General features: G+C 41.2%; 6 protein-coding genes and 2 pseudogenes across 14 annotated transcripts; 3 read left to right on the top strand and 5 right to left on the bottom strand.

Annotated features, from left to right (window-relative positions):
• Positions 1-2,218: 2,218 nt before the first annotated feature.
• On the bottom strand, positions 2,219-2,318 carry LOC117311965 (U6 spliceosomal RNA; annotated as a pseudogene).
• A 74,905-nt stretch (positions 2,319-77,223) lies between these two features.
• Positions 77,224-79,327, bottom strand: POU4F3 (POU class 4 homeobox 3). Its single transcript, XM_004314182.3, has 2 exons — positions 79,110-79,327; positions 77,224-78,794 (listed from the first exon to the last, which is right to left on the bottom strand). Exons 1-2 carry the CDS (start codon positions 79,227-79,229, stop codon positions 77,898-77,900), a joined length of 1,017 nt encoding a protein of 338 aa, XP_004314230.1. The 5' UTR covers positions 79,230-79,327; the 3' UTR covers positions 77,224-77,897.
• Positions 79,328-126,076: 46,749 nt separating this feature from the next.
• On the bottom strand, positions 126,077-191,961 carry RBM27 (RNA binding motif protein 27). Of its 6 annotated transcripts, none has more exons than XM_019924641.3 (21): positions 191,710-191,959; positions 180,385-180,503; positions 178,007-178,131; positions 170,391-170,482; positions 169,529-169,722; positions 168,295-168,558; positions 166,520-166,807; positions 164,121-164,255; positions 155,909-156,073; positions 153,853-154,002; positions 151,455-151,599; positions 150,858-151,011; positions 148,552-148,848; positions 147,668-147,808; positions 143,550-143,669; positions 142,105-142,179; positions 141,800-141,964; positions 139,641-139,745; positions 139,343-139,534; positions 129,350-129,460; positions 126,077-128,181 (listed from the first exon to the last, which is right to left on the bottom strand). In XM_019924641.3, exons 1-21 carry the CDS (start codon positions 191,766-191,768, stop codon positions 128,098-128,100), a joined length of 3,180 nt encoding a protein of 1,059 aa, XP_019780200.1. In that variant the 5' UTR covers positions 191,769-191,959; the 3' UTR covers positions 126,077-128,097. The 6 variants fall into 6 exon arrangements, with proteins under 6 accessions (XP_019780200.1, XP_019780202.1, XP_019780201.1 ...); XM_019924643.3 differs by having other exon boundaries at positions 148,573-148,848; XM_019924642.3 differs by having other exon boundaries at positions 168,295-168,555; positions 191,710-191,958.
• Positions 191,962-203,638: 11,677 nt separating this feature from the next.
• Positions 203,639-268,677, top strand: LARS1 (leucyl-tRNA synthetase 1). Of its 2 annotated transcripts, none has more exons than XM_019924640.3 (32): positions 203,639-203,792; positions 210,452-210,570; positions 212,317-212,404; positions 212,801-212,881; positions 215,028-215,165; positions 217,596-217,757; positions 218,398-218,510; positions 222,489-222,552; positions 224,508-224,575; positions 224,922-225,147; positions 226,211-226,298; positions 226,381-226,457; positions 231,917-231,970; positions 232,736-232,876; positions 234,629-234,706; positions 238,746-238,831; positions 238,921-238,986; positions 239,077-239,159; positions 239,799-239,937; positions 240,637-240,849; positions 242,482-242,539; positions 244,827-244,890; positions 248,222-248,405; positions 252,086-252,176; positions 253,410-253,550; positions 254,956-255,096; positions 255,357-255,467; positions 257,684-257,794; positions 260,077-260,181; positions 261,445-261,540; positions 263,008-263,140; positions 268,284-268,677. In XM_019924640.3, the coding sequence occupies exons 1-32, from the start codon at positions 203,787-203,789 to the stop codon at positions 268,487-268,489; spliced, it is 3,531 nt and encodes a 1,176-aa protein (XP_019780199.1). In that variant the 5' UTR covers positions 203,639-203,786; the 3' UTR covers positions 268,490-268,677. The 2 variants fall into 2 exon arrangements, with proteins under 2 accessions (XP_019780199.1, XP_073658762.1); XM_073802661.1 differs by lacking the exon at positions 203,639-203,792 and adding an exon at positions 206,116-206,256.
• A 9,913-nt stretch (positions 268,678-278,590) lies between these two features.
• Positions 278,591-302,742, top strand: PLAC8L1 (PLAC8 like 1). Its single transcript, XM_019924639.3, has 4 exons — positions 278,591-278,715; positions 283,691-283,827; positions 300,941-301,077; positions 302,415-302,742. Exons 1-4 carry the CDS (start codon positions 278,591-278,593, stop codon positions 302,553-302,555), a joined length of 540 nt encoding a protein of 179 aa, XP_019780198.1. The 3' UTR covers positions 302,556-302,742.
• A 1,920-nt stretch (positions 302,743-304,662) lies between these two features.
• On the bottom strand, positions 304,663-448,306 carry SH3RF2 (SH3 domain containing ring finger 2). 3 transcript variants are annotated; one of them, XR_012330900.1, is made up of 12 exons: positions 448,089-448,306; positions 446,486-446,965; positions 386,360-386,629; positions 382,955-383,050; positions 376,215-376,535; positions 337,446-337,537; positions 335,824-335,994; positions 328,546-328,778; positions 324,718-325,076; positions 322,238-322,534; positions 319,769-319,845; positions 316,763-318,731 (listed from the first exon to the last, which is right to left on the bottom strand). XR_012330900.1 is itself a non-coding variant. In XM_019924636.3 (11 exons), exons 2-10 carry the CDS (start codon positions 446,861-446,863, stop codon positions 322,271-322,273), a joined length of 2,184 nt encoding a protein of 727 aa, XP_019780195.1. In that variant the 5' UTR covers positions 446,864-446,965; positions 448,089-448,305; the 3' UTR covers positions 304,663-308,209; positions 322,238-322,270. The 3 variants fall into 3 exon arrangements, 2 of the variants coding, with proteins under 2 accessions (XP_019780195.1, XP_019780194.1); XM_019924636.3 differs by lacking the exons at positions 316,763-318,731; positions 319,769-319,845 and adding an exon at positions 304,663-308,209 and having other exon boundaries at positions 448,089-448,305; XM_019924635.3 differs by lacking the exon at positions 319,769-319,845 and having other exon boundaries at positions 448,089-448,304.
• Positions 448,307-467,110: 18,804 nt separating this feature from the next.
• Positions 467,111-468,449, bottom strand: LOC101322327 (interferon regulatory factor 3-like; annotated as a pseudogene).
• A 42,746-nt stretch (positions 468,450-511,195) lies between these two features.
• GRXCR2 (glutaredoxin and cysteine rich domain containing 2) lies at positions 511,196-525,611 on the top strand. Its single transcript, XM_004328772.4, has 3 exons — positions 511,196-511,979; positions 517,561-517,782; positions 524,183-525,611. Exons 1-3 carry the CDS (start codon positions 511,644-511,646, stop codon positions 524,363-524,365), a joined length of 741 nt encoding a protein of 246 aa, XP_004328820.1. The 5' UTR covers positions 511,196-511,643; the 3' UTR covers positions 524,366-525,611.
• The last annotated feature ends 6,084 nt before the right edge of the window (positions 525,612-531,695 follow it).

The raw sequence follows: 531,695 nt of genomic DNA, 5'->3' as shown, positions 1-531,695 counted from the left end.
ATCTTCTTGGGAGGCTTACGGAAAGAATTTTATCTTTGATACAAGAAGCCAAAGCCCAAGGAGGAGCTAGTCCATCCCCTTCCTGCCTACTTTGGATATGTCATGTGAGGACATGATATATGAAGCCATGGCAGCCATTTTGCAACCATGAAGTAAAGCCAAGAGACTTAGAGAGGAACTGGCAGAATCGGGCTACAAAGCCTTGAGCTGACAAATTAACCAACCCTGGAGCCATGTACCTTTAAACTTCTTGTTACATGAGATAATTAGGTATCCTTACAGTTTAAGCTACTTTGACTCCAGTATCCTGTTACATGAAGCCAAAAGGATCCTGACCGATACAGTATAGCTCATCTTTTCAGGCCAGGTCACTCAGGTTCCAGGTCACTAGCAGGCTATCCTGTCACACACCTACCTCCAATCCATGTGTTTATTCCCCTGCCCCAAACTTTTATTATGAAAATTTTTACACCTACAGAAAAGTTGAGGAAATAATACAGTGAACACTGAAATACCCCTCACCTAGATTGTTAACATATGCAGCTAAATGCTGTATATGTTCATTGTATAATATTTCCATATATATGAGGTTATTTTTTTCACTGAACCATTTGAAAGTAAGTTAGAGAGTTTATGAAGCTTCACCCCAAAGTACTTCAGCATTTATCTCCTAAGAAACAAGAACATTTTCCTATATAACCAAACAGTCATTATAGTAGATTTAATACTGATTATTCTCTAATGTAAAAATCTTACTAAATTCTTCAATTTTCTCAGTAATGTCCTTTAGAGCATTTTTTTTTTTTTTTTGGTTTGTTTGGTCCAGTCTCCTTTATTCTAAAACAGCTCTTCTGCTTTTTTTTTTGGTCTTTCCTGTCACTTTCAGGCCAGTTGTTTTTATCTGGTTGTTTCTTCAGAATTAGATTTCGTTAAAGATTTCTAGCAAAAACTCTACAGAGGTGATGTTGGGTCCTTCTTAGCACATCACAAGAGGCACAGGGAGCCACTGTGTCCTATTATTGGTCGTGCTAAGTTTAATCAGTTGATTAAGATGCTATCTGCTAGAATGCTCCATTATAAAGAGTTTGAAAAGATGTCTTTACAATTAATAAGTAATCTGTGGGATAGTACTTTGAGAATATCTTGTTCTCCAACAACTTTCACCCAAAGTTTTAGCAGCCATTAGTAAACCTTGCCTGAATCAACTATGTGATTACAAAGATCACATTTTTTTGAATTTTATCATTTCCTCTCTACATTTATTAGGTGGCATTCTACTGCTTAAGGAAAAGAGCTTTCTCTTCCCTCACACTCACTTTTTAATTTTCTTGAGTATTATTATGAACTCAGATCTTTCATTACCACTCATTTTCTTTTCGATTTTCAATTTGTCCCAAATTTGGCCCCTTCAAGGTGGGAGCCCCTTCCAGCTGGTCTCTGTCCTTCCGACATAACCCCATCATTGTTTGAGCACTTCTTTGCTCTCTAGCAGAAGAAAGCCCAAGCTCATTTTGTACTTTCCTTTGATTCAGACCTAGAATCAGCCATTTCCCCAAGATAACTTGATTACGTTTAGTGAGAAGTAGTTCATAGAAAGCAAAAACTGGGTGGTAAGAGTGCTCATTGCTATCGGGATGTCATTGTGTCTAGGTCCTTTCAGTGGACAGAGCCAGGAAGTATGTTTGATTTTAAATCATAAATTTATCTTGATCCCCCAACTCCAGTCCAACACCACAGGATTCTTCCTCTTTTCCTCCCAGTGCATATTTTTTATCTCTTTTCTCCCACAGTGAAAACCTGGTTTTCAATCCAACATCAATATATTTACTCATTTGCTCCTCCTTACAATACATCCAATAGTATCAGAATTACTGTATCAGTACCACTACCAAGAACAAATCTACTAATAAAGTTCCAGATTGTTTGCAGTGCTTTTTTTTTAATCCCTAGAATATAGCCCACTAAAGGTAAAAAGATCTGTTAAAAAAACTTTTAACCTCGAAATAGGTTCATTTGTTTCTCTTTATATTCAGTGTTAGAGTTTTCCTTTCCTTGTTGACTTAATTTTTTTCTTTGTGATAGTGGGCTTCTTAATTTTTTTCCAGTTTTATTGAGATATAACTGCTATATAAGATTTGTAAGTTTAAGGTATACAACGTAATGATTTGGCACATGTATATATTAATACAATTACCAAAGTTTAGTTAACATCCATGACAAAAATATGGAATGCTTCACAAATTTGCATGTCATCCTTGTTCAGGGGCCATGCTAATCTCTGTATCATTTCAATTTTAGTATACATGCTGCCAAAGCAAGAGCTAATTTAATTTTTTGAGTATGTAAAACAGTAGCATAGTTAAAAAGTCAAAACTATATAAAATGTAACTCAGAGTAGTTTTCTTCAATCCCTGCGCATAAGTTTCTGGTTTATCCTTTCTTAATTGCAAAAATAAGCAAATAATATATATGTATATGTGCATGCATATACATATATCCTCATTTTTGCCTTTTTTATTCAAATAGTAGTATACCGCATATACTCTTCTGCACGTTATTGTTTTCACTTCATATTGTTTTATGTTATACAAATGCAAGTGTTTTATAGCACGGGTGTTTCACTTATTTGTTCTCTCAAATGTATTTGGTATTTAGGAAGGTTTTATTTTTATTTTAATGGTTACTTTTATAATAAAACTAAAATAAACTCCATCCCCCATCTTATTTTTGTTATTTTCTATTGGTTCCTCAACAATATTAAAATTAATTAATAATTTCTTCTATCCTCTTTTATCCCTATCCAGCAGTATCTCATTTGAATAAATATCCTTTTATCCTCATCAGCAACAAGTATATTCTATATTTCATCCCTCTTACCATTCTTCCCTTTTAATTATTATATAATATCTACTTTGCCTGGTCATGTACTCTTCTTATAACCATCGTAGTTTTATAGGTAAATACATATTTTATGCTTACCATCAGTCCTTATGCCAATGTCTTTCCATTTTGGTTGTCTAAAAAACCTTTCTTCAGTAAATTCATGGGAGCAGTAGTCTCTGGTTCTTTCATGTTCATCATTTGTGGCATGTTGACTAGATATAAAATCGTTGGCTCATGTTTTCTTTCCTTGAATATCTTCAATATGTTACTCTCTTTATTTCTTTATTTGGCTGCGTCAGGTCTTAGTTGCGGCACGTAGGATCTTCGTTGCAGCATGCGGGATCTTTTGTTGTGGCGTGCAGGCTCCAGAGCACAGGGGCTCTCTAGTTGTGGTGCATGGGCTCTAGAGCACGTGGGCTCAGTAGTTGCAGCACGCGGGCTTAGTTCCCCCGTGGAATGTGGTATCTTAGTCCCCCGACCAGGGATCGAACCCGCATCCCCTGCATTGGAAGGCGGATTCTTAACCACTGGACCACCAGGGAAGTCCCTGTTTCCCTACTTCTTCTGGAATAAAGTTCAAAGACAATTATTTCTTTCCCATTTAGGTGACTTGATATTTTGACTAGATGCCCAAAAGAGTTTTTTCTTTTCTTGTAAAGTCCAGAAGTTTTCTGAGAATATACCTTGACATTGGTCATTCTGGATTGATTTTCCTAGGTACTAGTGTCAAATCTTTTTTTACGTCAGGAAAACTTTTCTCAAATGTTTGCTTTTTAAATTTAAATTATTTTAAAATTTCCTCTGCTTTTTTTTTGTGGGTCTTCTATTATAGTTTGTTCATTTGTTTACCTTTCCACATCTACCACTTTCTCACAGATCTCTTTGATTTGTTGGAATTCCCTCCTTTTCACCTATTGTTATCTGATATATTTATTCACTCTTCTGTTTTTTTCTATTTTAGTCTCCATCTCTCAAATGATTAATATTAATTCTGAGTTCTCCTACATCATTTCTGAGCTTCTCTAATTTCTGATTTATATAGTCCTTTCCTCTCTGATATTATTTTATTAGTTTTTTATCTCATTTTGAAATAATAAATTTTTCATCTGTTTTATAAGCATGTCTTTCTGATATGTTTTCACTATTAGAATGTTATTCTGCCCTTTCTTTTTCTGTTATTTTTTAAAATTGATTTATTTATATTTGGCTGTGTTGGGTCTTCGTTGCTGCGCGCAGGCTTTCTCTAGATGCGGCAAGCAGGGGCTACTCTTGGTTGCAGTGCATGGGCTTCTCATTGCAGTGGCTTCTCTTGTTGCAGAACATGGGCTCAAGGCGCACAGGCTTCAGTAGTTGTGGCATGCAGGCTCAATAGTTGTGGCTCGCGGGCTCTAGAGCACAGGCTCAGTAGTTGTGGCGCACGGGCTTAGTTGCTCTGCGGCATGTGGGATCTTCCTGGACCAGGGCTTGAACCCATGTCCCCTGCATTGGCAGACGGATTCTTAACCACTGCGCCACCAGGGAAGTCCTCTTTTTTTCTTATAATGACTTAGTGTTGGATTTTTTTCCAGCTTTATTGAGATATAATTAATATATAACATTGTGTAAGTTTAAGGTGTACAATGTAATAATGTGATACACTTATACATTGCAAAATGATCACCACAATATGGTTAGTTAACACATCTAACTTAGTGCTGGATTTGAACACAATCTTATTCTATTGTTCATTTTTATATGGATTTACTTTTCCTTTTATGAAGGAAGGGTGAATCAGGATAACTTTTCTGGCTTCATTACTTTAGATTTCCTTCTTCTGGTGTCCTTACCAAGAACTTTTTAATGGCCTGTACTTTCTCAGATGTAGTTCCTCTGCTCTTTTATCTAGACTTTCTTTTTCCTTTGCTTCTATTACCCCATCCTTCTTCATTTGGATTCTGCTCTCAGAAGTATTCTTTTGGTGTGAGACTTTCTTCTGAAAAGGAGCTTTGTAATTTGAAGTTCACAGAGCCGAAAACCACACCAGCTCCTTTAGGCCTTATCTTGGACCCCACACACCCATATCTTTACTGAAGTGTAGAAAACCCCCTCCCAGTTTTAGTAGTTGTTCTCAAATTGGTCTACCCCGCTTTTCAGTGAGTACTATTGCCAGTTTTAGAGTTCTGTTCTCAGGTCTATCAGATACCTCATGGCTCCCTCCTGCGCAGACACTGATACCATGTGGTTCTTGAGCTATTGGTAGTTTTCCTCCACCTGCTCATATTTTGAGGTTCATGAGAATATCTTGTCCATCTAGAATAAAAATTTGAAAAAACAAATGTCAATCAAGGAGGAACTGGCTTAAAAATTTAGTGATATCATTGTAGGTTTTAGTAAGGTGAAGTCAATGTTGAATTTTATATAACAATATGGAAAGCAGTATATAATATGTTAAGTCAGAGAAGAAGCTTACAAAGTTTTTATAGTATGATAGCATTTATATATTTTTTTAAAACATTAAAAATATATGTGTGTGTACGTTACTGTAAAAGTTGCCTAGAAAAAGAAACACCCAACTTTTTATATGGTAATTTATTCAGGTACCTAGTGGGGGTTAGCTATTTCCACTTTATACATATGGGTTGCACAGATAAGTAGTGTTGAATTCTTTTTTGTTGTTGTTGTTGTTGCGGTACGCGGGCCTCTCACTGTTGTGGTCTCTTCCATTGCAGAGCACAGGCTCCGGACGCGCAGGCCCAGCGGCCATGGCTCACGGGCCCAGCCGCTCCGCGGCATGTGGGATCTTCCCAGACCGGGGCACGAATCCGTGTCCCCTGCATCGGCAGGCGGACTCTCAACCACTGCGCCACCAGGGAAGCCCTGAATTCTTTTACTGAGCTCAGGATGACCCTCAGATCTGGTCAAGAGGGGCTCCTACCTTGGACCTCATGTATTAGAGAGTCTGAAAATTGCAAACACACAATGAAAAGGTAAGCTTATTAAAGAACCTATGAGATTGGGTACCCACTGCTGACACAGAGCAGCCATCACCCTAAACATCCACACTGATGACTAACACCATTCAGGCCACAGGAAATGCTTCTCCACAGCTCTTGCCCTCTGTCCTGAAAGCAAAAGGTGACTTGATTCAAATGTCAAGAAGAATCATTGGTTGTCTTGCTGCCAGCATTGTGGAAGGACACTGCTTAGGAGTGTAAGGAGAATTTGAGCTGTGGAAGCATTTAGGTAAGAGAAAAGACAAATTAATTCACTTGTCAAATCCTTCCTTTCAGATGTCATGAATGCTATAGATTCTTGCATAATAAAGTATCATTTCCCAGGAGTGCTGAGCATCTACTTTCTTCCTTTCTTCAAGTTCCAGTTTCTAGACCTGTATGCACTCGCGAATTACTGCAGTATTTGCAATAGTTACACGAGGCAGCCAGAGAACATTTTGCAATATTAAACAATATTATCCTTAAATCATTTTTATGCATACCCTAGATATAACATGTTTGAGGCATGAAGCATAATACCACTTTTTGGCATTAGCAACTGATGGATATTGAATGCAAGAATTGCAAATAATTTTGTTTATGAGAATATTTTATAAGATATAATTACATTTTAAAACTAAAAACTAAGCTTTATTTGAATTTTTGTTTAAATTTTAATGATCATTAATTATCATTTTTATTTTGTTTTTTAATTTTAGTAGATTATTTTGGATATTTTAGAAAAAAAGTGACTTTCTGAGGAGAGGCGGTCCCTCTCCTCAGGGATCCCTATTCTGTGAGACACAGCAAATAAGAAAAATAATTTTAATTTTTCAATATTTTAACATTTACTTTAATTATATTTTTGCTGACACATATTCAATTTTGGAATCTTTTGAATATGATTACATTTTATCTTTTAATTCTACAGATCACTGAGAATGAGAACAAGTTGAGATTGGGGTAGAACCACAAAATATGAAAGTGGGGCTCAGGATACTAAGGACTGAAAAGATATAAGTAAAATACATTCAAAGAGGTGGTCTGCTTCAATTTTTTAAATTGCAGACATTGAAAGTAAACAGACTTTTGCTGAGCATGACCCACACACAATTCACAAACAGGCATGACAAGTTCTTTATTTAATGTATTTTAGTTACTGAGCAAAACAAGGAAAATACGCAACCAAAGTATTCTTAGCATCCACGACTCGAAAAGGTTGAATGAAACACCTGTTACCTTATGTTCTTTACTAATGAAATTTTTTTCCTGATCAAAAGAAAACAATGAAAAATATACTTTTCCTATAAAATTCACAACTCAGAAAAAACACATGCAATTCTGGCCTGCTCATCAGAAGATAAAGAACTTGCAAGAAAATTGGCAAATTGGATGAGAAATATGAAAACTTTGGCTCTTTACTGTTTGTTGGAAAGTATCCTGGAAAAAGTCTGTCATACCCTTCTGAAATCATGAGACTACTTCAGGAAAAATGTAAGATGACTCAAATTATTGGCTATGAATTTTCCATTGAATAAACATGGCAGAAAATTTAATTATTTTAATTATTTCACATCAAAATAAAATGTTTTTCAAATAGAGAAAGAAACCACAGAAACTTTTTTAATATTTTAAGTTGAAAAAGACCGAAGTATTTTGTTACTATTGTTACATATTTCACAATTAGCTTTGGCCAGTGAAACTATTTGTGACTGGAAATGCTGAGGTTCTCAACTAAAAGAATACAAAATGTTACCTGTACCAAAAACAAACAAACAAAAACCCCAGCATATGCAAATACTAGAACTGAAAAAAAAAACCTAAAAGAATAGCAAATAGTAATCAACCAAGAAACCAGTAAACATGTAAATACTGATATAAAATATTGCTATGATATTCTTAAAGAATAGTCATAGGACTCAATATTTTGTAATAACCTATAAGGGAAGAGAATCTGAAAAAGAATATATATGTGTGTGTGTATGTATATGTATGTATATATGTATATACGTATATATATATATGTAACTGAATCGCTGTGCTGTACACCTAAAACTAACACAACATTGTAAATCAACTATACTTCAAGTAAAAAAAAAGAATAATCATAGGTGTTCCATATTTTGCTAAGCCTTGTGTGGCAACAGGACAACATTGATAGAAAACAATGGACATTTTCTAGTTTGGTAGAAAAAATTACTTTCAAATTTGATGCCAGAATGGCCAAGAATATAAGATAGATTAAAAACTAATTTTAAAAAAATCATATAAAAATAGAGAATTCAAAATAGTATTAAAAGTGAGAAAAGAAATTACACATACAATTTTTAACATTAATGATAACTAATTTAACTAGTGTACACTGGGACAAATCATATTGAACAAATAACATTCATCACATGTACTGTCAGACTATCAAAAGATGAAAATCGAGGAAGTCAAAATTAATGAACATTTTATTGGTTTCATGCTAACTGTAAAATGTTGAACTGCAAAAATAACTTTGAATTTCAGGTATTGATTGAAAGACTAGTGAGGGCAAGCTAACAATAATAGCCATTAGGAAGGAACAAGCATTTTTTGTGATCCATGGACAATGCATCATTTGAATTCCTTATTCAGAGACACGTTCTCAACTGTACTAAGTATGGCATATTTGGAGCAATTCAATGATTACATAAGATATTTTCTATATTTGCCCAAATATGAAATATGTTGATAAGGAAAACATGTCATATTTACCACTACAACCACTTTCAGACACACAAAGGGAATGCTGACTAAATACCATTAAAGCATTAAAAGTCAATTTACACAAGATGACAAGATGCACTAGAATTGTACAAGAGAGAAAAGATGATCCTTAAGTAAAGAGAATGGTGATCTTTGACAAAAAATTATTTTTGAATTTGCACTACCCACATTTATCTGTGAACTGCTGCTTGCTATAATAATATTAGCCAAAGCTTGCAGAAACTCCAAAAACTCAAACTGGTACAAGTTTGGCTGTTTTGCCTTTTTAAGATGAATTCTTTTTAATTTAGAGAAACTATTTTCCCTAAATTGAAATAAACAGTATGTGAAGTATGTAACAAATGTGACATTCTTATAAAATATAAGAAAATCAAAACAAGTAAATAAAAATATTTGCATCACTCTAAAAGAGTATTCACATATAAATAATCTCCAAACTAACTTCTAATGAGACTATTTTTGGGTTACTATGGATCAAGGTACAGTGTCAATTAAATAGAGATTTGAATAAATCGTAGAACATATTACCAACTTTTGGTCTCCCTTATAATATTTCAGACTTGAAATTTTTAAAAAAGGACTTCAATATTTTATGGATCTAGATACTGCTTTTACAGAAGGTGAAAATTGCAATACAAGTGATGATTTATATGATGAACTTAGAATATTTTATAAGATTTCTATGATAATAATTAACATAAGACCCCATCACACTACTTGAACTTTATGTGTAAAATTCATTGTTGATTTCTGAATGCAAATGTTACTACAATAATTTTATTGACTATTTCAGTTGCTATTGACTAAACAGCAAATTTTCTCTATAGGAAAATTGATTTTAAAATAAAAATACAATGACTTAAGCAAGGTTGACTAATTTGGCATTACTATCATTGGAACACAAATTATGTAAAAATCCTAATTATAACAACATAATTAGCAATACTGCTAAAGTGAAAATAAGAAAAAAATCTTTTACCATCTTTATTAGAGTGTAATTGCTTTACAATGGTGTGTTACTTTCTGCTGTATAACAAAGTGAATCAGCTATACATATACATATATTCCCATTTCTCCTCCCTCTTGCGTCTCCCTCCCATCCTCCCTAACCCACCCCTCTAGCTGGACACAAAGCACCAAGCTGACCTCCCTGTGCTATGCGGCTGCTTCCCACTAGCTATCTATTTTACATTTGGTAGTGTATATATGTCCATGACACTCTCTCACTTCGTCCCAGCTTAACCTTCCCCCTCCCCGTGTCCTCAAGTCCATTCTCTGCGTGTGCGTCTTTATTCCTGCCCTGCCCCTAGGTTCTTCAGAACCTTTTTTTTTTCTTTAAGATTCCATATATATGTGTTAGCATACAGTATTTGCTTTTCTCTTTCTGACTTACTTCACTCTATATGACAGTCTCTAGGTCCATCCACCTCACTGCAAATAACTCAATTTCATTTCTTTTTATGGTTGAGTACACATAATGTATGAACTACATATGCCTTTGTCAGCCAAACAACAAAACTCTCAGATATGTGCAAAAAATTAAAGATCAGTCAAGACAAACTAGAGAACAATTATACCACAGAAGTCCACCCACTGGAGCGAAGGTTCTGAGTCTCATGTCAGCCTTCCCAACCTGGGGGTCCGGCAATGGGAGAAGGAATTTCCAGAGAATCAGACTTTGAAGGCGTCCACCATTAGCCCCACCAAAGAGCCTGTAGGCTCTAGTGCTGGAGCCTACAGGCCAAACAACCAACAGGGAGGGAACTCAGCCCCACCCATCAGCAGACAAGAGGATTAAAGTTTTACTAAACTCTGCCCACAAGAGCAACACCCAGCTCTACCCACCACCAGTCCCTCCTATCAGAAAGCTTGCATAAGCCTCTTAGATAGCCTCATCCATGAGAGAGCAGAAGGAGAAACAAGAAGAACTACAGTCCTGCAGCCTGTGGAACGAAAACCACATTCACAGAAAGATAGTCAACATGAAAAGGCAGAAGACTAGGTACCAGATGAAGAAACAAGATAAAACCCCAGAAAAACAACTAAATGAAGTGGAGATAAGCAACCTTCCAGAAAAAGAATTCAGAGCAATGATAGTGAAGATGATCCAGGACCTTGGAAAAAGAATGGAGGCAAAGATCTAGAACTGTTTGCAAGGACAAGAAATGTTTAACAAAGGCCTAGAAGAGTTAAAGAACAAACACCTAGAAGAATTACAGAACAAATAAACGGAGATGAACAATACAATAACTGAAAGGAAAAAATACACTAAAAGGAATCAACAGCAGAATAACTGAGGCAGAAGAATGGATAAGTGACCTGGAAGATAGAGTGGTGGAATTCACTGCTGTGGAACAGAATAAAGAAAAAAGAATCAAAAGAAAAGGAGACAGCCTAAGAGACCACTGGGACAACATTAATCGCACCAACATTCACATTACAGGGGTCCCAGAAGGAGAAGAGAGAGAGAAAGTACCTGAGAAAATATTTGAAGATATTATAGTCAAAAACTTCCCTAACATGGGAAAGGAAATAGCCACCCAAGTCCAGGAAGCGCAGAGAGTCTCAGGCAGGATAAAACCAAGGAGAAACATGCTGAGATACATAGTAATCAAATTGACAAAAATTAAAGACAAAGAAAAATTATTAAAAGCAACAAGGGAAAAAAAGACAAATAACATATAAGGGAACTCCCATAAGGTTAACAGCTGATTCTCAGCAGAAAGTCTACAAGTCAGAGGGGAGTGGCACAATATATTTAAAGTGATGAAAGGGAAGAACTTACAACCAACATTACTCTACCTGGCAAGGATCTCATCAGATTCGACAGATAAATCAAAAGCTTTACAGACAAGCAACAGCTAAGAGAATTCAGCACCACCAAACCAGCTCTACAACTAAGGCTAAAGGAAATTCTCTAAGCAGGAAACACAAAAGAAGAAAAGGTCCTACAAAAACAAACCCAAAACAATTAAGAAAATGGTAATAGGAACGTACATATCAATAATTACCTTAAATGTGAATGGATTAAATGCTCCAACCAAAAGACAAAGACTGGCTGAATGGGTACAAAAACAAGGCCCATATATATGCTGTCTACAAGAGACCCACTTCAGACCTAGGGACACATACAGACTGAAAGTGAGGGGATGGAGAAAGATATTCCTTGCCAATGGAAATCAAAATAAAGCTGGAGTAGCAATACTCATATCAGATAAAATAGACTTTAAAATAAAGAATGTTACAAGAGACAAGGAAAGACACTACATAATGATCAAGGGATCAAAATCCAAGAAGAAGATATAACAATTATAAATATATATGCACCCAACATAGGAGCACCTCAATACATAAGGTGAATGCTAACAGCTCTAAAAGAGGAAGTTGACAGTAACACAGTAATAGTGGGGGACTTTAACACCTCACTTACACCAATGGACAGATCATCCAGACAGAAAATTAATAAGGAAACATGAGCTTTTGACACAATAGATCAGATAGATTTAATTGATATTTATAGGAATTCTATCCGAAAACAGCAGATTACACTTTCTTCGCAAGTGCACACAGAACATTCTCCATGATAGATCACATCTTGGGTCACAAATCAAGCTTCGGTAAATTTAAGAAAATTGAAATCACGTCAAGCATCTTTTCTGACCACAATCCTATGAGATTAGAAATCAATTTACAGGGGAAAAAAATGTAAAAAACACAAACACATGGAGGCTAAACAATACCTTACTAAATAACCAAGAAATCACTGAAGAAATCAAAGAGGAAATCAAAAAATACCTACAGACAAATAACAACAAAAACACAATGATCCAAAACCTATGGGATGCAGCAAAAGCAGTTCTAAGAGGGAAGTTTATAGCAATACAATCCTACCTCAAGAAATGAGAAAAATCTCAAATAAATAATCTAACCTTACACCTAAAGCAATTTGAGAAAGAAGAACAAACAAAACCCAAAGTTAGTAGAAGGAAAGAAATTATAAAGATCAGAGCAAAAATAAATGAAATAGAAACAAAGAAAACAACAGCAAAGATCAATAAAACTAAAAGCTGGTTCTTTGAGAAGATAAACCTTTAGCCAGACTCATCAAGAAAAAGAGGGAGAGGACTCAAATCAATAAAATTAGAAATGAAAAAGGAGAAGTTACAACGGACACTGCAGAAATACAAAGCATCATAAGAGACTACTACAAGCAACCCTGTGCCAATAAAATGGACAACCTGGAAAAAATGGACAAATTCTTAGAAAGGTATAACCTTCCAAGGCTTAACCAGGAAGAAATGGAAAATATGAACAGACCAATCACAGTAATGAAATTGAAACTGTGATTAAAAATTTTCCAACAAACAAAAGTCCAGGACCAGATGGCTTCACAGGTGAATTCTATCCAACACTTAGAGAAGAGTCAATACCCATCCTTCTCAAACTCTTCCAAAAAATTGCAGAGGAAGGAACATTCCCACGCTCATTCTACAAGGCCACCATCACCCTGATACCAAAACCAGACAAAGATACTATAGAAAAAGAAAATTAAAGACCAATACCATTGATGAATATAGATGCAAAAATCCTCAACAAAATATTAGCAAACAGAATCCAACAGCACATTAAAAGGATCATACACCATGATTAAGTGGGATTTATCCCAGGGATGCAAGGATTCTTCAATATATGCAAATCAATCAATGTGATACACCATATTAACAAATTGAAGAATAAAAACCATATGATCATCTCAATAGATGCAGAAAAAGCTTTTGACAAAATTCAACACTGATTTATGATAAAAACTCTCCAGAAAGTGGGCAAAGAGGGAACCTACCTCAACATAATAAAGGCCATATATGACAAACCCACAGCAAGCATCACTCTCAATGGTGAAAAACTGAAAGCATTTCCTCTAAGATCAGGAACAAGACAAGGATGTCCACTCTTGCCACTGTTATTCAGTACAGTTTTGGAAGTCCTAGCCACAGCAATCAGAGAAGAAAAAGATATAAAAGGAATACAAATTGGAAAAGAAGAAGTAAAACTGTCATTGTTGGCAGGTGACATGATATTATACATAGAAAATCCTAAAGATGCCACCAGAAAACTACTTGAGCTAATCAATGAATTTGGTAAAGTTTCAGGATACAAAATTAATGCACAGAAATCTCTTGCATTTCTATACACTAACAATGAAAGATCAGAAAGAGAAATTAAGGAAACAATCCCATTCACCATCGCAACCAAAAGAATAAAATACCTAGGAATAAATCTACCTAAGGAGACAAAAGACCTGTACTCAGAAAACTATAAGACACTGATGAAAGAAATCAAAGATGACACAAACAGATGGAGAGATATACCATGTTCTTGGATTGGAAGAACCAATATTGTGAAAATGACTATACTACCCAAAGCAATCTACAGATCCAGTGCAATCCCTATCAAATTACCAATGGCATTTTTTACATAACTAGAACAAAAAAATCTTAAAATCTGTATGGAGACACAAAAGACCCCAAATAGCCAAAGCAATCTTGAGGGAAAGAAACTGAGCTGGAGGAATCAGACTCCCTGACTTCAGACTATACTACAAAGCTACAGTAATCAAGACAATATGGTACTGGCACAAAAACAGAAATATAAAACAATGGAACAGGATAGAAAGCCCAGAGATAAACCCATGCACCCATGATCAACTAATCTATGACAAAGGAGGCAAGGATATACAATGGGGAAAAGACAGTCTCTTCAATAAGTGGTGTTGGGAAAACTGGACAGCTACATGTAAAAGACTGAAATTAGAACACTCCCTAACACTATACACAAAAATAAACTCAAAATGGATTAAAGACCTAAATGTAAGACCGGATACTATAAAAGTCTTAGAGGAAAACATAGGCAGAACACTCATTTTTACATAAATCACAGCAAGATCTTTTTTGACCCACCTCCTCGAGTAATGGAAATAAAAACAAAGATAAAAAAATGGGATGTAATGAAGCTTTTGCTTCATTAGGCTTTTGCACAACAAAGGAAACTATAACTAAGACAAAAAGACAACCCTCAGAATGGGAGAAAATATTTGCAAATGAATCAATGGACAAGGGATTAATCTCCAAAATATACAAACAACTCTTGCAGCTCAATATTAAAAACATAACCCAATCAAAAAATGGGAAGAAGGACTTCCCTGGTGGTGCAGTGGTTAAGAATCTGCCTGCCAATGCAGGGGACACGGGTTCAAGCCCTGGTCTGGGAAGATCCCACATGCCGTGGAGCAACTAAGTCTGTGTGCCACAGCTACTGAGCCCGTGTGCCACAACTACTGAAGCCTGTGCACCTACAGCCCATGCTCCACAACAGGAGAAGCCACCGCAATGAGAAGCCCGTGCACCACAATGAAAAGTAGCCCCTGCTCACCATAACTAGAGAAAGCCCGTGTGCAGCAACGAAGACCCAATGCAGCCTAAATTAATTAATTAATTTATTTATTTTAAAAAATGGGCAGAAGACCTAAATAGACATTTCTCCAAAGAAGACATACAGATGGCCAAGAGGCACATGAAAAGCTGCTCAACATCACTAATGATTAGAGAAATGCAAATCAAAACTCCAATGAGGTATCACCTCACACCAGTTAGAATGGCCATCATCAGAAAATCTACAAACAACAAATGCTGGAGAGGGTTTGGAGGAAAGGGAACCCTCTTGCACTGTTGGTGGGAATGTAAATTGATACAGGCACTATGGAGAAGAGTATGGAGGTTCCTTAAAAAAGTAAAAATATAATTACCATATGACCCAGCATCCCATTACTGGGCATATACCCTGAGAAAGCCATAATTCAAAAAGACACATGCACCCCAATGTTCATTTCAGCACTATTTACAGTAGCCAGGTCACAGAAGCACTTAAATGCCTATCGACAGATGAATGGGTAAAGAAGATGTGGTACATATATATAATTAAATATTACTCAGCCATAAAAGGAACAAAATTGGGTCATTTGTAGAGACGTGGATGAACCTGGAGACTGTCATACAGTGTGAAGTCAGAAAGAGAAAAACAAATATCGTATATTAACACATATATGTGGAACCTAGAAAAATGGTACAGATGAAGCGATTTGCAAAGCAGAAATAGAGACACAGATGTAGAGAACAAACGTATGGACACCAAGGGGGGAAAGCGTGGGGGTGGGGGCTGGGATGAATTGGGAGATTGGGATTGACATGTATATACTAATATGTATAAAATAGAGAACTAATAGGTACCTGCTGTATAGAAAAATAAATAAATAAAATTAAATAAATTAAAAAAAAAGAGCAGTCAACTTTAAAGCCTGCTGATATTCAGTCATATAAAACTTGCTCTGTAGGGACTTCCCTGGTGATCCAGTGGTTAAGAATCCACCTTCCAATGCAGGGGACGCAGGTTCGATCCCTGGTTGGGGAACTACGATCCCACATGCCGTGGGGCAACTAAGCCCGTGTGCCGCAACTACTGAGCCCACACGCCACAACTAGAGAGAAGCCTGTGCGCCACAAAAAAGATCCCACATGCCTCAGCTAAGACCCGATGCAGCCAAATAAATAAATAAGCAAACTTGTTCTCTAGGTCTCATGTTATATGTTCTTATCACACACAAAAAATTTTTTTTAATGTTTAAGGACAAAAAAGACCTATTTTCAATTTTGTTTTAACTGTAGGAGGATAGGACATATTTTACTATTATTTAACAGTTGTTAGCTTGTTTATAACTTTAAATATTTAGACATATGTTTCTCCATTTATATTTTTGCCCAGGTCCACAAATTCAGGGGTGGGTCTAATTCAGCACATGTTCATTTTGTAAGTAATGCTGACAAGAACTACCATTAAGTGCTTATCATGTACTGGGCACCGAGCTAGGTACTTTTTATACAGTAGGCTCACAATACCGCTACAAGGCAAATACTCTCATTTCATTTTACAGCTAGGGAAACTGAGGCTTTAGAGGGGTTAAAGTCGCTGCTCAAACCATGTCAAAATTGAATCAAACGGACATTTACTGTACCCATCCTGAACTGGGACTAACTGTTAGGGCTGACAGAGTACTAGGGAATGGGCTTTATAAATGCAAGACCTCTTCTGGGAAATGTCTGTCACTCTATCCCAATTCATGCCGCCTGAGATTCCACCATTATATACAGTGATTCCTTTTAGTTCTAAAGCCTTTCCAGTCTCCAGAAGAAACCAATGGAAATGCAAATCCTCCCAGTGGGTAAAAGATGCTAACATGTGAAGCCTGGAGTATTTCTCATATTTTTTCCACCAAAGTAACCCATCAGACCAAAATTGAATTCTTAACCCACAGGAGTCTGAAGGCTCAGCCCAAAAGATTCTGATCAATTTCTTTTAAGTCTTGTGTTATTTCTTTAAAATCATGCATATATTTTTCTCCATAAAATATATATATATATATATTTTTTTTTAATATAAAAATGTTTCCCTCCAGATCTCCAAGTAAAAATGATGCTTCACTCCATGTTCCTCTTAGAGCTCAAGAACTCCTTGGCATAGTGTCCAGCCCTCTGGCTTAGAAAGCAGAGCCTTAAACTGCTATCAGTGGGCACGTGGGTGGGGTTTACTTGACCTCCCCATTGAGATAAAGGTCCAGCAGAAAAATGAGAAGCTGGATTAACTACTTCCTGATTTAGCTCAGGACTGTTCATACTCATCTTTTATTTTACTCATCTTCCTAAGTCACTCAAAGTCTACATCTATTTTGAAGGAGGTGAACTCCTTGTCATTAGAAGTGTGCAAGGAGATTGAACAACTGCTTGCTTGGAGAGCTATGACAGGTAGGGCATGGAGCACTGAATGGAGGAAACTTTCAAATGTGATGCCATATGATCCTGCAATGTTCTGAGTCCTCTGCAGCAGTAATTTCCAGACAAATGTATTCAATTCCATAACTATTTATTCAGCACTTTTCAAAGTGCCAGATACTATGCTAGGCAGTGGTGAACGGGACAGTCTTCCTGAAACTCAGCTGGCTACAGAGAGCTAGAAACCAGCATGTAACTATAATACAGCCTAGGTGCTTTTGCAGGAGAATCACAGTAGTTATGGAAGCTCAGGGGAGGGACACCAAGCCTGAAACAGTGGAGATGGATCCTGGTAGGCTTCCAAGAAGAGGTGACATTTAAACTGAGGTTTGAGGAATGAGTAGGAGTTTGCCCAGGTCCTTCTGGAGGCCCCTACAGTTGCAATTAATTTCAGCTATTTTCAGGCCCCTTCTCTGCCCTGCTACATTTTGTTCACCCATTCTACTTGTCAACTCAAGCTACTTGGGAACAAAAGTGCTGACTTTTTAATTATCCATTGTAACCATGAATGTGTGGAGAGAATAAGTGGTCCATCTCATTATGTAAAACTATATCAGACAGGGGGACCAGATTCCAGGTTTGGGGCATCAAAGTTACTGGGCAGACCCTAAACTCATTTTAGATATTCACAGCTGTTTAACCAAGGGGAAGGGAGGGGGTGAGTCATGCTGCACTTGCCTCCTGGGCTGTGAACAAAAAGGAAAGAAAATATTGTTAACGGAAGAAGCAGGCTCCTCCTTGCAATAGTATGTTTTTTGGTTGTCACGCAGTAGACAGCAGAGCCAATAATCCAGTCTGTGAAGTTGCCAGCTAAAAAAACCAAACCTTTTGAAGTAGCTAATGAATACACTCTTTTTAACTTATTCCGATCTCATCGCTGAGAGCTGTGCAGTTGCTCCTGGGCAGAAGTTTCACTAATGTAGGGATGTTGACTGGCCACTGCATCAAATATTTATCAAGTCACAGATGGGAATCTACAAAGAGTTTGCAGAGAGGTTTAGTGTCTCCCTTTGGTTCTAGGGGAAGCACGTCAGCACTGCAAAATGCAAGTCCACAAATACATAACTTTAAGCTTAGGCGTATGGTTGCTGACCCATTTAAACAGGTTAAGTGGGGCCCGATTTAAAGAAATCACCTTTTTTTCCCCCTTAAAGTAAAAGTAGTACATTTTCACTGTAGACGTTTTTAGAAAATACCTTTACACTAAAAGAAGAAAAGAGAACTCACCCATAATGTCATCATCCAGGTAAAATGTACCAATCTTTTAAGTCAAAATTAAATCATTCTGTATCCGACGTTCTGTACCTGTTTCACTCTTTTGCTTTTCTCGTTTAACAATATATTCTTAACATCTTTATACAACATTTTGTATTTTTCTACAGCATATTTTTATATATTTCCACTATTCTAGTCTATCGATGTACCATGACTTACCCAACCAATCTCCTGATTTAAGTTGTATTTAGCTTTTCACTATTTACTGCAAGTGATGTTTTTGATGAGTAGCCTTGTAATTAATTACTTGTGCCTAATTATGATATTTTCTCAGGCAAATGAGTGGAAAAGGAATCACTAGGTCAAGGAGTTAGCCTGACACACCAGTTTGCATTTCCATCATCAGAGTATGAGAGGGGGTGGGGCTGCCATTTTTAATGGGCTATCAGCTTGCCCATCTCAAGTGAGATGGTCTTCAAGGCCACTGAGAGCTACATATTGGTCTAGGAGTTTGGGGGTTGGTTTATTTGTATATTTGTTTGTTTTTGTAGCAGCCTCCTTGAAACTTGAACTTTTTTCCTCTTTAATTTAACAGCTATCTTATTTCGCTAATCTCCCATCTTTATTTAGTTACACTGGAGAGAAAGAATGATCTCTTCAATGATAAACAGCAGCTCCTGGGTTCAATAAGGATTTATGGCTTGCTTTTTTGCATTGCTATTAACCACAATTATAATGGTGGGTCTATCAATACCTTTTTCCTCTAACTATAGAAGGCAAGCTGTTTCCTGCAATTGAAGTCTCCTAGAACAGAGATTCAGTGATATATAGAAAAAAAATAGAGGAGGAGATTGTTAAGATAAGATTGCCGGCTTTTTGTTTTGCCAAGTAAAGCTATTGAAACAATCACAAGAAACAATGGCAATCTATTATCATCAGGCAACCACTAAAGCATGAACATTTAACACACATGTACTCATACCAAAATAAGAACATAATTCCAGAATAAAGTACATTCTTACCTAAGAAAGAACAACTGGCGTTCCTGCCCTGACATACACAGCGTCCTTATTTTGCTTCTCACAAAGGATTTGGAAACAGCATCTTGGATTGTGGACCGTGGCTTGAGAACCACTGTCTTCCAGGCTCATGACCATGTCTTCTATGGGGAGCGGGATCTGACCCAGTCCTCTTCCACCCTGGAAAAGAGAGAAGTGAGAGAGACCCTCTAATTCCTTCCAGGTGTCTCTTCCTACTCGCTTGGTCTATGCAGTGTTCCCAGGTTGCAGTAATTTGGGTATCGTTTTCACAACTTGCCCATCTCCACAAATCATCTATATATTGTTTATTTAGCATTTGTTTTAAATCAACACTTGTCTTAACTTCAAAAATAAATTTATTTCAAAGGGAAACTGAGTACCTCAACCATCAATGGAAAAACCAATATCGCTTGTCATAAAGCAAAACAATGTTATTAGATTCTAGATCGAATTTATCTGCCAAAGGTTCTGAGACAGAGTCCTGCACTTTCTTGGTTTCTAAAGAGAGAGGGAGATTAGCAAGTAAAAGGTGTTAAAGATATATTAGCACAGACAGGAGACTTTGCCCTTGGCAGAACTAAAGGGCAACTAAGATTGAAGGAGAAGTGGAGCGGAAATAAACTTCTCACCAGGTGAGGTCATGTACTTTGATGCTCTTGCCTGTGTGCCACTGGTAGCGGTCCCTGGTTTGGAAAGTACCAGTAAAATGGAAGGAGAATTGGACTTGGTTTCTAGCCCTGGCCTGGCCACTTGCTGATTATAAATCCTCGGGCCAATCACTTCACCTCTTCTTAAAACCTCAGCTTCCCCAGCTGTAAAATGAGATGATGATAATCTCTGTAATGGGGATGTTGTGAGGAATACATGAGAATAGTTAAAACATTTTGTAATCTCTGAAATGCTGTACATGTCATGAAGGATTAGCCTCGCTTGTAGTGCTTTTATTTATGGGTATCAGATTTCTTTTCCCAGTGGCCCAGGATATACTTCCAGGCCAAACATCTCACTGTAGCCTAAAATAAATAAGTGTATTAAAGCCTTTAAAAATGATTTGTTGGATCCCAGATCACGTAGAATAGGTCCTAGGAGGACAGAACGAAGCATTCTTAAGAATTCTAACGGATTTTCCTGGTGGCGCAGTGGTTAAGAATCTGCCTGCCAGTGCAGGGGACACGGGTTCGAGCCCTGGTCTGGGAAGATCCCACATGCTGCGAAGAAACTAAGCCCGTGTGCCACAACTACTGAGCCTAAGCTCTAGAGCCCACGAGCCACAACTACTGAGCCCACGCGCCGAGAGCGCATGCTCCGCAGCAAGAGAACCCACCGCAACGAGAAGCCCGCGCACCACAACAAAGAGTAGCCCCCGCTCACCGCAACTAGAGAAAGTCCGCACACAGCAACGAAGACCCGATGCAGCCAAAAATAAATAAATAAATAAATAGATAAAGTCAGCACTAAAAAAAAAGAATTCTAACTATTTGATCAATGGCTCTAATTATCGGGAGGGCAGAACCATGCCTGGTTTGTTCACTTCTGTGTCCCTTGCACCTAGTTCAAGGTGTGGTCCATTAAAGTTGCTCAGTAAATGCTGTGTGAATAACTGAATGAGTGAATGAATGAACGGCTAAATCAATGAGACGACAGCCCTATGTTAGACCTTGGTTTTCATAGTACATATCTGTGGCTTTTTATCACCCCATACTGTATTCATCATGTCTTTAACTTTCTATATTTTGTGATGCTTTGACATCTTGAGGCCCTGTGGACCCCGAGAAGAACGGCCCCTCCCAGGGGTAGCTAATTCCTAGAAATAGCAAACAATTTACCAGCGAGTGCATCTTTAATATGCAAACCAATCAATCCTGAGCCCATGCCCCATATCTACCTCCTTTTACTAGGCCCCTGCCTTCCCGGACACCATCCCCCTACCCTAAATCACCCAGGGCTAGGTACCAGGTAACTAGGGACCACCCCTGCAGTCCAGAGCCCTCCAAAATTATTCAAATTATTCAAACTCTAAACCTATTCAGCTGTTTACCCTCCCTAGCCCATTGCTTCCTGTGGAAACCACAGTAAAGGCTTTTTCTCATGCTCTGCCCTTGCTCCGTCTGACTCCTGGTGCTTCCCCTTTGTGGCCCTGCATGGCGTGGCATGCCCCCTCCTCTTGGGAACTCTGAGTAACAAACTATCTTTTCAACAGCAGTCACCTCCTGATGTGTCGACCTGTCCATATCTGTATAAAAACAAAATCCTAGGTACATTTCTTTAAATGAATTTATTTTTTGGCTGCGTTGGGTCTTCATTGCTGTGCGCGGGCTTTCTCTAGTTGCAGTGAGCAGGCTTCTCATTGTGGTGGCTTCTCCTGCTGCGGAGCACAGGCCCTAGAGCGTGTGGGCCTCAGTAGTTGTGGCGTGTGAGCTCAGTAGTTGTGGCTCGCTGGCTCTAGAGCGCAGGCTCAGTAGTTGTGACACACAGGCTTAGTTGCTCCGTGGCATGTGGGATCTTCCCGGACCAGGGCTCAAACCGCTGTCCCCTGCATTGGCAGGCAGATTCTTAACCACTGCACCACCAGGGAAGTCCCCTAGGTACATTTTAAAATAAGTATCAACCCTGAAAACCCACCCCAACTTCAATCTCAATTCATGATTAAAGGGGAGCTGTTCTCACCTCCGGCTCAGGGAGGAATATAGAGCTCAGGTCTAAGCCAGTCAACCTGTCACATCAAGAGTGTCTCAAAGATGGACGTATGACCACAATAAAGCTGCACACGTCTCCTCCTGGGACAAAAACTGTTGACATTTTTTTTTTTCCTGCTGGATTAGAGACTGGGGAAGTTTTAGGTCTGGAGCTAAGCAGCCATTTTGCTAGCTAGAGGCAAACAACCTGTCTGAAACAGAGCCAATCGAAGAAAGCAGAGCCAAATGACAGAGGAAGAGAGAAGTCAGTTCCCGGTGGCATCACCTGAGGCAACCCAACTCCTGGACTTCACAGTTACCTGTGTTTAAGCCCATTGAAATTGGGCTTCCTGTACTTACAAATAAAAGAATCCTAACCTACAAGGTTTGCTTTCCCCTTTTCTTGCCACCCAAAGCCACATGTGGAGATATTTAAAACAGCAATTTGAATTAATCCAGTTCCACACTTAGTGTGTGCCAAGCACTGTGCTGGTCCCATATTGATACCACATCTAAGACAACCCTCCAAGAGCTTCAGTTTAGATGGGAAGACAGACATGCAAACAGTCAGCGGAGAGTGGAGTAAGAGCTTCCCCAGAGGCTCCAGCAAAGGCTGTGGAGCAGGGAAGGAGTAGCAAATCTGCCTGGAGGTCTACCCTCTTCAACCCTGTACGAGTTACAGCCTTGACTCGGCTGGATCCTTTGTGAGTGTGTGTGTGTGTGGGGGGGTCTTTCCACTTCGAGGAGCATCAACTAATGAGTGCTGACATTGAGTGAGGATTTCCTGTGTCACTGTGTCCATGCTTATTTCATTCTCTGTTCCCTTACAGGGCAGATATTACTATCCCCATTTTAGAGATGAAGATTCCTCTATTCAGAGGCTCAGCTAGGGTAAACAGTCTTACTTCACTCAGTGGTAGAACCCAAATTCAATAGAATGCGTGACCCCAAAGGCCAGGCACTACATTGCTAAGCCACTCCCTCGTATTTGCTGAGAGCTCCTTGTGTGCCAGACTGCACCCCATAATTGTAGAAGAGAGAGCAGCTCTCCAAAAGCACTCCTTACAACAGAGTTTGCTTTAGGATTCTTTTACTGTATAGTACATGGAAAACAATAGTCAGCTTAGAAAAATCTGTTGAACACGCAAGTGATTTTAAGGGCCACATCTAGTGAGTAAAATGACGTCCACCTGTGTATGTCCACATCCTCGCTCAGGACCCCAGCCTCTCATTTGAGATGTCTCCACCTGGCAGTCCTCTGAGAGGTGGAGCGGCCAGGTGCAGCACCAAGTAGCAAAGAACCTCCTGGGTCCCAAGATCAGGATTGCCTGTGGTTGGAAGGGGCTAGGCGAGATCTCCAACTGACACGCTCAGTGAATTGCGCCTTTACTTCCAGCAGAGCATGTGGGGCTTCTGAGAATTTCATCGTGCCTGATGGACGCACCGCAGGCAGCCTGAGCCCCAGGTGTATCAGCCACCGAGGCAGATTTCCTTTTTAAGCTTCCTGTTGCCTTGTCAACCTCATCATCCCAAACGAGTTAAACAAACAATTTATTAGGCTGGCAGCCCCTCTGGATGCTGTACCTTTTCTTTAAGGGACTGTTGGCTTTTCCATTTTCCACTACACTTTCCTGATTTTCTTTCCAGAGGAAAAAGGGTGCATCTCTCAGCTTGGGTAAGAAGTGTATTGTATGAATATTCATAGGCTGTCCGGGACATATCACATCAAATCTGTGTGAGGGAGTAAGTGTTTCATTTTAAAATCAAAGCTGAATAGGACGCTTTTAAATCATCATTAGGTTTTTATTATAAATGAATGCATTTATATTAAATTGGATTAGAATTAGATATAATTCACACAGTACATAATTAGATAACTAGCTTGCTTCCCTTAATGGTATTTCTCCAAGATCTTTTTATGATCATTTAATTTTGAGTCTTTTGAAATAGATGTGAATAGACACATTGGGTTTTGTAACACATTACTGCCTCCTTTATTTCAAAATTGCTATTTTAGGCTTCTTGACAACTAAGAATGGCCTTAGTTTTTTCTGGCACTTTTTAAAATAATCGGTCAGGAAAACGTGGATGTCACTGCCCTGTTTTACTTTTCTTATTCACAGATCTCCTTTGCATTCAGTTTTCACTCCTAGAAAATTCTTTTGCTGTTCATTTGTCCTATGAAATATACAAGGCTTCATAATGACAGTCACTACCGCTTGGCAGTGCTTACCCTGTGCCATCCGCTGTGCTACGTACAGCATAGCTTGTTCAAACCTCATCTGTAACCTAGGAGGCAGACAGTATTTTTTCACGCTTTATAGTTGAGGAAACCAAAGCTCAGAAAATTCAAGATAGCTTGCTCAAGAAACCTGGCTCATGAGAAAAGGAACTGAGTGGTCAATGACTCCCAAGTCAGTACACTTATCTTGCCCATTTATTCTTTCATTCCACAGGCATCTGTTGAGCCCCTTCTAGGTCCCAGCCACTGTTCTGAACACTGGAGATACTCCGGGGAACAAGACAGACAAAAGCCCCCTGTTCTCAAGGAGCTTGCAACCTTCCCAGCGTCCCGATCGAGGCTGAATCGTAAATCTGGACTCCTGTCCACAGATGTGGTGGAAGATGCACATCTTCAGCACGACTGGATTCCCCGCTGGTTTGAATCCACCACTGAGCATGTCTCATTTTGGGGGGCTGGGACTTGTATCAATGCCTAGTTCAGTGGCTACATCCTTGTAAGTTCTTAATAGATATTAGTAGTTGTTGTTTGACATTTAGGCTTCCAAAAGGAGTGGGGGGGGGGGGTGGCCAGGTTGCTTCATATGAAAACACTGCATTTAAATATCCCTTTTAAAATGTTCCCGCTTTGATTTTACTCTTGACCTGAATTCACTCCCATTCTTCCTTGGCTGCAAGTGCCTGACATGACCCTGAGGACGACTGGGAAGGGAATGTCATCTTACGCCCCACACGGGCATTGTTATTGCTGATCCCCCGCAAACCTGAGGACCAGGGCGAGACTCCCCAGACCTGGTCTCTCCCCTTCTGAGGCTGCCACCTTCCTGATAGTTGGGGCCTGGCTGGCTTCCCACGCCTTCCTGTCTCCAAAACACAAGAGGGGAGATGAAAAGAGGTTTGCTACCATCTCAGCCCTTGCCATCCGATTTACAGCGCCTGCCTCTTGATCAGCCAAAGAGAGGGGAGATGCAAAAGACCCAACAGCCCCGCCCTCAAACTCCTGTCTGTGTCAGAACTGCTTCTTCAGGCTCCAAAGCATGTGGAGCTTTCTCACGGCAGGAAACTAAAACGCTTTTTTCCCCAGACATGATTGCTTAGGTCCTCCCCAAGCAGTGGGACCTGTGTGTCTTCCATTGGAATCTTTCATCTTCGTTTACAATCCCTCCTTTTCGGAGCTTCTTCCGTAACTGATGGTGTTCTCAGTGGCACGTCCGTGGCATCTCAGGGTGGAATCGGGGTGGGAAGGCTGGGGAAGAGGAAGGTGATACTGATGTGGCCTCACAGAAGCCTCAGCGGTGGCCTGTGTCCTCTTCTCTGTACCCCCTCCTCCAGCGCCCTCGCCCAGCGCCATGTCCGTGAAAGAAGTTTGTCTTAAATCAGGTTCTCTAGATGCAGGGGCCCAGATGGCGATTCTTGTGCAAGTGATTTATTGAGGGATTACCCTCAGAAGAAGCCTTTATTGGGTCAGGGGAGAGGGGATAGAAAGAGGGAGAGAAGGAGAACGGGGCAGGAAAAGGAGCTGGGCAAAGATGGGATTTAGGAAAAACCTAGCATAGATCCAATCTCCCTGGGGCCTCTGCAAGATGAATTGCATCTCCACGGATGTCCTGCCCAGGTAAAGGGGCTGGACCGTTATGTTCCCCCCATTAAGAAGCCAAATGCCATGTCATTCCCACCCTTGGGGTGGGAGGTAACGTCCCAGGCATCTCCCACCATGAGGCTCTCTGCAAGCACGGATAACCCTCTAGAGAAGAGTACAAGTATGTGAGCCAGTAGCAGCCAACATCTGCAGCAGCTGGGGGATGGGTGCGCTGGCCTGGTAAAGGGATCCAGGTTGGGTACCAACTGCGTCTGCTATGATGCTTAAGAAACAGTTTTTGACAATGTGAGAATGACTAAGCAGTTCTGTTCACGTTGACAATATCTGTTAACGAGGCTCCCTCCCTCCCTTCTTTCCTCACTCCCTCCAACAGATACTTTAGTAAACTAGTCCTCAGGGTGCTTAGAGTCTAAGTAAGGAGTCAGGCAATGAACAAGGAAATAAATAAACACACAAAATAATTCCAAATTGTGACCATTGCTCCGAAGGAAGAAGAGTACCGGGATAGACGATAACAGACAAGGGGGGAGAGGCACCTATTTTCGTTGAGGTAGTCACAGAAGGCTTCTCTGAGTGGGTGACTTGTAACCTGCGGCCTGAAGAAAGAGGAGGACGCAGTTGTGAGAATGCAGGGCGAGGCACAGTCCAGGGAGGGAAGCAGCAGGTGCAAGTCCCTGGGAGAGAGGTGCGCATGCTCTCAGAACTGACGCAAGGTCAGACGTGAGTCGGGGGAATTTGACCTGGCGCAGATGGTGCTGAGCTCTGTAGGCCGTGGGAAGGAGCTTGCATCTAACTTACCTGCAAGTGGAAACTTACTCCACTGCATTCAGATGTGCAAAGAAAATGCAGTCTCTATTTTCTCACGTGGGTCCGATCTTAAAATTTTCCTAACTCCAGCAGGAACTTGACTTTTCAGTATTCATCATATCTTGGTCTCAGAAAATGCCAGGAGGATCTGCCCCTTTTTCTTCTCAAGATGGCCCCTGGGGTATGGGAGCTTACACACAAATCCTTGTGTTGGCGGGGGGAGGGTCTTGGACCTAATGCGGGTCCTTGTGAGGGTCTCGGAGTCTTTCTAGACTCTGCAGCAGGAATGCGCCCTTGCTTTCCTCTCCTTACCTCCCTGCTGCAGAAAGGCTGTAAAGAGTGAGCATGCCTCTTTGATCCATAGTGGTGTTCCCAACCCACAACATCCCAGCCCAGTTGACCCAGTTTTGATCTTGCTGGTGCTACAGACCTGCAGCCTGCCCTCAACTCCCATTCAACCCTGGGCTTGGGGGTCAGCCTTCTAGTCCTCTGTTATTCCACGGTCAGTAAGCTTTCCAAACAGCTCTGCTACATCCCTCCACGGAGCACATGGGAGCTTCTGGATACTTTCCATGCTATAAGGGGCCAAGGTTGGAGTTTTTTGCGATTTAACTCTACTGATGCCGTGCCACTGGTTTTACCCTGAAGTGGCTTTTCCACATTTGCCCAGATAGCACCAGCAAGGCAGTCTCCTGCCAGAGTCCAAATCAGAGTCAGGAAGCCAAGTAAAAGTCTCCCCTCAATCCACCTAACAAGGGAGATAGGGCACACGTGTTTCACCATCTCTGTCCCCTAATCTTACCTCCAGTCCCCTGGGGTAGAAGGATTCAGCCTCCCTCTTCTTCTTCCTCTGGTCGGGACTTCCTGTATCACTTTCTCCTTCCTCCAGAAGAGACATCACCATTCACTCTTACCAGAGGCTGCTGTGGCCAACCAGCTGTTTGAGATTCTTCTTCATGCGGAAAAGAATGGTATATTAGTTTAAATTTTCCAAGTTACTATTACTGTTACAAATGATATAAAAATATCTCTGCAGTTGCAGTGTGGAAATTGAAGAGAAAGTTGGAAGCTGGTTTATTGCTCTCCAGAGGAAATATTAGCAGCTTGAACTGGAGTTGCAGTGGAGCTGGAGAGACGTGGACAGACTGGATACATATTTGGGGTGTCGATCGGGCCAAGAGTCTATTTAACAAGACTTTATTAAGCACATGCTCTGAACAGGCCCAGAAAAGACACAAAGATGGGGAGGACATGGTCTCTGAATTCAAAATGCTTATAAAACAATAGGTAAGAAAAGACATGTGACAACTGATTTCATGCTAGGTGAGCACTAGAATTATGTATAAGGAAAATCAGAAGTAGGAATTACTAAGGGCAGACTTCGTAGGTCCAGTAAATGGTTAATGGGTTTCAATACCATCATCCCCATGATAGTCATGTGACCTTGGGTAAGTTACTTAATGTCTCTAAGCCTCAGTTTTCTCACGTCAAAAAAAAAACAAAAAAGTGATGCAATAATAGAGTCCACTTCACAGCGTTGTGTGAGGAGTCAGTGAGATTATATGTAAGGCACTTCGGATATGCACTGACTCATAACATATATTTTTTAGCCATCAACTTAATTGAGCACCTTTATTAGCCATGTACCCTTACTTCACTTCCCTGAAATGCACTTCCCTGACTATATACTTCTCTACATCGCTAGGAGGGCTTCCAGACCCTGCAGTCTTCCATGGCAAAGACGATGTCAATTAGCTGCTAACATCCACCCATCACTCCTGCCTAACACTTGTACAGCGGATGCGAGCTGACCCATTATGGAGCCTCTGAGCTGATTGGAAAGATAAGGCTTTAAATGTGTGAATAAGGAACAACACAAGGCAGCACCAGACTTAGTGATTTCATTCAACACTAACTACTGAAGGCATATAGAGTGATAACAGGCTTATTCAATCCTCCCAGCTGCCGTCCCAGGAAGGCATTATCAACCCATTTCACAGATGAAGAAACTGAGGATAAGTAATTTACCCAAGATCACACAGCTAGTAAATGGCAGATGTCGACTTGACTCCAAAGCCCACAGTTGAATATGTGTTTTCAGCCAGTCAGTAGCTGCCTTTAAGTTCCCACTATGGACCAAGACACTGCTGAGCTCAGGGTACTCAATTTGGGCAAACTTCCAGACTGTGATATAGATGCGCAGAAGATCAAAGGTTAAACGTGTGCCACCCTAGCTGGGAAGAGCATTGGACAAAGAAGGGGCCCAGAACAGTTTTTATGACTCTAAAGGAGGCTTGTAGCGTGGTTTAGAAGCAAGGCTTTGGAGTCAGACAAACCTGGGGTGAATTCTAGCTCTGCCACTTAACAAGTTGCATGCCTGTGGGCAAGTTTATTTTACCTCTCTATGCCTCAGTTTCCTCATCTAGAAAATGGGAGGAAAAATCTACTTCTTAGGGTAACTGAGAGCGTTAAACGAGATGATGTATGTGAAGTGCTTTGTCAGTGCCTCACCTAAAATCAATGCTTTAAAATGGTAGCTGTTCTTACATGATATTGGATAAAACTGGGTATAAATGATGGTGAACATCACAGGTTTGCAGCACAGCATTGCTTCTTGGTGCCACCCTGACCTCATGAAAGCTTATATAATCATTCTGTTAAACAAGCACATCTTGTGGGGTGTAATCACAAAGAAATTTAATGTTAGACCCCTCTGTCCATTTAAATCTGCCCTGTGGGGAGAGTTCTTCTGCCACAGGATAAAAACTTAGGTTCCCACGACTACGCTGTTTACTCTTAGGCAAATTTTATTCATTTTAATTCATAAAACATCATCTCAGTTTGGTAATTAAGATGCCCAGTCCCCATGTACTAATAAATATATCTAATATGACGTAAAGTTAAATGTTCAGCTCTCCTGCCTTAGAGCTGGAGTTGGGGAATGGGATGTGACAGACTTCTGTCTTATTCCTAACTCCCCCTAAGTCCTGCAGGGCCAGGTGGGCTGAGGAAAGAGGTAACAGGATGTTGGGCTGGACCTCACAGGCCTGCAAGCCCTGCACTTACCCAGCTTTAAGACCAAAGAAAGAGCTCAGAGTCAGTGACAGAGACATCAGTGGTTTAATGGATGGGGGATCTTACATGTCTGAAGCAAGGTCCTGGAGCGACACCCCACTGTGTGCAGCGGACAGTGGGCAGGCCACGGCGGCAGGCTTCGCTCCCGGGGGAGGAAGAGATTGCCAGTTATAGGGGGAACTGACATCAGGTTGGCTCATTAGTTACCAGGGAAACCAGCAGAGCTGCACGCCCCTCACCGCCCCTTTGATAAGAACAGTCACCAGCTGGGCCTGGGGCAAGTATGTAGGAAGGTCAGTCGTGTGCATAGGGTGTAGGTGAAGCGGGCACTGGTCGGGCGGGGGGGTGTACGGAGAGCAAGAGAACGGCCATCTTGAGTGGCCTGACCATACACAGAAGAAGGAAAGTTCTCCCTGAACAATGCTAATATTAGACTTGGCAGAAGGATAAAGCTCACCCTTTCTCTTGAGGCGCCTTCTTGGGTTCTTTGGAGACCCCCATCAATGCAGATCACTTGCTTCCATTTCCTTGATGTGAACGACTGCGCGCCTATTCTGATCATTGCTCATGCCTCCACTCATCACCCCTGGGCATCTTGGATTCCACTTCCATGTTCTTTCTACCAAGACCCTTTGCCTCTTGTGGTGGTCTTCTTGGGCAGAATCCACAATGACCCCAGGCTGACTTTCTCATGCACATGGTCCACACCTGATCATGGGAAATACTCACGTATCCTTTGCTCCATTAAACTCTAGGAGAGCAATTATTTCCCAAGTTTCAGGCCTCCATTCAGTGCCAGAGGCCACTCCAGCCAACCTCATCTTCCTTAGATTTCTCGGACACGGCTCACACCCGTCCACTGTACACCAGGAACAGCAAAGGACTCATTTTAAGCTCTTTGATGGTTTACTTGAAGTCTTTTTCCCTGAACTTCAGGTGAAGTTCAGCCTCCACCCTCTCCCTGGGGTGAAGAAATCCTCTTCGAAACTCCTCTCATATCCAACTAATGGCCCTTTTATGCCCTTGAGGTAAGTGAGGGGTTTCTCAGCTGCCCCCTTTGAAAATGTTTGTTTTGTTCAAGCTCCTCACTTTAGAATGTGCCTCAGTGAAAATTTCCCTTTTAATGTCCTATTACACTTATGCTCAGTGACTGAGCTAATGACTCCTTCTCCCTCAAGGTGGGTGGGAAGGCGCCCTTAAACAGCCATTACGAGCCCTCAGTTCTTCTCCTAACCTCGGCCCAGTTTTTCCAGGTGACCTTGGAGCAGCCCTTTCATCGCTCTGGGTCTCAGCTTCTCCTCTCAGTGAAATGGAAATCAAATCTCTCTTCTGGCCCTCTCTCGGGGGAGGTATTGTGAGGAATAATAAGGCAATGCCTATAAAGTGCTTTAAGTACTTCGGGGAAAGACGTTGGCTAAATACCAAATGATAATAATAACACCGTCATCATCATCCACATTATTATTCATGGGTTGAGAGGAGAAAGCGGTTGCTGATGGTATCTTTGCTCTGTGGGAAGGAGGACTTCAGGCCCCAGGATGTTCTATCGATAAGTCAAAGCCAATAAATACAGAGCACTGGAAGTGGAAGTTATCTAGCCATAAAGGCTGAATGTACATGCCCATTTGTGTTTGAAATGACAACAACCGACTCCGTTTCTCATTTAGTATTTTTACAGTTAGTGCCCAGGGCAGCTAGAATTGAGGGGAAATTGCATTCCTTTTCTGGGAGATGGGGGAGCAAAGGGATTACGTTTTTTTTTAATATCTTAGATTTGACTACTCACCCCTCTTCTTAGCATATCTTATTTTCTCTACTCCCCATACTTCCCTCACCTCTACCCTCCATGCCACCTACCACCAAGTCGAAGCTCTAACCAGAGGCAGGGGAGGAGTCCGGTACGGGATGAGAAGCGGAGACGATCAGAGGTGAGCCATGTGGGGAAGCCGACTCAGAGCTTGGGACAGAGAAGGAAGGGTCTCCCTCCTCTAAAGCTCTGATTCAAATTCATTCATTCTTTTGTTCATCAAGAAAGGAGTATCACATTGTGTCACGCGCATGTTAGGGTCCAGAGCTAAAGCTAGAACAAGAGGCAGCCCCTGCCCAAATTTCAGTCCCTTAAAATCCTGCAAAATCTTCATTAGAGGCCAGGTAGGACAGCACAATTCCCTGATCATCAGATCTGTTTCCAGTAACGCAACTAACTGGGGTTGCTAATGTATTACCTTCAGAAGTCTTCACCCCAAGTGCCTGCCAAGTTGACACTTGTGATTCTAGAGGAAAATTTTCTCATCACCACCCCAAATGAGCAGTGTATGGTTCGGAGTTCACGAGATCATTCCCAAATGTGCACACATCTTAAAATATGTGGTGGTAAACGCTACGGACTTCAAGTCCCAGGCTACTACTTACCTTCTACATTTCTGTAGCCTCAGTTTCTTTATATGCAAATTGCCAGTAAAAATGGCTGCTCTGTGTATTTCCCAGAGTTGCTGTGGGATGGAATGAGATGATGAAAGAGTGCCGTGCTCTGAAGCTCTATCCAGATGGACCCTATTATTACTGAACTCTGGTTCACGCTGCGCCAGGCACTGTGCTGAGTGAACTTGCCCCCTGAACTCTATACACCTGGAGATTTGAGTGCTAAGCTGCCTGGGCCGTTGAGAACTTGCTGGTTTCTGCTCTAGGAGTCTGTGGGCACTGAGGGGATAGGCATCCAGCTTTGTTATCTTTTTTATTTTCAAATTTTATATAGATAGCATTTTTGTGGTTATAAATGTAATACATTGGGTCTCTGCACAAAAAAAAAATTCAGAAAATAGAGAAAGGTATAAGGAAGAAATTCTAAATATTATACAATCTTAGAACTGTGAATTTTAGGGAGTATAGCTTGCCAAAATTTTTGCTATATATTCACATAATATTTTTCCAAGGATGGGGCCTTTTATAGGCACTGTTTCTCAACCTGCCCTTTTGATTAAAAATATACCCTGGAAAGCTTTCCACCTGACTTCACTTAAAAGGCTCTCTGACCAGATCTGCAGGACTCTTTTTTTTTTTTTTTTTTTTTGTGGTACACGGGACCGGGGCACGAACCCGTGTCCGCTGCATCGGCAGGCGGACTCTCAACCACTGCGCCACCAGGGAAGCCCTGGAGGACTCTTCTTGAGACATAGCAGCCCCTTCGAGTTCTTCCAGCATCCTTTATGGTCCCTTTGATAGCATACAGTCACTTTCAATGGCCACATTGGGCCATTGAACTCCCCCTCACACACCTCCCTGCTCAAAGCAATCCAGACTGAGTACATTTGCAAGCCCTGCTTGCTGGGTTCCGAGACTTTGACATCTTGTCATTTTTCCCCCTCTTTTTCAAATTTCAAGTTGAAGTTTGATGTTGAATTAAAAATGTTGCCAGGGGCTTCCTGCAGGGCCTTCAGGCTAAAACAGTGGCAGCATCTGCCAGGGGAGACCCACAGGTCCTTCTTCGGACCATGGCAACATACAGCTGGCATCTGAGCCCAGCAGAGAAGGGGAGAAGTGTGCCTGTGTAGGGAAATTAAAGGATCACTACTTTAAAAAAAAGAAAAAAAAACAACCTGGCAAGTGCTTATCCATTTTACTTGGGTTTTATGACTAAATACCTGTGGGACATTTGTGTTCAGATTTTTCGAAGAGGATGGAGAGGGAGTAGCCACTTGTGGGAGAAACAGCAGACCTCATTAAATGTCTCAGGACCCTGAATGAGCGCTGTGAAGGGGACACGTGTGGAGACAATCAGCAGATTTCCTTCACACGGTTGGGCTGTTTGCGGAGAGGATCAGAAGAGAAGATGCTCTGGATGTGGATGTGCTCTGGAAATAGGAAACCGTCTCCAGATGAAGCCCTGAATTCACCTACATGCCTGTTTATGCAGAGGTCTGGAAGGACTCACATAGACCTGGAGACAGGAGTCGTCTCTAGAAAAAGAAACTCGGTTACTGGGAGACAGGAGAGGGAGAAAGACTGACTTTTCACTCTAGATCTTTTTTTTTTTTTTTTTTTGCGGTACACGGGCCTCTCACTGCTGTGGCCTCTCCCGTTGTGGAGCACAGGCTCCGGACGCACAGGCTCAGTGGCCATGGCCCACGGGCCCAGCCGCTCCGCAGCATGTGGGATCTTCCTGGACCGGGGCACGAACCCGTGTCCCCTGCATTGGCAGGCGGACCCCCAACCACTGCGCCACCAGGGAAGCCCTTTTTTTTTTTGATTTTTGTACCATGTGCATGATTTGCCTTTCAACATAATACATAAGTAAGTAAATAAATAAATAAATAAGCTCAACTGAATCCTGGCTCCTAGGACACATCCTTTAAGGAAAAATACTCTTTGGTAAAGGCAGCCTTTCCTTATTCCTCAAATCATGTTAAACCCACTGAGTCTTTTCACTGAACAGAACTGTTGGCCTCATTCTTTCCTACAGAGTACTCTTCCTTTGAAAATGAAAAAGAACGCTCAAATCAAAGAACCACCCTAAAGTCTTAAATTATTATTGTCTTTATGATTTGGTGTGCTATATCTTTTCTGGCTGTGGAAAAGAAACGGCCTCAGATAGCATTTGTAGCTGTCGGTGAGACTGACTTTTGCATGGGTCTTGTGATTGCACTGTATTACTTAATAAAACCTATTTTTTTAATAAGTAGTACTATATATAATATACTTCTAATATACTTACATTAATATACTTTATCATTCCAGCTCATTCTCAGTTCTAGCTGTGCGCCTTGGACAAATTACTTAACCTTTCTGAGCCCGTTTCTTCATATGTAAAATGGGGGATAATAGTAGGACCTGCCTCACAAAGCTGTTACGAATTAAATGACAGCGCACATAAGGGCTCAACAAACATTCTTCTTATTATTAGTTGTTTTTTTTTTATTACTACTATCTTTGGACAGAACCAGTTGTTGAAACCTCAGAGCGATTTATATGCATATTGAGGAGGAAAGATGACTGTAAAAGGGAATGGAAGCAGTACAGAAAAATACTCAATGTCCCGAGATCTATAAATCCTCCTGAACAAATCCACATAATTCTCTTAGGAAGCAGTACCTTCCTAGGCAGCTTGCCTCTCAGTGTGTCTCTATCCTGATGCCTAATTTTCTTTTACTATCCTTAACTTTGTACCTTTCTCTCCCACAAGTTGTCTTGCACAAAAACAAGGACAGAGCCAGCATTGTGTTCAGTGAGATTCACTGCTTTTAGGTAAATTATGAATGCTGGGAGAACCCATGAGGAATACACACACCTCAAATTACTCATCCTTGTCTTCTTTCTTTCAGCGAATAATGATTGAATGTCGGCCAGTGGCAGGCACTCTTCTAGAAGCTTAGTTCCCAACTGGGGACAATTTTGCTCTCCAGGGGACATTTGGCAATGTCTGGAGATGGTTTTGGTTGTCACATCTAAGGGGCGCTACTGACAACTAGAGGTTAGAGGCCATGGATACTGCTTGACATCCTACAAAGCACAGAACAGCAGCCCATCACAAGCCTGAAGGTCAACGGTGCTGCAGATGAGAAACCCTGTACTAGAGGCTCGGGAAAGTAATATCCCAGAACAGAAAAAGATGAATAAATTCTACAAGGAGTCAGAAAACAGATTGTTAAAGTAATAAGTAAATTAGAAGGTGATAGGTACTGCAACAAGAAAGACAAAGTTGAGCAAGGTAAAGAGAATCAAGAGAAGGGGACATGGGCTTCCCTGGTGGTGCAGTGGTTGAGAGTCTGCCTGCCGATGCAGGGGACACGGATTCGTGCCCCGGTCCGGGAAGATCCCACGTGCCGCGGAGCGGCTGGGCCCGTGAGCCATGGCCGCTGGGCCTGCGCGTCCGGAGCCTGTGCTCCGCAACGGGAGAGGCCACAGCAGTGAGAGGCCCGCGTACCGCAAAAAAAAAAAAAAGAGTAGGGGACATGGCAAGTATTACATAGGATGGTCAGAAAGTGAGTGGGTGAGATTTGAACAAACATTTCGGGGAGGTGAGGAGGATGGGCAAATAGATATGTGTGGGAAGAGCATTCCAAGCAGAGGGAACAGTAACAGCAAAGATAGAGTGGCTTGGCATGTTCACGTAACAGCAGGGAGGCCAGAGTGCAGAACGGAGTAAGCCAGGGAGAGGATGAGGACAGAGAGGGAGTGGGAATCTAGATCACACAGAGCTTTGTGGGCCTTTGTAAATATGTTGATATTTACCCCAAGGGGATGATTTGAGCATAGATGTGACATGATCTGACTTATATTAGCTGCTTTGTTGAGAACAGCCCAAAGAGGGACAAGAGTGGAAGCAGGGAAACCCATTTGTTAGGAGGCTGCCCTAGGAGACGATGACAGCCTGGGTTAGGGTAGTAGCCATGAAGGCAGTTAGAAGTGGGCAGATATATTTCAAAGGAAGAGTTAACAGGACTTGCTGATGAACTGACATGAAGAATGACTCTGAGTTTTTTGACCTGAGCACCTGGAAGAATGGAATTACAATAAACTGAGATGGAGAAGGCTAGGGCTAGAGCAGGTTTACTGAGGAAGATCAGTAGTTCTGTCCTTGGACATATTAAGTTTTAGGTGTCTATTAGACATCTGAATAGAGAGGTCAAATCAGCGGTAGGATATACAAGTCTTAAATTCAGAAAAGAGATGAATGCTGGAAATGTATATGTGTGAGTCAACGGACTTGAGATGGGATTTGATGAGATGGTCAGTAGAGAGCGTGTAGATAGAGAAGAAGTCCAAGGACTGAGCCTGAGACGCTGCAGCTAAGAGCTGGGAGAAAAGAGAAGGAACCTGCAAAGGAGACGGTGAAGGAGTAACCAACGAGGTAGGAGAAAACCAAGAGAATGTGTCATCCTGAAAGCAAAGTGAAAGGTGCATCAAACAGAAAGAGTGATCAACTGGTCAAATACTGCTGATGGGTTTAGGATGCTGAGGGCTGATTATTAACCAATGAATTTAGCCAAGTAGAGGTCACTGATAAAATTGATAGAGCAGTTTGGGTGGAACTTGAGTGAACTGGATGCAAGAGAGATGCAAAGAAGAAGAATTGAAGACAGGAAGCACAGACAAGTCTAGAGAAGTTTTGATGAAAAGGGGAGCAAACAGTAGCTGGTGAGGGGAATGGAGTCAAGAGAAGATTTTTGTAAGATGGGATTAATATGCTGTAGAGAGCAAAAATTGATTATGTGGGGAGTGAGGACAGACTTTTCAGTTACGTCTTGAAGTGAGTGAGAGGAGAGAGGATTTAGCACAGAAGCAAAGGTACTGGATTTAGATACGAGTATGGAAAGCTCCTCTACAGTAACAAGAAGGCAGAGTAGGTGAATGAAGACACTGGGAGGTTTGGGTTTGCTTGCTGTTTGCTTCCGTTTTCTCCGTGAAGCATAAAACTGACTTACCAGTTGAAAATGAGGATTGGGGAGGAGGTATTAGCGAAATGGGAAAGGTAATGTGTGAAATAATTGTGTAGGATATAGGAGGATGAATGAACCCAGGACAAGTAATGTAATTGCCTGGTAGGGGGCCGCTGGAGTTTCAAAGTCATCTTTTTAAAGTGAATCCAGTCGATGTGGTGGTGGGATTTCCTCCAGCACATTCAGCTGCATGGATACAGGATCAGAGTATGTAGGTGTTAGGATGAACAAAAGCTGTGGTTTTCATCGACTGTGAAGAAGTGACAGGAGAGCCAAGGGGTTGAGGATATATGACAAGGAATCATTATAATAGTTCCTCTCCGTATTTAAGCTATTTATCTTTTAATAATGTGCATTTTCATAATGAAGGTGCGATTTTGTAGCATAGAAACGGATAGAAAGCCCTTTGTTGAGTGAGCCAGATCCCAGATTTGGCCAGATTCCGTAAATTCATAGGACCAACATGAAGATGTCACCATCGTCTGTCTGCTTTCCTAAGCAGGCAAGACTCTCTTTTGTATTTTGTTTCCTAAGAAGATGGCACCATGCCCCAGAGAAAGCTAAGACTAATGCTGAATAACCCAAGCTTACAGAAATATTTCCCAAATAGCTTAATCAAATTTCCCTTGCTCTTATGTAATTATTTGCTCATCATGTATTCATGGTAGTGATAAAAAATGAATTTCCAGCTTCTCTTATATTCTTTTATGCTACTAATTCATTCATTCATGAAATGTAAAATGAGTACTGACTGTGAACTAGATGCTGGGTGTAGAATGGTGGGAAACCATGGTCCTTTATCTCCCCAACTATACAGTCAAGTGGCTAAACATATGGGATTTCAATATGCTGTGATAGGAGATATAATTGGGGTGGAACAGAGTCTTATATGAACACAAAACAGAGGCAGTAATCTAATTGATGGAGAGAAGGAGGGAAGGAGAAGCGCATGGATGGCTTCCAGGAAGAAGAGATGTGGAAGATGAGCAAGACTAGGTGAAAAGCTGGACTTCCGGGCTTCCCTGGTGGCACAGTGGTTGAGAGTCCGCCTGCCGATGCAGGGGACACGGGTTCGTGCCCCGGTCCAGGAAGATCCCACATGCCGCGGAACGGCTGGGCCCGTAGGCCATGGCCACTGGGCCTGCGCGTCTGGAGCCTGTGCTCCGCAACAGGAGAGGCCACAGCGGTGAGAGGCCCGCGTACTGCAAAAAAAAAAAAAAAAAGCTGGACTTCCCTGGCGGTCCAGTGGTTAAGACACCATGCTTCCAACGCAGGGGGTGCGGGTTCAATCCCTGGTTGGGGAACTGAGATCCCACATGCCACACAACGCAGCCAAAAAATTTTAAAAATAAATAAATAAAATAAAAGGAACTTGAATTTAAAAAAAAAGACTAGATGAACAGCAAAAGGGACAATGTGTGAACGTGTGTGAATGGCTGAGGGTGGGAGAGAGCAGAGTGTGAAACATTTAGTGTGCCAGGAACACAGGGAGGCAAGAGAAAGGCAACCAAGATGAGGCGGGTGGGGCTGACAAGAGCGTGTTAGGAAGGGCTACCCATTTATACCAAGAACTTGGACTTTATCCTAAAGGCAGTGGAAGCACTGATGGCTTTTAAACAGAGAAGGGACACCATCAATTTGTGCTTTGAAAGCTTCACTCTGGCTGCCTTGGTGTGGGTAAAGAGTTAGAGGAAAACACCTCTGGGGATAGCAGAACTAGCTAAAAGGCCGTGGGGTGAGAGTTGATGGTGGCCTGGAATAGGGACGTGGCAATGGAGCTGGAGAGAAAGCAATGGATTTAAGAGATGTTTTAGTGGGTTGAATTAATAGGTCTTACTGATTTGTTGGCTTTGGAGAGTCAAGAAAAAGGATGAGTCAAAGAGGATGCTCCAGTTTCTGACCTGGAAAACTGGTGGCTGCTGATGCCATTTGCTGAAATATGGCACGTGAGAGAATAAATAAATCAGTTTTGAAAATTTGGGTTTGCATGACCTATCCAAAAGAATGTTCTTGGGGGCTGTTATACACAGGGCCTGGCACTTAGGGAAGTGAGAAAGAGAGAGACGTACGTTGAAGATTTATCTGCAACTAGATGACAATGGAAGCCATGGGAGTGGATAAAACAACCCATCATCTCTATGGAGTATAAAGAAAGGAAGACCTAAGTCAAGCCCTAAAGAATACCAGCGTTTAAAGGATGGGCAAGAGAAGGGGCTTCCAAAAGAAGATGAGAAGAATCGGCTGGAGAAGTGGGAGGGAAAAAATCAGGAGAATGTGGAGTCGTGGAAGCCAAAGGAAGAGGTGATTTAAGAAGGAAGGAGTGGTCCCATGTCCAACATTGCCAAGAGGCCAAGTAAAATGATGTCTAGAGAAGGTCCATCAGATTTGACTATGGCGGCTATGAGGGTAGACACCAGACTGTAGTGAATTGAAGAGTGACATGGACATGAAAAATTGTAGACAACAAATGTAAACAATTCTTTGAAGAAGTTTGACATGTCTCCGTGCAAAAATAAGAAAATAAAATGGAGAATTGGGTGCAAATTTTCACACAAATTATCTCTTAAAAGACAGCTTGGTCCTAGATGTTAAAATATTTCAGAGGAAACATTTTCACATGAGTTTCCGATTTTCTCAATTCTTCATCTTGTTTGAGAGCATAGACTCAGACAAAAATGGTTATTCTAAGTCAGCACAAATTTCCTTTCTTGGGACAAAATGAGGTTTCTTTAAGTGGGCCCCACAAATCTATCATCTGCTAATCATTTTTGTGACTGTCCTCAGAATGCTTTCCAAATCCTTCAAGTTTCTCTTCAACCACTGACGCATCATGCAATGAAAGGTTTACATGGTAGGGACTCATCAGCTAGGTGAAAAAGACTAACTGGTTAATAACTTGGGCCAAAGAAGGGGGAGGACACTTGTTTAAAAGCTATGGAGGAGCTCACACAAACACAGAAAACTTAAAGAATCAGAAAGGGCAGAAACCAAAGTAGCTTGGGGCATCTGTGTGGCAGGAACTGATAAGAACTCTTTCTTGAGGGTAGTGCTCTCAGGGAACAGTGTGGCCTGCCTGGATCACAAACCTAGTTTGTCCAAGAGGCAAAGATGCCTTGATTGACAGCTTCATCAAGAGGGAAAATGGATGTCCCCCAAGGACAAGTGAGGTGCTAGAACAGGAAATAGAGGTTGGACATTCACCGCAGCCCCTAGGAGATTCAAGTCCTGGAGTACCTAGCTGCATATAAGACCTCATATAGTTGATCTTTGAACAATAATTATTCAAACCAAGATTCCTTACAGTGTGGCTTTCCTTACCAGCAACACTCCTCTGGCTATGATTTCCACCTGCCCCTTCTTTCTCTATCTCCTTCCTGGGCTTAAACATACAGACAAGTCTTCGGACACTACAGCAGAATATGCTGTTGTCCTCTCTCTGGCCAATCTTCCTCCTTCCTCCAAATTAGAGTTTCAAACCCCCAAATTCAGCCTGGGACATTGATGGATAGAGCATCTGAGCTCCGTACTTCTCTTACCTAGTTCATTTGATTAGTGGAGACAGCTGCAATAGAAAATTCAGACCCCAAAGTGTGTGTTGAGCCTGGATGATTCCATTTGGCTGAATCCCCAGACAGGAGGACTGGAGAGCTATCAAATACCCACTTTCCTTTGTGCTGGGCACATGCAGCCGGCTGAGTCCTAATGCCTTTGTAGTAAATAACCTCACACAATTCACTGTTATCCCAGACTACGATTGTCCTTTGTGCATCCCAGTCATCACTTAATTGTGTGCAAAAGGAAATGTCAAGATCTTTCCCTTTTAAACTCAATCATGGAGAAAAAGTTGTGGAGCAAAAGGGTGATAGGTAAATAAGACTCTTAAACAGGAGTCATTTTGCAAAGAGATGTATTTCTGCAAAGATACATGTAAATAATTTGGGAATTGTTTTGTTTGGTGTTGTTAAATTAACTAATACTCATTTTCCCATTGGCTAATGAGTTCAGAATTGCTTCATTGCTGCCTAAGCTTCAGCCTTTCGAAGTATGATAATATGGCAGTAAAGTGTTCTGGCTTTTGAAGCAGCCAGCTGGAGAGTTTGAATTCAACTCCACTTTTTACTAGTTACATCTCCTTGAGCCCATTACTTACTGTTTTCGAATCCCGTTTTCTATGTGTGTAAAAGAGAGTTTGTCCTGGTCTTAGTGAACAATGCATAACAACACACAGTACTTGGCACAAAGTAAATATCCAGTGAATTTTAGCAGTTATTATTATTTTTAGCTCTTCTTTAAATTTCTGTGCTCTCTAGCTACACTCAACACTACTTGAAAACAATTCTTTTAAAAAAATTTTATTGTAAAATTAGTAAATGTGTATTGTAGAAAATTTGGAAAATATAGAGAAAGAAGAAAAACACAAATAATGATCCTTAATCCACTTCTGAGAGATAATCATTCCTAACACTCTAATGTTATTCATGCATATAGATGCCTTTTTGGTACTCAGTTCTTCCAAGTATTAAAATAACTGTTAATTAAAGGAACCATGCTCATACAGGTGAATCTTTTTTTTTTTAATTTTTTATTAAAAAAATTTTTTTTGTTGAGATATAATTAAAATACCATAAAACTCACCCTCTCATAATATTCAGTGGTTTTTAGTACGTTTGCAAAGTAATGAGACAATCATCAGTATCAAATTTCAGAAAATTTCATCATCCCCCCCAAAACCCCATACCTATTAGTAGTCATTCCCCATTCTTTACTCCCCCAGCTCTTGGCAACCACTGGTCTATCCTCTGTCTATAAGGATTTCTCTATTCTAGACATGTCATGTAAATGGAATCATACAATATATGGCCTTTTGTGTCTGGCTTCTCTCACTTACCATAATGTTTTCAAGGTTTATCCATGTTGTAACATGTATCAGTACTTCATTTTTTTTTATGGCTGAAAAATATTCCATTTTATGGCTATAACACTATTTGTCCATTTATTAGTTGATAGGCATTTAGATTGATTTCACTTTTTTAAAATAAATTCATATATATTTGATTAAGAGGCATCACATCTGTGTTGGTTTTTTTGGGTTTTTTTGTTTTTTTTAGATGTTGGGGGTAGGAGTTTATTAATTAATTAATTTATTTTTGCTGTGTGGGGTTTCGTTTCATCGGCAGGCAGACTCTCAACCACTGCGCCACCAGGGAAGCCCAATTTTTCCAGTTTTGGTGTTCAGTGACACAGGCTACTTATGAGTATACAGTAGACATAAAAGGTATCCTTGATCCCAAGGTGTTCCTGGATTCAATGGGAGACTGACTCTTAGAGAAAACTTGCCTCCAGAAAATGTGTAAGAAGAAAATATTTGTCAAAGATATATATTTTTTCTAAGTCTGATGCTTAAGAAATGCTGATCCAATGGGAAAATAATTCTGGGGGCCTGGTGCAGGCTCCTTACTAGAAAACCAAGTGGAAAATCCATAAAAGAGAGACTGGGGGGAGATTCAGACAGAGTGGGGACTATGAGTAAAGCAAGAGAATTGGAATGATCTAATTATTATATATTTTGAAGAGCAATAGAAGAACAGAAAAATCAATTATGGGATTCTGTCCAGCAGAATTCATAAATGAAGCAGAGCTACATGTAGTGACATGGACAAATCTCCAAAATAGGAAGTTGTTTAAAGATACTAATATAGGGCTTCCCTGGTGGCGCAGTGGTTGAGAGTCCGCCTACCGATGCAGGGGACACGGGTTCGTGCCCAGGTCCGGGAGGATCCCACATGCTGCGGAGCGGCTAGGCCCGTGAGCCATGGCCGCTGAGCCTGCACGTCTGGAGCCTGTGCTCTGCAACGGGAGAGGCCACAACAGTGAGAGGCCCACGTACGGCAAAAAAAAAAAAAAAAAAAGATACTAATATAGCAAAAAAATAAAAAAAGTTTTTTAATGGGCATGGGTAATATAAGCCTAACTTTAGCAGACCAGTTACTTCTGGGAGAATGTGAATAGCAGAAAAAGTAAGACTGAATTTGGAAGCCCCTGGAAAGTGTTAAGCTAACAAGCCCTTACTCTGTTAAGTCAATTTTTATACATTATCACCAAATCATCCCAATAGTCTCAAGAGGTAGATAATTTTATCATCTCTGTTTTAAAAGTGAAGAAACTGAGGCACAGAGAGAGTCAGTAGGTTTCCGTGGTTTCACTCCAGAGTCTGTGCTCTTCAAATCTGCACTCTAGAGCCTTTTACAAATGTTAGAAATACTAAATTGCTGGGGATATTATCATTACAAAAGAACAGAGCAGTTTCAGTTCTTCTGCTAGAAACTCCTCTAAAAGAGCAGGCAGCTTCTCTAGGAGGATCAGTTGCCCACTCGAACCTCAAATATTACACTTGGCTTAGAGGACAGCTAAGCTCTTCCATAAAGCTGGGAGAGGAGGGGTAAATGGCAGCATTTAGCTTTTGTGACTGAACTGTGCAGGCGTTGGAACCCTTCCACCCACTTGAAAAACGGTCGCCCATCTGACATTAATAGAAAAAGACCATTAAAAAGCTTTATGCTATTCTGTTCTCCTGGTTCTAGTCCCTCTTTGCCTTTGTTGCTGCTGGCATTTTATAAATTATGGATGCGCCTAGGTGCTGCTGTTCCCCCTGCTTCCTCTGTACAGCCGCTTGCTCCCCGCGCCGGCATCGCATCCTTCCTCTGAGCAAAGGACCGAGCGGCCCAGACCCCACACCCGTGTAATTAGCGCGCCTCACACAGCTCGGGTGTCAGGACTGCTTCCACTCACTGCCAGCCTTCCGCCAGCCCCTGTCACTCACGCGGAAGTCAGCTAGGCGACGGCAAGGCCCTCCGCGCAGGCCCTGGCGGCGGGGAGGGGATGCTCAAGGTGGAAACTTGGCGTTCCCTGCCGCTAGCTGGCGTCTGGGGACAGCTCTGGAGTTTGGCAGCTGCCTCCGACAATGTGGAAAGGAGGGACGTTAATATCTGCCCCTTGACTGGCCCCAGAGGAAGCTGAGGAGGGAGTAGATGGAAAGTGGGTGGAAAACTCCTAAGAAGCCCACAGCTGGGATGCATTTGGGGGAACAACCAGACCCGTGTTTCCAGAAATACGCTGCTGGCGAAATACGCAGTGTCGATGGTAAGGAGAGTATTGGGGTGATAACACTTATTTTCATGGATCTGTATTTATTTTAAAGTTGATAGAGTTAGGGATAGAAATAGAGACAGAGACAGAGAAGAAATAGAGACAGAGATACAGATAGAAACGGAGATGTAGCTCACTCATCAAACCCATGCTCACAATTTCATTAATATTGTTGTTAAAGCAGATATACTCCAGCGTTCAACTTTAAAGAAATATTAAATTACACACAGTTGATATGCAAAGAGGGCAAAGATGATAAAGGACACACAAATGACAGAGAACTGCAAGAGAACAAGCGATTCTTAATAGTTTGGAGGGTCATGCATCCCTATAAGAATTTGATGAAAAAAAATTTTTAACAATTTGATTAAAGCAAAGGACGTGCTTGCACCTCCACAACACAAATACAAATACTCACAAATTTAGGGTGCAAAGGCAAGGTTCTTGCAGGTGCCCTGAAGGCCCTTTCTTGACCACAAGGGATATACGTGGACCCCAGACTGAGACCCTCTGAGCTATACTGTGAGGTCCTCCAAGGCAGGAATTGGGCGTTTTTCCTTACTGTATCCCAGGTGCATCGGAAATGCTCAGAAATACTTGCTCAAGAAATCCATGAGCTGTAGTTCAAATCCTCTTCTTTTTTTCCCCCAGAAGAGCCCAGAAAGATCACTGGATTTGTCCATAATCACAAAACTAAGGCAAAAACCTATGTCTCCTGATTCCCAACTACTCCACTAAATGTTCCCATCTCCCACTCACCTCTATCCCCTAACTCTTTAACCACCCCTACTACTTCTGCCTGCATCACCTCCCAAGAATCCGTTACTTTAGGACTCCAGAGATGGACAAAATATAGAAGGAGAGAAGGAAAGTCAGGATAGGTGCAAAGAGGATGTCAGGTTTGGCCCTGGGCCCTCCCTCCTGACACTTCTACCCCACCTTCCTCCCAAGCACCTGTGGTCAATAAAGGAGATACAGAGAGGGTGGTGAGCCCAGGACCACCCTCTGTGCCGTTTGTTAGTGATGGCATGGAAGAAAGAGACAGGTATATAGATTTAATTTCCTTGGAATGTTCTACCTAAGTCCTTTCCCGGTTGGTTATGAGTTGTACAAAGTTTACATAAGAGACCCATTAATGATCCATCTCTGGGGTTAATGTTTAATTACACAGGTTTTTTTAAATGAATACTATTATGGGGGAGAGTGCTTCAGTGCTTGTCTCTTTCCTCTGGGATGCAGTATTCAGATACAGAATTCTAAGCCCCTCATGGTCCCCATGGAAACGCTTGCCACTGGTGACTCCATGCCAGTCACAGGGGGCAGCAAAAGCCTAGAGAAAACCCTAGATGTAGGAGACTTAAAGAGCTCTCTAATCTCCTTTAAGGGTTCAGCCAGAGACCATCTGGCTGACTACATACATCCAGTGTCAGGGACACCACTATTCCAAAGGGAGTCTATCCAATGTTTGGACCATTCTGATGGTACCAGAGACCTTCTGTAGATTAACATCAAATTACGAACTTCTAGTGGTCTTAATTCACCAATGTGTGGCCAAAGAAACCAAGTCTAACTCTTCTTTTAAGTGGGTTTCTAACTATCATCATTATTTGAGCACACCTGTAGGTAGGTACTATGCTAAGCAATTTACATACACATCTCATTTAATCCACTCACAACCATGTGACATGGGTATCATTAGTGTCCTCATCTTTCAGATGACCTGAACAAGGCCATCAGTAAACACTGGAATGGGATTCCAACAAATCCAGGTGTGTCTGACTCAATACCCCATGCTTTTTACCATCGTGCCACACAGCCTCTCACTGCTTCCCGCTCAAGAACCCCTGAGATACTTGAAGTAAGCTCTCGTGTTCCCCATCCCCTCCTGACTCTCTGAGGCTTCTCTTTCTAGGTGAAAATCCTCAGTCTCTTCAGCCCAAAGTGAATGGTTTCTGACTCCCCCTCACTGGGGGGCCAACGCTGATGATTCTCCTGTACCCACTCTCCACTTGGTCTACGCCCCACTTCAAGGTGGGTGTCCACAACCCAGCCCAGCACTCCTGCTGGCTAGTTCATTCAGAATACCATGGGCCTTATACTCCCCACAGGCAGTGCAGACATTGCAGTGTGAGATGAAATTTCTGTTGGTTCATATTTCATGTTAAGGCTTGACTCAAACCCACATGTGTTTTGTTGCATAAAATTTTCTTTTGTTAAACCATGTTTTCCAGTCCTTTGCCTCTGCAATTGTTTGGAACTATGTATACATTTTTAATGTGCACTTCTCACTATTTCAATTACGTTCTTACATCTGGTCCATCAGTCCAACCTCTTGAGATATTTCAGAACTTGATATTCATTGAATTTTTTCTCATCTCCCAACTCTGTGCTATTTCGAAACACGATAAGCCTGCCTTTCAGGTTTCTAAGTTTTTCATAAACATTAAACAGCAGCGAGGAGAGACCCTTGAAGCTGAACATGTGTGGATACTGCAGGGGCTTTGCGTGCCCTGCCCACGCCTTCCGTGCACCTGATTTCAGTGCAGTGGTGGATAGCGCAGCACACATGGTCAGCATCTAGTTCTCCCTCTGGTGTCTCTCTGCTACTCTATTTCCAGGCTTTCTCCAAGGCCAAGGGTGGCCGCTTAGCCCTGGCACAGCGGAGCCTGGAAGTTGGGAGGGAGTTGAAGTTTCCAAGAGCAATCCTCAGTCAATGGTGCATAGATGTCAGTGGATAAATGCCCAGCTTCCCATCTTTCAGAGGGACCGTTCAGCTGAAGCACAGATCCCGTGGTTCCTCAGAGGACTGCGAGGGAGGCTGAGCTCCAGTTGCTCCAGTGATAACCAGCTCACAAGTGCACGCTGTGTGTATTAACTTTTCTTCATTGTGTCTCACTTTCCTCATTCTTTCAGTCAGTTTTCCCGGGATCACCTCCCATAGAAAATATCTGCTCCTAAGTTTGTGTCTCGGCTTTCAGGAAACGTATAAACTGAGGCAAGTATGAAGCTGGGGCGAGTAAAGAGATAGAAGGTGGATCATTTTTGTTTGATTCAGGACTTTCGAAAATATTTTATGCTTAAATTCATTAAGAAAAAATATATTTAAAAAATAGAGAAACTTTCGAACTAGAGAACTGAAGGGGAAACTCTAGCCATAATACCACCACCTTAATAAAATTACTAGCCAGAATTTTTATATGCTATATTTTTTAATTAATTAATCTTTTAAATACATTCATTTTATTAGTTAGAACTTCTTGCATTGATAGTAGGGTAAGCTTTCTCTAATTTGCAAATTACAGGAATCTTAATCCATCTATTTTCTTTTCTTTTTTTTTTCTGGTCCCATGCACTTTTTTTTTTCTTCAGTTTTTTTGAGAAATAATTGACATATATAGCACTGTATAAGTTTAAGGTGTCCAGCAAAATGATTTGATATACTGTATTTCTTTTCAGTCTTTTTCTAGGCAAATTTTAATATCAAGAGAATTATACTCTATACATCACTGCATATCTTACCTTTTTTTTTTTTAGTTAAGAAGAGGAGTTATTTAGAGAGATACACATTCTATAGACAGAATGCAGTCCGTCTCAAAAGGCGAGAGCGGCCCCAGGGCATGGGGTCATCTCAGAAATTAAGAGAAGCCGAGGCAGAAACACACTCCACAGAGTGTGGGCCATCTCAGAAGGCGAGACGCCCATATCTTACATTTTTAAGTTAATGTTTCCTTATTCTTTCAATGTTATCAAATAGTCCAAAAACAATTACTTTGGATCACACTATTTAATAATTATTTCTTTATCCATCTCCCCAGGGGTCCTTGACCTCTTGGGGGCTGTGCCTGTGTCTTATTTATCTTTTTCTTCCTAGCACTAGCTCAGTGCCTGGCACACGTTTAAATGTCCATTAAAGCTCATTAAATTGAGTGAACACACCATAGCTTATTTTGGCATTTGCGTATGGCTACACGTGAATTGTTTCCAATTTTCCAGATCTTCATTCATGCTGTTGTGAACATATGGTAGTTAGAACACCTTGGATTTTCCATCACCCTTTCTCTCCCTGCATCTATATTAGCCTCATTCATATAATGAACTTTGATAATCCATTTCATGTGAAAAGTGGTGGAGCAAACAACTCAGAACATGTTACCTATTTCATTGGTTCTGCAGCTCACAAGCAGGAGCAGTTCAACTTGGATAAACAAACCAAGCAGGTAACCCTAAACTTGCCATCCTTATTGGAAATTTCCATGAGGGTTACTCCACCGGTTCCCAGAGAGGACACATTTCTATTTCTTCCATTGATCACAGAACTGAGAATGTCCAATTATTTTTTATATCAAATAAGTTTTTTTTTTACATCTTTATTGGAGTATAATTGCTTTACAATGTTGTGTTAATTTCTGCTGTATAAGAAAGTGAATCAGCTCTATGTATATATATATATCCCCATATCCCCTCTCTCTTGCATCTCCCTCCCACCCACCCTCCCTATCCCACCCCTCTAGGTGGTCACAAAGCCCCGAGCTGAGCTCCCTGTGCTATGCGGCTGCTTCCCACTAGCTATCTATTTTACATTTGGTAGTGTATATATGTCAGTGTTACTCTCTCACTTCGTCCCAGCTTACCCTTCCCCCTCCCCGTGTCCTCAAGTCCATTCTCTATGTCTTCATCTTTATTCCTGTCCTGCCCCTAGGTTCATGAGAACCATTTTTTTTAGATTCCATGTATACATGTTAGCATACAGTTATTTGTTTTTCTCTTTCTGACTTACTTCACTCTGTATGACAGACTCTAGGTCCATCCACCTCACTACAAATAACTCAATTTCGTTTCTTTTTATGGCTGAGTAATGTTCCATTGTATATATGTGTCACATCTTCTTTATCCAGAAAATGTCCAATTTACCTGCTGACATCACCTAGTTTTATAAACATTATGCCTAGTTTTATAAACACTAATAATTCAATAATAGTAATAGTAGATCAAATTTATTTTTCATCTCTAATATGCCAGATATTTTATATATGTTGTCAATCACATATAACTATCACAGTACAACTCTCTTCCTATTATTATCCCTACTGAATAAATGAAGAAATCAGGGGTCAGAGATTACACAAAATGGTAATTGCCTGGGGTTACACAGAAGAATAGAGAATTAAAAGTATAATTTCATTTTATAGAATAAAAAATTTTTTATCAAGAGTTAAATGTTAACTGTCACAACTAGTTTTGTGAATAGGTGTAAAAGTCACCTGCTTAAACGGTATAACCTGAGGGATATTAAAATATTGTCCTGACCCCAGAGCTTCACCTAGCACTTCTCCTGCCAGTGGGCCTGGAGATGCCATCATGAACTTACTTTCTGACTATGGCATTGCCTGAAGACAGTCCTTGTGAAAGAGAACCAGAACTGCCCTAGTTGGGCCAGTATATTAAGACATTTGCACCCGTTGTCATGTCAACCCCAGTTAGATTGTCAGATTAGCTAGCCCTGTGGTTCTCAACTGTGGCTGCACATTATAATTATTACCTTTGGAGAGCTTTAAAATATACTGCTGCCCAGACCTCAGCTGTCCCCCTTGAGATTCAGATTCAACTGAGCTAAAGTGAGGCACAAGCAGTCTTGAGAATCCCTGAGCCAACTGGCCACTTTATAAAACCCTGAAAAAAATGAGATGTAGAACAAGTAACGCTGGTTGAGAATATCTATTACGATACCAAGTAAAAAGGCAACTCTCAAGTTCAATATGTAAGTGGAAAATACCGAACAACAAAACAGGGTTTGGAAGACATTAAAGATAAATTTTCTCTGTGTTTGCCATAGACCAACCTATTTTGTTAGAGCTTTGTCTTGGAATTCTCAGTACTTTCTTCCATCTTTTACCTAATTATGTATAGTTTCCTTGATGACTAGTGGGGTCTTAGGCTCCACGCTTAGTACAGGCTTCAAAGGCCTGGGCTAGGTATGAAATAGGAACAGTACTGACCGGGGATGAAACAAAGATGAAGCAAATAATTCATTCTACTCAGGTCTCACCATGACAGGGGCAAGCAGAGAATTAGGAATTTGGCCTGAAGCAACAGGATGGGAACTTAGAGTCCAGAAGGGGGAGTGGGGGTGTGAAGGGGCTGAATGGAGAACTGGAGGAATGGCCTGGAAAGTTTCCCTGAAGCACTGACATATAGACAAGGAGGGCTATTATAGGCACCTGTGCTCTGACCTCAGGTAGCGAGGGAACCATTGGTTACCCTGAGGACACTAAGCTCGTAGAGAATTCTCCTATCCTTGCAGGAAGTTCAGCCCGACATCTGAAGAAAGAATCATTCCCTTTGGTTATCTTTAGAAGATGAAGCATTGTAACCCACCGAAGGAGTAGTGCTAGAAATAATTAATTTATTGATTGTCTACTTTTTTTTTTGCGGTACGCGGGCCTGTCACTACTGTGGCCTCTCCCGTTGCGGAGCACAGGCTCCGGACGCGCAGGCTCAGCGGCCATGGCTCATGGGCCCAGCCACTCCGCAGCATGTGGGATCTTCCCGGACCGGGGCACGAACCCGTGTCCCCTGCATTGGCAGGCGGACTCGCAACCACTGCGCCACCAGGGAAGCCCCCATGATCATCTACTTTTTGCTAGTGTTCAAACTATTTCATTATCTTATTTAATCCTCACAATAACTCTGTGACATAATTACTATTATTATTTTCTGGTCTGGATATGGTTCAGTTGTTACTTGGCATCAATTTCCATCTTCTTCTTCTTTTTTCTTTTGGCCACACCATGCGGCATGTGGGATCCTAGTTCCCCAACCAGGGGCCAGACCCTCGCCCCCTGCATTGGAAGTGTGGAGTCTTAACCACTGGACCACCAGGGGAGTCTCAACCTCCATCTTCTTTAAGGTAGCTTCCTGTTTTGGAGAGGCTAGAAAGCTAATAATTCATTTCCAGGCTCCCTTGTAGGACTCTAGATGTGAGATAGATTTCATGAAGTAGATATGCTCAGGCAAGATTTAGAAGGCAGAAATAAAGTGAAGGGCAATTTCCTGCTATTATGCTGTTTTCAGCTGGCAAGAAAAAGTATGGAGACACTAAGGTCTCATCTCCAGCTTCCGTAGGCAGTTGTAGTGGTAGTGGCAGCTGGTTTCAGTGATCTAGTGTCCACATTGGACATCGCATTGGCACTGGAGGCTTTCCTGATTCCTGGAGAGCAGCAAGATGATATGTTCTGGACCTCAGTTGTTCCAGTGAGCTGCCAATTACTCACTGTCAAGATTGTGACAAAGGTCATAGCTCCCATAATATTCTGAGAGTCATCCCTACATGTCCAACCTACAGCCCACGCCTTCTGCCCTTCCAACAATTTTGTAAGTACTGCATTCCCAGTAATAAATCTCTGTGTTTCAAAATTCTTAGGGTGATTTCTGATTCCTACACTGAACCTTTTTTATGGATAATGAAATTGAGTCTTAAGAGAGTATAAATATAATAGATATAAATAGATCTCCAAGATTGCACAGCTTAGGAAAAAATAGAGCCAGAATTCTACACTTCATTCGACAAAAAGTATTCCAGAATTTAGAAGAACAAGAGTGAAGCATTCACGGGCTGTATTTCTAGTAGATTTGACAAAGCCAAGTTCTGCAAAGCCAAGTTCACGTATCCTCTCTACCCACTTTTAAACCTATGAGTTGCACTTGTGACTGCGGTAAGTGCTTAACTTAATTGGTTTGTATCCACGCCGGGACCTCTGGGATGCCACTTACATAACTCATCCATAGGAGTCTGTCTTGCCAATAAGCACTTGCAGAGGCTCTCACTCAATAGCCACATAAAGCACAGAGCTCTGTTCTCTATAACTAGCTACTTGCCTACCCTGATTCTTGGGGTTCAGAGGAACTAATGGCAAAGGAATAATAGTAGCTGACACACAGTAAGCACTTACCACGTGCCAAGCATTGTTCTGCTACTTTACATTATTTTCTGGTATAATCCTCACAACAACCCTGGGAGGTAAGCGCAACGATTGACCTGCATCTTAAAGATCAGGACACCGAGGGCTTCCCTGGTGGCGCAGTGGTTGAGACTCCGCCTGCCGATGCAGGGGACACGGGTTTGTGCCCCGGTCCGGGAAGATCCCACATGCCGCGGAGCGGCTAGGCCCGTGAGCCTGCGCGTCCGGAGCCTGTGCTCCGCAACGGGAGAGGCCACAACAGTGAGAGGCCCGCGTACCGCAAAAAAAAAAAAAAAGATCAGGACACTGAGACCCACAGAGCTGAAGTCACTCTCCCATGGTCATGTAGCCAGGGAGTAGCAGAGTCTAGATACCAACCCAAGCACTCTCTTGTTTATCATGCTATTCTGCCTCCCAGTCATACTAAGCATGCTTTGTTTTAATTTTGTGCACCATGGTAAACGGCATGAAATCCTCCCTGTAGTAAGGTCAGAAACAAACAAACAAATCATGAGTGATGGCATCCTTTGGAATCAGCCCTCCTCCTCCTCGCCTCCTCCCACCTCAGTCCTGTCAGGGTGCAGCCTCTCCCACGCGCTGCTGGGCTGGAGTCTCCAACTATTCTGAACAAGACAAACCAGACATGATCAACCTTACTGCAACAGCTCATGGGGCTACATTTGTCTTCTCCATTCTTCTTTCTGTCAATATGTTATGATCACCTCAGACACAATGGTCTCCCTTTCCATGGGCATACAGGGCACAGATCTGTATAGTTAGAGCACGTGTGTGGGCACAGAGAAAGAAACATATTACTAGAAAATGGTTAGACCCTCGGCAGGCTCATGAAAGTTTAACATCCGAGTAAACACGAGGTTCTCTAATTAGACAGCCCTCTTTCTCCTGCCCAGCATTTCTACCCAACTCCCGTTTCTCCTAGAAATAGATCTTCACGAAGGCAAGCATCTTTTTAAAATTCTGTGCTACAGACAGCCAGACTAAGGCGGTTCTGTCGAAATTACAAAACACTATACTTTCAAATAGATGCCGAATTATTTAGTGACTTTACACTGTCCAAATGCTGGGCTCTTTGGGTAGACAATGTCTTGGTTTCCCTCCTATCTCTTTTGTTATGACATTCAGTAAATAGAGAGATATTGCTCTTCTTCATAATTTGTAAAATAATAATCCACATTTAAGGATCAAGCTCCTCTGCTAGGTTTGGGGTTTCAAATCGGGTCACCAAGAGAATGAGAAGCTCAGAGTTCTCTTCCAGTTCAGTGAAGTGATTGGGGCTGGCAGGGCTCAAGCTTCACTTCTCAGGATTGGCTTCTGTCTCATGTCAATGTTTTCTCCTTCCTATAACGTTTCCTTTACCTTACTGTGGTTTCTTGAAGTATAAACTGTATTTGCTATCACTCCTTCCTGAGAGCTCTCGGATTTGGTCTTACAGTGAAATACATACACTAGAAGCAGAAAAGCAGCACAATGTATTTTGGCATGCACCTGACATTTCAAAGGTTCCTACATACTTGGGCAAAGCCATTTCCCCCTTACCTGTTTCAGAAAGAGCGAGAGTGAGAGAGAAAGAAGGGAAGGAAAGAAATAAGGAAGGAAGGAAGGAAGGGAGGGAGGGAGGGAGGAAGAAGGGAAGGAAGAAAAGAAAGAGAGAAGGAGGGAGGGAGGGAAGGAGGGTGGAAGGAATAAGAAAAGAAAACCTATTTAAGATGAGGATGGGCTTGCTTAAGTGCAAAGTCCTTTAACTCTAGGGCACATATACATTCCCTAACCTCTGTGTAGAGTTCACTGCAAGGTTCACATGAATTCTGTGACAGCTATAAAAATGATTAAAATGAACAGCTATCCACTTATCTAAGATCAAAGAGTTCTAATAAGCTCTGCGAGTTCCTCAAGAGCAGGGATCCTGCCTTTTTTCTCGCTGTATCCCCAGTACAGTTTAGTGTAGTACCTTGCATGTCCCTCCAGTAAATATTAACTCAGCGCTTACAGTTCTTACTGAGGTTACACAGATGAGTAAGACCTGGAGAATAAGTACATCAACAAACATGGCATGTCATGTGGGAGAACAGAGAAAGTAGCTACTGGCTGACTCGGGCCAGGGAAGACAGGGAAGCATCCCACAGGAGGCGGCCTTGGAGTAAGGACTTGAAGGATGGATGGAATTTTGCCCGGGAGAGGGAACAGCATGTGAGAGTCATGGCAGCAGGAAAGCGTATGACACAACGGGGAAACAGGGATATTTCTGAATGTTTGGAGCGGAGAATCCATGCAGAGCCTGAGCACGTGGAGTGGAGGCTGAAAGATGGGTAAAGGGACTTGTGTGGCACGGTGAAGACATCCTGGGAATGCCAGCCAGAGTGGGAGACAGAGGCACTTTCTCACGTTGCTGTTGGGTACGTTCAAGGCATATGCTTTACGGAGAACAAATTGGCAATATCTATCAAAAGTACAAATGCGTATCCCCTTTGACCCAAGAATGACACATCTAGTAATCTATCCTAGAGATAAGTTGTGAAGTCGCATAGGTACAAGGTTACCTATCACAGCATTGCTTGTGAAAGCAAAAGACTGGAAAAAAACTTCAACTCCATGAACGGGGATTGGTTGAATAAATTATGATACGTCCCTAGAATGGAATAAAATGGGAAGCTGTGAAAGAAAGAGAGAGAGAGAGAGAGAATAAACTCCTTATGTATTGACAGGGAATAAGCTCCAAGATATATTAAGTATAATAAGAAAAGCATAGAACAGTACGCATAGTTTGTTACCACCTTGAGAAAAAAAGAATACATGAAAACACATATACATAAATATGTATAATACACACATACATAAATAAGAAAATACATATGCTTATAATTAGTAAAATTTCTCTGGAAGGACACACAAGAGATTGATAATAGTGCTGGGTGGATGGGAAGAGAAGTAGAAGGGATTTTAACTGTATAGCATTTGGCACCTTTTCAATTTGGGACCATGTGAATGGAACACCTAGTCAAACAAATTGAGTATGATTAAAACTAAAAAAAAAAAAGTTATGATATGATCAGACGTATTTTTCAGGAGGATGAAGATTGTGAGAAGCCACAACCCAAGAGGAAAGAGGCCAGGGGCTTCCCTGGTGGCGCAGTGGTTGAGAGTCCGTCTGCCAATGCAGGGGACACGGGTTCGTGCCCCGGTCCGGGAAGATCCCACATGCCGCGGAGAGGCTGGGCCCGTACGCCTGCGCGTCCGGAGCCTGTGCTCCGCAACGGGAGAGGCCACAACAGTGAGAGGCCCGTGTACAGCAAAAAAAAAAAAAGAAAGAGGCCAGAGGCAGGGAGACTAATTACGAGGCTACTGACCCACGCAATTGTGAGGCAGTGAAGCCCTGGAGTCAGTGGAGGTGAGCATGGAGGAAGGGCACAGATTCGGGGGATCAGGCGAGGGTGATTGTACCTGCCCTATTTTGAGCATTTACTATATGCCAGGCACTTTATCCACATCGAGTCATTTAATCCTTCCTACCAGCGTAAAAGATTTTACTAGCCCCATTTTACAGATGAAGAACCGAAAGTTCAGAGAGGTTACATGACTTACCAAGAGTCAGTCACACAGGTAGAGGAAATGGTAGAACCAGGATTCAAATCCCTAACCCCACACCACTCAGGGGGCTTCCATAGCACCAGAGCAGGTAACCAGATCTGGAGGCAACTTGCTGTGAATAGAAAAAGGGGAAAAGCTCAGAGAGAGCATGGAAGCCTTTCGGCATCTCTGAAAGATGGAGCTCCTGAGGCTGTGGACGGCTCAGGAAAAGAACCAGGGCAGGTACCCTGGTCTGTGGGCGGCAAATCAGGGTGATCCTTGAGGGGCAGATAGTTCCTTTGTCCTGAGATCGACTCTGACACACTGAGAGAAGCTCAGACAAACTCTCCCAGCTCACTGTCCCCTGAGGCCTGCTAGGGCAACATGTGCCTCTCCCTCCCCAGCTGGAAGGGGTTCCCTGGGGTGTTGTTTAGCTGGAGCGGGCTCCATATTTTCCTCTCCCATCTCCCTGCGGTATCAAGTGTGTGACTATTGATTTCCTCCCTGCATTTGTTTTTGTTATCCATTATTTATGGGATCATTTTTCCATCCTTCGTTCATGAAGGCAAATTCTGTGTAAAAATCAATTGAGTGAGTGCCGCCGATGGCTCGTCGCGTTTTCTTGGCTTTCATCTCCGAGGCTCCAGTTCTCAGGAGATGCAAAGCCGGATATTAAGGAGCATGCCAGAATGGGAAAAGGAGGTGGGGGACAGGGCAGGGTTCCGAAACCCGCCTTAAGGGACCTAGTCCTTGGGGCAATGGCTTCTGTTCCTGCAACAATACACTCTGTTGAGCTCACCTGGAAGTCTAGGTAAGGATTAATGTCTTCCTGCCCTGAACGGATCTCTACTTCCCTTGCCCATTTGCTGGGCTGTGGTCTAGAAAGGGGTGGAGTCCCAGCTGCAGAACCTCATTTAGATTTATTTCATTGTAGAAATCCTCCAAGATCAAGGCCTGGGGGCCTGCTCTCTAGTCGCTTAACCTCAAGACCCCAGGAAAGACATCCCAAAAGATTAGACGTGGAGGAGTGGGATTAAGGGCAGGGCTGTTATTGAATAAGCAGCTTGAGCACTTCACATATATTCTTATTCGCGCTTCAGCACACCTTGTAACATAAGTAGAATGAAAAAAGGAGTAGGGGACTTGGTGTCAGAAAGTCCTAGTTAAAGTCCCTACTTGGCCCTTTCCTAGGCTGTGTGCCCTTGGGTAAGATACTTAACCTCTCTGTGCCAGAGTTTTCTCAGTTATAAAGTGAGGATAACACTGGTGCTTACCTCCAATGAGGTCCTTCATTTAAAGGTAGGTGACCGGTTCATGGTAAGGACGCAATAAATAAAATCAACCTCAGCTTAAATGTCACTTATACAGGAAGCCCATCCCTTTTTACCTCAGCTAAAGGGGGTACTTGCAGCCCTGCAGTTACTTTCCATCATGAGTGTATCACAATTTGCAAGTCTCTATGTTATCTGTGTACTGCCTACCTCTTCCTATGCTCTAATTAAAATACAGGCTCATTGAGAGCAGGCATCTCACCTGTCTGCCCAGAGTCCAGTTGAGTGACTGCACGGCACATAGTGGAGACTCAATGAACGTTAGTTACTATTACCATCATTCTCGGTTTCCAGATAAGAACAGAAAGGCTAAGCCATGGGACCTGCCCACGGTCACATAACTAGTAAGTGGCATGGCTGGCATTCACACCCACGTCTTTCAGACTGCAAAGCCCATGCTCTTTCCACTCTCTCCACTCTCAAGTTGCCATGAGGTCAAATTCAGGTTAATGGTTGGTTCAACTAGAAACTGGCAAGGTGTCTCCTGAGGTACTGTTCTCTCTACTGCACCCTCTTCCCTTTTCCAGCTACCGTACAGTTTGGCAGTGGCCAAGATCTGGGGCCACCTTTCTTAACAGGTGCTTCTGACTGAGTCATCAACCTCCCAAAGAATGTCTTCCTCCACTTTCCGGGGCCCTGAAGATGGAAAAACCAGCTGCCCCAGAGCGAACCACCCGGCCTCCACACTGGGCTCAGGACAGGTTTCTGTAGGGTACAGAGGCACAGAAGTTTCAGTGGCTCTGCTCCAAGCTGGGTCTCTCAGGGGTTAGGAATGGTCTTTTGTAAAACTTGGCATGATCCTTCAATTCTCCAAAAAGACTGGCTGCCTGGGCTATGCCACCTACAAATTGGCGCTTGCCATCTACCTCTGTAAGGATCAAAGTATGAGCCACTGCAGCTGCTGACCATCAACACCCCCTGAAAGGAGTTCAGGGTGGAGATCAGGAATGAGGCACTCTGTGCTCTGGAAAAAAAACTGGCAGAATGGGTCTTCAGACAGTTAGATATTTTCAGGAGAAGATTTTATGAGCCCAATTCTTGCATCTTCTTGTACCTAGAAAACACTACAATCCTGCATGGTGACGTCCGCTCCTCGTGACTAGCAGAAACCTTCACAAGACTAGCAGAAACCTCTACAAAAAATACGTGCTTGATTGCATGTACTCCCCCTTCACCAAAATCACATGTATACTGACCTGCTCCCCCCTACCTTTTTGGAGCAGTTTCTCAGAGCAATCTGAAATGCTGCCCCCCAGGCTTTGGTCCTCATTTTGCCCCAAATAAAACTTAACTCACAACTCTCATGTTGTGCTTTTTCTTTTTTTTCAGTCGACAGCTACATAGAATTTCTCATTCAACCCAAAGTTTTGTTTGATAAGATTCTGTCCCAATTCTCTTCTAGGAGAACAAGCTATCTTCTGTTTGAAGGGGCTTTTTAAAACCAGAGGCACAGGGTTTGCTGGGGGGATGCTCTGTGGCCACAGAGTTCTTTAAAAACGAAAACATCTCAGCATTTTCCAAGACCAAGATATCTCTCAAAGATCACCCAAGGATGTATATATGACTCAAAGGGTAGCAGGCAAAAGCATTCAGGAAGCCTCTAGAAGATCTAAGATCTAAGAATCACCTTAATATCGGGAAAGATCTGTATTAGAAAAGACCCAGAAAAGATCCAGGAGACCCTGGAAGAAATCTTAGACCAAGGGTCAGCAAACAATGGCCTGCAGGCCAAATCCAGCCCACTGCCTATTTTTATAAATACAGTGTTACAGAAACACAGCCATCTGTTTATGCTTTATCTGGGCTGCGTCTGCATTACAATGGCAGAGTTAAGTAGTCGCAACAAAGACTGTATGGCCATAAAGGCTAAAGTATATACTATGTTGCTACATTGTTTCCCAGACTGGGTTCTAAGGAAAACTAGCCTCCCTCAAAACAATGATGACCATTAAGAAAAAAAAAAGGGGGGAGAGGGGTCATTCCTTGGTCAAATATGTTTGAGAAATGCTCTATTCTAGCTTCCTGTCCTAGAGATTCACATGCATCTCAACTTATAAAAGACTCCAAAGAGTTCTGCAGTTAAAACAAACAGAAACAACAACAAACCTGTTTGAAAATTTCCCAAACTTATTTTACTTTCTGACACGATACTTTTTATAGTGAAACAATACTTTATGAATTATCAGTGGTATGTGAGACCACAGCTTGATAAAAATCCATATAGTTCATTGTTTCCCAAATTTCAGTCATTTGTATGACCTTTATGATATTTGCCTTATGTATATACCACCCATATACTATTTATTAAATACATTTACTAAAAATGTTTACTAACATTTTTCTTTAACTTACTCCTTTTTTAAACTTGGTCTCAGCCAGGCAACAGTATCCATGAAATCATGGTTTGGGGGGTGTGTGTGTGTGTGTGTGTGTGTGTGTGTGTGTGTGTGTGTGTGTGTGTGTGTGTGTGTGTGTGTGTGTGTGTGTGTGTGTGTGTGTGTGTGTGTGTGTGTGTGTGTGTGTGTGTGTGTGTGTGTGTGTGTGTGTGTGTGTGTGTGTGTGTGTGTGTGTGTGTGTGTGTGTGTGTGTGTGTGTGTGTGTGTGTGTGTGTGTCTGTCTGTCTAGAGGGTGGGTGTAGCTACAAATACAGACATGTTTTTCTGTCTTAATTAACCACATGTCACTTGCAAAGGAAAACATAACACACTTCAGGATATATTGGTCTGTTCCGCAATGCCCAGTTCACTAGCCACAGGTAGCTTCTAAATTTAAATTAAATTAAATTTTAAAATTCAGTCCTTCAGTTGAATTAGCCACATTTCAAGTACTCAATAACCACATGTGGCTAGTGGCTACCATATTGGACAGCGCAGATACAGAACACTTCCATAATTGCAGAAAGTTTTATTGGACAGCATTGAACCTTTCTAGAATCTTTTAAAACTACTCAGTCATTGTTGCCTTGTTCACAATTCCCACCCACCCCCAACTTTGTATAACTCTTCCAGCAAACTCTGAGAAGTATAACTATAATGGTCAAAACCAACACTCTCTCTTCATCTTATCTCCTCACCAGAGTCCTCCCCTCTTTCCCCCAACACTCTACCTCTCTTTCACACACACTCTCCAGCGCCACCAATTTCCACCCTTTGGTCTATATTGAAGGACCCAGGGCTCCCCTCAGGGATCCAAGGACCAGTCTAGAACCTTCTCTTGGATAACACTGACAAGGGAGCTTCCTCATTCTGGGCAACAGGATCCCAATATGCAAAAGAAGATTGGAGTAGATCAGATTTCACAAACTGGTGGTCTGTGAGCTAAATCTGGCCTGCACACGTGTTCAGTTTGACCTATCTGATTTTTTTTTTTTTTTTTACCTTTACTTTAAGGAAGGAGAGATAAGTAGATATCACATTTTAGAAGCATTACAGCCTCTCTTGGCCAATCCGATTCGTTCACCTCACATTGGGCTCATTTCCCCACAGGGCAGTCACCGGCTGGTGCTGAGTAACTTCTACCCCCTTTAGGTCAGGCCCCTGCCCTTCAGCTCACCACAGTCTGCACCACTCTCTGCCACCTTGTGTGTGGCTCATTGTTCTCATCTCCATGACATTCTGGCATTTGAATCTGTTCATCTGAAAGGATCATTTCAAAGGTTTCATCAGTTACTTTCCACCTATGATTTCAACATGTAGGTGCTCTGTCCCCAGGGATAGTGCACTGGTTCTTTGGACCTAGGACTATATGGTGTGACGAATAGGAATGAATTAGTTTTCAAGGAATGCCCAGTCCCTGTTGGAAACTTCATCTATTAGCAGCATTGAAAAGTTTTGGGCTGGTCTAATATTCTCCCGAATTTGAGTATCTTCAAACCTACGCCATCTTCTTCCCAATGTAACATAGTCTTGGCCTCTAGAGAAATGATACTTAGATTTTGAGGTCACAGATCACTTTGAGAATTTCATAAAAGCTATAGACTTAGTGAGGGTGGAAATATACACATAATTTTCATACAGTTTCAGGGGGTACAAATAAAACCCATCTCTGACTCTTCCAGGAGTCCTGAGACCTTAGTTCAGAATCTCAGTTCTGGAGATTTCCAGTTAAAGTAGGAGATTGGACACAGGCATCAGCTCCATTCTCTCCTAAAACCTAACCTAAAATGATGAGTAAAGGACATTTAAAGCATACACCACTTACAGTGATGAAGAGAATGAGAAAGGAGACAATTGCAAAAAAATAAATAAATAAAAGGACACTGGAAAGCAAATAGATAAGAGGTAATTGATTAGAGAGACTCAAAAAAGCTGAATCCTAAGTCAGCACTGGGGAGAGCTGATAAGCAAACTGAAATGCGGAGTAGATTCCCTAAAAGACTTTGGAAGGGATAGTAGCACACATCTCTGGAGTTAAGACGAAGCTGCAATGGGTGGCTCGGTTGAGAGTTTGTTTAAGAAGCAATCAGACCCTCAGATTACCTCACCCACTTGGCACAAGCAGGCAACTGCCTCACCCAAACCTGGCAGAATACTGGTAACTCATTCACAAGAAAAAATGTTTTTTAAAAGTCATTGTATTTGAGACACCAACCACAGTTAAGGGTGGGAAACCATATTGAAAACAGAGGAATTACATGAAATTTTACATTCTAAATGTTGAAAACCCCATTCCTTTCCCTCACTCAGCACCTTGGACATCAGCTACCAGACATATACCCTCCAAACAGGAAATTGAGAGAATCAGCCAGTCCAAAACAGAAAACAAAAACAAAAAAACCCCTGCCATGAGACAACTCCAAGATCCCAAGGAAACAGCCCAGCCAGGTCACTCTAGACAGAAAACCAAAGTAAACAAGGCCAGCTGAGATGTGCAGAGCTTCCAATCAACGTTTTACTCAATTAAATAAACAGTACCTAATACAAGGCACAGAGACAGAACAGTGCTTTAAGTTTTTTGAAAATAAAAGCACTTTGGAGGAAATAGACTCTGAGGGAAGAAGAAATTAAAGAGAAACTATTATCAATATTAGAGACATAACTGAATAGCACTCAGAGCTATAACTAAAAAGGTAGCATCCATGAAACAAGAAAAAGATTTTTTCCTCAATTTAAAGAACAAAAGATCTATTAGATTTATTTACTTATTTATTTTTATTATTATTATTTTTTTGCAGTATGCAGGCCTCTCACTGTTGTGGCCTCTCCTGTTGTGGAGCACAGGCTCCAGACGCGCAGGCTCAGCAGCCATGGCTCACGGGCCCAGCTGCTCCACAGCATGTGGGATCTTCCTGGACCAGGGCATGAACCCGTGTCCCCTGCATCAGCAGGCGAACTCTCAACCGCTGCGCCACCAGGGAAGCCCTAGATTTATTTTTTAATGATAGGAGAAATTTAAAACTCAGTAGAAGGTTTGAAATATAAAATGTAAGAAAACATCACACAAAAGAACAAAGAGAAAAACAGTAGAGAAATGATAAATAAATCAAGAAATCACTACAGGTGGCCCAATATAAAAACAATAGGCATTCAGAAATACGAAAATATAAAGAAAAAAACCCAGAAAACTTCAAAGAAATAATGCAAGAAAACTTCCTGTAATAAAAATTGTGAATGTCAAGATTGAAAATTGCTCAGCAGGGACTTCCCTGGTGGCACAGTGGTTAAGAATCTGCCTGCCAATGTAGGGGACAGGGGTTTGAGTCCTGGTTCGGGAAGATCCCACATGCCGCAGAGGAACTAAGCCCGTGTGCCACAATTACTGAGCCTGCGTGCCACAACTACTGAGCCCGCAAACCACAACTACTGAAGCCTGTGCGCCTAGAGCCCATGCTCTGCGACAAGAGAAGCCACCGCAATGAGAAGCCTGTGCACCGCAACGAAGAGTAGCCTCCGCTCAACCAGCTAAAGAAAACCCGCGTACAGCAATGAAGACCCAACGCAGCCATAAATAAATAAATAAATAAATAAATAAATAAATTTATAAAAATAAAATAAAGATAGTGATGTAGATAGCAAAAGAACCAGCTGGAAGCATTGAAAGCTGTAAGACAGCTCTTTATCAAACCAAGTCTTGCTGAACTATTTGAATCTTGGAACTATGGACACATATAACTTTTATTTTAAAAAGAAATTAAAAAGAAAAGAAATCTTGCTCTGACTCTTGGGAAAAACATAAGCATCACCTAGTTCCTAACTAATCTCAATCCTAGAACACAACCTTTGACCCTATTGGCATCAAACCTCTCATCCTTCAGAAAAGAAGCAGCTCTTCTTACACTCTCCTCACCTTAGGAAACCGTTTAAACTGGGTTTAAACTCTGAAGAGTCCAGCTGCATACAGGTCAGCAGTTAGTTTGTTCTGGAGAAGAGGCATCCATCTCAACACGGCGTGTACAAAGAGGAGGGCTATGTAAAAGCTGGATTCATGCAACTGGTGGCCCACGGGAGACACAGGGAGGGGCGCCATCAGTGTCATGATCTGGTGTGGTTGCCAGGAACACACACGTTCCTCTCCACTTGACTATTACTTCCACTTGTCATTTTTTCCAAAAAAATCATAGGTTCCACAACTTGTTACCAACTGCTGTGATGCAAAATCACCAGGCTTTGGAGGTTATTTTCTGTCTCTTCTTTTCAGCTCCATGACTTTTCTCCCTGAAGAGGAGGGCAGGGGTGGGGGGAGAGGAGAACAGTATTAACAGGTTACATAGTACGCTAACAGAGACATTCAGAAACTTTAGGACTGGTTCTCAAACACTGCAGACAGGTAAAGGTCAGGTTAACTTGGTCAACACCTAACAAAGATATTGGCCCTGAATCCCAGGAATGAGATATCCTAGACCCCAATTTGAGTGTAAGCTCCACGGGGGAGAGGTCCGAGTCCCGAGTTTTTGGCTGAATCCCCAGCATCTTGAGCAAGGCCTGTCACAGAGTAATAACATAAATATTTGTTGAACTAACTCATTATATTTCTAGACCTCAGCTGTTTATTTTTTTTATTGAAGTATAGTTGATTTACAATGTTGTGTTAAATACTGTTGTATAGCAAAGTGATTCAGTTATACATATATATATACATTCTCTTTTTTTATATTCTTTTCCATTATGGTTTATCATAGGATATTGAATATAGTTCTCTGTGCTCTACAGTAGGGCCTTGTTGTTTATCCATCCTACATATAATAGCTTACAACTGCTAACCCCAAACTCCCACTCCATCCCTCCCCCAGCCCCCCTCCCCCTTGGCAACCACCAGTCTGTTCTGTATTAGACCTCAGCTATTTCTGACGAAACCAAACATCTCCACGGAAACCAGAAGAGACCCCATTTTTCTTCAATTCTTTGGTCAACTTGAGCTAGACATAGCACAGTGTTCATAATCATTTTTATAATTGTATTTATTTTATGTTGGGTCAAATGAAGATATTTAGAAGCCTGAAACCCTGAATGCTTTATGTTACCCATTCTACTGTATGAAATTTAAAACACTATCTCATAAAACACATGGGAGGAAGTCCAGCACCCTTTTGAACTCGACAACAAGGATGATTTTCTGTTTTTTTAAATTTTAATTATTTATTTTTTTTTTTTGGGCCACGTGGCTTGTGGGATCTTAGTTCCCTGACCACAGGTTGAACCCGCACCCCTCCCCCACCGCCAGCAGTGGAAGCTTGGAGTCCTAACCATTGGACTGCTGGGGAATTCCCAGGATGCTTTTTAAAATACCAAATACTGAAGTCTTCCAAAACATCCTTTGTTATTTTGGGGTGTCTTTCCTATGCAAGTACCCAAAGTGCATGTTTAGACTGCCTTTTGGTAACTGAGCCCTGGCTCAGAGCGTTCTACATAGTCTGTTGCCTCTGGAGCCTTCAAGGGTCCAGATGAAAAAGTTAAACAGTAACCAGTCCTTGCAAGCACGTTGACACTGTGATCAGGGAAAGGGAGACAGGGAGAGAAAGAACTGAAGGAACAAAAGAAAAGAAGCTTTTTTCTTTTTAAGGGGGAAAAGATGGGAGAGGACACAAAGCCATGCCGGTAGGCAAAAGGCAGGCAGGGCCCCCAGTCTGGTCCGTACTCTACAAAACCATTTTAAAATAACAGCTCCTCAGTGACACTCCCATTCTCCCCTGAAGTCTCTAGCGACTTCCTCTGCCCACACTCAGGCAGCCAAATGTGGTTAGGTTCTTCTAATACACCAAGTTGATAAAGGACCAGAGCCTAACATTTTTATTTTTGTTAGTTTGAAGTATATATCGTGGCATTCCAAAAGGCAAATGCAAAGAACAAATATTTTTAAGTAATATTTACTTCCCATGCTCCTTTAAGGGAGTTGTACGTTCTTTTATGAGATAGTTCCTTTATATTTTTCACTGGAGGTGACATGGACGACCATGTAGAGCAGCACTGGCTCTCAGGTTGGAATGAGATGTCACCTCATTCAGCCACACGTCTGATACTGAAATCCACCCCCAGTGTCACTCACTAAAATCTCTGTTCGGATCCTCCAACCCAAGGACTCACAGTAGAGCCCACTCCTTGGACCACGGTGACTACCAAAGTCTTCTTTTCTCTATGAAACTGAAATTTTTCCTCTCTGTGACTTTCATTTTCTATTTAGTGTACCCCTTGTGGCCCTGTAGAACAAGAGTAAGACTTCTTTCACATAAGAGTCCTACAGATTTTACCTTAAAAACTTAAGTCCATCATCTTCTACAAGAGCAAGCATGGAACAGTGCAGAGAGGTCAGTTCTAGAGGCAGACAATTCTGGGCTTAACTCCTAAATTCTATCACTTATTAGTTGTATGGCCTTGGAAATCTATAAAATATGGATTAAACTAGGCGTGTAAAACATTTTAGAAGGGGCAGCACCTTGAGTATAGGAATATTCCATATCTTAAAATTTCATCCTTGCCTTCCTTCACCTTTGCGGGGAAGGGGTGTGGTCAGGAGGAAAATAAGTAATAATCGCTCATTCATAGACTTAATGTCAAATATTGGTTAAATACCTATTATTCTAAAGTGCTCAGTAGAGAGGTTGCTTTTTATTATTTAACATCTTTATTGTATTGGAGTATAATTGCTTTACAACGGTGTGTTAGTTTCTGCTGCATAACGAAGTGAAGCAGCTATATGCATACGTATATCACCAAATCCCCTCCTTCTTGTGTCTCCCTCCCACCCTCCTTATCCCACCCCTCTAGGTGCTGGCAAAGCACCGAGCTGATCTCCTTGTGCTCTGCAGCTGCTTCCCACTAGCTGTCTATTTTACATATATCCATGCCACTCTCTCACTTCGTCCCAGCTTACACTTCCCCCTCCCTGTGTGCTCAAGTCCATTCTCTATGTCTGCATCTTTATTCCTGTCTTGCCCCTAGGTTCTTCAGAACCATTTTTTTTTTTAGAGATGTTGCTTTTTTTTACTGTTATATACTAAATATATTTTATACCATACATTTACTAAATTTCTTTTAGGTCTCATTTTTTGCCCTACAATAAAAAGGTTGCATTAGAATTTACTTTCAAACTAGGCTACGTATCAGTGTGCAGAGTATGGCTGTAGCCAAAAGTTCTGGGTGTTGCAACAATTTACTCCATGGTAAGTAAGTTACCATAGCAATGGTGGGCAGGGCGAAACAGTCACAGACATGTTGTGGATGGAATGCGAAGTTTACACCACATTTAATGAAATCAGAATTGAAAGAAATTTTGTGTTTCAGGCTATATACCCAAACTCCAGTGCGAGGGCACTTCGGTGAGGAAAAAAAAAAGTATAAGAAACATCTTCCTAAATCTGGGCAAATAAGCAGAGACATGCGGAGACATGGTGAAAAATATAGATTCCTGGGTCCCTAGAATGACAACATCATATTCTCCAGCCAGTGAATCTCTTAAGAATTCATCTTGGCTCACATTCTAGGATTCCATGCTTCTGACAGTGACAATATAAAGCACTTGAGTAAATATTATCAAAACTCTTTTTTGTGATGGAAAAACCCCTACTGTGACAGTCAAGAAATACAAACCTTCCCCTCGATGACCTAATAGCATTAGTAGAAGAATAGAGTCATACTACACACAACCAAAAGCAACAGTAAAGAGCTGTGAGTGAAAAACTCAAGACGTCAAAGCTACAGAACAGAGGAATTAGGGGAAGGTGGTCAAAAGATTCAAACTTGCAGTTATAAGATAAATAAGTCCTGGGATGTAATGTACAACATGATGACTATAGTTAACAATACTGTACTGTATATTTGAAAGTTGCCAAGACAGTAGATGTTAAAAGCTCTTACCACAAGGTAAAAATATTGGAACTATGTAATGTAATAGCTGTTAACTAATCTTACTATGGGAATCATTTTGCAATATATATAAATATCAAATCATTATGTTGTACACCTTAAACTTATACAATGTTATAGGCCAATTATATCTCAGTAAAATGGGGGAGGGGGGAAACTATAAAATAGACAGGAGAAATTCTGGTAAGTTGGAAATGGAAGAGTTGAAGTTGACATGACATTCTTATCATTTCACTTGAGCAATGTGACCAGTAACGCAGACCCTCAAGGGCTGAGTGAGCTCACAGCTGCAAACACTAACCCAAGTCAGAAGGTAGAAAAACTGAAGATCTGAGAGCAGACAACAGGAGCCCTGGTCAGCATTCTCTTATCTGTGGATTCCAGCCAGAGCTGGGACAGGCTTGGGTGCCCTGCCCAGCCCACAACTGCCCTCTGCTCCCCACGGAGCTGAGTCTCCCCAGGCCTGCTGATGACCTGGCTTGGCTGGGCCAGAACGATTTAGTCTAACAAAATGTTTTAATTTCATCCTGCCTCCTGCTCCCACCCTGCCTTTAAATTTTAAACTTACAAACTGTTGTTGTTTTTATTTTTCCATCAGGTGTTGTGTTTCTGCCACGTGGTTTCAGAAGCCTCAGCGCTTAGGAACCCAGGAACTAGGGACTAACCTTTCTTCCAGCACCACTTTGCACAACTATCCTTTTGAAAACAAAATAGAAAAATAAAATAAACCAAAACAAATACCAAATGTAAGACATGCCAATGTCTTTACGTATAAGCTCACATGAAGTTACAGCTGACAGCTTCAGTAGTCATGTGGTCCAACCCTCTCATTTTACTGATAAGAAAAGAGGGAGCCAGAGCAGGGAAGCCTCCAGCTCAAAAATCTCAATTCTAGGTGTTGGAAGACTGGTAAAAAAAACACCTAGATTTTGACCCCTAATGTAGTGCTTTTTTCACTCCACCGCATTACCTCCTGGGAGACTGACTATTGATCTGAAAAATAATTTTGCCAAAGCCATTTGGAGTCTTTATCAACAATTGGCTTATAGTCTAATTAACACTTTATTTTTGCCTTCAGTAAAGTTCTTCCCAGTTTCCTAAACTGGTTTCAGTGTTTACAGGTATTTGACTGTAAATTCAGATAGTGACATAAAGAAAGGACTTTAGATCACCTAGTCCAAGGGGTATTAACCTTGGACCAAAAACTCCTGGGTTGAACCCAGGGAATCCATGACTGAACTCCAGCAAGTTAGCAAAACTTGTGAGTGCACAGATGTGCATTTTTCTGGGTTAGAAAAAACAGTTTTCCTCAGATTCTCAAGGGAGTCCAAAAACCCTCACCAAAACTGAACTACTACCTGGTCAATTTCCTCAAGTTAGAGTTGGGGAAACTGAGAAATGAATAGAGTTACCAAGGTCACGAAGAACAGAGTAAGGCCTGGAATTCAGAACTTTTTGTGTACCTTCCAAGAACCATGTGGCCTGTGCTCTGTAGGCTGACCAGAGATGATTCCAATTCTCCCAGTTAACTCTCTTCCAGTACAAGCTTTTTACTAACAAGAGGAATTCACTGAGAGAATATGCAGGGCTCAATACAAATCCATCCTGCTCCGGGAACAATGGTTCCCTGTACCTCTCCAAGCAGCCAGTCAGGATCACCACTTTGAACCTCTGTCAGAGGTAGAATCTATTTCCCAAAGCACTTGGCTTCCTCACGTGTGGGAGCTCAGCTGGAGTTTCCGTAGTCCGATGCTCAATCCCTAACCTTAGGTGGATTATTAAATCATTTCATCTACGTCTTCCCCAGATAGGCTGCTTTAAATTCTATTTGGAAGGCTAGAACTCAGATCAACCTATAAACACTCTTTATCTCTGTGAGTAGGCAGTTTTTATATATTTGTGGTGTCCACATCTCCAAATTAATTTTTGGTCACACACACACACAAAAGAATCAGAATTTTCAACTGCCCATGCAGTTCATACTTTTTAATTATTGATTTTATACAAAAGTTCTTAGCATACTTGGTGTGGGGAGATTATTCAAGATTATTATATCTCTAGTTCTCTGATATCATAGCAAGAAGTTAATGCGCAATGACTAAGAAAGACAAATCAAGAAATGGCAGCCAGTAAACCATCTCTGAAGTAGACACAAGAAATTCATGTTACTTGCCTTCAACAAAGGGAACTGGGTAAGTTGGGTCAAGGGTGAGAGAAAGACTTTTCACTGTAAATCTTCTAATTCTTTTGAATTTGAATCATGTATTATTTAATCAAAATCTTAACATTTCTTAAAATTCTTAATAATATTCAAATAAATCTTGCATTTTTAAAATATCTTTACTGGAGTATAATTGCTTTACAATGGTGTGTTAGTTTCTGCGGTATAACAAAGTGAATCAGCTATACATATACATATATCCCCATATCTCCTCCCTCTTGCGTCTCCCTCCCACCCCTCCTATCCCACCCCTCTAGGTGGTCACAAAGCACCGAGCTGATCTCCCTGTGCTATGTGGCTGCTTCCCACTAGCTATCTGTTTTACATTTGGTAGTGCATATATGTCCATGCCACTCTCTCACTTCATCCCAGCTTACCCTTACCCTTCCCTGTGTCCTCAAGTCCATTCTCTACGTCTGCGTCTTTGTTCCTGTCCTGCCCCTAGGTTCTTCTGAAACTTTTTTTTTTTTAGATTCCATATATACGTGTTAGCATACATAAACCTTGAATTTTAAATAGTGCTAAATATATATTATTTAGATATAATTAACTTCCAAAAGAAACAGCTAAAAGTGGCTAAGGAGAGCGTTGGTCATTTTGCCCTTCTGTATTCAATTTTTTAACCATGTGCATAAATTACTTTGACAAAATGTAAAACTAATTAGAAAAGAAAGAAAATCACCTCAACCAACTCGTTTTATATGTAAAGAAACTCAGGCCACTGGGGTGGGAGAGACTAGTTTCCCAAGGTGGCAGAGCTGGGATACCACTCAGGTGGCTGTGTCTCAGGCCAGACCTTTCCTTAACATGGTGTGGCTGGTGTCCAAATGCCTTCTTCTTATTGTTATTATTAATATTATTAGATTAAGACATTTTAAGAATATTTGAATAAAATTGACCTCTCCTCATTCTGATCCTCTGTGCTAATAACTGTACCCTTTTTTATTCATTCAATTACAAGCAAATTGACAGGAGACATTTATATGAGGCAGCTTAAACCCCAGCTAATGGAGTGCCTAATGACTAATTGATCAGATCCCAACCCAGAGAGCAACTCTGAGTGGCCTAAAGGAATTTATGCAATTAGTTTAGGTTTTGTAGAAATTGAGTGCATATGAAAGTAAGCTTTTTATGGTCTTGATTTATGACGGCTGGACATTAACTGTATCTGTCAAGAGGTGAGCTGCTTAGCAAAGCCCCAGGCATTGGGGGGCACTGTCACGGCGGGGATGTTGGGTCTTGGAGCTGGGCTGATGGGGGGTAGGGGGTTTGTCAATAGAGGAAAGAGATATTGGCCTTAGGAGTGGGATTCGGGCAGAGAGCTCTTGAAATTATGGTGGTTCCTCCTCCCTATGTAATTCAAAGTAAAATCAATATTAAATCCTAACTATGTATAAAGAACTCCAATGAAATTCGGATTTTCCCAGGATGAACACCAGGATTTTTGTGGGTGTGAAATTCTAAAACTGAAAAACTCAAAAGAGAGAGAATGCAATTTCGGTACCAGTTTGCCTCCCGTGCCGGACTGGGCCGGACTGGGTTGAGGGACGGAGCAGAGAACTGACGTTTTACGGAGATAGGTACTCCGCGCGCTGAGGACCGGAGGCAAGGCCGGGGGTGGGGGGATGGGGGGAGGAGGGGAGGACTCCCGCGAACAGCCTGGGACCGGCGCCCACTCCTCTCTCCGAAACGCGCCACCCAAAGTCCAGGGTGCTCCAGGCCCGGAACGCGGCAGAAGTCTCCTCTGGAGGCGCGGGGCGGAGCCGGGCGAACGCTGACCCCTTGGGGGAGCCCAGGGAGACAGGTCGGTGCGGAAGCGCCGTCGCGGGGCGGAGGGAAACCTGACCTGATCAGAAAAGAGCGATCAAAGGAGAGACTAATTTGTCCGCCGGGGTCCTCGCTGGCTCCGTCTTGCCCGCCGGGCGGGTTACCGCGGGGGATCCCGCCGCTCAGCGGAAGAGAAGAAAGAAGGGAAAAGGGCTCTGTGCTCGCCCCGGGGACGCGGCCTGCCTCGCTCCTGCACTTTGGGGCCAGACTTTCGCGCCTTAGAAGTCCGAGGGAAGCTGAGAGCGGGTGTGTGGGAGATAAGTAAACAGACACAGAAAGGAACAGAGACGTGAGAGGCGCAGAACCGCGAGGGGGAGACCTGCAGAGATGGAGCCCCCCAGAACCCGGCGAGGAGAGCGGGCCTCGTCGGCTTCCGCCACCTCCTCTGCGCCCCTGGCGTCTCCAGCCAAATCCGACACGCCTGCTTCGCCCCCACCCTTGGCGGCCCCCCTCCCCTGCCCCTCGCCAGGGTCGAGTCTCACTTGGGGACGGGTGAGGCGAATCAGCAGGTTTCTGCCAGGTCTCTCCACCAAACAGCTAAACAGTTGAACTAAACAAGTTCACGACTTGCCCTGGGCAAGTTACATAAACACGCTGTGCCTCCGAGTTCTCATCTGTAAACTGGGCTTAAAAATGGTACCTACTCGGGCTTCCCTGGTGGCGCAGTGGTTGAGAGTCCGCCTGCCGATGCAGGGGACGCGGGCTCATGGCCCAGTCCGGGGGGATCCCATACGCCGCGGAGCGGCTGGGCCCGTGAGCCATGGCCGCTGAGCCTGCGCGTCCGGAGCCCGTGCTCCGCAACGCGAGAGGTTGCAACAGTGAAAGGCCCGCGTACCGCAAAAAAAAAGGTACATACTCAACGGTGTTAAGGATTAATAAGCTAATGCATATAAAGTGCTTGGAACAAAACCTGACATACAGGAAGCCCTCAATACGTGTCAGATATCATTATTACTCATTTATCCAACAAATATTTGTGGAGCGCTCACTCTGTGTGCTGTCCTACACTCGATTCAAGGAGACCGGGGAACTAGGCCGACATTGTTCTTGCTCGCTCCAAGCGCTTTAACTGCTCAATAAACAAACAGGGTGCTATCAAGGAGTAATAAGGACTAAGAAGGAAATTCAACGGCGTAGTTTGATAGCGTGACAGGGTAAAAGAACAATTTAAGGTAGAAAGAGCGTGCCCGCCCTTCTCTGGGCCTCAGTCTCTCCTTCAGTGAAAAGAGACGCTCTTCGCTCTGCGTCTTGGCTGACGCATTCTAACCCCGGGGGCCAATGGTGGGTGCAGGGCGGGGAGAACGAGCCAGGGGCCTCATCCTCAGCGCCTCCTCTGCCCTCTGGAGCCCCGCCCTTCCGGGGGAAGCGCCGCGCTGAGTCTCGAACTGTCACTGACAGTGGATGTTTGCCAGGCTTCTACAGAGGAGGAAGGCTTGAGTGCAGAGAACTGCGAGAGGGTCAAGTCTCTTAGTAGGAACTACATAATCGCTCCATGGGCTCCTGGGAAGCGAATTCCTCGTTCCTTCCGTCACTGGGATGAACAGAATGCAAAGAAGTTTCTTTTATGCTTTCTAGCTTGCCTCTGACAGAGGCATCTCTCACTACTCTCATTTTGTACATGAACAGATGATGGTTTACAGAGGGAAAATGTTGATCCCACCTGACTCCAAATCCTGAAATTTGCCACTGCAACATAATCTCTCATTTTTCTGAGTATAAGTAATATTTTAAAGAGAATATCCATTAATGCCTACTGTGTGTCAGGCCCTGGGCTTCTGTGATTTCATTTACTCATCAAAGCAATCCTGAAAGACAGTCATTTTTTTTCCAGTTTCACAGATGAAGGCACCGAGGCTCAGAGTGGTAAAGTCACTTAGTCAACTAAGAGATGGAGTAGGTATTCCACCCTAGGCCTGTCCACTCCAGAGCTGGAGCAGTTTACATCTCAGCAGGAAAGTAAAACAACCCAGGCTCATAGTAGGGCCAAGAGAGGGTCAGGCACACTCAGCAGGCCACATCCTGATCCTTGAGATTCCTCTTCAAGTTTCTAAGGGCCCATGTCAAAGAGTACCCCATCTCTACACATGATCACCACAGAGTGAGGCAAGGCCTCTTCTAATTTAAATAGGAAGGAAACTTGCTGTCTTTAAATGGAAGCTTGATATGCAGACCCTTGGCCCTGGCCCTGCTCCTGACTTGTTTATTCTTGACGGCCTCTGTCTTTCCCTATAGTCCCCAAAATCCAGAAAGGATTGGGCTAGAGGGGTCCTTCCATTTTACAAAACAAAACCTCATTCATTCATTCAACAGATACGTATTGTCTGCCACTCTGAGCCAGACCCTGAGCTGGCATTAAGCATGAAACAGACAAAACTCACACTACCAGAGACACACAGACAGAGGAAGCTCCTGGCCAGAGATCACACAGCCTGGACCCAGGAGCCCAGGGTTCCTTCCTCCACATTCTGCCTCTCAAGGCTTCAGCCGTGCTGGCTTGTGTATGCCTGCCTCATTCCAGGTCAGGCCCTGGTTCCAGCCAGGCAGGGGCCTAGAAGCCTTTCTCTGGTCCACAGATGACTCTCAAAGTCCCATCATGAGAGGCCAAGTGCAGCTTTCCATAAAAGCAGCCCTGAACATTGGCCTCACGTTCCCTTGGCACAGTCTAAAGAAACCCCCAGCTGGGCCTTAGGCAGTGAATGCTGAAAGCTGATGAGACTTGGTAAAAGAAAATCTGCTCCAGAGTGCTTTTCAAGTACTCTTCAGGGTAATTTTTGTGCGCTTGTACAGCCATCAGCAGAGGCTTAGAGAGGTAATGTGACTTGCCCAAGGTCACACGATTAGGAAATGACCCGCCAGGATGCAAATCAGGCCTGCGTGAATCCCAGACCGTCTGGTACCCAGATCCCGACCCCCGCCACACAAACACACATACACACACCCCTTGAGAAGTTTGTGCCTCCACCGGACGAGTGGCAGAGGCGACTGAACAGTTTCAGAGAAACCACAGCTCCCGACGCTTCCTGAGAGAGCCCAAGGAGAGAGGCAGCGGCGCCTGCCCGGCGCGCTCAGGGGGCGGGAGAGGATGGGGCGCTTCGTGGACCCGGCCACAGCTCCCGCCGGCAGGTAGAAACTGGTCAAAGTACTCGTGCGCGCGGACGGTCCCGGGCATCTGAAGCGGATGACGCCGAAACGCGCGGCTCCAACTCACAACCCTGCCGGGCCACTACTGACGCAGACCTTGCATTCAGGCGACTCATCTCGCCCTCTCCAAAAAAAGTCTCCCAAACTTTTGAGGTTATTAATAAAACAAACAAATGAATAAGCAATTATATAACAGCGGGGAACTTTCCGAAAAGGAGATGGAGGCGGATATCGGGTTCTTCCCCGGGCCAAAAAAGCCGAAGGCCCTTACCTGCAGGAAACCTCCCAGCCCGCAAAGGCGCGTCTGTCTGGAGCACTTCGCTTCGGCGCGCGGGACGCTCACGGCCACCTCATCTGCAGCCCGGCTGGGCTCTGGCCCTGTGTTTTATACCACTATAGGCAATTAATATTGCATCAGCCGTATTTTAAATTTTCAAAACCCACAATATAATGTAATGGCATAAGGGCATTTATTATTAAAGGACACCCGATGGAGAGGGAGGTGGAGGAATCGCTGGGGCTGGTGCGCAAGGCGGGGGCGACAGGGTGAGACCCAGGGGCTGGGGATGATCCCCAGGTTTGCTTTTGCAATAGGGGGGCGTATCGCGCGGAGGGGAGACCCGCTCTGCTTCGAATTTCAGTCCAGAGGTGATGACGCAGAGTTCTTTGCAGACACAGTGGGGAAATGTACAGACGACTCCAGGACTTGGAACATTAATTTTTAAATCATGAAGGTGTTTCTGCGTCTCACAGATAAGATTTCCTCCCCCTTTTCGAGTATGTGGAAGAGAGAGAGGGAAACCGGCATCTGTTGAGCACCTACTGTGTATAGGCACCAGGCCAGGATCTTTGCCGCAATTATCTCATTATCCACCCGCCATCCCCCCCCACACACACAGAAGCCTCGATAGACCGTGGAATAATCTCCTGGGTGACAATTCCAAATGAATTTCTGAATTGACCTCGAGGAAGCCCAAACGACTCTGTCCCAGCAAAGAACACTTTCCTCCCTTTTTTGCATCTCTCCTCACCTCCCATGTAGCTGTTTGAAACTTTTAAAATAATCATGTTTCCCGAGAAGAACCAAGCACTACCAGACACCTTAAATAAATAATCTTACTTAGTCCTGACAATAGCCTTGTAAGTATTCGCATCTTCATGCTGCAGACAACCGATGGAGACTCAGAGAAGTTACACTCACTTCAGGATCATTCAGCCAATGAGTGGAGGCATTGGGGGCGCCTACTCCCATCAGTCAGGCCTAAAAGTTTTCTGTCTGAGTCAAGTTGAGCAAATAGAAGCTGAAAGATTAGCACGTGGGAAGCATGGAGGAAGGGCCTGGAAACCCTGAGGTCCAGGGAGGATCTGGGTGAGAAGATGAGGCAGCCCCGAAAGAGGAGGAAGGAGGGAAGATTGCAGGAGACTGGCCTCCTGGAAATGACAGCCCGGCCCTTTTGGGTTCTCACTTTTAAATCCTTTCCAAGACTAGTAGTCCTTAATCTCCGAGAAAGAAAAAACACTGCAATTCGGGTTGAAAAATAAAGCATTTATTTTAGAAGTTAATTCAAGGGGTAAAGAGAGAAGGAAACAATATTTTATTTGTGTCTATTTGGACAACGAAACCAAAGGTCACACAGCAACACGCAAATTACATGAAGCAACGAAAGAAAACATGTGACGGGGCCAGAGGGACTTGGGGTGAGAAAGATCCAGGCCGGGGTTTCGCCCCTCTTTCCGTTCAAAGCTATGAGTGAACCTCCACCGAGAGGTTGGGGGATGGAAAGAAGTAGAGTTAAATAAATAACAGTAAAAAACGGTGCTAACAATAATAATAAAAGCACAATGAGGTGAGACATGTTAGAAGGACTTGCATATGATTCGGAAAAGTTACAGTTACTTTCGTTCGAGCAGCTGCCTCTACGCAGCTGCTCTGGGAGTCTGGCTGGAACAGCGAGCTGGGGTCAGAGAGTCCTCAGTCCGACTGCTACCAATGCCCTGCTTTCCTGCAGGCGGGCATTACCCCTCAAACTACTGTCATTACCCAGCAGATCATGGCGGACGAGCCACAGCAGGGGCCGGCTGCTGCTTGCAAACCAGCTACAGGATCCCCCCCATCCCACCCCAGCATTTTCAGTCGCTGAATTGGGCCCACCTTTTCTGGAGCCCACCTTATGTTGGAGAACAACTCAGAGCCCGCTACTCCCCGAACATTTTCCCTGAACCTAATCTATGCTACCTTAGACAACTTACAACAAACCAAAGGATGAAATGGATAAAATTTAGGTGACGAACGGAGTATAAGGCTATCCTTTGGAAACATACATGTATTTTATACTCTAAATAAATCTCCAGTACATGTTTGTGCCCCACTTAGACTCTGTGTTATTCCTTATCGCTTCCTTCCCATCCCTTCACCCCTTGTCTAGTCGCGCTTAGTAAAGTGGTGTCTTCACCCCAGAGTCGTGCGTTCGGGCCAATTGACCATCCCCTGCATTTGGGCTCCCGCCATGAGGTCGCGCGGTCTTGTGCGCGAGGGCGATTTTCAGCACCACGGACAGCACAAGCCCCTCCAGGCCTGCCTTTCAGGAATTTTTTTCTTAGCGCCCAAACTTTTCTGGTGGGAATAGAAAGAAAAGAATGGAAAGAGAAGGCCGGGAGGCAACGAGGTGGGATAAAGGGGAAAGTCTGTGACTTCGGGGGAGAGAGCCTGACCTACCAGGAAACGTCTCGGAGCCCCCATAACCGTGCCCCCCAACTCCAGGGGGACACATACACTCAGCTCTCCCGGCCCCGGACGCTCCGCCCCGCAGCAGTCAGTGGACAGCCGAGTACTTCATTCGTTTCTGTTTCTGTCTTTGGTTACAGAACCAGACCCTCACCACGTTCTTTTTAAGGTCCAGTTTCTCGGCGATGGCCGCGATCTTTTCGGATGAGGGCCGCGGCTGGATAGCGAAGTAGGCCTCCAGCGAGCGCTTCTCCGGTGCCGCGATAGACGTGCGTTTGCGCTTCCTCTCACTGCCGTTGAAGAGCTCCGGCTTGCTGTTTTTCTCTCGGTAGGCGGCCTCGGCTTCCTCCAGCCAGGCCTGGAGCACCGGCTTGAGGGCGATCATGTTGTTGTGCGAAAGAGTGAGAGACTCAAACCTGCAGATGGTGCTCTGGCTGAGCGAGCCGACGCCGGGGATCTTGAGGTTGGCTAGAGCCGCACCCACGTCCGCCTGGGTCACCCCCAGCTTGATGCGCCGCTGCTTGAAGCGCTCCGCGAAGGCCTCGAGCTCTCGCGGGTCCGACTCCACGTCGCTGAGGCATGCGGGCATGGTGCTATGAGGCGCCACAGCATGTGGGTGGCTCATGCCCATGGCCTGATGCAGGTGGCCCATGGCACCCAGGTGATGCGGGTGGATCTGTGCCGGCATCACCGAGTGCTCGGGGGCTCCCAAGCCGCTGACGCTCAGCGTGGGCGAGATGTGCTCTAGCAGGTCGCCCTCGAGGCCCTGGTGCACTGCGTGGTGCGGATGCGAGGTGAGGGTGGCCGGGTGGGAGATGGGCACGGTGGACGAAGTGGACGTGCAGGGCACGCTGCTCATGGTATGGTAGGTGGCGTCTGGCTTGAACGGATGGTTCTTGCCATGGGAGACGATATCCACCGCCGCCAGAGCTTCGGCGCGTGCCAGCAGGCTCTCATCAAAGCTTCCAAATATATTACCCTGCAGCTGCAAGCGAGAAGGCGCACAGCACGGTCAGTGGGGAATACTGTCAACTCAGGATTAAAACACATTTTCAAGCAACCGAGATGCCTCTCCTCAAAGCCCAGGTCATAAAAATTAATACGGAGACAGAGGCTCTGCTGAAACAGACGTGTGGATCAGAGACATGAATGAGAGAGAGAGCGCGCCGGGAGAGAGCACGGGGGAGACAAGGAGAGGGGTTCAGACAGCGGCGATTGTTCTGGGCGACATGAAAAAAACATGAACCAAGTGCCTGTCAAAAAATGTGCCTTAGAGCGGTAATTATGCTCCACTACGTACCTGCGGGGCTGGGAGACAGACTCGGCGCATGGCCTCAGAGCCGGAGTGGAGGCTGGAGAATTTGGGTTCTTGAAGCACCGGGTGCATGCCGAAAGGCTGCTTGGCGTTCATGGCCATCATCTTCGCACGCCGGGCAGGGAGGCAGCGAGGGACATGGATCAGGCTCTTCTCGCTCTCTCGCTCGCCGCACTCCAAGTGAGCGCCGCTCAGCGCCCGCGCTCCCCTCGCCCTCTCGCTCGCTGCCTCCCCTCTCCCCCACCTGCTCCTTCACTCATCTTACAAGCAGCCTGCCAGGAAGGGCCCGGGCGCGCGCGCAGGCGTGCTCACGTGCCCGAGACTCGCGGGGGCGGCCCGGGAGGCGAGGCCAGGCAGCAGCTCTCCGCGCGGGCCCCCGCCGCCCCAGACACAGCATTTATACCCTGGCCGGGCCGGGCCTCTCCCCGTCCGCCCCGCCCTGCCCGGCTCCAGCCCGCAGACCTTCCGGATTCTTTCTTCTTCTTCTCGGACCTTCTTTCCCCCAAAGTCCCAAACCTCTCCATCCTGTCCCAACTCTCATAACCCAGATATAAGGGCAGCCGTGGCCCGGGAAGCTGACCCTCCCTCTCCCCCCACCCCATACACACACTTTGCCCAGCTGCCGCCAAACTGCCCATTTCCAGGGCGCTCCTGGTCCCACGCCGGTGCGGTCCACCAGAGTCCGGCCCAGACGCGCAGCGAAGGGGCGCCTCCAAGCGCCCAGACGGGCTCCGGGGAGGATGAGAAACTACCAGAATGAGCCCCAGGTGACCTCCACCTCCCAGGGTGGAGGTGGGGAAAGTAACTTCCTGCCCAGTGCAGGAGGTCTGAAGTTTCCTCTCTGCACTTGTCTTTCTTGCCTTCGCTTGAGAAAGACAATTTGCCCCCCGCCTCCCCCATTCCCCAAGCCGCCAGTCTAAGGAATCTTGCAGGTTAGTTTTTAGGACTGCCCACCGGCCTTGGGAGTCGATCAGAGGACTTCTGCTGGGCCGCTGATGCTTACAAGCGCCATTACCCACAACAGCAGCGTTCATTTTAGAGCTCCTACTGTGCGTTAGGCAATTTAGAGTTAGCTCAGGGTGCCCTCAATACCCTGTGGAATAGTTACTGTTATGCCATTTTATAGACGAAGAAAACGAGGGTCAGATGGGTTAAGCCCAAGACAACATAACTGGTTGGGAGCAAAGCCATTCACTCACTCGTTCCGTTGTCGTTATCCGTTACACACGTATTTACTGGTGGCCTACTGTGTGCCAGGCGCCACGTCTGACTTCCCAGGCTCTTAACCACTTAGCTACTTTGTTTTTCCTCCTGAAGTTTCGGACTTGCGTGCCCTGAGGTTAGTACTGCCCCACCCTCGCCTCCCCTCTGCTCCCCTCTCCTTCCCTCTTCTCTCCTCTCCTTTCCCCGCGCTAGTAAACATCGTGAATAATGCATGGGGAATCCTGGGACCGCGGCCGCGCCGCCCTCGGGCTTGGGAGAAAAGCCCTGCGCGCCCAGCTGAGCCCACCTCGTCGCCTCCACCGCGGAACGGCCTTCGGGTTTCAGTGATCCTGGCAGCCTGTAAGCTAGGACCCCACGCCTGGGGCTGTGAGTCAGGATTCCACGAAGGTTAATGGGGGTGGGGCGGGGTGAAAGGGGCCACCCCCTGGCCTAAGAGGAAGCCCAACCGGGTCTGGCCTCCCCACCCTCAGGTCTTCTCCGCATCGGAGTCAACCCCCTTGCCTGGGTCCTGTCCTCTAACCAGCGGAGAGGATTAACCCCGGTGCGGGAAGCCACGTGTGGCCCTTTCACTAAACCTTTCTGAGCCTCGGTTTCCTGAGCTCTAAAATGGGAATTGCATTGCTATGCCTTCTTGGGTTCTGGTGAAGATGTTGACAGCTGGAGTAGAAAGGAGAGCACTGAGTCAACTTCCTCACAACCTGATACTTGGGGCCTCAGGCTCTGCCCTGGGATCTTGCTTGCTAGAGGCCAGGAGCCAACTCAGTGTCTGTGTACTGCAGTTTCCTCATCTGTTAAATGGACATTGTAGTTTCACCTCCACTGATTGTTGTGAGGAATGCACTGAGATAAGCACTTGACACGGTGCCTGGCACACTGAAATCATGGAATAATGTTTGTTCCTCTCTTCTTCCTCCCTCCTTTGGGAACAGGAGTGACCTGGGTCCTCTCTCTAGAGAACGGTTTGTCTGCAGGTACAAACTGGCTCCTTGCTCTCCTCTGTTCACCTGCTTTGCACCAGAGTCCGTGGTGAAGGTTGAGACACAGATGTGAATCAGACACCATCCCTACCCTCATGGAATCACCAGTCTAAAATCCACTGCGGGAAATTGACAGTGAACTTGCACTGCAGTGGAGGGGATGTAGATTCATGCACAAGACACAGAGCAAGGCTGGTGGGATTCTTGAAATACAGAATACACAGCCAGGACTGTGAGCCTCAGGAGGCCTGGGCTTGGGACAGCATTCAAACACTGTGTCAGTGTGATGCTGGCCGAGCCTCAGTTTACCCATAAGAGAGGGCTGGACCAGATGATCGCTAAATGCTTCCAGCTGTAGCAAAAGACTACCATTCTGGTTAATTTAAATGAGATACATTTTGAGCAGGTCAGGAGCTTCTCTCCAGGAATCCTCAACTCTCCAGAAGCTAACTGCAGCATTATGGTATCACTCACCAGCAGTTAGGACCACTCATTCTTGTTTTCTGCCCAATACTAGAAGCCAAAAGAGAAAATGGGGACAAAGGCTGGGTATGCTGGATCCTCTAGGGAGAAGAATCTGTAACTCTTCTGGCTTCGCGGTGCCCTGAGACCCTAGTTGTCTGTGAAGCTGAACCCCCAGAAATGAAGGGAAAGGCCCGTCTACGTCCGTTCTTCCCCGCTTTGTCCCTTCAGGGGCCTGGGAGATACTAGCCAGGGTCGAGGTGAGACAGGGGTCAGAGACAGAGCACAACCAACTAGCCCCCTTAGGCCTCCAGTGCAGACCTTTGGCTCACCAGCCCTCACTCCGGCATCCTGAGGCATTCGGATCACAAATCAAAAACCATGCTTGCATCAGACAACCTGTGTTCCCTGGGTTTTTCCCACCCTTCCCTTCAAGAGGGTCTACTAGCAGCTCTAAGCAGCCAGCAGGAAGATGACTGCCGTCCTTAGGGACCACTCTTACTGAGAAGGCCCTGGAGATAACAGACTGGAGAAGAATGAAGGAAAAGGCCATTCAGAAAGTAACTGGAAGGAGAGCCCCAGAATGCAGTTGCTAACATCCTCTATACTGTACGGGATTTGCAAACTTAAATGCTGTCAGGGGCAAGTCTGGTAAAATTAATTAGCTGGGTGTATACAAGGGAGGATTGGGACTGTGGTAAACTGGAGAGCACATGTCCCCACCCCATGCATTAGTCCCCACCCCATGCACATGTCCCCACCCCATGCATTAGTTAACACACACACACACACACACACACACACACACACATCACATATGGGCCAAACAAAATCTGTCTGAGCGTCCAGGGAAGGACCACATGGGCATTTACGCAAGTGACCCTAAATGGGGCATTTTCTTCATGCTACAACCATTTCCGAATACCTACTGACAGCTGGGCCTTGTATAGGTTCTGCAGGTATAGAGCACACTGCTTCAGGGGCTCATAGTCTAGTGGGGACAATAGAATGGCTACACGTAAGCCTAAGTCAGGACACAAAGCACCATGTTCTCCAGAAGGACTGTAGCCCTATAGGAATGCTAGGAAGAGCGGGGTGGGGAGAGGCATCTTCCCTGAGGAGTGGCTTTCAGCTTTACTGTGAGTAGGAATCATCTGCAACCTCTTAAAATACAGCATCCTAGGGCCACACACAGAGATTTGGCCACAAGGCCTAAGGCGCTTTTTAAATAGACATCCTTGATTTGTGTGCAGATGACCTGGGACCATCAATTCAAAAAACTTGCTCTGCACACGTGTTATATGATGATGATGATGATGATGTTAAAGCCCTGATTTAATGATGTAAGTTTCACCAGGACTCAAAGAGTTTTCCTTCTTTGACTCTTTCGCATCTTCCTCTATTATGTCTTGGGAAGAACATGATGTTTCATGGTCTCTGTTTCTCGAAGGACCCCGGGACTTCTTTGAGGAGGAGTCTTATCTGTTGCCCTGTCTACAGATATAGATATATTAAGTTCCTGTATATATAGGTATACGTGCAGGAACTTAATTTGTGTTGAATGAATGAATGCATGAATAATAACCTCCCCAGGACTCTGGCCTGTGATGATAGTGACAACAAGAGGAGCCATTGGTGGGATGGTTCCTTGTGTGCCAGATTCTGGGCTACGTGCTTTAGAAGTATTATGCGCTGAATCCCCACATCAAGCCTGTGAGGTTGGTATCATTATCTCTGGTTCACAGATAAGAAAACTGAGGCACAGAGACACTGAGCTGCCTGAAGGCAGTAAGTGTGGTAGAGTGGGGACTGGAACCCAGGTCTCTGACTCCCAAGCCCATGCAGAAAGTTGACTAACATCCTGGACTGGCACCAACCAGTTTCCCCACCACCCAAGCCCAGGGCCTGAGGCAGCGGGGCGAGCCAGCTTTTACTCCTTTCTCAGAAGGCCACGCTTCCAGAGGCTCAGAGTCTGGCCCTGCTCCAGGCGTGCTTCCGGCTGAGGCCACAGGGAGAAGCCAGCAGCTACCCCTCCTCCCACATCCATCCCTGGCCAACCTCCACCTTCCAGTGTTGGGGAGAGAGAAAAGGGGTGGAATGGGAGACGACCCCGATAGGACAGCCCGAGCTCAAGATGCCATCGCGGGGAGGCAGCTGGCGGGGCTGCTGCCTGGCCAGGTGTTCGCAGCCGCTCGCCTCGCCTTCCTCTCCCTTTCTCTCGTCTCCTTTCACAAACTTCTCACATGTACCCGCCGCCTGCGCAGCTGCTGCGGACTCGCCTGTCGGCCGCTTGCCTCGTATTGTCTGCGCGGCCTTGGACGATCCGAGACGCCCAGTGGGACTCAGGAGCCCGGGGCCGAGCATCCGTGAGGGCCCGGCACGCGCCAGGAGTCCTCCCCTTCCCTTGGGGTCCCCGCCGCGGACCAAGCGCTGGCTCTCAGGCAGTAGGGCTCCATGCAGGTCCCTGATTCCTCACGGCCTGTTTCCTTATCTGAAACATGAGAGGACCGAGCCCAGGGATCGCCAAGAGCCCTTCTCCACCACGCATTCTTTCACTGAAGACATTTACTGAGTGCCTACTGTGTGGCAGCCACTATGTTAAGAGGTAGGAATTCAGCTGCAAGTGAAACAGTCCCCGACTTTCACCTGCCACCCCTACCCTCCTGGAGCTGCTGCTTCAGCAGAAGATGAACAATAAAAAAGAAAGCCTCCAGTAGTGATAACTGCTACAGAGAAAATAAACCAGGGTGATGGAACAGAAAATGCATGGACAGAAAGGGGAGGAGTAACCTTTGAGCCAAGACCGGAAGGAGAAAACGGAAGATAAAGGGGAACAGCACAGTGTGAAGGTCCTGAGGTGGGATCAGCTTGGGGTGTTCAGGGACGAGCAGGAAGGCTAGAGTGGGGGGAGTGTGGGGGGAAAACTGCGAATGTGGGGAACGGCAGAGTCAAAAGGTAGGAGCTGGATTTTGCAGAGAGGTTGGGTTTTGCTCCAAGGAAAGTGGGGAGCCACCAGAGCATTTAAACAGGACAGTGATAGGATTCGAGGTCTACTTCCAGTGGCTGTGCAGGAACTGGGTGCGGTGGTCCAGAGTGGAGGCGAGAGACCCCAAGTTTTCTGGGTTTAGTCCTGGACTTCGTGGGGAATCGTTTGAGTTTCAGGTGTCATGGCCCAGGAGACTCTTCCTAATAACTTCCCACAGCTTTTGCATATTCCTCCCTCCACACCCTATGTAGGTCCCCTGTGTCTTCATCTTCGAGCTCTAGACGTTATCATACGTGTTGTGAGCAGTGTGGCCAGCTCTGTGCTCGCCCTCAAGAAGCTGGACTCCATAAACACATGGTTCTGGCACGTGAGGACTGGTTTTGCCTCCCTCTTCTCAGGTTCATAGGTGTCTCAGAGTTCAAAGTCATAAAGCCAATCCCCCTGTGGCCTAGCTTGTTGTTATCTCTTCCATGGCCAAAGGATTAGGCCATTTCTCTTACCCAGCCAGCTTGGCTGTGAAGAGGCAGCAAGGGGTGGTGGACAGAGCACAGGAAGTGTGGATTCTAATGTGGACGTATAACTAACCTGCTATGTGATCCTGAACAAGTCACTCGTGGTGTCCAGGCCTCAGTTTCCTTATCACTATAACAGGATTAGGGAGATGGGCTCCACAGGCCCCTTCAGGACCTGTGTGGATACCTCAAGGTTTTAAGTGTAGATCTTGGGGAAAAGGTAGAGACCAAATCCATCGCCATAAACGGATACCACATTCTGATGGTTCTGCAGTAAAGCAGGGACTTCTGTTGCTTTGTGTATCCATCAGATGCTTGCTGAGCACCTAGTCTGTGCCCGGCACATGCTAGGTCTGGGGATAAAATGATAAACAAGGGCTACATGGTCCCTGCTTCAAGAAGCTTAGAGTCTGCTGTTGTCTTATTCAGTCCTCCTAATACTCCCAGAAGTGAGCATTATCCCTCCACCTTTTCTTTCTAGATAAGGAAACCGGTTCAGAGAGGTGAAGTAACTTGTCTATCAGTGCACAGCTCATTGTTTCTTGAGCTCTAACGCTGCCAGCCTGGCTCTGTGCTTTATGTCACTTAATCCTCACAGCCACCCTCTCTATGATGTAGGTAATATTATTACATCTGTTTCACAGAGGGGAGCCCTGAGGCTCAGTCAGAGAAGTTAAGTGTGTTCCTTGAGGTCACACAGGAATAAGTGGCAGGGATAGGATTTGAACTCAGGTGTGCTGCCCAGAGGCCACAAGCTTTCCTGCACACACTAGACAGCCTCCAGGAAAGTGGGTGAAACTTCTGCCACTTGTTCACTTTCCTTTAAGCCCTGGATGCAGCAAAGAGAAGCAGAGTCATTAACAAGCCTCTGTAAATTAAAAAAAAAAAAGAAGAAGAAGAAGAAGAAGAAAGGCAGAAAAGAAAAAGAAAGAGGGAAGACAGGTGAAGGCTTTGCTCCCATCAGGGGGGAAATCGGCGTCTTGTCGCCTAGCTCCATGCCCTGATTTATGATAAAAAATTTAGAGGAAATCATTTATATTTTAAAGGATCTAAATAGCTGCATGAAAGTTTTATCTAAAGTGCCACTGTATTTATAGGCAGTTCTTCCATGCTGGAGGTAATTAATAGACGTATAAATCGCAGGGCTCTCAGTTCTCCTGCCCGCCCCGCTGGAGGGCGGCGTGGGCCTCCTCGGCACTTGAGGACCATGAGGGAAGGGGCGGGGCGGCAGCAGCAAAGAGACCTGCACCAAAGCTACCGCCCCCCGCCGCGCCCCGCGTTTTGTGAAGCCTTCGCTGGGACCCAGGAGCTATTTCACATTAGACTAGCGGATGCAGCCCGAAGTCGAAGCCTGGCCACAGTTCCCGGCTGCCCAGTGTCTACTCCCTTCCAAGTGTTGTCCAAAGAAAGCACAAAGGCAGCCCCCCTTCTCTCTTTCCCGCCCTGCCGCCAGCGCCAGAGAATATACTGCACCTCTCTGGCGGCCTTATAACTCCCGAAGGTCCCGGTAAATGAAATCTTGTGCTCCCTCACTCCCCCAGCCCAACTTTAGTCAGACTCGCATTTCCCTGTGTGTGCCCCCCTGCTCAAGACGCCAGGCACTTGTTTTGGAAAAGGAAGCCAGTTGTGAGAGGCCCGAGGCTCTCGGCTTACTTTAATTAAGGCCGTGAAATATTGATGGTTTTGGCTCTCTCTGTGGCTGCCACACCTTACAAGCCGGGAGAGAAGCCCAGGGATGAACAAGCTAAGGAAGGCCAGATGGTTTCCCTTCAGAAAGGCCATACAAACCTACAGAGGTGTCACCACCTGAGATCATCCTGGGGCCCTAAATAATTGATGGGTCCCCTGAATTTGAAAAGAAAAAAAATCCACCAAACTGGAAATAACAGTGATGACTCACTCAGGGTTGAACCTTTGGAAACGGGGAGAGGGTGAGCTTACCCAGCGGGCTGAGGGTGGACAGGCTGGGGAATAAAGAACAGCCCCCGTGGCCCTCTTCCTTCATTTGGGTTCCTTCCAGTAGAGCCATGTTGAGCAGCTTTCTGTCTGGAGGTGGGGCAGACAGAACCTTCCCCAACTAAACACCCTCCTTTCTTTTCCTTGAGAGACCAAGGATGGGCATTCCTTACTGAAGAGAAACTGTCCAGCTCCCTTTTGAAAGCTCTTTAATTTCCCACGCTCTGATAACGTACCCCCCTCCCCAGAGTGGGTTTAAAAGAAACTCACACACAGTCACCTATTTACTCCACCATTAAATTTCAGCTGGAGGATAAATATGTGTCTATGTTTTTTTGCTTGTCCTGTGGCCCTAAGCACAGCATTACTGAAAGAGTTGCCATCCTGGCCATTGAGATTATTTTCACCTAGTGGATTCACTTATGGGACTTAGAAGGGGAGTGATGGTGGTGCTAATGGTGGTAGTGGTGGTGGTGATGGTGGTGGAGACCTCATCTTCCAAGACCCATGTCTTCTGTCTGGTCTAACCCATTTGGGTGAACTGAGATCAAAGATTATTTCAGCTTTTGACATAATTTGACCTTACCATTGACATATTTTAATACATTCGTCCAGAAGGGTTTTACAGATAGCTGCTTTCTCTTTGCTAAAATTAATCACTTTGCAAACAATACAAAACACTATAAGCAAATACTACCCCCTTCCCCTTCTTCCCATGTATATTTATCCATAACTTATTACATTTCTCAAACAATTTTTTTAACACAACAATTAAGACAATGAAGTTCTGGCCTTATGAGTGGGTTCAACATCCAAGTTCTAGTAGGTTAGAAATACAGGGAACCTGGAAGCTCTTTTCTAGTGTTTTTTCAGACGTTTTTTTTTTTTTTCCTGTGAAAAGGGCAGTGCATCCATTTCTTCTGCTCTTACATCCTACTTCCTGAGCAGGGTAGAGACTTTTGCATGCATTTGCAGTGGAGCCTTTTAAAATTCAAAATCAGGTCTGGTGGTAAGTAGAAGGATCTGGAAGTGAATGTCATATTCTGAAGGGCTGTAAGCCTCACGATATGGTAGGTGGGTACTCTGTTACATTTCATCTCACATTTATAACCTCCTTATTCTCCAAAGAGCGTATTACACATAATGGGCCAGATTCCGTGCAGTAGGAAATGACTACTTCCTTTGTGAATAAGTGGTAGGTCTTCCGGATAGTTGAGCCCCTGATAAAGGCTATGAGTGGGAAGTGGCCATGTGACAGGGAACGGGCAGAGGATTTGGGGAGTCGGGGAAGCCTTTTCTGAGTTGCTAAGACCTTAATGAGAAGAAGGAAGCAACCACAGGACAAGCTCTGGGGAGAGTTTCTAGGCAGAGAGAGCAGTGAGCTGGGAACGAGTCTGCGTGTTCAGAGACCAGGCAGAAGGCTGCTGTGGCTGGAGCCAATGAAATGAGGGAGAGGAGTTTGGAGAGGTGAAGGGGTTAAACAGGACCTTGTAAGCTGGTAAGAAACGTATGCTTTATTCCAAGTGCAGTGGGAGGTTTGAAGCAGGAGAGTGATACATATTGTGATAAAAGTCTTATAAAAGGGGACACGACCCAGTCTAGAGGCAGGCTGCTGGCAGAGAGGTTTTCCAGAAAAAAAGGGGGGTACTTTTGCTGCTCCCTCTGCCTGGAATTCTCCTCCCTGGACGGTCACAGGGCTCACTTTCACACTCCCTTCACGTGGCAGCTCAACTGTCCTCTTCTCAGCGAAGCCTTCCCTGACTGCTCTTTTTAACATTTCAACTCTCTCGCCCTCCTCCCTCATTTCCTCTGCCCCTCCCTGCTTTATGCATCTCCATAACACTCATTACCTTATATACTTCATATAAGATATGTGTATCTTCCTGTTTTATGATTTTTATTGCCTATTTTTCAGATAGAATATGTTCGATGAGGGCAGGAGTGTGGCTTTAGTCCCTTCTACATACCTAGTGTCACAGACACTGCCTAAAGCTCAGCAAGTATGGGTGGAATAAACGAATTAACCTGAGCCGAGTTTTGTCGGCACCTGCTCACTATAGACGAAGAATGGCACTGCCTGCACTGTTGATGAGGCATGTACTTGGAAAGAGTTAGCTCCATCCACATCCCTCATTCAGGCCCTCATGTCTAAGGGGAGGCCACACAGTTTTTGTGCTCTTGAAGGGTATCAAAGGAGGGGTGGGCATCAACCTCACCTCATTCTCTGCCCCACATCATTCTGTTCTAGCCCCATGGCCCTCTTTACGTCCCTCAAACATGCTAAACCCATCCCCATCACTAAACCTCTGCCTTCATGTTCCTCTAACTAGAAGTTTCTTCCCCCATTTCTTTACTTGGCTAGTTCCTCCTTGTCATTCAGTTCTTAACTCAAATGTCACCGCCTCAGAGAGAACATCCCTGACCTTCGCTGGCCACCCAATCAAAATGATTTCCATCTATCCCATCCCCCCACTGGTCACTTTCTATTCCATTACTCCATTGGTGTTTTTCAACCTAGCGCTTCCGCTATCTGAAAATAACTTGTTCCTTTACTTGTTTACATGCTTATCACTCACGTGCTTTCAATAGAATGTAAGCTCCATGAAAGCAGACGAAGTCACCCTTGTTTTTTATGGACTCCCCGGTGCCTGGCACATAGGAGGTGCTCAAAGCGTGTGCTGAATGAATGCATAAATGAATAAATAAGTCAGACAAGCTAAGGTTGGCCTAGAGGTGCAGAGTAAGTGATTGGCATTGCCCAGGAAATCCAATTCCCAGTTCCCTCCTCCCCTTTAGAGCACACTGCCTTCCCGATGTATGTGGGAAAAGATACCCGAAAAGATAAACAAGAAGAGCTGAAACTTTTCTAAGCCCAAACTCCAGGGGAAATGCTGAGCTCTCGTACAGGGAAGAGGAAGCATGTCCCAGCCCTGGGAGGGTCACTGCTTCCATTGTTCACCTGAGCCTTTGGGTCAAGAAAGCAGATTATTGACATCATAAAACTGATCAGGACAAAAAAACAATAAAAACTCAACACTGGCTATGACATGACTGTTCCATTGTACAATCTGATGGAGGAAATGTATCTAGGATTACCCAGACAGTCAATTATTCATGAGCTAAACGTCCAGGCATCAATTACCTGGCTTGATGCTCTTATTCATTAAGGAGATTGAACAGCCCGACTTAACAAAGCAGGAGAAAGTTGCTAAGTAACAGAAGTTACCTGACCAGCCCACAACACTGCACCCTCCCCAATATGAGTCTTTTCATGGCAAGAGAGGGCCCAGGGATCACCAGCACAAGAGATCAAGTGGTAAACCCCACTGGGGCTAGTTTCAGCTTGGGCAACGGGAAGGGGGTTGAGGGCCGATGGGCTGGGTTTAGAGACATCAGAAGGAATGTACAAGACAGAAGCTAAATAAGTTCATTTGTATCATTTTTTTAGATTCCACCTATAAGCTGTATGATATGATAGTTGGCTTTCCCTGTCTGGCCAACATCACTTAGGATGATAATCTCTAGGGCCATCCATGTTGCTGCAAATGGCATGATTTCATTCTTTTTTATGACTGAGAAAATATAAATAGACTCACAGCCATAAAAAACAAACTTGTGGTTACCAAAGGGGAAAGGCGGGGGAGGGATAAACTAGGAGTTTGAGATTAAAGTAGACACACTACTATATATAAAATAGATAACCATCAAGGACCTACTGTATAGCACAGGGAACTATACTCAATATCTTGTAATAGCCTATAATGGAAGAGAATATTAAAAGAAGAATATATATATGTATAACTGAATCATTTTGCTGTACAACTGAAACTAATACAACACCGTAAGTCAACTCTATTTCAATAAAAATTTTTAAAAAAAAGACATAAGCTAAATCACCTTTTCCAAATGAGAGCAATATTTACCAGGAAGAGTAAGAATATTTTACAACACATACTGTTAATATTTTAGTTAAAAGTCAAAGATGCTTATCTAGCATATAATTGAGCAAAAGCACACTGCAAGCATAACAAAAAATCCCCTGGGTGCTACGAATTCTTGGATTTTTCTCTTCAGGCATCCATCTGAGACTGAGTCTAAAAATCATTGTAAGGACAGGAAAATTTATAAACAGGATACAAAAGTTTGTATAGAAGACACAAAGATTTATACATGCAACATAATTAACTTTCTCCTTATAAAAATATGTTCCACTGTAGATAAAACTATAATCCCCTTGACTGCTACTTCCAGCATTTGTCTGTATAACTTTTATAATCCAAAAAAAAAAAAAAAAGACTCATGGGGCAATACCCTGGCATCCCAGTGGTTAGGACTCCAAGCTCTCACTGCCGAGGGCCCGGATTCAGTCCCTAGTCAGGGAAGCTGCATGGCGCAGCCAGAAAAAAAAAAAAAAAAAAAAAAAATCAGATTTGAACATACAGATCGTGAGGAAAGGAGCTTGTGATTCCACCTTCAGCTCATACAGGGGTTGACACAAGGTTATCACAAAATCAGGATGCTCACTATATCCAATGTTCCAGGACCTCATGTGGTATAGGCAGGACCAGTTACATAATTTGCCGGGCCCATTGCAAAATAAAAATGTAAATCCCCTTGTTCAAAAATTATGAAGAATTTCAAGATGGCAACAGGGACAATTAAACCAAACACGGGGCCCTTCCAAGCATAAGGCCTGTACAGCTGTGCAGGTTACACGCCCTTGCAGTGGGCCCTGGTTGCAGGACTAAGAGCTCAGGCTTCCGAGTGAGACCAACTCTGGTGAGCCCAGGCTTCACCTTTACCAGATGTAAGGCCTCAGTGAGCCTCCATTTTCTCAGAGATAATAATGGGAACAAAGTGAGGATTGAGTGAGACCATGCATGACTCGTGCTAACCACTCCACAGGGAATAATTATCTGTATTTATTTTTTTTACATCTTTATTGGAGTACAATTGCTTTACAATGGTGTGTTAGTTTCTGCTTTATAACAAAGTGTATCAGCTATACATATGCATATATCCCCATATCTCCTCCCTCTTGTGTCTCCCTCCCACCCTCCCTATCCCACCCCTCTAGGTGGTCACAAAGCACCAAGCTCATCTCCCTGTGCTATGCGGCTGCTTCCCACTAGCTAGCTATTTTACATTTGGTAGTGTATATATGTCCATGCCACTCTCTCACTTTGATGCTGTGGAAATATTAATGACAAGCAGTGACAACGGAGCAGGCTCCTCACGGGGAAACTCTACTCGTGCATACAGACTCTGCAAGCCAAGCCACTTTCCCTCTACACTTGAGTATCACCTGGTCGCAGGGTTCAATGGAATTCCTCTCTTCCCACAGCTGTTAGCACCTGAGAAGGGCCTGATTTGGGTTGATGTGAATATTTCATGCGAGGTGAAGCTGTTGTGAGTTTGATAACTGAGGTTCATTCCGAACCAGCATAATTTGGCCCTTTCATTCCATCATTCATTCATTCATGAAATACTTTTTTTTTCTTTTTGGTTGTGCTGTCGCCCACCATCCCATATGGCTTGGGGATCTTAGTTCCCCGACCAGGGATGGAACTGGGCCCTTGGAAGTGAGAGTGCAGAGTCCCAACCACTGGACTGCCAGGGAATTCCTCATGAAATACTTTTCATGGTCATTTGCTGGCATTGGGGAAGCAGATAAATTATAAGCAATTCCTGTCCTCAGGGTTGGGGAGTGGGCATGAGGACACACATTCTGGAAAATACTGCCACAGCCCTACATGGGACTGACTTGTTCGCATCTTCTTAGGTCTCAGCTCAAATGTCAGCTCCTCAGCCAGGCCTTCCTCCATTACCCTCCCTAAAGAAGACTGCCAAGGACCATGTCCCATGACCCCATTTAAGGCCTTCATAGATCCTGTTGACTTATTTGTAAATGACAGGGACAATATCTTGTTCATCTCTGCATCTCTAGAACACAGAGAGAGGCCTGGCTCATAGGAGCACAGTAAATATTTTTCAATAAATTAATGAATAAAGTATGAGGGAATTTTGATGATGCTGTGAGAGCACAGAGAAGGAGTACTGCATTATGCTTGAAATTGTTGCAGATGGCTGCCTGGAGGTGGTGTCATTTCAGGTGAGTCTTGAAGGAGGAGAAGGAGTTTGACAGGCAAACAAAGGCGGGTAGATGTTCCAGTCTGAAGGGACAGCGTGTGCAAAATCAAGAGTCCCAAGGGAGTTCAGGAACTGCAAACTTTATTTATTTATTTATTTTATTTATATTTTTGGCTGTGTTGGGTCTTCATTGGGGTGCACAGGCTTCTCATTGCGGTGACTTCTCTTGTTGCAGAGCACGAGCTCTAGGCTCACAGGCTCAGTAGTTGTGGCACACGGGCTTCAGTAGTTGTGGTTTGCAGGCTCAGTAGTTGTGGCTCTCAGGCTCTAGAGCACAGGCTCAGTAGTTGTGGCGCACGGGCTTAGTTGCTCCGTGGCAAGGACCGGGGCTCGAATCCAAGTCCCCTGCACTGTCAGGTGGACTCCCAACCACTGCACCACCAGGGAAGTCCCAGGAACTGCAAACTTTTTAGCGGGACAAAGGAGTAGGGCCCAGGTCACAGGAGGGCAGGAATTAGGCTCAGAAACAGAAGTGGGAACCAGATCACTAAATACACCATATGTAATTCTAAGGAAGCTGAGTTTTATACTGGAGGTAGGAAAGCCCACTCCATTCATCCACCTGTTCTGTGCCAGGCACTGAACTAAGTGTGATGAATACAGCCATGAGCAAGAGATATATGGTCCCTGACCTCAGGGAGCTTACCTTCCAGCAGGGAAAACAGACATGACATCAATCCATAATGACTTATATTTAATCATTAAACAAAACTAATTAAAAGCAGTGTAATTAAACATTACAGAGAAAAGCAGAGTGTGATGAAATCCCGTAACAGGGAGAGCTAACCCGGTCTAGGGATTAGAGAAGTCTCCCCTCTTGGACTCTCAAATCGGTCCTGGAAAAATCCATTGCTTGATGTCAAAAATTAACTTTAACTCCATGTACCAATGGGGAAAAAAACCTCATATATATGTTGATGAGTTCAGTACATCCATTCCCAGAAAGAAACATTTGGCTTGTTGCCATTTATATAATACTTTAAAGCATGCAAAATATTATTGTCTACTGATACAAACATATAGCATAAAGGCATGCATGGGAATGAAAAACGCCAGAATCAGTGTAGTGACTCCCTTGGGAGTAGGGGTGAAGGTTGGAGTAAAGAATATCACTGGGGAGACTGAACTGTATTTATAATATTTTATTTCTAAGCTGGGGATAGTTACATAGGTTAATTTTATTCTCTATGCCTTTTCATATTTTTGAACTAGTTCACTTAAAAAAATAAAGTTAACTGAAGTCTACACTAAGTATTTTTTATTAGTCATCATTACCACAAAAGAGATTGTAACATCTGTTCTCCAAAAGAGTACTGGAAATGGAAATACATATGTGATACCAATTCTAGCACATATTGCAGGGTAAATAAACTCCAAGCTCATAAAAATTGTCATTAGGTCAAAAACTTGGCCCAGTCCTGTAAGTTCTTCCCAGAGATTCTGTATATAAAACACAAAGTAAGTAAAGGAAAGAAATGCTATTTTTAAAAAACCTGTCCTTGTAAAAGCAACTGTTCTTATAAACTAAGACTCTTTGGTGACTGTCTGGACCTCTTGCAAATTCCTTTTATCTTTATTTGAGAAAGAGGCAACTAAAATGGAAAGCAATCCAGGGAAGGCGGAAATAACTGGAACCTCAAATTCTCACCAACAATGCTGAAGTCGAGGCGCCAGTGGGACAGCACCCTGATCGATGTCTAAGTGCATGGGAATGGCTGACCCTCAGCCCCATCATAAATGGCTTTCAGTGGTACCCCTCAGAAGGGTCTCCTGGACTTGCGTGCATCCCCGGGCTCTGTGACTGAGGTCAAAGCTTGTAGAGAGGAGAAGCAATGGACTTCCTTGATCACAATGTTTCCTCATGAGTCCACGGTGGATCTCTGTAGCAGTCCTTAAAATAGCCAGTGAGGAGTAATTGGACTGGCAGCCAGTTATTGATCATTCAGCAGAGTGCTAGCAGCTGTCATCAGGCCAGAGTAATAGAGACACCATGGACCTGCCCTCCGCTGGCAGAACACATTTCCCCCAAATCCTTATCACAGACGCAGAACTAAAAGCCCTGACTAATTTGCTACCTCAGCAGCACAATGTCTAATAATATCCTCTGATAAATGGAGAAAATAGTGTTTGGAAGGTGGACAGTGCTTCCTAGATTGACAGCCCAATCCTAGGGAGACACAAAGGCGTCAAGCCATCATCCGAAGTGAAAGTCTATAAAACCATCAGCAGTAGAGGCTCTTTCCCAGCCCTGGACCTGTTTCTATGGGCCTATTCAATTGCTAAACCCCTCCATCCATCCATCAAAGCATGGTTCAACATCCATCTGTGTCAGGTTCCGTTCCAGGTTATGGGAAATGAAAATGCCCAGGATTCTGGCCTGGAGGAGCTCACAATAAATGTTGACCACATACCCACTGGAAACAGGACCTGGCATAAGATTTCTAAGGAAAGATCCTCCCTCCAGCTTTGATACACCAAGTGAATTAGCTGATGAGATCAGTGATGAAGGCTAGGTACTCTTGTCCAGGAATGGCAAATAAGTTTGTTATATTCCTGTGTCACTTACACTCACCTGGTGATGGCTGTCTGGAACACTGTGATGAGAATGGCTCTGAGCAGACGTTCAGATGGTGGGAGAGAATCTGGTGGTTGATTAGTGATGCCTGTTACAATTGAAGAGTGAGAAAGTGGCTGCACATGTTCGCGTTCTCTGGTGCAATGAAAAGACAATGGGCCTATAGGTAGAGATTCTGATTTTACTTCTATCATTAACTGTGTATCTTAAGCAAGTTAGTTGCTTTCCCTCTCTCAGTTTCCATAATCTATAGAACAGGGATGATAATGTATACTCTGCTCTATCTTCCTCTCAAGTCTGCCAGTAAGAATTGAATGAAATAAAATATGAGAAAGTATTTATCACTATGTACTTACAACTATGTTGTAGGTTAATATTGTACTTGAAGAATTAGGCTTTAATTGGGGAGGGTGGGAGGGAAGTGGGCAGAAGCAATCAGCTTGTTTCTCTTTTTGATAGATTTAATTTTGGTTTTCTGTTCTGCCCGTACTACAGAAAGCACTTGCACGAGGTAGGTCTTTTGGGGTTTTTTTTTGGTTTTTTTGTTTTTTTGCGGTACGCGGGCCTCTCACTGCTGTGGCCTCTCCCGTTGCGGAGCACAGGCTCCGGGCGCGCAGGCTCAGCAGCCATGGCTCACGGGCCTAGCCGCTCCGCAGCATGTGGGATCTTCCCGGACCGGGGCATGAACCCGTGTCCCCTGCATCAGCAGGCGGACTCTCAACCACTGCGCCACCAGGGAAGCCCCGAGGTAGGTCTTTTTTCATGTCAAGTAACATTCAAAATAGGAGAAGAGTACCATAAGAATTCCTTTACAACAAGGGAAGAGTTCTCACAAGGACCAGGCTCATGGAGACTGGTCCCTATTTCAAGATAAAGGCGTGGTTTATGGTCAAACGTAGCCCTAGGGCCTTATCACTCTCTTCAACGGCAGGAGTCTGAAGCCCCACATCATGACAGCTCTCTCATGGTTACTCCTCCCTGCGATGCTGGTGACGATAATGATGAGGATAAAGATAGCTACTGATGCTTTGTCAGGACTTTAATCACCAACTTTACTGAGATTTCTTCATTTAATCCTTCCAACTGTCCCATGAGGTATTCTCATTTTAGAAATGAATTGAACAAAATCTTAGGCTAAGCAACACCCAAGGTCACAGAGCTAGTGAAGACCATTTGAAAGCAAAGTCTGTTGAGGTCTTGCCCACTACACTCTACTGCCACCCACTGTGGAAGTCTCCAAGCCAGATGACATAACCCCCCAACGAAGAGGAATTCATGGCCCAGGCTAGGAGATGGATGGACAGCCCTGAGTGCCTCAATAGCTAGGAGTTCTGTGATTCTAACCCCATGAACACCCGTGTAAAGGACCACTGTTTTAAGTAGAAGGGTTATTTCTCAGAAACAGGCAACTCGAGGGAGCCAAAGTGAGCACAATTAAACCAGGAATGTTGTAGTTCTATTATTCATGATTTTTTTTAAATAAAGTACTTTGGATTAAGTTCTAGCAAAGCAGCAAAAATAAGAATTTTCTCCCATTTCACTCACATCACCTGTTTCTGTTCCCAGAACTCGTAAAATTTCCATTTTCTAATATCATGTTTTACAGAGCCCTTGTCCATAATGTAGACCACATCCTTTTAGCATTTACATCCTAGCAGGTAAATAACATTAATTTTAAGAAGTTCCCATCATATGCTCTTAAGAACTAGCTAAAATCTATATATAGTGCAAGTGCTTGGGCCGTCTAGACCACCAAGAGGAACTACTCTGCCATGCAACACTGGGTGAAGTTTGTTGAACTGACAGTTCCCTTATATTCACTGATTTCGAAATACCTTGTTGAAATTTCACATCTTAAATTGTGTCTATTTTGCCCACCAAGTGGTTACAGGGACTTACTGGTGGACAGTACAGTCAGATGGCACTCAGTTGTTCAGTCCTGAATTCAGCTCAAGCTTAGGAGCCAGAAAGTCCTACCCTTGGGTAGGAAAGTTACAGAGAGTAACTCATCTGCATTCAGAATATAGTATTTGGTATCTATTCATAGGGTTGTTTTAAGGGGAAAAATAGATCAATATGCGCGACGTGCTCAGGGTCTGAAACATGTAGGTCTTCATTAACATTAATAGCTGTTACCATTGTTGTGGTGGTGGCAGTGGTTATCATGTTCATCTTTCCACATCAGTACATAAAGCTCTGTCTTAGCTTTTTCCTGACTGTGTAGTATTCCGTTGTAAGGATATTTCGTGATTTATTTATTCATCTGTATTCTCTGAATTTCTTAGAATGATTATAATGTATCACATATGTAGTAAGAAAAATAGTTTTAAATATTTTGTAAATATTTTGTTACTTGCAATCACTTGTCCCTGTTGTGTATCAGATACTGAAAGTCCTTATTAAACACACACATTTGTAGATATAAGTGAAGTACTATTTTAGAGTTGCTGAAGAAAGTCTCACCCAGCTGATCTTTAAATGACAGACAAACCAATTTCCCAATGTTATCACTAATTAAGCATCCCAGAGAGACTAGCACATGATGACACCCCTCTAAAGCAAGAAAATTAGATCTTTCTTTATTCTTTGCAATGTTTAACAGCATCCAGACTGCAAACATCAATGTTATGTTCAGCTAGTTAAATGTTATTAAGAACCCCAGTATGAATTTCAGTCCCAGCCCTTATATAATCATGGTGTCCTGGACAGTGTCCCTTTCTATTATACTGCAACGGGCAAGTGGACTGTCTAAGAATCCACATGTTCACATGCAAATAATCATAATTATGTGCCACCTTCATTTGGGAAGTTTTGGGGGCAGCGAAGGGAAGTTCCTATGTATTTGATTATTTTAAAAAATTTATTTTATTGAAGTATAGTTGATTTACAGTGTTGTGTTAATTTCTGCTGTACAGCAAAGTGATTCAGTTACACATGTATACATTCTTTTTCCTATTCCTTTCCATTATGGTTTATCACAGGATACTGAATATAGTTCCCTGTGCTATACAGTATCTTATATATTTTAAATGTGTAAACATGCACATTTAAAATATCACATACACTTTTTAAAGACATATAACAAGTTTAAACCTATTATAATGATCTCTTCTCCCAATATACATTTTTTAAGGCAAATGGAATGTATTACATGGTTGGTTCTGAAATGAAGCAAAAGCTTTTATTTCTCATCGGAGGTTTGAAGGCTTTCTCCAAAATCACTGTAATTGGAACAAGGAGGTCTGTGTTTCTCTTCTAATTATGTGAATAAGTTACAGCTTTGCTCTACATTTTATTGTGTCCTCCCATGACTTCTGGTGTGATGTTTGCCTTGTTCTAATTGCATGGTTTCCCTCAAGGCTTCTGGAAGGCAGGGATGTGCGTGGGAGAAGGTTTATCAGGCCACTTGAGCAACACTTTGCAAAGGGCCATTTCAGTCACTGAACGGGCCCTGAGGCTGGGGAAGGGTTTGTGCACAGTCCACAGTCACACATCACAGCCCCTTCCCGATGGATCAGTTCTACTCTTTGTGGATTAAAGCATCATTGTTATACACTTTACCCAGGGCATTTCAGACTGTGTCTGTGAACCTGTGAGCATGACTTAGCTCTCTCTGTGTCGTTAAGTGGTAACCACGCGTGATAGCAATAGAACTAGTGCCTGGAGTCTGTTCCATAAAACAGAAATGGATGAGAGAGAATTGATGTAATCAATTCCCATTAAGAACTTGCGGTGGGACTTCCCTGGTGGCGCAGTGGTTAAGAATCCGCCTGCCAAGGCAGGGGACATGGGTTCGAGCCCTGGTCCGGGAGGATCCCACATGCCACAGAGCAACTAAGCCCGTGCGCCACAACTACTGAGCCTGCGCTCTAGAGGACATGAGCCACAACTACTGAAGCCCGCGCACCTAGAGCCTGTGCTCCGCAACAAGAGAAGCCACCACAATGAGAAGCCCGTGCACCGCAATGAAGAGTAGCCCCCGCTCGCCGCAACTAGAGGAAGCCTGCGCGCAGCAATGAAGACCCAACGTGGCTAAAAATAAATAAATAAATAAATTTATTTAAGAAAAAAAAAACAAAAAAAAATTTGTGGTATGATAATAAGCTCCAAAAAGTCTTTAAATTCACAGACTTGGAAAACAAAATGTTTGGACGAAACACCCCTGGCAGTAACAGAGTCTGTCCCCAGGGACCTGCCCCTGCTTAGTCCACGGTAGTGGCTGGTGTTGGAAAGGTGAGGTGCAGTTAAGACAGTGAGTCAGGCTCTGGCAACGATCTTGTGCAGTTGGGAAGGGCTCCATCAGCATGTGTTTGCTACAATCAGAATGGCAGATGGGTAACAAGGAACGCACTCTCCTAAATGGGGACCCAGAGGATACATGCAACAGACACAGCATGTATCAGCTCCACTGGAAGACGGTGTGCAATAATGGCTTAAGAGCACCAGCCCTACAGGCAGAGGGACAGGAGCGCTGTGTGACCTGGGCTAAGTTTCAGTTTCCTCATTTGTGAAGTAGGGGTACTATCAGCACCTACCTCCCAGGGTTAGTTGTGAGTACTCATTACAACCAGTACTAAAACATAAGCTAGTCCCCATACGACGAGGCTATTCTATCCCTAGTCCCTCCCCAAACTAACAACAGTAAGAGTAGCCAGGATTTACCAGCATTTACAAAGGGCAGGCATCGTACTCAGCATTTAGGGCACTATTGAATTTGATCCCCACGGCAAGCCTAGGCAGCTTGTACTATTTGTCTCCCCATTTGCCAGTGTGAAAACAGGCACAGATTGTTAAATAACTATGGTGATGGAGAGAAGAAATGTCAAAACCTGGACTTGAACCCAGGGTTGAGTGACTTCAGAGGCTCCCCTCCTGAGGATACTGCCTCCAGTGATGCAGAAAGCAATTAGAACAGGCAGAAGTAACTTCATACACAACTGGCGGGCTCAAGCATGTGCTAGGCTTATGCAGTTTCACAGTTAAAAATTAATTTTTACCCTGAAAAATATTATTTCTTTAAATTATATTTTCTCCCTTCAATTTCATCCTTCTCATGTCATAGTGATCACTGACCTGGGGGGATTTCAAAGGGAGTGGGTACTGCTGAATGAGGAAGGAAAGTACAAATTTTAAAACATTAGAGGATTGGTGAGGGCTATCAGAGAACTTTGCTGGACTCCCACAATCCCCAAATTATAACTGGAAAAATACAACTTACCTCTAAAAACTATTTTTTCTTATTGTGTGCTTATTATAGCAGTTAATAAATAACATCCTGCTCTTTTTTATCTTCTGGACACTTGTTTTCGTTCATACAACAGTTCATTTCTACCACCCCCTCCAAGCTCTCTCCTCCCTCGATGTTGCCTATCCCACAAATAGTACCACCATTTGCCTAGTTGCTCAGGACAATTTCTAGGAATGTTGTTTGATTCCTCTCTTGCACACCCCACATCCAATCCATTGACCAATCCCTACCTCTCCCACTTTCCAAACTACTTCCAAGGTCATCACTCGTGTCTAGACCAGCGACCCCTGTTGCCTTCTAACTGACCTCCTGACTTCTGTCCTTATCTCCCTGTCTCTCTGATTCTCCAAACAATAACCAGTGATCCTTTTAAAAAGAGTTTTATCATATCATACCTTTGCTCAAAACCTTCCAATAGCTTCCCATCACACTCAGAATAAAATCCCAAGACTTATCCAGGGCTACAAAATCCTATATGATCTTCCCCCCTCCCCCACTGCCTCTACAATCTTCATCTCCACCACTTCCCACTCTCTACCCTGCTTCCCACACCCCAGCCTCAGGAACTTCAGGACGCTGCTCTGAACTCACTCATCCCTCTGTCTGGAGCCCTCTGCTCCCATATTGTACACATGACTTGTTTTCATGCAGATCTCTGCTTTATTTTCTCATGATCTGTCTCTCCCATCAGAATGAAACTCTACGAGAGCAGGGGACTTTGTTTACCTTGTTCATTGCTGAGGTTCCATGTTCTAGTACAGTGTCTGTACGTAAGAGACAGGCGCCATAGGTGAGACTAAAAATTACACTAGCAAATGTAAAACTACACCTGTGATAAGTGCATGTACTAGTCAGGATAAGCTGGGTTATGCTGCAATAAAAAACAACCCCCAGGGCTTCCCTGGTGGCACAGTGGTTGAGAGTCTGCCTGACGATGCAGGGGACACGGGTTCGTGCCCCAGTCCGGGAAGATCCCACATGCCGCGGAGTGGCTGGGCCCATGAGCCATGGCCGCTGAGCCTGTGCGTCCGGAGCCTGTGCTCTGCAACGCGAGAGGCCGCAACAGTTAGAGGACCGCGTACCGCAAAAAAAAAGCAAAAACAAAACAACCCCCACATCTCAGTCATCTCAAATAAAGAATTGTTTCTCTCTCACATTATGTGTCCATCATACTCCAGTGGAAACGGGAGATGGTCTCTGCCCAGGTCACCCTCACTCAGCAATAAAGGCTGACTAAGTTTTTACAATTGGACAATTCCAAGTCCATGGCAGGGAAGAGAGATTAGAGCAAACTGGACTGTTTCTTAAAGGCTTTTACAGGGAACTGATACATGTTTCTTCTCCCATTTCATGGGTCAAAGCAAGTCATATGGCTACACTTAACTCCATGGAGGCAAGGGATGCCTGGTCCAATTTTGTCCCTAGATGGCGGGGAAGCAGAAGTACAAAGTGTCTGCAAAGTCTGAAAACATAGGAGAATCATAATGAACAGTTTATTAATATTACAATTTGTGAGAGAATTATATTTTATTGTTTCCAGACTTCTGAATACCTTGCATTTGATCAGCAGCAGTAATGACCCTCACCATGCTATGCAAAAAATGTCCTTTCCATCTATGGTGACTCTGAAGATGTAGAATAGGGATCTGACCCCTATCTTTGGGAAGTGATGTTTAAGCCAATATCTGAAGGATGTGTAGCTAGAGGGAGAAGGAAGACTTCTAGGGCACTGGGCCTGGAGTTGCCAGAGAATAGTAGGAGAGGCAGCAAGACAGACAGGCAGGACCACAGCTCTGTGCGATGTGCATTTGTGTGTGTCTGGGGGAGAGTGTATGCCTGTATCATTTTTACAAAACAAGTATCAAACTCAAATTGTTTCATAGCCTGTTTCTTTAAACTTAACCAATATATCACAAACAACTTTCCTTGTCATTATAAACACTAATACAACTTATTTTTAACGACAGCATAGAATACCATTATACAGCCAAATCATAATTCATTTAACCCATCTCCTATTGTTCAGTTTTGAAATGGCTTCATTTTTTTTCATCCCGTAAATGACACTACAGAAAAGACTCTTGTAATTCATTCTTTGCAGTCTTCCGCTCTTATTCGCTCTGAATACGTTACTCAAAGCACAATTACCAGGTAACTGGGTACACACAATTTTTAAGCATTTTTTTAAATGAATTGACAAATCATCTTCTGAAAAGCTTCTGTCACTCTGCACTCACACAACCAATATGGCTTTACTTTAAACGTTAAGATGTTTGAACCTTATTGTAGTTCACTATTTTCTAGCACAACACATTATACTAGAATCAAGGGAAAGAGTTGGGAGGAGAGAGATCTCCAAGTGCACAGGAATATTTCATTGAGACAAAACAGCAAAACTCATCTATCAGACAATAGTTTCCAGTAAGTACTCATCATCGCATCCACAGTATAGATCTCTCTGGCAGCAAACATTTAGGGGCCGTATAATTCAGGAGTCATTGTCAAAACAGATCAATGGGTCCAGTACATGATAACAAGCTTCCACCCGCAATTGACAGCTGGGGCGTCTGTGCCTCTCTCGATCAACCGAGAGACCTGGACGGTGAATGGCAAATCACCACTCAGCCCTCAGTGGGAGGCGGCGCTTTCTTCTTCCAGCCCAGCCCTGAAGCAGCGGAAAGGGAAGCAGTGTGGCTTTGTGGTTAGATTAGAGGACTGGGCCATTAGAACTTCATGTCCTCTTTTGGGCTCTGCCAATGACTTCTCCCAGGGCCTCAAAACTGTCGCTCTCCTTTTTTTTAGTGGTAAAATAGAGACAGCAATGCTAGCCTCTTCCTCAGAAAGAAGACATCCGAGTGTTTACTTTTAACATGTCTGGGCATCCAGAAAGGAAACTTTGTTGCCAGGGCAATTAATTATTTTAAAAAACCACTATTGTGTCAGAGATTCTGTTATGTCACTTTAGAAAAATCTAGGTTTCATGGTCATGTAAAGAGAGCAAATCAAAATGAAGGCACCGATGAAAAATAAGGGATGTGGCAAATAGTCTTTTCTTTGTGCCACAGTGAACCAGTCAGCAAAGTGATATTAAAATAGGAAGCCTGTTAGAAGTATGAAAACAATGTAAAAGAAATACTTTTTATAATTATGGAAAGATAGCAACTTATTGTTGAATGAAAAAGGTAATGAAAGCAACACGATCAACATGATTCCACGTTTAAAATCTTTGAGCACCTATATACGTAAATACATTAAACACAGAGAAAAAACTCTAGAGGCGCACAGTTAACAAGTGGTTGTATGTGGATTATCATGTTCTTCCTTTTGGCCAATCTCTATTTTCTGATTTTTGTGCAACGCACATACATTACTTGAGTGCTAAAAATTACTTTAAAGTAAATGATGACTATTTTAGAGGGCGATGATCTTTGTGAACCTAAACAGCGAATAAACCGGGAAGCTTTCATATTATGTATATGGACATGATCCAAAACTGAGTAATATGGAATATTTGTTTTCATTGGAAAGATGTAAGTAAATCAAAGGGAGAAGGCATTTCCTGACTTGGAAGTAGACATATTCGGGGCCCTGATTAGGAATAGTTATTGACTTTTGTATCACCACTTAGAAAACTCTGTCTCCAGATATTCTTATAGATCAGTCTCCTTCTCTGCAGAAGATATAGAATTTAGTCTCAGTCACAGAGCCGATTATCTCTTCATGTTATACTAGCAGTCACCAACCCAGCCCCCAGCACCACACTCATGTAAGTCTGGAGGCTCTCACGGCCCATGAATACCAAGTACAAGCCTATAGTGCCAAGTAACATAAAGCTAAGTGTGGTGGATCCACGACTATGATGGTAACAAGCCCATATATGGCAGCTCCTCTCGTACACTGCTTGCGAAGCGTGCCAATGAAATGTGGAAAGAATAGAATGAACAACTATTTTTAACGTGACCATCTTCCATTCTCCCTTCTGCTGTTCTACACTTCAACTTTGCTTTGGGCAGCTAGCCCTTCCTGAGCGGAGGTAATCTTGGTGGGACTGTCAGTCAAGAGCCTTGCCCTCTTCTGGGTGATGGTTTGGTATAGAACTCAAGGTCAGCCGGGCCCCGTGTTTTCTCCATGAACAGTGTCCTGAGTGGACTGAGAAGGGCTGTAGGAGCTCACTCACCACAATTGCAACACCCGAAAGTTGGGTCCCTTCCTTCCTGTTGCTTCAGAACTGCCTGGTTTCTGCCATTCCTCGAGATTTTCAGGCTTTTCTTCAATTCTGTATGCTACTCTATATTTCTAGTAGTTCCATTTTTCTTTCCATTAACCAGATTTAGTTTCTATTGCTCACAACCAAGGAACCCAAAGAGATACAAAACCCCCTTTCCATGGACCACTTTCACACCCAGCCCTTTGAGTCTTTGCAAAGTCACAAGATGATACTGGGTAATGGCACATATGTGCCTGGAGTCTGGTGGGAAAAGGTCAGAAAATATCTATTATTCCCGGGAAATAAAATGAATACATACTGTATATATATACATATACGTATATACACATAATACATATATAGTGCTCTGAAAATAGCACACTTTTGAAATTAAGATGAGTCTACCAGCACCATCTGCTATAAGAAGAAAAACATTCTGATGTACAACTAATGCAAAATGAACAGAAATCCTGGAAAACGTAACCCAAAGCAATGATGATGGAGCAGCAAAGTTTTGTGACCCCACCACGTAAAAAGCTCTGAAAGGGAGAAGAGGATAAAAGAAGCAAAGACGGGATGATATAACATACAAACTGCTCTAGGCTGAGAATCAAAAACGCTGGTCTTTAGGATGGAACAATAAAGCTGATGACTCCAGGTATTTCTAAATGACAACACCGAGATCTAGAAAGGAGACAGTATTATTCCTCAACCGTCTCTGTCTTTGTCCAAATTCCCAGAAGAGAGTCTGGCTGATTCTGCCCTCCAGTGACTGCCTTCCCCTAGGTCAGGTGTCCCCCTATGGTTTAATCACCTGCGGCCACAGGAGGACAAGGCATGTCATATAAAACATGATGCAGAAGCCCAGGCCTGGGGGAGGAGAGAACACTTACGAAAGGGGAAAGGGGTGTCTTATGCAGCAGGGTAATTTTAGAATAATAAGGGGATCAGAAAACAGGTCCCCAGTTCCCAGGCTAAGGTTTCAACCACCAGACCACATCATCACTTAGAATACGAGGTTTATGATAGAGAGGGTCGCGTTAGATAATTTCCAAAGCCCTACCAGCAATACAGCACTGTGGTAAAGTTTAAGTACAGTTTGAGGATTACTTTGTTAGTAAACAAAGAACACTTATTCGCAGCCTACTTTTCAATGGGAGTAGGTATATCGCATGGTGATATAGGGCAGATTTGGGAGTCTGATGCCCAAGCTCAATCCTGGCTCTCCAGTGTACATCCAGTTCCACATAAGCTCTCCGATGCTACCTCATACATTTATTATGAAGGATACATGAAATAACTGATGCAAAGGCCTTGTTGCAATGCTTGGCATATTTTTGTTGTTGTTGAAGTACAGTTGATTTACAGTGTTGTGTTAATTTCCACTGTACAGCAAAGTGATTCAGATATATATATATATATATATATATATACACACACACACACATCCTTTTTTAAAAATATTCTTTTCCATTATGGTTTATCATAGGATACTGAATATAGTTCTCTGTGCTATATAGCAGGATCTTGTTTTTTATCCATCCCATATTTAATAGCTTACATCTGCTAATCCCAGCCTCCCACTCCATCCCTCCCCCAACCCCCTCCCCCTTGGCAACCATCAGTCTGCTCTCTATGTCCGTGAGTCGGCTTCTGTTCCGTAGATAGGGTCATTTGTGTCATATTTTAGATTCCACTTATAAGTGATATCATATGGTATTTGTCTTTCTCTTTCTGACTTACTTCACTAAGTACAATAATCTTTAGTTGCATCTATGTTGCCACAAATGCCATTATTTCATTCTTTTTTATGGCTGAGTACTATTCCATTGTATATAGGTACCACGTCTTCTTTATCCATTCATCTGTCGATGGATTTTTAGGTTGTTTCCATGTCTTGGCTATTTGTGAATAGTGCTGCTATAAACATTGGGTTGCATGTATCTTTTTGGATTAGAGTTTTGTCTGGGTATATGCCCAGGAGTGGGATTGCTGGGTCGTATGGTAATTCTACTTTTAGTTTGCTGAGGAACCTCCATACTGCTTTCCACAGTGGCTGTACCCTGGCATTTTATTTTTATGAGTTATAAAAATTCCACTACTGTTATAGCAGAAATAAATGTATGAATAAATGCATTTCTCTCTCTCTGCCTGATTTCAGTTTTTAATCCACCATAAACTCATAATCTGATATCAACCTTTTGCGATTATCAATCTGATCTCGGAAATAATTCTTTATTATGATGACCTCTTAGGTGAAAGTGGAATGAACAAGCCAGATATCCCTATTTCATGGTATAAGCATTGATAATTGATTTTTTTTTTTTTTTTTTAGGTGTTGAGGGAAAAGGAAGAACAGCTCTCCCTAAACCTTGATTCACACAGTGAATATTAACATTAACCCACCCCCTCCCCTCAGCTCTCCCGCCTCTATTCCCAGGGCCTCCCTCCCTTCCTCCTTCCTGTTTGCATCTCCCTAGCATTGTCCCTGCTCCTGTGATGTACCCTCGCAGGACTATCTTCAAGAGCCGAAAAAAATACACTTTTTATTGATTTCATTTCATATACATTTATGCCGTTGGTTGGCTGCTTTTATGTCACACCCAACCTTCAGAATTCAGATTGGATATGTCATGCCACGGTGTGCAGGAAGCCTGCAGAGAAAGCGCCCCTGGATTTTCATGGGAGCCGAGTACATTCAAAGGAAGAATTTTGCTTTCGGTGTATTTAACATTGTTTGCCTAGAGTGCTGCCTCCACAGGGGCTAACATCTGTGTAAGACAGCAAGGAGGGGAGCTCCTGGCCTCGGCCCTGCTGAGAACAAAGCCAGGACACCTGAGAATGAAAGGGCTCCCATCCTTCAAAGCTTTCCTCAGCCGGCAACCCTTCTCATTCCCCTGCGCATCCTGACAGTTTTACTACCTCTGTCTGCTTCACTCAACTGCTCATCCGCAGCATCGTTGTGCCAGTTTACAAACTCGGTATAAGTGGCATCATACGGTATGCAGCCCACCGCCACCTGCTCTTACGGATCAGAGTTCTGTCTCTGAGATTTACCCACATCCCTCCAGTTCATTCATTTCAATAGCTGTAGAGCATGTTGTTGTTCATAATGTTTTATTTCTTAAGCTGAGTGATGGGTACCTCTGGTGTTTGCTGGATTCTTTTCTCAACTTTATAGGAAGTCAGAAATATTTCATGATTTAAAAAACTAAAGTCGGTGCTGTAGTTCAGGTTCTCCTGGACATATAATACTTCTGGCAGTAACATGTGGCTGTCCTGGTAGCAGAGTGCAGCTGCCCACTCACCACCCACTTTCCTGCCTCTGTAGGCTTGAGCCCAGCAACTCACAGTTCTGTGCTAATACATAGTTGTGTTTACTGAATGTGGATGCTGTGCCGGGCGCTGTGCCATGTGCTTTGAGAGGCTGATCTCACTTAGTCCTCATAACAATACTACGGGGTTGGGGGGTGTCATTTTTATCCTGTGTTGATAGCCCGGAAATTTGGTGGCATGGCCAACATCTGGCATGTAGGCAGGTACGGAGCCAGTATTTGAAAGCAGGCCTGTCTGACCCCAGGATTCGTGTTCTCACCACCATCCTGTATTTTTCCATAGTTGAGAGAGGGCGGGGTACCATCGCCTTGGTCTGGACGCTCTGTTTGTCTGTTCCCTCCTCAAGAGACTCTCGCCCAGATTTTAAATATGCCGATTTCATATTTTCATGTTGGTTACTTCTTTTATTTTCTAATAGAGCAGGAACCTTTAAAACGTGGCAGTGACTTAGACACTAAGAAGGCTTGCCTGGGCTCTGGGGGAAGGGGAAGGGGAAGGGCCAGGGTGTTGTAGGTCACTCTGTGTGCAGGCAATCCCCTCCGGTGCCCTGGAGAACCCTCAAGCTGTTGACAGCCAGACAAAAAGAAGCCTCCTGCATGATTCTTTATTCACTATCTGTAGAAGGGCCTAATAGAAGGTAACATGAAAGATAACTGGTTTTGTTTGTTTGTTTTTACCTTATGTCCAACCCAAATCAGCACTGGCTGTGGATGAGTAGCTACTGAAAATTGCTATTGCAGGACCAAGCTGACAGGTGACACCTCTCAACTGCAACCTTCCCCCCCAAACCTGCTCCAACAGCCCTGCAGCTATTCATTCTATTCTGCGGCTGTGCTACCAAACTCCAAACCACTGGGTGAGAAAAGGAAATAAACTTCACGCCTCTGAAAAAAATCAGTATTTTATTCATCAATCAGTTGGACAAGATTGCTTCCTAGCCAAGGATCTGACCCACTGTTTCAATACTTCCAAATGTTCTGAGGAGGACCACTGCTTCTTCTAAAAGACAGCTGTAACTTCAGGCACTTGTGACAAAATCTGGGTGAATTATTAGACAATTTCATGTTGGTTTACAGAGTGATTAAAACAAGCGCCTTGAATGATAGCATATGTTATAAAGAGATGGAGCCTTTCAGTTATAAAAGACGTATCAATCAGGGGAAAGCAAATACAAGTTAAAGTTTGATGAGCAATTGGATATGAACTGGTACTAACTCTGCTTTCTACGGCACTTTGATGTGGAGTGGATCGTAAACATGGTAAGCGATGCCAATAATGTATATTCACTTCAATACAACTTTAAGGCACCATTGATTAAAGAAACCAATATCGCGTTGGAGTTGTGAGTGTGCTGGTGTGCACTTCCCCTGTCGTGCGCCTTCACCCAACTCTTGCCACGAGGGCTCTCAGCCACAGCCTGCCAGCTATGTTGCAGTTGGTTAGACAGCTGAGAGTTATCGCCTAGTTTTTTCTTTATGAACCCATTCTAAATTATAGTGGAAACAAATTTCACAGAAAACTAGGGCTTTATGCTTTTCTCCAGAGTTTTTTCAATGAGCTGCCTAGTCTTTTCTGAATTTAGACAGCAGGCTCAAAAAAAGGAATGCCGTCTCAATGTCATTAAGTAGACGCTCAATAGACATCGTGGTGTAGTCCTATAAATAGCCAACACACTTTATGTCAAATATAACCCGACATATTTTATCTCAAATGTCAAAGTAATTTTTCTCCGATTACAAAAATGCAAAAGTGATATATGATCTCTAGTAAAAGAAGAAAATAAAAACTGTCTTCTTTTGTCAATTAAACTGGGAACTAACTAGATAATCAGTTCCATGGTGTCTTTTTCTCCCTTAACAATCCATTTGGACAATTTTATTTCATCTTACCTGGATTCATAGCCGAGTTCTGCCATTTCTTCACTGTGTGACCCTGGGCGTATTATTTAATCTCTCTGTGCTTTAGTTTCTCATCTGTAAAGTGGGGATAATAATATGCACCTTAAGGATTATTGTAAAATTCAATGAAACATTTTAAAAACGTCCTTTAAAACTATTATTTAACACTTAGCACTATGCTTAATGTGCTCAAAAAGTTAGCTATTTTCATTACGACAACATTAGTTATAATGGATGGCTCTATTCAGCTGTATTGCCAAACTATAATTTATTTAATCAGTCTACTAATAGTGCTGGTCTTTCAGGTTGACACCAACATTTCTCTTTAGTGCTGTAACAGAAAGTGGGGTCCGGCTGCTCGCCGCTTAAAAACCAATAAAGAGGCAAAGGCTGGTGGAATGGAAAGTTTGCTTTATTTTGGATACTGGCAACTGCAGGGGGAGGGCGGTCGCCTGTCCAGAGGCTGACTTCCCCCCACTGACAATCAGTGGGCAAGAGCTTTTATAGACAGAGGGAGGGGGCTACATGCAGAAACAAGTACAGTCAGCTCTGACAGTCATCTTGAAATTGGTCATCGGTGGTCTGACCAGCGTCATCTCGATTGTTTAGGTACAGTTAATCTTCAGTTCCAGGGTCGGCTTGTTTCCATTTCTTTGAGGCCAATTCCCGGAACTGTGGCAGCTTATGTCATGGCTACAGCCTGGTCATCATGTAGTTAACTTTTTCCACCTGGTGGGGTTTTCAGCATCTACAAGACAGCTCACAGGATGTGGCTCAGAATATTATCTAATAGCCCTTGAGAAGGAACTAAAGGGCCTTGACTATGCTTAATGACAAAACTATTATTATTTGGTCTCCTTTGACAGTTTTCCTGTTTCTGCATTTTCTCACTTCTCTGATTAAACTTATTCTTTTCCTAAAATTTTTCCACAGACAAAAGGCAGGTGGAGGACATGGGGGGCAAAGGACCATAGGGTCCTGCTTGGTTTCAGTGCCTGGCACTGTTACTTTGGGATAAATCTTCAGAGGCCGCCATGGCTAAGAAAACATCTAAGAAACACAGCTTTCCTTGCTTGCAGTGGTTGCCATTACTTAGAATTTTAGCAAAGCCATAAAGGAGATATACTTTATCACTACATTGGGGGCACTTACTTTTGTATTGTAAACTTATCCTACTAGCTTTTTTGTTGTGTTCTTAAATCAACCACAATTTGCCTTTGGTTGGGTGAAGTGTAGCCCAGTTTAGAGCTAGGCTGAATAATTTCTGAAGATCCTTGGGAAGCCCAAGAGGGTACTTTGTTGATATTTGGGCGGGGGGAAGCTTTGCCTATTCTGGGTGTCAGAACCACACAAACCCTGATGTGCATTTGATTTTTTTTATAGAAGGAAATGTAACTATTAATTAGGCTAAAGAGCTTAGGGAAGTATTTTACTGGGCTATTTCCCTCAGAACCTATATTTTTATTGTCTGCCCATTAATTTGAACAGATTATTTAAAGTGCGTGTGCATTAATAAATAGCAAGGGAGGGAACTAAAGACTAAACTGGGGCAAGGGTTCTGTCTGCTTATCAACCGAGAGGAAGCTCCCAGCTGGTAATGACACGGGGCCATTTCACAGCAAAGGGAAGAAAGGGATCAATGCAGAGACAGAGGGGACCTTTGGGTTTTGGATTTGTTTGATGAAAAGGCAGGTGTGTTGTAATATTTTATAAATATTTCAATACAATAAATAGTTACTACTTGCATTAAATTAAAAAAAAAAAGGCAGGTTTGTGTGGAAATGAGGGAAACAGGTCACAGAACAGACAACTTGTGATGGAAGGCCCTTAGCAAACAAAAGACATATGTCGTATCTCATTAAAAGAGGTTTCTTTTTATTCATCTATGAACTCAAATGTCATAATTTTCCATCAAAAGTAAATGATCTGTTTTCAAAATAGACAGTGAGTCCCTTTTCCTTAGATCTTCTCTTAATTCAAGAAATATATCTAACGGTAGTCTAACAAGAGTCAGTTTCAGAAGAAATTAATGAGGAACAGCCATTAATTATTTATGCTCTGAAACAGTAGGTCTGCTAATGTTTCTGCTAATCACCAAAGTAAACAGATGTATCTTCATAAAGACAATCTTGAAGAATAGAATGAGTATAAAAGAGGCACAAATAGAAAAAATACATAAATATATAGTGATGACAGGAAACAAAAACAGGGGATACATCACTGCCCCCGAGACAATGTTTGTTTAAACTGCAAGGCACAATAAAATTACTAGCGCAAGTTCTGTTCACATTTTCCAATATTTAAGGATTATATTAAGCAATAATAATACGAGATGAATGTAGGGGGCTAAAGCTAATTCTGGAGAACGAAAAGAATGAGCCTGTCCCTCTTGAAAACAGCATTTAGAAAACTGCCCAATTTCCAGTAAATATTCTAAAAGCAGCCTCTTTCATGGAGGTTATATAAATAGTAAGGCTGTAAATTTCTAAATCATCATATCCAATTCTGAATTGATTCAAACCTCCATTTTTGCCTTCATACAAAATCTATTGGCTCCTTTTCTGAGTTGCAAACTTTGTGTTAAGGCAGCCCCTGCAGTTCTGTGAGCCGCAGTATGGGAGTTGCTGTTAAAGTGGGGACATTTCTGAGAGCTGGACCATCTGGCTCTTCCACTTAATAGCTTTGTAACTTGGACAAGCTGGCCTCTCAGTACCTCAATTTCCTCATTGGCAAAATGGAATAATAAGAGGACCCAAGTCAAAAGGTTATAAAATGAATTCTCAGGACAACCCAGTTTACGGAATGACAGGACTGGGTCTTCTACACGGAATTCACATTCTGTCCGGCCACAGCTTTTGTGATGGATGGATAGTGACAGCTCCACCTTGCCTGCTAACTCATAGTCTCAGTCATGATGATGTTTCTCATCATCCTTTGAGCAGAACACAGTTCCCCTCATGTTCCACAGAAGGTGTGCAAAATGGTTGTGTCAACATGGGGAGCTGGTAGGAGACTGGTTTGCTAACCCTGTCCTTTTTCCAGTGCCCCTCTCCCGACCCACGCTGGAGACTACGGATGAGATCTTTTCAAAGGCCCTTGCAGCACTCAGACCTTGGATCCAAAGGGTCACAGGGAATGACCCCTCTTTGGGATGTCCTGCCTGTTGAAATATACCTCATCAATAGATGGAGTGATCCTAGGAAGTACTTCTCATGCTGCCTGCCACAATCACTTGGGGAAGTTAAAAAAGTTTTAATTTAAATTTAAAAATATACTTACATTGAGTGTGTGTGTGTGTGTGTGTGTGTGTGTTTGTGTATACTCAAGCCCCTCTCTAGGATTACAGAAATAGAATCTTCATGGCTGCAGCCCAGTAACCTGTATTTTTAAAGTTCCCCAGAACCTTCTGGCGTGCAATCAGATGTTGGAGCTTCTACTCCAAGGCAGGGATTCTCAACACCTTGTGTCAGAGCACATTTGCATGTCTCGCATCATTTGCTGTGATTTAGAGTGTCCACATTTATGAAAGATCCGCTGTCATAAATTAGGATGGATTTGAGGTTATCCCCTATAATGAAGTCACTCTCCCTCACTCGCGCTCTCTAATGTTTTCTCGCATGGAGAGAAGAGGAGTTATATGGCTGGGGCATAAACCGGCATCCTGTCTAATCTCTGCGGGTGTCTTGAATGAGTGAGTGCCACTGATGGGCCTTTAGTGAATGTGGTTGAAATACTGCTTTACTTACCAGAAAAAATAAGGGGCGGGGTGCTATTTTCAGTAGCTCGCACAATACATGCACAAGAGCAGAGCGTGCTGCTCAGGTAATTATGCGTCACCCACCAGGTGGGGCAGGGCAGACCCTGCCCTCGCTGCAGCAGACCAGCATCATGTTCTCGTGTGGGCCAGAATGACTGTCTCCCCTTTCACACAAGAATCTCTCTCACTGGCAAGAATCCGCCCTGCCGCCACAATCAACCTCTCTTTAACACCTCTGTCCGTTTTCCCCTCTGTGCCGACTCAGCTGAGATGGCTTCAGCCAAGAACCCATACAAATAGTAGAGGAAATAGACATTAAACAAGACAAGGATAACAGATTCCTTTAGTATCCATCCTTCTGCTGCTTTCCACCATCCCCTGCACCTACTCCTTTAGCATCAATGAACCCTGGACCAGTCACCAGGTTGTGGAATTAAAATAGAAATACCACAAAGATGGACTTCCCTGGTGGCGCGGTGGTTAAGAAACCACCTGCCAATGCAGGGGACACAGGTTCGAGCCCTGGTCCGGGAAGATCCCACATGCCACGGAGCAACTAAGCCCGTGCGCCACAACTGCTGAGCCTGAGCTCTAGAGCCCCTGAGCCACAACTACTGAGCCCATGCACCACAACTATTGAAGCCCTCACGCCTAGAGCCTGTGCTCCGCAACAAGGGAAGCCACTGCAATGAGAAGCCGGCGCAACGCAATGAAGAGTAGCCCCCGCTCGCCACAACTAGAGAAAGCCCGCGCACAGCAATGAAGACCCAATGCAGCCAAAAATAAATAAATAAATAAATTTAAAAAAAAAAAAAAGAAAGAAAGAAATACCACAAAGAGAGGAGAGCCTATTACCTAAAACCAAGCTCTCTGGAAGTAGCACATTAGCTCATTTGTCCAACGTGGGGAAAACATGCAGGAGCTGGGCAAAGCGTCCACGCCCTTAGCTGTACTAACAAAATCAAACCCACATGCTGCCAAAGCTTTCTGTGTCACTTCTATGTTTTATTAAACAACACGACCTGTCGGGCCATGTAACTGGCACTGCTTTCTGTACTCAGACCAACTGAATCCAAAGAGCCACTCAGATATACGGCAACAGTATATTTAGGTCTTTCTACCCACGCTGGTCACATTTCCATTTCTCTCTCTACACATTTCTAACCCGAAGGACGTGCTTATTTGCCATGTGATCTGTAAAAACACATAAACTCTCACAGTGCAGAATGGAATTAATCGGAAGGAGAATCACACTCTATAAACCATAAAAATGAAAAAAGGTGGAAGAGATAAATATTTGCTAATTACCCAAACTTGGTAATACTCATGTTTTGTACCACATTAAAGCAAAATTTTCTAATTTGCCTATGAAGGTATTCAAAATTACAATTTCCAGACCACGCTTCCATTTCAGTGATCTGCACAAGCTTCTGCTCAGGTATTTTTACTTTAGGACAGATACTATCACCTTTAAAAAGCAACGTCCAGAATTACACCCATTACTAAAATACCTGCAGAGTGTATTGCAATAACAGTTAAACCAGCTAGTGGGAGAAAGGAAGAAAATTAAAGAGCTATTCCAGAATTTCTCTTCTTCCCAGTGTTGCCAGGCTCTTATTGCTTGAAAGAAGGAGATAATTCTTATAAAAATCTGAACTGATAAGTTTACGCAAAATCAACTCATATGAGGGGAAAGAATCTTCCCTCTGTGTTTATCGTGTAAGTTAATATACCCCTTAAACAAATGGGCAGATGACACTCATTTGTTCCTGACACAATGCAGTTGGTGCTAAGTTCTTCAAAAATTCTGTAAGTTACTTTTTAGTATAAGCACCAATGCATAGAGTGACAACAGTAAATGATCTTTTCTTCAATAAACGCCCCAGCCTCTCTCATAACCTGTTATTCCAGGGTGAAAAGTACTATAACATTGTAAAGGTTTGAATGATTTCATAATTCTTAGGTTTGAAAAAAGCTCTGTGTGTGGGTTATAAGAGTGGCTCATTTTTCTTCTGCTGTGCTTACCCTTTGGGGTTACAGTGTAGTATTAGAATGGATTCCACAGATAATATTCATTACCCGTGGAAAAGGTCCCTTCACCTAATGTTCCAGATCTAGTCCAGATAGAGCCAGTACCAAAAAGTTCACACCTGCTATCCCCCTGCTTTAATTTTAAATTTGAAGTGCAACTCCGCCCATGGCTTCTGGGTATTCACATTGGGTTAGTCATTCCAACAATAAGAAAGAATCTTGGTTTCTTCAAGCATGGTACCATCATGGCAGTGAATTAAGCATGGTGCCCCTGGAGATCCCTGAGAGAAGCCTGTTGCTATGACCTCCTTTCTTCCTGAAGGGGAATCCTTTGTTACAGGGAATAGGTTAAAAAAAAAAAAAAAGAAGACAAAATCCTGCAGGTTTACGGATAGAGAGATGATGTCCTGAGGCAGTGTAAAATAGAGATGTGGAAAGAGTCGCAAAGGAGAAAGTCTCCCTCTGGTCACTTTAATAGTGGAGTAAAGTCCGAAGTGAGGAGGGGAAGCGAGAGAGGGAAGGTGCCATCCTAAAACATGTATATTTTCAGTCTGAGTGTTTAAAACATTTTTATCTTAGACTCCCCTGGAGGTCCAGTGGTTGGGACTCCACACTTTCAGTGCAGGGGGTGCAGGCTCGATCCCTGGTGGGGGAACTAGGATTCCCTCCTGCCGAGCGGCGTGGCCAAAAAACTCCCAAAACTTTATCTTCCTGAATGTTCAATAAATCAATACGTTTGCTTAAATAATAACAGTAGAACCCACTAAAAAAGAAATGTTTAAGAGTTTTAACGTGATTCTTTTCACACACTTGGATGATAATTTTACAAAGAGCTGGAGAAAATGACAGCTTGCTTTTAAATATTTTCGGCCTTTTACGCAGAAACACCAAACCCATGAACGATGCGTTTATTTCACATAATTTGTACTAGTGATATGTCTATTCAAGAGCTAATTCCACTGTCCTCCAAATATATTCTTTATGAAAAATAGTTTCATTAATTTTTCTATTTAAAATGTTTTCCCTTTGCCACACCCTAAAGCATAATTCACTGACCACAATTTAACAATTTTAACAGAATTGTTAAAACAAGGAAAAAAATCTCATTTTGCATAAAGAGATTCACACTAAGAGATTCACACTTATCCAGCGGGAGCAGATCATATGGCAAAAAACAGAACAACCAGTAGAGGGTGATTCTGAAGTATTGGCTCTGTTAAGTAAATTCCCAGATCAAAGGGCTTGAGACTTTGGGGGAATACTTAGGCTTTTCTGTGGTACATCACATAAGTATATATAATACTTTTGTTCTTCTGTGGAAGACTGGTAAGGGGATTCTAGACAGGAAATGGAGCCCCTTCACCCATCTGCAGTTAGAGGCTTGTAAGATGGTCAGAACATGCTGACCGTCTACCACGAGGTAGTTGACCCACCTTGTGGCTACGTGTAATGTTCACTAACAATTGCTAAGGATTAGGAAATGTCAGTACCTAGAGTCTGGTTGTCTTTATCTACTTGATTAATGTGATATATTAAAGAAATATAAAGATGCAATCTCAGGTATGAAGTATTCCCTTCTCTTTTTTCCAACATTTGCTAAGCACATTTATTTAGGTGATTCCACAAGATTTAATAACCAATGTAAGAAATTCACTTGTAGTTGAAAACAGCTCCATTCAGAGATACTATCTCATTTAATGCTTATTGCCATCCTGCGACCATTAAATGGGCTCTGTTATTATAAGGCCCATTTTATGAGTAAGCTGAGCATTCAAAGGACTAAGTAATTAACCTCAGCTCACACAGCTATTGGGACGAGAGCACAGTTCCAAGCAGTGGTTACAAGCCATGCTTTGAAGTCAGATGTATTGCGGCTTCAAATCTTGGCTTTGCTTTGAGACGGTGACCTGCCTGTGCCTCAGATTTCCCTTGGACAGAAAGGGAAAAATCATAGTATACCTTGTAGAGTAAATAAGAATGCTTGAAACCATACAGCATAGTGAGTCACATGATGAGCACTGAAATCATAGCCAATAGTATTTTGACACCAAGGCTAGGGCTCTCTTGACCCCTGAAAGGCTGAGGAACACCTCAGTTGTGGGAGAGGAGTTACCTCCATCAGACCTGTGGGTCCTTGGAGTTCTGCTTGTCATGCCTCTCTGACTGGGAACAGTGACATTAAACGTACAACACAAAAATGGTACCATGCTTAAAGAAACCAAGATTTAAACTGAAAAACAACAATTTATAGGAGCACATCAGGGAATAAAAATAGCCTTCACAATTCCCTTTCCAAGTTTACAATTATTTCTTCTTAGCACCATTAAAATTTGACTGTGGCGAAATGAAACAAAAATTCCCTAAATAAAAGGCAGAAATAGGTTTTTCCTTATGACCTCTCCTGGTTCTTCAAGTCATTTTTTCAACGGTTAATAAAGGGCTTCTGCATGCAGGCTATTTTTCCTTGTCTCATGTTTTCTTAATTTTTTATTTATGGCATACACAAAAAAAAAAACCCATTATGTTTCTGGGCAAAAACGGTCAAGGATTGCCCTACAAAAATGTTGAACACTATCAAAAGTCGTTGTACTTTTCTCCTATTTTAAGTGTGCAAATTTTCTTTGGATTCTGATTCACGTAGGCCACAAAGAAAGAAAAACAAGTGAAACTCTCTACTGTAACCAGTTCTTCCACCCTGTCTATGAAGCATCAAGCTACAGCCAGTGATGATCCTGGAAACCTCAAAATGAATAAAAAGGCAATCCTCCTGGTTTGTAAAACAGGAGACAAAATACACTGTGAACTGTTTTTACAGACAATGTTCAAAGTTTTCTGAACATGTTTGATCATACCAGTTGGGTTCTTTGTTTTTTGTTTTTGTTTTCCTAGATACAGCCATTTCTGAGAAATGAATAGGTGCCCACAACTCATAGACAGCTTTCCAAAACCACTAGGAGCTAAGCACAAAAGCTAGTCATAAACATATAGAGTCCTTACATAAATTAAGTCTTCACTTCTACACAGATCTGAATCATTTACTTCAATCTTTACAGACTTCTGTCCAGCTTTATCTACTTTATCAATAATAGTCACTGAAAAATGTAAAACTAAGAGTGGATGAAACTTCTTTGACATACTTGGGGCCTCAGGAGACCACACAGCACCATTCTATTGCAATGACTCCAAATAATTTTCACATGAATGGCTAAAGTGCAGAAATGTATAATTTATTAAGATTTAAATAAATCACAGGGAGAGAAGTGCCTTAAAGTTTTTGGTAGAAATTTTTCAAAAGATTAAAAAAAAAAAGTTCTAAGAAATTAAGTTCTATGTATAAAATTCTTCCCCATCTTTGATATTTCAAAGCAAAATATGTTGATAATGCTTTAAAAAGAGCATGTATGCTTTTTTAGCATTTGACGACAGTGAGATTTTTTTTTTAATGACATAATCCAAAATTTGGGGGGAAACACCTTTCTAAAAACTTGTACTGTTACCAGCAGAATGTTATAATCATTCTCTTTTGTCTCAGCAATTTCCCTGATACAGTTCCCATACTGGAAATATTCCCAATGGCTGCTAAATTTGTCAAGAATAAAAAACTTTTTCTGTTGAATCTATTAGAACATGCCTACTTTTCTCATGGGCTGTCAAAGAATAAAAAGCCCCCTTTCTCCCAAGGGTGCTAACATCTTTTCCTTTTTGCAGATGACAATTATTACCATATCATTAGTAGTCAATAAACATCTCTCATAGTTGCCAAAATAGCTAAAATTAGAAATCCACAAGGATTCAGAATGACATTACTAAAATAAGAAATCTGAACATGTAAAAAAATCAAGTAACTCTATAAACAACAGAACAATGACATGAACATCAGTTTTATTCACTGAGAATATACTCTTAAAAAAAAAATCTACGGCATAAATATAGCTGTGAACAAACACTGCTTTTCTCAGCACTTTCTGCCTAGAAAATTCAGTATACTATATGAAAACATCATTAAATTAAAGCATGTAAACTTATTTATGTACAACGTGATTTTTTTAACGCCAAGGTTAAAAGAAAGAAGGCACCAGAAATATTGAAAAACACAAAGAAGCAAGGTAGAAATACTGCAAGATTATCATAATTCTGTTTGCCACAGGAAAAATATTTAAGATAAAATTGAACATAAAATAAACATAGGTTATGATACAGCCAAATTATTGTCAAAGGTATCAAATTGGCTGGCTGTACATTATGGAGGTCACAGAAAATTATTACTTTAAAATGCTTCTCCACAAATTAGCATCTATAAATGCTATGTTCTGTGGTTTCCAATATGCTACCTAAAGTATCACTCCCCAAGGGAGCCCGGTTCCAATCCAGGGCAGATGAGATAGATGGAGCCAGAATGGCAGTGTTTGACAGACACTAGTAAAAAAGACCAGTGATATTCTACATACTTGCAATATCCCATTTTATTAGAAGCAGCAGGGCACAGAGGTTAAGCACATGAGCACAGGAGTCAGACCCATGTTCAAATCCTGGTGCCACCACTACAGACTGTGTGACCTCTGGGAAGCCATTTAATCTCTTCTAAACTCAGTTTTCAAAGCCGAACAGGGAGCACCTTCTTCAAAAGGCTGCAAGCAGAATGCAGGCAAACTACTGAGCCATTATCTGGTTCACAGTCTCCATTCAATACTTGTACTGAACTGAATTCACAAAAGTGAATAGCTTAAAACTATCAACTAATTTAATTAAATATATTTACTTGTCACCATGGTATTAGAGGAAAGTCAAGTTTTATTGCTTAAGGAATCCGAAAAGGAATGTACATGGACAAGAGGATAGAAATACTGAAATGTACAAATAACATATTTCCATGACCAGTGTTGATTTATTTTGCAGACAATAGTTTTCTTCTATGGATTTCTGAAAATATTCCAACCTTCACACTGACATGTTCTCAATCTTTCTCTTTACATTTTAGAAACTAGAAAAGCTCAGACATGTAAATACACAAATGACACACTTGCCCAAGATTAAAAAAAGTGGCAAGGACTAATTATTTTTTATATGAGTTTATCAATATCTCCTATTTCTTATGAACCTATGGGAGAATATGTTTTAAAAGGGTGAATTCAATGGAACAATTTTGGAATATGTACAATTTTCTCAGAGATATCAAACCTGGTTTGTTTTGAATCGTTGATAGCTAAGGTGAACTCTAAATGCAAAATTAAATTCAAAGCCAAATAATCCTTTCTTGATTCACAGACACTAAATATTTGTAGCTGTATGGACTTCGTGGGCAGGTTTTTTTTTTTTTTAAATAATTCCTGCAAAGTGCCTTAGATTTCATAAAAAGTAGCACCAATATTCTAGCATTACACTCCCTTCCCAGGGCAAAAAATGACAAAAATATAAAACTACAGGCAAGTTTAAAAAGTCACTCACAGTTGTCTATTTTAAAAATTAAAAACTATAAAATAACTTCATGCTCAAGAGCATCAAGTAATCAATAAAGAGATTGATGTACACATTATTTTCACCTTTAATTTTAGACTAAAGGTCAACTTCAGACCCCAGACTACTTTTCCAAGCAAAGCACAGAAGATAAAATTTTATCATTTTATACTCAAAATAGTATTGACAATGTCACAGGAAGAGGGATTTAAAAATGCAATTCACCCTGAAACTCAATAGGTTAGTGTTTTCCAAACTGCAATTTTGAAAGCCAAGTAGTGGGTCCTGACAAGAATAAAATATCAGGTGCATACTGGGTTGTAAGGGTAAGCATTGTCTGGTAAACTTTTGTTTGGTTTGTGTGTACGTATATACTGGGTCCCAGTGCAAAATGTGTTTTTCACTGTTGAGTTGCTGTGAAAAAAAGATTCAGTCACTGCTCTAAGGTCCACTAAATTTTGCCTTCTGGAGCCCCCTACAGGCTTTAAATGTTAAAATCTTGAATTCTAAGGTAAATTACCCTTTGTTGGAGGTTGGTTCAGGAACTAGCACTAGATAGTTTACACAGGATCAGACGCTTACACAGATAAATCGGCAGCCTTTGGTCTAAGAACTCAAAGTAAACATGTGAGCAGCCTCAATCTTGAAGCCAAATCATCCTCAAAAACCGCATTTATTTGGCAAGGTCTACGTTAGCCCTTATTATCTAATTTCATTTCAAATTGAGAGAAATATATCAGTTTCTCACAAAAGAAGCTGTCTGGGGGCAAACTAAGAAGAGAGAGAATCACAAGGACTTTAGAAAACTGTTAAAAAGACATTCACTTTTATGAAGTGCTTACAAAGCAGTGTTGAAGACTCGTTCAACAGAAACATGGCTAGGCAACTAAAAGGCTTATTTCTATAACCCTACTCCCCAACAAAGATTTGAGTAAAGAACAAAAATTCTGAACAATCAAGCACTAACCATTACCCCAACTCAAATGTTTTAAGAACTAGTGGATCACTCTATCAAAGTAATAGAACTCTATGGGGACTTCCGTGGCAGTCCAGTGGTTAAGACTCCACACTCCCAATGCAGGGGGCACGGGTTCCATCCCTGGTCGGGGAACTAAGATCCCACGTGCCGCGCAGTGCGGCCTAATAAGAAAAAAGAACTCTATAAAGTGGTTAGAAAACTGCAGTGATGTAGGAAATACAGACTTTCAATGAAAACAAACTGATAGGCTATTAGATTAGGGCCTTCTTCCCTTGCTCACCTTTCATAAAAGGAAAAATATAACATAAATACAAAGAAAAAGTGTTTATCATGCTTCCTAACCACCACAACCAAAAAAATCTGTTTGCAGAAGTCTAAGATAAGAGTAGACTCAAACCACAAATATCCTGCAAACAATTATCAAACACTGTTCTGACCTTAATTTCACCTGTATCAAGTCGCCTATCTCAGAATGCTTGGGATGGTTTAGTTAGCCTAAGGTCGATTGCAGAACCAGGTAAGAGGCCAAATGGTAGATGATCCTGTAGAAAGGAGATCACTTGGCAATAAATGGATTTAGCATAAATGAAGGTGATTCGTAATACCTGGATTAGCAGTGTATAGCCTTCTTTTGGGTCAGTCTTGGTTGGCCCCTCAAGTAGATCTTTGAGACTAAAAATGATGCCAAATGGGGCAGGTTTGACTTGCAAAATGTTGGTCCACTTGTTTAAAGCAACCCTGACTCTCTAATCTAAAATGGTCCTGCAGGTTGACATACTCACTCATGTCTTATGTTTACTGGAACATAATTAGATCCAGCCTAGACAGTAAACTGGGGCTTGTGATTCAAAATTTATCCTTGGCTATAGAATAACTTACATCAAAAGCAGTAAAAAAAAAAATCACATAAAACCAATAATTAATGAGAGCTCATTTTAGTACTATTTGTTACTATTAAACAAATGTAATTACGTTCAAAATTATGCTGGCTCCCCCACCAAAAGCCCTAGACTCATGTTTATGATAAACATCTATTGGATAAATTATCATCTATTCAAAATAAATGGTCACACAGCTTATTTGCCATTTACTTAATTCACAAAATATGAATAAAACTTGTTTATTTGAAAATAATGAAAATGAAATTTACTCCCATTCTTTATTATTTTCCTGTATAAGCTGAGATTTAAAGAACGACTCTTCTTGGACAATGCATAAACATTCGGAGGGGAATTTTGTATGAAAAGCAGTTTTTAAAACAAGAAAATAGGAGCCCAAGTGATATATACATCCTTTTCCCATCACCACATAGTCCTTTTGGGTAAAGATCACTTCCTTCTCTTGTTATTCCTCACAAATATCCATCACAATTAGAACTGTCATATCTTTAGGTCATCTTTTTTTTTTTTTGCGGTACGCGGGCCTCTCACTGTTGTGGCCTTTCCCGTTGCGGAACACAGACTACGGATGCACAGGCTCAGCAGCCATGGCTCATGGGGCCTAGCCGCTCCGCGGCATGTGGGATCCTCCCAGACCGGGGCAGGAACCCGTGTCCCCTACATCAGCAGGCGGACTCTCAAGCACTGCGCCACCAGGGAAGCCCTAGGTCATCTCTTCAAGGTGTTCTTTCCCTTCTCTCTATTGTGCTTAAGGAAAATGTCCTTCCTATTGTTTGCAGGCATCTTGAATATCCTCAAGATAATATTAAAATAATTGCTTTTATAAAATTGTTTGTGCTTTTTATCTGGGATACCAAGATCCATCCATGAACAAAGAAATATGGCTGTTAAAGGTTACTTATAAGTTAACACTTTAATGCCCTTCTCTTTCATTTTCAAGACCACTCTGTCAAAGGAGTGATTCTACTGAATATTTAATAGCCAGTGACTTCGGTACCCAAATTCATATTGAGTGGCATTCTCTCATGTACATGAACCCAACATAACACACACACACATATCCATCACTCATTCATTCTCACACTCAAGCAAGCATACACATACGTTTTCTTTCTTTCCAGAACAAGCCAGAATTACAGCTCTTTTGGTGATTGTTATAATTTTTGGAATGGTTCATAAATTTTCCAAATTCTTTTAAATTTGCAACACTTTTATCTTTTTTTTTCAATTGTGAACCATTCCATATTGCATCTTTATTGCAAAAGTCAACATGCTTCTTAGAAATTCAGATTGTAATCGATAAAACAAACATTACATATATGAATTTAAATGTATAAACAGTTAGAAATTCAACAATATCTCCTATTATACTATTACACAAGTTCACAATTTTGTAAAAACTATAATACAGGCATACTATACATCAAGAGGAACCACTATTCCTTTTCACATGATTTTTTTTTTCTTTTTTTTTGAAATAATGATCCATCAGCATGGACCTCTTTTTTTCACCCTAACAAGACGTTTTCCAATTTATCACCTTAGCTACTGACAATGTTTTCTCAATGTTACAGCATGAAGAAATTGAGGGAAATTCTGCATTCCCTGGGGTTACCTCTTAAGCCTGGGCAGCAATCCACTAGTAAACCAAGATGACCGAGCCAGGCTGGTGGTTGTTATTGCTCAACGGCTACTTAGAAAGATGTCATACACATTAAAAAGAACAGAATTTGCCTCAGATGGTATATGTTATTTCTGTAAGTGAAGATGCCAAGAAAACAAGTCATAGTTACTTGCTTTTAAGAGAAATTCTAATGCTTGGGGATCTCAGTCCTAAAGGAAAAAATATATACATTTAACTAGTTTATGCTAACCTTAACTTAAATTTTCTAATATTATATTAACACATATTTTGAATACATTTTTGAGAGTCAAACATGTTTTAGAAGTCTTAGGAAAAGACGTTTATGAAGTATTTTAGGTGTATTGAAAACTAAGTTTTATATAAAGGGCCTCAAAACTTACTCGAAAAAGTGTCTAGCTATTCTTCACTTTAACATCCTTCTCTTTCACCCCCCTCTCCCCCAAGAACTAAAAAGGTCAAACAAATCCTCAACGCTCTCTGTACTGAGAGTGTAATAAGATGTCAATTTTAGGTTAAAAAATCATATGAAAAGGAATCTCACTCTGCTGAATTGTCAGTCTACTGAAAATTTCCTTACAGCTCCATTAATTTACTGTAATTTTCAGTTTCCAAATACAAAAATACAACAATTCTTATTGAAATCTATACGCTGGTAGTTTTAGTACACAAAAAAACCAAACAAATTATTTACAAAATTATACAGTTTAAGAAAAAACTTTGTACAAAAAATATATAAATCCTTTGTTCCCTCTATCACGTTTAAACTGTCAGGACTCAAAATATTCACCACAATGAATCTTTCAAAATATATACCAACTGAGCCACAGACATCAGGAAAATTTCGTTAGAGATGACGGAGGAGGAAGAAGCAAGATTGCTTACTCTACCCCACTGTAATGTTTTCCTTCTTTTATAAGCTTATTTTAGCTTTGTGTTTTCAGAAATATAACTATAACCTAGAAAGAGGAAGTCCTTATTATTATGAAGGGAAAATTACATGAAAACTTAAAAATGATCCTGGTTTGACACATCATTCCAGGAAAACATGTAGAAGAGGAAAGATAGTCAGAACATGGGATTTAACTTCTTGTAGCCAAGTAAATCTAGAGTCCTGATGGTTTTAAGTTTCTTAGTGAATAGTTTCTATTTTGAGAAACAGTCTTCACCTCAGGAAACAAAATCCTTGACATAGTGATCACCAAGAACCTTCTGAAGCCAACAGGAGGTTTCAAATTTTCACACCACACGTACTATAAAAACATAGCTGTGTATATCCTTGAAAAAGTAACATCCTATGTACATTAATCATTTTATTTCCCCAGGGGTCAATACAGTGTAGTGTTGCTCCTCTGCTTTTCCATCTAACATTCAGAACACAAGGACATAAATTTACAGATATATTTTACTTAACAGATACTCTATACAGTGTACAGTAAAAATGCACACAGTGAAGGAAACCGTCTACTGAAGGATGCATATGTTCATGGATAGCAACAAGCTACAAAATTATGAAAATATAAGGTCATCTGATCAAAGTCAAGTTATGACTCCCATTTATTACTAGCATACCCATCCCCCTACCCCATCCCACCCCCAACCTATCCCCAGTCACCTCACCATCATGGTTTAAATTTAGGGAAAGAATTTCACACACTTTCAAACCCTTCTGCATAACTATTAACTAAAGTGAAGCTTTAAAAAAAAAAAAAAAGCTGGTGACTCTCTCTCCCCACAAATCCTTCCATTATTCTCATCAAAATATCACTTGTTTATCAAGGTGCTGGTTTAAACTTTTTATTGGGGACTGACTTTTGGTGGCCCAAAAGAATCACTTATCTCAATAATGGGTAAGTCAGGCTATTAATAAAAAGGCAGGAGAAAGAAAATGGGGACGAGAAAGGGGCAACAGGTGAAAGCCTTTTATATTCTGAGAATGTTAAAAAAAAGAAAGGAAAAAAAAAGGACCAACTGAACCAGTGCTCAGTAATTTCAAAGCAAACTAAAAATCAGTGGCAGAAGTCCAGGAGAGTTAATATGATGACAGAATGGAAATCCCACAGAGCTAGCTACCATTGCCTTATAGCATTGAAGAACAGTTACAATTTACACTAAAATATTACTTACTGCTGCACATTAAATCCCCCCGAATTCAGACTGAATACAAATTGGGCTCCTCCTCAATAAAATAATTAAATTTACTTTTCTTCCAAGACAACTCTTGAAAGCAAAAGGGTATTTTAATTACAAATATCTCCTACTATCTGATGACCCATCCATAATAGCTAAGAGATAAAAGATTCCAGGCGATTTTTACATTTAATGAAACTTTATCAGCAGATTATAATCCAAAATAAAATTTCTGAACACCCTGTCATTTACATCATAATCCAACACCAATAGCAACAAAAACAGGTGGTGTGGAAAAATAAGGCTCTAGAGATTATCCAAGTCATTCCTGTGGATCTTCACAACTGTGTAAAAGTCACTAGGCCTTTGGTGCTTTAATATCATGAACAGTTATGAGATGTATTTAAATAGCAAACTTGCTGTCCTTAAACCTACTGTGTTGAAAATAAAAATAAAAAAAATTTTTTTGGCTCATTGACTTCTTTAAATAATTTTAAAAAGTTGTTCTTCTAAACAATATTCCTAAAAAGTATACAGCTCGCATCAGATTTCATCTTCGCCATGAACGAGATTCATATTCATCTTCATCCTCATCGTCGTCATCATGCAAAAACAAATCTGATGTTTCTGTTTCCTGAAGAAAAGAGAGGGTAAAATCTGCTCAGTGGCACAAGAAAGGTAAGTAAAGTGCTTTTTAGGCCAAAGGACAAACAGACTAGTGTACAAAGCCCAGGCTGGATTTACAAGTGACGCAAAGTATCTTTGGGGGCAAAAAAACCCCAAAACATTTATTTATATATATATATATATTCTTCTCCCCTGCTAATTCTGCTAGTTTAATAGAAGATTTCCATTCTAATATCATCAGAAAAACAAATAACATATGAACATTTAGTGGGGGGAGGGGGATATCTATGAAACATGTTTTTGATAAAATTAATTTTATTCTATTATCTTAAAAGTGAGAAAAGTAAATAACCATTTGAACGTCTAAACGTTTCCTCTAATATCCGATTGTGAAGGACGAATATAATACCTTGCCTATGACACTGACATTCCAAATCTTACATAAAAATCTAAAATCTTACACAAAGTAAAAGTATCTACAAACATTCCCGAAATACCAAGATTTTTCTTTTCTTTCTTTTTTAAAGAAGGGAAATGTTTCTGCTTTTGTTATGTAAAATTACCCACTTGGTCGGGAAGACTCTTGATCAGGCATAAATGCTATCTTTTAAAAACAAAATTACAATGAATGAGGAATAACTTGCAATGCTGCCTAAGTGTCCATTTTAACAAACTAATTAGAAATACTGTAGTAAAAAAGCAATATTAATTCTCATGTTTTAAGAAGCTGGTTAGTACTTGTATTATTTAAGTCCTTGGTTTTGCTATTCTTCCCTCTTATGGCCATTTTAACCAACTATATGTAGAAAGAAAACTCAAATCTATTACTTATGGAACTTGAATAAGTTAAAACTAGATCAGATAAAATTTAATTTGTTCACTTAATCCATGTCTTCATTTACCAAAATAAAAACGTCCAGAGCCCCAATAAAGCCAAAATAAATGCAAATTTTAAAAAAGTACAGTCTCTCCTACACCAGAAAATAACCCCCAAAAGAGCTTTTTTATTTCTGCACCTAATCTGATTCTTTAATAAACTTCTAGACTAGTCTTAATTAATTACATGCATGAAAAAACTCAATATTTATTTTTAAATTTTTATTACTTAATGTTAAGAAAAGCATATAACTGGAAAACAATCTAATTCAACTCTTATTTTCAATCGTTAAATTTACCTCCTCCTTGACTTCCTCTTCCTCAGTCTCAGTGGATACAGAAGGCACCTTGGCCTTGTGCCATGATATTTGTAGCCGACGGTCTTTGAATTTTGACCCTTGGTTTGCAGGCTAAAATAGATTTTAGAAGAACACAAAAGTTTGTACTCACACTTACTAATGATTTCTTCAAATTGTGTGCTATTAAAAGTTTAATGACTTGAGGGGAAAAAAAATCTGTTAAAATGGATCTACAAATAATCTCCAATGAGAGCTAGAAAAAGTGAAGTTCTTTTTAATTAGAAGACCACATGTCTGGTTTTCCCAGGATAGTCCATGATTAATGTTGATGTCACATAAATTTTAAGATCTGTCTTGGTTTGGATATAAATTATATAGTCATTCTACATAGAAAAGTCATGATGAGGACAACAAATACTGTCTTAATATGATTATTGGCCTTTGGCTTTGATAATCTACATATTTAGAGTAAAACCTTACAAATATAAGTAATTTAAAAATTATCTATTCATCTCATGACATCTCTTATATCCCCATCTATATCTGTTAAAACTATTCCCACTTCTTTTCCTGAAATGCTATATAACAATGACAAATACTCTGCAGCTCATCTACGCATCCCACAAATGTTAAACACCTATTATCCTATCTCAGGGTAAAACTACGCAGTTTCAAATGTATTTCTTGTTATTACTGTCTAAACATTTTTTCCTCCCCAGCAAATTTCAGTAAGAGAAACCAAAAGTTTAATTTTAAGGACAAAGCAATCGAGACAAAAGAACAGAGACCCAAAGTTTCATGAAAGTGAAAGCTTAATCATTCCTACAGCTTTCCTATCAACAGATCTGGGTTGTAGATTATCCCCAATTCTTGGTTCAGTCCTAAAATATGTAATAGAAGGGGCTCTTTTAAATTTGGGGTTTCACCCTATATTTTCTAGGAAAAATATTGATAAACTTCATGAAGCATTTACAAAATATTTCCATAGAACACTCAGATCATTGCATGGCAAGAATGTACATTAGGCCAGATGCATACCAGTCAATTACTGTCTCTGCTGATACCACAGCCTGTGATTTAAGGAAAAACTCCTATTATCCCTTGTAGGTGTTAAATGTTTATAACCTGACACCAAACATTTTGATTCATGGGACAAACTAAAATGACACATCAAAATGGCCCTAACCCAAATATACATTTACCATCTTTTCAAAATCAGGTAGTTACTAAGTGAGTGGACATTAAAAGTTCTCATCACAAGGAAAAAAAAATTTTAACTATGTGTGGTGATGGATTTAACTAAACTTATGTTAGTAATCACAATGCATATGTATACTGAATCATTATGTTCCACATCTTAAAATAATACAATGTTGTATGTCAATTATATCTCAATAAACCTTGGGGAAAGAAAAAAACAGGTAATTTGTGTAACAGACATCCCTTGCCCTTACTCTATCCTTTAACATACAGCCCAATTATAGAGATTTCTTCAGTATTTTGTTCATTTCTATATTATTTAAATTCTTTCCAGCTTTACTGAAGTGTAACTGACAAATAAAACTGTAAGATATTTGAAGTGTGCAATGTGATGATTTGATACACTGTGAAAGGATACCCCATCGAGTTAATTAACACATGCATACCTCACGTATTTATTACCCTTTTGGGAGGGGGGGGGAGAGGGGGGTTTTTAGAACATTTAAGTTCTAGTCTCCTAGCAAATTTCAGTTATATAATAGTGTTGTCAACTACGGTCACCATGTTACACATTAGTCCTTAAACTTTGTTATTTGAATTTTTAAGTAAAGTTATATTACTTTTATTAGCAAGAAAAAGCAATATAAAAATTTTTAACCTATATTAACTGGGTTGCTTTCCAAAGAGGGTAGCAGTTCTATCTTCCAAAAGAAATTTTAAGGCATTAGATGTACTGCATATATATTACTGAAGGAAGAAGGAGAAATTTAATTTGTATGCAGTCAGGAACTAAGAATATAAAACTCCCACTACCTAACTTGTAACAAATAAGATTAATAAATAGAATAAAGATGTATTCTAATAATACCAAGTCAGGAACTCTCACACACCACAAGTGGGAATCTAAACTAATAAAACTGATGCAGTTCACTCAACAAGTCCATGTATATGCAACAGAAATGTACATGTATATATGAAAAGACATTTAAAACAATGTTCACAGCAACACTGTTCATAAAAATGAAATGGAAATAACCCAAATACCTATCAATAGGAGAATGGAAAAATAAATTGTGGTATATATATATACAACTGAAAACTATACAGCAATAAAAATAGCAAACTACTGTTACATGTAATAACACAAACGAATCTCACAAAGATAATGTTAAGAAAAAAAAGTAGACACAACAGAATATATACTATGTGGTTCCATATATATAAATTTTCTTAAATACGCAAAATAATACTATAACATTTAGGAATACACATTAAGGTGATAAAAATACAGTTGATTCTCGTTATTTGCAGTAGTCACATAAAGTTCACCCAAGCACTGAATTAGCAAACACTGAACCATTGTTCCTAGGGGAAATAGAGGGTTAGGTTCCTATGAGCCTCTGGTCAAAACATTTTTGCCAATGATCAATATGTAACCTTGTTTTATGTTTAAGGACATTACTTAATATATACTGTTGATTCATTAACATTGAACTCATGGCCCAAAGCATGACAACTCATGCCTGAACAAGGCTTATCTCTAACACACATCTTTACCATAAGGCACATCACTACCTTACTGAACACTTACACAGCACTTCAGAACTATACTTGGAAGCCATTTTAAACAGTGAAATCACCAATGAAAAGCACAAAAAAATGAGAGAAATAGGGCACTAAATAGACTGCAAAAAAGACTTGTTTACAGGATGAGAGCTGAGACAAGAAGGCAGAACATCACCTCATTTGACCTCCGTTGGGAACTTGTGCACTGGTCAACTCAAATTTTTCACAGCACATGTCTGAAAATGACCACACAAGCACTTCAGGTATTGATTTTGAGGCTGTAATAAATTTTAGTGGGTAGGTGAATGTGCAATGCAGTATCCACGAATAATGAGAATCAACTGTATAAAGAAAGCAAGGAGGTGATTATAATAAAGTGAGGCTAGACTTTTTCTGAGGAGGAGAGAAGATAGTGACTGGAAGGGGGCAGAAGGAGACTTTTGGGGTGCTGGGAATGTTCTGTTTCTTGACCTGAGGGGCAGGTAATATGGTACCTTCTGATAAATCACTTAACTATACATTTCTTATTGGTATAGTTTCAATAAACATTTTAAGTTGAGTATTATCTTCATAATTTCAAGAAAATACCAATTAGCCAAGATATTTATGTTAAAAAAGCAATGTTTAGAATGCACCTCTGTATTTATAAATGATCCCATTTTGGTAATTTTTTAATTAATTAATTTATTTATTTATCTTCGGCTGTGTTGGGTCTTCATTTCTGTGCGAGGGCTTTCTCTAGTTGCAGCAAGCGGGGGCCACTCTTCATCGCAGTGCGTGGGCCTTTCACTGTCGTGGCCTCTCTTGTTGCGGGGCACAGGCTCCAGACGCGCAGCCTCAGTAGTTGTGGCTCACGGGCCCAGGTGCTCCGCAGCATGTGGGATCTTCCCAGACCAGGGCTCGAACCCGTGTCCCCTGCATTGGCAGGCAGATTCTCAACCACTGCGCCACCAGGGAAGCCCCGGTAAAATTTTTTTGATGAGAGACTTAATATATGTATTCTTATATTCGTAATTTTTTCTATAAATATATCCAAGAATAATAACTACCTTGTAAGAGTAGGCCAAGATTAAGAGGTGAGATTTTTACTTTTTATTAACCGAATTTTGACCCTTTGCTTGTATTAATTTTTTTAATTAAAAATACTTAAAAAAATTTAGGACTTGCCTCATATACCTATCAAAATATCTAATTTTTCTATATACACATATATATTCTCTCACACGCATATCTATACCACGGCTTGAAATAATGAAATAGTGGAGAAAAGTTAGATGTCCATCAATACAGGACTAATTAAATCTAGTACAGTACATCTATACAATAAATCACCATGCATCCATTAAAAACAAAGCAACATCATATGCACAATTAACAGTAATTGCCTATGGGGAGTGGAACTGTATGACTGGAGGTAGAAGGAAATGTTATTTTTCTTTCCTTTTCTTTTTCTTTTGGCCACAACACGCGGCATGCGGGATCTTAGCTTACCGACCAGGGATCAAACCCGTGCCCCCTGCATTGGAAGCATGGAGTCTTAACCACTGGACCGCCAGAGAAGTCCAGGAAATCTTACTTTTCATTGTACATACTTTTCTTTTTGACTATGTATATGTGTGTTGCCCCTCAAAATAAATCAAATATTAACATACATGAATATATGTGTGAATATGAGCAAATCAATTACATATCATCAATAAAAAATTATATGCAGTAACTTAGAAGCATGTAGAACCTTAGAGGTAGAAGTTACGCAGAGAGAAATTCACCTACACAGCCATTTTCCCAGATCAGAAACTGATGCCAAATCTGTGCCAGTCATGATCATCAATCCCCTGACTGGCAAAGATGAAAAAACAAAACTTAAGTGCTGTTGAGGATATGGGCAAACAGGTGCTCTCACCCAATGTCACTACAAGTTTAAATTAGCGCAACATTCCTGGAGGATTATCTGGCAAGCTGTACCAAAATTTTAAATACACATACGCGTGCCTTCGATCCAGTCATCTTGCTCCTATGAACTAACCTAGGGCAATGGTTCTCAGTGGGAGACGATAATGTTACTCTAGAGGGCATTTTGGTGGTCACGCTGACTGAAGAGCACTTACTAGTATTTAGTAGGTGAGAGCCAGAGGTGCTAAAGGTCCTGCAATGCACAGGACTGTCCACATAACATTACTTCCCTCAAAAACGCCAAATACAGTAAGATGTATATAACATTGTCCATTAACAGTGAAAAAACAGGAAACACCCTAACTAGCCATCCTGACTGACATCATGAAGAAAAAGACCTAAGGAAGAAAGCCAACACACTAGGATAGTAGAGGAGAAATATGAAAAGAACCTGTGTAGCTGAGTTTCTTAAATAATCAATCCTAAAACCTCCCTACCTCTAAACTTCTTGAAAAAAAAGAAAATAAACGTCCATATTTTCCAAGTTATTTATCTGTTACTTGCAGCTACTAAATGCATCCTGAGAAGCATTTACTATTTTCATAATCAGGAAGAAGAAAATAAAAAAAATCTACTTCCACTCTATTATTACTGAGTACAACTCTAAACCACACTACCATAGCTCAAAATCTTTGTAGTTAAATGATGCATACTATTGAAAAAATGCCAAAGTACAGTTCAAGTATTCCAAACATTCAGCATAAATAACTTTCCCTGTTGAAATTAGCTGAACCCCTCTTTACCCAGGAGTGAAGGAAAGCACCCTAAGCTCTCATCCTATCTGTGCCCTTAAGCAAGCCTCTATGACTTAAAATTTTCAGCTTTTACCTAAACTTTAATATTAAAATACTTAAAGGAAATTCTTCATGGTCTTTGATACCCTCCTAACTCTGTCAAATGAAAGATATATAAATAAGGATTCTTTTTTAAAAAAAGTTCTTTTGGGACTCACTGATTTTATCTTTAAAATATACAAAATTCTATTTATATATTACATGATATTATTTCCCTTTTTTAATTTATTATTATTATTATTACTTTTTTTTTTTTTTGTGGTACGTGGGTCTCTCACTGTTGTGGCCTCTCCCGTTGCGGACCACAGGCTCTGGACGCACAGGCTCAGCGGCCATGGCTCATGGGCCCAGCCGCTCCGTGGCATGTGGGATCTTCCTGGACCGGGGCACGAACCCGTGTCCCCTGCATCAGCAGGCGGACTCAACCACTGTGCCACCAGGGAAGCCCTCCCTTTTTAAAAAAAAATTATTTATTTGGTTGCACCGGGTCTTAGTTGCAGCAGACATGCTCCTTAGTTGAGGCTCGCCAGCTCCTTAGTTGCAGCAGGTGGGCTCCTTAGTTGTGGCATGCGAGCTCTTTGTTGCGACATGCATGTGGGATCTAGTTCCCTGACCAGGGATCTAACCCGGGCCCCCTGCATTGGGAGCGTGGAGTCCCAACCACTGTGCCACCAGGGAAGTCCCATATTTCCCATTTTTGAACTTAAATATTTTATATATAAAGTAATAAAATAATATATACCAGGGGTCTGCAAACTACAACCTTCAGGCCAAACATGGCCCAGCACCTTGTTTTTGGTGGCCTGTGAGCTATGAATTATTTTTACATTTATAAAAAATTATTAAAAGAAGAAAAGGAAAAAGAAGAAGGAAGAGGAAGAGGGAAGGACAGGTTTAGAGAGAGGAGGAAAAGGAGAAAATGTGACAGAGACTGTACGAAGTCCGCAAAAGCCTAACGTGTTTACTATCTGGTTCTTTACTAGAAAAAGTCTGACTAGTGATATATACTATTAAAATATTTATATATTATTATACATGTTTTATGTTGTTATAGATAACTTCCATTGTATATAAACATTCTCTGGATTTTAAATTTGTGTATATAGTTGACCCCTGAACCACACAGGGATTAGGGGTGCTAACTCTCCATATGGTCAAAAATCTTGGTAATAACTTACTGTCAGCCTTATTATTGAAAAAAATCTGTGTACAAGTGGACCAGCACAGTTCAAACCCATGCTGCTCAAAGGTCAACAATTTTTAAATTTACTCATATTTTTCATGTACGTATCTGGGACGTAAAGCCCAAGATTAACACATATCCTCAAATTTGGTTTTAACATATACAGTATAAAAATGCTGGTGTTTCATCTTAAAAATGAATGTGAAGTTAAAAAGTCTGATTTTAAAAATAAGATATGTTCCTTTGGAAAGCACAGAAAACAGAGAAGAGCCTAGAAGGGAAAAAAAATTAAAACTAACTTGAATTCTCCCACCCAGAACTAACAATTTAAAGCAGTTCCACTCCAAGTTTATGACTACTCTCCTATCCCACCCTTCCTTAACCTAAAAGACAATCCTGAGAATTTTCTTATGTCATTATTCTTTAAAAACACGTTTTTAATAGCAGCAAAGTACTGTTGAGCGTTTAGATAGTTCTCATTTTCACTATTATAGAAAGTGCTACACTGAGCACACTTACAGTTTGCAGAATCGTTTGCATAATTTCCGTATGATAAATTCTTAAAAGTGGATTAATGCAGGGGTCCTCGACCCCCGGGCCACACAGCAGGAGGTGAGTGGCAGGTGATCAAGTGAGGCTTCATCTGTATTTACAGCCACTCCCCGTTGCTTGCATTGCCACCTGAGCTCTGCCTCCTGTCAGATCAGCAGCAGCATTAGATTCTCATAAGAGCATGAACCCTACTGTGAACTGCGTATGTGAGGGATCTAGGTTGCACGCTCCTTGTGAAAATCTAATGCCTGATGATCTGCAGTGGAGCTGAGGTGGCGATGCTAGCACTGGGGAGTGGGTGCAAATACAGATTATCATTAGCAGAGAGGTTCGACTGCACAGAGACCCTAATAAGTCTCTGCTTGCAGACTCACATCAAAACCCTATTGGTGCGTGGCATGTGAAAACAAGCTCAGGGCTCCCACTGATTCTGCGTTATGGTGAATTGCATAATTATTTCATTATATATTACAATGTAATAATAATAGAAATTAAGTGCACAATAAATGTAATGGGCTTGAATCATCCTGAAACCATTTCCCCCCTCCCCTCCGGTCCGCAGAAAAATTGTCTTCCATGAAACCAGCCCCTGGTGCTAAAAAGGTTGGGGACTGCTGGATTAATGAATACAAGAATAAACTGAAGGACTCTAGAATTAGGTCCTCACACTTCAGAACAGCTTCACTAACACCCATCCATCACCTTTTCATACAGATATGGTTGATCCATGATCCTTTCACAATCATTAAGGACAGTAAAAGAATACTGAAAATATACATTTTACTTTAGTCTTTGTGGGATTATAAAAGACCTTGAAGAAGAGTTACCCTATAGGTTTGCTAAATCTACTTTCAATAATGTCTTAGGCATACGTATTTCTGTATTTTTTTCAAAGAAAGCATACTATACTGCCCAAGTATCTGTTACAAGTGTAAGTGTGTTTCTAGCATTCAAGACTGTCTGATAGTACCCTATCAAAACAAAAAACAAACTACAAAACACCATCGAAACCAATGGTAGTGTCTCATTCTTGAAGTTGCCTTACCAGCCTTGGCTTTGTTTGCTCCTTCCCCAAATGCCTGGACATGTCCCTTTCTGCAAACCAAGTGCCGTATTTCAGACTTAACAAATATATGTATATAAAAGTTGGTTATTGGGGCTTCCCTGGTGGCACAGTGGTTGAGAGTCCGCCTGCTGATGCAGGGGATACGGGTTCGTGCCCCAGTCCGGGAGGATCCCACATGCCACGGAGCGGCTGGGCCCATGAGCCATAGCTGCTGAGCCTGCGCGTCCGGAGCCTGTGCTCCGCAACGGGAGAGGCCACAACAGTGAGAGGCCCACATACCGCAAAAAAAAAAAAAAAAAAAAAAAGTTGGTTATTATTAGATACTCTAGAATGACTCTACTTATGAGAAGGAAAGAGAGCCATTTGAGCATGACTTCTGGATTAAAACTTAAAGATTTATATATAACCCTCAGGGTAGAGCATGCAGCTTCCTACCTAACAAAATTACCTACTTTTTGTAACTAAAACTTTCTACAGAGCCAAATTTATAAAAATTCTGCTTTATATTATTATACATTATTATGTAATGCACCTCACCAGAGCTGGCAGTGGGTCTAAATGCCCATGCCCAAGTTTTGGCAAGGAAATTAGAATATTATATACTCAACCCTGAGAGACAAAAATCGACATTCACCCAGCCTCCAGAAGAACACCCTGCCCATGTACAGTGCTCCTCCATATATTATCTTCTTTACTCCTCAAAGAAGTCACTTAAAGACAATCTCACACTTTACAAAAAAAGAAAATAACAGTCAGGGTAGTGAAAAAACTGGCTCAAGAGTAAACAGACTGCAGCCCAGGTGGCTCTCAAATCTGGACATCTTATAATAACCCACCATTCTCTAATAGCCAGGGTGAAACAAGATTAATGAGCATCAAACTAATAAGAAACTATGGAGTGAAATCTTGCTCTTTAAGATTTCTCTCACCATCTTTAACACTCAATAGGGCTGAAAATGTTTTCTCTCAAAAAAGTTGTTTGAGGAATAGGCATCCTGGATGTTAACAGTCAATTGTGTATTTTTACCTTGGTCCTGCCACTTATTAACTGTATGATCTTGGGTGACTTTTTTAAGCTTTAGTTTTCCGATCTGTACACATGGGTTTCTACCTGCACTTTATACAGTTATTTAAGGTTACATGAGATCATGTATGAAAATGCTCTAGCACAAATAACACTCAAAAAATATTTACTAGATGAATTAATGAGTGGTTAGAAAGAGAATATACTGTTTATGTGCAAAATAACAAAAACATTCACTTGTGGCAAATATCTATTTGCATATTTGTCTAAAAGCAAGTGGTCACCACTGTACACAGAATATAACTAAACATGACTCTTCTCCTAACAAATTCTTCCTTTGGATTTTGTCTCCATCCCAGACTATTTTCACTTATTGACTATAAACATCTAGTAAACCATGTAATAAACCCTAAAGCAAAAATCAAATATAGCTTTCGAATAACTTGTTGTTACAAATGCATTTATGTGAAGTATTATGGAATATAGCATGAGCTGCTTCTTGACCTTCAAATATATTAATAGGAATTTACTAATACCCATGATTTTACAACTTATTTTTCTAATCTATAAAACATTTGACATTTATACAGAAGGCATCAAGGAAATGCTAAATACAATGCTTTTAGAGTTGGCATTTACTATTTTAAAAACTTACTGAAAAATGCTGAAGTAAGTCATCTTTCTCCTCCTCAATGAATCCCCCAACTGTTAGTGCTTTAGGGCGGTGGTCCACCACCATGTGATTTAGTGAACCCCTTCCTCTTCCTCCACGGCCTCGGCCTCTTCCTCGACCCTGAGAGGACATGGTCTTTCCTCGACCCACAGGTAAAATACCTAATCGTGCAGCCTGAATAACAACAAAAAGCAGAACATAACACATCATCAGACTAAATCTAGGAAAACTATTTTTCGAGATGTTAAATGTAGTGGGGGTAACTCCTCTTAAATCTCACCTCAACCTGTAACTGACTGAGTTTTTTCCGTAACTCTGTTGTGTCTTCTCCTGAGGATAGCCTCTTGTGAAGGTCCAGTTCGGTATCTAATAGTTCTTTTTGGGCCTTTGGAAAAATTAAGAGTAAAAATGTATTTTTTAGACAACCTACAAAATCTTGTTCACAATATTACACTTACAGAATGACACACATCTCTTCTGGGTAAATGTGAGAGCACGCAATAAACATGGGTGTTTTAAGGAAAGTAACTTTACAGATATAATACTGAAAACATGTAGAGAGTATGTTATCAGTTGTAACAATAAACAGTATAACTGCTTAATAAGCAAGCAGTATTACAAATGCTTAATTAAGATGGCACAGCCCCTCCAGAATAGAGAGACCCCCGGGGTGGCTGTCTCCAGGTCAGCCACCTGTACACAGGTGTGTGAAGTTCTGAGGCACAGCTCCGTCCATACGGGGCCACTGTGTCCTCGGCAGCACCTAGGGCTGCTACCCACACCCTCTGAAATCGGCTTTGCGAAAGCTTGTATCTGCCGGGCAGCTTTTGGCTGAAATGCAACAGATGTCGAGCCCTCCTTGTAAAGGAACATTGAGTTTTCCTCTTGTGACACATGGGATGCATCATAAGTCCCTCCCCAAGTCGTAGTTCACACACCCATCCTTCCGACGGCGAGTTCTGTGGTTTCTTTTTTTTTAGTTTTGTGGTTTTTAAAAACAAAAACAATTCATTCTGATTACTGTCGTGATATGAAGGCATCATTTCCATGAGCTTTGGGGGATTTTTATGTGAAATAAATAAACTATCACTGAGGAAAAAAAAAAAAAAAAAGATGGCCTAAAAATCAGACCTTGGAAACAGTCATTTGAGATGAGGGAGCTGAGAACATAATAAAGCATCATAAGTGAAACATAATAGGGCAAAATAAATTACACAATAAAAATTCACTAATAGTACAAACATAACAGTTACATAATTGCTTTCAGATCTGAACCCTATAACTATTGCCGCTCTTTTTTTTTTTTTTTTTTTGGTAAGAAACAAATTATCAGCCTTTAGCTGGTGTGACTATGAGAGATTTTCTTTCCCCCATATTCTCTTAAATTTCTTTCCATAATTAAATGCTCTTTTTATTATTGGGGGAAATTTCAATTAAAATAACATTTTATTATATTTTTAAAAAGCAATCATTTTTTCTTTTTTTAGATCATAAATTAATCTTTTTCAAAAAATTTTTATTGGAGTATAGTTGATTTACAATGTTGTGTTCTTAATGAAACACTTTACATTCCTTTAATAACAGAGAACCACAATTTCAAATGTAATATAATATTGTACATAAAAATTTGCATTCTATATATATATATCTGACAAATTTATTCCCAGTTTTCAAAGGGCTGCAAATTTATCTAAAATCCCACTACAGAGCTGTAGAATAATGATGGAACCATGGTGTAAAAGCAAGTATTCTTCTACGGTAAGGAAACAAATAGAAATGAACAAAATTAGACTTAAATGGATCTAGAACTTTTGATTATTCTTTTCAATAGAAAGCCATATTTTTACCCATACTAAAGGCAATGATATCTTTTGAATATTAAAAGGGATGGCTGCATTACAACATTATTAAAAAATAGAAAAAAAGCTGCTGAAATAGGAAATGTCTCTTTCCTTGCCATCACTCTAAGCAGTTACATCATCAGCATGGAGAACAAAAAAATTCAGTTAAAAAACATCTTTGTTCAAACTGGGTATTATCACTTCTTTCAGAGGGAGTGTACAGCATCTACAGAAACATTAAAAAAAAAAGATACTTACAATTGTCTCACACTAGACTATTAGCTACCTAAGGATTCCACTGCACTTTTTTTTTTTTTTTTTTTTTTTTTTGTGGTACGTGGGCCTCTCACTGTGTGGCCTCTCCCGTTGCGGAGCACAGGCTCCGGATGCGCAGGCTCAGCAGCCATGGCCACGGGGCCTAGCTGCTCCGCGGCATGTGTGATCTTCCCAGACTGGGGCACGAACCCGTGTCCCCTGCATCGGCAGGCGGACTCTCAATCATTGTGCCACCAGGGAAGCCTCCACTGCACTTTTAAAGTGCAAAGCACACCACAGATGTTCAATAACCCTATGCTGAATGAAAAATGCAAATAGGTACCTCTGTTTTTGTCTTTACTTTAGATGGTGTGGAGACTGCAGAAGATGTTTTTAACTCATCTTTCAATTGTGAGATCTTTTCTCCAAGCTCTTTTAAAGTCTTCATTATATTTGCTCTCTCTTCTGGTTTCATGTTTTTGTTTTTTTCTAGCTTGGATATTAACATCTATAAAATAAACAGCAAAAAGTAAAACTATGCTTAGTAAATTTTAGTTTAAGTAACCTTTAAAACTCTATTGGGGATATCTTTGTAAAATCCATTCCATACATCAATTCCAGCATGCAAATAATGAACATTTATCTTACCTTTTGGCATTCTATTTGTTTTTCTAACATTTCTTGCCTCTTTTTCCTCATATCTTGTTGTAGCTTCATTGCTTCCTGTACGAACAGGTAAAGAAAAAATCAGTAATGAATAACTAAGTTTGCCCATGATATATATGGCTACTACAGTCTCAACTCATTTCTTCTGAGTCATCCCTTATACGAGACAGATTTTCCTCCTAATCAAAAAATAGCTGAAGCCAGAGATGAAACCTTTAAACCTATTTTCCCCAACACTTCCAACATAAAAGAGTTTATGTTTGTAACTGTACTTTAATATTTAAAATACTGAACACTAATTAGCTGTATCTATGAGGTTTATTCACTTAAATGACCTGAATATGTATGTAAAGAAAAACAAGTTTTCACTTCCCCACATAATAAGCGAAATCCTTATTTTTGAAGTTTGAAGTCTAAAAATAAAGTCTAAAAGTGACATGCAGCTATAGATTAGAAATGATAGCAAAATCTATGGATTTTTGCCTGGAAAATGTTGCCTCCAACCCCTCTGTTAATTAAATCTCCAATTATACTGAGATAATATATATAAATAACTATTTTATTTGAAAAACTGTGAGTTTAAATCTAAGATGATAATGAAACTCAGAAGTGAGTCACATGAATAATAACTACATAATTGTTACACTTCACGTGAAATATTACCTAACTTACGAAGCCAGAAAGGAATTAAAAGAGAAAATAATGAAATAAAAGTGTTTATTTCTCTCCCTTGCGGGGGGGTGGGAGGAGAGACGACAGCTCAGTGTCTTTTACTTTTACATAGAAAAAAGTTCTTTCTTTGTGCTTGATGTAGCCACTGAAAGGCAACTGCAAAACATTTTTTCTGTTTGCTCATCTTTTTTTCAAGTGTACAATGCATCAAGCAGCAGCTAAATAAATGTTAAAATGTAGTTTCATAACAACATGAACTGTTCAGAGGTGTTAATATAATCACTTAAGAATTCAACAAATCCCGGACTTCCCTAGTGGCACAGTGGTTGAAAATCTGCCTGCCGATGTAGTGGACACGGGTTCAAGCCCTGGTCCAGGAAGATCCCACATGCTGTGAAGCAACTAAGTTCGTGCGCCACAACTACTGAGCCTGCGCTCTAGAGCCTGTGAGCCACAATTACTGAGCCTGCACTCTAGAGCCCGCGAGCCACAACTACTGATGCCTGCGTGCCACAACTACTGAAGACCGTGTGCCTAGAGCCCAAGCTCCACAACAAGAGAAGCCACCGTGATGAGAAGCCCACGCACTGCAACGAAGAGTAGCCCCTGCTCGCCGCAACTAGAGAAAGCCCACACACAGCAACGAAGATCCAACGTAGCCAAAAATAAATAAATAAAAAATAAATAAATGTATTAAAAAAAAAAAGAATTCAATAGATCCTTTCCTCTTGAAGGAAAAGAATTGAGGCTGTTACCTGCTTCTTTTTAAGAACTTCTTGGACATCGTGAGACTTTGATCCTGAACAAAGTTTTGAAGGTGTCTTTAAGTTTGAGGAGCTGTAGATCATTTTTGGATGGCCTGGAGTTGAAAATATCTATGAAACACAAATATAATTAAATTAAATCTTAGCAATACCTTAAAATAATTTTTTAAAAAGACTCCATATATTTTTTTTACATTTAAAAACTTCATTTATAAAACAAGTTCTTTATACATAAACTCAATTGTCATTCAAATATAAAAACAAAAACTAATTTTAAGCAATAATGTTGTGTTTCTGAATACAATCACTTATCTTTCTTTTCTTTATATTTTTTTTAATTATGGGAAAAAGAACAACAACTCCTGACATCTAGGAGCTGGACTGCCACTCACAGCTAGGCCTTAGTGTCCCCTTGTTAAACATAAACAATTTTCATAGAACATCAACCTCAGACAAGGTCACTCTTGTGCCCATGGTGGATCAAGGCAAAAACAAGATCACTCCATTATCACGACTGAACACACACACAAACCATGAATACTATCCAAACCATAAAAATGACTAAACATCTCTCTACCCTGGCTAATATGAGTGACTACAGCTTCTTTACCAATTACAGCTTTAGCATAATTCTAGTCTTCCCTCCTTCTAGGTAAACTACTAGGAAATCTGATCATAGAATTACTCCTGTTTCCTTTAACCCTCCAACAAATCACCTAACACTGCCAATCCTAACATAAGTCCTTGCTAACACCCTCTAAATGAGATGTTCCATGGTTTCACTGTGTATACTCCCTCACTGAATAAGAGTTGTTCAACTACAGGTGTGTTCCTGGAGGTCTTTGGGAGGGTAATGTCATTAAGCTCTTTTCCACAATGCCAAATAAGAATGCATGTTCTAACTGCAAACCCTCCTAAGAATTAAGGTACTTTGCAGTCATAATCTTAATACTATATTTAATCAAATGTTATGAGTTTACAACCAACCATAAGTAGTTAGCTCACAGATCTAACTTTGCAAGTAAAATGGTGACCATCTTTACTGTGCTTGTTTTGGTATTTAGATTCCTTTCTGAACAGAAATTTATTTATTTATTTTTTTTCAGAAATTTATTTTTAAACAATTTATAATAAATAAATAAATTTATAATTTATTTTTAAATTAACTTTGAATATATTATATAAGGGACACAGGATATAATACTAAGAAATTCATGGAAAATTCAATCACGCAATATATACAAATACAAAACTTATCTCAATCATACAATACTTAATTGTCCTAAAACTTAAGCTACTTTAAATACACAGGAAACTCTCTCAAGTACTGTAGGAACCTGCAGAGATGATGTTCATGCTGTTATTACTATTTATCAAAATAAAAATGGCACTACCTACAAGTTACTGAGCACTTATTATGTACGAATAAGCACTTCTCTTTTATGCTTTACCAATATGAAATTTTTTAATCCCCATAGCAACTGAGTTTATTGAAAAGGAAACCAATGCTCGCCAGTTATTTAACACAGCTAGTAAGAGGCAGGTCAAGTCAGTAAGGGCTGTGTGACTTCAAAGTCTGAGATTGCTTTTGTTTTTCTATCTTTTAGTATCGAATAATTTTTTTTTTTTTTTTTTTTTTTTTTTTTGCGGTACGTGGGCCTCTCACTGCTGTGGCCTCTCCCGTTGCGGAGCACAGGCTCTGGACGCGCAGGCTCAGTGGCCATGGCTCACGGGCCCAGCCGCTCCGCGGCATGTGGGATCTTCCTGGACCGGGGCACGAACCCGTGTCCCCTGCATTGGCAGGCGGACTCTCAACCACTGCACCACCAGGGAAGCCCTAGTATCGAATTTTTGAAACAAACCAAAGTACAAAATTATATATAAAAAACCTGACGTATCCATCAGCAAGCAGAAACAACCATCAATTTACATTATTTTATATAAAATAACCTTGTTTTATTTAAACCCCCAACTACATCATCATAACACACACATTATTTTATCTGTAAATAATTCAGTTGTATCTCTAAAAGATAAGGACTCCTTTCTTTTTTAAGTAAAACTACAATACCGTTGTCACACTTAAAAGGTATAACAATTCTTTAATATCGTTAAATAGTCACATTTCCAGATTCTATTATAATTTTCTAAACATTCTTTTCACATTTAAATTAGGACCTACTACGGTCCATATAATGCAATTGGTTATATCTCTTTAAAGTCTCCTTTAATTCCGTTTCCCTCTCTGTATCTTTCTTTTCTTTGCAAATCACTTCTGGAAGAAACCAGGTCATTCATCCTGCAGTATTCACTACAGGATTCTATGGTATCCTTTAACACGTCCCTCTGTCCTCTGAATTTCCTTTAAATTGGTGCGCAGTTCTAGAGCCTTTATGACATTTTTTCATTCTTTGATAGGATGCTAGTAATCTTTGACAAATTCCTCACTTTCTGGTTTGACATCTGGAACACTGTCACCCCCAGATCTGGGAACAGCCATTTCTTCAAGGATCCCTGGTTCTTTTTGGAGCTGGGGGAAGGGGCATGTCAAGGTTCATTACCATCAGGCTGGGTCACTGTTTCTAGACCTTTCTGGTGGACAGAATTAAGAAATGCTTTGGAGGTTTTTAAAGTTGTCTAGTTTCTTCTATCCTTGCCGTAACCACCAAGACTTAAATTATATGGGTTCCTTTTTTTGTTTTTTTCTATCATAAGCAAGTATACGTATTCATTGCCCCAACTTTCTTAAATAAACAGTGGCCAACTCTACATTTTTTGTCCCATTTTGCTTTTTTTACTTAATGTATCCTGATGATCACCTCATGGTACACATAAAGATATTCGTCATTCCTTTGCAAAGTTACACATATGCTATTGTATGCATGTACTACATTTTAAGTAACCAGTCCCCTACTGATGGACACTGGATTGTTTCCAGTCTTTTGCTATTGAAGAGAGTCTACATTCCCTAGCCTTGCTCATATGTCTTTCTATAGTTTGACTAGTATATTTTTGGCACAGATTCTTAGAGGAGGATTATTGGTTTAGAGTAAATGCATACATAATTTTGCTAGATGCTGCCAAATTTCCTTTCACGGAGGCTATACCATTTAGCATTACCATCAGCATATAAATTTCAGGTCCTTGTGGACATTATCCTGGTTTACTATGTAATTTTAAAAATGGATCTAATTTTTTTTTTCTATCAGGCTATCCAGTTATCCCAATACCATTTACCAAAGAGTCCATACTTTCCCCGCTGAACTGAGATAATGTGTTAGCATATGATAAATTCCTATTTGTGAGTGAGTCTATAATCTCAGTCTTCAATTCTATTCCACTGGTCTGTCTCTTCATGTGCCAGTATCAAATTGTTTGAGTTATACTGACTTCACATTATTTTTTAATGTCTAGGAGGGCTAACCCCACCTGTTCTTTTTCAGTTTTCCTAGCTCTCTTGGAAAAAAAAATCACCAATCTGGACAGTCATCATATAGATATATTCCCAAAAGGAAAGGAAACTACTTAAAAACATATTTCAAAATCTGACTTTTGGGGCTTCCCTGGTGGCGCAGTGGTTGAGAGTCCGCCTGCCGATGCAGGGGACACGGGTTCATGCCCCGGTCCGGGAAGATCCCACATGCCGCAGAGCTGCTAGGCCCGTGAGCCATGGCCGCTGAGCCTGCGCATCCGGAGCCTGTGCTCCGCAACGGGAGGGGCCGCAACGGTGAGAGGCCCACGTACCGCAAAAAAAATAAAAATAAAAATCTGACTTTCGAATTGACTATGACTGAATCCCCTTCATGATGTTCTTAATTATGTTAAAGAAGAAACATTATAAAAGGAATGGATTAATAGACATCTATTAATAAATGGCTAAAAATTTCAAATTCCTATTTAGCTTTCAATAGGAAAAGAAAATTTAACTAGCAAATTTCTGGCTCAATCATGGAAATTAGGGAAGTTTACCGGCCACATTTAGGTTAGCTCTCACAATTATCTTGATTGAGGAAATAAGACATTATAAATCTGGGTGCTAATCAATTTGTTAATTTCTTTGTGTCACTGAACAACTCTAAATATATTTAAAGGTCCACAGAAATATATACCTGGCAATCATCTCCAGCACCACCTGACTGATTCAACAAGTGTGCTGCATCACCCTGGTTACCACTTGCATGTCCAAGACGATGTTTCACAGGAACTTTGTTAAGAACATATGCACCCGATGTCTGTGGTTTGTTCATCATCTGCATATACAAAATAAACATATTTATGGTGGAAGTTTTTTTAAATGCTAGGAATGATACAAATTTAGGACAGTAATTACCCTGGAGAGGAAGATAAGGAAATGCGGAGGAAGATAAGGAAATGCGAAGGAAGGGTGCTTCAATCATCTGTAAGGTTTGATTTTTTTAAGTGAAGAGGTGGATATACACCGGAGCCTGTGCTCCGCAACGGGAGAGGCCACATCAGTGACAGGCCCACGTACCGCCAAAAAAAAAAAAAAGAGTGTCTGATTCTAACACAAAACAAAGAAGCTGTTCTAGATTCAAAGTTGTTCAGTCATGGATGGCTATCATACTTTAGTGTTGAGAAGAATCACTAAAGGTATTTCTTAAATATGCAGATTTACGGTCCAATATCTAGAGACTGACTCTAGATCTGAGAAGGTAAGACCCAGGAATGTGCACCCAGATAAGTGATTTTGATGCAACACAGCACTTCTCAACCTTCAAGGTACGTAAGAATCACCTGGAAAGCCTGTTAAAACGGATTACTGGGCCCCACCCATAGTGATTCTAATTCAGTAAGTTTAGGTGAAGCCTTAGAAACTGCATGTCTAATAAGCTCCTAGGAGATCAGATGCTGCCGGTCTACAAATCAAACTGAATGGCTCTGATATAGAAGACCCCAGGACCACAAATTGAGAAACAATGATCTAGAGGATGGGATTAAAGGACCTTTAATTCCCTGTGAACCAGTAGATTACCTTCTGAATACCCCCATGTACCGTTGAGGGAGGAGACTGGGCCACCAGCACTTGCTGCTGATGAAGGTGCTGTGGCAGGTGATGGTGCTGCTGTGACAGGTGACTAAGTGTTTGCTGCTGTTGCAGGAGCAGCTGTGTTGGCGACTGTAGTGCTGGCTGCTCATTATTTTCCCTGTGCCACAGGACTCGAATGAACCGGTTGTTTAGAACTGCTTCAGTGCTGGAAATGGCTTTTCTGGCCTCTTCATTGGTAAGATACTGGATGAGGGCTGCTTCTGGATCTCCCTTAAAGGCAACCTATAAGAAAAAACAACAGCAACAACAACACACATAAATTAATGATTGTAGTTAAGCAAATATTGATAAATTATTGATAAAAAATTCAAAAGTAGAAAACAGCCTGCTGAAATCCATTGTGAATCCTATGTAAATAAAGTTAGCTATCCCTTAAAAGATAACATGTGTATTTCAACATTATATATGAAAGAATATTGGATTATTTAATAAATAATCCTAGTGATGTTATATAACCACTTGGGGAAAAGTTGTTAGGTTCCTCCCTGGTATCTTACACGTCCAAATAAACTCCAGAGAGAGAAAACATTTTACAAAAAAACCCAGGGAAAAAAGGTGAATATCTGTATAATCTGAGGCTTTGGAAAGCCTTTTTATGCACACCTATAAAGGCAGGACCCATAAAGACAAACAGCGAATTTGACCAAATAAAATTTTAAACCACTGTCAGTCCAAACCTGCCACAAACAAAATGAGTGACAAAACGAAAAAGTAATTTTCATATATATGACAGGCAAAGGCTTGGAAAAGCATTATTATAAATGCCTTCATAAAAAATGGGCAAAGACAGTGGGCAGGTAAATCCAAAAGTGCTGCAAATGGTCTATATAAATTAGAGTCTACCTAGGAATAAAAACAAAGCAAATTAAAGCAAGTACAATTTTTCACTTATGAAACTGGTCTAAAAATTTTTAATGGATCCATATTAGAGTTTTGATGAGGTTCACACATTGTGTTAGGGAGCATCAACTGGCACAACCCTTTTGGAGAACAATTTGGCAGTTCAAATAAAAAGTTTTAAAATTTCCTTTAATTCAGCAATGCATCATAAAAAAATAAAAGGTTTATACAAAAGGAGGTTCACAATAGCATTGTTTTTATAAAAAATAGTAAGAACAACATAAATTCCCCCAAATAGAGAATAGTGCTTATATAAATTATGGCCTACTGCTATGGAATGAGTTATGTCCTCCCCAAATTCATACGGTGAAGCCCTGACCCCCAATGTGACAGTATTTGGAGACAGGGTTTTTAGGAGGTAAATAAGGTTAAATGAGATCAAAGGGGTGCGGCCCTAATCAGACAGGACTGGTGACCTTACAGGAAGAGCTCTCTCTGTCTCTTCCCTTCCCTCTCCTTCCATCATGTGAGCACACAGCAAGAAGATGGCCGTCTCCAAGCCAGAGAGTCCTTACCAGGAACCAAATTGGCTAGTATTCTGATCTTGGATTCCCCACAAATAAATTTTTGTTGTTTAAGCCACCCAGTCTATGGTGTTTGTTATGGCAACCCAAGCAGACTCATACTCATTTACATTAAAAGCTTCCTAATTTTTCTAAATGCCATAAAGAATAATGACCTAGGAAAAATTTAAGAGGAAAAAGGTAGTGAGAGATACATAAATCATATTTTGGTTTGATGGCAACACTGCGTGTCAGGGGTAACTGACTGAAATCCCAACTTTAACAGACCTTCTAGTACCCTCAATTACAGCGTAACACCCAACCACAAATTGATAAATTCAAATATCTAACAAACACACAGCAAAATATAAAAGCTTCAGTTTATTTGATGTTAGATTATATGTTACAGTGCCTACAATTCTCAAGATTAGAACCATCCTTAACCAATTAATATTTCACAAAATAAAAGGCAGTCAGTAAACAAAATTACAATCTTAGAAGTTACCAAAAATCTTACCTACTTAGTTAGAACACTAAAGCAGGTAAAAAAGTCATCTGTCCAGAGATACAAGTATGAACAAAAATACAATAACTGGCCCACTGTCTTTCAGGAAGAGGTTGCAGAAAAGAACCAAATGAATTCAGAGGACAAATTCAGCACAACAACTCCGTCATAAAGTTGGGCATACAGATACACAGTGGAATTTAAAACACATAGCAGAGATGATCAGACTAATCACTGGCTTGTTTAAGCAAGGTAAGCTGATAGGAATATTTTTGAAGATACATTATATACATGGATTTTGTCACCAACATAGCTACACCTACCTGGATATTAACAATAGTTCCAAATTTGCTGAAATGTTCATTGAGCTTGGTAATGTTGTTCAATTCCTGAGGGATTTTCTTGACTTCTAATTTGGTGTTTGTATACTGATTCTTTCTCAAGAATCCTGGTTTACTCTGATTGTTATTCCCTTGCCTGAAAGGAATATTAACAGATCTTGGTTAATTCTCCTACATTATGCCTAGGCAAGAGATAATCAGCAAAGAATGTAAGTTTATATTTATTCAAGTATCCTTTGTAAGCACTTAACATTCTTCAGAAATGACTAGGTAATTTTCACATTATCCTTATTACATGGGAATCAAACAGGTAGAGAGAAAGAAAGAAGACTGATGTCTCAATAATTCTAATACTGGGTTAGGCCTAGAAATTAGTACAAATTACTAATATCTATTATCAATATTCTGTTAACTTTTCAATGTTTAAGACATACTAATGATGCCTTTGGGAACCTTAGCTTTAAGGCACACAGATTGAAAATTAATGATTAATGACAACTCTTAATTTTACAAATTTACTACTGCAAACAAAAAACCAGAAACATCAATTAGATGTTACTAATTAGCAAATTATCTTACTTTCCCAGCCAAGGTTTCTTTGCCAGTGGCCCTTCCAAACCACTCATAGCTCTTTTCCGGCTATCTGGTTCAAGAACCACTCTGGTTATGTTGCTATTAATTGAAACAGGAACTGGTGGTTCAGTCTGGATGACAATGTTAGCAGCTGTAGAAAACAAAAATTAACATTACTGACCATGCGTTGTATTTGGGGAATTTCAAATGATTAAAATTATTTAGTCCAAAAGCTAAAAATGACTGTGAATAGCACCTGGCTACTACCATTTCCTTTTCAGAAATGTTTAACAGCAAAAATAAATTATCAATTGCCTCCTTTTTCAAAAATACAATATGCGCATTTAAAAACTCCTAGCCAACTCTGATGTAATAATGACTGATTCAGGCAAGGATCATAAATGGAAGGAAAAAAAAATCAGTGAAAGGGTGTTGGAGAATAAGATATTTATCTGATGCCAAAGTACCACTCCACAAACTTTACAATGGAGAGCTCTAACAATTACAGCAAGTGATCAAACTTATTAGGCCACAAATGGAGTGAAATATTTGTCTCCTTATAGGATTCAACAAGAAGTTCACATGGATAGGATACTACTATGGAATTATGATTTTCTTTTATGTGTGGCAACGATATTGCACGTATATAGTACTGTGTCTTATTCTCAGATGTAAACTAAAGGATCTTAAAGTGTCACAATCTCCAAAATTTACTTTCAAGTGATTCAAGAAAACAATGTGAAGGGAGAGGGGAGGAAGGGGAGGAAGACAGAGAGAAGAGTGCACACAAGTGAGCATTCATGCCCAAAGCTGACAAAATGTTAACAACTGGTGAACCTAAGTGAAAGTATTAAGGTGTTTATTGCACTTTTGATTTTTTTGTAGGTTTAAGATTATTCAAACCTAAACATTGAAAGGAAAATTCAAAGCCAATGTTATAAATTAACACATTCCATTCACAACAGTTAAGACTAAAATACTATACGACGCTGACCTTACGACAGGTTACCTGTCAGTGGAAAGAGGTGTGTTGAACCAAAAAGCAAATACCAACCCAAAACTGCACGTTATATTCTGAGTATTCTCCATAACTTTAGCAACTCCACCAAAAGTAAAATCAGCAGCAAAGAATAATCACTGTGGGGCTGAAAATACGAACTTCCCACTAATTTCAGGTAATTTGGTAACAATATATGCATTACAGCACAGAAAGTAAGAGCATATTCTTTGGAATTAGATAAACCTGGGTCCAAATGCTAGTTCTGTCATGTATAGCAGGGGTCTCCAAACCCCAGGCCAAAGACCAGTAGCGGTCCACACAGCAGGAGGTGAGCGGCGGGCTAGCAAGCTTCCCCATCGCTCGTGTTACCGCCTGAACTATCCCCACCACCACCCGCTGCACCATCCGTCTGTGGAAGAATTGTCTTCCACGAAAACTGTCCCTGGTGCCAAAAAGGCTGGAGACCGCTGATGTATAGAATAGAATAGAACAGAAAAGAATTAATAATGGGCAAGTTCTTTAACCCCTCTTCGCCTCAGTGTCTATATATGAAAAAGAGAATAAAAATAGTACCTCATTTAAGTTGTTGGTAAGGAATATTAGAGATAATAATATATTAAAAAGGATTTAGTTTAATCTTGACACAAAACTGTTAACTGGTAGTAGCAATAATGTCATAAATGGCAGTAAAGAAGAGTTAATAAAATCAGGATAAGAAAGAAGGTAAGAAAAGGAAAATTGTCCACCATATAATTAAATCAGGATGGCACATGGCCAGTCACTCAAACTGAAATTAAATACTGGAAATCTAACTATAATAAGAAGTAAGAAACTGGAATCTCATCAAACGCTTTAACCAAACTTTGTTTTGAGCGGAGGTGAAAGGATGGTATCAACCCATATTAAAGGCAATGCTTGCATTTAATCTTTTAAGATTTGTGGCTATGCTTTATAAAGGTCCTAACATATGGTTTTAATCATAAATAATAGTCAAAAGATAATTTTATCATAGTGTTTAAAATTCTCAATGTTACTAGTGTGAAGCACAGCTCTTAAAACACAAAGTAGGCCATTAAATGATTAGTTCTTTGAAGGTGAGGGATCATGTCGTTTTTCTATATCTAACATCTAGCATAGTGCCTAAAATAGCCTAAAGTCCTACAAAAAGAGCAATTAATTAACACTAGTATTATTTTTATTTAAAAATAAATATAAGCAGAATATATTTATTTTTATTTTATTTATGGCTTTAAAGTAAAATCTGGAGATATTCAAAAGCATTTGAGATCATTACACAGCACCCTTCAAAGAGAGACTGTTGAAAGTATTTTTAGACCTTAGTGAGGTCAGAAATACTATGCCCAAATGACATTTAGCATGAGAAAAAGTTAAATGCATTCTTACCTCTTGGATTTGCATCCATATCTCCAGAGGTTAGGCCAATCAGGTTTGGGCGCTGTGTCTGTGTTCTTGAAAAAAACTGCCTATACTGAGATCTACCAGAACTGGTAATACTAGGAGCTTCTGGATTATAACCATCTGGTTCATAGGTATCTGAGGGAAAACAAAACAACAAAACATGAAACAAATAACAGTAGTTAAATCATTTCCTATTATAAAATAACCAGAAAAATGAATTTTCTTCAACAAATATATCAACCCATATATATTTCTCTGTTTGAATTATAGTATATAGATAAACCTATTTGGAAGTCAAAGAAACAAAAATGTTCCAGTCACAAAACACAGACATGTAAATCCATTCTGAATTACTGATATATTTCTGGATTTGTTTACCTAGCCATTTTTGTCCTCTATATTAATCACCTAATGCAAACTTAAATGCACATTTTTAAGAGAAATTTTCACATACATGAACGCCATATACAAATGACTGGCTGGGTTTCCTCTGTTATCACGTCTCACCTAATTTCTCGGTGTTCTTTTAATTGGGGGAAAAAACCAATCTATTTATTTGGTTATCTGCTTTTCTTTTTTTGGCCGCGCTGCGCAGTATGTGGGATCCTGGTTCCCCAACCAGGGATCAAACCCACGCCCCCTGCATTGGAAGCACAGAGTCTTAACCACTGGACCACCAGGGAAGTGCCTGGTTATGTGCACTTTAAACTGGAGAGAAAAGAGCCAATTTCATATGTAAAATATATCTCAAATGTTTGATTTCAAACAGCTAAATAAGATACATTTTATGTTTATAAATGTAATCATTATTTTACTACCACCCGCTTCATCAGTGCCACTTTTATCATGTTCTCTGTGTTTTCTCTACAACTAAAAATTTATTTATTTTTTTGGCCACACTGTGCGTGGCATGCGGGATCCTAGTTCCCCAACCAGGGATGGAACTCACGCCCCCTGCAGTGGAAGCACGGAGTCTTAACCACTGGACTGCCAGGGAAGTCCCTAAAAATTTAATTTTTAAAATTCTTATGCTAAATAAATATTTTGTTAGTGTTTAAAAAAAATTCTGAATGTGTTTATCTCCAAAATATCCTTTTCATCGTACATAAAATGAAAGAAGGTTAAGATGGAGTGAAGATGCCGATTCTCACAGTTGTGATTTATCAATATAAATCCTTGCATCTTTTTTTCTTAGTGGAAAAACCTCCTTTGTTGCTCGTATTAGGTTTCAGCTACAAGATAAGGTACATTCAGATCTTTATTACTAGCCAATTAGTTCTATAATTCAGAGTATAAGATCAGCAAATTATGATTTAAAAGTTTTCAGTTACCACTTGGTACTCTTGACAGAAAAATCTACGCTAAGGCTGCAGAAAGTTTTAAAGAAGTTACATAATCAAATAGCCTCGATCTGATAATTCCTGGGAATACACAGAACCCTAAGAAACTTGAAAGTCCTTTAGTTAATCATGATGAACTGAGATCTAAACGCAAAGTGAGAAATGTTAAAAACCTCATGAGACACCCTCAAAGCACTCCATAGATCTTCAAAATGTACATGTCAATAGGAGGGAAGAGTTTTCAAGAAATCACATTATACACAGCCATTCCATACAACAAGGGACAGATGGGAAAAAGACATTTTCATCTATGATCAGGAAGAAACCAGATGTTTTCGTTTTCTTTTAAAGGAAAATTAACCTAGTTTTCTTATAACATGTAACTGATTAGAAACCATTCAAGTAGATACTCTCTTCCTATCTATCGGATTAGAAACTAGTTCAAGGAACTAGCATGACCTTAGTTACAGAGGCATGGAAAGTAAATACAAAGAACACCAGAGATGACAGACACACAGGAGACCTAATCATCTAGGAGCCACTAGGGACAAACCAAAGAAGCAGAGAAACAAAAAATAAAACTACCTAGGAGTTTTAATGGGAATCTGTGAGAGCAGATCAGGATACCAGATCACCTCTTAGGTTGGCCAGTTTATGGTACAAAAGATCAGAGGTGGATGGCCATCTGTAGCAAAGCTTACCTGGGACCAGAGGGGTGGGGCTGGAGACTGAGGTATGGTACCCAATGGAGGATCCCATGAGGTTTCGAGGTGGCACCAAACGAGCTGCCAACAGAGGAGGCGGTGTCCCCAACTGAAGTCGCTCAGATGCAGCAGCACCATGTTCACGAGAGTACATGGGCTGTCCTACAGAGGAAAGAATAGGAGGGCAGCTGGGATTGAGAGTCACAAGCTTCTCGTAAGCAATGATCTACTTCCTGAGACTTGAGCCAAGAACAGAGAAAGTATACCAATGGGAACTGTACTCAAGAAAGATGTTACTAAGATACTTTCTAACTCAAGAAATAGACATGCAACTGGTTAGGATGCATTGAGGTAAAAAGAGTAAGAATTAGATAGTGTGACTGCAAAACGACCATTTTTTATAATCTTAAATGGAATAATTACGTGCTGATTTACCCAAAACTGAACAATCAACCATATCAAGTTATTAGACAACGGAACCTTGAGCTATTATTCATGTAGAGTTTTGTATCCAATGAGACATGTGGTTATCAAAGCTGTCATACCCATTTAAAAAAAATAAAAACACTCCTCCCCAAACTCATATAATTTCAGGTATGCACAAACTATACTCCCTGAGAGCAGAAAAAAGAAAAATAATAAAGGAACTTAAAAAAAAGAAACCCACCACAAGCATACCCTCAGAGAATAAGAAATATTCAAAAGAAAAAATTAAACAAGACAGTGAAAATTCGTTATCCTACTAGCAGGTGGATAACAAACATAGAGAAAGAAAAAAAGGAAAAAATCCCAGGTGAACAGACTAGCCACTGTACACATGAAATTACCTCAGATATGAAGGACCACTTTTGGAAAGAAAGCACATTTAGAATCTATATTTATGGATGCAAGAAATGTCAGAAACAATGAAGCCAAATTCTGTAGAACAAGATTAAAAAAGACAAGGTATCAAGGAGCAAAACCCCCCTTTGGTTGGTTATTTAATAGTATCTTTTTCACTGACTACCTCGTATGAGACCTATTTTTAAGATTTACTCAATATTTTATATCTAAAGTCAGACAGACATTCACTATGTGACACAAAACAAAGTGAATTTAGAATTTTTTTATACCTGATGAAATGTCCTTATAAAGTGAACAATCCAGAAGACTATTAATACACCTTAATAAGACAAGTCACAAAGCACCACTTGATTTCACAGTAAATGCAGAGAAGAAATAGATGTGCTAAACTTTACTACCCTTCTCTTCCTATATACGGAGCAGAGGAGGTGACACATCATACTGTATAAGCAGACCACATAACTGGGGGCTTAGCACCAATCCTTTCAAAACTGAAAAAAGGATCAATCATTACATTGCAAAAACAATTTAACATATCCTCAATGATCTGAAAATAGTTTTAAGCATGACCTACTGCAGAGAATTCCTTGCAGAACGCAGTAGTGAGCTAAAGAGAAAAATGGGAAGTACAATCTCAGTCCATATGACTAGTTTAAATTTATGATACAGCACTCAATGTACCATGTGTATTTAATTAATAACTGTCTCAAAGTAAATTAGAAACTAAAAGGCTACTTTGTACAATGTCTTTTTAAAACGAGTGACAAAGAACATGCATTCAGACACTTCAGAAAGATGGCTGTTTATTCAAATGAGCCGTGATTTTCTTTAACAACATCTATTCAGGTCTCTAAATAGTATTTCAAAAAGAAACAGTTCCTCAGATAAAAGGCTGATTCTAGGACTGGTTAGAAAACTTCTAAGATGGGCCTGGTACACCTTAGTATACCCTGTCCCTCCAAAAGCAAGATGGCTACCAAACACTAGCATGTCAAAAACGAAACAAAGCAATCTGCAGAACCAACATGAAGAGGCTCCCCATGGTCAAAAACTAGACAATTTGAACATCAAAAAGGGCCATAATGGGGTGAAACATACCAAACATTAGAAATCCATGAGTTCTTTATGATACTTAAAAAAAATACAGTGGTACCTCTGGAAGATATTAGGAAACAAACTCATTTTCTGAAAAGTGATAAATGAAAGGACACAAGCATTTATCCTGTCTTTCCTGTAAAAAGTGAATTTCAGGTTAAAGAAATGGTTAACTCCCAAGTTTCACTTTGTAGAATGCCAGCCAATAAATGTAGAAGAAATAATAGAATTAGAGTATCACACTTTTATAACCCCAATGAAACAAGAGATCTAGGCAGGGATCACAAATAACCACGTGCAACTTTTTAAACGGATGCATCAGGATGAAAACACCTGTACACAGTGATCAATATTTGTAACACAGAAAGGAGACAACTTGGTATTATGTACATCATGATATACTGCAGTAGGAAGTACAAAACCCCATCAATAAAATATTCATTCAAAATAAGGGGGGGGGGAGCAAACATGACCCTAATTAAGTCTCTAGATCTAAACCTCTAATTTACAGGAAATACAGAGGATAGAGGAATGTGTTAAATAACACCAGGGGATGCAATGTGCCAAGTCCAGATTGTGGAAAAATTCTTCAGGACAAATGATCTGTTCCTTCAACAAATAAATGTCAAGGAGAAAAAAAAGAGGTTGGAGAAACTGTTACAGATTTAAAGACTTTAAAAAAATAAAATAAATAAACAAATAAAGACTTAAAAACATATTAACTAAATGTAATATGTAACCTTATTTGGATCCAGCTTCAAATGAACCAGCTATAAAGGAACATCTATGATACAACTGGGAATAATGAACACTGGTTGGATATTTGACAATAATACCTGTTATAAATATCTTGGGATTGTGATTAAAGTATAGTAATTGTGTGCATGTGTGTTTATCCCTTATCTTTTAGAGGTATATAATGAAGATTTTACAGATTAAATGTTATGTTTGGGACTTGTTCTAAAATAATCAAGTCAGGAGTGAATTACAGATAAAGCAAGATTAACCGTGTGTTGATACATGTTGAAGCCACTAAATGAATAATGACAATTAACTACACTATTTGCTCTCCTCTTGTATTTGAAATTTTCCATAATAAAAAGTTTTTAAAAATCAAATTGGTTGGGCTTCCCTGGTGGCGCAGTGGTTGAGAGTCCGCCTGCCGATGCAGGGGACATGGGTTCGTGCCCCGGTCCGGGAGGATCCCACATGCCGCAGAGCGGCTGGGCCTGTGAGCCATGGCTGCTGGGCCTGCGTGTCCGGAGACTGTGCTCCGCAACGGGAGAGGCCACAACAGTGAGAGGCCCGTGTACCGCAAAAAAAAAAAAAAATAATAAATAAATAAATAAAATCTAGGATGTTATATTTTACTATCACTCTTTCACATACCCAGTACAACGAGCCTAGCAGTTACAAAATATTTCTACTCCTACTTCTTCAAAGAAGCAGAATAAACAGGTCAAATTTAAGGCAGAAAAGGGAGTATACTTTAAAATAGTCCTGTCCTGTGCAGGGGGAAGGGGGAACCCACAAAACCCAAAACCCCAAAACCGTACACTGAATTGGTGACTTCAAATTTGGGTAAAATGTTTAAGTACTTCAAAGGAAAGAGTTGATTTTAATAGGTGTTTTTCCATACAATTCCAACTACGTTTCATTATTTAAGTCCCTTTCAGAGTATTTCGGACATCTTAACTCCAAAAACCAAATTTCAGAGCTTTTTCTAAATTATAACCATTTCTGACATTAAGTTTTAAATAGCATTACCAGGAGCCCCATGTATCCTACCCAGTTTTCCAGTGAGGTAATTCTTTTTCTTCTTTTAACATTCAACTGACCTCTTAAAAAATGAGTGATAATTACAGACTAGATGAAGGTTTTATTTTGGGCAGAATTAGTTCCTTTGTTACCTGTATTTCTGAGGCACTCTGTTCATTTAGTTTTAACAGCAAAATACACTGTGATTGATTTTTGTGGGTTTGTAATTTTTAACATATTTCTTTCCCACTAATAGATTTTTAGCTTCTTAGGAGAAAAATCATTTCTTATTCATCTGTATAGTCCCAGTACCTAGCATTCAGTAGACTCCTATTCTTACCTCCAAAAATCCAGATTTCATTTTTCTATGTTTATTTGGGTCCCTATTGACATAATTTTCACAACTAAATACCATTTGATATGCTGTTCTTCACTTACGCACATTTTCTATGCTGTGAATTTTAATGATAGTTTCAATGACCAAAAAAATCTGTAACTTAAACTTTCCCAACTTGTAAAACTTTAAGAATAGCTTAAGTTCCCTATTACATTGCAAACAGACATATAGCTTTTTCACTTCATTTGAACTGAAGCAAGTTCTAATTTTCTTGAAATTATAAAGTATAGCTTAAAAGTAAACCTGAACAATTTGAAGAATTCAACTTATCTGTCTCAAAGGTAATTAAAAAAAAAAGATGTTTTAAAATCAACTGAATAGAAAGATACAAAAAATTTATAAATAACAAACTACACTCACCAAAAAAAATTTTTTATGTTTAGATTATCAGAAACCATCTCCTAGGTTTTCAAATTTCTCTCTAAATTTTGGAATCACATTTTAACTTTTAAGAAAGGAAGAAAGCAGTTTGCATAGTAGAGTTTTAAACTTCCCAATACTGAATATTCTATAAGTTTCAAAATGTTCAGTTGCCCACCAACTAAGTCTCTTTATAAACAATGACACAGCATATAAGACTATCTTCTAAAGCACTAATTCACAAATGCCAATAGGAAGCTATTGCCCTTTACTGGTCTGAAACAAAAATGGGAAAAAAATGTGATATTTCATAAAGCCAAATTTAAAAGGACTGTCATTTATTCTGAGTTATTTGGTATAAAAATGTATTTTTAAAATCGAAATATTAGATGTCTTCATATGCAGTCCTTAACACAGCAAAATAAGAAGCTGCTAACTGTACTGGTCCCCCAAATTTTCTTAGAAATGTTATCAGCCTCTGAAAAACAGAAACTTGAAACTTCAGTTCTAAAAGGACTTTACTGATATACCAAAAATAGTCTGGCTTTTAAGAAATAACAGAAAAATCATCTTCAAACATGAAGTCAGACATTTTGTTCATCTTGGCTCCCTAGGGTGTAGCACAATGCCTGGCACATAGTAGGCACTCAAAAAATATTTGCTGAATTAATATCAGGCTAAGTCATTGAAATAAATGGTAACTGCCAGATATTTTTTCATTAAAATCAAAATGGAAATTTTGTCATACTGAATGAAGTCAGATGAAAGAGACAAATATCATATATCACTTATATGTGGAATCTAAAAAAATGGTACAAATGAACGTATTTACAAAACAGAAACAGACTCACAGATGTAGAAAACAAACCTGTGGTTACCAGGGGGGAAAGGGGTGAGGGGTGGGGAGGGATGAATTGGGAGATTGGAATTGACATATACGCAGTACTATATATAAAACAGATGACTAATAAGGACCTACTGTACAGCACAGGGAACTCTACCCAATACTCTGTAATGACCTATATGGGAAAAGAATCTAAAAGAGAGTAGATGGGGCTTCCCTGGTGGCACAGTGGTTGAGAATCTGCCTGCTAATGCAGGGGACACGGGTTCGAGCCCTGGTCTGGGAAGATCCCACATGCCACGGAGCAACTAGGCCCGTGAGCCACAACTACTGAGCCTGCGAGTCTGGAGCCTGTGCTCCACGACAAGAGAGGCCGTGATAGTGAGAGGCCTGCGCACCGCCATGAAGAGTGGCCCCCGCTTGCCACAACTAGAGAAAGCCCTCGCACAGAAACGAAGACCCAACACAGCAAAAATAAATTAATTAATAAACTCCTACCCCCAACATCTAAAAAACAAAAAGAGAGTAGATGTATGTATATGTATAACTGATTCACTTTGCTGTACACCTAAACTAACACAACACTGTAAATCAACTATACTCCAATAAAAATTTAAAAAGAAAAAAAAAAGCTGTACTTCAGGGCACAAAATTTGATATACATTTCCCCATAACTTATCTGAAATAGAAAATAAAAATCTCATGCTGGGAAAAAAAAAAGGGAACTTTTATAGAGTGAGTCACAATGTTAAATTTAACAATATTAAAATAAATGGTAATCGCCAGATCTTTTAGAAATTAAAAACAAAATGGAATTTTTATTGTGAGTCACAATGTTAAATTTAACAATATGAAAATGTGTCATCTGCAAAAGACTCTCAGATAAATAAAAGGCATTAAGAAGTAATGTTAAGAGCTGATTCAGGGGGGAATAGATGAAACAAGACTGATCAACATGAAACATGTTGAAGCTGGGTGATGGGAATGTGGCAGTTTATTATACTACCTTCTTTATTTTTATAAAATTTCCCGTAATTAAAAAAAATGAGAGAAGCAGTAAAACAAATACGCACTGCAACAAGACACTATAGTAATTAGAAGACGGTGAGATACTAAAAGTGAAACAGTATGGACAATTACTTAACTATCAGATGTGGTTTCCGTTCTGAAGAAGCACAGCTGATTTACATAAATGAAAAGAAATCAAATAGTAGACCTATGTACAATTATATGTCATTACGTAATAAATGCTTTTTGGTACTGTAGGAGTTCAGAACAGAGCAGTAATGTTCCCCATAGACTTAGAAGATCTGGGTCTTACAAAAACAGGAGCGGGAGTACATTACTAAGAATGAAGACAGGAAAACAAAGTTGAGTCATGACAGGGGCACAGACAGGGTTATAATTGGCCTGACCACAGAAAATACACATGGGGGAATAGTGAAAAGAGACTACCAAGAAGTGAGGAATAGATTATAGAAAGAGAAGCCATAGAAAGGGGTTCATCTATGGTTTAGGAGGAAATAATGGCCACTGAAGAGTTCTCATAAGGAACTGTCATGGCTGGTTTTCTTAGGCAGACTAGCTTAGCAGCATTATGTGGTGTGACATGGGGGCAAGATGGGGGTGAAACGTAATGGACTCAAGAAGATTGTAGCAATAATCCGAAATGTGAAGTGATTCAAGCGTGGATGAGGGCAGAAGCCACAGCAGGAAGAGACAGAAAGGGATGCTTCAAAGAAAAAGAGGAACAATTTTTCGATTAACTAGATATAAAAAAGCAAAGCAATGAGTCAGTCATGTCAGGGTTTCAATTCTAGGTGATAAGGTGGGTGTTATTTCCATTAACAAAGAAAGACAAGCATTGTGGAGGTAGTAGAGACTTAAGGGAAGATAACAGGTTTGATTTCAGAGAGGCTGAAATTTATGGAGACAATGATAACTACAAAATTATAATAACTATTCCTTACGTGTAACTTGCTAGGTGCCAGATACTATTCCAGATGCTTTATAGGTATTAATCCATTTCTTCCCCAAAACAACCTTAATGAGGTGAGTAATGTTATTATTATTTCTATTCTACAAAAGAGGAAATTAGGATACAAAGAGGTTAAGTAACTTGCCTAAGGTCACAATGACACAAGTGATGGAAGCAGAATTTGAACCTGGGCTTAATTACTTTTCTAAATTGCCTCTCCAGGTCATGACAGAGATGAAGAAATGTTTATGATAAACAGTTACAAAAAAAGATGAATTTATCTATAAAGTTACCTAGCTCTGTAAAGAAAATCTCACAGTCTGACATTTTAAACCACCAACTACCTTATTTTTATGTTTTTGAAGAAAAATTTTTTTAAGCCTTAGTCAACTAAAACCAACACCAACAACAAAAAAAAACACTTAAGAAATAAAAGAGAATTAGGATCCAAGAAAAACATATTATTACAGTTAAACATAAATGTTACAAAACAGCCTAACCACTAAATATTACAGTTTAAATGATGCTATCTTCACTTCAGCATTACAAGTTAAATAATTAGGTATATTTTATCGGACCTTTTGTATACTCTTAGGAGATAAGCCTTATGTTTTGGAAATTCAATCAGAGGAACAATTTTTGAACAGAAGCTTCAAAATAAAATTCCTTTAGTGGAGGAACGTTGCTACTCTACAGCAGAGTAGACGTCTCCAATACAGAAGGCCTTGCCCTTCTCTCCCATTATCACACAAAATTAAAATACAGTTATATATCATAACCACACACTAAACTGCCCTTCAAACACACATATAATTTTTATATAGCACAGTCCATAAAAACAGAAATTAATTGTATTTTTTTTTAAGTGTAAGACTGTTCTGAGAAAACTTGGCTTTTCTATACCCTAGCAATTTTAAATCAAATGTATACTTACGTTCTGACACTGTATAAAGGAGGTTCTGGGGTAAGGGAGGAGGTAGTCTTGCTCCCACTGGTGCAAGATTGGGCACTGCACTTGTCCCAGGCTGATCACGGTTGTTTATCAAGCTTGACTGTGTTATAGGTGGTCCTACAGACAACCAAAAGTGAAAGGTAGAGCATTAATGTTTCCCAGCTAATAAAAATACTCACTACACCAAGTATTAATTTGGATATTCACACTTAAAATACCTACTTTGGCTTAGAACAGAATTAAGGAATTTGATATGTGCAGGGTTAAGCACTGGGTACATAATTAATTTAAATGACATTTTAGTTCTGTAACGGACGAAACTAATCTAGGGTGGAAAAATGGCAGAACTGGTTGCATCTGGAGGGGCAGTAGAAAATGGCTACCAAGGGACCTGAACAAACTTTCTGCGGTGAGAGAGTTCTACAGAACTCTCAAGTTAATGATAAACATGTTTAAGTGTACTGATGTTACAACATACCGTGAAATGGCATGAAAACTAAACATGGAGAGATCACATTTTTAGTTAATTGTAGAACCTAGATGCTATTTGTTTCCTTGAAATTTTTCATAGCAAAATGTTGGGGGGAAATGACATTCTTAGATTTAACTTTTAAACAGATATGTTCCCAAAATGAGGTTAAGATCTTTTATTGTGAGAATTCCTATACATCAAAGATGGCTTTTAATCTGGGAAATAAAATCTCACCTTGAGCTTCATAATTATACCATTCATGTGACAATATTAAATACTAACAAACACTGTTAAAATAACCATATTGCTATTGACCAATCTATGCATTAAATGTCTCCGAATCGTTATCAACTTTAATGAAACGTGTTCTATAAAGAATATTACTGCAGGAAAGCTATGTGATGGGTACATGGAATCATGTTAAACTATTTTTGCAACTTCTCGTGAGTTTGCAATAATTTAAAAAAATTAAGATTAAAAAACCCCAAAATTGAAAAAGTACAACTTAAATAAATTAAATGGCAACCATTTTTAAAAATAATTTGCTAACTCTTAAAACATTAAATGTCTTTGGGTAGATATTTTCTTATGCCTTTGTACACATGTAAACTGTCTGCCCCAGAATTTTTTCAGTTACATTTAAAAAATTTAGTCTTATTTCTGTTTCTGCTAAACCAGCAACTGTTAAGTAAGTGTTTTTTTTTTTTTTTTTTTTTTTGCGGACGCGCAGGCTCAGCAGCCATGGCTCACAGGCCCAGCCGCTCCACAGCATGTGGGATCTTCCTGGACTGGGGCACGAACCCATGTCCCCTGCATCGGCAGGCGGACTCTCAACCACTGTGCCACCAGGGAAGCCCCAGTTAAGTTTTTTTAAATGATCATTTTTAAACATTTCTTACTCTTAATTTTGGTGGATGTGGTAACAGCATATTGATTTTTTTTTTTGAAGTCCTTATCATTGAAGAGATTCATACTGAAGTACATACTGGTGAAATGCTATGACATCTGAAATTTACTTCAGCAAAAAGAAAAAATAAGCAAAAAAATTGTGTGTAGGGAGGGGGAGGAATAAATGAGACAAAAACAGCTGAATATTGATAACCACTTAAGTTGGATGATGGTACATGGTATATTATTATTCTACATCTGTGTATATCCAAAAATTTCCATAGAGGGGAAAAGGAATGGGACGAAGGCAGTCAAAAGACACAAACTTCCAATGATAAGATAAATAAGTACTAGAAATATAATGTACAACATGATAAATATAATTAATGCTGCTGTATGTTATATATGAAAGTTGTTAACAGAGTAAATCCTAAAAGTTCTCACCATAAGAAAAATAATTTTTTTTCCTATTTCTTTAATTTTGTACCTATATGAGATGATGGATGGTCACTAAACTTATTGTGATAATCACTTCATGATGTATACAAGTCAAATCATTATGCTGAATACCTTAAACAGTACTGTACATCAATTATATATCAATAAAACTGGAAGAAAAAAAAGAAAATTTCCATAATAAAATGTTTTAAAGATTATTTCAATACTCTTGCAGAGATTTTCTTTAAAGACGGAAATTTCACTGAACTACTGGCATGTTCTTTTTTTTCTGACCTCTTCAAAACACTGGCTTTCTTAAGATGCTATCAATTAGCAAGATTCTGACTCCAGGTCAATATAGATTAGACCACTATTGATAAAATTTACACTTGGAGGTACTAAAAATAATGCAATGTAACACTGGATAGAAAATAAAGAAAAACATCTTAATTATGGGAATATATTCCAAATTCTATTAATAATTTATTTTTCAAAAACTTAAAATCTAGTGTCAAGTTAGGTAAAAGGTATGGATTCTTCTAAATATAATTCTCCACTAAAGAAATATTCAACATATACTTACTTGGTATGGGAAGCACAACAGAAGGCGGAGGCTGGCCATGTCCTTGAGGAACAGGAAGTCTCATACTGTGGCCAGGACCTGGGCCTGGGCCTGGGCCAGGACCTGGACCTGGGCCTGGGCCTGGGCCTGGCATCGGAGGCATTAACATTCCAGGAGGTGGTGGAGGAGGAAGCCCAGGAGGAGGCGGAGGGAAAGGAATCATGCTTGGCAGAGCAACTTCATCAACAACCAGGGGATCATTTCCATGATCAAACTGACAAAGGTCACCAAGTACACAAAATCCTCTTTCTGTAAGAAGATAAATCTTATTATGATCTACCCAGAGTTTAGAAAACAAACAAGTCCCTGAAACACCCACCAATCTCATTTATGAGGTGTTTTTTCTCCAGGGAGTCTAAAGCCTTCTGAGTGTTACTCTGTTAACCATCGCATATCCCTGAGGTAGGGGCAGGTGTACTCTCTACTTTCTATACTGTGAGACTACACTTTGTTGAGATAGCAAATAACTGGATCAAAAACAGGCTACCAACCACTATTAGATTAACCCATTCGCTATTGAGTTTTCGTAATAAAAATTCAGATATTTTAAATAACAATTTAACGAAGGTGGGGAGGGATAAGGAACTTGAATTAGATGATCTACTTTCAACTATCTACTTTCATGCTATTATTCTAAAGCAACCATTCTTGCTACATCTAGGAATTGAAACTTTAAAGTATTCAACTGAGCATTATGTACCAGGTTATTCACTGCAGCATTGTTTGTAACAGCAAAATATTTGTAACACCTCAAAAGTGCCATCAAAAAGAAACAGGTTTAAACACATTTTTGTACATACAGAATACTAAGAAGTGTAAAAAATACTGAGGAAGCTCTTTATATATTAACACAGGATGACTCCAGAAAATACTGCTAAGTGAAAAAAACATTATGCATAGTATGAATGAAGTATGAATAGTATATAGTATACTAGAATTTATGTAAAAAAGAAAGTGGGGGAAATATATGTTTTTGTTTATGTACACATGCAAAGACTATGTTTGGAAAGACACGAGAAATTGACAGCATTCAACTGTCCTTGGGAAGGAGATCTTTGTGGCTGGAAGACCAGGGTGACAGTGATTTAATGCTTGAATCATGTGATTCTATTCCCTACTTAAAAATAAATAAAATGTAAAAATATATACATTCTATATTTAGAGAAAAAATGTTATGATGTCTGTTATTTGCTTCAAATAATACAGGCCAGGGAGAAGTGGTGGAAGTATACACAAAAACAAGATTGCCCATGAGTTAACGCGAGATCATGGATACACTAGGGTTAATTATATTATTCTGTCAACTTCTGTAAATATTTAAATATTTCCATAATAAAAAATTAAAATAAATGCACGCACACACACAGCCTGATCCATTCATTCAAATGGAAAGTTAGCAAGTTAAAATTGTAAGTAGGTTATACATGCTTATTAACAAATTCCCAGGGACAAACACCACACAAAAAAATTAAAATTCCTAGTGTCTACCAAAGTTTGTGGTATACTTATAGTGTTTGAAGTAACAAGAACAACAAAAAACAAACTAAAGGGTAAAATTTAAACATTCTGTTAACAAGAGCCAAACTATTACACCCAACAAGAAGCATATGCCAAAAGAGATTCTCCTCCTCATTCACCCCTTTTAATAAAATCCAGACTGTAATGAAAAGGTATGCACTACTAGCAACATTTGCTTTACTAGTACTTTGGGGTACAATATAGAAGAGAACTTTTACCATCATAATCTCTGCATCGCCTCTTTGGTGGAGGGTTTCGACCAAAAGAATTGGAAGAGCTATGATTATTATAGTAATTAGACCAACTCTCCGTTGTGTTTTCAGAGTGGTGCGCAGGTGCGATCACAGTAACAGTGCTGGGAATAGACTGTGCCCCAGAGGAATACTGCTCAGAAGAGTTCGGAGGTGGTGCAGACACAGACACGTAGGAACTCTCCAAGTCATTCCTCTCACTCTTAAACTTTGATCTTTCCCTATGTTCTGCTTCAGAGACAAAATAAAAACAAGAAACAAATAAGATCAGACATCTATGTTCTTAAACTACGTTTATTTTCTCACAGAAAAAGAAAGATGAGAATACTGAAGTAAACTTACTGAGCTGTCCATATTTCAAAGTGCTCTCATTATTAATATATCCTAAAACCAGGAACATCAACAGTGTGACATATTTTGACCAGTAACTTGTATAAAATCATCTTTTATAACATCAACATCAATACAAAATGAAGAAAGACCTGCTTCTCTACTGATATTTAATAAGAATGCTATCCAAGAACTGACTTCCAGGGCCTCCCTGGTGTTGCAGTGGTTGAGAGTCCGCCTGCCGATGCAGGGGACGTGGGTTCGTGCCCCAGTCCGGGAGGATCCCACGTGCCGCAGAGCGGCTGGGCCCGTGAGCCATGGCCGCTGAGGCTGTGCGTCCGGAGTCTGTGCTCCGCAACGGGAGAGGCCACAACAGTGAGAGGCCCACGGACCGCAAAAAAAAAAAAAAAAAAAAAGAATTGACTTCCAAACTGCTATCCTGGGAGATCAGTGGTTGGGATCCCAGTAATCTACTTAAATTTCTTTCTTTTTAATTTTAAATACTCTAATCAACCTTAAAGCAAATCAATTATTTTCAGTCGGGGGTGGGGGTAGGGGAGCAGGCAACCCTCTTCCTCCAGTAACAGCTTTGTTGACTAAAGGACATTTGTTTCAATTATACAACATGACTTAAGTCTACTCACATACGATGATACACTTATGGATAGCTCTTTTTAGTCAAACTCCTTTAACTCCAACCTGAGACTAGAGCCTTGTCTTTAACAAAAATCAAGTTTTTTGAGATAATTCCAGATTTTACATTGTTCAAACATATTAAAGGTACAGTTACTTTTAAGGGACACTCTGGCACCCTTGTGATATAGGAAGATAAGCAACTACGGAGTTTTTTGGGGAAGGCTCATGGACCCACCAACATTCCTATTGGGATCCCGGTCTTTGCTGCGCCCCCGGCTTCGACTCCGACTTCGACTCAGGCCTCGGCTCTTACTCCGGCTCTTACTCCTGCCTCTTCTCCAGTCATACTTCTCACGGTACATTTCAGTCCGCTCATAGTACCGGTCATAGTCTCTCCACTTGCCATCGTCTCTTTTTTTCTCACGTGTCCTATAATACACAGATATGAAAGCCATATGTATGCTATAGAAACCAAGTCTGAAAACAAATCAGTAGTATGAAATATCCTCCTTGATTCACCAAAATTCATAGCTTCTATACTTTTCCAGAAACCATAAAACTACCATATAATTCCTCTAATCCATTATATAAAAAGAAAAAAACATTCCCTTCAAGTACACTGGGTGGGAAGAAATGAAAAAAAGAGGTGAATCCAAAGTATGGGGAGGGGTAAGAGGAAAAACATATTTAAAACTAGAAAAGACAAAAGGCTCAAAACAAAGTTTTCCTAAACAAAGACTAATTTTTTGATGGTAGGCTGATGATTCAACATATAAACTGCACTACTTGTAAGAAAATGCTACAGATGATTTTAATACTGAGCACCCCTAACAAAATGGAACATTTCATTAATATTCTCTAAGGAGACTGCTCCCACCCCTGAGCTCTTGGGGAAAGCACATAATGAAGACTGTTTATAAAAGGAAGAGAAAGTATGACAAAGACAAAAAACAGAGGGAATGGAAGGAAAAACATTTTCTTTCTTTAATCAGCGTAGAGAGAGGAGTAGAGCATATGTTAAAAATCCCTTTAATGCCCTTCTACGGTAACTGAAAAGTGAGTTATACATGTCTTCCTAATTAAAAATAAACACAAACCTTCGTTCACTAGATTCTGAACGAGTCTTCTGGGGACTAGGGTATTTCTTTTTTCTGCCATCTCGTTCTTCCTCTGCTGGTTCCTGAAATACCTACATGAAAATATTCATTAGAAACAAAAAGAGTCCTTCTATAAATTATAAACCACATCCACCTGATAATCTTTCCGGCACACGAGAGGGCACAAATATACTGAAATACTGAAGTCAAATCACATCCCCAAAAGCTGGTCAACAGGAAGAAGTAAAAAAGATGCTGAAATTACTTTAACAGCAATATGTTAATTTTTAAATGCTAACTTAAGGTAGAGAATAGGAGGAAAACAGCAACTCATTCTTTAAACCGAAACAGTAAAAATAGCAAATCTCTAAGTATCATATAGTAAAATGGTGTGTGTTTTCCTAATTACAGAATATATTCACACATTAATTCATTTGAGGAGAACTTCAGATTTATTTCACAGAAAAGGTTTTGGGAACAAATGGTTAAGTTAACCACTGCTATAAAACTAAGTATTTCATGTGATTATGGAAAAATGGTATTGGAATTACTGGAAATGTTAAGGCTTCTTTTAAAACTTAACAGTCAAGATTGACCAGAAATAGAGAACTAGTGATTCTATTATAGTTTTTAAACAGAAGTTAATCTCAAAACAAATATATGGCCTTTATCAGAGAGAAATGAAATAAAGACATTTGGAAGAGGTAAACAAATGCCCATCTAATGGATAAGCTCATTTAAAAATACACAAATAAGCAAGTGAATGAATGGAACAGAAGATAACAATTTAGTAAAACTCAGGCAACATAAAATGGCAGCCACAGTACGGCAACCATATGGTGCTGACAAAAACACTCTACAATTATTAGACTATATTTAAAAATCATTCTTTCTACCAATTTACAGGAAATACAGAGGATGCAACCAGCAAAATCCAGAGTCAAAACTCCGTAAGACAAATGACTGAGTTTCTTCAACAAAACAAAATTTAAGGAAAAAAAGAGGGTGAAGAAAGGAAGAAGAGAGGTAGATATATAGGTAAGTATGAAAGGGGAATTTAAAGATATAAAGAGACTTAAAAGACATCAACTTGGAGAACTTTTTCCTTCTTTTCGCTGTTCTGTATTTTCTAAGGTTTTTTTGATGGACATGTATTAATTCACTCTGAATTTTTCTAATTTTAGGCAACTAGTTTTCGTTTTGTTTTTTTAAATTTTTAATTTTTTGGCTGCGTTGGGTCTTCGTTGCTGCACCCAGCTCTAGTTGTGGCGAGCGGGAGCTACTCTTCGTCATGGTGCGCAGGCTTCTCACTGCGGTGGCTTCTCTTGTTGCAGAGCACAGGCTCTAGGCGTGCCGGCTTCAGTAGTTGTGGCACACGGGCTTAGTTGCTCCGCAGCATGTGGAATCTTCCCAGACCAGGGATCGAACCCGTATCCCCTGCATTGGCACGTGGATTCTTAACCACTGCGCCACAAGGGAAGTCCCGGAAACTAATTTTCTAAACTACTTTCTAATTAGTTTTTCTAATAGGAAAAACTATTCTTAAAAAGTTAAAGGAGCCAAGAGGAATAAAAACATAAAACAAAACAAAAACCTGTGCAAGAATGTTCACCGCAGCGTTATTTATGATAGGCAAAAAGTATTAACCATTTGCCTATTAATCCAAATATCCATCAACTGATGACTGGATAAAGAAAATATGATATATTCATAAAATGGGGTACTATTCATCCATGAAAAAAAAGAGAAGTACTGATACGTGCTACAACCTGGAGGAACCTTGAAAGCATTATGCTAAGTGGAAGAAGCCAGTTATAAATGACTACATACTGTATAATTCCATTTATATGAAATGTCCAGAATAAGCAAATCCATAGAGACTGAAAATAGATTAGAGGTTGCCTGGGGTGGGGGCTAGGGAGGGAAGCACTTGGAAGGTGATGACAATGAGTATGGGGTTTCTTTTTTGGAGGATGAAAATGTTCTAAAATGGATTGTGGAGACGGCTGCACAACTCTGACTACAATAAAAATCATCACATTTGTACATTTTAAATAGGTGACTTGTAAAGTTGGTGAATTACACCTCAATAAGCTGTTTAAAAAAAGTCAAAGGGCATGCACAATATGGATGAATCTCATAAAATAATGAGCTAACAAGGAAGCTAGACAAAGGACTGTACGACTTCTACATCCAGGAAGTGTCAAGTTTAGATTACAGAAGCTAAACTAATCGTTCTAATGGGTGATGGAAAACATAAAAAGATATCAAGAAATCCAAAGCAATATGGGTGAAGTCTGATTTAGCATCCTGCAGTACACTACCAAACATGATTTTAAATCTCAAGCATGGTATTTAACTGGAGAATAAAGGAGCGCTCCCTTGCTATATAACTAAATAAAATGCTTGATTTGTACAGATAAAAAAAAAAGTCTATGTGATTCTTGTAACATAAAATGAAAAAAACAGGAGTACATGGTATTAGAAATAAGAGTAGTAGTAACCCTGGGGAGAGGGAAGGGAGAGAGAATGAGAAAGAGGGAATTTAAAAAAAAAAAAAAAAGGCAGTTCAACGAACTTGATTTAGATCTTGATTCAAACAAATGGGGAAAAAATGGACATTTATGAACAAATAGAAATTTAAACACTAAGTATCTGATGACATTAAGAAGTTACAGTTATTTTTATACACGATAAGAATACTTGGGCTTCCCTGGTGGAGCAGTCGTTAAGAATCCGCCTGCCAATGTAGGGGACATGGGTTCGAGCCCTGGTCCAGGAAGATCCCACATGCCGCGGAGCAACTAAGGGCTCGTGCACCACAACTACTGAGCCTGCACTCTAGAGCCCAAGAGCTACAACTACTGAGCCCACGTGCCACAACTACTGAGCCTGTGTGCCACAACTACTGAAGCTTGCATGCCTAGAGCCCATGCTCCGCAACAAGAGAAGCCACCACAATGAGAAGCCCGCGCACTGCTACGAAGAGTAGCTGCCGTGCGACACAACTAGAGAAAGCCCGTGAGCAGCAACAAAGACCCAACCCAGCCAAAAATAAATAAAATAAAAATAAATAAATTTTTTTTAAAAAAAGAAAGAATACTTGAGGGCTTTAAAGATATAACCTTTTAGAGATACCTGCTAAGTATTTACAGATGAAATAATACGATGTCAGGAATTTGTTTAAAAATAATTTAAGAGGATCGAAAGTAGTTGAAGGTACAGAAAAAGACTGCCCACGGATCTATAATTATTGAAGAGGAAATGAGGGCTTCATGGGGACTCATTACATTTTGCCTTCTTTCAAGCATTTTCATAATAAAAACTTTTTATATAAGTTAAACAAAAATAATCTGTATTCTTTTCTATTTTAAATAAAATTTCCAGAACTTCCTGAGGTAAGGATATGTTTTTCCACAATTATGTAAAACTTTTACTCTGAAATGAGTTACACGGCACTAAACTGTCATATTTTTCTTGAACTAATATGAAGTATATGTAAAGACTTCATACTCCAAAACCTCTTACCTACTTTGAGCCTAGTATTCTAAGAATATGAAAAGTAAATTTCTTTGTGGAATGAGATTATGACCAGACATGCTAATTTTAAAAGTTTTTCTTCTATGTTGTCCACCTGACTTAAATTCTTCTACCTCACATCTTCTTTTAGAAGTCTGATCATTACACACATATTTAAGACTTTTTAATTATTTATTATCTTCGTCTATCAGGGCTATACAAGTCTGAAAGCCTCCATTCCACTGGACCATTTTAGATATAAAAGTATACTAAGCAGGTATGTGGATGAGGCAGGATTGGCCCTGGATTGATGAGCTGCTGGGGTGATGAATACTGGGAATTCATTAAATTATTCTGTCTCCTTTTGATGTGTACCGAAAAGTCTCTAAAACAGGGTTGTTGTTTTTTTTAATTAAGTGAAATAAAGGTACTTTCAGAAAAACCAAACAGGGGAAAAACTGTGCCAGAGGCTCTCGTATTTCCAGTCATAAATCTATGCAGGGGGTCTAAGAAAAACTGCCTTCTAACGTTTCAGATGATTGTGATATACTGTGAATAAGGAATTATAATATCAAAGATCCACTGTTTTCATGATTATTCTTTTGTATGTTCATGAACTCAGACAGACAGGGTAAAGGGTTTGATGACAGCTAATTATAACCACAGCAAATTCAGAAGTGATTTTCCAAATGCAGATAGAACACACTGTGCTTCATAAATTATGGCACATATATACCAAGTGTTTTTCCAGCCCCAGGATGAGTTGTGCCAATGATCCAACTTCTCTCACCCGGTTCCCTGTGTGACCAATAGTTTTATTGTAAAACTGATGGTACCGTGTAGCTGGGGACCAAGGGAGAAAGTTAAAACAGCTAGTCCTCAGATTTGCTCCCGTGCTCAGAGCAATTGCATCAACTGAGCACAGACCAGAAAAAGAGATAATTAGCCAAAGACAGTGCTACCTCAAATCCCCTTCCTTCAATGTTATCTAACAATTACTGTAAACTATTATATTTACACACTATTCTACAAGCTATTATTTGTTAGTAATGACAATTAAGTTACGTATAAAAGCTTAGAAAATGGGGAAAATGCCAGACAGCATCATTTGGGGTAGTTATACATATACAGAAGCTGAAATCCATTTTTCATAATTTTCAAAATTAGAATTTACTACAAAGATACAAAATGAAATAGTGCAACAATTTGGGTTTTTTAAACTGTTCTTTCAAAACTCAAAATAATGCAATTTTCCTCATATTCAAATGAGCTGTCTTTCAAACAGACACTTCCAATCCACTGACCTTCAATGACTGTAAAAAAGGACATACACTGCAAAAATTTTAACTTATTATAAAAAGATTTAACATATACCTTTTTTTAAGTTCCCTGACCAGGGATTGAACCCACACCCTCGGCAGTGAAAGCACGGAGTCCTAACCACTGGGGAGCCAGGAATTCCCTAACCTATACCTTAAACCAAAAATTATACACTATCAAGTATGGAAGTAAAGTTTCTTCCTATTTCCATTACTTGAAGAAACATACTGGGAGCCCCTTCTTTTTTTTTTCTTTTTTAATTGATGTATAGTTGATTCATAATGTTGTGTTAATTAGTGCTGTATAGCAAAGTGACTCAGTTATACATATATATATATTCTTTTTTTAATATTCTTTTCCATTATGGTTTATAATAGGATATTGAGTATAATTCCCTGTGCTATACGGTAGGGCCTTGTTGTTTATCCATTCTATATATACAAGCTTACATCTGCTACCCCCAACCTCCCAATCCACCCCCCCAGCCCCCTTCCCCTTTGCAACCACCAGTCTGTTCTCATGTCCATGATGCTGTTGCTGTTTCATAGATAGGTTCATTTGTGCCATATTTTAGATTCCACATATAAGTGATATCATACGGTACTTGTCTCTCTTTCTGACTTACTTCACTTAGTATGATAATCTCTAGCTGCATGCCCCTTCTATTTTAAAAAGACTTTACGAGACAACTAGAGCGCATGAGCCAAAAACAAAAAAGTGACAGTAATCTCAAGTGATCTTTTTTTTTTTTTTAATTTTTTTGCGGTATGAGGGCCTCTCGCTGTTGTGGCCTCTCCCGCTGCAGAGCACAGGCTCCGGACGCGCAGGATCAGCGGCCATGGCTCACGGGCCCAGCCGCTCCGCAGCATGTGGGATCCTCCCGGACCAGGTCACGAACCCGTGTCCCCTGCATCGGCAGGCGGACTCTCAACCACTGCACCACCAGGGAAGCCCAAGTGATCTTAATTAAGTATAGCTACATTTTGTTTTCTTTTAATGTTGGATCAGTTCAATCAAGCTAGCATTTAAAACTGTATCAAAGAGACTTCCCTGGTGGTCCAGTGGATAAGCCTCTGCGCTTCCACTGCAGGGGGCACGGGTCCAATCCCTGGTCTGGGAAACTAAGATCCCGCGTGTTGCATGGTGTAGCCATAAAAAAAAAAAAAAAAAAAATGAGGATAAAAATGTATCAGAGATGACAACTAAATGCAACATGTGATCTTCAGAATGAATCTTGTACTGGAGAGAAAAAAAAACATGCTATAAAAAAGAGACTCTGTTGGGTCGATTGACAAAACTGGAAAACAGTAGAAGAAGACAGTAGATTAAAGTGTTTTATTGATGTTAGGGGACTTCCCTGGTGGTCCAGTAGCTAAGACTCCATGCTCCCAATGCAGGGGGCCTGGGTTCAATCCCTGGTCAGGGAACTAGATCCTGGATGCCACAACTAAGAGTTCGCATGCCGCAACAAAAAGATCCCACAAGTCACAATGAAGATCCTGCATGCCGCAATTAAGACCCAGTGCAGCCAAATAAATAAATAAATATTTTTTTAGAAGTGTTTTATAGGTGTTAAACTTACTGAAACTGATAACGGTACTAAAGCCATCTAAGAGAATATCCTTATTCTTATGAAATACACAGAGTATTTGGGGATCAAGGGTCATGATGTATCTGACTTACCCCCAAATGATTCAGAAAAAATAGTTCTGGGTGAGGATATATAAAGAGAGCAAACAGGGCAAATCTTCAATAGATGAATCCAGGTAGATGACAAACAGGTGTTTTGGGTAGTATTCTTTTAATTTTTCGGTTTAAAATTATTCCCAAATAAAAAGTTTATTAAATAGTTATAACAAAAACAAAAGTTGGGAAATACCTCTATATAATAACCAACATTTATGTGCCAGGCACTGGACTAGGGTGTGGGGTGGTGTATAAATCTCATTTAATCCTCAATGAGATAAGTACTACTATGATCATCATTTTGCTGATGTGAAAATGAAACAAAGAATAACTTATTTTAAAGCTACTATTTTAATTCATACAGCCTAATTTTGGAGCCCATATTCTCATCATGTAATACTAAATACTATGACATCTATATATAAAAAGAATTACAAATGAACTCCGTAAAATTTCCTCCTTGGTTCAAACAATTAGACTACCATCTAAATCATGTTTTTATACTTCAACACTGTAAAAACATTTATTTTCCTTTTCTTTCCTATGTTGAAAGTGATGTTTATAATTCCATTAACTAAAAAAAACTATATGGTTAAAAAAGAAGAAATGGTTTCTCTTCACATGAAAATGATGTAATGATTTCTCTTGAGGTTTCATTAATACTTTACTTTCAGTCAAGCCTATTTTTTTTTTTTAATTTTATTATTTTTTTTGGCTGCGTTGGGTCTTTGTTGCTACGCAGGCTCTCTCTACTTGCAGTGAGCGGGGGCTACTCTTCGTTGCGGTGTTTCTCATTGAGGTAGTCAAGCCTATTTTTAACCAAGTTTTCTTTTTCTAAAAGTCACTGGAAAAGATTTCCCTGAACTCCTCAATATTACTAAAATATTTCTTGTAACACTAAACAAGCTATCTGAAATTCTTCCAACTCCTCAAGTCCAAGGAACTAAGAAGCCCTGATAAAGAATCTGCACTATGCCCAAAACCCAGAAACTTCCATCAAGAGAGCTCTAAAGAGGCCAACTACCAGCTAAGAATGATACTGGTAATAAGATCTAAGAAGCGCCCACAGGCAAAAGAAAACTCTGCATTACCTCTTCTTTAACTTCTTCTTTTTCTTGGACTGGTGGTTTTGGCTCAGGCTTAACTGGTTCCAAAGGTGGAAGGTAGTTCTTAGTATAGAGACTTTCAAATAGTTTATCCACAAAACCTGAAGTCTCTAGGAGAAGAAATAATATGTGTTACACAAACAAACACCAAAAGTTTGACAACACTATTGGCAAAGCTGAGGAAAGTGGGACACCTCATACGCTGCTGGTGGAACTAAAAATGAGCCTAACCCTTATGGGGGAGAACCCCTCTTCTGGGTTTTAAAACCCTTTGAACATACTTGCACATGTACAGAATGTTTTATATGCAAGATTGCTTGTTTGAGTATGTAAAAGATTGGATACAACCCAAATGTCCATGAATAAGAGACTATTTAATAAATTATATGACAACTGAACAGAACAGAGTGGCTATAAAAAGAATGCGTACTGATAATATCAACTCTCAAAGATATAAGATTAAATATTTTATCTATTTATATTTGCATTAAAAAAACCCTGAAAGGACATAAAAATGACAAGTTGTGCACTGGAGGTGGGAAGGGAGCAGATGAGGTGAGAGAGACTTTTCATGGCATATCATTATATTGTTAGATTAAATGTACTGCCTACTCAAAAATTTAATTAAAAATATTTTTAACTCAGTTGAAAAATAAACTTTGATATGAGAAGTGATATGAAAATATCATTTTGTGTTTTACTTAAGGGATGCTCTATTTTATAACTCTTCAGACTAATTGAATGGGGAGGAACAGATGAATTTATTACAAATTAAATGTCAAAATATTTATATTATGTTATTCAAACCAAAGTTAAATCACTTTCATTGGTCCTACCCCTCAGGAACAGCTAAAGAGCATATCAGAAGTACAACACAGACTCTGCTTACACTGCAACTATTACACATTTTACATAAATAGCTATTTCTAAATGTCAAATTAATTTTTCTTCAGAAAAGCATCTTTTCATAAACTTTTTTATGCTATTAATTTGTGCAGTAAGCATTTTCCATGATTATAAAATTGTGAGCTCTTGTTACACATAACTTTAAGACAAATTAATCAGACCATTCAAAAGTCTTCATGTTCAGAAGACCTTCTTCATATGCTTCTGTATTTCTAAAGCATTTTTTAAAACATGTACTACTTTTGTAATTTAAAAGACATATATCATTACTACCTTTAATTAAAACTAAGTAATATAAATTAATACATTTAGAAAAGAAAATACTCATCGGTACTGGAAGAATCCTGTGTTAGATTTATTATGTATAAAAAGCCTTAAAAATGCCCCCCAAAATATGTAATCCTGTGTTTTAGATTGAGAAGCCATATTTACTATCTTTTCTTTCTCAGTAAATATTTGAGTTAAAGGGTATCGTCTCATCACCAACAGCTAGATCAACTAGTAAGTATGAATTATCCACATTCCTGTTTGTCCATTCAACAATATTTACTGAGTATCTTCTACATGCCAAGCCTGTAGGTTCTGAGTCACCAATCTCAACAAATGGAAAGACAAAGGAGAGGTGGGGAAAGAGATACACATAGATAAACAGACAAATAAACATATAACATGACAAGGAGTAACAAGTGCCATGAAAAAAAAATAAATAAAGCAAGGCTGGGAAGAAGAGAGAGTGATTAGGGGTATGGGGTATACTATATTGTATACAGGATGCTCAGGGGAAACCACTCGAGAAGATGACATTTGAGAAGAGACCAGAAACCATAAGAAACCATGTTTCAAGCAAGGGTAAACAGTGTTCAAAAGCCCTGAGCTGGGAACATGTCTGCCATGCTGAAAAAACAGCAAGGTAGTCAATGTGGCTAGAATAGAAAAAGTGAGGGGGAATGGTAGGAGATGAGGTCAGAGAAGCAGCAGGGAGGCCCCTAGCAAGCTCCGCAGACTACGGACAAGACTTTGATAAGATGATGAAGTTAAAGACACAAAGAGAAGAGGATCATGCCCATTTCTTCTTGGATATCAAGAAGCCCCGGCCAGGAAGAAGAAAAACAGATACCTTCATTGTCCTAATAAACAGTAAGAAGAAGCAACTTCATTATCCTTAAATTGCTACCCCTCAACCATCAACCAGGCTCTACCACAAGCTGCAAGGGATTCATTCACCTAAAAAGCACTTGAGTTACCACTGCCTCAATATAGGAGAAGCAGAGAAGGAAAGGGAAAAAAAGTTTTGCCAAAATACACAATAAATAATTAAGCATGAATAGGTATATTCAAGTATTTAAAGGACCCTGACCAATTTCCTTCCTTTCAAGCTTTATCTTCAAGATTTTATCAGGAAGTTTTAAATTTAAAATCTTTACTTAAATACTTGGTTGAAGGCCTATAATAATTACCTTTTTGTAAAAATACGTCAAGTTGATCGGCACAAAAGGCTTTCAATTCTTTCTCAGGTTTGTCCTTCTTGACCAGTGCTACAACATAGTTGGCTAAGGCTGATGGGTCAGCATCACATCTAGTTAAACAAAGAGAAAACAAAAATTTTTAAACATTTTTTTCAAACACTGATGTCATTAATGAAGTCACCCCTATCTTAGAAAGCTTCAAGCCAAAAACTTTATTTTAAAAAGTGACTGCAAACAAAGGCGACTATTTTAACAAAGAGCATATATATAGTACAAGTAAGTTTTTCTTTTTCTGCTTATTCTTATAAAATAATTTGCCTCCTATTTTCAATGTTCTAATCATACTCAGAATTTTGGACCAAATCTACATTTATTTGCTCTCAGTGGTAATAGGGAAAGAGTGGCAACGGACCCTTAAGTTGCAGCTTGACTCCCAGCCTGCAGAAGCACTATCAGTATCCTCAGGAACTATTGGTTCCACATGATCAATGAGGAAGAAGCAGGGAAAGTGTGATGCGACAGCTTTCCCCATTCCCTATAACCCCAAGCACCAACATCTAAAAATGGCAATCAATTTCCACTACTAATCTTCTCAGTGAGTATCTTAAGGATCTTTTTAAGATAAAAAGTGAGAACACAAGAAGGATGTCACCTTAAATTTTATTGGCAAACACTTCAGCAGCTATAAGCAAGAAAGAAAAGATCTGGGAGAACAGAAAGGACAAGAGAAGTGGTGAAAGGGCAGCATAGATAACCTTTGTCTACATCACTTTTTCTTTTTTTTCTAGTCAGTAGTAGTAACCTGACTTTGACATTCAAAATTATCTCCATGCCAGGGCAGCACATGATCCTTGAGTAGCAATTTGCCAGACTTAACATTTTACATATATTACATGAAATAGAAAGTTTCCATTTTATAAAAAATATTTAGGGCTTCCCTGGTGGCGCAGTGGTTGAGAGTCCGCCTGCCGATGCAGGGGACACGGGTTCGTGCCCCAGTCCGGGAAGACCCCACATGCCGCAGAGCGGCTGGGCCCGTAAGCCGTGGCCGCTGAGCCTGCGCTCCGCAATGGGAGAGGCCACAACAGTGAGGGGCCCGCGTACCGCAAAAAAAAAAAAAAAAAAAAAAAAAATTATACACACACTTATATATTTATATTCTATTTTCCCCATAAATGTACACTTAAGTAACATATCCTTTGTGGCTTCACAGCACTGTTGTGAAGGTAAAATGAAAAAATTCAGAATGACAGTAAATAAAATCATTATGCAAGCAAAGTGATCATATCCCTATAATACACTATTCAAATCTAACTAATCTTATTCTATAATCCTTGGGCCTCTACCATCAATCAGAAAGTTAAAAAGTTTCAGTTCAGGGTATCAATCACATTTCCAATAACTTTATGAGATTACTAAATAAAAAACAAGCACCAGCACCCTTACTTCCTTTCTAGTGTAATGTATACTTTTAAAATTAATAATTCCAATAAAATAGCAGACTTTTTCATTGTCAATATTAACACTGTTTCAGGCAAGGCTGGTTCTTTAAATATCCATGCTCATTTATGTACCAAATTCTAAGAGAGCAAATTGCAATTTTGTCAATTTTACAAAACTCAAAACTATAAAAAAAAAAGATGGGCAAAGGTCAAAGTGCACTAGGAGTATAAGTACACAGATGATGAGCTACATGTTAATTAAAAGAAAGCTGGAATTTTTAAGTAAAAACTATTACATTTTGGAGAATTATGAACAGATTACCTTAATAAATCCAACTGCTAAATTCTAAAATGGATATATAGCATTTCCACTTTCAAAAAATGTTACCCGGGCTTCCCTGGTGGCACAGTGGTTGAGAGTCCACCTGCCGATGCAGGGGACACGGGTTCGTGCCCCGGTCCTGGAAGATCCCACATGCTGCGGAGCAGTTAGGCCAGTGAGCCATGGCCACTGAGCCTGCGCGTCCGGAGCCTGTGCTCCGCAACGGGAGAGGCCACAACGGTGAGAGGCCCGTGTACCACAAAAAAAAAAAAAAAAAATGTTGCCCATGCCATGCCAACCTTGGCACCTCCATAAACACCTTAAAATAGAGATGTGTAGATAGACTTCATTTCACTCCTGAGGACAGTAAGACCTTTGATCAGTATAGTTCTAATCAGCATTCAAATGGAGGAGAGGAAAAAGAAATTACATCTCTACCTTTACTTAGAAAGTTCAGATCCTGGATAAGGAAGATATTCTAAACACAGAGAGAAAGGATTTTTTTAAATAAGTAAGAATGGAAGAAAAGAAGCAATGTTATTTTCCCCAATGTTATAGGGACCTTCAAGGAGTCTCACGACCTAACAGGTATTAACACTGGGTAAGGATATAAAGTATCTAGTGAGAAACAGGCAAAACTCAGATTACTGGATATATGAGGTGAGTTAAACAAACCCAGATATCTTATACATATATTTAGTATTCAGACTCTGAAAAACAAATGCAGAGTTAGGTTGCTTCTGATGAAATACTTCTTGATGTGACAGTGTTAAAACTCAAGATGGGGGACTTCCCTGGTGGCGTAGTCATTAAGAGTCCACCTGCCAATGAACGGGACACGGGTTCGAGCCCTGGTCCGGGAGGATCCCACATGCCGCAGAGCAAATGAGCCCGTGCACCACAACTACTGAGCCTGCGCTCTAGAGCCCGCGCTCTGCACCAAGAGAAGCCACCACAATGGGAAGGAAGCCCGTGCACCACAACTAGAGAAGGCCTGGGCGTAGCCAAAAAACCTCAAGATGAATAGTTACAAGAAGGTAAAAAAGTAGAAAAAGACTAGACACCAAGAAAAAAGAGTGATCACAGATTCTAAATATTTGTTTAATGTGAGTGAACAACTGACTGTTAATAACTGATAGTTAGAATTCTGCACCAAATACAAAAGCATGTTTACAGACAAAGGAATGGGACCATTTAAATTTAACAGCTCCTAATATGTATCCATAAATGCACTGTGAAGGAAATTGCCAGTCTGAAATAATGAGTCATGTTGAAACTTAAATACATTAGGGAGTTTTTTGCTGTAATTTTCTATACCTCTATGATTGCTCTTATTTATTCTTTCATCACCACTTACCATATAATCTTTAAAAACTGACAATTACAATACAGTAGCAGCTATGGTACCAATACTAATAGTAGCCCAACAAGACTTCCAGAAGTGTGTCACAAAAATCTGAGCATGGTTAAGATCCTTGATAGGATCAAATGCAGGGCCACTTCCTACTTCTCTTACACAAAAAGCACTACCCAAGAAGAGTATTTAAAACCTTTTAGCTCTTCATTTGTAACCAAAACTTATGGAAATTCATTTCTGTTTAACTACAGGGACAAGTACATTTTGGAAAGAAAGACATTTTAAAATTCTGGAGCCATGGCTATGTTAAATACACACGTTTCTAGACAAAAAGGGGCTTCCATTATAACAAAGAGATTAGAAAAGGTAATAATATCCACCTAAAATTACTATTCTACTATAGTCTTTAAAAGACCCTAACAGCATAATCAATCAATTATTATTCATTTTATAGATACCTAAATCTGTAAATCTGTAAAGACAAATCATGTGATCCATTCAAGAGCAGGCAGACAGCTTACCTGTGGAACTAAAACTCAGCTGCAATTCCATGCAAGTAAAATCTATCACAGCATATACATTTTACTAATGTTTATCTGCACAACAAATTAATGTGTTATAAGTCTCAACCAATAATCACCTTTCAGTTAAAATAAAGAACCAACAAAAGAAATTTCCTAAGTTTAATGGAAGTTACAAATGAGGATTCCTTAAAATTCACATCTTGCATAATAATGTCCTAAGAACGTTTCAATTATCTACCTTTTAATTTAAAAAATAAAAATTGACTAGAATTAATTTTTATTAGGGGAAGTGAACAGAAATATTGTCCTAAAAATCTCTTATCTGTAAAAACCTCAAATTTATCTTTTTCCTTCTAAATCTCCATTGCAGGTTCTGACACATCTACTGAGCTAGCACCTCAGCTTTACAGATTTAGACATATACCCAATCCCAAGGACAAAGAGTAAAGGTTCTCCCTTACCTGAAGCCCCAAGCCAAGAAACACCACTAACCACTTTAGGAAAAAGCCAAGGCTACCTAAACCTCGTCCATTTTCAGAAAAATCTACTACATGTTTCTGAATGTGTGCTGTTTTACGTTCTACCTCAGTGTGATTTTTGTTTCAGAGGTGAGACAACTAATGACTACGCTACTGGACCACAGGAAAAAAACCTGATCCTAACGTGTATCAAAAGCCATTAAAAATGTTCATACTTAGGACTTCCCTGGTGGTGCAGTGGTTAAGAACCCGCCTGCCAATGCAGGGAACATGGGTTCGAGCTCTGGTCTGGGAAGATGCCACATGCCGCGGAGCAACTAAGCCCACGTGCCACAACTACTGAAGCCTGCACGCCTAGAGCCTGTGCTCCGCAACAAGAGAAGTGCCCGCTCGCTGCAACCAGAGAAAGCCCACGCGCAGCAACGAAGACCCAACGCAGCCAAAAATAAAGAAATTAATTAATTAATTTTTAAAAAATGTCCATACTCTTTTGACTAGTAGTTGTACTTATGGGAAACAAACCTCAGGAAATAAAGCCAAACGTAGAAAATTTTATGGGTACCTAAGAGACACTAAATACATATACATGTATTACATAAAAACAGCATTATTTTTAACAGAAAAAGTAAAGTCAAAGTAACCACTCTTATTGTTGAATGTTTATGAAACATTAGGCATCCAAAGTGGTTATAGAAACAATACACAAATATTAAAATGCTAACGTCAACTGGAGAAATCAAGATAAAAAATTTTACATTTGAGGGACTTCCCTGGTGGTCCAGTGGTAAAGAATCCGCCTCCCAATGCAGAGGATGCGAGTTCAACCCCTGGTCAGGGAACTAAGATCCCACATGCCACAGGGCAACTAAGCCCGCTCACCACAACTACTGAGCTCGTGCACCCCAACTAGAGAGCCCATGTGCCCTGGAGCCTGCGCACTACAACCAGAGACAAGCCCGCGTGCCACAAAGAAGAGCCCACGTGCCACAGCAAAGACCTGATGCAGCCAAAAATAAAAAAATTTTAGGGCTTCCCTGGTGGCGCAGTGGTTGAGAGTCCGCCTGTCGATGCAGAGGACGCGGGTTCGTGCCCCGGTCTGGAGGGATCCCGCGTGCCGCGGAGCGGCTGGGCCCGTGAGCCATGGCCGCTGAGCCCGCGCATCCGGAGCCTGTGCTCCGCAACGGGAGAGGCCACAACAGTGAGAGGCCCGCGTACTGCAAAAAAAAAAAAAAAAAAGAAAGAAAGAAAGAAAAAAATTTTACACTTGAGTCTAATTACAGCTACATGAAAGTTCATACACAGAAGAGAAACTAGAAATAAATATATACAAATAATTTTATCCTCTTCTGTCCCTTCTACATTTTCTGTAACGTAATGCTTTTATTTCTACTTATAAAAAAGTAAAAAAACAGGAAGTCTGACACTGAGATCTATGTTCAGAATATTCCTTTGATAAGAAAGTACTGGAAAAATAAGTAAAATCTGAGTTGATTTTATCAGAGTATAAGTGAATAAATAACTATTAATTTCTAAGAACCTGTTAACTCATATTAAGAAACACAAATATTGGTACTTCTACTTCTTTTCAAATGAAAGCTTTCATACTCCCCTTCATTAATTAGGGGCTTTCATAAATGAATATGATGTAAAAGAAAATATCCCTAGATTTATCTGGAGGGGAAAATATATGACTCTCAGTTGTATCTCATTGTGATACTTGGACTATGGCTCCTAGTGCAGTAGCCCCCAGCTAAGCACACCCAGAATATTAGACTACTAAAACAAAATCTTACTTTTCTAATTGTGACCAACCTAAATATACATATAAGGACATTGATTCATTTAAACATTTACTGTCTTAACAAAATGCCAAGCATCTTGCTGGGTAATGGAATTACTTTGAGCAAGACAGACCTTGCCCTGCAGTCACAGGCTAAGAGATGGAAATGAAAACAAATAATTATAGTACAAAATATCAAATGCTTTAAAAAAAGAGATTAATAATGAAGTAACAACACTGTGAGAGGATGAGACAAGACAGTGGTAGGAAACATAAGGCTATAAAAGCAATATATGGCTTCTAGCCTACAACAATTGGGCCAGGGAGAATGAAGTCAGAAATATTTAGGAGGCGGACCAAAGGACATAAGAACAAATACCTTCCTAACTTAGTATACTATAACTTGCCAAGAAGTCTTCCGGTCAAAATAAGTCTCTTTCTGTGAAATAGTGAACGGCCTCCTTAAACAAGTCCCACAGGACTTTAGAGGCACACTATTTCTATAAAGCCACTACATATATTTCAGAAAATTATCACTACTTTTTGATCTTAAGAACATATTTACAAAATACTCATTTTACCCTTGTAGTTTATTTATCAGGGAGATGTGATCTAACAGCTGCTACATGGTGATTTTTCTTCCCATCTGAGCAACTGCAGAGATTACTAGTCAGAGTTAACTTGATAAGGACTGCAAACCTATAAGCAGCATGTAAACTTTAGAGTTCAACCCAAGTATACACCCGCTGACCACGGAGTCATAAAATGACCTAAATGAACCTTATTGCTGCCTTTTCCATCATACTCAGAAATGAAACAGTCAATCTCCTGGTGCATTTTTTTTACAAAGACCTGAACTCACAGAAACTGCACACCAAGTCCTTTCACTAGCAATTCTTGTCCCTACCTATAGGGCCTGTAAGGAGAATCTAACCCTGTCATGCACTAGACTGATTACTTTGTAAGAGGTAGCAGCGCTTAACATTAGTAAGTAAAATATTTTTGCAAAAAGAGTTCAACATATTTTCACATTTCAAAAACCATAAAATTTCATTTATATTTAATGATTCTGAGGTACACAAAGCACTTTTTATAGCCTGCATCATAATACTCATATTAACTCTGTTTAATACAGGAAGGTTAGACAATCTCTCCAAAGTCAAACAGTGAATCACATATAGAACTAGAAGCTAAATGCCCTAAGTCACATAATGATGCTCTACTAAAATAGATACATGATAGATAAATAGATGGATACAACTGTCTAAAAATATTACAAACCCCATCACTCTTTTTAAAACATATTATCAGGACAATTTTTTGTTATTCATAGCTTTTTTTTCTTCCAGTTTTATTGAGATATAATTGACATACAGAACTATATACATCTGAAGTGTACAGCATTAATGATTTGATTTACATACATGAAATGATTACCACAATAAATTTAGTGAACATCATCTCATATAGACACAAAATAAAAGAAAAAATACACATTTTTTCCTTGAGATGAGAAGTCAGGATTTACTCTCAACTTTCATATGTAACGCAGCAGTATTAATTATACTAGTCATGCTTCACTTCCCTAGTACTTATACATCTTATACCTGGAAGTTTGTGCCTTTTGACTATCTTCAATTCCCCTCCCGCCACCCCCCACCTCTGGTAACCACAAATCTGATCTCTTTTTGTATGAGTTTGTCTGTTTGTTTTTGAAGTAAAATTGACCTACAACACTTATGTTAGTTCCTGGTGCACAACATAGTGATTCAATATTTCTATACATTACAAAATGACCATCACAAGACAAATTTTTACAATAAGCCTAACAAGCAGCAGTAAATTAGATGTATTTGTACGTATTTAACGTATGTAATATAAATAACTTAAAACATTCCTCATTAAAGACAGCATTTTTGGTAGAAACGCATGTTTGTTGTTGAAAACTGCTTGCCTGAACATTTCCTAAACTTGTAGAAACTTCTCTAGTGATTGATTTATCCCCAAGGTTTACTTAGACCCTTACCTTTAAGGAGTCCAAATACTTAAAATGAGCAATTATTTCTAATATAAAGAAACCCAACATGTCCTACTTAAGCATAATCCCTACACAGTCTCTATAACTAGGATACCTAGGAGGTTTTGAAAGTGAAGAAAGATGAGGACCCCAAAGAAGATCTGTGAGTTCAGTCTGTTCATGCAGTGGTAGGAAGAGACAAACTCCTTGACTAAGATGGTTTCTCTCCCCTTTACTACACTGCCAACAAAAATGGTACTGGGTTTCTCATAGCCAGCTAAGGAGTCATTTCTTCTAGCCTTCCTCCTTCTGATTTTCCTCTAGTAAAGTAATAGATATGTCCCACACCTACAAAAGGAGTGGAACGAAACAGATAAGCTCTAACAGCATGAGATTTCTTATTTGTCTACAGGGAATAATCACATACAAACTGGACTGGCTTAGTAATATCCTGTTACGTGCCTTCGTTTCACTATGACGAGGTGGACCATGCTTAAAAATCCCTAAAAATCAAAAACTTTTATAAATTTAGTTAACTTTTTTTTCTTTTTTTGGTCACCCGTGTGGCTTGCAGGATCTTAGTTCCCAGACCAGGGATTGAAGCTGGGCCCATGACAGCGAAAGCTCAGAATCCTAACCACTGGACCGCCAGGGAACTCCCTAAATTGAGTTAACTTCAAATTAAGCTAAATAAGAAAGTGCAATAGGAAATGATGTACACAGCTACAGTATGATTCCAACATATCCACTGCAACTACATTATATGAAAGCCTAACAACTGCTCTGAAATGCTATGTTGTAGCAACATGCCAATCTCCTATGAAAATTTTCTTGAATCTGGAATATGCAAAAAGTAAATTTACAAATACAACCCACTTTAGCATATCATTTATTACATTTTAGGATGTCTAAACGAAAAATAATCTCCCATGACAACATACTAAGAATGAAAATATACGTGACCTCGGCATTTGCATTTACTATTTCTTATTAACACCTTCATCCAAAATCATTACTTATATGAGTTAAAAATAAGTATTTTAATTTTGTAGTTCTAGGAAAATCATTTGTATTATTAAAGTCTAAGCAGTGACTTTAGATCTTTTTTAACCCTAAAAAAGTAACAAAATTTTTATTAAAAGAAAAGATGCATGATGTGAGCTTTAAGTTGAACATATAACTCAAAACAAATGGGGAAACTAAACAGAAATAATCATTTCGAAAGATAATTTTTACCCATGAAAATTACAGAATATCTATGAAAAAATCAGTGTAAATAGTCAAAAAAAACCCTAGTGAAAACACGCTTAGGAGGTTTAAGTTCCCACCCAAACTAAATTCTGACATTAAGAAAGAAACCAAAAAACATTACCCAGACCAAAACATTTCAGGGAACTTTAAAAAAAGATAGCAATTAACTATAATGTTAAAACTTGTCACCTTCTACCCAAAACATAAAGTACACATTTAATACTTTCAAAAGGATCTCTACCAAAAAACTAAAAACACAAAGGTAAACAATATTCCAATAGACCTTTTTCTATTTCTAGCCTCTTCCATATATGGTCAATTTCACTAAATCTACTTCATGATTTCCCACCTGCATTTCCATCTTTGTGCTCCAAGCTTGTTACTGTGTGTAGGGAAAGTATGATGAACACTCAAGAGGCCCATATTCTTCTATAAAACTTTCAAGGGTGTCCAGAAGTCCCTTTCACTTTAATCAGACCATCACTAATGTAAAACTCAGAGGCTCTTAGTGTACATTTATTCATACCTGTGCTCTACTCACACACTCCTCGTCCTCAGAAAGCAAATAAATATCATTTCAGACATCAAAATGCTCCTAATGCTGTCTCCCTTTCCCATTCTACTTCCTTCACAAGGCTGACACACTGGACTACAGATGAGTCTTCCTAAGTGTTACCATCCCAACCCAAGAAACCAAAACGGCAAAACAACGAAAGTTAGTTAACAGGGTTTCTCAGGAGGACAAGGAAACATACCAACAGGAAAGTAGCTGTCTCCCAACAGCCCCAACTTCACCATACCTCCACACCTCCCCAACTACCCCTTCTTTCTGCCTCTGCAAAAACTCAGTTTTTCCACTAAAGTGATCTGATCTAATGAATCAAAGCCTACCCTTCTCTTCATCTACCCCTTTTCTTTCAGCCAGAAAGCCCTCCCCTCCACTAGGAGGATAAGTAAGAAGAAGTGACAAGGGGGCAGCAAATGATCCCTTCCCATGTCTTCCTTCCCGAGAGAGTGAGATAGCACCTCTCTCCAACTCTCACTCCAGCTTTCCCTCTTTGCTCATGGAGATATGCTTCTGAGACTACCTGTGCCCCAGTGTCCCAAATAAGAACTTCACAACCCTGCCCCTTGAAAATGATTATAAAACCAACCGAAAGTTGATACTGCCGCTATTCCTTTCAAGGGTCCCAGCAATATTTCCACAACACTACCCAAAATATTTTTTAAAAAACAAGCCCCGCACCGATAATCCTACACCCCAATATCTTCAGTTGCCCTCTCAGGACTTACAAAACTCATTCTTCCTACTACCCCCCCCTTTTATCACTCCAATACCTGTATCCCAAAATCCCTAGAAGCTGCCGGTATACCCCTCCCAGCTCGTCCTCCAATAAAATTAGATACCAGGGTAGTCCTTTCAACCCCCAATCAAACTTACAAAAATCTCAATTTTCCCAATCCCTAATGGTATTTAAAAATCATCAGCTCTCCTAGCACTATCAACTCCTCAATAATAACATCCCTCAATAGGCTTATCAGGTTCCCAATAATTCCTAAAACATTTCGATGCCCACAAATCCCTTTCAACTACCCTATTTTAATTCAATACTCTTGAACCTTTAGAACTCAGTACTTGCTATACATCTCTCAATGTCCCTACTCTCCCTTTCTCATGTTTTCAAAAGGTCCTCGATATTCTGCTTCTAGATCTTTTAGTCCCGTAATAATATTATTTGTAAAGCCCTTGATATCCTGATACTCCCTTCAAGATCCCGATATTCAAATTTTAAAATCCCTCGACAGCCCCGCTTTCTCCCTCAGTTCTCAAAGAGCAATGTTTTAAATTCCCTCACTTCCTTCAGCCCCTTTGAGCACCCCAATATTTACATTTAAAAAACCCTCGCAGTCCTCCCCGCACTCCTCCCCACCCCGGCCCCCCCAGCCACACCGCCTCTACGCCCCTGGCTCTCCCTCCCCCCCACCCTCACAATGGTGATAGTACTACAGAGAAGACGTCGCCGGGACCTCCCGACCGCGGCCCCTCCGCTCCGCCCTCCCCCACGCCGTTTCCCCTCCCCCCACACCCCCACGGGCCCCCAACGCCCACGTTCGCCAGCCCCGGCCCAGCCTGCCTCACTCACATCGGCTCCAATAACTTGGCCAGCCAGGACTTGAGGGCATCCACATCCTCTATGAGCATGGTGCAGGGAAGGCGGGCTCCGCCGCCGCTCCTGTTCGGGCCTGCCGCGGGTCGCCCCTCGCCGCCTCCTGACGCCTTCCTCAGAGCTCTCAGTGCCCCAGCCCACCGGGCATCTTAGGAGACTTCAACCTACTCCCCCGGCCGGGGCCTAACAGGAACTAACCCAAGAGCCCTCACTCAACGTAGCACGACGGCACGAAAGGGCGGGAGACAGCGTCGAGTGGCGGGCGCGGGAACCAATAGGAGACAGAGGGGCCGTGCGCGCAAAGCCAATGAAAAGGCTCGTTCGCCCCGCCCGCCTGTCGTACCCAGTGGAGGAGGAGGGATTTAGCAAGGTAGGTAGAGAGCTTAAGTGAACTCCTGGTGCAAGATGGTATCTTGGAGAAGGTGCTGTGGCTCTTAAAGGGGCCGCGGCGCCTTTTTTTTTTTTTTTTTTGACCACGCCGCCGACCGCCGGGGAATACCGCTGTCTGCTGCTGGAAGTGCGTGGGGGAACCCGGCGAGACCCTCAGACTGGCTCCTTCGTCTCGTTTTTTCCTGGAAGCACACACTCGTGTCCCGAAATGACTCAGCTGTAGTAAATCTGCAACACAACGTGAAATACGTTCACGTTCGACATATCGTACAGAACGCAAAATTTTACTTTTTTTCCTCGTACACTCATTTTGCTCGGCACACATACCGGTATCTTTTGCTGCTGTGCTTAAATTATGCAAAATGCTATGGCAACCATGCCTTGGACTCCAATAATCGTCATTTTTAAAACGTGGCGCAACGGTTGTAAAAAGCTGAGGCCATTTCAATTTTACCAGTATTTTAAATATATTTTTTATTTAGGAAGAAAAAGGATTCCAATTTTTACAAAAATTCTCTCTTCATTGCCTATCTAAAATTCAGTGGGAGTTTAGTGCAGGGAGGATTTTCGTCAGAAAAAAAGTTTTTAAAAATAATTAAAAAAAAAATTGAAATCACTGAAATAGACAGTTTAGTCTGTACTAGATGAAAAATCCCTTTTGGAGTTTTGAAATGACTGGCTTGGCACTGGTGTTAGAATGTTTATTTAACAACAAATACTGAGCACCTGCTATATACCAGCACTGTGTAAGGCGCTAGGATTCCAATGGTGAGCAAAACAGAGTCCCTCCTCTTAGAAAGCTGAACAGTATATGGGATAATGCATTATAATCATAACACTATGAAAAATACCTGATGAGCACACACCTCATGTAAAAGAGATGGGTCAACCCAAAATAAGCAGGCATGCTATATATATATGGAGCAGGTGTAGGCAAACTTTTTCTGTAAAGGGCTAGACAGCAAATATTTTTGGTTTTGTGGGCCATGAGGTCTCTGGCAACTACTCAACTCTGCCCTCTTGGCATGAAATAGGCCATAGGTAATATGTAAACAAACGATTATGGCAGTGTTCCAATAAAACTCGTATGAAAATTTCAATTTTAGAGAATTTTCGCAATATATCGTTCCCTTGATTTTTTTTTCAACTATTTAAATGTGTAAAAGTTATTGTTACCTCGCAGGTGTCCAGAAACAGATGCCAATATGGTTTGGCTTGCAGGCCGCAGTTTGTGGACCCCTTACCGTAGAGTGATAAAAGCGAAGTGCACTTAAAAATCATCTAGTGAAACTCCTTCACTGACACCTCCTCCCCAACTTTGCGTATGAGAAAAAAAGCCCAGAGAGACTGAGGATTTACGCAGAATTGCACATCTGTCAATGGAGCAGAAGTAACATCCACATCCTCCAACAGCAAGCCCAGAGCGTTCCCACATTCAACTGTTGCCTCTTCTTCCCTCTCACCTCCCCTTCTTGCTTTATGCTTATCCACATTTTCCCTTTACTTCTTTCCACTACAGAGATGAAGTGTTACCCCCAAGTGACAGAAATTTTAAAAAGAGAAATGTAAAAGTGATTTGATTAGGCCTAGGGCTAGGCAAGAACCTGATAGCATGATTGATATGGAATAGGAATCGCCTTTATCACAGTAAATCACTCCTCTGCAAGAATTTCAAAGTACTTTTCAAATGTATTTATAGAACAAATTTTTCAAGCCTTACTTCAGAGGTGAGGGTGTTGAGATACCAACTTCCTAGAGACCAAGGGCATTATTTAACCAAACACAGAGAGTAGAACAGACATGATTACAGTAGCAATATCTGGGTTTGGAGACCCTGGATAATTTATTCCTTTCCCCCTATTTTTCAAATGTGATGTTACTACTTTTATAAACTGAATAGAATAAAATAGATAGATGGATATAAACTAGTATTTTGAATGTAGATGTTGAACTCCAAACTGTGTCTTGAGAAAGTGGCATCTATAGAAGAATTGCTTTTCCAGAAGTGGAAGTGGAATACAATACAGGCAATCCCACTCCCATGCCCGACTCACTCCATTTGCTAAACAGTTGGTTCAGATTTGGTCAGTAGCCATGGCCCAGAATTTTCCATATACTTTATTTGTTGTATGCACAGAACTGACTCATCTGAAGTCCATGAATGAATGAGGCACTGGTTTCAGTCATTCAGTTATTGGGCTACCCTGAAGGCAATGCGTACACATATGTACTAGTTCAACACACCTATACTTAGTGCTGGTTACCAGGTACCAGATTCTGTGTTCTGGGCTGGGGCAGAGACAAAAGTTTAAAAAGTTATATCCATTCACTGCCTTTCGGGAGCTCAGGTTCTGGTGGTCTAAAATAGTCATGCACTGGAAATGATAATCAAACCCAAAGTTGAGTACATACCCTGTACTGGCCCTATGCTAAATATTTCAGTGTATTTCTGCCTCTCACGCTCACAGTACCTCTGTATAGTAAACAATATTCATAGACAAGAACATTGCATCCCAGAAAGTCATGAAGCTAATGAGTGAGAAAACCCAGCCGTGACCATGAGTGATTCCAAAGCCCATACCTGTAACCTTCACTTAATCACCTCACTTGCAAACACTGACATATGAACTATGTGGTTCATTCAAATTTCATTCAACAAATATGTATTGAGCCCATTATCATCTATTAGGCACTGCTCTTGGATAATACAGAGTAAAACTGATTTTAAATGAATGTTCTTTCCTTAGTTAATTAAGGTGGACATTAAAATGGATACTTGACAAATACTGACTTTTCTCTCAGTTTATTTATTTTCACATGAGGAGAAAAAAAGAGATGCCAGTTTATCAAAGACTAAAGAGATTATTAATACGGGGCATTGAAAAGAGAGAGTAACACTACAAGAAGAAAACACATCTAAACCATCCTTATTCAAACCAAGTTCACTTTCTTGGCTTGAGGGTAACTGTGCCTCTACCAGGAAGAACTGTCAATGGTGTGATTTCACACAAGTGTTGACAGGATTAGACAGGCTTTCCAAAATCAGAGTGTATTGTGCCCACTTTTTTGGAGGGATTATGGGGAGTTTTTTGGTCCTTATTCTCCAGCGTGTGGCTAAGAATGTCCCAGATGTACAATAAGAGAAGTTGAGGGTCATCTCTGAATTTTCTCTGTGAAACTTACAATCACAATTTGCTTCCTTTACATGCAGTTAAATTAAGCTTTGGTGGAATTTCAAACTGGGAAGCTCATGCTTACAAACAGACCCTCTCATGTCTGTACATTTGTAAATAATCAGCTAATTGAACAACACATGCATCAAAATATCAGTCTCTTCTGAGTCTGGGTCACCTGGAGCAGCCCACCTGGCTCAGAGAAAAGTCACTTCAGTAAAAGTCACTTGAATCTTAGTTATGCAAAGTCAAGGTGAGTTGACAGCCAAATAGTCTGTCAGTCAATTGGAATAGTCTTTCTTCGTTATGGAAATGACAGTTTGTTTTCCTAGGAGAACTACATTAAAAGGGATTTTTTAAAAAGTTGCTTCACACTAAATACCTCTAAGAATAGCTAGGACTTCCCTGGTGGTGCAGTGGTTAAGAATCCGCCTGCTAAGGCAGGGGACACAGGTTCGAGACCTGGACCAGGAAGATCCCACATGCCACGGAGCAACTAAGCCCGTGTGCCACAACTACTGAGCCTGTGCTCTAGAGCCCGCGAGCCACACTGAGCCTGCATGCCCTGGAACCTGTGCACCGCAACTACTGAGCCCGCCTGCCACAACTACTGAAGCCCACGCGCCTAGAGCCCGTGTTCCGCAACAAGAGAAGCCACTGCAATGAGAAGCCCGCTCACTGCAACGAAGAGTAGCCCCTGCTCGCCACAACTAGAGAAAGCCCGCGCGCAGCAACAAAGACCCAACACAGCCAAAAAAAAAAAAAAAGAATGGCTAACATAAGAAAAAAAACAAAAAAACCTGACAGTGCTGAATGCTGATAAGGAGGCAGAGAAACTGGATCACTCACACTTCACTGGTGTAATGTAAAATGGTAGCTACTCTGAAAAACACTTCGGTATTTTCTCTAAAAACTAAACATGCAACTACCATATGACCCAACAATTACACTCCTGGGCATTTATCCCAGAGAAATGGAAGCATATGTTCACACACAAAAACCTGTACACAAATGTTTAGAGCAGCTTTATTTATAATAGTCCCAAACAAGAATCAGCTCAGATGACCTTAAACAGGTGAATGGTTAAACTGTGTGACACAGCATACCATGGAATGCGATTCCATGCTTCCCTCCAACAAGGAAGGAAATATTGATACATGCAACAATGTGGATGAATTTGCTGAGTGAGGAAAAAAGCCAATCCCCAAAGGTTACATATTGTATGGTTCTATTTATATGGACATGTCAATATTCTGATTGTCATGTCTGACATGTCAATGTCAATATTCTGATTATGATTTGCAAAATCATAAAACTAGAATTTTGCAAATGTCGCCATTGGGGGAAATTAAGAAAAGTGTGCAAAAGTTCTGTCTGCATTATTTCTTACAACTGCTTATGATTCTACAATTATCTCAATTTAAAAGAAAGTTGCTTCACACATAGAGAGCAGTGTCAACAGGGAGAAAAGGTTGAAAGTGGCATCTCTGGATGTGTGTGTACCAGAAATAGTCCATGCCCCATTCTCAAAGATCTTCATAGGGACCTCAGTCTGCCATCCTCACAGATTAGAAAAGCAAACAGGAGGAATGTGCAAAGCTCCACTGCAGTAGGGACTTTTTTTTTTCAAGCAGGAAATAGCAACAGTAGACCGACAAGACACCAGTTCCCTCTGGTTATTCCTCTGATATTAGAAGACAACTGCCCTCTCTTCCTTGGATTGAATAAGCCCCTTGGGATTGGGACATATCAAATAATAATAACTCATACTCCTTGTGTGCCAGGCACTCTGGCCAATGAATTCTGCACGGATTAACCTCTTTCAATTCCTGCATTCAGCCTTTCTTTCTTTCAAGAAATATTGATTGCAACCCTATCATAGGCAAAGCGCTCTTATAGGCCCTGGGGATACAGCAGCGAATAAAATAGGCATTCTCTTGGAGATCTATTTTAGCAGGAGGAGAGTGATGACAAATAAAGAACTATATCATATGTTGGGGGGGATACATTCTATAAAGAAAAATAAGGCAACGTGATGGGAGAGAGAGTGATGGGCTGAGCAGTGGTCTGGAGGGTGTTAGTCATGTGGATATCAGGAAGAAGAGCTTTTCAGGGATGTGCAAAGACGCTGAGGCAGGAACTAATTTGGCAAGTTTGAGGAAAGGAGGAAAGCAATAGGGCTGGAGCAGAGTGAGCCAGGAGGAAAGTGATGGTAGAAAAGGTTAGAGAAGTAGTAAGAAGCCAGATCATGGGGTACTTTCTTGGCCATGATAAGGACTTTGAATTTTTATTCTGAGTGAAACTGGAAGACACTGAAGGTTTTAAGCAGAGGAATAAAATTGTCTGATTTAGTTTTTTATTTTTAAACATGATAACTATGGCTGCCTCATGGTTATCAGACTGGAGGGGACAAAAGTGGAGGTAGGGAAACAAGTTAGGAAGGAATAATCCAAGCGAGAAATGATGGTAGTTTGGACTAGACCAGCACTGAAAGAGAGTAAGAAGAAGTTGGATTCTGGATATATTTTCAAAGTAGAGTCAATGAGTTTTGCTGACAGATTAATTGTTGGTATGAAACACAAAAAGGAATCAAGAATGACACCAAGGTGTTTGGCCTGAGATGGGGAAAATGAGGGAGGAGCAGATTTAGAGAATGGCTGGTAGATCACGAATTCAGTTTGGGACATGAATTAGACATTAGACATTGTCTTAGACATTGGACACAGTGGTAGCCGGCCTCCAAGATGCCCCCCAATGATCCTTACCTTGTAGTTTTCACACCCAGGTATACTTTGCTCCCACATTGGATCAGGGCTTGTCTGTATGATCAACAGAATACACTAGAAATGACAGTCATTGACTTCCAAGACTCGGATAAAAAGCATTGTAGCTCCTATTTTGGACCTCTTGTTCTGGGGAAAGCCAGTCATCATGTCCAAAGGCACTCAGTCAACCCTTCGCAGAGTCCCACATTGAGAGGAAGTGAGGCATCTTACCAACAGTCAGGACTAACTTTCTAGCCTTGTGAGTGAGCCATGTTTGAAGCAGATCTTCCAGCCGGAGTAAAACCTTCAGATGACTGCAGCCCGGGCCAGCATTTCACTGCAATTTCATGAAAGCCCTAAGCCGGGACTACCCAGACAAGCTGCTTCCAAACTCCTGACCCACAGAAATTGTGAGTGATAATTAATGGCTATTATTGTTTTAAGCCACTAAGTTCTGGGTAATTTCTTAGGCATGATAGATAATTAATATAAAACTCCAAGTAGAATGCCAAGTAGACAGGTGGATCTGAGAGTCTGGAGCTCATGAGAGAGATTGGGCCTTGTGTTAAAAACTGGGGATTCATCAGCATGTAAAGTGTGTTGAAACCATGGGCCTAAATAAGATCACCTAGGAAGTGAGTATAACTAGATAGAAAGGTCATTAGGGCATTCTCCTATTTAGAAGGAAGGGGAGTAATATCCAGTAGAGTAAACTGAGAAGACTTGGCCAATGAGGCAGGAGGAGAACAGAGAAAGAAGAAATGTGCCTCAGGAAGGATGGAGTTTTCAACTGTGTCAAATGTAGTTCTTGCATCAAGTAAGATGAGGACATGGAATTGACCATTGGATTTGGCAGCATGAAGGTCATTGATGACCTGGACAATTCCATGAAATGGAGGAGGTGAACACATGATTGGTCAGAGTTCAGGAGAGAAAGAGAAGAGAGGAATCAGAGATAGTATGACACTCCTCTTGAAGAATTTTACTGTAAAGGGGAGTAGAACAATGAAGGTACCAAAAGGTGTGGTGGGATAGGGAGGATGTGTTTGCATTTCATTCTGTTTTTTTTTGCTTGTTTGTCTGCTTGCTTGCATTAGGTTAGAAGATAGGTATGAATGTAGATTGGTATGATCTAGCAGAGAAATGAAATTTGATGATGTGGAAGGTAAAATCTCTTAGTAGGAAAAGACAATGGGAAAAGACATAGTTTAGACCGGTCTGATTTCATTGTTATTGTAAAAATAGGAATCCTAAGTGTTGTAAATGCACAAAAGAAATTTCAAAAATATAGCTACTGAAATTGGAAACTCAATGATATGTGATTGGTTGTCTTTACCTATTTCTTTTTTTCTCCTCCTTTTCTTCCTTTCCATCCATCTGTCCATCCTCTCCTTCCCTCCTTGTGTTTCTTAAGAAGCCCCTGGACTACTTCACAATGGTGATGGAAATGCTGGTAACAATTTAGATAGGTAGGTTATCTAGGAACTCAAGTGTCACATTTCCCATATGACCCTATGACACGGCTGGCAATGCTCTGTGCAACGTTGACAAGAGCAGGCTGAAGCATGTGCATCCTGAGTCTGGAGTGGCATGGTATGAGTGAGTCATTTCTAATTCCCAAGAATTACAAGTATCACCACTTTAGGAGAAATCTAGGCAACAGGGGTTTCTCAAAAATTTGGTACTTGAGAAGTGCAACTTCTCTAATTTGGTTACATTTGTCTAAATATAAAAGTCTCTCTAATTAATATGGCTACTTGTTCCTAGTTCATGTCAATCAGATTTTGAATTCCCATTAATTAAATGACTGTCTTAGTCTGTTCGGGCTGCTGTAACAAAATACCACAGATTGGGTGGCTTATAAACAGCAGAAATTTATTTCTCATAGTTCTGGAGGCTGAAAGTCTGAGGATCAGGGTGCCAAGCATGGCCAGGTGAGGGGCCCATTCCAGGTCGAACACTCCTCTTTGTATCCTCACAAAGTGCAAGGGGTTGGCGAGCTTATGGGTTCTCCTATATAAGAACATTAAACCCTTTCAAAAGGGCTTCATCCTCCTGACCTAAGCTCCTCGCAAATCTTAATGCCAAAACCTTGGGCATTAGGATTTCAACATATGAATTTTGTGAGGACACAAACATTCAGACCAGACCACAGCACTGATCAAACTGGCTTCCCGTATTCACCACTTCTCTTTCTTTCTCTTTAGATTAATCTTTCTTGAGCATTTAGCCCATGAACCACACATTGGGCTAATCACCTTCCTTGGTATAGCTCATTGTATTTTCACAGCAGGCCTAGGAAGTAGGTACTATCATCACACACATTTTACATGTGAGGACCCAGAGTCCCCAGGTTGAAGGAGCAGAGTTAGCACAGGACAGAGCTTCAAGTCAGACCCCGGCAACTGACTCCAAGGCCGGTGAGCACAGCCATTGCCCACATGCTTCCTCTGCTGCCCAGTAACTGTCAGAGGCTGCACATAGAGCAACCCCGGGATCAGCTAAAGTCCATAAAGCCTAGAAGGATCTCTCCTTCTCTTTATATTCATTGCCTAGGTCATTAAAAAAAAAACAAAACTGTTCACCATTCAGGAAACATAAAAGTTAAGGTAGAACACTAATGTTGGAAAAAAAACCCATTTAAAAACAAATGGTGTCTAATAGGATAGGGAAGTGACAACTATATTTATTGAGTGCCATGTTTGTCGAACAAGTATGAAAATAAATGCCCCCAATTCCTTCCTTGAACTGTGTCATGTAAAGGTTGGGAAGCTAGGTAAATATGCATGAAAAACAAGTATAAAGAGACTCAGAGACAAGCCAAAGCTAGTTATAGCTTTATGCATCTGAATTTAGAAATGCTGATTCAATTGAATTGAGTAGAGTGACCGGTGGGGTGGGTTTGGAAGAAAAACAAAATAAAATAAGGCAGAAGTGAGTTCTGTTGTGGCATTTTAAAGAATGAGCACAATATGGTCTGATAGTTGGTGAAGGCATACCCCACAATTATATGGTGATAACTAGCTCAGTTAGGCTAGGAAAGAGATTATTATGCGGTGCAGGTAAGCTTTTTCTATTTTAATCAGATTCAGATTAGTGTTTATAGATCAATTTTCCTAAAATAGTAATAAAAATATCTGACATTTTAAAGTGCTTACTATATGCTGGGCATATATATACAGGGTTTATACCTAAATACATATTATTCCTTTAATCCTCTATGAGGTACTTACTATTATTACCTTTATTTTACAGTGGTTAATTGAACTGCCTGAGGTCACTCAGGTAGTAAATGATGAACTTGGTCTGATTCAGAGCCTGAGCTAATATCCAATATGCTACCTTTCTAATTTCATTTATCTAGAGGGGGTAATCCACATGGCATAGCAAAGAATCAATGATTCCCAATTAAAAAGCCATATTACTAAGCTGTAATAACTTTCATTTTCTAAATACCTCTTGACTCTGTTTACCTTTCTCTACCTTTACTGTCACCACTAAAGTCTAAACTACTGTCACCTCTCACCTGGACAACTGCAACAGCCTTCTGCTTCCAGTTTTGCTCCCTTTCAACCCTTCTTCAGAAAGATCTCTATGAAACACAAATGGGACCATGTCCCTTCCTTACTTAAAACCCTTCCATGGCCTCCCATCGCTCCCATAGCTTCAGTGTTTGCCTCTTCCACTAGAAGGAGGTGACTGCACTTGTCTTGTTCAAGAGTTGTATTTCCAGCATCTAGGATAGTGCCTTGTATATAGTATAAGTGAATTAAATTTTTGTCGAATGAATGAAAACCAAGTGACCCTTGAAAAATATATTTGTCACTTAAATAGGAAAATTAAAAAGAATGCAGTTGGAGGCATGGAGATAGGTTTTTCATAATTTTCATAATTTGTCATCACACAATCTCTTGTTTATTTTCTTCTTTAATGGCTCATGCACTTTAGACTGTAAGTTCCATGAGGGCAGGGGCAGTGTCTGTCTTGTTCCCTACTATACCTTACCTCTATGTCATGTTCATAGGAGGTATTTAATAGATATTGGTTGTATGAATAATTTCAATAACCAACGTGGATTGCAAGCTGAGGAGTCAAAGATGACAAATAGTACTGGTTAGGGCAGAATTGGAACAGGAAAGCCTAACCCTAGTTATAAGAGCTGTGGATGATGAGGATTCTCTCATTCATTCAATAAATACTTATAAGGCACCTACTATGTGCCAGACACTGTGCTAGGCAGCCTCTGCTATCATAGAGCTTAACTCTAGTGATAAATCAACAGGCAATTAAAATTCAGTGAGATAAATTTCCCAAGGGAGGGCAGGAAGGGGGTGCTTCAGAGAATATTTAGGAACAGACATTCAACCCAGACTTGGGCTGTCAGGAAGTGATGTCTAAATGGTTAGAAGCTGTAGGTAGAGAGTGTGGAAAATGATGTGGAGTATTTGTACGTGTAAGAGCCTGGAGGCAGGAGAGCCACTGGTAGGTTCTCTATAACCTAAGGTTCATTCTTAACTTCCTTTCATTCAACAAATTTTTATTGAGCCCATACCACGTGCCAGGCATTGTGTTAGGCCATCATTAAATTTATATTTCAAAACTAATTGTTGAAAAATGTAAATACAATATATATTACACATATATAATTCAAAATTTATTTTTGTTAAAATTTTTATTAAAATTTTTTTTCCCACTATTCCATTAGGAAGACACACTTCTGGGCTGGGCACACCTCCACCCCTCCAAGTGCTTTGTAGATCCTTAATGATTATTTATTGAATTAATAAAGGAATGCATCTGAGAGTAACTAATCTGACCACCAGAAAGTGAAAGTCTTGGATCAGCACTTTTCAATACATCTTTGTTTGATGATGGAAATGTTCTATATCCGCACTGTCCAGAGATATAGTAACAACTAGGCACATGGACTTTCCAGCACATGAAAAGTGGCTAGTGCAATTGAAGAAATAAAATTTAAACTTTACTTAATTTTAATTAATTTAAATAGCCACAATGTGGCTGGTGACTAGTACTTCAGACAGTTCAGTCTTGGTTGGTGACACGGATGAAACAGTCTGAGCTTGGCACTGGGACCAGGTGGAAGGCTTCCAGCCTCTCCTTTAATAAAATGGAGATTGTTAATAAATGGCTACAAAATGTCTAAATTCTGGACTTCTGAATGCCACCGACAGTGATAAATATCTGTGCACAACGGCAACGCATAATTAGCACCTCAGTCACTGAGGACGAATACACCTTGCATCCTGCCATCCTGACAAGACACCCAAACCAGCTCCATACGGTGAAAAGGTTGAACGCCGGCTATCCCCACGTCAGTCAGGGAGCACTCGCGGCAGTCTGCGACACCGAACTGCATCATGGGCTTTGTAGTTCAACATGCTCATGACGTCACTACCGGGTGCCCTCTGAGTGGCTTATCGGGTACACTTCCGTAGCCTGTTTTCCTCTGGGAAATGTAGTCAATAGATGCCTGTAGGACGTGGGGTTTAGGGGTCTGGGAACTACGATTCCCAGCAGGCTATGAGATGCCCCCGGAGGTACTTAATTAGTGAGCCCGTGATTGCCTCATAAGGTGCGAAGTGTGTGCTTTAGTGTCGTGGTAGGCCTGGCTTCGCAGAGAGGGAGGGGAAAGGTTGTAACCACTCCTTTGAGGGGGATCACCGAAGTCACCGTCGTGGGTTTGCACAGTCGGACGGGCGGCGCCATGGCGGTGAGTTTTGGCGGGAAGAGGGTCCGTTAGGCCAGGCCTTGGAACCCGGCTGGTTACCTGCTTTCGCCAGAGTCTAGGGGCCCCATGTGGTAGCCACTGTCCTGAAGGGAAGAAATCCTTTTCTAAAGAATGGGGAGGCCTTGCCTCCCACGTTTAAGGCTTGGCTGTTGTGAGGATGTGCCTTTTCTTGCTAGCTGATGAGCGAGGCCCTGATATCTTTAACTTTGTAGACTATTTCATGTCACGTGTGTTATTTCACCAAAGTTTCTAAAAACTGATTTGGAGAAAGAGGAGTATGTGACATTGATTTCTCCTTTCAACAAAAATTTTTTGAGCGCCTCTTTGTAAAGTAGACAAACATTTCTGCATTCATGGTGTTTACGTGTGTGTGCGCTACATTCTGAAGTATGTGGTAAAATATGTCAGGTGCCGGTAGGTGCTATAAACAAAAAGAAACAGATCAGGAAGGAGTAGATCAAGAAAGGCTTTGCTGAGGTGGCATTGTGGCAGAAGGTAAGGGAGCAAGCCATGCAGCTATACGGAGGAAAAGATTTCCGGGCAGAGCCAACAGTGTGAGTGGAGTGAAAAACAAGGAGGGTTGTATGTGCAAAGGACTGTCATCCAGGGGGAGGTGATGATGATGATGACGTGTGTGTGTGTGTGTGTGTTGGGGGGTAGTGGGTGGTGGTTGATTGGTGGGTGGATGTAGGTCATATAAAGCCTCGTAGGTCCTGATTGAAGAGTGTGATCAAGAATGAATGGGAAGAGAGAGACTGGAGATAATGAGTATGAACAACTCTTCTGAAGAATTCAATAAAGGAGAGCAGAGGAATGGGGTAATAGATGAAGGTTAAAAGAGGTTTTTTTTGTTTGTTTGTTTTTGGTTTTTTTTTTTAAGGACAGGAGAAATTATATAGTGGTTGTATGCTTATGGAAATTGTCCTGTAGAAAAGGAAAACTGATAGAGAAAAGTGATGTTCCTGTATAGAATAGAGGAGGTGAGATCAGATCTACTAAGAAGTAGAATTTTAATTCATTTGGTCCCATTCTGGAGCTCATTCTCTTAATTATTGTACTATTTGCAATTGTAAACTATGGGGAAATTTCTTTTGCAAGCACCTTCCTGTAATGAAAGTTTTCTAACTCTGGAAGAAACCTTACCAGTAGTAAAGAGTATAAGATAATAAACATGGAGTAACATGGATATAAAATTAGTTTTTATATTATAATTGTATTTGTAAAGAGCAAGCAATGTAATTTCCTTCATATCATCGGAATATTTATTTTATAGAGGTTTTTTTTAAACTTTTTTTTTTTTTTTTTTTTGTGGTACGCGGACCTCTCACTGCTGTGGCCTCTTCCCGTTACGGAGCACAGGCTCCGGACGCGCAGGCTCAGTGACTATGGCTCACGGGCCCAGCCGCTCCACGGCATGTGGGATCTTCCCGGACCGGGGCACGAACCCGTGTCCTCTGCATCGGCAAGTGGACTCTCAACCACTGCGCCACCAGGGAAGCCCGGTTTTGACAGTTTTAATACCTTTTAGTTACATGTCAGACTTAGACCTGGGGATTTGTTGTAATAAAGATAATAGTCAACTTTAAATTTTTTGTTTTAAAATTTTTCATTTGGAAAATTTAAATAGTGAACAAAGTAGAAATAATAGTGTTATGTACTTCCATGTGCCCATCACCCAACTTCAATAATTGGCAGTTCAGGGCCAATCTCGTTTCAGTCGTACCTTCCCCAGAACCTCCTCCTCCACCTGTCAGGATTCATTTTAAACAAACTGAAGGCGCTGTATCATTTCATCCATACATATTTCAGTAAGTTTTTAAAATATAATGAGATATTCTCTTAAAACATAACCACAATGCCATTTTGACATCTGATAAAAAGCACGTGATGTCTAGTTGTCTCTCTGTGATAATGGTTAGCATTATTGAGCATTTACCATGGGGCCGGCACTATGCTAAATCTTTCATGCGTATTATCTCTTAATCCTCATAATAATAGTACAAGGTAGATATAATTATTATTCTCATTTTATAGATAGAGAAATGGAGGCTTAAAGAGGTTAAGGATCTTGTCTAAGTTCTACAGCCAGTGGTGCTAGGATATGGCCAGAGTACTAAGAGAAAGCAGAAATAAAAGTCAGAAGATGAGGGTTTTTGTCCAGCCTGACCATTTGCTGGCATAATGATCTCTGAGCTTCAGATTCATCATCTTTGTTTTGTTTTGTTTTGTTTTGCGGTACGCGGGCCTCTCACTGTTGTGGCCTCTCCCGTTGCGGAGCACAGGCTCCGGACGTGCAGGCTCAGCGGCCATGGCTCACGGGCCCAGCCGCTCCGCGGCATGTGGGATCTTCCCGGACCGGGGCACGAACTCGTGTCCCCTGCATCGGCAGGCGGACTCTCAACCACTGCGCCACCAGGGAAGCCCTAGATTCATCATCTTTGAAATGGTAATCGCTGGTCTGCCCACTTCTTAGGGCGATTGTTGCCCACCTCTTAGGGTTGTTGTTAAGATCAAATAAGTTAATGTGCATAAAAGTTTTAAGAACTGCAGAATACTATGAATATATGGAAGAGTTTATTATCTAGTTCAGTGGTTCGTTACTGGGGGTGATTTTGTCCCCCAGAGAACATGTGGTCTGGAGACTCTGGATTATCACAACTGGGGGTGTGCTACTGGCAGCTAGTGGGTAGAAGCCAGGGATGTTCCTAAACATCTTGCAGTGCCCATGACAGCCCCTGAAAACAAAGAATTATTTGGCCCCAAATGTCAGTAGGGCCAAAGTTTAGGAACTTTGCTCTTGTTAAATAACCTTTTAACTAGTTAAAATGATCAATTGTTGGGAATTTCCTGGCTGTCCAGTGGTTAGGACTCTGTGCTTTCACTGCTGAGGGCATGGGTTCGATCCCTGGTCAGGGAACTAATATTGCGCAAACCAAGCAGTGCGGCCCAAAACAAAACAAAATGAAACAAAATGAGACAAAACAGCAAACCAATTGATTAGTTGAGCAACCAATGAAGAAATTGAGACTCAGATTGATCAAGTGACTTGCTCAAAGTTATACAACAAGTTGATGCTGGGGTCAATATCAGATTTCATTACAATTGACCTTTGAGTTTTGAGGAACAAGTTTTTCTGAGAAGCAGAGACCTCAAAGAAGAGCTTTTGTGCATTTAGCACGCTCAGTACAGTGAAAAGAAACACATAGTTCTAAGTAACTTGTGAAGACTGTTGCTTTCATGGGTGGTTGATGTCATTTTTAAGCAAAAAATATTTGTCATGTAACTTCTGTGTCTATTAGCATTGGATGTGGTGCTGAGGTGACTATAAATGTTCTAAAAGTTGCTGTCTGCCAGGAGTTTACAACCCAGTTGGGTAAATATGAGAGATTATTTGGTTGCATGCAGTGGAAGCCAACTCAAGTTGGTTAAAGGAAAGAGGAATTTACTAATGATACAGTGGGATTTCATATGACGCATGACCCTAGGATAGGAGGTACAACAAGGCTTCATGAGGCCTTAGATAATTTTGCCTTTGTGGGCTGCTTCCTCTGTAAAAAAAAAAAATATATTAGAAATTATCTTTGACAACTGTGTTGTATAAAGACAGATATATTAATATTATCTATTAAAGATTTTTCTTCTATCCAAAAGTTTAATTTTTTCTTCTGATTCTAAAAGATATTAAAATATTTTGTTGAGCCCCTAGAAGTATTGTGGGCCCTAGGCAGTGTGCCTGTTCCACCTACAGATTAAGTTGGCTATTAGGAGTTGTACAGGCTGTTTTAAGGGCCAGGTGGAAGTGACTTACTTTCTTCTGCTCAAAACTCCTTTGTCAGAACCTAGTCACATAGCTCCAATCTGTGAATTCTCCTGGAACCATGGAAGAGTATGCTTAACTGCCTTTGCTGCACTACCCTAAGTAAGGTTGGGCGTCTGTTGCTGAGTAAGAAAGGGAGGGAATGGATATCGCATAGGCAAACTGTCGTCTCTGCCATAGCTTTTTTTCAAATGGTAGTTCTTGCATGTTAAAATTGAAAACAGGGGTCAGCATGTATAGGAATAGAGAGACTTACTTATAACTTACAGGTTACTTGTTAAAAAGAGGATTTTGCAGTAAGAGGGGGCCAAGGAGCTGAGGGTCTAAGTGAAGTTGGTTGGTAGCAGGAATGGAAAAGAGTGAATAGATGGAGGGCCTTATTCTTTCTTGGAGAAGGAAATTCCTTATGCAGCCACATTTAGTTTTATGGAAATTCTTGGGAAGGAGTCCAAATTGCTTAGCAACTTGACTCAAATATGCAACCCAGTTCTTAGTCTTAGGTTATTTTGTTATGGCCATGGTATGCAAAAGCTGGCAGTGTTACTCATTTCTCTTTTTAAATCTTTAAATGTTCAACACATACTTGAGAGCTGCTACAAGCTTAGACATTGAGGATATAATGAGAAATGAGGCACAGTCCCCACTGTGAACAAACTTATAGTCCTATGGGGAAGATAGACTGATACTGATACTGCGTGATTAGTGCTATCATAGAGATAATACTGGTAGGTAGGAATATATTAAGAATGGTACCTGATACACTCTTGGGGAATCAAGGCAGGTGATCAGCTGGGACCTGAAGGATGAGGTAGCCAGGCAAAGAGATTGGTGGGGTATGAGGGCGGGGAGAATAGCTTGAACAAAGGCCCAGAGGGGAGAGAGGGAGCTTGGCACGCTTGGGAAAGTGCAGGTGGCTTAATAGGCCTGGAGTGGTGGTGAGAGGGAAGAGGGAGGGGCCTGGCAAAGATGAGATAAGAAGGGCCTTGAGTGCCAGGTTTAAAGTATGGACTTTATCCAGAGAGCAGTAGAGAACCTCTGAAGAGTAATTGACTTGGTCAGATTTGTGTTTTGATGTAAGTTCTACTCACAGCAATTACGATCTGGTCAGGATTTATAGAAATAAAAAATTTACTTGTCATTTTTATTTTCCTTTGGTACTAGAGAAACTTATGTCCATGACTTTTCAAATGTGGAATTCTTTCTTATTTCCTCTCTGCCTTTGTGGCAGTGTTCTTTATCCATCATTGCACCTCCCCTTGTAAGCTGACATTTCATCTTTCTGTTGCTTGTCCTCTTCTATCTTAAACTTGCTTAAAAAAATAAAAAGGAATAGTAAACTTGATTTACTAATCAAATCCTTTGATTTAAAATAAAGAAAACTAAAGGAATTCCCTGGCGGTCCAGTGGTTAGGACTCTGCGATTTCAGTGGGGAAGGCTGGAGTTCAATCCCTGGTCAGGGAACTAAGATCCCACAAGCCCTATAGCATGGCCAAAAAAAAAAAAAAAAAAAAAAAAAAAAGAAAGAAAGAAAAAAAATATAAAACTGAAAATAGTAAAACAGAGTTGACAACTCTATGGTAGATTTGTACTGAATCTTACCCAATTTTAGTACTCTTATTTTTATTACATAATACACAAGGTATATTTAAGATAGTTATTGAAGAAATAGTGGTAAGTTTAGGGTTTTTTTTAATTGCACAGAAGTCCTGTTTGCATAGTACTTCAAATTTGTGTAACCATTTTTAAAAATAGCTGTCTAAAAATCCAGTATATCTGTGATATGAGTAGAAAGCGTGTTTTAAATAGTTGGGTGGAAGGACAGAGGGAGACATGACATGACTTGGCAAGGTCACTTGCCCTGTAGGTTGTAAAGGTATTCAGTATACGTAGAACCAGGGTATTTTCTCATTTGAAAATGCTGCAGAATCTGGAAATGTTAGCATGTAAGAAGGGGAAGAAAATCTAATTTCGGTTCAGATAATTTTGTACAAGAAAATAAAATTCTAGAAACTAATATTAAGTTTTCAAAACAGAATTAGATTGTGTATGGTCCATTGGTATCCAGCTTTCCCAGTTGCCAGTTACATAAGTCCCATGTTCCACCTCGGCTGTAGCACATGTGCTTTTAGTAGCTGATTCTTTTTCACAGAGTCACATACTGAGAGGGAAGTTCTAATCCTTCTTCATTTTCAGAGTTAGAGTGATCACGTATGTTTTTTCCTTTTATTTTCATCCAAGGGTGGCATAAGGGATGATGGGAATGTTGCCAGGTAGATCCAATATGCTGGAGGCATGTTTGCCGTTCTGTTTCATTTTAATTTCATATTAATAGCCTGTTAACCATTTTGGAGAGAAGTTCTTCATCAGCTTCCTTGAAAAAAAAGAACACGCAGATGACTAATCCTCTCTCAGCCTCTACCCATTAGGCCTCACCATCCTCCTTTGGTGGGCATAATTGCAGCTGGGCAAGCAGGCACTGCACCATCCTATGCTTTTCTAAGTATTCATCTATTTTAACTAAATAGGAACATTTGACAACGGTGTTATATTGTAGTATCTAATTAAAAACAAGTATTTCACAGCTTTTTTATGTATTTAAGTAATTCTTTAGTCATCCCTTTGACGTCTGAAGTGGATAACCCTATCAGGTCATGATAGCCCTAATTTTTAGTCTTACTCATTTAAATTTAAAGATAACCATGGAAAAATTAATCTGTCAATAAACAGCTCAGTTCTGTGTGAACCCAAATTTTTTTTTCTTTTTTTTAAAGCAAGTCTGCTGAAATATAGAGTGTATTAGTCTATCTCTTTTGTGTCCAATAGGAAAGAAAAAGAACAACCAAAGTGGACTTCTTGAAGAAGATTGAGAAAGAAGTCCAACAAAAATGGGATGCCAAGAAAGTGTTTGAGGTCAATGCATCTAATTTAGAGAAACAGACTAGGTGAGTAATAGTTTGTGAAACTCTACACCTTGTGTTTCCAGAACCATTGGCTGCAGAGACTGCTCTGTGGAAGGAATAAGGCAGATTGTATTTACAATGTCTGAAACAGGCTGAAGGAGGTAACTTCCACTTTCTCTATTTCAAATTAGCATCCTCTTTCCTATGGAATCTTAAAGGATTTTTTCCTACGTAAAGTTTTTTTAAAAACTAATACTTTTCATAGTTAGACAAAGGAAAATGTTTTGAAGTTTTATCTTTGCTGACTGATAATAGCAAGTCATTCTGTTACAGAGATTCATATTATAGTGATAATTATCTCCAAAGGCACAGATTATAAATTTTGAAGGATTTCTGTATTTAAAGATCTTATTTTATAAATCTGTATTGCCTTGATGTTAAGAATTGTTTATTAGAAGACAGACCATAGATAATGATATGATATTGGGGAAAAACAAAGTAACTGCTGCAACACAGTACCACAGTAAATATATGCATCAATTATAAGATGCGTCACAATTTCAGATACGTTGGGCTGTAGAAAAATGTGCTTCTTAGAGTTGAGGAAATGCACTGACAACAATAGCAATAATAGCTAATATTGAACAGGTATTGTTCAGTATGCCAAGGCAATAGGAAATAGGCCATTTTTTAACATGCATATTCTCATTTAATGTTCTTAGTAACGCTTTAAGGTTACCAATATTTTAATTTTTGTTTTATTGATGAGTATACTGAGACACAGAGAGGTTAAGTAACCAGCTTAAGATTGCATGGCTAGGAATTGACAGGGCTTGGACTTCTTATCAGGACTTCTGATTCCAAAGTCTATCCTTGCTACTAAGCTACACTCTAATGGAATTTTTTTTTTTTTTAAGAGAGGAAAAGAATTTGCTCTACTACAAAGTCTCTGGTGTTATACTTTAAACTATAATTTGAAGTTTCTGTTTGATTCTAGAACTTTGGTCAAATCTAAGGTAATTTATAACACTGAACGAAAAAAGCTCACGAGTGAAACTAAATGATGTATTGTTTAAAGGCATAGACTTATGTGCAAACTATTCAAAAACAAAGGAATGACAAAAGTAAATTTCAAGATAATGGTTCTGTCTGGTGGGAGGGTGGGGAGTAGCACACGGGTAGCTTCAGTGAGTTCATAAGTTGGATGGTGTGTTTACAGGTGGTCACTTATGAAGTGCAGGTGTGCTTTATAACTTACATATGTCTGTTAGATACACTTGATTCATAGAAAAAAGGAGTATAACATAATACATTAAGCAGCTTTAAAAAGGTGCTTTTTAAGGGAATTTACCACATATCGTGTAATTTTGAGGATGTTTTATTTTACCTGAGAGGCTTTGAATTGCTTTATATATATCTAATGAAAGCATATCTCATTTAATCAGTAAAACAGTAAATTAATTCAGTCTCCCTATTAATTTTTTTTTTTGGTATATCATTTTTAACTCAGTATTTTAGCTTAAGTTAAACCTCCAATATTTGCTACAAGGATATTTAGTTCTTTAATAGCCACCTATAAATATCTTAGTTTTTCTAAATCAAAAACAAGTTTCAATTTTAGAGAGCTTTTAATTTCTGGATTTATAAATTTAATTTTCAATGTCTGTTAAATAACTAAAATTTAAACAAGTTATTTATAGTAAGTGTCCCCATGACCCCACCCTTAATTGTAAAAGGAATTTAACATTTTCTTTTTTGTACTTTCTTTTTTACATGATTGTTTTGCAGCAAGGACAAGTACTTTGTAACCTTCCCATATCCATATATGAATGGGCGCCTTCACTTGGGACATACATTTTCTTTATCCAAATGTGAGGTAAAGCTTCCTCTATGTTTAATATAATGGGATGGGAGGGTCTTTAATAAATACTATTTTTAAGAAAATAGCATCTATAGAATTTATTTCCTGTAAGGGAACTTAGAATTCCTTAATTTTAAGCATGGTTTTTATGTTAAAGTAATTTAATTTTTCTATTTTCACATGCTGTATGTGTGTGTGTGCAGGGGTCTAGGTATGTATACATGTTCATAAGTAATTTCTAGGTTGGTGAAAAGACAGAAAAAAAAGGATAACTTTGCAATGACTATAAAATCTAACTGGTATTCTAAAGGAAGATGTGAAGAGGAAAACTCATGATCTTTGTGAAAAGTCAGAATTTTGTATTCGTCTAGCATTTAAATTTGTACTTTAAATTGAATTTTTTTTCTATAGTTTGCAGTAGGGTACCAGAGATTGAAAGGAAAAACTTGTCTATTTCCCTTTGGTTTACACTGTACTGGAATGCCTGTTAAGGTAAGATTGCTTTTGGGATTGCTTTGTACTCTTTTTAGCTTAGAGCAAATTAAGCTTAAGTTAAACCTCCAATTCAAGAGCTTGAAATAGGATTTTCCAATATGTACTTCTGTATTACGTTAGAGTGTTTTTTGAAGTGAACTGAATTTATTATCATGAAAATTAATTTTTAGAAAACATTTGGAGAAGTGCTTTAAGGGCACACATTAAGGTCTAAGTGATTTCTAAGTAATGCTGATATCTTTTGGTTCCTTATGTATTCATATTTCTGTTTTAGAATTAGATGATAACTACTAACAAGTAAAATGGGCAGTGTTTTGTGCATTCATGGCATATATAGGCTGTTGGCATAAAATAATAAACAATTCTATCATATTTTGGTCATTTTTGCAAGTGTCTTAAATTTGTCATAAATTCATAATAAAAATAATTTTCAATAAACGATGGGCAAGAAAACTACAGTTGAAAGGATTCCCTAAATCCTTGGGACTTGGGAAATATATCTCATTTCTTTTTATTCTCCAGTCCTTTATTTTGAAAAATGTCCAACCTATAGGAAAGGTAAAATGATAATGCAGTGAGCACCCATGTACCCTTCACTTACAGTTACCAAGTATTAACATTTGCCACAGTTGCTCTAGTTCTGTCTCTCAACATACAATACATGCACACTTTCTTCTCCCTTTTTGTATGAATTCATTGAAAGTAAGTTGGCAGACATCATGACGTGTCACCCCTAAACACTTCAGCTTGTATCTGTTGAGAACAAGGGCATTCTTCTACATTGTCATAGTCCCATTATCCACTCCACGAAATTGAGCATTGATGTATCCTTTCTGGTGGTTTTTTCCTTTTTATTTTGTGGATCACACTTTGCATTTGGTTATCACCAGTACTACATTGATGAGGTTGGAACTTCCCACTGTATCACATCAAAAGTCATATAATGGCAACTTGTGTCATTTTAGTGATATTAAGTTAATAACTGCCAGATTTCCTCATTCTAAAGGTAACTTTTCTCTTTTCTAATTAAAAACTAATCTGTGGGATGATACCTTAAGAGCCTCTGAATATTTGGTTACCCAGTAACTCAGTGGTTTTAGCATCCTTTCATTATCTTTGTCTTTCAGTTATTGAATTTGTGGTTGTAAAATGATGACTTTCTAGTTGTCTCATTCTTGTTAGCTGAAATTCTTCATAGAAGTGTCCCCTCCCTTTTTTTTTTTTTTTTTTTTTTGGTACACGGGCCTCGCACTGTTGTGGTCTCTCCCGTTGCGGGGCACAGGCTCCGGACGCGCAGGCTCAGCGGCCATGGCTCACGGGCCTAGCCGCTCCGCGGCATGTGGGATCTTCCCGGACCAGGGCACAAACCCGCGTCCCCTGCATCGGCAGGCGGACTCCCAACCACTGAACCACCAGGGAAGCCCTCCCCTCCCGTTTTTGAAATTCACAATTCTATATTTGTATTTTTCTCATAACTTTAACACTGTCTACTTGGTGTCATCTTTGTTTGTGACAGTGGACTTATGGTACAGCTGAAAAGAGCTGGGGTTGAAAATGCAGGTTCATGTTGTAATTCTGCAGCTTACTAGCTTTATAACCTTGGATAAATCCCTTCATCTTTCAGTGTTTGTATTCTAACTTAATGTCTGTCCTATCTACCTAAATTTCAGAGTCAGGTTTTTCTTTTAAATAAATAAATTTATTTTTTTATTTATTTTTGGCTGTGTTGGGTCTTCATTGCTGTGTGCGAGCTTTCTCTAGTTGTGGCTAGCGGGGGCTGCTCTTCGTTGCGGTGCACAGGCTTCTCATTGCAGTGACTTTTCTTGTTATGGAGCATGGGCTCTAGGCACGTGGGCTTCAGTAGTTGTGGGCACGCGGGCTTTAGTAGTTGTGACATGAGGGCTCTAGAGTGCAGGCTCTGTAGTTGTGGCGCACGGGCTTAGTTGCTCCGCGGCATGTGGGATCTTTCCGGACCAGGGCTCAAACCCGTGTCCCTTGCACTGGCAGGTGGATTCTTAACCACTGCACCACCAGGGAAGCCCCAGAGTCAGTTTTAGTTGGCCATAGAAACAACAACAGAACTCAAATTGTTTCCACCTTGAATTTTTAACTTTACCATCTCTAATGTTGTGTTTTTTTGTAGGCATGTGCTGATAAATTGAAAAGAGAAATAGAGCTTTATGGTTGCCCCCCTGATTTTCCAGATGAGGAAGAGGAAGAAGAAGAAATCAGTATTAAAACAGAAGATATAATAATTAAGGATAAAGCTAAAGGAAAAAAGGTTTGGTGGTTTGATCATACTTATTTTGGTTGAAGTTTTATATTTATATTTGTCTGATTTATATGTACATTCCCAGTACTAGCATAGTACCTGACACATAAAAAATACTCAGTAATTTTTAAAAAGTAATAAAGCAGAATTATCTTTCTCAGTTTTTGATTACCTTTTTTTCCCCTTTTTACTTTATTTTGACATAATTTTAGACTTACAGAAGAATTACAGGATTGTACAGGGTTCCCTTAGAATCTTAACCCAGTTACATCTTATATAACCATGGTACAGTTCTCAAAACTAAGAAACCAACATTGAACAATACTGTTTAAGAAACTACATACTTCATTTGGATTTAACAGTTTTTCCTTAATATCCTTATTCTGTTCCAAGATCCCGTCCAGAATCCCATTTTGCATTTCCTTCTCATGTCTTTTCTTCTGTCTTCCATGATCTTGGCACTTTTGAAGAGTACTGGTCAGATAACTTATAGAATGTCCCTCATTTTGGGTTTGTCGAATGCTTTCTCATGAGTAGATTGAGAGGTGATGTGTCTTCAGTGCATCATATCAGGGAGTATAAGATATTGATATATCTTATTACTGGTGCTGTTAACCTTGATTATTTGGTTTGGGTGGTGTCTGTTAGGTCTTTCTCCTGTGAAGATTTTATTTTTCCCTTTGTAATTCATGTTTGTTTTGAGAGAGATACTTTGAGGCTATGGAAATAATACCTTGTTTCTTTTTTTGTTTTTAAACCATTGCATTGTATACTTTATATTTTAAAGACTTTTATTTATTTTGGCTGCATTGGGTGTTAGTTGTGGCACTTGGGATCTTCATTGTGGCATGCAGGATCTTTTAGTTGTGTGTGGTATGTGGACTTCTTAGTTGTGGCATGCGGGCTTCTTAGTTGTGGCATGTGGACTCTTAGTTGTGACACGCAAACTCTTAGCTGTGGCATGCATGCAGGATCTAGTTCCCTGACCAGGGATCGAACCTGGGCCCCCTGTGCTGGGAGTGCAGAGTCTTACCCACTGGATCACCAGGGAAGTCCCAATATCTTGTTTCTTTTTATATATTTGCTCACTAATTTTAGCATTCATCATTGGATCTTCCCTGCAGCGGTTATTGCTGCATATTTTGTTCTAATGGTGATTTTCAGTTTCCCTCATTCCTTCTACATTTATTATCTGGAATTCTTCTCAAAGGAAAAGTTGTTCTTTCTCCCTCATTTACTTATCTGTTAATTTCTTTTTTATATCAGTGTGGAATCATGCATATTTATTTATTCTTTGGGTTATAATCTAATCCTATTGGGTTTTTTTGAGTTATTGTTATTGCTCAAATTGTTCTAGCAATGGCCATTGGGGGAATCTTTTAGGTGGGCTCCTGTGTCCATTTGACATGCCCCCATCTTTTTTTCTTTTTTTCTATTTCTTTCTTTCTCTTTTCTTTTTTTTTTGAGCACTTCTATACATTCAGGTGCCACAAGATGCTCCAGGCTCATTTTGTATTTTCCCTGTTTTAGCCCCAGAGTCAACCACTTTTCCAAGGAGTCCTCTTTCCTTTTATTGAAATATAGTATTTAGAAACTAAGTTCCGAGTACTAGTTATGCTCATTGTTTCTAGGTCCTCTCAGTAGAAAGAGCAAGGAAATATATGTATGTCTACTAACCCACTTATATGTACGTGTCTGTATTTATTTCTTTATACATTTAAAAAAATTTCTTTATATTTTTTAAATGAGTTTTTTTTTTAATTAATGTAAACTCTTCCTTCCTTCCTTCCTTCCTTTCCTTCCTTTCCTTTCCTTTCCTTTCCTTTCCTCTCTTCCTCCCTCCCTCCCTCCCTCCTTCCCTCCCTCCCTCCTTTCCTCCATCTCTCTCTCTCACTCTTCACAGTGTATTGTTGTGTTGGTTTGACAAGTGCATGGAGTCATGTTTCTACCACCACAGTACTATACAGAACAGTTTCCTCAGCCCCCAGATTCCTTGTCCTACCTTTTTATAATTCAGCCTTTTTGCCTACCTCCAGTCCCTGGCATGTGGTTACCTTTTTGATATTGGTAAATATTGGAAAAGGAGGAAACTCTTGTTAGCAGCTTATTCATAACTAAAAAAGATGCATATGGTATTTGAAAAAAGGAAATAGAGAAGGTTTGGTGCTAAGATCTTATCTTTGTGATGATAACTTTTTATGGTTCCACCTCTGTATTGATAGTTATCTTTGGTGTCAGAATCCAGGTATCAGACTATATGGTTTGGCAAACAGAACAGTACATCCAGATCCTGCACTATTCTGACATGTCAACAGTATTGTTTTAGATTTTAAAAAACTACCAAATAGGATTATTCGCTTAAAATTACTGTGGTCCTGGAATTCGTTAGCCAGTTGTTAGTTATTCTTTGATGGAGTTTGGTTTTGCTGTTATTTTCAGAGTAAAGCTGCTGCTAAAGCTGGATCTTCTAAATACCAGTGGGACATTATGAAATCCCTTGGTCTGTCTGATGAAGAGATAGTCAAATTTTCTGAAGCAGAATATTGGCTTGACTATTTCCCACCACTGGCTGTTCAGGATCTGAAGAGAATGGGTTTGAAGGTATGCCCATCACCCCCAGAGTTTAAGGATATATGAAAAATACATTATATTTGTGTGATTGAATGAGATTTGGACTACCTCTTAATTTAGAATAGTATATTCCAGTAATGACTCAGTACTGTTATTGTCAGATTAGAACCACATGGGCCTCAATGTAAGCAATGAAGTACTTCAATATTTGTTGTTTTGGAATGTATATACATATATTAACAATTAGTAGAAAGGCATTCTATTCAAAGAATATGAAGAAGCCCACAACATTGTAAATCAACTATACTTCAATAAAATTAAAAAAAAAAAAAAAAAAGATAAGAAGAAGCCCAAGTGTAGCTTGAATATTTAGGGATACATAAAGGTGTTATGTAAATGCTCCTTCTTAATTTCTTATAATTCCTGTATGTTTAATAGGTAAATGTGTGTGTTTAAAAACTTACATATTAAGCACAAATTAACATAATTATGACGTATTATATATTTAATAGGTGGAACTTGAAATTTTTTGGTTTCCTTTGATATTTTTGATATAATTCTAAGTTGGAAAATAAGGAGTAGAAGAGTAAATAATTGATTCATGGGAATTCCTGTTCATAGAGACCATATAAATTTCTCAAAAATTACCTTTTCCTTTCTCCTTCTGTAGGTAGACTGGCGTCGTTCCTTCATCACCACTGATGTTAATCCTTACTATGACTCGTTTGTCAGGTGGCAGTTTTTAACATTAAGAGAAAGAAGCAAAATTAAATTTGGGAAGCGGTGAGTTTGTTGTCCTTCGGTATAATAAAGTAAAAATCATGTAATTCCTGCATTATAATTCAGTGTGCCCCAGAGCTTACTTTTTTCCATTATCTTTTCTCTTTTTATAATTTCTCTTTTTGTTCTCTTGTTTCCTTTGAATTCCTTCTTGTTTGGCTGGTGTCTCAGTTTCTCTGAGCTGCTTAGTGTTTGTGACAAATAGAACCAGGGAGAATAGGGGTCTCACTAAAGATTCCCTCTTATGTTCTCACTAAAGATTCTCTTAAGTATTCTAGCCAAGTAGAAAAATAAATTTATTTGTGTTTTAGTTTATCTTTTTGCTCTATAAAATCTTCTATAAAGTTCTTCCTTGATTATATGGATTAATTAAAAGCAATTTGCAATTTTTTTTTAGTTTTTGAATTTTATTTTATTAATTTTTTTATACAGCAGGTTCTTAGTAGTCATCCATTTTATACACATCAGTATATACATGTCAATCCCAATCGCCCAATTCAGCACACCACCATCCCCACCCCCATAGCGGCTTTCCCCCCTTGGTGTCCATACATTTGTTCTCTATATCTCTGTCTCAACTTCTGCCCTGCAAACTGGTTCATCTGTACCATTTTTCTAGGTTCCACATACATGCGTTAATATACGATATTTGTTTTTCTTTCTGACTTAACTTCACTCTGTATGACAGTCTCTAGATCCATCCATGTCTCAACAAATGAACCAATTTCATTCCTTTTTATGGCTGAGTAATATTCCATTGTATATATGTAACACATCTTCTTTATCCATTCGCCTGTTGATGGGCATTTAGGTTGCTTCCAGGACCTGGTTATTGTAAATAGTGCTGCAATGAACATTGGGGTGCATGTGTCTCTTTGAATTATGGTTTTCTTTGGGTATATGCCCAGTAGTGGAATTGCTGGATCATATGCTAATTCTATTTTTAGTTTTTTAAGGAAGCTCCATTACTGTTCTCCATAGTGGCTGTATCAATTTACATTCCCACCAGCAGTGCAAGAGGGTTCTCTTTTCTCCACACCCTCTCCAGCATTTGTTGTTTGTAGATTTTCTGATGATGCCCATTCTGACTGGTGTGAGGTGATACCTCATTGTAGTTTTGATTTGCATTTTTCTAATAATTAGTGATGTTGAGCAGCTTTTCATGTGCTTCTTGGCCATCTGTATGTCTTCTTTGGAGAAATGTCTATTTAGGTCTTCTACCCACTTTTGGATTGGGTTGTTTGTTTCTTTAATATTGAGCTGCATGAGCTATTTATATATTTTGGAGATTAATCCTTTGTCCATTGATACGTTTGCAAATATTTTCTCCCATTCTGAGGGTTGTCTTTTCGTCTTGTTTATGGTTTGCTTTGCTGTGCAAAAGCTTTGAAGTTTCATTAGGTCCTATATGTTTATTTTTGTTTTTATTTCCATTACTCTAGGAGGTGGATCAAAAAAGATCTTGCTGTGATTTATGTCAAAGAGTGTTCTGCCTACGTTTTCCTCTAAGAGTTTTATAGTGTCCAGTCTTACATTTAGGTCTCGAATCCATTTTGAGTTTATTTTTGTGTATGGTGTTAAGGAGTGTTCTAATTTCATTCTTTTACATGCAGCTGTCCAGTTTTCCCAGCATCACTTATTGAAGAGACTGTCTTTTCTCCATTGTATATCCTTGCCTTCTTTGTCAGAGATTAGTTGACCATAGGTACGTGGGTTTATCTCTGGGCTTTCTATCTTGTTCCATTGATCTGTGTTTCTGTTTTTGTACCAGTACCATATTGTCTTGATTACTGTAGCTTTGTAGTATAGTCTGAAGTCAGGGGGTCTGATTCCTCCAGCTCCCTTTATTTCTCTCAAGACTGCTTTGGCTACTCGGGGTCTTTTGTGTCTCCATACAAATTTTAAGGTTTTTTGTTCTAGTTCTGTAAAAAATGCCATTGGTAATTTAATAGGAATTGCATTGAATCTGTAGATTGCTTTGGGTAGTATAGTCATTTTCACAGTATTGATTCATCCAATCCAAGAACATGGTCTATCTCTCCATCAGTTGGTATCCTCTTTAATTTCTTTCATCAGTATCTTATAGATTTCTGCATACAGGTCTTTTGTCTCCGTAGGTAGGTTTATTCCTAGGTATTGTATTCTTTTTGTTGCAATGGTAAATGGGAGCGTTTCCTTAATTTCTCTTTCAGATTTTTCATCATTAGTGTATAGGAATGCAAGAGATTTCTGTGTATTAATATTGTATCCTGCAACTTTACCAAATTCATTGATTAGCTCTAGTAGTTTTCTGGTGGCATCTTTAGGATTCTCTATGTGTAGTATCATGTCATCTGCAAACAATGACAGTTTTACTTCTTCTTTTCCAATTTGTATTCCTTTTATTTCTTTTTCTTCTCTGATTGCCGTGGCTAGGACGTCCAAAACTATGTTGAATAATAGTGGTGAGAGTGGACATCCTTGTCTCGTTCCTGATCTTAGAGGAAATGCTTTGAGTTTTTCACCATTGAGAATGATGTTGGCTGTGGGTTTGTCGTATATGGCCTTTATTATGTTGAGGTAGGTTCCCTTTATGCCTGTGTCTTTTGGTTGGAGCATTTAATCCATTCACGTTTAAGGTAATTATCGATATGTATGTTCCTATGACCATTTTCTTAATTGTTTTGGGTTTGTTTTTGTTGGTCCTTTTCTTCTCTTGTGTTTCCCACTTAGTGAAGTTCCTTTAGCGTTGTTGTAGAGCTCGTTTGGTGGTGCTGAATTCTCTTAGCTTCTGCTTGTCTGTAAAGCTTTTGATTTCTCCATCGAATCTGAATGAGATCCTTGCAGGGGAGAGTAATCTTGGTTGTAGGTTCTTCCCTTTCATCACTTTAAGTATATCATGCCACTCCCTTCTGGCTTGTAGAGTTTCTGCTGAGAAATCAGTTGTAAACCTTATGGGAGTTCCCTTGTATGTTATTTGTTGTTTTTCTCTTGCTGCTTTCAATCATTTTTCTTTGTCTTTAATTTTTGCCAGTTTGATTACTGTGTGTCTCGGCGTGTTTCTCCTTGGGTTTATCCTGTATGGGACTTTCTGCGCTTCCTGGCCTTGGGTGGCTCTTTCCTTACTCATGTTAGGGAAGTTTTTGACTGTAATCTCTTCCAGTATTTTCTCAGGTCCTTTCTCTCTCTCTTCTCCTTCTGGGACCCCTATAATGCGAATGTTGTTGCGTTTAATGTTATCTCAGGGTCTCTTAGACTGTCTTCATTTCTTTTCATTCTTTTTTCTTTATTCTGTTCCGCAATAGTGAATTCCACCATTCTGTCTTCCAGGTCACTTATCCGTTCTGCCTCAGTTATTCTGCTATTGATTCCTTCTAGTGTAGTTTTCATTTCATTTATTGTATTGTTCATCTCTGTTTGTTTGTTCTTTAATTCTTCTAGGTCTTTGTTAAACATTTCTTGCATCGTCTCGATCTTTGCCTCCATTCTTTTTCCGAGGTCCTGGATCATCTTCACTGTCATTTTTCTGAATTCTCTTTCTGGAAGGTTGCCTATGTCCACTTCATTTAGTTGTTTTTCTGGGGTTTTATCTTGTTCCTTCATCTGGTACATAGCCCTCTGCCTTTTCATCTTGTCTGTCTTTCTGTGAATGTGGTTTTTGTTCCACAGGCTGCAGGATTGTAGTTCTTCTTCTGCTGTCTACCTTATGCTATTTTCATTTTAAAGGCAAATTTATATTTTACAGTCTTCTGTTTCATACCATAAAGCCAAGATCAGTGAATATTTTTCAGTGGTATTACCTTTGATGAAGGCAGAAAGCTTTCATTAAATAACTGTGTTGGCAGTAGAACTCACCATAAAAGCATAAAAATGATGTAGACATTTGCTCAGTTAGAAGTTTTAGTTAGAAGAAATATTGTGATGGTTAGGTGCAACACTGGCAAATATGTTAGGATAAAACTTGTATGTTATAATAATATTTGTCACTTACTTATTTTTTAGGTATACCATTTATTCTCCAAAAGATGGACAGCCTTGTATGGATCATGACAGACAAACTGGAGAGGTAATTATTTGTGCCATAGAGTAGGTATTGTAATAATTCTTTTTTTTAATAAATTTACTTGTTTGATTATTTTTGGCTGTGTTGGGTATTTGTTGCTGCATGTGGGCTTTTCTCTAATTGTGGCAAGTGGATGCTACTCTTTGTTGTGGTGTTTAGGCTTCTCATTGCGATGGCTTCTCTTTGTTGTGGAGCATGGGCTCTAGGTGTGTGAGCTCTAGGCGCTCAGGCTTCAGTAGTTTGACACGCGGGTTCAATAGTTGTGGCACATGGGCTTAGTTGCTCTGCGGCATGTGGGATCTTCCCAGAGCAGGGCTTGAACCCGTGTCCCCTTCATTGGCTGGCGGATTCTTAACCAGTGTGCCACCAGGGAAGTCCCTATTGTAATAATTCTTAATGTGGGCATAGAGTTTAAGAAATAGATTAGAAATCTAAAAATCACTTTATTTCAGTGCTGAGGTGTATAGTCATGATACTCTGGTGGCTGTTAAGCCAGAGGCAGAATGTCATCATAGGTACCTGTATCTTGTCAAGGACCTTGCTACTCCAAGAGTAGCACTAGGTTCAGCTGCATCAGCTTGTGTTAGAAAAGCACATTTTTGTTTGTTCGTCTGTTTTTTGTTTTTGTTTTGTTTCTTTGGCTGCTGTGCCTGGCTTGTGGGATTCCCCGACCAGGGATCGAAGCCAGGCAACTTGGTAGAGAAAGCGCAGAGTCCTAACCACTGGACTGCCTGAGAAATCCTAGAAAAGCAGATTCTTGAACCTCACTCCCAAATTGCTGAATCAGAAGCTCTGGGGGTGGGGCCTAGGAACCTGTCTTAACGTGTTCTCAGCGTGATTCATATGCCTGCTAATGTTTGAGAAGAACTGCTTGGAGAGTGCACTGCTCTAAAAGGAGAGCATGAGGAAAGGTAATGAGATATGTGGTTAACTGATGTACGCAGATTCCATTTATACTTGCTTTGGTCACATGCCTACTTACTTATTTCCAAAGTACTTCCAGCCATGCATGACATCAGTTCATTCTACATTCCTGTAGGACACATTCGTGACATTATTCCTTGTAATACTTGAATGAAGTAAGGGTAAGTCATTTGCCTAAAGCCTTGGCACAGTAAATCAACAGCAATGCCAGGATCTGAACTTTGCAGTCCCTATGAGTGTGTCATTCTTTGTTACCACCTTTGAACACGTTTGTAGTCTAGCAACTACCTTTCAAAATCAGCCTTCAATTATGATGTAACTTATTTGACAGAAATGAGTGTTAATCAAAATTTTGAAAGATTTGAGGGCCTTCAGAGGCCCAGTTTACTATGCTAAGTTTTAATATAGTCAGTGGTAGCAGTATCCTAAATTTCAATAGTACATCATAGTTTTTCACAGCATTTTCCTATCATTATCTTAGGTTTTCCTCAGGACAGTCCTGTATGAGTCACAGCACAGTTATTTTACAGATGAGGAAAAGAAGGCTCAGAGTGATTGTGACTCCTTGGGTCAAGCCACAACTGAGGGCCCAAGCTAGGTTTTGAATGCACATCATCTGACCCCTGGTCCAGTGTATGTCTGTGATGACTGCTCTGTAGGATTGATGTTGGTTGTATCTTCTAACTCCCATTTTGGCAAACACTATTTTGGCTGATTAATCCAAGTCACTTCATTTTTTTTTCCCGCTGTTCTTCCCTCTCAAGGGAGCTCTTAGCAAATCTTACTTAGTACAGTCTGGGCCTCCTTGATCGGTTTTGGTCTGGTGTGGGGTGGGATGGTGGTCTTCAAGTCATTTTTACACATTAGGCTTCCATGTGGTCAGCACACCACTGGCAGTCTCTTCATTGGAAGAAAGAATTATTCTAACAATGCAGGAACCCATCTTAGAAATTTGAATCAGATCTGTCACATAGATTAGTAGGTGTAATCCAAGCCTTTCTTTCTCCCTTGAATTTTTGTTTTATTTTGTTTAGGGTGTTGGACCTCAGGAATATACTTTAATCAAGTTGAAAGTGCTTGAGCCATACCCATCCAAATTAAGGTAGGTTTGCTACCTACCTTAATAGGTAGAAGAATTGTTGCTTCATCTTTTTTTTTTTTTTTTTTTTTTTTTGCCGTACGCGGGCCTCTTAACTGCTGTGGCCTCTCCCGTTGTGGAGCACAGGCTCCGGATGCGCAGGCTCAGTGGCCATGGCTCACGGGCCCAGCTTCTCCGCGGCATGTGGGATCTTCCTGGACCGAGGCACGAACCCGTGTCCCCTGCATCGGCAGGCAGACTCTCAACCACTGCGCCACCAGGGAAGCCCTGCTTCATCTTTTTGAAATATCAGATAGTTGTGATGGAATCCATAATGTTTTTTGCATAAATGTATATTTTTTCTTCCTAGTGGCTTGAAAGGGAAAAATATCTTCTTGGTAGCTGCTACTCTCAGACCTGAGACCATGTTTGGACAGACAAACTGTTGGGTTTGCCCTCATATGAAGTACATTGGATTTGAGACAGTGAATGGAGATATATTCATCTGCACCCAAAGAGCCGCAAGGAATATGTCATACCAGGGCTTTACCAAGGACAACGGAGTGGTGCCTGTTGTTAAAGAGTTAATGGGAGAGGTAAGTTGGGTAACAGACTTTATTTTAGTGCATGAATTTAGAGGAAAATGTCAAAAATGAAGCTTGAGAAAACATGTAAAAAAACCTTTTAATTGAGGTATACGTTACAGTCAAATGTGTTAAGTCATAAATGTGTATATTTTTGGTGTGTTTTTTTCCTGTTCTTAAATGCAACTTTTTTCCATGTTAATTTGAACAGATTCTGGAATGAGGAAAATGGGTGGTATAAATTTAAAAATAGCTTTCAACCTTTAAGGCTATTATTATATTTAGCCTTTATCCTATATGACTATAAATTCCATAAGCAGCTTATGTATATTAATAAAGTGGAAGGGTGGGAACTATATGGAATTGAAAAGTGCATTCCTTAGGTAAACAAGCAGCTGCAACCTGTTTGTGTGTTTTGTTTTGTTTTTTTTTTTTTTGGCTGTGCCGAGCGGCATGTGGGATCTTAGTTCCCTGACCAGGGATTGAACCTCAGCTCCCTGCATTGGAAGTGTGGAGTCTTAACCACTGGACTGCTGGGGAAGCCCCGCAAGCTGTTTGTTGATATATGAGAATATGGGTCCAGTATTATCCGACCTTCTGATTTTTTCTTTTAAGATACATCTTTTTAATTCAGTTTGTCTTCCTAATTATCATTTAAAATAGAGATACAGTATTCTATCTTGTTGATGTTTCATATTTTATTAAGTGATTTTATTATCATTTAAAGTTTTAGTTGTTTCCAGGTTTTGCTAATGTAGTTAACACAGCATTGGGGAGATTCTCAAAGAAAAAACAATTCTTTTTCCTGTGAGGTAGATTCCTAGGATTGGATTGCTGGGTCCAAGTTGGATTCCTATATTGTTTTCCTCAAGCAATGTATAAGTGTACTAATTTCCTCACAACCTTGCAAGATTTGGGTATTATAATTATTTTCAATTATTTTTAGTCTAGTAGGTATAAAAGAATGAGTGCTGTTGATTATTAGCTTCTCAGGGCTTAAAATGTTAACATTGTTTTAAATTTTAATGATTAGAATAAGTTACTTCTGTTTTATGCTGATCTTTTTCTTACATAGGATATTCTTGGTGCATCACTTTCTGCGCCTTTAACATCCTATAAGGTGATCTATGTTCTCCCAATGCTCACCATCAAGGAGGATAAAGGTAAAGAGTTTATTTCTTTCTAGAAATTCTTTGCGAAACACATTCTGGTTATATTAGTTAATTCTACAGTTTCTTTTATAAGGTACTGGTGTGGTCACAAGTGTTCCTTCTGACTCCCCCGATGATTTTGCTGCCTTCAGAGACTTGAAGAAAAAGCAAGTGAGTATCTGTGTTTCATGTTCCTATTTCCTCTTCATCATCTCATTGGTTAGGTACCACTGAACTAATTATTGGATTAGGCTAAAAAGCTTTGCATGTATCTTTGAAATGCTACCTTTAACCTGTTTCTTGATATTTATATGTTTTTCTATGATTTGAATTTTAAATATCGATGTAAAATTTATAGAATCTTTTTTTTTTTTTTTTTTGGCTGTGCTGTGTGGCATGTGGGATCTTAGTTCCCTGACCAAGGATAGAACCCACGCCCCACTGCAGTGTAAGCGTGGAGTCTTAACCACTGGACCGCCAGGGAAGTCCCCATAGAATCTTTTTTCTTTTTTTTTTTTTTGCGGTACGTGGGCCTCTCACTGTTGTGGCCTCTCCCATTGCGGAGCACAGGCTCCGGACGCGCAGGCTCAGCAGCCATGGCTCACGGGCCTAGCCGCTCCGTGGCATGTGGGATCTTCCCAGACCGGGGCACGAACCCGTGTCCCCTGCATCGGCAGGCAGACTCTCAACCACTGCGCCACCAGGGAAGCCCCCCATAGAATCTTTAAGACTTATTTTTTGAGAGCAGTTTTAGGTTCATAATAAAAATCGAGAGGAAGGTACAGAGATTTCCCATATACCCCCTGCTTCAACACCTGCATAGCCTCCCCCATTATTAGTATCACTCACCAGAGTGGTACTTTTTTTTTTTTTACTGAAGATGAACCTACATTGACACATCATAATCACCCAAAGTCCGTAGTTTACCTTAGGGTTCACTCTTGGTGTTGTACATTCTGTGGATTTGGACGAATGTATAATAACATGTGTCCATCATTATAATACACAGGATTTTCACTGCCTTAAAAATCCTCTGTGCTCGGGCTTCCCTGGTGGCGCAGTGGTTGAGAGTCCGCCTGCCGATGCAGGGGTCATGGGATCGTGCCCCGGTTCGGGAAGATCCCACATGCCGTGGAGCGGCTGGGCCGCTGAGCCTGTGCGTCCGGAGCCTGTGCGCTGCAGTGGGAGAGGCCACAACAGTGAGAGGACCGCGTACTGGAAAAAAAAAAAAAAAAAAAATCCTCTGTGCTCTTTTTGTTCGTCTCTCCTCCCTCCCACCCCTGGCAACCACTGATCCCTCCCTTCCTTTCTTCCTTCCTTCCTTCCTTCCTTCCTTCCTTCCTCCCTTCCTTCTTCCCTTCCTCCCTTCCTCCCTTCCTCCCTCCTTCCCTCCTTCCCTCCCTCCCTCCCTCTGGGTCTTAGTTAGGACACGTGTGATCTTCATTGCAGCATGTGGGATCTAGTTCCCTGACCAGGGATCAAACCCTGGCCCCCTGCATTGGGAGTGTGGAGTCTTAACCACTGGACCACCAGGGAAGTCCCCACTGATCTTTTTTTTTTTTTTGCGATACACGGGCCTGTCACCATTGTGGCCTCTCCCGTTGCAGAGCACAGGCTCCGGACGCACAGGCTCAGCGGCCATGGCTCACAGGCCCAGCCGCTCTGTGGCACGTGGGATCCTTCCGGACTGGGGCACGAAACCGTGTCCCCTGTGTTGGCAGGCGGACTCTCAACCACTGTGCCACCAGGGAAGCCCCCCACTGATCTTTTTAATTGTCACTGTAATTTTACCTTTCCAGAAAGTCATATAGTTGGAATCATACAGTATGTAGCCTTCTTAGATTTTCTTTCAATTAGCAATATGTATTTAAGGTTTCTCATGTCTTTTCATAGCTTGATAGCATATTTCTTTTTAGCACTAATAATATTCTGTTGTCTGGATGTACATTTATTCATTCACCTGATGAAGAACATCTTGGTTGCTAACAAGTGTTGGCAGTTATGAGTAAAGCTGCTGTAAACATCCGTGTGCAAGATATTGTATAGACAACTCTTTTGCGTAAATACCAAGGAGTGCGATTGCTGTATCATATGGTGAAAGTATGTGTAATTTTGTAAGAAACCACCAAACTGTCTTCCAAAGTGGCTGTACCATTTTGCATTCTTACCAGCAATGTATGAGAGTTCCTGTTGCTCCACATCCTTGTCAGCATTTGGTATTGTCAGTTTTCCAGATTTTGGCCATTGTAATTGGTGTGTAGTTATATCTCATTGTTTTATTTTGCATTTTCTTGATGGCGGATGTTGTGGAGTGTTTTTTCATATGCTTGTTTGCCATCTGTGTATCTTCTTTGGTGAGATTTGTCTGTTAAGGTCTTTGGCTTATTTATTTATTTATTTTAAATGAGTTGTTTTAATTACAGGTGGTACAGAATTCAGGATAGAACCAAGATTTAAGAACACATTTTGGCAGGCTTCTCTGGGCTGGGTTTATGCAGGTCTCATAGCTAAGGTAGAAATGGCTGAGAAGAACTAAAGACAAGATGAGCCACTGTATGATTTTTTTTTTTAACAAAAGTTTATTCTTAAATGTACAATAGGTTCCAAGACAACACTTCATTCTAGCTATAAGTGGCAACAGATACTATGGCAGGGAGTCCAGATGTTTAAACAGGAATGGAATTAGGATCATCATTGCCTCAAACACAAGGAACAGCTTACTTTTTGCCAGATTTTTTAATAACACCTGTGGCTAGGGGGGCCTTTCCCTGCGGCCTTCGCTTTTAGCTCCTTGAGTTTCTTCTGCTCCTCCTTCTGTTTCTGCTTGAATGCCTTACCTTCCTTGTCTATCTCCTTGGCTTGCTTCTTGGCGTGCTTCAGGGGCTTCTCCTCGCCACCTTCAGGGCCCAACATGGTGCCTGCCACCCCTTCCCCAGAGCCTGCTCCCGGAAGCCTTATTTTTTAAATCAGGTTGTTTGTTTTCTTATTGTTGAGTTTTAAGAGTTCTTTGTATATTTAAGAGTCCTTTATCAGATGTGTTTTTTGAAAATATTTTTTCTCAGTGTGTGGTTTGTCTTTCAATTCTCTTGATGTTGTCTTTTGCAGAGAAGAACTTTTTAATTTTAATGAAGTCCAGCTTATCAATGATTTCTTTCATAGATTATGTCTTTGGTGTTGTATCTAAAAAGGCATCACCATATGCGTGGACATTTAGGTTTTTTCCTGTGTTATCTTCTAGGAGTTTTATAGTTTTGTGTTTTACATCTAGGTTCATGATCTGTTTTGAGTTAATTTTTGTGTTGAGTGTCAGGTCTGTGTCTAAATTCATTTTTTTGCTTGTGGATGTCCAGTTGTTCCAGTAACATTTGTTGAAGAGACTGTCTTTGCTCCATTGTATTGCCTTTGCTCCTTTGTCAAAGATCAGTTGACTGTATTTATGAGGGACTCTTTCTGGGCTCTCTGTTATGTTCCATTGATCTATCTGTCTGTTCTTTTGCCAGCACCACACTATCTTGGTTATTATAACTTTATTATAAGTAAGTCTTGAAGTCAGACAGTGTCAGTCTTCTAACTTTATTCTTCTTTTATATTGAGTTGGCTATCCTGGGGCTTATTCCTCTCCACGTAAACTTTGGAATCAGTTTGTTGATATCCATAAAGTAACTGGTTAGAATTTTGATTGAGAGTGTATTGAATCTGTTGGTTAAGTTGAAAAGAACTGACATCTTGACAACATTATGTCTTCTAATCCTTGAACATGGAATATCTCTCCATTTATTCAGTTCTTCTTTGATGCTGTTCATCAGAGTTTTGTAGTTTTCCTCATATCTTGCATTTACATTGTTAGTTTTGTACCTAAGTGCAATTGAACAACACAGGTTTGAACTGTGCGGGTCCATTTATAAGTCTTTTTTCAATAAATATGTACTACAGTACCAGGTGATCTGTGGTTGATTGAATTTGCAGATGTGGAACCACGGATACAGTGGTCTGACTGTAAAGATATATGCAGATTTTTGACTGCTTGGGGTAGTTGGCACCACTAACCCCCATGTTGTTGAAGGGGCAACTGTATTTAATTTTGGGGGTTACTAATGTAAATGGTATTGTGTTTTTAATTTCAAGTTCCACTTGTTAATTGTTGGTATATAGGAACACCATTGAATTTTGTGTTTTAGCCGTGTATCCTGCAACCTTTCTATAATTGCCTGTTAGTTCTAGGACGTTTTTTTTTGTTGATTCTTTTGGATTTTCTACATAGGTGATCATGCTATCTGCAAACAATGACAGTTTTGTCTTCCTTCGCAGTCTGTATACCTTTTCTTTTCTTGCCTTATTTAATTACCAAGAGCATTCAGTATGATGTTGAAAAGGAGTAGTGAGAGGGGATATATATTGTGTCTGATCTTAGTGGGAAAGCTTTGAATTTTTTGAAAATCATCAAGTATGATTTTAGCTTTAGGTTGGTTTTTTGTTTGTTTGTTTGTTTTTTTCTTTGGCCACGCTGCGTGGCTTGTGGGATCTTAGTTCCCCGACCAGGGATTGAACCCTGCCCCCTGGCATTGAAAGCACGGAGTCCTAACCACTGGACCGCCAGGAAATTCCCTAGCTGTAGGTTTTTTATACATAGTCTTTACCAAGTTGAGAAAATCTGCTTCTATTCTAGTTTACTGAGAGTTTTTATCTTGAATAGGTATTGGATTTGGCCAAATACTTTTTTTCATCTGTTGATACGATTGTGTGATTATTCTTTTTTAACCTGTTGATGTGATGGATTTCGTAAAACTTTTGAAAAAAGGTTTGAGAAAAATTTTCTGATACTCACATTTTCATTGCAACCTGGAATATGAACCTCATTTTAAGTGGGGTGTGTGTGTGTGTGTGTGCATTTTTGCTTTTGGCTGTACAGTTTCATCATTTAAGTCATTCACTCTAACTTAAACTGTTTAGTTTTTTAAAATCATACGTCCTTTCTTGAGATATTTTGTAAAATTAAAAAATTGCTCTCTGTGGAGGGAAGAACAAAAATAGTTTAAAAAAGTTTGGAGGGTGCTTCTCTTAATGATTGTACAGTAAGTCCCCTACATACGAACCTTCAGGTTGTGAACTTTGAAAGCTGCGAATGTGCATCTGGTTCCAGCAAGGAACCAGAACCTGTGCCATCCATGTTAGGCATGAGTGAACTTGCAGCTTGCCCTCCGTGTCCTGTTGCTGATGATCCTTCAGCTCTATCATCTCCCACCTCCTGTCTCTCCTCCAGTCAGTAACTCTTCTTGCCTGTTCACTTGATGCCAGCCCCTGTATGCCAGCTGTTGTACAGTACTATTGTAATATACTTTTCAAGGTACTGTACTGTAAGATTAAAAATATTTTCTTTATTTTTTGTGTTTGTTCGTCTTGTATGTATTATTTGTGTGAAAAGTATTATAAACCTGTTACAGTACAGTACTATATAGCTGATTGTGTTAGTTGGGTACCTAGGGTAATTTTGTTGGACTTACGAACAAATTGGACTTATGAACCAATTGGACTTATGAATGTGTTCTGGGAACGGAACGCGTTCGTATGTAGGGGACTTATTGCACCAGTGAACTATTGATCATTAATATTAACTTCCAATTTTTTTGTAGGCTTTACGAGCAAAATATGGAATTAGAGATGACATGGTCTTGCCATTTGAGCCTGTGAGTACATAGATGATTCAGAATATTAATATCCATTTCTTTATTAGAGAACAAAGAGCAGCTAGCACTTTACTTGTCACAGAATTACATAATTGGTAGAGTATGAAATAAGAGGGAGTTTAAGAGTTTGTTTGCTTTAACATGATATCTGCTGTGGTGGATAAGAGCAAAAGAAAAACCAGCAATAGACATTTTCTTAGCACCTGGCACCTGTAATTCTGAAACAAACAAATAGCCTTTTAGCATTACCAATTTTATAGTAGCTTATTTTCTAGTGTGGCCAATTTCCAGGCTTCTAAATACAAAATTTTGCCATATTACTCATGAATGTTTATGTTTTCATATTAGTATCTGCAGAAGAAAAAAAAATTAAATTACTAGTGAATAATTTTCATGAAGAATCCAGAAGACTTAATATAAACCAGAAATAAGACCATCCATAGATTTAGTTGTTTACAGCGTTTTGCTAGTTTCAACGTTATTTAATTAATTATGTGCCAGTGTGGGGTTGAGAGCTGGGGAAGTTGTGTATGTAGTGAGGGAGGGACAGTGCGGGGGATGGTGCAGAGAATGCGGGGGGTTCCTATAGAGAGTAGGAAGACACATTCACATCTGGATGTTAGTCCCTAATGTGTGACACTGCCCTAGTGATATATAAGATCTGAAGTGACTTCATTGGACAGTAGAGGCAAAAGGACTATGCCTTTAGGGCTGTTTTTGTGTTTATTCAATGTGAATAAGTTCTGACATTGCTCTTTTTTGCAGGTGCCAGTCATTGAAATTCCAGGTTTTGGACAGCTTTCTGCTGTAACCATGTGTGATGAGTTGAAAGTTCAGAGCCAGAATGACCGAGAAAAACTTGCAGAAGCAAAGGAGAAATTATACCTAAGAGGCTTTTATGATGGTGTAAGTAATAATTTTGTTATCATTTTTATTTGATTTACTTACTCCATGCTCTGTGATTTTCTTCTTAGTGGTTTAGAAAAAAACTATAGAAAAATTCAATATTGTTTCAGCTCTATCCTGTTTTGAGAAGGGATTACTATAAGATTGTGTTCTTCTATTTCCAAATTTATTTTTTTAATCTGTTTTGGTCCAATAGTATTTACGGAAATTCCATTTTTGTGCCCTCTAATCTCTGAGTGAATTTCTTGAGAAGATAAAGTTAGTTCATATTATTTTACAATAAATTCCAAAAGTTTATTGCATGGACCATACCTGGTCCCTTCTTTTGCTCTCTTAATTGTGGAGTTCATATTTTAAATAAGCAGTTTCATTCAGTTCATTAATTTACTTGTTAATGCCTATTCCATGCCATGTTAGCAAAACAGACAAGTTGTGAACCTCTCTTTTCTCCTCAATTGTGCATATGTTAACATGGCTTACATTTCCATGGAAAGATGATGAGGCTAGAGAAAGTAAAAACTCAATCAAGTTGCTAGTGACTTGAGGTTGAAATGAAGATTTTTAAGGCTGTAAGTGAGAATGTTCTTTATTTTTACCTTTACTTTCATTTCTCTGGATAACCAAGAATTGGTTGTACGTCCTTTTTAAAAGTAACTTACACGTTTTGGATGACAGTAAAAGCCAACACTTATAGAGCATTTATATATTAACTTACTTATATCTCAAAATAACCTTGTGAAGTGCCACTTATTCCCAATTTATAGGTGAGGAAATTGAGGCACTAAGAGATTAAGTAATTTACCTAAGATCAGCCAGACAGCCAGGCAGAGGCAGAACTGGGACTCAAACTAGGCATCTTGGCTCTAAGATTTGTGCTTTTAGCCCCTGTGCCATAATGATCTATAACTATAATTTCATAATGATGGATTAAGTAGATATGAAGCATCTTGGTACGTTAGAGAACTGGGGCAGAAAAAAGAACATGTGTCTTTTCCACTTAAGATAGAAACTATTAAGAATGCCCTGGCGGTCCAGTGGTTAGGACTCTGCACTCATTGCTGAGGGCCCAATTTCAGTCCCTGGTCAGGGAACTAAAATCCCAATCCCATATGCCGTGCAGTGTGGCAAAAAAAAAAAAAAAGAAAGAAACTATTTGAGAGAGTCAACAGGAGTCAGATAGATGGAGGTCAGAGTATCAGCTGGAAGGGGATTGTGGCTTTGCTCTGTGACACCAATGGGCAAGTCATTACTTTGCCCTAGAATTAAGTCTCCCCGCTACGTAAAAGACAGAGTTGAAAAACAGTAGGCCTTCCTCTAAGAGCCAAGTTTATCACATGGGCAAGCAAAGGAGAATGCTTGCTGGCAACAGGCGGAGTTGTAAAGAGAAGCCTAAGTGGGGCCGAGCTGCATTTGCTCAGTTCCTTCTCCTAAAGCCTTCAGGAATGATGTGAGTTAGGGTAGAGGAATTCTCTTCACATGGAAACCTGAGAAGTGGGAAGGAAGTGAGCATTTCTTTCTAATCGTGTTCATAATACTTATCCTAGTTATACTGAAAGAAAAACAAGTGTGTTGTAAATATTAGCTGTCCAAGCTGTGCCAAAATAAAAATTTATGGTTCTAAATGTGATAAATTTCACACTAAAAATATTTTGGTTGTGTGTGCAAGTAAATTTAGTTAGGGAAAGTTCTAGGGGGGGCACCCAAAGCAAATTTTAATTTTATGTGCTTTTTCCCTACTTCTCATCCTTTTAGGTAATGTTGGTGGATGGATTTAAGGGACAGAAGGTCCAAGATGTAAAGAAGACTATTAAAAACAAGATGATTGACACTGTATGTAATAGGCTATCCTCTGAACGCTGTTTTAGGAGAAGAGCTTTCAGTTAATAGACTTTACAGTGTTACTTAGCAGTGAGTTCTGTAGTAGAACCTGGAGCTATATTAAAGGTATAATTTTATTTATATATAAAACTGGAGACCTATTTAACAGTTCATTTAACTTGAACATCCCACCTGTAATGTTGATGAAGATAGTGTTCTAAAGTTGGCATGTACAAATCACGCCCAGAGAATTTTAGTGATGCTTCCTGGCAGTAACCATTCGAGGTACTGGTAGTTGACAGTTCTTTATGTAGTACTTTATACTTTAATCCTTTTTCCCCCTCTTCATTTTTGTTGTAACTTTTTTCTGTTGAGTTACTTAACTTTTGAAATTGAATTTTTATTTTTGACAGTTGTGTATACCCATAATACAGAGAGACAATGATCTGTAAGTCTTATTAAAATAAAAAAAGCAGCAATTTCCTCTCCATCCTTCCACATTCTCTTTAATTTCTCTTCCTTGGACAGGCTTACTTGCATCTCTTTTAGTTATTTCTTTTAGTATTGACCTCTGCCTCTCTTATAGATCTCTAATCTAAATACTTGTAGTGTAATTTAAAAATTTTTCAATTTTAGCCATCAGCCATAGACTTCCTACTGTGGAAGATCAAGATTTAACTCTTCTCCAACCTGTGGCTTCCTCTCTAACCTCGCTTTTGTATACACTTCTCCACCCCCCATCTTCCTAGTATAGGTATGTTATAATTTATGTTAGAGCAGTAGTCAGTGTACGTTTTTGAGACATGGCTGATCCATAATGTAGTATACGATGAGAACTTCTCTTCCCTAGCTTTTGGTTTTCCCTAGAGTTAATAACTGCCCTTTTTTTCCCCCCACTTTTCTTACTTTTAAATACAGTTATCAATACTTCATCCCCAAACTCTGTCCCAACTGTTTATTTCTCCTCTCAGTACCTTCAAACACATGAGTATGCTGTTGTTTACATCTTAGAGAACGTTCTCCTAGAGCCTTCTGGCCTGTTGTAATTATCCACAGCGTTTGCTTACTGTAGGTGTGCACAGATGTCATCTGGGATGTTCCTCCACCATTACTTAGGATTTCCTTTGCTTCTCTTGAGTTGGATCTGCTGTTTCCTTGCTCCCATGGCTTCTTCTTTCTTATTTACTTTCTTGTTTTGGTGATGCTCTGCCTCTAGTAGTGTTCCTGAAAAACAGTGCCTGGAAGGTAAATTTTTGTGACCTTCCATGTCTGAAGTATCTTTATTCTGTCCTCATACTTGAATGCCTGGGTGTAGGATTCTGGGTTGGAAATAATTTTCCCTTAAAAATTTGAAGGCCATTACCCATGGTGTTCTGGTTCAGTGATGCTGTTGAGAAGTCCGAAACCATTCTGGTAATAATGGATCTTTTATAAGTGACCTGTGTCTCCACTGTTCCCTGCACTGCCCCCCACCATGCCAAAGCTTATAGAATCTTCTCTTTTCTTCCAGTATTTTGAAATTTCATGAAGATTTATTTTGGTGTAGGTCAGTTTTCATTCATTCTTCTGGCTGTATGCTGGGCTCCTTCAATCTGGAAACTTATGTTCTCCAATTTTGGGAAAATTTCTTGACTTTTTTGTTTAATTATTTTATCCCTTTCCATTCTTTATTTTTGCTCTCTGAATTCTTATTATTCAGATATTGGATCTCTTAGACTCTGAAAGTTCTTTTGCTCTTCTATCTGGGGGAGTCCCTCACCTTTTTCTTCCTGTGAGTTTTTGTTCGTTTGTTTACTGTTTTTTTTTTTTTTTTTTTGTGGTACGCGGGCCTCTCACTGTTGTAGCCTCTCCCATTGTGGAGCACAGGCTCCGGACACGCAGGCTCAGTGGCCATGGCTCACAGGCCCAGCCGCTCCGCGGCATGTGGGATCTTCCTGGACTGGGGCACAAACCCGTGTCCCCTGCATCGACAGGCGGAGTCTCAACCACTGCGCCACCAGGGAAGCCCTTCTGTGTTTTTTATATCTGCTACTTGTGTGCTTGTGTGTGTGTGTATAAATAAATGTTTCTAAGAATTCATTAAAATTTTTTTCTTTGTGTGGAAAATTTCAAATTTATGAAAAAATGGAGTAGTATAATGAATTCTTATGTACCTCTTACCCAGCTTCAGCATTTACCAACTCAGAGCCAGTTTAAGAGCTTATTGTTATCTGATCCTTTTTTTATAGGATGCCGCTATTCTTGTTTCAGGGGTATGAAACTTTAATCTCTTATTAATCTGAGGAAGACTATTGGTATTTAAGAGTGGGTACAAAAAGATGATTGGAACCTTTTTGGATATGGGTAGGGTTTGTCTCTGGGCTTCGCTGGGAGAGATCTGGAAGGTCCATTTGGACCTTAGGGAGACCTGATGTTAGCCTTGATGTTAATTAGGGCTTCTTGGTTTGTTAGATTCCCCTCAGAAGATTCTTCAGTTTCCGGTTTAAACGGTCTAAACTAACTGAGCATTCTGGGAGCTAAATGGTGGAAGATTACTAGGTTGGGTTCCAACACCCAATGTGCTGACTTTCACTTAATCCCTCTTTTTCACTATGATACCCATACCCTCAACTTCATCCTCTGGTTGACTCTCTTTTGTCTTCTCCAGAGAGTAAACCTTCACTGTTCTGCTGGCATAGGAAGGGGCAGTTGCCTGTCTGCATGGTGTGGGATTAGGGTGTCTGGGGTTCTAACTTCTTGAAAAGACTTCAGTTAGTCCCCCTGTTTCCAGTCTCACGTTACCTCCTCTTCCAGAACTATCTTGTGCCACAAATCCTGAGTCTTTTTGGAGGTTCTGTAATGCAAACTGAATTGCTTTTCAGCCTTCTCTTCTGTGGGCTTAGGATTCAGCTAGCTTCCTTTGATCTGCTAATACAATTGTCACTCATTTTACTTTTTAGTTTCCAAAATTTGGTTGATGTTATTTCTTCTCCCATTCTTGTTGTCTTTGTAGCTTCATACCATTAAGACAAAAAAAGCCTCTTTGTTGTTATTTTGTTAGAATTTTGAGAGGGAGCAGAGTTAATTAAGTGTCTGTTTTTAATTTACCATCTTTAAACCAAAGTCCTACCTATTTAAGTTCAGTGTGAAGAACTTGCATTAAGAACACAGAGCAATGAATCATTTTTTGAATAATAATGCTGAATTTTATTTTTAAAAATTATCCTAGCCTAATAAGTTTGGGATTATAATACATTAAAAGATATTTGTATTTTTTTCTAAAAGTAAAATTTATGGTCAGTTTTCTAGTGGGAATTTTTCATGATGCTATAAATCTTTAGTAAAAGTATTTTCTGTGTTTAATTTTTGTGCATCTCTTTTTTTTTAAAGGCAGTGGTTCTGTGCATCTATTTTCTTTATATATAGATATATGTATAAACATCTTTATTGGGGTATAATTGCTTTATAATGGTGTGTTAGTTTCTGCTTTATAACAAAGTGAATCAGTTATACATATACATATGTTCCCATATCTCTTGCATCTCCATCCCTCCCACCCTCCCTATCCCTCCCCTCCAGGCGGTCACAAAGTACGGAGCTGACCTCCCTGTGCTATGCGGCTGCTTCCCACTAGCTATCTACCTTACGTTTGGTAGTGTATATATGTCCATGCCTCTCTCTCGCTTTGTCACAGCTCACCCTTCCCCCTCCCCATATCCTCCTCTTTATATTTTTATTATAACAAGAATAAAAGGCTGCCCTAGGCAGCCTAACCTTCAAACCATAGCATTAGAAACTGTTAAACATCTTTCACTCTGAAAAGGAATAAGCTGTACCTAGAGAAGGTGGTGATCCATTTGATGAAGGTGCACGCCTTTTCAGAAGCAAGTGTTATACAGAAAGAAAAGCACATAACTTCTACCCTGGGAAGAGGGAAGACATAATGAAAACCTGGGGTTTTGGTTATGGGTGGTAGAGCATTTTTTTTTCTAAAATGTTACTTTTCTTTTCCTTGAGGAATAGAGATTGCCTTGACATAATATCTGATATATTTTTATTTACTTCCGTTTAGGGAGATGCATATATTTACATGGAACCAGAGAAACAAGTTATGTCCAGGTCTTCAGATGAATGCGTCGTGGCCCTGTGTGACCAGTGGTTAGTTTTTCTTATAGCAAGAAGAAATTTCCTTCTGTCACTTTGCTTATCCTTGACTTTTTTTTTTTAATCAATTCGTCCACCCCCAGGTACTTGGATTATGGAGAAGAGAACTGGAAAAAACAGACATCCCAGTGCTTGAAGAACCTGGAAACGTAAGATGGGAGAAAGTGATAGGGAAGGAGATGAGAAACAGGGAAGACAATGAAGCTGGAGAGAGATACTTTATCTTCTACTCTCTCCAGGTTCTGTGAGGAGACCAGGAGGAATTTTGAAGCTACCTTAGATTGGCTGCAAGAGCATGCTTGCTCAAGAACTTATGGCTTAGGTAAGCAAACTTCAAAATTTTCTGTTTGAATGACTTTGCCAGTTACACAGCAAATTAAAACTTCACCTTTTTTTCTTCTCTTCCAGTGTGTTTCTGAATTGGAAGTGAGAGGTTTTGGTTAGAGGGTGAAGGAAACTAGGATGTGGTCCCTTACCATCTACCTGGTGGTAGAAGTATCTAATGCCCATATAGCTTTTTTTTTTTTTTTTTTTTTTTTTTGCGGTACGTGGGCCTCTCACTGTTGTGGCCTCTCCCGTTGCGGAGCACAGGCTCTGGACGCGCAGGCTCAGCGGCCATGGCTCACGGGCCCAGCCGCTCCGCGGCATGTGGGATCTTCCCGGACCGGGGCACGAACCCGCGTCCCCTGTATCGGCAGGCGGACTCTCAACCACTGCGCCACCAAGGAAGCCCCCATATAGGTTTTATGATGCAGTTTCTTTTTAATAGAAAGTTTCTAGTGCTTCAACCATTTTGTTTTTTTTATTTACTGGTTTATTTATATTAATTATTCAAGTAAACTTAAGAACCTAAATAAGTAGCTTTGTCAGTGCTATAGACCTGCTCTTAAAAATGTGAATTTTGTAGATGAAGTGTCTCTTAGGTTCCTCATGCATTAATTATCTTCTTTTTATCTCACAGGTACTCGTCTGCCGTGGGATGAGCAGTGGCTGATTGAATCACTCTCTGACTCCACTATTTACATGGCATTTTACACAGTTGCACATCTGTTGCAGGGAGGTAACTTGCGTGGACAGACAGAGTCTCCACTGGGCATCAGGTTGGTAAATGGATAAGGGGAAGGAATGTAATTTGTTAGCATGAGGTGATCTTTTGATTTATGTATTGAAAATTCTTTCTTTTTTTTTTTAAAATGTATTTTATTTTTATTTATTTTTGGCTGTGTTGGGTCTTTGTTGCTGCACTTGGGCTTTCTCTAGTTGTGGTGAGCGGGAGCTGCTCTTCATTGCATTGCGCAGGCTTCTCATTGCGGTGGCTTCTCTTGTTGCGGAGCATGGGCTCTAGGCGCATGGGCTTCAGTAGTTGTGGCTCACGGGCTCTAGAGCACAGGTTCAGTAGTTGTGGCTCACGGGCTTAGTTGTTCTGTGGCACGTGGGATCTTCCTGGACCAGGGCTCAAACCCGTGTCCCCTGCTTTGGCAGGCAGGCTCTTAACCACTGCGCCACCAGGGAAGCCAGAAAATTCTTTCTAATAATTAGTTTTTATAAGAATTCATTTAGTGGAATTTTGTCATGATGTTTTTGCTTTTTTTTCATTGAACTGAGAAAGAAAGTAGTAAATAGCCCCTGCTCTATTATCCATTCTTCATTCTTACGGGAGTCTGTTGACCTCATTTGTTACTGTAAAACATTAAGAAAGTGTTTCCTACTTCATGGTTGGATTAGAATGCTGATTTTTTGAAAGAAATTATATATATATATATAGTTGTTGTTTGTTTGTTTCTTTTATTTTAATACAGACCACAGCAGATGACCAAGGAAGTTTGGGATTATGTTTTCTTCAAGGAGGCTCCATTTCCTAAAACTCAGATCCCAAAGGAAAAATTAGATCAGTTAAAGCAGGAATTTGAGTTCTGGTATCCTGTGGATCTTCGAGCCTCTGGCAAGGATCTTATTCCAAATCATCTTTCATATTTCCTTTATAATCATGTGGCTATGTGGCCAGAAGAAAGGTGAGTGCCAAAAAAGATGCAGACTAAATTTATTGATTATTGACAAGGGTGCCTTGTGGCTTCAAATATATAGATGTTATTGTGGGGGGGTATAGTTAGATTTAACAGTTACATTCTTTTTCTTATATTAAATGTACTGAAGGAGAAAGCACACCTCCTCCTATCTGTTATATCCAGAAATCTTCGTACCTACCTTGGGCCACCAAAGCATGTCACATTTCAGGTACTCTGTCAGTAATTCCCTTGACCTGTTACATGACTCATTTGACCTGTTAGATGCTGGGATAAAGGCGATTTCAGACAACCTAGGACATTAGAATGGGAAGGAAACATCCCTTTAGAGCTGAGAGCCCCAAGGTTCCAGCATTAAGTAGTGATGTTCTGACTAGAATCTGAGTCAAAGATGCATTTGTTAATACCATGTGCTCAAGAGTAATCCTTCTATCATCTTCCCTCTTGATCCAGACATGTCTCTGTGCCTTTTCCTCCGGTCCTCAAGTAGCTGAAGAAACAAACCCCTTCCACTGTTCAAATTTTATTTTGTAAAACCAAAGCAATCTCATGGGACTTTTTGTATTTAGGATGAGATTGCATTTAGAATGAGATTACATTTTCTTTCTCAAGAATAAAAGGGAGATTTTGAAGAAGAGGAATAAAATAAATATGATGTGGTTCTTGTCATCCAGTTATTTTTCTCTGTTGGTTAAAATGTATTTTTGGAGATACCAGGTGTCTCAGAAGTACTTGTTAGTAATATAGTTGAATATTTATCCCCTTGCATCAAGTTTTGGACATGTATTAGGGTTTTAAAAATTAAAGATAAGTAGTAGCTTCAAGTGCTTTTGTCAGACACTCTTCTAATCACTTTTAGTAACTCGTGTAATTTTCACTACAACTTTTCGAGGAAGGTCTGTAATATCCTCGTTTTTACGGACAAGGAACCTTCGTGAGGCATAGAGAGCTCAAAATGACTTACCCAGAGTTACCCAGCAATGGCAGAACCAGGATGCAGAACCCAGCAGTCTGGCTCCAGAACTCTTGCTCTTAACATTACCCTCTACATGATCTCATTGTTAGAATGAATGAATGATATGTACATAGTTTGAAAATTCAAACAGCTCATAAAGGTACAAAGTTAAAAGTGAACTTTCACCCTTTTCCCTGTATTAGTCTATTTCCCAAAGCTCATCACTGCTACTGCTTTCTTGTGACTTCTTCTGGAAAATGTGTGTATGCATATACCAGCAGCAGATATCTATACTTGTTTATTTTTAATTTATACAAAGATGCCACATTATAGACAGTATTCTGTCTCTTGTTTTTTCCTTGTAATAGTATATTTCTAAGATCTTTTTATTTATATATATATAGCTGTGCCTGTATTTTAAAAATAGTTAACGTAGTATTTCATTGTATTCCTGTACCATAGTTTATATCAATATAACCAGTCCTTTACTAATGGATACCTTCCTTGTTTTCATTGGTTTCCTGTTATGAACAGGACTCAATTAATATCCCTGCACATTTGCCTTAGCAATCTTTTATGAATCTTTTAGCATTTACCTCAAATTTTTAAGCCTAAACCATAATCTTTAAGTTTTATTTTCTATCTTTAAACATTTTCCTGTCAAGTGATAAATGGCCTGTAGCTGTGAGAGCAAATGGACATCTCCTCCTCAACTCTGAGAAGGTAAGGCTCATTGCCTCTTGAAAGGTTAAAATGCTACAGAAAAGTTTTTCAGATTTAGGATGTTGTACTTTTTAAAGAAATAAAGAATGTGAAAATCAGAGAGTTAAATATCTTCCATTTAAAATGTTTAGGACTACCAGCGTAAATGAGAAGTTTATTTTAAAATTGAGTGAGTGGAGTAGATAGTATTAGTTGAGAGGTGGGATGGGGAAAACTTCCCTATTATAACATTTGTATTAGAGTGGCAAAGGGTGACACAAATTTTTACGGGAGGAGAGAGAGAAAGGGACAGGAAATGTAAAGATCTAGCATTGTGACCCAACAATATCTTTCTCATTAAGTTGAGAAAATAATTTGGTGGTTTTTGCTTTATACTGTGACTGGCCACTAAATTAGAATAATAGAATTTTGGAGTTTATAGGATTTTAAAATGTCATTTAATGCTTCTTTCCAAATGGTATCTCTCTCCTCATACTACTGCAACTTCCCTTTTTCATTACCACTACTAATATATTCAATATATGATTTTTTTTATGCTACATAAGACTTCACCTAATTATTCAATATCCTCACCAGGAATTATGCCAACCTCTTGACAAGCCCTTGTTTGCCCCATGATGCTTTTGTGTACATTAGAAAGGGGCACCCTTCCTCAACTAAACAAAAAAAATTAAGTTACAATATTATTTATTTCTCATTAATAACAATTGTAATAAGTTGGATTTGTTCCAACCAGTGAATCTTGCTACATCTGATGGAATATTAATGGTAAAAGAATATTCATTGCTATAGGTATGTCATAATGAAAATAGTTATAGATTTAAACGTAGCAGATGATATGAATTGCAAAATGAGATGTTATTTTTTACCAGTGTCCTAATATTGAAAGGGAATAAAAAAGTTCATGTAAGGTAACCTGTACATTAGGCTGAAAAATAGCTATTTTATAGATTTTGTTAAATCAACAAGGACTTCGGGCCTCTCACTGTTGTGGCCTCTCCCGTTGCGGAGCACAGGCTCCGGACGTGCAGGCTCAGCGGCCATGGCTCACAGACCCAGCCGATCCGCGGCATGTGGGATCTTTCCGGGCCGGGGCACGAACCTGTGTCCCCTGCATCAGCAGGCAGACTCCCAACCACTGCGCCACCAGGGAAGCCCCAACAAGGACTTTTGATTATCAAACTCATTTGTTCTTTGTAGGACAAAGTGAACCATATATGTATTTATATATATGTATGTGTATATATGGGTGTATGTATATGTGAGTATATAAATAGGAATCCTGTTATAACATGACATTGCCTTTGGTCTCCACATTGTTGTGCTATATGTACATTATACTCATTTTATTAGAACAAAATATTTTACTGCCATATAATAGAAAATTGATAGAATGACCACCTCTCTTTGGTATCAGCAAAGTTACAAATACATAAACATTTTTTAAATAGTAAAGATTGCTAGGCTGGGCACAGTTCCTCCTTAGTTGTGCTGCCTTCAGGCAGAGCACAACTTGAGTAGCCAGTTGTGACCCTAATGACAGGAGGTTCCCTAAAACCCTAATTTTGACCTCATCAGCTTGTCCATTCATTTCTGAATGACTCTAATTGCTATAAAGCTCTTCTGTGTTTTTTTTTAATTTTTCTTTCATTTATTTATTTTGGCTGCGTTTGGTCTTCGTTGCTGTGCGCGGGCTTTCTCTAGTTGTAGCAAGTGGGGCTTTCTCTAGTTGCAGCAACTCTTGGTTGAGGCGCAAGCTTCTCATTGCGGTGGCTTCTCTTATTGCAGAGCACGGGCTCTAGGCGCGCGGGCTCCGTAGTTGTGGCGCACGGGCTTAGTTGCTCCGCGGCATGTGGGATCTTCCTGGACCAGGGCTCGAACCTATGTCCCCTGCATTGGCAGGTGGATTCTTAACCACTGCACCACCAGGGAAGCCCTAAAGCTCTTCTTTATGACCAGCTGAAGTATTCCAGAGTTATAGGGGAATCATCCATGTGTGTAAACCAATTCCCAAGGGACAGTATTGGTTAATGGAAAGAGCCGTGGACTGAGTATCAGACTGGAGATGCTGTCCTAGCTTTGTCACTGACTAGATTAGTGACTCAGACAAGTCACTTCAGTTTTCTCCTCTATAAAGTTAGTATAAGGTATCTTTTCCTTTCCATGCTTCTGATCCTTTTGGTTTTTATCTGATTGTGGCCAACCTATTTAATTTGATGTGGCTGATTTGGTTTATTTTATTTATATATACTCTTACTAATGCCTGATCATTGACTTTCTCTTTCAGATGTCAAAATCCACAGGCAACTTCCTCACTTTGACCCAAGCTCTTGACAAATATTCAGCCGATGGTGAGTATGCTTTTTTGTTATTGCTGTTGCATAGTGTCCAGTTCTCCTCATATTACAGAAGGCAAGTTAGCATTGTTGTTTCAGTTTCATTGCTTTTCTCTTTCGCTTTTACCGGTACTTTAAAATATTCATGTTTTCTTTGTGTACAGGAACGTAATTTTTAAAACATAAGAATTGCTGATCTGATCTGTTTAGGAACAGATTTAAGCTAAGATTATTAGTCTTCTTTCAAAGGAAACTCACTGTAAGTGCTACCTGGTTTGTTCCTAATTTCATGCTACTTCTAAGATTAAAGAGTTGGTTTGTAGGGGGACTTCCCTGGAGGTCCAGTGGTTAGGACTTCGCCTTCCAATGCAGGGGGTGCAGGTTCGATCCCTGGTCGGGGAGCTAAGATCCCACATGCCTTGCGGCCAAAAAACCAAAACATAGAAGAGAAGCAACGTTGTAACAAATTCAATAAAGAGTTTAAAAATGGTCCACATCAAAAAAAAAAAAATCTTAAAGAAAAAAAATAGTTGGTTTGTAGAGATGTTAAGTATGTAGGAACCTTTTTCAAAGTATTTCCTCCATATTTGGTATACATATAAGTGACTTGAACCTAGGAGCATTATTTCTTCAAAAAATATGTTTTCTCTGGCCTCATTACTATTCCATTTAACTGTTACTTTGTCAAGAGAAGAAATGCACTGTCTAACCTGAAAGAACCAGTCATTTCTTATGTAATCCAGTCTTTGGAAATCATGGCTGATCATTTGCTGATCATGGCTACTATAGTTTGAGAGTGCACTGAAGGGGTTGGGGAAGAACTAACCTAAGTTACTTAGAAAAACAGTATTTTGACTGAACACAGTAAGGCAAAAAGAACTGTGCACAAATACTGTAGTTATTTTCTTTTAAAGAGGTGTAGATTAGCAATTCTGAAACTTTTATGGGTTTACTGGGATTTAACAAATAAATATATTATAGATGAGAGCTCATTGTCAGAAGCTATAAATAGGTCAAGAGGAAATGCTAGAATGAACCCTGTGGTGTTGGATTGGAATTGGCAACATCAATATGAACTCACAGGTTTTATTTTACATACAGATATAAAAATAAACATAGATTAATGTGTGGGTTAGTATACATGCATTTATTTTCCTAGTTCTTTCTGCTGAGAGAGCCCATGGGTAATGAAACACCTGGCATTGAGATCTTGGTTTCCAAATACCATTCTCCAATAAAAGGAACTAGGGTTCCTAGGAGAAGGGTTGATTTGAGGGCTGGAGTAGGGAACATACAAGATGAGCATGGAACATTTTATGATGCCAGAAAGTAAGGAAATGTTTAAAAAAGGATGGGGACAGTTTGAAAGGGCACAGGAGTCAACCTGACGGGGCTCCCAATTGTCCACGCTAGAGCAGTTTAGGAAACAAAGTAAATAATGATAGTATTGAATTATAACCCAGTGAATAAATTAAATATTTATGAATCCATATGAATGTATAGTAATAATTGAATAAATAAATAAGTGGAGTAGGGACTGTTCTTCCTTTCAGAAGAATTCCAAGTAATAAAGTAGAAGGACTGAGTGAAATATAAAATCACCATTAGACAAACATCATAGTAATATTGTCACAGACAAGATCCATCAGTGGTTGCCAAAATAAATGGGTGAAAGTTTAAAAAAAAAAAAGATTATTTGCATATTCTCAGAGTATCTCTCCCAAGATATTTCTTAATCACAAAGGGAAAAACAGTAACTTTACAGTGGAGAAACTTGGCAGACAGTCTACCTGACCAAGTGAGGAAGGTTTGCACTTTAGAGTTGCTTAGGTTTGTACTTTAGAGTTGCTTAGTCCTGGTGTATTTTTAAGTTTTCTTTTTTTTCCTCATTACCTACCTCCCTGATAATGATGCACTGAGAAAGGCACACAGCATCACTTTTGTGATATTCTTGCCAGAGGTTCATAACATCAGTTTAATCATGAGAAAACATCAGACAAACCCAAGTTGGGAGAAATTCTATTAAATACCTGACTACTGTTCATCAGAAGTCAAGGTCCAGGACAGACTGAGAAACTGTCACAGATTTGAAGAGACCAAGGAGATACAACAGTCAAATGCAAGGTGGGATTCTGGATTGGATCCTAGAACAGAGAAGGATATTAGAGGAAGCACTGGTGAAATTTGAATAAACTCTGTAGTTCAGTTAATAGTATCATACTAATGTTAACTTCCTGCTTTTGAAACTGTGGTTATGTAAGCTGTTAACATTAAGAGAGTCCGGTAGATGGTATATGTTTATTCTCATCTTTGGCATCTTTTCTGTAACTGTAAAATTACTTCAATATAAAAAGTTAAAAAAATGTGTTCAGCTTCTTGTGTATTGTAAAAGATGTTTAATGCATACATAACTTGATGTTACATATTCTCATCTCCTCCTTTAAGGCGCAGATGGTAGCATATACCCTACATACTGTTTTGAAATTTGCCTTCTTCACTTAGTTCGTATTTGAGATCACTTCATGTTGATACACAAGAGTTACCTCACTCTTTTACAGCAATATAGTCTTCCATTGCAAGGATGTCCTGTAATTTACTTAGACTCTTATTGATGATTTTTTTCAATATTTTAGAATGGAAGATTTTGGTTGAAAAGTTGTATTTCGTTAGTAGGAAAGTTGGAAGAATCTGCTTTTAGGACTAAGAAAATCTGTATTTGTGCACATAAGGCACTTCTGTGTGTTCTTTTTTTTTTGTGGTACGCAGACCTCTCACTGTTGTGGCCTCTCCCGTTGCGGAGCACAGGCTCCGGATGCGCAGGCTCAGCAAGCCATGGCTCACGGGCCCAGCCGCTCCGCGGCATGTGGGATCTTCCTGGTCCGGGGCACGAACCTGTGTCCCCTGCATCGGCAGGTGGACTCTCAACCACTGCGCCACCAGGGGAGCCCACTTCTGTGTGTTCTTATTGCATTAAAATACAATAATATTTTGCTACCTATAAATGAGGCTGAGATGTTGATAGGGATATCTTTCCCCAGTTTAGCATTTTTTCCCTCTGCCTCATTAAAGATCACTTTATCTCATTAACTCAACATGCCTGAGAAGAAACACATATTGATGCTAAGTGTATGCAAATCAATACAGAAAATTCAGATATTTTAGCAACATCATTATGGATTCTACTTTTGGTGATCTTTATTTTTGCTGTTGATATATGCAGTCCTTTAAAGCGTTTGTTATTTCTTAATTTATATGTAGGCTTGGCAGTGTACTCAACTGGATACGTAGTTGATATGCAGTAACCTCATTTTTAAATCATCGATTGATTTTTTTTTTCTTCTTCCAGGAATGCGCTTGGCTCTGGCTGATGCTGGTGACACTGTTGAAGATGCTAACTTTGTGGAAACCATGGCAGATGCAGGTATTCTCCGTCTGTACACCTGGGTGGAATGGGTGAAAGAAATGGTTGCCAACTGGGATAGCCTAAGAAGTGGTCCTGCCAACACCTTCAATGATAGAGTTTTCGCCAGGTAATCTATGGACCCCAACCACTTTGTACTTTAGAGTTGCTTAGTCCTGCTGTATTTTTAAGTTTTCTTTTCTTTCCTTATTAAATAAATTAGATGTTAATAATAACTACTATTCACTGAAAGCTTACTTGTGCCAGGTACTATGCTAATTACTTTGCATCCATTATCTGATTTTAGCCTTCTAGCAATTTTATATGATAAAGATATTATTAGCTCTATTTTATAGTTAAAAAAATTGAAGCTTAGAAAAATTAAGTATTTCATTAAATGTCTCAAAGCTGGTAATTTCAGACTTGGGATATGAATTTGTTTCTGTCTCCAAAGCCCATTCTCATGACCATTTTACCATGCTGTCTTGCATTAGAGGAGGGTGGAATGGTTAAAGGAAAAGTAGGTTAAAGGGAAAGAATTGTCTTTTCTTTTTTCCTTCAAAAAACATTTATCAATTTTTTGTATCAGAAACATCCGAAGCACTGGTATTACAAAGATGAATAAGACTTGATCCTTCATTGTAGTCTAGCAGGAGAGAAAAACACTTACCCAACCAATTATAAGTGCAATAGTAGGGATAGAGGGAAATTAGAGGAGATGGCATGTGAGTTCTGGGTTTCTTGAAAAGTAAACCTAATTTTTGAAGGAGAGGAGAAAGCCATGGAAAGAGTATGGTATTTATTTGAAGTGTACAGTATGTGGAGGGCAGAAGTAGGAGATCAAACAAGTTGGGGCCATATTAGGCCAAATTATGAAGGGCCTGAGGGTAGTGTAAGGAATATATTTTTAATCCAATGTCAGTTGTTTAAAATGCAACAATTAAACCTGACTACAGCCTTAGTAAAGCTATTTTCATGTTGCATTTTGGGCTTCTTAATAAAGTTTCCATCAAGGAATTTTTTTGTTTGTTTTTTTAATTTTTGAATTTTATTTTATTTATTTTTTTATACAGCAGGTTCTTAATAGTCATCAATTTTATACACATCAGTGTATACATGTCAATCCCAATCTCCGAGGTCAGCACACCACCACCCTATCCCCGCCACTTTCCTCCTTGGTGTCCATACATTTGTTCTCTACATCTGTGTCTCAACTTCTGCCCTGCAAACTGGCTCATCTGTACCATTTTTCTAGGCTCCACATATATGTGTTAATATACGATATTTATTTTTCTCTTTCTGACTTAACTTCACTCTGTATGACAGTCTCTAGATCCATTCACGTCTCAACAAATGACCCAATTTCGTTCCTTTTTATGGCTGAGTAATATTGCATTGTATATATGTACCACAACTTCTTTATCCATTCGTCTGTCGATGGGCATTTAGGTTGCTTCCATGACCTGGCTATAGTAAATAGTGCTGCAATACATATTGGGGTGCATGTGTGTTTTTGAATTATGGTTTTCTTTGGGTATATGCCCAGTAGTGGGATTGCTGGATCATATGCTAATTCTATTTTTAGTTTTTTAAGGAACCTCCATACTGTTCTCTGTAGTGGCTGTATCAATTTACATTCCCACCAACAGTGCAAGAGGGTTCCCTTTTCTCCACACCCTCTCCAGCATTTGTTGTTTGTAGATATTCTGATGATGCCCATTCTAACTGGTGTGAGGTGATACCTCATTGTACTTTTGATTTGCCTTTCTCTAATCATTAGTGATGTTGAGCAGCTTTTCGTGTGCTTCTTGGCCATCTGTATGTCTTCTTTGGAGATATGTCTATTTAGGTCTTCTGCTCATTTTTGGATTGGGTTGTTTGTTTTTTTAATATTGAGCTGTATGAGCTCTTTATATATTTTGGAGATTAATCCTTTGTCCGTTGATTTGTTTGCAAATATTTTCTCCCATCCTGAGGGTTGTTTTTTCGTCTTGTTTATGGTTTGCTTTGCTGTGCAAAAGCTTTGACGTTTCATTAGCTCCCATTTGTTTATTTTTGTTTTTATTTCCATTACTCTAGGAGGTGGATCAGAAAAGATCTTGCTGTGATTTATGTCAAAGAGTGTTCTGCCTATGTTTTCCTCTAAGAGTTTCGTAGTGTCCAGTCTTACATTTAGGTCTCTAACGCATTTTGAGTTTATTTTTGTGTGTGTTGTTAGGGAGTGTTCTAATTTCATTCTTTTACATGCAGCTGTCCAGTTTTCCCAACACCACTTATTGAAGAGACTGTCTTTTCTCCATTGTATATCCTTGCCTCCTTTGTCATAGATTAGTTGACCATAGGTGTGTGGGTTTATCTCTGAGCTTTTATCTTGTTCCATTGATCTTTGTTTCTGTTTTTGTGCCAGTACCGTATTGTCTTGATTACTGTAGCTTTGTAGTATAGTCTGAAGTCAGGGAGTCTGATTCCTCCAGCTCCGTTTATTTCTCTCAAGACTGCTTTGACTATTTGGGGTCTTTTGTGTCTCCATACAAATTTTAATATTTTTTGTTTTAGTTCTGTAAAAAATGCCATTGGTAATGTGATAGGGATTGCATTGAATCTGTAGATTGCTTTGGCTAGTATAGTCATTTTCACAATATTGATTCTTCCAGTTCAAGAACATGGTATATCTCTCCATCAGTTGGTATCCTCTTTAATTTCTTTCATCAGTGTCTTATAGTTTTCTGCATACAGGTCTTTTGTCTCCCTAGGTAGGTTTATTCCTAGGTCTTGTATTCTTTTTGTTGCAATGGTAAATGGGAGCGTTTCCTTAATTTCTCTTTCAGATTTTTCATCATTAGTGTATAGGAATGCAAGAGATTTCTGTGTATTAATTTTGTATCCTGCAACTTTACCAAATTCATTGATTAGCTCTAGTAGTTTTCTGGTGGCATCTTTAGGATTCTCTATGTGTAGTATCATGTCATCTGCAAACAATGACAGTTTTACTTCTTCTTTTCCGATTTGTATTCCTTTTATTTCTTTTTCTTCTCTGATTGCCGTGGCTAGGACTTCCAAAACTATGTTGAATAACAGTGGTGAGAGTGGACATCCTTATCTTCTTGTTCCTGATCTTAGAGGAAATGCTTTGAATTTTTCACCATTGAGAATGATGTTGGCTGTGGGTTTGTCGTATATGGCCTTTATTATGTTGAGGTAGGTTCCCTCTATGGCCACTTTCTGGAGTTTTTTTGTCATAAACGGGTGTTGAATTTTGTCAAAAGCTTTTTCTGCCTCTATTAGGATGATCATATGGTTTTTCTTCTTCAATTTGTTAATATGGTGTATCACATTGATTGATTTGCGTATATTGAAGAATCCTTGCATCCCTGGGATAAATCCCACTTGATCATAGTGTATGATCCTTTTAATGTGTTTTTGGATTCTGTTTGCTGGTATTTTGTTGAGGAATTTTGCATCTATATTCATCAGTGATATTAATCTGTAATTTTCTTTTTTTGTAGTATCTTTGTCTGGTTTTGGTATCAGGGTGACCATCAAGGAATTTTTAAACAAGCATGTGGTTAACTGTGTTTTCATAAACAGGAGCCCTAAGTAGTGTTACGACAACACTCAAGAGTGGATAGACAGTGCGAGGCTGCAGTGGTCAGTTTTGAGGAATACAAAGATGGTTTTGTGGTTGAGCAGTCTTAAATGTTTCATGCATTGTTCTCATTTTAATGTTTATTAGTATGTGTGAAAGTTTTTTATACCTATATATATGTACTTGCCTTTAAACTCAATTACCTTTTTTTTCCTATTCAATAGTGAAATGAATGCAGGCATTATAAAAACAGATCAAAACTATGAAAAGATGATGTTTAAAGAAGCTTTGAAAACAGGGTTTTTTGAGTTTCAGGTAGGCTATTCTTTTCGTAGCTATAAAATACGTCAGTGTCAATATGATGTATTTCTTGTTTTTTCCCCTCCTGCTGTAGCATTATAACTCATCTTAAGTGGAGACTGAAAATTTGTAAAATATTCAATACATTGTGATTTTAAATAGTTTTCTTGGGTACTTTTTGTATTATGTCTCTTTAATAAAAGTAATTCTATTCCTAGTTGAGCTGTGGGTTAATAAAGAGGTTAAATCTAAAAATTAGACACATTTTCCAGGAAAACATTTTAAAGTTGATAAAAAACAAAGGCATAATTGTAACTAATTGCTATTAGTTTGAAAGCAAACATTTTCTGAGGTTTTCCACAAGGTGTCAGCATATCCTCAAGTTTGGCAGTTCAAGTGCTGAAAGTAAAAATGTAGCTTTCCTCAGTCAGTTTTGTAAAATATCACATTGGGATTTATGTAACTTGGTTTTCAGAGATGTGATTAAATAAGGATAAGTGCTGAGCATAGCAGTGTGTCATATTTACAGCCTTTTTGATGCTATTAATACATGCTACTGAGCATTCACCCTTAGTACACAGTTTAAATTGTTCATCTTTTATGTCCATTGCAAAATGTCTTTTTCAGATTTTCTTGAGAATCAGTATAAAACTGCATTATCCTTTTGTTAGGATTGATTTACTTTTTTTTTTTCTGAAAAACAGGGCTAAGTGAACATTTATTTGATTTTAGAATTGAAAAAAGATTTCCTAATCATAAAAACAAAAGAAAGGAATAATCAAAAAAGTTCTGATGAATTTGCCAACATAGATAAGAAAATCATAACTGAAATCATCTTAAAAATACACAGTTAACTGGAAAATTATTTACAGTCTGTATTTCAGGATTTTGACAAGCCCATCAAAAAAATACTAATGGCCCAAAGAACAATTACCAAAGGACATGAACAAACAACGCCCCCCAAAGAACCCTAAATGGCTAAGAAATGCTTAAAAAGAAATGCTTAATAGCAAAGATTATCAAAGATGTATAAATTTAAACAATTTATTGTTTTTAACCTAAGGATTGATACACATTTATTTTCAGGTTGTTAAAAATAAAGTAAAACCTTTACTAAAGTTTATTATGGAATTTTAAAAGACTAAATACTTAAAAATGCATTAAAACAGAGATACTGAGTTTTTTCCCCTATAATTTTATTTTAAAGAAGTGGGGGAGAGAAATGGTAAATAACTCCAAATTTTGTAGGCTGCGAAAGATAAGTACCGTGAATTGGCCATAGAAGGGATGCACCGAGACCTCGTGTTCCGGTTTATTGAAGTTCAGACACTTCTTTTGGCTCCATTCTGTCCTCATTTGTGTGAGCACATCTGGACACTCCTGGGAAAGGTAACTTTATGCATTTAAGATGTTCTGGGTGGTTTTGATTTGGGCCTCATTAAATAAATGTTGGGATAATAATGTGACTTAAGAGAGAAAGACTGAAAATGAGTATTTCAAGAATAATATTGGGTTCATTATCTCATAATTATTACAGCACTTAAATTGAAGCTACATTGGGTATATATGCCTTAATTTATACACACACGGTGTATATATTTAATCTTATTTTATTAAAAATTTTTAAAAAATATATTTATTTTATTTATTTATTTTTGGCTGTGTTGGGTCTTCGTTGCTGTGCATGGGCTTTCTCTAGTTGCGGCGAGTGGGGGCTACCCTTCATTATGGTGTGTGGGCTTCTCATTGTGGTGGCTTGTCTCGTTGCAGAGCACGGGCTCTGGGCACGCGGGCTTCAGTAGTGGCATGTGGCCTTAGTAGTTGTGGCTCGCAGGCTCTAGAGCACAGGCTCAGTAGTTGTGGCACACAGGCTTAGTTGCTCCGTGGCATGTGGGGTCTTCCCAGACCAGGGCTCAAACCTGTGTCCTCTGCATTGGCAGGTGGATTCTTAACCACTGTGCCACCGGGGAGGCCCCCCCCCCCTTTTTTTTAATTTTTAAAAAATTTATTTATTTTTATTGTATATATTTTAATAATGTGACTTTGTGCGTGTTGTTTATCACCTAATTCTTATTAGGAAATGTTATAATGTATTTGAATACACGTATAACTAATACTGTTTTCTCAACTGTTTGTTTAGAAAGGTGAAAATACTGAGAAAGACGTAAATAACTGTTATGAGCTGCTTATAAACAAAGATAGAAGTGTATACTTGCATAAATATTCTTGTTTTATATAAAATTCCTGGCATATATAGGGCTGCATATTCAGGGATTTTATATTAGCATTCTTACTGTGAAGATAAATTTATTTCTCCCAGGCTTACAGATAAACAGATTGGCTGGTTTAATAACTCCTTTCCAGCATTATTAGCCAAGCTCTTTTGTATTTTTCAATGTGTGAACAATGCAAAAATGTGCTCATGATATATATTCCAAATAGCCATACTTTCAGTACTGGATGTATTAGTAGGATAAAAACTGAGAGTATGCATAATTTATATAACAAAGATTAAATTTAGGCAAATTAGCATTACATAATTTTCTTTGAAAGTGAGCATATGTGTGTGGGTATCAATATGCTTGTACAAATGGATGCTAATTAAGAATGTAGAGTCAGACTTCACAGCTTGAATTCTAGGGAACATTAGATCAGGGTCTGTGGACGCGTGTTATGTGTAGTCAGGTTTGAACTTTGAGCACACAGTTACACACCATGTCTTGGTATGAAACTGTAACCAAGAATCATAAAATAGTTGTGTTGTCTAATCTCACTGAACCTTTTTTTTTTAAAGCCTGACTCAGTTATGAATGCTTCATGGCCTCTGGCAGGTCCTGTGGATGAAAGCTTGATACGCTCCTCTCAGTATCTCATGGAAGTAGCACATGACCTTAGATTGCGACTCAAGAACTATATGATACCAGCTAAAGGGAAGGTGAAGTCTTTTTTTTTTTTTTAATGTCATTCCTTAAAAGTTATTGGTCAAATAACATTTAATAGTAATGAAAATAAAGACAACTTTCCTTAGGGCCATTTTCATTGCTAATGTAGGGCTATTTTCATTTCTAATGCAGTTCTATTGTATGCATATTTTTTAAGTTAAAGGCAGTAGTGCTATATACTGGGAGAGGGTTCTTTCATTTTTGGTGTATATGAAAGTGATTAAATGTTTTTTTTCTTTCTTCTGCCCTGTAGAAGACTGACAAGCAGCTCCCTCAGAAGCCTTCACATTGCACCATCTATGTGGCGAAGAACTATCCGTCTTGGCAACATATCACCCTGTCAGTTCTGCGTCATCACTTTGAGGTGACGTTCTCAATAGACTCCCACCCCACCTCACCCCAGCAGTGTCGTGTTCTGCCTATGCTGCTTTTGTTTTTAGGATGTTGGCAATGTCTAGGGGAAGAAAGACAGGCAGCTTTGTTTAATTACCTTTACACATGGAATGCCATTTGTTATCCTTGGTGGCTCTTAAATGGATGCCGAGGATGCCGAGGGAAAAGCTGTTTTTCATCATTTCTGAAACTTTCATAAAAAAATACTAGATCTAGTTGTATGTAATCAGAAGGTGTGGGACTTTTTCATATGTGTGGTTAAAATTATGAAGCAAAAGGGCTGAGTTTGCATTTTGGATTTGTTGTGCCTTGAACACTGGCATTCATGACGGCTTAACGTTATTATGTTTGAAAAAATTTGAAGCTTGGCTCTTGAGTAATTTAAAAGAAAATGTCCAATTTGGTAATTACCCATAGAAATGGAGAGTTTGATGTTGTGTTTTTGATTGTCAGGTAAATAGCTATTAAATATGATAGTTGTATTTAAAGGGAACTCAATATTTAAACTTAGTTCTAGGTTTTCCTAGAGAAAAAAATTCACCTTCCTTTTTCCTTTTACATTCAAAATGTGGAAACAAAGTATATGTTGTAGAATTTTTGCTCAGGTTATAAGCAACAGTTATTGGTGGACAGAAACCATTAAGGCGCACTTTAAAAAGAGAAAGAAAGAGAGAGACCAAATAGGGATTATGGCCAAAGCATAAAGTGGTAATATAAAGGAAAAATCCTTAGCTTTGATTTTCTAGACCTTTATTGGAATTTTGCCTCAGTACTTTTCATGGTTAACCAAGAAATACTCAGAAGAACTTTTATATTTGTAAGATTTAATGGAAAGAGAAGAGCAAGTATTTTTGTATTCTACAATATGTGAACCTGTTTTTATGGAGAACTACCTCTTCCTTCAATTGCGTTTGATAGAAATGGAGTGTAGCTTTTAGAATCTGCTTGCAGATTTTTGACTTATGGTAAGTAAAAGAGTAAAAGCTACTTTGGTAGTTAGAAAAATGAAATTTTGCCTCAGTGGCGTATATATTCATACCAGCATTTTCAAGGAAGCAGAAGAACCGAATATGGTATGTAATGTCCCAGATATTAAAAAATTAATCACCACTGTTCTTTTAGAAGTTATATTTTTACTTATATTTATTGACTAGATTACATAGTTTGAAATCAACATCATCTATTGGCATTATTTGGAATGACCAGCTTCCTTTAAAATTTTCATTTGTTTTCATCCAAAAGAACTAAAAGAATGTCAGTTTATAATCAACAAGAATGTTCTTACGTTCAATATGGCACCTTTTTCGTGACATAAGGAAAAAAGCGTGTGTTCCACCCTCTCCTTTTTCTTATGTATTTCAAAGCAACGTATTGGCAAGTGGAGAAAATATTTTTTCCTATGTACTCTAGTAAAGGTTAGAATTGAAAGTAAATAGATTATTGGAAATCTTACTGTATGTTACTTTTCTTTTAGATTTATTCCCAACCCTTGGCTTTGGTGTGATTCTTTTACAATAAGGAGAAAATAGGTCACCCAAAAGTCTGGAAAGGCTGCTTACTTTATTTCTCCTCTATTGATGTTCGCACGAGTGAATTTAAATTCAGGCAGCTTATTTGGGACTGTGTGCATATTAATGCTTATGATATAGATATTTATTTTTGGTAGATAGAAATTATATTATTTTTAACAGGTTGATAGTTAGAGATTCTTTTTTCACATTTGTGGTAACAATTTATAAGGCAGAGTGTTCAAAAGCAGACATTATAATACATCTTATATGATAGTTGTATAGTTTTCATTTTGATGTGACTAATGAAATGCTTTGAGAAGTTTGAAGTTTGAAGACAAATAGGATTTTTATAAGACCATTTTATCACTAGATAAGATCTAATGTTACAATCCTAGAGTATCATTAGTGTAAGGGAAAATTAAATATTTCAGCATCATGCACATGCTTTTCTCCTTTACCCGAAAAAACATGTGTCCTTTGAATTTAGAGGAAAGAGGAGACTCCTTTCTGTATTATTCATTTACCTTTCACTTCCCTGTGATGCTAGAGGCTGCACCTTCTTGTGCTGCTCTCTAGCAGATTGGTAGAGGCCACCATTTCATGTCTGGCTACATCTACTATCCTATATTATCTTTAAAATATTTTTCTTCACATTCGTCTCCCACTCTTTTTTTAGACCAACAGTGGAAAATTGCCTGATAACAAGGTCATTGCTAGTGAACTAGTCAATTTGCCAGAATTGAAGAAATACATGAAGAAAGTGATGCCATTTGTCGCCATGATTAAGGTAAGCTGTGGACCTTGTGCAGCTGTGACCACATGGGTAATGGTTAGATAGGATAGTAGAAGTAAGAGGAACACTTTGGGCACAGTCTCCCCCAAGAAATCTGCTAAAATAGCACTTTTCAATCAGTGGTTGTGGAAATGAGTGATCAGATTTGGGATTTACCTGTGGAATTGCCGAGTGTGTGAAATATATGTATTGTGGAAGAAAAATTGGTTGAGAATTACTGCACTAAATGATTCTCTTCATATTCTACCTTCTCTTCTTTTCACTTTAAGGAGGAAACAGTCTTTTAGCTTACATTGGGGTATTTTTACTAGATCCTATTCCTGGAACAAGATTCTACATTTGTACAGGTTTAGCTTAACGGGATAAACGTTGTTCATAGTGGTTAGATCAGGGTTTCTCAACAATGGCTCTATGTGTATTTTAGGCTGGATAGTTCTTGGTTGTGGGAGGCTGTACTGTGCACTATAGGGTGTTTAGCAGTGTCCTTGGCTTCTACCCACTGGATGCCAGTAGAATTTCTCCCTCCCCTACTCAAGTTATGACAACCAAAAATGCCTCCATACATTGCCAAATATCTCCTGGTAGCAAAATCAGTCCCCCACCATAGCTCCCCCATTGAGAATCTTTGGGTTAAACTCTTAGTCTTTTTCATATATATAACTGATCTGGAGGATTTCCTGACAAAGAGAAACAGAAAGAAGACTGTATATTGCTTAAGATCTCAGACTCTGGGGGCAGACAAATCTTGGCCCAAATCCTGTTTTCTGTCACTTTTTAATTTGGAGGACTTAGACAAATCACTTAAATTCTGTGGGCCACAATGTTTTTCATCTATAAAATAGGAAATTAATAGAACCTACCTTTTAGGAGTGCTGTGAGGAGTAAATGAATTAATACACATAATACATTTTAATACTACCTGTCAAAAAGTAGGCTCAGTACATTTTTAAGAAAATGTATATCAGTGTCTTCCAGCCTGCTAAACATGTAATGGTTATTCTTATACTTTAGATTAATTATTGAATCTTGTGGGCTACAGATACCTGCCTGATAAGAGACCAAAACTCTTAGCTTGTCTTGTATTGGAGTAGATTGTGTTCTTAGGAAAGCGTTTTAATTCTCCTAGAACCAGAGTCAACTGTCTGAGCCTTATGGTATTTGAAGTTTCAGAAATAATTTAAAATCATGGCTTGACCTACAATAATAAGTTATATTTGCTGGTATGCTCATAATTCATTGGTTCCCAGCTAGTGCCATTGGTCATAATGTCAGATCCATTGTCAATATGGGGAAATCAACAAAATATCCCATTGTTGGTTGCAGAGGCAATTAATTTTGGTGACATGCTTTATAGAATCCAGTGAAACTGATTTTAAATGATGTTAGATTCAAAGGTTGGCTTTTTGAAAAACCAGTGTTAGATTTTTTGAGTAGTAAAATATTTTTTCAGTAATATTGGTATTACTTGGTATTATGAGGCAAATTAGTGGTTGAAACTTTGAAAAGTGTTTAATAAATCTGGGAATAAGAAAAGGGTTTTCTAGCACCTCATGGGAAAAGAAACAACTTGGATGGTAAATGAAGGTAGTGAATATTAAGAATCATGTCAGGTCACTTTCATGTAAGTGAAACATGTTCTAGGCAGTTAACTGTATTTGTGCTTATGAACTTAGGTCTTGAAGGTTACATCTTGAGCAGCAAATATTGATATTTAATGTTAAAATTAAGAATAAGAAATGGTTTTTTATATGTCGCAGGATTATCTGAGTACCCATATAATCTGACTTTTAAAAAAATTTTTAAATTTATAGGAATGTTTTGTTTGGTTATTATTAATTCACTGTTTCTTGAAATAGCTTTACAGATGTGGTATCTTGGGAACATATAATTTAATTTATTTTATTTGTTACCTGAAGGGGTATTTTAAGACATTTGTTTGATTCCTTGTCAAAGTGAGTTCTTTGGATTTGCATATAAAGTCAGGGTAAATTAACAATGATGAAATCATATTTCTTTTATAAATCTGAAAACCTTGTCCTTCTAGTCTCTTCAGTGCTGTCTTAATCTTATCATACTTTAAATGATAATTACTCTCAGCGAGTAATTTCATTAGCGAACAAACATAGATAAGGGAAACCATGAGTCCAAGGCCTTTCCTTTAACTGTTCAAATTTGAAGATATTATCACTTGAGACACTGATTGCTTTGGGAGAAATATGTTCTTTTCATCATATTCGTAATGTGATTTTGTTTTTCAAAACCATTTTGGCTGCTAGGAAAATCTGGAGAAGATGGGACCTCGTGTTCTGGATTTGCAATTAGAATTTGATGAACAGGCAGTGCTCATGGAGAATATAGTCTATCTGACCAATTCCCTTGAGGTAAGAGGGGCCTGGGATTATAACAACTAGTTAACTATCGTAAACAGTCCAGTTCTTTAGTTTTATAATAAACCTTTTTATAAACTTCATCTTCTATGTTTAGTACCTTTGCCAAATATATTTTGGGGGGAAAGAGAATGGGTGGTATAGAAGTTACAGGAAGAGGAAATGATCTGTTCTCTTATTTCACTTATCAGTTATTCTATTCCTAAAATACTAACTGTATATGCCTGGATTTCCTCTCAAAATTATCCGTAAAAAAAAATTAGGAGAGGCCTTATATTCAAATGCTTTCAAAATCTCTCATATTATGGGGTATTCTGGATTGCTTTTTTTCCCCCCTCCCTTTAAGACCTCAGAATCACAGATTTGGATTAATTAGAATCCTTGATTCATTATATATGATCAGTGGTCCATGTTTGGCCCTGTTTTTTTTTCTTAATTAGTAATATAATCACCATCCATGAATCTACTGCCCAACTCAGGAACTAGAACATCACCAGTAGCTTTCACATATCTGAGTTTCTCCCCATTCCATCTTCCTGCCCCACTGACAATTTAATATATAGATTCTAAAAATGCTGTCTCTCATTCACCTTAGGCAGAAGGAAAGATAATTTTCTATAGGAAATTGTGTTAGAGGATTCAAAAAGTGGTTCTAGTAATAATGAAAACACTAATATAAAAAAGTACAGGTTTCGAGTTTGAATAAAATTGTCTTATGAAATACAGGAATGGAAGAAATAAGCATTTCTAAATAAGCATTTTATGTCATGTAATTATAAATGTGTTAATAAAGTAAGTATTAGTAGACATCTATTTTATGTATATTTCTAAATGTTCATATATACTCATGGAGGTCAAAAAACTTCTTGGATATTTACACTGGGACAATGGGAACACTTTATTTAGGGTCATCTTGTATTCAGGTATATGCAATTTGCTACATTTCTGAGTTTTTCCATTTATTTGAGTGAAAGCCTTTTATACTGATTTTTGTTTTAGGCAGCAGGTAGATGCCAGATTTCCTGATAGAAGATGGTAAACATGACTATATAAATAACATACTATGAGGCATCTAACATGAGTGTTAAATACTTGATGATAGGTTTCATATAATGTTTATATGGAAAATAATAAAACTGCACAGGCCATTTTATGATAAGTGGAGAACTTGGTTTTGCTCTTTGGTGAAATGAGGTGATGACTAATTCCAATCATATTAAGTGATACTAATGACTTCCATCTTTCCCCTCTACTTAGCTAGAACACATAGAAGTCAAGTTTGCCTCTGAAGCAGAAGATAAAGTCAGGGAAGATTGCTGTCCTGGGAAACCGCTTAATGTTTTTAGAACAGAAGTAAGTTGAAAGAATCTCACTGAATCATTGCATTTTAGAGCTGGAAGAGACCTTAGAGAGCTTTACACCTAAAACCATCATTTTAACGATGGAAAGAAGTGAGGTCCAGAGAAGTTAAATGATTAGCTTGGCTTAGGCCACTTAGTTGGTTAGTAGTGGGTCTGGATTTGAGGTCCTCTAATTCCCTGGTTAATGCAGCCCTCACTTTTCCTTACTCTACTATCACAGGTAGCATCAGATGTTGACTGTGATTTTAAAAATAAGAATATGGTTTTCAAAACCTGACTTAAAAAAAAAGATAGTGGACATTGAAATGTGAAACTTCTTTAAACAGTGAAAAGGAGCTTTCATATTTCAGATGAGTTTTGGTTTAGTAATGGTATTCAAGACTTTTGGTTTCTGGCATAAACCAGATTGATGCATCATTTCCCATTATACTGGAAATGCTTTTTTAATTTCTTAGTTTTTGACCATTACTGGTGAAGATAAATAGGTTTTGAAGTTTGGGGAGATTTTATTTATTAACTCTTAAAGAATCCATTCAGAATGGCAGCATTTGGTAAAGTTCACTGGAGTGCCATTGTGAGAGTCCATAAAATGCCCTACTTTTCTTGATAAGCAGAGGACTTACATATATCCTGCCACTTTTACCACATTTAATTGAAAATGCAGCAAGCAGAAGAAGTCTATTTTGAAAGAATGAAGTAATCATGATCATGCAGACCTCCTAAATTTATCATCAGATTATAAATAGTCTCATTACATTAAGATATGGTGGCTTTTAAAAGTACAGTCATTTGGGCCATGAATATAGGTACATGAAATAGTTTTCCCCATACAAATATGTTTATTTCAAGCTTCTTTCAAGCATTCCATTAAGCTACTATGTATTTAAGTTTCATAAGGCTCAGTTGACTTTTTCCATTTAAAATAATGAGCAAGTTCTTTAACTATATCGTTTATATTATGTGGGAGTTAGTATGTCATAGAAATGAGTTTATTCTCAGTAAAGATGAGACTCTGCCTCTTACTAGCTATGTGACCTTGGGTTACTTTGTTAATCTTTCTGGTTCTCAGCTTTTCATCTGTGAAAAAGGGTCTTAAGGAACTGCCTTTCAGGATACAGGAATAATGTCTATAAAGTGCTTCGTACAGTGTCTGGTACATAGTAGGAATTCAATAAATGGTGGTAGTTTTAGAAGAGAAAATAGAATTATTGTTTTTATCCATCATCCGTATTGATATGTGTACTCATAGTCATTTTTACCTAGGCATTTGGTTATAAGCATGAGCTTTTTTTTTGTACATTTTTTCTTTCATATTTGAGTATCCCTTGGTCTTGATTTTAGAATACCAGAATTAAATCTGTCTTTCATTGGGCATTAAAAATCTAGCAGAGATTCCTTCTCCCTCAGCAGTATTCAAGTTTGATTTCTTATAACAGTCATTTTCTATTTATTTTCTTAGCCTGGTGTATCAGTTTCCCTAGTGAATTCTCAGCCATTCAATGGCCACTTCTCAACCAAAATTGAAATCAGGCAAGGAGATAACCGTGATTCTATAATCCGGCGTTTAATGAAGGTGGACCGAGGAATCAAAGGTAAATGGTTTCCTTGAAGTGCACATTTGGCAGTAGCTTGTGGATTTGATGAGTTCTAAGCAGAGGGGAGAAAGAAAAGTAACTGTCCTGCTTAGGGACAGTCATGTAATGTTGTGGAAAGAGTGTTGGACCCAGAATCAGGACACCTATATTTTCTTTTGGGGCATTGTGACTAGGTAGCTTGGTGGCTTGGCCATGTCACTTAAGCTCTAAACTGATTTCTCTTTTAGTGAAATGAGGACACTGGATTAGATATTTTTCCAGGATTCCATCTAGCTTTAAAATTGTAATAAGCAATTTCCAATGCTCAGAAGTATTCAGAATGAAGGAGCATATTCCCTTAATTCCAAACTAACCTGCTTGACAGAATCTGTTCCTGGGGAAGGAAGAGAAGTAAAAGTTATTGAGTGTCTGCCATGTATTGGCCATTTAATCCTTTTACAACCCTGTAACATTTAGGGTATTATTACCCTTTTGCAGATGATGAAATGGAGGTTAGAAAGGCTAAATAACTTGCAAAGTTCATACAGCTAGTAAATCCTGGAGCTGGAATTCAAACTTAGATATATTTGACTCCAAAGCTCATATTCTTTCTTTTAGACAGTGTGCCTCCGGGTAAAATATGTAAATAATCTTAATTTCTTAGCAAGATTAAGTCTAGATCTCCTATGATTAGATTTGATATAACAACTTATAGCTTTTTTTTTTAACATCTTTATTGGAGTATAATTGCTTTACAATGTTGTGTTAGTTTCTGTGGTATGACAAAGTGAGTCAGCTATACATATGCATATATCCCCATATCTCCTCCCTCTTGCATCTCCCTCCCACCCTCCTTATCCCACCCCTCTAGGTGGCCACAAAGCACCGAGCTGATCTCCCTGTGCTATGCAGCTGCTTCCCACTAGCTATCCATTTTACATTTGGTAGTGTATATATGTCAGTGTTACTCTCTCACTTCGTCCCAGCTTCCCCTTCCCCCTCCCCATGTCCTAAGTCCATTCTCTAGTCTGCATCTTTACTCCTCTCCTGCCCTTAGGCTCATCAGACCTGGTTTTTTTTTTTTTTTTTCAGATTCCATATATATGTGTTAGCATACGGTATTTGTTTTTCCCTTTCTGACTTACTCTGTGTGACAGACTCTAGGTCCATCCACCTCACTACAAATAACTCAATTTCATTTCTTTTTATGGCTGAGTAATATTCCATTGTATATATGTGCCACATCCTCTTTATCCACTCATCTGTCAATGGACACTTAGGTTGCTTCCATGTCCCGGCTGTTGAAAATAGTGCTGTAGTGAACATTGTGGCACATGACTCTTTTTGAGTTATGGTTTTCTCAGGGTATATGCCCAGTAGTGGGATTGTATAGCTTCTTTTTTTAATTACTCAGCTGGTCTTACGCTGAGAAGAACGTGAAGGGAATTAGTTTGTTTCTGTATTATTTTTCTTCCAAATTATGAAGACAAATTAATGTTGAGATTCCCTATTTTGCATAATCTCTCTCTTCTCTTCTTATGGTAATCAAGAGTTGATTGGGCCAAATACCATCAGTATAAAATTTTCTGAAAAGATTTACAAATCCCATACAGTGACCAATTTATGGAATTATATTCAGGGTAACAACATTCCATTTACATAGAAGACTTAAAATAGCCCTTTGGAATTCATTCTACCATGTATTTTTTGTTCTCTTGAAGTCATTCGTGTACCTTCTGTTGTCATTTCTTGAGAGAATATCATGTGTAGTGTGTGTAGAGATAAGTGTGTATGCAGAGACTCCTTTGTAGGTACTAGGGGCTTTGGGGAGTCCACAAAGTACTGTTCATTAGGAGGCTGCATCTAGTGAAGGAGTAGGGGACTAAGCTATTGAAGTACATAATCATAATCTAAGGAGAAACTGCTGAGTACAGTAAGAGAGATATAGTAAAATTTACACACAGAAAAAGGTGACATTATTTCCAGCTGTGGTGATCAGCGATGATTTTATGGAGAAAACATTGTTTGATAGGGCCTTGAGAATTATACCTGTGAGGGTGAAGGGAAAGTGTGTACTAGCATGAGGGAAACACTGATACTTTTTTCACTGTGTACCAGCAATATGTTAGGACTAGGAATATTTTTGTTTGCAGACATTTAAAAAATTGTGGTAAAATATACATAATGTAAAATTGACCATTTTAGTCATTGTTTAAGTGTACAGTTTGGTAGCATTAAGTACATTCAGACTGATGTGCAGCCATCACACTATCCATTTCTAGAACTTTTTCATCATCCCAAACTGAAACTCTGTACCCATTGAATGGTAACTCCCCGTTCTTCCTCCCTGTAGTCGCTGGTAACTACTCTTCTACTCTATGTATTTGACTGTTCTAGGTACCTGTATAGTGGAATCATACAATATTGTTCTTTTGTATGTCTTATTTCACTTAGCAAAATGTTTTCCAGGTTCATCCATTTTGTTGTAGACATTTAGCGTGTTCCTTCAATAAACCAGGTACTGTAGAATGATAATGCCATCCTTAGAACTTATAGGCCACAAAAAGCGGAACTTGAAAATTTTGAAGTGTGAACATATAGGAAGCCGTTTTGTGGCCTTCCTTTTTTTTTTTTTTTTGTGGCCTTCCTTTTGGCTGTTTTATATTGCATATATTCAGTCATGAGAAATTTTTGTAATAGGAAGAACTCTTAACTTTGAAGAACAATATGGTGGCTTCTAAAGAAAATAGATATTTGTGTGGACATGCTGGATAGGATTATTATGAGGTTATAGTGCATAAGAAGTTTTATTCCTGTATTGGAAATTGGATTATATAATATAATGTTAAACCTGACTCCCTTTTAAATACACTCAGATGCAGCACTGACTAGGTTCTTTAGAACTGTACTGATGTGTTTTCTTTAGCTCGTCTTTTCTCACTGAGCCTCTGGCATAATTCTTACATCCTTTGTCATTCTAGCTGTGAATAATATTATCATGAAGTGCTTTAAGTTTGGTATTAGTGGCTACTGTGAATTTGGAAAATAGATAGAAATATTAGGGGGAGTTTGCAATTGGTATTCCTCCAAGTATCTACAGAAAAGCTCTAAACTTAAGACTTTTCCAGAAGCCCTCAGAATACTTTGATATCTAAGGGGACTGAGTATATTGAGTATATGAGATGGGAAAGGAGTGAAATTCAATAACATATTTCTCAGTCTGTCTGCTGTGATAGCCAGCAAGTCATCCAATTAGTGCCAATTGTATTGAGGGTGATTATGATCTAGGTCCAGGAGGCACTAGCTAAAATCGTCATTCAGTCCACAAAGGCCATGGAGCAACTATTTGACGATAATGACTTTAAATCACTTACCACCCATGCCACATATGAACTAATAATTTGGAGGTGAAAAGCTCCATTTCACATTATCAATCCCTAGGGACTCTCAATCACTCTCATCTTTAAGTGCCTTAAATCTTGTGTAGTTGCAGACTTAAATTTCAACATTTTCAATGATAAGAGAGGTCTGGGATAAGAAAAGATAGTAAAACCACTAAGAAAGCACCAGTAATTTTATTGGCAGTTGTGAACTACATCGTGAAACATCAAAGCAGATGTGTTTTGCCACTTAGAAGCCTGGTTGGGTATTAAGGCTTCTTTGAAATAGTTTGATTCAGCATTGCTTGGAATGATGAGGGAGGTCTGTTTCAGAGAGAGTGAGAGAGAGAGACAGAGGCAGATCTTCAGTAAAAGGCTTTGTGCATAAAATCTGCCGGTAGGACTTGTCACTACTTCCATAAGAAAATAATTTGCTATCACTGATGTGCATGTTGAATTGCAGTAGCTGTTAAAATGAATTGTGTTCTTCCCCCCAAATAAGACCATAGCTGTCATGAAGACTGTAAGTGCTCCTTTCCCATTTTAATTTTCAGGGCTTGTGCTGTATATGGGGATAGATTGTATGGCCTCTGCAGAGACTCTACAAAGACTCTTAGGCAGGGTTTGCCTTCATGGTAGTTGCAGATAATTGCTCTATAAGCCCCAGGATCCCTACCCTAAACTTGTAGTCCTTTAGTCTTTGTTTCCCAAGGAGAATAGAATGCCTGGATAACCTGTACTCCTGGCATAGCCGCCAGCTGCATTAATGTCTCCTTTTATCTTTTTTTAAACCTTATCCCTCTCATGCTAAGTTTCATACTCTCAAGGCAACATGAGGGAGTGTAGCTCATGGACCACCCAGCAATCTACTTTAGAAAGGGGTGGGAAGTAATTCAGAAAATATCTTCAGTTTCTGTGGATCAGGTTAAGTATAAACTAGCCATGCTACACTTAGAATGAGCTGTAAATCCAGAATCAGCATTTGTAGTCATTTATGGTGTTTTTCTACCATATAAAATAAAACCATTTGATGTTGAAAAGTCTCAGAATTGCTGAAATAAATAAATTTCTTTTGGGCTCAGTTGTTGGCAGGATTGTTGGATCATAAATTTGTTCAAGGGACAAGTGCTGTCTTTACCAGGAGCCATCTTATCAGCTTGCATAAGAGCAGATCAGGAAAATCTCAAGCGAGGGAGGGTTGGAACTCATCCAAAAGCTCAAAATTCTAAAACCTGCGCCCTTTCCCCCAGCCATTCCCCTTCTTTCCTTGTCTCTCATCAGCTTGTTAATACACTTTCATCCTTTGAGCAAAACAAGAAACTGGTAATGCTATTTCTTAGAGTAGTAATTCTTTTTCCAAAATTATCTTTCCCCAAAAGCCACAATTCTTGAACTTTTAAGTATTCCAGGAAGCAAGACAAGCAAGATAAATAAGTTTTAGGCTTTTTAATATTCTGAAAAATGGTTAACTGAAGTGTATTAAAAGTGATTTGAGAGACCATATAGGATAATACTCAAAAATATAATCAATCCCTCCCCTTGGTTTGTAATTCAGGAGATGTGTTATCCAGAATCTCTGCTGGTCTTTGATCTGGGTAAAAGTTGACAGAAGATGAAGATTTGTTAGATTCAGCTTTGCTTTCTGACATCGGGTCCTATTTAGTAATCTGATGAAAATATTGTTTTAGATATAACAACCAGTGTGAATTATCAGGCTCAGGCATGGGTTTGAGTCAGTGACTGTAATTAAATGTTCATATTGATACTTTCTTTTGCTGTAGACCTTTCCAAAGTGAAACTGATGAGATTTGATGATCCACTGTTGGGGCCTCGGCGAGTTCCCGTCCTGGGAAAAGAGCACGCTGAGAAGACCCCCATTTCTGAGCATGCTGTTTTCCACGTGGACCTCACGAGCAAGAAAATTCATCTTACTGAAAATGGGCTATGGGCAGATATTGGTGATACAATGATCTATCTGGTTCATTAAATTCAGACACATTGGAGATTTATCCTGGTTTCTGGGGATATTACTACTATGATTGTGCCTATAGATGGACTATGAGAATCTTAGGCTGGACCTAAATAGATTTCATTTCTAACCATCAAATTCTGCATGTACTTGTAAATACACTAAGTTTTCTTGGATTCCTGGACCTAATAAATTTTTTTTCCTTATTGAGGCCTCAAAGAGAAGTAGTTGTACCATACTTTGTTTTTGTTTTTTAACAAATTATTTCCATTTCCCAGAAGCTTCTAGTATTTCAGATTATTACAAAAGTGTCAGTATGCTTCTTGTATGAGGTATACTTCATATTATTTATGAGGCTAAGGAGTATCTAACAACTTGTTATATTTTATCCATTGTGGAGTTAGCTGTTTTTCTTCTAAAAGAGTAAATTAGGCAGCTAGTTTTGCTTTTTAAAAAGAACTCTCATGATGATTTTAAAAGAACAAATGAGAATATTTTGATTTGATTATGATCACTCAGTATTTTGTATAAAGAACAAATAGGTCTTATGTTTATAAGAATTTTTTTAGCTTTAATATATCCAATTAACCACCAATAATATTTTTTCAAGGCTAATATCAATAGTTTATAAACAGTTTATTTGATTTTCACTAAATTTAGGTGAAATTTTAGGATTTAGGATTTCCCCCAGAAATCTGCATCTATCAGATTTGTCTTGAGTCCAGTTGTGTTTAAAGATCAAGCCAACGGGGACTTCCCTGGTGGCACAGTGATTAAGAATCCGCCTGCCAATGCAGGGGACACGTGTTCGAACTCTGGTCTGGGAAGATCCCACATGCTGCGGAGCAACTAAACCCGTGCGCCACAGCTACTGAGCCCATGTCCCACAACTGCTGAAGCCCATGTGCCTAGAGCCTGTGCTCCACAATAAAGAGAAGCCACTGCAGCGAGAAGCCTGAGCAGCACTGCAACAAAGAGTAGCCCCTGCTTGCCGCAACTAGAGAGAAAGCCCGCACCCAGCAACGAAGACCTAATGCAGCCAAAAATAAATAAATAAAACAAAAACCAAAACAAAAAGGATCAAGCCAACAGCATTGCAAATTCTTATTCTTTCTGGAATGTCATTTGATATTGTCTGTGCCATTTGTTTTCATATGAGGAAAAAATATTAGGTATTGATTGACAGACAGGAAAAACATTTCCATTTCTTGAAGGGTTTAATATGGGGAAAGTCCAACTCTGATAATCCTAAGGAACCTGAATTCTAAATTTTCAGGTCATGTAAAGAGATTTTATTGAGCTTCCTTATTTTGCTTTATACAGTTTGAGATTACTGGGCCTAGTTGAATGCTCTATTATAGAATCATTAAAGCAAATCATAGAACGTTAGAACTGAAATATTCCTTAGAGATCATTAAGTGCAAATCATTGTTTATCTGCTAGGAACAGGCTGTATAGCAGAGTGGATAAGGTTACATTCTCTGAAGTCAGGCTAGCTATGTTAGATTTCCATTTCTTCCACTTGCTACTTGGGTGGTTTTGGCCAGTTACTCAGCCTATTTCTTCATCTGTAAAATGGAACTAGTAATTTACCTACTTTCTGGGCTTACTGGGAGATGTTTAGATGAACCAATCTAGGAAAATCTTATATATAGCATAATGCCTGGCAGGTGGTAGACCTTTAGAAATGTTACTGATGATGATGATGATGATGATGATGAGCCTTCAGTAAATGTTACTGAATACTCCTTCTATTACTACTACTACTATATCAGGATTAAGATATAAAGATTATATTAAGATTACTATGGGCCATAATCATGTCATATTTGTTTGGTTCTTCTGGGGCAGCTGTTTTGTTTGCCCTCCATTAGATTCTTTTCTGCTCCCTCAATCTGCATAGCCTTAGTTATTCCCAACATCAAAGTAATCCTTCCTGAGGCCTAAAGCCTACTTAATGTTTAACTTAGGCAAATTAAATGAAATGAGCTTGCCCAAAAAAAAGAAAGGTGAAAGGAAAATAATTTTACTATTGTAAGTGATTGTGCCTATTTTATTAAATGAGCCTATGAACCTATACTTCCTTGGATTAAGTGTGAGTTGGGATTCATGGATTCTCTGTTCCCTCAGTCTCAATTCCTATGTGTCTCTCTTAAGAATAAATGTCTTGCTGGGCTGAATATATTTTTTATGTTTAAAGATATAGAAGTTTTGTAGAAGGAAGCCTCTAAGCATAAGCCTATTACTTCATCAGGTGTGAAGCAAAAAACAGCAACTAGTTGAAATGCTGAAGGAAAAATAAGCTGCATTGGGCTTATTGTTTTATGGGAGATGGTTACCTTCCTAAAGGATTCTAACTCTTTTTAAGTTGTAAAATGTAATGCACATAAACTGACCAACAATAAGAAATATATAATATACACACAAATATATAAAATACACACAAAAAATGAACAACGAAACAGAATTTATCAACAAAGCAAAAACCTATGTAATCACCACCGTGTCAAGGAATATCACAATGCCAGCACCTTGGAAGCCTGCCTTACGCCTCCTCCCGTAAAGACAAGCTTATCGCCCAGTGTATGAACATTCTTTCTACATGTTCCATGTGAGCTTTTAAAGAATGTTTATTCTGCAGTTGTGGAATTCTACATACGTGCATTAGGTCATACTTGCAGATTGAATTGTTCAAATCTGTATCCTACCGTTTTGTTTTCTTGGTGTACTCTTTGTTTTGGAGGCGTCCTGAAATCTCTCATGACCCTGGATATACATATTTCTCCTTCTAGTTCAGACAGTTTTTGTTTTATAAATTTTGATGCTGTGTGATTAGGTGCATATAAATTTAGATTCTGCTGTCTTTCTGGTAAATTGAACTTTTCTAATTAGGAAGTTTTCCTTTATTTTTTCCTAAAGGCTACTTTGTCTAACATTAGTATAATAACATCAGTCTTCTTTTGGTTAGTGTTCAGGTAGAATATCTTTTTCCATTCTTTTGCTTTTAACCTTCTGTCACTTTATTTTCTTTTCACATTTTGACAAATTTTAAACCTACAGAAAAGTTAAAATAATTGGCTAGTAAACATCCATATACCTGTCAACTGAGATTTACCAGTTATTAACATTTTGCTCCATTTGCTTTCTCTTGAAACGTACATTTTAAAAAATGAACTTTTTATTTTGGAATAGTTTTAGCTTTATAGAAAAGTTGCATCTAATGTATGGAGAGTTCTGGTACACCCTTCACTCAGTTTCCCCTAATGTTATTTTATGTAACCTTGGTTCAGTTGTCAAAACTAATTAATACTGGTACGCTGCCACTAACTAAAGGCTTCATTAGGATTTCACCAGTTTTTCTTTTTTTTTAATATGCCTGTATTTTTATAAATTTTTGTTTATCTTTGGCTGTGTTGGATCTTCGTTGCTGCACGCAGGCTTTCTCTAGTTGCAGCTGGCGGGGGCTACTCTTTGTTGCAGTGCGCGGGCTTCTCATTGCAGTGGCTTCTCTTGCTGCAGAGCGCGGGCTCTAGGCGCGCAGGCTTCAGTACTTGTGACACGCGGGCTCTAGGGCGCAGGCTTCAGTAGTTGTGGTGCATGGGCTTAGTTGCTCCGTGGCATGTGAGATCTTCCCAGACCAGCGATAGAATCCGTGTCCCCTGCATTGGCAGGCAGATTCTTAACCACTGCGCCACCAGGGAAGTCCTACCAGTTTTTCCGCTAATGTCTTTTTGCTATTACAGGATCCTATCCACGATACCGCCTTGCATTTAGAATATAGTTTTTAAAAATTTTGAACCATTTAACAGTAAGTTGCAGACACCATGACAATTTACCTTTCAATACTTTAGCATGTAACCCCTAAGAACTAGGACATTATCTTGTATAATAAAAATATATATATATATATATATATCTCTTGCCCAAGAAATGTAACATTGGGCATATATTTTATATGCCCAGTGTAGTTTAGCAATAATATTAGGGTTTTTTTTTCAGGGTCTATTCAGAGATTAAGCATTACATTTCGTGGTCATGTCTCTTGATCTCCTTCACACTAGAACAGTTTCTCAGCTTTTCTTTTTCGGTCTTTCATCACAGTAACATTTTTGATGACTCCATGCCAGTTGCTAGTAAGTTTGCCTCACAATCTGGATTTGTCTGTTTTCTCATGGTTGGATTCAGATTTTAAAATCTTGGCAAGACTACTACAGGGTGATATTTCCCACTGCATCATGTATTGATGATTGTCAGATTCATATATTGTTGGTGTGTTCCCATTACTGATGATACTAAGTTTGATCAATTGGTTAAAGTAGTATCTTCAGATTTCTCCATTGAAAAAGCAATCTTTCCCTTTTGTAATTAGTAAGTAGCCTGTAAGGTGATATTTTAAAATTTATGTGAATATCCTGTTTACCAGCAAACTTTCAGGAAATGGTAGCATTCATCGATCATCTTTCTGCCAGTAACTACATGGGTAGTTGTAATAGGGTGAGTTCTTAATTTTATCATTTCTTCTACATGTATTAGGTATCATTCTTCTGTAAAGAAGAGGTTTCCCCTTTGCTTCCATTTTTTGCCTTTCACCATTCTTTACAAACCACTATGGACTGATGGGTTCTTTTTTTCATATATGCTATGATCTGTTACCATTGTTATACTTTGACTGCTCAGATTTTCTGGAGTTATCCAGTGGGAGCCCCGTTCAAGCTAGTTCCTGTGTGCTTTTGCTATCTCCCCATCAGTCTTGGAACATTTCTTTGCTTAATGGCACAAGCAGTTTCCTGTTCACCTTGTATTTTCCTGTCCCCAGAACAGGAATCAGTTTTTTCTCCAAGGACCTCTGCTTCATTTTAATGGAGAATGGTATTAAGAAAGCAAGATCTGGGTGTTTTGTGTGCTCATTGCTACTAAGTTGTGGGGTTTTTTTTAGGCTTTTCTAACAGGCAGAGCTAAGAAATATGTATATATAAAAATCATAATTTTATCTAATACCACAATTCTTTCTTGCATTTTCCCTGAAAATATCTGTATCTTTCTTCTCACACAGTGAAAATTCTGGTTCCCAAGAACCTCAGTATATTTACTGATTTGCTCTGTTAATAACTTCAGACTTGCCAATGCAGTGCTACTATGAACAACAAATTTACTAAGTAGAGTTCAATATATATTTTTTGAAAAACAAATTTGCAGTTCTTTGTGTCTTTAAGGTGTTTCTCACTAAGGGAAATAGTCAAAGCACTGTGTTTAAATGTTACTTGAATGAATTCCTTTTCATTTGTGGTTTTAATATAAAGTCATTTGTTTCTCTTACTCAATTTTATGGGTTTTTCCCCTTTTTATTTATTTTTTGAAAAAGTAAAGTACTTACACTGTTTGAAAGTCAAAACTACATGCATTCAGAGAATTTTTACTCTCTGGCACCACATTCCCATGTTCTATAGCTAACCATTTCGCTAGTTTCTAGATTATCTTTCCTGTGTCTCTTTGTAAAAATAAGCAAATATTTATTTATATGTACTTTACTTCCTCCTTTCTGATGTAAAAAGTAGATGTTATAGATAATTATTTTATACCTTGCTTTTTTAAGTTAAATTTATTTTTTGATAAATATATGTATGTATTTATTTTTTTACTTTAGGTCATGGAGATCTCTTTCTTTGTCCTTCTCCTTTTCCTCCCTTGCCCCCTTCTGTCCCTCCTCTTCTCTCCTCTGTGTTATACTTTTGTAAAGGTGTACCATAACTCATTCAATTAGTTTCCTATGGATGGGCATTTAGGTGTTTCTAAGTTTCTGATATTTTATAGAACCTGTATAGAATTATATAGTGAGTAACTTTGTGGATATGTGGTTTTGTATTTGTGGAAGTGTATCTTAAATTTATGGAAGTTGGCTTGTAGGTCCAAGGGTAAATGCATGTATAGTTTTGTTAGCAGATAATCTGGGTAAAAAAGCATATTAGGCAGAAGGTACAGCAGGTGTAAAAGCTCTGAGGCAGGGGCGTGTAGCTGGTGTGCTGAAGGGGTAGCAAAGAGGCCACGTGAAGAAACAGGTCTAGAGAGGACAAGTGACCTGTCCAAATCCTATACATCAGTGGCAGAGATGTGTTAGAGCCCTGGCTTCCATAGCTCCAGTCCATTGCAGCATACTTATTAAACAAGGAATGCATGCATGGGAAACAAGAATGTATTTGACCAAGGCCAGCGATGTCAGGGCTGTTAGGTCAGAAGAGGGAGAAGTTTCTATGGACTTGAGTCAGATAAGACTTCACAGATGAGGTGCGCTGTGAAGGATGATTAGGATTGGAGCAGCAGCTAGGAGAGCAGGGCCGCATTCCAAGCTTTTAGAACCAGGTGTGGATAAGGGCTAGGAGGTGAAAGCAAATGCATGGCTTGTTTGGGAGATAATGCTGGGAATGGAATGTTTATCTTGGAGGAATGAGAGAGAAATTGGAAACAGGTAAGTAAATTGGGCCTTATTATAACAATTCTTGGATTCCAGGCAGAAATTCGAAGTTGATTTAATTACCTAGAGAGTCACTGCAAATTTTTAGGTGGGAATGAGAAGATATGTTCCTTCATGTCTTTTATAGTTTGTAGTAGTTTTGTCTTTCTGTTTTTCACTTGAAAAATTCATTCACTTAGTCATTCTGATGACTGTTTACTAGATACTTATGTGCCTGGCTCAGGTAAGTTCTCAGTGTTAGCTGATACTTTGTTATGCTATTTTCTCTCCTTAATATCTTTGGACATAACTTCATATCTGTATTAGAAAATACTTAGATGCCACCCAAGACTTACAGCATCAATTAAGTTTTCTAACTGCTCACTGCCATCCTTAAAGCTTAATTGATTATAAGGTAGGGAACACCCTCCTCCCCTCCCCACACACATGAAAAACAAACACCCTCCTCCCCTCCCCACACACATGAAAAACAAAAAAAAACACTCATATCAAACAGTAAGGACACTGTCCTTACTCCTAAGGGCTTAAGGAATGTGACAAAGGAGTAGTTAACTGCATTTTCACTTTGGAGGACTAAGTGGTGATTTGTTGTACCCCTTGTTTTTCTTATACTGGAGTTAGGTCTAGAGCTGTGCTGTCCCAATAATTTAGCCACTTAACCACATGTGTCTGTAGAGGACTTGAAATGTGAGTAGTCTGCATTGACGTGTGCTGTAAAAGCGTAGAATAAAGACTTATTATGACAAAGAGAATGTAAAACACCTCAATTTTATGTAGATTACATGCTGAAATAATATTTTGAATAAATTGGATTAAATAAAATATGTTAAAGTTAATTTCATCGGTTTCTTTTTACTTTTTAAAAAGTAGCTTCTGGAAAATTTTAAATTGCATATGTGACTCGCATTTTATTTCTGTTGGACAGCATGGTCTACAGACAAAGAGATTTAGGTTAAACATTACTTCCTGTTGTACCATATCAAGCGATACGTAATATCAGTTTGTCCCACTCTTAGTGATGCTAAATTTGATAATTTCTCAAACTCTTCCTTTTAAAGATACGTTTTGATCACTTGCAGAACTTTCCATTATAAAGATACATATTTTTAATCACTGTCAGAGTTTTTGTTGTAAAGATACATTTTAAAAAAACACTCTCAGGACTTTCCATTGTAAAGATACATTTTGAGTATTTCTCCAGAGTTAAGATCCTTTATTTCTTTTACGGTTAGAAATCTGTAGAGGATGTTTTAGCACCTTGCAAATGTCCTGTTCCCAATTTTTTACCTAATGGTTTTATTACCCCCGATCCTTTCCTGAATAAATTATGTTGGAAACTGTGCAAAATGGTGATTTTCTAATGCGAAAATTATTACCAAACCAGACTTGGGTTTGCTTACCTGCTGCACAGCAAAGCCAAGCTACTGACCCTGGGTTGTGGTGAAGGAAAGTGCAGCATTTATTTGCGGGGTGCCAAGCAAGGATAATGGACAGGCAGCTTGTGCTCAAAAGACCGTAACTCCCTGATGGCTTTCAAGTACGAGTTTTTAAAGGCAACATTTGGGGTGAGGGTTGTAGCTCCTGGACTTTCTTTTGATTGGTTGGTGGTGAGGTAACAGGCTTATGTTTTGGGACTCTTAATCATCAACTTTCTGGTTCCAGCTAGTCTGAGGTTTCTGTGCTTATGGTCAGCAGATCGTCACCATCTTCTTCCAGGTTGGGGGTCTTAGTTTCTGCAGAACAACTCGAAGATATGCATCAGATTGTGTGTATATCCCTTTAGGAGGAGCTCGGCCTCTGTTTTATTGCTGAACTATTTGCTTTTCCTTTATTTTTGCATTCCATCACTTCCCTAATTAGTAATTGCCTTAGTCTTAGCCCTTTAGAACTTAGGGGGAAGGTCTAGGAGACTAAAGCCATTTTCTACAAATAAGAAACAGGGAACATGGAGGGACTTTTGTACCTGAGAGGGCCCTGCAAGGTCCTGCTCGACTTCAGTCTCCCCTTTTCTTTGATACTACTCAGTCCTGAGGGGAGGAGGGGCTGGACAAGAAAGAGAAAGTTTTGGATAGAGTGGTTAATCATAAACTCATCAGGGGACTCTGTTTCAGGGGACTGGGTTTCAGTTACCATTTCTTTTCCATAAATAGTTGTCATTCTTCTATAAAGAAGAACATTTCTTTTTCTTCTTTCTCTTTTTCATTTATTTTTAGGTGAAAGAGCTGTGTGGCATGTGGATTGGTCACTTCATACAATAGATGTTTGATTAGAAAAGTTGGCACAAATGAAATTTTAAAATATGGGATCAGCTTACATGTGCAATGGTTGCTCATTCTTCAAAGGAATCTTATTGTAAATCTTTTTGCAAAGCTAGTAATCACTTAATTTCTGTTACTCTTATAAACTTGAATTTTCATATATAGCACATTTATTCAACAACTTATTGAGTGCTTATTAATAGTGTTTCAAACACTGTGTTAAGCACTTGGAATAGAGTGGTAAGCAGAAGAAACATGGCTGTCCTTCATGTGGGATGCATCCTTACAGTTAAGAAGACAATGAGAGTTGTCCAGAACCTAGTGAGTGAAGGCAATTATGAAGCTGTATCTGAAGGATCTTGATTTGGGTGGTATTATATAGGCTTTTGCTAACAACCCTGTTCAAGTAAATGCTTTGAAGTTCAGAACCATAAACAATCATTCTCTATGGGTCTGATGAGAATATATAGTAGAGTTGGCAATTTCCGCCTGTTGTCTTTCTAGTATAAATAACATTGAATTTTTATTACAGACCCCTCCCCTCAATGTGCAATTTTCTCTAATTTTATTCCTCTAGGAACATTTTCCTAGTGTTTCTGGTGTCCGTGCCTCTATAAGACATGCTCTAGAGACATAATTCAGAGGCTCCTAAGACCCTGAAGATTCAGAGCAGTAGGGAGGCGATCACCAGCCAAACCCTGCTTTGTTCACCAGATTCCATTTGGGCTGTGTAGGGAAGAAGTAGCAACACTTTCCCGGCATGCTCAATGAAGTCCATGGAAGAGTAGGAGATTTCTAAAAGTTGTAAAAATCCTTAGAGTCTTGGGACAACTTAGCGTAGCTTAAACTTTAGGAAACCATCTTTTATTACGTGGTCTCAAGCACGATATCTGTGCTGCAAGACCTTTCTTTCTGTCTCTGTTTTCAGGTTATTTGTGGGACTCATACCCTCTTGCTTAATTGGACCAGCAGCCCTGGGGATGATGAGAGGCCCCCACTACTTCTCAGTTACAAGGCATGGCGGAAATCTGTAGCCTTTTGAGTCCCCTAAGGAAAGGTCAAGTGACACTTAGCTAGATAAATGTTTGCTAGAGTTATCTCTTAAAGCAAAGGGATTTTTCCACCAAAGAGTAGTTTTCTTTTTATTTAACTTACACTATATCTTCAGCAGTATCTCCCTTCAGGTTAGTAAGACGGACATGCCCACAGTTAACTGTGTACCTGTCTTTAAAGAAATAAGATGTCTGCCAGTTACACTGCTATGACCTCAGGTTCCAGAATATCAAGGCAACATTCTTTAGATGTTTCATTTTGGATTGAACCTAAGTTTAGAATCAGCTTATTGTTGAAGGGAAAAGGATATCCCAAGTGACAAGAAAATACCTATTAACTATGAATTGGTTTGGAAATTACTTCTCTGAGTTTCCTGAGGATATTTCCTTCCTCAACACACACTCACCTCTATTGCTTTCACTCATATCATCTGAAGATGAACAACATTTTATTTCCAGCTTGAGGTAGGGAGTAGGGTGATTTTACCCCCAGCTTTTGCTCTTTGGTTGGAATATCAAATCAATATCCTCCTATAAGGAGCCAGGAAAAAGAAAACTGGGCTCAGGAAGAAAGCTGCTATCATTTCCCATGTGTGCTTGAAAAGGAGGCAACTGATTATTTCCTTCTGGCCTTGCTTGGCTGGTGAAAGAGAAGAGCTGGCTTGGATGGAAAGGTGTCTCTACTCTTAACTGAAAATTTTGCACCCTGACCAAGTGAAACTTTATTTCTGGTGGCTGCCATTAATTTCCACCCTTTTGAAACCAAAACTCAAGAGTTTTGACTTCAGTTAAGAGTTTGAAATGGTTCATCAAGGAGGCCTCAGTGGAAGGCAGAACAAACTCTTAGTACTGCAAGTTTCATTAAAGTAGAGGGTGACATGAAACCCCCCCAGGCTGAAGCACCAGGTGTGTGGGAACATGCAGTGGGGAATGTGTTTAGCTGCTAGAAGAGGTGAAGGTTAGGGTAAGGCTGAAAATGGGGAAGGCTGTGTGTCCCATCCGTTGTTTGGTAGGAGCTGATAACTAGAATGACTGCAGTGAGTCCTCTGCCTCCCACCAGTTGAAGCCTCTCTCTGCTTCTCTCCTTTATGGTGACCAACCCTCTTGGTTTGTCTGGGACTGTTCTAATTTTAACACTGAAAGTTTTCCATCCTGGAAAATCCCTTAGGCCAGGGCAAACTGGGATGATTAGTCACCCTGATTGAATTTTAAGGTATTTGGGTAGCACATATGACAACTGAGAAACTGCCCCCAATCTCCTCCCTCTGTTCTTCGTTTCTGAGAAAAGTGTTCAGGATGCCCTAGGGTATGTGCAAGATCCTTAATTTAAATAATAACGGTAGCTGCCATCAACTGCATGCCTACTATATGCCAAGTACATAATCTTGTTTAATCCTCAGGGCGACTATGGAGGCACGATAGTTTAAGTCCAACTTTATGGAAGAGGAGACGAGAGCTGAGGACTGGGACAAGTTGTATTTTACAGGGTCAAACAACTAGAATGCAGCTGAGCCACATTTGTACTTTAGTGTGCCTGAATCGAAGCTCTGTCCTCTTTACACTAAATGAAGAAGTTGCTGAATTTGATGGCAAATGGATAGCTACTCTGGTTTAGAAACTGTGTGACCATCAGCTTCACCCACTGCTTCCAAACTCATTCTTATTACTGGTAGTGTAAGATTCTATCTATCTAGAGTAATATACAGAGCTAAAAGCTATGTAGGAAGCTGCAATAGCTACTTTAGTCTGACACCTGTAGCAGCCCCTGAATAATTATTCAGTTCTTAAAGGAACTACTAAGTGCCTGGCACATAGCAGGTACTCGGTGAAGGGTAGCTGTGCTTGTTATTTTAATTTTGACACATGAGCTATAATCTTGAACTGAAATGTTTTAGCTAATGAATGTCAATTCAAACATTTTAATATAAAAATCACCAAAGATTCAGAGTATTAAGGAAAGAAAATAATACAGTTCTTGAGTTCAAAATTAGGCAAACACACACACAAAAACCCCTTTTTTTCCCCCACCAAGGAAAAGCTACCCTCTTAGTTATTTGATTTGCAATAGCTAGAGGACAGGCTTCCTTGCCATAATAGGTGTTACACATATAATGCTGAGATAGAAGCAGAAAATTCTCTTCTAGGGCTCCAAGCTATAAGTGCGTTTCAGGGGAAAATCTAATCTAGGGGCCCAGCGCTAAGAAACTCCTTTACTAAAATTGCTGGAAACTCTTAGTGTAATAATGGAAGTCCCAGCTTGCAGGGATCACGTTGAGAGGTAAATGCCCTGGGTTATGTGGAGGCATGCAAGAAGATTTTAGGCTACTCTCAATAAAAACTCTTGATGTTTTTATGTAATCAATTCACACCTGAGAGTTGTGCCTTTACTAGAGAATGAAACATGGTTAAGGTCACGTAATCTGTAGCTAGATTTGAGGAGGACTCAGATATAATGGAAGAGATGTGTGAATTGAGTTTAATCCAATTCAACAGTTGTTGTGCACCCACTAGTTTTCAAGGAGTGCACTGGATTCTGGGGATACAGGGAGAAGCAGCAGGTGCCCCCTGACCTCAAGGAGTTCACATGGAAGTAGAGGAGAGAAGATATGTATAGAGGTAGTTTCTTCAGGACCAATCTGAAGTCTTCATAGGTGTCTTAGTCTGCCCAGAATTTCATAAAAAAATACCACAGACTGTGTAGCTTACGGAAGAGCTACTTATTTTCTCACAGTTCTGGAGGCTGGAAGTCCAAAATCAGGGTGCCATCATGGTCCAGTTCTGGTGAGGACTCTTCTTGGTTTGCAGCCTTCTCTCTGAGTGTTTACATGGCCTTTCCCTTCTTATAAGGCCAGCAGTCCTATTGGACCAGGATCCTACCCCTATTCTTTATTTAACCTTAATTATCTCCTTGAAGCCCTACCTCCAAATACAGTCACATTGGGAGCTAGATCTTCAACATATGAGTTTGGGGAGACACAATTCAATCCATAGCAGTAAGCTTTAGCCCACATCATAGCAAATATATTAACATGTACCCATACCTATGTTATATCCTTTTTCTTTTCTGTATACTAAGTGAAAGGATTTTAATAATTTTGCTTTTGAAATTATTTGGCTTTGAGTAATTTATGATTAGCTGTTGCTTCTCAGCAGTCATTCATTCTTGGATTTTTTTTTTTTTTTTTTTTTTTTTGCAAAATGAGAGAATTGTAATTTGTTTTCAAATGTAATAAAATATGTGTGAATTCCAAATTGGACATTCATGTGACAGGTATCATGCTAGGTTTTTGTGTTTAATTGAGCATTAACTAATTTCAACTTTGCAGTTTTTTTGTTTTGTTTTGTTTTGTTTTGCGGTACGCGGGCCTCTCACTGTTGTGGCCTCTCCTGTTGTGGAGCACAGGCTCTGGACGCACAGGCTCAGCGGCCATGGCTCACGGGCCCAGCCGCTCCGCGGCATGTGGGATTTTCCCGGACCGGGGCACGAACCCGCGTCCCCTGCATCGGCAGGTGGACTCTCAACCACTGCGCCACCAGGGAAGCCCCAACTTTGCAGTTTTTATATTTTGTAGCCAATACTTTTTTCCAGGTCTCAAACGCTTTGATAGGTTCTTGAAAAGCTTGTTAGACCCTACATATTGTCTATAATGCCAAATGGATAAAAGGGTGGGGATGTTTCATAGCTCTACTTTCACACTTGTAGATAGGTCACTCCCAACTCTACTCGCTCTTCCAAGCTCTTGTGCAGCATTCCCAGCTGTTGGCTGGGATGCCCCTCATGTCTCACTGGCACTGTAGATTGGCTGTGCTCCCAGCATCCTCTTCCCTTCTGCCTTACCTCCTATTCTATTTTCCTTGCCATCTCTGTTACATTGACATCGCCACCTACCTGGTAGGAGGTGCAGAAGCCATTGCAGTGATCATCAGTGGTCTCCAAGTCCACCTGTATCAGGTTTCAGGCTGTTATCAGGATGACTACGTGGGCATTGCCTGGGAACTTTATTATGGACACTGATTTCTATACCTCATCCCTGGAGTCCTGTACAGTGGTCTGGGGTGAGGCTTGGGAATTTGTTTTTTTAACAAGCCAATGTGCTGTCAGGTTTGGGAGGGTGTGGGTAGTATTGGTGGAATGAAAGAGAGATGTGATCATAATAACAAGAACAGGGCTCCCCATATTATGATAACTTGAAATCCCATTGGATTTAATGTCCCAAATCAGAGGTTCTCAAAGGGCTCCACAGCTGTTTGCAAGATGCCCACAGGGTGTTGCCTTAAGGATGCTCAGGAGTATTCTACTCTGGCCTCTAGGTTTTGTGTCCCAGGTGTCCCAGGTGCAGAACTTTGGTGACTATTACTGTAACAACGGCTGTTACAGGAAGAAATTCTGCTGTCTTTTTATTTTCTCTCAAGTATGAGGCAAGCTCTTTATTTCCTCATAACACATCAGAGACCAGGTACAAAACTCTTAATGAAGCTTGCTAAAAGGGTAGCCCCAAACAGAATAACTGCTACTATGTACAGGCTGAGACTCATTCTCGGGCCCCTCTATCCCACTCTTGACATGCCCCTTCCATGAGGCTAGATAACAGCGTACCCTTCACTATAGGACTCACTCCAGGTATCCCCAGGGTAGGCATTCAGGCAAAACTAACTTTCAGCCCCAGAAAAAGAAGGAAGTTTTTTTCTCACCTCACTTTTGAAGCCCACCCCCTGGGCCTGTATTTCTATTTCAGAATGACTGAGTGGAATATCTATGCCCTTCAGGGAAAATCGAACCAGAGTTGTACTATGTGGCTGCACGAGGACAACCATATAGTGGTTTGATATCAAGATATATTCTGAAGTCTGGGTTATTCATTTAAATGATACTACCTGTCCCACTTTAGTAGCCTCGTCCAGATTTAGATGTACCATTCAGTCCAATTCCTTATTTGTCTTTTCAACAAAGTTTCAAAATCCTTGCATACAGCCTCACTCAGGGTCACATTGTTACACAGGCTGTGTGCACAATAAACAAGTTACCTGTCCTTCAGTCCACATAATAACCCTGTGAGGTAGTTTTTTCATCTTAAATTTGAACAAACAAAACAGAGGTTAAGCCACTTAACCAAGGTCAGGCTTCCAGGAAGTGGCATGCTGGGGCTTTATTTGTGAATTTATTTTTAAACACTGAGAAACACTGAGGAAGTAGACTGGACATTGAGTCTGAGTGACAGAACTTGGAATAATAATGCCACTAATAGAAATGGGGCAAAAAATCAGAGGAGGTGTGATGGAGGAGGAGGGAGGGAGATGGTGAAGTCAGCTTGGGCTCTGAAATAAGAGCCACTGGGCATCACTGGGTCCCTGTCTCTTTATCACTGTGTCTTGGCTTGATGATTATCCTTCTGAACCATCTTCTTTGTTTCCAAGTTAATCACCATCCTTGACTCTCCAGGAGCCATGCACCAGCCCAGGCTGTGGTGAAGCAGCCTGTCCGGGGAGCCAGTGGCAGGACCACAGTCACAAAGATTGTCCAGACTGGTGGGGACTGGAGCACCGGCCTCTTCAGTGTCTGCAGAGATAGGAGAATTTGTATGTTTTTTCTCTTCCTTTAAGTTCTCCTTTACTATTTTCTTTCCTAAAACACCAGTGGGTAGAAAAGCTGCATCAGGCACAAGGACAGAAATTAAATGGTTTCAGACTAACTAGACTAATATTCTAGTGACTCAAATACACTCCTTGGCAGGAAGGATCTTGCTTTTCAGGGATGTGGATGTTTTTATAAAATAAGTGATGACTTCAAAGGTTTTTTTAAATGACAAAATCCGTTGCATGTAAAGACACACAAAATGGGCTCCCTTATCTGCAGCTGATGGAGTATAAATTGGTACAAGCTTCCCAGTGAATGGTTAGTAACACCTATAAAAAGGGCCTCAAGTGTTATGTAGCCTTCGACCCAGTAATTACAGTTTTAGGCATTTAGTCGAAGGAAATAAATCATGTGCAAAGATTTAGCAGCATCATTAAATTGTTGCAGCATTGGTAATTGTAGCAACAATCTGGAACAACCTAAATGTTCAGTGGGGGCTTCAATACAATGAATTATACAGCCATGAAAAGTCATATTGTAGAATAATACTTCCTGAGATGGAAAAATGTTGAGATACAATTTTAAGTTAAAGAATCAGATTGTAAAACCATGTACATTAGACATTAATTAGGGGGAATATTTAGAAAAATATCTGGAAGGATATAAATACAAATGTTTACAGCAAGTGTCTCCAGATGGTACGCTAATGAATAGTTTTTCTTTTTGCTTATCTCTAGTATTTCTGTAAGGAAAGTGTAGTACTTTCCTCACAGAATAGTGAGGAAGACCAGTCATTGAATAAGACCAATCATAAAAAGATGCTCCCTTTGTTTTTTTTTAAATTAAGTTTTATTGGAGTATAGTTGTTTTACAATGTTGTGTTAGTTCCTGCTGTACAGCAAAGTGAATCAGCTATACGTGTACATGTATCCCCTCTTTTCTGGATTTCCTTTCCGTTTAGGTCACTGCAGGGCATTGAGTAGAGTTCCCCATGCTATACAGTAAGTTCTCATTATATATCTATTTTATACATAGTATCAATAGTGTGTATATGTCAATCCCCGTCTCCCAATTCATCCCTTCCTCCCTCCCCGCCTTGTATCCATATGTCCATTCTCTATGTCTGTGTCTCTCTTTCTGCTTTGCAACTAAATTCATCTGTATCATTTTTCTAGATTCCACATATAAGTGATATTATATGATATTTGTTTTTCTGACTTCACTCTGTATGAGTCGCTAGGTCTATGCACGTCTCTGCAAATTGCACAATTTTCGTTCCTTTTTATTACGGCTGAGTAATATTCCAATGTATATATGTACCACATCTTCTTTATCCATTCTTCTGTTGATGGGCATTTAGGTTGAATAGCTCCCTTTGTTGATTGAAATCTTTTCAGACACTGGTTTAGATGTAAAGAAGTACCAACAACACTGCCCTCTAGCTGCATGATTTTCCACTGGGTTTGAAGTTCAAAGCACATTGATTCTATTTTTACCTTAGGACATTCTGACCCATCTCTGGTACCACATGTCAGTATCCTTTTCCAGGACCTGATGTTCTTGCCCTAGGGAGTAACTCGGTCACAGAATCTTTTTTTTTTTTGCCGGGGGGGGGGTGGCGTGGGGGGCTGTCCTTTTTGATGGATGAGGGCCAGTCTCTTAAGTTCAACAGACTCTGGATCTGCTATTTTTGAAGAATATGGCTCCCCCACCCTTTAGAGGGTCTGGCAAGACCTGGATTTATCCTAAAGCCTCACAAGATGGATCAACCAGAGAGCTCTGAGCTGCTACCTGATCCACGTCCTTATGCAGCTGAGTCTTGGCTGAGGCAGAAACTGGAACAAAATTTTTGGTGCTCTGATCATCCAAGCCTGAGCCTTCACTGTTTGCCTGGGCCTCACAGAGAAGAGACCGCCCAGCACCAAACACTATCCTCCATCGCTGTCCCTTTGACCATCTGACCCAGAGCTCAGCAGATTTCTTCCTGCCACAGCTACCCATGTGTACTTCTGACCAGACAATTATGGCAGCTGTTCTCTGAATCACTCAGGATTCTTCCTGGTTCTTGTCCACATTCTCTGACTTTGGTTGTCACCCAGTACTGTGGTACAGAGAAGGCAGAATAGCCACGTGGAGATGTGGAGACCTAGCCCCAGTTTGGGGAGTGGACCATTTTCCCTTCATAGCTTATAGTTCGTGGTTGGAGGGGTGAGGGTATCAGTGCATTTCCAAGTAGAGCAAAGCCTGGAACATAATGTAGTGGTTAGGAGAGCACATTTGTATTGGATATAGACCTTGCCTTGAATCTTAACTCTGCCTCTTACTGGCCATTTGACCTTGAACAAATTCTCAGGGCCTTCATTTTTCCAGCTCTGAAATGGGGGTAAATAAAGGTGCCCACCTTAAAGATTGTCAAGATTAAAGCAGATAATGCACAGAACCCGCTCTAGAACACTGGCTTGGAACATAACTGGATCAGAGTTTTTTTGGTTGCGTGCTATATATTGGGTTAAATAGTGTCCCCTCAAAATTCATGTCCACCTGGAGCCTCTGAATGTGACCTTATTTGGAAATAGGTTCTTTGCATTGTTGTCAAGTTACAAAGAGGTTATAGTGGATTAGGGTGGGCCCTAAGCCAGTGGCTCGTGTTCTTGTAAGAAGAGGGAAATTTGGATGCACACACAGAAAAGATGGCCATGTGAAGACAGGCACCAATTAGAATAATGCATCTATAAGCCATGGAATGCCAAGGATTGCCAGCAACCACCAAAAATTTGGAGAGAGGCATGGAACAGACTTTCCCCCAGAGCTTCCAGAAGGACGAAGCCTGCCAACACGCCAATTTCAGACTTCTAGCCTCCAGAATTCTCCAATGAGAGCATACTTTCTATTGTTTTAAGATGTCCAGTTTGTGGTATTTTGTTATGTCAGCCCTAGGAAATTAATACACAAGCAAACATAGGATTTCATTAGAAGGTTATGGGGTAGCTCACAAAATCAGGAAATCAACTAAAAGCTAAGCTTAGGAGGGACAAGATGCATTATCAGGAGATAGCTGAAAGTCTGGTCAACTCCAAACATTTTAATCCTTTTGCTTTCCTATCTGAGAATTGCTGTTTCAGCAATGGAGCCCAATCTGCCTAGCCTAGGTCATGACTGCTGCTTGACTAGGCCAGGGCATTTTGAATGACAGTTCTCTTATTTCCCACAATAGGGAAGGGATAAATTCCTAAATTTACTATTGGGGTGTGTTACTATGAAAATTCCAACAAATATACAATAATGCACTTAATAAATCATAGGTATTAATGTCATTGTTGTTATAAATTTTTATTTTCCAGAGTGTTGAGAGCAAAGAGTAGAATCAGGAGACTTAGATTGGTTGCTGCCCAATCCCAAGAGTACCTAAAAAGTTGACCAAAGAAAGGACCACATGCCACCCCCTCAGCCTTAAACATTGTTTCACTGCTGAGTTCTGCGCTCCACCCCCATCAGTGTTCAGGAGACCAACCACACGGGTCTTCTGGGTCCCTGCTTGTCCATTGGAGAGCCCATTCTAGGGGCAAGAAGGAATGACATGTGGAGAATACAATATTCTTTACAGCTGGACGTGATCTGTGGAGGAGAGGCCATGAATATACAGTACCGGCTGATCTCAAATGTACTGTGTCCTAATTGTTGTTGCCTGGATGGGCCTCCATTTTGTAACTGCTCATAGTATCTCTAAGCTAATGGTCTCACAAGAAAAAATTTATAGGCAGTATCAATTTATACACTGGTGATCTGCACCATGATTCCCAGGATGCAGCTGGAGTATGAGTGCTATGAGTCTTAGGTTTTTTTCCTTCCTGGTTTAAAAGGGCTACTTCATCCACAAAGTTTTATTTTAATCACATCACTGTGACAATACTTGTGACAAACTTGGAAACAAAAGGGACATCTTCTTTCCATGACTGTTTCACGTCAGATTCCCATCTTGGGATAGTTTACCATTAAATGTTGAGAATTACTGCTACAATTTGTCATCCATTAAGCAAAGGGTACATTATGAAGAGTGATAATTTCCATTTATTTTTGACATTTTGCTTCTTCATTTAATTGCACTTCTGGTTTTTAAACTGCCTCCCTCTTCCCACCTCTGTGCTTTCTTCTGAATTCACACTGCCCTGGGATGAGAAAATGGGTGCTTTTGTGTCCTTTGAGGATGTGGTTTCTGAAAGCTCAGATGTGAAGCTGAAGCGGAGGTGAAATAAGTGGCTGTGAAATGGCCTTGTGGGTGAAAGGCTGGCTGTTCCAGCTGGGGGTGTTTGTGATGTTGCCCCAGAGGAGGTTTATATGGAAGGTGTAATCAACACTGGTTTGTAATTCAGCCAGCCTTTACTGAGTTCCTACCTATGTATGGTCATGTGATAGGCGCTACAGACATAATAGTGACGAAGACAGAGACGGTCTCTGAGAGTACATAGGCAGTAAGCAAATAGACAAAATAATTGCAGTGGTGCTGAGTGCTGTGGAGGAAGTAAACAAGGTGTTTTGAAAGGAAATTACAGGGGGCAAAGGATGGCCTCTCTGAGGAACTGACTTAAGCTGATACCTGAGAGATGGGAGAGAACCAGCCACTAAAATCACCTTTCCTGTGGAGGCACCACAAGCAACAGGCAGTAAAGGGCTTTGTGTGGACAAGAAGCCATCAGAGGCCCAACGTGGGTGGGGTGAAGCAGTCCAAGAATTTCTTTGGTTTTCTGGAAGAGGAAGGAGGCAAGAAAAGGCCTCAGACTGGGATTCGTGTCCTTGAACTGTATCTTGGGTAAACTGTACACTGTACACTGCAGTCTGAAAGCAGGGACGACTGGTCCTGCTCACTGGTCTTGCCCAGCGGAGCACCTGACCAATAGAAGGCGCTAATGAATATTTCCTGAACGACACATCTATGAATGAATTTTAACCTGTATTCTCACTTGCTTCCTTCTTTCCTGCACTTCATTGAAACAATCACAAAGGCTTAGATTCAGAAGGGATATTGGGGTCAGCTGGTCTGGCCCCTCACCAGCTTGTCTAAGTCCCCTCTGTAGCAAGCCTGGTAAGGACCTGACAGCCTTGGCTTTCTGAACATTTCTGGAGAGGAGGGCTCCTCTCCCTTGGAGCCATCTCAGTGCTTAAAAAAAAAAAAAAAGATTTTTAATAGGTTACCAGGTACGTGATGCAAAATTCAAAAGTACCTACCCCTTAGGTATATGAAAAGCAGCAACTCCATCCTTGCCCTCCTGCCCTGCCCAGTACTCCTCAGAGGCCACCACTCTTACCTGAGCCCCAATATAGTCTATATGCTTATAAATATATAAAAAATTTTAATGAAAATAGATTAATCTTTTTATTATAAAAGTATCATATAATCATGGTAAAAAAGAAAAATGCAAAAGACTATAAAAGAAGAAAGCAGTATCCTGTAATCCCAGTGTCGTAGATATACATCGTTAATATTTTGGTATCTATCCTTCCAGATTTTTTCTGTATATGTGGTATATATAATTGACAAAAATAATAGAATTGTAAACACACACAGTTCTGCATCTTTATTTTGTTTTAATTTAACAATATAGGTGACCATATTGTGCAGACCATATCAGCACTTCTGAAGCTAATATTTTAAATTGCTGCATAGATTCCATTGTATGAATGTACCATAATTTATTTATCCAAAAATTCTTATTTATGGATCTTTATGTGGTTTCCAGACTTTTTGCTATTCAAACCAATGCTTTGTGAGTATTCTTGTATTGGTGCCATTTTGTATGTGCGTGAGTTATCTGTTGGACAATTGCTGAGGGTAAACCTACTGGTCAGATAGTACGTACCTTTTTAAATCTTGATAGATGTTTCCAAATGGCTCTCCATTTAGAAGTTGTACTAATTTACACTCCCACCCACAATGTATGATCATGCCCCATTCCTTATTTATTTATTTATCTATTTATTCTTGGCTGAGTTGGGTCTTCATTGCTGCATGTGGGCTTTCTCTAGTTGCAGTGAGTGGGGGCTACTCTTCCTTGCAGTGCATGGGCTTCTCATCGCGGTGGCTTCTCTTGTTGCGGAGCACGGGCTCTAGGCACGCGGACTTCAGTAGTTGTGGCTCGGGGCTTTAGAGTGCAGGCTCAGTAGTTGTGGTGCACGGGCTTAGTTGCTCCACAGCATGTGAGATCTTCCCCGACCAGGGCTCGAATCCGTGTCCACTGCATTGGCAGGTGGATTCATAACCACTGTGCCACCAGGGAAGCCCCACATTCCTTTTTTTTTTTTTTTTTTTTTTTTTGCGGTACACGGGGCTCTCACTCTTGTGGCCTCTCCCGTTGCAGAGCACAGGCTCCGGACGCTCAGGCTCAGCGGCCATGGCTCACGGGCCTAGCTGCTCCGCGGCATGTGGGATCTTCCCGGACCGGGGCATGAACCCGTGTCCCCTGCATCGGCAGGCGGACTCTCAACCACTGCGCCACCAGGGAAGCCCCCCACCGTTCCTTTTTTAAGCATCTCTTATTGTTAAATTCTGCCTCTTTGTGATAATTGACCTGAAATGTGCCTTGCTGCAATTTCCACACACCTTTCCTACTTATGTTCTTTGGGGCTCCACACTGTGGTTTTGTGTAGCCTTCTTCTTTTTATCTCGACTCCCCCTGTGAGTTAGAGGGATAAATGATGAACCACATTCCATGCTTGAGGGTGGAGTTCATGTTAGAGAATAGGCCAGGAATGTTTAGGCTGTGGGAGCTGACATGACCACTAGGCCCTTGGGGGGAAGAGGAAGAGGCTGAATTTATGGCATGGATCTCTCTTGAGCCTGAGCTTCTTTTTTAAAAAAAGTACACACACATACACACACACACACACACACACACATGTGCACACACATACTTGCATATATATATATATATATATTTTACTTCACAAATAACACATGAATATGTTCACTTTATTAAAGAAATGAAACATTACAGAAAAGGGAACCATGTCACTCTTTTTTATTAAATCAATTTGGAGTGTTTTCTTCCAGATCTTTTTCTCTGTATTTACATATGTATCTATTAGTAACATATACTATTGCTTTGTAACTTTTTAAACAAAGCATAAATGGTATTATGCTGTAATATCATTATGCAATTTGATTTTTTTAACTCAAAATATGTCTTAGAGATTTATCTCTGTTGGTACTTAATTGATCTTTCATTTCATTCTTAATTATTCCCTAGTATGATCTGCACCATCATGGTTTATTTACACGTTTGTCTATTAATGTACTCTTGTTTTAAATTTGAAGCCACAAATAATGCTGCAGTGGATATCCTTGTACCGGCCTCTTTGTGTGCATGTGTAAGCATTACTCTAGGGTAGATGCTAACAAGTGGAGTTACTGAATCCCAGAGTATTTAAAATTTTATGAGATTCAGCCAAGTTGCTTTCCAAAATGACTGTGCCAGTTTCCATCTCCATCAGTGTAGGGAGCACCTATTTCTCTGTGGTGCCCCACAGCATTTGACATGCTCTAAAAACCTTAGAGTGTGGCCAGCCCTGAACCAAGATGGCAGAGTAGAAGGACGTGCTCTCACTCCCTCTTGTGAGAACACCAGAATCACAACTAGCTGCTGGACAATCATCGACAGGAAGACACTGGAACTCACCAAAAAAGATACCCCACATCCAAAGACAAAGGAGAAGCCACAATGAGATGGTAGGAGGGGCGCAATCACAGTAAAAAAATCAAATCCCATAACTGGTGGCTGGGTGACTCACAGACTGGAGAACACTTATACCATAGAAGTCCACCCACTGGAGTGAAGGTTCTGAGCCCCACATCAGGATTCTGAACCTGGGGGTCCAACAACGGGAGGAGGAATTCCTAGAGAATCAGGCTTTGAAGGCTAGTGGGATTTGACTGCAGGACTTCTACAGGACTGGGGGAAACAGAGACTCCACTCTTGGAGGGCACACACAAAGTAGTGTGCACATCGGGACCCAGGGGAAGGAGCAGTGATCCCAAGGGAGACTGAACCCAACCTAGCTGCTAGTGTTGGAGGGTCTCCTGCAGAGGTGGGGGTGGCTGTGGCTCACTGTGGGGACAAGGACACTGGCAGCAGAAGTTCTGGGAAGTACTCCTTGGTGTGAGCCCTCCCAGAGTCTGCCATTAGCCCCACCAAAAAGCCCAGGTAGGCTCCAGTGTTGGGTTACCTCAGGCCAAACAACCAACAGGGAGGGAACCCAGCCCCACCCATCAGCAGTCAAGCCGATTAAAGTTTTACTGAGCTCTGCCCACCAGAGCAACAGTCAGCTCTACCAACCACCAGTCCCTCCCTCAGGAAACTTGCACAAGCCTTTTAGGTAGCCTCATCCACCAGAGGGCAGACAGCAGAAGCAAGAAGAACTATAGTCCTACAGCCTGCAGAACAAAAACCACATTCACAGAAAGATAGACAAGATGAAAAGACAGAGGGCTATGTACCAGATGAAAGAACAAGATAAAACCCCAGAAAAACAACTAAATGAAGTGGACATAGGCAACCTCCCAGAAGGAGAATTCAGAATAATGATAGTGAAGATGATCCAGGACCTCGGAAAAAGAATGGAGGCAAAGATCGGGAAGATGCAAGAAATGTTTAACAAAGACCTAGAAGATTAAAGAACAAACAAACAGAGATGAGCAATACAATAACTGAAATGAAAACTACACTAGAAGGAATCAATAGCATAATAACTGAGGCAGAAGACCGGATAAGTGACCTGGAAGACAGAATGGTGGAATTCACTGCTGCTGAACAGAATAAAGAAAAAAGGATGAAAAGAAATGAAGACAGCCTTAAAGACCTCTGGGATAACATTAAATGCAACAACATTCGCATTATAGGGGTCCCAGTAGGAGAAGAGAGAGAGAAAGGACCTGAGAAAATATGTGAAGAGATTATAGTCAAAAACTTCCCTAACATGGGAAAGGAAATAGCCACCCAAGTCCAAGAAACGCAGAGAGTCCCAGGCAGGATAAACCCAACGAGAAACATGCCGAGATACATAGTAATCTAATTTACAAAAATTAAAGACAAAAATTTATTAAAAGCAACAAGGGAAAAAAGACAAATAACATAAAAGGGAACTCCCGTAAGGTTAACAGCTGATTCTCAGCAGAAAGTCTACAAGCCAGAGTGGAGTGGCACAATATATTTAAAGTGATGAAAGGGAAGAACCTACAACCAACATTACTCTACCTGGCAAGGATCTCATCAGATTCGACAGAGAATCAAAAGCTTTACAGACAAACAAAAGGTAAGAGAATTCAGCACCACCAAACCAGCTCTACAACAAATGCTAAAGGAACTTCTCTAAGTGGGAAACACAAGAGAAGAAAAGAGCCTACAAAAGCAAACCCAAAACAATTAAAAAAATGGTCATAGGAACTTACATATCGATAATTACCTTAAACGTGAATGGATTAAATGCTCCAATCAAAAGACACAGGCTTGCTGAATGGATACAAAAACAAGACCCATATATATGCTATCTACAAGAGACCCACTTCAGACCTAGGGACACATACAGACTGAAAGTTAGGGGATGGAAAAAGATATTCCATGCAAATGGAAATCAAAAGAAAGCTGGAGTAGCAATACTCATATCAGATAAAATAGACTTTAAAATAAAGAATGTTACAAGAGACAAGGAAGGACACTACATAATGATCAAGGGATCAATCCAAGAAGAAGATATAACAATTTTAAATATATATGCACTCAACATAGGAGCACCTCAATACATAAGGCAACTGCTAACAGCTCTAAAAGAGGAAGTTGACAGTAACACAATAATAGTGGGGGACTTTAACACCTCACTTACACCAATGGACAGATCATCCAAAATGAAAATAAATAAGGAAACAGAAGCTTTAAATGACACAACAGACCAGATAGATTTAATTTATATTTATAGGACATTCCATCCAAAAACAGCAGATTACACATTCTTCTCAAGTGTGCACAGAACTTTCTCCAGGATAGATCACATCTTGGGTCACAAATCAAGCCTCAGTAAATTTAAGAAATTTGAAATCATATCAAGCATCTTTTCTGACCACAACACTATTAGATTAGAAATGAATTACAGGGAAAAAATGTAAAAAACACAAACACGTGTAGGCTAAACAATCTGTTACTAAATAACCAAGAGATCCCTGAAGAAACCAAAGAGGAAATCAAAAAATACGTAGAGACAAAAGACAGTGAAAACACAATGATCCAAAACCTATGGGATGCAGCAAAAGCAGTTCTAAGAGGAAAGTTTATAGCTATACAAGCCTACCTCAAGAAACAAGAAAAATCTTAAATAAGCAATCTAACCTTACACCTAAAGGAGCTAAAGAAGAACAAACAAAACCCAAAGTTAGCAGAAGGAAAGAAATCATAAAGATCAGAGCAGAAATAAATGAAATAGAAACAAAGAAAACAATAGCAACGATCAATAAAACTAAAAGCTGGTTCTTTGAGAAGATAAACAAAATTGATAAACCATTAGCCAGACTCATCAAGAAAAAGAGGGAGAAGACTCAAATCAATAAAATTAGAAATGAAAAAGAAGTTACAACAGACACTGCAGAAATACAAAGCATCCTAAGAGATTACTACGAGCAACTCTATGCCAATCAAATGGACAACCTGGAAGAAATGGACAAATTTTTTGGAAAGTATAACCTCAAAGACTGAACCAGGAAGAAATAGAAAATATGAACAGACCAATCACAAGTAATGAAATTGAAACTGTGATTAAAAATCTTCCAACAAATAAGAGTCCAGGACCAGATGGCTTCACAGGTGAATTCTATCAAACATTTAGCGAAGAGCTGATATCCATCCTTCTCAAACTCTTCCAAAAAATTGCAGAGGAAGGAACACTCCCAAACTCATTCTATGAGGCCACCATCACCCTGATATCAAAACCAGACAAAGATACTACAAAAAAAGAAAATTACAGACCAATATCACTGATGAATATAGATGCAAAAATCCTCACCAAATACTAGCAAACAGCATCCAGCCACACATTAAAAGGATCATACACAATGATCAAGTGGGATTTATCCCAGGGATGCAAGGATTCTTCAATATGCGCAAATCAATCAATGTGATACACCATATTAAGAAACTGAAGAAGAAAAACCATATGCTCATTTCAATAGATGCAGAAAAAGCTTTTGACAAAGTTTAACACCCATTATGATAAAAACTCTCCAGAACGTGGGCATAGCGGGAACCTACCTCAACATAATAAAAGCTATATATGACACACCCACAGCAAACATCATTCTCAATGGTGAAAAACTGAAAGCATTTCCTCTAAGATCAGGAACAAGACAAGGATGTCCACTCTCACCACTGTTATTCAACATAGTTTTGGCGTTCCTAGCCACAGCAATCAGAGAAGAAAAAGAAATAAAAGGAATACAAATTGGAAAAGAAAAAGTAAAATTGTCACTGTTTGCAGGTGACTTGGTACTATACATAGATAATCCTAAAGATGCCACCAGAAAACTACTAGAGCTAATCAATGAATTTGGTAAAGTTGCAGGATACAAAATTAATGCACAGAAATCTCTTGCATTCCTATACACTAATGATGAAAAATCTGAGAGAGAAATTAAGGAAACTCTCCCATTTACCATTGCAATAAAAAGAATAAAATACCTAGGAATAAACCTACCTAGGGAGACAATAGACCTGTATGCAGAAAATTATAAGACACTGATGAAAGAAATTAAAGATGATACCAACAAATGGAGAGGTAATCCACGTTCTTGGATTGGAAGAATCAACATTGTGAAAAGAACTATACTACCCAAAGCAATCTACAGATTCAATGCAATCCCTATCAAATTACCAATGACATTTTTTACGGAACTAAAACAAAAAATCTTAAAATTTGTATGGAGACACAAAAGACCCCAAATAGCCAAAGCAGTCTTGAGGGAAATAAACGGAGCTGGAGGAATCAGACTCCCTGACTTCAGACCATATTACAAAGCTACAGTAATCAAGACAATATGGTACTGGTACAAAAACAGAAACAAAGATCAATGGAACAAGATAGAAAGCCCAGAGATAAACCCACGCACCTATAGTCAACTAATCTATGACAAAGGAGGCCAGGATATACAATGGAGAAAAGACAATCTCTTCAGTAAGTGATGCTGGGAAAACTGTGGACAGCTACATGTAAAAGAATGAAATTAGAACTGTCCCTAACACCATACACAAAAATAAACTCAAAGTGGATTAGAGACCTAAATGTAAGGCTGGACACTATAAAACTCTTAGAGGAAAACATAGGAAGGACGCTCTTTGACATAAATCACAGCAAGATCTTTTTTGACCCATCTCCTAGAGTAATGGAAATAAAAACAAAAATAAACAAATGGGACCTAATGAAACTTCAAAGCTTTTGCACAGCAAAGGAAACCATAAACAAGACAAAAAGACAACCCTCAGAATGGGAGAAAATATTTGCAAATGAATCAATGGACAAAGGATTAATCTCCAAAATTTATAAGCAGCTCACACAGCTCAATATTAAAAAAACAAACAACCCAGGCTTCCCTGGTGGCGCAGTGGTTGCGAGTCTGCCTGCTGATGCAGGGGACACAGGTTCGTGCCCCAGTCCGGGAAGATCCCGCATGCCGTGGAGCGGCTGGGCCCGTGAGCAATGGCTGCTGAGTCTGTGCGTCCGGAGCCTGTGCTCCGCAACGGGAGAGGCCACAACAGTGAGAGGCCCGCATACCGCAGCAAAAAACAAAAAAAACCCAATCCAAAAATGGGCCGAAGACCTAAATAGACATTTCTCCAAGGAAGACATACAGATGGCCAAGAAGCACATGAAAAGCTGCTCAACATCACCAATGATTAGAGAAATGCAAATCAAAACTACAAGGAGGTATCACCTCACACCGGTTAGAATGGGCATCATCAGAAAATCTACAAACAACAAATGCTGGATAGGGTGTGGAGAAAAGGGAACCCTCTTGCACTGTTGGTGGGAATGTAAATTGATACAACCACTATGGAGAACAGTATGGAGGTTCCTTAAAAAACTAAAAATAGAATTACCATATGATCCAGCAATCCCACTACTGGGCATATACCCAAAGAAAACCATAATTCAAAGAGATACATGCACCCCAATGTTCATTGCAGCACTATTTACAATAGCCAGGTCATGGAAGCAACCTAAATGCCCATCGACAGACAAATGGATAAAGAAGATGTGGTACATATATACAATGGAATATTACCCAGCCATAAAAAGGAACAAAATTGGGTCATTTGTTGAGACGTGGATGGATCTAGAGACTGTCATACAGAGTGAAGTAAGTCAGAAAGAGAAAAACAAATATCGTATATTAACACATATATATGGAACCTAGAAAAATTGTACAGATGAACGGGTTTGCAGGGCAGAAATTGAGACACAGATGTAGAGAACAAACTTACGGACACCGAGGCGGGTTAGCGGCCGGGGGGTGGTGGTGGTGGTGGGATGAATTGGGCGATTGGGATTGACATGTATACACTGATGTATATAAAATTGATGACTAATAAGAACCTACCGTATTAAAAAATAAATAAAACAAAATTCAAAAATAAAAAACACCTTAGAAAAATTTGGCATTCTTATAGGTAATAAATGGTTTCTGATCGTCTTAGTATGCAATTCCCTGATTACTAATGACATTGAGCAGCTTTTCACGTTTTTTCTTGGTCATTTGTATTTGTTCTTTAACTGTTCATGTCTTGTGTTCATTTTCTTCTTCTGTTTAATCCTTGATATATTGATTTTCAGGAATTCTTTGTATGTTCTGGATACTTATCCTTGGTCTGTGATTTATTTAGCGAAATTTCCTCCTAGAGCTCCCTGAAGACAAAGGATTCCATCATCCTACCCTTGTGCATCTCTTGTTGAGCACAGTGTTTATCCCACAGCACTCCATCTCGGTACACCTGACCCAAGGATCTTTCCTAAAGAAGTTGCATGATTTCAGACTCTCCACAGGAATAAATACCAAACAGTGGTAGTGAGGGCACTGTCTTAGAACACACAAGTCCACAATTGTTTACTAATTAAATACATAAAACATGAGAACATTTGGGCATATGTGGTATGTGTAGTAGTTAAGACTTTGGAGCCAGACTACTTGAGTTCAAACGTGACCTCTGCCCCTTCTTAACAAATGTATTAACTTGGGCAAATTGTTTAAGTCCTCTGGGCATTAGTTTGCTCATCTGTAAAATGGGCCTAATAATAGTACATTTTATAGGATTGTTGTGAGAATTAAATGAGTTACTAAATGCAAAGTACTTTTAGCAGGGCTTGGCACATGGTGAAATCTGTATAAATATTATCTATTATATAATAAAACTTTGGCTTTTATAGTGTTTTTTTTTTTTTTTATCATGTCTGACTTCTGTCCCAAGGTAATTGAATTTTGGGTGTGTTTCCTCAGTATCTAGTACTCCCTCATAATGAACACTTAGATAACCTGGATATACAAATGGAAAGGCTTAAAAATAAAATTAACAGCATGTGTTACATGAGTCATAAAAATAAGGTACAGGAGTTTCAGTGCACAAAACAACTTCTTTACAATATGCTTATTGAGGATGGTGGGCATTTCTCTCTGCCAGTTAAAGTGGTGCAGCTCAGGCAATTGGGTAAAGACAATTTATTACTCACTTAGCTTGCTAGCTTTATAATTATGCAACTTTTGATTAATTTTTTATCTGCAGGGATATACACTACAGTATTTTGTAATTCATGCATAAGTTTTGATTGATTTTTATGTGCCATGATTTCAAAGTCCCCTAATTCAGGGTTGCATACAGTATTACCACTCTGAACTCACTGCACGTTCATGGGCCATTTGCTGTCCTCTGACCTGTTGATACCAGTTGTCAGTGCTGAGTGGGACCTGCTGATCTCGCTAGGAGTAATGATTTTTTTAAAATGTGGGACAAAACATCCCAGACTTAATCAAGGATGAATTTAGTGTTTGCTTTGGGCCAAGTGATGCCTATAATACATGATTTCGTGATTTTCTTAAGATTCCTGACGAAATAGATGTTCTGTTTCTCAGATAGGCTGCTCCTTGTCCCCCTCTCCACTCCAGTCCTCATGCCCTCCATGCACATGTTCTACCTCACCTCTTATATGAAACTGGAGAAGTCCAGGCACATCCCTTGGAGGTTCTAAGATAAAACAGCATTCCTAGAGTTCTGCTTCTTTGTCACTGAATTTGGGAGTGGGACTCTGCACTCCTCACTGTTGAAGAGGGAGGGAGGGATGAGGCAACAGAGACAGGTGTTTGACAAGGAATTCTTCTAGTATGCTAGTGACATGGCATGTAAGTCTTTGTGTCTGGTGAACTAGAAGGCTATGAACACTACCATTTCACACTCATTAGAATGGATAAAATAAAAAAGGCTGACAATTGCAAATGTTGGTGAGGATGTGGAACAACAAACTCTCATACATTGCTGGTGGGAGGGTAAAATGGTACAAATACTTTGGAGAACTCTTTGTAAATTTCTGGTAAAATTAAACGTAAATCTACCCCATGACCTAGCAATTCCATTTCCAGGAATCCACCCAAGTGAAATGAAAATATTTGTCCACGTAAAGACTTGTATATGAATATTCATAGTGCTTATTCATAATAGCAAAAAATGGAATAAACAGTGGGAGAGTGGACAATTTGTAGAACATTTATACATTGGTAATACTACTCAACAATAAAAGGAACAAACTGCAGATATACATAACAACATAGATGAATCTCAAGAAATGTGATGTTGAACAAAAGAAGTCAGATACAAAAGTAAACATGATTCCACTTATACGAAGTCCAAATCGAGGTAAAACTCATCTATGGGAATAGAAATCAGAATAGTGATATGTCTGGAGTGGGGGTGGGAGGACCGGGATTGTCTGGGAAGGGGCACATGGGAACTCCCTGGGGTGATGGCAGTGTTCTACACGTTTGGTTACGTGGGTGAATATGATTGTCAGAACTCATCCAACTGAACATTTATGATTTGTGCATTTTCTTGTTTATAAATTTTGCCTCAATAACATTTATTGAATACATTTTTAAAGGTTATGGTTAGTTTTTTTGCTCTTTCATAGTTCAAATTATTTGTATTCATCAAGGTTGTCATCTTTTGCAATGATATAACATCTTAATCGTTTACTGGGGGTTCTTAACCTGTGGTCCAGTGATAGTTTTCAATGGATCCTTGAACCCCGTGAAACTGAATGCACAATTTTGCATGTCTGTGTTCATGTATTTTTCTCTCGCCTTCAGGAGCAAGTTCATAGCTATCACCATATTCTCAAAAGGTTCCGTGACCCAAAACGTATTTAAAAGAGAACCTCTGTGTTAATGGTTCATGCAGGATGTGTAGGAAACAATATCAGTAGTTAAAGATGAATGAATGAATAAATGACCAACTGTTTCCAGCTGATGTTCAAGGAACCAAGCCTCTACTAGTTTACAGATTAAAACTGGCAGATGTCAGTGGCTCCATGCAACTGCAAACATTAGAGAAACCTTCTGGCCTGAGAAATAGAATAAAGTCCTTATAAGAATAGCAGGCAGAATCAGTGTACCATATAAGAGCTTTCAATCACATTTATAGAAGAAGACGCCTGCTGTTCAAAAGTATCTTATACTGTGTCTATTTTAAATATTGAAATTAGATAGATGAACATAAGAGAAGCAACAGTTATGTTTCAACTATAAAAAATTATCTAATGCTTTTCTCTTGACAGAAAAAACAGTTACTGTAGTGAACGTTATCAGAATTGTAGCAGGTTCAGCTTTGCCAGTGTTTAACAAAAGAAGACAATTTTGGTGTGGCTCAGTTATGGCAATTCTCATATAGTGAGTTTTGCAAATTGGTTATTCATTCTCAGTCCCTGATTGCAGGGGGACAATGCAGTATTAAATTGATGGCATAGGGCTATAAATGCTCTTTGTGATGTGAAGTTGCTCTAAGCACAACTGAGAACCTGAACTTGCTTTTATGTGGTTATTGACAGGTTTCTGTGGTCTCATTTGTCCCATGTGTCTTGAGTGTGACATCGCCAGGCAGTATGGAGAGTGTTTTTGTTGGCCATTGTTACCTGGGTCCACCTTTGCACTAAGAATTGGCACCAGAGAGAGACATAGAATACGGGTAAGTGTGTTTGGATATATATGTGAAGCTGGATCTGTATGAGAACCTGGATGCCTTTCAAACCTGTGATTTTTTTAAAAAAATGAGGTGTGGGTGAGGATGCTTAAAAACACCACACTTAGTGGAATACTTTGAGAAAGGAAAGGGAAGAAATTTCTGATTTCATTTGTTACTAGGATATATATTAACGAAAATGCCACATTGTGAAGGGTATTGCCAAGGGGGACCTATTATAATGTAGATCGTTGACCACTTCTGTTTCTCTGTCTCTTATTACATCCAGAGAAGATGATAGGTAGAAGTGCACCAAATTTGGAGGATACACTTGGGATAATCTCACTTAAAATGTAGCCCATCAGCATATACAGAATTCACTTTGGGGGTTCCCTGGGGACGCTTCAAAGAGCCAATTTCCAGTGCAGCTGAGACTGAGGTACAATGAGAGATTGAGGACAGACATGTCATACCTACTAAGATGTGGACAGATAAAAAGGCATGTTTTTATTTTATTTGTTTTTTTATTGGAGTATAGTTGCTTTACACTGCAGTGTCAGTTTCTGCTGTACAGCAAAGTCAATCAGCCACACATATACATGTATCCCCTCTTTTTTGGATTTCCTTCCCATTTAGGTCACCACAGAGCACTGAGTAGAGTTCCCTCTGCTGTACAGTAGGTTCTCATTGGTTAAAGGCATCTTTTTATATATTCGTGTGAAATGATCCCTAAGATATATTTTTAAGTGAACAAAAGAGTAAGGTGTATAAGTATGTAACGATTTACTTAAAAAGAATATATATATGTAGGTAAAATGTAATGTGTATATATCTGTATGTATCTATATATTTGCCTAGACATAGAATTTATCTGGAAGTGTATGTAAGAACTACCAACAACGGTAGCCCCCTGACAGGTAACTGGGTGGCTGGTGAGAGCTGTAGAAGGGGGGGATTTACTTTTTACTTCCTATTCCTTCTTACTGTGGGAATTTTGGACCATGTGCATTTATTACTCCAAAAAAGTAAATAAAGTAATTATAAACATTAAGTTCTAAGAGGAAATAAAAAGATGTTGACAGAGGATTTTCTGTCAGTGAGACAGTGGTTTCAGGTATGAAGTCTTGAGGGCAGGTCTCTGAATTGCAAGGATCGATTAGCAGTCGAGCTGCTTGGCACTTGGGTAACGCGGTGGAGTTGTGTCCCTGGGCGATGACTTCAGGGTGATGTCGGATCTTGGGGGCAGTGGGTGGGATGGACCATGAGGTAATACTGCGGAGGTTCCTGGGAAAGGGAACTGAACCTGTGCGATTGAGCCAGAACAGAGACCCGGTCTCCCCTAGGGCACGCTGTGCGAGGACTGGCTAGCAGTGCACTGCTGCTGGCCTTTTTCCATCTGCCAGGTGGCCCGGGAACTCAAGATGAGGACCTCCCAACTCTACGAAATCTATGCGGCCCCTTCGACTAATGAAAATCTTATCTGACAGAGCAAGAAATCTCCTCCTCACTTCCCCGCACCCTTCTCTCAAATCCCTCTTAGTAGAGAGATTGTTCTTAAGGTTTCACTGAAATAGTATGAAAATAAATGATTTCCCACTACTGTCTTTACTGTTGTCCTTTCTTTACACGTACCCCCGATGAAGACTCTGTTATTTGTCTGAATTTGCTATCCCAGCCCAGCCATATTAGGCAGATTCGAGAGGTGAGTTTTTTACCCTCCGTCACCCTGCCTGGAGTTTTGGAAGGCTGCATTTTCCCCCATCTTCCCCTTTCACAAGAGATGTCTGGGAAGCTGGAAGAACTATTATATGGCTAAGCTAAGCCTCTTTTCCCAAAGTACCAATGATGGGGCAGAAGATGGTTTATTTTATTTTTTTATTATTTTTAAAAACTTTTATTGGATTTTAGTTGATTTACAATGTTGGGTTAGTTTCAGGTGTACAGCAAAGTGAATCAGTTAGCACCTGGACTGGGCCCTAAATATCACTGTAATGCAGGAGCATTGTCCTTCCCTTGTCCTGACTCCTTCAGTCCTGACTGGCATAAAGGAGAAAGTCTCAGCTTGTTGCTGATCATGAACAGTTCTCCAGCATTTGTAAATTTTCAGCCCCAAATTCAAAGCCATAGGTGGGCCACTGTTACAGGTTGAACTATGCCCCCCCAACCCCTTCCCACAAAAGAGCTACTGAAATCCTAATTCCTCATATACGTGAATGTGACCTTATTTGGAAATAGTCTTGCAGATGTAATTAAGATGATGTCATTAGGGTGGGCCCTAATCCAACATGACTGCTGTCCTTACAAGAAGAGGAGAAGAGACACAGAGGTAGACACACAGAGGGAAGACAGCCATGTGAAGATGGAGGCAGAGATTGGGGTGATGCTGCCACAAACCAAGGAATGCCGGGGCTACCAGAAGCTGCAAGAGGCAAGGGAAGATCCTCTCCTAGAGGTTTTGGAGGGAGCACTACCCTGCCAGCATCTTGACTTTGGACTTCTGGCCTACAGAACTGTGAGAGAATAAGTTTCTGTTGTTTTAAGCCACCCAGTTTGTGGTACTTTGTTACCACAGCAGTCCTAGGAAACTAATTCACCAGCCATCTACCATGGGAATAGAATACTTTTGCTCTTGTTAACATGGCAGCACAGAGCAATGCTGAGGAGCTTGGGGTCTGAAGCTGAACTGCCTCCTTCATTTACTAATTGTGTAACTACAGGAAAATTTGCTAATCTGTTAGTACCTCAGTTTCCTCCTCTGTAAAATGACAGTACTGTCCTCATAGGGTTGTGAGTATTTTAACAAGTCAAGACACTTAGCACAATGACTGGGAAGGAGCAAGGACTTGGTAAATATCAGCTATTATTACTATTTACTGTTACCTTATATTTGCTGCAAATGATATAATTTTCCATTTACAGTTGGGATATAAAGTTTTCTATCAAGTTTTAGGTTAAAATTGAGTTAATTAAAAGAAGAACATTAGGTAAATAATAATATAATTGGTTGGTGGATAGAGCAAACATTATGAAGGTGGTAAAACATGAATTGTATTGAGTGCTTGTATTGCCAGGCACTGTTCAAAGCATTCTACTTGTTTTAAGACATTTCATCCTTAACATCCCTCAGGAAGGAGGTATTACAGCTCCATTTTCCAGACAAGAACCTGAGGCACAGAGAGGTTAAGTAACTTGCCCAAGGCCACACAGCTGGTAAGTGACAGGCAGTCAGGCTATTGAGGCTGTGCTACTAACTCCTGCACTAAGTAAGCAGAGAAAGTTTCTGGCTAAGAGGCCTTCTTGGGCCCTCGTGGTTGCGCAAACCGGAGTTTGCTCTAGGGAGGCAAACTCAGCCTGGTGAGTGTTGAGGGGAAGTGTCACTCACCCCTACGCTCAGCCATCCCCACTGAAACTAAGCAATTCCTGTCTGACGAAGGACTCCTCTCAGCCCTCCTTTTGGATGTCCAGGGCAGCTGCCAGGGGCCAAATCTCTTTGGGAACAATAAAATGCTCAATGTTGGCGTTTGATACATGATAAAGTGCTCCCTGCTCCAAGCCAGCTACTGAAAACACCAGGCCTGAGGGATGGGTCTATTAAGTGAAAATAAACCTCTTTTATTGTTTCATGCAAAAACACATATTGTGCTCCACAAGCTTACAGCTGGGAACAATATGCATTTTTGGCAAAAGAGACTTGGGTGACCTCTCCACTGTCACACGATGACCCCTCACTGTGTGAAGAGTAGATGGCATTTCACACACCGGCTACTGGCCCAGTGCTTCTCTTGGCTGTGGTCAGAGGTGGTCAGAGGTGCAAGCGAACCTCTCCAGCAAGGGAGCTCCCTTTTCCCCTTTGCTTCTTCTGATCAGTCTCGGTGGTAGAGCAAACTTAACACTTCTTTAGAGCCACAAACCCAAACAAATAAAACTCTGGGCTCTGAAAGCATTGAGTCTGCCAATGAATCACGGAACATCAGAGAATTAATATGTGGATGGTTCTTTGAAAACGGATGGTGGAGAGTAGTCCTGAAGAAAGGTGGCTCAGGGCCATGACTTCTAGTTTCCCCTAGAACATGTCAAGTCCATGAAGAAAGAACTTAACAAAAATATGTACTTGCTTCCCAGCAGAAAAGTTATCCAACGCCCAGTGCTTAAGTGAGAGACAACAAATTTGATCTTAAACTTCCCATTTCCTCAGACTTACAAGAAGCTGTTAGAGGTACAAATTTGAGTTACCCAACAGTGGAGGCTTCTCTGTGTTTTTCTTCTCACTAGAAAGTTCCTTTTGATTTTCCAGGATGCAAAATGTGGGACGGATCTCTGATGACTCCGTGTGGGCAAACAATACGAACACATATGCAACAGACATTTCAAAGTGATCCATTCAGATTATTATAAATTACAAAACCAGAAAGCAAACAAATGAAACCCCACCAAACCTTTTGGCTTTACAGTGCAATATACTAATGAAGAATAAGATGCCAGCCCTGGAACTCTCTATTTTTTGGAATGAAGATATGAAAAGTGTCCACTGCCCTATAAAATAATTTTTATATGTTTATATATTTTACATATCTAAGGTTTATTTGTACAATAGTTGATAATGACTAACATGTTATATATACCCTTTTTATAAACATTATTCACATACCTATTACATCATAAAGATTGTCTTTTGGTCTATTAAAAACATTGTACTGAAAAAAGAAGCAGAGACACAAGAGTCTATAGATTTTCTGCTGATATTCCCATGGAGGAGTGAAGTTTTCTCTTCTTTCATTTTCTCTTTCCTCCTTTTTCCCCCTAAACAACACCCTCTCCCCCTGACCCAGCATGCAGTAATAAGAAGCAACAATTCCAGAAGATGAAACTCAGACTTCATGGTTAGCAGACTATTCTCTGGTGCATTTCTGGGCTGACCTCATTCTAATCATTCTACTTCATCCTTGGCTGCATTCCCAAAAAGTGCAGCACTTTTTGACCCACGACAATTTGGAATATATGTGCTGGAGCTCACAGTCTGGAGATGAAAACTTTAGCAAATGGGGGAGCTTTTCTTATGCCTCTGAGTTTGGGTGGGAACAAATCATAGTCTTCATTTTGTGCTTTAGAAAAAAAATATTTTGTTTATTTGGCTAAGCAGTTTCAAAGGAAATTGAAATCTTCATAAAACCCTCCATGATACTATAAGACATGGAAAGTTCCCAGAGAAGAAAAAACAGCAAGTGTAAAAGTTAGGAGTGGTGGTTTCCTGTTATTCTAAATGTGAGAGGGGGAAGCCAGTCTAAGAAGAAGAAAGTCTGAGCGAGAGGGCCTTGGGGACAAAGCTATAATTAGCCAATGTGGTCTAATGGTTTCTGGGCGTTAAAAGTTGTATTGTTCCCCCATCCCCACCCAGCTTATACAACTTGCTTTTGTGTGGACAGTTTGCCTATACTTAACCTTTCTGTATATCACCTATAAAACTAAAATTCCTTCCAACTCTGACACTCTATGACTTTGCCCTGGCAAGTGAAGTCTTTGAAACCTACCTATAGGTGGGTTGTAAGGCCTCATGATTGTAACAAGAATCTGAAGGCAGCGTCTCTCTATTCATTGCTTCTGAGGAGCCAGCCAAACCCGAATTCATCCCAGAGGAAATGGAACCAACATTTAGTCACAGTAGTTCAGAGAAAAGGGATGACCGACAATTGGCAGTACCATCATGGACCACATGTAAGAAGGAGATGTTGTCACTGCATTGGCCTTTCTGTGGTCTCATCATACCTCTTGCTTCTCACCCACCTCTTGGCAGATAAAGCCAATGCTGTGGGGCTTCTTGTTGCCTATTATCACCTTCCCCTGGGGTTAACCAAGAGAAGGCTATGATTAAGAAGTCCATTAAGTTAGTCATCCCATTAAGACACAGGTGCCAGTTTGAGCCCTGCAAGTGACAGCTTCACACAGAGGAAAACATTTCTGTAACCACAAAATACAGTCCTTACTCAGCTCATGGTTTGGCTTGGCTCCTTACCAGCAGGACTGGATGAAAGACGGGGGATGCTTCAGTGCAAAATTATGATACTGAACTTCAAAACCATCTATCAATACACATCCAAATCATGCTGCGTTCCGGTCATTGTCTTTGGTAATCAAGGTGGCATGTGCTTTTAGAAATGAAACTCTTACTGATGTCTTAAGATGGGGGAGAAGATGAAAACACATGGCTCAAAGAGTCTGGGGGTATTTGTGCGTTTCATTTATCTGTACAATCTCTCTCTCAGGGTAGCACAGATAATTTAAAATTTATATTTTAAATTATAGTTTTTTGAAAAAATAGGGGTAGAATATCTTCTTTTGACTTCTTTAAGATGACTTATTTCTGAACAAAAAAGCCTGCATGGTTATAACTGATTTTTATATCTTTAGACTTGAAATAGCACTGCAGTCTGTGGCATCTCCCTTATAACATCATGCACGTTTCTTGTCTGAGATTATTTATGTACTAAGTCCTTATTTCCTTGATTGGTATATTCTAACAAGAACCCTCTGGATCAGAAAGTATCAGGGTGGAAAGACAGAACGGAATTGGAATGGAAAAGAATGTGGATGTGGTGGCGTGATGCAGGAGGCACAGTCAGGGGAGGGAGTGAAGGCTGGGGACATTGTGAGGAAGCACTAGCCTCTCTGGCTTGAACATCTGAGAGGAGAATATTATGCCATCCCCTGTACTGCTCTAAATCTGAGCTGGAGCAATAGGCCAGACACAGTGTTGGGAGGCATTTGATGTTCGGTCTTTTCATTTGTCAGTTAGGTGCCAAGGTGTGAGAAATTGGCAAGACAAAGTTTGGCTTTGACAGCAGAACAGCATAACAGGAGGGCCAGGAGTCTGGTGTAACGTGTAGCGGCACATGACTCACGTGCTTTTCTCCAACCTGGCCCGCCACCCATTGATACTGTGGGAAGACACATTTGCTTTTTCTCCTATTACCCTGCTGTCTTGGAGGCCAGCCTGCTGGTATTCCTGTACCATCCCTGATGTCCAAGGAGTATCACATGGTCCACAGCTCTGTACCGAGCGGTTTCCATTCAAGCAGACGATTTGCTCTCTTCAGTAACCGGTTATTGCTAGCTCCTCCTGGGAAGATCTCCAAGGCGGGGTCTGTGAAGGTGGAAAGGATTTTAGAATCTATTGTGTGTGAATGCAGCCTGGTTAGAACTGTAGTTCTTTAAAATTCTTAAGTCTTTTGGGCAGGAATTTGTCTTTTCATTTCACAAAAGAGATGTCGTGTCCTCCGTTCGTCATATCGGGAGGTACACACTATCTACTTCCACATTACTGGAGATGCTAACTTTGATCTTTTGGTTAAGGTGGTTGTCTACCAGCTTTCTTCACTATAAAATTGTTATTTTCCCATTTGTGATTAATAAGTATCTTTTGAGGAGATACTCTGACACACTAGTTTTAATCCATTGATGACTTTTGCTCGAACCGATTGTTACTGCAGTGGTTGTCAAACTGGGATTTTAAAAAATTCCATCATTCCTTCTACAATTTTTAGTTGGCCCTGTACTGTAAGGAAGAGCTTTTCCTTCTCCCTCATTTCTTTATATAGTATGGACTCAGGGATTCCTATTTGAGTATTTGTAAGGATTATCATCCATTACTGCCAAAAATGAATAATCTGAATCTATTGATTAAGAAATGTCAGACAAAGCCTAATTGAGAGACATTCTGTAAAATAAATGGCCTATATTCTTTGAAATGCCAGGATCATGGAAGACAATGAATCTTGAGGAACTGTTCCATATTAAAAGAAACTAAAGAGATATGACAAATGCAATATGTGGTCCTAGATGGGATCTTAGACAAGACATCAAAATCTGTTTTCTCTGTAAAGGAAAAGAATGGGACAGTTGGATAAGATCTGTAGTTAATAGTGCTATATCAGTGTTAATTTCCTGATTTTGGTAATTGCATTGTGATTATGTAACACCCTTGTTTTTAGGAAATACACACTGAAATGTTTAGGGGAAAACGGGCACTTGATTTTTAGCTTACTTCCAAACGGTTCAGAAAAATTATATATATAATTTATATTAAATTTTAATTTAATAATTAATTAATATATATGTACCTACATATATAAAAGAGAGGATCAAAACAAACATAGTAAAATGTTAATATCTAGGGAACCTAGTCCTGAAGGGTATACAGGAATTCCTTGTACTATTTTAGCAACATTTCTAAAAGTCTGAAATTATTTAAAAAATAAAGTTAAAATTCACGAGCCCCCAGAATTTCTCCAAAGCCTCAAATATTTTATTTTTGATTTCCAAACCCAACCTGCATTCCTGTCATCCCCACACATGTAGCCAAGGTCCTCCCCTTCCTGCCTAGCCCCTGGTGCCTCTTCTCTTCCCGAGGCTGAGGATGCTCGGAAGGGAGTGCAGCCAACACTTCCAGCTGCCCCTTGTCCAGGTGAGGGCAGGCGGTTTGGATGGGCATCACAGGAGCCGGCTGCTCTCTGTGACTTTGCTGCCAGTGCTTGGCTCTTGGCCCTTCTGAGTGCAAATGAAGTCCCAACTGACCATGCTGAAGGGGGACAGGAGAAAGCTAAAAGGATGATGGGAAATTGGTCCAATAACATTTAAAAAGATTTGCTTTCTAAAAGACCCAGGCTCGGAGTTTGTCCACAAGTGAATTCCCATGAAAACCCAGTAAAACAGGAAATAAGTAGGAGAGGGAGTTTTCTATCTCCTGCCCAATGTCTTTCATTTGGAGCCTGAGTCCTTTTCTATCCAACGACTCCTGCTGATTTAACAGGCCAGTTTTGTCTTTGGGGAAATTTTAGTGATGATCACAGACAGGTTCATTCTTTGCGGGGTGGCACAGGACAGCTGGATCTTGCAAGCAAAGCTTATGGGAAGTATCGGTTTTGGGAGTCTGATCAAAACCCACTCTCCAAAGGCAGAAGCATGAATTGTGGCTACGGAGACTAAGTGTACAGAAGGAGCCTGAGCTTTCAAGCAGGCAGCCACATCTGGGCTAACAACTGAGCTTCTCTGCGCTCTCAGGGCCTGCCCATGCAAGACAGGACTTACGTGCCCCACTCAGAATAACAGCAAGTAAGAGCCATTGGAGGTTCCAGGTGGCTGCTTCCTATTCAACACGAGAAGCAGGAATGAATAGAAAGCCTGTGATTATGAGGACGCATTCTGCGTCCCATCATGACAATAAGTTATGCAGGATTTGGAGTTACGCTGTCTCCATCGTACACCCCCAAACATGGGCCGGAGTTTCAGCCTGCTATTCACAACTTTTATCCCTAAAAAGGGAAGACACCTGTGTTAGACATAGTCTGCTTCTCCTCCCTGTGCCTAAGTGGGTACCGGCACTGATGCTGGGCACCTGCCTCTGGAGATGGGTCAACCCGTTGCTATCACAGGGGGCCTGGAAATGGCTGCTTTGATCTGCACATCAGGCCTGGCATCAGCAGCTGGGGGCATATCCCTCCGAGACTGGAGGCAAGGTGATTTGAGACAACTGCTTCTGGATCTCAAGGGAGTAGTGGTGGTTTGTTAGCTCTTTAACTACCTTTGTTGTGATGTAGCATTTCTGAGGGTGAGCGCAGGGACAGGGAAGTAATAAGGAAGTAACTGCCAAGGGAAGGCCAGCTGCCACATGAATCTGATCTTCCAGGTTGTGCTAAATGATGTAGAAAGAACTTTAACACTAAGATCCACTGACATTTTAATGGACACTCAAAAATCCCATCAGTGGCAGGAGGGGTGAATTTACCTATGGCTGGCGTTGTACAGTACTGGGTAGCAGCTCTTATCAGTCCTGTGTCTACAGACCAGGGGTTTTAGGATTAGGCAGGTAATAATGCTTTGCTTATTGAGCACTCAGGGGACAGGTCTGCTTGAAGTAGAAAACCCTGATGTCTGCAGGAAAGCTTTTGTGTCTCATCTTAAATGAGGTGGCAAGCAGCTAGCAGCATCCACTGGGGTCCGATTGCCTGGGTTTATTCCCAAGCTCCACCAAGTCCCAACTGTATGACCCCATGGAAACTATTTAATCTCTCTAGGTCTTAGTTTCTTTACCTGTAAAATGGGCATAGTAATAGTATTTACTTTGTATGGTTGTAGTGAGATTTTAAAATCAGTCAATATAAGTAAAGCACATAAAAGTGTCTGGCACAAGGCAGGGGGTCTGTCTATCATTGTTGGCTCAAAAGTATTACTATAAATTAAGAGACCTCTTCAAGGCTATTTATTATGTTCCTGGTTCTTGATTATCTCAAAGAATGGAAAACCCTACAGGTGGTGGATACAGATCATTAAACCGGCTCATGGTCACACTCATTACTGGAGTCTCTTTTGCCTTAAAAACCTGAATAGAGTTCTTAAAATTTTACATCCTAATCCACAAAATGAGGATAACAATAGCTCAGTATTTACTTTATATGATTGTCATGAGAGGGCCTCTATTATTCTTCCTATTATACAGATGAGAAAATTGAGACTCAGAGAGGTGAAGTGACTTGCTCAAAGTCACACAGTGAGTCACACTTGAGATCCAATGGGTGTTCTGATTCTATAGCCTGGGCTCTCCACTGCTAGGCCAGAGAAAGGTGAGCGGAAGAGAGTGAAGGAGATGGGGGGGGGGGGGGAGGAAGAGGGAGGGAGGGAGGGAAGGGGAGAGGGAGACTCGCAACTAATAATAATATTCTTGGAATGAGTAAGTGGGCGTGGGAATTCAATACATATATCCTAATGATAACAAAGCAGATGACGTTTTATGCCTTGTCTACATAATTCGAAACAACCATTTTGACTGCGTAGAAAAATGACATTGCTTTTTGCTTGCTGCAGAATCATGGCTTTAAAGAGCTGTGAGGGCCAGTCCCTTTGGAAGGTGAGTACTTAAGATCCTGCAGTCCTGGAATGCTAGTGCCTGAGCCAAGCCCCTTGTTTGAGAGGTGAAACAGGGCTGGAGAAAATGGAAGTAACTTGCCTCTAAGCTTGTGGCATAGCCCATAAGTTCATCTTTCCTGTGAAGGTCCTTCTTGGCAGGAAAAAGAGGATTCATTTATTCTTCAATTGTTCATTCAACACATATTGAATGTATGATCAAAAATGTTTGATGAATGAATTTCCTTGACACTTTGAGCTTGTTCCTCTTTATCTCACTATGCTGCATGTCCGATTCCTTCTCAGTCTTCAAATCTCAGTTGAAATCTCACCTCCTTGGAGAATCCTTTCCTGGCCACCCTACCCAATGTAGTGCATACCCCCCCAGCCATTCTCCGTCCCCCCTCTTTGTTTCCTTCATAACATCTGTCATATAGAAACAATCCTGTGTGTTTAATGGTTTACCATTTACTCTCGTTCATGAAGGCAGGAACATTACTTGCTTTGTTCACTGCTGTATCCCAACTGTATGGGGCAAAACCTCACACACATAGATGCTCAATCAGTATTTGTTGAATGAAAATGAATGAATAAATGAATGAGGTGACACGATTTCTACCCAGGAAGAAAACATTCTGTGACTTTAAATGGAGATGGAGTGAGAGCTAGGACTTTGGCCTGGAGCCCCTTGGTCATAATGGCGTGTCCAGCTGGGGATTAACTAATCAGCACATGCATTTTCTGAATTACAAAGTGTGCCAGGGACATTTAATTTCTGTTAATTAGCACCGAGGAGGAGGGGTTGTTATCGAAATCACCAGCCAGCTGGAAGCATGTCCATGTCAGACCTATTTGCAAATCAGAATGGACATTTCATAAACCTTGTCAACCTTGTGAAGCTGCAAGTGAGTGCCCAGAGGGGCAGCACCAAGGTGCCCACCGGCTGCATTCGGGGTCACAGATGACCTTAAACCTCAAACCTTCAACAGATGAGGAGGTGAGGTGATAGGGACAACCAGAAGACAAAAGACTGATGAGGGTTATGGCATGAGATACATTTAAAAATAACTGTCATATTTCCTCAACCCTGGTGCCACTGACCAGCTGATCTGAAAAGTGAAGAGAACAAAGAAGCTGAGATTTCTAGTCTTACAGAGCCAGCCCCACTGCTTCCTTTCTGTGACCTTAGACAAGTGATTTATCCTCAGAGCCTCAGATCTGTTTGATCCATAAATAGGGGACAATAACACCCAACTCATGGGATTGTTGTGAATGTTAAATGAGAAAAGGCATGTAAACAGTCAAGATAGCTAACGTCACAGAGCATTTTCTAAGAGCTGGGCACTGTGCTAATGACCTCATGCCCATCATCTCTTTTAATCCCCACCAAACCACTCAAGGAAAGCACAGTTAGAACCTGCATTTTACAAGCAAGGGGACTAAAGTTTGGGAAGATTAAATGACTTCCCCATGATCACACAGGGAGGAAGCGCAGAGCCTGGATTTGAATCCTGGTCACCTGACTCACTGTGCATTTAACCACCCTGTAAATGACCCTCTAAGGAGTTAGCTCAGTCCCTGGCATTTAGTAGACGTGTAATGAATGGTAGTAAGAAGATTCTGTTCTTATTTTAGCATTTCTCCTGATCACCTGCCTTTGTCATGACTGCAGAATTCACTGCTAGGGTCCCTTCTGCACGCCAGCATCTGGCCTATCTGTCTTACTTAATCTTCCCAGTGACTCTGTGAAGTGTTGATTATTGTTTTCACTCCTCAGATGAGTAAAGAAAGTCTCAGAGAGGTTAGTTAACTTGGTCCAAGGTCAGACAGCCAAGAAGTGGTGGGGCCAGGATTTGAGCCCAGGGATATGTGATTCCAGAGCCCAGGTGGTTTCCTCTTCATTTCTCCATGCTGCCATCTTTCAGAACCTGTTTCACCTCAGTGGAGCTCTCCTGACAGCTGAAACACTTCTTCATTACTCCCTGCTCTTTCTTCTGAGCCTAGCTCTTTCTTGTACTCTGTTTTTGAATTGTGCCTCCATTCCCACTTATGGGTAATAGCTACCATTTATTGAACACTTTGATGTACCCCGTATCACCATCAGAGCTGTACAAGCATGATCTCATTTAATCCTGCTGAGAACCCTATGAGGTGGAGGTTCTGATTCCCATTTTACAAATGAGAAAGCAGGTTTAGGGAGGTGGTGTAGCTTTCTCAAGTTGCTTCAGTCATTTGCCAAAGGAAACCTAACTAGTAAGTGACAAGCTGGGACCAAACCCCAGATAATTTGGTTCCAAAACCCGTCACCCTAGCTATTATATTGTTTCTCCATATCTTGTAAAGTTCTAGTGGATTGGGAATACAGCTAGAATAACTACCCCCAAATCCTTGTTGACTGATGTGTTAAAATTTAGTCCTTTACTGGAGGTCTCCATGAAGAAGGTCCAAGCTATCAAATTTGCCAAATCTAAAAAGACTGTAAGCTTAAAAAAGAATTCAGTTTATCAATAGAATGTGCAGGATGGAATATTTGGAAATGTGGTTCTGATATCTAAAATTAGCCTTCCATTCCAAACAGTATGGCGCCTTCCGGCTGTCTGACTGCTCTGTCCTTTGTCATGGAAGCTGATGCCATCTCTCTCGAGCTGTGACTGACATGTTCTCCTCAGGCAGACCTCAGGCAGTGCGGTCCTCCAGCTCTCTCCTAGACAGAGATGGAAAGCATCTCCCAAGGAACTGGGTGGGGAAGGCGTAGGGATCCAGGTACAACACTTTGAAGGTGATATTTGTTTGAATTCCTCTATGGTCCCCCAGGCGTTTTTGCTGTCTCCTTATGTTTTGATTCACGCTTGCTTTTGCTTATTTGTGAGAGTCTCCTGACTGCAAATAGTTCTCACAATCCTCTCAGATGGTTCAGGGAGTTGTTTTCATGGGAAGGACATTAGGATGGCTCTGGCCTCTAGGACACGTGCGACTGACAGCCGTCAAACTCTGACATTGCAAGTGGCCTTCATCAAGTCGGTCGGTCACGCTAGCATTGATTCTAACAGTGTTCACCAGGGATACACAAAATGGCCTTTGCGAATGCATTTTGCCTTTCTCCCTGGGTCTTGGCTGGCATCCTTTTAGTCCTTACCAGGCTGCAGCTCTTGTCCATCCAGCAGTGACCCTATCTGCATAATTAGCTTGCATCTGTGGGTGTGTATTTACCCACCCGCCCCCGAAAGCAATTGCCTTTGAACTTCGGAAAAATACCAGCATGGAACACTGGAAGGTGTCAGCTCTCTGAGTCCTCTTGTTCCCACAGAGAAGATGAAAGTGGGGGTCATTTTGGAAATCATGTTCCCCTTCTTCTGGACTCTGTATCCTTTAGAGTGAGGACAGGCAAAACTGGAAGTAAACTCAAGAAGAGGGAGAGATCTAGGGAATGCAAAATAATCATTGTGTTTTGATGTCAATGATCCAGAACCACATTGCAAGCTTTGGTTCTTTTACAAGTTGCTGGGCTGTGTCTGGCCACCCTTGCAGCAGGCGTAGATTTGCTTTTTGGATTTCTCTGTACAGAACACTCTCAGTCACCTTCTTTCCCGTCCCTACTTCTTGGATGATAAGACCCTTGTATGGGTTGGCTAAAGATTTCGTTTGGGTTTTTCTGTTAAGATGTTATGGAAGAACCTGAACGAATTTTTTGGCCAACCCAACACTTATTCTCTGGGAGGGCTTGACCCCCTGAGTTAAACCATTCCCCCACCCCCGTCTCCATCCTCACCCCTGTGGTCTCAGCAGCACACACACATTTGTGCAACCTCTCCAACCTCAACCATGTTATGTGCTTACAGTTGCTATTGAAGAAGAGGGATGTGGTGATTTAAGATTAAGGTTTAGATTTAGAGTCCTGGGTTCTAGTTCTTGTTGCCTTGGACAGGTCATTTGACCTGTGAGTCATAATTCTAATCCCTAAAATGGAATAATAGCAGTACCTGCATTCATAGGGTTGGGTAGGATTGGATGGCATAATGCATGTACAGTGCTTGGTACACAGTAGGTGCTCAGTAAATGGTGACAGTTATTTCTGGATGAAGAATCAGTAGTCTCCCTTCCATCTCAAACTAATTATGTGACCTTAATCAAGGCATTGAAATATCCGGAGTCTCAGTTTTTTGATCTGTAGTCTGGGGACAAAAATAATTTTTCTCTGCACTCTTCACGAGGTTCTTATAAGAATTTGGTGGCAGCAGCAGCAAGATCTGTTTTAGTTTCAGAAGTTGAGGAGCTACTCTGGTTTTTGCAGTTGGCTACCCAGAGGCTCCAGACAACACCCAGAGGAGAGCTAGGTAGAAAACCCTGTATTTAAACAATGCAGGCACAGCCACAGCCCATATTTTCTCTACTCAGGAGCAACAGTTCTCCTAAAACAGCTGTACTTGGAAGAACTCTTGTAAAAACCCCTTTAAACTCAAACTTCTCAAAACCAGACGTGCTGGTGCATCAAAATCTCAATTCCCAGCAATGAATCAAAGCTTTAGAGTCCCAGTGACAGAAGCCAGATGGGAGTCCAAATATTCAGGCAGGGTATCTATGGCCCCAGGTTGCAATATTTGCTTTGACTAGTGCTTACTGAGTACCTCTATGAGCTGCACTCAGAGTTCCATATGGTACATGATTGGGAAATTTACAGGGAGTGATATGCATGGAATTCAGGACAGTGGTTGTGAAGGAAGTGGGGAGGTGGGGAAGGAAGGAATGGGACTGGGAGAAGCACACAGCAGGTTTCAATTATTTTTTAAAAAGCTAGGTGGTGGGTATATGGTTATTGGTTTTATTATCCTATATATGTCTATAGAACATTTAATTATAAAAGGGGAGAAAAGCAGAAAGGAGCCCAAAATCCAGAAAAAAGTAATAAGAAACAACATTCTGTGAGGGCCATATGTACTTTTATCTATCCTGGTAACTACTTTATTTCTGTTGCCTCTCATAGAGCCTGGTCCAGAGTACGTGATGAATGAACTGTTGTTGAATGAATGGATGGAGGGAGGGATGGATGGTTGGACGGGTGAATCTAATGCTCCTCCATCCCATCGTCTTTGATCCCACCTCTGCTGCATCCCATTTGTCAAAGTATAGGTCAATAGGCAGAAGGGCTTCCTGGGAACATTTTGTTCCTGCTCTGGTCTAGGGCACAATACTATGGCCTGGCCAACAGCAGGTGGCTTTGATCATCATTTAACATTGCTCTATTTCAAGAAAAACGTCCTTGTGAGATTTATCCTCAGGGACACCAACCTGCTGCAGGGCTCTCTGGAGTTAATTCCTCTGGCTTAGTCTTGCCCGCCAAACACATTCCCCTAGGTGACTGCCTTTCAGGCTCACCTAAGAGGTTTCTGTAAGTGCTAACACTCCTTTCACTTAGCCCAAGGGGGAACTGGAGTCTTTACTCTCAAGACTAAGTAAGAGAAGCATCAGTGACAGCAGCTGCTGCCCCAGGAGAGCCCAGCTTGTTAAGTACTTGCTCCCAGCTGCAGAGGCTTGAGAGGCCCTCGTTATTCTACCTGCTTCAGCTTCTCACTTCCTGGGAAGGGAGTCAGAGGCTGTGGGGCTGCCCGTGTGAATAGGGGCTGGGGAGAGGATCAAGATGGAGGCCTGCTCATCTTATTGAAGCAAATTATGTGCTTCCATACCTGCCAGCATGATGCCAGAGGAGCTGGGAAGCTGAAGTGCATTACTTATGCCTATGAAACTCTTAGCTGAAAAAGGTAGGTGAATGGGCATGGAAATGCTCATCCTCCAAGTCAGCTCCTTTCCTAAGCTAGGGGCCTGATGAAGGTGCTTGTCGAGGGATGAACAGTGGCCAGGATGGGGGTTGGGAAGAGTGTCAGGTTTGACAGCAGTGCTCTCAACCTCTGGGCCTTATTCTCTATAATAGGGTAACAGTCAAGATATTTAGTAATCAGTATGGCATAGGCACTAGCCAATCAGCATGAAGAAGGGCTTTATTGCTGGAGGTCTCAGCTGCAGCTGGCCTTAGCTTTTTAGCTGTTGGATGGGAGAGCGATGGGGAGGACGACATGGAGAAAGGGCCAGGGTGTGGGAGGGGGGAGAGGTCTTGGGGAGCTCAGAGCATCTACTATTCACCTATCAGTACAGGACGATTTCAATATATTAACCACCAGTGAGGTCATACTCCTGCTGAATGTCAGATCCAAATGTCAGCTCTGCTATACCACATGAGAAAGGTGAATCTGATTCTCATACTTCATGTGCCTCAGAATCACTTGGGGAGCTTGTTGAAAGCACAGAGGCTTAGTCCCCACCTCAAAACTACTGAACGACACCCTGTAGGGCCCTGGCTTGGCCTGCTATGCTCCTGAGACCTGTGTGCCTGGATCAGTGGATGTCTGGGGATCCAGCTGTAACTTTCAAGGGGTTTATGATGCCTCTGGGAGATGAAGTCAAGCACGCAGTCTCTAGGGGAACGCGCCCAGTTCAGGTGCAGGTCGTGTGAGTGAGTGAAGCAGGCTACTGGGGCTGCGTGGCAAATTGAAGAGCGCATGTCCGTTTCACGGCAATTGCAGCCCCATCAGACGGCTGCCAGTCGGGAGCGCAGGCCTGGCGTGGACGGACCTTCTGAATTGTCAAGGGAAGTTGGAAGTCAGTGAGTCAGCTCTGCATCTCACCAAGTCACAGGTAGGGCGTCGCTTTAAACTCTTCCTGCTACAAAAGCTCTGTCTGTGGGAGGGGGAAGGGTGGAGGAGGTGCAGCTGGTTCTGCGCGATAAGGGAAGGAGACAAGTTTTAAGTGAGGCCCTTGATGCTGCTCAAGTCAAGTGTGACTCCACCATTTCCTTAGGTGTGGCCCTCAGAGTCTGTCCTCAGCTGGTTGCGCCCCTCCTTCACCTCTCAGATGCCCCCCCTGCTCTCTGCCCCCGCCCCCAGGCAGAGCCTGCCCTCCGCAGCTTTCCTAGCACTGAGGTGTCAGGTCTGATCACGGGGTGAAGGGGCACCTCTTCTAGGGGCTCTGAGTCTTAGCTGAGGGGATGGAGCTCTCACAGGATGGAATATCTGGCTTCAGACGTGAGGTGCTAGGGATCCCACTGGGATCCCGGGAATGTTCCACAAAGGAGTAGATTCCTCTGTACTTAGGTGCAAGAGAACTCGGCTTGATTGCTACGTTTAAACCCATTGCCAATGCTGCTTTCCCTGCTTGGGCACCCACCCCTTTGTCTGCCTGACTCTTCTTGTCCTTCAGGACTCAGACTGTGTTGTGACCTCCATGACTAGGCTGCTTGGTCTCCTTTTAGCACCACATCCCCGGACAGGCCCTTGTTTTCGGCTTTTGCACCTGGAATTTCGATGGTCTGCTTCCTTAAAAACATTCAAGGCTAACATTTATCAGGTGTTCACTATGTGCCAGCATGGTTCCAGTCACTTTATTATCTCAGTTAACCCTCACAATAGCCCAGTGAGGTTGGCACTATTATCGTTCCTATTTAAGAAGACAAGGCTCAGACAGGTTAAGTAACTTGCCCAGCATCACATAGCTAGCACGTGGTAAATGAGGATTTGGACCCAGTCTTTGTGCAGCAGAGCCTGCAATTGTAACCACTGCATTATGCCACCTCCTTGCAGTTTGAAGTCAGTGGCCTGACATCAAGGATGGTCTCTTGGTTCATGTAGCGTAGTCCCAAGTTAGACTCTGAAGTTAGATAGGGTGAGGGCAGCTATCAAACTCGCTCTGTCACTGTCTGTGGTTACCCTTCAAGCCTCAGTTTCCTTGGCTCTATAATGGGGATAACTGTACTTGCCTTATAAGGTTATGGTGGACGTTATAGGAGAGGATGTCTCTCTTGTTCTCATTGCAGTACCCAGCTCATAGGAATATCTGAAACATGGTCGTAGAATAAATGATGGGCAGTGCCCAGCGAGTTCAACTTGTACTGCCCCTTTCAAATCCTCATATGACTCCGCAGAGATGGGATTTGGTTTGGGAGGGAGTGGGTCTGATGCGGGGCATGGGGGAAGAAGGCTGGATGGAATGGGGATGGCCAGCCTCTGGTGTTGTTTACATTTCTCAGAGAGGTTACTCTATAGAGATCATGGACAATGGGAAGAATATTCTGTTTCATTTGGAGGGTATGGATTGTATCTTCACTACGCCCAAACAACCTGCTTTTCAGCCACAACAGTTAAACATTAACTGGCTCCGTTGCTACTGAGGCACAGACTAAATGTCTGTCTGGCTGGGCATGCCGTGTATCTGCCACTCTGGGTGTAGATTGCTAAACTCATTAACTCACCGAGAGTGCTTTTTGGGGTAAATACGAGGTGTAAGTACTCATATTTTGACAAATCATACAATGCCTGCCTGTCTTTATGACTTTTCCCCATTTCTCCATCTGGATTACTATATTCAGCTCATTGAGTCATGCAGTTGGGCCTGACAATTTTTGTGGAATAGACGTGGGTCCCTATCACACAGAAACACCAGAGCATGTGACCACATTGGCTCTACCAACTCCAAAGGTCTGACACAGGTGCAGTATTCCTTGGCAGGATTATGGTTTGGTTTTTGTTTTATTAAGGCCTGGAAAAGTCTTGACAATTTAGTTTGCCAAGTGTGTGGTTGGTACATAAAATATGGATGTTTTTAATCCCAGGATCTTCAAGAACTGTCCAGGGAGAAGGTCTAATTAGACCTGCCTTTTTTTTTTTTTCCCGGTATGCGGGCCTCTCACTGCTGTGGCCTCTCCCACTGCGGAGCACAGGCTCCGGACGCGCAGGCTCAGCGGCCATGGCTCGCGGGCCCAGCCACTCCGCAGCATGTGGGATCCTCCCGGACCGGGGCACGAACCAGTGTCCCCCGCATCGGCAGGCGGACTCTCAACCACTGCGCTGCCAGGGAAGCCCAGCCTTTTGTTTTTTTAAATGACATCCAGGCTTAGTAGCAAATGGCATTTATGCACTAAAGTGCCCACATTGATGGGCATGCAATGAATGTTAAATCACAACAATTAAGTTAAATGAGAATTAATGATTTGTCTTACAGCATTGCCTCCACTCCCTGGGGTGTTCTTTTACCCCCGTTTACAAGGCTTTGCCTGGCTGGTCCCACTCACTTCAGCCCCATCTTAGTGGGGTCACCTACTTTTGCAGACTCCATCCTTCTTTCCCCACCTGTCAAGAATGTCAAGGCTGCTCTCCTACTCTTTTATCTTCTTCCCTGACACTTCCCCTAATCCTCTTTCTCTCTCACTCTCATCACCTCCCCACTCTCTCCTCCATATTTTCTTCACTCTCCTCCTTCTTACCCACTTTTCCTCTCCAACCTTATTTGTCCAGTCCCTTTTTATAGAAACTTTCCTCTAGAAGGCACCCCCAACCCAGCTGTGGATTGGCATCTTCTCAGTGACATTGTTGCCTTATTCTGCACCCTGGTGAAACAGCTAGTCTGCCCCAAATACAAGAAATCAGTGAAAGTAAAGACTGTTGCAATGCAAACAGAATGTATATCTAAACTCAAACCCCTTACCAAGCTGTTTCTAAGCATGCATTGTTTTCTTGGGGAAATCAGACTAGAGCCAGGATGAATGAATTGTCCGTAACACCATACAAGACCCCTCTCCACGAGTACGTGATTCCTGCTTATCTATCGTGTAGGATTATACGTGGGCAAACAGATTGAGAAGCTTAAAGTATGATGGTAGTCAGCTTTCTCTCTGACCTTGTTGGAGCAAAGCCAGGAAGCTGTCTCTCTTTGGTTTAGAGGGTTCTTGGAATGTTCAAAGTATCTGTCTCACACCCTTCCCAGAAATTCTCCCTTGGCAGCCAGGATTATGACGATGGAAGCACAAAGATATGGTGGCTACTAGTGGCTGGTGTCTAGGTCCCAGAAGATGGCAGAAGCTGTTCTAAGATGTTGAGGTCAAAGAAGTAATGCCAGCATTCCACCATTGTGACCCCCCTGGCTGAAGCCCCTTTTATAACATCATAGAAATTCTACACAGAACCCAGAGGATGAGAGGCTGCACACTCCACGCTGGGGAATAGAGTGGGCAGGATGAGCTCCCATTCCTTGGTCTGGGTAGTGGCCTTGCTACATTGAATCATTATGTTTGGAAGGTCATCTAGTCTATCTTCCCAGCGAGGGCAGGAATCCCCACTCCCACCTGTCCTTTCCTGGAGGTAAAATGGGCAGAACAAGGACCCATGCTTGAGTCCCCAAAGAATGGCAGGACGCCCTCAGTGGAGGCATACTGTATTTAAATGCAATTCACCTCTTTGGGGTCTAGGAAAAGCCACCTGTAGATTCATTTGCTGGGAAACACGGTCTGCGTGGTCGAGGCAGTGGGCGCTGGGGCCATGATTTTGCTAAAGGTTGACTTCCTCCGGAGGTCTGTCTGCTGTCCAGAATGGCAGCCGCTTCGGTGGGCGAATAGGACGGTCATCTCTGGGCCCAAGGGGGCTGCTTCAGGCTGGGACCCCTTCGGGGTGGCTGGTTGTTCAGGCTTCCCAGAGGTGTGATGTTTGGCGGGAGGAGGGCTGTAATTCTGAAATCTCACGGTTTTGACTTGCTGTAAGACAGAGGAGAGCAAAGGGACATAGGTGAGTGGGAGACCTGTGCTATTTCCCCCTGGGACTTGGTTCATGCTGTTTCTCTACACTTGCCCCTTCCTGGAATGCCTCATTCACGTGTTCATCCAGCAAATACCTGTGTCTGTCATGAGTGTCGACCATGCATCACCACTCTGTCAGGTGCTGTGAAGCCAAGAGTGAACAAAACCGCCCTGACAAATGACAATGATAACCAGTGCTACTGCGGGGGAAGCAGAAGATGCTGGGAATGCGGAGAAGTATCCAACTGAAGCTGGAATGGGCCTTGTCCGAGAAGGCCTCTTAGAGGCAGAGTTATTTCAGTCGAGAACTGAAGAACAACTGGGAATTAGCTACGAGAAATAGGGGGGACAACCACCTACCTGAGAATAGGGTCCTTCACCTCCCCTCTCTCCTTCCCACCTGCCCACCTGCCAGTAAGGCCTCCCTGCTGACTCCATCCAGACAGTTCCTTCATAAACCCTCAGAGCAGAGTTAGCCAACTGGACACTGCTGACTGAATATAGTCTGCAGAAAGTCTGGGAGTTTGATTTAGTTGCTAACACATTAAAAATTGGGAGATGCATATAAAAATCAGCATTTTATATGTCCCTTAAGATAATCAAAGGGCAGGCACACTGGGGCCTGTGCCCCATTCTGGCAGCAACTGGCTGGAGCTGATTAGCAGGTCCCGCTTTATGTGGGAGTCAATGATCTGATGTTTGCATAAGCCCTTCCTCTCTCCCTTCTTTCCTAGCCTGTTATAGATCTTGTATATTAGATATTCCTTTGGCTATTCCCTATCTTACAGCTTAATAAAGTGTTCTGTGCTACTGCTCAGAAATCTTTTTTTTTCCTGTGAAATTCAATCCCAATGTCTTGAGATTGAAAGGTGAGTGGGAGACCAAATGTCTTCATTCTTTTGACCCTTACCATGTCCAGCGGAGGTCTGGGCACTTACTAAACACAGTTTGAGGGCTGCAGCTAATGGCTTGGGGGTAACTGACAAGTGAGGTCTGGAAAACTTTGAATTATTTGAATACCGTAATTCAGAAGAAGAACTCTCAACATTTAAATCAGTTAACACTAACTTTTTCCAAATGCCTTTCCCTGCAAGCTTATAGCTTAGTTTTTGTGTCAGATCTCAGTTCTACTCCAGACACTCATGTGTGTCAGCTGTGTGCTTTTGGGTAATGTACTTTAACTCCATAAGCCTTCATGTCCTCAGTTTTAAATGAGGATGACAATAATAATTATAGCTACATCAGAAGGTTGTTGTCAGAATTAAATGAGATAGGACATGTGAAGTACGCAGCACAGTGCCTGCTAGGTCGTTAGCATTCAGTAAATGCTTAACAAAGAGGAGGAAACCACACCATCTTTCCATTTGGAGGGAAATGGGTGATGGTAGTGATGGTGATGTTCGTGGTGATGGTGGTGGTGATAGTGATAGTAACGGTGGTGGTGCGATGTTCAATACACTAAAAGATAACAGTCACCTAATTTTCTTCACGTCACCTCCTCCATCCCTGCCTCAAGGATATTGTTGAGAACATAACACTTTTACAAAAACTCTTAGGACTTCTAGTGGGAAAAGCCCTAGAACCGATAACCGATAACCGCAAAGGTCCCGATAACAGTTGTTGGAGTAGTTATAACTCAGTGTGACCTTACTAAGTCACTTACCTTCTCCTGTGCCTCAGTTGCCTCTCCTATACTGTGAACGAGTACGTATCAAGCCCTGTGTAAGTACTTCACTCATTTAACTCCAATGCTATGAGGCTATTACTCTTCTTGCCGCCATTTTAGGTAAAAGAGTCTCAGAAAGGTGAAGTGTTTTAACCAGAGTCACCAGCTAGCAAGCAGCACAGCTGGAATTCAAGTCAAGATTGTGTCTGATGCCAAAGCCGTGTTTTTTCCAAGTTGCCTCTGGGCCTCGAAAGAAGGATGTATAAAATCTTCTGGAAGCGTAAAGGAGATTCAGTAACATGTCTGGGGAGGGTGCGGGTGATGTGAGGATATGGAAGGGGGGTTGTGTGTGAGGATTCTTTGGAGGCTGCAGTTTTGATTCCTTGTCCATTTACGGTGAAATCTCAGGAGCTGGGACACTGTGCAAAGTTAGGGGTCTAAAGAATCAGGTCCCCCTAATGTCACCTACTCCTACCTTTTCGCTGCCATTTCTTGAGTTCTCTGGTTTCACCAGGATGGATGGCGGGGCAGATGCAGGCAGTTTTGGTAGAGGCTCACTCCTGACGGGGATTTCTTTGCCTTCCATGATGAGGGAGCTGGCCGCCGAGTGGATCCTGGTGTCGCTGCCCCTGCTGACGCACGTGAGGGCAGGCTCCCCAGTGGCAGTGGGCTTGGGTCCCATCTCCGCCACCACCGCCGAGGGTGAGGAGGGGGCCCCCTGTGGCTGGTAGAATTGGAACTGCTGAGGCCGGACGACCATGGTGGGGCTGCGTCTGAGGGAGCCCACCACGAGGGTGTGGACCCCCGACCGGACGGGTCTCTGCAGGGATCCATCTGGGGAATTGTATGACAGAGATATCAGCAATGGGGCAGCTGACAGCAGCTTGGGTGGGAGCTGGGTAAGCAGTGTGTCCTGATAGCCCAGAATAGTTAAGTGCTTTCCCAGTTTGACTGTGCTCACATTCTCCCAGGGTCTTTCAAAGGTGACCTTATTCTTTTTTTAGTGCTGTTTGCTGATGCTGGCAGCAAATGACTGGCTAGGCGAACACTGGGGGTGGGGTGGCGTCAGAAGGTATATCACCTCTATTTGTCCTCTCCCTCTCTCTCTCTGTCACACACATACACACACACACTCCTACTTTCTCCCTCCAGGCCTTTAAGATGGAAAGTGAAGAAGACAGTCCTAAAGAGAGAGCTTCGCAGTGAGAAATAAAGGCATGGAGACCAAAGAGGAAACAAAAGCAGAGACAAAGAAAGAGACAGCAGAAATTGAGACACGCAAGAGAGAGTGGGAGGGAGAGAGGGTAGGAGAGAGGGCAGAGGACTCCAACCAGCTACTTAAAGAAAATTCTGATGGAAGCTTTAGGCCTGTGGTGGTGGGACCTCTGCTTTTCATCGGGTCTGCAGGGAGGAAGGGTGAGCGGAATTTAGGGACTGTGTGTACCAGGCAAACGTGACAGCAGCTGGAAGCAAATTTGGAAAGGTTATTCCCAAGTTAGGGATGTGAGCGGATGAGCTTCGTGAAGTCCCATGACTCAGGCTCTGGAATCAGATCTCCTCCCAGGGAGCCAGGAGCACATCAGTCACATCATCTCCCTGCTCCTCGGTCCCCTGGTTGTAAACTGGAGCTAAAAACAGCACCTCGTGGCCTGGGGTGAGGATTACATTTTATGATGTGTGCAAAACGTTAGGATAGTGCCTGGAACATCATAAATGCCCCATGTTTTAAAACTTTTTTTGTGTGTTTTTAGGTAAAGGAGAAGCAAACTCTAAAAATGCACGGTCCAGGAGTTTGGTTTTGCCCCTTCCGTTTCCCTGAGCTCATTTTTTTTTGTTTCTTAAACTGAGATAGTCCTCCCTCAGTAAAAGGAAGCCATTCCTTCCCCTCAAATTCTCTGGAAGACAGGAGATCCCCATCCTTTGAGCATATGTCCTGTGGGTGACCTGGAGAATAATCGAGAGTTCATTGTGCTCTGTGGGGGGCAGTGGGGGAGACACCCTGAGAAGCATTGTGGGCTATTTCTTCATAAGGGTCTCCCAGAATTTAGAGCTATAGGTGACATCCAGCAGAGATGTTAGTTCTTTGTGACACTCTATGGACACGTGTGTGAATCAAAGTCATCTGTGTCCAGCGCAGAAGGCCTGAGCCTAGGCCATGTTCTGTGTCATGACTCTTTATCAAGCCGGGTGTGAACATGAAGAGCAGATGCTCACTGTAACACCGCTGGCGTTCTCAGCTGCCACTGGCAACCCAGCCACCACTACACAAGTCTGACCTTTCAATGTCAATGTCTGTTTTTCCACTGACAGCCCTGTGAGATGCATACAGTCAATTCTCTGTCATTTCTCTTTGCTTTGGGGAGATTGATAGCTTGACCATCCTCACCTTGGGAAAAGGGAGAGACAGAAAGCCTCTGGGACCTAGGAAGGTCAAAGCCACACTAGGCAGACCTGTCCTTAGGCTCTCAGAAATGGGTGAAAAATCAGTTTACCGCCTTATCTACTTATCTTGTCGGGTTCCTAATTTCCAAGAGCTTTAATGCTTTCTTATTACATGTGCATATAATGCAAGCGTCAAAACTCCAAGCCAATCAAGATCTACACAAAGTTAGAGAGGGAGTGTCCGAAAGGAAGTGTGAACAATTGCCGAGGGGCTTTTCTCCCGGTATTCAAAAGTGGTCTAGACTATGTGAACATTTCAACACAAGTGAAGTGAATTACATTCACATTCTGGAGGGACCCAACATGATCTGCTTAGCTGCAGTAGCAATATTGATACTGATAAAATGCTATACTATAAAAATAGCTAACATTTCTCGAGAGCTTATTATGTGCCAGGCACTGGGCCATTAGTGTTAAATGAATTATTTAATGCCCTGATGAGGTAGGTACTATTTTTATTTTCATTTTGCAAATGAGAAACCTGAAGGCCGAAGAGGTCAGTAACTTGCCCGAGGCTGTTGTGGTGGGATAACTTATTGCACGTATGTTTTGTGGGGAGAAGGTGGAGGAGAGGGTGAGGAGGGAGGCACTGTCGGCTAGAATTAAGAAGCAACGGTGGGATTGGTGGTCAAGCAGATGATCAGAAAGCACTGAGAAAGGGTAGAACTAAGATAATTGCTTTAATTGTCTTGGGGCACTAATTGCTTTAATGTCTGTGTGGCATACCGTCCCACATGTGAATCTTTTGCTCTGACTAGTACTGCATTTTCACCTTTAATCAATTTTTTTTTTTTTGCGGTACGCGGGCCTCTCACTGTTGTGGCCTCTCCTGTCATGGAGCACAGGCTCCGGACGCGCAGGCTCAGCGGCCATGGCTCACGGGCCTAGCTGCTCCTCGGCATGTGGGATCTTCCCGGACCGGGACATGAACCCGTGTCCCCTGCATCGGCAGGCGGACTCCCAACCACTGCGCCACCAGGGAAGCCCACCTTTAATCATTTTTTAAGACAGCAGGAGGGATGGCAGAGCCCAGTTTAAGTCAGGGGATGTAGAACAAATCAAGTTGACTTTGCTTGGCTTGTTTTCTTCTTCTAGAGAGGTGTACGAATATAGAGGCTTGATGTTTTATAGAACAATGGGTTTCAACCACTTTTTGAGAACCCCTGAAAATGAAGCCTTATGCAGAAATTCAATATATTAGGAGATAAAAGCATGGCTTTGAAGATGAAGGAGCTATGTAATTGCCATGTGTGCAATGTGGATGTTATATAAAAATAAAACCAAGGTGCAGAACAGTGTACTAAGATTACAAGGTATGTGTGTACATGGACGAGAACTTGGGACTGGGGGGCAAGGATATGAAGGAGACATTTGTACAATATAATGTACTTTTGTACAATATAATTTTTTTACCTTGTGCATATATTAGTTAAACAAAGTGGGATTCAGGGGCTCTTAGCAATGACTCCTCTTTTCCTCTTCCCCTTGTTTCCCTTTTGGCACCTCCTGAGGGGTTCCATGGAGCACAGTTTAAGAAGCATTGATCCAGCAAGTGCTTTAGTTGTCCTGTCTTAATAAGAACCAGCATCCACCTTGGCCATGCTCTAATTATATGTTGGCATTCAGGGCTGGTATCATCCCAATCAGTCAGCGTGCGTGTATGAAGTGACTGAGGGCGGGGACCTTGAGTCCATTTGACTTCATCTGATAAAACAATGCAGTATTTGGGAAGTGTAAAGCAACCTTCACAGAGGCTTGTTTTAAAGCCAAGATCCTTGTTTTTGCAAAAAGCACTCTGTTTGCCAGTGTGAGATCCCCCCATCCCCTAGCTCTAGGCACGTACCTCTCTGCCACCACTTACTCTTTCTCATGTTGCTCCGCCTTTTGCGGAGGGAGCCCTGCCCCAGGGTCCTCAGACCGGCCAGGTTCCGCACGGGGTTGACTATGGCCGTGGGCACGAAGACGGACTTGAAGGGCTGGCTCTGCCGGGGATCACCTTCTGAAATGCTGCCTTGGGAGGACACAGAGGAGGTGGATAACGTCCATGTGGCGTAGAGAGCAGAGCTCCGGGAGTCTGGAACACTAGATGTCTTTCTGGTTGTGCAAATTTTTTTTTTTTTTTTTTTTTTTGTGAAAGAGAAGAAATAGAGAAAGAAAAGGTTCAGTCAAGAGTCCTGTTTTAAAAAAACGATCTGCTCCCAACTGTATAGCACATGTGGTCCCTCCTCATCGTATTCCTACCCATACATACCTACATACATATATATATATATGTTTATACTTGTCTTCATCACAGGCTTAACTATGGAGGCCTCAGCTTCCACACCTGGATAACTGTGTGGGCATGCTGAGGGAGGGGAGGGGGTCTCATACTGAGGCCTGGTGGAACTAGAAGACTTGAATATCATCATCTTTCACTCCAGCTCTGATCACTCTTCACCCCGTGTCCCTTCAGCCCTCAGTTCAGAGCACAAGATCTTGTATGTGTTCATTTCGCTTTGCAGAGGCGATTTCTTGTTCTTTCAGTGACTTTCCCACTAGATCCTAAGCTCTTTGAAGGCAGAGATTTTATATGACTTGTTTTATAGCCTCTGTGTTCTGCACATATTGTTTATTAATAAATGTTTGTTGAATGGCTGCCATGATGCTTTTAGCACTGAAGCCAGTCATTTTGTCTCACACATAGTAAGCACTTACTGTATACCCACTGTAACACCCAGCATTGGCCAAACACTGCCCACATCATCTCACAGGTTTTTCTCGACAGCCTTCTGAGGTAGGTACTGTTAGTGCTACTGTTTTGTAGGTTAAAAAATAGAGATTTACCGTTACTTGTCCAAGCAATTAATAGATCTGAGATTTGAACCCAGGTCCAGGCTGGCCCCTTGCTCTACCACTAAGCTACCTACCTACTGGCTAGTTAGAGCCTTCATCATTTGGAAAACCCTGCATCCTACTTGAAAATTCACAAACTAAAGGAGCTGGTAGGCCCTACACATGCCTCCATAAGACCTAATTCTTCAGCCTTAGGCTCTGATTTTTAAGAACAGTGTTAATATTTTGTAAAACACCAATCTCCTGTCCATGTTTCCAGCCTGCAACTCCCTGAACCCCATGGGGAATGGTGTCATTTTACATGCCCTTCTTGCCCTTTTACCATCCTGCCCCAGCATCACAGCCCCTACCGAGTAGTCCATGAATCCCCTTGTCACTCTATTGATTAAATAACCCCTGCTAATTCCCTGGAGATAACCAGTTCAACCAAGGCCCCGGCACAGAGATGCCCTCCACGTATTTTCCTTCCTGTCAGTGCCTCCAGGTTTCTCTTTAGGTAATTCCCCCTTATTTCTCCTTTTCTCTCCTTGTTTTGCTTTAAAAAAGTATATGTAGTTTAATATCGAGCCACCAGTGTTGTTCAAGATGGGAAAGGCGTCATGTAATGCAGCCAACTCTGCCCAGGAAGCATATGCAGCCAAACACGCTGGGAACTGATGCTTGCAGAGAGGGGCTTCTGTCCACAGCCTTCAGCCTGCTTCTGGCCCCTGGGGATGCAGTCAGTGAGGCGGAGTGGGCTGTACACCAGGAAGAGCTCAGACTACATTCTGGAGATGAAGGCTGGGCTGGAGAGAACTCCCCAGCACTGGCTTGCCTGGCAGAGTCTGCATCTACCTGTTTCTTTTAAATGAATTTATTTATTTATTTGTGGCTGCACTGGGTCTTCGTTGCACTGCGTGGGCTTCTCACTGCGGTGGCTTCTCTTGTTTCAGAGCACGGGCTCTAGGAGTGTGGGCTTCAGTAGCTGTGGCACATGGGCTCAGTAACTGGCTCGCGGGCTCTAGAGCGTAGGCTCAGTGGTTGTGGCGCACGGGCTTACTTGCTCTGCGGCATGTGGGATCTTCCTGGACCAGGGCTCAAACCTGTGTCCCCTGCATTGGCAGGTGGATTCTTACCCTCTGCACCACCAGGGAAGCCCCTACCTGTGTTTTAAACAAAGACCTCAAAGTGTTGGATGCTGCAAAATGGACTGGCAACAGCAAAGACAGGTTCCAAATTTGTTGCCAGCAGCATCAGCAGCCTGGACAGAATACAGTTAATGAGGCCCAAGCCAGCCTAATCCCACCAGTCCCTTCTTTGGACAACTGTTTACAGACAAAGGTGCAACTTCATTTTTCTGGACCCAGCATGAGGCCAGGTTCCAGAAACTCCTAAATCTCAAGTCTCCCATCCAACACTGAGTCCCTCTATGTCTTTTGGCAAAAAGCTCAGCACTTACCCAGCATATTCTTCTAGCATCAAAGCACTTTGCAAACATATATTCATTAATCCCCATGACACCCCAGACCTGCAGATATTATGATCCCTGTTTTCTAGATGGAGAGACTGAAAGACATTCTGGGTTTAAGTGGGAGGTGTGTGTGTGTTGCCTCTGATTTGCTCTGCTGGGCTGCTTTGAGTGTGCAGGTCCCTGTGTCCCCTTTTCTACCTGAGATATGAGCCCTTAAGAACTTGTGCAGTATTTGAAAGGGACATGACACACAGCGGCTCTATCCTGCTCAGCACTGTCAGTAACCTCCTGGTAAGGCAAAAGCTTAGACCATGACAATCTTTCTATAGTTCTATGTAGAAAGTTAAAGGAAAGTGAGTGGTGGCCCTCGTGTCACTTTTCTCCACCCCTTAGGCATCAGGATGGCATATGTGTCCAGTGAAGGTTGCCAGAAAGAGAAATATCCTGGCTTATTGGGCAGAAGGGCATTTATTGGGAGGACAGGAGGGAGCGGAAAGAGCTTGGAAACAGGATCCAAGGGAGGCTGCTGAGAGCTGGGCAGCAGGGATAGGAGGTGGGAAGAGTCTGATCAGGTGCTGCGCCTTGAGTCCCCGCCATGAATGGCCTTCAACTCTGTCCACATTCTCTCCTCCCTTGTTCCTTCCTTGTTCATGTTTCCAAGTCCCAAGAGGCTGAGCCTGTCCCTCACCTGTGGTGATGGGTTGAGGAGGTTGGGGATGAGGGGAAGGGGGAGAGGGAGGAGGAGGAGGAGGGGGAGGAGCAGGGGGAGAGGGAGGGGAGGAGGGAGGAGGAGAGAAGAGGAGGAGGAGGAGGGGGAGGGGAGGGAGGAGGCGGAGGAGGGGGAGGAGGAGGGGGAGGGGAGCGGGGAGGAGTTGGCTTCTGCAGCCTCTGAAAAGGGAGGAAACTTATGCCTCTACCGAGACTGTGCATGGAAGAGGAAACCAAAGGGATGTAGGTGCTGTTAGGAAGGGCTTGAATGAGAACGTGACAAGTGTTCTGTACCACCTGAGCCAGGGGATAACTCTGGGATACGGGAACTAGGTCGTGGTGGCAGATATTTAGTTGTGGTTGGCACAGCTGGACAGGCTGGTGGCACCACCGAGCACAGAGGACTGGAGCTTTACGCAGCATAGCAGCCTTTCATCTCTCAGTAATTAAAAGGCTCCCTTGCTGAATCGTAAATCAAAACCCTGGCGTTTTTGTCAACTCTGGTCTCTAATTGATCCTGAAACTCTGGCTGGCTCAGTTCATTAGGAGATGATGCTAGTAAGAGCAGAGGTTCAAATGCTCAGGGGGCACTACACACCTTTGAGGTCTGGCTGTCTTATAAAAGGCAGCCCTGTGCACCACGGGGGCTGGTGGCAGTGCAGAGCCATCACTGCAAACAGACAACAAAAATGGGGCAAAACCTCTCACACACACAGAACGTTAGAACAGAAAGGGGCCTTGCACACATAGTCCAACCCACTCGGTAGGAAAAACTCAGCTGACAAAGGATGGCATCATTCAGCCCTGAGAAGCGGGAGGAATGAAACCTCCCAAAATGGGAAGGGTTGTTAAGAACAAGGGTGAGCTGCCCCCAGATAGACAAACTGAGCATGTCATCTGCGTCCAAGATTTTGGGGATGGGAACTTTCTCTGCATCTGAGAGGCTGTCAAGGAAAACACATACACACAGAAAGCATTGATCTACTGTCACCTAATAGCCCTCAGGAGATTATACTGTGACAGGGACTTTCCGTTTTAGAAATGCTGGCTCTCTAGAAGCAAACACACACATCAGCATAAGTAGCATCTCAGTATATGCACATATGCAGGTTTCTATGAGCTGGGGGTGGGGATGGACTCATGGCAAACTATGCTGGTGCTGAAACTCCATCCACTGCCTAACACGTGGCCATCATGGAGCGGGTGAGTCTAGATGCTCATGACTCGCCCAAGAACAGATCTAACTTGGAGAAAAGCCAAGAAGGAGAGAACGGGAAGCTGGAGCCTTGAAGTACACTGGAATGGAGTCCTACATGCATTCTAGTTAGGGTGACCTTACGTCCAGGTTTTCCTGGGAGAGTCTCAGTTTACACCTGCTCTCCTGGTAGAGTGTCCCTCTTTTATCTCAAAAGCATCCTAGTTTTGATGGTAAGTTATATGGTCACTCTTCTTTTAATGTTTTTTTCATGGAATATCCAGGACTTTGGGCTAAGGCCTGATGCATAAGCAAATTCCCCAGTAGTAGAGATGGTCCCTAGAGCATTCATGATAAGATTCCATGGAAGACTGTTCATGAGTTAGGGTAGGTCCTTGCTCTTTGTTGTCACTTCTGGATCATCCTCCCACTGGAGGGACTTCTCAAGACTTCCCAGCTTGGGTTCACATGATTAGACTCCACCACCTACCACCCTGCCGTGTTGGAGCCATCATTTCCCCTCTTTCCTTGAGGAATTGAGCTCCTGGATCACTGTCCTTCTCTCCATCTCAGTGGGTCCTATCATGATGATCTCATCTAGTCTTAGGGCTTTAAATACCATCTCAAGGCTGGACCTCTTTCTTAAATGCTAGACGTGTATACTCAACTGCTTACCAATGTCTTTACTAGGAATACTAAGGCATCTGAGACTTAATCTTCTACGAACCAAGCTTTTGCTTCCCCCCAACACCTCAAAACCTGTTTGTTCCTCTTTTGGTTTTCAACTCCATCTCAGTAAAAGGCAACTCTGTCTTCCAGTTACTCAAAGCAAAAAAAAAGTGGACTCACCATGAATCCTCTCTTCTTTTACACCCAGGATTTAATTTGTCAGAAAATCCTGTTGTCTCTACCTTCAGAATATACCCAGAATCTAACCATTGCTCCCTCCCTCCACAGCTAGCGCCTTGGTTCATTTCACCATCACCCCTTCCCCCAACCGGATTATTACAATATCTGCTTAACTAAGTCTCTCTGCTTCAACCTTTTCCTATCTATAGTTTACTTTCAACCCAGCAACTAGAGGGATTCTGATTACAACATAAGTTAGATCATGTCATGCTTCTGCTCAAAGCCCTATAAATCGGTTAAAGCCAAATTCCTCATGATGACTGAGGAAATTCTGTGTGATCTGAATCCCTGTTACCATTCTGACCTCATCACCTACTAACTCCCTCTCACTTCCCTAACCCAGTCCTATTGGCCTTCATGTCAGGCGTGCTCCTCCCTCAGGGCCTTTGTTCTGTACTCGCTGTTCCTTGGGCCTGGAACACACCTCCCTCATTTCTTCATTCTACCTTCTTACCGCTCAGTAAGGCCATCTCTGACCAAGCGATTAACATTGTAATCACCCCCACGCAAATTCTATCCCCCTTTCCTGACTTCTTTGTTCTTCTTAGAGCTTATCATTAGCATGCCACATATATTACTTATATGCCTTGTTTATTGTCTGTCTGTCCCACTAGAATGTAAGCTCCACTGGGCGAGGATACTGTGTCTTTTATTCACTGGCGTTTCTCCAGCATCTAAAAACGTACCTGACATGTAGTGCTCAGTACATATTTGTTGAATAAATGAATTAAAGCATCAGTTGTAGACATCCTTAGTTTGCCTTTGGAGATTTTGCAGTTTTCTAACAAATTCCAAGAACCTTCCATTTGAAAGGAGTGACTGTGATTCTCTATTCCAATTTTCTGGCATGTGAAGAAATCTTTTTGCCTGGATCTGTTGGAACCCACAATTTACCTGTAGTCTTTCTAGAAAGGGGATCCACCACCTCACCAGCCAGACTGATTAGAAAAATCTATGGGTTAGAAAGTGCAGTCTTTTATTGAACCAGAACCTTCTAAGCTGTATTCACTGGTTCACTGTCTCCTCATGGAACAAATCTACTTCCTGGTCTACACATTCTGTTATGGTCCCTGTGACCCTTGTCTTCTGCAGCTCAAATAATCCTACTTTCTTTATAGGTTTCTCCAGTGATGTAGTTTCTGTCTCCTCACCATTGCTGCCCTCCACTGGACACACTGCCCCGCCTACATGAAAGTCCCCAAAACTGGCCATATATGACTCTAGCTCTGACCCCCAGAGAGTAAAATGGGATTTTTCCCTTTCCTTGGAGTTATGACTCTGATATGTCATAAAGACAGAGTGTATATGTAGTGATGGTCTTACTACCTTGTGACAGGCTTTGCCTGGACTTATGGGGGTGGGGGTAGGAGGAACCATGGATAGTTTTGGGGTCTGTGTGTAGTTGTGGTCATATGAGGTGGCTGGACAAACTGTATGCCAGTGAAATTGATGAATGTGCCAGAGAATGAAAAAGATTGAGAAAAGCTGTTTGGGAAGAAGATCTTCAGGGTAACTAGCATGTGACCTGGGGTGTGGAGGGATGGGTAGTGGTCTGAGTCACAAAAACCCTGCCTAATGGACCAGAATCCTGGGAAGTCTCCCAAGGTGCTCCAAGAGGTCTTCTGATCATTGTGTTTTTGCATTGTGCCATGATTGTGAAGTGTCAGGGTGCAGGGTGTGAGGTGCGATTGGGGGGGGGGATTATATAGTAGAAAACCTGAAATCTAGTTCTTGAGCAGACTGGTTAACTCTGCACATCAATTTCCTCATCTGTAAAATAACATCTACCTTAAACAAGATTCTTGAGCATAGCCAATGAGTTAAGAGATGCAAAAGTGCTTATAAAATGTGAAGAGCTATTTAAAAGATAACTATTCTGCTATTTTTTTTTTTTCAGTTAAGTGTTAGGAGGGTACTAGAGCAAAAGCTGTTTCTTGGTCCTTACTCTGAAAGGGCATTGAGTCTTTCAGAGATTCAACCCACAGATGGCCCCTGGCCTAGGTGACCTGACCCTCTGATGCCTGAGATTGGAGAGAACCCACCTGAAAATGGGGATGACATAGTTGTTGGGGAAGATGCCGACTCGCCCGGTCACCAAGGAGACACCCCTGAGCCAGCCATCCTGGTACTTCCCCAGGACCCTGATGCCCTCTCCCTTCTGCAGGTCCAGTTCGTCAGGTCCATGGGCTGAGTAGGAGTGCAGGGCTACAAACCTGGGGAGACAAAAGGAACTGGTAAAGGAAGCTGGTGAGCGGAAGGCCTGGAACCAGTGAAGGGTGAAGCGAGAGGAAAACTTAGAGCCCACCTGCCCGGTGTTTAGCAACAACACCTTTTAAGAACTGAAATCTCACTGTGTAAGGCAGATGAAAGTGGTGGAGCCTGGTTGAAGTAGCAGTGGAGGCGCCCAGATCCCTGCCCCCACCTCCTCCCTGCTCCTCCACAGAGTGCCCCACAGCTGCAAATCACTCATTTAGGTCACATAAGCACTTTGACAATGGGGAAACTGGTCTAGAATAGAGAAAGGAGTTGGTGACCAGGAATCAGTGGCAGAGCTGGGTCTCAAACCTGGAAGTGATGGTTCTATCTAGGATGCTTTTTCACACTGCTTAGCGTATCCCCCAAGACAATGGTCACAGCCATCAAGGTTCAGGGAACTGAGGGGTCAGAAGAGAAACCTCTCTGATCCACTCCCTCTCCTGAGGGTAGGGACATGTCTGATCCCCAGGAATGGCCCGAGGAGCTTAGCTTAATGTAGGCCAGAGGTGGACATGGGAAAATGGGAGGCGGGTGTTAATTTCAGTGTTTGGCACGCAGTGGAATACTGGCTGCATGTTGGCGTGGAGGAGGATGGGCTTGAAACATGGTAGAAATGTTTTCGGGTTAGAGCAGTGACTTGCCTCTCTGAAGTCCACACAGGAGTTGGGCAGGTGATATCCAGGTATAAGCCAGGGGGTGAAGACCCTGGGGAATAGTGAGGCTGTGGTAGGAGAATGCAGGGGACACGGATTCGTGTCCCGGTCCGGGAGGATCCCACGTGCCGCGGAGCGGCTGGGCCCATGAGCCGTGGCCGCTGAGACTGTGCGTCCGGAGCCTGTGCTCCGCAACGGGAGAGGCCACAACAGTGAGAGGCCCGCGTACCGCAAAAAAAAATAAAATAAAATAACCCACTTTGGCTTGCCAGGTTCAGGGTTACCAGTGTATGGCCTCAGGCTGGATGTTAGGAAGTCCTAGACTCTATGGACTGTGAGACACTGAAAGGTTTTATCAAAGGGGCTAGGAGAGTGTTCCCATCTGCAAAGTTCCTTTCCCCTCTAAAATGCTATATTTATGTCTTGCTGATTACCAGAGCAACATCTATTGATGACCTTGCATTGTGAATCTAAAGGAAGACAATAGAAATTGCTCAGTACCTAAGCTTCCTGTAATGTTTTGGTATATAATCTTCCAGTCTCTTTCTACTTTTGTAAAATAATGAGCCAGGATGATGTGGTTTGGTAATTTGTGTTTTTCACCATTATTCCCTTTGGAGGTTGTAAAAGAAGGGGAGCTGTTATCTCTCTGGATGTGTTGGTTGGGGACGGGAGATGCTTGATGGCAGAGGGATGGCAAAGATGACCCCTCTATGCCAGGACCGGGAGTGGAGGGTTGAGCTTTTTTTACTCACATGTTAGCTGAGAGGTGTTGCTGGGAGCCGGGCAGACTGATGATGGCTGTGGAATGTCCTGGGGAGGCAGGTGCAGGGTGATAAGTGCTGACCTACACAGACAGAAAAGCCAGGCAGAACCAGTGAACATCACCAGCCAGGCCCACAGTAGAGGCAGCCTGACACAACCAAAAACCAAGGGCCACGCCTGGCACCACCCAGCATGTGTCTTCTCTGTGGTTTGGGGCTGTAGGCAGAGCCGAGTGGTGGTAGATTGGTTTATCGTTTGCTGGGGTGGCATGCCAGGGTCACAATCCAAAAGACTGCTCAGAGAGGGCAGAGGAGAAGACCTGTCTAGTTTACAGTCAACAGGGTACTGCCAGGATCCTCGATCTCTTCCCTGGGCCCCTGCCTACCCATCTCCCACTGCACTCACCTCCCTCTATGAAAACCTATTCTCATAAAATGATACAATAGCTAATATTGAGAACTTAACACTCGCCAGGCAGTTTTAAGAGCTTTACAAGTAACAGCTAATTTAATCCTTATTAAAGGGACTATTATCATCCCTATTTTTGGATGAGAAACTGAGGGAAAGAAAAGTTACCTAACTAGTATGAAACAAACTTTTAAACCAGGTTGTCTAGGTCCTGAGCCCACACTATCAGTATTAACACACACACAGACACACACACTCACACTCACACACACACACCAGTTTACCCAGTGACTTAAGGAAGGTAAATCTGCATCCTCTTTACTTTTCCACGATGAAAGAGGGAGCAATAATGCTAAAAGTATCGGAAACTGCCTATTATCCTGGCACCTTGCCTGTTGTCTAACATCTTACCTTGCTCATTTCCTTCTTGGCATATATCACAGGCTGTGATTGTTTCCTTGTTTAGTTACTGACCATCCCCCATCACTAGACTGTAAGTTCCATGAGGGCAGGGACTATGTCTTTTTCATCATTGTATTTCTTATGTGCCCAATATGTACTTGTAGCTTAAAGAATGAATAAATGAACAAAAAGACCTTTCTACCCAGTCCACCAAGGACTAATGAAACCTCAACCATCTCCATGCCATCCAGAGTAAATACACTCAATCTGTCTTTAGTTGTCAACTCATAAGCGATGGTATGTGTGCCTTTTTACGACTGTGCTTTTGTGGGTATAACTATTATTTGCATATGTGTGTTTGGGCAGTTGCTAATCCATTACCAAGTATATGTATCTCTGGTTCTTTCTACAATTGCGTATGCTTTTTCAGAACCCATGACAATTGTATGTACATGTATGATGGCACTGGTCTATTGTATGTCTGATTATGTTCACATATGTGGGTCTGTGGATTGATAAGCATGTATACTCTGTGTGATTATATGTATGTATGGTTGTAAATGTCTATCTGGAATTATGTGTGTAGGTATGTAAACTCTAGAGGTGTGTGCAAATATGAATGGGTATAGTTTTATGTGTGTGCCAATGACTGTGGAAATATATGTATGGCTGCGTATGTATGTGTGACATTTCAATCCAGGTATAGGATCAGAAAACTATTCTAGTCAGATAGTAACAAGTGTTGGCAAGAATGTAGAGAAAGCAAAACCCTCATACAGTGTTGGTGGAAACGTAAAATGGTTCAGGCCCTTTGGAAAATAGTTTTGCAGTTCCTCAAATGACTAAACATAGAATTACCATATGACCCAGTAAGTCCAATACCCAAGAGAGATGAAAACATATGTCCACACTAAAGCTTGTGCATGAATTTTACAGCAGCATTATTTATAATAGACAAAAGGTGGAAATAACCCAAATGTCCATTGACTAATGAATGAATAAACAAAATGTGGTATATCCATACAGTGGAATATTATTCAACCATAAAAGAAATGAAGTATTGATATATGCCAGAACATGGATAAGCCTTGAAAACATTATGCTAATTGAAAGGAGTCAGACACAAAAAACATTACATAATTCCATTTATATGAAATGACCAGAAGAGGCAAATCTATATAGAAAGTAGATTAGTGGTTTCCAGGGGCTGGGGATTTAGGGGGATATAGGAATAATAGTTAAGGGTACAGGGTTTCTTTTTGAGGTGGTGACATATTGTAAAATTGTGGTGAAAATGGTTGCACATCTGTGAATATATTAAAAACCACTGACTTGTACATCTTAAATGGCTTAAATGTATGTTATGTGAAATATATTTTAATAAGCTTTAAAAATATGCCAAAAAGCATATGATCATCTCAGTAGATGTAGTAAAAGCATTTGATAAAATTCAACATCCATTTATGATACAAACTCTCCAGAAAGCAGGCAAAGAGGGAACATACCTCAACACAGTAAGGGCCATATATGGCAAACCCACAGCTAACATCGTACTCAATGATGAAAAGTTGAAAGCATTTCCTCTAAGATCAGGAACAAGACAAGGATGTCCACTTTCGCCACTTATATTCAACATAGTTTTGGAAGTCCTAGCCATGGCAATCAGAGAAGAAAAAGAAATAAAAGGAATCCAAATTGGAAAGGAAGAAGTAAAACTGCTCGTTTGCAAATGGCATAATACTATGAGTAGAAAATCCTAAAGACACCACCAGAAAAACTACTAGAGCTCATCAATGAATTTGGTAAAGTTGCAGGATATGAAATTAATGTACAGAAACCTGTTGCATTTCTATACACTAACAATGAAAGATTAGAAAGAGAAATTAAGAAAACAATCCCATTTACCACAGCATCAAAAAGAATAAAATACCTAGGAATAAACCTACCTAAGGAGGCAAAAGACCTGTACTCTGAAAACTATGACGCTGATGAAAGAAATCAAAGATGACACAAATAGATGGAAAGATATACTGTGTTCTTGGATTAGAAGAATCAATATTGTTAAAATGACCATACCACCCAAGGCAATCTACAGCTTCATTGCAATCCCTTTCAAAATACCAATGGCATTTTTCACAGAACTAGAACAAATAATTTAAAAATTTGTATGGAAACACAAAAGACCCCGAATAGCCAAAACAATCTTGAGAAAGAAGAACAGAGCTGAAGGAATGACATTCCTTGACTTCAGACTATACTACAAACCTATAGTCATCAAAACAGTATTGTACTGGCACAAAAATGGATACACAGATCAATGGAACAGGATAAAGAGCACAGAAATAAACCCACACGCTTACGTTCAATTAATCCATGACAAAGGAGACAAGACTATGCAATGGAGAAAAGACAGTCTCTCTTCAATAAGTGATGCTGGGAAAACTGGACAGCTACATATAAAAGAAAGGGGGCTTCCCTGGTGGCACAGTGGTTGAGAGTCCACCTGATATGTAGAAAAATAAACTCTAAATGGATTAAAGACCTAAATGTAAGACTGGATACTATAAAACTCCTAGAGGAAAATATAGGCAGAACACTCTTTGACATAAATTGTAGCAATATTTTTTTGGATCTGTCTTCTAAAGTAAAGGAGATAAAAGCAAAAATAAACAAATGGGACCTAATTAACTTAAAAGCTTTTGCACAGCAAATGTAGCCATTGACAAAATGAAAAGACAACCTACTGAATGACAGAAGATATTTGCAAATGATATGACCAATAAGGGATTACTATCCAACATATGTAAACAGTTCATACAACTCAACATCAAAAAAACAAACAACCGATTAAAAATGGGCAGAAGGTCTAAATAGATATGCTTCCAAAGAGGAAATGCAGATGGCCAACAGGCACGTTGAAAAGATGCTCAACATTGCTAATCATCAGGGAAATGCAAAACTAAACCACAATGAGATATCACCTCACACCTGTGACAATGGCTATCATCAAAAAGGACACAAATAACAAATGTTGGTGAGGATGTGGAGAAAAGTAAACCTCTGTACACTGGTGGTGGGAGCCACTGTGGTGCAGCCACTGTGGAAAACAGTATGGAGGTTTATCAAAAAAATAAAAATAGAACTAACATATGACCCAGAAATTAAACTCCTGGGTGTATGTCCAAAACAAACAAACAAAAAAACAACAAAAAACACTAATTTGAAAATATACATGCACTCCTGACCTAGAGGAACTTGACCAACAAGTAGAAGATGACGAGAGAGCCTGAGCCAAGATGGCGGAGTAGAAGGATGTACTATCACTCCCTCTTGTGAGAACACCAGAATCACAGCTAACTGCCGAACAGTCATCGACAGGAAGACACTGGAACTCACCAAAAAAGATACCCCACATCCAAAGACAAAGGAAAAGCCACAATGAGATGGTAGGAGGGGCACAATCCCAATAAAATCAAATCCCATAACTTCTGGGTGGGTGACTCACAAACTGGAGAACACTTATACCACAGAAGTCCACCCACTGGATTGAAGGTGCTGAGCCCCACGTCAGGCTTTCAAACCTGGGGGTCTGGCAACGGGAGGAGGAGTTCCTAGACAATCAGACTTTGAAGCCTACTGGGATTTGATTGCAGGACTTGACAGGACTGGGGGAAACAGAGACTCCACTCTTGGAGGGCATACACAAAGTAGTGTGCACATTGGGAACCAGGGGAAGGAGCAGTGACCCCAGGGGAGATTGAACCAGACCTTCCTGCTAGTGTTGGAGGGTCTCCTGCAGAGGTGATGGGTGGCTGTGGCTTACCGTGAGGACAAGGACACTGGGAGCAGAAGTTCTGGGAAGGACTCCTTGGTGTGAGCCCTCCCAGAGTCTGCCATTAGCCCCACCAAGGAGCCTGCAGGCTCCAGTGTTGGGTCACCTCAGTCCAAACAACGAACACAGGGAACCCAGCCCCACCCATCAGCAGTCAAGCAGATTAAAGTTTTACTGAGCTCTGCCCACCAGAGCAACAGCCACCTCTATCCAGCACCAGTCCCTCCCATCAGGAAACTTGCACAAGCCTCTTAGGTAGCCTCATCCACCAGACGGCAGACAGCAGAAGCAAGAAGAACTACAATCCTGCAGCCTGTGGAACAAAAACCACATTCACAGAAAGATAGACAAGATGAAAAGGCAGAGGGCTATGTACCAGATGAAGGAACAAGATAAAACCCCAGAAAAACAACTGAATTAAGTGGACATAGGCAATCTTCCAGAAAGAGAATTCAGAATAATGATAGTAAAGATGATCCAGGACCTCGGAAAAAGAATGGAGGCAAAGATCGAGAAGATGCAAGAAATGTTTAACAAAGACCTAGAAGAATTAAAGAACAAACAAACAGAGATGAACAGTACAATAACTGAAATGAAAAATACACTAGACGGAATCAATAACAGAATAACTGAGGCGGAAGAATGGATAAGTGACCTGGAAGACAGAATGGTGGAATTCACTGCTGCTGAACAGAATAAAGAAAAAAGAGTGAAAAGAAATGAAGACAGGGGCTTTCCTGGTGGTGCAGTGGTTGGGAGTCCGCCTGCTGATGCAGGGGACATGGGTTTGTGCACCGGTCCAGGAAGATCCCACATGCCGCGGAGCGGCTAGGCCCGTGAGCCATGGCCACTGAGCCTGTGCATCCGGAGCCTGTGCTCTGCAATGGGAGAGGCCACAACAGTAGGAGGCCCAAGTACCGCAAAAAAAAAGAAAAAAGAAAAAAGAAATGAAGACAGCCTAAGAGACGTTTGGGACAACATTAAATTCAACAACATTCACATTATAGGGGTCCCAGAAGTAGGAGAGAGAGAGGACCAGAGGAAATATTGGAAGAGATTATAGTCAAAAACTTCCCTAACATGGGAAGGAAATAGACACCCAAGTCCAGGAAGCGCAGAGAGTCCCATACAGGATAAACCCAATGAGAAACATGCCGAGACACATAATAATCAAATTGAAAAAATTAAAGACAAAGAAAAATTATTGAAAGCACCAAGGGAAAAACAACAAATAACATACAAGGGAACTCCCATAAGGTTAACAGCTGATTTCTCAGCAGAAACTCTACAAGCCAGAAGGGAGTGGCATGATATACTTAAAGTGATGAAAGGGAAGAATCTACAACTAAGATTACTCTACCTGGCAAGGATCTCATTCAGATTCGATGGAGAAATCAAAAGCTTTACAGACAAGCAAAAGCAAAGAGAATTCAGCACCACCAAGTCAGCTCTACAACAAATGCTATAGGAACTTCTCTAAGTAGGAAACACAAGAGAAGAAAAACCCCTACAAAAACAAACCCAAAACAATTAAGAAAATGGTCATGGGAACATACATATTGATAATTACCTTAAACATGAATGGATTAAATGCTCCAATCAAAAGACACAGGCTTGCTGAATGGATAAACAAACAAGACCCATATATATGCTATCTACAAGAGACCCACTTCAGACCTAGGGCCACATACAGACTGAAAGTTAGGGATGGAAAAAGATATTCCAAGCAAATGGAAATCAAAAGAAAGCTGGAGTAGCAATACTCATATCAGATAAAATAGACTTTAAAATAAAGAATGTTACAAGAGACAAGGAAGGACACTACATAATGATCAAGGGATCAATCCAAGAAGAAGATATAACAATTTTAAATATATATGCACTCAACATAGGAGCACCTCAATACATAAGGCAACTGCTAACAGCTCTAAAAGAGGATATTGACAGTAACACAATAATAGTGGGGGAGTTTAACACCTCACTTACATCAATGGACAGATCATCCAAAATGAAAATAAATAAGGAAACAGAAGCTTTAAATGATACAATAGACCAGATAGATTTAATTTATATTTATAGGACATTCCATCCAAAAACAGCAGATTGCACGTTATTCTCAAGTGAGCACGGAATATTCTCCAGGGTAGATCACATCTTGGGTCACAAATCAAGCCTTGGTAAATTTAAGAAAATTGAAATCATATCAAGCATCTTTTCTGACCACAACACCATGAGATTAGAAATGAATTACAGGGAAAAAACTGAAAAAACACAAACACATGGAGGCTAAACAGTACGTTACTAAATATCCAAGAGATCCCTGAAGAAATCAAAGAGGAAATCAAAAAATACCTGGAGACAAATGACAATGAAAATACGAGGATCCAAAACCTATGGGATGCAGCAAAAGCAGTTCCAAGAGAGAAGTTTGTAGCAATACAAGCCTACCTCAAGAAACAAGAAAAATCTCAAACAATCTAACCTTACACCTAAAGGAACTAGAGAAAGAAGAACAAACAAAACCCAAATTTAGCAGAAGGACGGAAATCATAAAGATCAGAGCAGAAATAAATAAAATAGAAACAAAGAAAACAATAGCAAAGATCAATAAAACTAAAAGCTGGTTCTTTGAGAAGATAAACAAAATGGATAAACCGTTAGCCAGACTCATCAAGAAAAAGAGGTAGAGGACTCAAATCACTAAAATTAAAAACGAAAAAGGAGAAGTTACAAAAGACACCGCAGAAATACAAAGCATCCTAAGCAACTACTACAAGCAACTCTATGCCAATAAAATGGACAACCTGGAAGAAATGGACAAATTCCTAGAAAGGTATAACCTTCCAAGACTGAACCAGGAAGAAATAGAAAATATGAACAGACCAATCACAAGTAATGAAATTGAAACTGTGATTAAAAATCTTCCAACAAACAGAAGTCCAGGACCAGATGGCTTCACAGGTGAATTCTATCAAATATTTAGAGAAGAGCTGACACCCATCCTTCTCAAACTCTTCCAAAAAATTGCAGAGGAAGGAACACTCCCAAACTCATTCTATGAGGCCACTATCACCCTGATACCAAAACCAGACAAAGATACTACAAAAAAAGAAAATTACAGACCAATGTCACTGATGAATATAGATACAAAAATCCTCAACAAATTACTAGCAAACGGAATCCAAAAACACATTAAAAGGATCATACACAATGATCAAGTGGGATTTATCCCAGGGATGCAAGGATTCTTCAGTATACGCAAATCAATCAATGTGATATAGCATATTAACAAATTGAAGAAGAAAAACCATATGATCGTCTCAGTAGATGCAGAAAAAGCTCTTGACAAAATTCAACACCAATTTATGATAAAAACTCTCCAGACTGGGCCCGTGTGCCACAACTGCTGAGCCTGTGTTCTGGAGCCTGCGGGCCACAACTGCTGAGCCTGTGTGCCACCAGTACTGAAGTCTGCACACCTGGAGCCTGTGCTCCACGGCAGGAGAGGCCACCACATTGGGAGGCCTGCGCACCGCAAAGAGGGGTGGCCCCTGCTCGCCGCTTTTGGAGGGAGCCCGCGCGCAGCAGCGAAGACCCAACGCAACCAAAAAAATAACTAAATAAATATTTTTTAAAATGGTTAAAAAAAAAAAAAAACTCTTCAGAAAGTGGGCATAGAGGGAACCTACCTCAACATAATAAAGGCCACATATGACAAACCCCAGCGAACATCATTCTCAATGGTGAAAACCTGAAAGCATTTCCTTAAGATCAGGAACAAGACAAGGATGTTCACTCTCACCACTAGTATTGAACATAGTTTTGGAAGTCCTAGCCACAGCAATCAGAGAAGAAAAAGAAATAAAAGGAATACAAATTGGAAAAGAAGAAGTAAAGCTGTCACTGTTTGCAGATGACATGATACTATACATAGAGAATCCTAAAGATGCCACCAGAAAACTACTAGAGCTAATCAATGAATTTGGTAAAGTTGCAGGATACAAAATTAATGCACAGAAATCTCCTGTATTCCTATATACTAATGATGAAAAATCTGAAAGTGAAATTAAGGAAACACTCCCATTTACCACTGCAACAAAAAGAATAAAATACTGAGGAATAAACCTACCTAGGGAGACAAAAGACCTGTATGCAGAAAACTATAAGACACTGATGAAAGAAATTAAAGAGGATACCAACAGATGGAGAGATATACCATGTTCTTACATTGGAAGAATTAATATTGTGAAAATGACTGTACTACCCAAAACAATCTACAGATTCAATGCAATCCCTATCAAATTACCAATGGCATTTTTTACGGAACTAAAACAAATCATCTCAAAATTTGTATGGAGACACAAAAGACCCTGAATATCCAAAGCAGTCTTGAGGGAAAAAAGTGGAGCTGGAGGAATCAGACTCCCTGACTTCAGATTATACTACAAAGCTACAGTAATCAAGACAATATGGTACTGGCACAAAAACTGAAATATAGATCAATGTAACAAGATAGAAAGCCCAGAGATAAACCCACACACCTATGGTCAGCTAATCTATGACAAAGGAGGCAAGGATATACAATGGAGAAAAGACAGTCTCCTCAGTAGGTGGTGCTGGGAAAACTGGACAGCTGCATGTAAAAGAATGAAATTAGAACACTCCCTAACACTATACACAAAGAAAATCTCAAAATGGATTAGAGACCTAAATGTAAGGTTGGACACTATAGAACTCTTAGAGGAAAACATAGGAAGGACACTCTGACATAAATCACAGGAAGATATTTTTTGATCCTCCTCCTAGAGTAATTGAAGTAAAAACAAAAATAAACAAATGGGACCTAATGAAACTTCAAAGCTTTTGCACAGCAAAGGAAACCATAAACAAGATGAAAAGACAATCCTCAGAATGGGAGAATATATTTGCAAATGAATCAATGGACAAAGGATTAATCTCCAAAATATATATACAGCTCATGCAGCTCAATATTAAAAAAACAAACAACCCAATTCAAAAGTGGGCCAAAGACCTACATAGACATTTCTGCAAGGAAGACATACAGATGGCCAAGAAGCACATGAAAAGTTGCTCAACATCAGTAATGATTAGAGAAATGCAAATCAAAACTACAATGAGGTGTCACCTCAAAGCAGTTAGAATGGACATTATCAGAAAATCTACAAACAACAAATGCTGGAGAGGGTGTGGAGAAAAGGGAACCCTCTTGCACTGTTGGTGGGAATGTAAATTCATACAACCACTATGGAGAACAGTATGGAGGTTCCTTAAAAAACTAAAAATAGAATTACTATATGATCCAGCAATCCCACTACTGGGCATATACCCAGAGAAAACCATAATTCAAAGAGACACATGCACCCCAATGTTCATTGCAGCACTGTTTACAATAGCCAGGTCACGGTAGCAACCTAAATGTCCATCGACAGGCGAACGGATAAAGAAGATGTGGTACATATATAGAATGGAATATTACTCAGCCATAATAAAGAATGAAATTGGGTCATTTGCTGAGACGTGGATAGATCTAGTGACTGTCATACAGAGTGAAGTAAGTCAGAAAGAGAAAAACAAATATCATATATTAACTCATATATATATATATGTGGACCTAGAAAAATTGTACAGGTGCACTGGTTTGCAGGGCAGAAATTGAGACACAGATGTAGAGAACAAACGTATGGACACCAAGGGGGGAAGCGGCAGGGGGATGGTGGCGGTGGTGTGATGAATTGGGAGATTGGGGTTGACATGTATACAGTGATGTGTATAAAATTGATGACTAATAAGAACCTGTTGTATAAAAAAATAAATAAAACTAAATTCAAAAATTAAAAAAAAAAGAAAAGATACATGCACTCCAATGCTTACAACAGCATTATTTATGATTACCAAGATATGGAAGCAACTTAAGTGTCCATCAAGAGATGAATGGATAAAGAAGATGTGGTGTACTGACACAATGGAATACTACTCAGCCATAAAAAAGAACAAAATTTTGCCATTTGCAGCAACACGGATGGACTTGGAGGGCATTATGCTAAGCGAAATAAGTCAGACAGAGGAAGACAAATACTGTATGATATCACTTATATGTGGAATCTAAAAAATACAGCAAACAAATAAATATCACAAAAACAGAGCAGACTCACAGATATGAAGAATAAACTAGTCGTTACCAGTGGGGAGAGGCAGGAGGGACAATATAGGGGTGGGGAAGTGGGAGGTACAAACTATTGTGTATAAGATAGGCTACAAGGATGTGTTTACAACATGGGGAATATAGCCAATATTTAGTAATAACTGTAAATAGAGTGTGACCTTTAAAAATTGTATTTAAAAAAACCCCAAAGACTATTGCATGGTTATCCATCTGAAAGTCTCTAACACTGCATAAAGTGCTCTGAGCTTTGCAATCAAACACTTTCATACTAGTTTCCTTAAACAAGCTGCTGGCTTTGGGCTAGGATCTCCTTCCCTGCAACTGGGCAAGATAAAACCCTGCTGGGATCGGGAGATGTGCCAAGGGAGGGCCTTGTTGTGTGAACAACTAATCTTATGTTTGTGTAGGCTGTTGGACCACTGATTAAGCAGGATGAACCTCACTTAACACCTGTGACTTTCCAGTGTTATGTTTGAGTAAAAAGCCCTGCCATCCATAAACACTATAAATCACTTAGGGAGGAGGAAGATGCCAGCATGCAAAAAAGTCATCCCTTCATTATACCAGGCTTTTTACCTCTCTAGGTCTTCGACTAGAGAGGGGATCTTTCCCCCTCTTTGGAACATGGAACCCTGCCAGAACGGAAATCACTGGGCTTGTGATGGAGTTCCTTCTAATGTGGAATGGGAAACGAGGACAGATTCTCAGATTTTGAGGTGTCTGAGAGGAGAAGGAAGAATACAAATGGAGAAGGAGGAGGAGGGAGAGAGGGAGATAGTGGACAACTCTGAAAGTTGGGGAGAGAGTCAGAAACTGAGACTGAGACGCAGTGGGAGAAAGAGATAGATCCAGAGGGATAGAGGAAAGAAGAAGAAAAGGGAGATTAAGAAAAGACTGGGGAAACTCGTAACCCATTCAGAAGACAAATAATCCAATTAAAAAGTGGGCAAAAGACATCACAGAAGAAGATATATTGAGTGGCCAGTAAGTACATGAAAAAGTGCTCAACATCAACAATTATCAAGAAAATACAAATTAAAACCACCATGAGATACCACTATACACCTATAAGAATGGCTAAAGTTAAAAACTGACCATACCAAGTGGTGGTGAGGATGTGGAGCAACTAGAATGGTTTTTTTTGCTGTACGTGGGCCTCTCACTGTTGTGGCCTCTCCCGTTGCGGAGCACAGGCACCAGACGCGCAGGCTCAGTGGCCATGGCTCACGGGCCCAGCTGCTCCGCGGCATGTGGGATCCTCCCGGACCGGGGCACGAACCCGCGTCCCCTGCATCGGCAGGCGGACTCCCAACCACTGCGCCACCAGGGAAGCCCTAGAATTCTTATATATTGCTGATGGAGATGTAAAATGGTGCCACCACACAGGACAACAAGTTGACTGTTTTAAATAAAGTGAAATATACACTTACCACTCTACTCAGCATCCTACTCACAAGTTTTTACCTAAGAGAAATGCAAACTTATGTCCATACAAGGACTTGTACATGAATGTTCATAGCAGCTTTATTTTAGCCAGAAACAGGAAACAACCCAAATGCCAATCAATGGGTGAACGAATAAACAAACTGTGGTACAAACACAGGGGAATATTCCTCAGGAATACATGCAACTACATGGAAGAATCTTAACATCATCCTAAGTAAAAGAAGCATGAAACACGAAATTACATATTCTGTGATGCCATTTATGTAACATTCTAAAAAAAGCCAAAACTATAGTGACGGCAAGATTAGGGATTACCAAGAGCCAGGGATGGGGAGAGATGATTGATTGCAAAGGGGCACAAGGAAACTTTTGGGGGTGATAGAAATGTTCTATATCTTGATTTTGTTAGTCATTACCTTTTTACATCTGCCAAGTCATTGAACTGTATGCTTAAAATCGTTGAACTTTATGTAACTATAGCTCAATAAAGCTGTTAAAAAATAGGAATATATTATCTAGCTGGCAGGAAACATCCAAGTGGCCATAGCTTGACCCAGCCCAAGCTCTGGGATTGGTCAGCGAAGGAGATAAGGGTGATGGCTCAGCTTCACAGTGAACAGCTAGGCAGTGGCCCTCATGGCAGGGGGCCACCTGAATAGGAGAGGAATCAAAGGTGGAAACCTATGCATCAGACAGAAGCTCAGTAAATAAGGTGAAAACAAAAATGAATGAATGAATGAATGGAGTGATAGGAAAAGAGAGCAAGATAGATAAAGGCAGGGAAGGAGGACAGACAGAACAAGACAGAAACAAAGGCACCACGCAGTAAATAAAGACAACCAGGTAGACAGCCAACTTCTGAGGAGGCAAGTCTGTTCCTGTCACTGGCATCCAAGACAGACGCCCAGCCTGTCTGAGTGAACGGGCCTCTGGCGGGTGGTTTCCTGAGGTCAGTTGTGACCTCAGGTCTCCGAGCCAGAAAGGGTTTGTGAGGCTGCATGCGAGGTCCTCTAGCATCTGGTGCTTCCTGGGATAGGATTTGGGGATCTGAGCAGGATCAGGGAAAGGGTATGTACTTGAGGGTAGGGGTGGGTATTTCTGCTGCTATCTAAAAACAGTTTTTCCTCCTTTTTGAAGGAAATGACTCATTTAAAAGAAGTCTTTATCGGGAACAGAAGAATCTACCGCTGTGTGGCCTCTGGGTGTTTTCAGGTCTCAAGGTGTTAAGTGAGGAAGGAAGGGGGCACGGCGCCTGGCACAGAGCTGCTGCAACATTCCACTGGCCCTGTGTCAGCCTCATCAGTCATGTGGGCACAGAGTCAGCTCCTGTCCAGGAGTCTGGAGGCAGGTCTAGCCTAGTACTCAAGCATGCGGCTCTAGCATTTTCCAGGATGTGTGATCTTGGGCAAGGACTGAACACTGTGGCTCCTCCACTTCGTCATCTGTTAAAATGGGGGCAGTAATGGTATTTGTCTCACAGAGTTGTTAGGAGGATTAAATAAAAGAATCCATGTACAGGATTTAGCGCATTGTAAGCAAGTGCTCAATAACTATTACTTATTTTAAAAAATTTTTATTGAAATAGAGTTGATTTACAATGTTGTGTTAGTTTCAGGTGTGGAGCAAAGTGATTCAGTTATACATATATATATATAAATATATATATATAAATATATATATATATATTCTTTTACAAAATTCTCTTCCATTATAGGTTATTACAAGATAGTGAGTATAGTTCCCTGAGCTACACAGTAGGTCCTTGTTGGTTATCTTTTTTTTTTTAACTTTTTATTTTATATTGGAGTATAGCTGATTAACAATGTTGTGATGGTTTCAGGTGCACAGCAAAGTGGCTCAGCCACACATGTACATGTATCCATTCTCCCCCAGACTCCCCTCCCACCCAGGCTGCCACATAACACTGAGCAGAGTTCCCTGTGCTACACAGTACGTCCTTGTTGGTTATCCTTTTCAAATATAGTAGTGTGTCCATGTCAATCCCAGACCCCCTAACTATCCCTTCCCTGCACCCTTCCCCCCCAGCTCCGTAACCAAAAGTTCATTCTCTAAGTCTCTGATTGCATTTCTGTTTTGTAAATACATTCATTTGTACTCCTTTTTAGATTTGGTTATCTATTTTATATATAGTAGTGTGTATATATTAATTAACTCTACTTATTTTGATCTACCAAGTGATTAGCTGCTGTGCAGGGTGGGGTGGGGTGGGCTGAGCAGCTCCTTTTATGCGACGGCCCTGCGAGGTCTTGGACCGAGACCAGGACCCAAGGATGCGGTGGGGGATGGCAGTAAGCAGCCCTACTCTTCTAGAGGAGTTTTCAGGTCCCCGGCTTTCCCAAATGTAAGTTTGCTGTTCCCCCCCACCCCACCCCCATGCTGTGGCACTCAGCTCTTTCCTCCGGGGCTCATGCCTTTCAGTAGCTTGGTGGGTATGGGGTACTATCTTCCTCAACAGAGTGTGACCTACTCCCAAGCCCTTGTGGTCATGCATCTCAGTATTCCCAGGAGCTAACAAGGGCCTGAACCTACAGAGTGTTCACTTAGGGTCGGGAGAAGGGCTGCATTTTAGAGACAGAAAATTAACTATTATACGGTAGTTTCTATACCAACACTATGGATAATCTAGAGTCGACCACTGAACTTTATGAAGTTAAAAATTCATTCTCGTCTTTAATTAAAAGAGGCTTGCTGGAGAGGGTGTGGAGAAAAGGGAACCCTCTTGCACTGTTGGTGGGAATGTAAATTGATTCAGCCACTATGGAGAACAGTATGGAGGTTCCTTAAAAAACTAAACATAGGGGGCTTCCCTGGTGGCGCAGTGGTTGAGAGTCCGCCTGGTGACGCAGGGGACGCGGGTTTGTGCCCCGGTCCGGGAAGATCACACATGCCGTGGAGTTGCTGGGCATGTGAGCCATGGCCGCTGAGCCTGCTGGGCACGTGAGCCATGGCCGCTGAGCCTGGGCGTGCAGAGCCTGTGCTCTGCAACGGGAGAGGCCACAATAGTGAGAGGCCCGTGTACCGCAAAAAAAAAAAAAAAAGAAACTAAAAATAGAACTACCATACGACCCAGCAATCCCACTACTGGGCATATACCCTGAGAAAACCATAATTCAAAAAGAGTCATGTACCACAATGTTCACTGCAGCTCTATTTACAATAGCCAGGACATGGAAGAAACCTAAGCGTCCATTGACAGAGGAATGGATAAAGAAGATGTGGCACATATATACAATGGAATATTACTCAGCCATAAAAAGAAACAAAATTGAGTTATTTGTAGTGAGGTGGATGGACCCAGAGTCTTTCATACAGAGTGAAGTAAGTCAGAAAGAGAAAAACAAATACCGTATGCTAACACATATATATGGAATCTAAAAAAAAAAAAAAAAGGTCATGAAGAACCTAGGGGCAAGACGGGAATAAAGACACAGACCTACTAGAGAATGGACTTGAGGACACGGGGAGGGGGAAGGGTGAGCTGTGAAAAAGCGAGAGAGTGGCATGGACATATATACACTACCAAACGTAAAATAGATAGCTAGTAGGAAGCAGCCGCATAGCACAGGGAGATCAGCTCAGTGCTTTGTGACCACCTAGAGGGGTGGGATAGGGAGGGTGGGAGGGAGGGAGGGAGACGCAAGAGGGAGGATGGGAGGGAGGTTCAAGAGGGAGGGGATATGGGGACATATGTATGCATATGGCTGATTCACTTTGTTATAAAGCAGAAGCTAACACACCATTGTAAAGCAATTATACTCCAATAAAGATGTTAAAAAATAAATAAATTAATTAAATTAAATTTTAAAAAAAAGAGGCTTAAGAGCCACAGTCAGCAATTGCAATGTGTGGGCCATAGTTGGTCCTGGGCACTGGAGTTAATGCAACGAACAAGACACATAGAGCTCCTTCCTCAGGTGGACCTCACCATGTATACCAGGGAAGACACTTAAACCCATAGTTATGTAAACGTGGTGCATGTTGGCGCCGCCGAGGGGTGGGGCTGAAGGTGCTCTGGGCGCTGCTGGGAGATGCTTGCCTTGATTTCCAAGAGGTATTTCACTCACAGCCTACGATTCCAGCACTAACTTGTGATACACAGACCTCACTGTCATCAATTCCCATTTTTACAGATGAAGAAGCCAAGATAGAAAGATTACATGATGTTCGGGAGATGGCCAGCAAGTCACTGGTTAAGTTGACACCAGGAGCAAGGACTCTGGCCCGGAGCCCCTTCTGTGAGTCAGCAAGGTTAGCACTTAACTCCATTTGGCTAGAGGGCTCAAGTATGTGAGGCATGTTTGTGCATCCCAGGAAGAAGCCGTGTAGCCAAATTCAGCATTCTGTTTTTATGTTCACAGGTATGTCATGTTCATGACAACCACCATCCCTGGCCAGTGTCCCCCGTAATACACAATAGATCTGGAGGGAGGTTGAATATGACGTTGTTTTTGTTTTGTTGTTTATCTTCCTCCTTCCCTGGCCAAAGCGATGTCCCAACAGAGTCAGAGCTCCTTTTGCCAGACTGCTCGCCTTCCTTCTCTAAGCCTGTCTCAGAACCAGTCCGGCCTGCAAAGCCTCCCTGTTCTGGATGAGCAGGGAGCCGCCATCCAGTGCTTTGATTTGCCCTGGGAGTAAAAGCGTTGTCTGAAAAAGAAAACTCGATCATGAGCTAGCAGCAGGTCCCTTTAGGTCCACCTCGAAAAATTTCTTCTAAAGTACACAGCGAGGTCAGCAGGGGTAATATTATATAATGCTGTGAAGCCAACTACATCTCCATTTTCTAGGTAGTCATCGAAGCTTTGAATGTGCTCTGTGGTCTAGCCCCTGCCCCACTCTCCAGCCTCACCTTCCTCCCCTCTCCCTCCCCGCTTCACTTCCTTCAGCTGTGGGGTCTTTTCTCAGCTCCTTGAGCAGGTCACACTGCTTCTGTCACCCTTGCCCTTTCTATGCCCCCCACCCCCATCTCCACTCTGTTATTTTCCCTCGTTATTGACATTTTAAATTATAAATACAGTAGGCGTAGAAATAAGTGTATATAATTTTTTGTTATTTAAAGAAGAATAACAAAACTAACACCTGCATACATACCACCCAACTCAAGAAACAGAATAAAAATAGGAATTGAATACTGTACTTAGAGGCCCTCTTCATATTCCTGTCTAATCAGATCTCTTCCCTCCTCCCAGAGCTAACTACAATGCTGAAATTTTATTAATTGTTCCATTGATTTTCTATGTGATTTTTAACAACGTTGGTATACATCCCTAAACCATATGTGGCTGAGGTCTGCCTGTTTCTGAACACAGTGTGAATGGATTCACATTGCGTGTGTTCTTCTGTGACTCGCATCTCCGGCTTAACACTAAGTTGTCGTGGTTGGTTTTCACTGCTGTCCTGTATTTCATTCACTGTATGCATCTACCACCATTTAACCATCCTATCATTTATGTGTCATTTGGGTGATTTTCAGTTTGGGGCTGTCCTGAAGGATGTTGCTATGAACATTCTTGTATATGTTCCCCGTGCACACGTACAAGAGTTTCCCCAGGATCTACACCTACGAGTAGAATTGATGGGCCGTAGGGTAGGAGCCTGCTCAGTTTTATTAGGCAATAACAAACTGGTTCCCAGCGTGGCTGTAACAATTTACACTCCCACCAGCAGTGAATGACAATTCCTGTTACCCCACCGTCTCACCAGCGTGTGTTAATGCTGAGCTTTTTAATACCTGTTTGTGGTGGGTGTGAAATGATATCTCATTGTGGTTTCAAATTAATTTCTCTGAGTACTGATGAGCTGGGGTTTCTTTTCAAATGTTTATGGACCATTCTTGTTTCTTATATGAAATGCCTGTTCATTTCCTTTGTCTGCTTTTCCACCCCTCTCTTGGGTTATTTTCTTCTTAAGTTATGGAGTTCTAATATTTTGGATATGAATTTTTTGTAGTTTGTGTTTTTACTCTGTGGTGTCTTCTGAAGAACTGGAGTTCTTATATTTAATAGAGTCAAATTTACAATATATTCCCTTATGGCTTATGCTTTTGAAGAATCTTGAATACTATTTTTTTTATCCCAAGGTCATAAAGATATACTTCTATGTTGTCTTCTAAAAGTTTTATAGTTTTGTCTTTCCCATTTAAGTCTTTAATCCACCTGGAATTGATTTTTTGACAAGGGAGGAATCCAATTTCATCTGTTTCCACATGGATACCCAATTAGCCCAGCACCATGGTTCATCCTTCCCTTCTGATCTGCAAAGCCTGCTCTGTCATAAATCAATTCTCCATGTTGTCTGTTTCTAGGTTCTCCAGTATGTTCCATTGGTTTAATAGAATCCCTATGCTAAATTCGTGCCATCAATTATTATAACTTTAAAATAAAATTTGATATCTGATAGGGTAGGTCCCACTCTTCACCCCAACCAAATTCCATCTTCATTTTTAGAAGCATCTTGGCTAGTGGCTTTTTGTCCTTCCATTTGAATTTTAGAATCACCTTTTGAGTTCCACACAAAGAACCCACTGGGATTTTAATTTATAAATAAAATTGGGGAGACAGTGAGTCTTTCTATCCAAGAGCATGGCATAGTTCTTCATTTATTTTAGGTCTTCTTTTTAATTTTATTAAAGTATAGCTGGTTTACAGTATTGTGTTAGTTTCTGCTGCACAGCAAAGTGATTCAGTTATACATGCATACATTCTTTTTCATATTCTTTTCCATTATGTTTATCACAGGATATTGAATGTAGTTCCCTGTGCTATACATTAGGATCTTGTTGTTTATCTATTCTATATATAATAGTTTGCATCTGCTAACCCCAAACCCCCAATCCATCCCTCCTCCACCATTTTAGGTCTTCTTTAATGTCTTTCAGTAAAGTCTGATACATTTTCTCCATAAAGGGCTTGCATATCTTTTGTTGGATTTTAAAAATTGAGTAGCTGTTGTAAATGGTATCTTTTTTTAAAAAAATATTTTTCTATTTTCTTTTTATTTATTTTTAATAATTCTATTTTATTTTATTTGGCCATGCCATGCAGCTTGTGGGATCTTAGTCCCCCCACCAGGGATTGAACCTGGGCCCTTGGCAGTGTAAGCACCACCTAACCACTGGTCTGCCAGGGAATTCTCTGTTTTCTTTTTAGAGTACAGAAGTGCAATTAACTTTCTTCTGTTGATTTGTATGCAGTAACCTTGCTAAGTTCTTATTTATTCCTAATACATTTTTCTGGATTCTTTTGAGTTCTCTATATAGACAACAGTATCATCTAAAAATAATGACAACTATGTTTCTTCTTTTCAAATACTTAACCTTTTACTTCTTTTTCCTATCTTCCTGTACTGGCCAGGTACTCTGGGAGGGACAGTGTTGAGTAGAAACATAACAGACATTTTTTTTCTTTTTCCTAATCTTAAAGGGAATGCCTTCAACATTTTACCATTAAGTGTGATGTTTGCTGTAGATTTTACATGGATTCCATTTATCGTGTTAAGGAAGTTCCCTTTTACTCCTAGTTTGCTAAGACTTTTTTTTTTTTTTTTTTTTTTGCCGTACGCGGGCCTCTCACTGTTGTGGCCTCTCCCGTTGTGGAGCACAGGCTCTGGACGTGCAGGCTCAGCGGCCATGGCTCACGGGCCCAGCCGCTCTGCGGCATGTGGGATCTTCCCGGACCGGGGCACGAACCCGTGTCCCCTGCATCGGCAGGCGGACTCTCAACCACTGCGCCACCAGGGAAGCCCTTGCTAAGACTTTTAAAATATGTGTAATGAATGGGTAGAGAATTTTATCAAACTTTTTTTCTTTATCTATTGAAAAGATCTTTTTTCCTTTAATTTGTTAATGCGATAGATTACACAATTAATTTCATAATGTTAAATTAACCTTTCAAATCTTGGGAAAACCCCAACTTAATCATGGTATATTCTATTTTCCTATATTTCTGGATTTGGTTTGCTAATAGACACTTGAGGGGTTTTGCATCTATGTTTATGACTGAAGTAGAGCTCAAAATTTCCTTTCCGATGTTGTTGTTTTCTGGTTTTTGATATTAAGAATATCTTGGCCTCATGAAATGAGTTGGGAAATGTTTTCTTTTCTTCCATTCTTTAGAAGAGTTTGTAAAAAGTGAAATTATCCCCTCCTTGAAAGCGTGAAAGAATTCACCTGTAAACCTGTCTTGGTCTGGGGTTCTCTTTGTGGGTAGATTGTAAATTTCTTTAACGGTTATTATACGATTCTAAAGAGTTGCCAAGAACTGTGTCCCAGATGTAAAATGATTTTCATAAAGCATGTTTGCTGAAGATAAATTTCTGATTAATTTGCTTGACGGCCTCCGTTGGGGAGAAAAGGTGATGCTTGGAAAAACCCAGGTGACGTGGACCACCACACTGTCAGTTCAAGTTCTTAGCGTCTCCAGGGTCCCATGGCATTACTCAAGAAGAACTGCATGGGGACAGTCACTGATTTGGTGGATTTCTATAAATCCTTGAAACACTAGGCCACCATGGCTAAGAGAATGGACTTTGGGGGCCGTCTGAATTGAGTTTGAAATTTGGCACTGTAACCAACTGTGTGAGGCTCAGACATAATTCCTCTGAGCCTTAGTTTCCTCATCTATAAAAGGGGCCAATAACGGTAGCTATCCCTTAGAATTCTTGTGAGAATTCAACAGAACATATACGCAAAGTACTTTGCACAACATCTGGCTCATACGAAATACCCCCCAAATTGTAACATTGTTACTCTTCCAAGAGGGGAGACATACAAAGCAGATGTGTGAGAAGAAGCAGCAGAAGATAGGACTTTCTCAATGAGATTGGATTTTTAAAAATTTTTATTAAAAAAAATTTTTAATTGGAGTATAGTTGCTTCACACGAGATTGGATTTTAAGGAGGAAATATTCATTCTCTGGGACACAAGGGCCTCAATAGTCCAGATTCCCTTTGAGAAAGACTGAGTGACGGGCACCTAGCCCTGTGTGTGGGACATTCAGGAGTCCTTTCCTGACACTGGACTGGGCTTTTCTCATGTACCCTGAGGCTTCCAGTGAAGGATGGGGTCTGGCACCTCTCTGTAGCTGTGCTCTGCACTGGCTTCTTGGGAAAATGCAGAAAAAAGGCCACACCTCAAACCAGAAAGGCAAAATCCCCTTCTTTAAGGTGGGTCCTCTGGTTGCGCAAAAAGTATCCCCAGCCCTGCCACTCCCCCTTCCATTTTCGACCTCATGTTCTCCTGAGCCTAACAGCCTGTGCCTGCAAGGTGGGATTTTGTACCAAAGCAGAATCTGATGAGTTGAGTGCTATTAGTGCTTTTTGAAATGCCACGGTATACCAAAACCTTAATTATAACCCTTGCCCTCCTAGTCATAACGGTCCATTTGAGGAAGTAACTGCTTGGCAATAATTATAATTAAATCCTCTCCCTGGGCTTCATTAGGGGCCATAAAAATCTAAACAAGCAAAGTTCCTCCTAAATCTGCTGTGGGTCCTCACATGGCATTTATTCCCAGGAGATGCTTGCCATGCATCTATGGAGTACCAAGTATTGTGCTAGGTCCTGGGGATCGATGACGAAGGCCACTGCTCACCAGGATAGCGCAGACTGTGCGAGAACTCTTCTGTCTCAAAACCCGACAGAACCTGGGTCCTGCCTGCACATCTTCCAGACACAAGCAACCCAAAGAGGAGTCATTTCTGAACATCTAGAAATTCACATGCTGTACTGGCCTCTGATACAGACTCCATGACTTAGAACGTGCCTCTTTATGGCAGAGAGAGTGGGGCGGACAGTTATTTCCTGAACTAAGGAAAATGGACCCACAGGGAGAGCTGGATGGGGAAAGCAGCAAACCAAAACCAGTCAGGAGACAATATGGCATAATTGCTAAAAACGTGGGTTCTGAATTCAGATTTTCCTAGGTATGGCTCCCTGCTTTATTACTCTTTTACCAGGTGACCCTAGGGAAGTTAACCTAGTCCTAAATTTACCTACCTGGTCCTAAATTCCTTCATCTGTTTTAGGTGAGGTTTAATAGGTTTTTCTCTAAGGACTCTCAATCTTTATAGGCCTGTGGCTTTCACTTTGAGGGAGGTAGCTGGAGAAGCAAACTGAAGCAGGACTTAAAGGAAAGTTAAAAAAAAATTCCCTTCTAAAAAATTTAGTGAAGGGAATTCTCTGGTGGTCCAGTGGCTAGGACTTGGTGCTTTCACTGCTGAGGGCTCAGGTTCAGTCCCTGGTCAAGGAACTAAGATCCCACAAGCCACATGGCACGGCCAGAAAAAGAATTTAGTGAGCCCAGAAATCATGTGACAGTGTCAAGTTCACTTGGTATCTTCAGAAAGTTAATTTCTTGCCACTTATTTGTTCTCTCTTCTGTTGGCATTAAGAAGTTGTTAACACCAAACAAGGTATATATATATATATTTTTTGGGGGGGGATGGAGAGTTCTACTTTTTGTTCTTTACCTTATCTTGATTTTCCTTAGCTCAGCCTCTTCTCACAACCTGTGTCATTTTTCTCAAAAGAAGGCTAGGTGCCAGTGCCCATGGATTTTGACTAGCAGACATTCATTTGAGAATGAATGTCTGATGCCTGTTGACTGACAAGCGTTCTGAGTGTTCCCAGCCTTGGATGAGGCAATGTGAGGATGGGGTTGAGAGGAAGGTGTAGTCCCTGCCCTTAAGGCGTGTGCAATCTCACTGAGATAAGATGGGGAACACCATCCCCAGATTTTGCAAATCACAACCACCACAAGGGCTAATATTTGAACGCTTCCTAGGGATCATCCGTTCCTAAGCACCCTATTAGCTCAGGTCATCTTCACAACACACCAAAGGGCTAAATACTATTATTATCATCATCACCATTCCCATTTTACAGATGAGAAAGTCAAGGCAAAACCCATGAAAGTAATTTTCCCAAGGCCATAGAGCCAGCAAGTAAGCAGAGCTGGGGTTCAAACCTAAACATCCTGACTTGACAGCCGACCCTCTCAGAATTCCCTACAGTATGCAAAGCAGTGTGTGCAGTTTGGAGGTTGGATCAAGAGGCTGTCAGGGCTGGAGGGTTCTCAGAGCGCAGGAGTCTGTGAGGGTTGGAGCGCTCAGACAAGTCCTCTCCCAATGTTTGTACCTTATTTGCTGGGCTGAGCCAGGGCAAGTATGCTTGGTTTCTGGGAATCCTGCAAGGATGGCTGAGAAGAGATTTCCCAGTCCTTTCTCTCCCTGGGGTTTCATGGTACACTTTCATGGCTTTCATAAGGCACCGGCAGCGGGATGTCAGGCCAGGCTTTGGCTCTGGGCAGAGGTTCAGCAAAGCTTAAGGGAGAGGAATGGCTGCATTTGGATAGTCACACTTGATGCTCAGATGGCCGCTGGCCAAAACAGAGATGTTACTACACCCAGTGTCACTTTATCTCCATCATGAGCCAGACAGTTAAAGTTTTTTTTTTCTTTTTTTAGAGTTGTGGTCAGGGAACTGAGGTTCTTATTAACTAACTATATATGAACCTTGAAGCCCACTCCCCTTGGCTTTAGAACTGTAGTATATGAGAGCTGCAAGGGACCTTAAAGATAGGCTAATTTAATCTCCTGAGCCTCCGAGAGGCGAAATGGCATGTTGAAGGTCATACGTGGGATTTGGTGGCAGAGTCAGGTCAGGTCCCCATTGGGAGAGGGGATCCTGTCTTGGTAGCTGGTTCAAGGGGTTGGTTTACATGACTTGTTTTCCAGACTATGTTTCACTCATTTTCGCCAAGTATTTATTGAGACTTCCATGTGCCTGGCTCTGTCCTCAGGGAGCTTATATTCTAGTGAGGGAACAGGCAAAACAATAAACATACACAAAGCAAAAAACAAGGAAAGACACTTAAAAATACGTGCTAGGAGGGAAACAGAATACCGGGAGGGGCTGGCTTTGGAGAGGGTGTTTTTGATTCCACGTCTTCCCACCTGGTTAGGATGACCGTGGCCATGAATGTCATCCAAATCAACATGTTGCCCATCCCTTGCCCTGGGAAAGTGTGCCTTTGTGGGGACCTCAGCTTTTGGGGTAGGTCCTATTCCCGTGTGGTGCACAGAAGGGATGGGGCTGAGGATGCATCAGCTGAAGGTGTATCTTTTCCATATATGGGAGACCACAGTAAGGGAGGCACGGCCATTCGGCCTCACGCCCAGGGGCGCAGGTGTTTTTGTCCTCTGACAGAAGCCCTAGACGCTAAAGCACTAAAGCATGGGCACACCCTCAGCAAGGGAGGGTGTTGATTAAGCACAAAATCCCCACGGCTGGCAGGGCATGAGCAAGCATAGCAAAATGAGGGGATCAGCAGAGCTTGGCGGTGACGCCCTTCATCTCCTTTACGTGGCATTTGTAGACAGCCCATCTCCCACTTTCACTTGTATACTTCTTTCTTCAGTTCCTCACTCTTACAAGCATTCCCTCACTCATCCATGTCTCCTGTCTTTCATCCAACCCCTAGATCACTTGATCATTCCTTACTTCAGCCATTTCTTCAGTCTCTTGTCTACGTTTATTGACTCAGACACATTGGTACACTCACTGGGTTTCACTCACTTCCTCACTCAGACATCTACTAACATTTACTAAATATTTCCCCATGCCAGGCTCAACTAGGATTAACCCTGGAGGGGGTCAGGAGGCACCAGTTACCTTGCTGTTATGGAGTTTAGGGTAAGAAGGCAGCAGTTAGGTAAATGCCAAAACAAGGTGTAAAGTGACAGCTGTGTACCCAGAGGCAGATATGAATGGCTATGGGGGCTCAGCTGGTGCCTCCCAGGCATCTGCTGCTGCCTCTTCCCTGCAGGGCTGCAAGTGACCAGGTACACGCATTCTCACCAAGGCATTAGGGACCTCAGATGTCGCTAGACCAGCAAGTATTTGCATTTTAAAGGGAGAGAGAGAGAGAGAGAGAGAGAGAGCGAGCAAGGTTTCACCTAGGGGTTGGCAAACTTTTCCTGTAAAGGATCAGACAGTAAGTATTTTAGGCTTTGTGGAACATACAGTCTTTTTGAAAGTCCTGAGCTCTGCTGTGTGGTGTGAAAACGGCCGTGGACAATACGGAAAGAATGAGTGTGGCCGTGTGACAGCAAGACTTTATTTTTGGATGCTGAAAATGGAATTTTTACATGTCATGGAGTATTCTTCTTTTGATTCCCCCCTACCCTCCAACCAATTAGACCTGTAAAAACCTTCTTAGCTTTGTACCATACAAAACGAGGCTGAGGGCCACATCTAGCTGGTGGGCTGTAGTTTGCCATTCCTATTGTAGCACCTCCCCAGCAAATAAATGAATAGTGGATAATTTCCAGGTGCCAATAGCAGAAATAGTTTGCAGTGCATAGCCCTTCCCCTGGTGACTGCTTTCTCTATTTGCATAGAGAGGTGAGGGCCCAGCAAGGGCCTAATCCCAGGCATAGGGAATATGACTTTGAACATCAAGGGTAGACATTCTCCAATCTCATTCATGTCCTACCCACTTGAAATGGATGCAAGAGAATGATTAAAATCGTGAATGCTCTCTATGACCTGGTACATGCTGCTTCAAATATATTTAGGGTTGGTCTCCCCAGTGCTTGCCCAGAACTTGGCACATGACAGGGAATCAGTAAGTCTTTATTGAATGAATGGTTGGCTGGCACGTGGTGGGCACGCTGTGTTAGTGAACAGGACCGTGAAGGCAAGGAGCCTTCCCTAATCAGTGCCAGCACAGATCAAGGTCAAGGCCAAGGTGGAGCACAAGAGCTCACTTAGGCAGCTTGAACTAAGCCCAGCAGGAGGGAAGGATCTGTTCCCATTTCTGACTCTACCCTCTCTGTCCTCAGGGTTGCCCTAGACTCAGCCATGAGAAAGCACGTTTCCCTAGCTGAAGTGTCTGGAAACAGACGAACTGGTGTTTGCAGTGTTCTTTACATGTGTAAGCAGGTTTTGTTATGCATCTAGTTGTGCAATTTTCCACCAGGGCTGGATTATTTTGGAGTGGGAAGAGAGGGAGAAGGATAGATATTGCATCTTCCAAAGCTTGTACTTTGAAAATACAGCAAACATTTTTTTTCTATGAAAAGAAATGGCCCATTTCCTCAGAAGTTTCTCTTTCCTTTTCTTTTTTGAGAACAGTTTAATCATCAAAAATAAAATTCCTCAAGCATTAACAAAGGGTTGTGATACCTTGTTTCTCCATGAGAACAATGTGTTAAGAACAGGCTCCTTGTGCCCTCTGTAGGAACCCTCACCTATGGAGAAGACTTGATTTTCAGCTATGCCCCGAGAAAGCATGAAAGCAGCTAATTTGCCGAACAAAGCGGGATGTACCCCTAGTCCAGTGTAGACCCCAGAAAACGCCAGCTAGGATGATACAGAATCACTGAATCTTGGATTATGGGTCTGTACAAGGATGGCAAACACCTGGAACACCTGCCTCCTTTTCCTATTCCTGGGCCCATGACGGACATTGCTAATCAATCCCATCATTCCTTCCCACTAAGCCTGGTTGCTGCCCTCGAATTGCTCTTAAACTCTCACTGTGAATGATCAAGTAGGCATATGAGAAGCCCTACTCCTGCCACCTGGGTGGGGAAAGAGCATGGGCTTGGAAGAGAGTCAGACCTGGGTTCTGACCCAAATCCTGAAATGTACTTGCTGAGTAACACTGAGCTAGTTACTTAGCCTCTCTGGGTCACTGTTCCTCCATCTAACATGGAAATAATAATACCTATTCACAGAACCCACAGAGGCTGGTCTATATGTAAGACCCTGGCACTGGGCCTGGCACCTGCTACCCACGCCACAAAATTAGCTCCTTTCCCTCTGAGCTGAGCAGAGTGGAAAGTGGACCTGTTCCAACAATCCAGTGAATATATAGGTCCCTTCAGCCTCTCCATCCCTGTGCACATGAGTCTGTTTGCACATTTCCAGTGATGGCACTGGCAAGTCTACCCATCCCACCTACGGAAAGTTCCAGTTTTTCTCCAAAGCCCTTATATTCTTGGCATGTGCTTGGGAAGAAGGGTCTGATATTCAGAAAGGGCATTTGCCTCGCACAGACCTTATGTCAGCTGCCGTTTATTCTACATGTATTGTACGCCAGGCCCTGTGCTATCTCCCGCACATAAGTGGCCCCCAGTTGGGGCTAATTTTGACCCTGGGGGACATTTGAGAAGGTCTGAAGATATGTTTTGTTGCCACAACCAGGTGGTGGGTGCTCCTGGCATCTAGTAGGTAGAGGCCAGGGATGCTGCTAAACACCCTACCGTGCATAGGACAGTATCCACAACAAAGAGTTATCTGGCCCCAGATGTCAGCAGTACTGAGGTTGACAAAGCCTTCTCTATGTGAATATCTCATTCACTTTCCTAACAGGTCTGTGTGAAAGGTGCTATTACTGGGTCCTTGCAAATTTGAGCCACGTGGACAAGGTCCCTGTGCCATTGAGGAATGTCCATGTCTCCTGTACTACCCTTCTCTATACTACCTTCCTTGTCCCTGACTGTTGCCCTGTACACCTCTTTTCTCTTTCTCTTGCCCTTCTATTTTATTTTTCCTCTCCTATTTTTCCTTCATGCTGAATTCTGTGAGTGTGTGTGTGTGTGTGTGTTAAGGGCCCCAGTGGCCTTGCGTATCAGTTACCCTTGCTCCTGGCTCCCAGGGCTAAAGAGTCTGTGTTAAAATGTCTGCGGTGCAGGCCAGGCCGCTCCCTTTTTCAACCTGGCAGGGCTGGGGCCCCTGAGTGGCTCACCTGCCAGGATTAATTGGGCAGAATGATGATGTAAAGTTTAACTTCTTGTTGAAGAAATGCTGAATCAAAGAAGCAAGCTGGGTTAATTACCAAACTTGATTTGGTCACCAGAACAAGAATGGTTTTTCCCCAGAGTACCTCAGGGAGCTTGGGCAGGGCGGGGATCTGTGCACTGCAGACCTCATGGTGCTCCAGGAGCACTGCCGTTTTCTGGCGTTAACTTCAGTATAAAGTGAACTGGGCTGCTGGGGCTGAGGAGAGGGTCTCGCTTCACCACCTTCTTTCCCCAGGCTGACTTCCTTTATCCGTCAGGTCTCTCTCTACCTGAAGGTCACTTCCTGCAGGTAGGCTTCCCTGACCACCCTCAGACTCTCTTCATTCCCCATCCTTCAACCTTACAGAACTTTGCACACTTACAATCTTGTATCAGGTATTTATAATACTTTGTTTAGTATTTGTCTTCCCTGCTGGTCTGGAGATTCCACGAGCTTAGGAACCAGGTCTGCCTGGTCCACTGTATTGCCTGTGCCTGGAGCATTGGGGGCACCTGACAACTCTTTGTTGGCTGCTTCACTGGTGGGCTGTGAGGGGCTTGGGCAACTAGACCAGATGAGGATGTGGCTTACAGAAAAAGCTGAAAGGTGCCAAAAAAAAGATGGTGGAAACACGGCCCTGCCTCAGTCTCCACCCTGGTCTCCTCCTTTGTCCAAAGTCTTTTTTCATGGCTTCCCTCCTGCGGGTTCCCCTTGGGATTATAGCTGAGGGTCTGAGCTGAGCAAATACAGTTACCCCAAGGGGCCGCAAGATACAAGCCCAAAGCCATACTCCTTCCCTACTTCCAGAATTGCCACTGCTTAACAAGGAAGCACGGGGACTTTTGGAAGCCTCTGCACTCCAGGCAGGCTCTGAAGGAGCATCCTTCTGAAGCGTGCTGCTGGCGGACGGCATTCTTAGCAAGGCCTGTTTGCACAGGCCAGCCCTGGGGCATGGGCATGGGGGCAGGTCATAGCTTCCTGAGCCGATCCAACATTAATCATACAGTGAACATTTACCGAGCCATTTACCACTGCCAAAACCTGGCCATTATCTCATGTACACGCATCACCTCATTTTATCCTCACAGCGATCTTAAGAGGTTTAAAAAAACCCAAAAATCACCACATCACTTTCATTTTACAGATGGAAGAACAGAGGTCCAGAGAGATTAAGTAACTTGCCCAATGTTATATTGCTCAGTAAGAGGCAGAGTGAGAGCTGGCTGACCCCCAAAGCCCTTATTTTTATCTTCTTACTATACTGTTTCTCCCTAAAGTGCCAAGAAGCTCTTTGTTTAAAAGCTCCTAGAGGAGATCTCTACCTGACACCTATTGGGGCTGAGAAAGCTTTGCAGTAGCCAGAAAGGAAGGAGAACTCTTGTGTGAAAGTGTGCTTGAGAAAAGACCAGAGGAATCCCAACCAGGACCATCATTAACTAAATAATAGGAGCTGTTCTTCCTGGTGTCACTTACCTTCAGAGTGTGCTATTCGCTAACTGAGCAACATAATACTCTGCCAGGTCTGTTTTATTACTCCACCTAGAAAATGAGAAAACTGGGACCTAGAGAGGCAAAATGGCTCCCCCCGGTCATGCTGCTGATGGAAGGGAGCATTCGGATCAGATTCTTAGGCCTAACTGGCGACATCATGGCACATCAGGTGGTGGTGGCACCTGTCTTGTACTAATGATCACTCTTGCAGCCTGGGACCACATGGCTCATGGATGAGGCATTAAATGATGCAGTAAAAGGACTCTTAGTTTGGTCTTAAACCACATTTAGTTGATTTGATTTTGGAGGAAGACGTTGACTCTGTTACGGAATTACCTTTTCCTGCCAATTTTCTCACATATAAAATGAGACAAGATCACCCCCGTGTTGGCCAGGAGTTGTGAAAAATATACCTTAGGGAATTCAGGTTGGAAGGGTCACCTGGATCTTGGAAGATGTCTGGCTCAATGCCCGGTTTAAGCCAGGGGTTCTCCTCTATCACACCAATGATGATATATTCTAAACACTCTGCTTGGAGGCAAGCAGGTAAGAGCAATGGCAGCAGCTTACTGAGTTATGGCTAATCCCTGAAAAGACCTCGCATGGAAGGACCTACCCATTTTGCAGATGAGGATGCTGAGGCTCAATGGGGTAAGGTACTTAGTTCACTGTCACTTAGTTATTAGGTAGCAAAGCCGTGGCGTGAAGCTTAGCCTGACTCAGAGCCCTTCTGTTTATATTAAGCTGCCTTCCTCCACAGGGAAAAATAAAAACCACCCCAAAATCCAACAGCAGCATGCACAGGCTCCTTCAGCATTTTCAGTGCTTAGTTTCTAACAGTCTATGTGATGGGAGAGATTTCTCCCTGTTCCTCATGAAATCCTTCATGTGCTGATTTATATTCCTTTCCTCTTCCAGACACGGGAACACAAAACCAGTCTATAAACCCATGTTTGGAAAAATAAAGTCAACTCCTATTCCCACAGCAACACTGAAGCCCTTTCTTCTCCAGGCTGAAGAAACCTGGTCTTTTCCTCCTGGTCTTAGCCCAGCTGTGGGAACCAGTCCTCAGGAGGGGCAGAAGGGTGAACACACGGCTGAAGGGGCCAGGATGAGGAGGCCGGCCTGAGGGCAGTGATAAGGATGTAAACAAGCAGACTGGCACAGGCAGGCAGGGGAGATTAGCCCAGCTGGCAGCGGCCAGTGGAAAAAGGAGTAGCAGTTCAATGATGGCAAACATGCCAGGAGAGAAGGTGGTGAGAAATGAGTCCTGTCTTTGAACTAGGGAAACGCCCGGGAACAAACAAGGAAGAGAGAGAGAGAAACACGGGGCGGGTGGGGAAAGAATAAATATATGGTGGTTAAGACATGAACTTTGGATTCCCCAGTATATGCTGAGGGCCTATGGTATGAAAGTTTGGAGATCATTGTGAAATAATTTAGTTAAAACTCACAGTATAGGATCTTACACATCATCAACTCTTAGAAGGTAGTAGTCGATCTTACAGAGGCATTGCAGCTTAAAAAAATTCAGGAGGGGGACTTCCCTGGTGGCGCAGTGGTTAAAACTCCACACTCCCAGTGCAGGGGGCCTGGGTTCGATCCCAGGCCAGGGAACTAGATCCCACATGCATGCAGCAACTAAGAGTTTGCATGCCACAACTAAGGAGCCCACAAGCTGCAACTAAAGGAGCCTGCCTGCCACAACTAAGACCTGACACAACCAACCAACCAAATAAATATTTAAAAAAAAATTCAGGAGGGATGACAGATTTGGAATGTCACCATTTTGCAGCCCCGAATAAATGGTCATGAATGGTTCCTCATGAATGGTAGAGAGGAATGTGTTAACATTGCATAGGCTCAACCAGTACCACCCAGAATGTGGAAAATTCAACAGGAGAAATGACTTGGCTTTTTTACATGTCCATGACAAAGGATGAGAGAGACAGACAGACAGAGAGAGAGAGTCAGAGACAGAGAGACAGAGAGACAGAGAGAGAAAGCAAAAGTAAGAGGACCTGTAGAATAAAAGAAATCTAATAGACATATCAACCCAATGCAAGGTGTTTACCTCATTTAGATGTCATTTAAACAAAACATCTTGTAAAAAACTTATAAGGCAAATATGGACATTTGAACACTAAACATTTAATGTTTTTAAGAAATTATTTTCCATTTTCTAGTGTGTGATAATGGGATCACTCTTATGTTAAACTCTTGGAAGAAAATACTCCCTGAAATTTTTAAAGAGATACTGAGATGTGTATGGATGCAATGATATTATGTCTGAGCTTTGCTTTAAAATAACTCAGTTAGGAGCAGGTTCATGAGCGGGGGTGGGTATAACTGAAATAAGATTGGCCTGTGAGTGGATAATTGCTGAGACTGGGTGATATGTACCGGAGGGTTCACTGTGCTCTTCCCTTAACATTTATATGTGTTTGAAATTTTCTCTTACAAAAAAGTTCAAAAAACCTGGAGGAGAGTGCTTGAAGAGAAATCTAGCAACTGACTACTAAGCAATTTTGACTGCTAACATTTTTAATAATAACAAAAATAATAAAAATGGGAGCCAAGCACTTTACACCCACTTTACATCTTTGATATTCCCGACAGCCTTGTGAGGCAGGGGTTATTCCTGCTTTTTTGATGGAAACTGAAGCTTAGAGTGGCTATGGACTTGTCAGAAGTCTCACTGCTGAGACGGGGGAGAGGTGTCTGGGTCTAAGGCTGGAGTGGTTTCCCCTGGACATAACACTGCTTCTCTAGGTGGCTCCTGACAGCTCTTTACCCAGGGGATCTGGCAGAGCAGAGGGCAGCAGAGGCCCTCTGGTTCTACCCTGTGTCATTTTTTTTTTTGCTTTCAGATGTCAGCCAGGGAACTCCTGCTAAGACATTAACTGATAATGTATGAGAACAGTCTAAGGGGCTGTCTCCACCCAAGAGGTATGTTCTTGAAATTTTAATAAACATATTTCAAGCACCTGTTGGGTCCCATAGAAGGTACTTTGGGACAGATAATGATGACATGGAACAGAACAGTTTGAGGGGACAGGTGTTCATTTAGTGGAGCCTCCCCACTTTACACTCACGACTCTTTGGGGCCAATCCGGCCAGTTCAAGAGAGCTCTGACAGCTTCACTTGTGAGCAGGGCTTTGTTGCGTGAAAATCGTAAAGATAAAGATTTATATTGGAAGATAATCAAAATAAGAATATAAGCATAGGGGAAGTTTATGTCTGTAAATTACCTTAGAAGGAGGATTAGCTAAGAATCTTAAACATACATTAGCACTGACACTGTGTCCAAAGGAAAAAAAAATTATCTTACTACTCAGTAAAAACCATCTCTCATGGCCGTCCTGAGTACCCTAAAGTTGGGTTGGGAGATTTCTGCGAAAGATGGAGACAAAGGGACACAGGAGATCTGGACTTATAGTTGAAGCTCCTAGAAATTACTTTCTTCAGAATATTTTGAATATTGGATCGAAAGGAGAGTCAGCTTTACAGACCTCAGAATTCCCTAAGGCACATGACAGCTCATCTTCCCAGGAGCCCAGGAAAGATGCTTGGACTTGCAATTATCATCCTGGGATGGGATGGAGGAGGCCTGGGGGAGGGAATCACATCATAAGGAATGATTTCAGTGGCCTGTCTTTCCCCTCTCTATCTTACCTCTTTTATTTTCTGGGTAATCAGAAGAGGGGAAAGGGATTGGTAGTTATTTAAGTAAATCAGAGGCCTCTGTCTTTGTTTTTGATTCTTGAGGCAAAATATTTTATTAGAAAACTTTATTGGGGCTTTGGAAAGTCAACAGCAACATAAATGAATAAAACACCACCCCTGCCCCTAACAAGTTTTCAATCTAGTAAGCCTGGTGATAAGATACATATGGGATGCTTATAGTATTAAGAACACAAGTGTAAACAATGTGATGTGAACACAGGGGAAAGATATTAATTCGGCAGAAGAGGGGTGGCAGAAGTTTCCTTGAAGAAATGGTATACCTACAGGGCTTGGGGTATGCATGTGACTGTGACAGGCAAATGAACCAAAAATAAATTCCAGGAGGAACAGCATTTATTTGTTCCACAAACGTTTGTTCATTGCCCAGAGTAATGCAGGCACTATGCCGGGTACAAGGACAAAAAGCCAAGAGGTGGCCTAGTATACACTAGGCTTACAAATGTTGAGTAGGTCACTGCAACTTTCGTGTATGCCTGTGGCGGGGGACATGGCGGGAGGCTGGAAGGCTACCGTCAGATCAGGGAGGGTTTAGAATGCCTTCACTCATTTAGGAGAGAAGGCACAGGTCTGGCCCCCAATCCTGGGTCTGTTTCTAGCTTTCAGACTTTGGGCAAGTTATCTAATTTTTCTGTCCCAAACCTTTTCTGCTTGGTAAAATGGGCATATGAACACCTACTCTGAAGAGCTGTGAGAATAGTCATAATGTCTGTAAATCATCTCATATTGAGAGTTGCTGACTTTTAATGGGCACTTAGTTAATGGCAGGTATTGCCGCTTCTGAAGACTGTAGGGAACCATTGGTGGTCTGGGGAGGAGAAGCCGACAAACGGATTTGGATTTTCCAGAGTATGGAGGCTATGATTGGGAGAATGGGTAGGGGTGAGGGGGTTGGCAGGGTGAGGGGCTGAGATTGAGCAAGGTTCTGGGAGACCAGGAAGAGACTGAAGCAGTGATGGGGACCAAAACTAAGGCAGTGGGATGGGATGAATAGAAACAATTGCGATTTAGGTGGCAAACTGAACTTGCTGATGAACTGGATGTAGAAGGTGAGGGAAAGAGAGAACTCTGGAATGACGACGGGCTTTCTATATAGCTGCATTGCAGTTGCACTCACCTGGGCCTGTGATACAGGGGAAGGGGCAAGCTGAAGGAGGGGGCTGGAGGGATTGGCAGTGGCGGGAGGGGGAAGGGAGGAAGAGGCTGAGTTCCCTGGGCAGGGAGGGTGCGTAGACTGGGGGAGCAGAATGTCTTAGGAAGGCTAGAGTTACAGCAAACAAGAGCACCTCATGGTGCTGTGAGTGGGGAGATGGGACAAACCGACTCCACATCCTGAAGAAGTCAGTTTTGGAATCTCCAGGGTGGACCTGGCACTGTGGCTTCCCTTAAGAGGTATTACTGACGGACTTCTTTCTAACTCGTGTCCCATGCAGTTGACTTTCCTTCTCCTTCGAAGGCATCGCCGTCCTCAGTGCAGACCTAGAGTTAATCTCCAGGACTCCCCCAAAGGCCAACTACATTGGTTCCCACCCCCCTTCTTAACCTCCTCCAGTGCAGTTTCCCACGGAACCTACTCAGAGTCTTCAGGTCTAATCCTGAATTATTTTCAAGCACAATTGTATTTAGTCCAAAGTTTACCCTTAAGGTCACTTCCTGACGTTCCAGCCAGATGTGTCAGGTGGTTTCCCAAGGGTGGGAGGACACAATGACAACAGGAAAACAGAATTCCTTGCTTCAGCTTCTCTCTGTGAGAAGGTAGGAACTGCTACCCTTTGGTGTTTAAGAGGTGAAGGGTAATCCTCCTCTTCATTGTTTCTTTAGAGGTGTTTTCAGAAAACCTACTCCTTGATCCTCCAAGCCCCCTCCGTTTAGTTGGTGGGGACTGAACATTCTTTAAAGAGGCTTTTCCCTAAAAAATTTTCCTGGACTTTTTACACGTCAGTCACAGAAGGACCAATGTTCAAATATTCAAATATCCCTCTCTCAGGGAACAGGACTGAAGCTAACAAATGCCCTCTTCTCTGCTTCCGTAGCACTTCCTACATGTTCTAATTATGCATGTATTTACTCTGGATTGGTGCTCTCTAAACTGCATTGTGTCCCATCTCCATGGTTTTTGCCATATCCACATATCACTTGTACCTTTATTAACTCACTGTTCTTTAAAAAAAAGCTTAAACATGTTAATAAAGTATTAAAAATTTTTCATAGACTTCTGTGAACAAGAACTGGTATCACTTGTAAGATATGGAGGATAACCATCCGACAACATGATGAAAACATACAGTGTTATGAAATTCAGAGATGGGCAGTTGCTTGCCCGAAGCTCTGAGCCTGATGCCTGGTTCTCGCTTCCTGACAGAGGGAGATTAGCAAAACCTGATAGAGGATGTTAAAGACAGACTAGCACCAAACTAAGACTTTCTGATATCACCAAGAGGCTTGGGGAAAGTTGGAAAGGAAGTAACTTTCTCTGTCGACAGTTCTGTGTTGTAAAATTCCAAGTATCTTCACCGCCTAAGTCAGTGTGGGAGCCATCAGGGTGCTCATCTCATTTTAGGAAGCCCTAACTCCACCATAGTCAGTCATTTATTTTCTGTATCCCTGCTAGACTGTGAGTTCCTTGGGGGCAAGACTTACTCCTGGTGTCTTCAGTACTGTGCACAATGCTTGGACACGGTAGTTCATAAAGGAACAAAGTGATAGTAAATGAAAACCTTCTAGAGGTGCAGAAGACTTAGGGCAAATTCTTACTGAGGGGTGGGCAGGGAAGAGAATGCTGGAAGGCCTTGGAGTCAAGTGAAGATGTGCAAGAAAAGGGAGGCTACAGACATTCAAGATAAACTACATTGATGTAACGGTGTTGCCTGATGACGTCTCTGTTAATGGCGAAGCATAGTGACAAGAGCTTATGGGCCAGAATCACACAATTCTACGGTCAGAACAGACTCTCACTGTTCACTAATTCTAGGAACGGTGGCCCAACCATTTTTCTTTGGGGGTCTTAATTACGTCACTGTAAAGTGGTGAGAGTACCTCACCTACAAAGGCTCTTACCATATTTTAGGATGGAGCGCAGGACTCAGGACACTGGCAACAAAGAAAGAATTCCTTCCTCCCTCCCTTCCTCTCTCCCTCCCTCCCTTCCTTCCTTCCTTTTCTACCTATCAATTCTTTTACTTTCAATAAATGTTTGAGATTATTATTGCTGTTCTTGATGTTTTGGTAGTAGAATCCCCAGGACTCAGTCTGGTAATTAGTACATTGTAAGCACTCAACAGATGTCTACTGGTTGAAAGAATTACACTTACCTGTGATCTTTCTATAGGAAACAATTCCTCCTCCAGTCTTCCCTGTCTATGTATACGTCACCACCATCTGCCCAGATGTTTAAGCCAAATGTCTTGATTCCTTGATTTACTGACCACCTACTAGGGACTATGTACTATGAAAGGTGTTGGGATGGGGAAGGAGGGGAAGTTTGATAAGCTAGACCCAACCACAGCTCTCAAGGATGTTAGAGAAAAAGGAAGCAGGAGATCTTGTCATTTGCTCAACTTTCCACTCATCTTTAGATGTAGCTCATAAGTGGGGCATTTTAAGAGTGTGTTTTTGACAACATCTGGGCAAACATGTAGAAATATTTATAATCCACCACCATGTGAATTGAGAAAAGGCTATCAGTACTGTGCAGTGGTTCCCTGGGGATAGGGTATGCCAATGCCACACTTTGGAATTCTCACCATTTGTGAACATTAGGAAGGAATACTACTTGTTTCGAATCCTACTAGGATTCTCTGCTTCGGTCCAGCCTCTCTGTTGATGAGGTAAATGACCAGGGAGAAGAATGAAAAAGGCACCGGGTAAGTGACTCTTGGTTAAATCCTTTGGGAAGCCAACTTATAGCTGAGTGAGCTAGCCTAGATCTACTGAGTGTGGGCTGTACTTCGTATACCTATGTCTGTATATTTAGAAAGAATGGTTTCAGAAAAATTCTGCTAGTCTTTCGCTTAACTGTGAGTCACTGGGCTCCCATGTTGGAGCATGTATGTGTGTGTATATGTGTGTACGGGGTGTAGAACTTGGGGCACAAAGTGTGTATGTACTTGTAAAAAAGTGTTTGGAGTGTGTGTGGGTAGGAAGGGAAGGGAATTTCACAGTTTTTTAATGCAAGGAGAGTGTATAGGGAGGGGAGAGTGTAATTGTGTGTGAGTGTGTATGTAGTGCAAGTGGCGGGCAGAATGACGTCAACAGCCAGCCTCCTAGAGATGCAGACAGTGGTATAAGGTCTGAAGTGCTGTAGCAGGTGATTGTTTTCCTTTTAGACCAGCACACAGGTCTTTGAGGAACCCTTGACTTTCTTCTCCTCCTTGTCTTGTTAAAAAGGGATTAGAGTCCAATTAAGTCATTTAATCCCAAGGTAGAGATTCATGTTTAAAAACAAGATTTACAGCTTAATAAAAATTACATCAGTGCAAGTTGAGGTTTGTCTTTTCGAGTTGTCACCTGCGTGGTTCCAAAGAGTGTTTATAGCAGAATACCTGACATGCAATTCTTAATTACTTTGCCTTGTACCTCTGGTCCTTCATCTTTTAAAGCATCCTTCAACCTAAATAGCCTCATGCTGTTAGAAGTAGTTCTGCTTCTGGATTGCCAGGACGGCCCCTTGGCTTATCTCCCTTCACTTGGCAACTCAGTGGCCAGGCTTAATAATAACAGCAGTTGTATTAATAACAATAGTATTAAGAGCTAATGCTTATTGGGTACTCAGTATGTGCCAGGCATTGTGCTAAGCACTTTACGTACATAATCTCATTAAATGCTCCATATGAAAACCACCAGGGCTGGCTTCCAGGGTATGTGACATGTGTAGTCACACAGGGCTCTGTGCTCAGAAGGGCCCTTCACTTGGTCTGATGCTCTGCTGTTGCCATCTTGAAATTCTTAATCATTTTTGACCTGCATTTTCATTTTTCACTGGGCCTTGCAAAGTATATAGCTAGTCCTGAAAACACCCAATAACCCATAGTTTCTTTTTCTTCCCTGTCACGTGATGCCTGATACATTACTGGAGAATGGAACAGTGAAGGTTAAACTGTGATCCCAGGAAACAGATGTCATTATCTCCTTGGAGGGAAGTTCTCTAAGGGACAGGAACCATGCCATGGCTCTTAGCAAGGGAAAGCAAACCCCCCTCCTCTAAACCTCAGTTTTCTCATCTGTAAAATGGGGGTAACAATAGCAATAATAGTAATACCTAGCTCACAGGCTGTTTCAAGGATGAAATGAGATCATGTATAGACGGTTCTGACACATAATGACATTAGTTGTTATTAATGCATTATGGGGGCTTAGCAGGTACTAAAGATCCAATATTGCTTGTGACACGGTGTGCGTCACTTGCCCGACTCCAAGATGCCCTTATCCCAGGGGTTTGTTCCCTACCTGCCCCACAGAGCTGGGAGGAGCATCCGCTTTCTCCATGTGCTGAGTGATCACAGAGGGGTTGCTGGAGCTGATGAGCACTGGGGTGCTGATCTCCACCATACGGTGCCCCGAGGGAGAGTGCACCATCCTGTTGAGGGTGTTCAAGGCCGTCATGATGGAGAACTGCCCGGGCCCCTTCCTCCTGGACCCCGGGCCCCTTCGGAGTGTGGGTGCGTTGGTCGCCTTGCCTCTGGAGGATGACACCAGGGACATGCCTTTTGTGTGGGATGACTGACGGCCTTTGTTCTTCTGTAGGAGGTGTCTTGCAGTGAGGTTTGGCTGAAAAGGCAAAAGGTCTGATGAGAATTTAGGCATCCTGATCTCATGTGAGCGGCTGTGTCTTACCCATGCTAGTCTGAAGTCGGCTCAGATGCCACCGCCTCAGTTGTCATTCCTTGGTCAGCTTCCACCTGTTCTCAGTATATCCCAATTCCTTTACTATATCCATCAATTCTCACAACTCTCCTGCAACGTAGCTATGACTCTTACTGAGGTCTGAAGAATTTAAAACAAGCCATGATACTCTACTCTGATTTTCCCGTCTCTCTCAGCATCATCCCAGCCTCCTTTACCTGGGGGACCCTTCCCTCTTCCTCTAGCCACCCCTGAATCCCCACCTCCACTCTTGACTTGTCTGTTTGCCCTTCTCAGTGTTCCTGCAGCCCCCATGCTTTCCCACTCCACACGGTAATCATTTATCTTCCTTTCCTCCGCTGGACTGTTAGCTGCCTGAGGCCTGAGACCTTATACACGTGTTCTCTGCTGTATCCCCGAGTGGGTGCTCAGTGAGCGTTTGTGCAATAATGAGTGGATGAAGTTGCTCAGGTTCATACGTTTGATAAGTGTTTAACCAGAATGTAAATCCATTCAGGACCCTGGATCACCTAAGGCTAAGACCACCTTTTACTACTTCCTTTAAATACTTTTACCTCATCACCATTCTCTTTTGTTCTATACCTCTTACCGTCAGTGGTGTGCTGGTACATCAGAAAAACAAACAAACAAATGACCCCCCTCACCCCAATCTGTAGAGTTTACCAATCTCTGTGGTGTAAAGATCTACCAATGGTTTAACAACTGGCTAGCAAGATTCCTGAAAACCTAACACCCAGCCCTTGCCATCTAGCTCCAGCCAGCTCTAGCACCACCACTGACTGTATTGTATTTTGAGTACCCTGCCCACCAAGGGCCCTGTGAGTTCATGTCGTTCAGAAATCGGAAATATGCTGACAAAGGGGATTGTGTGAATAAACTTTCCAGGACAGTTACTTAAACTTCCATCATGATGATTGTTACCAGTTGCCCTCTAAAAGCACGTGTCTCATTCTAGTTTAGAGATTCACCTATAGAGGTAAAAGGGAGTTTGCTCCTTTAAGAACTTTTTCTTCATTTAAGAACTTTTTAATAACAATGTGAGGATGATTAAGAGGATTAATATAGTTGAGATAGAAAATTTTAGAAAAGATGCAGTTCCTGCCACCAGAAGCTTGTAATATTGTGAAAAGAAACCATCAAGTAGGGGAAGGGGCATTATTATGCCCACTTTAAAGACAAGAGAGCTGAAGAGGTGACATACATGGCAGAGCCAGCATGTAAACAACCAAACAAGAAAAGACCAGGCGGTAATAAATGCTCTCCTGTGTCAGAGGGTGACTGCGGGAGGCGGCTACTTTAGATTGGTGGGGGGCTGTCAAGGAAGACCTGCTGAGAAGGTGACATTCAAGCTGAGACACAGATGCCAAGAAGGAACCAGCCATGTGAAGACAAGCATGAGAACATTCCAGGAGAGGGATTGCAAGCTAGTGGAAAGATCCCGAAGAGGGAGAAAGCTCAGGCTGTTTGAGAAAACGATGTGAAAGAACCAGAAAGAAGTGAGGAACAGGTGGTAAAGAGGAGACCATGGAGGCAGGCAGGATCCGGATCGCATACGACTGGGAGGCTCTGAGTCTATTGACTGTAATAGGAAGCCTTTGGCAGGATTTAGGTGGAAGGGCGACGTGATCTGATGTATGCTTTCATTTAGAAGCTCATGCTATGGTTTGACAGTTTCCTCCTTAGCGTCTGACCCAGCCATCCCACTCCTAGGTAATTACCCAAGAGAAATGAAAACTCAGGCTCGCTGAAAACTTGGTATGCACGTGTTTATAGCTGCTTTAGTGATAGCTGCCAGACAGTTGGAAACAATCACAGTGTCTTTCAGTCGGCGAATGGATGACAGACTCCGGCACGTCCGCATCGTGGAGTATGACTCAACAAAGAAAAGGCACGAGCTGCCAATACACCCGACAGCATGGATGAACCTCAAAGGCATTATGCTAAGTGAAGGCAGCCAGACTCCAAAGGCTACATTCTATGTGATTCCATTTCTGTGACATTCTGGAAAAGGAAAACTGCAGGAACCGAAGACAGATCAGTGGGTGCCAGGGGTTGCAGTCAGGGAAGGAGCGGACTTCCAAGAGGCAGCCTGCCCTCGTATTTTTTGGCAAGTGTTGGAACTATTTTATATCTTGATGGTAGTGTGGTTATACTGTATGCATTTATCAGAATGCAGAGACACCAAAAGGAGCAAATTTTACTGTATGTAAATAAAAACAAATACATAAAAAGCTCACTCTGGCTGCTATGCAGAAATGCCAGACCGGAAGGAGGGAGATCAACTGGGAAATTACTGAAATTATTTAGGGCGCTTCTGATGGAAGCCTGGACCATGTCTCATGTTCCCCCAGAGCACCCATCCCGCCACTGTTCACCCAGAAAGACAATAATACACGCTCTCTGAGTTGACTGAGTAAAGTTCTTTCTGGTCATTCATAGCCACGATGAAATAAGTTAATTTTTTTCTGCCTTCACCTAATTGTTCTGCCCCCAGGTGAGCAATACCGTGGGTGTTTCCATCAGCAACACAGACAAAGAGCCCCGTGTGACTCTGGGTCTTCCCTGTCCTCTGCCAGGGTGATTAATAGCTCAGCGGGGGAAGGACTGCAGAGCTCTTCAATTTGCACCCACTCATTAGAAACAATATCCTTGAGGTCCACTGGGCTGAGCGAGGTTCGTATAACCCAGGCAGGCCCCACTGGAGAAGTCCTGACAAGAACGGGCATAAGCTCCGTGTTTGTTTTACCACTTTTTACCCAGATGCAATTCAATAAGTCAAACGATACATTAACAAGAAAAATCCTGTTTATGCCAAAAAGCCCACCTCACTCTCAGAAGAAAGCTCTCCTTCCTTCCAATTGCTTTGCATGGCGCTGGTAGTTCAAAACTTATTTAAAGGGTTCTCAGCAAGTGCTGGTCTTAATGAAATGACTGGAATCAAATTTTAAGTACTGCTTTAAAAAGCTCAGTTTAGATTTCAAGTAATTTTTGAAAACCAGGTTCCCAGATTAGAGCAACCACTTGATTATCTTTTCCCCTCCTAGCAATTAGGAGAACAGGACCCTAGTTTGATGATGACTGTGAGGGTTCTTGTAATCACTAATTTTAGAGGTGGAGTAGTGGGGAGAGTATCCAAATGAATAATCATTAAATGTAGAAGTTTTGGAAAAAAAGGATATCAGAAATGGGTAATAAAGTCAGTGATGCCTTTTTTCCCCAGACCTATGAAGAAGCTTCTTGAAATAATACAGGGGACCATGCAAGCTCTAATCTGCAAAAATTTAAGCACCTCCTAGGTATCCAACTAGGATTAGTTGTAGCTCATCTCTGTCCTTGCAGACTTAACGGTTATCTCCCAAACATCGTAATTGTTCCTCTTCAGCATATGTTGCTTGATCCAGCAAATGGCTCTACCACTGACCTAGACACACAAATTGAAAATGGGGTGTGATCCTTGACCACTTCCTCACCCCTATCCCCCGCTCCTGTGGATCTACCTCCTAAGAGGTCCTGGAATCTGTCCAGTTGTTTCCAATCTACTAGTCAAAGCTACAATCATTTTCTAACTGAGCCATGTAGTAGCCTCCTAATTGATCTTTCTGCTTTTTTTAAATCCCTCCTCCTCAAATTATTCTTCCCACTGCATCCAGAGCAATCTTTAAGAACCCCAAATCTGATGGAGTCGCTGCCTTACTTTATCAGTGGTGTCTTCTGACTTCTGGGTCAAGTCCAAACTTCTTATGATACAGCAGAGGTGAGGATGCTCAGCAAATACTCCAAGTAGTCCCCTATACTTCTCAGCTGATTTCAAGCCAGGTGGGACTATGTGACTGGTTCAGACCAATGGACAAATGTGGGAGTGGGAGTGACAAATGTCACAGAGCTGAGGCCTTTGCTGATACACAGCTCACTCTTCTTTACTCTTCCCCGCCATGAAACCTAGGAAGTCCATATGTTCCAGATGGCACGGCTACAAGATGGCCCAGCCTCATCAGTCTGGGTTCCTCAGTGACTGTGTGAGCACAGCCTCTCACCATTCTGTGCTGAACATGTAATATGGATTCGAAATAACTTTTTCTTCGTGAAGCCACTGAGATACAGGGGATGTTTATTACCATAGCATAACCTGGCTCATCCTGACTAATGCAGGAAGGTTTACAAAGTCTCCTGTGGTGTGTGTCCCATTTGCTTCCCTGGCTTCATTTTTTTTTTTTTTTTTTTTTTTTTGTCTCTCTCTTACTCTCTAAGCTCCAGATCTAGTATTCTTTGGTCCTTTGGAGGTACCACACTTCCTCATCCTGCAGGACTTTTGCACATGTTACCTCCATTCCCTAAAACACTCTTCCCTCCATGCTTGCTCCTCATCATTTGTCAGATCTTGGCTTACAAGGCATTTGCCAACACCCTACCCAGGTAAGTTGAACATCATACTCTCCTCCCCCCAATAGTTCCCTCTCCTTCGCTCTTTGCATCATTCAGCACACTTATAATTATTTATTCATGTCTGCCCCTACAATCCTTGAAAGCAGGGACTCATATCTGTCTTGTATCACTGGAACTTAGCACAGGACCTGACATGGCAGGCACTCAATGAAAAATAAGTTGAATGATTGAATATATATTTAGGACAGGGTCACGTTGAAAGGTATGTTCTCTGAATTTTTTTCCTGGTCAGTCGGACCACCTCCCAAATATTTTTTTCATTCATTCACTTGTGAAGCTAATTTTTTTTTATGAAGTACCTGCTGTGTGTTGGGCTAGCCTGTGAAGTACAAGCCACACAGCCATCAGGTGTTCTGAGAAGAAAGAGACAACTGAGTATTCAACTAGTTGATGGAATTTTGTGGAAAAAGAAGATTTCTAGCTGAGCCTCATAAAATGAGTGAAGTTGAACACGTAGAGAGAATTGGGTGGCTGTACCTGGAAGGGGCCTCAACAAGAGAAAAAGCACCATCATTTAGTGAAGAGAGTAGGAAGACCAGCCTCTCTGGACCATTCCTCTTCCCCTCCCTTCCGTCTTTCATTCCTTCCATACAGATTGAGATGAGAGGGTGAGGGAACCTTGACAGCTGGGCAGTGTTCTGGGCACACCATTCACTTCAGAACCCACTTCGGCTCTTACGAATGGTAGAACTGGTCCCTTCTTTCCAACTCTACCTCTGTTCTGTTTCATCCCACCCTCCTAGAGGGCAGGGAGCATACCTTCTGCTTCTTTTATAGTTCAGCACTGCTAGCTTTTAATGCTTTATGCCTGGTAAGCACCCAATAAGTTCACTTAAACAGTGAAACCTCTCTTTTAAATTTGTAATGACCTGCTTCAAGCTGGGGTGAGAATGATGGCTAGAGAGGTTAGGGGCTATAGGTTATATTACTATTCTGGAGAAATAGGTAGATAGCCTAGCATGTGTTCTTTCTTTTTTTTTCAAAGTATATTTAAAAAAACAATAGAAGTAATATGTGCTCATTTCTGAAGATTTACAAAATACAAGTCAGCAGAAGAACATGAAAATTATCTAGAATCTCACCATCTGGTGATCACCACTGTTAATATCTTGGTACATAGTCTTCTAGCCCTTTATCCATTTATATATACACATATGTATTTACAAAGGTAGTTTCAAGCAGTTAATTATTTTTTAATTGTGGTAAAAAACACATAACAAAATTTACTATAATAACCATCTTTACGTATACAGTTCAGTAGTGTTAATTTTATCCACATTGTAATAGAGCTCCAGAACTTCATCTTCTAAATCTGAAACTTTATACTCATTAAACTTTATTTTACTTACCAATAAATCACAAACATATTTCCATAATACCAGATACTCCATGATATTGAGTATTCTCCTTTAACATTATTTTTAATGGGTATATATTTTTCCATCACCATAATTTAAAAAAACTAAATCCTTATTGTTGAGTTTTAGATTATTTCTGGTTTTTCACCACTATGCACAATGCTACAATGAACATTTTTGCACATTTTGTACACATATCTTTGCACACTTGTTTTAATACTTCCTTATAATGAACTCTCAGGTGTGGAATTAGGGACTCAAAGGAGATGTACATTTTCAATATCCTTGATAGGAGTTTGAGTCTGGAAATGAGAGATGGCACCAATTTGTACTCCTAGCAGCAGAACGAAAAGGCCCATTTTCCCACACTCTTGCCAGAAATGGGTATATCATCTAGCATCTTTTCTTTCAAGATTTTAGTTAGTTCTGAAATAAGCCTCATATCAAATAGGAATTACTCACTGTAGCACATGTATAATTCTGAGTAAGCTTGAATCAGATGTAGACTTGATAGTCACGTACCTCTACGAACAAGATTGGGAAGATGCCGACTTTATCTCCTAACTTGCCTTCTGCCCAGTTCTCATCCACTCGGTTGATCACAGTGATGATATCATCCTGAAAGAGAGAAAGTCTCCTGGTTAGCATTTACTGTGAGTTTTCAGGTGCTGAAAGCCTTCAGTGGAGATCGGCTTGGAGTCTCAGATGGTGTAAGGGGCAAGGAATGTAACTCTTTCACAATTTATTTACAAAATCTTCCACTAAAATAATCTTTCTCCATAAAGGGCAGTATTTGGGTCACCAAGACCAAAAGAGGAGTAGAAATAATTTGGAGCATTGAAGAAATCCAATAGGAAAACTTGGAAATGTCTCTAATTTTCCATCACCAGCAGAATCTGGGCTTTTCATTTAAATTAATCTGATGGAGAAACCAAGATGGAAGAGGTAGGGAGATAGAATTTTGGCTTAGCAAAAGGAAGAATGAATTGCATTCTGATTTTGAACACTTTTCAGTGTTCCAAAAAATTTTTTTAAATAAATTTATTTGGCTGCATGAGGTCTTTGTTGCTGCATGTGGGCTTGCTCTAGTTGCTGCGAGCGGGGGCTACTCTTTGTTGCAGTGCGCAGGCTTCTCAGGGCTCCTCATTGCGGTGGCTTCTTTTGTTGCAGAGCATGGGCTCTAGGTGCATGGGCTTCAGTAGTTGTGGCTCGTGGGCTCTAGAGCGCAGGCTCAGTAGTTGTGGTGCACGGGCTTAGATGTTCCACGACATGTGGGATCTTCCCGGACCAGGACTCGACCTGTGTCCCCTGCAATGGCAGGCGGACTCTTAACCACTGCGCCACCAGGGAAGTCCCCCTATTTAATTTTTAATGTATCAAACATGAAGTGGCTTTTTATTTGAATGTTTCTTATTACCAAAGGTTATAGGGAGATTTGTAGAAACACTTGGAAACACAGATAAGCAAAACAAAGAAAGAATTCTATCACAATATAGATACAACCACTGTTAACATCTTGGTTGCCACATTTTTTCCCAGATTCTTTTCTATGAGGATAAAATATATGTGCATAGAGACACACTGATTTTTAAAAACTTTTCAGAAAATATACATAGGCATGCAATAAAGTACAAACATTTTAGATGTAAAGCTTGATGAATTTTTAAAATTGAATATATCCACAAAACCCCAACCCAGAGTAAGAGATATAAAATACTTCCAGCACCAAGATGGCTCTTTAGTACTCTTTCCTGTCACATAGCAAGAGGTAGCCACTACTCTGACTCCTAGCAAATACATTCATTTGGCTTATTTTGTGTTTCTTACAAACGATGTCATATAGGATACATTGAATTTTCACTTAATATCACATCAGGAATACCTTTCCATGTCCATGCCTGTTATCAATCTAAATCTGAATATTCATCCACTGATCTCTCCGATCTTCAGATCTATGCCCCTTAGTAATATAGACGAATCCAAATCTAAATCCATTACTGCATTATACCCTTTCTTAGATTTCTCTGTCCTTATTACAACCTGTGATTACATATTTATAGGTTATGATTTCTTTAATGCCTGTCCACCCCATCAGACCATAAACTTCATGTGTGCAGGGCCTTATCTGTTTTGTTCATTTTTGTCCCTAGGATCTTATATAGCGGCTCCCCTATAGCAGTCAACCAATCATTCCTTTAAAATTTTTCTTATTGAGGTATAGTTGATGTACAATATTATATAAGTTTCAGGTGTACAACATAGTGATTCACAGTTTTTAAACACTATTTCTTGAATGCATGCATGCATGAATGAATAACTGCATGTGTGAATAAACTGGAAAATTTACTGAGATAGAAAATACTAGGAATAAAAGCTTCTGGAGAGAAGATCTTGAGTTTTTTTGGACATGCTGAGTTTAGGAAGACCATGAGATATCCTGGTGTAGTCTTGGCCTTCAATAGGCTTCCAGAAGGGATCAAATCCTCTCTTCTGGGTCCTCTGTCCTCATTTCCCATTTATGTGTCTGTTCCTTCCACTAGACTGCTGGCTCCGTGAAGACAGGGACAGTGACTCATCACTTTATCTCCAGTGGACAGCTTGGCACATGGATGGATTCAATGAATGAACAAGCAGGTGGGTAAGTGTCCCAGTTTGCAAATTCCCAGAAAAGGGCAAAAAAGCAGGTACTGCTTCCTGCCTATGTCTTCCTCCAGCTGTGTCCCTAGAGCTTAGTGTCTAATGCCTGGCACAAAGTAAATACTCAGTAAACGCTTGTGGAATTGAACTGCCCTTCTCCAGCTATAGTCAAAGTATAAAGTTTACAGGTCAGCTACAGAATGACATTCCTTAGGGGACTCACTCTGAGGTGCTAAGACAATAACAAAGATCAGTATTTCAAAATATGGAGGACAGTGGGGTTATCTAGTTTGAGTGAATCTTAAGTAAATCTCATTTCCAGTAGTGATGGAATAAAAATGTTTTACAAAACAAAAGACCTTTCCTGAGCTACTGTAGCAGTGCCACTTGAACTTGTATTTGCTACTTATCATAAGTAGCAAAGAATGAAAATCACCCCAACTTTGGTTTCTAAGAGAGAATTCAAATGTTTACGGAATAATAAGTACTGAATACGATGACTTAAAGTACAGTCGACCCTCCTCGTCCGCAGCTTCTGTATCTTCAGGAATCAATGTGTCCTAGAACTAATCCCCCTCAGAGACCGAGGGATGGCTGTAGTCTAGACTTTAGTAGACTTGTCCTTACTTGCAAATGCTGAAGAATCATCCAAAAAAAAAAAAAAAAAAAAAAAGAGAGGAAAAAAACCTTAGGGTAAGTAATGTGTTTGGAAAATATATCTTGTAAGAGGTGATTTATGTGTAAAGATATAATTATGTTATTGTGTTGTTTGGAGTGTTTTGAATGCAATGTTTACAAACAAAATAAAGTGTTGTAAACGAGTAGTACTAGGTGATCAGAACTTGCAGATACACAATGAAAAGGTAAGATCTGTAGTTCTACACAGCACGCTGTTAAACTGTGTCTGTAATCTTCTGTCCAAGTGTCTGTTTATCTCACTACTCTGCCTGAGGGTAGGTGTTGTGACTTGTTCATGCTGTCTCCCCAGTGTCTGCAAAGAACAGGTGCTCAAAAGTGATTGTAGAATGAATGAATGAGTGTGCAGATACTTTGTTTTGCAGTTGCAATAGAACAGGTTTGAGGATTCCCATCAAACTCCTATTAGATTTCTCTGGCGACTTTACTACCATATGTTTGAATTATACATACACATTACATATATAGGCACACATTTATACATTTATGGATAAAATATAATTAAAAACAATCAGCAAATATTAAACAAAAACTCGAGGTTCTGCCAGTCTTTATGTGGTCACTGGTGACTTTGGTAGCTGCCCAGAATCTTACCTTGAGGAAGGTCAGGCAGTCCTGGTTCTTACTCTTGTCCTTGTCACGCAGGTCGAAGTTGTAGAGGGCCCGGCAGAGTGGGGGTGGCTGGGGAAGCTGCTTGAGGACCTCTACGGAGCTGGCTGGGAAGATCCCACTGACTCCATTGATTTCCCCCTGGTACCAGTTCTCATCCAACTGTCTCCGGAGGAGGATGACATCTCCCTTATTAAACCTCAGGTCACCAGGATTCTGCCCTCGGTAGTTGCACAAGGCCTTTGCTCGCGGCACCTGCAGTGTCACGGATCAATAAAATATGTATGGCTTAGAGGCTGGAGGGACACAAGGGATCATATTAATAACTAAATACAGGGCACTTCCTATGTACTAAGTGCTGCACGTGGGTCATCTTGTTTAACCTTTGAGATAAACACTATTATTCCCCTTTCTAAAATGAGGTGACTGAGGCACAGAGTGGTTTAGGAAGTTGCCTAAGGTGACACAGCTGGGAAATGGCAGATATGGGGTTTGAACTCTGACAATCTGATTTTAGAGACCTGTTCTTTTTTTTTAAATATACATTTATTTATTTATTTTTGGCTGCGTTGGGTTTTCGTTGCTGCGTGCGGGCTTTCTCCAGTTGCGGTGAACGGGGCTACTCTTCCTTGCAGTGAGCCAGCTTCTCATTGCAGTGGCTTCTCTTGTTGTGGAGCACGGGCTCTTGGCGCGGGCTTCAGTAGCTGTGGCGCACGGGCTCAGTAGTTGTGGCTTGCGGGCTCTAGACCGCAGGCTCAGTAGTTGTGGCGCACGGGCTTAGTTGCTCCGCGGCATGTGGGATCTTCCCGGACCAGGGCTTGAACCCGTGTCCCCTGAATAGGCAGGTGGATTCTTAACCACTGCGCCACCAGGGAAGCCCAGAGACCCTGTTCTTTATTTTTGCGGTATGCAGGCCTCTCACTGTTGTGGCCTCTCTCATTGCGGAGCACAGGCTCCGGATGCGCAGGCTCAGTGGCTATGGCTCACGGGGCCCAGCCGCTCCATGGCATGTGGGATCTTCCCGGACCGGGGCACAAACCCATGTCCCCTGCCTCGGCAGGTGGACTCTCAACCACTGCACCACCAGGGAAGCCCAGACCCTGTTCTTAATCACTATGCAGGGAACAGGATTTTGGACTTGACTCCACAACTATGTGAACTTGAGTGAGGCTGTGACTCTTTCTGGGATCTGAATACTGATTTTGAATTATGGCTCCACCTCTTTGCTCTTGTGAGACTGTGGTCAAGCTATTTCATCTTTCTTAAACCACATTCATTTATAAAATGGGGTAATAATAGAATGTCTACCTCATTAGAATTGCTGTGAGGACTAAAAAATATTGATAATGCATTCTGTGTATTGCTTGGTACATAATATGTGCTCAATTAATGACACCTCTTAGAATTAACACCTGTAATGTAGGGCTCAGTGTTGACGGCAAGAAAATTGGGGTGAAAACCCCCTGAACATAGAAAGTGCTATGTGAGAGTGATGCATTGTAATTTGTCTTCAGCCTGTCTAGAGAGTGTAAACCTCATGTGTGTTTGGATCTTTAGGAAGCACAACCGAGATGAGTTAATAGTCAGAAATCAATAATCACCTAAAAAAAATCAGCTAAAGAGTTGTCATTTGTCAAATCAATTGTCAGTCTAAATAATTATTTCAGTCAAATGCATTTCTTTTCCTGATTGAAACTGGTTTCTCCACAGAGAAATGGCGTCACTTTGGTCTTGTTTGAGGTCAGTTTGATAAATGGAAAGTTCTAGTAACTTAGGTTTTATAGAAAGCCCGTCAGTGTCACCTGTGATTGTATTGTATTTTGTGCTTTCCTCGGCCATTGGGTGGAGTATTCCCCTCTGCTGGGGACAGTCTTGCTGGGATCTTCAAGGACCTTCAGAGTCTGCAGTGTTCATTTGAAAAGGAATTTCAAGCAGCTTCAGGGTCGAGACAAGACCTGAACGGCATCATATTGCTGATGGGACAGCAGCAGAGCAATGGTTTTCTGCTGGTCCCTGGGGAGTTAGAAAACCACAGGAACATAGCTCATCCTTGGGAAACTGGTGGACAAATGAGCAAAGATGTATGTGCTAGGAGGTTTAACACACTGTTGTAGATAAATGGAGCCAGTTGAATAATTATGGTACATCCATACAATGGAAAACCCTATAGTCATTAAAACTGATGATGTTGATCTATAATTAATAACACTGAGAGTTACTCATAATATACTGTTAAGTATAATAGAAGAGATTAAAAACAGTTATGTAGACTAGGCTCTCTTGTAAATATACATATATATTTTTTACCTGGGGAAAATGCTAGATGGCTATATACTAACATTTTAAGAGTAGTTATTTCTAAATGATGAGATTTTTGAATATTAAAAAAAAAAAGTTTCCCTAAGTGCTTTGCAGTGTTTTCTAACTTTTCTACAATGAAAAAATTGTACTGTCTATTACAATTGGATAGTAAAAAGAAAATGAATGAAGCTGGGGGATAAGAAGTGAAAGGTATGGGAGGAATTTAAGAAGAAAATAAGCCTAGCTGAGTGGGATCAACAAACCATGTAACTACCTTTTGGAGAAGCTTCTCCCTTACCTGAGAAGTAAGCAGGTAGAAGCAGATGGAGAACAGAGGATTTCTGGGGAATGATCTGAATCTGTTAGACTCCCAGGGTTAGACATATCAGGGAATAATTATTGTCCCTAAGCCTTCTCCCAATTTTACACTGTGATATAAATCACATTTTTATGGGTATATGAGCACCTGGCACACACTGGTCACACTTACCAGGCTCACTGGCAGCTACATCTGGCCAATGGGATATAAGCAAATTTTAGGAAGTGTCCCTACTGAGAGAGACTGACTTTCTTTTCCTTTCCTCCATTTTGCTATGTGGGATGAAGAGCTGGCGCTCTAGCTGCCATCTTGAACAATGAGGATAAGGGTCGCACCTAAAAAGGGGAGAAAGTAGTCTGGGTTGCAGAGCTGCTGGGCAAGTCCTGGACTACTTTACTTCCAGACTTGTGTCTGAAGTCTAAATAAACTTCCATCTTGGCTAATACACTGTTATTTTGGATTTATAAAAGGAAAAGAAAGAAAAGGAAGGAAGAATGAAAAAATTAGGAAAAAAGGAATTGAAGCTCCTTTGACTTTGCATAATAATGATAATATCAATAGCTAATATTTATTGAGTGCTTCCTCCTATGTACCAGATACTGTGCTAAGCACTCCACAGTATATTTTATTTAATTCTCACAACAACCTGTGATTAGAAAACTGGGGATCAGAGAGGTTAAAAATTTGCCAAAGTGCATGAAGCTAGAAAGTGGTAGATTTTGGAATTTGAGCTCAAGTATGTCTATTCTCAAGCCCAAGCTCTTAACTACTCAACCAGTGTTTCTCAAAATGAAGTCTGTGGTTTACCTAGATCAGAATCTCGGGAAATGTAAAAAATGCAGACTCTTGGACCCTAGCCCTGAACCAATTTGACCAGAATCTCTTAGAGGGCAGTTTAAGTAGCTGCATTTTTATCCAGCTCTCCCATCCATCCAAGTTTGATGCCGCTGGTCAGAGTTATGTCTTATTCTGCTTTTTCCCTTTCTTTTCTGGAAGACATTCCCATACAAGGTGGCTTATGTATTTTAATGACTATTGAGCAAGTATATTAGACTAAAACTGCACAAAATGCTTAAATCTCTTTGAAGGTGCATAAACTTTGAAACCCTGAGATAGTACTAATTGCCTGACCATCTTCATCTTTTCTCTATCTCCCCTCAGTTGAGATAAACTATTGTGGAAGCAAACTGTAAATTCTATTTTTAACATGAAGACTCTTTTCATCACCTCTTTTCTTCATTCTCCCCTTTTACTCTCAGTTCTACATTCATACTTATAGAAAACATTGGCTTCCATGCTGTAAAGAGGGTTGGGGTGGGAAAGGAGAGAGAAAGAATCTGAAGAGGGGAAGGAAATTAGCATTTATTGTGTTTCTGGCAAGCCATAGAAATTTGTCTTACATTATTGCACTACTGCACTTTCCATGTACAGTACTATCTCATTTATAGGAGCTCAACGCCCTGTGAAGTAGGTTTATCTTAATTTTATCGACGAAGAAACAGGTTCTGAGACGTTCAACCTTCAGCCAAAGTCACACAGCCAATGTACAGCGGCCCCGAGACTGACTTCCGTTCATTTGACGTCAAAGCCCTGATTTCTCTTTCATCCCGCTGAAGTCACCTAGTATGTTTTTCCATCATAAAACTCATTTGGGGTGATGTTTGATAATCACAATCTGAATAGAGTTTGAATGCCATCTGCTTGCTGCTGGCTGCACGAGCATGAATTATTGAACTCTAGAGCCCTCGCATAAAAGTTAAGCACCTGCCTGAAGAGACTCAGCTGGTTGATTCTATCCAGTCAGCAATGGTTCTCTCAAGGGAAAATGACTCCAAGTTCTGCAGCAGCCATCACCCGTTGTTTTGTTGGGTGAAACAAAACACCACCCCGATTGTTTTCTGTCTCGACAGGTGCAGGAGGGAGGGAGAATGGGGATAAAGTGGGTGTGGCGGTCTCACAGCCAGGTCATTACCAAATGTTTCTCCTGGTGTTTTTCAGAAAGCCAGATAATCCAGTGGAAGGCTGTGTGTGTGCCTACAAAGCTTTCCTTCCTGAGATTCAAAAGGATTAATACTTCTATGCACCTATAATTTGTCTATTGATTTGTCATCTCAGTAGGGTGAGGTGAAAGCCACACGAGGTCCATGCTTTTGATGGAAGATAAAGCACAGAACCCTGAAATAAGGAAGCAGGGGGTATGCAGAGGCATTAGTGGTAAAATTATGTTGTAGTAGTTATGTGTGTTGGTAATAAAATGGCAGCCATCCCTTCTCTGAGGATCCACCCATTTGCTCTCCATCTTCTCATGGGCATGTTATTCACTCTGGTCACACCGCATACACATGGGTATGTGGCCCAGGCTGGCCAGTTATATAACCGAGCAAGGTCCTGTGAAGGCCTTTCGGGGGACAGAAGCACCCCCACCCACCCCCACCATGTCCCTTGCCTCCTGTTTGTAAAGGAGCTTTAGCCTCCTAGGCCTTCCCTGAGTTCCAGAGAACAAATTCAATCAAAAATGAGAAAATGCAGAAACAAAAACAGTCAAGTGAGACAACATAATAGTTTAGCCATAATACAAAGTCAAGGACCTTAAGGACTATAAGTAATATTTTAGCCATGTCCTTGAGTTGTTTTACAGATACTAAAACCCTCCCCAGGTGAAAAAAGTTAGCTGCATGCTGACCATATACACGTAGACCCCAGACCAGTTAAATCCAAAAGGTTGATGATCTTAACTCCCAAAACACCACTCAGTTACCTCTCCACCAACCAATCAGAAAAATGTCCATGAGCTGATCCGGCACCCCGCAACCCTCTCCCTCACCTTGCCTTGAAAATCCCTTCCCTGAAATCCTTCAGGGAGTTTTGGTCTTTTGAGCATTAGCCACCCATTCTCCTTGCTTGGTGTCCTGCAGTAAACGCCGCACTTTCCTTCACCACAACCTGATGTCAGTAGGTTGGCTTTACTGTGCGGGTGAGTGGACCCAAGTTTGGCTCGGTAACAGAGTGCCCAAATCCTCCTGGCATAAAGCTTGGTACAGGGCAGGCGTGTGCCCCAAATAGGGTCAGTTAGAATCTTCTTTGACGTTTGATATGTAGACACCCAAGAAGAGAGTGTTTCTTTTGGATCATGAGCCTGGAGGTGGTAAGCCTTGGACTACCAGTGGTGATATTTCCCAGCCAGCAGACACACCTTCCTGAGTGAAGCTGCAGAAAGCAGCAGAACTAGAGATATCGTGAGATAAACAGGTAAGTAATGGATAGAGCCTTCACAAGAAAATTTGAATGTCTATATCCAACTGTGCCTAAAGGATACACAGTTAAATGAGATGATATCCTCAATGTATTGCTTATTACTGAAACTGCTTGGAGTTATTTTCTGACCCCTGAAACTGAAAAAGTCCTGATTAATACATATTAAAAACCCAGAAACAACAAAACTGCATAACAGTGAAATATCCAAAAAGCAGAATTTAGAAACAGCAGGAGCACTAGCTGCCAGTGAGCTCTGAGCTTATTTCCAATTGGAAAATAAAGAAGGAGGCATATGGATTGATAACAGGGTAAGAGAAAAGGAGCCCAAGATTGGAATCATCACAGTGATGAGACAAGGGAAAAAGCTGAGCTGGAGTGAGCATTCAGCCTGTTCCTGTGTAATGAACTGTTCACCATGCATGAGTGGCATTCCCACTTGTTTAGAAAGAGGTAGGCCTGGTTCTCTACTTCTGGCATCGGATGGGGCCAAAACCAACATGCTGAGCTAACCGCTTACCTCCCTAGCTGGTCATGAGATGGCCCGTCACAGGAGAATGGAGCCAAGAGAAAACATCCTGGCCTTTGACTCAGGTATCATTCACCAGGCTATGAATTCTCTGCCCGAGAGTTTAGGATTTGTGTCTGAAACACCTCTGAAACTCTGTCTCTGAGCCCTGGACACAAGCAGATGTTTCATAAATGCTTGGTGAATGAATCTGTGAATTAATCAAGAAACATCCAGGAATTGCCATTCCTGGAGGAAAAGAATGCATATAAGATTAATAAATATGACTGATAATAATTATTGGAAAGATCTAGTTGCATGAACTAGAATATAAAAAAGGAGAGTTTGGGTCCTCTGTTCCAAATTGCCCTGAATTTTAACAATTTCGTGCTACCCATACTCAAAAAGGTTTCCATACTCAAATAAGCTCAGGAATCACTGAGTTGAACAAAGTCACACAGGCTCTTTTGCTGACTGGCTTCTCAGAAGTTTTACTCCACTAATGTGACCTTGTATTTGCATCTGGACCACTTTGCAGGATTAGCAGAATGGGCTTGGGGAATGCTGGGTAAAGTAAATGTGAGTTCCCCTGTGATTTCATTCCACTTGTGAGGCAAAGGGTCAGCTAACTGTCCTGGGTCCTAACTTCCCAGCTGCTGCTTAGACAACTGAGCCATCCTGCATCTCTCCCTCATGTTGGCAACCCTTTTGGATCTGATGTTGGGGGCAAGGGAGCATATGTTAGAAAGTGCTGGCTGGCCCTTGTGCTCATGTTTCTCTGGTGAGGAGGGGGAACACTTCAGTGCTCACTCAACAGCATCAGATCTATCAAGGCTTGACAAATCCCAGACCATCTGCTGCTTGGGGGCTTGAGATCATCAGACGGTCTGAATCCTGACATTCAAAGGCTTGAGATCATCAGAAGGTCTGAATCTGGACGTTCAAATTTGAGGCCAGGCTTATGAGACATACCATGTGAGTTTCTTCCTTCATAGAGAATTTTACTTGTTCAGGGGTGGTACTAGGGTGCAACAGAACACAGATGTTAGAGTCAAGTAAGGTGTTGGTTTGCATTCTGGCTTTTGTAACTTTGGCCAAATCACTTAAGTCTTCCTGATTCTTAGTTTGGATCATCCACAAATTGGGGCTAATACTAATACTTCTTTATGCAGTAAACTCAGCAAGTCTGTGTTACCCAAATCCTGCAGATTCCAATGGAAGTTTTGGCCCTTGACCTGGGCCAAACTCTCTAAGCCCCTGGAATATCCTGCCTGACCAGGGAGACTGTTTACCTGGCGTCTTTTTGAGTGCCACCCATGCCAGGCATTGTCTACCTGGTGAAACAAAGATCAAACTTATAAATAAATGAGTATACACATAATTACAAGTTGGAGTAAGTGTTATAGAAAAGAATAGGGAGCTGATAGACGCTGAGGGATGGAAGGAGAACCGTGCAAGGAAGGTTCTTATTATTGGCCTTATACCTATATCTAAAAGTCTATTCTGTTCTGTGACTTTTGTCATGTATCTCTCTCCTTTTTCTCTCCCCCCAGCCTTTTGTCTCAGCCTCTCTTCTTCTAGTCCTAGGCAGAGACATGGGAGAGCACAGCTCTCCATCTTCCTTCCTTTTTCTGTGTGTGATTTAAAAAAAAAAATTAATTTATTTTTTATACAGCAGGTTCTTATTAGTTATCCATTTTATACATATTAGTGTATACATGTCAATCCCAATCTCCCAATTCATCCCACCCCCCCACCCACCTCCCCCCTGCTTTCCCCTCCTTGGTGTCCACATTTGTTCTCTACATCTGTGTCTGTATTTCTGCCTTGCAAACCAGTTCATCTGTACCATTTCTATATGCGTTAATATATGATATTTGTTTTCCTCTTTCTGACTTACTTCACTCTGTATGACAGTCTCTAAGTCCATCCACATCTCTACAAATGACCCAATTTCATTCCTTTTTATGGCTGAGTAATATTCCATTGTATATACGTGCCACATCTTCCTTTTTTTTTTTTTTTTTTTGCGGTACGCGGGCCTCTCACTGTTGTGGCCTCTCCTGTTGCGGAGCACAGGCTCCGGACGCGCAGGCTCAGCGGCCATGGCTCACGGGCCCAGCCGCTCCGCGGCATGTGGGATCTTCCCGGACCGGGGCACGAACCCGTGTCCCCTGCATCGGCAGGCGGACTCTCAACCACTGCGCCACCAGGGAAGCCCTCCTTTTTGTTTTTAAACATCTTTATTGGAGTATAATTGCTTTCCAATGGTGTGTTAGTTTCTGCTTTATAACAAAGTGAATCAGTTATACATATACATATGTCCCCATATCTCTTCCCTCTTGTGTCTCCCTCCCTCCTACCCTCCATATCCCACCTCTCTAGGTGGTCACAAAGCACCGAGCTGATCTCCCTGTGCTGTGCGACTGCTTCCCACTAGCTATCTATTTTACGTTTGGTAGTGTATATATGTCCATGCTACTCTCTCACTTTGTCCCAGCTTACCCTTCCCCCTCCCCATATCCTCAAGTCCATTCTCTAGTAGGTCTGTGTCTTTATTCCCGTCTTGCCCCTAGGTTCTTCATGACCACTTTTTTTTTCTTTTTTTTTTAGATTCCTTATATATGTGTTAGCATGTGGTATTTGTTTTTCTCTTTCTGACTTACTTCACTCTGTATGACAGACTCTAGGTCCATCCATCTCACTACAGACAGCTCAATTTCATTCCTTTTTATGGCTGAGTAATATTTCATTGTATATATGTGCCACATCTTCTTTATCCATTCATCTGTCGATGGACATTTAGGTTGCTTCCATGACCTGCCTATTGTAAATAGAGCTGAACATTGTGGTACATGACTCTTTTTGAATTACAGTTTTCTCAGGGTATATGCCCAGTAGTGGGATTGCTGGGCCATATGGTAGTTCTATTTTTAGTTTTTTAAGGAACCTCCATACTGTTTTCCATAGTGGCTGGATCAGTTTACATTCCCATCAACAGTGCAAGAGGGTTCCCTTTTCTCCACACCCTCTCCAGCATTTGTTGTTTGTAGATATTCTGATGATGCCCATTCTAACTGGTGTGAGGTGATACCTCATTGTAGTTTTGATTTGCATTTCTCTAATAATTAGTGATGTTGAGCAGCTTTTCATGTGCTTCTTGGCCATCTGTATGTCTTCTTTGGAGAAATGTCTATTTAGGTCTTCTGCCCATTTTTGTATTGGGTTTTCTGTTTTTTTAATATTGAGCTGCATGAGCCGTTTATATAGTTTGGAGATTAATCCTTTGTCCGTCCATTTTCCTTCTTTATCTATCTCCTGCCACTGTGGGTCAGTGGGCACGGCATTCCTTCCTTCCTCCCTTAAATATCAATCAGGCACCAGGAATATGCCAGTCTTCTTTCCCCTGGTCCCTCCTGCCTTCTTTCTGAGTTATCAGGGATCCTAGGGCAGGAAAAGGGGGAAGGAAGCAGGATTTACGCCAGTGGGCAGAGAAAGAACCATTCATAACCAGCAGCCTGTTTTCAGGGTCACCATTAGCATGCTTTCATTTTTCCTTCCAGACATTTCTCTGAGATTGCCTTGGGGTGATTTCATTCCCCCATCACAGGAGGTAATCCCAGACATGCTCATGGCCATATTCTTGGGTACCTACATAAGCTGGTTTTTAATACACAGCTTGGGATTGCATTTGAGATGAGCTGGGTGCCAGATGCTGGAGCTGTTCAGTGGCAGCACACTGAATTCTCCAGGAACCAAAGCATTTTGGTTGCCATCTCTTCTAACAGGCGGGTACAGGGCACCTGTGAGGGAGGGCTGGAGGTGCGTGGGAGCCTGAAGGACAGAGGGAAGAGCCATCTCACTCCTCCTGGGAGGCCACTCTGCCCCCTTCCATTTTCTCCATTCCCAGAGAGAGCTTTTCCTGTAGGTGTGGCACTTGGTGGATGAGTCTCTTTCCATATGGCTCGAGAAACTGAGCCAAGTCCACCATGCAGAGGGAGGGAAGATGAGTCAAATGACCCTCCCACCACCATCACCACCACTTTTCTGACTTAAGGGGAAAAAAACTGTGGTCACATGTACACTGGCTTTCTCCGCCAAGTTGTTTCTCTCTTTCACCTCCATGTGGAGGTTTCTGGAGCTGAAAGAGGAATGACTGGTGACAACATGATTCAGGCAAACAGCAGAGCGTTTCTGATAATGGAGCCATCTGGTCTGGGGACTGGAAGTGGCCCCTAGATGTAATACACAACTTACAGACTTGGGTCCTTGGGAGAGGCACTGAACCTCTCTGGGCCTCGGTTTCCTCAACTGCAAAGTGAAGAAGGTGAATTTTTCCATTCCTTCAAATGCTAATGATAATGGGATACTAAGTGAATGATCAGAGCTCCAGGAGTATCTTTAGAATATGCTAGAAATAAGGGCGACGGATGAGATGAAACCAAATTGGCAAAATATCTTTTTTGAATTTTATTATTTTATTTTTATACAGCAGGTTCTTATTACTTGTCTATTTTATTCATATTAGTGTATATATGTCAAGCCCAATCTCCCAGTTCATCCCACCACCCCCACCCATGCTTTCCCCGCTTGGTGTCCATACGTTTGTTCTCTACATGTGTCTTTCTGCCTTGCAAACTGGTTCATCTGTACCATTTTTCTAGATTCCACATATACGCATTAATATACGATATTTGTTTTTCTGACTTACTTCACTCTGTATGACAGTCTCTACATCCATCCATATCTCTACAAATGACCCCAAATTGGCAAAATATTGATAATCATTGAGATTTGAGTCATGGGGAGAGGCAGTTTATTCCACTACTGTCTCTGCTCTTGTGTACGTGGTCCTCCTAGAATGGCTGGTGAGTAAAGGTGCCACTGCAGGACAGGCTGTGGTGAGGAGTGAAGGGACGTGAGTGCCCCAGAACCGCGGGGAAAGTGACTTTGGAGAGGAGAGCTGAAGTGGCTGGGCTTGTCCTCTCCTGTCCAAAAGTTACATCTGGATTTCAAATGCTTTACTTTTTTTTTTTAACATCTTTATTGGAGTATAATTGCTTTACAATGGTGTGTTAGTTTCTGCTTTATAACAAAGTGAATCAGCTATACATATACATATATCCCCATATCTCCTCCCTCTTGCGTCTCCCTCCCACTCTCCCTATCCCACCCCTCTAGGTGGACACAAAGCACGGACCTGATCTCCCTGTGCTGTGTGGCTGCTTCCCACTAGCTATCTATTTTACATTTGGTAGTGTATATATGTCAATGTTACTCTCTCACTTCGTTCCAGCTTACCCTTCCCCCTCCCCGTGTCCTCACGTCCATTCTCTACATCTGCGTCTTTATTCCTGTCCTGCCCCTAGGTTCTTCAGAACCAGTTTTTTTTTTTTTAGATTCCATATATATGTGTTAGCATATGGCATTTGTTTTTCTCTTTCTGACTTACTTCACTCTGTATGACAGCCTCTAGGCCCATCCACCTCACTACAAATAACTCGGTTTCGTTTCTTTTTATGGCTGAGTAATATTTCATTGTATATATGTGCCACATCTTCTTTATCCATTCATCTGTTGATGGACACTTAGGTTGCTTCCATGTCCTGACTATTGTAAATAGAGCTTCAAATGCTTTACTTCTTAAATAGCCTCCTCCTCTCTGACTTGGGTGTTTGTGTCTGTGTGCCTATCTACACTTATTTGCACTTTAATTTGGTGATACCCAAAGAAAAAGTCTACATGACTTTTGTTGAAAACAGCAAGCCCTGGGAAGTTAGAAATCTTCCCTCTCAGTTCAGCTGTCCTTGAGACGGCATTGTCAATACCAGGACCTCCTGCAAATCTGCAGTGTATCTGCCTCTTTGAAATCAAAATTCAGAGCATGCCTCTCCTTTACACCAAATGGAACAGATGTGAACTTACAGGAGAAGTACCCTGCCTGCCTGTAGAGCTGGACCCCATTTTAGGAGTGAGTGGCTGGACATCAGAGAGATACTAAAGACCCACATGTCATCTGTCACACTGAGCACGGGATTGTTCCAGTGGAAAGCTTGAATTGAGGGAAACCCTCTGAAAGTCCCTGAGAAATGGAAACCGTTTCCAAGGATTAAGCCATAGAAGTATTACAGCAGCTATCTGCAACATATTCCACAATGAGATAAAGTCATTAGTCCTCCCAGGAATATGAGATACTGAAGAATATGAGGACAGTTCCTTTTTTCTTTAAGGTCTTATCCAGATAGGTGCCAATATCTTTGGCATTGCCTCTGTCTTCTGCATCTTGGTCTTTAGAAAGCCTTTGCTGTTTCTTCCCATAAGGTTGAGTTGGGCTTCCTATTTTAGTGAGCCACTGCACCCTACACTTCCCCTGACACAGCACTCATCACTTTGTATTGTAATTGCTGGTTTACTTGTCTGCTTGTCCACAAGGCTTGAACTGTGCAGCAGCAGGGTCTATGATTTGTCCATCTTTATGCCACTCACACGTGGCAAAGCAATGGCATCCGCTCATTCATTCAACACAGATGTTCTGAATGCCTACAGCACATCATACAGATGCAGTCTCTGCCTTTATGGGATTTACATTCTAGCAGCACCTAGTAAGAACCAGTAAGTATTTGCTGAATGAATGAATGAATATTAAGCCACACCATTGCCACTTAAACCCAACTCCAACTTTGATAGTTTGCCATCTCTGCTCCTGACATAAAATTCCAACAGGCCCAACTAGTTATTTTTCCAGGATTGGGGTGTATCCAGGCATGCTAGCCACGGATAAAAATAGTATTTTTATAGGTCATCCTTTAAAAAGGCCCTATTACATAAAATGTGCTTTGAGCTATGTCCGTATCCCTATTTTTCCAACGGATACCTGCCTTGGAGCCTCCCACTGCTGAAGACTTTTTCTTGCCTACATGTCCTCTTCATCAAGTGTCTAATTTCCACTACAGGAAGCCATGCTGAGTGACAAAAAAACGCCAGCTGGCAGTGCCGGGAAAGGGAGCAGAAGGAAGCAAGGAGATATCTTTTTCTGCCTATTCAGAACATTGAAATCCAATTTCTCGCTGGCCACATGAGCCAAAGGAAGCAGCTCCTAGCAGCTGTTGATCTGAGAGGCTCCAGTCTCATCTCTGTGACCCTGGTGTCAGTGGCACTCCTCAGGCACGTCTGGGAATGGGTTGGCATGATGGAATGGCCCTGCTCTTCTCTTCCCCGAGCACTGGCTTTGGGTGGGCCTGTTTCAGATGGCAGAAAAAATGATAGACTCACTCTGTGAAAAATCTGCTTTGTTGTGGATGGACATTCCTTGATAATTGCTGCCCCAGGGTTCCTCCTCTTTCTATTCCTTTCATTCTCACTTGGTGGTGTGCTGGTAAACCAGCTCTCCAACAAAGGAAAAAAAAGGCTCTGATTTGTAGTATTTGCCAATTTCCATGGTGTAATTACTCCTACCTGGGCTACCAACCCGGCGTTGCTGAATATGGAGTTGGGAATACAGGAGACATATGCGTTATTGCCTTTTGTGGGTCCGCAGGGACCAGGTCCGACACTGCGACACAGCTCCCTAATTCATGCTCGCTCAAGGGGTGCAAGATGGTACAGAACAGTACGGTTGTCTTTCTACAACTCGGACTTTAGGATATGGTTTGTAAAATACTTCTGCATCTGTTGGGTCACTGGGCTCTAACCACAACAGTGCACGGTAAGAATTACTATGCCTATTTGGTGGAGGAAGAAATTGAGGCACAGGAAGCTAGGACTTGCCTCAGCTCCGAGAGCTGGCATTTGCTCAGGCCCTGTCTCTCCACTCTGAACCCTAGTCATTCTCCTACCACACTGCCCACTGCAGCCCAACTGCACATCTTTCTGTACTACCAATGCCTCGTGCATGGCTACTTCTTACATTCTTCCAGAATGTTCTTTAAGCATCCCACCCTCTTCCTCTCCTGCCCAACTGCCACATGTTTTTTCAGTCTCAGCTTAAACAGTATGTCCCTCAGTGTCCGTGTCAGGGGCAGGGATCTCTTCTGGGTACTTTAATGACACTGTCTAGCACAGCACCCCCGTGCCCCCAGTATGGTATTTGTTAAATGGCTTGTTTATGGACCTTCCTTCTCCATCAGACTGTAAACTTGGTGAGAGCAGAAACTTTTAATGAGCTCACCTTGTTCCTAGTGCCAAGCACAGTGTCTGGCCCAATAAGTATTTTTAATATTTATTTATTTACTTTTGGCTGTGTTGGGTCTTCGTTTTCTGTGCGTGGACTTTCTCCAGTTGCGGCGAGAGGGGGCCACTCTTCATCGCGGTGCGCGGGCCTCTCGCTATCGTGGCCTCTCGCGTTGTGGAGCACAGGCTCCAGACGCGCAGGCTCAGTAGTTGTGGCTCACGGGCCTAGTTGCTCCGCGGCATGTGGGATCTTCCCAGACCAGGGTTCGAACCCGTGTCCCCTGCATCGGCAGGCAGACTCTCAACCACTACGCCACCAGGGAAGCCCCCCAATAAGTATTTTTAGAATGAATGAATCCATGAATGATGGTCTCCTAACCCCAAATTCACAGAATGCTTTTTTTTTCTATACCTATCTCCTATCAGGACCCCAAAGAATACATTTCCTCATAGATTGGTTGAGGTTTTCTCAGGAACCCGGGGAGGTTTCTGCTAGAATGCACAGCCAGCCAGCTGGTTCCATTGTCAGTGGCAGCTGCTCCCCTCCTCTGCCTTGCTGTGGCCCCTGTGGGCTTTTCCAAGTGTCACAGAAGTAAGCTGAGAAACCTATTTGGTGTGGTCTGAAATGTGCTCATTACACACATGCCATGACAGACACAGGCAGGAAGAAGGCTCCGGCCAGAAACACCTGCACCTCTGGGAAAGGAGGAATGTTTAGGAATATTCTGGAACCAGCATGTCCTGTAATTGCAAGACTGAGCCTTCTGAATTAGCATTGATTCCCTCAATTTCCCTCTGAGGAGGCAGGAAAGGGTCAGGGCTGCTTGCACGCTGGGAGCTGCTGACCTTTTAGCCTCACAGAATCTCATACATACCTGTGGCGCTCATCACAAACATCTAATCATCGTCTGTAAACACAGGTGGCTGCCACTTAAAACAGGCAGGGGTAGTCTGGCACATGTGAGTGACTTCCCTTATATTACCCGAGCCTACCTAGTAACACAAACTTCAAGGCGTTCATCTTTGCTCTTGAGCACAGATGAGGAAAAAATAATTTAATAATCATAGAGGATCTGATGATGCCTCTAGAAGCATTCTGTGCAAAGAGCTGTCTGTGATGATGGAAGTGTGCTATTCTGTACTGTCTTATACAGTAGCCACCAGCCATACATGGTTACTGAGAACTTGCCGTATGGCTAATGTGATGGAGGAACTGGATTTTAGATTTTTATTTTTAATTCGTTTAAATGTAAATAGCCACATGTGGTTAGTGGCTACTGCACTGTACAGCATAGCTCTAGAGCTAACAGTTACAAGATATACAGAAGACTGCAGACATATTAAATGACACGCCCCCCCCCCAAATAAACAAATGACACAACAGGGATGTAATAAGAAAAATTCAGAAAGTGGGAAACTCTAAGACAAATGACCCAATTCCTCTAATGAGTATATTGCAAGGAAAAAAAGAAGAGAATGTGTGTGTGTGTGTGTGTGTGTGTGTGTGTGTGTGTGTGTGAAACAGAGAGATTTAGACATGTAAGAAGCATATGAACCAAGTGTAATGTGTGGACCTTGGTGGATCCCAATTAAAACAAACCAATTATTAAAAACTTCTGAGACAATTGGGGAAATTTGAACACCGACTGGGTATTTGATGATATCAAGGAATTTTTAGATGTGATAATGGTATTGAGACTATGTTTAAAAAAAAGAGTCCTGGGCCTTCCCTCATGGCATAGTGGTTAAGAATCCACCTGCCAATGCAGGGGACATGGGTTTGATCCCTAGTCTGGGAAGATCCCACATGCCGCAAGCAACTAAGTCCATGCACCACAACTACTGAGCCTGTGCTCTAGAGCCCGCGAGCCACAGCTACTGAGCCCTTGAGCCACAACTACTGAAGCCCATGCCTAGATGTGCCTAGAACCCATGCTCTGCAACAAGAGAGGCCACCACAACGAGAAGACTGTGCACCGCAACGAAGAGTGTCCCCTGCTCGCCACAACTAGAGAAAGCTCGCGCACAGCAACGAAGACCCAACTCAGCCAAAAAATAAATAAAAAATAAAAATAAAAAAAGATCAATATTTTTTAAAAAAGAGTCCTTATCTTTTAAAGGTACCTATTGAGTTGTTTACAGATAAAAGAGGATGATATATGAGCTTTGTCTCAATCTAATCTAGTGGAGGGAGAAAGTGGGGTATAGATGAAATAAGATTGTTGATAATTGTGGAAGCCAAGTGATGGCTACACAGCAGTTCACTATTATTAGTTTCTTTGTTTTTTTTATTAGTTATCTATTTTATACATATTAGTGTATATATGTCAATCCTGATCTCCCAGTTCATCCCACCACCAGCCCCCTCTGCTTTCCCCGCTTGGTGTCCACACGTTTGTTCTCTACATCTGTGTCTCTATTTCTGCCTTAAAATTGTTGATAATTGTGGAAGCCAAGTGATGGCTGCATAGCAGTTCAGTATTATTATTTTCTTCGTTTTTTACATCAAGAAACTTTCATAATAAAAAGTTTTTAAAATTATCAGAGGAATGCCAATGTTGGTGAGAGTATGGACAAACAGGCACATTCCTTCTTTTGTTTTAAATTGAAGTATAGTTGATTTACAATGTTGTGTTAATTTCTGCTGTACAGCAAAGTGATTCAGTTATACATATACATACGTTCTATTTTTTATATTCTTTTCCATTATGATTTATCATAGGATATCGAATATAGTTCTCTGTGCTATAGAGTAGGACGTTGTTGTTTATCCATCCTACATATAATAGCTTACATCTGCTAAGCCCAAACTCCCACTCCATCCCTCCCCCAATGCCCTCCCCCTTGGCAACCACAAATCTGTTCTCTATATCCATGAGTCTGTTTCTGTTTCATAGATAGGTTCATTTGTGTCATATTTTAGATTCTACATGTAAGTGATATCATATGGCATTTGTTTTTCTTTCTGACTTCACTTAGTATGACAATCTGTAGTTGCATCCATGTTGCTGCACATGGCATCATTTCACTCTTTTTTATGGCTGAGTAGTATGCCATTGTATATGTGAACCACATCTTCTTTATCCATTCATCCGTCAATGGACATTTAGGCTGTTTCCATGTCTTGGCTGTTGTGAATAGTGCTGCATGTATAGGGGTGCATGTATCTTTTTGAACTGAGTTCTGTCTGGGTAAATGCCCAGGAGTGGGATCGCTGGGTCATACGGTAGTTCTGTTTTTAGTTTTCTGAGGAACCTCCATACTGTTCTCCATAGTGGCTGTACAAACTTACATTCCCACCAACAGTGTAGGAGGGTTCCCTTTCCTCCACACTCTCCCCAGCATTGTTATTTGTAGACTTTTTGATGATGGCCATTCTGACCGGTGTGAGGTGATACCTCATTGTAGTTGTGATTTGCATTTCTCTAATAATTAGCAACATCAGGCATCTTTTCATGAGGCACCTTCCTTCTTGAATGCTGGGAGCTTAAATTTCACATTGAGAAGTCAGTTTGGGTACTCTGATCCAGATTTAAACTAGGTGTTCTTTTTGACCCAGGAATCCTAGTTTTAGGAATTTCTTCTTCAGACATGTGAAAGAATCTATAAAAGATTGTGGAGTGGGGAGTCATTTATATGAGTGAAGAATTGGAAACAGCCTAAATGTCTTTCAGTCATGAAGTGGTTAAATAAATGCTGGTATGTAGCCACTGTGGAGTGAGTGATAAAAGCTTGAGAGAGAATGACATAGATTGGTATGGACCACCATCAGAAAGATGTCCATGATATACTGTTAGGTTAAAAAGAAAAGAAAATTGCAAAAATACGACCCGATATAAAACGACATATGTGTATGTGTACATATATCAGTGTACAAGCACAGAGAAAGCCTGGGAAAAAAGTTTGCCAGATTGGGGAGGGGAGTAGCTTACATCTGTCCCACGAATAATGAACAGCTGGCTCTTCCATCAGACAACCTGGCAGCTCTGGTCTGAAGGTTGTGTCCCCCACAAATTCATATGTTAAAATCCTAACCCCCAAAGATGATAGAATTAGGTAGTGGGGCTTAGAGAGGTGCTTAGGTCACGAGGATGGAGCCTTCATGAACAAGATTAGTGTTTCTATAAAAAAGACTCCACAGAGCTCCCTAGCTCTTCTGCTATATGAGGACACAGTGAGAAGACAGGGGCTATGAACCAGGAAGAGGATTCTCACCAGAATGAGACCATGCTGGTACCTTGATCTTAAACTTCCCAGCCTCCAGAACTGTGAGAAATAAATTTCTGTTGTTCACAAGCCACGTGGTCTGTGGTATTTGTTATAGCAGCCTGCATGGACTGATACTGGCCCTTCCTCCCAGAAGAAAATGAATGTAGCATCTGTGACTGAGAAGTTTCTTTCAGCACAAACTGTTGATCCCTCCTTCCAAAGTGGAGAGGCGTTTAATAAGTTCATTTCTATGGTGATAATAGCTACCAGTTACTGAGCGACACCCTGTGCCCAGCATCGTGCAGAGAAGTCTACACACAGGTGCTAAGAAGTCTCTCACTCACAGGCTCTCCCACTTGCTAGCTATGTGACCTTGGACTAGTTCCTTCAGCTGTTTCCTCATATATAAAATGGAAAGAATAATAGTACCCAACTCATGGGTATGAGAATTGAGTGAGATAATGCATATTAAGTGCCTGGTACATATAAGTACTCTTATTATATTTTCACTTCAACTTTCCAACATTCCATTTACCCTACGAGGTAAATACTAAATCCGTCCATTTGACAGATGAGAAAACTGAGTCTTAGAAACAGTGGTGTGCTGGCATCAGCTTGAATGGGTTTATGAGAACTAACTGTTAAATTTTCATGAAATTTTTGAGTTAGTTGACCATTATGTGGGCAGCTTGAAATTAGCTGAGATGGGAGTATTTACACCATGGAAACTGGCAAACACTGCATTTCCCACCGAGCTGTTTGTTAAACATTTACCAGCACACTATTGCTTAGAGCAGTTAAGTAACTTGTCTAAGCCCCATGGCTGGTGAGAGGCAGAGCCTGGATTGGAGCCCTGCTCTCCGCAACTCCAAACATCTTAATGTTTAGATATGCCTTGTTGGATATGCCTCTAACTCTCTATGAGTTAGAATTCCCATCTCCTGGACAAAGCTAGTAGGATCATGCTCTTCAATATCATGTTCCTAGAAACATGGTTCTCAAATTTTAGCGCACCTCAGATTCACCCGAAGGGCTTGTTGAAACACAGATCGCTGGGGATCTCAGAATTTCTTATGTGTTTTGGGTGGGGTTCAATAATTTGCATTTCTAACCAGTTCCCAGGTGATGCTGTTGCTGCTGGTCTGGGGACCGCACTTGGGGAACTGCTATTCTAATGCAAACTCTGAAGCTTTGTGCTATATATCTTGCCATAATCTTAGTGGCTTTACCAGTTCTTCTCTGATCTAAAGATGGGAGGATTTAGATAGTGGTTCTAGGCCCAGAGCTTTCTACAGGGGACCATTTTGCTAAGATATTTGTGCTCCCAGCAGTCTGAGCACAAGAAAACAGGAGCCAAATCTTGGTGCCTCTCTCTCTCCAGTTGGCCCCCATTTAGCTCTGGCAGGTATCCCAGGAACCTGAGCTGCTCCCCACACACAGCGGGAGGCAAATGAAAAAAGAAACATTTCAAAGTCTATCTTTAAAGCCTGGCAGAAAGCTGCCCTATAATTACACTAAGTGAACTAGTTACAACTTCTCTCGTATTGATGTAGGATTATTAAGAGATTGCTCACACAGCCCTGTGGAATTCAACTAATGAATTTAGAGATTTTTTTGTTAAACCACCCTTCTCTTCTAACCACTTCCTGCCTCTGAAATATAATAGAAAACCAAACCAGGAAGGAAAATGAAGTAAATCCTGAATTAATGTTCCTGATCAAAACATGATTACTGCTTTTAGAAAAGCGTTAACTTTCCTAGCCTAATGTTCTAACTTAAGTATTCATATTTTGGTAAATGGGGGAGAAAGCAAGAGGACATGGAGTTACATATAAAAGCTCACCTGTGGACATCACTTCAAGGGAATCTAGAGAAGCTAGGATGGGGGGTTGGCTATCCCAAGGTTGCACAGATTTAATTCATTCTCCCGGCAACGGTATTCTGTGGACACACCAGCCAATGGTGTATAGAAGGAAACAGACGAGGCCAATGGACCGTGGTGGGCCACTTTTATAATCCTGAGCTTGGGAGACAGGACAGACCCTCTTGCCTTAAAATGTACCACGGGCTTATACCATTTAGATTTGCTTTGAATTAGGAAATCAGGGAATATGATTCCAGGCATATGAATTCTTTTTATTAAATATTTAAAATTTTGTATTGGAGTATAGTTGCTTTACAATGTTGTGCTAGTTTCAAGTGTACGGCAAAGTGACCCCGCCATAAATATACATATCTCTATTCTTTTTCATGGGAATATGAATTCTTGCCAGCAATTGGAATCCCAGTTTCTTGAGAGTAGGCACTAAATCTTATTAATCTTTGTAGCTCCATATTCCTGAGCACATAATTAGAGTTCAATACACTCAACAAATACTTATGAATGACAGAATGTTACTGTGGAAAGAACAAGGGCTTTAGAGACAGAGCGATTTGCATTCAAATCCCAACTTGATCTCCAGCTCTCTGTGTGACCTTAAGCAAGTTATTTAGCCTCTTTGACACTCAGCTTCTTCATCTGTAAAGTGGAGGTCAATCAGTCCATGAAATTTACCGAGTGCCTGTGTGTGCCGACACAGTTTTGGACACTGGGGCACGTCAGCGAAGCGGCCAGAATTTCTGTCCTCAAGGTGTATGTAATATTAGAGCCCCTATCTCAATTTGCCTCTCACAGAGCCCAGATATGAGACAAGGGTCAGAGTTCCTGGGTTCAAATCCTGCCTTGACCACTAACTAGCTGTGACATCTCAGCAAGTGAACAGTAATAGGACCAGCCATATGGGGATGCTGTCAAGATCCCTCCACCACATATCTATGCATGCCTTTGTGTATATTTGGGCAGATAAGTTACACAAAGAGGTACTCCTACCAAGCAGCTGATGTGGTCGCATTTCAGGGTTTGGTAAGCAGAGGTTGGATTCAGCCTCCGGTATACCTCCTTGGCTGGGTACCATGTGCAAAAACACGTAAAGCTCCTAGAAGAGCAGCTGGCTATCTTTAATCAGTAAATGCTATCTTTCATTATTGTAGGTGTATGATGAGAATTTAATGCAAGCAAGGCATCTACAGTATATAGTTGGTGTTCAATAACTGTTAGTTTCCTTCCTCGGAGTCTGTGGGAAAATAGTAAACATATATGTCAGAACAAAGTATAGGTGATGGGCAACCATAAGCTATCTTGTTTTTCCTTTTGTTATAGTAGGTGCAGGAGGTAGTTTGACCTAAGAAAAAGAGCTCTGGGCTAGTAATCAGAAGACTTGGGTTCTGGCCCCTGCTCACCCATTGCTTGTCTCTAATTGTCCCAAGTGACCTTCACCAAGCCTCAGTTTTCTCATCTGTGACTGAGATGAGGGTGTGGGTTGGCCTAGGTCACGTGCTGGTAGTATGACATGAATGTACTTCATTTGAACAAATTCTTGCTTTGCCTAGTCTGTGTAAAGACAAAAGGGTATGAGCCAGACTCTGGAAGGTGATGAGTGGGTGAGTCTGAGAGTGACCTTCTGTTCTAACATGCTTTATAAAACACTAATTGAAATGACAGGACTTGCCCAGGATCACACAGTGGGTCAGCTTTAGATCGTTTCAAATGACCTCAACTCAGAGAACCATGGGGAGAACTGGATGGAGAGCCTAGCTGTCAACTGGATGGCTTAGACATGTGAGCTTCTCTTTCATGTTCTAGGCTTGCTTGGGATAACTGGGTTACAGTGGTGAAGTCGCTTCTGCTCAATTTGGTCTAAGAGTCTATCTGGCTCAGACATTTTATCTGTCATTGACTAATATCTTTCACTTCTCACTGACTTTTCCAGTTAGAACAAGGCTATTCAAATTCCTAGTCAAGCATGAATAAGGCAATCTTTCTGTCAATTTAAGGAGTGAAACTACAGCAAGGTGTTTTCTAAGAGTTAGTGATTTTAGCCTTTAGGCAAGTGCATTTCAACTGAAAATCCCTTTTTGTTTTCCTTTTTAACTCCATTAGTCTGTAAAATAGCGAATGAAAGTCATTACTTATCATTTAGTGTTTGCTGTGGATCAGGAACCAGGCTAAAGTGCATTTAGATGTAATATCTTATTCAGTCTTTATAACCAGCCTATGAGGCAGGTATTACTGTTATTTTATAGGCAAAGAAATTTGAAGCTCAGAGAGGAGGAGTAACCTAAGGTCACACAGCTGATAAGTGGTGGAGTCTGAGGATAAAGCCCAGCCTCCTTCCTCTGCAGCATCCTACATTTATTTATTTATTTATTTACTTACTTACTTATTTATTTTATTGCGGTACGCGGGCCTCTCACTGTTGTGGCCTCTCCCATTGCGGAGCACAGGCTCCGGACACGCAGGCTTAGTGGCCATGGCTCACGGGCCTAGTCGCTCCGTGGCATGTGGGATCTTCCTGGACCGGGGCATGAACCCGTGTCCCCTGAATGGGCAGGCGGACTCTCAACCACTGTGCCACCAGGGAAGCCCCATCCTACATTTATTAATGATCCCTCTCTATGTACTGTTATGGGATTGGCTTCCCTGTTGTACTTGCTTAATATTCCAGGTCAATTAATTCCCCAAATATTTACTAAAATCCATCACATGTAAAGGAAAGTTCTTTATCAGTATGCATATGACCTGTCACTGTCTTACTCAAGTTGCACAGTTAAGTATTTGTTTACGCTATTCACTGCGGGTGTCGAACTTTTCATAAAAGTCAACACCCTTCATTCCTTATCAAGTGCCTACTATAAATTACATTTATTGGTTAGTTAGTACTATGTCCTAAGGCAGCATCTCATCTAAGCCTCACAATAGTCCATGAGATAAGTCCACTTATCATCCCAACCCTCAGATAGGGACGTGAGGCACAGAGCAGGGATCTGTCCGCAGCACCGCAGCTTGTAAATGGCAGGGGCCGGGTATGAGGACATAATGTCTTCCGTTTCCTTGGACTCTGCTGAGGGTCCAGTGGCCCTGTGTAAAATTTGAACTCAATTCACATTTATGGCTTGGTTAGACTCCAGCAGGGTTGACTGTGAACCATAAGATCAATGGTTTTACTCATCTCTCCCTCTGGGCAGGTGGGGACCAGCTGGGGGCTTTGTCAAGTCAAACAGTGCAGGAGGCAGGGGCGGGGACTAGCCATGCTGCCTGCCCCAAATTGGTGCAGGGGGGCCTATTTCTAAACCCTTCCTTTCCCCCATACTGCTTGCCGTGAGTCACCTTTTGTCAGTGGAGGAGGCTTCCTGTGCGGCCTGCAGCTGCCCCTTTCAGACACGTGAGGGGAGTCAGGGGCGTGCCATGTTCAGCCATCCTTCTTAGAGCCAGTGTTGGACAATGCTAGTTCCAAGGACTGGTGCTGAGCAGCGCTTTTGGAGCCATCGTGGTAAAGTGGCTATTGGGAAACTTGAGCTCCAGTGTCACTTGGGAAGGACGGAGTGCCCAGGAATAGAACGGGACATTGCAAATGAGTCGTGAAAAACAAGCCCAGGCTCCGGCCCAGCGCCTGGGCCCAGATGTGCTCCTGCAGAAATTCGGCAGAGCGTGGGTATAGGACGCTGCCTGTTTGAGCTGGCGTCTCCAAGGTCCCGAGCGCAGCTTGGCTGTAGTGCTTTTGCTCTAGGTTCTGCAAAACCTAGGTGGGCCAGAAAAGGGTTCAGAAGCCTGAGACTCATCAGTGGTCCTACCAGCTTCAGTTCAAGTTCATGTTTTTCTAATTGGCTGCTTCTTGCTGAAACCAATCCAATATATTGTAGACCTAAGATTTCCTCATTGATTGCCAACTGTTTTGGGAGCAAATTTGCATTTGTTTGGAAACTCTGTCCTGTCTTATTGCTCCATTCACTTTAATTCTCTTTTGCTCTCTCCTTCCCTGCTCTCTTAAAACACAGAATAGTAGTTATAAGCTTGGACTGTGGAATCTAGTAGAAATGATTATGAATTCTTGTTTTACTTTTTACAGTATGTAAACTTGAGAAATGTATTTAACTTCTTTGAACCCTAGTTTTCTCTTTTGCAAAATGGTGATATTAGTAACACCTACTACACAGGGTGATAAAATGAACGTAAAGATAACTGGCACAGGAACTTGCACACAATACATGGCTAATAAATGTTACATACACGTAGATATTTTTTCCTCCTCCTTCCATTTTTCTTTTCCTCTCCTTGCTCTTTTCTTGCCCTTTCCTTCCCTATCCTTCTGTGGCAGACAGACTCTAAGGTGACCTCCATGACGCCCCACCATGGACAAATGTGTTCATGCCTTTGTGTAATCCCCTCCCCTTGAGTGTCAGTGGGATCTGTGACTTGTTTCTACCAACAGAAGATGGCAAAGGTGTTGAGACGTCACTACTGTGATTACTTCATTTGTATAAAACTCCATCTTGCTAGTGGTTCTGTGCCTTGCTGGCTTTGCGGAAGTAAGTGGTCATGTTAGCAGGTCCTTATGGCCAGGAGCTGAGGGCAGTCTCTAGGAGCTGAAGGTGGCCTTCAGCCTACAGCCAGCAAGAAGCCTGGGCCCTCAGTCTTACAGCCATAAGGAAATGAATTCTGATAACAACCTTAGTGAGCCCGGAAGTGGATCCTTCCTCAGTCGAAACTCCAGACGAAAACCCAGCCCTGCTAGAAGCTTTGACTGTAGAAGTTTCAGCTGGTTGTGCCTGAACTCCAGATCTACTAAAACTTTGAGATAATGTGTGTGTTGTTTTACACTTCTAAGTTTGTGCACATTTGTTACACAGCATAGACATGCCCTTCTTCCTCAATTATTCTACTTTCCTTTTCACTACTTCATGACTTTCATAATTGCCACATATATGTCTCAAGTAGAAAATGCAGTAGAACCATATCCATATATCCCTTGCTGAAATATTTGGAGGGCAATTTTGCCTTAAGGTTAAAAACAAAAACAAACAAAAAAACAATCAAGAAGAACAAACTGAGTTGGGTTGAATGGGCTCAAGTATCCTTGGAGAAAGACCTAGGGAAGCTGCAGTTATTTTTTCTGGCATAATAAAAGCAGCATGTCTTTCCTCCTATACGGATCAATAGAGATTTCAGCAACTTCTCCTTCTTAAAATGATGAATCTATTTTGGGGCATTTCAACAACTACTACATATGTGATGAAAAGTTTGAAAGACTGAAAGGGACTCAAAAGACTTATTATGGAGAGAAGCACGACTGCTCTCAGATCCACTGTCTTTCTTGAAGGATGTGGAAGATAATGTTGAAAATACCCAGTTCCTAAATGATCATATCATTTTTTTGTTCAGAACTCTTCAGCAGTCTCCCCATTGCCCCCAAGATAAAGTCCCGACTCCTTAACATGGCTTAAAGGCCACTGTCAACTTCTTCACCCTCATTGTTCCTCTTTCTTCCTCTGATGTTCCTAGATCTCTCGTTTCAGAACCTTCCTCCTGGAGGGATGTGTTTTTCCTCTGCTCTGAACCCTCTTTGCCATATTCTTTAACTGGCTAGCTCTTATCCATCTTTCAAGTCCCAGTTGAGATGTCATTCACTCAAAGGCTTTCTTGACTCCCAAGCACAAGTCAGGTGTCTCTCCAGGGGACCCTTTACTTCCCCAACCATAGCTCTTACTATACTACATTTAAATTCCATGTTCACATGCCTGTCTAACTGCAGTGAAGCATGAGTTCCTTAAGGGCAGGGTTCATACGTAGGTTCCTCTTTTATCCCTCACGCCTTGTTGTGTGCTTACCACTGTGACTAAAGCAGCAAATAGGACAAAGTTCCACCTCCATGGAGCTCAAAGTAGGCTCAGGGTAATGTACATTGCCAGCGAAAGCTTCACTTTGGCCCCAGTTATACTCTCAAAATCCCTCAACCAAAGCAGCCAAGTGACTTGCCATGGTGCTAGATCATTAGAGGTAAAGATAATTTACGCAGCCTCTGGATCTCCTGGAAGGGTGCAAAGGATGTAGGAGCAATTGCAGAGCAGATGTCTCCTTCTGGGGTCATGTGGCCCCAGATACTTGCGCTTCCTGTGACACTCACACATTGAGGCAGTGTTCAGGCTGGGAGAGAACTTCACATCCAGTCCATTGCCCCTTCTATGGCTTGGGGCAGTCACTGGTGATTACCTTGTGAAGTAACACTCTGGAGCAAGTCAAGTATTTGGGGTGGGTAGCGGGGAGGGGGGTGGCGCCCACATCCTCCTAATGCCGTAGCTTCTGCGCTCACTCCCTTGGAAGGCAGCAAACCAGTCTCTCCTGAAGAGTAGAAATGGAGCCTTTGCTGTTCTGGTAGGGTGCTGGAACAGTCCCTGTCCTCTCTACCTACTATGGTTCAGAGCATGACCTCTCTTCCTTCCTTCCTTCTTTATTTTCCTTCTTTCCTTCCTGCCCTCCCTCCCTCCCTCTTTTGGTATTATTAGTTTTATTTATTATTTTCCAGATGAATTGATGCAAGCAAGCTAACTTAAATAGCATGCTCAGGGTCATCAGATGACTGGTCTAGTAAGGATTAAAACAAAGTCTCTCTGGTTCTAAATTCCAAGAAGTACCTTCATTGAAGAGAGAATGTAGGTTCACATCCCAGCTTTTGCACTCCTAGCTGAGTGACCTTGGCCCAGTCTCTTCCTCTTTATAACGAGGATGATAATACCACCAACCTCATACAGTTGTTGTGGGACTAAAGGAGATAGCCCATATACAATGCTCAGAACTGCGTAAATGCTCAAAATTGTTAACCATTATCATCGTTATTTTCACTTCTTGGCTATTTCAAACCTCATGTTTTGTCTTGTGTCTTAACTTTGGGGATTGATATTAGCCTGACCATTCCAGATTGATAGTCTTATTTATCAACACTGATAGGGTCAGCTAAGGCCATGTAATTTTCTTCTTCAGCACCCACCATAGCACCTAGCACATGGCTAGCCAGAGTAGGCATCTTGATCATTTATTCAAGCCTGGATGCTTGCCTCCCCCATCCTAGAAAACAGCACAGTATTGAGGAATAAACACAGGCTTCAGAGCCATTTGCCAGCTGGAAGACTTTGGAAAAATAACCTGCCTATTCTAATCTCCACTTTCCACATCAGTGAAGTAGAAGTAATAATTCCCACCTTGTACAGTCGCTGTAAAGGTGAAATGACACATGTGAGAAGCCCCACATGCGCTGGTCCCTTCTCCTCTTCCCTCAACCAGCTCCTGTAACTAGGACAGTCACCTTCTGATGCCGGGATCCAGAGGGAAGGAGAGAGGCAGACTGCTGTTTATTGGCTTATTGCTTCACTTACTTACAAACCAATAAAGCCTGCTTGTCAGCTTTTGACTGGTTGGAAAAGTTTCCAAACCCAAGCGCTCAGTTTGTAGGTGGAACAAATATGGCTTCCTGCAGAGTTCTCAAGTCCAGATGCAACCATGCAAGTAATAGTCATAGGTTGTTTTGGGCTGAATTTCTAAGTTTTGGCAGGAGAAAGCAGAGGGACCTCCCTGGTGGCACAGTGGCTAAGAATCCGCCTGCCAGTGCAGGGGACACAGGTTCGAGTCCTGGTCCGGGAAGATCACACATGCCGTGGAGCAAATAAGCCTGTGCACCACAACTACTGAGCCTGCACTCTAGAGCCCCCAAGCCACAACTACTGAGCCCACGTGCCACAACTACTGAAGCCTGCGTGCCTAGAGCCCGTGCTCCACAGCAAGAGAAGCCACTGCAATGAGAAGCCCCTGCACCACAACGAGGAGTAGCCCCCACTCGCCACAACTAGAGAAAGCCTGCCCGCAGCAATGAAGACCCAATGTAGCCAAAAATAGATAAATAAAGTAAATAAATTTATTTTTAAAAAAAAGAGCGAGAAAGCAGAGCCCTGGTCTAAGGAGAACCAGCCCACTGCAAAGGAAACCTCAAAACTAGAGACTATTTAAGGTTGGAAGGCCTTGGAACTGGGTTCCCATTAATTTTCCTTGTGGCTCAGAAATGATTCAAAGTTTTGTGAAGAGATTGATTTTCCTCTTCTTTTCAAATGTTCTCAGAATAATGTGGAGATCAAATTGCATGTCTAATCATGTCAGTGAAAATTACACATTCATTAATTGTCAGAACATCTGATATACACCAAGTTCACGTCCCTCTTTAAAAAAATTCTCAAAGCTCTGAATTCCCAGGTTGTTGGGAAAATTGGAAAAAATGTTTTTCTTAGGCTGACGTTGCTTTCATTTACTAGAGTGAGATGGGGCCCAGTCAACACCCAGTAGGAGGGAAAGCAACTGTAGCACAGAGGTCAAGAGTACTGGTTGGGCAAACCTGATTAAAAATGTGCAGAGGAGCTGAACAGACACTTTTCCAAAGAAGACATACCGATGGCCAACAGGGACACTAAAAGAGGCTTAACATCACTAATCATCTGGAAAACGCAATTCAAAACCACAATGAGATATCAGCTCACATCTGTCAGAATGGCTGTAGTCAAAAAGACAACAAATAGCAAGTGTTGGCGAGGGTGTGGAGAAAAGGGAACCTCATGCACTGTTGGTGGGAATGTAAATTGGTGCTGCCACTATGGAAGACGGTATGGGGATTCCTCAAAAAATTAAAAACAAAACTACAGTATAATCCAGCTATTCCACTTCTGGGTATTTATCCAAAGTATATGAAAATAGTAATCCAAAAAGATATCTGCACCCCCATGTTCATTGTGGCATTATTTACAATAGCCAAGATACTAAAATAACCTAAGTGCTTATCAATGGATGAATGGATAAAGAAGAAAAGAAGATGTGGGTGTGTGTATACACATACACACACACACACACACACACACACACACACACACACACACTCACAATGGAATACTACTCAGCCGTAAAAAAGACGAAACCTTGCCATTTGCAACAACATGGATAGACCTTGAGGGTATCATGCTAAGTGAAATAAGTCAGACAGAGACAAATACTATATGATTTCACTCCTATGTGGAATATAAAAAGCTGATAAACAAACAAAAACAAAATCAATGAACAAACCGAACAAAAACAAACACATAGATACAGAGAACAGAGTAGTGGTTACCAGAGGGGAAAGGGTGGGTGGCAGGGGAAGAGGACAAAATGGGTAAAGGGGATTAACTGTATGGTGACAGATGGAAAGTAAATTTTTGGTGGTGAACACACAGTAGGGCATACAGAAGTAGAAATATAATATGGTACACATGAAACTTACATAATGTTATAAATCAATGTTACCTCAAAAAACAAACAAACCATTGGGGGTGGTAGCAGAATGCTGGTTTGGGTTCAGATTATATCAAATGCCAGTTCTAGCCCTTACTGGCAGGGGGAATCTGGGCAGGCAAGCCACTTAATGTTCCTGAGTCTCAGTTTCCAGTGTCTAAAATGGGATGATGCTCAAGGTTTGGTACAGCTGCTCAAGGTTTCTGTGAGGATTAAATGAGTTAATGCACGTACAGCCAGTGTGAATGAGGGCTTGGTCATGATTAGCCATTATTATTATTATGCAGTATGAGTAGATTGTTTTGCACATGAATCGCTTCTTTCTTGGTAAGTAGAGCATTTTCAGATTAAAGGGATGGGGAGAGAATAAATGCAGAGTTCTGGGAGAATGTGTTCAGAATATGTGATGTTGCAGCGCAACCTGGGTCTTCCAGGATCCAGGGAATCACACACCCATGTTAGAGAATATACTGACCACCCCATCCAATCTGCCTGGCGTTCTTTGCCAACTCACGGCTAGGATCCTCCTTTCCTCTAAGCTGCTTTACCCTCTCACCTCTGTAGCCGCTACATAAACCAGGTAGAGAATAAGGAGGTGTTGGGATCTGCCCTCCATCCCTTTCCATCACTACTCAGTGACACAGTGAACCTGGAGTCCTGCTCCGATACACCCACGATGGGCATTTTTTGTTTCCCACCTCCTTCACTTCCATCCTTCCTTCCCTCCCACTTCCCACCAACTCCCATTTCTTTGAATTCCCATTGCACTGTCACCCCTACACTGCCTACCTGATGATGCCATTCAACAATTTTTCCATAAATAAGTCTTTTCTTCCAACAAAATTCTAAATTCGAGGGCAGGAATTGTGCCTCCTTCTTCTTCATAACGTCCATGGGGTTTAGCTCTCACTGAGATTTTTTTCACACTGTACATTTTTAAATTGATGTATAGTTGATGTACATTATGTCAGTTACAGGTGTACAATATACTGATTCACAATTTTTAAAGGTTATATTCATTTATAGTTATTATAAAATATTGGCTCTATTCCTGTGCTGTACAATATATTCTTGTAGCTTATTTTATACCTAATAGCTTGTACCTTTTAATCCCCATCCTTATATTGCCCCTCCCCTTTCCTCTCCCCACTGGTAACCACTAGTTTGTTCTCTATATCTGTGAGTCTGTTTCTTTTTTGTTATATGCACTAGTTTGTTGTATTTTTCAGATTCCACATATAAGTGATATCAAATAGTATCTGTCTTTCTCTGTCTGACTTATTTCACTTAGCATATGCCCTTCTAGTCCAGCCGTGTTGCTGCAAATAGCAAAATTTCATTCTTTTTTATGGCTGAGTAGTAGTCCTTTGTATATATGAACCACATCTTCTTTATCCATTCATCTGTTGTTGGGCACTTAGGTTGCTTCCATATCTTGCTGCTTGTAAATAACGCTGCTGTGAACGTTGAGGTGCATGTATCTTTTCGAATTAATGTTTTCATTTTTTTGGGATATATACCCAGGAGTGGGATTGCTGGATCCTATGGTAACTCTCTTTTTGGTCTTTCGAGGAACCTCCATACTGTTTCCATAGTGGCTGTTAGCAATTTACATTCCCACCAACAGCGTACGAGGGCTTCCTTTTCACCACATCCTTGCCAACATTTATTTGTGTTCTTTTTGATGATAGCCATTTTGACAGCACACTGTATATTCTTTGTGTGTGTGTGTGTGTGTGTTTGTATATTCTGAATAAACACTTGATGGCTTGATTTATCTGCTTGGCAGCAGCATGTAAATATTGATCACGACCCTTGACATCAAGTATGTTATAGCCCAGGTGGATATCTAGCTGGACTTGAGAAGCAAATTCAGGTACCTCTGTGTTGCTCCTAATAGTTCTTTAAAATATATGTAACTAAGAAGTAAAAAAAGAAATATATCTTTATAAAGAAACCTAGACACTATAAAACATATAAAGAAAATATAGCTCCCTTTTTTTTTTTTTTTTTTTTTTGTGGTACATGGGCCTCTCACTGTTGTGGCCTCTCCCTTTGTGGAGCACAGGCTCCGGACGCGCAGGCTCAGCGGCCATGGCTCACTGGCCCAGCCGCTCCGCGGCATGTGGGATCCTCCCGGACCAGGGCACGAACCCGTGTCCCCTGCATCGGCAGGTGGACTCCCAACCACTGCGCCACCAGGGAAGCCCATAGCTCCCTTTTTTTGCTCTCTCCTCTATCCTACTTCCTGGACTATCCAGTATGGTAGCCACATGTGGCTACTCAGCACTTACAATGTGGCTAGTCAAATTTAATATGCTGCAGATACACACTAGATTTCAAAGACTTAGTATGAAAAAAGAATGTAAAATATCTCATAATTTTTATATTGATTACATGTTGAAATGATAATACTTTGATATATTGGATTAAATAAAATATGTTATTAGAATTAATTCCACCTTTCTCTTTATTTAATGCAGCCACAAAAAAAGCTAAATTACATACATGGCTCACATTATATTAGGGAATAATGTTCTAGGACTTTTTTCTATGCATACACAAACCTGCATACATGCACAAACACAGATGTAAACATAATTTTTAACAAAAGTATGTATATAGCACATGTAGATATGTTCTGCAACTTGCTTTTTTCATTTAGTTGTACTTTGTGGACCTGTTTTATTAGTATATTAAGAGCTACCTTCATTTTTTAAAATGGCAATAAATATTCTGTTGTATAGATAGACCACTGTTTACTTGATCATTTCTCACAACTGGGGTTGTTTCCAGTGTTTTCTTTTATAAGCAGTGATGCAGAGTTTGAGCATCTGTACAAAAATACTGTTAAGCACTTCACTAGTATTTCACAAGTGAGATTATTAAATTAATAAGTACACACATCTTAAATTTTGATAGATTAAGCCAACTTTTAACATTTGGGGGTCATGACCCCTCTGGAGAATCTGATGGACTCTGCTGGAAATTGCACACAAGTAAACATCTATACGGTTTTCCATAGGGTGTCAGGAATTCATGGATCTCCTGGAATCAAAGTTAAGAAGTCTACTTCTAGGGAAACAATTTACCATAAATTCAGCTTCTAAGTGTCCTGACTGTTGACTAGAAGAGAGAGACAATCCCACATAGTGGTCAAGACTCCCCGCCCGGTGTTAGGCAGATGTGGACTCAGAGCCCCACTCAGGCTTATGCCTTAAACTCACACAGCCTCAGTCTCCTCCATGAAGCAGGGGAAAACTACCTACCTCATGGGGTCTGACCCACGGCAGGCACTAAATAGATATTACTTCTCTTTTGGCACTTCTGCTGAATGATTTTATCTTGAGGCTTCTTTGTTCCACTGACAGAGTTAACAATGCTTTCAGTGCTCGGTCATTGGTCCTGACTGGGGCAGGAGTCATATAAGGGAGAATTAGAAGAGTGAACCGGTGTCGATGTTGAGTTTACTTAAACATTGGGCACCTTTTCTCCACACAAAGCTATTATTTTGAAGCAGTTGCCTAAATAGGAACAATTTAAACAGTATTCAACTTATACCAGGGCTCCTATTCCAAAATCATGGTTCCACTTGATTTTCACCTAAAGGATAAAAGCTAAAGGGTAAAAAAGACTCTTCGAAGGGTCTTTGGTCCCTATTTATAAAGTCATTACTTCTATTTGTTTCATGAGGACGCATCTTATCATCTCTTCATTCTCACCCATCAAATCTGGATTTTTCTGAGTGCAAGAACCATATCTCCTCTGTCTCTTGTGTTCCCTCCAGCATTTGGTACAGGGCTGGATATAGAATGCGTATTTTAATTCTTGTGAACCAGAACCCTTTCAAGAAGGTTCTTAATACAGAGGAGAGAGGTTTTTGTTTCCCAAGTCATTCTGAAAATTGCTCTGAAAATTATGCAAACAATAATAGCTAACATTTACTGAACATTCACAACGTGTCAAGCATTGTTATAAACCATTACATACATTGTCTTCCTTTTGTCTCACAACCCCAAGGTATAGGTGTTATCGATTCCACTTTAAAGTTGAGGGAATTGAGTCTCCAAAATGGGTCTTAACTATGTCACTTCTCTGTCTTACTTCCACTCTCATCTGTCTCTGCCATGCTTTCCTCATAGTCACCCCTCTTCCCCTTTGCCCTCACCCAGTCCTTCATAACAACGCAGCCAGGAAGATCCTTTGAAAATGTAAGTTAGATCATATCCTTCCCATCTAAAACTTTTCAGTGGCCTCCTATTGCATTTAAAATCTGATTCTGCCTCCCTCTCCTCTACCTGTGACTCCTCTCCCCTTCTTTACAAAGCCTGAGGGCAGGTCCTCTAACAGTTCCTTTCTCCTCTGCGGGACTTCTGCACAAGCTACTCCCTTGCCTCAGATATTCCTGCCCAACTCTTGAGTTGGGTCATCTCAATTTATCCTTCACTCCCTCAGGAAGTACCTTTTTCTCATCTCTGATTCTCATTTTAATGAAGTCTCCCTCATTGACGCTTGTCTAAAATATCCCTCCTCAAGAATAGGCCACAGCTTTCAGGTCTTTTTCTTATTACCCATCACACCTCAAAATTTTATACATATTTGTGTTTTACTACATAACCTCTCTCCGATGAGATAGCACACTCCGTAAGAGGGGAAACTGCATCTGCATGTTTCTTCACTCTACCCCCTCCACAGCCTAGCAGTATGTCTGGCAAATGGTGGCTGATAAATGAATATTCGTTGAAAGGATGAATGACATTTAGAGTAGTTCATGTAAACGCTGATTATCTTACCTCTTTTCGACTTTGAAAACCCCACAGTGCCCAGTCTATCACTCTCTGTGCAAAAGCAATGTTTGTTGAAATGAATACAATTGAATTTCAACTTTCTTTCCCTTCTCGTAGTTTAACAGAAGACTGCCATCATCCTAGTCCAAAACGGTGATGGCTCTAGATCACAAAATGACGATTGCTCAGAAGTCTTACGATGATTTGTAACACAGAGAGTCAATTGACCATTGATATCGGGCTAATATAGCCCCAGATAAACAAGCGAACTCACATCACTCTTTACTTGATAGCTACCTACAGAATCAGACAGAGCCTGAGGGTAAAAATCACCGACAAAACAGGGCAGTGCCATTTCTAGGAGAAAAATTGAAAAACTGCAATTGGCTGAAATAGGGCTCTTCTAGTTTTTGCTTTTTTTTTTTTTTTTAGGTACGTGGGCCTCTCACTGCTGTGGCCTCTCCCGTTGCGGAGCACAGGCTCCGGACGTGCAGGCTCAGTGGCCATGGCTCGCAGGCCCAGCCGCTCCGCAGCATGTGGGATCTTCCCGGACCGGGGCATGAACCCGTGTCCCATGCATCAGCAGGCAGACTCTCAACCACTGTGCCACCAGGGACGCCCTAGTTTTTGCTTTTTGAACAACCTTGTCAGAAATAACAAAAGCCTCAAAAATGAGCTGGCCACTTCATTTAATTATTCTCAGTACATACAAGAAAATGTCTTTCTACTGGAGCATTTTTTGTGAGACAAAGTGGAGCCTTGGAGCAGATCACTTAAGGATCCATGGTCAAAACTGACACAGGGAACATGTCCACAACATGCTTGCCTCTCGTTTTGCTGTAAGTAGAATTTAACTAGAACTGCACTTTTGGGACTTTCGAATGATATGGAGACACAGCAATAAAAAACCCAAAACAATTAAGGGGAACTCCAAGGAATCAAAGAGCTGGGGGTGAAGGAGAGGGTTGAAGAAGGTCACCTGATGTCATTTAATCCAGCCCCTTGTGTTCAGGGAACTTGAAAAGTAGTAAGTGAAGGTAGGAGGGGTTTTGGTGTTTAATCAGCCTGACAGGAGGGTAGTTTTCCATTATATTAAAACAAATTCTCTTGTGCAATAGTTTAATGTATTGTGTTCCATTTATTTTCTTTTTGTGTATGTGTGTGTTCCTTTTGTGTTCAATGTGGTTATGATACCTTCCAGTATAAAGTTGCTTACTCAGCTGATCTTAATCCCTTCATGCTTTGGACCTGAATTTTATTGGAGAAGGGGAAGGTTTATGTCAGCCTGCAACTAACTCTATAAAGTCATTCATTTATCCATCCATTCATGCATCCAGTATTTATTTTGTGCACGCTATAAAAAAAGGAATAATTGAACAACATAGTCATTGCCTTCAAGGAACTGAGTCCAGGAGGAGAAAGAGACAAGAAATCCATGTCAATAAAGGGGGAGGTGTGGAGTCCAAAGGGGATCCTGACTTAGCCTGCTTCTTTTCTTCCTCCTTCTCTTGATCCCTTAATCTTTCCTTTCTAAGTATCTTCTGAGTTTTATTCTGGTGGCAGTCAGGGGTTGGTACCTAAGGCAAAACCATGCATATATAAGACACATGGAGGCCGGGCGAGGGAACTGCCAGGTGAGGCTGTCGGAACTAAAGAGGGACACAGAATCTCAGACAGGGACAAGCTGAGAAGATTTTCTAAAGAAGTGGCATTTGGGATGAAAGACCTGAATGTAAGACTGGACACTATAACACTCCTAGAGGAAAACATAGGCAGAACACTTTTGACATAAATCACAGCAGTATTTTTTTCGATCCATCTTGTAGAATAATGGAAACAAAAGCAAAAATAAACAAATGGGACCTAATTAAACTTAGAAGCTTTTGCACAGCAAAGGAAACCATAAACAAAACAAAAAGACAACCTCCAGAATGGTAGAAAATATTTGTAAACTTTGTGACTGACAAGGGATTAATCTCCAAAATATACAAACAGTTCATATAGCTCAATATCAAAAAAAACACAAACAGCCCAATCAAAAAATGGGCAGAAGACCTAAATAGACATTTCTCCAAAGAAGATATACAGATGGCCAACAGGCACCTGAAAAGGTGCTAAACATCGCTAATTATTAGAGAAATGCAAATCAAAACTACGATGAGGTGTCACCTCACACCAGTCAGAATGACCAACATCAAAAAGTCTACAAACAATAAATGCTGGAGAGGGTGTGGAGAAAAGGGAACCCTCCCACACTGTTGGTGGGAGTGTAAATTGGTGCAGCCACTATGGAGAACAGTATGGAGGTTTCTTAAAAAACTAAAAATAGAGCTACCATATGATCCAGCAATCCCACTCCTGGGCGTATATCCGGAAAAGACAAAAACTCTAATTCAAAAAGATACACACACCCCAATGTTCATAGCACAACTATTCACAATAGCTGAGACATGGAAGCAACCTAAATGTCCATCAACAGATGACTGGCTAAAGAAGATATGGTGTGCATGTGTATACGTACATACACACACACACGATACAATATTACTCAGCCATAAAAAAGAATGAAATAATGCCATTTGCAGCATCATGGATGGACTTAGAGATTATCATACTAAGTGAAGTAAGCCAGACAGAGAAAGACAAATACCATACGATATCACTTATATGTGGAATCTAAAAAAGTGATACAAAGGATCTTATTTACAAAACAGAAATAGACTCACAGACATAGAAAACAAACTTATGGTTACCAAAGGGGAAGGGGGTGGAGGAGGGATAAATTTGGAGTATGGGATTAGCAGATATACATTACCATATATAAAATAGATAAACAACAAGCTCCTACTGCATAGCAGAGAAATATATTCAATATCTTCTAATAACCTATAACGGAAAAGAATCTGAAAAAGAATATATATATTCCAGTGTAGAAGGGTTCCCTTTTCTCCACACCCTCTCCAGCATTTGTTATTTGTAGACTTTTTGATGATGGCCATTCTGACCAGTGTGAGGTGATACTTCACAAACACACTGAATCACTTTGCTGTGCACCCGAAACACTGTAAATCAACTATACTTCAATTTTAAAAAGTATTAAGAAAAATAAAGAAGTGGCACTTGAACAGGACCTTAAAAAGTGTAGGCACGATTTTGATACACTGAACCGTGGGGTGGTGAAAAGGTTGGATGGAAAGTCAGACAGTTCAGGAAATAATAAAACATTGGGAGGTACTTGGTATTTTGGTTCCTTTTTGCTTTTAACTGCCATGCATGGCAGTTAATCCTAAATAATATTAAAAATGTGCCCAGGATTTAAATGTATTCTTACTGAGACATTTGTCTGCACAGGCTCTTTTCCTTTAGTGAACCAACCACCTCTCCTTTATCCCCTAGCAATTCTGCCCAGTCCCTGTGGTGCAGGTGGGCTGACCCTGCCCTGCCCTCTGGCTTCAGGTGTGGCCACGTGACCTAGTCCTGACCAGAGTATTCCTTATATCCCATCCACAGCAATTGCTCAGAGATGCACAGAGGACCTAAGGCAAGCTAATTAGCATCACTGGCAGAGCTGTCAAGGAGTATGCCCTCAATTTCTCTAAGATTAAGAGCCTTAAGAATGATGTAGAGTTTGGAGGCCAATATCCTTCTCCTGGAAAGAACTTTCCTGAGAATGAAGAAAGCAGTAGCAGGCAGAGCAGAGAGACAGAGAGATACAGAATTAGATTACTGTGAACTCATAGATCCTGCCACTCCTAAAATCTGCTCTTCAAATCTCCGTGAAACCACCAATCCTCTAGTCACCCTCTCCCAATTTTTTTTTTTTTTTTTTTTTTTTTTTTTGGTTAAGTTAGTTCGGCAAGGAATTCTGCAAATTACAAGTGAAAACGACCTCACACATAGAGCGGATACACTGTGTTGACACAAGGGAAATTTTCTTGGATAGGTTAGTCTAAACAGTATAAATAAAAATTGATATTTCAGGTTGACCTCTGGCTTGGCCCACTTTTCTTTCTTGATGAATTGATGGCCTCAATCAGCAACTTCAGTTAAAATGATAAAACCACTGTGGTTATAATAATGGCCAAGTAGATGCCCGGACTTCAAATATTTTAGATCAAAACCACAACATTCTTTTAACCATGAATCACTGATTATTTCATGTATTTTAGGTACTTGAGTCCTTTCATTCCAGAGAATCCTGAAATAGTTCCCTGTCTGCACCCAGGATTCTATGAGTGTTACTTCATCCACCTCTGAAAGGTTATCTCTCTCTGTGCCTCCCTCCTTCCCCGCAGGCAGAAAGAGGCAGTATAGTCTGGAGAAGAGTCAATGTGCTTTCTTGAGAAATGAGAAAATTCTAATGACTCAACATGTGCTTATTTCTACTACCAAATTAGGGAAAGACTGTTACAAGTGACAACTAAAGATAACCCCCTCAGGATTTTTCTCTGCTACAAATTTTTGAATTGACATGAGGCAAAAAAAAAAAAAAATGAGGATGGACGTGGGAATGCAGTAGTTGCTGAAAAATCCTACTGTCTTCAAAAATGATACCAGTTTGCCCTCTTCATTTTATCTCCACAGGCAACTTGCCAAGAGTCAAGGCTGGGTAGTGCTCACTGTAGGAGTAGTGTTAGCAAAGCTAATTTCAGCATCTGTATAAAAATTTCCATCAGTTGCTTGCTGCTATCAAATATCACACTACCTGTGAAAGCTCTTTGAGGGATTGCATGTTAACTTCCTGCCCTGTTTTCAATGCAGCTGAGAATTGTGTTTGTCATCTGCCTCGCCTATTGGGTTCTTTTTGATCCCAGTTTTGACCCTCCTAATGCATCTTTAAGTGCCAATAGCAATTTTACATGTTGTTAATGTTCTTCCCAGGTAAGAATCTCATTTTCTATTTCAGTAGACTTCCATTGGTAAAAATGTCAAGTTTCCATTTATCAGAAATATTACATCCCCCTTTTTCCCCCCACAAAAAGAAATCAGACAGCCATAAAAGTTAGACACAAATGAGGTAGGTCAGCCTGCCCACCTTTAAACAAAAGTTCAGGTAAGAAATATTTTAGATATAAGGAAACTAGGGGGACACAGGACTTTAATTTCATCTTCGTTTTGTCAGTATCAGACAAAGGAGTCTTGGGATTTGGAATCAGGTCTTACTTGTGAAAGCTTCTGGATCGTTTCTGTCCAACAGGTATTTACTACGTGCCAGGCACTGAACTAGGCAGTGTTGAAAGAGGCTTTCCTTTTTTTCTGGGGTGGTGGAGCTAGAGCGATATAAATCTGAGCTGTCTGTTGCTGTGTTTTGTGTAGTACGTGTTCATGAGTCTTTTGAATGCCATGCATCTGAACCCACTTTCTATGTTTGGGAACTCCCCCACCTTATCAATTTTGGTGGGTGGCGGAAACTGCCTCAGAATTAAGAAGCTGAAAATGCCAGCTTTATCAGTACTGCTTTCAACTAGGGGTCTAGGCTCTGTCAGTGACAGAGATCTGACTTGAACTTCAAACTGGAAGTTGGTGACACAAAGAGGGGACCCAGGAAGACCCATCTTTTCTTCTGTGCGAAAGTGGTAGGGGCTAATGCAAAGATGACCTCCAACTGCAGTAACAGGAGGGGGGCCGCAGGAGGCCTCCGTGTTCAGAGCCTGCAAGGTCAGCCCTGGAAGTCAGCACTTGGTCATTTAAGGCAGTGTTCCTGGCAGAGTGGCCTCCAGTCAGGCTTTGCAGCCCTCCCAGAAATGCTGTGAATTTAGTAATTCTGCCTCTTCTTAATTAATTTATTATTATATTAAAAAAATTTTTAATATTTATTTATTTGCCTGCTCCAGGTTTTAGTTGTGCCATACAGGATCTTTTTTTTTTTTTTTTTTTTTTTTTTTTTTTTGCGGTACGCGGGCCTCTCACTGCTGTGGCCTCTCCTGTTGTGGAGCACAGGCTCCGGACGCGCAGGCTCAGCGGCCATGGCTCACGGGCCCAGCCACTCCGCAGCATGTGGGATCCTCCCGGACGGGGCCACGAACCCATGTCCCCTCCATCGGCAGGCAGACTCTCAACCACTGCGCCACCAGGGAAGCCCCATACAGGATCTTTGATCTTTGTTGTGGCATGCGAACTCTCAGCTGTGGCATGTGGGATCTAGTTCCCTGACCAGGGATCGAACCTGGGCCCCCTGCATTGGGAGCGCAGAGTCTTACTCACTGGACCATCAGGGAAGTCCCTATTATTATTATCAACTGCAGTGGATTCTGTTGGAACCTGGGGGATGCACCTTCTTCCAACCCCATTGTGGAGAATGTTATTTGTAATTGGGGAGAATAATGCCAATATAGGGAAAGAAGTGGAGTTAAGATACAGGAGCAGACTGGCAAGACAGTCTGGGTCCTTAGAGGCCCTGAGATCAGCTCTCTGAACTTCCCATTTCATGAGCTAACAAATTCCCACTTTTATTTGAACTCATTTGAGGTGAGTTTCTGTCACTTGCAAGTAAAAGTTCTGACAAACACAGATGAAAGCAAATGAACATTACATATCAGGAGTCTCAAAAATATTCATCCCCTCTGAGCCAGCAATCGCTTTTCTATTCTTTGGAAATAATTTAAAATATTTAAAAGACAAAACCGAAATAGCAGGTGGGATTGGGCAAATGGTTGCATAACAAGGTGTTTCTAAAGAACAATATCCATGAAATTAGAGCCACTCATGCCAATTCCAGGCGCATCTCTTTCATACCTTTTGCTTTACATTGGAAAGGTTTTTCTTTCATTGCCATCCTAGTTTTATTCTATGTCTCTCTGTATAGCTTGTCCCTTGTTCTTTCCCCCTGAGTCTTTGGAAATTGCCTTTTGAGGCTCAAAATTGGCATAAACCGTGAGACCGTGTAAATGCTTACATGCTTTTCAGCCCAGATTGCAGTTGAGGGCCAGAGGTTTGAAAGTGCCCTCACCAGGCCATGCTGCAAAACACTACACATGATCTGAATGTGCTCATGTTTCTAAAGGAGTTCTTTATGCTGAAATCTGGTTTGGAGGCCTCTGACCCAAGCCCAACAAACTCACTACAATGGCCTGGGCAAGATGCAAGACAGTTAAAATACAGAGTGCTCAGGCCAAGATTCAGAGCGCCCGGACTTTGGTCCCAGTGTTTATTCACTGGCAAACTGTGTGGCCTTAGATAGTCCTTTCTTCTCGCTAAGCAGCAGACTCCGCATTTGCATAGGAAGACATTGGGCCAGATGGTTTTTTATGGTCCTTTTCAGCACTCAGCACCTGTGTTTTTTATTTTTTTTATTTTTTTTTATTTTTGTCTGTGTTGGGTCTTCGTTGCTGCGCGTGGGCTTTCTCTAGTTGTGGTGAGCGCGGGCTACTCTTCGCTGCAGTGTGCAGGCTTCTCATTGCGGTGGCTTCTCTTGTTGCAGAGCATGGGCTCTAGGTGCACAGGCTTCAGTAGTTGTGGTGCATGGGCTCAGTAGTTGTGGCTCATGGGCTCCAGAGCGCAGGCTCTGTAGTTGTGGCGTACAGGCTTAGGTGCTCTCCGGCATGTGGGATCTTTCCGGACCAGGGCTCGAACCCGTGTCCCCTTCATTGGCAGGCGGACTCTTAAATCACTGCACCACCAAGGAAGCCCAGCACCTGTGTTTTATGATTCCTTACAAGGTGGCATTTTTAAAGAAAGCCTGAGATAAACTTGGGTTAGGACTGCCTTTTATGCAACACCCAGTCTAGGTCGGGCCTCAGGCAGAGTCATGGGAGGAATTTGTTTGGATGAGTTTCCCCTTTGAAGAAATCTGCCCCTCTGAGTCCTGAGAGTCAAGTCTCCTCAACCAACTCCCAAGGATGGAGGCCTTATGTGGCCCCAATTCTATTCCTGGCTGGAGGCACCCAGGGAGGTGGTCTGAGCTGGGTCTGGACAACCTGGTGATTCAGCCTTTACAAGGATCCATTTATCATAATATCAAGAACAACCATTTGAAACAACATTGTAAATCAACTATACTTCAATAAAATTAAAAAGAAAAAGAACAACCATTTGAAGTAGACGTTACTCCCTTACTGAGGAGGAAACTGAGGCTCAGAGAGTTCTAGTGACAGTAGCCAGTGAGAGAGCTGGGATTCAGACTCAGGTCTTTTGGTTTTAATGCCTGTGCTTTTCCCTCTGCCTGACTGACATCCTGCAGGTTTAACACCGTTGAACAGTGAGGCACACATTCAAAGAGGGTGACGTGGGCCAATCCCCACCTCCTCTTGGGTTTATTGAGACCATAGAGCACCTTAAGGTCACCAGCTATGGCCACATCCAGCTTTGTCTCTTGATCTCTGTGAGACCTTGAGCAAATTAATGTTTCTGAGCCTCAGTCTCCCTACCTGTAAAATGGGGTGAAGGTAATGTTATTTGCCTCACACAGAAGTTGCAAGAGTTAAATGGAAGTGCTTGGTATAGTGAGTTTTCAGTAAGGTTAGTGGCACATAAAGGGTCCAATTTTTCGTGCCCAAATGAAGCAAGTCCCACTGTTTCTACTTCCAAGTTTGCTCTCAAACTCATCCACTTCTCTCCATCACAGATGCCATCTTAGTCCAGGCCACCCATCCAGAAGACTTAAAACTGATCTTCTGTTTCTACTGTTGTACCCCAGAAATTCATTTCCCACACAAGAGCCAAAGTAATATATTAAATTGAAAATCAGGTCAGATGATTTTCCTGCTTTAATCTTTCTCATTGCATCTAGGATCCAAGCTCCCTTCATGACCATCGTTTCTTGGTCCCTCTATGCCTTCCTCTGAAGTCTATTCTCATGCGTCTCACCTCATTGCTTATCACCCCTCAGCCAGGTGGGCATTCAGTTGGTTCCCCAAACTTAGCGACTTCCATCTGGGATCAGGCTCAAGATGTCCTCCTTCGCTGGAACCCAGCTCTTTCCTTGTCACAGAGCTGCCCTCTTCTCATCACTCAGGTCTCAGCATCAATGCCTCCCCTGATCAAAGATCTTCCCTTTTATCCTCTATTTCATATCCTTGTATAGATAAGAGCTAGTTTATACAGCAGACACGCAGCACAATTTGTGATTATCTTGGTTATTTCGTATGTATGTAAGTGACATGGTTGGTGCTCTACCCATATCTTTTCAGATCCCTTTATCATTTCTGTGCAACTCAACTTCACTTCCAATAGCCAGCACCTGCAATTCTGTTGGAAGCCTTCCCTTGATCTTCTAGAACATACTTTGCCCCTTGGGGTAGCTCTTAACCACTGGCCGACAGGTATAGAGGTATAAATGCCCCAGATCTCTCACCTCTTGGCCAGGATAATTCTTCAGTCTGAGTTTTACACTGTTTCCTAGAGCTTTTCCAAGGGGTAAAGCATCAGTAGCCCACTGTGGTGAGTGGCTTCAAAACACACCTTAACTAGTCACCTCCCCCTCCTGTATGATGTTCCCACTCCCCCACCGATGTCCTCATTCCTCCCAAATGATCTTTGAGCACTCAATCCTCATGTCAGAGTCTGATTCTGGGGGGAACCTAACTAAGACCATGGCTTTTTTCTTCTTTTTATCAATCCCAGTAGAGTGTACCTTTTATGTCTATCTTGTTCATTATTGTATCCTGCTGCCCAGTTTACTGTCTGGTACATAGTGACAGCACTCGATATATATTTGTATAATGAGTACCTACTAGTGGTATTATTACTGGAATGTAGTGCTTTTTCCTTTCATTGAGTTTAGTTTATACCAGTAGCCTACCTTGCACCCACAGAATGTTACGTGCACCCTCCCAAACATACAGTATATAAAAAGAGATATTTTGTCTTCTATAGTGCTTTCAAGAGTAGCATTCCTGTTATTGTTTTAGCAAGGTTTGTTATGGCTAGAGGCTCTTTACAGGGAGGAGATCCCAAGAGACATTCTCTAGGACTGTGGCATTTCTTCCTGAAATCCCAGTGTGAAGATACTTCAGAGGTCTTTTCTGGGACAGACCCTGTTATGCTTATTTGTGGGTGGTTTAAGCAAAAAGCAACTGGATCCTGGACCAGGTGCTCCCAGTGAAATAAGATGGACAACTATGCAGGGAGAGGGGCAATAATAATACTAAAGAATAAAAAAGTCACCAACACGTTGGAATGTAAATTTGTGCAGTCACTATGGAAAACAGTATGGAGGTTCCTCAGCAAACTGAAAATATAACTACCATATGATCCAGCAATTCCACTCCTGGGTATATATCTGAAAAAACCAAAAACTCTAATTTGAAAAGATACATGCACAACAACGTTCACAGCACCAATATTTACAATTGCCAGGATATAGAAGCAGCCCAAGTGCCCATCAACAGTTGAATGGATAAAGAAGATGTGGTTTATGTATACAACAGAATATTATGCAGCCATAAAAATGAATGAAATTTTGCCACTTGCCACAACATGGATGGACCTGGAGTGTATTATGCTAAGTGAAATAAGTCAGAGAAAGACAAATACTGTATGATATTACTTATATGTGGAATCTGAAAAAAAAACAGTAGTGAATATAACAAAAAAGAAACAGATTCACAGATACAGAGAACAAACTGGTGGGGAGAGGGAAGGGGGAGGGGCAATATAGGCGTAGAGAATTCAGAGGAACAAACTACTATGTATGAAATAAATAAGCTACAAGGATATATTGTATAGCACGGGGAATATAGCCAGTATTTTATAATAACTATAAGTGAAATATAACCTTTAAAAATTGTGAATCACTATGTGGTACACCTGAAACTTATATAATACTGTACATCCTCTATACCGCAGTAAAAAAAAAAAAAATCACCAACGTGGACTAAGTGCACTTATGGGCCAGTCCTTGAGTGTGTCACATGTGTCATATTGTTTAATCCTCAGAACCACTGTGTGGGGTAGTTTGGATGTTACCTCATCCTCAGGTAAAGAGAGTGAGGCTCAGGGAGGTTAAATGACATCCCAAGTGCATACAGCTAACAGGAGGTAGAACTGGGATTTGAAATCAGCTCTCATGACTTCAGAGGCCCTGCTCTTATTCCTCCATCTTGCCCCCTGAGTTAGAAATACTTAAACCAGCTCTCTAGGTGAACTAAGAGAAGTACTTTAGCCTGTAGAAGGTAAGATTGAAAATGAAATACAAAAATAAGATGCAACCCTCCAGAGTTGCCTTCAAAGACCTGTAGGCTTCCATGGAAAGAGCGAGCAGGTGTGTTTTGTGTGGCTCAATCTCAGAAAGACTTTTCTAAGATTGCTGGCAAGAAATGGAGGGAATAGACTAGGTTCAGGCACAGAAAACTCCCCCACGCTGGAGTTCTGAAGGCAACAGTCAAGTAGGTGTCTCTGTGGGAAGTCAAAGAGGACTGAAGCATAGGAGAGTGGCTGGCTAGTTTGGAGGACCTTAAGATCTCCTACAGGTGTGAGATTCTAGAATACAAAGGAATTAGAAGACTCACTCAGCCCCTGCACATGTGGTTGGTACCATGTAGTTCTGGAGTGACAAGATTTACACAGGTAACATGACTTGAGAGGAAGTTACTAACGCCACGTTAATAAATACAAAAGATACGTGCTACATATACTCTTTGCACAAGGAAAGCAGAGCTACTGTGCTGCAGGGTAGCATAATGCGATAGTCAAGAATGTGGGCTTGTGGAGAGGGTGTGGAGGAAAGGGAACCCTCCCACATGCTTGGTCGGAATGTAAATTGGTGCAACTGCTATGGAGAACAGTATGGAGGTGCCTTAAGAAACTAAAAATAGAGTTACCGTACGATCCAGCAGCCCTACTCCTGGGCATTTATCTGGAAAAGATGAAAACTCTAATCTGAAAAGACGCATGCACCCCAATGTTCGTAGCAGCACTATTTACAATAGCCAAGACATGGAAGCAACCTAAATGTCCATCATCAGATGACTGGATAAAGAGGCTATGTTGATATGTATACACAATGGAATATTACTCAGCCATAAAAAAGAATGAAGTAATACCATTTGCACCAACATGGATGGACTTAGAGATTATCATACTAAGTGAAGTAAATCAGAGAAGGACAAATATCATATGATATCACTTATATGTGGAATTTAAAAAATAACACAAATGAACTTATTTACAAAGCAGAAACAGACTCACAGACACAGAAAACAAACTTATGATTACCAACAGGGAAAGGGTAGGGGAGGGCTAAATTAGGAGTTTGGGATTAGCAGATACAAGGTACTATATATAAAATAGATAAACAACAAGGTCCTACTGTATAGCACAGGGAACTATATTCAGTATCTTATAATAACCAATAAAGGAAAAGAATCTGAATATATATATATATATATAACTGAATCACTTTGCTGTATACTTGAAACTAACACAATATTATAAATCAGCTATAGTTCAATTTTAAAAAAATTTAAAAAAACAACGTGGGCTTAGAGTTAGTCTACACAAGTAACTTTGGGCAAGCGACTCAGTGCTCTACTCCTGAACCTCAATTTCCTCTGCTGTTAAACAGTGTTGCTCTGTGGTTTCAATAAGCTTTTGCAGGTATTTAGCCCAGGCCTGTGAAGACCATAAGGGTTCAAAACCAGTAACTATTTCTCTGAAAATCTTTAAATTTATATAGGTTAAAAAAAAACATAAATGCAAATACTTCTGTATCATTTGCATATTCTGTAAAATATTTGAGACAGTGGAATTCTGAGACTCAGAGAATCTAAGACTTTTTCTAGCCATAGTGATTGCTTACATTTACTAAGCACTCAGATACACTTCATGTCACCAGGCTGGTTCTCAGTTAAGACAGGATTAGAAGCTGACTTTCCTGAATTTCAGGCTCTATTTTTCTCCACCTTTAATAGACCATTCTGCCTATCCCGATGACAGGTTTCCGAAAGGAATGGAGCATAAATATTTTGATCTAACTCTGTTTATGTTTCGAGAAAAGCAGACCAGCTCTGGCTCAGAGCCTGCCATATCTCCTGATAACATATCTCCCCAAGGAGTCCTCCCCCCAGCACTTGCTTCCTTGATCAGCTTCTCCCTTTCCTCCTCCTTCCTCCCTGCTTTCTGTTGCCCGTCTACATCTCCCATGTGTCTTTTCTGCCTTTCTCTATCCCTACCCTCCTCTTTTCTCTGGCTCCATTTCCTCCTCTCTTGTCTCCCTCTCCATCCACTTAGACTCATTCCTACCACTTAAACCCTTAAATTTATGACCAGGTGCACAGCATATCGTGCTCATGGAGTTGCACTGGCTACAGACTACATCATGCTCTGGAAGGCTTCTCAACCACATTAGAATGGTGGTGTTGGTGCCAACAGGAACCAACCAGCAATGGCAGGTGGTGCAGGGCTCCCTGAGGTGCCAAGGGAACACCATACTTGTCTTGGTCACCCTGACTGATCTCGTTTAGAACCCGGTGCTTGGATGTAGGCAAACCTGGTTCAAGTCCTGTCTCTGCCACTTCCTAGCAGTTCCTTCAACTGTAAAATGAGAGAACACCATGGACTTCCAAAGGCTGTTGGGAGAACTCAAGAAAACCATGCTTATTTCACACAGTGTCTGGCACACGGTGTGTGCTATGTGACAGTTGTAGTTATTAAGGTGCAAATTAATAATGTCCACCTCCCGTCTGGCTTCTCTCTCTTCTGGTCCCACCCTCCTTGCCCAAGCAATCGGGCCAAGCACTCTGCGTGCTGGCGTTTGCCTGATTCTCGAGGCTTTGGGACAGCAAGTAGAGGAGAAGTTAGAAAACCCAGGACCTCTCTCAATCACAAAGTTTTATGATCGTGAAAAAGAAAAAAATCTTAGTGTTTCAACAACTTAAGAAAATAAAAACAAAATAAAAAGAAACATGTTTAACAGCAAATTCTTTTCCTTTCTCACACAAAGGGAAGTAAAAGGAGGAGATGGAAAATGTCCTTTTTGTTAAAATGTGGGCTTCTGCATCCTTTTTATAATCTCTTAAGGGGAAGAAAACGCTGCCATCTCCTTTTGTTCTTCAATCATCCCCTTCCGCCTTCCTTCAATGAGAAACTGGAAGTCCAGAAGATTACCTCTCCTGCTTCCCCAGAAAGCCAGAAAGAGAAGTTTTCTCTTCTGCCCCTCCATTTCTCTGCCATTCCTGTTTATTAAGCAAAAGTCCCAAATCAGGTTTATGTCAGCCTTGCCTTTCTCCTATCCAGGCAGCTCATTAATATCACAGCCAATCACCCTTCCGGAACACAGCTCTGCAGAGATCTATTCCTGCTCCATGCCCACTGACTCTGCTGCGTTGCCTTGGCAACCAAATAAAACACTTCTATGTGTGCGGCCGTATCATCCTCAATTCCGCAAATCCAGGGCAACCTGCTCAGAGGGCGGCGCCTGCCAGTCAGTTGGTGTTCTCCTCTCTCTCTGGCTCCGTTCTGCTCTGATTTCTTTTTTCACCTCCCAATTACCTCTGAATCCCCTGCAAGCACTTACGTGCCATTCCTAGCACACCTGGCCTTGAGTCAAGAAACACCCTTGTCAACAAGACAGAGGCTGGAAGGGATCCTGGGGACGAGATGGCTGGGATGTCTCCTCTCCTCTAGCCTCAGGGGGAGACACCAGGGGCTCCTGAGCCTTGAAGATTCTGAATCTAACTGCAGTGTCTTGCAATATCGCCAACATCATGCATTCAGTACTTCAATATTTATTGAATGCTGGTTGCATTTCAGGCACTGTGCTGAGTACAGAGGAGACAAGACACTTCCTTGACCTCATGGACCTTATGTGTGCTACGAGGCCAGAGGGTAGCACTGGGGACTCTGGGAGCCTGAGGAGGAACAAGTGGCCAGCTGGCTTGGGATTTGGGACAGAGGGCTGACTTCCTGGAGGAGTGAAGGCTACACTGAGACCAGAGGATGGGTTGCAGTCAGCCGTGTGGGCCAGTTTCCCAGTTAGGCAGATGGTTCCATACTTGCCTTCTCTAACACTGGCAGGTGGCTGATACCCTCAGCTGGGGTGGTTTGCTTCAGGCACCCCGGGAGTTATTTGCCTTATTTCTCCTGTCTCCAGGCTAAAGTTTTCCTGTTAGCCTCTCAGGGAAGAGTAACAGTGAATGATCCAAGCTCTCTCACCTCTTCGCTTGGCTTTCCATGCTGTGCATGTGAATGGCAGCCAAAAGGCACATTTTCCCAAACCAGCAGCATTGGGACCATGATGCCAGGACTCACCACCCAATGTACATGCCTCTCAGTGTATTCTGAGGTTTGCAATCCTCAGTGTCGTGGGTTTCTATGAATGGTTAAGCATCAGACCATTTGCATTTTAAAAAATGCAACCTCAACAATTGCCCCAAACACAAATACAGGAATGCTCAGTTTTGATCTGCAGCCCTTTCCTCCCATTGTGTTTTCTTATATGAACATTTATTGAGCACAAGCCTCTTACTTGTGAGGTAGAGAAAACGGTAGCACCTGTCTCAGTGGGTTGTAGAAAGAATTAAGTTTAAGTGAGATTCTGTAGGTAAAAGTGCTGTACCCAGTGCCTGACATAGTAAGTCCTTTGTTTAACATTTATTAACCGCATCATAATTATTACTTTACGTGGATGTGTCCCAAAAGACCATGAGCTCTTTAAGGGAGGGTTTCAGCCATTTTGGTGAATTAGTCAGTTTTCCTGGGTCTCTTCCACGTCTACATGTTATTAAGGATCATATCTTATTTGCTTTTGTTCTTCACTAGAGCCTGGCAAAGGGTCTTACTCATAAAAGGCATCCTGTATATGCTTGTTGAATGAATGAGGCATAGGAAAAAATAATAATGCCTCACACTTACTGTCATGGAGTACCATGCGTCACACCCTGTGCTAAGAACTTCACAAGAATTATCTTGACTTATCCTCCAAATGATGCCACGATCACCGTTACCCCCGTGTCTTCAGTGTAGTAAAATGGCAGGCTGACCGCAGTCAGTGTAGTAGTACTTTCTGAGATTAACCTACCTGGATGAGTGCAAGCAGACAGTTAACCTTTACTAGGAGCTTATACTTTGTCCAGACCCTGTGCTAAGCACTTTACAAGAATCGCCTCATTAACTCCTCCCAAGAACACTATGAGTTAAGTTTCCTATTTTCATTTTGTAGCAACGATGCTCAGAATTACTAAGTAACTTGCCCAGAAGCACACAGCCAGTATACATTTATGAAGAGCCTTTGTCCTGAATCACAGCATTATCTTTTTTTTTATATATAAATTTATTTATTTATTTTTGGCTGTGTTGGGTCTTTGTTTCTGTGCGAGGGCTTTCTCTAGTTGCGCGAGTGTGGGCCACTCTTCATCGCGGTGCGTGGGCCTCTCACTGTCGCGGCCTCTCTTGTTGCGGAGCACAGGCTCCAGACACGCAGACTCAGTAGTTATGGCTCACGGGCTTAGTTGCTCCGTGGCATGTGGGATCTTCCCAGACCAGGGCTCGAACCCGTGTCCCCTGCATTGGCAGGCAGATTCTCAACCACTGCGCCACCAGGGAAGCCCTCACAGCATTATCTTGTTTGCTTATCTCATTGGAAGTCTAAGGTCAGAAGCAGCAGAAAACTGGAATACATATGTTAAAAATGATACTAAAACACCTACTCCTCTTATTCAGAAAAAAGTTTTAAATATGTGTGTATATGTACATATATATATACAATCACATACATGTACGCACACACACGGGGCAATGAGGAGTTATTGTTTAATTGGTACAGAGTTTCAGTATGGGATGATGAAAAGTTCTGGAGATAGATAGTGGTGATGGTTACAAAACAATGTAAATATACTTAATGCCACTGACCTATACACGTAAAAATGGCTAAAATGGCAACCTGTATGTTATATACATTAGATACATGTGTGATGTAGGTTTGTCAGCATGAGAGGTGCAGGGGCCATGTTCCTACCTGAAGTAACTGCCTTCCCTTCATGTAGGAGGCCAGGTCAATTTAGCTCATAACTCAGGAGCAAATTCTTCTAGTGCCTCATCTTTTCTGTCACTGGTATCCCTGGGACTAAGTGTACATTAACTCAACATGAAGTGTTTCCCCCATGATCAAAGGAGCACATAGAATTTGTGATGTCTGATGCAGGAGTTTGGCCATATATGCAGAGGCATTTCCTATCTTCTTAGGGTTAGCAACTCATGAGCTAAGTGGTTTTGAACCTGGCCCATTGTGTTTTCTGGACAGTACTGTTTGTCACCCAAAAAGGTATTTAATAAGGTGATTCCCAACTAGAATATTTCAGTATGCCTACTGTAATAAGCTGCTCATTCCTCACATAGCTTTGTCATGGTTCTATCCATAAAGAGTTCATTTCTGCATTATGAAGGGTTATTCCATGATGCCATGAAGTCTACCGGAGACATGAATACATTCATTATTTATTCATCCATTCGAAAAATATTTGGGGGTTCCTAATCTGGGCCAGGTTGTAGGCTGGGTACTCCAAGCACAGTATTGAGACACAGGACAAGTTGCCTGTTCTGCTGGTGTTTGGAAAAAAGATTGGAAAAATGACAGAGATCTGAGGTGAACTCAGCTGCTATGTGAGTCCTGGAGTCTGAGACCATGAGCATTCCTGGTATGGGCTTCCAATGGTGTGAGCTTTCAGGACAGAGCCTGGCATGTAGCAGGCACTTAGAAGTAGTCTGTTGAATGCCCTGGCTTCTGACCTGGGGATCTAGAACGGTGTGACCCTGGGGGCGGACACAGACCCAAGTTGCAGGAAGCAGCTCACGACAGATGGACTTGTCTTTCCTTGTCCTGTGTTCTCCTCCTTGCTTTGGGTGTGCTGGCTCGTGTTCCTGCAGGCTAGGGTTGTCAGGTAACCTGACCATTTCAGTGGAAAAGAGTGGCTCTGTCTGCCAGTGAAGTGGAGACTGCTACTCAGTTACCCAGTGAGCTCAGCCATCTGCTTGGAGCAGAGGTATCTTGTTTGGCTGCACTGAATCCATCAGGCCACATGATGACAGGTAAGCAGTTTGGCTGCAGAGAGACTTTATTACAGAGTAACTGACACATGCCTTCCTAGCAGTGGTATTGAAGCAGGTAACAGGTCACCCCATCTCCACTCCATCTGTTTCCTTCTCCCTCTCTTCCAGCTTCCATTCTGTTCAAGATATCCTTGTCCTGCCCTGACTTTCCTAGCACCCACATGCCCAGAGTAGACCCTGCTTTTTCACTCCTTGACCATGTCCTTCCTGACCATTAAAACACCTATTTTTTGTAGGAAGTTTCTTTTTATTGGCCAAACTTCATTTCCCTTAAACTGAACCACCTCCTCGCCTGACATTTTCATAAACCATCATCTTTTGTGTCTAAGCCTTCTTAATCACTTTACTGGGTTATAATTTACATACCAAAAATGAGCTTTTTAAAAATGTACAGTTTGATGAATTTAGACAAACCTATATCCACCACATAAAACATTTGCGTTACCCAAAAAACCACTATAGTTTATAGTTTTGCCATTTCTAGAATTTTATATAAATGGAATCACACAACATGTACTCTTCAGTAAGACATTCCTTTTTTCATATCTTAACATTTCTAAAATTGGATGTATCTTACAGTGAACATCTAACATGGTAATGCTTCTTTTCCCTTAAGAGCTATAACTAAATAATATATCTTACAATAGATAATATCTTTAAATCAGGGATATGTTATATATATATACACACACACATATGTTCACATATATATTTATTTATGTATGCTTAGACACATGTATCTAACTAGTTGGTTTTACCATTAGACGGTAAGCACTGGGAAGGTAGAATCTTTACTTTGCTGTGTGGGTTCCCAGTGTACCTATAGCTGACTACTGACAGAAGCTAAATAAATACTGCAGAAGGCGGTGATAGTGAGTTTCAAACAGTTTTCCAAAAATATCTTCTAATGACAAGAGCTTGCCTAAAACTCTTCTTGGCATGAGTCCACAGTCTCTAACCACAATAAAGGTTCTCTCTGGGGGCTTAACTACCTCTGCATTAGTATGAGACAGCATTTCCCCAAATTTGTTCCATGACAATTAACACTACTCAAGGTACTAATGAAAGGAGACAGAGGGGAGTATCACTGTTACAGAAATTTGGGGAACGGTTCTTCTTCTTATCTACCACTTAGAGATTCACAGCGCATGAGCATGCTAAAAGTGCTGAAAAGTCCTGCGGCAAAGAAAACATGTTTGGCTCTGTTTCAGTCCAGGTTTGTTTGACCCTGGAGCTTTAGGGAACATCCATTAATAGCTTACAGAATACAGTTTGTGAAAGACTGTCATATAAGCATGAATTTAAAGATAAGAAAGAAAGGGAGAAGATGATGAGATTGAAGAGAGTTGTATGTGGGCTGGGCCCAGCTAAGCCCAAAGCTATGTAATGGTGCCTGGAATGGGATGGATGACGATGCTCTTTCTGAGTCAAGGGCCGAACAGCACTTTCCCTCATTCCGTAATCTTTTTATAGTATGAAGGGACATGTGGGAAGACAACCTAAGAGGCAACAAGATGACACACAATATGCGTTGACTGATCCGTTAGGTGACATGCCCCAGCGCATGTGCTGGATAATTGAGGTTGAGTGAGGAGAACCTTCTATCCCAGGCATCTGCCTGGGCCATCCACTGGGGGTCGAAACGCTGTGTTTGTCTACTGGCCAGATACCTCTAACTGATGAGAAAACTGAAGCAGGTAATAGAACGGTTTGCTAAAACAGAGAGAAGCCCACCTGCAGGAATTACCCTGATCATTTAAATGATGGTAAAATCCTTCTCCGAAATAGCATTGACCCAGTACACACAGAGATGAAAGGACATCAGAGCGGGACCAGTAAAAATCAGGCAGAGACTCAAAGAAATGTATAAGGGCTCCCTTTCATTTTTAAAAATATGATTTTAAACATCATCATACAGTGAAATTGACTTTTTTTTCTCTTGGTATATATTCCTATGAATGTTAACACATACACAGATTTATTTAACTGCCACCACAAACAGGATACAGGACAGCCCCTTCATCCCATGAAATTCCCTCATGCTATCCCTTTATAATCCTCTCCCAACCCAGAACCCCTGGTAACCACTGAAAACCACTATTTTTCATCACTACAGTTTTGTCTTTTCGTGAAGCCCCTGTCCTTTTGCTATCTCCTTTGCTTAATTTTTTAACAGAAGTCTCTGCATGTTTATGTGTGGGTGCAAATCCAATGCCCCAAGCTTTCTCCTCTATTGTTAATTTTGTTATTTAACATTTATTAGCATCTATTATGTACCATACTATACTAAGCTTTTCACATACATTATCTCATTTTAATCTCACAATAGCCTTCTGATATATGTACGCCATTATTATCCCCATTACACAAATATGGAAACTGCAGGTCAGGGAGGTTAAGTGACTTGCCTGAGGCCTCATAGCTCACAAGTAATTGAATCCCAGCACAAACCCAGCTCCATTTGACCACAATCCTTAAACACTAATCAGTAAAAGGGAGGGAACTGTAACTAGGAAGGAGGTCCGTGGAGAGAGGGTTGGGAGCAAAGCCAGTTTGGGGCCATGTGGTTTTTTAAAAGGTTTGCATATGTGGGTGGATCTGGGGAACCATCTGGGTCTCCTGACTTCTCAACCTCAGCTCCTACCTTTATGTCTTCCTCCACTTGCCGCATCCAGGCCTTGCTGACCCAGTGGCATCTGCCTGCTGTTTTCAGGGGCTTGGGATGGTTTTAGTCCCATTGTAAATTTAGCAGAAACCACCGTCTGTGTCACAGCTCTGCCGAAGGACACAGCAGCTGAAACCCAGGAAAAGGGGCTGGGCGCCTTCTGGTTTCTACCCAGCCTCAATTCCCTCATGTGCCTTCTGACCTCATTTTGCCATCTCAGCTGCTTGCAACACCAGCTGAAAAAGTTTCTAGGACACGGCCACCTGGTCTGTGTGCTGTAGGTGGCAGGTGTGTTCTTGCTGAGACAGGGCAAGTGAGACAGGAATGTGTGTGGTTGGCATGTTGTTTAACAAAGAAGGGAGAGAGTCCTGCCCTGCAAGGCCCAGGGCGGCAACGTTTGTATTGGGGATAGAGAGATGCAGAGGAAAGGAAAACTAGACCTTAATGAGGAACTGGTGATGCTGCGGAGGTGCACCAGGTTGTTGCCCTTTGTATGGTGTCCTGCTGAGCTGCCATTTGGGGAAGTGACGCTGGGTAGCACGTTTTCTCCTAGAATCAAGTCCTTGCTCCTAAAGGGTCTTGGAAGTGAGCTGCCAAGTCAGCGCATGCTGGGAGAAATCACACACCTGAATCATGGCCCCAGATCCTTTGGAGACACACAAAGCAAACCAAAAATGAGGGTACCCAGGACCATCTCTGGAGGACACTCGATTAACAAGGGAGTGAGAGATGTGTAATTTAGACTGGAAAGTCTTGAGTCGCTTTAATAAGAATAACAGCTCATATTTATTGAGCTTGTAATAGGAACCAGTTGCGGTGCTACGAGCTAACTGACATTAACAGTTTCATTTATTTCTCCCCACTGACGCTCTGAGGTAGATACTACTGTTATCTCTAGTTTATAAAAGGGGAATTAGAGGCACTGAGGTTTAAGTGATTCATCCAAATTACACAACTATCAAGGGGCAGAATCAGGATTTGAATTCTGGTATTTTTCAAACCTAACTTTGCAAATTTTATCTTCACTGCTTTCTTGCCTTTTTTCTATTTGTTCTTAAATAAATTTATTTATTTATTTTTGGCTGCATTGGGTCTTTGTTGCTGCCCGCGGGCTTTCTTTAGTTGTGGCGAGCGGGGGCTACTCTTCATTGCGGTGCGCGGGCTTCTCACTCTGGTGGCTTGGCTTGTTGCGGAGCACGGGCTCTAGGCACACGGGCTTCAGTAGTTGTGGCACATGGGCTCAGTAGTTGTGGCTCGCGGGCTCTAGAGTACAGGCTCAGTAGTCGTGGCGCATGGGCTTAGTTGCTCCAAGGCATGTGGGATCTTCCCAGACCAGGGCTCAAACCCATGTCCCCTGCATTGGCAGGCGGATTCTTAACCACTGTGCCACCAGGGAAGCCCCTCTTGCCTGTTCTAATTCAGAAATCTTATTAAAGGATAACAGATGGAGGAGGAAGAGAAATCAGCTATACAGAAGCCCATAATCTTCTCGAAGGCTTGCAAAGTTCCTCTGGCTCACCTGCAGTACGGGAAGGAATAAGAGCCCGTGGGATTTGCACTGCCATGGGCCCTCCAGGAGTCTGTCGATCTCCCCTGTTGGCTTGAAATAATTGCGTGCTGTAGAAACCTACAGCCGTTTCTCAAGTTTTCTTTTTACACAATCGGCTTAGGAGGGTTTTAGACAGGTAGGCACAGTGGACTATTTTTTTGTCTCTTGGGCTGGCACCGTGAAGTGTGACTGTTGGTTCCACCCTAGTATACTGGCTGGCACAAAAAGTACCAGGCCTCTTTGAGCCAACAGAAACATCTTGATGAGCTTGTGGTTTTGATGAGTTTAGGAGAGCAGAACAGACTTTGGGCTTAAAAAGCTGCTGGACAGGAAGTTAAATGAACACTTTGGGAGTGCCACCTTAATATCGAGTCCTTTGGAAGAGGTGTTTTAGAAAATGGTACCCTGTGACAACAGGTTATTTATGCCGTAGTAGGGTAGTACTTGATACTTAGTATTATCCTGGCCTGGACTCATCATAGACTCAAGTTCAATAATAAGACCTATTACACTCTCCTGCAAGGGCTATCACTCCTGCTGTATTTTGTAGAATGCCTCATGCACGGCAGGGCACACTAAACAGTCAATAATAATGCTTACTATGATAACGACCTTCCTAATGCCTTTCATCTAAGGATCTCAAAGTGCTTTGCAAACACTCATTAGTTAAGCCTCACAGTGGCTCTCTGTTTTTGTAATACATTTTCCCATTTTACAGAATCTTAAATTGAGACCCAGCAAGCTTAAGTGGCTTGCCCAAAGACATACAGCCAGTTTAAATTAATGATAATGATGATACTTTGCATTTACACGGCATAGGTTTTCTAAGGTGCTATGAGTATGTTGTAAAGATAATTTTTACACTATCCTGGAGGAAGAGGGGTAGCAAGTATTACTAAGTGTTGACTGGATTGGGTAAACTGAGGCTGAGAGGGCAAGTAGGTTGGTGAGGGTTTGACTGAGGATGCAAGGCCATCACTCCGCCTCTCAGAACAGTGTGGCCTCCCAGATAATCCACAATTCTCTGAACCCAGGGACACGTGATCGCTTTCACACTTATAGGAAAGGTAGCTGTATTTGGGGGAGTAGAACAGGTTGCAGAATTACAGCCGTATTTACATCCAGGAATAGTTTGTTCATATCCCCATTGAGAGAGGCAAAAGAGATGACACGAGGCACTTGGAGAAAGGTAGGCTCAGGAAATGAAGGAAACAGGGGCAGTTGCGGGCTGGCTGCCAGCTCTGCTCTCTTGTAGAGAGTCTTCACTAAACCAGGTCCTGCCTGAAAGCAGGAGCCCTCAACGGCTTGGTTCTCCATTTCAGCCTCATGGCAGGACTCCAGTGCAGCTCAGAGGATGGGCACAACCCCATCACTGGCACCTTGGTCTGAAGTGACAGGTCCTCGTGAAAGAGTTCCAGGGACACGCAGCATCTTACTGGCTGTCTCTTCCGTTGGACCAGCTCTAGTTCCTACAACTCCCTGTGCCGGGAGGGGCCTGGGAATCCTCTGTGGTTCAAAAAGTAGGTAGCTGTGGATCCATCTGTTGCTACCTTTTCTTAGCAACGTAGCCACATCGAAAAAAGATGAAAGCATGAACAAAAACATGCGAAGGTGGTAGGGGACTTGCCTTTTCCCAGTCCCCTGACACTCTGAGTGATCGATGATACTCTGCCCTGCAGGGACTTTGCAGACTTTGCAGCGCAAGGGAGGGGAGAGGTTGCTGGGTCTTAGGAATTCAAAGGGAGATTTGCTGACCAAAGATAGAACCTGATGCTCTATAAACACAGCCTGCCTCAGAAAGTTTGCTCCGCAACCCTGACCCCGCCTTTTCCAGGCCTGTGGATTCTGATTGATGACTAGACCTAGGGCTAATAAGGAGCCTTAAACAAGGGCGCCAAGCCCTCTTCGGGAATGTGTTCACGCACACAGGCCCAATGGCACTAAAAAGTCCGCAGTGAAGAAATCACACCAATGCCCTGCTTCTTCCCGCTCTCATTTTGGAATGTTTCCATACACCCCTACTGCATGGGTGGCTTAAAGGTGCAGGGAACCCGAGGAGGGGTGAGCTCTTGGAAGGAATACTTTAGAAACTTGCTCTGAATGCACATCACAAGGCTATTCTTCTTCAGTGGGAAGGAATCCAGGGAAGACCCTCCCACCCTCCGAGGCTCTTCACAGCAGGGAGTCGTGAGGCTCTGCTGCCAGTGTTAAAGCTTGCTTCAGGTGGGACTTCACAGAATACCACTGAGACTTTCTAAGTATGCCAACCACCCAAGCCACAGCTTGCCATGTCCACGTGGACACACTGACTGCAAGGGTGACAGCAAATAATCCTCCTGGAGCCACAAGGACCACGCCCTTCTCTTGAAATGTCCCCTTACCCAGCTTCCCATATCCAGGTCAGATAGAGTCCTGAGGATGTGCCCACAAGGCTGGAGAGAGCGATTCACATTACAAACACCAAAAACATTACTGGGTGATCTCCCGGGGCTCTCCTGCAGCTCTTCATTTTTTTTTTATTGCAGCCTCTGATGTGTACTTTGTGTATGTTTTATTCATTTTGTAAAGTAAGACACACCTGCGGGGCTCCTACACACATCTATTGTACTTCACAGCCAGCCTTTCCTGTCAATCACTCTACCCACATATACGCTCCCTTCCCACGTGAAATTTGGGCAGTTAAGTGTCTTGATAACTTTGAACCATTATGAATGAGCATTGTCATCATGGCACTTTATGACTGGGAATGGAAAGATGGATCGGGGTAAAATGCAAACAAAACCTGACATTTGGAAACTTCTTTGAGATCTCAAAAGCAACAAGCAGTTAGATTTGTTTTTCTTTTTTCCCATCCTCTGTGCATTTCCCGTGCCCTGGTTTGGCCTCAGAACAGCAGAAATGTAAGACGAAAAATATAATCAAGAAAGCTTTCCTTGTCCTACCACCTTCTGGACGAGGAGCAGGGAGAACCTGGGAAGCTTTAACAATCTAAGCATTCGTGGGTGGATCAGATAGGCTCAGGATTCCACCAAGTCTCAGTATAACGATCACCGCCCACAGAAACTTATCCCCAGGGAATCCTCTGCAGGGGGTCTTTGAAATGTAACTAAAAGAACAGAAGCCCCAACTGCTGGTGCAGGCAAACCCAACCTCCAAGTGGACACAGTAGGAACAAATGAGATCTTTCTTACCCCATCCATGTGGATTCTGATGTTAGGCACCAGCTGGAAAGGGCTGCACTGCAGACCTCGGGGGTGAGTCTTGCTCTTCCTGCTGCCCTGTGAGGTCAGCACGCCAGGCCTGCAGAGGGAGCCCCCTCCCCCCGAGCCCTGGCCCGAGCGCACGCCATCCAGAAGGCGCACGAGCAGCAGGTTGGCCGGCAGCGCCTCGATGCTGCAAAACACCAGGGTCCTGCATTCGGGGCACCTCAGCTCTTTGTGGGTCTTGAAAATCCTCTGGAGACATGGTTTGCAGAAGGTGTGCTGGCAAGGGAGGACTTTGGCGGTGACATCGAGCTTTTCGAGGCACACGGGGCACTCCAGAAGATCAAGTAATGTCACATCATCCATTTTATTTTAAAACTCCAGTCCTGACCCGGAGGGGCTAAGTCCACATGGTCAGGTCAGCTGAGCCAAAGGGGCAGAGACTGCCTCTTGAGAGTGTCCGGATGCCTGCCGGTTTGAAGGAGAAAGGAAGAGAAGAAAAAACTGTGAGCGCTCGGAGAGGTGTATCCCACCTACATCCAGCCAGCGTCTCATAAGGCAGTTTGCAAGGACTTTGCTCCCGCACCCAAGTTTCAGATGACTCATTCTGATTCAGTGCTGGCAGGTATAAGCCTCGACTCCTGCCTGCTGGCTGATGTGAGGGAGCTGTCAGCACAGCCGGCCACTGGCTACTTACTCATTGCCTCTCGGTGTGCAAGGCAAGAGGGGGAAACAGAACTGGCCTGTTGAGGGGACAAAGCCACCCCGCTCTCTCAGCCAGGGCTCCAAGGGTGAAAGCCCTCAGGCAGTCCATCTGGGTCTCAAATGAAAGGCCCCTCAGGATGCAATTTCTCTGAAGCTATTTACTCTTTTTTTTCCCCCCTTCTTTTAAGTTTATCTGCTATGCACCATACTATAACAAACTGTTTACATAGATAAATGTATCTGAATCTCATGTAGTTGTAGAATTCTTTCCTTCACAATACATCTTCCCCCATTATTTTGTTCTAGCAATGTACAAGGAACATTTCTACTAGAAACTAATTTTCAAAAATTCTTTTGTCAACTCCAGGCCATGTGGCTTGGAAGTTTCTTCTTTTTGTTTTCTTTCTTTCCTCTCTCTTTTTTCTCACCTTGATTATCTTAGCCTCAGAGACAATAGCCCTCCCATAGGATAAAGTTGCACAGCCTGTTTTGTTACTTTGACAATGGTTCTCAGTTTCAGCTGAAGCAGATAGGAATTCTGGATTGTGGTCACAGCCGATAAGAACCAAGATGGAGCAGCGTACACAGGTGTGTGTGTGCGCCTATGCGTGTGTGTATTCTGAAAATCATCCTTGTCCCAGAAACAGTTTCCTTTCGGATGTCTGCAAAGAAGTCTCCCCTTTAGGAGAGTCTCCAGGGAAGAGGTCCCCGGCCCTCACAGCGCCAGGGCTTGGGCGAACGCATTCGCGGGAGGTTTGGCACGACAGCCGGCGGCCCCACTGGTGAATAAAGCAGACGGGACACACCAGGCTGAGAGCCGGCCCCGGCCTTCCTGAGACAACTCTCCAAAGATGTCAGCGCGGGGAGGTGTGCGGGGGCCACTAACCTTGAGTTTGTAATCCCGGCTGAGTTCAGCTCAGCACGGTTCTCGGTTGCCGCTCCGCCAGGCTCCCTCGACCGGCTTCCATCTCCCTGGGAGCTGCTGCCGCCGCTGCTTTGCAAACTTTTACAACTCGAGCCTTACTCACTTCAGGGATCGCTTTACTCAGCCCTGTTAACGCTTTCAGCGCTGGGCGCCGGCAGCGCTTTCCTCTGAGCTTACTGCTACTGATCCTTCCTTTGTGCAACGGAGTCGATTTCTGGGAAGAGATTACAGGGGGCCAAATATTTTGCTAGCTCATAAGGCCAAATATTTACAAAGTTCATATTTTCACCTTTCTCATTTTCGCTCCTTTCCCAGACGCTGAAACACACTCAGTTATAAACTGCCCCGGTGATTGTGTTTATTTTAACCTTGTATGAGGATTTCCTGAAAACGTCAAACGTATTAACGGTAGCTATGATACCAAAGATAAACCGGCCACCTAAAAAATACTGTTCCTTAAAAATCACAGTCAGTCCTTGAATTGTGAGATTTGAGAGGGACTTGAGTGATCTTTTTGCTCAATCTTTTGAAATTAAAAAAACAATACTGTGGTGGTCCAGACACATCCTTGAAAAGTCAAAGCACAGGAGGGCTTAAAGAAAAAGGAAAAGCAATGTCCCAGGTCCCCCCTACCCTACCCACTGGAGCCTTTTATAGCCCCAAATAATGCTTATACGTCTATTTCTTGATTTATCAATAGTATATTTCTTTTAACACTACAAAGTTACCCAATAAAGTAATAATGATCTTATTATTATTACGTAACACCAGAGTAGTGTAGCCCTTATCTGTGCCAAGCACTGTTTTAAATACTTTAACCGCACTAACTCATTCAATCCTTTTAGCCACCCAGTGATACACTATGCTCTTCTTACCCTCGTTTTACAAAGAATGAAATGGAGACTCGAGGTTAAATAACTCATCCTAGGAGTCACAGCTAGCAAGAGGCTGGTGATCTGGGCTCTCAACCACCATGTCATATGGTGATACCACTTTAAGGGGAGGAGAGATGTTTGAGGGGAGCTAAACCTCATCTAGGATGGCAGGAAGTCAAAAGATAATGACCCAAAGTGACCAATCAAATTCTCTGGCAGATGAGGCAGCTGTGCCCAGAGAGACTGAGAGATTCCCTGACGTTACCCAGTGAGTTAGGGGCAGAACTGGGACTAGATCCTGGGTGCTCTGCTTTTACTGTATCTTCTCTCTCAAACACAGGGATGACCATTCCTTATCATGAAGAAAGTACTTAGATATAACTCCATGGGAAAACCATAAGAGGGAACCAAGAGGTCTGAGAACAGATCACAGTGGTTTACAGGCTTTGCAAAGTTCTTCTGTGTCAGTTCTGAAAAAGCAAACATGCATGAGGCTCAAAACAGGGGGGAGCTTTGGGATGGAGCAGATGAAGTCATATGTTCTCCAAGCACAGGGGCCTGATTTGGATACATGTCAATTCCAAGAGATCACTTTCAATTCTTTTTTTTTTTCTTTCATCTCTCTTTTATGTAGGGTGTTTTGAACTTCAGCAACACATCCCACTCCGTTGCCTGTTTCCTTCAACTAATTTCTACTTTAGATTCTGTGCTTATCAGGAAGGCCCTGTAGTTCCAGACCCTTTGGTGTCCCTGCTTGGTAAAGCTGAGCTGTCTCCTCTGTGAGCTGTCCCTCAGTCCCCTCACCCCACAGAAAGGGCCACTCTAGTGGGAACTCCACCTGCAGGGGTGGCCAACATTCTCCCTCTTCCCCTCTCTTGTATTTTTTTGGGATCTTAGTTCCCCACCAGGAAGCGCAGAGTCTTAACCACTGGACGGCCAGGGAAGTCCCCCCGCTCCTGTTCCTAGACATACTCTGTCTCCCTTACATACCCACATCTGCACCTACACGTGCAGGCACACACATGTTTGCACAAGGACAAACATACTCATCATCTTAGTAACGTAACATTTATGCCTCAGAGCAGTGCTAAGACTTTAAACAGACTATCTCATTGAATCCTGCCAACCACCCTATAAAGGTAGGTGCTACAACTTTCCTGGAGTCACAGAGGTTGTGATCTGAACCCAGGTTGGTTTAATCCCGGGACCTATGTTCCTTACCATTATTGCTTCCCATGTTATAAAGTCATGTATATGCCATAAGTATACCCATCTATGTTTACCTAAGTTTATGTAAAGATACACATGCAACATTATGTATGCATCCTTTAACTACAAACGAGCCCAAGCTCCTTTCACTCTCGCTGTATGTAACCTACCCAGTCTCATGGCCCCTCCCTGCCCCTGTGTGGCCAGTGATCTCAAAAAGCTTCAAATCCTCCCATCCCCGAGAAAACACAAAAAACCAGCTCCGTCCCAGGAAGGCAGGATAGATCCAGTGCTACCATATTTGACAGTTGAACATTCGTCAGAATGGAATGGTGATGGTAGAATTTTAGACACTGGCAGAGGGCATAGAAAGTTTACACTGAATAGGAGTGGCGTTTTAGCACCTTTTGAGTCACATCCTATAGGTGGTCCCTACCACCACCCACATATGAGGTTAGTCTTAGTGGAAACTTGAGAAATTTTCTTTTGAAGCTTCTGAAGAAGGGGGAGAGTTTTCAGTGGGGATTTCATTGTGGCTTACCCAAATGCAAACCTGGCGTCAAATCAGACCAAGAAGTAGTCCTCAAAAACACAGAAAAAGTGAACTACGCAGGCCTTCCCAGACTCCAGGCTCAGGCCACCAGCCCACTGCTCCCACCTCATCAACACTCCTCTTTGGTTTTGTACAGTTACATAGCGATTACAGACGGTGCTCTTTTTAAATACCTGTGTGATATTTATGAGCTTCTGCTGCTTGTATTTACAAGCGTATCTTGCTTTATGTAAAACAAAACCCCAAATCTGATTATAATTGTTCCCCTGTTCAAGATCCTTCGGTAGATGCCCATTGACCTTAGGATAAAATCCAAATCCTTTTTCTGACCTATCAGGCCGGACGTGATCTGGCTCTTGCTCAGCCACCAACTTACCCCCGCCTCTCCCCCTCACTCACACACTCCAGTGCCCCTGGCCTTTTCTTTTTCCTCAGGACAGTTAAAGTTTTTCTGCCAAGGGGTATTAGTTCACGTTCTTCCTTCTGCCTGCAACACGCTTTCTAGTTATTCTCCCCTACTTTACTTTCTTCACCTCCTCCTCTGCAAGTTTTAGCTTAAATGCCACTTCCTCGGGGAAGCCTTCCTTGATTCTCATGACTAGAAAGTTTATCATCCTACGCTTTGTAATTCACTAATTGTTATAATAATTTACTAATTGTTGTAATAATTCAACAATTATTGTAATTCACTAATTGTTATAATTCACTAATTGTTATAATAATTTACTAAATGCCTGATTCACTAATTGTTATTGTAATTCACTAATTGTTATAATAATTTACTAAATGCCTGATTCCCCCAAATAGACTGCAAATTCCAAGAGAGCAAAGCACTTATGATAGACAAACTACTGGATCCCTCGTAGTTAACATAGTCACCGGCATGTAGTTGATGCTTAATAAATGTTTGTTGGAAAAAATAAATAAATAAATAAATGTTTGTTGAATGGGTTTATGAATGAATGAATGAATGAATGAATGGTGTTCTTAAAAAACTGTGTCTGGGCAGATGTACATCATACTGCTGATAATGGTTTTATATTGGCGACCTCTTGGATGCACTTGGATGTTCTCAGCCTCACCTCTAATGCTAAGAAGTTTCACCAGATTCAGGTGAATGCTACCTGGCGCTGTCGGGACCCTGCCATGCACCTCTTGCTTCCTGTCGTCAGCTTCTCTGACGTTGCAATAGGGACACCCGTGGGAACTTGCTCTCCAGTAACAAGTGCATGATCCAAAACTGTGGACCACCTTTCACTAATGGGGAATCTATGGATAAATGCTTCCTCCATTCAGCCTTTGGAGTGCGCAGTCCTGAGATTTCATAAGGCTCTTCAGAAGGTTCTGTGGGACGAGTTGCACTCATCGTTGGGTGGCTAATACAATAATGCGTCCTTATGTTATCTCTCCCTCATGCCCTGTAACACTCTTTCATCCCTAACCCTTGCCCCCAAATAAATTACCTCAGGCCAGCTAGCCTTTGTCTCAGGCTAAGATAGTTTCTTTCTTTTTTTTTTTTTTTTTTTTTTTTGGTAGCACCACGTGGCTTGTGGGATCTCAGTTCCCTGACCAGGGATTGAACCCAGGACCTTGGCAGTGAGCACACAGTCCTAAGCACTGGACTGACAGGGAAGTCCCTCAAATTTAAAATTAAATCACAAAATAGCTATGCAGGCAATTTTTTTAAACATCTTTATTGGAGTATAATTGCTTTACAATGGTGTGTTAGTTTCTACTTTATAACAAAGTCACTCAGCTATACATATACACATATCCCCGTATCTCCTCCTTCTTGTGCCTCCCTCCCATCCTCCCTATGCTACCCCTCTAGGTGGTCACAAAGCACGGAGCTGATCTCCCTGTGCTATGTGGCTGCTTCCCACTAGCTATCTATTTTACATTTGATAGTGTGTATATATGTCAATTCCACTCTCTCACTTTGTCCCAGCTTACCCTTCCCCCTCACTGTGTCCTGAAGTCCATTCTCTACGTTTGAGTCTTTTTTTTTTTTTTGCGGTACGCGGGCCTCTCACTGTTGTGGCCTCTCCCGTTGCGGAGCACAGACTCCGGACGCGCAGGCTCAGCGGCCGCCATTGGCTCACGGGCCCAGCCGCTCCGCGGCATGTGGGATCTTTCCAGACAGGGGCACGAACCCGTGTCCCCTGCATCGGCACGCGGACTCTCAACCACTGCGCCACCAGGGAAGCCCTACGTCTGCGTCTTTATTCCTGTCCTGCCCCTAGGTTCTTCATGACCAATTTTTAAAATTTTTTTTTTAGATTCCATATATATGTGTTAGCATATGGTATTTGTTTCACTTTCTTTTTTTTTTTTTTACATCGTTATTGGAGTATAATTGCTTTCCAATGGTGTGTTAGTTTCTGCTTTATAACAAAGTGAATCAGTTATACATATACATATGTTCCCATATTTCTTCCCTCTTGCCTCTCCCTCCCTCCCACCCTCCCTATTCCACACCTCTAGGTGATCACAAAGCACCGAGCTGATCTCCCTCTGCTATGTGGCTGCTTCCCACTAGCTATCTATTTTACATTTGGTAGTGTATATATGTCCATGCCACTCTCTCACTTTGTCACAGCTTCCCGTTCCCGTTCTCCATATCCTCAAGTCCATTCTCTAGTAGGTCTGCGTCTTTATTCCTGTCTTACCCTAGGTTCTTCATGACATTTTTTTTCCCTTAAATTCCATATATATGTGTTAGCATACGGTATTTGTTTCTCTTTCTGATTTACTTCACTCTGTATGACAGACTCTAGGTCCATCCACCTCATTACAAATAGCTCAATTTCGTTTCTTTTTATGGCTGAGTAATATTCCATTTTATATATGTGCCACATCTTCTTTATCCATTCATCTGTCAATTGACACTTAGGTTTCTTCCATGTCCTGACTATTGTAAATAGAGCTGCAATGAACATTGTGGTACATGACTCTCTTTGAATTGTGGTTTGCTCAGGGTATATGCCCTGTAGTGGGATTTCTGGGTCGTATGGTAGTTCTATTTTTAGTTTTCTAAGGAACCTCCATACTGTTCTCCATAGTGGTTGTATCAATTTACATTCCCACCAACAGTGCAAGAGTGTTCCCTTTTCTCCACACCCTCTCTAGCATTTATTGTTTGTAGATTTTTTCATGATGCCCATTCTGACTGGTGTGAGGTGATACCTCATTGTAGTTTGATTTGCATTTCTCTAATGATTAGTGGTGTTGAGCATTCTTTCATGTGTTTGCTGGCAATCTGTATATCTTCTTTGGAGAAATGTCTATCTAGGTCTTCTGCCCATTTTTGGATTGCATTGTTTGTTTTTTTGTTATTGAGCTGCGTGAGCTGCTTGTAAATTTTGGAGATTAATCCTTTGTCAGTTGCTTCATTTGCAAATATTTTCTCCCATTCTGAGGGTTGTCTTTTCGACTTGTTTATGGGTTCCTTTGCTGTGAAAAAGCTTTTAAGTTTCATTAGGTCCATTTGTTTATTTTTGTTTTTATTTCCATTTCTCTGGGAGGTGTGTCAAAAAGGATCTTTCTGTGGTTTATGTCATAAAGTGTTCTGCCTATGTTTTCCTCTAAGAGTTTGATAGTGTCTGGCCTTACATTTAGGTCTTTAATCCATTTTGAGTTTATTTTTGTGTATAGTGCTAGGGAGTGTTCTAATTTCATTCTTTTATGTGTAGCTGTCCAGTTTTCCCAGCACCACTTCTTGAAGAGGCCGTCTTTTCTCCATTTTTACTCTCACCTCCTTTATCAAAAATAAGGTGACCATATGTGTGTGGGTTTATCTCTGGGATTTTTATGCTGTTCCATTGATCTATATTTCTGTTTTTTTGCCAGTACCATGCTGTCTTGATTACTGTAGCTTTGTAGTATAGTCTGAAGTCAGGGAGCCTGATTCCTCCAGCTCCGTTTTTCTTTCTCAAGATTGCTTTGGCTATTCGGGGTGTTTTGTATTTCCATACAAATTGTGAAATTTTTTGTTTTAGTTCTGTGAACAATGCCGTTGGTAGTTTGATAGGGATTGCATTGAATCTGTAGATTGCTTTGGGTAATATAGTTATTTTCACAATGTTGATTCTTCCCATCTAAGAACATGGTATATCTCTAATCTGTTGGTATCATCTTTCATTTCTTTCATCAATGTCTTATAGTTTTCTGCATACAGGTCTTTTGTCTCCTTAGGTAGGTTTATTCCTAGGTATTTTATTCTTTTTGTTGCAGTGTAAATGGGAGTGTTTCCTTAATATCTCTTTCAGATTTTTCATCATTAGTGTATAGGAATGCAAGAGATTTCTGTGCATTAATTTTGTATCCTGCTACTTTACCAAATTTATTGATTAGCTCTAGTAGTTTTCTGGTAGCATCTTTAGGATTCTCTATGTGTAGTATCCTGTCATCTGCAATCAGTAACAGCTTTACTTCTTCTTTTCCGATATAGATTCCTTTTATTTCTTTTCCTTCTCTCATTTCTGTGGCTAAAACTTCCAAAACTATGTTGAATAATGTGGTGAGAGTGGGCAACCTTATCTTCTTCCTGATTTTAGTGGAAATGTTTTCAATTTTTCAGCATTGAGGACGACGTTGGCTGTGGGTTTGTCATATATGGCCATTATTATGTTGAGGAAAATTCCCTCTATTCCTACTTTCTGGAGGGTTTTTATCATATGGATGTTGAATTTTCTTGAAAGCTATTTCTGCATCTATTGAGATGATTATATGGTTTTTCTCCTTCAATTTGTTAATTCGGTTTATCACATTGATTGATTTCTGTATATTGAAGAATCCTTGCATTCCTGGGATAAACCTCACTTGACCATGGTGTATGATCCTTTTAATGTGCTGTTGGATTCTGTTTGCTAGTATTTTGTTGAGGATTTTTGCACCTATATTCATCAGTGATATTGGCCTGTAGTTTTCTTTCTTTGTGACATCCTTGTCTGGTTTTGGTATCAGGGTGATGGTAGCCTCGTAGAATGAGTTTGGGAGTGTTCCTTCCTCTGCTATATTTTCTAAGAGTTTGAGAAGAATAGGTGTTAGCTCTTCTCTAAATGATTGATAGAATTCACCTGTGAAGCCATCTGGTCCTGGGCTTTTGTTTGTTGGAAGATTTTTAATCACAGTCTCAATTTCAGTGCTTGTGATTGGTCTGTTTATATTTTCTACTTCTTCCTGGTTCATTCTCGGAAGGTTGTACTTTTCTAAGAATTTGTCCATTTCTTCCAAGTTGTCCATTTTATTGGCATATAGTTGCTTGTAGGAATTTCTCACGGTCCTTTGTATTTCTGCAATGTCAGTTGTTACTTCTTTTTCATTTCTAATTCTATTGATTTGAGTCTTCTCCCTTTTTTTCTTGATGAGTCTGGCTAATGGTTTATCAATTTTGTTTATGTACTCAAAGAACCAGATTTCAGTTTTATTGATCTTTGCTATTGTTTCCTTCATTTCTTTTTCATTTATTTCTGATCTGATATTTTTGATTTCTTTCCTTCTTCTAACTTTGGGGTTTTTTTGTTCTTCTTTCTCTAATTGCTTTGGGTGTAAGGTTAGGTTGTTTATTTGAGATGTTTCTTGTTTCTTGAGATAGGACTGTATTACTATAAACTTCCTTCTTAGAACTGCTTTTACTGCATCCCATAGGTTTTGGTTAATCATGTTTTCACTGTCATTTGTTTCTAGGTGTTTTTTGAGTTCCTCTCTGATTTCTTCAGTGATCTCTTTGTTATTTAGTAGTGTATTATTTAGCCTCTATGTGTTTGTATTTTTTACAGATTTTTTTCCTGTAACTGATATCTAGTCTCATGGCGTTGTGGTCAGAAAAGGTACTTGATACTTGATTTCAATTTTCTTAAATTTACTGATGCTTGATTTGTGACCCAAGATATGATCTATCCTGGAGAATGATCCATGAGAATTTGAGAAGAAAATGTATTCTGTTGTTTTTGGATGGAATGTCCTATAAATACAATTCAGTCCATCTTGTTTAATGTATCACTTAAAGCTTGTGTTTCCTTATTTATTTTCATTTTGGATGATCTGTCCATTGGTGAAAGTGAGGAGTTAAAGTCCCCTACTATGATTGTGTTACTGTCAATTTCCCCTTTTATGGCTGTTAGCATTTGCCTTATGTATTGAGGTGCTCCTATGTTGGGTGCATAAATATTTACAATTGTTATATATTCATCTTGGATTGATCCCTTGATCATTATGTAGTGTCTTTCTTTGTCTCTTGTAATAGTCTTTATTTTAAAGTCTCTTTGGTATGATGTGAGAATTGCTACTCTAGCTTTCTTTTGATTTCCATTTGCATGGAATATCTTTTTCCATCCCCTCACTTTCAGTCTGTATGTGTCCCTAGGTCTGAAGTGGGTCTCTTGTAGACAGCACATATACAAGTCTTGTTTTTGTATCCATTCAGCCAGTCTATGTCTTTTGGTTGGAGCACGTTATCCATTTACATTTAAGGTAATTATCCATATGTATGTTCCTATTGCCATTTTATTAATTGTTTGGGGTTTGTTTTGGTAGGTGTTTTCCTTCTCTTCTCTTTCCTGCCTAGGGAAGTTCCTTTAGCGTTTATTGTAAAGCTGGCTTGGTGGTGCTGAATTCTCTTAGCTTTTGCTTGTCTGTAAAGGTTTAATTTCTCTGTTGGATCTTAATGAGATCCTTGCTGGGTAGAGTAAACTTGGTTGCAGGTTTTTCTCCTTCATCACTTTAAATATGTCCTGCCATTCCCTTTTGTCTTCCAGAGTTTCTGCTGAAAAATCAGCTGTTAACCTTATGGGGATTCCCTTGTATATTATTTGTTGCTTTTCCCTTGCTGCTTTTAATATTTTTTCTTTGTATTTAATTTTTGATAGTTTGATAATATGTGTCTTGGTGTGTTTCTCCTTGGATTTATCCTGTATGGAACTCTCTGTGCTTCCTGGACATGATTGACTATTTCCTTTCCCATATTAGGGAAGTTTTTGACTATAATCTCTTCAAATATTTTCTCAGTCCCTTTTTTTTCTCTTCTTCTTCTGGGACCCCTATAATTCGAATGTTGATGCGTTGAATGTTGTCCCAGAGGTCTCTGAGACTGTCTTCAGTTCTTTTCATTCTTTTTTCTTTTCTGCTCTGTGGTAGTTATTTCCACTATTTTATCTTGCAGCTCACTTATCTGTTCTTCTGCCTCAGTTATTCTACTGTTGATTCCTTCTAGAGAATTTTTAATTTCATTTATTGTGTTGTCCATCATTGTTTGTTTGCTCTTTAGCTCTTCTAGGTCCTTGTTAAACGTTTCTTGTATTTTCTCCATTCTATTTCCAAGATTTTGGATCATCTTTACTATTATTACTCTGAATTCTGTTTCAGGTACACTGCCTTTTTCCTCTTCATTTGTTAGGTCTGGTGGGTGTTTTCCTTGCTTCTTCATCTGCTGTGTGTTTCTCTGTCTTCTCATTTTGCATAACTTACTGTGTTTGGGGTCTCCTTTTCACAAGTTGCAGGTTCGTAGTTACTGTTGTTTTTGGTGTCTGCCCCCAATGGCTAAGGTTGGTTCAGTGGTTTGTGTAGGCTTCCTGGTAGAGGGGACTGGTGCCTGTGTTCTGGTGGATGAGGCTGGATCTTGCCTTTCTGGTGGGCAGGTCCACGTCTGGTGGTGTGTTTTGGGGTGTCTGTGACCTTATTATGATTTTACGTGCCTCTTTGCTAATGGGTGGCGTTGTGTTCCTGTCTTGCTAGTTGTTTGGCAAAGGGTGTCCAGCACTGTAGCTTGCCGGTCGTTGAGTGGAGCTGGTCTTTGCATTGAGATGGAGATCTCTGGGAGAGCTTTCACCATTTGATATTATGTGGGGCTGGGAGGTCTCCAGTGGACCAATGTCCTGAACTCGGCTCTCTCACCTTAGAGGCACAGACATGACACCCAGCTGGAGCACCAAGACCCTGTCAGCCATATGGCTCAGAATAAAAGGGAGAAAAAAAGAAAGAAAGAAAGAAAAATAAAATAAAATAAATTTATTAAAATAAAAAAGTTAACAGTTATTAAAAATTAAAAAAATTAAAAAGTAATTAAAGAAAGAAAGAAGAGAGCAACCAAACCAAAAAACACATCCACCAATGATAACAAGTTCTAAATGCTATACTGAAAAAAAATCCAAAAAACAGACAGACAGAACATTAGGAGAAATGGTAGAAAGCAAAGCTATAGAGACAAAATCACACAAAGAAGTATATACATACACACTCACAAAAAGAGCAAAAGGAAAAAAAATATATATATATAAAAGGAAGAGAGCAACCAAATCAATAAACAAATCTACCAATGATAATAAACTCTGAATACTAAACTAAGATAAACATAAAACCAGAAACAAATTAGATGCCAAAAGCAAACCCCAAGTCTACAGTTGCTCCCAACACCCACTGCCTCAATTTTGGAATGATTCGTTGTCTATCCAGGTATTCCACAGATTCAGGGTACATCAAGTTGATTGTTGAGGTTTAATCCGCTGCTCCTGAGGCTGCTGGGAGAGATTTCCCTTTCTCTTCTTTGTTCGCACAGCTCCTTGGGTTCAACTTTGGCGCTGGCCCCGCCTCTGCATGTAGGTCACCCTCTGGCATCTGTTCTTTGCCCAGACAGGATGGGGTTAAAGGAGCGGCTGATTAGGGGGCTCTGGCTCACTCAGGCTGCGGGGAGGGAGGGGTACGGAATGCGGGGCCAGCCTGAGGGGGCAGAGGCCAGCGTGACATTGCATCAGCCTGAGGCACGCCGTGTGTTCTCCCGGGGAAGTTGTCCCTGGATCGTGGGACCCTGGCAGTGGTGGGCTGCACAAGCTCCTGGGAGATGAGGTGTGAATAGTGACCTGTGCTCGCACACAGGCTTCTTGGTGGCTGCAGCAGCAGCCTTAGCGTTTCATGCCCATCTCTGGTGTCCACACTTATAGCCGTGGCTCGCACCTGTCTCTGGAGCTCATTTAGGCAGTGCTCTGAATCCCCTGTCCTTGTGCACCCCGAAACAATGGTCTCTTGCCTCTTAGGCAGGTCCAGACTTTTTCCCAGACTCCCTCCCAGCTAGGTGTGGCGCACTAACCCCCTTCAGGCTGTGTTCACGCAACCAACCCCCGTCGTCTTCCTGGGATATGACCTCTGAAGCTGGAGCCTCAGCTCCCAGCCCCTACCCGTCCCAGCGGGTGAGCAGACAAGCCTCTCGGGCTGGTGAGTCCTGGCTGGCACTGATCCTCTGTGTGGGAACCTCTCTGCTTTGCCCTCCGCACCCCTGTTGCTGCGCTCTCCTCTGTGGCTCTGAGAGTTCACCCTCGCCAACCCCTGTCTCCGCCAGTGAAGGGGCTTCCTAGCATGTGGAAAGTTTCCCTTCTTCACGGCTCCCTCCCAGAGGTGCAAGTCCCGTCCCTATTCTTTTGTCTCTGTTTTTTCTTTGGCCCTACCCAGGTATGTGGGGGAGTTTCTTGCCTTTTGGGAAGTCTGAGGTCTTCTGCCAGTGTTCAGTAGGTGTTCTGTAGGAGTTGTTCCACATGTTGATGTATTTCTGATGTATTTGTGGGGAGGAAGGTGATCTCTACGTCTTACTCCTCCGCCATCTTGAAGGCCTCTCCCGCAGACAATTTTTGTCAATGAAATTTATTTACTTTTTCGAATTATAACGTTAGAGGTGTGCTGTTTTCATTTGAGCTGCTCTTAACACTTTGGTGGTCTCAGGAGCTTTGCCATAAGCTTAGTCATTCATAACCCAATCCGTAAGTCCATCAAAGGAGTTCAGGTCACTGGAAATCTAAGGTATTATAACTGAAAGGTCATGAAGACTCTCTTGACTGTCACTGGACTCTTGTTGGCAGAGCCCATGCTTTGTAATTCTTTGCTCTCTGTCCTTAGTACCTAGTATAAATTTGGATATAGGTTTTAAATATTTAAATCGAGCTATATTATCTGTTTCCATGATGCTGAATTTGCCTCTGTGATTTGGTTTTCTAATGATATTGGGAAACCTTTGGAACAATTCAAGGAGAGGAATGATTGGAGAGAAGTGGGCACGTTTCCAATAGTGGAAATGTGTAGGAAAGTAGAACGGCAGGGGTTGAATGGCTATTTAGACCTTCTGTCTTTCTCTGAAAGATGCAGGCCCATAATGAACTGTGAGATTTCCTTTCTAATCAGGAGTATGTCTGTCTAATCAGGTCAGGAATGTACTTTAGGGAATTCCTACGCAAGCACCAGACCCGCAGTGACCCAAAGTCTTGGCAAGGATAAAGAGTCATCCCAAATTTTCTAGAGATGACTAATGGTCTTTAAGTTTAATGAGAAACAGTATGAACCAGCAGTCACCTGGTCTGAATCCTAGCCCTGCCAGGTCCTCTGTCCCTTGGATTCCTCATGTTTAAAATGAAGTTATTAATGAAATCTATCTCATTGGGTTGTTCTGGGGAGTCTATGAAACGATGCATCCAATAAGTGCTTACTAGATGTAGGATTCTGTTCATCTATTTCATTTTTGCAAGCAAATCCCAGAAGAGAACCAGAAGCCAGGTGATTCTCACTCTCACCCAAACTCAACCCCAAGGAAGAATATGCTGGGCCATTTGGCTGGTCAGTTCTGTTTTTGTTTTTTTTTTTTGCGGTACGCGGGCCTCTCACTGTTGTGGCCTCTCCCGTTGCGGAGCACAGGCTCTGGACGTGCAGGCTCAGCAGCCATGGCTCACGGGCCCAGCCGCTCAGCGGCATGTGGGATCTTCCCGGACCGGGGCGCAAACCCGTGTCCCCTGCATCGGCAGGCGGACTCTTAACCACTGTGCCACCAGGGAAGCCCTGGTCAGTTCTTTATTGACCAAAATGCTCTAACACAATGTATCACTAAGCTCAGCTATTTGCATTCCGTCTTTTTGCTTTTTTTTTTAATTTTTAAAAATAAAATCACTTTTTTGTTAAAATAAATTAATTTTAAAAGGAAACTTAAAAAATACTCCTGTAAATGGAAAACCAGTTTCATCTGCTGCAATTTGAAAGCAAAAGTACATTTCGTTAAAACAGTAAAATGCCATTGAATTCCAATTAAATGATGCTGCCTGCCTACGTCTGAACTTGAGGCCTAAGCAATTTGTTAAAAAGGGAGAATTAGTAAGTGTTATAGAGGCATTGAAGAGTAGCCCTAAACTGAGGCTTTCTCCTTGATGTCATCAAAGGAGTGAAGGAGAAATGAATCACTTTCTCACTGTGTGATTCACTGTTACTTGCTTTGTGTTGGGGTACCCTCAGCTTTGGAATACTTTGTTCCAGTGTATTATAAAGGAACTGGAATGATGCAAAGAACCAAAAGGAGGGCAGAATCCTACGCATCTTCTGTGTTATAAATGTTGGTTCAACCACCTCTGCATCTGGTGAAAGTCTTACTTGCATTTTTTTCCTCTTAATTTTTAATAAAAGACAGTGGTCTACTAAACGTAGTTGTAGTCTTTCCTCTCCGTAGGATTTGAAGGGAGTGCTAAAGACAGCTGTGTGAGAAGAGAAAGTAGGAAAGTGAGACTGCATCTTACCATTCTATTAATATTAAAAAAATAATTCAGCTGCTTAAATCCAAGTAAAGTCTGTAGTCTAGTTATTACATTATGCCAGTGTCCTAGTTTTTATACTGTATTATTGTTATGTATGATGTTATCATTGAGGGAAGACTGGTGAAGGGTGCAAGGGATTTCTCTGTACTACTTCCATGTTTGCAACTTCTTGTGAGTCTATAATTATTTCAAAAAACAAAAAACAAAGAAAAGAAACCAGTAAAAAAATTAGCCAAAATCTTACAAATATGTCCTTATTTGACCCTGAAATACCACTTCAAGAAATTTATACTAATGCAACAGGTATATACCCCAGTATGTTCCTCATATAATTATTTATGGTATTTGAAACATCTTTAATGTCCAATAATAGGGGAATGGGTAAATGGGTAAATAAATGGTGGCATAGATAGATAGATATTACAGCTATTGAAAATTATAGTGGAGATGTATATTTAATGACATAAAGGACATGCACAATTAAGTAAATATAGAAACTTACAAGCCATATGAGCCCAGGTTATTTAAGAATGATATGTAGATATATATTATTGAGACTAGAAGAATGTATGCCCAAATGTCAGTGACAGTTATTTCTGGCCACTAGACTTACCAATTGATTTTAATTTTTTAATTTTGCTCATGTGTATTTGTAGTTTTTCTACAATGAATGTATGTTACTAGTGTAATAAATATTTCAAAGATAATAAAACTAGCTTAAATCATTATAGATTTACTAAAACATTTACAACAGACAGAGTTAAATCCTGTAACACTAATAATCTATGCATTACAATTGATAAGATAGCCATTGGAAAGAAAAATAAATCACAAAGCTCCGAAATTGCTGTATGTAGATGTTAATCCACAACAGATACTGTGCCTTACAAAAGAAAAGGGCTGTGGTCAATTACTTCACTCATAACCAGTCTTTCTCCTTTTCCTTTACTGTTTCTTTTCTGATGAAATCAGTAAATGTTTTGATTCAAAACCATGAGCAGGATGCACCCTTAATACTTATTAAACTCAGGGCAAGTCTGTGCAAGAGCTGACTATTTGCCTAGGCTAATGAGTAACCACGATCTAGTACTTTTGATCACAGTTGGGAAAGTTACAAAACTTAGTAATTCCTTACTTGCCCTGATTAGTCCTACATGCCTTTCTTCATAGGTAAGTCTTCTAGGATAATATGACAATACATGGTAAACAAATGTCTTCCTCCTTTTAAAAAAATTTTTTATTTATTTGGTTGCACTGGGTCTTAGTTGTGGCAGGCGGGCTCCTTAGTTGTGGCATGTGAACTCTTAGTTGTGGCATGCATGTAGGATCTAGTTCACTGACCAGGGATTGAACCTGGGCCCACTGAATTGGGAGCACAGAATCTTAATCAGTGTGCTACCAGGGAAGTCCCCTATCTTCCTCTTTTTTAAAAGAGAGAAGTAGAATTATTTTTCTGTAACTGACTGTAAATATTTGCCAAATCAATTAGACATTTTTTTGGGCCCTGTGATGGTGCTGATTATATATTAATTATATAAAATATTACTTACTCACTTGTCCCTGTAAATTGTTTCTCTTCCAAATAATCCCTGTTCCTTGGTGCAGGAACCGTTTGTGTTGTTCATTTGCACCTGAGACAAATAAGTGCTTAATAAATATTTGCTGAGTAGTGAGGATGACTCATTTGTGCTTGGAATTCTTACTGCAATCCTAGGGAGAAAGCCTGGGACTTGGAATCTGCAGACATGTTTAGGAAACTCACCTCTGCCGCTGACAGCTCTGTGACCCCAGGTGTTCAATAGCTCTAAGCCCCATCCGCAAAAGTGCTATCAGTAACATGTAATTCTCAGGCATGGCATAAGGAATAAACCTCCTAATATGCATTGGTAGCATTAGAACAGTATCTGGTACAGAGTAGTTGCTTGAAAGATATTAGTTGACAATACCTGAATTCCTCCTTTTGTCCTAGCTGTAAATGGCCTCTTTCTGCCATTGTTTCTGACTTACTATAGTGGTTAAGAGTGTAAGCTCTGAAGTCAGAAGGCCTGTGCCATCTTTTCTTTTTTTTAATTTTTATAAGAGAATAGTTGCTTTACAATGTTGTGTTAGTTTCTGCTGTACAGCAGAGTGAATCAGCTATATGTATACATATATCCCCCGTTTTTTGGATTTTCTTCCCATTTAGGTGACCACAGAGCATTGAGTAGAGTCCCCTGTGCTATACAGTAGGTTCTCATTAGTTATCTATTTTATACATAGTGGTGTATATATGTCAATCCCGATCTCCCAATTCATCCTATCTCCCCCTTCTCCCTTTGGTATCCATACCTTTGTTCTCTACATCTGTGTCTCCATTTCTGCTTTGCAAATAAGTTCATCTGTACCCTTTTTCTAGATTCCACATATAAGTGATATTACCTGATATTTGTTTTTCTCTTTCTGACTTATGCCATCTTATTAAATAAGAGGATGACTTAGAGCAAGTTGATGAAACACTCTGTACTTTGTTTTCTCATCTGTACAACAGGGATGGTAATAATAGCGCTCATTCCATAGGATCATTGTAGGCATACACTGAGAAGATGCTTATAAAATGCTTCAAAGAGTGTGACACAGAGTAAGTGCTAAGTAAAGGTTAGCCATTATCCTCTTACCAGGCCTCTTATCATTTATGGTGTTGCATCTAAAGTACAATTTAAAACTGAGCCCAACTCCTGGCTTCTTCTTTTCCTGAAGGAGTCATTCATTCCGATTTGGCCATTACATGATTGTCAACTCACAGAGTAGCCGCAGTGGTCTTGAGCGTTGTAGCATCTTATAGACTTTAAGAAGGGGTGGGGGCTTGCTATTATGTTAGAATAAACAATAACAATGAACATTATTTTGTGCCAGATTCTGCGCAAAGAACGATAACCCTAGTATTACCCCAATCTTAATAGATTAGGAGACAGTTTTAGAGAGGTTTATGTTTTGCCCCAACTAGTGCTTGGGGGAACGTCAAGACTTATGCCCAGGCAATCTCTACTCTTAACCTTCAAGTCATCCCATTTGCTACATTTATCATAGAAAAAACAACGCTATTTTTTTGAATTCCTTATTGTAATTTTGATCCGAGATTTTTATTTTTAGTTCCACTCAGTAGAGCCCAAACCTTGGAAACATAAGCAGCCTTCACACAGTAACATCGGGTTAATCTACAAGGAACAGAAATGGAAATAAGCCTGAAACATAAATGGAGAAAATATAGGGGGTATTTTTTTTAGATGAAACGGTGAGAAGTGCCAAAAACTAAATAAATACTAGTCAATATATTTGGATAAAAATTCCTTTTGTTTTTAACAACAAATGGAGAATTCCATAAATATAACCAGAATTATTATCTCATTTTGTTTTCGCGCCCAATTTATGACTGTGAAATAACTAAAACTCTAAAATATATTTGAAATAGCTAGAACTCTAAAATATATTTGTCCTGCTGCATCTGCCTTTTCCATTTGCAATATTATCTTTGTGGAAATCATCTATGGGTAGATTAGGAGTATAGGAGTACGGTTATTGAAGAAGAGGGCTCACATGTTGGACAGTTCATCTCTTAAACATTTTTTTTTTCGAAGTATAGTTGATTTACAGTGTTGTGTTAATTTCTGCTGTACAGCAAAGTGGTTCAGTTACACATGTATACATTCTTTTTCATATTCTTTTCCATTATGGTTTATCACAGGATATTGAATCTAGTTCCCTGTGCTATACAGTAGGACCTTGCTGTTTATCCATTCCATATATAATAGTTTACATCTGCTAATCCCAGACTCCCACTCCATCCCTCCTCCCCCCACCCCCCTCCCCCTGACAACCACAAATCTGTTCTCTATGTCTGTGAGTTGAACAGTTCATCTCTGGTGCCTGTCTCTAAACTCAACTACTCCTTGCTCCTTGCTTGGGGCAAAAAATGGCTTGGATTCTAAACCAACTTCAGTCTTTTGGCATTATCTATTGAAATTTTAAATATGTGTTCCCTTTTACTCAGTAATTTCACATTTAGAAGTTTATTCAAGAGAAATGCCCAAATATACAAAGATACATATAAGGGTTTTTACTGTTACCTTCTTTGTGATTAATGATAGATATCCATCAGGAAGGGATTGTGTATATATACCATAATGTGGTCATCCAGAGGAATACATAGATAGATACAATACAAAAGAGAAAATTGTAGGCAGTGTTCATAATACTCATACTACAGAAGGGTTTTGAAAGGATAGACATCAATGATTGCAAACTCAAATGCACATGGGGGCCAGACTGGTTTTATGAATGGGTCAGGTAGGTACTGTGACAACCTTGAGAGCACACCCTATGTGAAATCAACTGGCACCACTCAGCTTCAGATAATCATTGCTAATGGGTTGGTGGATTTTTGGATTTTCCAAGAAAAGCTGTAACTTCTCGTGCTACTTTGTGGTAGTCTATTTCCTTCTCTGCTGCCTTCAGAGCTCCACAAAAAATATCTCAGTTACATGAACCTTTAGATTTTTATTTTGTGGCAACTAATAGAAATATTAAAAAAAAATATTTTAAACTGGATTTTGTCTTGCGGGCTCACAGTATGTGGGCAATACTCTTAGCAATGGCTCTCTCTGGAGAATCATATTATGGGCTAATTTCCACTCTCTATACGTTGCTTTATGTTTGAGGGGTTTTCGGCCTGTCTCAAGAACCCATTTCTTGGTTGAGGTGAGGGCTGAGGGCCCTATACTCATGATGAGCAAGGGTTCAGGCCTTCCCAGTGACCTAGAAATCCACCTCCTTGACCAGGTCTTGGAGATAAGCCTTGTACTGGTTCAAGGTGAGGGAGAGTAAGTGGCTGTTGGAAATGTGCAGGTTCAAGGTATGCCCCAGGGAGGAGGTACCCTCTAAATGGGCCATATCTGGCAGGGTGCTGAGGCACGTGAGAACAACCTTGACCACCAGGAGCCTCTTGATAGACAGCTGGTCCTGGGACCACGAGTCCCCAGCAAGAGAATTACAGGGTGTAGATGGTGTCTGCTTCCTTCCCTGAAGATGATCAGGTTTGCCACAAAAGGTTCCAGGTGGAACATGCCTCCTTTCTTGCCCTTGGGGGCCTCGCCATCGTGCTGGTGGCCACCATCAGGAAGGCGGTCTAGCCCATGGCCCAGTACCAGTGGCAGTACCCCAGCCTCTGGGCCCATAGCTGCTGCCAAGCTCTCTGCAGAGCTCCCCGCTTCCTCCCCCCACCCCCCTGCAAGGCAGCTCAGCACAGCCTCATGTAGCCTGTCATACCCTGGGGTCTGACAGTCTTATTGGCTGTCCAAGCAGTGCCCTGTCCCCTGCATCTGACCCCACCAGCCACAGGCTCCTGGGGCAGAAGACAGTCTGCTGGAAGACTTGGTTCCCAGGTAGGAGGTGGTCCCCTTGAACTTCCACTCTGAGCAGTGATAGCAGCAATCTTAAGAGAGAGGGACGAGAGAGTGTAGGGGGCCGTCTCCCCAGCTCCAGCCCCTCCCATGCCACAGCTGGTACTCACCTTCCTCAGGTAAGCTGCCACAGTGGGCTATTGGGAGTGGGAGCGGGGGTCCAAGTTAGGGCAGGGAACAGGGATGTTTAAGGTGGGGCTCAGCAAAAGCTGAGGAGTGTGCTCAGGGTCCACACCCAGGCTCGAAGGCCCCCATCTGGTAATGGGGCCAAGCCCATGTCACTCAGGAACTCCTTCTGGGCGTCAGAGGTACCACATCTGCCACTGGTGTCTGGAGAGGTATCCGGCTCAGGAAAGTCCCCAGCTCCTGAGGTCACAAACTCGTAGATCTAGTGCAGATCCTGGGGGGTCCTTGCTCTGTCCTAGGCCAAATGCAATAAAATACTTCCTTCTGGTTTAGGGCAGACCGGAAATTCCTCTTCTGGGTCAGCAGGTTGGGCTTATCCTTCCCAGGGTTTTAGGACCTCTAGCCTTGGCCCAGGCTGGAAGATGCGGAAGTCCTCCCGCTGGGCATCTTGCCGCAAACCATTCTTCAAAGTGATGCAGAGGCACATGCGGCTGTGGTCCAGGCAGGCCACGCCCTACGGCTGCCCCAGGCCCAGCTGCCACACGGATCCGAGGCTTTAGGGTTCCCATGGTCCAGCATAGAGGCTCGGTGCACGCAGGGTGCTGGGACCTAGGCCTGCTCTTGGACTCCAGGTAGCTCTCGAGCTCACAGCTGCACGTATCCGTCCCTTCCTGGCAGCTGGGATTTAGAGTGGTGGAGCTTTCTTTTCTATCTACTGCTTTTGTGATGAATACAAACACACAAACATACTTACACTGGCCTCATGCTAGAAAGGTCTGAACCAAAGTGAGTTTCCAGACCATTTCAGACTGAAGCCAGTTTCAGGATTTTGGTCCAGCTTTGGTTTTGTTACTGATCACAAGTATCTTGAGTTTGGTGGATACCCCTGGGCTCATCTAGATAATGAGCTCCTCTGGATACTGCTTTGGACTAGGGTTTCTGCAGCCTTGAGATACTTCTGGCTGTGTTGGACCGTATGGGTCCTTGGGGTAGAAGCAGCATTTTAAGGAAGGGAACGATCATCTCTCTCAATTTCCATGATGTGCTCAGAGTTTGTGGGAAAATGAATAGCTAAGTGATCATCTTTCATTCATTCATTCACTCTTTCATTCAGCAAAGATGCTCTGAGTGCTTACTATGTGTCTGGCCCTTTGTTGGGTCTTGATAGCAGTGAGAGATTTGCATGGAGTTCCCAGCTTTGGAGGTAGCACCAAATAAATAGACTGATGTAAAATCGTGTGAAACGTAGTGTGGTGAGGGTCAGCACATGATGCCTCGGGAGACTCCAGTGGAAGTTAGGGAAGACTTGCCTGAAGAGGTAGCACCTGGGCTGAGTTTGGAGAGATGAGCAGGAGTTAGCCTGGTAAGGAAATGAGGGACTGTTGAGAGATCCACAGGTGTAAAGGCATGAAGGCAGGAGAGGACCTGGGACCTTCTGGGAACAGCCCGTACTCTGTAGAGCCTGAGTACTGAGTTTGTGGCAGGACATGTCAGGCTTTGGGATGAGCGTGGGCAGCCATCTGATCACAAGCGCTCGATAGAGCAGCCTGGGATGCCTGGGCTCCATCCTAAAAGAACGTGAAAGCCAATGACTGGTTTTAAGCTAGGGAGATTTGGGGGCTGTCTTATATATTTATGTCAACGAATATTTTCACCCAGAGTTTTTATTTTGTGTTCCCTTGATTCTATGAACCAAGGGGTGTAGGGTGGGAAATACTGTTTTTTTGTTTTTATTAAGTGAAAGGAAACAAGTGTTTTAAAAAAAAACTCTACAAAATAATGGGTGAGAAACTGCAGCTTTAAGTTTTATACCTTCTGTGCTGCTTGACTTTAGATGTTTCATGACATGTCATACATTGCCTGCAAGTTAATTAACCCATCAACTTGGAAGGTTGCTGGTAAATTCCAAACCAGTTTCGAGGGTGTGTATGTATTCTGAGTGGGGAGCTGGTTAAAGACATCCATAACATTATGATAATCCTTGCTGAATATTGCTAGGATTTCAACTAGCAATTCATGCCATTTCTGGCACCATTACCCACAAAAGGCCACGCTTCCCCAGAAAGGTAGATGAATCCTCAATGAATAGGAAGAGAATAAACATGTTTAACTTGGTAATAACTTGACTTCCCTGTCTCACAAGGTGAAAGGGAAAAGTCAGTGGTTTTTGAGAGAGAGAGAAGGGAGGGGAGGAGGAACAGACTGGGTTGACTGGTGACGCTGTGAAAGCCCCACAATTGCTGTCACGGTGGTTTTTCATCCCTGGAGCAGGGTGATGTCATTTGCTGCTGCCTATGCATTCATCTCTGGCTTTCTTGTCTTTTTGCCATGAGGACACATGCATATGCTGAATGTGTAAGTGTGCCCCAGGGAGGCTGTAAGGATTTTAGAGGCAGACTAAGCAGGATTCAGATTCTCCTCTGCAACTTACTTAGCTGTGAGAGCCTGGGAAAATTGTTTACCCTACCTGATCGGATTTCAGAGTGCCCACCTGGCCTGGGCTTCTGTGACAATTAAATGGGCTGAGATGTTTGTGTATAGCGACTGACACATACCTGATGTTCAATAGATGTTAATTTCTCTCCCGACCCTGGACTAAAGTTACTTTTAATTGGTTTTCATAGGAATAGCCATTTGTCTCCCTGACTCTCTGTCCTGCTTACTTTTCACCAGTAAGGAAACACATGTTCAGAGAAGTGGGAACTTTGGGAGCAGAATGCCTTGTATTCCAATCCTAGTGTTACTACTCGCTTTGGACAGGTGACTCAATATTTTTATTTTATTTTATTTTAAAATTTATTTTAAAGTAATGTGTATTTTGTTGTAGTTTATCTTATGACAGGGCCGAAAGTAAGCTCATCACACGAGATGAATTGTGCCGAAACACAGCAGTAGAGGGCTGCCTGCCGCTCGCTCAGGCAAAACAGCGCCGTCTGTCCTGCTGTGGTAGCTTTTATTAAAGCATTATCTATGTTTACATTTTAAGACTTATTTTCTTAACATTCCAGAAATGCCAAAGCAGCAACATATGCTTCTATGGATTATACAAGCAATAATGGGCTTTCTTGAAAACATGCCGTGCTTCGTCCTTGAGCGCAAAAGCAGCACAAGGTTCCCACCATTATTTTGATTATACTGAAGTAGCACAAGGACATTTCCTTGCGTTCCCACCATTCTGATTATACTGAGGACATCTCATGGATCAGTGCCCAAAGCACTCAATGCTTATTCACAGGCCCCCGGTTTGCCGGGGTGGCTCAAAGCAATCAGGACTGTTTGCAGTTCTGGCTTATTCGCCAGCCCCCAGTTTGCTGGGGCGGGGGGGCTCATGGGTCACATCTCCTTTCCATGTCCTCAGTTATTCCACTACAGTATTTGTTTTTTTGTTGTTGTTGTTTTAATTAATTCATTAATTTGGTTGCGCTGAGTCTTAGTCGCGGCAGGCAGGCTCCTTAGTTGTGGCATGTGAACTCTTAGTTGCGGCATGCATGTGGGATCTAGTTCCCTGACCAGGGATTGAACCTGGACACCCTGCATTGGGAGTGCAGAGTCTTATCCACTGCACCACCAGGGAAGTCCCTCAATAATTTCAGAGTTAGTTTTCTTCTCTTTGAAATGGGAACAGTGATGCCCAATACTTCCTGCATCTTCCACGGTCATTGTAAAGACTCAGTGAAGTAAGGCAGGGTTCCCAAACCTCAGAGAATCAGAATCACCCAGACATCTTGTTAAAACAGAGCGCTAGACTCCATCCTCAGGGGTTGTGATTCCTGAAGTCTTGGGAGAGGCTGAGAATTTGCATTTCTAACCAATTCCCAGACAGTGCTAGTGTGGTGGTCCCAGGCCATACTTTGACAACAGGGCAGCCTGTCAATACCAGATGGATGTGAGCTACCATCACCTTTTGTATTTTTGGGTAGGGGTCATAAAGTAGTTGCCACCACTTGGCTATTATTCTAATTTGGGGGGCTTATTTTGGCTATGTCAATTAATTGCTTAATTTTGAATTTAAGTAGAACTAATATAAGCAGTGAGGAGAAATAATTTAGTATTCTAGGGGGTTGGAATCTACCTTTGCTGCTGAGGACATCTGTGTGACGCAGACATAGGAAGGAGGGACCTGGACTGACCAGGCATCAATACAGTTTTATCAGCCTTGACCTCTTGGGATGTGTCTGGATTAAAAAACACATTTCTGGAACATTCTCCTATTGCACAAGACTCTCTACCAGGTGTTAAGGGCACGTTTTAGGGAAATTCTAGAAAATGACAGGGGAGTTCCACAGGCCAGAATTTCTTTTAGTAACTTGTAAAAAAAAAAACAAAAACACCCATCATCCCTAGGGCTTTTAAGTACATAAAGATGGATCTTCCCACTGAGGAAATCATGGGCCCTGACTCTTTTATTTTAGAAGGTGGATGGCAAAGATAAGGATCATGGTGACACCTCTGTCACTTCATGAGCAGCCTGAATTACAGATCTAAAATTAACAGCTTCTCCCCCAACCACCAACCCAATACTTAAACTCTCCTTTGTCATTGTTTCTAGAAGCAATCGAGTCATAAGAAATTCTACCTGAATCTGCAAGCCTTTCAAACACAGCCAAGGTGGGGAATTCAGTGTCGCGTTAGCGTTAAGGGTTTAGATTCTGGGGCTTCCCTGGTGGCGCAGTGGTTGAGAGTCCGCCTGCCGACGCAGGGGACACGGGTTCGTGCCCCAGTCCGGGAGGATCCCACATGCCGCAGAGCGGCTGGGCCCGTGAGCCATGGCCGCTGAGCCTGCGCGTCCGGAGCCTGTGCTCCGCAACAGGAGAGGCCACAACAGTGAGAGGCCCGCGTACCCCCCCCCCAAAAAAAAAGAAAAAAAAAAAAGAGTTTAGGTTCTGGGGTCAGATGGATGGGGCCCATCTCTCCACTTTCTGGCTTGGAGAGAGTGCCCTTAACAGATGACTTTCTAAACTCCCATTTTCTTATCTAAATTGAGGGCAGTAGTAGTACTTATTCCAAAGAGTCTTTGTGAGGGTTATTTAGATAAGTATGTGAGGACTCAATAAATGACAGCTATTGTTACTACCCGGGTGATTTTTAAGAGTTTAGGATTGGGACCAACAGCTGCATGCCCCCCTGAGCTGTCCCGTTTACAGAATTATCCAGCAGTGTTCAGTTGGTTTGTGGGGCTAGATTTTCCGTTTTCTCCAATTTGTTTATATGGTTTTGGATTGAAAGAGAAGGGGAAAGAAATGCGGACACAGGGACAGAGGATGGCCTGTGGGGAGTATGACCCTGCCTGACCCAAGGAACGGCGGCTCAGCCCCCGTAAGGCAGGAGTTAGAGCCATAAGCTGAAGGATCTGTTCTCCCCAGGTGGTGCGGGACACTCAGTGGCTCAGAGGCCAAGGTGACAAAATGCAGAGTTGGGGAAAGGGCTTACACATGGCACCAGGGGTGCAGTGAAAACACAAGGGAACCCGGGTCTGTTTTCCTCTCAAAGTTTTGAGGTCCCAAGAGGCAGCATCCTGGGCAGGAAAGCAGTGTTTTCATGGAGGCCACAGCATCCACGGAGATGACAAAGTAATTCCCACAGGGACTTGTGAGTGGGTAGTAGTTATTAATGAAGAACACAAGGGGACTCGTTCCGAAGGTTCTCCTTCTGTGTGCGGGGAAATCCCTAAACGACGGGGGTTCAAGTGACACAGGTGGGAACAGGGGAGGAGTAGGGACTTTCGGGTGATGTCGCTGAAGTCTGCTGCAGAATGCTGGGCACAGGGTAACCATCCAGGAACTGGTCATTATTCCTAGCTGTTTCCTGCCACCTGACCTTGCCCTGTGCCCATGGCCCTGGGCAAGGTCTGCTTGAGTATTGAAGGACATGAGAATTCTCAACCTCTCTTTCCATGGAACTCTTTGGAGAATGCAGAGTAGGGTATTATTAAGTCCATGCTAAGTCAGTTTTCTCGATCACAACCACAAAATATCTATTTTGAGAGGAAAGAGTAACTTAGGCCTTAGGTACTAGGCAATAGTGACGATCCTGGCCGGCTCCCTAGACTTGGAGGCAGAAGACCTTGTTCAGACCCCAGATTTGTTACCTTTGAGCGTTGAGGCCATAGGCTAATTATTTAACTTCCTCGTCTGTACAGTGGGGACAAAACTGCCTGCCCTACCACCAGATAATAAATGCAAAATGTTTTGTAAACTGTAACGTTCTGTTTAAGGGAATTAAGGAAAGTGGTTTTGGTTTGGCTGATGGTGACAGCTCCTAGGGCTACTGGCATTCGACCAAGTGATGGTGCCTTATTCCAAAATGAAGACTCATGAGGGAACTCAGGCGTGGAGACAGGTGAGGGATGGGGAGGTGTTTGGGGAGCTCCCTGGGTGTTCACTACCTACTCCCGAGGCTGGTCTGTGGGACACGAACCCAATAATCTCATCAGGAGGTATCAATTACTGGGGCAATGCTGAGGATGCGACAGCTGCCCCTCCTGTCGCCTCTGCTGTGGTCATGTATCCCTGTCTACCTTCTAGACTGTGCACTTCTAGATCATGGACCATGTTCTCTTCTCTTCATTGTCCAGCCCCTGGCACAGGGCCTGCCACTCAGTGGTGGTTCGTCCCATCAGGGTTTATGGAACGATTTAGTGAGTGAGTGACTGAGAGGGTGTGTTTCCTTTTTTTGGATCACGGTTCTTGTCTGTATCCTGCACACTTTCATTCTTACGCTGCTTCTCTTTCTGAAATGCCCTTAAAGTAATCCACAGCTCTGGGGAGACTGGAACATGGAAACACAAATTCATGGGTTGAAGAAACAGGAAAAGCTGAGGAAGAACAATAAGAATTGCTTTCCTTTCTGAGCTCTTTGTGCCTTGGGGATCAACTCTGGGGGAGAAAGGAGACTTGGGAATTGGTCGCTGGTGGTGGGTGCGTGGGTGGGGCAGCAGGCATCTTCTGTGGAGAATTCGCCTGTCTTGACACAATAATGCTGTTCTGTAACTTGAAGGAGATGTGGGCTCTGAAGACTTCTGGCCCTGGAAATAGGAGCTTTTTCAAAAAGAACCAGGAACTGACAAAATAAATCTGGAAATGGCTCCTATTGTTGTTAGGGTTGAAACAGGTGTCTTGTGAGTTTCCTGCATGCTGCTATGATTGTAAACCAGGGAACATCTTGATTTTATGTTGGTTTCCCTTGTTGCTCCCAAAACCTCTTACGGATCGTAACAACAGTGACATCAATGTGGACAGTGCCCTTTCTCTAAGGGCTTGCTCTACACCACCCTGTCTTATTTCTCACAACAACTCTGTAAGATTAGTGACAACCATGACCCCATTTTACAGATGAGGAAATGGAGGCTCAGAGAGGTTAAGTGATTTCCCCAAGGTCACACAGCCAGTCAACTTAATTTGAACCATGTTTGAATCCCAGCCTGAAAGCTACATCCATTCCCTCCTCCACTCCCTGAACTGCCTCCTTTGAAAAGTGTAAGGTTGAGTTTATTGATGAGGTTGTACAGACTTGCCTCTGAAGTATTTTCTAGGCAGTTCAAATAAAGCCCTTCAAGATGCAGACTGTGTGTATTTCCCCGACAAGAAATCCTCCCCGTCCCAACACCTCCCTTCAAGGGTTTTTTAATAGACAGCGCCCCCTCCCACCCCCAGGGTTCAGCCTGGGGGAGAAAATGAGACAAGAAAACAAGGAAATAAAAGAAAACAAAAGACCCCAAGGCCTGTAACCAGTCATGAATGAAACATGCTTCCCCAGCCTCACAGAATGTCCGTCAGATTCTCTTTGTGCTCAAAGCTCTGGTTTCGCAGAGCATCAGTTTCCCCTAATAATAAGCTTTTTTATCCCTCATCTGATGATGCGGCCTGGTCTTGAGGGTTCTTATCATGTCTATTGCTCATCCAGGATGACAGACACACGCACAGAGAGTTTGTCACTTCCCTTCATTTCTTTTCCTTTCCCGTCACACGTGATTTCCGCCCCAGTGCAAGCAGGGGTCTGAGCAGCATCCCGCCTTTTCCTCCGCCCCCCGCCTCCCTCCCACACAGCTCTTTGAGTTCCCATGAGTAAGCTCGTCTTTCTCCACCCCTCCACGGCGACTTGTCAGCTGGGTGTGCCCCTGGGGGCCCGGTATTTCCGACAGGATGTATATTTGAGCTAACACGTGTCATGTATGAACTTTGTTCCAGGCACATGCTGAGAGCTTTGAACGGATTATCTCATTTGCTACTTACATCATCCCAAGGAGGAGGGTCCTGGTGGTAAACCCACTGTACAGATGCGGAAACTGAGGCACAAGATGTCCAAGGGCACATAGCCCTCTAGTGTCTAGAGTCTAGAGCCTATCTTCTTAACCAGCAGGACTCACCAGCTTAGGTTTTGTTCTGGAAACTTCCTTGTGAAACATCGGAGAGCCTTGAGAGTATCTCTGGCTTTTGAAGTTCTCAGCCCACAGGGCCCTAGAGCAGTGGTCCCCAACCTTTTTGGCACCAGGGACCGGTTTCGTGGAAGACAGTTTTTCCACGGACAGGTTGAAGGGGACCGGGGGTGTGGTTCAGGTGGTAATGCGAGCAATGAGGAGCGAAGGGGAGCCGCAGATGAAGCTTCGCTCGCTCTCCCGCCCGCTTGCCTCTCACCTCCTGCTGTGCGGCCCGGTTCCTAACAGGCTGCAGACCAGTATCTGTCCATGGCCCGGGGGTTGGGGACCCTTGCCCTAGAGAATCAAGGTGGACAGTAACCTCGGAAAGGTCAAGTCAAGCAGTAACAATGACTAGAGGGGTTTACAGACCATCCACAGACCGTTTAAGGTAACCAAAACCTGACCATTCTCTCCCTGTAAGGAGAGCGCAGGAATGGTGGTGGGAATGGCCCCCTGCACCTGTCTCTGTCTGTCACCTCCTGCAAGACCTCCTCCCCATCATTTGCACCTTCCCCACACTTCTGTCATTACAGCCATCTATGGATAGGTAGGGTGACCTTAAGGACAGCAGTTCTTAAGGTTTCAGGGGGGTCAGGATCACTTAGGGAGCTTATCTAAAATCTGGATTCTGGAAATTCTGATTCAGGAGGCCTGGGAGAGGGACCTAGAATTTTCATTTTTCCAAGCACCTCTGGTGATCCTGATGCAAGAAGTCTCCAACCCGCTATTTAAAAGTAACCACTGCTTCTGGGACAATAGCATTAGGACAAGGAAGCAAAATGCAATGGAGGTCAGCTGCCTCGAGCAATCTCTCACAAGTGCCCGAGAGCATGACTGTAATCCCGGGACCCCAGCATCACTTGGTTGCCCTGCTCTCTGCTCTTCACCCTTCACCTCTGTTGCTGGGGAGGATGCAGCTGAGGAGCTGTTCATCTTTATCTGCTGTGCTTATTGTAGGAGCTCAATAATATTGATTATTATTTATTAATCTTCTTAACTAGGATCAAGATTTTTATCTTCTGGTCTAATATCTCCTACCAAGGGATTCTCTAACCCGTTTAGAGACCAACTTTGACTGCCCATTTTGACCAACTGAAATGATCAGGAAAAAGTAGGGAAGAGATCCTGCACTAGAGACAGGTTATAAAGACAGCTGCATGTTTAGGTGTAGAGACAGCTGAAGGTGCCCCCAGCTTGGTTCCCTCTTTAAGTTGTGCTGGAGGCTTCACCTCCCACAGGAGGCCTTTTTCCGAAGAGCATTGGCTACCCGTCCCATCCCAGATATAATCTGCGGGGCACTCCCATTGCTATGCTCAGTTTACAGCCAATCCATCAATGTTAAGTGGCATGTAATCATTTGCTCTATCAGGTTAGTAATAAACCTCTGAACATGTCATTCTGCAATAAGTTATTTCATTTTCTTTGATCCATAGCGTGCTTCTAAAACCAGAGCTTTTCTGATGCCCACAAAGGCTGTAGACTCTACTAGGACAGGAAACACAAGGATCTTGAGAGAGCCGTGTAGTGCCTGACACACAGAAGGTGTGCCGTAAATGTTTGTTGATTAAGTGACTGTAATTCTGTGAATCCACAATTTTTTGAGGAGCGGTTGTCTCCAGATGAGACTCTGTGGGCTGGACCAGAATAAGTCCATGTAAAGTTGCACTCTTCTCAGACAAAAATGCAAAACTTTAGGGCAGTGTATTAAGTTTTTCATAAAGCTAAATTTAAAAGACTGTCTCTTCTGAGACTATGTTCTTCCTAATTTGGGTGTGTTAAAATTACCTCTATTCTATGAGGTGATAACAAGAGATGTGACCATATTGACTTAACTGACTCCACGCCCCCCTCTTTTGGGTAGGCGCCTGCATTTCTTGCCTAGAAGACTGAAGTAGCCTCCAGAAGTAGCCTGCCTGAGCCCACTTCCCCCCTTTTATCTGTCAAGACTTTCAGTTACAATCCAGACAAGGGGATTCTAGCTGACCTGGGTATTTCCTCAAAGACAGAAAGACTATTTAAAAGAAGGTAGGCCTAAAGGCATGGTGCTATCCTCAGTTGGATCCTGGAAGAGAAAAAGGACATTAGTGGAAAGACTGGTAAAATCCAGATGAAGTTTGTAGTTTAGTTAATGGTAATCTATCATTGTTAGTGTCTTCATTGTGCTGACTACACCGTGGTTATGTAAGACATTAGTGGTAGGAGAAACCGGGTGAAGGGTATAGGAAATCTCTGTGCTATTTTTGTAGCTTTTCCACGAATCTAAAATTATTCCAAAATAAATAATAAAAAAATAAATTAAAAAAAATGCCGACAGTCCATGTGCTCAAAAATCCATTTGATCAAAGTTACCTTTTGAATATGTAAATCAGAGCATATCAGTATGTTTCTTAAAGCCTTTCAGTGACTTCCCGTTGCCCTGGGAATCAAGTCCCACACCTATAACAGGACCTCGGGAACCAGCCCTGCTGTATCTCCCACCTCATGTCTGGTCTGTCCACTCTGCCTTTGATTACTCCAGTCACAGTGGCCTTCCTACAGTTTCCTGACGAGGCCATGCTTGTTGCCTCCTTAGGCCTCTGCACCAGAGGGTTCTGTCTAGAACCTTCCACCAGATGTTCGCATGGCTGACTCTGGACACTTAGGGCTCTTTTCCAGCACTTTTGCTGCCCACCCACTCTAGCGTAGCTTCTCTGCTGGTCACTGTCCTTCACTCCACTCTGCTTTGTGGTCTTCAAAACACCCAACACCATCTATCAAATTACTTAAATGATTTCTTTCCTTGGAGTTTATTTGTTTATTGTCTCCCCCTCCCCTTTGGATGTCAGGTCCGTGAGGACTGGGGTTTTCTGTTCATCCCTGGATCCTCAGCACCTAGAGTAGCGTCTGGCACATACTAGGGGCTCTCTAATTATTTGCTGAAGGAACGAAAGCAGGGACATTTCATCCAGGAAGGCTCCCTGACCACTGCTCAGGGATAAGATTCCCCGCCTCTGGTCCCACGGCCTCCTGCATTTCTCTCTTCTACAGCCTTTGCCCAACTGGGTTGTAACTGCCTGTTGGCCCTCTGTCTCCTTCACTAGGCCCTGAGCTCTGGTGGGTAGAATGATGTGATCCACCTTTGCACTTTTCGAACTTGCCCACACCTGTGACAGAGGGGCATTCAACAGCAGTGGAACTCATTAGGGCCTCTGGCTTGGACACTTGCTGGCTAACTTGGGGAGTCTGAGGTGAACCCTATTTTAGACAAGACCAGTCACTGACCACTTCATTCATCTTTGGACCGTCACTGCCTAGCATTAGAATGGGTTATATGGGTTTCCAAACCCTGCCTTGTAATGACTGAGTAACCTTGGGCAGGAAATGTAACCTCCCAGAGCCCTGCTCTCCTCATCCACAGGACGGGGATGTAGATGTTGATGGACATGTGCATACCCACATGTACACACACACACACTTCACATAGCTGATCTTCTTACCCTTTCAATCTCACTTTAAATCTTATCTGCTTTATCTAAAGTAGGTCCCTTGGCCTCAGCCATTGCACTTATCACAGTTTATAATGAAGTGCTTTACATATGTTTTGTGTCATCTCCACCATCAGAGCGCAGGTAGGTGGTGTAATTAATTGGCATCACTGTATCCCAGATGTTGCAACAGCAGATAGTATAGAGTTGCTATATTATTATGCCATTATTTATACTTATATTATTTTTATGGACAGTGGGGAGTTATTGAAAAGAAGGAAAAAGAAAATCTCTGGGCAACAAGGTCCTCTTTGCTTGGTTACTGGAGAGGGTAATTTAGATTCACAAAGTCAAGTCGTAGTCTGGGGGTGCCGGCCAAGAGAAATTATTTCCCAAGAAGAGGTGGTGTGTGTTCTACTGATTGTCAATTTGTGACCGGCCCCCGAGTTTGAAAAGATAAAGTTTCTTGGATACCTCTTCCCCTCAAGCCTGCTCATGTAGTTTCAGTTTATTTTAGTAGTGAATTCAGTTGGCATTTCCTCTGGAACCCTGTTATTAAAACAAACTTGACAGAGACCGTGCTTGCAAATACAACAACCTAGGAACGAAATGAACTCCGATGTACTATGTGAGTCCCAATATTGGTTCAGCCATGGCATGACACTTAGAATGTGTGAGAGCGACGGGAATCTCATTAATCCTCACAATTTAGCACCAGCCTTAGGAAGAGGAGAAAAACACATCTGATCGAACTGTCCTGTTAGTCTTATAAATGTGTTTGAGGGAGGTATTAATGGGGGGCAGTAAAGGGAGCAGGAATATTTATCCCAATTCCTTGGTCATTTGCTGGTGGATCTAAGACAGAAGACTAACTGAGAAGGATTTATAGAAGTAAAATGAGGCTGCCTTCCAAAGGCTCAGATAAGTGGAGAGAACGTCAGTCATTCATCTTTCATTTATTGAGCATCTGCTATGTGCTGGGTGCTATTCGAGGCCATGTGGATCGAGTGTGAAGAAGCCAGTCGAAGTCCCTGCCCCCAAGGAGCTTACATTCTGGTGGGAAGAGGTAGACAACAACCAAATGAGCAAGTTAATCAGTAACTTTAGTAAAGGAAATAAAACAGGGTCACGTTATAGGCTGGTACTCGGATGGGGGTGGTAGGGACTGTTTAGGGTTGACGGTCAGAAAAGGCTTCTCTGAACATGTGACATGGAATGAAAAGCAGATGTTTGGGCGGAGGCAACTGCTCAGAGATGGAAGTTCCTAGCAGCTCAGCTGAGGAACAGAACAGGAGAAGCCGTGAAATGAGCTCAACATCAGGGAGAAAACCAAAAGGTCTCTCAATCCCTGCCACGTACTAAAATACAAATAATGAACAATTTCACATTCTTTATTACTTACTAGTGATACTTGTTACTTACCAGCAGTGTGACCTTAGACAAGGTATTCATCACTCTAATTTGACAGCCATAACATAGCAGTAGTAATGACTACACACCTCCTGGCCGTGTTATGAGACTTACATGTGATGGTAATAAGTACTGATAATTATTGAGTGCTTATAATGTGCCGGGCACTGTGCTAAGCGTTTCATTTACCAAAGCTCATTTAATCTTGTTGCTAACCTTCTTGATAAGGTTAGAAGCTAATATTATGTTCCTCATTTTGCAGATGAGGAAACTGAGTACAGAGAGGGTGAGCAACTTGCTCCAAGTCACCCAGCCAGTGAGTGACAGGGTGGGGATTTGAATCCAGGCACTCTTCGTCCGCAGTCCTCAGCCTTACCCCCTGTATCTTCCAGATTTAGCAGCCTTAGAACAGCACCCATCAGATACCTCGCCCAGTGCCGGCAGTGATGACTCTCAATGCTCCTAGTTCTGTCATTACTACGCGCATTTTCTTCCACTTCGCAGCAACCGTGAGCGATCTTAGAACCTGCATTTTAGAATGTGACATTCAGAAGTCAGCGATTTGCCATCAGGTTGGAAGCCAGATCTGATTCCCAATGCACCGGTCTTTTCCCCATGGCACAACTCCCTGGAGTTTTTGCTTATTATACTTAAGCATATTTTGAAAGGAACCCTCAGAAATACACACTGAATTTGCTTCAGTAGATCCAGCTGTTTGTGAAACAATAGTTTCAATTTTCTTCCTTAATACTGCTTCTATTAATATTTAAAAGATCCCTCCATATTCATTGTTCCTATTTTGAGCTAAAAAAATCCCCCAAGCTTTTCAGTATTCATCAGCTGATGAAAGCCACCGCGATTCTGAATCGACCCCCACTCTGCCACCTGTCACCCGGACGTTGCTCTCGGTGCCTGTATTGCTCCTGCTTGTGTAGAGCCCAGGAATTCCAGGTCTCCTTGAGACTTCTCAGGTAGGAAACATTGTTCCCAGTGAGTTTGTTTTTGTTTTTTGCACATGGTCATTCCTATGTTCTTGGATCTCTAGAGCTGAACTTTCACCTTGAAAAACTTAAGAAAAAAAAAAGTCTTCTTGGATAGGACTGTTAGAATATAGAAGATCCTCTGAGACCAGAGGAAAGCATGTTTGAGCTCACTGCCTGGCCAGGCAATTACAGTTACAAGGGGAGCAGGTGCAGCGACAGAGGAAAAGTGAGGCAGCCGGAGCAGCTTCCCCTTGATCTTTCTCTGAGGTGGGTGCAGGTGTGTCACTCCAGTCCAGATGTTTTCTCTGGAGTCGAGACTCTAATATTTGACCACCTACTCCGTGTCTCCACTTAGAAGTGTAACAGGCAACTCAAGTTTAACAAGGTAAAAACAAATGCCTGACCTTCACCCTCACGCTTGTTCCTCTCTTGGGCTTCCCCACATCTGTTAACAACAACTGTATCCTTTGAGGTGCTTGAGGGAAAACGTTGGCGTCTCCCCAACACTTTTCCTTCCCTGACAGGACCCATGTCCGATTCATCAGCAACACCTGTTGGCCTTCACTTTCAGACTAGATTCAGATTCTGACCATGTCTCACCACCTTCATGGCTGTCACCATGGACCGAGCCACCATCCTCTCTTTCCTGATTTCCATGGTCTCCTAACTGGCCTTGCGCTTTCACTCGTGCCCTTTTTCATACACAGGGTGGCAGCCAGAGTGATCCTTTGAAATCTGCGCGAGTGCATACCCCTCCTCTGCTCAAAACTCTCTAATGCTTTCCTGTCCTCAGAACAAAAGTTAAATCCTCAGAATGGCCTATTAAGCCCTCCAGGGTGCCCCTCCCCCGTTATTGTTCCAATCTCATTTGATCTAGCCAGCTTGTCCACTCTAGAATGTAAGTTCCTTGAGGGCAGGAATATTTGTCTGTATTTTCACACTATTTCCAATGCCTAGAATAGTGCCTGGCACAGAGTAGGCACTTAAACACATTTCTTAAGTGAATGGATGACTGTTAAGGGATTCACATAGTGCCTGACTGTATGAAGTCCAGAATCATTTCATTACAAAAAGAAAACCAATTCAAATGGAATATGATTGGATCACTTCCAATGGGATAGAAATTCAGGGGTGCATTACTTTCAGGGCAGCTCTATCCAGGAACTCAAATGAAGCCAATAGTCACTTGCTTCCTTTGCCTATTGTCTCTTTTTCTTCCCTGTTAGCCTCATTCTCAGGTAGGCTTTCTTGGTCACCATAAACTTCAGCCTTGCATAACACTACGTTAGCAATACCAGTGGGGAAAAAACAAACACGTCTTTCCCAACACTTCTATCCAAAGTCCTAAGAGACAATCTCATTGACCTAGCTTGAATCAGACACCTCTCCCTGAACCAGCCACTGGGATGAAATGTTCCCATTGGTCAAGTCGAATCACCTGCGCATCCCTGGAGTAGAATGAGAGAGTAGGGGTACCAGGCCCCCCACCATCCGTAGACTGAGACAGACGGAGGGCTGCTTCTGTAAAGGGACGTATAGGTTCATCCCTCATTATTACCAGACTGATCTTTGCAAAACATGGTTCTGATCTTGTCATTATTATGCTCCAGGATCCTCACTGACTCCCTATTGAAATAAATGCGAAAATCCTTTGGGCTGGTATTCAAGGCTCATCATAATGTGGTCCCAATCTATTCTTCTGGTTTTGTCTCACCATTCCCTCCCATCTTCCCTTTACTGCAGAAGCACGGGACTCTGCGCTATCCTTGGGACACCATTTATTCACTTACTTATATCTATCTATCTTTTTCTCATGAAGCACCTACTGTATGCCTCCCAGCCTTTGTCCTTTTGGTGACCGCTCTCCAGAATGCCTTTTGCCTCCTCCATGTATATAAAAGCCAACACATTCTTTATGGCCTAGGTTAAGTACTATATTTTCTAAGATGCCCTCATTCTTCTCCCCTCCACCCATTATGCAGCTCAGAATGATTTATTCCCTCCATCTCTCGTCATAGAAAAATTTATTCCTCTCCTGAGGCAACATTTTTTTTTAGCCTTAGGTTAATGTTTTATATACATATATATATATATGGGTTTGGCCAAAAAGTTCCTTTGTTTTGTTTTTTTAACATCTTTATTGGAGTATAATTGCTTTACAATGGTGTGTTAGTTTCTGCTTTATAACAAACTGAATCAGTTATACATATACATATGTTCCCATATCTCTTCCCTCTTGCGTCTCCCTCCCTCCCACCCTCCTTCCGTTTTTAAAGTTAAAAATAAAAGACACATTTTTCATTTTCACCAAGAACTTCATTGAACAAAGTATTCACCTTCTGCCATTTTTCAGGCAACTTCATCATTCCATCTTCCCAAAACTTCTTATCTTTTTGAGCAAAGAACTCTTCCAGGTACCTTTTACAGTCTTCCAAGGAGTTGAAATTTTTTCCATTGAGAGAATTTTGTAAAGACCGAAATGAATGGAAATCCAAAGGTGCAATATCTGGTGACTACGGCAGATGAATCAGAACTTCCCAGCCAAGCTGTAACAGTTTCTGCTTGGTCATCAAAGGAATATGTGGTCTTGTGTTATCCTGATGGAAGATTATGCATTTTCTGTTGACTAATTCCGGACGCTTTTTGTAGAGTGCTGCTTTCATTTGTTAACTGGGAGCAGTACTTGTTGGAAATAATCGTTTGGTTTTCCAGGAGCTCATGGTAGAGGACTCCCTTCCAATCCCACCATATACACAACATCACCTTCTTTGGATGAAGACCAGCCTTGAGTGTGGTTGGTGGTGGTTCATGTCGCTTGCCCCACGATCTCTTCCGTTCCACATTATTGTACAGTATCCACTTTTCATCACCTGTCACAATTTGTTTTAAAAAAAGGAATGTTTTTGTTACATTTAAGTAGAGAATTGCATGCAGAAATATGGTCAAGAAGGGTTTTTTTGCTTAACTTACGTGGAACCCAAACACCAAACCGATTAACACAACCAAGCTGGTGCAAATGATTTTCAGTGCTTGATTTGGATATTTTGAGTATGTCAGCTATCTCCAGTGTGGTCTTAAGTTGATTGTTTTCAATTAATGTCTCAATTTGATCACTATCAACTTTCAGCTGGTCTACCTGACCTTGGAGCGTCGTCCAGGGAGAAATCTCCAGCAGGAAACTTCACAAACCACTTTTGACACATTCGATCAGTCACAGCACCTTCTCCATACACTGCACAAATCTTTTTTTGCATTTCAGTTCAGTTTTTTCCTTTCTTGAAATAATAAAGCATAATATGCTGAAAATGTTGCTTTTTTTCTTCCATCTTCGATATTAAAATGGCTACACAAAAATTCACCAATTTCGATAAGTTTTTTTCAAATGCATGCTGATATGACAGCTGTCACAATACAATCTAACAAAATTGTTTCAAATGAAGTTAAGGACAACTAAGCTCTACTGGAGCCATCTTTCAGAAAAAAACAAACGAACTTTTGGCCAATCCAATATATATATACATATGTGTGTGTGTGTGTGTGTGTGTGTGTGTGTGTGTGTGTGTGTGTGTGTGTGCGTGTGTACCTGTTTCCCCTATTGGACTCTAAATTCTTTGAGGGCTTGGACATCTCCTGCCACTATACAACCAGCCAGTTATAATAGTATTGTACACATAGTAGATATCTAAGAAGTGTTTGTGAAATGAATCAATTACAAACTGAAGTGACTTAAACTTTCAGTTTCTCCTGCTTTATCATCACCTTTATCATCATCATTTATGTTATGTTTATTTGTATAGGACATCTTATTTGTATAGCATGTTGGGATTTTTTAAATGTTTTGGGGTTTTTCATCTTATTTACTTTCTATAATGGTATTCTGAATTGAATATTATCTCTTATCTTATGAAGAAACTGAATCTCAGGTCAGGTAACTTTTTGGCTGCACAGTGGTAAGGACAAGAATTGAATTGAAATCTTTGACTCTGTATTAGTCATAACTCTTTTGGCAACAAGTGAGAGCAATTCAAGTCAGCTTAAGTACAATAGGAAATTTATTGGTTAATTGATGGCCCCCAAAGAACCATGCTTTTTGGTACTCACACTTGTGTAGGGCCGGCCATCCCTCAGTGACTCTGAGCTTGGACATGTGACGTGTTTTGACTGATGGGATTTTAGCAAGCGTGATGTAAACAGAGGCTTGATAAATTGCTGGCAAATTGGGACTTGCCTACTTTGAATGCTCCTTCTTGGAACCCAACTGACATGCCCTAAAAAGCCCAAGCCACATGGAGAGACCATGGGGTAGAAGAAGCAGGATGCTCTCGTCAACAGCCCCAGCTGAGCCTTCAGCAGCCACTCAGCACCAATAGCCAGCATGAGTGAGCCTACTGGGTGCAGTGAGTGTCCCAGATGGTCCAGCCCAGGCCAGCCTCCAGCTGACTGCAATTCCAGCCAGAGAACCTTGAGGGAGAGTAAAATGGTTGTCACTTAAAGCCATTAAGTTTCAGGACAGTTTGGTCTTCAGCAATAGGTAACAGAAGCATCAGGCAAGCGACTGATTTATTCCAAGTTCACCTGCCCAGCCCTGAACCAGTCACTGTGGCCATGGTGGTGGGGTCTTGTACCTCCTTGAGGACCGTATGGATCAGGGGAAGAGAGCCTCACAGAAGGTCTGAGAAACTGTGCAGAAGAGACAAGTGTAGGTCCTGGAACCTGGTAGAGACTGCAGAAAGCCAGCATAGCTCCTAGGGGAACCAGTGGAGGTCCTTCATATCCCGGAATCGTAGATTGTCAGAGTTAACAAGTTCAAGTCCAGTTCTTTCGTTTTACAGATACTGTAATTAAGGCCCAGTTCTAGGGTCAAGATCTACCAGTCATCAGGCCAGAAGCCCAGTATCCCAGTTCCTCCTCTGGGTCTTTTTCTGTCACCCCAGGTTTCCTCAGTGGTAATGGTTGGCGGGGGTGGGGTAGAGGTGGGGTGAGTGTGTGTGTTTCTGGGAATCTGACATGGGGTAGATTGGAGGGGCCTTGGGCTGGGGGTTTAGGGGGAGTGATGTAATCCTCCCAGGGCTCTGTGTGCTCCCAGTGTCCCTCTGGCCAGAGACCCATGTTCGCACATGAATCGGCTGCCTGGATTTGGAGTGAGTCAGACCCAGCTCAGCTCCAGTCACCCCTGCTCCGCAGCCTTTACCAACAGAGCTGATCGTTAAGCCAGGCAGTCCAGGACACATCTCTGAAGTGCTCTAAAATTTTCATAGGGAGGAAGCATTTACAGACAACATTTGGGACCTCAGGCTTCTCGTAATGCCCTGTTTGATGTGAATTTGTGGCTCTTTAGACAATTTAAGATCAATTTTTGTGAAATTTCCCAGAACGTTTTGTTTCCTCAGGCAAAAAATGGCTTTTGCTGCATGAACAGCAGTTGAGCGTCTGCTCCAGAGGAAGACAATCAATTGTGGCCTCTGACAAATCAATAAATATAGGTAGGAGGCAAGATTCTTCGTGTTCACTGCATCCATAATTCTCTTCCTTCCCATCACCACTGGAGACAGAGTTGTAGGATGTTCATTCTGAGAGATAATTTAGAGTTTCTTTGGTTTACTGATGATTTCAGAGATGGGAAAACAGGCTCAGAGAGGGCTAAGGGCTTGTTCCAGTTACACAGCAATGCTATGGATCGAGTTGGGACTAGACTCTCAGCTTCTGAGTCTGAGGCAAATCCTCCTTCCACAGCCCTGAATCTTTTGGTGACTTTGGTGACAGCTCTGACACAGGATAGAGAGTAGGTCATGAAGAAGGGAGATAGGGAGGATGCTGCGTTTCCAAGGAAACTGATTTGTAGCAGGGGGACCACAGGGAGTGGAGAGAATGATCTAGATTTCTCCAGTAGAGACTCTGGACTTCAATGTCTGTCTTTAGCCACAAATAGGACACTTGGATATAAAATCTTTAAGAGGTTTTTATACTCACAAGTCCCCATAGAGAATTAGCCACGCTATGTTTTGTTTTCTCTGGGTCCTGACCCACTTCTCTAAGGTTTAGAGGGGTTAAACTGTTTACTCAAGATCGTACAGTCAGAAAGAGCTGATTCCGTAGGCTGTGTCCTTTGCATTACCCTGTACTGCCTTTTAGGGGGGGCAGGCATAGTCCTTACTGTAAATGGAATTGAAGGTATTTTGTCCCAAGGAAAAATAATCACAGGGTAATGTAGAAGTTTATTTATATTAAATACTGCACAGTGCAGATGGCTGAGGATGTGAGCTTCAGGGCCAGGTTTAAGTCCAAGGTCCATCAGTTATGTGTGTTCGACCTTTGTGGTGCATTTTTCCCCTGCAAGGTCTTATTTTACTTCTTATGTATACAATGGACATAAACATTTATTTCATAGTGTTGTCATGAGGGTAAAAATGAGAAAATGCTGGTCCATCACTTAACACTGTGCCTGGCACTCAAGTGCTCAAAAATGTTAGCTGTTATGTGATTTTATCATGCACGATATTAATTGGGGAATGGGATGATGCAAGAAGAGAAAATGTAAAAGAGAAAAGATGACCTTTTCTTCGTGCTTAATTTGGCTTCACGCACCAATTCCTTTGCATGTCCTGAGAACACGTCTCTCCTCCCTGGTGTATTAGAGTAGATCAGCTCGTTTCAAAGGTGAGAGATGAGTGAAACTGTTCACTGGGAAACCCAGCTGGATGTGCATAAAGGTACATGTAAGAGGATAACCTTTGCAATATCATTTATAATAGAGAAAACCTAGAAATAACCTAAGCGTTAGCTTATAAAGAACAGGTTACATCAGCTATGGTACATCACAGTTAATGCAGTTCAGTACTTCCATGTACTTAGGATAAATCACCTTTGATTCCTTTTTTCTCCCTCTCACTCCCCACGTGAATACCGTCAGTAAATCCTGTTGACTCTACCTTCAAAATATATGCAGAATCTGACCAGTTCTCATTATCTGCTACCACCCTGATCTTAACCCACTGTCATCTCTCATAGATTTTTGCAGTCACCTTCGACCTAATCTTTCTTCTTCCACTTTTGCCCTTTCCAGCTGCTGTAGCATGCTCGTTGTTTCTTGAACCTATTAGTTACATTCCTACCTCAGGACCTTTGCACAGGCTGTTCCTGCTGCCTGGAAAACTCTTTCCCACAATGTCCTCATAGCTCTCTTTCTCATCTACTCAAGCCTGCTTCCCAGTGAGGCCTGCTCTATCCACACTGCTTTTAGTTGCAATCCACCCCACTCTGAGTTTAGTATTCCCAATCTCCTTTATCCTATTCTGTATTTTCCATAGCAGTTATCACTTTTTCATGTGCATATATTATTAACTTATTTATTAAGTGTATTGCCTCTTTCTCTCCACTGGAATTTAACCTCCATGAAGGCAAGTGTTTTTGCCTTTTTTTTTTCTTGCTTTTGTTGTTTACTGTTACATCCTCAGCACCTAGAATAGTTTCAAGCATGTAGTAGATACTTAATAAACATTTGTTGAAGAATGAATGAATTCTTTACAATGAGTTAGTATGGAATCATAAAACCAATGAGGGGGATCTATCTGTATTGACATGGAAAGATCTCCAAGATATATTTTTAAATTAAATAAATCAAGTTGTAAAGCTATTAATATATATATATATTTAAACATAAATGAAATTATAATGTATATCTGTATACATATGTATCTATGTATATATAACTTCATTTACGTTTAAAAAACAAAACCATCTATTTGTATCTGCATTCATATGTATATAAATGCATAAAATGTTGGGAAGGCCACATTCTAGATGTATTAGTAACAGTTACTTTTTTTTATGTGGGCCTCTCACTGCTGTGGCCTCTCCCGCTGCGGAGCACAGGCTCCGGACGCGCAGGCCCAGCGGCCACGGCTCACGGGTCCAGCCGCCCCGCGGCACGTGGGATTCTCCCCGACCGGGGCACGAACCCGTGTCCCCTGCATTGGCAGGCGGACTCTCAACCACTGCACCACCAGGGAAGCCCAACAGTTCCTTTTTAAGAAGAGTGAAGGAGACCTTTTATTTTCTTCTTTATTCCTCTCTAATTTAAAAAAATGTATCCTCTAAAAGGCTGTATTCATGTATTACTTGTGTATGTTTTTCTAAATTGATGTAAATTTTGAAACAATATGAAATATGTGTGCAGAAAATTTAGCAGTCTTTGGTATATCTTCCTGGATCAACTGAACAGGTTGCTATCAGAGAGGATTGAAATGGATGGGGGTATCTCTGACCAGCTGATTATTTGTGCCCACTTGACCTTGATCCCCCCTCCCCAGACCCACGTACTTTCCCACCCTGGACTGTGAGCTCCTTGGTAGCAGAGCCCTAATCGTTTGGGTCACTGCCATAGCCCTGTTTTCTAGCACAGTGCTTTGGACTTGGGAGATGCAAAGTACGTAGCTGTTTAATTGAGGCAGCTCTTTCCCGTCCTCTGCGTTCTGGGATGCAGCCTCAGTTTGCTCTCCTACCTGCAGGTGGCAGTGTTCATCGGCTTGAGCCAGCCATGCTTCTTCCTAGAACAATGGTTCTACGTGCTTTCAGTAACACATTTCATAACACCCCTTTACTATTCTGGAATGAAATTACTAGATTAAATAATCCTCCTACTAATATAACTTTGAAAACCCATACAATGCCCTTGCTCTCATATAAAGAGAAAGAAAGGAAAGTAATTGATAATAAAATGCTGTGTATTTTAATAGCAAATGCTTGGGTGTGATTTCTCTAGCAGATATCATGAAGTAGTCAGCTGCTTTACCTGTGTCTAGGACCCCTGTGAATGCCACAGCTACAGGTACTGTCTGATATAGGAGCGACATTTCAATCTGTGAAGCAATTTTTCAAAATGTTATGCATTTCTTGGTAGAGCTCTAAATAAAACAAACTTCTATTAAGTTATATACATTTTCAGTCCCCCAAAATGTATATTAAAGCCAAGCGTACTGCTCTCACCAAAACAAACAGGTTCTAATTATAAACATGTGTTTAACCTATGTGGGAATCTGAGATGTGGGACAATGTCGTGTTGTGCAGAACTGCCCTTTATATTGCAGGATGTCTGCATCTCTGGCCTCCCACCCACTGCCTGTGAGTACAGTACTGAAAAAGAAATGTTTCCACACATTTCCATTATGCCCCTTAGGGGGCACTGCTGGCCCCATTAAGAACTCTTGCACAGCTGTGCTGTCTAATAGGGTAGCCACAAGCAGAATGTGGCCAGTGAGCCTTGAAATGTGGCTAGCGGGACTAAAGAACTAAACTTTTAATCTAATTCAACTTATACATATACTTTAAAAAAATAGATCTTTACTGGAGTATAATTGCTTTACAATACTATGTTAGTTTCTGTTGAATCAGCCATATGCATACATATATCCCCATATCCCCTCCCTCTTGAGCCTCCCTCCCACCCTCCCTATCCCACCCCTCTAGGTCATCGCAAAGCACCGAGCTGATCTCCCTGTGCTATGCTGCTGCTTCCCACTAGCTATTTTACTCGGTAGTATATATATGTTGACGCTATTCTCACTTCACCCCAGTTTCCCCCTCCTCCCCCATGTCCTCAAGTCCATTCTCTACGTCTATGTCTTTATTCCTGCCCTGCCACTAGGTTCATCAGTACCATTTTTTTTTTTTACATTCCATATATATGTGTTAGTGCACCGTATTTGTTTTTCTCTTTCTGAATTACTTCACTCTGTATGACAGATTCTAGGTCCATCCACCTCACTACAAATAACTCAATTTCCTTTCTTTTTATGGCTGAGTAATATTCCATTGTATATATGTGCCACATCTTCTTTATCCGTTCATCTGTCAGTGGACATTTAGGTTGCTTCCATGTCTGGCTATTGTAGATACCTGCTGCAATGACCACGGCGGTACATGTCTCTTTTTGAATTATGGTTTTCTCAGGGTATATGCCCAGTAGTGGGATTGCTGTGTCATATGGTACTTCTATTTTTAGTTTTTTAAGGAACCTCCATACTGTTCTCCATATTGGTTGTATCAATTTACATTTCCACCAAAAGTGCAGGAGGGTTCCCTTTTCACCACAGCCTTTCCAGCATTTGTTTGTAGATTTTCTAATGGCCATTCTGACCAGTGTGAGGTGATACCTCATTGTAGTTTTGATTTGCATTTCTCTAATAATTAGTGATGTTGAGCATCTTTTCATGTGCCTCTTGGCCATCTCTATGTCTTCTTTGGTGAAATGTCTATTTAGGTCTTCTGCCCATTTTTTTTTTTTTTCTTGCGGTACGTGGGCCTCTCACTGTTGTGGCCTCTCCCGTTGCGGAGCACAGGCTCCAGATGCGCAGGCTCAGCGGCCATGGCTCATGGGCCTAGCCGCTCCGCGGCATGTGGGATCTTCCCGGACCAGGGCACGAACCCGTGTCCCCTGCATCGGAGGCAGACTCTCAACCACTGCGCCACCAGGGAAGCCATTCTGCCCATTTTTTAATTGAACTGTTTTGTTTTTTTGATATTGAGCTCCATGAGATGTTTATATATTTTGGAGATTAATCCTTTGTCTATTGTTTCATTTGCAAATATTTTCTCCCATTCTGAGGGTTGTCTTTTCATCTTGTTTATGGTTTCCTTTGCTGTGCAAAAGCTTTTAAGTTTCATTAGGTCCCATTTGTTTATCTTTGTTTTTATTTCTATTACTTTAGGAGGTGGGTCAAAAAAGATCTTGCTGTGGTTTATGTCAAAGAGTGTTTTTCCTATGCTTTCCTCTAAGAGTTTTATAGTGTCTCATCTTACATTTTGGTCTTTAATCCTTTTGGAGTTTATTTTTGTGTATGATGTTAGGTAGTGTTTAAATTTCATTGTTTTACATGTAGCTGTCCAGTTTTCCCAGTGCCACTTATTGAAGAGGCTGTCTTTTCTCATTGTATGTTCTTGCCTCCTTTGTCATAAATTAGGTGACCATATGTGCGTGGATTTATCTCTGGGCTTTCTATCCCGTAGCATTGATCTATATTTTTGTTCTTGTGCCAGTACCCTACTGTCTTGATTACTGTAGCTTTGTAGCATAGTTTGAAGTCAGGGAGCCTGATTCCTCCAGCTCCATTTTTCTTTCTTAAGATTATTTTGTCTATTCAGGGTCTTTTGTGTTTCCATATGAATTGAAACATTTTTTGTTCTAATTCTGTGAAGAATGCCATTGGTAGTTTGATAGGGATTGCATTGAATCTGTAGATTGCTATGGGTAGCATAGTCATTTTCACAATATTGATTCTTCCAATCCAAGAACATGGTCTATTTCTCCATCTGTTTATGTCATCTTTGATTTGTTTCATCAATGTTTTATAGTTTTCTGAGTACAAGTCTTTTGCCTCCTTAGGTAGGTTTATTCCTAGGTATTTTATTCTTTTTGTTGTGATGGTAAATGGGATTGTTTCCTTAATTTCTCTTTCTGATTTTTCGTTGTTAGTATATAGGAATGCCAGAGATTTCTCTGCATTAATTTTGTATCCTGCAACTTTACCGAATTCGTTTATTAGCTCTAGTAGTTTTCTGGTGGTGTCTTTAGGATTTTCTATGTATAGTGTCATGTCATCTACAAACAGTGACAGTTTTACTTCTTCTTTTCCAGTTTGTATTCCTTATATTTCTTTTTCTTCTCTGATTGCTGTTTCTAGGACTTCCAAAACTATGTTGAATAAGAGTGGCAAGAGTGGACATCCTTGTGTTCTTCCTGATCTTAGTGGAAATACTTTCAGTTTTTCACCAGTGAGTATGATGTTTGCTGTGGGTTTGTCATATATGGCCTTTATTATGTGGAGGTAGGTTCCCTCTATGCCCATTTTTTGGAGAGTTTTTAATCATAAATTGGTGTTGAATTTTGTCAAAAGCTTTTTCTGCATCTATTGAGATGATCATATGGGTTTTATTCATTAATTTGTTAGTAAATGGTGTATCACACTGATTTGCATATATTGAAGAATACTTTCATCCCTAGGATAAATCACACTTGATTGTGTTGTATGATCCTTTTAATATGTTGTTGGATTCTGTTTGCTAGTATTTTGTTCAGGATTTTTGCATCTATGTTCATCAGTGATATTGGTCTATAATTTTCTTTTTTTGTGATATCTTTTTCTGGTTTTGGTTTCAGGGTGATGGTGGCTTCGTAGAATGAATTTGGGGATGTTCTTCCCTCTTCAATTTTTTGGAAGAGTTTGAGAAGGATCAGAGTTAGCTCTTTAAATGTTTGACAGAATTCACCTGTGAAGCCTTCTGGTCCTGGACTTTTGTTTGTTGGAAGATTTCTAATTACAGTTTCAATTTTTTACTTGTGATAGGTCTGTTTATATTTTCTAATTCTTCCTGGTTCAGTCTTGGAAAATTGTATCTTTCCAAGAATTTGTCCATTTCTTCATGATTGTCCATTTAAATGGCATATAGTTGTTTGTAGTAGTCTCTTATAATCCTTTTTATTTCTGCGGTGTCAGTTGTGATTTCCCCTTTTTCATTTCTAAGTTAATTGATTTGCGTACTCTCCCTTTTTTTCTTGATGAGTCTGGCTAAGGGTTTATCAATTTTGTTTATCTTCTCAAAGAACCAGCTTTTAGTTTTATTGATCTTTGCTATTGTTTTCTTCATTTCTATTTCATTTATTTCTGCTCTGATCTTTATGATTTCTTTCCTTCTACTGACTTTGTGTTTTCTTTGTTCTTCTTTCTCTAGTTGCTTTAGGTGTAGGGTTAGATTGTTTATTTGAGATTTTTCTTGTTTCTTGAGGTGAGATTGAATTGCTAAACTTCCCTCTTAGAACTGCTTTTGCTGCATCCCATAGGTTTTGGTCATTATGTTTTCATTGTCATTTGTTTCTATGTAGTTTTAAATTTCTCCTTTGATTTCTGCAGTGATCTCTTGGCTATTTAGTAGCACACTGTTTAGCTCCCATGTATTTGTGGTTTTTACAGTCTTTTTCCTGTAATTGATTTCCAATCTCATAGCGCTCTGGTCAGGAAAGATGCTTGATATGATTTCAATTTTCTTAAATTTTCCAAGGCTTGATTTGTGACCCAAGATGTGATCTATCCTGGAGAATGTTCTGTGTGCACTTGAGAAGAAAGTGTATTCTGCCACTTTCAGGTGAAATGTTTTATAAATATCAATTAAAACTATATGGTCTGTTGTGTCATTTAAAACTTGTGTTTCCTTATTTATTTTCTGTTTAGATGATCTGTCCATTGGTGTAAGTGGGGTGATAAGTCTCCTTCTGTTATTGTATTACTGTTGATTTCCCTTTTCATGGTTGTTAGCATTTGCCATATGTATTGAGGTGCTCCTATGTTGGGTGCATAAATATTTATAATTGTTATATCTTCTTCTTGGATTGATCCCTTCATCATTATGTAGTGTCCTTCCTTATCTCTTGTAACAGCCTTGATTTTAAAGTCTATTTTAGTTGATATGAGTATTGCTACTCCAGGTTTCTTTTAATTTCCATTTGCATGGAATATCTTTTTCCATCCCTTCACTTTCAGTCTGTATGTGTCCCTAGGTCTGAAGTGGGTGTCTTGTAGACAACATATATATGGGTCTTGTTTTGGTATCCATTTAGCCAGTCTGTGTCTTTTGGTTGGAGCATGTAATGCATTTATATTCAAGGTTATTTTCAATATGTATGTTCCTATTACCATTTTCTTAATTGTTTTGGGTTTGTTTTTGTGGGTCGTTTTCTTCTCTTGTGTTTCCCACCTAGAGAAGTTTCTTTAGCATTTGTTGTAAAGCTGGTTTGGTGGTGCTGAATTCTCTTAGCTTTTGCTTGTCTGAAAATCTTCTGATTTCTCCACCGAATCTGAATGAGATCCGTGCTGGGTAGAGTAATCTTGGTTGTAAGTTTTTCTCTTTCATCACTTTAAGTATATCCTGCCACTCCCTTCTGGCCTGCAGAGTTTCTGGTAAAAATCAGCTGTTAACCTTATGGGGATTCCTTTGTATGTTATTTTTTGTTTTTCCCTTGCTGATTTTAATATATTTTCTTTCGAATTTAATTTTTGTTAGTTTGATTAATATGTGTCTTGGTGTGTTTTTCCTAGCATTTATCCTGTATGAGACTCTCTGTTCTTCCTGGACTTGGTGACTATTTCCTTTCTCATATTAGGGAAGTTTTCCACTATAATCTCTTCAAATATTTTCTCAGACCCTTTCTTTCTCTCTTCTTCTTCTGGGATGCCTATGATTTGAATGTTGGTGCATTTAGTGTTGTCCCAGACATCTCTGAAATTGTCCTCAATTCTTTTCATTGTTTTTTTATTCTGCTCCTCTGCCGTTATTCCACCATTTTGTCTTCCAGCTCACTTATTTGTTCTTCTGCCTCAGTTAGTCTGTCATTGATTCCTTTTAGTGTATTTTTCATTTCAGTTATTGTGTTATTCATCTCTGTTTGTTTGTTCTTTAGTTCTTCTAGATCTTTGTTAAACATTTCTTGTATTTTCTCAGTCCATGCCTCCATTCTATTTCTGAGATTCTGGATCAGCTTTACTATCATTACTGTGAATTCTTTTTCAGGTAGATTGCCTATTTCCACTTCATTTATTTGATCTTGTAGGTTTTTACCTTGCTCCTTCATCTGTGACATATTTATTTGCCGTCTCATTTTTTTTTCCTTTTTTTTTTTATGAGCGGGATTGTGTTCCTGTCTTACTGGTTGTTTGGCCTGAGGCTTCCAGCACTGGAGTTTGTAGACTGTTGAGTAGAGCTGGGTCTTGGTGCTGAGATGAGGACCTCTGGGAGACCTCACTCTGATGAATGTTCCCTGGTGTCTGAGGTTCTCTGTTAGTCCAATGGTTCTGACATGGAGCTCCCACCACAGAAGCTTCAGCCTGACCCCTGGCTCATGAACCAAGATCCTGCAAGCTGCGTGGGGCAGGAAAAAAAAAGGGGGAATAATAACAAAGTAAAAAATAAAATCAGACTACGAAACTGAAAGATGTATTAGAAAAAATATAAAAATATAGATGAAACAACACCTGGAAGGTAAAACAGAACCAAAATAGTAAAAAAGAGGAGGAGGAAAAAAAAAGATGGAAAAGGCGTTGGCTGTGGAGGGTGGGGCCTAAGCAGGGTGAGGTTTGGGCAGTGGGCGGGGCCTATGCTTAGGACACACAGGGCTGCAAAAGGCCCTGGGGGATGTGGGGGGTGGGGCTTAGGCTCAACAGAACAGAAGGGGCCCAGGCATACCTCCCGCCTCTGGTCTCAGGGGGTGGGGGGGGGACCCCACCTGGGAGCTCAGCAGGCTCCCCGGACCCCCAGTGGGCGGGGCAAATCGCGTCCACTCCTCTCCCACTCCTCTCATCCTGGACAGCCCCTCCTGCCTGCCTCTGCTGATCTCCCCAGCCTCCCTCTTATTCCCCCAGGACCCACGCAGCTCCGAGGGTACTTTGGAGGGCAAGGGACCAGCCTGGGAGCCCAGGAGGCTCCCTGTGCCCCAGTAGGCGGAGCAAATGCCCTCTACTCCTCTCCAGATCTTTGGTCCCTCTCACCTACCTCTCCTGTTCTCTCCTGGCCTCCCTCCTACACCTCCAGGACCAATCTGGCCCAGAGGGGACCTCTGAGGGTGTAGGACCCAGCCCAAGAGCCGGGCAGACTTCCCCCCAATTGGGCAGGGGAAATGCTGGGTGCTCTCCCTCCATCCAAGCCCCTGAGCGTCTCTCCTGGTGTGGGAACCCCTCCCCCATCTTAGCCACCCCTCTGGGGCACCAGTCCTGTATGGCCTCCACTTCTCCTCCCCCATCAGTCCCCCCGCGTCTTACCGGTTTGCTTGGGGGTTCTTCCCATCTCCTTGGGTGTCGGGGTCCCCCCCAGCTTCGAGCAGGCACCCTAGTTGTTGGGAGATGCGAACTCCGTGTCTTCCCACCCTGCCATCTTGACTCCCTACACATATATTTTTAAATTGATGCTCAAGTCTGTTACTGGAAGACTTTTTTAAGTGTGATTGGAACTACTTGGGTATGTGAATCTACTTCATCAACTATCAATCTTATGAAATTTGAATACTGATAAAATGTTTCTAGTATTTCACTTGTTTCTTTGTACTTTTTTAAATGTTGCTAGTGGAAATTTTAAACATATATATGTGGGTTACGTTACATACATATGTGTATTTCTACTGGAGGGTGCTGAGATCAAGAAAATTCAGGACCGTTTTGCAGCCTCTGAGAGCCCTTCTTGCTTTCTGTCTGGTAGCAATGCACAGTAAGTCAGAAGTGAGAGAGGAGTTAGGAAAACGAGTTCCTTATTCTCTAGCTGGCAAACCAGGGGCTCTAGGGACAGGGTCTTTGCAATGGTAGAATAATCCCAAGTGATTATTATTTTTTAATGAAGTCCCAGATTTTGGCCTGTGGTTTCTGGCAGGGTTGATGTTTTTCCACTACACTCACCCTCTGCTCGGTCCTCTGGGAACCTTCCCTTTACCTTCTGACATGGGGGTTTTGGCCTGTGATGCAAAGACTTGTGCCAGCTCTGCTCAGAGGCAATGAGGAAAAGGCATTTCAAAGTGCAAGGAAGATGGCCTATCTCTCCATTCTGGTGAATTACAGATAATGCAGGTGATTAAATTTCAAAACAAACTATGGGGTCTCCTCTGAGACAGAACATAGAGACCCAACCACACTGGTGGCTAAGTTATATCCCAGCCACAGAGAGGCCTCACTGATCATATATTCAAAAGTCTATTATGGGTTTTAGATTACGACTAGACTTCTTAAAATTAATTTCTATCCCACTTTTTTAAAAAAATATTTATTTATTTATTTGGCTGCAGCGGGTCTTATCTGTGGCTCAAGGGATCTTTCGTTGTGGCACGTGAACCTCTCTCTCGTTGTGGGTGTGGGCTCCAGAGTGCATGGGCTCAGTAGTTGCGGTGTGTCGGCTCTCTAGCTGTGGCGTGTGCGGGCTCTAGAGCCGTGGGCTTAGTTGCCCCGTGGCATGTGGGATCTTAGTTCCTTGATCAGGGATCGAACCCGCATCCCCCGCACTGGAAGGTGTATTCTTAACCACTGGACCACCAGGAAAGTCCCCTCTATCCCACTTTTAAAGAATTGACCTTTTTCCCCCAAGTGGTCAATTTGATGATGTAAGAGAAGCATGAACTTTGGGGTCAGACCTAGGCGAGTATAGCAACTGACATTTCGTGTCTCTGGGACCCTGTACAGATAACATAACCTCTCTGAGCTTCAGTTTCCAGTTTTCTTATCTGTGAAATACCTCTCTCACACATAGCAAATGCTTAATAAGCTGTAACTGTTTTTCACTATGAAGACGGTGAGAGTCAGAGGTGGGGAGAATTTTTAAGCAGATAAGCATCTTCTAACAGCATCTCTGAGACATTTTTCTCAGAACACTGGTTTCCTGAAATAGAATTCCAACAATAAAAAGAGTTTTGTGGGCACTACATTTTGGAAATGGTGTGTCCCCCGGTGGAAGTCGACAAAGTACATTAGCATATTTAATATTCTAAGAAGTTCTGCCGTAAAGAAATTAGTTTAACTTGACTTAACCCATAATTTCCCAAACTTATTTTATGAGGATTTTTTTTTCCAAGAAGTAACTTTTAGCTCTGTCGGTCACACTTTGGGAAATGATGGCGTGGAAGAAAATGTCTTACCCTCTAATCAGAGCCCTTGATCTCACACTTTGGATGGGCTGGTCTCCTCATCAGATTGTCCTGTGATATGGGGGAAAACAAGTCACCAGACTATGTTCCATATCACCTAGGTCCGTAATGAAAAACTCATTCCTGTGGGAGCTTAGACAACCTTGTAAAATTAAAAAAAAAAAAATAGTAAGATATGAGTCTCTTGAAGTATTGCCTTGGAAATTTCTATTTTGGTTGTGATAGAGTAGGGGTACTCTAAACTTAGATTTTGTTTTTCATGTTTTTTATAAAGTTGCATGAACCCTCACAACTCTCTAGGAATGATCAATAACTATAACAATGTTCTGTCATAACAATATTTCAAAAGGAAATGCCAGACTGGGGTTTAAATACACACACACACACACACACACACACACACACACACACGCACACACACATTGTGTAGTAATGTATGAGCAGATTAAAAGGATATGTTTAATTTATAAGCCCTACTCTGATTAGAAAAATAGATGTGGAAAGATCGCTAACGGATAATGTTTATACTCAATTTGCAATAATTGCACATTTCTTTCATCAAGACACATATTTAATATAATCTCCCAAATCCCAAAGTACACATAAAAATAAAGTCCAGTAAATGACATCAGACAGGATAGGATAAAGATTCTACTCCAAGAAGATTCAGAATACACTAGGTATAAATCAAAATGCATATAAGCAAACATCTGTGAATATTTTTCTAAGCACATTATTTGCCCCCAATTTTTATCATAAACATTTCAAACATTAAAAAATTAGAATAGTATAATAAACAACCGTAAAGAATTGTTAATATTTTTTCCATTTTTTTACTTTATATATATGCATATGTATTTAAGTATGCATATATACTGAGGGGATAAGCTTTTTTATAATAAATTGCAGACATCATGACATTTCACTTTAAATATTTTAGCATGTGTCTCCTACAAAAAGGACATTCTCACACATAATCACATAGTGTTATCCTGCATAAGAAAAGGAAGAATAATTCTCTAGGTCCCTCTGATACCAACTCTAGAGTCAAGTTTCTCCAGGAACCAACCAAGGTTCATATATTACATTTGGTTATATCTCTTTAAATCTAAAATGTCCCACTCATCACAACATTTTTCCCCAACGTATTGACTTTTTGGTGAGACTAGTTGTCTTGTAGGATGTCCCACATACTGGCTTTGTCCATCTGTTTCCTCTTAGGGTCATTTCACTCATACTTCCATCACCTGTGTTTCTTGTAAATGAAAAGTTAGGTCTAAAGTCTTGATTACATAAATAGTAAATATTTTTGGCCAAAATACCTCATCAGTAGGGTGATTATTTATTCCCGTTTGTCTCCTGTCCCAGTGTAACTATAAATAGTGACTTTCAGTGTCAAGAACGTCTTGGTTTGGACACCCCATCTCTAAATGAAGCATCTCATTAGGAGACACAGAATGTCAGTTTGTCCCACCATTAGGGACACCAAGTCTAATCACCTGGTTAGGTGTCCATCAGAGCTTTTAAAAATTAATGAGCCCCATAATGAGATTATAAATTGATTGATTTTGTTATGTAAGTCACCTCTACTTTCAATAACCCATCAAAATTTTCTGCATCTGAGTACAATCATGAGTAAATGATTCTACCCTAAGTTTGACTTAAGTTAAAATCACTTCTTTTTGTGTTAAAATGGTATGAAAAAAATATATTTTTACAATAAAATGATATAATTTCCTATTAGTTGAATTTATCCAGAAGAAAAATGGCAGTGGTTGAAGATTTAATTTTCTCCAGCCAATTGCATAAATTCATCTGTATTTTAAAATGTTAGGAACAGTTTACTTTTAAAAAACCTGTTTTTTCCCTAATATTAAAATCAATATTAGCTAATTATGGGAAATTTAGAAAAATACAGAAAAGTATAAAAAAGAAAATAAAAATCACCCCTAACTACCTTCTCAGACAGAACTATTTTTAACATGTTAATGGATTTACTTTTCTTTTTCTCATATAAAATTTTACATAGTAAAGTCTATATCACAGAACAAAACATTCTGTTACACCTTTTCTCACTTAATTTGTTTCATAAGTATTTTTCCATATTATTTCAAGCTCTGTAAATCTTTTAAAAATGACTACATAATCTTTCATTTTGTGGAATTCCTATGTTGAACATTTAAGTTGTTTTCAAATTTTTTTCCTACTGTGAATAATTTATCCATACAAATATTTTTCTCCACTTGAAATCATTTCCTTAGGAGCACTCCTAAGCACTTCCTGTTTGGCACTGATAGATTTGAATTGAGTTTTGCTCAAATAAACTCTTAAAAATTTTAATATGCCTCAGTTTATCTTTTCACAGGTCTGTTGACATAAGAGGGAACCCAAGGAGACCCCGAAGGCCCTCAGGAACAACGAGCGACAGCAGTGAAGGCACCTGCAGAGCCCCTTGCGTTGCTGCTTCCTCGCTGCCTTTGGAGGTGGTGGGTAAGGTCCCTCCATCCTCCATCCACAGCTTCTGCACTATGCGCTTTCAGACTTTATTTGAACATTTCTTTCTGGAAACTGCTGAAGTTGGCCTGGGTCTACCTGAGAAACCAGACTGGGTCCAGGGTTGGACTGGTTCTGACTTAAACTGGACTGGGTCCAGTGTGAAGCCTCAGTTTCTGGTGACCAGGAGGAGTCCCGCTGGGACACCCCACCCTCTTCGGGGCCTGCAGATGGCATCCTGGGAAAACTGGCAGAAGCCCACAAGGGGTAAGAATCCTTACCAAAGTCAGCTCGCCCAGATCTCTGTGGTGTCTGCTCACGAGAGGAAGGTAAAATTTCACGTTGTCCCTTCCTTTCTAAATCCAGATTGGCAGGAAAAAATAGTTATCAATCCTTGGTTTCCCAGGGACATCTGTTAGGTGGGGCCCCCAAAATATGACTGTACAGGACTGTGGGTTGCACTCCATTTGCAGCTAGGGTCCTACCGACTGTTGTCAGCTCTCAAGGGAATTTTCTAAGTCTTTCTTTTTCTTGCTTATCTTTGGGAGGAGTCCTGAGTCTTGGGAGGATCGTATCTTTTGCACCCTCTTTGGGGAATGCCTCTTCATCCAAGGGGTTCAGTACTGCCAGGAGAATTTACTATTTGCCCTGATTGAAAGCTAACAAGACATTCAAAAGGGTTTTTTTGTTGTTGTTGTTGTTGTTGTGTGTGTGTGTGTGTGTGTGTGTGTGTCTGTGTGTGTGTGTGTGTTTTTAATAGCTCTATGGTCAGAAGTTGGCCAAATTAGAAGCTGATATTCAGAGCCTGGTAGGAACTTTTTTTTAGGCCTTCTCTCCTAGACTAAAATGAAACTGTGTATCCAGAGGGAAAGAAAACATTTTGAAGCCCTTGTGGAAGGGTTTACTCACGCATTTCAATGACACACGGCTCTCAAGCTATAGTACAGGAATCTTTTGACTTCAGTCTTAGTTGAAGATCTTCTCCCTGATATAACCAAGCAAACTGAGTGTGATGTAATTGGGTGGGTGGGTCAACCTCTTGATTGCGCAACCCAATTCTTTAAGGAATGAAAAACAGCTGTGCTTGTCTTACAAATTGAGTTTTGACAAGAACAGAAATTCGGCTCTAGAAACAATTCGAAGCCACCTATTCTTTTTTTATCCAGTCCCAGAATATCCCCTATTCATCTCAAAAGCCTTGCTGATATTGTGGAAGATCTGGAATTAGGGGGAAAAAGAGTCCTTTTTGGAGATAGCCCGTCCTTTCTCTGTGCCTTTGAGATGTAAATGTTCTACCTGGTCTTCTCTAGGAAACTACAGCCATCTCTTGAGATGCCAACTTAAAGGAGGTAATTCTGATCTAGGAAAAAAAAAATTTTTTTTTGGAAATTAGCTGAATTAAAAATTTTGAAGTCTTGGGGGCTTCCCTGGTGGCGCAGTGGTTGGGAGTCCGCCTGCCGATGCAGGGGACACAGATTCGTGCCCCGGTCTGAGAAGATCCCACATGCCGCAGAGCGGTTGGGCCCGTGAGCCATGGCCGCTGGGCCTGCGCGTCTGGGGCCTGTGCTCCGCGGCGGGAGAGGCCACTGCAGTGAGAGGCCCGCGTACCGCAAAAAAAAAAAAAAAATCTTGAAGTCTTTACCCCAAATATTAGTAAGAGCCCTAGCCATCAGAGAGGTAACCTTAACTTATTGTATTCACCAGAAGCACAATTTGTATCCAAATGTTCTTTTATAAGCTAGTGAGTTTTATATTATTGTAACTGTCTCATGGCTAAAATTTTAAAATGAAAGCTATAAGAGTTCTGCATTTGTCTGTATGTTTATGTATGTCTATGTATGTATGTTATAGATACGTGGTATTTTTCTACCTCTTAATGGTATTGCCAAAATTAATTGGTAAAGAGCTCTATTTAATTGGCTTAAAGACAAAAAACATTTATATAAATCAAGTATACTTTCAGAAATATAGAAACTAACCCATGTCTTTCAATTTCATGTGATCTAGGATAATCTCTGACAAATAAAAGCTAGTTTAAGCCTGTTGGTTTAATTAAAACAGGCATGTCTTTAGAGTTACAGTATTAAATAGAATGCTTTCATTCTACCTAGGTTTACTAAAAGTCAAATAAGCTCATGTCTTCTCTGTTACAGAATTTGTCAGCAAGAAACATAACTTAAGATGACGGTTAGCTGTTTAATCTCCCATGAAATTTTCATGAGTAATCTAAACATAATTGTTAAGAACAAGTAAGTTAAATAGATGTAAGTAAGGTTAAAGCTTATAAATAAACTTTTCAACAATAATAATGCTTTAAGGAATGTCTACTTAAAAATAATTTCCAAAATATTTTTGATAAATTGAAACCTTAAAGTTATGTTGAGATCAGTTAAATGATGGATATTCATTGAATAGCCAGATCATTTCCAAATAAAATAAAGAACTGAAACATAAGTTACTGACATAGATTTATCCACTTTTGCCTTCCTTTTAGAGAGGAACTAAAGATACTTGGATCTATTAGTAGACACGTTTTGTAACACATTGAAAATTTTACCATGAGGAAGAGTATATGTCTAGAAATTGTGAAATATATTTATGAATTGGCCAATCCACAGAATGCTACTGTAACAGTCCACAATTGCTTACATCTTAGTTTTTATTAGGAATAAAGGATTCTAAGGGTTAAGAATTCTAATCAATAAATGTAATTAAAACTACTTAGAAAAGTTAAAGGAAACAACTGTGTGAAAAGTAGGTAAGGAAAGTAAAATGACGGGTTGTTCCGGATGAGGAAGAGAAAAACGTAGGACAAAACCTGAATGGATATTAAAAAAAACAAAAAAAAAAGTTGTAAAAGTTTTGTGGAAAAGGATGTTGGAAAAGGAATTTTATGTGTGGTCAAGCTGACTAAAATGAGAATGGATTTATTTAAAATTGTAAAGTATGAGTTTTAGTATCAGAAGTACACTGATACAGAATTAGAATTTGGCTTTCTCTTTGTTAAAAGGACAGAGTTTTCTTGGAAGGTGGGTTTCCTCTTGATTGTGAAAGTTTGTTGTTGTTGTTGAACTTTTTGGGTAATCTACCTGGAAAGCAAAGATTTGGTGTCTTCCAAAATAATTTATTGTGCTTTACTTTGTCTTTATCAGGTCTTTGATTACTTAAGAAAACCCAGTCTTCTCAATATTAAAAGATCTAAGTTTTGTTTACAGCTTTGTAACCTTCTGTGTTTGCTTTTAAAATCTTCTATTGTCAATTTAGTTAAATTGATAATTAAGTATTATTTCATAAAGATATGAGATCCTATTTAGTCAAATGTTCAAACCTTTTGACATTTTGACAACTTCCCAAAATCAAAATATAAGTGCAGTCTTTTTGACCTCAAAGTAACTTTGAAATTTCCCAGAGGAAGCCTGGAAAACCTCAAAGGATTTGTTTCTCACCTTGTAAAAGAGAGATGTTAAACTAATTATGTTTATTTGGTATGTTAAATTATGTGGGGTGCATTGTCAAATAGTAAGTAATGACAAACCTTCTTAGGTTATATGTTGTTGGATATATGTTACTAATATAGGTATTCTAGAAATTGTTTAAAGTTTCTAGAAATTTGTTAGCACTCTAATAGTCCAATTATTATCCTAAATTTTTGTATACTATAGAAATAACTACATTTCCTTATCAAATGCACTCTCATCAGATGTTTGTCCATGGCCATTTTAAAGTTTTGTGTTTTTTTTATCATTTACAAACAGTTATTGTCTTACTGTGATGCTTTTGCAAAGGTGTTTCATCTTTAGAGATTCACGGGAAGGACTCTGACAAGTACTCTAGAATGTAAGTTTGTGATAAAGACCATAAAAGTGACTTGGGTGAGAATTTCCAGAACTAATGGGAAAACTGTATTCAGCAGAACAAGAATTAATAACATGAGATTGAATGAACTGATGAGGATGATTATAATTTTTTTACAACTTTTTCTTTGAAACATTGCTGAATCTTTAATATTCTTTCCCCCCTACCTCCCAGATTTAAGGAAAACTTTTTCTCTTTTCTCATCTATCTATGACTTAGAGTGATTTTGTAAAGTATACATTTATAAACAGAACTGGAACATTTACTTTTTCTCCCTACCCAATCCCTCCAGAATTTAGAAAGTTGTTGCGTATTCTTATTTGCATAGCAATATAGTTATTTGCATAAGTTCAATAAGAATATTTTCTTCTTATCATAAGATACAATTGGAAACATTGGTTATATTACCAAAGCTTTGACTAGAATGTCGTGTTTGAGACTATGCATAAAATCAGATTTGACCTGATACTTTTAAGGAACTCAGGTGGATTCTATGAGCCAATAAAAGCCCTTTGGAAAAACTGGCCTCTTACCTTGCTTAAGGATTCCTGGAAGCCCTACCTGGTGAATGAGGAAGCCCGCTTCCTGGCAGGCCCAGAACCTTAGGGTACCCTCAGAAAGAGAGGAATTCACTCACATCTGTAGGTATTCCAGGTGAAGATTAATGTTGAGTTCTTGGCCTGGTCTCTTAGCCTGGAGAGGCTTTTAAAAGTCCAATCTGATTCCTTATGAAAAGTTCCCGCAAAGCAGATTTAAGAGAATCTATATGGTCAATCGCTATTCTTGCTGCATTTATCTGAATAATCAGGCCAAATTTAATGAGACTACACTTGCAAACAAATTTGTCTTACTATGATTATCTTTGATAGAAATGAGGGTGATTGTAGAGGAAATAATTATATTTCATAGAAAATTATAACACAGTCTTGTGGATATCGGATTCTAGTCCCGTTCATTGTCTTTGAGGTTTTGTTATATACCAGTCAACTGACTGGATCCTTAATTCTAGTTTCCTCAAATATCTGGCTACAACTGTCCAAACTAATGATTCCAGTTTTCTGCCGCCCTTCTGATTTGGAATCACTAAGAACAAAGACTGCCCTTGAATCTCCTTGAAAGGGACCATACCAGGTCCTCCTCACTACCCAGATGGCAGCTGAATTTTAGGGACTTGAACCTTGGGTCTACATCCCCCAGTTATAAAGGGCTTCTCCAGACTCTTGGAACTGCATGCCAGCTGGAGATCTAAAATTAAAATTGACTAGGGAGGTTACTTCCCAGAAGCAGACAGCATTTTGAGGTGGACAGCTCTCCCAAGATCATGGATCAAGATCTTCATCTCCAGTGTGAAAACTTTATTCCTTTTGCATTTTTACTACTTGCTTTTCCTCTCTGTTAATACATAGGAAGACAATGCTCCTTAACTCCGGCAACTATCACAGAATCTACCGATAAGGCCATAGCTACACAACAGAAGTCCCTAGACTTTCTTGCTAAGGCAGTTTTACGTGATAGAATTCCTTTAGATTACTTGGCTGAAAAAGCAGTCTATGCCATAGCAAATACCTTCTGCTATACCTAGATCAGCACCTTTGGTATTGTAGCAAATACAAGAAATTAACAAATAAGCCACTTGGCTAAAACAGGTTGATGCCCTTTCAGGTATCTTCTTTGATTTATTTGATATCAACTGGTTTGGTTCACGGGGTCCCTGGCTAAGGAGTATACTTAAGTCTCTTGGTATTATCCTCCTATCAAAGGTCTTAAATGCATGTTTGTAGCCATCAGCAGTACATCAGATGGGCTTTCTGCACTTGGAGAAACAGAAACTAGATGAACAACGAGATGAACAGCAAAAACAATTCTTCTGTGGATCTGACATCATAATCTGTGCGACAATGAGACAAGAACAACTTAACTTTGATGGTGATTGAGAGGGGCACTAATAGCAAACGTTTGGTTGGTCTCTCATGTATGAGAAGATAGCAAAAAGAGGGGAACTGTTAAATTAATTAAACAAGGAGGCTATTAAATTGGTGTAGCTTTAATGCTGTGGTGGCCTATGTAAGCAAATCAAAGTCTAAGCCTGTAAATGCCTCATGGTTATGAAATTGAAACGCTAAGGCTGACCAGTCACAGACAGACAACTAGGCTTGGAGCTACAGCCAAACAATGATTGCCTTACTTTGCTTCTGCCTTTTCTCTATAAAAGTCTCTCCCCAGGCCCCTGTTGGTGGAACACTCCTAACCACTTCTGGATTGGTGCTGCCTGATTCAAATCAATTTTGCTCAAATAAACTTTTAAAATTAAAAAGAAAAATCATCTCCTTAAGAAAAATTATTGGGTTGAAAGTAATGAATTTTTTTTCATTTATTTTCCCCTGATTATTAAAGTAAGATACGTTTATCATAGTCAAGTAAAATATAATGAAACTGGGAAGGAAAAAATAGTCATTGAGAGTCTTCCACCTGGGGGCAACTCATGCTAATGTTTTGACATTATTTCTTCTGATTTATGTGATTATTTTCTCTTTAGTAACATTCAAGGATGTGAACATTTTTAAAGTTTTGGATAATACTGCCAAAATTGTTTTCATTTTATCAATGTATGCTCCATCTGGATGTGTGTAAGTTGTGACTGTCCTGAAATCACTAACATCTAAAAATTATCAAGTAAGCATGATTGTTTCAAAACTTCCATGAGTTTGGTCTGGCTTGCTGAAAGTCTGTTTGCGAACGTGGGAATGGGTGTAAAAAGTACAAAACAAATGTTACTTGGAAAACTCATTGCCAGCTTTTGATTTCTGCACATAACTAAAGGATTCTTTTTTTCATAGTGAGAATCCTATCCAATTCATCATAGTGAGAACCCTATCCAATTCATTCAGTTGTGTTCATAATTCTATCTTAATTTAAGCTTAACGAATTTTCAAGGTAGCAGAAGCACAATTGTGCAAAATGCATCAATGTATACACTCTGGTTGAAATCTACCCTTTTGAAAGTCTACCTTTTTAATGATGTTTATTCCGTGTTCAGTGCAGAATGCCTATTTACCAGGTAGTCATGGAAGTCCACTCACTGGTCCTCTGGATGAAGATAGGCTATAAGTCACTTACTAATACTTGTTTCTTGGGATGGATAGAAGAAAATGTTCTTCTAGTTAGGGCTTCCTGGTCTTTTTCATGGCATGGTATACTTAGAAAATAATGGTACTTGTTTTTTTACACTGGAGGAAATAGATGAGGCTGATGTCATCCGAGGTGACCACCTGGGAGCCTGGGGCCCCACCTGGCTGTCCTGAGGGCTGAGGGGTCCATGTTTCAGCCTCCTGTCATCCATTCATGGCACATCACAGCCAGCTCTGCATCCTAGGGAACCTATAGGCATGTATCTTCTGATACTATGAAGACATATCTTTCTTTCTTTCTTGTTTTAAAATGTTGTCTCTGTGTGAGTGAGTATGTGTGTGTGTGTGTGTGTGTCTGTGTGTGTGTATGTGTTTAATCTACTCCTTGCATTGATTACACAGAGACCTTATAACCGGGAAACCCTTTTTTAGTAGAAATGTAGATGTTTTTCTTGACACCTTTCACCTCTTCACTGTTCTCCACAAAATGTGCTCATCTCCTGTTCTAAAAGTTTTATTTATTTGATTTCTCTCACCTGGAAGTCATTCATTGAATAATTATTAACTGAGTTTTATTAAATACTAGGCATTTTGATAAAAACTAGGGGTAAAGAAATGGTCAAGATAGCGCCTGACTCTGATGTGTTCACAGTTTCATGGAGAACACAGGAATGGTAAGAAAAAAACAAGAAGCAGTTAATGGTGGTAGGTCCAAAGTCCCATGGCCTTCTCCTTGCGGCAGGTGGGAAGGCTTCCCAGAAGCTGTGAGTTTGGAGGTGTGACTTGAAGGATGAGTGAAAGTTTGACATTTCAATCAGGAAACAGAGTTTGTACTGGATAGGAGACAGAAATCCGTGGTTTTGAGAAATAGGTGAGATTGTCAGTATGCCTGGAACACAAATTCCAGGCAGCACCTGGAAGAGACAGAGGACAGTCTGGAGAGGAAGACAGGGTTAGGTTTTGAGGAACTTTGCCTGCTGCCTGAAGAGTTAGGACGTTTTATGCAGCAGAGTGGCATCCGCAGACTTGTGCTTTGGAAGCATAGCTCTGTCATCTATGTGGAGAATGGACTTGTGGATGGGTGGGGAGGTCACCACGAGGCTGCCACAGCTCTGAAAACAGAAGTGATGAGGGCTTGAGCTGGGGCTGGAGAGGTGGGGCTGGATGGAAGAAGGCAGTGGTGATAGAATCCATGGGAATGGCTGCAGAAGTACGGGAGAAATCAATTTGGGCAACAAAGTCAATGATGATGTCGTTAGCAAAGACTGGGAGAAAGTCAACCTCCACCCTGTCAGCTCTTCAAATCCAACTCGTTCTTTTTTTTGCCAATACAAGGGCCCTTCCATTATAAGCCTTCTTCTTCCATCCTTGTCTCCTGAGGGACTGCTCTCTTCCCAGAATAGCTGTTCCGGCAGTTAGCAGTGGACGGTTTGCTCCCTAAGCAGGAAGCTGTTACTTCATACGTGTTAGGCCTGTTTCCAAAACTGAATTATAGGACTGTCATTCTCAAGCCCCATGTCTTGTGCTTCTCTGATATTCATCCCAGCAACTATCTCACAGTGTGGGCATTTACTAGGTGCTGTCTTCAGTAGGCATTGGGGCTCATGCTGTTCTTGCAGATGAAATCTTAAATATAAGATAGATATAAAGTGAAGGTGCGTTGGTTAATGCAGGAGTAGAAGGCTCAGGAGGACCCATGGCTTCTTCCTGTCTAGGGCTCCATGAGACACGGTTTGAAAACTTTCGGCTTGGTAGACTGGTCATGGGTTTTGGAATCATAGTACTGAGTTCGAATCCCTGCTCTGTCACTTACTTGCTGTAATAGAGTAAACTAATGGAGAATCTGCTGGGGCCCACACTTTCCCCTCTGTAAAACACAGATAATAATAGTTTCATTGTAGGTTTATTGTGAGGACAAAGTAAGATAATGCTTGTAAAAATCTCTGGCACCTATTAAATGCTCACTAGGTCATAGTTGTGGGTAAGAATAACAAGACCCTTGCTAACTGATCCCTGCTGAACTGATTACTTGTTCAGTCTAAATAAATCTACTCATGCTCCTATTAAGAAATGCCAGGGTTGGGGTGAAGGTACGGGCGAGTTTGGGATTCCGAGAGGACCCGGTCTTGTCTCATGCTCCGTCCACTCCATAGACCCGCAGCAGCCTGCCTCGGCATGAAGGCCTATCAATATTTAACGTGCAGGTGTCAGTTGCTGTAAACCGAGCATACCCCAGCACCAGCTTGAATTAATCATATGCAGGAGAGAAAATAAAATGCCTTTTTCTCAGAGCCCCAAGTTTCACTGGCTACACCAAAGCCTGGAAACCACAAGGTGAACCTTCTGCTGATGGAGGACCCTGCGAAGAAGCTGAACCAGAAGAGTGACGGCAAACCCCGGAAAGTACGATTTAAAATCTCTTCCTCCTACAGTGGCCGGGTGTTGAAGCAGGTCTTTGAGGATGGGCAGGAATTAGAGTCGCCAAAGGAGGAGTACCCTCACAGTTTCCTCCAAGAGTCCCTTGAACCAATGGATGGTGTTTATGGGTCTGGGGAAGCCCCCAAACCCCGGTCGTACTCCCCTAAGCTGACTGCTCAGAGGATCAGCGTGTTTCGAGAGGGTAGTGCCTACACCTTGGCGAGCAGCCAGCCTTTCTTCAATGATTACAAGGCGAATGACCGTAAGGTTGGTATTGCCCATGGTGTATAAGCTTTAAGGACTAAAATGTGGTTAGAGAAACACCTGAATTGTTCAGATTTGTATCTCGCTCCTACTCTGGTACTGACCAGAGCTATAGGTGCACCAAACGTGAAGCCGCTCTCAGAATAATATTTCTGGGATGCAAATAACATTCTTGTTGACTACCTATTGGAAAGTGCAATACGCATAGCTAGTATTCAAATTCCATCCAGGGTAGCAAACTGTAATTGGGTCTTTGGCTGGGCAATCTTGGTAAGTAAATGAAATAGAGATGCAGCGGTTTTCAGGTTGCCGGTCTGCCGTTTTAGAAAATTATGCAGCAACGAGTTGTTATTTTTCCTGAAAGAGCTAAGTGCTTGAAGGTGCTTACTTTATTCCAGCCAATTATTCAGCTTGTGGTTTATCCATGTCTTCTTTTATTTCTTATCTCCCTCCTGCTGCCTGCTTTTTTGTTTGTTTATTTATTTATTTTGCCTTTCCATTGCTTGTTAACATGAATGCTGGGTAGTTGGAGTCCTGGGAAGAAATGGTGAAAAGCAAATCAGCCAGAGGAAATGTTACGTGGGAAGACATTTGAGCTAATATTTCACTTGAAACATGTATTTTATCTGTGAATTTCAGTTATCTTCTCCAGTACCATGGATAATCAAAAGCCCATACATGATCTTCTTTGAAGCTAGAAGAACCTGGAAAATATTTGCTGATTTCCAAAAACAGAGATGTGTATATGCTCTCTGCCAGTAGGGCCATGAATGCCTTAAAAAAAAAAAAAAAAGAGTGAATACAATGAAATAATGTACCAGGTTATTAATGAATAGCACACCAGGATATGTTTTCATCTTTAAAGTGTGAAATTCAGATAATTACTCTCTAATCATTTTTATTGTTCGTTTCCTAAGGGAACAGATTATACATCTATAGCAGACAAATGTATTGGCCTTGCTGGCATTGGTAAAAGTGTAATTATGGGCATGTCCACATTTATCAAAGATAATACCAGGTTTCTTTTTGATATTAAAGGGGGCTGGAATGAACAATCCCTCACGTTAGTGGAGTGACTTACGCATTACAAAGCACTATCACATTCTATCTCATTGAGTCTTCTTCACAACCTTGAGGAGAAAGGCAAAGTATGGTATTTTCCATTTTGCAAGTGAGGAAAATTGAGTTCCAAGTTGTAAGGGACCCACCCAATATTATAGGGTCATTAGGTGTAGAGTCAGAGTAAGAACCCAGGTCTTCTGATTCCTCATGCCCTTGGCCCTATGGAATGGTCCTTTTAAGAGAATAAGGCCATTAATAATAGTGATGATGATGATAATAATAGTTACCATTTATCAAGTGCTTATTACGTCCTAGGTACTTTGTTATATCCTGTACTTACAGGATTTCTTTTTAACTAAATCTCATTTGTAGCTTTAGAATTTATAAAGTCATAGTTTATACGAACCTTGTACAAGGCCATGGTTTATAATGTTGGACTTCTTGACCTTCATCAGTCATGTGTCATACTTGGCATTTATGTAAAAGTATGATTAGGCATGGACTTGATAAAACCAGCTACCGGAGTCTTCCTTGCAGCACGGCACAGTGGTTTTAAACATAGTACTCTAGAGACAAGGTTCAGGGTTTGATTTCTGCTTCATCCGGTTATCCTTGTTTTCTTTGTTGCCTGGACAAATGCCACATCCCACTGCTAGGCCGCCTCTGGTGTGAGAGTGATCAGGATGGATTCGTGCAGCTCCACCCACTGAAACAGGTTGTCAGTGCGGTACTTAGGAAAAATAAGGAAATGAGAGCTGGGAAGTCATGATTTTTCAATAGTGAATCCAACTGTAAAATAACCCTTAGTAAATATCGGCTTTGCAGCAACACTGGGTAGCAGTGAAACACAATAATTAAAAGCAAGGGCTCTGAACTTGAACAGGTATTTGTACACCAGTGTTCATAGCAGCATCGTTGCCCATAGGTGCCCAAATATTCATCAGTAGGTGACTGAACAAACAAAACGTGGTATATACATACAGTAGAATGTTATTCAGCCTTAAAAGGAAGGAAATTCTGATACACATTATAACATGCCTGAACCCGGAAGACCTTGAGCTAAGTGCAATAGCCGGTCACAAAAAGATAGTTGTATGATTCCACTTTCATGAGGTACTAGCATAGTCTAATTTACGGAGACAGAAAGCAGAGTGGTGTTTGCCAGGGGTTGGGGAGAGGAGAAGGTGGAGTTTAACTGAAGAGTTTCAGTGTGGGAATAAGAAAACATTCTGAAGACACGTGGTTGCACAATAATGTGAATGTACTGATGTCCCCGAACTGAACCTTAAGAAGGTTAAAGTGGTAAATTTTATGTTATGTATATTTTACCACAATAAAATAATAATCATAAAAAGCAAGGCTCTGGTGTCAATTAAACCTGGACTTGATGTCCGTTCTACCCACTTACTCTGTGAGCTTGAGCAAGCCACTTAACCTTGTGATAATAAAAGTACCTACTTTCAAAGATTATCACGGTGATTAAAAATATATGACATTAAAAGTACTTAGCATTGTGCCTGGCACATTGTATATGCTCAGTATATGTTACCTACCATTGTGATAATGACCAGGTTCTTATCTAGGAAATATGGAGTCTTTTAAAATTTTATGTGATGGATAGAGAAAGTGGTTATAAACAATCAGATATTTTAAGGAATTGAAACTGACTAAAATTTATAAGGTTCATTTAAAAAAATGAAAGGGAAAGGAAGAAGGAAAGTAACATTTATTGAACAGGTACTTTGTGGAAATTATGCAAATTTTTCTTCACAGTAACTCTGTGAGAGTTTTACAAATTGGAAAAACAAGTTTATAGGGCTTAAAAAAACTTGCAAATCTCACACAGTTTGAGAGATTTAAAATTTGAACTCAGGTCTGCCTACCTCCAAACGCCATTGAGTTTCTGGTACCCACTAGGCATGTCTGCATTTAAACACAGAGCAGTGGAAAGGTTTCATGGTCCCTGAATGGCAATTCCTAGTCCTGTTGCTTTTGACATCAGAGTATTTATGAATGTTTAATCACATAAGTTGCCATTCCGAGCATTGGAAGGACACAAAAAATTCCTGGCTCCATCCTGGTCCTCTATAATGTAAGAGTGGGTATTCCTCACAGGCAATTGGGTGTAACTGGATAATGTGAACTTTAGTTACACCCAGAGAGTTTCCTTAGACACAAGGAAGAACTTGGCTGTCAGGGTGACTGAAACTTAAACACACCTTAAAGGTGATTTGGGACCCTCCATCTTTGGAGTATCTTAAAAATAAATTTACTATCCTGAGTGTCTCAGATGCTGACCAGCTTAGAGGCAGGAGGTTGGACCAGATGACTGCAATTTTTTTTTTTTTTTTTTTTTTGGTATATTGAGAATTTTGCCTTGAAAAAACCAGCCCTATGTGTGAAAAAAGCTTCCTAGTAACTGAACCTCTTTGGCTATTACTGGAAAGAGATATGGAACCTTCCAAAAGTGCCACCATCTTTATCTTCTGATGCTCAGAAACTGATAGTCCAGAGTGTGAAACAGGAACCCAGCATGCATCAAACAGTAGGAAATGGAAGCTGCTACATGATCCCCTGAAGAGAGGGAGAGAATACAGGGCCAGGCAGGAAGCTTGTGGCTCCGTAAATAATTATTGAAAACTCCACGGGTGTTTCAAGGAAGGGGACCTGAAGATTGAAGTCCTGCTCAAGCCAGGTTGTGATTGAATGCCTGATGGCTTTAAATAGGAGACTGCTTAACTGTGGCATCCAAATAAATTTGGTTTATACAGTTCTGTAAAAGCAGGGCCAGATATTTCATGCTGGGGAATGTAGTTGTGTAGCATGATTGTACGTGCACTACTGAAGAAGTTTCTAATACTAGTGGCAGTAACAGTGCCCATCACTTGCATAGTATCTTCAGCTTTTGCAAACTCTTACATATTCTTCATTGCACCCTCGCCCCTAGACGTTGATATAATTAGCCTCAGGGATGAGAGTCAAAATATTGAAGCACAGGAACACTGCTAAGTCAGCACAGAAGCCAGCAGAGTGCTGGGGCAGGGTCCTGAGACTGGGGTCTTAAGCATTAATGTCTACATTGCTGCGTTTGGGGATGTGAGAGGCTCCCTGAGGAGAGAGGCTGGGGAAGCAGGAAGGCTCTCAGGAGTATCAGGACAGCACCTGATAACCAACCACCCGGTATGGAAATATTCATATATTTTAATAAGTAATTTGTCTCTGGTGGTGCCCATTAGTTGGATGTCAACCCATTTGCGTGAGCAAACAGGTTCTGAGAGGCCAAATGGCTCTCCCCATCTCACAACTGGTGGACAATGGAACTGGGATCTAGTGTTGTTTCCCCCCAAGCTATCCTAGCTCTGCGAAACATTTCCTCCCCAGGCTTCTCTACTGCATTGTAGTATTGCCCAAGTTGTTTCTCAGCAAATGATGAAGTAACACATGATAAATCCATACAAGGGAACATAGGCTATTAATAATGATGCTATAGAAGTACGTTTATTGACATAAAAAATTTTCATATTATATGAATAATGAACACACACACACACACACACACACACACACATATATCTTATCTGGTGGTTGTGGGGAATGTTTATGAGTACTACAGTATAGGTGTTAAGAATATGGTCCTTAGGGTGAGACAGACCTGGGTTTGAATCCTGGCCACAAACGCTGAGTAACTCTGTAAATGTGGAAGACTCTTAACCACACTGAACCTCAGTCTCCTTCTCTGTAAAATGTAGAAATCATAGCATCTACCTCATAGGGATGTTTGGGAGGGAAGTGAGGTAATGTTTGTAAAATGCTTAGTATGAAGCCTGACCCAAAACAAATGCTATCCACTATAATAATAATAATAGTAGTAATTCAATAAATTGTGTCTACTGTTATTATTTATGCATAAAAATGTTGGAGAGAGATTTGTTTATTTTTTTAGAAATACAGTTACTTTATTGATTTCTTACAATCAAATACTGCCAAGTAGCATTACTTCCATTCATGCATCATTAAAAACAAAAAGATATTTCCTTGGTATTTTCAAATGATGCACATTATACAATAAACAAAAAAAAGTTAGAACTTAAAAGGCACCCTGATTAATTATGTAAACTGGTAATTTTTTTAAAAAAAAGCATAACTAGTAATTTGGTTACTGAGAGACTTATTTTTTAAAAGCTTTCCTTTGTATGCATTAAGCACTCACTGTGCCCAGCCCTGCACCAGATCCCATGGTATGTAGCAGAAATAGAAGCTCTAGACCCTGTCCTGCAGAGTCCTACATTCTAGTTACATGATTAATTCAGCTTTGGCTGGTTACCATCAACAGGAAGAAAGAAGCTGTTGTTCAGGGTTTTCAGACCGAGCAAAGAAACCAGAGAATGAATTGTAGCTTTGGGCTGTGATGGGATCCCTAGTGCCAGACCATATCTCTCTTTCCTGGGATGTTGAAGAGGTTCTGCAGCCCTGTATTTGGTGACTCCTGGTGAATGACCATGCTCATTCTTCATTTCTCTAGTCCCCACCTATTATAGATTTTGGAAAGATAATCATCTACACGAATAACCTGAAAATCATTCGAACTCCAATGGACAAGAGAGATTTCATGAGGAAAATGCTCCAGAAGGAAGAGGAGGCTGAGGAAGAGTCTCTGATGAGCAAAGAAGAAATCTATGGAGACCAGAACGATGGGCCTTTGGCAGAGACGGGAGGCACCTTCCCCCATAACCAGTACCCACAGGTATGTCAGAACGGTTCACTGCCCTGCGCAGAGCTGGCCCTATAGCCATGGTCTCCAAATTGTTCTCACTGTGCACTATTTAAGTAAGAACTTTTGAATGTGAATACTTATGTCTAAACGTTAAAGATGTTGAGGAATTTTAAGTTTATTATATTCTAGTGGTTTATCACATTTTATTGTTAGCAATAATAGTTATAAGCCCATATTTCAAATACTCATAATTTGAATTATTTTGAATGATTTAAGATCTGATTAGGAACTTATCGTTTTCACTTTGCATTGAGGCTTAGAACAGCTTGTTCTAGAGATGGAAAAAAATCAGCTCTGTCCTTTTCTCATGGGTTTGCTTGTGCTCCTATTACTGTTGGTAATTCTCAGCCCACAGTTTCCTTAAAGAAATCTAATAAATCTATTTGTCTTTAGAGTTTGTGGAGATTAGTTTAGTTAAAACTAAGCAATATCATCTGTAAATCCACTAGACCAGACACTAGTGAACCACATGTTGTAATATGCTGAAAGTGAACGAATGAGCAGGGTTGTCATTGTCACTTTATGTAAAGTGAGGTCACTTTACATCATGTATACAACAGGGTCCCTTGGGTACCACCTATGTTAAGCGACTGCCCAACTTAGTGAGGGTGCTGGTGTCACCTTGTTTATTAAAAATCAATATAACCTTTTCTTATGAAGATATTATTAAAGCTTAATTTCTTGTTTTGTTTTCTTTAGATAAAAAATAAATATAGATAGTACGAATGTTTTTTTCTCCCCACACGTTTCAGAGGTGTGCACACCCCACCTTGCTCAGACATGCTCAGACAAGCGGGAAGGTGATGACACTCGTTAGTTCACAGTATGGGGTTGAAGGTGAGAAAAGCAATTTTGGTGAATTTAAGCTAAGAGAGTAAAAGCTTGGAAAGCAGCAGAAATGAATTTTCTCTCTTTAGATTCCATCTCTTGGGACTTGAAGCTGAACCTCCCATGGGTTAGCGTGACAAAATGGGCCAGGGGTTTCCTTGCACTTGAGTCAAGGGAATGAGAAAGCCATGACCAGACTCCAGTTCTCCTCAGAACAATTCCTGTCTCTTTCCGACCTGATCTCACACTTGATAAAATATAGTTGAAATGCAAATCTGATCATGCCATCCCTTGCTCACACCCCCCCACCCCTGCTGCCAAAAGAAAACAACTTTCAGTAGGCTCTTATCACTTGGGATAAAACCAAAACTCCTCACTTGTTCTAGAAAGCACTGTGTGGCCTGGCTTTTTCAGCCTCATCTCGTACACATATCTGCTAATTCTCTGCCCTATGCACACTGCCCATCTGGCTACCCCTTAGATGTTCTTTGCTGGCAACTTCCCTGTGCCTAGAATATTCTCCAGACACCCTACCTCCTTGCCCACAGATCTCAGTGGAGGCATCGCTTCTACAGAGAGGCCTCCCCTGGTTTCCATGAGGATAAAATCCCATGAGGATAAAAATCCACAAGGATGGACCCCGCAAGGCACCTCCCCCTCCCCCTGCACATGTAATCTTACATTTATTTGTGTGATTCTTTGGTTAATGTTTGCTCTTACCCACTAGGATTTGGTCTCTATTAGGTCAGGGGGCATGTTTATGTTGGGTGTAACATAGTAGTTCCAATGCTAAAAAAAATAGAGCCTGACATTTAATAGGTGCTCAGTAAATATTAGGTAAATGTTTGTGGAAAGAATACTGGAATTTGGAATGAAAATGCCAACTGATAAGAAATATTCTGCCTCTGCCTTCTCTCGCTTTCTACAAAGCACTATTCAGAGCCTAGCATAGCAGCAGTCAGACAACTAAACTTTGTGATCCAAAGCATTACCGTCCCACTTTAAAATTCATTAATGCTATCCTTTTCCATACCGTATTGTAACTTGGAGCATGCATTTTCAGAAGAGGACCAGAAATGCAGGTCACATTGCAGGCCTGAATGAAAAAGCAACAACAAGCCTGCTATGACAATTACCTTTCAATTCAATTTGGAGAGAACGGTGTTTTTTAGCTATAATGCCACAAACCAAGACAGAGGTGGGCAGCAGAAAGTTGCTGTGAAAGGTTATACTCCACTTGCCTGTCCTTTAAGCTCTATTTTATTTTATTTATTTATAATTAATTAATTAATTAATTGATTGATTGTTGCCTGCGTTGAGTCTTCATTGTTGCACGCGGGCTTTCTTTTTTTAGTTGTGGCGAGCGGGGGCCACTCTTCATTGCGGTGCATGGACTTCTCATTGCAGTGGCTTCTCTTGTTGTGGAGCACGGGCTCTAGGCACGTGGGCCTTAGTAGTTGAGCACTCGGGCTTCAGTAGCTGTGGCTTGCAGCCTCTAGAGCACAGCCTCAGTAGTTGTGGTGCATGGGCTTAGGTGCTCCACGGCATGTGGGATCTTCCCAGACCAGGGCTCGAACCCGTGTCCCCTGCATCGGCAGGCGGATTCGTAACCACTGCGCCACCAGGGAAGTCCCTAAGCTCTGTTTGAAATTGCTATTTGTTTGCCCCATCCCTCATGCAGTAAATGCCCAGACAACTTTTATTCTAAATCAGAGGGTCAAAGAACATCAAGGAGCCCATTCTGACCAAGAGACTCTTTGTTGTGTTATATGGAACAGGGAAACAGTAGGACCTTGATGAAAGAGCAGGGAGGGCTAAAAGCCAGGCCATGCTTGAACGTCTGTATTAACTATAAAAGAAAAGGAGAGGAATAATTGAATTGAGCCACAATGAAAAGTAGAAGGAGAAAAATCTGACCCTGTATTCAGTGGATTTGAGACCATAAGTCATCTGGGCTTCTTTATGCTTTAGGTGATCTTACCTTTGAAACAGAATAATGATAATAATAATAATAACTGCCATTTTTTGAGGGTTCATGTTAGCCAGGCCCCATGCCCAGTGCTTTCCATGCAGTAGTCCATTTCATCCTCACAAGGACTCTGTGAGGTGGGTATTATCTGTAGTCCCATTCTGCAGCTGGGGAAACTAAGGCTCAGAGAAGTTAAGTAACTCGCCAGAGGTCACCGGGGTCAGTAGTCAAACCCGGGTCCATCTGACTACCAATCTCATGATCTTAATCACTCTGCTGATCGACCTCCAGATTGGTGCTGGTTACCATCTTCAGGGCCACGCAAGCCTTTGAGTCTCTGATGAAAGCTGAGACCCCTTTTCTTGGTCATGGAGCTAATGAGAGGTGGTTTGGGTAGGTTGTTGGGTTCTCGAACCTAAGTTATGCTGTGCAGCGATGTTCTATATCTTCTTACTAAATGTTTTCTGGGAAGAATTTTTAAAAATATTGAGACTGGTATGCAGACGCTGATATCATGCATGGCTTATATAGAGTAGAGGCTCAATAAATACCTGTTGAGTTAACTGAATGATTAAAAGGAGCATATTGAGAGCAAACAGTTGGAGGAAAGGTGGTAACTTAGGATAAGAATGGAAACTCCAGACCTTCCCTGGTGGCGCAGTGGTTGGGAGTCTGCCTGCCGATGCAGGGGACACGGGTTCGTGCCCCGGTCCGGGAAGATCCCACATGCCGCGGAGCGGCTGGGCCCGTGAGCCATGGCCGCTGAGCCTGCACGTCCGGAGCCTGTGCTCCGCAACGGGAGAGGCCACAACAGTGAGAGACCCGCGTACCACACACACACAAAAAAAGAATGGAAACTCCAGTGAAACCTCTAACAATGTGTCATATAACCATGTGACATGAGATGAGATTTGATTGATGATTTGTCCTTGTTCTTTATGGCAGGCTCACCAGGTTATTTCACTAATCTTTCAATATCTGGCCTGGCATTCTATGCAAATGAATTTTTGGATCACATGTATAGCATTATGGTAGGATTTTACTGTATTTTCTTTGACAACATTGACTTACATCATTAAAATCTCAGTGGGATCAAGTGCAAAACAAAAACATGATGGATTTGGCAGGAAAATGGACCATGACAATTTGCTTTAAGAATATTTTGGCAAATATATTTATTCTGCATACTTTAAGGGAAGAAAACCAATTTCCCCATTGTTACCATATCAGAATATGGCAACAATCAGTAAAATATTAACAAAAGGGGACATGGACATCATCTGGGATTTTGTCAGCTGGAAAATGACCTCCATTCCCTACATCTAGAATAAATACAGTTTAATACCTACTTAGGCACTTTGCAGTGCGATGGGGCTATTTTTAGAACATAGGCCTCCCTTTTCAGAGATGATTTGTATTCTTAGGTTACAAAAGAAATCTGTGTTAGCTGGTTGAGGCACCCAGGGAACTCCAGCTGTCTTGTTAGTTCCTAGAATTTAAGAACACTAAGGGATCTCCAGACATCATTGTTTTGTTTGTTTATTCATTCAGCAAGTATGTGAACAGCAAATATTGTGCCAGGTACTACACTAGATGTCAGGAAGTGATGGAGAGAGGCACTAGCCCAGAACACTTCCTGTCTAGTCAGCAGGAACTTTCAGGGGAGTGTGAGACCTGCCAGGCTTGTAGGGGCAGTGGGGTGGGACTCCTGGTCCAGAGGTACGAGTGGGCAAGGCTTCCTGGAGGAAGTGCTGCTAAGCTGACATCTGAGAACAGGTAGGAGCTGGTTGGGTTGAGAGTGGGGAAAGTTTCCTCGACACCAGCTAGAGAAACCTAAGGATGAGAGCCTGATGTAAGAAGTAACTGACAATGTACATCAGCTAAGGAGATTTTTTTTCAATAAATTTATTTATTTATCTATCTATCTTTGGCTGTGTTGGGTCTGCATTGCTGCACGCGGGCTTTCTCTAGTTGCAACGAGCAGTGGCTACTAATCGTTGCGGTGCGTGGGCTTTTCATTGCGGTGGCTTCTCTTGTTGAGGAGCACGGGCCCTAGGCACGCGGGCTTAAGTAGTTGTGGTGCACAGGCTTCGTTGCTCCGCGGCATGTGGGATCTTCCCGGACCAGGGCTCGAACCCGTGTCCCCTGCAGTGGCAGGCGGATTCTTAACCACTGAGCCACCAGGGAAGTCCCAGGGTTTGGGTTTTAACCTGAAGTTTATCTGGTGGGCAGGTGTTCATTACAAGGTTTCTTGGGTGCTTTCTATGTGGCAATCACAACTGTAGGTTCATGAGATTGGTATCCATGGTGAGAACATCCCACAAGCCCGGAGGCAGGAACTATGCTGAGTTCCTGCCAGAATCGATAGGTGTCTGGATCGGGATTGTGGTTGTGGAGGGGAAACTGAAGAGATTCGAGAGATGTTCAAAAGGTGAAATGGACAGGAATTGGTGCTGAATCTACCTGGTATCGATCTGGTATTACCCCTTATTTCACAGAAGGTTCGTGGTCTGTGCACGGTCATTGCATGGCAGCGCAAAATTGCCAGTTTCCTTGAGATGTCTTAGGGGAAGAGCACAGCGATAGCCAAGGGGCATAGTCTGGTGTCCCTGGCAGGAGGGGACAAGGCTTAGAAGTAAACTAACTTTAATGGAGAACCTATAATATGCCAGATAACATATTAGGGCATTTACATATACTCTCTCATTTAATATTCCAGCTACTCAGAGAGGTAAGCAATATCCCTCCCAGATCACAGGTAAAGAAACTGAGATTTAGGGAGGTTAAGGGAACCGTCCCAGGTGCACAGTTGTTGTCAGAGGCAGGCCTCAGCTCCAGGCTGCTGACTCCAGAGCCGAGCTCTTAATCACAGGGCCTTTTCATGGCTCTCCAAGAGCATAAAGATAAAAGTTCTGCAGGAATTCAGAGCTACGCTCCAAAGGATTGCAACATCCATTCATCCGTCCCCTCAGTCACACAGAACAATCCTGGGCACCTACTGCTGGGCAACTCTGATGAGGGCTGCATATGGAGTCAGTAGGAGCATGACCTCTGGCGCCCGACCCCCTGGGACCCAAGCCTGCCTCCTTCTCTTCAAGCTGTGTGACCACTGGCACAGAGAGAGCTCTTAGAACAGTGCCCAGGGAATTCCCTGGCAGTCCAGTGGTTAGGCCTCTGCACTCTCACTGCCGAGGGCTCGGGTACAGCGCCTGACACCTCCCAGGTGTTTCACAAGTGTTCACTATTAGTTTGGCAATGAGGAACATTAAGTCCTGCCCTTATGGGTACGGAAATAACGTGTCAGATGGTGACAAGAGAGATGAAAAAGGTCAAGTTGTGGAGTGCACGGCCTGGTGGCAGGAGTTGCTGTCTTAGAGAGGTCCATCAGGGAAATCTCCGATAAAGTGCTGAGCTTATTCTGTGCCTCTGGCCAGGTCCCTCGTTGGCACGTGTGGGACGCATTTTCCTCGAATTCTGCCCCGGCCTCTTTAGGCTCCCAGTGCTATTTTGACTTGTGTGTGAACAATGGATTTGAACTGCTGCTGTGACTTAACCCTGACCTGTCTCTTGCAGGAAGGGGAACTTCCCGAGGACAACTGTTTTCACTGCCGAGGATCGGGCAGTGCCACCTGCTCTCTGTGCCACGGCAGCAAGTTCTCGATGCTGGCCAACAGATTTAAGGAGTCCTATCGGGCCCTGCGGTGCCCTGCCTGCAATGAGAATGGCCTGCAGCCTTGCCAGATTTGCAATCAATAGCCCGTGGCTTTGTATGTCCGCTTTTATCGCATCCTCCCTAAAGCTATTTGTAATCAACTGCCCCTCCTCCACCTTCTCCTCCCTCTCCCAGCAAGGAAGCCACCGTGGCCGGGATCACTTCCACCACTGGCACAACTCAGTTACTCCATGGTATTTCGTGAGGCTGGTAACATCTCCATGTGGGTCTAAGTGGCAGAGGCATTTTTGAATTAGAATCTGCTTTGAAACTGGTTCTCAAATGATCCTTCCAGGACCGTGTGCACGTATCTCACTTGACTTAGCTCAGGTTTCTCCTTGCACAAGTGAACAAATAAATGTACAATTCAGGCAGCAGGCTGAAGTCATTTCCCGGTTGGGAGTTATTTGAAAAATTATGCAGAGAGAAAGGAATAAAAAATGTCAGGTTTCTGATGAACTGCCTTCTTGTTGCTTATAATGCATTTCACACAGTTATTGGTCAAATTGCATTTTTCATTAAGCAGAGGAGGAAAGGGAGGCCCGATGTTGAATGCACTAGCAGGCCGCTGAAAACAAAACAAGATGTGTTTGCTTCTTGCTGAAGAGAGGCGAGCTGAGGAGCCCCTTTTTTTCAAAGTCCTGAGTCTCCCCTGTGTGATGTGCTTGGGTAATATGCATGCAGGCAATGAGCAATGCTACTTCTTAGGACAAGATGAGATAAGACATTTCTGTGCGCCTCTACACTACTGAGGTTATAAGCCAAGTCAAAGCTATTTATGATAAATTTGGTGCTTAAGTATATGGGTGTGTGTGATAACGACTTCTTCCAGCCCCCAAATTATTACCAAATGAATGCATTTATTTTAAGGCTAAGATATAGCCATGATCTCTTCATAAAAGACTGTGGGTATTTTATAGGTATCTATTGGAAACTTCTAAAAAAAAAACTCACCAAGGCTGATATTTAGTAATTATGTTTCTACTGTCTATGAATATGCATACTAAGGATAATTTTTCCTCTTAAAGTTGGTTGTAAAATTAGAAAAATACGTTTGTTAAATGAACTTTTGCAGCTCTAACAGCCATTCCCCTTCCCCCTTGAGAATAACACTGTAAAATCTGTTATCTATTTATACGCATTGCTTTTCTATGGTAATTATTTTGATTTTCGTAACTTAATTTTTTCAAGATTTGTTTGTTATTCTCTAATATTCAGCTGTTAATATAATTCAACAGTGGAGTGATCTTCAGACAATATACATACTTCTAATAAAAATATTAAACTATTTTTCAAGACCAAGATAATTTTGCCTGTTCTCTTTCAGCCAAAACAATGGCACTATTGCTCACCAACTTTCTTTGCTTCTGTACTTAACTATTTCCTGACTCTGTTTATGTTTCCTTACAGCTATTGGCTCTTCTGTCTTTCCAGAATATCACAGGAAGGAATGATGTCGAGAGATCCTAAGACCTTTAAGTGTATTCTTCTGCTTTTTGACAGTGACATTCGACCACAGATACTGTTTGTTGGACATGCAGGATGGTATTACCAGGTGCTTGATGTGCGGTGTTTCCCAGATGGGCACCATCCTTTGGTATCTTATGGGACTTAGAGTTTCAGCGGAGGACAGATATATAAACAGATAATTACAATATAGTGTGACAAGTTCTGGGAAAGGGGAATTCCAGGGAGCATTTGGAGCACATAGAAGGGACACCTAACATAGCCTGAGTGGGGTTAGAGTGGCTTCCCAGAGGAAGAGGTGTGAACTCTGTTGGTTTCTTTTCCTTACCCCAAGCTCTTAAGATAATTTAATACTTTTCATGTCATAATAAATACATCTACTAATGATTACATTTATTTATTCAGTTAAGTATTTATTGAATACTGGGGATGCATCACTAGACAAAACGGACAAAGTCCTGGTCCCTGTGGAGCTTACATTTTGGTGGGGTGTTATTGACAACTAAAATATATGTATTTAGAGACAACTACAAATATGTAATACAGAATAAAAAGATACTTATCTGATTAAACTATATATGTATGTATATAATGTATAGTGTGTTAGAGAAGGATAAATGTTTGATGAAAAATAAAACATTGGGGCTTCCCTGGTGGTGCAGTGGTTGAGAGTCTGCCTGCCGATGCAGGGGACACGGGTTCGTGCCCCGGTCCAGGAAGATCCCACATGCCGTGGAGCGGCTGGGCCCGTGAGCCATGGCCACTGAGCCTGCGCGTCCGGAGCCTGCGCTCCGCAACGGGAGAGGCCACAGCAGTGAGAGGCCCGTGTACCGCAAAACATAAATAAATAAATAAATAAAAATAATAAAAAAAAAAAAGAAAAAGAAAACATTGGTGAGGATCGGGAGTTAGGAGGGGTTGCATTTTTAAATTAGTTTTCAGGGAAGTGTCCTTGAGAAGGTGTCCTTTAAATAAAGGCTTAAAGGGGATGAAGGAGTTGCGAAGTTATCTGGGGTAGGACTATTCCAGGCAGAGGAAACAGCACAGGAAGGAGGGCATGGTGTGTTTGAAGAGCAACGAAGCCAGAGTGGCTGGAGCACAGTGAGCAAGATGACAAGAGGAGGTCAGAAAAGAAGGCGTGTGCGTGTGTCGGGACCAGGCGGTGCCTTCTTGTGAAACCGTCGTAAGAACTTGGGTGTTACCGTGAGAGAGGTGCTGCTCTGGATGGGAGCTGTTTTCTGAAACCCCTCACCCTCTCCTTCAGCTCCCTCCTCTTACTGCTGGGGCAGGGGACCTGCAAACTACACTTCCCAGAGTCCCTTTCCCACTGGCGTTCTCTTAGGTTCTGCCCTGGGAGGTGCTGGCAGGACTGGAAGAAGGGAGGAAGGAAGAGCCTTTCTTGTTTTTCCAGCTGAGGGTCCTGGCGGCCTTTCCCATGTGGCAGCTGCCCTAAAACCAACGGCAGCTGGGGACTCTGGCTCAGGCAGCTCCTTCCAGCCATGGTCCCTTCAGTGGCTCTGATTGCAGGTTCCATGTCACGCCATATTCCCTCTGTTCCTCCAGCCTGAGGGTGGCAGTGGCTTCCTGCAGTTACTCCTCTTTGTCATCAATTCCTTATAATCCGTAGCCTCTCTCTCTGAGATATCTAGAGTGGTTTCTGGTTTCCTGATTGGATGCCGACTGATACAAATATTTGGAGCAGCAGAGGGTCACCATCTAATTTACGTTTTAACAAGCTACTCTGGCTGCTGTGTTGAGGGAAGATGCTACGGGGCAAAAGTGAAAGTGGGAGGCCAGTTAGGAGACCACTGCAGTAAGCCTGGTGACGGCTAATGGTGGCCTAGGCCAGGGCGGCTCCAGCAGAAGGGGTAAAGATGGTCAGATTGTGGATATATTTTGAAGGTAGAGATGTAGGGTCTACTTACTGTCCTTTGTATGCAGAAATATTGCTTGTGACCTACTTAACTGTATACAAAACTTTCCTGAGTTCTTTGCTTACTAGTGGAGATAAGTTTGCACAAAAATCCGCTTTCTGATTTGTGTACTACAAGCATTACCAGTGGGTTGGGCAGTGTCAGGGGTAGGTTTAGGGCAAGGTTAGCCAACCAGGACGCCTAAGACGATGAGAATTCCTTCAGAGCTAGAGACAAATAAGAGGGTTAGAAAGTATCACAGTGATGCTGTGGTCAAAATAAAAATAATGCTATATCCTTTGAAAACTCAAAAAATTTTCAATGAATACATGTTTTCAGAAGGCACACTATCTATCCATTCATTTATATTCCAGCAAGATCAGATTCCAGGAAGCTAAAGTCTAAGCATTAATCTCTTTCTTATTTTGAGATTTAAAAAATATTATACATAAAAGACATTATATATAATATAATATCACAGTGTATTTGTATAGTCTTAGTAGCTATTTTTTCCTGTTTGGTTTCATAGACTTTTGTGTGTACTCTTCTTTTGTTTGTTATGTGTACTCTTTTAAATCATGCTTCTATTTAATAAAGAATTAATAAGTAGGGGATTCAAAGATGAAAATACACTTAGTATTTCGCATTAATGAGATTATAATCTTGGGCCTCTGGTCAGCATAATGAGTGAATCTGGCCTTACAGCTCGGGGAGGATGCAGTTACCTCCTCTGCTACTTCCTCCAGTGACTTTTGGTTCGTGTGCTGGCCCAGGTCAGCTGTATTGCAGAGTTAATTTACTTGTTTATTTTAACAAGTACATATCAGCTGTACTGTGTGCAAGACACTGTTCTTTTATTTTTCTTTTAAAATTTTAATTTTCATTATTATAATAATACTTTTTTTTTAATTTTAGAATTTTATTTATTTTTTTATACAGCAGGTTCTTATTAGTTATCCATTTCATACATATTAGTGTACATATGTCAATCCCAATCTCCCAATTCATCACAAGACACTGTTCTTAGCACTCCACATTTACTAACACCTTGAATCGTCCTAACAATTGAATTAATTCAGTTTAGGGATCACCTCTTAGTCCTGATGCCAACAACTCAGCCTCTCTGCACCAGTGCCGAATGAACTCTTCGAAACAAGAGTTCTGGGTGACGTAGAAACGAGCAGCTTTACTGCTTTGCTAGGCAAAGGGGGCCACAGTGGGTTTGTGCCTCTCAAAACTCTGTGTCCCAACCTGGGGAGATTTGGTAAGGAGTTTCTTAATATAAATTTATATTTATTTATTTATTGTTGGCTGCGTTGGGTCTTCGTTGCTGTGCATAGGCTTTCTCTAGTTGCGGTGAGCAGGGGCTACTCTTCATTGCGGTGCGCGGGCTTCTCATTGCGGTGGCTTCTCTTGTTGTGAAGCACAGGCTCTAGGCACGTGGGCTCAGTAGTTGTGGCTCGCAGGCTCAGTAGTTGCAGCGCACGGGCTTCGTTGCTCCGCGGCATGTGGGATATTCCCGGACCAGGGCTCGAACCCATGTACCCTGCATTGGCAGGTGGATTCTTAACCACTGGGCCACCAGGGAAGTCCCTGGTAAGGAGTTTTATAGCAAAGCTTCAAGGGCGGAGTTGCTGATAGGGATCAGAGTGTGTGCAGGGCCTGCACTCTTTTAATCCTGCCTCCTGATGAACTTCTCTGGTTCCTTTAATGTGGCCTCAGGTAGTCCTGATGAGTTTCTCGAGGTTGTCAAACTGTGACTTTCTCTCTGGGACATCTTCCAGTTGGTGGAGGTTTTAGATCTGCAGAAGAGCTTAAAGATATTGTTATGTTGTGTATCCCTTGAGGTGGAACCAGGATCCTGTTCCAAGGCTGCACTATTGTTTCTTGGTGGCTCCGCCCGTGTCTCTGCATCTCCCTCCCTTCCCTGATTAGCAACTGTTGGAATCTGCCCTTTGGATCTCAGGGAAGGTCATGGAGGCTGGAAACTATTCCTTACAAACAAGAAATGGGGGACACGGAAAGGCTTCCATGCCCAGGAGCCCCACAGGGTCCTGCTCGATTTCAGTCCCACACAGGATATTCCTTTCCATTGGGTGCCACGTTCACCCAGACTATACACCTGCAGGCCCTTGCTGTGGCCCTCACAAACGTCTTGCCTCACTATGCCTTTGTGAAAGGAACAAGCTGTATGAAAACGGGGGCTGACCTTTTATGATTGTAATGAGGCAACCTAACTCAGCAAGACTACCTTTGCTGACTGTGCTGGCCACTTGCCACCATCCTGCTGGTCCTTCCTTTCTTTTCTAGTTCACCCTCTGTTTTTATTAATCTGTTGGGTAGAGTGACTCATCTTCATGGCCCCTGTTCCCAAACACGGCTTAGCCTCAACGCCTATCTGCTTCTCCACAGGCCAAGGTCTGCAGGTCCAGGGGTTCTCTTTCACACACCCAACACTTCTTGGAAGACGCTTGTGGTTTGAAATGACTTATCTTCCCTTTCCTTCCTGTCCAGGGGATTCTGTGGGGTGAGGAGGGCAAGAGTCCATACTCCTGAAACCTTTGCCCCTAGAATAACTCTACGATTTTTCTGTTTTTACTTTGGTTCCTTTATTTTTTTCCAGGTAAGATTCCTCTTGAGGAGAATGTTGCATATTTAAAATATTTTTGAAATCCACATAATTTACCTTTCCAAAGACATGAATTAAGCTTACATTTATAGAGAAGATGTTGTTCTTATTCTAAGTCTTCTGAAAACATGAATCGCTGTGGTAAAATATTCATTTAGACCTGTGCCGGTGACATTTATAAAAAACTTCTGTGGTTCACTAGAGCTTAAGCTGAGTGAATTTTATGCTAAAGGTAAATTTGAAAGAAATGTTCACAGTTGTTTTTATCACCTGTCCTCATTAGTTGCGTCTCCTCATTTTCTAATTAACCACAGTAATTATAGAGAGTTTGCATTCCTGCAATTATGTGAGAGAGAAATGGAGTTATGTCAGTGTCAGATTGTGGCAAATAATTACTGCCTGTGTTAAAGAACGAGTACAGCCCAGAGAAGAGAAGACTTGCAACCATAATACGGTAGAACTTCCTCATTGCTTGGGGGTGGGAGAGTGGGGGAAGGAAGTAGGAGGGGGAAGTTAAATCAGGCCTTGACAAAATTAGAGTCAACCTGTATCTCCTTTAACATGACGAGATTCCTCTTTGTACATTTCCCTTAGCATCACTTTTGTCCAGCTCCCAAGTCCTTCTTTCCCTATTAATGATTAATTCTCAGAAGACTGAGGCCGTTAATTCACATTTAGGTGTGAATGGCTAGTAGATTATTGACCATGGCTGCTTTTTAGGTTCAAAGTGTTATGCTGTTGAAAGCCTCCTATGAGTCAGGCCATGTGCAAGACACGAGGAGCCAGAAGATGAAACAGACATAGTAGCTTCTCTCTGGGACATTATAGTCTCACAGGGAACCAGAGATTTAAATAAATATTTGCAAAATAAAATTATGTTTGCCATAGGAGAGGAAGAGAAGAGAGAGTGGCTAACTCTCCTTGAATTGTGGGTCTCTTTCATTGAGCTATGAGCTCCTTAAGGGCAGGAAGTGTGCCTCATCTATCACTGTATCCCCAGCATCTCCTACAAAGCCTGGTGCATAGAAGGTGCTCAGTAAATGATTGGTGATTTGGTGTTTGCAGAGACATGACATTTGGTTGCACACACATGGCCCTCAGTGTATTGCCGTATGGGCCAGTGCCTTGGGAAATTTCACATGTAGACAGCTTCTAAAATGGCTCCCAATGATCCCCACCTTCTGGTAATCATCCTGTGCAACCATCCCCTTGAGTGTGAACTGGACTGAGTGATGTGCTTCAAACAGTAGGCTATGGCAAAAATGATGGGATGCCATCTCTGAGAATAGATTATAAAAGACTATGACTCTTTCTCTGGCTTTTCTTGCTTTCTCACCTGATGAAGCCAGCTACCGTGCTGTGAGC

Source organism: Tursiops truncatus, chromosome 3, assembly GCF_011762595.2.
Source record: "Tursiops truncatus isolate mTurTru1 chromosome 3, mTurTru1.mat.Y, whole genome shotgun sequence".
NCBI classification, from domain to species: domain Eukaryota; kingdom Metazoa; phylum Chordata; class Mammalia; order Artiodactyla; family Delphinidae; genus Tursiops; species Tursiops truncatus.
This window is presented reverse-complemented; position numbering and strand designations above follow the sequence as displayed.

Bases quoted from the DNA above. Each gene is read 5' to 3' on its own strand.
- POU4F3 (XM_004314182.3), bottom strand. From the start codon at position 79,229: ATGATGGCCATGAACGCCAAGCAGCCTTTCGGCATGCACCCGGTGCTT. The intron at 78,795-79,109 runs GTACGTAGTGGA...TCTCGCTTGCAG, and splicing joins TCTGTCTCCCAGCCCCGCAG to CTGCAGGGTAATATATTTGG.
- RBM27 (XM_019924641.3), bottom strand. From the start codon at position 191,768: ATGCTCATAGAGGATGTGGATGCCCTCAAGTCCTGGCTGGCCAAGTTA. The intron at 180,504-191,709 runs GTGAGTGAGGCA...TTGTTTAACTAG, and splicing joins GCCAAGTTATTGGAGCCGAT to ATGTGATGCTGACCCATCAG. The intron at 166,808-168,294 runs GTAAAAGTTCTC...ATCTTCTTACAG, and splicing joins GCGATGCAGAGATTATGATG to AAAGAGGATTTTGTGTACTT.
- LARS1 (XM_073802661.1), top strand. From the start codon at position 206,119: ATGGCTCACGGGCCCAGCCGCTCCGCGGCATGTGGGATCTTCCCGGAC. The intron at 206,257-210,451 runs GTAATCGCTGGT...TGTGTCCAATAG, and splicing joins GATTCATCATCTTTGAAATG to GAAAGAAAAAGAACAACCAA. The intron at 261,541-263,007 runs GTAAGTTGAAAG...TTATTTTCTTAG, and splicing joins TTAATGTTTTTAGAACAGAA to CCTGGTGTATCAGTTTCCCT.
- PLAC8L1 (XM_019924639.3), top strand. From the start codon at position 278,591: ATGAATTGGTTTGGAAATTACTTCTCTGAGTTTCCTGAGGATATTTCC. The intron at 283,828-300,940 runs GTATGTTTTTTC...GGTTATTGACAG, and splicing joins CTGCAGAGATAGGAGAATTT to GTTTCTGTGGTCTCATTTGT. The intron at 301,078-302,414 runs GTAAGTGTGTTT...GGTCTCCCCTAG, and splicing joins GAGAGAGACATAGAATACGG to GGCACGCTGTGCGAGGACTG.
- SH3RF2 (XM_019924636.3), bottom strand. From the start codon at position 446,863: ATGGATGATGTGACATTACTTGATCTTCTGGAGTGCCCCGTGTGCCTC. The intron at 386,630-446,485 runs GTAAGAAAGATC...GTGACACTGCAG, and splicing joins TCAGAATCCACATGGATGGG to GTGCCGCGAGCAAAGGCCTT. The intron at 328,779-335,823 runs GTGGGTTCTCTC...TTGCACAACCAG, and splicing joins TATGTCATCCCCATTTTCAG to AAAGACATCTAGTGTTCCAG.
- GRXCR2 (XM_004328772.4), top strand. From the start codon at position 511,644: ATGGAGGACCCTGCGAAGAAGCTGAACCAGAAGAGTGACGGCAAACCC. The intron at 511,980-517,560 runs GTTGGTATTGCC...TCATTTCTCTAG, and splicing joins ACAAGGCGAATGACCGTAAG to TCCCCACCTATTATAGATTT. The intron at 517,783-524,182 runs GTATGTCAGAAC...TGTCTCTTGCAG, and splicing joins CCCATAACCAGTACCCACAG to GAAGGGGAACTTCCCGAGGA.